The sequence below is a fragment of the Vicugna pacos genome, chromosome 17 (assembly GCF_048564905.1).
Source record: "Vicugna pacos chromosome 17, VicPac4, whole genome shotgun sequence".
Classification (NCBI taxonomy): domain Eukaryota; kingdom Metazoa; phylum Chordata; class Mammalia; order Artiodactyla; family Camelidae; genus Vicugna; species Vicugna pacos.
The window spans coordinates 9131515-9708230 of NC_133003.1; the positions used below are offsets into that span (position 1 = coordinate 9131515).

A 576716-nucleotide genomic window follows, 5' to 3' on the forward strand; every position below is an offset into this window, starting at 1 on the left:
GCAGAGGAGATAGCCACAGACCTGAACTATATTCCAGCATGGTCAGCACTTGGGTAGAGGCACACAGGAATGGGAAGCAGGTGACATGGTGTTTAAGAGCAGGTGTCCTCGAGTTTAGTCCTATTCTATCACTTACTAGCTGTGTGACTTTGGACAAGTCACTTACCTTCTCTGGGCCTCAATTTCCTCACCTGAAAAATAAGGATGATGGTAAAGCTGTATCTACCTTAAAGGATTGCTTTTGAAGTAAATGAGGTCCCACATGTAAGGTGCTAAGAAGAAGAGCATTTGCATCCAGTAGGGTTTGTTCTTACTCTCAGTGGTACAGGAATCCAAGGAGTACCTGATAAATTCTATTAGAATTTGTCAGGAGACCTGACATTAGAAGGGCATTTCTGAGAGTACATCCATGCAGAAATCATGGACTTCCCTTCCAAACATCTTGACAGCACTAGAAGGCATTTACAGATTTCAAATTGCTAACTCATGACAACTGTACAGGTTCTAAGTTTCAACCCAATACTCTGCCTCAAGTTTTTTTTTTTAACTCACTCCTTATAGAAATTGTGACTTCCTATTTTAAACAAATGCCATAGAATCATCTCAGCAACTCCTCCTGAATGATCCTGCTTTTGGAGAAGATGTTCTCCAGCAACATGTTTGTTATTTAGGTGGAAAAACATCTGGAACGTAAGCCCTGAGTGTCCCTGGGCTGCACCTGGGCTTCAGAAGGAGGGGAGGTGGTGACTTAATTGTACCTGGAATGTTCTGAGACAGGCCACATCCTCAAACTTGTCGGAGGAACAGCTGACTGTGAAGTATGTCTGGCTGGATTTATTCGCCATGAATGATCACTGTCTCCAACTACTCCGGGACTTCCGACCACACACAGATCACTGTCAGTGACTTCTGGTCATGTACAACCAACAAAAAGTCGCTTATAGATCAAGAAGTAGGCAAATTTCAAATTCGCAAGTTCTCTTTTCCGGAATGTTCCATGCTACACAATACATGAAAGATCACAATGAGATTGTACTGAAGATGGAAGCTTCCTGCTGTTTCCAAAGTCTATTGTAAACATGGCAGTACAAACTAGAAAATCCTAAATATTTAAAACCTTAAGTTTAAATATTGGAATTTAAAGAACTTCAAACGATTTGCTATATTGGGCAAAAAGGCAGCCTTGGGAAGAGGGGGAATGGTCTAAATGATCAGGTGAGGATTCTAAAGAGACTGGAATGCAAGGTCTTTCCCTGTAGAAATGCCCAAAATCAAAGCAATACCATACATTTTTTTATTTTTCCATAAACTGATAACCTTTGAAATTACTGCTGTACATTTACGAATTTGCCAAGCATCACTTACAATGTTTTTAAAAAGTTAAAGTGTGGCTTTGAGAGAGGGCACCACAGGTTCATTGTTTTGTGATGAAGAAAAAGGAGATCTGAGTAAATGAAGAGCTTCAACAAGGTAGAAAGTGGCCATTTCCGGGATCTATGCGCTACTTTTTCACTCAGTAAGCACACTTACTCAGGGCCCACTACGCAGTAGGGTTTTATATACAGCATAGATGGGTTTCAGTCCTCTGGCAGTGTGCCAGGAAACAGATGACTAAATATTTGGGGATGACACAGCCCAAGAAGTGCAGAGAAGGAAGAGTACCAGGTGCCGTGGTGACCTTAGCGGGACCCAACTCAGCTCACGTGCAGAAGATGTCAGTTTACCCGTGACCTTGGGTGGATGAATCACTTTGCCATTGTGACACAGAAGGTTCCTTGGGGAACATGGCAAGAGTCATTCTCTGCTCAGGTGTAGAGAATTAGAGAATCTCTTAATATTTGAACAGTGCCCTGGATTTGGAAAGAATGATCCAATATCCCATCTGGGGACCTGGATCGGTTCGAGACACAGGGGAAGCTGGCGTCCAGAAGATCCTCAGAGCTCAGCGCACCCACTACAAGATCAGAGCTCCATCACTGTTCCTCAGCTGCACCTTCATTCCACAGTCAGCTTCCTACCCCTGGACTGGACCACTCTCCCTCCCCCAGCCCCCTCCAGCCCCCTCCACAAGAAAAGCATCACTCATCTCACACGGAAAGCTTACCACGCGCCGAGCACTGTGGCGCCCCCTGCAGCAGGCAGACAAGCAGTCAGAGCTGCTGCCACCTCCAGCTGTCTGTGCTCTCCACCATCCTGGGCACGGGACTCTGCAGTTCCTCTTGGAGGTAGAATGGACTTCCTGCTCCAGTGATATTGAGCTTGGTCGTGTGATTTGCTTCAGCGAAAGGAATATAGTGTTAAGTAATGACGTGCCACTTCCAAGCCCAGGCTTCAACAAACCTTGAATATATTCCCTTTATCTCGTGGTCCTCTGGCTCTGCTAGGGCAGCAGACCTGGACTAGACACCTGGCAGAGGGGAGGCATGCAGCCCGGTGACCCAGGCCACCTTAATACCAGCCAACACCTAGTAAATCTCCATCCTGTGGGGGAGAGAGTCCCAGGCCAGCCAGCCCCCATCTGACTGCAGACATGTCACTGAGCCAAGTACAGGCAGCAGTCAGGTCCAGTGACCCAAACCTCAGTGTCCCTTCTTCTTTTTTTTTTTTTTAACAGACTTTATTCTTTTAGAGCAGTTTCAGGTTCACAACAGAATCAAATGAACAGAAAATACAGAGAGTTCGCACAAAGCCCTCCCCACCCACACATATATACTGCCCAGTATATACTGCTCAGTGTCCCTTCTTAATGAGCTAAAATAGTGAACGGACTCTGACACTCAGTCAGAAACAAGTTTATTCCCCTGCAGAATAACCAGCTGGACAGGTGGATATCTACGCGAGCATCAGGGAAGGCTCTGTGAGGTCGGGGAACGGAGCCTGGCTGGAAGCCGCCGTGATTTCACAAGGTGACGGCACCGAGCCCCCCACGTTGCTCGGGGCTGACAGACGCGTGCTCCAGGAAGGCGCCCCTTCCTGGACCAGAAGCGTGGGATGGCTATTCTTTATTCTTCCATGATACACGGAAGAAATGCTTTCACTCCCAAGAAACAGGAGTTGGTTTTATTCTTTAGTAGAGACCAAGAAACAAACTGCACTCTCTCCAAGCAGTCACCTGTGGTTCATGCGTTTTTCTTATTTGCAAGGTTCCCTAGTAAGGCTTTCTTGATCTCAAGCAGTCTTGTTTTAAACGTGCAACAGTTGCTACTCCGTGTTGTTTGAACAGTTTGTCAAAGTGCAGACAAGAAGTTTCAGCATCTCTATCTGGTACGTCGTGGAGCTCTTCCGGGGCTTAAAGAGAAACGAGGGAACCCGGCTGCTGCCTGTCTGCTTTGCCAGGCCGGCAAACCTGCTGCGCTCCTTCCCCCAACAGCACAGCTGCGAGCGAGAAAACCGAACGCCCGCGATGCCTGAATCACCCGGAGCCGGCGCGTTTGTTCCGTTGTCAGTGACAATCGCCTGACATTTTTCTGATTTTCCATTCTATAAAAAGTTGGGAAAGTTGACATTCTTCTTTTGACTCATTCTCACAAAAGGAGAAGAATCCCTTAATAGGACTTTTTCCTGACAGATTCATGCCTTAAGTATAATTAAATAAGTGACAATAAAACATTGTCCTTAAAAGCTGTCTTGGTTAATGTGCACGCTAGTACTCCAGATAATCCTAAAAGGATTACATTATTACCTTATGATATCAATTACATTTTGTTTTTCTGCCTGGCATTATTTAACTTTTGTAAATCTATTTTGATACAAGAACATAATATTCTTCCCACGTTATCCAGCTAACACATTCTCATTGGGTGAGTATTTTTTATCTATCACTTCCCCTTCATTTCATTATTTAAAACTTCTTAACAATATTTGTTGCATGTTGACAATTTCAAAAATCACTTATGTCTGTATTTTATGCTTGAAATCATAATACATTTATATTCAAATGACTGATGTTTTATCATACGTAAAGCACACAAGAAAGTTTTCCACTTCAAGGTACATCTAGAATGTGCATTTATATCTGAAAGTGAATATTCATATATGAACAGTAGATCAGATTGAAATACCTTGCTCATTTTACTGCCCTGGTTGTGCTGTCTGGACATGACGGTCATGTATGTCAGCATGTGACCCTGACTGCCTCACCTGGAAGGATACCAGACGAGGTGTGAGACTGCAGGTGACAATTCAGCCCGACTTCTTCAAGGCCAGTGCTGAGGCGGATGCTAACCAGCCCATTTTGGCCAAGTATCTAAGCACCGATGTACCTCTGAACAGACTCTGTGGGGAGACAGATAAGTTCTAAGATCCGAAAAGATATATCCCAGAACACTTTGGGTCTCTACCTCGTATCTGGATACAGTTCACACAAAAACTTCAGAATCTTTTCCCACTTACTCCCACCGACTTCCAAAGCCAGGAATTAACACACACCTACCACGGTTACGGTCAGTCAAGCACTTGGCACACGGTGCTTGGCAAAATAACTAACATTTCAGAGAAAGAACGGAAAAGATGATCCAGAAAGGAGCATGAGGAACACCCTGGGGTGAGGTAATTAAGGACAGGATGAAATGGCTGAACAGAGGCCAAGGCACTTCCAGTCTTTCAGGGTCTAGGGTCTGGGGGGTTGGACCACCAAGCGTTAACGGCACAAAGACACTGTCAGGACCACCACTGGCCCGTGGGCGGGCATCGGCCGTGCCGAACGAAGCTCAGCAGACAGAGAAAGGCCAGGTCTCGCCCCAGCTTCGCCTCCTTGCACTTGTGCTCTTGCACAGTGGCAGGTACTATACAGCGCCAAACGCTGTGGAAATACAACAAAGAGGAGGCATGTCACACCACTTTGAAGGGATAGAGGGACTCTGAAGAAAGCTTCAGTTAAGCAGGCTGATTTTGGCGTCCTCAGGCAGGACCAGCAGCTAAGTCTTGATATGGATCTAGATAAAAAGAAAGTCACCTAATAGCAGTTCAACTGTTTCCTTTAAACTTTAAAAATTAACATACTTTGTGAACCTCTGGGAATCTCAATGACAAATTCATACACTGACTCCGATTGAAACCCGGGTTGGCATTACTTAAACTGTCACGAAATAACGCATATTCTATATTACAAAGCCAGGTGACTTCAAATAGGCAGTTTTGGAGTATAACAGAATCTCACATCTATGACTTAACAATACTCCCAGTATTGTCTGCTCTAAAATGAGAGTCGTGATAGAGTTTATGGAAAGATTCAAGGAGATAATGCAGACACAGTGGGGTCAAGGCTTAGAGCAACACCATGTGGAATTTAGCTTGTCTATTTCTACAGTGAATACAAACTTTTTTGCTGCTCCTATTTCCCTCGATGGCAGAAATAAATTCAAATTTTCCATCTACACGTAAGAAAGTCTCTCCTATTACAAACGGTCTCCTTTGAGGGTAAGATGAGTTTGCACTTCTTTCTGGAAGAGCTTTGCCTTCCTGACCGCCTTCCCAAGATGGTAACTGGGTGCGGGGGAGCCCACAGCTTCGTGCCGCCTCCTGTCTCCACGCTGTCTTTCTCCAGGGCTTCCACTGACTCGCGGGCTGGCCCCCAGGATGGTTAAGACTTGGTTACCCCACCTTGTGGCCGCGACATCAGGTCAGATCTGTCTCACATACAGATGCCAGGGACCGAGCAGGCACCCGACTCCTCACCACGGAGCCCCTCTCAGCCACTCGTCATCGTGACCTTGGCTTCCCTCTTGTGGTTCTCAAGAATCTCAGGCTTAACCTTTACTGTGGTACTGATCCTCCCAAATCTCTTTTTCCTCCCATACGAGGGCTTCTGCTTGCCTTTTCCCCTACATCATACCCTCCTTGGAATTCTTTATTCCAGGGCTAGCTCCCTCCTCCTTTCTTGCCCTGATCGTACTTATGACTTTAGGTACCAGTCTGGAGAAGGAAATAAAAGGGATTACCAAAAACCCCTGGGGAGTCCTGCACGGCTGTTACCCCATTCAATGCAAAAAGTACTCAGCACATTAAAATATAGCAAATAATCCACAGAAACAGTTACTGATCCAAGATCAAGAGGCAGAGTAAAGCCAAACCATGAAATCCTCCTGTTCTTACAACACAATAGGAAAACCCAAGCAAACAACGCGAAAACAGCTGACGTAGACTGGAAGCAGTCCAGAAGCGGTTGCTGACTCTCCTGCAGGATAGGAGTAGGATATTCTAGCTCTGGAATATTGACAGGGTTGGTTGCCAGTAAGGAAGGCTGAAAAGAGCAAAAAATCAGGACGGCTGAGTGTGGTAAGCAGAACTCAAAGTGCTAAATCCCACCCCCCTGCGTGAACGTGCATGCTTTCTGTAACCCCCTCTTTGCGCGTGGGGAGAACCTGTAAGTAGGCTGGCAGTTCACGCCTGTGATTCCGTTACTAGCCTGCTGACTTGGAGTTAATCAGAAGAGAGATGCTCTTGGATGGGTCTGACTCCGTCTAGTGGAAGAGGATGAGGCATCAGAGAAGAGAGTGCCTGATGCCAAAAAAAAAAAAAAAAAAACAGACAGCCAAGCGGTGGAGGGCATGTCGGGCTCAGGAGGCAGGACCTGAGGTGGCTCCTGTCACTAAAGATGGTCCTTGGCTGGGAGCTGGGAACAAAGTGGGGAGCTCAGTCACACAGCCACAGGGACATTCAATCCGGAAATTTATCAAGAAAAGGGATAACTTTTTCCAAACTCATCAGTGGTGAGCAGAAGATCCAGCAAAGCCACATCCCCACCCATGGATGCCTAAAATCATAAGCATGTGTGTTGTTGGAGGCACTAAGTTTGTAGCAACTTGTACTTGGTGATATAATATGGAGGTACTGGACTCGGCAAGCATCCAAGCAGTTCTGACCTGCCTTCTCCAGCAGGAGTAAGGGGCAAAGCGAGGGGGAAGGAAGGTAAACAGGTCCCTCTCCGCCCCCCACACATCCACACTTGTGTGACACACAGAACTTACAACACACAACTACCATCAGTTCCAGGAGAAGTAACAGTTTCCACAATACGCTCCACCCTGACCACCCCGGAGTGCAACCAGAGCCAACACAAAGCTTTGGAGTTCTTAATTCTAGACAAAAGCCCAGAGGAAAGATGAAAGGATTCTTAACTCCCCCACCTAATCACCTCCAGCAGTTAAGTAGGGATTTAGCCAAAGAGATGACAAATTAAAGGAACCGAAGAATTGAAGGCAGGTAGGATCTTTGCGAGAGCAGGCAGTGGTGGGGAGAGACACTCAGAAGTTCCTCCCACATCACGGGGAGGGCAGGGCAAGGGGAGAGAGTGTGCGATTACTGAGGATAGAGGACAATTAAGATGTCCTTCACTAGTGAGTTGATAAGCAAACTCTGGTACATCCAGGCAATGGAATATTACTCAGAACTTAAAAAAAAAGCTGTCAAGCCATGAAAAGACAGGGGAGAGACATAAAGACATATTAATAAGTGAAAGAAACCAATCTGAAAAAGCCACTTACTGTATGATTCCAACTAGATGATATTCTGGAAGAGGTACGCTGTGGTGACAATAAAAATATCAGGGGGTTGGCAAAAGTCAGGAGGAGGGAGGGCTGAAGAGGCCCAACAGGGGGCTTACAGAGTCATGAAACTCTTGTGTATGAAACCACAGTATTGGATACGGGTCATTATACATTTGTCAAAGCCCACAGAACATAAAACACCAAGAGTGTGTCCAGGGTTGCGCAGTAAGTATTTGGCAGATCCATGATTTGAAACTATTTGTTTCTAATTAAAAAATGTGTGTTCCTAACCTGACCCCTCTTCTACCTCCCTGCATATCCTTACACCCCTTCCCTAATATATCTCATCAAAGGGGGAGAGAGAGAGAGAGCACAGGGGACTGTATTCAATAACTTGTAACAATGAAAAAGAATACATGGCTGAATCATCATGCTGCACGCCAGAAACTGATACAACACTGCAAATCACCTCTACTTCAATTTATAAAAAGGGAGAGAGAAAACCAATGTTTCTGGAGTGCCATTTGATGCTTTAGATTCTTTTTCTGTTTTAAAGTTTAATCCCCACAATAATTTTGTGAGAAAATGGTACCATTCCTAATTTACAGGTGGAAAAAATCAGTCTGCCAGGCTTCAGTGTTGGCTAAAGGAAACTGGTTCAAAACAACTTTCCATGTGATTTGAACTGGATCTTGCTTGAATCCAAACCGCTTGTTTATTCTCACTGTTAAAGATGGTTCTGCATCATGTTAAAAGGACGCTACTAAATTTGAATCCAGGATGTGGAACCTCCAAGGCCAAGGTGCTAACCTGGCACTTGGCAGGTAATTCACTTTCTCACTGTCTCAGAAAACACGGTTTTCCTCTTCGGCCTGTAACATGTGGGGACAAGTGAAAGTCTTAATGTCATGGGGAGTCAGCACCAAAATTCCAGTTTAGGAGCTGTCAGGAGTCTGCAGACGGCACGCTGGCCACGTGTAGTTCTTTCTAAATCTTACCTTCAGAGGGTCAGACATTCTCCACCATTCTGAAGCCTTCAAGGAGCTCTGAAGAATGTCCATTTCTCCTCAGTTGTGGCCAGATCGTTACTTCCCTGTCAACCCCCTACCTTCCAAAGTAAAGGGCTTGAGGGATGTGAGCAAGGGCCCCTCGGTCTGGCTGCTTAGAGTCGAGCATGGACTTGCAAATAATTAGCGAGCCACCGCGGCAGTGGGGCTCTCCCTTCTGCCAGCGAAGCTCTTCGCAGGCAATAATTTGCCTCTCCCGGGAACATCAAACTCTCCTGTTGAATAACGCTGGGCTCGAAATGGGTGGCTCGGAAACAGATCAGTGAGCACCAGCTCCCTGGAACCTGTAATCCCATGTTACTGCTTAGGGAGTGGAAGGACTGTAAGAGCCATGAAACCCAGAGCCCCCCACCCTGAGACCCCTCCTCACAATGAAAAGCCCTGGAGTTGAAATTCAGGCCTCGTTCAACGCTGGGAACCTCCTCTGTGAACTCCCTTCTGCATTTAGCCCAGTGCGAACCTATCCCTCTGTCCTAGACATCTCCTTGCTAAGAGGCCTGTGCTTTGGAAATTTGTGAAGATCATTTCTTCAATATGCGATGCCCAGACTGTCAGATAAAGGTATCCATTTGAAATTGTGGTTACCAAAGGGGAAAAGGTTGGGGGGGGAGGGATAAATTAGGAGTTTGGGATTAATAGATACACACTACTGTATATAAAACAGATAAACAAGGACCTACTGGACCCTACTGAACCATATTCAATTTCTTATAATAACCTATAAAGGAAAAGAATTTAAAGAAGAAAGTACATATATGTATACCAGAATCACTATGTATTATATATATATATATATATATATAAAACTGAATCACTTTGCTATACACTGGAAACTAACACAACATTGTACATCGACTATACTTCAATTAAAAAAATTTTAAACGAAATCTGGAGGAAAAAAATAAAAATAGAAAAGAACTTCAAAATTTGAAAAAAGGTGGTATACGTTTGTCTACTTTTCTTGGTAATTATTAAAACAATCAATGCTTACTGTAGAAAGTTTGAAAATAGGTAACCCCCAAAGTTTGTGGAGGTTAAAAAAAATTGCCCGTGTAAGAATTAGATATGTAGCCATGTCAGTCATGGTGCAGAGATGGAGGGAGCGGAGTGCTAAACAGCCGTGAAAAAGCTGTAAAATGAGGGGAATCTCAGTGAACTAATGAGGAGTGATTTCCAGGACGTACTCCTACGTGAAAAAATGCAAAGCCAGCAAAAACTGTTTACAGCACGTTAACACTTTGTGTAAAAGAAGGAATGTAAAGATAAAGAACAAGGTCCTACTGTATAGCACAGGGAACTATATTCAGTATCTTGTGAACCTATAATAAAAAAGAATGCATATAAACATATAACTGAATGTTACTATATGAACTATACTGTACACCAGAAATTAACACAACACTGTAAATCAACTATATATATATTTTTTTAAGATTTTGTGTGGGTTTTTTGGCAGGAGAAGGTAATTAGGTTTTTATTTAGTTAGTTAGTTATCCTAACGGAGGTACTGGGGATTGAACCCAGGACCTCATGCATGTTAGGCACGCGCTCTACCACTGAGCTATATACCCTTCCCCTTTTATAAATAAAAGAAACGCTCAAAAAAGAAAAAAAAAACACCATATTCAAATTCAAACGAGAGGAACCATGGTCCTTGGAGAAGCAATTAATGCTAGGGCTGGGGCACTGTAAATATAAAGTTAGCCTCGAACATCCCGGAGTGCCACAAAGTAAGAGAACGCTCAACAAGTCGGGGGAAACTTAATAAAAGAACACAGGAGCCCACCTGATGGAAACCTTCGTGGCCCCAACTAGCAAATACTAAAAGCAAAATTGTAGCAACGAAACCGGACTTTAACCCGTGAACAAACATTCACGAGTCCACTCTGAGGCAGACAAATAACAAATAAAGAAACACACGCAGGAGAAGGGAGAATCCTTCCTCACAGCCGTCCTCAGAGGAATAAATGCAGTGAGACAGGAGGGAAGAGTCGTAGAAATCACAGCACATGGACAAGACCTTGTACATATTAGCTGCTACTGGCCCTAGGGTAATTCACATGCAATAAAATGCTCTGTTTCACGTATGCAGCTCAGTGGCTTTTGACAAGTATCTCCACCTATGGCACCATCACACAAATCATGATTTGGAATATTTCTATCAGAGGAAAAAGTTCCTGCCTGCCCCTCTGCAGTCAACCTCTCCCATCCGTGGCCCAAGACATCCCCCGTCTGCTTTTTTTCCCCCTACTATGCCAGTTTTGCTTTTTCTAGAATTTTATATCCTATTTCCTCTAAAAGCTTGCTGACCTAAACTGTAAAGTCAATCAACACACTCTAAAGAAAGAAAACATGTATCCAATCATAACATGCAATAATCTAGGTCTGAGCTGGGCTTCATTTGGAGCTAGCTTCTCCCTGTGTTCGTCAGGGGCCAGGGAGAAAAACGGAACCCCCAGGTCACGTCATGTGCATGGAGTGTTTTGTAAAATCATGAAAATATGCCAAGAACTCATCACAGACCTGGGCCAGATGAACACAGAGGTATTTCTGTGTTTCAAATCTTACCTTGGAGGGTCATTCCCTTTTGAGTAGAAAATGACGTAAGCCATCAATGAAAATGTTACTGAAAGCAAGTTCGTGACGCCAAACAAACCGAACTGTTGGAGTCTGGAGCAGAGGAAGGTTTACTGCAGTGCTGAGCAAGGAAGACGGGGCGGCGCGCGCCCGAGAAAACCCTGAGCTCCTCGAAGGGTGGCTGTTGGCAAAGCCTATTTAAAGGCCAGGCGAGGGTCAGGGGTCAAGGGCGCGTCATCAGCTGGTGCGCAGTTCTCTGATTGGTTGGTGTCAAGGTAACGGGGCGGTCAACTCTACCAACACCTCCCCCCACCGCACCAGATGGTCTGGGGGCCACGTGTTCTCAATCATCCATTAGTGAATTTCTTACCTTCGGTGTTGCTTTTTAGCCTCTGAAAAACTCAGGACATCTGCATGAGATGCTATGACCTGGGTCCTTCCGGAGCAGCTGCAGCAGGGGAGATGGGGAGGGGTCTGTCCCGGGACGACCCTACTCGGACCTGCTTGGTTACAAAAAGAGAACAACTATTTTACCATCAGAGCCTTCCTCTCTGTAAAATTAAATATTGCAGAGGGAGCCAGAGAGAGCCCCAGCCAAGGCATGGATCTTTCAGAAACGCTGAAGTATCACTAAGCAAATACCAAGCCAGAAAAAGCAAACATTCATTTTCCTGCCACCTCGCGGTGTGAGCCTAATTCAGCGTATCTGGGAACCGCCGTGCCCTCTTCCTGCATTCTCCCAATTCTTCTGTCCTCGAGGGATGCTGTCCTTTCACACGTGCTGCTTCTTCTTCATCAAGTCCAAGCTGGCGCCCCCGCCTGCCTCCACGACAGAGCAACCGTATCAGCCATTGTTCCTGATTTTGTTCCTAAGGTCTGAGAGCCCAAGGATGCTGCACCGTGGGAGTGATGGAAGGAGGGAGGGAAACGCATGTTCTTATAATTTTCCCACAAACCAGATGTTCCTTAAACTCTTACATCTTTAAAATATTTTCTCTTGAGAAAAAAAAAAAGGATCAGAACAGGTTTGGGATGCCAACTCAGTGAGAATTCTCAACATGCCACGAGCACACGCCCAGGCTGAGAGCGGAGAGCTCACCTACCCCTGCCTGCCATGCATCTGATAAGAGACTCAGGGAATTTCAGTAAAGCCTGTTTCTTTCATAAACGCTAGTCCTCCCATTTTCCAGTGATGCTATTTCAGTGACCATTGCTGGATTAACACGCCACCCACCCCAAAGTTAGTGAAACAACAACAATTTTCATATTTTACAGATTTGAGGGTGAAGAATTTGGGTGAGACTCAGCCGGGGCTGTCACCTGGGCTCAGCGGGGACTGTCACCTACGATGTGCACACAGAGCATCTCCAGAATGGCTGGATGTCCAGAACAGTTGGTTTCTCCCAGAATGAGTGTCCCAAGAGATTCAGACGTCTTGTAACCTCATTTCTGCCACTACAGTGGTTCTCAAACCAGGGGCACATTTGCCCCCACAGAACATTCAGCAATGCCTAGGTATACTTTTGGTTTGCACAGCCGGGGCTGGGTGGCTGCTGGCACTAGTGAATGGAGCCCAGGGACGCTGCTAAATTTCAGCAATGCACAGGACAGATCCCTATGGCAAAGAATCTGTGGCCCAAACATTGACGTGGCCAAGGTTAAAAGACCCAGCCACAGCGGCCAGATTTAAGGAAAGAGAACATGGATCCTAATTCTCGATGCAAAGAGTCAAAAAATGTGTTGGCAGTTTTAAAAACTACCACCAAGTTGTCCATTTACATTTTTTCTCAGTCAAATACAAATCGAATAGCAGGTGAGATACTCATGTAAAGTTTTTCCTTAATTCCTAATGGGGTCATCAGAGCCAGGAGTAAGACAAAACAAGTGAGCCACTTTCTTACAGCACAAAATGTGAGGAGGCACTCAGCCCTGACAGTTCACGCCACATAGATACTACACCCTCGATGCCAACCCAGGAGGCGATTAACAGATCTCCCAATGTTAAACTTTCTTTCCATTCCTGGAATAGGCCCTAACTGGTCATGATGCATTTTTAATACCCCTTTAGATTGTTAGTTAGTTAATACTGTATGTAAAATTTCTGCATCTATTGTCATCAGTGAAGTGAGCGGAAGATTTTCTTTCTTTTATAGTCCTCATCCAGTTTGAGAATCCTAGCTTCTTAACAGAAAAGGGAGAGTGTCCCTTTTATTCTAATTTTTTGGAAGAATTTGTATATGATCGGTATCTACTCCTCTGGCACCCTTCTAGGTCAGGAACACATTATGTGGAGTGAGCTTGGGTTGGGGGTGAGTAGTTAGGTTTATTTATTATTAACTTTTAATGGAGGTACTGGGGATTGAACCCAGGACATCGTGCATGCTAGGCACACGTCCTGACGCTGAGCTCTACCCTCCTCCTCACGCAGGGTGAGTCTGAACAAGTCATTTTAACTCTCCAGACTTCAATTTTCCTCTGTTGGGAAATGGAGATAATGATACCTGTCTGGCAGATTTGTGGAGAGGAGGCCAGATGGAGGGTTTAGAGCGGAAATTGCGTTCTCGATGGAAAACTGAAGTCAGGTTTTTTTGCACACCTGAGTTTGTGAAGCAAAGTTCCTACCTGCTACACACCTCTAGCTCCCAACTGGAAAAAAATGCTTCTTGAAGATAGGGCCGTGTGGCCCACTGGAATACAGTTACTAGTTGTCGTGACCTCTGGCAAATGAGACAAACTCTCTTTGCCTCGGTCCCCATATCCATAGATGGCAGTGAGGGTTTTACTGTAGCTTCTTTACTGAAGAAATGAAAGCATGCATGTTTCCCAGTGCCGCACATCCAATTAGTATTCGACGTTTATCATTTTCGTTTCCAAACTCAAACTCCAGAGGGAAAACACGGGGAAAGTAGCTATGGAAATTAAAAAGGAAACTGCAGGGAAGTAAAAAGAGCTTTGGGAAGGTGTTTGTCAGAAGATTATTAATGCTGTTACTTCTGATTATGAGGCCGGGGGTGCAGATCCCAGATAGGGACTGAGATCGGCAAAATGCGCGGTTTTCGGTTCTCTGCGGTTAGCAAGGCCAATTCTGATGATAAGCCACAACTCCAAGTTCTTGTCGGCCCTTTTCACCCCCATTTACAGCACTTCAGGCAGCAGCGGTGCAAGACCATCGAAGGACACCCACGGTACGTGTGGTTCATCTGAAAGGAGGAAGGGCGCCTCCCACACCCTCCCTGTGACAACGGGAATTTCCCACAATGCACCACCATGTGACCCCCCATGTGAAAACAAGAACTGGTTCTGGGTGCTCACTCTTCTAGACCCTCTGAGGTTCCAAACAGAAAGAAGGATGAAAAGTCAGCCTGGCTTTGTTGGCCTCGACTCACCCTAGGGTCTTCCGGATTCACGGCGTGCCTGTAATTAACCATCATGTAAGTTTCCCACACGTTGTGTGCAAAACTGCACCACTGGAGATGTATTCTTCGAAGTCCTGTACAGTATTCCAGTGCCAAGGGTTCCCTCCGGAAATGTGGTTGGGTTAACGGTTTGCACTTCCCTAGCTCACATCTTATGGGAATTTGTGAGTGGCAGGACGGAAGACTGCTCTGGAACTGGTCAGCCCCGGAGCCTCGGGCCGGGTCTGAGGGCTTTGCTTCCTCTTCTCTAAAAGGAAGTGTGAAGTTAAGTCATCCCTGGTCACACGGAACCTATGTTAGACGTTTTGTGAAACAGACTCAATTTCAAATGTTCTATCCTCCTGTTCTCATCAGTAGTCATTCCTTTTAGACCAAGAGTTCAAACACAGAGTCTCGATTTTACTTTAAAGATTAGAGCTGATCAAAGTTTCTATGAGTCTGTTAGAGAACAGAGTGAATAAGGGAGAAGGTTAGAAGGCAAAACATTTTAGGAGGGAAGAAGTGACCTCTAATTTTACTCAGACATTCCTGGCGACCCTGCAGTAGACATGAGCTTGCTGCCTTCAAGATCAAGGCAGTAGGTCCTTTCTGTTTAATCATTTCCTCGTAAATTAAACACTAAATGGTTTAGTACCTGCTTTAAATATAAAAGCAGGTATGCCGTGTGCTTGGAATCAATGGTGCGTTCAAGCTGCATGCAACAAAGAATGGATGCAACTCATTCATTCAAACAATGTCCACCAACGACTGTGGGCGTCAGGTGCTGTGTCCACCCGTGGGACAGCAGAGATCAGGGGAGTCTTGTCCCTGTTCTCAATGACCTCAGAGTCCAGGGGAAGAAACAGGTGTACAAGAAACAGAAATACAAACAATCATCAAATGGGGCTCAGAGGAAGTGAGTAGCTCTTACAGGGAAATACGGAAGAAGTGATTCCTGCCTCTTCTTGGCGGGTATTTGAGCTGAATTTGGAAGATAAATAGTGGCTCCTCCAGAGATATGCAACAGCATTTGGGGAGAAGCAACCGCAGACGTGAATGCATTTAGAACATGGTACACAAGGGGTGTTCAGGATACCCTAAGAGGCTTGAGTTTTAGAGCGTAATGTGTAAGATGGGGCAGGGTGGTGGGAAGTTAGAAGAACTGTAAGCTCGGCTGGATGATGAATGGGTGGAAACTGAAGGGCAGGAGGTTCTGACGGGATTTGAACCAGACCTAACGTCCAGGCGGAGTCAGTGAAGCATCTGAAACAGAGGAGAACGCGCTGGGTTTGCCAGCAGGGTTGGGAGTAGATCAGAAGGCAGAGATGAGAGAACGGTAGCTCCGGGGAGATGTATCTGAGTGGAGATAAACAGTACAGGGGAGGCTTAAGGAGGCTTTTATTGGAGATGGTCATAACGGGAAGGACAACAACAACTTAACTTGAGAGACGGTCATGAAAACACTCAAGAGCATCTGATGCCTGCTGTGAGAGATGAGAGGGCCCTCAGTCTCTGGGTCCATGTGGCTGAGCGGGATCTGGTGGCATCGGTGGAGAAGGGGAACGAGATGGGGCGGGGTGCATGTTGAATGTGAGGGGCCAGGCAACATCCCAACACCCTGCAATTGGGAGAAGAGCTGTAAAGGGCTCAAGAGAGACAGCTGGTGTCCAGCCCTGGACAACACCAACTGTTACCAGGGATGCACTCGAGGCCTGTCACGGAGAAGTCCCTTGGCTGACTCAGCGGACAAATGGAGACGGCTCTTGGCCCCAGACATTGCGGAGTCCAGGGGATTTAGAAACAAGGCAGATGTAGCAGAGGGTACCCCGGGCTGTTAGAGGCCATGTGAGCAGTGATGAGAGCTTAAGAGGGTTCCTAGCAAAGATCTGGTCTTCAATCTAGTGGGAGGGGGCTGGGACAGGCAGCCTAGGGGAACAAGGAAATAAAGAAAAGAACTGAAGAGTTAGTAGAAACTGAAGTCAGTGGAAGAGGGAGAGAAGCAGTTGCCACGCCTGGAAGCTGGCACTCTCGAGGACAGGGAGGGGTCCCATGGGCCGCAGTGTCCAGTCTCTGAGGAGCGGGGCCCGGGGGACAGGTGGGAACGCTCACTCAGGCATGATGGTGGAGATGCTCTTTCACAGAGTCGAAGCTCCACCCACTGTGCCAGAGAAAGCCACTCAAGGCTTTGTCACAGGGTCCTTATAACAATCAGATCTGTGTTTTAAAAACTCACTCCAGCCACTGTGTGGAGAATTAGAGGTTAACTAAAACAGTGATGACCCAGGGCAAAGACCACGCTCCCATTCAATCTGCTGGTGTGCTTTGGCCTGCGGATTGCTTTTTTAAAATTTAATTCTGAATTCGTTGAGGGCACTGAAAAATCAGGAGCTCTCACACAAAGTAATCAGGGTTACAGGCTTCTTTTGAAAATTAGGAGATCTGGCAATGCTGCGTCCACATTTCTGACCTGTCGACCACTGGCTGGAGGTTGGGCTGTCTACAAAGTGACTCTTTTGGACAAGGGGAGTCCTCTCCTGGGCGCCACAGTCTAAGGGAAACACAAAGTTTGGCTTTCTTGCTCCTGCTTTGCCGGGAAAACATGCAGAGAATGAGGGAACATGACACCAAACTCGTGCACCAGGACCCACCCGAGTCTTTAGACACAGGCTGCATTCCAGCAACTCTCCCTTTTCTCATCGGACTTTCCCCCTCAACCGCACTGTTCCCATCAGCATAAAAATCTATGGTTCTTGCTTCCGTCTTAAAAATAACTTCTCTTGAGCTGCTTCCTTTAGAGTAAGAGGGATCGCAGCAGAACAAAGCTTTCCGTAACGTTGTCCTTCCTCGCGAGTTTCTGTAAACATCTCTGTCCGAGACCTCAGACCGCTGGGTGCCTGGGAGATCTGTTTATCCTAAGACTGCTCTCACTCTTGCCCCGTAAAAGGGGGAGCAAGAGGGGGTCAGCATCCTTCCCTTAGAGCGAAGCCAGCTGCCGCCTGGCCCAAGCCCGCTCCTTCAGAGGCCACAGGGATGGTACACCCAGTGGCCAGCTGTCCCTGGTGCCACTTAAGCTCCATGTACGTGCCCCTTGGGCCTTTTTCTCATATCTTCCTGACTCTGTTTTCAAAGCCATAGCTGACCACCTCCCGTCACCTCTGCTGCTGCCCCTTGGTTCAAGCCGTGACCAGGTTTTACTTAGACCATAGCAATGACCTCTGTATTAGTTCTCAACTGCTGTACATCACATTCCCCAAACCTCAGTGGCTTGAACCAGCCACATTCACCATCTCAAGCTTCTGTAGGTGGGGAATCCAGGTGTGGCTCAGCGGGCTCCTCTCACGGGCTCCAGGTGTCCGTTGGGGCTGCCGGTCGTGGTTGCACTGTGGATGGATCCGCCTCCCAGCTCATCCGAGGGGATGCTGGCAGGATCAATTCCTGTGGGGTCCAGGACTCGGGACCTGGGGCTCCACTCCGCACCGGTTGTTGATCAGAGGCCTCTCTCTGCTCCTCGCCACTTAATCCTCTGTCGACGAAAAATCCTTGGCTCCCTTCGGACTCATGTTAAGAAAGAACCACTTTCGAAAACGAACTCCTGGACCACAAGCCTTTGTTTTCATCATCTGCTTGTACGAGAAAGCTCTGTTGAGACAGGTCAAAGGGAGACAATGAAAAAAATGAACTCCCAATTCATTACAGAAGCGTTGATGAAATCACTGTCAAATTCTACAGAGTCAAGCAAGATTAGGAAATTTAGAGACCACTCTTAGTGTCCCAGAGAACACTATTAAAATAGATTACATAGATAAACAGCAAGGTCCTACTGTACAGCACAGGGAACTGTATTCCGTATCTTGTAGTAACCTATAATGAAAAAGAATATGCAAAAGAAGACAGGTCTGTATATGCATGACTGAAACATGATGCGCTGCACACCAGAAATTGACACAACAGTGTAAACCGACTATATTTCTATAAAAAAAATATTATGGAGTAAAGAAAAGTGAGAAAATGGAGATAGTAAAGGCAGGCAGTCAGTTTTGAAGGAAATGGGCAGACTGGCACCCCAGCTGGCCAGATACGCAGGGCACAGTGAGGAAAAACAGATGCTCCAAGAAATAAATACAGTTGAATAAAGCAGTGTTATAAGAACGTGAGAACACAGGGACCCACGTGCCGTGTTTGCCGAGGGAGGCAGTTTTGAGCCGAATCTCCAGGGATGGTCCTGCTAGGCGAAGGGTTGAAGGTTTGCAGGCAAACTCCTGGGAACAGCTTCTGCAAAGGCACCGGATTCTGAAGGAGGAGAGTGCGTGAGGAGCTGTAAGTACACCTGCCTGGCTGGAACATGTACTGTTAACTATGGTTACAGGTGGCGCTGGAGTCACGGCAGGGCTGCACCGTGATGCGGATCCTCTGGCCAAATACTCTGCCTCCCTCTGGATAAGCATTTTTTTACTAGGAGCTTTGAGTTACAGAAGAAAGACTCGGTTGCTTTTATCTCTCTAACAAAAGTGACAATTCCCCTGTCATCTGATACTTAGTCCGTCATCAATTTGACACAACTGTTTCAATTTTTTTTTCTTTTTCCCAGTTGGTTTGTTTGAATCAGAATCAGAAACAGAGCAACACTTCATTTTTTGCCGAGTCACTTAAGCCTTTTTAAATCTGGAGAAGGAGCCCCCTCACTTTTTTCCCCCCATGACATTTACAAACTTGTTGAGAAGATTGAATTCAAACCTTTTAAAGTTGGACTGCCGACGAGTCAAACAAGATTGATTTCATAATTTCTGCTTTCCAAAATTTATTGAGGTTTTCTTTACTCAGCAAATGTGGTCATTTTTTTGGCAAGTGATTAATGGGCCCTGGAAAAGGAGGTTTATTTTACGTTTGGACAATCGCGTGGACGCTTTTACAGCCCGTCAGCCCAGCAGCTGCAGGCTGAGCTCACAGAAGGAAAGGTGAGCTCCAGCATGGATAAAGCACCCATCCCCGCCCGGGGTCAGCTCAGCTGTTTGCAGAACAAGCGTTCTTTTGATGGTCAAGGACATGAAGCTATTTGTCACCAAGTTCTCCATGTCCTTGGGCTCCGGGCTTTCCATCAGAATTCTGCAGAAGGCACTCAGACAACTCCATCTGCACGGGGAGACCAGGAGGAAGGGGACGATCATAACAAAATACCTCACATTTTGCCACAAACAATTACGGGCAGGACTGCTACCCAAATGATGGGGAGAAAGCCCCCATAGTCCTGAAGGATCTCGTACACTGACGGGCAGACAGCAGGAGGTTCCCTACCAGAGCCCTGCTATGTGACACCCTCAGCCAACCATGGGTGGGCGTCTCAGGCCATTAGCAGCTAAGCCGGCATCTTACTGCCCCAGCTCCTCCTTCCTGTCCACCCACAACCAGTCTGCACATGTGTCCCAGCGTGGTCCCCTAACGGGTAACAGGACAGCCCATTCTCAAGGCTCTGACCTTTAAGGGTATAACACCTTCCCATTCGTATAGAGATAAAAAGTTGCAGAGTAGAAAATAACCCTGCCTTGTTGGAGGTTTACAGGAACATTGTGACCTGACCCACATGGACAGCTGTAAGCACAAAGGCTTGACACCAACAAGTTTGCAACAATCAGCCTCACTCCTTCCCCTTCTTGGTACAAAAGGAGCCTGAATTCTGACTTGGGGAAGATGGTTCTCCAGGATATTCGTCTGCCATCCTCTCAGTCTGGTGGCTTTCCAAATAAAGTCGCTATTCCTTGCCCCAACACCTTGTCTCCTGACTTACTGGCTGTTGTGAGGCGAGCAGAATGAGTTTGGACTCGGTAACAAAGATGAAGCAGGACATAGTCAAGCTCAGAGCTGACGGGACAGGATGCACACTCCTTCCACATGGAGGGTCAAGAAGATGCAGTGAGCCCCCCTTCCTCCCCGAAACATTCCCTTGACCTTGTGATTTCAGGACAAGTCAGCCTCAGATCCAGCAGCCAGCATGGAGCATTCCTTGTCCATGTTTAGAACAGGCCCATAATGCCAGGAAATCGATGCCTCCTCCCACTGCCTCTAGGGCAGCCCTCCACCAGTAAACACGCCGGCTCCCTCGTCCCCCAGATGCCTGGGGGTGCGATGGCGTCCCAGCCGCCCTCCCCGGGAACCTGCGTTGTGACACGCCCCGCGCTGGCTTCTGTCCTGCTTCTGTCTTGCTTTTCATTCCCACGTTTGTCTTTCTGGGCAATCACTCCCCAAATAAACTGCTGGCACTTGAATCCTTGCCTCAGGGTCGCCTTCTGGGAATCCAACTCAGAAGGACAGAAAATATTTAGAGCAGCGATACCATCTTCCAGGAAGACAAGAATGGCTCTGGGCGGCGATCAGCCGTCTCTGCCAGAAATTCCATCACGAGCCGGCCCCACCCAGCTCCTCCATGCCTCTGTCCTCAGATGCATTCATCCCTCGGTCAGCCCAGGAACACTGTCTTCCAGAAGGGATGAGGACTCTTGTAATAGAAGATTTCCCTCCATTTCTGGACCACAGGAAGCAAGAATGGCCGTTTGCTCTAAACAGACTCTACCCGCTGCCTGTCACAGGACCCCAGGATGCTGACACAGGAATTCCCTCTCTAGGCACAGAGGCTCCCTGTCTGCAGTGCTGATGCCATGCAGGGAGGTACCACATGGGGATGCTGGGAGCAGGTGCACCCCTGAGCCTCTCTGTGACTCTCCTCCCGCTTGTATCACGAAACATTCCCCGTCTACAAAAATATACCCTGCATGGAACAAACCTCATGCACATACAAAGCACTTTCTCTACGCACATAGGCTCATGTACAAACTAAAGGCAGAGATGTGATTATCTCGTTTTCTTTTTCGGGACCAAGGAAAAAAAATGCTTTTTTTCTTTTCATATTCTCTTTCATTTTCATTGTAGGTTATAAGATATTGAATACAGTTCCCTGTGCTATACATATGAACTTGTGGTTAAAACAAACTTATGGTTACCAGACTGGGGACAGGGGGTGGGAAGGGCTAAATTGGGAGTTCGAGAATTGGAAATACTTTGAGACGAGGCAGTGTGACAGCTCACAGTTCAGTAGCATATACTTTATAGGACAGTGTAAAACATAACTAAATTCACTCCTGATGGACAGAGTGTTTTCCTCCCTTTAGGAAGAAAGTAAACAGGAAGAAATGTTGAAAGGAACACAGGAACAAACGTGAAAGAATTCTTATTCAATACTGTCCAGAAACCAGAACTTGATTATAAAATATTTCCAAACCCTTTAATTTAGAAGGAATGATGCAATGGTGGGGGGTAGGTGTTGCTCAGTGGTAGAATGAGTGCTTAGCACACACGAGCTCCTAGGTTCAATCCCTCATACCTCCATTAAAATAATAATAATAAATAAAACCCACATACTCCCCTCCCCGTGCTGTATACCTACCTGCATTATACAGTGTAGACTTATTGTTTATCTATTTTATATATAATATTATCTTTAAATCTCGAACTCCCAGTGAGGCCATCCATTTGTAATCTGCTTACTTTTACTTACTATATTGTGAAAATTTTCCTTTTTCTATGCATACTCTTCTATAAGATGATGTTAAATGATTGTGCAATTCATTCAATCAAAAAAGTTTTGCTGAACACATCCTGTGTCCCAGGCACCATGCCAGGAAGGAGGGATTCACAAAATTAAACAAACAAAATAGCCAACAATTTCCTAGCCCCCCACATTTGAGGAGAGGAGTCAGATAAAAAACAAGGAACAAGAAAACATGATAAATACAAAATCTGATTCACAAAGCATTATGAACAAAGAACATCAGGGATATAACAGAAAATAACTCAATTTTAGTTAGGAAAGTCAGAGAGAGCATTTCTGAGGATGTGGCATTGCAGATGAGGGTTAAAGAAAAATAAGTTGTGGTATACTTATACAATGGAATACTACTCAGCCACAAAAAAGATAAAAATAATGCCATTTCAGCAACATGGATGGATCTAGAAATTGTCGTTCTAAGTGACATAAACCAGAAAGAGAAAGATAAATACCACATGATATTACTCATATGTGGAATGTAAAAAAAGAAAAAAAGAAAAAAGAAGACACTAACGAATTTATTTACAAAGCAAAAAGAGACTCATAGACATAGAAAACAAACTTATGGTTACCAGGGAGGAAGGGGATGGGAAAGGATAAAGTGGGAGTTAGAGATTTGCAAATACTAACTACTATATATAAAATAAACAACAAGTTTACACTGTATAGCACAGGGGACTATATTCTATACCTTGTAGTAACTTACAGTGAAAAAGAATATGAAAACAAATATATGTATGTTCATGTATGACTGAAGCATTATGCTGTACACCAGAAACTGACACAACATTGAAAACTGACTATATTTCAACTAAAAAAAAACTCTGAAATAAATTTTTAAAAAATAATCATAGATTAACAAAAAATAGTAAAAAAAAAAAATGACCTCAGTTTTGTAAGTATATGCGTATATAAACACATAGCTGAATACCAAAAGAAAATTTTAAGTCCTGGAAGGAAATGTACTGAAAATTAACAGTGATTATTTTGGATACTGAGATTACAAATCATTTCTATTTCTTTTCTTTTACATCTTACTGGATTTTTTCAATTTTAATACTATATATATAGACAACATTTTAAAAAAATATTAAATATCCCAATGTAGTCATTATCTGATGAAATTTTAGTTTTTTAGTCTTTTTTCTCCTTTATTTTTTAATCCTTTCTTAATCCTACCCAAGAAAGAGGAGACTGTCATGGAAACAGCAGATTCAGGTTGAAATCCATCTACCTCCTAATGGGCTGGTGATTTGGGGCAAGTTACTCAACTCGTCTGAACTTTTACTCCATCGTGTAATGGAAGAGTGTTGAGGGGAAGAATGGAAACCATCTCACACGAGGTGGGGTACAGGCCTCGCAGAGCGCCTGCCTGCTGTCGAAGAACCAGGGAGGCAAGGGAGGAGCTGTGCCCACCTTCCACTGTCCCCGACCTTCTCATTGCACTTTTACTTACAGTCTTTCCCTTTTCTATTCAATCCACACCCCATCGGTTCCGGAATCTTAGCAGAAGCATCTTCTGGGTACAGAAGGCTGCCTCGTTTCTTTGAAAAGGCATATCTGCTCCATGAAAACTGGACCGGGATTGGCGCAGCCAGAGAAACCCAGAGTGTGAGCCTTTGGGATGCTCTGGGCCCTGCCTCTAAATTCTCACCACGCTCTTCCTTCTCTCACTGCGCCCTCTGGAGCTTTGAAACTCTTGACACCTGGTGGGGGGAAAATGGCAATCTTTGGCCTAGAGTTGGAAAAGCTCAGAGAATGAAAAATTATCATGTAACTAATAGTCTACATTGTCTTTTCCTAGCCAAAGAAGAGGTCAGAAACAGCAAAATTCGAGATGTAAAATATATTTGGCATATACCAGGGGGGAGTGGAGGGGACGAAGCTAATTCCAAATAAGAGAAAAATAAGTTTGAATTTATTTTTCTCACCAACGCAGGACAGAGTTAAAGGTTGAACTCCTACAGTTTGGCCGGCTTCTCTCAGCAGCACCAGGCGTTTCCACTTCACGTGGGAGGAGCAAAATGAGGTAAACAATCCAAGATGAAATGAAAACAGGTCGGGTCGGGGGCTGCCTTTGCATTTTACCACGTGGAGCAGGAGTGGTCCCCTCTTGTGGTTTTTATAGACTTGGGGGTTACTGAAGAAATAACACCGTCTATAAATTGAATCCACACTCACTGGGAGAAATTTAGCTAGGAAAACAAGCTAGATGGAAACCAAGCTCTTTGTTTTTATTGGGTTTTACAATGGGGAGCATTCCAAGCTTTTAAATATGAAGGTGAGAAGCAGCTAACTTTGGAAATTACCTCGGTGCAATTAAACTTTGGGGAGACTATGCGTCTACAAAGAGGAGAGCATATTTGTAGCAGAAGACTAAGGTTAGACAGATATTTTATCTTCTTCAAACCCCCAAGTAATCATCTTAATGTGATCTTCCCACCATTTCCCCGATCCAGCCTCCCCACCAACATTTCTCCATCCCCTGCCTGGTTCTCCTTCAGCTTCAAATGCCGAATGTCAGCTCTCAAAACCACCACTAAAATGTCCACTTAAAACTCAAGTCGGGGGGAGGGTATAGCTCAGGAGTAGAGTGTTTGCTTAGCATGCGTGAGGTCCTGGTTCCATCCCCAGTACTTCCATTAAAAATAATAAATATGTTATTACTTAATAACGAAAATATTAATAATAAAGTTATTTGAAAATTAATAATAAAAATAAATAATTTTTTAAAAACTCAAGTTAACTCTCTTTTCTTTTTTTTTAAATTCTTATTCCTTATTGAAGTGTAGTCAATTGACAACGTTAGTTTCAGTTACACAGCAAAGCGATTCAGTTATTCATATACATACATATATATATATTTTTTCAGATTCTTTTTAATTCTCTTTTCATAACAGAGGAGTATTTCTATAAAGTCCCTCCGGGATAAAGAAGTCACTCTTCCAAAGTTCATCTCAAACTGGTTTCAGTCCGTCAAACATGTAAACACGGCCCGGGCTCCAGGAAGACGCTGAGCGCTGCACGTAATATAAACAAGGGGGAGGGGAGGGAGACGCAGCTCGCCTCTTTCTGGGAGTCCGTATCTTACCTGGCTGGTGTACCATTTACTGCTTATTACACTGAATTACCGAGGGTAACTAATTTTTACCAGCTAGCAACCTAGAATTTGAACGTAGACATGTATAATTTGAAAGCCCCTGATTTTTCTGCTATCCTCATTTTGAGATGACTCAGAGGAAATAAATATTTGGGCTAAGATCAGCCAAATTTCTACTCATCAGAAGTATTCTTGGAAAGAGAGAACGCTGTGTTCATTTGGGGGAACTTCTTTGACAAGCCCACATACACCCCCACCCTATTTCTGGGAGGACCCTTGGTTCATGATGTGGGGGGCAGGGGTGCAATGGACAAGAAATCTGTCTTGCTTCTGGGAGGGAGATGGGTGGAAGGTGGGCAGAAGGCATCTAAAGTCTTCTTCAGACCCCCCAGTGTCTATGAGTGGGGTATCCGTGAGAACAGTTGAAAAATGGAGCTTTGATTCAAGGGTGACTTGGAGGGAAGAGAGACTTAGCTCATGCGATCCAGGAATTGAAGGATCAGGGAGCACGCTACCGATATGTGGATTCCAGTTACATCTGATGGACACTTTCGGCTGCCTGGCCTTCCTGACAACTGTTTTGTGAAGAAATTCCCACCTTCCTATAGAAAACTAGCTATTAAGACCAAAGCTATGTGGTGGGAAGCTGAAGATCAACTCTACAGGAGCGAAACTATAGTCTTCCTTCTTAAAAAGAAAAAAGAAATTGTCTTTTTAGGTCTGGATATGTTCAAAGTGTCACCGGGGGTCAGACTACAGCAGGAAGGCCCATCCTCCCGCGACGAACTTGACCTCACCGGGAAAGCTCAGGACCCCAAACTGGAAAACTACTGGTGGGTCACTGAAGCGAATACGAGTTTATGACTCACTAGAATCAGTGTTCTCGTGCAACAGTCCGCTAAGTCCGATAAGAAAACTTCCGCAAAAATCAGTTCAATGCAATTTTTAAAAAATCAATTCAATCTAAAAGAAAACGTTTTTCACAGTGGAGTCTCAGACTTGGTCTCTCTGAACAGCCCATTAAGAAGCCCCAAGGGGGGAGGGCATAGCTCAGTGGTAGAGCGCTTGCTTAGCATGCGTGAGGTCCTGGGTTCAATCCCCAGTGCCTCCTCCAAAAATAAATAAATAAACCTGATTACCCACCCCTCAAAAAATATATATATTAAAAAAAAAAAAAGAAGCCCCAGTCCAGCACAGCTTAAAATCTCCACCCCAGAGCCAGCAGGGACACTCTGCGTTTGTGGTATTTAGTATACTACCGGTTCTCCCATAAGGCAGATGAATTTTGTTGTAACAAACAGCTTCCAGCAATGCTAGGAACCTCTGTTTAATGAGCAATCCATGCCTGGTGGCAAAAGGAAAACACATCATTTCTGTTTTTGTTCAAGAATCCCTGGCGAAGTTGCAATGTCTTGTTTTCTCAATGTCATGCCTTTGCTTGATGCCTTTTTTCCAGTTAAAATAACGAAGCTACAAGCGGGCGAAGAGCGTTCTGCAAGTTAAAATGCTAATGATATTCTAATTGTACCTAATCTTTATTGTTCCAGAGACCAAAATTAAAAGTGCTTCATGTGAAACCATTGATCAAGAAGAAGTCACTGCTCGCTGCGCCACTGAATTAAACGCACCAGGATGATTTCATGTCCTAACCAGCTCATGTACTAGCCAATGCTTACTTACAGCGTGGCCCCTTGAAATAATTAAACTAATGTTTCCAGGTCCTGTGTGCTACTTGAAGAGGAACAGTTAAGTTTTTAATAACAGAATTTCATACTTGAATTTTCACATCTTTGGAGGATTCTTAAGAAAGTCAATGTTCAGGAGGGGGTGGTGGAAATATCAAAGTGTTTCCTGAAAAATTTTCACTTTATCTCCATAAAATTGAATCTGATTGGATATTGTCTATCTACACAGAAATTTATAGCTAGGAAAAAAAATCACTTGAGAACTTATCTCTTTATAACTTCCCTGTGTTGACAGGACCCATCAATTTGGGTTCCAGCCCCCAGGAAGCTGGGACTAGAACACTGGCCTCCAGCCTCTCAGTGAGGTGGACAGCTTCCTATACTGGGCACCTCATGAGTGATGCTGACATATTCCTGGAGCTTCATAACTGCATCCTTGCAAAATTCCTTCAGCAGGAATTCGTTGTTTAGCATTATTTACTTATGGTCAAGCATTATCTAGTTGCAGTGACTTGAGAATAAATGTATTCTTGAAGTTACGTGAGGACTTTCTACAAATACACTGACAAGTTTTGGTCATTCTCCCCATAGGAAACTGCTGTGTTTTCATCCTTCGGTTTTTATCCCTAAATAAAGACAAGCCTTATGTTCCAGAAAGATGCTCCAGGTAAATGAAAGCTGACACCTGTGTGCACAGTCATACTGGAAACCCAGGGCAGGTGTGGTGATTTCAGGACTGAAGAAATGCCTGCATCTACTGATGGGGACTCTGGGGACAAAACCAGAGCAGCCCATTAAACTAAAATAAACTAGAGCACCTCAGCCCAGTTCCAGCTAGACAACTCCCCTGCTGGTACTTCTGCTGCTGGCACTAACGGCAGTTAGAGAAAGTTCGTGTGTCTCAGGAGGTCCTAGTATAAGAAAGGCATCTCTAACTGTAAAAAGCAGGGTGACTCTCTCACTCCCTTTCCCTCACAAGTGCTTCCGGAGGCCTGGTGGTGGGAGTGGAATGCTGTGGGCAGTGTCTGCATATTGCTTTGGTCCCTGAAGGGGGACCATATTCAGTAACTGCTTGCTGTTAAGTCCGCCAAGGCTCTCCCAGATTCGGGCAATTGGGAGCCTCGCTCAACAGAACCGTTGGCTGAGAGACTTTCAGCGTGGCTCCTCCACGGTGCCAGTGATATATTCAGCTCAAAGACTTCTCAAGGGCCAGCTATAGAATCACACGGCCTTCTGCCCGGTTACCCATGTGAAACTTTATTTCCCCAGTGCTTTTTCCTCCTGAAATTAAATTCACCCTTTTGAGAGATAGGGGAATTCGCTTAACCAGCAGGAGACCCATAAAAAGGCAGCTCCCAGTATTTCCTGCCCTCCAGCCAGGGACACCCTTGGCATTAGGATCCCTTCTGTTTAATGTATATCAGCACATTGCTCCTGCAGCAAGCAAAAATAAAGGTTTTTTTTAAAAAAAATTAATTCATTCTTACTGAAGTAGAGTTGGTTTACAATGTTGTGTTAATTTCTGGTTGCCAAGTCGTTTCCTTCCAGAAAAAAAAACAAAAATAAGAAAACCTCTGAAAAATAAATTCCATCAGTGCAATGCCTTGGGACTCTTACCATGGTTCACCTTATGACTCACTATTTCCATGAAACAGTTTCACTCTGAGACCAGAGATTAGGATGTCCTTTTGCAGAGTAGGGTCTAGAGGCAAGAAGGTGCAATGGGACGATTTTACTTTATACGTTTTCTTATTTATTGTTTAAAACCTGTCCAACAAAAATATGACGGTGGAAAGTGGAAAGACTAATGGACTAAGAGTACAAAAATCTGTGTTTTGCTAAATGCCTGCTGAAGGACTTCACGTGTGGGTTTGAACATCAGTGATGGCGATGTTGAGAAATGGTGGTGAGAACTGGAGAACGTTAAGAATTAAGGGCAATGGGGCAAGTGTCAGTCATGCTGCTGGTTAGGAAGGCCACCTAAAGCTGTCCCCCTTATCTTTCAAGACATCCGTTTCCTCATCCTTTAAATCGGAGCACAGTCTTGGGCCACGTCTAGCCCTCCATCCACCCTTACGACTCTGTGCAGAGTGCCTTGGATGGGGAGGCTTGCTCAGTAGTTATCTGTGGAATTTGAAGAATTTTAAATCACGCCAGCAAATCCCACCAGAAAGAAGTGTCTCCCTTCACTTCTGCCTATAATGTGTACCTTTCCGCCCCAGAGTGTCTCCATCTTTATTCCCCAAGTCATGGCCATTTTTAGTTCAAGAAGAGAAATGAGCGAAAAAGCAGATGGTTTGGCACATTTTCTCTTTTCCTAATATTCAGCGTCCACTAACGGCAGTGAAAGTCGTACTTGCTTAGGGAATAGGAGACCAGCCTTAAGGATCCCAACTGGCTACCCAGTCAAGGTCATTTAAAGGGCAGAGGACAGCCAAGGTAAACAAGTCAAAACTCCCTCAGCTTATTTTTAGTTTGAAGTATCAGCCTACTGTCTTGTTTTCTTTCCAGCGTGCTTCCACATAATCCGCTTCTGATTACCAAGTTAATGAGGGAATTTTGAGGTTTGGCCTATGTTCATCAGTCTTGCTCAGGACTGGCCGATCCTCTGGTCCAAGGCACTGCCATTAAACGTTCTTGAAATGTCATCCCTTCTATCTGCAAAACCAGGAGCGGTTCTCTGCCCGCCAAGAAGGATGGATGCATCCTGGTGTGTGGACTCCTGCAGTATTATTTACCATCCATATAAACAAAGGTACCCAAAGAGAAATCACATATTGCACAAATCATGAACGTACAACATTGATAAACAAAAAGCACACAGCTGAGATCAGCTGTTTACACTTCCCTCTGGGGCCCTAATACAGAACCATACAAATAAATAGGAACTTCAACAGTAGGTGGCACTAAAAAATCTATATTTTCTAAACCTTGTGTATTCTATAGTATTTTTTGAATCCGCACCTCTTGGTCCGGAACCACAGAGCCCTCTCCCCTTTCTGTGAAATTAACGCCACTGAGTAAATACACCAGTGGCCAGCGGTCTCGTTCCCTCGCCTGGTGCAGTTAATGAGGCCAAGCCCTGTGTGCTTCAGACGGACCTCACGATGCTTCCTAGAACGGTAAAGCCCCTGCCTACTTACAGCTGTGTTCTAAACATAGCCCTCTCCCTAACCTGCCCGGAATCAAAGTCCTTGGTAAAGCTGGATTGTGGGAGGCAGAGCAGCAGTGGGGACAGAGGGAAACTTGCAGAGGGTGCCCGGGACACGCTCTGCTTCTCAGTCCTTCCACAGGCGTGTCTTGGTGATGACCTTGTGGGTCAAACGTAACATTTGTAATTTTGTCGTCAGAGGAGAAAGAAGGCATGGAAGGGAGTGACGAAGGAGAGAGAGAGCTATTAAAAAAGATCTTTGATGAGCCAGGCTCTGTGTTGGATCCTAGAGACACAAAGATGGATAAAAGGCACGTTTGTGACCTTGAGACGCCCAGTCTCACGGCGGAGGCAGTATGTGTTCACGACAATTACAGGAGAGCGATAAATTCAGTTAGAGCTACATAGTTTTGGCATTTTGCCCTTCCAGTCATACTGAAACCACGCAGCACATCCATTAAGACCCTGAGTCTCAAGTCCATGAGGCTTCAGTCCCAGCCCTGGCACTGGCTGCCTATATGCCCCTTCCCTAATGACCAAATCCCACTTCACCTTCAGGATCCGCACCTGTACATGGCGGGGGGTGAGGGTGCAGCGATCACACCTGCATCGTAGGGATGACATAAGAACTAAGCAACATAGTGCATGTAAATGTTTACCTGGCGCTTGGCATCCAGTAAGGACTCAGCAAAATTACTAGCTCTTTCTGTTAGCATCCCCACTTCTCAGGTGAGGAAACAGCCCAGCTGTGCAGGGGCTTCTGGGGAGCAAGAACAGAACTTGAGTCCAGATGTGATTCTGAGCCCAAAGCCCTTCCCTCTGCGCAAGGAACGGGATGATTAAAGAGACTCCATCAAGAGCTCTGCCCAGAGGGACACGTGACTGTGCTCTGGCGTTTTCTCTCCACATTCCTCATGGGCATCGAAGCTCTTTCCTGCCCTCGCCTCGATGGCTACAGTAGTTCCCAAGTATCACAGACCGTGTCTTCATCTGCTCACAAAAGAGCAAGATTTGAGATTGTGCCTAAGGGAAGCCCAGGGAGTCAGAAAAATAGCCACATTTTCCCTCCATCAGCATTCCTTCTTCCATAAGCAGATGCAGTGCACGAAATCTCATGGGAAACTAGTCCTTTCCTTCACTCATCAGTCCACACAGCTTTCTTCGAGGACTTATTTTTGTGACAGGCACTGTCAGAGATCGTGGACTCTGAATAAGGTAAAGTCCTTGCCCTTGGGGAGTTGAGTTCCTATTGAGGGAGTTTAAAAAAAATGACCTTGTAAACAAAACAACTCTATTCTGTATTTTTCAGTATTGTTAAGTGCTATAAATAAAAGTAAGGCAGGATGAGAAGATGGGGGATGGGGGGCTTGTTTTGGATTCAACGTTCCAGGAAAGGTCTCTCCGGGTGATGACTTTGAATGCAGACCAGACATTTGGAACCAGACATTTAAATTTGTAGAGAACCAGTCATCCCCCCAAGAAAGGAAATCGCAGATGCAAAGAAACACGAAGTTGGCTTGTTCATGGGACACTGGGCAGCCTGTGGGGCGGGGGCATCGTGAGAAAGAGAAACCGTGGTACCCAAAGAGTTTCGCAAGAAGGGCAGGCTACATATCCAGGCCCCAGGAGAGAGGCTGGGGTTTATTCCAAGTGTAATGCAAAGTCCTGGAAGCATTTAAACCTGATAAGAATCACAGTTTTTTCAAGTTGTCTTGTCTGATTTGTAGAATATGGGCTACAGAAGGACAAGGGCAGAGAAAGAAAGACGCGGCTGGGAGGTGGCGGTGGTGGCCCTGGTGAGACACGCCGGAGACGTGGACCAGAGTAGCCGAGTTTTCAAGTTTTCCGCAAATTAATGCAATTGTTTTGTATAAACAGTACACATCTGAGACTTTACTTGTGTAATTTATAGAGTGATATTTCTATATCCGAGATAAAAGTCATACTAGAGTTTTCAAGGTGTAAAAGGAGGTGACGTTTAATCAAGAGTTCATTGCACTTCGAGGTTCTTCTCAAAATTTTACTTCTGAGAAACCTACATCTCAGAGAAGCGCCTTCTAAAATCAAAGCGTCTTAAGCACTGCGATCAAGCATCATTTTGCCTGTATGCTGAACATCTAAATGATGCAAATCCTGCCCTGCCCCACCGTTCTTCCCTTTAAGAAACACAGAATCTCCTACAAGCTCCAAACCAACAATCCTAGTTTGACTCATGTATGTCATAGTCTCTCTCTCTCTGGTTTTGGAAAACTTTCACAGATGACCCTTTTGTCAGGAGAAAAGATCGGTGGTCAGGAGAGCTCCCCTAAGGAACCTCCCTCCGTTACAGCCACAGAGCACCCTGCAAGCATTCAAAGAGCAAGAGAGAGTGGCTTACACCCTTCGCTCAGCCGGTAGGCGCATGTGTGAAAAAGGAAACACCTGGTCACTAAGAAACTAATTCCTCCAAATTGCTACTGTCTTTGGCTCCATTTTGAATAAACCACCAAAACCAGCAGTATCCACCCAGTGATTTATAGCTCCTCCCCACTTTCAAAAGCCATTAGGGCTGCAGGCATCCAGCATCTACTATAAATCTGGTCAACAACTCGGTTGCCCTCAGGAAAACCATCATGGCAGCAGCTAAATCTCCTCTTTTACCTCAGACTCAAGCAAGAAGGCAATGCTGACATTACTCTTTAGAGGTATAAAATCTCTCTCTTTCTGAAAGGTATTAACATTTTCTTCCACTGAAAGACACCAAGAAACTGTCCATCCCCACAGCTCTGAAATAATCTTAAATCAAGAGGCTTCATGGAGAGGGTCCAGGAAAGCTTTGAAACAATACATCAGGCCTTTAAAATTACATTCTCCCTCTTCTCAGTGAGTGCACATCTTAGGCCAAAGCCCAGAGCTTCAAGGTACATGAGGGTGTGTATTTTCAAAAGCCTCAGACTCAAATCAAATACCATTTTCTTCTTTCTCCCTATTCCTTCAAACTCCCCGTTTAAAACATAGATTTTCACCCAGTGCAGGCAGTAAAGCTTATTCTGTGGCTACACATGACCTGCATCGCTTTCAGAGGCATAAATGCAAAGTCTTCCTCTTACATCCAAGGGAAATAGCAGGGCACGAGCGATGGGGTGGCCCATGGGAGAAAAAAAACGAAATTGTTGAAGCCTGTAATACTGTTTGATGGATGGCTGAAAGGTTTTGCTTTTCAGGTAGATGCAAAATTTGCCTTTGGGGACCACTCCCCCCCAACCCTTAATATAGAATGCCTCTAATTAAACGACCTTTAAATCCAACAGGGGCTATGAATCAGCGTTTGGATACCTCCAGTTTCTGTGATTTATTGTGTCATCGTGGTGTCCAAGAATATACTAGTTGGATGGACTTACTTCTTCTATAATCTTGTGGTTCCTTCTTCACACACGCACGCACACACACACACACACACACACACACACTCATAAACACATCTGTGAGTGATGTCATGTGCCAGTCATGCTGGTAGAGTAGGGGGTGCTGACAAAGCCCACTGAGCGATGCAGATATAATTCAAATATCTACTCACTGTCCTTGGGAACGCCTAATGCAGCCCAAGTTATTAAATGTTGTTTAGACTTTAGACTTCCCTTTGTGAGCAAACTGATTGTTCGTAACGCGTACGTGTGCTTTGAAAAGTAGCTTCTTGCGGATCAGGAGACCAGCCCCCAACAGGAGGAATTAAGCGCTGGAGGGCTGGGGGAAGTATCTGCATACTTTGGTATCTCCCCACGGTGTTATTTTAGCTTGAACCAGCCAAACAGGAAACGAAACGTTGAGTTCTGCAAATGCCCAATTTAGACGCGGAGGCCCATTTACACCCTTACGATGGAGAAGGCCATTTCCTCTGAAGGAAATCAACATTCCCATTTTCATAAATCCTGGGGAAGAAGAAAAAAAAACCCACAAATTTTGACGTCTTGAACTGAGAGAGAGAGAACTCTTCTTCCCTCTGGCTGAGCCCAGGGAAAAGCTGGGAAGCTGTCTTCAGGGCAGAATGGAAACGACCGAAGAGCCTTGGAGAGAGGAGTGACGGTGGCCCCTGAAACATCGAGGCAAACTGAAACTAAGAAAAGAGAAGGTCCACGTGGCAGGGACTAAAAAGTTGTTCAGGATCCGATGATAGTTTTTGCGTTGTCCTTTCCTGCTCTCGTCCCCAGACCTTGACCTTAGCTGTCCTTTGGGGAAATTAATAGAGATGCCTGTCCCCATTGTTACGGCAAAGCAGCACTGAGGAAGGAGATATGAAACAGATGGCTGGTAAGGCTGACAAGGGAAAACCATGCGGGAATCGTCAAACCTGTAAACAATCCATGGCTTTCTCGGATGTGCTCGGACAGGGGGTAACGTAACACAGCAGACTCTCTACGGCCACTCCGGATGACCGTCCAACTCCCATCGCTGATATTTGGGTATGAGAGGGAGGAGGGAGACCACAGAGACACTCGGTTACCCAAGCGCAGGCTGGAGGGAGGAGTGCCACAAAGGCTCCGGGCATCGGTTACTGATGACAACGAATCGTTTCCAAAGCACCTCCCTGTCATACATCACGCGGGGTCCCTGGACCATCTCACTCCACCCTCACAAGAGCAGAAGGGGTGCTTTCCAGCTGACAGGAAACGGCTCAACCCCCTTCACGGACTCTCTTACATTAACTTTCTAAAAGTCAACACTGATGCAATCGGCCGCACGACGGAGCCAGACATTCCTTGCAGTAGAAACACCAGAGTCCAAATTCCCGCTCTGCCATTTATTAAATCGCGATTTCTGGGGGATGTAATTAAGCTTCTCAGGTGACAGCTTCCCTCTCTGCAAAGAGAAGTCATAGACGTTCACTGCGAGGATTGAATGAGCTAACACTGGTGCCCAGATAACATCGCTGTCTTTTTCGCCTCTTCCTCTGCCCCAAACTCCACGTAAAGTGCTCTCTGTCACCTGGCTAAGATGCAGTTTCTAGTTCACAAGTTCTGAGAAGCTGCGTTTCTCACAAGCTCCCAGGAGGCGATGACCCCGCCAGTCCTCACACCGCACTTGGAGTGGTGAGGACCTGCGGTGCGACCTCTAAATGCCTCTCTCCAGAATTCACAGTGCGGCCCCAACCTGCCTCTCCATGTCCACCACCTGCCTTTCCTCTCAGTCCTTGGCCCCTGATTTCTCACTCCATTAGCCACTGTTGAAACGTATTGTGTATTTCCACATCTCTGCTTTTTCTCCATTCTGTATCTTCCTAGAATGGTCCAAGATTCCATCCCATCTACTGTCTTATTTACTCGGAAATGCCCTGGTCATGTCTAACAGTCCAGTTCAACGGCTGTTGCTCTTAGCCAAGCCTTCTGATTTCACCACGGCCCCCTGCAAATCTGGCCAAGCCTTCTCCCTCGCTCCCCAGGTATTTACTGCTTCCCACAGAACACGAAGCACGTTGTGTTACACCTAGCCTTGTATGTATCAGGTTTGTTACCCTCATACAAATATAGACGCCATGTCAAGGACTAGATCTGATTTTTATTTCATCTTTAACATATGACAGTGCTTGGTAAACAGCAGTTTCTTGATAAATACTAAATGAAATAACTCGATGTAAACACTATAACGTAGCTACCCAAATCAGGGGCTGATTACATCTCAGGGCGCACACATGGAAACACAGCATGTAAAACAAGGGACTTGCAGTTCTGGACCCCGAGCTAGGCTATAGATGCAATGGTTAGCTGGTAAAATGATGAGAAGAAAACTTCAGAGTACGAGGACCAGTTGAAAATGGAAGCACTGAGCCTGAAGAAGACAAGACGCCTGAAGGAATGTCATCACTGTCTTCAGATAATGAGACGTGCATCACAGAAGAAGAAATTAGACCTGTCTTCTCTGGCTTCAAGATCCAGGAATTGAGCCAAATGGTATCATCTAAAGTAAAACAGTGCTTGGCACACGGCAGGAAACGAATAATAAAGTTATGTATCTGAATAAAAGAAAATACTTTTTTTTTAAAATAAGAAAAAGTCTTTCACAGAGATTTCTCAGCAGGTGGTTTGTTGCTAATGCTAAGCCACATCAACCCAAACAACCCAAAGTCACGGCTATCACCGAGAAAGAAATTCAAGGGTAAGAAAACGTTTCATGAGGCAACTTTGAAAGCTCCTTTCAACTTCAAAAGTCTAAGCTCAAGGAGAGATATTATTTTAGCAGGAGCTGCCCATTTTCAATTTGATTTCATGCCATTTCCCGGTCGTCAGACCAAGAGCCCTAATTGGGGGTGTTTACCTGCCAAAGCTTGTACCTTTAAGGAAAAGTCACTAAAATGCATAACTACAAAGATAGGAATTCCGTGTATTTTTACGTAGACGTTAACATTGACATCTACTCCATCAGTCAATCAGCCCTCTTCCTCCCCGAGAACCGTGAGAGAGGAGGCTGGCTGGCAACCTTCACAAAACATGTTACCCAAACCCTTTGGATTCCCTCCATTGGAGCGAACTATTTGCTGAATATTTATTGATACCTTTGAGGAAAGTAAAGGTGGGCTACTTTTTATTCATTTGCCTTTGGGTAAGGTTACACAAAACCCCACCATCCTGTTATTTTCATTTCTTTCCCCTTTCATTCTGGTGCATGTTTTCTGAATTCGGTAGAACAACATCAATCGAGAAAAAGCCTGATCATTAATCTGACCGAAAAAAAAATTACTCTTCACCAATGAAACAATCACTATCATCCAACATGGGGACCCTGTTAGGAAGCGCTACTAAGGAAGAAAGTCCTAGTGGATATTCTCAGCAGACAGACATTCTGATGGGGGGGGCGGGTGTCCTGTGATTGTACAAACTCTGAAAATACGAAGTGCATTTTTTTTTGACCCATGAGAATTTTTTCAGTGTACATCACGTATTTATTCCCAACAACACTGAGGGGTGAAGGCTCGCTGTTTCTCCAGAGGTATGGGTCTCCAAGCCCCCTCCAAATCCTGAGCGGTAAATCGATCGCACAAAGGAAAAAACAAGCAATTTGCAAAAGCATCATTATGCCGCATCAATTGATCAAAATAACTTACACAGAGTTACCCAGTAGTTGTGCTAACAAATTGCTAGATGAGGCACATTAAGCCAACCCTAGGATGCCTGTCTACCGTTATGAAATTTTGTGATTGATACCAGCTATTAAGAAGTATTAGAAAATCTCCCAGCCAGGGAAAAACTGCGCCAGAGCCAGAAGGGTCCCCTGGACATCTTGAAGACAGGCGGACTTCTCTCGGAGGAGAAGTCCTTCATTCTTGACAGCTGCTGGGCATATTCTGTGATCACCTTCCAAATATTTCGCAGATCGCATTCATTTCAGGGCTTAATTACTAAATGCTGGCTTTTCTAATCAGCCATGGTTTGAAGGTCTGAGGAATTTGCTCTCAAGTCCTCTGGTAAATGCTAAGTCTTTGTTGGTGAGCGACCACTACGGAGTCACTCAGATGTCTGAGAGGCCAGGGAAATCCGAGGGACACAAAGATAAGGGTTTACGGCCTCTGTGGGGCTGCAGATACTGAAAGGAAAAAGGGCTGATGTGAATGTTCTACAGAACCAGCTGCCATTTTCCTGACCCCAAGGAAATGCTCTTCAAAAAGCTCGCTTGTTCTGACACTAAAACGTCTTCTTGTCCACCTCACAAAGCTGTGTTCTCCAGCTCTTATGAATGCATTCTTATGACTTATATATAGCTCTAGCTCTTGGAATAAGACGGTTGGGTGACAATCATGTCATTGTTGTTCTAGGATATCAAAGGACCCCTTCATGAGGAAAGCCATTTCAATAGACTTAAACGTCCAGTAGAAGAGGCCCATAAAACCAGACTGAAGCCCTCTTTCATCAGGGCTTCGTTCTAGCCAAGATCATCAGAAATGGCAAAGAAATGGCCATACCACCCAAAGCAATCTACAGACTTAACGCGATGCCTATCAAGAAAAACGGTCAAGGACACCTGGCATCTGGAGAACGTGTTCTAAACTTCCGAAGCAAGAAGAATATTAAAAGCCAGGTGTGAGGTTAGAAGGCAGAGGTACAACATACGGTGGGTTTGGCGGAGCCAAGAAGGGCCACATTTTTCAGTCTATAAAATGATGATAGACATCATGCCTCTATTTTCCTTTTCTCTATTTTTCAAAAGTTTGAAGAATTTTGTTTATTTGGAAATAATGTCAGGCAAAGTTGTAAAAATAGTACAATATTTTTATACTACAAAATAATACAAAAATAGTACAAATATATATATTTGAAACTGGTTTGCTCAGTTAAATTAATCACTTCTACGACATGATTTTTTTGAGGGGGGTTCTTTTTGTGTTTTTCTTGTATATGTATATTTCATTGAAGTACAGTCCGTTTACAAGGTTGTGTCAATTTCTGGTGCACAGCACAGTGCTTCAGTCATACAGGAACATACACATGTTCATTTCCATATTCTTTTCACCATTAGTTACTACAAGATATCGAATATAGTTCCCTGCATTATACTATGACACAATTCTTCAATAAAGTGAGATCTCTTATGATGACAACTCTAACAACTACAGGGTCACAGCCTCTAAAGAAGGGCTGATTCCAATGGTCAACGTTGGATTAAATCTCCTCAAGCAATTGTCAGTTCTTCAGCTGTCTGATTCTAATAGTCCCAGGAAGGTGAATTGATTCCCTTTTGCCTGAATTCCTCCTTATTATTCAAGTCTCAGCTCAGTCTCTGGGAGTAAATTTTGGAGGGAAAGGATCAAAAGTTTGGTCCCAGCCCTGTTACTATTTTGAGATGCTTCTCTGACACTCAAAGAATGATGTGAGCCCGAGGTGAAGTGCATGAGTCCAGAGCAGAGGGGAGAGAGAGCACGGTCAGGCTGGCACCTATTTCTATGACATTAGATAAGACAACCCAGAGAGGGCGTGTGGATGGAGGCGGGAGGGGAGCGGAGGGAACACTCTGGCTTCTTTCCCTGACATTTTGGGATCTAGCAGAGAAGACGGGGATGGAGCAGCCAGTGAGGGAGGAGGAAAGTCATGTGACCATCACATCCCAAAAGCCTGGGGAATGACGTAGTTCCAGAGGGAGGGAAGGCTGCAGCATCGTCTCTGTGCTCTTTTAGCCAAACATCACTGAATCACCGAATCAAACCATGGAGAAACATCAGACAAAGTCAAATTGAGGGACAATCTGAAAAATAAAAAACAGCCCCGAGCCTTCGAATACATCAAGGACTTTCCCATGGCTATTCCACGGCTGGTACGTCGCTACGATGTTCTCACCAGCTCCAGGAAGCGCATCCTGTTCCTCAAGTTGGAAGGCGCTTTTCTTTTCCAGAAGGTCTCTAAGTCAAACCTCATCATTCTGGCCACTGAGTCAGCAGAGTTTGTTTGTTTGTTTTCATTGGTATGTAATATTTCAAGTGTACAATTTGATGTTCTGATACATGTATATGCCTATAGCTCAATCACCACAAGTCTGACTGCCAACATGTGCATCAACCCCAAAAACTTCCTTGTGCCCCATTGTAATTCCTCCTCCCCCCCCTTCCTTGCCTGCCCCGAAGACTCAAGCCACTATCAATCTGCTCTCTGTCCCTGGAAGTTTATTTGCATTCATGTTATAGAGCTTTGTACAAGTGGAATCATATAGCCCGTGCTCCCTTCTGTCTGCCTTCTCCCACTCAGACTAAGTATTTAGAAGGTCATCCATACTGTTACATGTCTCACGACCATTTAAGTTTATGGGGCCGTATTACAGCTAGTCATTCGCATTTGCTTCTTTGCTGAATAGTGTTCCATTAGACGGATATACCACCATTTTTTAATCCATCTAGTGGTAGACAGTTGGGCTGTTCCAAAAAAAAAAAGTAAGCAGAATTCTTTTGATCTATCTTGGATGGACAGGCTTGTCAATGATTATGGTCCTTTCCCAAAGGTCCACTGACTCTCCTGAAGATCCAGTTTAAAGATCTACCTTTTACAAAAACTTACAGAGTTAAGCTCCCCAAAGGCCTGTCCTTCCATGAAACATTACCTAGCACAACATTCAAGGGTGTTAGTTGCATATTTTTCAGACCAGTCTTTCCTCAGGACGAATTTTCTGCCCTCTGAGAAAATGTAAACTTTATCTTCCCAAAGGTTGGAGAAACCACACATCTCCCACTAGAGAGCTTTGGGCTTAAATCTTGGAATATGAGTTCTTTGTCCTTAGAAGGTTTATGGTCCTTGAGGAAGGGGGATTTCCAATATCCCTTCATTCTACTGTGATGTTTCAGAATTTTCAAGGTAAGTATTCAGCTTAGATCTGCACCTTGATTCTCTCTCTAAAAGTAGGAGGTTAGGGAAGAAGAGATTCTCCAGTTGTCTTTACTGTATTAAGTTCCCAACTTTGGATGAAGATGGTCCAATGGCTCTTCCTCATTTCTGCCACACACCTTCTTTTGTCTCTTTTTCATACTCCTTTTGTTCACATTCAAACCCTACTTCGGGTCAAAGTTTCATTTAGGATAAGGTGAATAAGGTTAAAAACCATTAAGATCAAAGAGATGGGTATCTCCATTCTATTTCTTCTTCCAACATCGTGTTCTCTTCTGCTGCAAACTCCTAACTTGGGCTAAACTTGTGGGAATACAGGAAATGCAGAAATCCTTTTTTTTTTTTTCCACAAAGACATATATAACAGAGGCTGTCATCTCTGGGAACAGTGCCAAGTTATTTGAGAGCAGTTTCTGGTCTATCACGTGTTTGGAAATCTTCTCAGTCGGGCAGTCCCTCCCCTGTCCGATTACTTGAGTGACAGCTGTGGACACAACTTGGCCTCACTGGAGGACACTGAGATCACGGAGCAGGGCTAATGGTTCACCTGGAAACCATTCCTCCGAGTGTTCAACAAAATTCTCTCCCCTCGTCTTTGACTTTCAGGCAAATTACCTTTCAACAGCAGTAGGAAAAAGTACCCATCAAAACCAACTCAATTTCTTAAATTGCGACCATTTAAGTTTATGGGGCCGTATTACAGCTAGTCATTCGTCTTTCACTTTGAAATCATTCGGTTCAAAAAAGGGCAGGTAATACCTTGGGTTTTGTTTAGTATTTTGGCTCACTCTAAAGACTTCATCCAGGCAGGATTTACTCTAAATCTGGGAAACAAATGCCAAGGCTCCCAAAGCTGGGGTCTCCCATTCAAAACTACCCCCATCACTGTCACTCAATTCCTGTCAATCTTGTTTGTTTCATTGTAATTAATTTGAAACTATGAATAAAATGATAAAACCATAACAGCCTGCGATGCACCTGCAGAGGGAATTACACGGGAAGCCTGAGGATGTTCCAGAAGACGTTTTATGGTCCTGTGCAAAAGTGGCCTCCATTCCAAGTTCAAGAAGACCTCCCCCCCACTCTAAGGCACTTTCAGATTCTAGAAGCTTTGGGCATCCCGGAAACATGGTCAGAGAACAGGAAACAACACATGCAGCTTAGGGGGACAACCCTGACCTGAGCTTGAGACTTAGAGGTTTATTAAGATTTGATCAGCACTCTTTCGACTGTAGGACCCTTAAATCCAGCCCAAACTGGTTTAGTCAGGGAAGAAACAAGGACTACTGGTTTTTATAAAAAGTCCAAGTGTATGTGGGTTTGAAGGAATGACTGGATCCAAGAACCCAAAAAACGTTGTCAGCAACTTGCTTCTCTCCATCTCTCAGGTCTTTTTTTTTTTTTTTTCCTGTGCTGGCTTTATGCTATGGTAGGCTTTCCTCTCCTCATGGGTGGCAAGATAACCATCATCTTGCTCTGGGTGTAATCAGTGGATACCAGAGAGCATCTCTCTCCTAATATTATAGTAAAAAGCCCAAATGAGCAGGTTTTTTTGCCTCTCAGCTACAAATCCAGCCTTCGCTGCCCTCCTTGTGACATTAGAACGTTTCCCCCTTGCCAGCTGGAATGCTGTGAAGCTTTGTCAGGAGAAGGTGCTGGAAGGACCCCGGAGAGGTAAAGGACCTCTCTTCCTGGTTCCAGCACGCTTGGCTTTTTCTGGCTCCTGCTGCATCGGGCTGACCTGCAGGGCACTCAGTGGAGGTGGCCTCTAGCAGTGAGAGCCACAGAACAAGGCCCCGTGGGCAGCTTCCCTGCAAGCTCTGGGAGTAATGCAGCCGCTTCCTCGGAGTGAGTCCACACGTACCAGAGCTCACCTACCATCAGATTCCTGGTGAGGTTCCCAGCTTGCCATGGGCTCCAAAACACCCCACCCCCACCTCTACTCCAGCTGGATTCCCACCAGCTTCCAGAGCAGCTCCTATGGGCAGCTTTCCGGTGAATTTCATAAGCACCCCCGCAGGTGGTTCTCCGCTTGCTGACCACATCCTACCCTCTTTGGACCCACTCCAGTCTGAGCCCCCTAAGGAACCTCCCCACCATCCAGTGGCCACAATCATCCCCTCCCCAGTGGGGTCTGAATCCTGCCCAGGGGGAGAACTTCCCACCCAAGTTTGCTCCAAAGAAGATGACAGAAAGCATTTGCTGCTGGGATAACCATGGCTATTAAAATGCCTCCGTCCTGGTGTGCTTCTCCTAGACTTTGTTTATGTAAGTTAGTGATTTGTGGGCTCGAGAATTTCGGGATTTATCGTCCTAGAAAAAAGATGATGAGAAACAAGAAAACATAATCTTCTGCGACTAACTTTGAAACATCTGGACTCATGGAGTGTAAAATAAATGAAAGCTACTCAAAATTCCGAGTTCTCTCTTTGAATAGAGGGGGGAAGGATGAAGAGGGAGGGGGGGAGGATGAAGAGGGAGGGCAGAAGGGAATGGAAAGGAAGGAGAGAGAAAAGGGAGGAGGAGCGGAGGGGAGAGAAACTCAAGTAGTCAGAGGTTTCAGCCTCCCTTTCCTCAGGTCGTGGAAGAAGACTGCAGTGGAAAAAAGGAAATGAAAAGGTGGAGGAAGAGAGAAAGATGGACAAAGAGGAGGACGAGGAAATAATCAGAGAAGCTGACGGGGTTTCTATCTCTCCTTTCCGTCGTCTCCCTTTCGGAGGCTAAATAAAAGGAGAAAAATAAAGAAATCAAAACCACAGAGAGTTGACAAGAGCCTCTTATTTGATGGAGTGTTCCGGCTTATGGCCTCCGAGGAAACTATGGAAACATTAATTCTGAAGGACTCATTCTTTACGTACAGCGGCCCCCTGGTGAGAGCTAGCCAGAGAGAAACTCCATCTTCATTTTCAGCCGCTCTCCCTCACCACACACCAGGACACGAAGCCTCTTTTCTCAGGACTCCGCACTTCAGAGTCTTAAGCTGCCCCCACAGAGTTGTGGTCGGTTTTATTAATGAACAAATTAAACGGAAAGAAGGGCATAGCAAGGAACATGCTTGTGGCCATAAAATCAAGAGGCTTTCTCTTCCCACCATAAATAAAGTTGATATTTTGATGTCCAGCTAATTAATTCTTTAACTACTTCTTCTTTCTGAACTCAGAAAGGCAAGAGAGAAATGTTATTTATTGTTATATAAAACTCCCAATTAGTGAATCAACTGGGAACCTTGATAGATAGTTTGAAGCACTGATATTCAGAGACTGAAATGATCCACGAAATGCACGGAGACACAGAGGGCACTGAGTTATCGGCTCAATCCGGGCAGGAAGACTGGGCTCTAAGCTTGAGTGTTTCACAAACACAAGCCTTTCTGGTTTTTGATCTTGCTCAGTTGTGGCTGTTTTTATGGTGATTATGCAACTTTTTTTTTTTAACAGGCGTGGGCTCCGGGGGCCTTTGCAAACGACCCGGAACTGTTTCCATAGGTGCAGATTGACCTCAGCAGGGATGATTCAACCAAACGCACGAATATGTCATCGGGACCTACTAAGTGCCAGGCACCGCTCTACATTTTTGGGACCCAGCAGAGACCCAGAACAGGGGGATTGGGAGCTCCAGGGTTTGGAGGAGGGTTTCCAGTGTAAAATGACCAGGTTGGGCTGGGCCACGTTGGAAAGAGTCTATGACAGCAAAGACGAGGGAGGTGGTGGGGAGGGCCAGGTGGCTGTAAGCATTTCAAGCACAGGAAATGACTTTACAAAATAAGGTTTTGCAAGGAGGCAGTGAGCCTGGGGAAGAGTGAGAAAGAGGAGAGTGTTGGAGAGGTCGGGGAGGTGCAACGGAGAAACACTAATGTACGCATTATTCCGCCTTAAACAACAGAAGTGGACTCTCTTACAGTTCTGGAGGCTAGACGTTTCTGTGGGGTCTTAGGGGAGGCTCCTTCCTTGCCTCTTCCAGGCTTCGGTGGCTCCCAGGAATCCTTGGGACCCCCCGGCTTGGAGCGGCATCACCCCAGTACCTGCCTTGCCCCTGGCGGGTCTTCCTCTCTGAGTCTCTGTGTCCTCTCTCTGTCTGTCTCTCATAAGGACACCCGTCACTGAGCTTAGGGCTCACCCCACCCTATCCTTCTGCTCTCATCTTGAGAACTTTACTCTAATGACACCTGAAAATATATTTTTTTTTCTGTTTTAATTGAAGTATAGTCAGTTCGCACTGTTGTGTCAGTCTCTGGTGTACAGCATCACAGTTCAGCCACCACACATATACATACATATGTTCACTTTCCTATTCTTTTTCATTATAGGTTACTTGCAAATACTCTTACTCCCAAATACGGTCACATTAAGAGGGTCCCAGGGGATATCGCTTTTTAGGGGAGCAGGCACTATTCCACTCATGACAAATACTTCTTCCAGACCAACAGGCTTGAACCAGGGCCGCCCTGGGCAAATCACAGGTGTCTTGTTGGTTTAAAGAGAAAGCACGGGAAAGATGAGAGCAGGATGGGCTCTATTAAGGGGGGGAGCCTGAGAGCACAACAGCACAACAAGTGAGGTCCAGCGCGGAGGTTGGTGGGACGGGGACTTCTCCTGGGTGTGATTTCCCTACTCGGAGTGAGGGAGCAAGGAAGATGGGTTTTGCCGGACAACAGATGCGGCTGGCTGACTAACCTCCATGTCTTCGCATCTCTAACAACAGCTGGTACCGCAGGGAGAAATGTCTTCAGGAGTATGTTAGAGAAACAAGTGTTTGAAAAAACAAGAGTGAAAGTAAAGAAGGGTTTCTGATTCTGGAAACAGTACTAGCCTCGTGGGTAAGAGAGAAGGAAAGGGAAAAAGTGTTAAACACTAAGGTGAGCCAGCCCAAAAGGAAAAGGAGACCACAACAGCCAAGACGTGGAAGCCACCTGAATGCCCACTGACTGACGACTAGATAAAGAAGAGGTGATATAGTTATACAATGGAATACTACTCGGCCATAAAAAAGAATGAAATAGCACCATTTGCAGCAACATGGATGGACCTGGAGATCATCATATTAAGTGAAATAAGTCAGACAGAGAAAGACAAATACCACATGATATCACTTATATGTGGAATCTACAAAAAAGGACACAAATGAACTTACTTACAAAACTTCTCACACAGCCACCTTGCAAAAATGACAGGAATAACTCCAACGCTCCTCCCTGCTGCTACAATAAGTATGTCCTGCTAATGTGGGAGGTAGCGTCCGTACAATGCTATTATTTCAATTGCAGGGATCATCAACCCAAAGACAGATCACCAGGTGCCAGCTACTAAACACACCCCCTGTCTCCCTCGGTGTCTAGTTAGGGCACCTCTGGCTGAGACTGCAGAGTAGGCCACCGGGGAGAAGGAACTGGACTTAAATTTCTTTTAACTTCACCTGCAGGACCACTTCACCCTCCAGCCCACCTGTACCCTGATCTGTTTGTCCAGAAGGGTAGGAAAGCAGTGGTGTGGGCCCAGACAGCCCTAGATTCAAGTCAGTAACACTGCATTTGAGAGCCTCCGTCCCTCCATCCGTGGGAGAAGGAAACTGGAGGCATAAGGTTTATACCACACCCAAATCTCCTGCTGCGCAGTTGAGTCTCAATAAATATCATCATTGCCATCAGAAGGAAAAGATGAAATCGTTGTTGTCTTCTTTCATCGCTTCCCCTTGGGTAGCCATTCAAAGTCCTTCTGTGTAAGAAATTGCTAGAAAACTCCCTTTTTAAAAATGACAGACTGTTGTGTTTCAATCGCTGGTTATGAAGACTGAATTAACTGGCGGCCTGACTCTTCTCTCCTTGTTGACCCAGAAATGAGATGAGAATGGACAGTAAGAAATCACTGGGCAGATCAGCGCAGAGAACTGTTTCTCAAGGCTGCCCCGAGGCTGATGAGCAGTGGTCCAGCGACAGGGTTCAGGGCTCTTGCACAATCACGTGACATCCCTTTGCCTGTTTCCTCATTATCAAGAGAAAGGACCCAACCAGATCAAACATTTTTAGAGTCGTTACACTATCCGGTCAACGGCACCCCAAAGCCCAGGTGGGTGGCCAGGGTTAAGCTGCTCCTCCTCGAAGGGAGGGCGCGGATGAATCGGAGACGATGTCTTGAGGTTCCCTCCAGAAGTGCCTCCCAGCTACTCGTGGCCTCACTGGAGGGGCGGGAGCATCTGCCCTCCAGCGTGTGTGGGGCCAGGTACCCAGCCCCACTGTGCTAAAACTGTGAATCAGGGTTCCTGGATCTCAAGGAAGTGATGTGATGAGGCAGGAACTTCTCTCCAGGACACAGACTTCAGGGAGGCCACAAAGGAACCATTTCAATTTGTTTTTTCCCAAGAAGTGAGATCATTCAGATTCTTTGATCCTTTTTCATAACTGATGCGCTCACCCGGCCACCAAGTCCTCCAGCCCCCGGTAGGTCCCCGTCTTCCCACCCAAACTCCTACCCCAGGACAGGCTTTGACACAGGTGCTGGTCCTGCCAGGGGGCGTCCAGCCCCTTCTCCCAGGAGGAGGGGAGGGGAGGGGCGATCGGCATCCCAGGCAGACAGTTCTGATGAATAGTCCACTGCAGAATAACACATGTGCTCTGTTTGTGAAGCTAATTAACTGAATTCATTTGACTGAGAAAGATGGTTCTGGGAATTCTTTTTCTTTCAGAAAGGGCTGAGGAACTGCTCTCTGCCACCAAAAAGTCACATTAAACCTCGGAAGGTGTGGGAGGTATTTTTTCCAATTGCTTTTCGCTCCATAATTACAAGGATCTGAAAACCCTGATTTGATTTTTCAGTAAGTGATGGTGGAAACCCACCGGCAGTACAAGTGAAGCAATTTCCACAGCGCCTGCAGGATGGAACGGTTCGTGAAGGAGCAGGGTGGGAAAGCGATCTTTTCTCCCCCTCTCTTCTGCACTGTGTCACTCATTCTCATTTCCGATTTTTTAAATTCTAGCTACTGAGCATCCAATTCCGCGTGCAGGCATTGTTTTCCAATTTCAAAGCCCTGCAAGGCCACATTCAAGTAGGAATGGCGGCTCACTTCACTTAAACTCTGGCCAGCTGGGAATTGCAAGTGATTTTTGTTTTCCTCATTGGCTGCGCATTATCCATCATTCTCTGCTGTTTCAATGAGTTATGAGGACAAGGTGATGCACTGACTCCAATGCCATTCATGGGCTTTAATTTTGTTTCTTCTCTGATGTTCTGTGTGGAGATTTGTTTTTGGCTGCTGTTCTGTTTCATTTGTTTGGTTGTTTCTTTTCTTTTTTTTTTCCAGCTTAATCTTCAAGGGTTCCCCCCCCCCCCAATCAATCACTCAATGTTTGTATTCCTCTAAAAACGACTCACATTCCTCAATAGCTGATCAGGCTGCTGACAGTTGACTTTAAGAGACAGCCCAGAGATTCAACTTTCAGTCTTGAAATTCAAACCCTTGCTTGACAGAGAGCTAACAATGGAACCCACCAGCTCTGCAGGGAGACAGAAGCTATTGGGTTTGTCCTCAACCCAGAGCTGTCTCACTTGACAACCCTAAAGCTCTCTGGAGAGCAACTGAAATGCTTGGGAGAAATTTCTTGGGAGCCCCATATGGGGCTTTGAGCTCAACTCAGCCCAGCTTAAGCCACAAAAAGCCTCGGTCTTTAGCAGCTGGGGGTTTCCCCGACTCTTGTAACCAGTGGCTATGAGCAATCAGCCAGCTATGCCAGCCCCAGACCTGGGTGGATTCAAGAACAAAAGATGTGTGTCACACAGCTATGCCCTCTGCCAGCCTAAGAGCTGAGTCTCTGGGCTGTCTCTCACAGCCCGGACTTCCCCCAAGTGTGGCGGTCACACACTTTTATTCCCAGGAGAAGGTGATATGAACGGAAGATGACACGAACATCACTTGAGAGGATACAAAAGCCAGAACAAAGGTGGAAGGCTCATCAGAGCAGCACCCGCAGAGGGTGGAAATGGTCACATTTGATCATGTCATCCGAGAGGAGAGATGGCCTTCCCGTTCTTACCATGGTCCACGCAAGGGCGCCCTGACAGGGGTCTGCTTGATATGATGTCAGCGCCCTGGGAAGATTCCTACACTCAGCAAAACCAAAACAGACAGAAAGGAAAGAGAGAGACAAACCCCAGCCACCCACCATTAATTACAGGTATCTACCACGACACTAATAAAAATGTACCCTTTCCGATTCTCAGCCTCTTTGCAGAGGTAGGGCTGGGCCCTCCGGTCAAAGCTGGTAGTGACTGGTTTACTCAGTTGGAATCAGTGATGGGACATTCCTGGGCTTCTAGAAGAGGGGACAGGTATGAGGCAGGCCATGTGCCCAGGGAGTCAAAACTGAAGGAGGTGCTCACTCCCAGGTGCTGACCAAGGAAGATAGAATAAATATCCAAAACAGTGTTTTTCAGAAAATGAATTGGGTAGGCAAGGACAGATGAGCAAGATAAAGTGATTTACACAAAGCATGCAGCAGACAGAAAGGAGAGGTGGCACAAAGTATGGGGCTCCTGACTTCCAGTCTGATGTGTTTTTACCTGCTTCTTTTAGAATGACGTGGAAGCGACGATTTTTGATTCATGCTGGTTATTGCAGTGATGTTTTGTTATCTCTGAGTTTTTTTCTGCTTGTTGACTTAGTTGAAATAACTATGGCTGTGGGGTGGGAGAGACTGGATTCCAGTTTTACCACTTATAAATTTATGCAGCTTTGAAGCAATTCGTTGCCATCCCTGAGTCATAGATCCACATCGGTAAAACGGGGTTGTGGCTGGAATTAAATGAGATAATTTACAGAAGTTTACTCAGGCGTTCATTCAGCAAAGTGAGTACCAGGGCCCAGGCCAAGGGCTGCAGCTAAAACGAAGATGGCCCTACGTTTTCGTCCAGTGAAGGAAGCAAATGGACATGATCTTTTGAATACATTAGACTAATCAACACCTGCTCAAGCACTGTTTTTCTTTTCTTTTCTTTTCTTTTTTTTGGTTTTTCTTTTTTCTTTTGCTCTTTAAATCCAAGTGTAATATTTTCTTAGAACTCTGGGCTGGGAAGGGAGAAAGTTAATTCTGGATAGAAAAGAAGCAAGTGATGCCTTGAATTTACATAGCCGCCCTTCTGCCAAAACCCACCACTGCTCACACGTGTCATTTGATCATAGCTGTCATCTTCTCCTCCTTCCCCTTCTCCCTCTTCCTCTTCTCCCTCTTCCTCTTCCGGCATTCTTTTTTATTGGCTATGGTCAGTTTACAATGTTGTGTCAATTTCTGGTGTACAGCATCACGTTTCAGTCATATGTATACATACATACATATATTCCTTTTCATTTTTTTTTCATTACAGGTTCCTACAAGATATATTCAACTATGAATATAGTTTCCTGTGCTGTACGGTAGAAATTTGTTTATCTATTACATATACAGCTCTTAGTATCTGCAAATTTGTCAGGAAGGGATAAACTGGGAGTTTGAAACTTAAGTATTGGTTTTAAAGAGACAAAGTGGATGCTAATATTTGCGGGGTCACTCTTTCTTGCGTAAGGGTGCTAGGATCGTTGGTGGAAGGGCTGATTTCTTCTTTATTCATAGGTTTCCTTTTTTTTTTCCAGTAGATTAATTTAGCTTTAAGCCTCACCAGGCAGGCAGTAGAGCTTATTGAATGGATAATACGCATTTCATCAATTCCCTTCCACAAAAGACTCCAGTGAGTCATGCTTTCAAAAGTGCCTGAAGACGGACTTACACCTCATGACAGTCATAACAGCTCAGATGGAGCAGTTACACAGTCTGCTGGGTAAATAATGCAAGTTGTATAAATCACATCGCGCTGTGTTTACACCACAGACCGTTACTAAGGCGGAGGAGCTCAAAACAATCTGATGCAAGAGCACTTTATAAACGATGTCAGTACAGAGCAAGTTTAAGTTCACCAAGTGAGCAGCCCCAAAGGAGGACGGGTTTGTCAGGGAGGCCTCAAGGGGATAATGAATGAAATAGTTGCCGCTGGTTAAAGTTTATATTCGTTAAATTCCCTGGTTGGCAAATAACTGGAGTTGATTTAAACTCCCTTTACTTGAAAAATTAAATTAAATTAAAAAAGGAGGAAGGGCAGGATTACCTCTTGAAAACACACAATACAGGGGTGCTTCACAGAACCCGAAAGTCAAAACACAGAGAGGTTGTAAGAAGGAACTGAAATTAGGAGAGGGAATGCTGCAAAAACCCAGAAGCGTTCTCATTTCTGTCTTTTTTTCCTCTCAAAAACTTCATTCTGCTTTCGAATCACAAATTGGCCTTCTCTACTTTCTTGTCTGTGTGGCCTCTCGGTTCCGAGTTTCCGTGTACACTGTTCCAGCCGCAGGTAGAAACAGGTTCCCTGTCTCTAGGTCCTCAGTTTCCATTCCCTGGCAGGGAGACTCTCACTGGCTCCCTTGGGGTCAGACGTACCCTGCCCCTCACTCCCAGGAAGTTCATGCAGTGCAGTCGTGGCTGCCTGGGGCTCAGGGGAGGGAGTTCTCAGAGAGAAGAATGGCTTACGGGCTGGAGGGACGGCCAAGTAAATGTCCACCAGAAGTGCCGTCGCTTTGATAAGACCCAAAGGCAGGGAAACACACTGGGTAGACTCAAGATATACAGGGCTGCCGCAGAAACACCCAGAAGAGAGGAACATCCGGGAAAGAGAAAGACTGAGGAAACTACCAGGATGTTGCCCGCTTTACAATAATTCAATTTACCTGATATATATCTATATAGATATATAGATGTCATTTACAATGCTGTGCTAGTTTCAGGTGTACAGCACAGTGATTTAGTTACACCTGTACATGTATAGATACATTCTTTTTCATCTTCTTTTTCATTATAGGTTATTAGAAGATATTGAATATAGTTCCCTGTGCTGTATTTTTTCATTCTAATGGTATACACACGTCTTGGCAGAATGCATGGCAAAACAAACCAGTGAAAACCAAGAAGGGAAACACGAGACGGACAGGTTTGCTGGTGTTTCCCTTCACGCCCTGTACCTGTAGAAGGAGCTCAGTAAGGGTTTGCAATTTCCATGTTATATTTCTATGGGATCCAGGGGAGAAGCTTGTCAACAGACTAGGCACCTGTTAAGTCTGGTGGGACTGATACGGGATCATCACTACAAATCAAAGCTCATTATTTATAAAGTTCATTAGCATGACTCAAACGCCTCACTTCGCACCTTGTGACTTTGGCCAGTTCCTCTTTCACCAGGAAGGATGACTGCGTTTTCAGCACAAGAGACCTAGGATAGTTCTTAGGAATTTACAGGGCACGTGCTGGCCAGCACCCTCTGCCCTCAGCGGTGACCCTCGCTCTTGGGACGCCCAGAACCACAACTTTCCTTTCCTTGTCTCTCTCCTTCAACCCCCATTCTTTTCTAGATGGTGCTCACAGCCCAAGACAAAAACGTATTTATCAGCTGACTGGTTGAGCTTGGACCTGACGTTTTATTTGCTTACCGATCAGCCGAGCGTACACGGAAGTGGACTAGCAGGCATTTGTGGGGGGGGGGGGGCGTGTTGAGAGATCTCTGCTTCCTTCCCTACCATCAAGGAGATAACTCAGTGTCAGAAGTGCAAATCCATGTTGCATTTTCTAAAACTTTGGGGTTTTTTTTTCCTTTTTTTAGAAAATACAAGAAAGTTTAAGGAAGAAAATGAAAACCACTCCCATCAGACATGATCAAAGTTATTAGCATTTTGGTTTATTTCCTTTTAGTTATATTTATTGAGAGACTTACTTTCATTGAGCTCATATGATATCTGCAATTTTATATACTGCTTTCATCCAAGTGCTAAACATGTTCATAAACATTTTAAGGGCTACAATGTACTATTTCTAATGCGTCATCCATCACTTTCCTCATTACACTTTTAACGTCTACATTTATGTTACTGACAATTGTTTTGATATATGTAACTGATACCAGTCAAGATTTCCACAGGTTCATGTCAGTGTCCTTTAGGAAAAAACACTTCACAAATGTTGAGTATTGATTGCAAATTTTATAGTTAAAATATCCTGTCCTTATTTTAATGTGTACTTCTGTAAATGTTTTGTTTTATGTATTTGTTAGCCATCTGATTTGTTCTTATATTACATATATCTATATATAATTCATATCTTTTGACAATTTATATAGTGTTTTCATTCACTATTTGTTTTAGTTGCTTACATAGTCTGCCTATTTTTTAAATTTATTTTATTTTTATTTTTATATATTTTTTGAAGAGGGGAGGTAATTAGGTTTATTTATTTACTTATTTCTCTTAATGGAGGTACGGGGGATTGAACCTAGGACCTCGTGCATGCTAAGCACATGCTCTTCCACTGAGCTCTACTGTTCCCACTGCCTATTTTTGATACATGATTTTTTTTCAAGTTTGACTTTTGTCTCTTAAATTTGTTTCTTTTTCTTTGGCCTAAGAAATATTTGGGCAGTTAATCAAATTCATCAGTATTTAGCTTTGCAATTACTTCCATTTATTCTAGGCACACAAAGTCCTTGGTATGCAAAAATTTTAAATACTGAAATTATTAAATCCATTTTAATCTGGCCTTAGTATGTTTTCTTTTTTACATGCAACTATTTAATATATGTAGTATGCAGAGGATATAAATTTTTTACTCTTAATAATGAGTGAAGTTTCCTTGTACCAATTATTAAATCAGCCTGTCTCATAATTTGTTACTAGGAACATTCAATTCACAAGTTCATTCTTTTTAAAAAAAAAAAAAGAAGAAAATCAAAGAATTGTATGGTTAAATCATTTAGCAAAACACTGCACACTGCTTCTCCTTGTTACTTCACAGAAATGCTTACTAGCATAGTAAAGGCTCTGAGTGGCTCTTCAGTAAAAGAACCCGTTTAACCATTCAATCTTGCATTTTTGAAGCTCTTTTGTACCCCTTGAAAGGCATTCCTCCACAAAGGAGAGGCAAGAGGGAACTGATAGAAAATGGATCTTTCGCTGAAGAACACACACGCTTTGCGCGAGGAGTTAATTAACTCAAGGCAAGACGGAGAAGGACAGAGATGGCAGACCACACTGAGTCCACGCTTTGTCCACACCAAACGCCAAACACAGGCGTCAGCTCAGCTCAGGGCAATTCTATAAAGTAGTTACTTCCCATACGTCCACTTTAAAAGAGGTAGTTTTGATTTAGGGCACGTAAACGTCTCAACCAAAGTGACACAGTAATACATGGGGTCATTGGAACCCAAGTCAGAGTTTCTCTGATGCTGACATTTATCCCCCTGATAAACTCTCCCTCTGGATAAAGGAGGGCACATGAACTTCTCAAGGGAAGGAATACAGCCTTGCTCTTGAGATGCTCTGGTAGGGAAGTGTCTCCTAAGACACATTCATACCAAAACAGATGATTATTCAAAATCCTTCCATCTCTAAAGAGCAGTCCCGGCCCATCCTGACCTCACCAGATACAGAAATTAGACAAGAGCCTGCAGCTTTAGAGGCAGCCACACGTGGATCACAGATGCTGCGCATTCTGAGCAAAGTATAGTCAAAGGGCCCACCTCACCCTAGAGCGCACCACTCAGTAAAGGAAGCCGTGTGCCAGAAAGGAAAAAAGCCACATCAGACTCTGGAGCCAGGCAGACGCTGTGTCTGTAAGTAATTTCCAGATCTCTGCTGGATTTGACAGGTGAACTCCAAGCTCAGTGATTAATGCAGCAGCTTAGCCAACCTGGAAAGCAAGGAGTAAGATTCAAGGCGGTTTAAGGAAGAGGAGAGGACGCTGGTAGGAGATTTACATGGTGGCCAGGTTATTTCACTACGGTGTCCACTCTGGACTAGGACCGGAGGGTGGGAGTGGCTGTTTGTTAATTCACACTCATGTTTTCAGCAATGCATAAAGTCCAATGCTAGGCACTTAGCAGGTGCTCGACAAAAAATTCCAAGCAGTTGGAAAGGACAACAAGGGTCAAGAATTAAGGGGGAAGATGTTAAAAAAAAAAAGAAAGAAAGAAAGAAAGAAAAGAAAGGAGAAGAACTTAAAACACTTTACTCCCTAGAGAGACAAACTGCAGGTAGATTTCTCAGTATCTTATAAAGAAGGATCATGGCAGAGCTTTGAGAATAATTCATAAAGATGTCCTTGAAAGAAGGTGCATAAAAGAAGATCAGGAAATGGTCCTTTCACGATGACTTTCAGTTGGATGGGAGACTCTAAAAATGTACAGAGTTGGTACATCACTAGTGGTGGGGACCAGGCAGTGGAGAGAGTTTGGGGAAAAGGCTGGCACTTCGAGGGCTTCTCCAGTTGGGGTGGCCACTGCAGGCGTCCCATTGGACGGCTGCTCTGACCATTAGTGTTCTGGACACAGGAGGGACTTTCTGTGCTCCTAAAATAAAGCTGTTGTTTCTGTAGGGGATTTCTTGCCCTGGGTCTGAAGTTTTTTCAGTCTCTCTTTCTTGCAGCAGAGGCACTAGCATATTTTAGGGAAGTTTCTTCTCTTCCCTGGCACTTGGAGCGAAAAGATTTTTTGAGGATCCAGGGACTGCTCGAAGGTGACATCTTCCACTGTAAGAAGGGGGGCTTTGTCATCAGAGGGAGCTGAGCTGCAAGTTCGGTTGCACTGTTCCACACTAGCTCTGTGACCTCGAACATCACTTCCCTAACGTACCCAAGCCTCAACTTCGTTTGGTATGAGAATCAGAAGGTAGCAAGCCTATCATGTTGCTAATGACGTTACAGAGATAACACACGGAAAAGGCAGGCCCAGGTCAGGTTCTCAATAAACTGCTTATTTCTTCCTTTCTCTGTTGATGAGGACACTTTGTCATGTTCTTTATCATCTGTCAGGAATATATGAGATGTTCTCAGGATTCATTTAACAGATCAGAGTAAGAGGATGATCCGTAAGGAGTCAGTGTGGACTCAGGGCAGTAATGTTTACATAAAACCTATATATTAATACTACCCGAGAGGCAAGGTTGGTGAGAAGACTCCTGAAAGATTAGACGTAACTACCAATGAGTTAATGGGAGCACGCTCTGTCTCTCTTTAGTTTCCTTCCCCTACTCTCCCTGCGTCTTAATCAGCTCAAGCTGCTATATACTGTGGACCAGGTGGCTTAAACAACAGAAATTTATTTCCCACAGTCCTGGAGGCTGGGAAGTCCAGGATCGAGGTGTTGACAGATTTGGTTTGTGGTGAGAACCCTCTTCCTGGCTGGTAGATAGGCTACTTTTTTTTTTAATTCAACTATGGTTGATTAACAATATCATGTTTGTTTCAGGCGTACAGCACACACGCGCGCATGCGTGCGCGCGCGCGCGCACACACACACACACACACACACACACACACACACACATATTCTTTTTCAGATTCTTTTCCACTACAGGTTATTGCAAGATATTGAATATAGTTCCCTGAGCTCTACAGTAGGTCCTTGTTGTTTATCTATTTTGTGTATAGCAGTGTGTACTTGCTATATGTTAATCCCAAGATCCTAATTTATCCCTCCTGCCCCCCTCCCCCTCCCCTTTGGTAACCATAAATTTGCTTTCTATGTCTGTGAGTCTGTTTCTGTTTTGTAAATAAGTTCATTTGTGTCATTTTTTAGATTCCACTTCTAAGTGATATCACATGGTATTTGTCTTCCACTGTCTGACTTACTTCACTCAGTATGATCATCTCTAGGCCACCTTTTTGCTGTGTCCTCGTGACAGAGAGAGCGAGCGAGCTCCAGTCTCTTATTCCTCTTATAAGGACACTAATCCCCTCATTGGGCTCCACCTGCATGACCTTCCCTCAACCTGCCTCCCAAGGGCCCCACCTCCTCATACCATCACACCGACGATTAGGGCTTCAGTATCTGAACTGTGGGGGACAAGTGTTCAGTCCTGAACACCCTCTCTCCTCCCCCACCATCCTCCCATGCTTGTTCTTTCTCAGTGTTTGAGATCCATTTACTTGGCAAACAGCATTGCTACAGAAAAGAGAAAGATGAGGACGGCTGCATGGGCTGACTGGAATGCTTTGTTATATATGAGTTTATTAAGGCTACTGTCTTGATAAACTGTAAGAGCCTGGAACTATTTAATTGCCAATAGAGAGAAGGCAGATCAAATACTCCACAGTCAAAATCCTTACTGTGCCTATAATGACTTAAAGCCAGCAAATCGACAAAGAAGGTTCACTCGGGTGTCTACTTTGCAACTTGGTCTTGGGGATTTTCCCAAAACACTGGATTACCGACAGTCGGGTATTTCATGGGCAGGCATTTCAGGTGCTGAAATGCCACGGTTTCTACTACAGAGAAGAGATCGGGAGACTTTCTGTAAAGGGCCAGACAGTCAGTCTTTTTGGCTTTTGGGGTCATACAATCCTTGTCACAACCGCTCAGCTCCACGCTGGTAGCACCCCAAACAGCCCTTAGAAAATTCGTAAACACATAAGCATAGCTGTATTCCAATAAAACTCTGTGGACGCAAGCCTGGATTCCACGTAATGGGACATGTCCCCAGATACTATTCCTCTTTTGGGATTCAACCACTTACATATGGAAAAACCACTGTAGCTCGCGGACCTTATCTCAACAGGCAGCCGGCCAGGTTGGGCCGTGGGTGTCACTGCTTCCCCTGCCGCAGAGAACGTTCCACACGCGTGGAAGCCTCCAGAATCATTAGGGCGAATGTTGCCAAATAGCACTGCCACTTAAACCACTCATTTCCCAGCCTTGGTAACAGAGGTGAGATTTATTATTTAGTCAGGTAACATGGAACCCTAAAAACAGAAGACCCGATTCTTGTTCACTTCTGGTTCCGAGTGGCCCTGGTGAAGGCACTTAACACCCCCGCAGCCCGGAAGGCACCCGTGGAAGCTGCTGGCACTGGCTGTGAGTGGGGAAGGCCCCCGGGGTCTGCCCCCTGCCCCCCTCTCTCCTCTCAGACAATCTCAGTCTCCCCACCCCCTTCCAGTGCCTGCATCTTAGGCACTTGGGGTTGCTGGCTGCTACTCAAACATTCTAAACTCGTTCTGCCGCAGAGACTTTTACTTGTCTTTCCCTCTGGAAGTCTCTTTCCCCAGAGACTCCGTGAATCATGCACATTGCTCAGCCCGTTACTTAAGTATGACTTCCTCTCTGCGGTCTCCCCGGCCTCCTAAGCTTGACTAGCACCTGACACTCAGTCCTCTGTCTCCCTGCTCTGTTTTATTTCCTACATCGTCATTTATTAATATCAACACTATCTCGTTCATTCTAACATTTACTGCTTTGCGATCTGTCTTCTGAAACAGACACGAGGACAAACTGTCTGAACAGTGCCTGGAATTTTGTGGTTCCTTCACAATCATTTGTTGGATGAATAATAACCCTGTGTCTCTGGAAGTAAGAACTCCTCGGGGCCCTTATCCTGGGAACCAACTGCCAGAACCCCCTTCTGGGATTATTCGCTGTAATAACACATGTTAAGTATGCCCTGCCAGGTAAGGCAAGCTCAGATAAATTAAATAATGTGCCAAGGGCTTAAAGGGCAGGGCCAGTGGGTATTTGAATCCTGGGGGCAAATCTGAAAGCCCCACTCTTTGGTGATGTCTGATATCCTGTAGGTATGGTGACCAAGTTGTCCCCCATTAAAATGTAAAGCCACGGAGTTTCCCCATCAAAAATCCTAGTGCGTTTATAAATTAAGATACTATTACACAGAAGTGAAAAGGAACAAGCGACCTCTGCCTGAACACAGTGGGTGAGTCTCGCAGGTCTTCCAGTGAGTGGAAGAGCCGAGATCCGTAAGACTCCATGCTGCGCGGTCTCATTTACATGGAAACAGCAAGAGCGAAATGATGACGATACACATCAGAAGTGTGGCTGTTTCTGGAACTGGGAAGAGGCACGCGGGGACCTCCCCGAGGGCCGCAAACGCGCTGTGTCCGCGTGTCCCTGCACACACACTCTCAAGATGTGCATTTAAGGTTTTCGTTCTTTACTTTGAAGAATCGAACTCCAACACACATTGAAACATACAAAGTTAAGCTATTTATAGAAATGGTGGGCTAGAGCAGCTGAAATCAGGATGGCCTAAAAAATTCAAAAGCTGCGCTGCCCACAGTTACAGAAAACCGAGCAGCCGGTCCAGACGGGAATTCTCGACCGTCTCGGAGGCTGACAGCCGATGGGAGGTGAGGGTAACCTCTACCATCTGTCTGCAACCACCGCCAAAACTGCTGAGCCGGGGAAAGTTTAGGGAAGTGTCCCACGTCCTCCCGCCTGTCTTGCCTCAGCCTCACTCCTTGCGTCTAACGAAGCACTGTCTGTTCAGATCCGGCTTTTCTCCCGACCACCTGACTTCTTCTCAACCAGCAGGAGAGGACGAGAAAGGCTGGTCCAGCCTGAATCAGGTTTGGCAGGAAAGTAAGTTTGTTTTACTGCTGTTTGTCATTGGAATTATCTTCCATGAAAAAGATTACGGTGAAGACAGCAAGTCTTCTCCGTTCTTTTTTTTTTTTTAATAACAGGTCATAAAAACACCAAGTCACTTATATACATGGAAATACCCAAGAGCCTGGAGGGAAGGTCTAAGTCTTTAGTAAAGAAGGACCCACTCTCTGGGATGGAGCTGGGGAGCGTGGGACTGTGGCTCGGGGGGAGGCGGGAAGGGACAGTCACCCCTCAAATGAGCTGTGGATAAGTGACCTACTTGAACATCTTTGGTTTTTTAGGGTTTTTGGGGGGGGCGGTAATTATGTTTATTTATTTATATTTTAATTTTTTTTAAGGAGGTACTGGGGATTGCACACGGGACCTCATGCATGCTAAGCACGTGCTCTACCACTGAGCTACACCCTCCCCCTTCCTGGAGCATCTTTGGTAAGTGACATTTGTGCTAATACGGAATCAAAACCCAAGGTCAGTCTCTCCCCAGTGAATGGGGCTGAGCAAGTCGTGCATCTGGGCACTCCGCATGCCCGGTCCATGAAGTCATCAGAGCCTCTAAAGAGAGTTATGTCTAAGGCTCGCGCTTGTTTATGGAAAAATGAGTTTTGGGGCTTGGCTCTGCTCAAGCACAGACCTTCTGAGCTGCGGGTACACATTGGTTATTCTTTACAAAGTAGTTCTTGTCCTCAAGAACAAGTGTCCTGATTCCGGCCTCAGCCTGGAGCCTAAAGACTCGGCCTATCAGTTTCTTCATTTCCTGTGGGCTCAGCCACCCCGTCTCAAAGGGCAGCTTTTCAAATGACACCCTCGGCTCCCTCGGATGCTGGTACTTCCTCCGAATAAGGAAGCCAAGAAACACAAGAAGTACGTACGGGCTGGAAGTCGGAAAGGCAGCGAGAAATGATGGGGCTCTTTTACAGCGTAACTGGTCTCCTTCCTCCCCTCCCCCACGCGGAGACATCCCCCCCAACCCCCACCCCCACCCCCAGCCCCGGGAAAGGACTGAGCTGCGCTCCCCTGTGAGATACAGGCTGTTTTCAGGACTCAGACATCACAGGACAGACGGCTCCTCAAACGTGTCTCTGTGTGATGTCCCATCCCCATGGAATTCTCCAGCAGAGGAAACTAATTACTTATTGCTGCTCTCTGCTGTCATCGAGAGCATTATGTACAAGCAGGACAAGGTGACAGGAAAATTGATAAAGACTTTTCATTCTGCTTCTCTGCTCCACGTCTCTGCGGAGACCTCAGCATTTTCAGAGTAAACTTGACGTGATGCTGGAAGACTTGAACTACTGTTGACACTGGAGAAAATCAAAGCGTGGATGGAAACGTTAGCGGCAAGGACAAGGGCGGCCGGGGCAGGCAGGATGCTGAGTTGCCCGTCAACGCACCTAATGATGTGTGGTCTCCTGCTCCCTCGTCTTACCTTGGAAAGTTTTCTACTTTCCCCAGAGCCTGCGTGGTGAGAGCAATGCTAAAGAAATTTCCATTGCTCCACGCCCCCTTCTTTGATCTCGGGTTTGTAAATTCCAGGGATTGTTTTTAGGGGCGGGGGTACGTCATCACGAGAATCACTCCTGTGGACCTTCCCCCATCACCCTTGCTCAGTAATGTGTTGGGTCATGAAAGGAGGGGGTGTGATTGAGAAAGGCAAAATATCCCCCATCCTCGCTTTAACACGCTGATCACCCCAGCACCCAAATTTGGGTGAGAGCTGTGTTTCTTCAGGGGCACCTGATCCACAGTGGGCGGTCAACGTGTGAGAGCACATCAGGGTGCCCGAGTGAATCAAAGCACCACCCGTCCAGGGAGGTCACGCATCTGGTTTTGCAGACCCCAGGAGACCTGGCCAGGGGAGCGCGGGGGACAAAGTCCACGGGGCTCACCATGTGCCCTGATGTGGACTCTGGCCTCCCTCCTGTCCACGGCCCCTTCATGCACAGACATTCCGTTACCATTACAAGGACTCTTTTCAGAACTTGAACCACTTTGAGGTCCCCGTTTCTAGAAGAAGACAAATGTGGCCAACGGTAATCAGGAAGATTTCAGTATCTCTCATTCGCATCTCAGTATCCTTCCCACAGTAAGACACACAGCCCTGAATTCTCTCTCAGGCTTTACAAACATCAAGGCATCTGCCTCCTGGGACAGTCTACAGACCTCTCACAATCACCGTGTTCTAAAGCTGGATTCAGTTCCTCCTCCAAACCTTTCTTCTTTTCGTTTCCTATTCTGGCAGATGGCTTCAGCCTAAATCCCCAAACCTCAGTCATCCTTGATCCCTTCATCGCCTTCAACCCTCTCCCTCTGCTCCGACATCAAATCACTAGGTCCTATTTATTTGACCTTCTGAAGATCTCTAGTCCAGTCCAGCCACCATCTCTCAAACCGCTCTAAGAATTTCCTAAATTACTTTCCACTTCAATCTTACCCTTCATGAGAAAGCCACAGAGATCTGTCTAAAACGCACACAGTCACATGGATTGCTCGTGCTAAGAATGTATTCAAGGCTCTCCGGTAAAACCCAAGTTCCTTCACTTGGCTTTCAAAATGATCTGCGCACCTGCCCAGTGTGACCTCTGCCTCTCCGTTCTAATCATCCTCAACTTCCTTTGGCCCCAAGAAATCCCCAACTGCTCTTTATTCTCTTGCTTTCTCCGTCTTTGCTCAGGCTGCGCCCTCTTCCTGATGCAAAGATTTACCTTTCTTTTTAATTAATTGTGGGGTGAGGTACCTGCAGCTTAGCCTGAGGACCTGGCTTCAGTGGCAAGTTTCTTGGCAGGCATCCTTCCCACCCCTGGTGTGGAAGAGACTCCCACAGCACACCCCCCTTGCATGGTGTTTGCTCACTGCCTGTTAGACCCCTGTATGGGGCCACCAGCTCCATGGGGACAGGGCTCAAGTCTATCTTGTCGATAACTTTGAGTTCTCAGGGTCTAGAACCAGGTCTGGTGCTAAGTAAATATCTTGAGATTGAATCAAGAAATGATGTGTCTCCAGTTGTCTCCAAAGATTTGAGGCGATCCTTGGGTGTCCTCCTTGTCCCCTTCCCTGTCACGTCCTCTCTGTCCTCACGACCGCATGAGGAGCCACAGCGCCCCTGCGAACATGCAAGGGAGGCTCTGGCGTGGGGGCTCACCAGGACAGCACGCCCACTTTCCTTCTCAGCCTTCTCGTCCCTGCTCAACAGCCTCTGTGTCTCTGCCTTGCAGGCTTCTACGTGTCCTTAGTCCCTGTGTTAGTCCAGGCTCCCGAGAAACAGAGCCTGAGATGAGGACGCTTGTGCAAGTGACTTACTGAAGGAGAGCTTCCGGGAGGAACCTGTAAGAATGTGAGGGAAGTGGGATGTGTAGAGGAAACATCTAGGCACAGATGTGACCTCAGGTGATATCTAGCCTCATCCTCGCCCCCCAGGGAGCCCTGGAGGCTCAGCTGCCTGTCCTGCCTTGAGATGAGGGAGCAAGTGTTTTGAGCCCTGTGCTGGTCAGTCATTGGCTCAGGGGTGCCCCAGCTGGGGACAGAGGGAGTCAGGACATTAATCCCAGACACCTCGGAGCTGGGCAGCTCCAAAGCCGAAGGGCAGCCGTCTAGAGGAGTGTCACTGTGTGTCACTGCCATCCTATGGTAGCAGATAAACGGAATACAGAGACCCGAATGGGGCTACAGGTCCTTTGGGTTTTGCTGGCAACTCTTTATGACCTTCTTCAGCCGAAAGTCCTAGATCGGTGTGCAATTTCTGGAAAGTTCTGAGAATTTCCGGGCTGGACTGCCAGAGGGTGCTCCCCTCTGTCACCCTCCACCCCAACCTCCCATCCTCTCTGAACCCATCGACCCGTGTGTGTGTGTGTGTGTGTGTTAAAATCGTGATTCACAACCCAGCCACGTTCCTGCCAGAGACAAGGTCGGGGAAACGTGCACTGTTACCAGCTCCCAGCTGCAGCCACACGGCAGAGACACTGCCATGTATTTGTGCTGTGTGGACTTGTCTGCCACCAGGAAAACAGGGAGGAAATTGGGCGCCACACTCCATCAGTCTCCGCTACATGAAGGGTCTGTTGTCCATGTCATACAACTGAGACCTAGGGCACCTGCTTAGACCAAGTGACCAGGTCCTCAGGACTGAGGATTGAGATGAACTGCCTGTCAGCCTCCCTGGGAGCTGCTGATGTGATGATGTGGTAAATGGATGGTGCTGTCACCAGGCAAGCTTGCGTTTACGTCTCAGCTTCCCAACCTCCCAACAGCGGGCGCTGGGGAAAGCTACTTTTTCTGAAACTCATCTATATAATGGTGACAGCGCCTACACTGCAAAGTTGTTATGAAAATTAAATAGCACCTGGCACATAGTAGGGACTCAATAAACGAGAGCCATCACTTTGAGTTATTTCCCTTTCAACAGAAAGGAAAGCCAGAAAGGAGTGGATATTGATAGCTCTGGACTGAGAAAGAGCGAATGTGGTTTGTGTGTTTGTGTGTGTGTGTGTGTGTTTACGCATTGCGTGCACCAGGCATCATTGTTCTGGGTGTCTGAGCACCTATTGCTTCATGAAATACAACAATTTTGTAACTGAGGTTTCGTGATGATTTCTACAGAGGAGACTGAAGAACAAATCATCTGTTTGTCTCTCTGTAGAGATTGGGTCCTGAGTACTGAACATGAATGAGACTCTTCTCCTCTGGACACCTGCGAAGTTAAAGGAAAGCCCCCTGACACAGCGCGTGGGACAAGCCCAAGCCAGCCCCGCCCATCTCCCCCGCAGGCCACCCTCTGGTCCTGGAGGTGCTTTCCAACCACAGCCAGGCTCTTGGGGCTCCGCTCACTTTCCCACCCCCCACCCCTCCACGCTTCTGGGTGCTGATGGCTTCTTGCTCTTGCAGGCCCCCAACACTGCCTGCTGGTGTCCCGTGAACCAAGGTGATTCCTAGTCCCCCTTCAGTAAACAATCCCTTTTAAAAACCTTTATCATTCCATTTATCTGGAGGGAGGAGAAGCTAATTAGGTTTATGTATTTATTTGTTTTAATGGAGGGACTGGGGATTGAACCCAGGACCTCATGCGTGCTAAGCACCCGCTTTTCTACTGAGCTACACCCTCCCCCAGTAAATAATCTCTTTATTTATTTTATTTTTATCATTCCATTTATCTTTTTTTGGGGGGGTGGTAACTATTTATTTTTAATGGAGGGACTGGAGATGGAACCCAGGACCTTGTGCATGCATGGTAAGCGCTCACTCTGTCACTGAGCTATACCTTCCCTCAGTAAATAATACCTTCTTTTTTTGTTACTTTTATCATTGCATTTATTTTTATTTTGTTGGGGAGGTAATTATTTATTTTTAATGGAGGGACTGGTTACTGAACCCAGGACCTCATGCATGCTAAGCACTCACTCTACCACTGAACTACCCCCTCCCCCCAGAAAATAATTCCTTTAGGAAATTGCCCTGAATTATTCCATTTGAATGTGCCATCTGTTTCCTGCCAGGAACTGTGACTGATTTAGTATGTTTTTCCTCAAATAACTTTAAAACTTTGTCATTTCAAGATGCTATTGTGTGCATTACACAGAGGTCAGTGAACGTGGAAAAAAAAGAACAAAACTCTATTTCATCTGACACCAAAATAAGGCAACTAACCCTGGTCCCCAGGTTCTCCCTCCTTTATTGGCTCCTGTTAATACTCTTCAAAGGCTACAGTCATCAACGGCAGGAAATGAAAAACTGAAACCCTCAGTGCCCAAACACTGACAAGCTTGTGCTCTCCTACCTAGCCTTCATCACTAGATTATAAAGTTTTTAAGGGCAAAGATGATTTCTTTTTCATCTTCTGTCCCTTTGGCTTGATGCACTCAGTGATTTCAAGTTCTTTGTAACACAGCCTTCCTAAAAGTTATAATACAAGTAGCTGAAGTCATGAATCTATCAGAAAGCCCCTAGCGTTCTCCCATCCTCCGTTCCCAGCACAGGAGTCTCCCTCCCCATCCCCAGACACTCACACACCGGGTCTGACCAAGGCTTTATCTGACAGAGAATACCTTCCTGGGTTCTGCCGTGCCAAGGCTGAGCCACTGACTGAAGGCTATCTTTTGCTCATTAAAATTCCTTCTTTTTTCATAGCCAGCTCTTCAGCCCAGCTCTCTGGCAACTGATCTGATGAACATTTCCAAGAGGGTGTGGTGAATCATTTAAGGTGGTATTTTAATAGTAATAATTAATTTTGTTATGTTTATAATCTACATAACCAGCAGATCAAATCAGTTATTTTGCTTAGGATGAGACTAAAATTAGGCAGAAATGAATTGGTTTAATAAAAAAAATTAAGTAAGAATATAAGTGACATAAAAACGTAACAAAAATCAAGAAGAATCATCAGCTATGATGATCCATTTTAAGTGTCAGTTTGGTTCAGCTATTAATGTACCCAGATAGTCAATCAAACACAAATCTAGGTGTTGCTGTGAAGGTATTTTTTAAGATATGATTGACATCTACAATCAGCTGACTTTAAGTAAAGGACATCATCTTCTATAATGTGGTTGGGTCTGATTCAATCAATTGAAAGACTTTAAGGGAAGAATGGAGCTTTCCTGGCAGGGAAGAAATTCTGCCTGTAATACTGAAGTCTCAGATCCTGCCCAAGAGTTCGAACCTGCCCTCTGGACATGATGGCTTGTCCTACAGATTTCAGGTATGTACAGCCAACCACCACATTTGCCAACTGAGGAAATAGATAGATAGATAGATAGATAGATAGATAGATAGATAGATAGATAGACAGATGGATGGATGGATGGATAGATAAATGGATGGATGGGTTGATGGATGGATGGATGGATGAATGGATGGATGGATAAATGGATGGATGGATGGATGGATAGATAAACGGATGGATGGATGGATGGATGGATGGATGGATAAATGGATGGATGGATGGATGGACGGATGGATGGATGGATAAATGGGTGGATGGATGGATGGATAGATAGATAGATAGATAGGGGAAGAGTGAGAGAAAGAGAGAGATGGACGGGGAGAGACAGAGAGAGAGAGATTCCATCCTACTGGTTCTATTTTCCTACTCTTTGGTGGAATATTGAATGATACATCAAATGACTGAGGTTTTGCTTGAGTTTTCCCCTGCCAGGGATAACTTCATATCAACTATGACCTTCTGGAAACAATGCTTAAGATCATCAATTGCCTTTATGGTTTAGTACTGTCATTGTAAATAAAATCTGAGCTATTGGTACTCACACCTTGACAAGATGCCTTTGCCCTCTCCTGCTTCCACATCCTCCTTTTGCACTGGCTTGTGGACTTGTTGTCCCTGCTAAATGTATCAACTGGGACAGGAACAGTAATATTTCAGCTGGCACATATAACCTGACTCAGTAAACTGGTGCTGATACGAGATACTCACACGTGCTGTCAAAATAGAGGTGCTGCTTAGAACCCTGGGGTCTTAAAGTAGTTCCGCTCCACAAAGCCCTCGCAGCCAAATCATCTGGACTCTTTTTAAAAGAAAGGGGCCTCCTAGACCCCCATCTCAGCTCTCCTAAGTGTCTTACAGAAGGCCACATTTGTACAAGCTCACGACACCATACTCAGATGCCCTAAGTTTAAAACCCAGTACCTGAGGGATTCCTTAGAGAGACCGCCGGACGGTTGTAGCTTTCCGTGTTTTAAATTTGGGGATTCTGGAATAGATTGTACTTGAGAACTCTCTATTAAAGCTATAAGAACTCAAAAGTTTAGAATGCTCTGAAGCAACCTGTGGTAGGTTGAATTATCGACCCCAGTCCCAGTTGTCTCCTGTCCCACATCTTGTCATGGCCTCTTCATGGACAGAGCACGTGTCCACACTCCTCACCTCTGGGACTGGTTATGTGACTTGGTTTTCACCAACGACAGTGGGAAGAGTTGATCTGCTGACCCTCCGCGTAAAGTATCATCGTGGTGTATACAGCTAAATGATACACAGCCCCCGGTTCCCTAATTTTATCGATGAGGAAACTGAGGACCTATGAAGCCAAGTGACTTTCCTAAGAAGCCTTAACCTGAAGGAATAACTCAAAATGGTAGGACTTTCACGGCAGACCGGAAGACGGACGCGTTGAGAAAGAGGTTTCCAACATTCCTCCTTCTAATCACACAAGTACCAGCACCCTTAGGTTGACGTACCTTCGGAGCAGCAGCATGAGACGCCTCCAGAAAACGTCACCATGTCCTGAAGTTCAGCGGGACGCCCTCACACTCTTCACACTCGGGGACTTGGTGTTCCTCCAGCTCTGCTGACCTCAGTTGCTCTCACACACAAGTGTGCCCTGCCTGCTGGAATGAAAACAAACGCCACTAAACGCCATTGTCCTGAGCACGGCATTTTCCTTTTGCCAACCATGAAGCTGTATACAACCAATTGCTTTTATTCAATACACCAAGAAAGCATCTTGCCTGGTAGGTAGTTACCTGCAGCAGTGAGTTTGACGGGGGAGATAAGGGGCGGGCTGTCATATCAGAGTCCAGTGAGAACTCAGACTTGGAATTTAACCGCTCACTAAGACTTCAGAGGATCGACATGGGGTGATTAACAGCAGGTTACAGAAGATACTACAAAAGCATCTACAAACTCAGGATAACCTAAAGGACATCTTTTGGGTGCCTGTACATGTCACAGAGCCCGGGGCTTTGGGTTACCACAGCGTTTCCTGGAAACTCTTATTTTGCCAAATATCTTGAATTCAGGCCCAAGCATCCTTCCGGTTCACAGCCAGATGGTGGGTTCAGTCCTGAAGGGAGTTCAGCTCTCCCGTGTCCTTGCAGGAGGCTCAGACCAGGCAATATTTAAATTAAAAAAAAAAAAGATAAACATCATTCTAGGCACATTCCGTGCCTCATCTCCAGGGCCCAGTTCCTGTTATCCATCAAGTCGGTTTTAAAATAGTCCACGTTTTTCAGTCCTGCAAAGTCAACAGTCCTGGAAAGTTGGCAGGTCCACTTGTTTAAACAAAGCTCCCAAGTTTTCTGCTGGCAGGTGTTTCCAGAGTTCTTGGAGCACAATTCTTTGGATAGGATATTTGCCAATATACATAGCAACAGGAAAAAAAAAAAAGTGTTTTCCTTTGCCACAGTGGAGGCACCAAAATGCCTTAGATGCAAAACTGGATATTTAGTTCAGGGGCTTATTTTGGCTCTAGGTCAAGGAATAAACGATCATAAAATCCATCATCTCTCTGTCCAGATCTGATGGGTTTCAGAGGGGAATAGGGCCACTTCTCAAATCGGCAGTGTGCGTACCCTAGCCATCTCTGCAGTTTGACGCAGTGAGTCTGGTCCTCCCCACTTGGCCAATCCCCCCAGACTCTGAAATGTCTGGTTCTCCAGCTTTCCAGCTAATTCTGCTTGAAATTGAGGCTGGGGATGGTGGGTCTGAAATTAATACAATGATGGTGAAGCAAGTAAGACTTCAGTCTTCCTCTGTTCACCCTTAAGCATTGATTTCAGTGAGTCTTAAATCCAGCTTTCCAAAATTGAAACCTGAAACTGCTTCAGAGCACATGACTAGTTTTATAATCTGCTCCTTGGCAGTCAGACTAACTTATGTTTGCTGCCATTAGATTCATTCCCTTAGTCATTCAATTAAACTTGACATTGGTGCTGGGACCCAACTAAAGAGAAATAATCCCTCAAATCTCACCCTGAACTGAATGAAAATAAATAGAAGATTTTTTGTTTTAAACACAAAACCGAAGTCTAAGAAGGGGAAATATGAGCGTGGAAGGGAAAGGTTCGGGGAACGAGTTTTTAAAATTCAAAGGAAGTCAAATGTAACGGGCTTAGAAGGTACTGAGTTTTAGGTCATTAAATTGTAACTCAATGAAAATTAAGAGTTTCAAATTCTGCCTACAAAAATTTAGAATATTAGGCATTACAAAAAGTTATTTTAAGTCATTTCTTCTTTTGTTACTTGCTAGTGGCAAATGTATTCAGTTTAAGTTCTTTCTTGCTGGTGTTAATTGGCCTTATCTTGGGGTCACTTGACACCTCTCTGTGTTACCCATTCGCTCCATCTCTCTCATATTATCTTGTTGTTTAGTATCTTTGGAGGCTTCTTTATAAATTTCAAAATGAAGATACATTTTTTTGGATGTTCTGGATTTAGAATGGGCCCTTTTGGCAAAGAGTCATGAATATAGCCTAGGATCTTATAAAATCCATCCGTTTTGGGGGGAAAAGAACCTGGACATTCAGTTGTCAAGGAGAAAGCTATTTTTTCTTCATGTTAACTGTGGCTACAAAAAAACCCCCACATTAATCAGACTCTGAGTTTTTAACCTCAGGGAGATGTCGGAAGGAATAACAATAGTTAAAAATATAGACTTTGAGAAGCATTATTTACAATAGCCAAGACATGGAAGCAACCATGGACAGATAACTGGATAAAGAAGCTGTGGTATAGTTATACAATGGAATACTATTTAGCCATAAAAAAGAATGAAATCATTCCATTTGCAGCAACAAGGATGGACCTAGAGATTATCATTCTAAGTGAAGTAAGTCAGACAGAGAAAGACAAACATCGTATGATGTCACTTATACATGGAATCTAAAAAAAATGATACCAATGAACTTATTTACAAAATAGAAACAGACTCACAGGCACAGAAAACAAACTTATCATTACCAAAGGGGAAAGGGAGGGAGGGATAAATGAAGAGTTTGGGATTAACAAATACACATTACTATATATAAAACAGTTAAACAACAAGGTCCTACTGTATAGTACAGAGAACTATATTCAATAGCCTATAATAGCCTATAATGAAAAAGAATATGAAAAGGAAAATATGAAAAGGGACATATGTATATATATATATATATATATATATATATATATAAAACTGAATCACTGTGCTGTACACCAGAGACTAACACAACATTGTAAATCAGCTATATTTCAATAAATATATATACAAATATAGACTTTGACCAGACAGACCTGAGTTCAAATTCTTGCTTTGCTACCTAGATGTAGGTGTTAAAAGACGCTCTTAAGGCAATGTTGGCACGGCCTCTACCTAGCTATGAGACCTGGACTGGCTTGTTAAACTCTCTGGGCTTTGCTTTCTCAGTGGTAAGTGGGCAACGTGAGGGGATATATTTGGGAAATTCCAGTAAAGTAATACGGCCAGTGCAGGGCCAGTAAAAGTGACTCATGGTCAGAACAGCAACACACTTTGAGAAAACTGTACTTGGGTGCACCCTGATAACATCACGCTTTGTCTGAACTTTCATTGTGTTTTATCTCATGAGTAATAAATATTTGTTGTTGAAAAAACTGAAAAATATGAGTTTTTTTTTTTTTAAATGAGACTTACGTCATTACTTATAGAATCATCCCCCAGAAAGAATTCCTACGGAGAGTGTGACTGAGTCCTCTGAGACTTGGTCACAGGACACCCAGGGGACAGCACATTACTCCTCAAAGGTCTCTCTTCCACCTGGAAGAGGATCTTGCCTCGTGAAAGAGCAGTGAAGGCCGTGGGAAAACTGATTCCCAGGAGACAAATCAGGAGAAAGTAGCCTGAGAAGATTTGGGAGGAAATGAACTTTTGTTTGTCTGTTTGTTTTTCACAAATCGAGAGATGTTGTAAATTCCAGGCAGGATACTGTTTTCTGCCAGATCGTTTTCGGAAAAACCAGCGGTGCTAAGACACAGTTCCTCCCGGAAAGATAACTAACCCCAGAGGCTCTCTGCTGGGTGAGTTTCAGTGAATATGATGCATCAATATTGTTTTTACTGTGAACTCCCCATGACTGAATTGCAAAGGATTGAGAAAGCAACAACTTTTTTAATCAGATGCCTCACTTTTCCCTTGATTAAGCAGAAAATTCATGAACAGCTTTTTGGCTGCCTCTGTGGTCTTTACCATCAAAAGATCTGAACAAGTCTTTTTGAAAAGTTTCTTATAAAACTCACTTGGTAACAGTTGTCTGTACTGTTTAACATATTGCTTCATTATTCATTATGTTTGGACTATGGATAGCACAGCTCTCATCTTTCGGGTGCTCTGTTTATGCCTAAATCCTCCAAATCCCATTTTTAAATTAACAAAACTGAAAGCTTAGAGCAATTAAGTACCTTGGTCAAGGTCACAGAGTTAGTGAGTAGTGGAAACAGAATTTAAACCTAGGCCTCCCACAGTCCAAAAACCATATTCTATTCACTATAACCTGTCAGGCCTTACTGTGTGTGTACACACGAAACCTCATACAAACTCCAGACCACTCACCAGAACATAATCAAGCAACTGCTGATAAGGGAAGATAATTACAGAAACATCTGAGCGTAGGACTATTCCTTGCACAGGGTTCACTGGGAATGGAACACCATGGCCCTAGACTTACAATTCTCTGGTATCTGTGTGGCACAGCTACTGATTTTAATTAGTTAATAAAACCCACTGATAGTCAAAAGTCTATACATACACATGAACATTACATTTGCATAACCCAGATAAAGAAAGAAAAAACACCAATGAGCTCTTCACAGGCCCCGAGATCACCCCTGTAGGACCCAGGGCCTCCACATGTTGGAGAAGATGCTAAGACCTCCGGCACCTGCGGTGTGAGCACGAGGTCTAGATGGAAAAGCAGGGAGGAGGAGGTTGAAGTTACAAGAACACAAAGGGGGAGGGTGTAGTTCAGTGGTAGAGCGCGTGCTTAGCATGCACAAGGTCCTGGGTTCCATTCCCAGTCCCTCTGTTAAATAAGTAAATAAATAACCCTAATTACCCCCCCAAAAAATAATTTTTAAAAAATGAAAAATTTTTGAAAATAAAAGTAAAAGACACAAAATTGTTTTCAGTGACCAGAAGCCAAACTTTTCCTTTTCTTCTATACTTTATAGACTCTTCAAAGCCTTAAAAATGTGATGAACGTCAAAAGGAAACTTCTAGAAGCACATAAAGTTTATTTCCTTTAGCCCTTATGTCCTCTCTCCATTGAACTCCTATTAGCTTGGAACTGGGAAAGAAGCTTTATCTGTAAGCGGAGATGAAAATGGAGAGGACTGATGTTTACTAAGTCCCTGCTAAGGGCCAGGCACTCCCCCAGCGGGGGCTGTGTACGGAATGCCTTCCCCCTGTCCCTGAAGAGTAGATGTGATTATCCCATCTTCCAGTTAAAGAAACTGAGGCTCGGACAAGCTAAATAACTTGACTAATTTAACCTATGTACCAAATATCAAGTCAGGATACCATACTCATTCCAAAGCCTTTCTACCATGTCAGGAAAAGAAGGCATAGGGAAAAATTAGGTCTAAACTTGACTTCACAATTTCACAGCCATGGCGAGAATTATTCTTAATTCGGTTCAGTTTACTAATATTTGAGGAGTGACTATGCATCACATTCGCTGGGTAGAGATAATCATTCATCATTTTGAATTAAGATAAACATATCCCAGCCCAGACCCTGGAGTAAAAAGAGGTTCACGCAGTAATGTTAAATGCATACCTCTGGCTTGGGGAGACACGGAGCCCTCCTGACATTCCTTCCGTAGAGTTTTGCAAATGTCTAGGGTGTTTGTGATACCCTCTGGGAACTGTCTCCTTAGGACAATAGGTGTCCACCATTTTCCTTCTCATTGGCTCCATCTCACTGTGATGGTGTGACTGGCTCCTTACAGCATCAAGAGAGGCTGCCTGCCTCCAGTGCCCACCAGCTCTTATTGGTGCTGATGCTGCCAAGCCATCACCTCCCATTGCCACCAGTGCCAGACTCTGTCTCTGCCCAAACGGCCAATACTAAAACTGCTGACCCACTGAGATCTCAAAGCCCACTGAAGCAATTAGCATGAGACAATGGAAAACAAACTTTCTTTACTTGTTCATATTGCATGGCCATGGGGCCTGGGCTGGAGAATCATCAGAATGACAGGCCCCAGGTAAACTCAAGACTCCCCAGCTCCCCTCAGCACCAGCCCACCACTCTAGAACCGAGCCGTCTGGAGATGCGGTGTCTTGCCCTAGGATGTGATCTCTCCCGGAGGACTCCTTCCTTCTTGTAATGACTGGCTCCAGATACATGAGCTTCTAAAGATGATCCCAGTTTGGGGCCCACCTGAGATCTCTGCTATAGACAGGAGAATGTGGTCCAGGGACCTTATGGGTTTACTGAGTGTTCTCAAGCTTTTCAGTAGCAGAAATGCACCCAGAGTTTGGATATCCTGACTCCTAATTCGGAACAGTATTATTTTGTTCATTCATGTGTTTTTATTCATTAAATATGTACTGAGGGCTCGTTTTGTGCTGGCCACATGGGAGGTAATATACACGGCCTGTGCTGGCCTTTGAGAGCCCATGCCCCAATGGTGCAGTCAGTCCATTCCTAATGGTGTGGTAAGTCCTGCATGGGGTGAAACTCGAAGTCCAGTTCACAGGAGGGGCTCTGACCCTGGGAAGGGCTCCGCAGATGAGATGAACTTGAGGACAAGGAGAAGGTACCCAGGCTAAGGAAGAAGGCCGACTTGTAGATGATGGGCTGGGGAGGTTGGTAAGGGAGGTTTTTGACCCTGTGAACCAGGAGGCGGCCGAGCTCTAAGCTTTCTTGCCAATAAGCTTATATTTTTCCTTTAGAAGTTAAATAAATATCCATTTTCCTTTTCCTGGTAATAACGTAGACCTTTCAAAACAGCCACTTTCCAGCACAGAGGTTTCCTTGTGAATTAATTAGAAGGAGAGACAGAGACAGGAGTTTAGTTAATGAGGAGGACAGGGTTGGAAGGGAGATTGTGACTTCAAATAAGTTAGCCAAAACCAATGTAAAATAACCCTCGGGGTGGCTCTAGTTTTTGTGGGGCCTGAAATTTATATAATATATGGGACACTTTTTTTTTAATGATGCAAAACAAAAAATCTTACCTTTGTAAATTTTTCAAAGACACATGAATATGTATGACTGAAACACGAGAGTGCACACCAGAAATTGACATGACATTGTGAACTGACTGTACTTCAAGAAAAAAGAAAACAAGTTATTTTTTTTAAAAAAAGACATCTGAGTACCAGAACACACTGCAGTTTGGGATAGGTCTTGTGAAAACACAGGGTCCTGACATTTAAGCCTCATTAGCATCGTAATAAAACCCCTTCTAAATGACACTGCTCCAGACAGAGTGCCGAAAACAATCATAAAACGCTTCAAACCACGGCCGCTGGGACTTGAAGTCCTTATTTTCTTAATTTCAAACCTTTCCCCGGGGGGAGAGTACAGCTCAAGTGCTCAAGTGGTAGAGCACGTGCTTAGCATGCATGAGGTCCCGAGTTCAATCCCCAGTGCCTCCTTTAAAACAGCGATAATAAATAAACCCAATTACCACCCCCGCCAAGAAAAATAACACGGAAGCATAGTGAACAAGCTGCATGCACAGAGATGTTCATTGCTGCGTTACCTACGTTAGCAAAAGGAAACAGAATATCTGGAAGGCTTCTAAGTGACCAAAAATGGACTTGGTAAGGTGAATTATGGCACATCTGCATAAAGTCATATTGATCAGTTATTTGAAAGCTCAGGACAAAAGATCTACAGAAATGCAGGCAAAATGCTACTTCCCAGTATTAAGTTTTAAAAGTCCAAAACAAACAAACCAACTTTCCCCACTTGAGTGGTTTCAGGGAATTCAAAGAGGGGGAAAGGGTTTTAAAGATCTGCTTTTCTGGTGGGTGTGTCTGTGTGTGTGCGTGTGTGAGAGTTTACTTGTAACTGCAGTCCACTAAGGGGGATTTTTTTCATGGTCAGTTTTAACAGACTCTGTTCTAGGAAGATTTCAACACCTTCTTAGCAAACAATGGCCACATCAACCTAAAGTGAGCAGCCAAGAGGATGCGGTCTTTCGGCACTTCCATCTCAAAAACACTGCAGAGGAACTTCCTGTTTTAAGGTAAAGGAACAAATAAATCTTTCTGTGGACACACAAGTTCTCTGTGTTTCTTGCAAGTGTTTCATTTGGACCGCGGCGGCTCTTCAAGTGTGGACTGGGGAGGGGAGTGAGGGGGCGGAGTGGGGCAGGAAGGGGAGGATGCTGTACCATTAGAAAAGAAACAAAGCCCTGAGGCATGTGCAGTGTCTGTGCTATAAATACTCTTACCTGGGCCGATTTCAATCCTCTGACCTCCCACCACTGACACGCAGCTGGGAAGACATGAGCATAACCACTTCCTGCAGGGTGGTGAGACTCACCAGAAGAGAGATCCCTGGATGGAAATTTTCTGTGGTCTGGCGGAGGCTTCCTGGTGGGGCTTCCAGAACAGACCTTTTACTTAAAATGCATCTCAAATGTGAAAAGTCGGTGCTCTGCTTTGCCTCCAGCACCTGCCATCCCGTGCAGAGCGTGGATGTCGGGTCCCACGCACTGGTGAGTTAACGTTGCTGGATTAAAGCAGACACAGACCCTGGGAGTAGGGCTGGCCAGGGTTCTGTGGATTCCAGACGGGTCCCACATCTTGGTCATCAAGTTCTGCTCTTAGGAGCCCCTTTGGAAGCAGAGGCTCCAGAGGGAGAGGTCCTCTGGGCTAAAAGCACAGATCTTACAAGAACTGTACCACTTTTTATCAAGGATTGCTTAAAACATAGTTAATTTTGCTAGAATATGATTAAATAAATGTTTCGAACAAAAAAATGTTGGTTGATTGGTGGGTAGACATCATTTATTTATATATTAGGAGTGCATGTAATTTGCAATATAAATGTTTTTAACAAATTGATGGGCACCCTCAGCCCCTGCCTCCCTCGCTTCCTTCATACTGAGTGATTACAAGGTTCTACACTTGGTGCTAGAATAAAACAATGAATAAGACGAGCAGGACCCTCACACCTGTCAGAATGGCCATCATTAAAAAGTCCACAAATGATAACTGCTGCAGAGCGTGTGGAGAAAAGGGAACCTTCCTACACTGTTGGTGGGAATGTAAATTGGTGCAGCCACTATGAAGAACAGTATGGAGATTCCTTAAAAAACTAAAAATAAAATTACCCTATGATACAGCCATCCCACTCCTGGACGTAATATATCAGGAGGGAACTCTAATTCAAAAAGACATGCACCCCAGTGTTCACCTCAGCACTATATACAATAGCCAAGACATAGAATCAAACTTAATGTCCATTGACAGATGACTGGATAAATAAGTTGTGGTATTTTATAGAGTGGAATACTACTCAGCCATAAAAAAGACTATGACAATGCCATTTCCATCTACATGGATGGATGTGAAGCTCTGATGATGCCACTGACCCTGAAGCTAACCTCTTTAATAGGGATGGACAAACCTGGGGAAGAAACTAAAAAGTTGTAAGGAGGTAGGATTATCTGGACTTTGTCACCACGTTGATATAGGATGAAGAATAGTTTAAGCTGCCTCCCAGGTGTCTTATTGGGGGTTGGGAGTGAGGGGACGGAGGTATGTACTGAATGGCGATGACACAGGGGACTTGGATAGAACTGTGAGAAAAATAACTAAACCCTGGGAAACATAGGGAGCAAGCTCAACAGCAGCAGCGATTAATTTATAAAATACATATCATTTTTGTCGAGCTGGTGTTTTCAAGAAAAATAAAACTTGTACACACATGTTCCTAACAGCACTAGCCACAATAACCAAGAGGTAAAAACTCCATATGCCCATCAGCCAATGAATAGAGAAGTAAATGTGGTACATCCATATAATGGAATGTTATTAGCCATAAGGCATAATGAATAATGCACGTTGCAACGCAGCTGAACTTTGAAAACATCATGCTAAGTGGAAGAAGTCACTTACGATTATATTTACTTGAAACATCCAAAGTAGGTGAATGCCTAGAGACAGAGAGCAGATTGGCGGTTGCCAGAGGCTGGGAGGAGGGGCAAAGGAAGTGACCGCTTAATGGGCACAGGATTTCCTTTCTGGGTGATGCAAATGACTCAGAACTAGATAAAGGTGGTGGTTTCACAACACCATAAAGGCACTAAATGTCGCTCGGTTGAATGCTTTAAAATGATCTGTACGACTAGGTCTGCGTTTACTGTTGACACGCTGTTTATGACATGACATTACATGATGTCCTCTCTGTAAAGACCCTGGGGAGAAAATCACGATTGCAAAATCAGATGGAATTGCTCATCTCTTGAGCAACCAGATAGTTTTAACATTATAGTGTGACCCACCCACCTATAATGTTTCCTTCCCTTTGTTGGCTGGCAGAAACTTAAAATCAAGTTTTAGGCACACCTCTAGCAAATATGCATGACTTCACAGTGTGATTTTTGTGTACTGACTCATCTCGGCTTCTGCTGGGTTTTCCTGACTCATTTTCCTCATTTATTTGCTATTTCGTATGTACCTTAGTAAGCAGCTTTAAATCCTTTCTGGAGAAAGGCTGGGTATAAATAATCTAATGAATTCCAATTATTAACAAGTGGACACTGGACAAACCAATACATCAATGAAATATCTTTAACAGCAAAGAAGTACCCCCAGCCAGTATATACTAAGTGTTTCTGCACAGAAAACTCTGCGAAGTTATTCTAGTAATGCTGTAACCAATTCACTGGACGGGACTTCAACTGTTGACACCAAGAACTGGTCTAACAACATTCTGGGACTTGGCACATTAGTGGACATAGAAAATAATAGGCCGTGCGCATTTCCAAAGAATTACTGAGGAAGGAATTTAGAAAATGTCCTACAATTTTAATTCTCTTTCCTTTGCCCCAATCTTGTTTGCCTGCGCATGTGGGGGCATTAAAATAATACCGAGGATCCAGAAACCAAAGGTTTGATTAAAACACTTGTAGTTCTCTGAGCTTTTCCACAGAGCAGATCCCCTCTTTTCACCCAGTTTGAGATGCAGGCGTTGCCCTTTGGTTCGGGGTGAGGAAATTTTAATACATACGTGTCTGCTGCCTTGATTTCGTTCACCGTGGGAAAGTAAAACTTAAAATGAGAATGTTTAGAAGCTGGGGTTAATAAAGCACAGGTGAGTCTGCAGTTCGTCGTAGTTTTAACTGTAAGAGTACATTATAATTAGGGCTGGATGTTTCCTAGAACTGTATAAAGTACCCGAGGCAGGCAGAAATGAGCTCATAATTCGAATGACTTAGTTAATGAAGGACTCATGAAACAGTCCCCCACCCCAACTTTCACCGAAGTGATCTTGAGAAAGGTGGACACAGCACAGACCCCTGCTTCTGCTAACAGATATGGGAAGGAAAGACGGAGCCCTGAAAAATCTAGCGGGCTGTTAGAATTAGCCTTCCACGGCACTGGTAAGTGACGTCGTAGTTACACAAGGTCTGGCGTCAGACTGCTCCGAGTTAAACGCTGGCCCTATTTTTACATATTCATTGGCAACACTGGGATGATCAACTTGAGTCTCTCTGTGCCTCAGCCTCTCTTTCTACAGAGCCAAGATAATAGTACTATCTTACAAATTTGTTTTGAGGATTAAATGAGCTCATCTATGGAGAGATCTCGGCCCTCGACAGTAACACAAATTGAGTAAATGTTAGCCTTGATTTTAACTCCTCTCCGGACGATGCCTCGAGACATAGATTTACCTGCATTCTTTATTAGGAGATTTGACAGGAAGTTCAGACCAAGAGGAGCCATTACCACCATAACCGTCACTGGCTCCATTCGTGGTGGAGGATGCCAGGGGCACAACAGGGAAGACACGGCGGGGATGAACCAGCCTGCTATGCTTCAGCAGGGAGCTGGGACTTTATTCCAGAGACAAACGAGAATCATTGGAGGGGTGTAATGGGAAGAATAAAATGACAAGATTTGGCTTTTGGAAGTTTGTTTTTGTTTTTGTTTGTTTGTTTGTTTGTTTGTTTTGTAGATAGAGATTCGCTAAAGCAAGAGAAAAAATCACAAAGAGTAGCCTGAACAAGATGGAAGTTGGTGCATGTGTGTCCTGGGACGTGTGAGTGTGTGTATACTTCCTGTCCCTTCCTTCCTTCCTTCCCTCCCTCCCACCTTCCTTCTTTCTTTTCTTCCTTCCTTCCTCTCTTTCTTTCTTTCTTTCCTCCTTCCTTTCTTTCTTTCCTTCTCTGTTTTTCTTTCTTTCCTTTTCTTTCTTGCTTTCTTCCCTCCTTCTTTCTTCCTTCCTTCCCTCCTTCCTTCTTTCCTTCCTTCCTTTCCTCCATCCCTCCTTCTCTCTCACTTTCTTTCTTTCCATGTGAATGGAACCTCTTTGTGCCCAGTCCCAGGCTGGAGGCTGGTAAGGCAAATTCTCAAACTCACCTCTGACCAAGACTGCCCTGTCCTGTTGCCTCTCTATCCTCAAAAACGTAGATTACACTTCAAGATCCAGGTTGATTACTCAAGATGCAGGCATTATGTCTTCATTCCAGGCACCAGGAAAGACAAAGAAACGACAATGCAAATTCTTCAAGAATATTCTCTGGAAGTCACACGTGAGATGACAGCTTACTTCACTTATCTGAACTTAGTGACTTGGTTTCCCTGAGCTGCAAACGAGTCTGGGAAATACGGTCTTGATTCCAAGTGAACGTGAAGGAGGATTAGTAAAATGGCCGCACTTAGGCCAGCAGATTGCTTATTCTTACGCTCGCCCTTAAAACGGTCAACTGACCTGACTGACGGGTTGCTACTCACAGTTGCAGGCCCATTGTTAAAACTAAAGCTATTGATCTTACTGTTTCTACTTTATTCTGGTGATCAAAAGCTATAATCATGCTTGGTCTCTGAGTCGATCTCCAGGGAGAAGGGCGCAGAACTGTAAACTTACACAGTAGGCTAAACACCAAGAAGACCGCGCCTTGAGTGCTTTGAGATAAAGTGACAACCGCTGGCCTCTACAGAACTGGTCACCTGGAGGCATCACGACTCCATTCTAAGTCTTCTGATGAGAAAATGATTCTGTTGATTGTTACCGATGCTTTATTGTCTGAGCTATGGCCATATAACCACCCCACTCCCATTCCCCAAGGTGGGTTCACAGTTTTGAAGGCACTAGCTTGCTATCAGCCCCTTTGCCTGGCAAAGTAATGAGGCCGCCTCTTTTCTTCCAAGCTCCAAGATCGGGTCTCTGAGTTATTTGGCTCATCAGGGGGCCGACCTTTTGGCAACAAATGTGTAATTTAAAACATCTGATCATTGACTGAAAAGAGAAAGGTGACTCTAGGGGACACTAGAGGTCACCACATTTGGAAATAGCTATCAGAAAGCTACGTCTTACAGGGCCAGCTTAGTGGACAGGGAAGGGTCAGGAGAGCGCAGGTTTCCAGTTTGCGGGAAAGGACGAGTACTGGTTTCATTCACCGATCGGAGGAAAAACTAAGTGGTGAGGAAGATCATGAATTCATCTCTGAGCATATGGAGCTTGAGATACTTGGCGGGCAACCAAATGGAAAATACATGTGAACAGTTGCATTTAAATTTGAGAAGCTCAAAAGATAACTCCAGCCAGTCACACGGACACAGACGTGAGAGTCAACTGTAGGGAAGGCGGTTCAGGACAAGGGAGTGGATGAGACAGTGGTGGCTCTACTCCTGTCTCATTAGGTCCTAGAAGGGTGAGGGGCGTGGCTGATAAAGGCGGGATCCCCGAGCCCCCGACTGTGACAGACCCCACGCGCGCACGGGGCCACGCTGAGGACCGCGGGCTGGGACGGCTACATCCTCCCACAGGCTGGGCAGGAAGCGTTGTAAAGATGGAACAGGCAGGAGGGGGGAAGTGCCTAGCAGATGGACTACGAAGTCACTAATGACAGATGGTGAACAGGAGAGGGAAAAGAAAAGAGAAGGCCATCTCCCCGGGGCAGTGCTATCGAGACCTTTTTCCCAGATGGGTTTGTAACAGAGGAATCGCTCCGAAGAAACAACAGAGGAGAACTTGAAAATGGGAGCTCCCTGAAACAATCAACCCCACTTCCTGGCACGGGGGTCTTTTGTCAGCCAACAGGAACACGAGAATTGCCCTAACGGGACGGAACAATGCCCTATTTACTCTGATATCCTGTCTCCTGCCGAGACTTATGCCAGGTTCCCTGGAGGAAGGACTACACGCTGCAGTGAGCACCCCATTGTGTGCCACTGGATGGAGTGTGGAGACAATGGCAAGGGTGGCTTTCTTCCTGCAGCACGTGGAATGTGTAAACAGCATCCAGACATTTGTCCCTCTAATTCGGCTTTCTAGGGACCTTGGTGAGCAAGATTTCTGAGGAGCAGAAAATATGCCGTGAGTGGTGACAATGCACACACCACCAAGTATTTTATTATTTTCAATCGCCCTTTGGGGTCTTCGTGCTTTGCCTTCTTTCCTCTCCCAGAGGACCACATTACCACCTTTTCTGAGCTTTTAATTCTGACCTTGGGTAAACGCTACATACTCAATTTTCCACCCGTGCATGTGGAATACTAGTAACTTCTAGAAATCCATATTGATTAGAGCCATTAAAAATGTATGATCTCTAACTTTACCTGGAGCATCAAGATGATAGTTCTATTTATCTCTCCTTGATGTTTATTTATTTATGCAGCTCTTAAATAAAACCAATTTTCACTCTAGAATGCTCCAAAAATCCCAACTGAATTCTTGCGTTTCCTACTACTCACATTATTTTCTCAGATTCTAATGTTTACTCAATGAAATTTTTAATTTTATACTATTCTATATCTATTCATGAGGTTTCAAAATATACCAGCAATTTTAATTTCTTAACTGAGCCATATTTTTTTAGAATTATCTTTTTTTTCAGTTATTTACTTGTCTATATTTATTTTTGGTTAATAGAGGTACTTGGGATGGAACCCAGGACCTTGTACATGCTAAGCATGCACTCTACCACTGAGCTGTACCCTCTCCCACGAGTAACTGTTTATTATAAAGAGAAACGTCAAAGTCTCACCACATATTGTCTGGGTCCCTGGTTCTGTCCATAGTCTGCAGCGCTAGTGATGCGACGCCCTTCAACTATATAACTTGAAATCATTTATAAGGTAAGAGGTCCATGAAGATGGATAAAAACTCACATGCTCTTCCAAAGCAATTTGCTCTGAAAGGAATACCGTCACTGAAGTGACAATAGATCTCATGAAAAAATATTCCATTAGAAGCACCAGGACCTGGGGCAGATTCATCTTCAGAGTAGCTCACAGGGGTAGGTGAAAAATCAGCAGAGGATGTGAAGGGGCAGGAGTCATTCACAGTCCATCTATGCTCTCACTTGTTCTGACCAATCTCCTCTTGTCTGATTCTGTCATTTTTTTAAAAACGTTTTTTAAAAATTCTATTTTTTCCATTTTATGAGAAGTAACTTCATTGAACTCAAGCCCTGTGCTAACTCATCAAATGCATCAAATACAAAGAAACCTGCCCATAAAACCTGAAGTTTATAGTAATGCAAACAACTTGGGGAAACACCCAGAAAAGAAAATTATATCATATGAAATAAACCAGAAATGGAAAAGACTAGCAAATGAATCCTATCTGATGGAATCGCCCAAGCTCCCGTCAACGGTCTTAGCCCCACCATGCTTTGCACAAAGGGTAGAGTTTCCATGTAGTGATGTAAGGGAAGAAAAATCCTTTTTTCCTCTACTTCCCAAGATTCAATGTCTGCAGCCAGCGAATCAAACTCATAAAAGACAGATTAACAAAAGAAAACACAGATTTAATTATATATGTGTGCACCAGACTTCACAAAGGAAGACGTGGCTCCAGGAGGCAGCTAGGTGATGGGGGCTTATGGAAAATCTTACACTAAACAGATAAAAAGGGGTTGGGGGCTTCCTGGGATGGGAAGAAGGTTTGGGAAGGCCAGGGAAGAAAAGTATGAGAAATAAGGGTTGTCTCGTTACGCAGATTAGAATCTTTCAGGTGATAAGAGTCCTCTCTCTTCCTGATACAGAGACATCTCTACAAATAAAAATTTCCTTTAGAAACGGAAATTTCCTTTATAAAAAAGGAAACTGATACTCTATTTTTAGGCAGTTAGGGGGAGGCTGAGAGCTTTCCCTGGGTCTGCTGTCTCTCAGCTGCCTTTAGCGCAAAATAATCCTGACTGGCCCTCAAATTGGCATATTTTGGGGTGGGACGATCTGGTTCCTTTCAGTGACGTATCGCCATAACTGAATGAAGGTGAAAAGCATCACTTTCCCCTTTTCTTGTCTCGTGGAGAATGAACAGACTTTATTTCATCTCAGGAAAACTGTTAAATAATTTAAGAATATAGTGTGCTGCATTATTTGTACAATGAGGATTCAAGACACTCTTCTGCAGAGGGTCACACAGTAAAGACTCTGCCAGGACTAGAGTAAGGTAAGGGAGACTTCAAAGGCACACAATTTAAGGACACTTTCTCTTATTTGGGGTCACACAGGCACCCCTGGGAATGAGCACCTACTTAAATTTGGCACCCCCGGCCCCTCCCTCACGTCTCCTTTCCTGACCCCCATAAATCTGTCATGCTCTGCAGGCCAGATGGTCTTTTCTCCATAGCATGCAACGCTATACCCGGAACACCACGTGAACGGGCGTGGCTGTGCTCCAATTAAACTTTATTAACAAACACAGGCAATCGGCCAGATCTGGCCTGGGGGCTATAGTTTGCTGACTGCAGTTTTATGGGAATATTTCAAATGAATGTAAATATTACATTATTTGATTTGCCCATTAAATTTCATCAGTATGCAGAAAATGCGCTATGTCAGCCAACGATAACAACTTTCTAGAATACTGAGTGGACTTACATAACGCTGGAAGTTTCCAGAATTGGGATCCAAACTGTCACTCACTTCTAGGTGAAGACATGTGGATATTTTCACACCTTTGTAAAATTTCTTTCTTTTTTCGGGTGGGGGGGAGGCTTTTACCACCCACCTCCTAGCCCACCTGTCAAAATGCTAATTTTTTTTCTTTAAAAGCTAAATTTCAAAATTGCTTCCTCTATGAAACAGTCTCTCTTGGTCTCATCTCCCCAAATATGAAATTACTCACGTTCCTTCTTTGGTGATGATATAGCCTTTGGCTTGGAATTCTGTACCAGAAGTCTTCAAACAGCCATGGGATTTAATTAGCTATACTACATATATTTAAAAAATAAGTATATATATATATGCATATATATATGTATATATATATATATACACATACTAAATATATAAAATAATTTGCCTTGATTTGTTCTTAAGGTTTTACAAAGCACCACTGGTACAAATCTCTCTCATGCCCCTGTGCTCCAAAGAGAAGGGCCCAGAAGCTGGTAGCTTGTACAGTGGACTCTTGGCTCCAGGCCATAATCACAGCCCACACTCTCTATTTTAATAAGCTGATATACCACCCACCAGTGAATTATTATGCTCTAATTTTCTGATGCTATGTGACTCATAATGAGAATCCTCTAAGTCCAAACATGCTATCCTTTATTAGAAAGAAATTAATTGCAAATGATTTCTCAAAGTTATTCAACCAAATGCTATGACATCTGGGCTTCTCTTGACAATAATCTGGGTGGGGTGCAAGGGAAGAAAGGGCATCGATGAGCCAAGAATGGTCAGGAGTTGATGATTATTATATGTAGGTGCTGGACACATGGAGGCTTCTGTATATTTCTCTCCAGTTTTACAGATGCTGAAATGTTCCAGCAATAAAGTAACAGCAATTCAGCTAAAAACCAAAATTATTTTAAAGTCTGTCTTTGCCTTTGGTAAACACATTTTTCTTTACAGGGCAATTCCCAGGGAAATAGGAAGAGAGGGAGAGAGAGAGAGAGAGAGAATCTCAGGGGGAGGGTATAGCCCAGTGGTAGAGTGCATGCTCAGCATGCACAAGGTTCTGGGTTCAATTTCCAGTACCTCCATTAAAAAAAAAGTACATGTATAACTGAATCACTTTGCTGTACACCTGAAACTAACATTGTAAATCAACTATGCTTCAATAAAAATTTTTTTTAAAAAAGCAGTTTGGCTAATGCATAAACATGAACTGAAAAAAAATGAAGTGTTTCTTATTGGACTCAATTTTCAGACTTTCATCTGTCTTGCCTTAACTCCTTCTAGAACCTTCATCCCAGTGGGTCAGTGCTTATGTTCACCACTCTGGTAGTTTTCTTAACTGTCTCAGCCAAAAGCAGAGTACTGTGGCATAGCGGGATGGAGGGGACCCTCTCTCACTGACACCAGCTGGATATTGAGTGGGTAGTAGAGACAAAACACTGTTCGAGGTGCTGTATATTCACGCGTTTAATCATCCTTGTATCCTAATGCATGTTTAAATCCTGTTTATTATCCTATTTTAGAAAAGATAATATGCAACTTGACCAGGGATACAGTTTGCAAATGGAGGAGCTGGGATTAGAACACACATAGCCGCTAACAGAGCCCCGACTTAGCATCACTATGTGTCATATGATAGGAAAGAAAACGGCTGGCAGGATTTAGAGAATTTATCAGCCCCGGGTTCTCATTCTTCAGCACCTGACTCTAGTTTCCAGTTCTAATCACAATTTCCTCCTTAGATCACGGCTTTTGCATTTTTGCAACGTCCTCCACGGACGGCTTCTTGTCAAAGGCTCATGGTCAGCTTTGCTGTGGCCACAAAAACTCGAGAATCTCAGTGGCTCACAACAGCAGCTTGCCACCCTGAAGACCACCACCTGTGCAACTCTTCTTAAATCTCACTGGTCAAACTTGAGTCCCAGGGTTATCCTTGTGTGCAGAGAAGTCTGGGTCAGCATCAATTTTTTTTAAGTTTTTATCTGGAAAGAAGTATAGTCACAAGAAGCTGCAAAAAATCATCCCAAGGGGCCCCTTCTCGCCATCACACTGCCTCCCCCAAAGGTAACAACTTCCATTACTGATACATGATCAGAATGAAGAAATTTACATGGACAGGTTGCAATTAATTAGACTGCTGACCCAATGAAGGTTTCACTAGATTTTTTTCATGAACTCGTTTTTCATTTTCCTTCTGTGTCTGTGTATATAATTCTGTGACATTTTATTGTCTGTGTAGACACATATAACTATGGCCACCATCAAGATACAGAACAGCTCCATAACACAAAGGCACTCCAGGAGATGACTCTTTTTAACTACATACATGGCAGCCCTGAACAAAATCAGGGATCCTGCCAGAAAGGAAGAAGAGAAATGGATTTACGGTAGGCAGCCAACAGTACCTGCCACAAAGGGAGGCTATTTTAAGCAGATGGAGTTTTCCATAATCTTGGAGGTATGAATAGGTTCCGTCCACCCCCAGTCCTTCCTCCTGACACATATATTCCTTTTGTTCCATAGAAATCTCTCAAACACATGCCATACAATTTGAAATATCTCATGCGGTAGGGCTGTCATGACCCCACTGAGATGTGGAATTCATGGTTTCAAGAAACAGCAAATATACGTCTGAATTCAATACCACTAAAGCCACCCAAGAGACCAATGAAAGAACAAAGGGGTTTTGTTATTATTGTTCTGATGACAATAAGTCCTTGACACGAGACCAAAAGGCAACAAATAGAGGGAAACGAAAAACCCAGAGGGTCTCAAATTGCATCATGTTTGGACAGGGAACTGGGAGTAAGGGTGATCAACCAATTCCAGAATTTCCTGAATGAAATCCAGCAATGTTATTACCCCAGGACTGGAGGAACATTCTTTCTTGTTGACTAACATGAACGTTCTCAAAGTGCCAATAATGAGGAGAAAGGAGTACGAAGAAACTTGCAGAGAATTTGCACATTCATAGTAGGAAAAATATATCTTTTTTATAATAAAGTGGTGATCTAGTGAATAAAATGATTCTTTGAGATCTGTGAGCCGCTCTAGCAAATTAACTGGACCCAAAGAAGGGGGCATGGGAACCTGTGATCTACACCCAACAGTTAGTCAGAGCACAGGTGACAATCTGGACTTGCAGTTGGCATCTGAAGCCGAGGGCAGTCTTGCAAGACTGAGCTCTTAACCTATGGGACCTGACGTGATCTCCAGACAGTGTCAGAAATGAGTTGGATTTTTAAAACAGCCAGTGGATGTACCAGAACTGCTTAGTGTGGGAAAGGCTCCTCCTTGTCTCTCCTGTATTGCCGTTGGGTGTGGAACATTCTGGATGGTTTAGTTCCATGCCCTAAATAGGATCATCAAATTTATGTAATGCTTTCTCTGTGCCTGGCACTCTAACACACACTGTTCCCACAAAACTCTAGGAACTAAGTGTTATCATCCCTGCGGGGAAACTGAGGCACAGAAGGATTATATAACTTGTCCGTGGTCATTCCACCAACAGGCAGCAAGGCTAGGACTCAAAGCCAGGCAGCCTGGCATCAGACTCTATGCTGTTAATCTTTATACTAAAATCACAACACTTTCTGGGAAAAATTAGATTCCATCTATTTGAGCTAGGCAAGGGTTATCGGAGTGTGCTCCCGAAATCCCCTTCTGGTGGTCTGTTGTCCCCCCTCTGCCTCACTTCGGGCTGTCTGACAGCTCCAGGAAGGGCCATGTATGCTGGCAGGGGGGGTGCCGCCTGCCAGCCAGTGTGCAGGAGCGCCTCATCTCACAGCCTGACCCCACTACACAATGCTCCACTGACAAGGATCCTCGAAAAAACACATCCTTCCTGACATTAGAATCAGGAATAGTTACAATTGTTCTCAACAATTGGCTGGCTTTGAATAATGACTCGGTTTAAAACCAAATACACGTCCCAACCCCAGAGGGTCTCAGGTTCTGTGTTTTCTCTCTTCTTGTCTCCAGGCTCTATGGGATGCCCTAACCCTTGTTTCCCTTCAGATTCCATCCTAATTCTTCTTATGTAATGTGTCTATAATCGGCAAATACTTGTAAGTTTTTCTAAACACATTTCAGAGTAAGACAAGGTCGAGATCAATCAATTAATAAAATGATGGGTAAGAAGATAGTTTTCAGGTCTTGTGCAGGTGACAGAGTTCCACTTAGGATGTTCTGATAGTTTGCTCTTGAATCTGAGCTGTGTCTGTGTACAAATTATACCATGGTTCATCCAGTTAGAAACTCTGAAATACTACTTTAAAAAAAAAGTTTCCTTGGGAAGATATTCCACTAAGAGAAGATGGCGTAGAGAAGAAGAAAGAGGTTTGTTGTGGACAACGTCAGTGAGAGAACGCTCTTGGGTAAACGAAGCAAAAATGCTAAACTACAGTGAGACCTAAAATTTAAGACACTGATTTTTAACAAGTCTGGAGTAGGTTCCAAGGTCAGTCTGTCAGCTCTGCCGTGAACATGTGGAGGACTGGTGTCTAAGGTTCTCTTGGACTCTGCCCTGGGGAGGTGAGCGGCTGCTGTCACCTCCGGCATCACTTCCTTGGGTGATGGCTTCCATGGGCAGCCAGGATGGAAGGGAAGCTCTCTTTGGATACCCTCCTGCCCTCATCAGGGAGAAAAAAATCCTTCTTAGAAGGACCCGGAAGACATCCTCTTTCATCACCATATTCAAAGCTCTCTGACAGGGCCATTCTTGGCTGCAAGGGAAGTGGGAAAAGCAACATGGACTTCACCATCCTTCAGAGTGGAAAGCAAGAAGGCAAAAATGGAGCTGGGAAGAGTCCTTAAGCAGCCAAATATTGCTGTTGGCCACAAGAATTCAATAAAAACACTGGTTATATAGAATATCCACTAACGAGATGGCTGGGGCTATGGCTAATCAGAACAGACAATGGCCTTGAACAGCTGGTCAGACTGAAATCGGGTTTGTCCTGATTAGTTACAAGTCCCCCGAAACAGCAGTAAAATTCTCACAAGAATATTTCTGTTAACTTTGTAGTTCTTCCCAGGAAGGAACCAGGAGGACTTCTGTTGAATTACGCTGGAGGAGACAGGTGGGCTAATTGTCAACAGCTCCCGAGCGACTTAAAGACTTAAACAGGGAAGTGCCAAGACGGTGGAGTAGAGAGACTCCCAGCTCGCCCTCTCCCACAAACACACCAAGAATTGCATCTACAAACCCACCGAATCGCACAGAACGCCTACTGAATTCTGGCAGAGTGTCTCTCGCTTCAAAATGCAGGAGGATTCTCACAAAATCTGATAAACAACAAGTTCATACTGTACAGCACGGGAAACTATATTCAGTATCTTGTAGCAACTTACAGTGAAAAAGGATATGAAAACAAATATATGTATGTTCATGTATGATCGAAACATTATGTTGTACACCAGAAACTGACACAACATTGTAAACTGACTATACTTCAATAAAAATATATATGCACAAAAAGAGACTTAAACATAAGAAAAAACACTATAAACCTCCTAGAAGAAAGCATAGGCAAAGCATTATCCAACATACATCTCAGCCATGTTCTCCCAGGGAAGTCTCCCCAGGCAATAGAAATAAAAGCAAAAATAAACAAATAGGACCTAATTAAACTTACAAGCTTTTGCACAAAGGAAAGCTTTTGCAAAGGAAACCAAAAGCAAAACAAAACGACAACCTACGGAATGGGAAAAAATCTTTGCAAAGATGAGACTGACAGAGGCTTAATTTCCAGAATATATAAAGAGCTCATACAACTTAATAAGAAAAAAACAACCCAATCAAAAATGAGCAGAAGACCTAAACAAGCAATTTGCCACTAAAGACATACAAATGGCCAATAGACACATGAAAAAAATCCTCAATATCGCTAATTATCAGAGAAATGCAAACAAAACTACAATGAGGTATCACCTCACACCAGTCAGAATGGCCAGCATTCAAAAGTCCACAAGCAATAAATGCTGGAGAGGCTGTGGAGGAAAGGGAACCCTCCTACACTGCTGGTGAGAATGCAGTTTGGCCATTATGGAAAACAGTATTGAGATTCCTCAAAAAATACAATATAGACTTACCCTATGATCCAGCAATCCCATTCCTGGGCATATATCCTGAGGGAACCCTAATTCAAAAAGACACATGCACCCCAATGTTCATAGTAGCACTATTTATAACAGCCATGACATGGAAGCAACCTAAATGTCCATCCACAGATGACTGGATAAAGAAGTTGTGATATATTTATACAATGGGATACTACTCAGCCATAAAAAGAATACAATAATGCCATTTGCAGCAACATGGATGGACCCAGAGATCATCATTCTAAGTGAAGTTAGCCAGACAAAGAATGAAAAATACCATATGATATCACTCATATGCGAAATCTAAAAAAAAAAAAAGACAAACAAACTTATTTACAAAACAGAAACACACTCACAGACATAGAAAGCAAACTTATGGTTACCAGTTGCGGGGGGGAGATAAATTGGGAGTTCAGGATTTGCAGATACTAACTACCATATATAAAATAGATAAACAATAAGTTCATACTGTACAGCACAGGGGACTATATTTAATATCTTGTAGTAACCTATAATGAAAAAGAACATGAAAACGAATATATGTATGTTCATGCATGACTGAAGCATTAAGCACCAGAAATTGATCAACACTGTAAACTGACTGTACTTCAATAAATACACACACACACACACAAACAGCTCACGGGGATGCTTCCTGGGTTACCTCTTAAGGTTGAAGGGCAGGTCAAAGCTGCCAGTTCTTAGAATGACCACCTCCCTCTGTCAGAGCATCTCTGTACTTGAAGAACAATCTCTTTCTCTACTGAGTTTAAAAAGCACTTAGCTGCTAGCAAAATGTCTGATAAACATGGATAATCTGTTACAGCTTTAGTGCAGGGTTTCCCAAAATGTGCTCTGCATCACAGTCCTCTAGGTCGCTTGTCTAAAATTCAGTTTCCTAGATCCCATTCCAGGCTCATAAATTAGATATTCTGATTCATTGATTTGGAGTAGGGCCCAAGTTCCTGTATTTCAAGCAAGACCTGAGGTTGAAAACCCACAAGGATTCTGTATAACCAAGTCTGTCCTAAAAAGACACCTATTTCAATAATTAGGGATGTGAAAATAGCGTAAGTTACAAGGATGATCATCCCTTTGTCATTAATGTCGATTTTTTTCTTCTTCCCTAAGCTCTTTTGTCTTTGACATTTAGCCTTGAAATTCTCATACAGATTGTGAAATTACATTCCTGGTTTCTCTTGGCTTGTGTCTATGTATGCAAATTAAAAAGTGAACTATTCATTGCAAGTGTTATGTATAAATCATTTCTTGGTCCCTGCCAAGAATGCTTTGTTCCTTTCACCAATGAGGCAATATTTTAGAATAATTGTTTTAAATGACAGATGCAGACACTTTCTTTTCCAGGAGTTAAATAAAAACAGGCAAGTACAGACAAATGCAAGGAGTACTTTGTGAACGGCTGAAATTCGGGTACCCTTTTATGAGATCACAGCAGTGAGAGACAGATTAAATTTCAAGCATGGAGACTTTCAGTATTGTTCCTGTGATTGCAAAGCAGTCCTTTGCACTAATAATTACCGTCTCAGTTAATGTGATTGGCCCTAAAAATCCAACAGAAACGTCCTAAGAAAATTATAGTTTCTTTTTGTTTATCCCAGTACAAGAGGATAAACGGTAGATTAATTAAATGCTCTGGCTTCAGTTTCCGTGTGGTATTGGTTTTCAATTCAGAGTTAAAGCTTATGCTTTCACACTAAAAAGCCTGTTTACAGGATCACTTCTAATCCTCTTCTGAAAAGGTTTAATTTACAAAAGGAGCATGCTCTCTCCTCCACTTTAATTGTTCACAGCAAACAATGCAAATGAAAATGTCCTTTATGGCATGGAAAATTGGGGAAGAGAGAATTCTCACACACTGACTTGCAATACGGGTTTTAATTTCTCCGGAAATGGCATTCTATTTGAATAAGTGCCTTCTCCCACCACAAAGGGAACATGGAACAAAAGAACGAGAGAGCACAGGTTTCTGTCGTAGAGGTGAGCCCACCAGGACCCAGCAGGATAATAAGGAGCAATAGCTTTGATTAATGACTGAAATGAGGAATAATTCTGTTCAGGCTTTACTGCCCCTGCCTCTGCCTTCTCCTGCTTCCTGCTTCCCTGTTCCCCTTCTTAATTTCAATGCCTTCCCATCCCTTGTTAACCTTTGAAAGTTCTTGGCAGAGTTTCTCTAAAATAATATTTTGTACATTTTAGAAAAATACCAAAGCAATAACAGAAGAAGAACTAAAGTGGGCAGTAAGAGTGACGTGCGGTGAATTGCAAGTTAAAAAAAGAAAAAAAGCATCCGTAATAATTAACTGCTCAGGTTGGAAATGCTAGCACGCGTGCACACACATACACGCACATGCACACGTATTTAAAAAGCAAACAGTAAAGACAGTTCTTATTTAATGTATCCCTTCAAAAAGGGTATGGCTCTATGTCTCATCATAAAAATAAAAAGGCTTATTAGCACGAGACGATGCTGCACTTTCATTTTCTCTGTCTCCTTTGGGAGTTTCCCTTTGTTTCATTTCCATTTCTATTTGTATTTATGTCCCAATAGCCAAAGTCAACTTGATCCGAAACAGAGCGCAAAGCCACGGCACAGAATGGAGATCACAGATGAGAGGTAACCCCCTCTTCTCCCAGCCTGGTGGACGAGATCTGGATGGGTTAAACAGATCCGGACCAAACCAGCGACGCACTCACTGACCCGGGAAAGTCCAAGCTATGAGCTTGGCATCAGACCAGATTCTTTGGATGCCCTGCTCAGGAAATACAGCCAAGCCTCTCTTCTTCCAGCAAGGTGGAACCATGAACAAAACCCAAGGACTGGAACGCGCACCAAGTTTGGAGACCATAAACTGGCCGGCAGATTTACCTTGTTTGGCTTATATAGGTTTTTCGATATTTTAAATTCATTGCCAACATTTCGGAACATGAGGTTTAAAATAGAAGAGACAACCGATTTTTTTTTTTAATGGAGGTACTGGGGATGGAACCCAGGGCCTCGTGCATGCTAAGCACGCACTCTACCACTGAGCTACACCCTCCCAGAGATATTTTTTGAAAACCTAAAATATTGGGCAGCACTGAACCTGCATGTGGCAGTGATTGGCCAAAAAGAAGTAGGTGGTCTATTCCCTTTGGACAGAAGGTGGGCCCTCCCTCTGGTTCTCAGTCTCCACCCCGCCCTCTGGGCGGCGGCCTGCTTTCTGCACTCACAGTCCTGCCAGCCTGGCCCCTGTGGCCATCTGCACGTGTGCCTCCTGATCCAGTGTGGCATCTGCGCTCTTCCAGATGAGGAGACGTGGGTGTAGGAACTGAAAGCCATCGCTGAAGCTGCAAGTCAACAGCTGAAGCCAGCTTATCCGTCAGTAAGATGAGAACAGCAGAACACAGTGTGTCTCACTCCCCTGCACTGAGAAGGTGACCTGCTGTCACTCCTGACACCAGGGAATCCCAGAGGGCAGGTGGGAGGCAGAAGTCCTTACCTGGACACACTTCTGCTTTCTCCCAGGAAACTTAGTCTCATTCCAGGAATTAGACGTTTATTGTCACTGTTACTAACAACATTATTACCTTACTGGAAAGGCCAGGCCCAATTCCAAGGGCCTGATTAGACAAGATTTAGCTCTACCATCTAACAAGATTGCCCAAGACCAGGGGCACACAGAGGGAGGCCCAGGAGTGGCTGGCCCCCACTGCAGTCAATAAGGCAGGGATGTGGTGCCCACGGACAAGGCTAAAACAGGAATAAAATGGACTAACAGTCAGCCTACTGTGTATTAACGCCACACGCTAGCACATCTGAATAATGCCAGTGATATTGAGATCTTCCTCCCTAAAAAACTATGTTGCTGTTTAAGTTCTAAGCACTTGTGACGGTTATAGTTGAATTTAAAAAAAATACATATATATATAGAAGCAGAAAATTAGCCTATTTTATTATTTCTACATGACATTCAGAAAATCCTCAGTCAGACAGCCTGACCCAGAGCACCTAGACCCAGCTATACGAATTCACTTCGACAGTCACTTGGGGACGGTCTGAATCCTCCGAGCTGACTTCAGGCTGAGCTCCTGTTTCTCGGCCCTGCTGTTCTGCGTATCCCTCAGTTTAAACCGTGGCTTGGAAATTAGCAATGATGGCACGGTGATTTGCAGAGACAAGAAACAGAACTTGAGCAATGAGTTCTGTCACTGCCTGGTGTTTCGTGTTTACAACTCAACGGCAGAAACATGGATTTAAGCCCTTACCATCCATCACTCTCTCCTGAAGAAACAAATACATGGGTAATAGCATTGGGGGAGATTTATCATCAAATGGAATTTTTATCATCTCAGCCAAATGGATCCTTCTGGTTAAGATTTTTTCATAACTACTTCAGTATATGCTGAACTTTTTGAAATTCAAATTAACCAAATGTGTTCTCTGATCAATTGTGAGTGAAACAGATTTTTAAGGATCTAGCTAGCCCCCCCCCCTTTTTTTAAGGAATGTGTTAAGCTTAATTTTGATGAGGTTATCCACAAATTAACAGAAAGCAAGCCTCAAAAATCAACCGTAATGTTATTATTCGTTACTATGAGTGAACCATACATCGTCCCCTTTGTTCAAAGAATACATTAGTGTAATTAAAACATATAATCCATTATTCTGTGTTTCTCTTTTGGCCATTATTGTTACGAGGATTGTTACTAAAAATAATTCTATCTAACAAAGAAGGATATTGTTAAAATAGCACAAGCTTTGGGTCATAATTATGCTAGATTTTTCACATTGTGAGGTGCCAACCTTTACCCCAAACTAGAGTCCCATGATTTCTCAGATGTAGGTAGCAGGTTTTTTTTTTTAAAATCTGTCCTGCGTGTGGACTGGATTTAGTGCCAGCCTATTATCCACAGTGGAATTCTCTGCACTATGAAGTTTTGTCAGAGCTCTTAAGACTTGGAGAGTAATTCAGTCCTCAGTTGACCCCCTCTCACTTTGCTCACAAAGATTCATGTCAAGAATAAATGTTTGTATAACAGTTGCTACCAGCAGACACGAGCCACTGCAACATAGGGGATGTGCATTAATTACACTGTATCTACTATATTTCGGGTACCCAATAAACTCCACTGAACGAATAGACAGATGGATGAATGGATGGACAGATGGATGGATGGACAGATGGATGGAGAGATGGACAGTGTCCCCACCAGAAAACAACACTTTGTGAATATATGAGATTGACATGCCTACTAAGTGAAACAGATACGTTCGAAAGAGTGAGACTTTTTCTTTAATAGCATAAACTCTAACCCTAATGTCACTGATACCACTTTAAATCTATACCTCACTTGTGTTAAGTCTCAGTAAATCTGACCAAATTCTTTGAAATCCTTGAAAGCCAATAGCCAATCAATGATACAACAGTCTAACACAGCGCACAACTTCTCAGACTTCCAACTTCATTGCATACTACTTCATATTTTTACCTGAACTATTTTACATTATTATTTATGTGATTACTTAGTAAATATTTTTCTTTAACCCTATGTACTTTTAAAAACTTAAATATGTATCTTAATGCTGTTATAAGAAATGAGACCCATGCACATTTGAGCTTTATATGCCTATTGTATTATTTTTCTAATGCAGTCTTAAATAAACACATAAATATTGAAATATACCCTGTCTGAGAACTGAGATCACCTTGAATATCACAGGAAACACCAGCGCAGCAGAACAGACATAGGCTTGGGGAAAAAAAGTAAATGGGTGTTCAAGCCAGAGCTTTGCCATTTCCAAGGTAACTTAAAGTCTTTAAATGTCATTCCTTGCACAAATATGGAAAATAAGGAAACTGACCTCAGGGAAGATTAAACGAAAAATAACCTATGCAGATCGCCCAGTGGGAGCCACAGCTGCTGCCATGCTGTTGGTATCTCATCTTTTAAACAAACCGTGTTCCTTCTTCCTCCACCTCCCACTCTCTCCAAAAATCTGTTAACCAGTCTTATTCTAAGTACAGCCTCACAGAACCACAGTGGCCCATTTTATGCAAAACAAGCATCAGTCACATCAACTGCATCAAATAAAAATAAATGTGAAGAATACAGAAATAAATAAGGCAGCTTTTTGGGAGCAAGAGTCGAGAAGGGAGAATTCTCCTCCAAGGACCGACCTCACCCCTGCCACCTGGGAAACACCACATGTGCTCTTAGGGCCTTGGGCTCTTTATCTGGTAAAACTGAGGGAGTGAATTCTTTTTCCATGTAAAAGACTAGTTGATGAAATGTTCGCTACTGGATTCATCATCCTTTTGCTTTCTTGATTTGTCTCTCAATCCTTGTCTTTCTAATTCTTATCATGAGGGTATATGTAGAGTCAACTTCAACGGGGGTTCCAAGAAAGGATTTTTCAAGTGCAAACAAGTTTGAACTTGAGGTCTCTTAACGCTTCTCGTATTGAACCATCAGCCCAAGCCCTTATCGGGTGTCTGGGTGCCATTCACCCAGACAGCACCAACTTGCTTTTATTTATTCTTATCTCTTCATGGGACTTGCACTCTCAGGGAGAAAATAGGTTAAAAACAAGAGCCAAAATCAATAGCTAGAATCTGAACAGTGAGCAGAAATTTTAGTTTATGTTTATTTTTCCCCCCACCGAGAGAGAAAAGTGCTTAGAGATTTGATGGTATGGTACCGGCCTCCAAAGCATTTAATTAAGATGTCTGAGGCAGATAATAACAAATGTGGAAGGCTCCTCAAATGATCATCCTGTAGACAGCCCAGAAACAAACAAACATCAAAGCCAGAAGGCACGTCTCTCCTCCCACCCCTCCGGCCTTCGGACTTAGAGGGCTGGGACCGCACGTGCCCGCAGGGGTCAGCCCAGTTGCAGCTAGAAGAAAGAGTCCACCGTCAGGCAGACCTGAGTTCTAACCCCAGATCCACTGCCATCAAAGATAGATCTACAAGTTACTCAAGTTTTCTGACTCTCAGATTCCGTCTATGAAGATGCGGATTACGCGGGGTTTTGTGGAAACTGATTAAGAAATGGTTCTGACTACTTATTACTGTGTAATGCACCACTCCAGAATTCAATGGTATATCTGTTGCTGAAAAACCGGCCTCTGGTCCCCAATGGCTGAACCGAGAGTCGAAGGCAGAGTTTGGGAAGAATCTGAAAAGAACAGCTTTATCGCTTTGTCAGGGAAAGGCAGTCACAGCAGGCTGATGTCTTAAAGACAGTGAGCCCGTCTTGAGGGAAGTGTCCTGGGGTTTTATACAAAATTGGGAACAGGAGGGTGACAACCATCAGGGTGTGAGCAGGGGCGACATTCCTTTCATCCTGATGAGAACTTGCTGTTGTTTTGAAGGAATTGTGGAGGGTCTGCCTGTTTTCCTGAGGTTCAGTCCCTGAACTTCTTTCGAGACTTCTAGGGTAAAAGGGTAAGTTATTCTAAGAAAACAGGGCACAAGGAGGGGAGCGTGTTAGTCGTAAGATCCGTTTAGCTGCAGGGACAGCTGAACAATTCCGTAGCCATCATGCTAGCTTCCTACTCTTTCATATCCACGACTATCTTGTTTTGCTTATGAACTCTGCAGGTCAGGAGCTGGGACAGGGTACAGCCAGCGTGGCTGGTCTGTGCTGTACTGCCTGGAAGCGCAGCTGGAAAGACTCAAACGGCTGGGGCTGACTTGGGTGGATGAAGCCTGGAACTACCTAACGACTTCTTCACTTGCATGTTTGGTTCCCATGCCAAGGTGATCCAAGCAGTCAGGGCTCACAGGATCTCAGGGCCTCTCCACATCATTTCTCCAAAAGGCCTCATCATCATGGCGACCTTAAGGGGCTCAGATTTCCCACATGGCAGCTCAGAGTTCCAACAGCAAGTGTTCCAGCACAGAAGGTGGAAGATGAAATGTCTTCTGCGACCCAGTCTTGGAAATCATGCAGCGTTATTTTCACCACGTTCTCTGGGTCGGGGCATACACACAGATACTATATTTAAAACACACTATATTTAAAAGCATCAGGTCCATACCTGGCATATTATTTAATCTGTGGAAATACTGTAGATCAGAATGCCCCTAAATCAATTTCCTGTTGTAATAATAGTATAATAAATAAATGTTTAAATATGTGAGCACACCCTTCCTGAGGTACCTTCGTATCTGTTAATTCATTGTGTTGCATCATCCCTGTCAAAGCAGGAGAAATCCTTTTTCATGTTTTGGAAATAACATTCAGAGAACTTACATCAGTTCCCCGGGATCACACAGCTCATAGGCAATGTAGCTGGAAACCAAAGGCAGGGGATCTAATTCGTGATGCAATTGGTTTCACTTCACAGAGTGAATGAGCATAAATGCACTCAGTTATGTATGTATGCAGTTTCCTTTTTTGTTGAACTGTAGTTGATTTATAATATATTAGTTTCAGGTGTACAGCAGAGAGATCCAGTATTTTATAGATTATACCCCATTTTTAAAGTTATTGTAAAATATTAGCCATATCCCTTGTGTTGTACAATATATCATTGTAGCTTATTTATTTTATACGTAGTAGTTTGTACCTCTTAATCCTGTCCCCCATCTTGTCCCTCCCCGTTCCCTGTCCCCACTGGTAACCATTAGTTTGTTCTCTATATCTGTGAGTCTGTTTCTGTTTTGTTATATTCAATTGTTTGTCTCATTTTTTAGATTTCAAGTGTACCTGATAATATCATAATTTGTCTTTCTCTGATTTATTTCACTAAGCATAATACCATCCTGGTCCATCCATAGTTGTTGCAAATGGCAAAATTTTATTCTTTTTTAAGGCTGAGTAATATTCCACTGTATATATACCCTTTTTCTCTATCCAGTCATCAGTTGATGGACGCTTAGGTTGTTTCATATCTTGGCTGTTGTAAATAATGCTACCAAGAATATTGGGATGCATGTATCTTCTTGAATTAGCATTTTTCTTTTCTTTGAATATATACTCAAGAGTGGAATTGCTGAATCATATGATAGCTCTATTTTTAGTTTTATGAACCTCCATACCAGTTTCCATAATTGCTGCAGCAATTTACATCCCCATCAAAAGTGAACTAGGGGTCCTTTTTCTCCACATCCTTGTCAGTATTTGTTATTTGTGGTCTTTCTGATGATGGCCATTCTGACAGGTATGACGTGGTATCTCACTGTGGTTTTAATTTGCATTTCTCTGATGATTCATGATATTGAGCATCTTTTCATAGGCCTGTTGGCTATTTGTATGCCTTCTTTAGAAATAATGTCTATTCAGATCTTCTGCCAATTTTTAAAATTGGGTTCTTTTCTTTTGACTTTGAGTTGTTTATATATTTTTGATATTAACCCCTTATATTTATTTAGATATTAACCCCTTATCATTTGCAAATATTTTCTCCACTTCGGCTGGTTGCGTTTTCATTTTGTTGATGGTGTTCTTTGCTGTGCAAAAGTTTTTTAGTTTAACTAGGTCCCATTTGTTTATTTTTTCTTTTGTTTTCTTTGCCTTAGGAGATAGACCCTAAAAAAAAAATATTCCTGTACCTGGATATGTGTTTCCTTCTTCAGGGTTAGGAAGTTTTCAGCCATAGTTTCATCGAGTATATTTTTAACCCCTTTCTCTCTTTCTTCTTCTTCTGGGACCCCCATCATGTGAATTTAAGTATGCTTGATGTTGTCCAGAAGTTCCTTAAGTTGTCCTCATTTTTAAAATTTGTTTTCCTTTTTTGCAGTTCTGATTGGGTAATTTCCAATTCTATCTTCCAGAACACTTATGCATTCCTCTGTACATCTATTCTGCTATTAATTCCTGCTAGATTTTTTTTCTAATTTCATTTATTGTATTGTATTGTTCTGACTGGTTCTTTTCATATTTTCTAGTTCCTTGTTAAAATTTTCACTGTGTTCATCTATTCTTTTCCCAAGTTCAGTTAGCATTCTAACTACTAATGTTTTGAACTCTAACTGGTAAATCATCTGTTTCATTACTGTTTTTTCCCCGAGGTTTTTTTTTCCCTTGTTCTTTCATTTGAAAGAAATTTCTCTATCTTCTCATTTTATTTAACTTTCCCTGACTCTATGAAATTAGGTGAAACAGTTATTGAAAATCTGATCTTGAAGGAGCATCCTTGCTTTGGAATGTCCCTATACAATCTGCATGTGCCCAGTGGCTTTGGTGGGAGGGCTGGATCTGCAGGGAGCATGGGTCATGTCTTCCCCAAGCGTGTGCTGGCAGCTATCACCTTGGTTGAGGTGGGGCTTGAGGTAAGGGGCCAGAGCCGGAGCCAGGTGTGAGCAGTGTATTATAATGAGCATATAATGAAGCTCAAGGTCTACTGGGAGTTGAATCTCCCGCCATCTTGGTGCTAATTGCTGTGTCATTCCTTGATTGGCTGTGCCCTGACCCCTTCCCTCCTGTCTCACTGGCTCAGACTAGATGTGGAGCCTTGGACAAGCCACTGGTATCTTGGAATCTCAATTTCTTCATCTGTCGAATGGATAAGCATTTACCTTGGTAGTTCTAGTAATAATTCCTGCCTGCCTTCCATCAGGTGGCTTTTACAAGAAACCCTTTGCCAATTGAAGAATGCTACACCAATATTATTTTTTAGGTCTGACTAAAGCCGCTACCCTTCACTCAGAAGTAGAATTTTCTGTACAGAATTGTTATCTTTCTGAAAAAGTATTTAGGCAGAGGACCTGATTTGAAAACTTATAGAAGTTCTGCAGTAAAACCATAATCTAGTTTTCTTAGTCAGAGAAAAATGTCCTGGAGAACATGGGTGTTCGCCAGAGAAGAGGCAGAGACGGTTCATGGGAGTAGATGGCTGAGATGAAAAAAGCAGACCATAATAAAAGGTAAATCAGGCAAACAGAACATTAAGTGTTGCGAAAAGAGCTCAATGTTTGCATTGTTTTGCAGGAGTTTGTTTTGTGCGTGGAGACAGAATGGTTAATGATAAATTTCAAAGGCAGCCGCTGGGAACGACTTCCTGTGAAATCCCATAGAACTGGTGGCATTCCGATAGCCTTTAGGTGGGGCGTGACCCCACAGGGCAGAGGCTTTAATGTCACTGAGTCTTCGAGATAAGCATTTACCTTGGTAATTTTAAACGGGCAGGAACCAGTGAGTCCACTGGCAACCTCAGGAAGGAGGCAGCCCTTTGAAATGCCTGCAGCACCAGGGGCTCATGCTTTCCCCATGATTCAGCATGTTAATCATTAATAACCTCCGAGGATTGTCCAGATGATTATGTAGGAGCACGTAGCACACTGGGAATTCTTCACCCGATACACGCAGGCTAAGGGTTTTATTTCGAAACAGTCTCTGCAATCGTTCTTAGCCATTAATTTAAAGTTTCTGTGTTTATAGCACGGCCGGGAACTGACCAGTTTGTCATTGGCAAATATTTGGTTACCTCTGGTAGATGAGGGGAGCTAGAAAGGGGCGAGAACTACCTCCCCCCTACCAGGGAACACTGAGCAAAGAAAGACGGTCTCAGGCTGACTTCTGCTCCATGCACAAACATTTACTAACAAGCCAGCATCGACTTCCTCTGTGGGAAGATGCAGACTTTGCTCTGGGTCCTTTCAGATATTCTGAAAGTATTTTGCAGGAAACAGTCACTCCAGGAAATCGACAATTTTCTAGCAGTAGAATTCAGTTAATCTGAGATCAAGGGTCAGAAGCTCCCACAGTGACTGAACACGGGGTACTGGGTTAGGCCCGGAGCTCCACTCCTTCGAGCCAATGTACAAATCCTGCACACCAGTTATTTCATCCCTGAGAATTCATTTCTGACCTCCTTTCTGTCAAGTGACAAACCCTCTGGAGTTGATCAAAGATAAGAGATGGCTCAGGTAGGGGACAGGAGGTGTAGCTCAGTGGTGAGCACATGCTTAACATTCACGAGGTCCTGGGTTCCATCCCCAGCGCCTACATTAAACAAAATGAAACAAAAAAACAGCAGCAAAAAAAGATGGCTTATAGTGGCAAAAAGTAGAGTCTTTTGATAAAACTTCCTAAATGCTACCATTACCATCCAAATACCTATTTTTAACTAGACTACAAAGTTTTTACCAGAAAATCTCACCATATTCATTGGTTCTGATTAGCACACATGCCTATTACCTGCTCAGAGCTGTGTAATACCATGGATTCAAAGGATAAATTCATGTAGCTCTTAAAATGGTCACCATCATTTCTCTGACACCAACTAAATAAATTCACTCAAATATATATATATATATTTTTTTCAAGCCATTGAACTTGTACTGTTAAGTGAGTTGGTACTTTTGTGAAATGAACAATTAGAACAGTTCACTGTCATGAAAGTAATAACTTCTGTTTGATTAAGTTTCTAACTTTCAAGTCTTGTAATTTGGTTAATAGCTATTTGCTCAGTTGAATAATTTTGGAGCTTGAAAAATAACGTCAAAATGAGAGTGAAGTTGCACAGCATCTCCAAGGAAGCAAGTGCAGTCGGCCCTCTGCATCCACAGATCCCACACCTGAGGATTTCAACCAATCACAAACGAAAAGGACATGAAAAGAATTCCAGAAAGTTCTAGAAAGCAACACTTGAACTCTCCCAAGCTGCCAGCAACTATTCACATAGCATTTACATTGTATTTACAGCTATTTATGTAGCATTTACACTCTATTAAGTCTAAGTTACAGCTCTATTATCCTCCTCATCTCTCACCCACCCCGATAAAGACCCCCATGCTAGTATTTGCTGAATGAGAACCCTGATTCCAGTGGGAGGAACTACACAGACACCAGGCAAAGACCATGAATTCCAGGGAGGGGTAAGCTGAACTGGAGCCAAAACACCCGATCTGAAATCCTCTCCAATTTCTACTCCAGGCCTTCTGAAATCTGTGCATTTTCTTACCCACTCCAAGCTCACACATCTTGTCTTTACGCTGCCGATCTGCGTATCCACAACATCCTTCCTCCCGCCTTCACCTGATCGTCCTTCAAGATTCAGCTCAAAAGGCATCCCCCCCCCCCGCCCCGCCTTCTCTGACTCTCAGGCTGGGTTAACGGCCTCTGGGGCCTGCTTCCTGGCACCGGGAGCTCATCACCATTGTGACAATCCTATTAGCAGACTTACCAATGTTATCTGTTTACGTATCTATGTTTCACGTTAGGTCATAAACAAAGCCTAATGAACGCCCTTCATTAGTTAAGGCTCGGATTACGTTCTCTGAGTCCTCATATCTTCAGTGCTTAACCCGGTATTTGGGTCACAGTAGAGAATCAGATGCTGACTGAGTGAGTGAGTGGATGAAGAGTAGGTTGAAATCATAGCCTGAAGGCAATGGGAAGCCACTGGATCATTTTTAATGTGGTTGTTATTTCTAGAGGGGAACATTGTGGCAGCCGTGAAGGATGGAGTAGGAAGGGTGAGACTTAGGTATGAAGATCAGGAAACTGATGTATTACTACGTGAAATAACAAGAGACAGCACTAAAACGTCAGCGCTGGCCATGAGAACAAGCAGACTCAACAGATATTCAGGAAGTAACTGTGTAAGAGGGAAGAACAGAGCTGACTCCATACTACACCTGTTCCTTTGGCTCTGCCTCTGTGCTGCTGCCTGTGCTGAGTCAGGCTGGTTCTGCACCTTTTGTAAAAGAATGTCACCTAGAGCCTGAAATACACAGGACAGCTCATTCTTCAGGGTCTGACCTTTAAGGGTATAACACTTTCGCATTCATATAGAGATAAAAAGTTGCAGAACAGAAAACAGCATTTGTCTGGTTGGAGGTTTACAGGGATGTTGTGACTGGACCTCCTCACACAGCTGCAAGAACAAAGGATGCCAGCACCAAGAAGTCTGCAACAGCCACATCTTCTCCCCTTTTTAGTGTAAAAGGAGCCTGAATTCTGACGTGGGGAACATGGTTCTCTGGGATATTAGTCCCCCAACTTCTCAGTCTGCTGGCTTTCTGAATAAAGTCGCTAATCCTTGCCCCACCACCTCGTCTCCCAATTTACTGGCCTGTCGAGTGGTAAGCAGTATGAACCTGGACTCAGTAACAACAGATCCTAAATGCCTAGTTAGTTCTGGAGGGTAAGAGAGAGGCAAACTCGGAGCTGGTTTTTATGTTTCTGGCTTGGGTTACCCATTGGAGACAGAGCCTTTTTTTTTTTTTTGATATGGGGAATGTACCCAGGGGCAGATATTCTGGAGTCCGATTTTAGCTTAATGAGCCTGTGGTACCAGGGGAACATCCATGAAAACAGCTGAGTAGACAATTGGAAAAACTGTAGCATAGGGGAAAAGTCAAAGCTTGACCATTAGATTTGGAATCATCATATCTCAGTGAAGCCGCAGAAGCAGATGTGGCCCCCAGGAGGAGTGAGAAGGGAGGCACAGAGCACAGTGGGTGAGCACAAGCACTGACCAAAGAGTGGAAGAAAGCAAACCTGTAAAGATACTAAGAAGGAACCGCCAGATAGGCACGCAAGAAGGCGGAGGGCTGGTTTGCTGGGGCTGCCGTGGCGAAACACCGCAGATTCCGCGGCTTAAACAACAGAAATTACTTCTTACCGTTTCAGAGGCTGCACGTCCAAGGTCAAGGTGTCAGCAGGTCTGGTTTCTCCTGAGGCCTCTCTACTTGTCTTGCAGACGGCTGCCTTCTTCTTGTGACTTCACGCAGCTTTTTCTCTGTGTGTTCTTATGGTTTTTTCCAAAAGCAACTATTTGTGCTTTCTGTAAACATGTGGCCCAACTGCAGTTTCTATTAATACCTGTGCAGAATAGAACACAAGGAAATAGATTAGGGAAAGAGATTTTCACTTTTCCTCCATCGAAGACAAGAAACACACAGTAAATACTGTAGGGCACGGAGTGGCGTTCAAGTTGAAAAAACAATCTGGGTTTTCAAGGACTTTGCAATTGCTGGGGTAAAATTTCAAAAAAGTACGTGAGTAACAATAGCACACTCCACGTCAGCATGGGACAAACATAAAAATATAGGTTAAATAAGTTAAATGTTCCTGGGTTTTTCCTCGGGGAGTGAAGGGATCACACTAGGCTGGAGGAACCACAAAATGTTTCCTGGAGGAGCTGGCATCCTGGATGACCTGAAGGGCTGGGTGTCCCTCACAAATTCACTACTGGTCTGCTTCACAATGAAACAGGAAGGAAGGGGCCAGGGCATGGCCATTCAAGGAATGACACAGCAGATAACACCAAGATGGCGGAAGAGTCAACTCCCAGTAGACCCTGAGGCCCCAGATGGGGGGAGATTTGACTCCCAGTAAACCTTGAGCTTCATTATACGCTCACTGTAATATTAACATGGTGAATGGCACTCCCACAGGTGCCATGACAGTTCCCAGGCTGACCATAAAAGGTCAAAAAGTGGGCGGTTGCCTGATTCCTGAGAATCTCAGCCCCTTCCCCAAAGTAACTGGAATAATCCTCCCATTTGTTCGTCAAACTGCGATCTGCATGAGTTTTCGTGTCTCTGATTTCTTTGTGATGCTTTCTAAAAGCCGAGTTTGCACTTGGCAGTGCTGAATTCAGACTCTCAATTTCACGGGAGATTGAGGATTAAATCAGAAATGTTAAAAGCAAACGAAATTAAAATCAACATTAGTCCTGTCTGATGACAGAGTCCCTCAGTTAAATATTCCACCATGGAATCAAATACCTCACACCTGGCCTCTAACAATGTAACACATCTGTCTTTGCAGTAAATATAGAAAAGAAGACCTTTGGTATCAACTGGGCATTTATTTGCCTCGGTGTGTTCTAGGGAGTAAAAAAGTGTATGTATACTGCCCAGAGGAACTTGGGTGTATTTAGAAAAAAAGGAAAAACAAAGCCAAACCACATACTTCTCCACTTTGAAGAAAAGGTAGTCATAGTGATATCATACTCAGCTAAAATCTAGTCTGTGTATATCTCCATTTATTAGGTAATAGAATGCCTTTTCCTGAGTTATTAAATAATGAGAATGATTAACTACAATTTTCTTCCAAATCTTGATTATCTCCTTCGTTCATTCATCCAACCAGTATCTAGTAAACACCTACTATGTGCTAGGTCCTGGGGGTACAAAAGTGAGTAGAGGAAAAGATCTCTGTCCTCAAGAAATTTGGACTTCAGCTGGGAGAAGGGAAAGGGAAGAATGACGCAGATTGTTATAAAACTACAGCGGTAGAAAGTATATAAAGGAGAGGCACATGGTGCCAAGAGAAGCTATAATAAAATGTCTATTCAGAGAAAGCTTGCCCTTCAAGGAAGTCAGATTCACCCAAGGGGGACCAGGAGTGCACTGGGTGAAGAGACAAGGAAGGCCAGAGGCAGCGAAGTTACCTGGGGGACGACTCTGTGCAGGAGGCACCCAGGGGTACCTTCTAGAAATCTGGACAGGCTCTCAGCAGAAGAGAAGCCCAAGGGGAAGGCTGCAAGAGAGGAGGGGGCCTGATGGCAGTTAAAGGATCTGGTCTCTGTCTTCTTTCTCAAGAGCAGCAGGAAGCCATCACATGATTTTTAACAGAAGGGCTGGTATAATCAGGGTTGCATTTGAAAAGCTGACTTTAGCTCTGATCTGCAAAATTGATTAGAAAGGCCTAGGAAACGGGTCCTGACTGGGGATGAGTCGTTGGGAGACATCCTGCAGGAGGCATGGCCATGGCACGGGCAGTGGCCGTAGCGGAAAGGGCGAGAAAGAGATTCTGAACTCAACTTTCCTCCATCGCTCAAGTGGCTTTTGGCAAGGCTGTCGGTGGGAAGGAAGATGCCCAGCCCTGGTGATTTCACCGCACTTCCTGCCTCCTAAATTCAAGAACTAGGAAGTGGTCTTTTCCTAAAGGACCCATTCAGAGGAAGCGTCAGCGCTGGGTTGGGACAATGATCACAAGACTTAAGGTTCTAGGATCAAGCAGAAGAGCTCTTAGATGGACTGGGAGGGCTGCAGGGGTTGGGTTTCCAGGGAGAGCTATTTGCCATTATTCCCAGTAAGCCTGGCCACCTGCCTCTGCAAACAAGCTTTCTCTCAGATAAAGGAGTTTACTGTGTAACCTGCTGGAAGATGTCTTGACCACGGGGCTGTACAAAATCTAAGTCTTTGGGGGCTGGAAGTAGGGTGCCCACATTAAGTCATTATCCGACCAAGACGCATAGGAAAGAGCAAAGGGGGCTCCTTCACACTTTCGGTGGTACCTGATACACTCTGAAGGTAACACTTCCCGCCATCATCCTCGTGGGATGCCTTAATCCTTTACAACTGCTCACTGAGTCACCCGCAGGAAGAAAGGGCTTTGGGGCTCCACCTGAGCTCTTCAGAAATGCTGCTTCTTGGGTTCTGAATCAGAATCCGCGTTTTAGCAAGACTTTCAGGTGGTCCACAGGCACATTCAAGTCTGAGAACAAACTTCCGGATTTCCACCTCCAGTAAGAAAAACATTTCACCGCGGGACGGGGTGTGGGGGTGTGTGTGTGTGTGTGTGTGTGTGTGGACAACCGAAACCAAGATTTAAGCGGGCAATACTTACCGTTTTATTTGAAAAAAACGCGCCCACAACTCAGGTTTTAGCATCTCCACGCCTGGCTCGCCACTTGGCGTTTGCCAACACTGCTCTGAGGCGCTAAGAATACGCGGGAGGGAGGGGGGGAGGGAGGGTGCTGCTTTGGGTGCGGGGGGAAGCGCGGGCACTTTCTACGTTCAGGGGTTCGGTGACTTTCTCAAACGCGTGCGCTTCGTCCTCCGCTCAGGAAATAGTCAGGAACTCGCGAGGGCGGCGAGGGGCCGCTGAAAGTTTGCCAGCGCCGTCCTCGGAGGGGGGCCGGTCCCGGGGACGTGATTGGCAGCTGCGAGGGAGGGCGAGGGCTGGGAGCCGAGCCCAGGGAGAAGGCTCCGGGGCGGCGAGAGGTCCTGCCCAGCTGTTGGCGAGGAGTTTCCTGTTTCCCCCGCGGCGCCCGGGTGAAGTCGTGAGTCACTCGCGCGCCGGGACCGACGACACGCCGCGCGCGCACCCGCCGGGCCCGGGCCGGCCTCCCGCGCAGCTCCCCTCGGCCGCCGGGGCCCCTCCGCGCGGCCGGCCGGCGCCACATCTGGCCGCACCGCTGCCCGGCGCCCGGCGCGGGGTCCCCAGGGCGCGGCGCGGAGGCGCCGCGGGCGCGCGCGGGCCGGTCTATGCCGAGCGGCGGGGGCTGCCATGGGCCGGGGGCTGCTCGGGGGCCTGTGGCTGCTGCACGTCGTCCTGTGGACGCGCATCGCCAGCACCATCCCGCCGCACGTTCCCAAGTCGGGTGAGTGGCCCCTAGCCCCGGCGCGGCGCCGGGGTCCGCGGGTCCCGGCCGGGCTTGCGCTTGACAGTCGGCCCCGGCGGCGGGCGCGGGCGGAAGCCGGGACGTGGCCCCGGGCCCCGCGCCCCGGCGCCCCCTGCCCCACGCGGGGACGGGTGCGTTTTTCTTTGCAGGTCTCCGGGAGAGTGGCCGGGGGCGCGGGGCCCCCTTTGTGCGGGCAGGAAAGGCGCAGTGCCCGCCGCGTCCCGGGCACCCCCACCCCCGGAAAGGGAAGTTTGAGAAGTCGGTGATCCGCGCAGGCAGGAGCCGCGGCCCGAGCGGCCTCCAAGCGGCGGGCACACCTGGGTCCCCACCCGGGATGGCCCAGCCGCCTCGAAATGGCAGGGGACCCCTTCCTCAGCTCCTGCCGAGGGCCACAGGCCTCCCCGAGCCGGCGACTTGGCCCGGAGTTACTGTACCAAAGTTTCAAGAAAAGCAGCGGCTTCCAAAGGAAAGTTGTCTGGCTCCGCTGCCGACTGGCGTGGATGGAGCAGGGAGTGGGGCTTGTCAGGTGGAAGCGGAGTATTTACTGAGTGCCCGCTAGGTGCCAGGTGCCAGGCCCCGGGCACGGCTGCCTGGAGCAGGACAACCCCGCCTTACGGCCTGGAAGGGTCTCTGCAGGCATGTGTGGTGGAAACGGAAGGGTTAAAACCGTGGATCCCCTGCCCACCTGATCTTGACCTTTAGAGGGTTTTGAGAGGGGAAAAGGCAGGAATTCAGCTCTTAAGGATTTGTTATGGAAAATATCGAACCCCTGAGACCTTGAAAGTTAGAAATTTTGCAGCTCTTATCTGCATAGCTGAGTATTTGCCTCTGGGGTCTGGTAACTTGAGTGTTTGGACGGTGGTGGGCCTCAGTCTCCTCATCTGTGGGATGATGTGGTGAGATTTGGATAAGTTTACATTCCCTTCGTCTTTGACATCTTCTGCTCCTCTCCTCCCCTTTGGTGACTTGGAGAGGATTTTGGGATGAGAGGAGGAAGCTCTGAGAGCCCACATCATTGGAGGGCCGTGGGCGGACTTACCTTTGGTTTTTGTCTAGAAGAAATAGGCACCAGGTTCCCCATGGGACCTTTCGGAGTACTTGAAGTGGACTGAGAGCTTTTTAAAATCATGTTTTATGTTGAAGGGGACATGGAGATGGACGTTTTTAATGGAATGAGGAAGAAACGTTCTTGTAAACAAGAAATCCTAACACAAATTTGAGTCCTTCAGTTGAATAAAATCCCACTGTGTCCTTCTTGAATGTTTTCTTTTCTTTTTTTCTTCTTGGATGTTTTCTTACATTGCAGTACCAGAATGTTCAACTGTCTCTATATCCCAAACTCTTAAAAACGGAGTTAGAGTTTGCTAATAAATAAGCAAGGGTTTAAAAAAAACCCTTAGTTTTGTGTACATTAAAAATCATTACAACTTTTGTTTCAGATTACGAAAGAAGGAAATTAGTGGGCCCTGATTTTGTTAGGTTTTGTTTACAAGGATAAGATTTATGAGTTGCAAATTCCAGACTCAGTAGTTCAGTTTCAGTTCATCTACACACACACTTTTAAACAATTAGCTTAAAGGCCAAGTGGCTTTTTATGTAGGCTTTTAAACAGTGCTACAAACCCCACAGATCTCATATTTTTATGGAATTAAAGCCTCAAAATGGTTGAACTAATGTGTGATAAGGTAAGAGTATGAAATAGGATTGTTTACAGCCACCCCTTACGTTACCTAAAAAACCCATCTTCCATTTAGTTTAGTATATTGACACGTGGGCAAAGGATTTGAGTGCAAGAGCAAACTTCACTACGATACAGACTTAAAAGTTTTTTAGTTTTTGTTTTTGACTCAGTAGGTTCACTCTTCCTAAGTGCCCCAAATTAAGTAATTATTCTTTGGGGGAGAACTGTAATGTCTGAAAACTCTTCAGATCTGAAAAATACGGCTTTTACTTTGCAGACGCCTCACAAGAGATTCTCGTTGAGGACTCAATGTTGTTAAAAGTGTCAGACAGATAAAACTTCTTTCCCCAAATCACTGCTGATTTTGTCGGGGTCAGAGACTGGAAATCACTGGGCCTACAATGTGGTCTTTGGTCTGTTTGCTTTCGCTCCCAGAAAGCACGTTTTTACCTTTGGGCCACTTCCATGACTGACATCTTATTTGCAACCAGTTATGGTTGGTATCAGACACTCACCATGTTTGGATTCCTGGCTTTTTTTCCAAGGCAGCGCCCCACCTTGAAATGATGAGTCCTCCTTGCTGTCTGTGGAGTCAGCACACCTGCAAAATGTTCTCTATTTCAGTTATCAGCACAGTTTTTAAATCTTTTCTTTTTTTTTAACTGTCTATTTTTGCAATTAAGAATGATAGTTCAAGAGGGGAGGAGGGTATAGCTCAGCGGTAGAGTGTGTGCTTAGCATGCACGAGGCCCTGGGTTCAATCCACAGTACCTTCATTAAAATAAACAAAACTAATTACCCTCCCCCCCCCAAAAAGACTAAACAAGAAAATTCAAGGAAAAAAAAAGACTGACACTTCATTGGTGCCACTGCAAAAAGTGGCCGTCACTCATTCTTCCTTTTCCACAGTATGTTTAGAGCATCACCAGGCAGGAGGCTTAGACCTGGAGACAGCATCCAAGTGAACAAGTCTTTGCACTGAGTCTAACATGTGGGAGCGTGTTGAGGCAGAGGGAAGGATGCAGATTTTAACCCTATGTGCTTGGAAGCACTAGGGACCCTGGACCCCTTTGTCAGAAGCCCACTCTGTTGCTGAGTTTGCTGTCGGGGGAGGGGGTGCGTGCTGTTTCCTCCCAGTCCCCCACTGTCCCTCTGCACATGTGTTTCCATTGATCTTTTCTATACCTACCTTGTTCTAGGCCCCCAGTTGGGCCACCTCACTTCTCCATCCTGTAGCCGGCAAGATCGGTCCAGTGTGTCCATCCAGTCTTTCCTTTGAGGGAGCCTGGATGGAGGTAGAAGAGGGAAGGGGACACACTGTGGATTCAGGCCATCCTGGGTTCCAGACCCATCTCTGCTTCCTGGCTGTGTAGACTGTTACAGCTTCTTTGCTTCCCTGCCCCTCAGGGCCCTCATCTGTGAAATGGGGATTAAGGTGTTAGGGTGAGGATTAAATCAAATAATGCTTCAAAGTGCTTAGCATCTTGCCCACATATTAAAGGTAGTGTATGTTCAGTAAATATCAGTGTCCACTATTATTACTAACTCCTTAACCAGCCCTAACAAGGCCCCCAGTGACTGATTCTTCAGCCTCACATGCACACTTTCTGGTCCAGACCCCTCACCCTGCGTGCTCACCCTGGGGGTTTGGGCAGCTGTGCCTTGTCCGTGCTGCTGTCTGCGTGGAACTCCTGCTACTGGGATCATTTAAACTCATGTTCTGAGTCTTCACTTAAGGGTCATCTTCTCAAGAAAACCTGCTTTGAATGCCCTGGGGGGCGCTGAAGGTTCCCTCCCCAGGCCTCTCTTTTGGCTTGTTAACAATAGCAAGGCGGAATGGTATCTTTACATGACTCTTGCCCGTTAGGCCTTTAATTTTCTCAAAGGCAATGGGTTTGTCTGACTCATTTCTCTGTCTCCAGGGTCTCCCCCGGCGCCTGGCACATCACTTATTGCCCAGGAGATGCTGAGCTGAGCCTCGACTTCACCCTCCTGGAGGTGGTCCCACCCAGTGGAGCCTTTTAGCCACCAGGCAGTCACTATATATTGGGCATTTGGTCTGAATGGTAGAATCTGTACTTTCAGGGAGAATAGTTTTGGCTCTGATCTCAATAGGCAATTTGGCTGTTTTATACTATGTAATTGGTTCTTTTATCCCGATGAGCTATGGAAAACGATGCTTCGACCTCTGACAAACAAGGTGGAAAGCTGCTAGACGTTTTCATCCAGCCCCTTGAAGCATTTTGAGTTATACAATAACATTTTGAGTTAGTGGAGGACATTCAGAGCCATTGGCAAAACTTTTTAAAAGGTTTGCCAAAGACTTCCAATTTCCAATAAATACTGATTTTGCTTCCCCCCCCCCTTCTCAAAGGCTGTGTCATTAAAAAATGAAATGCTGAAATCTAAATTTAGCTTTGAAGTTTCTTTTTTCATCAGGGTCTTCTGTTTTGGTTTATAAGCAGTGAAGCAGGGTTGGTCTAAGGGAAGTGCAGCCCTGGGGCAGCCGCTGTCTGCTGACGAGCCGCGTGGGTACTATTTAGGTGTGATGCAAACCACCCGAAACAGTTTAAAAGAGGGCGAAGAAGAAACGTACTTCCTGGCTACTGCATGGCATGATGTAGCTGATTTCCACAGAACATGGATAAAGGGGAATCACATACAGAAAGGGGGAACTTTAACCATCCAGCATCCATCCAGTGCCCCTGAGATCAGGATGTGCTTTGCTTGCACAGTCTGCCTCTGATCTGAATGTCGGTGTACTACAGAAAATCCAGATGGGGTGGTCTCTCTGCCCAGGCAATCTCTACTGTGCCTAGTCTGACAGTGGGGTCTTGGTGGCGGGACCCACCGCGGGTGACCCGAGCTTTGGCCGTTTATAGCATTTGGACCCGCAGTCTTTAGAGATGTGTATTGTCCACCCCAGATTCCAGGCGTGCAGGACCAGGATCTGTGCACAGACTTCAGACTACTGCTGGTGAGGACAGAAAAAGTAGACTTTATCCAGCATAACAAAGAGGGGTGGTTTGACTTTTGAGGTCCAACGCACTGGAAAGCGTCTAGGTGGTTAATACTCTTCTCCTCCCAAAGGGACTTGCCTTTTACTTTTAGGTCTTGGCCGTGAACACGAAGCAACTGTCTCCTCGCCTGTGGTCAACGTAGCATCTCTGCTCAGGCCCTTAGGGCTCCCTAGTGTCTGTGTGTTGTTGGCAGGACCAAAGCTTTGGATCATTAGGGTGGATTTAGCGCAGGGCAGGTGCCTGTGATGGGTGAGTTTGTACCTGGAGAGGCTGCCTGCTGTCAGGACACGCTGCTCTTTATTTTATATATGTTTTCTGTTTTCTGATGTATTTTTTCTATCCCCGCCCCCCCCAGTTTCTTCAGCTCAGCTGAAAGGTGGGTCTAGTATACAGGCAAATGGAGCCTCTGGCTTGGGTTTTAGAGGGCGCTGCTTTTATTCTCTGACCAGGCCCCTGTCTGTGGGGTGAGGAGACTGTGGGCCTCTGAGTCCAGAGTCCTCCCCCTTTTCTAGATGACGTTTCAGGTACTGGGAACCCGAAGTTCACCATTAAGGTGGCCTTGGTGGACCAGCCTGTTAGGATCTTGGGGCCCATCTTCCTGAGGGCCTTCATAGCCACTGGTCTGGGGGCCTGAGCCGGGGGGGCAAAGGGACAGCTGTGAGGGGGTGTGTGGGGTGTGAGGGTTAAAACTTGGATGTCTGTACACCTCTCACAAGGTTCCTCTTGATGCCAGAGAGAGCAGGCAGTGGAAAGAGGAGGGTTAAGTCGTTGGACAGACCTGGGACCACATTTTCCCACACCATCCAGTGCTAGGGCTGGACTCTGAGCGGTTCAGGAGTTTGAAAGTTGAACTTGATCTTGCAGACGTTATGAAGATGTGTTTGTCCATCAAAGGAGAAGGATAAAACCCATTTTACTGAGCACTTTGCTGGCCTGATTTATAACTTGTAACCTTGTGACCTATATCATGTGGGCTTTACCAGTGCCACAGAATAAGTTTTTGTTGACTGTATCGTATTTTCCCTGGGCTAGAGAGATTGCTCATTAATGAGAAAGCTAAGGGTTTGTCTGTAATCGTAGTGTTGTATTTCCTTGGGGAAATTCAGTTTTTCGTGGCTTGTATTTTCCTGCAGGAAACTGTGGCTCTATTCATTCAACTTCTCTCCGATTTCACTTAGACACTTTTTTTTTTTAAACATTTCCCAGGGCCTCGGTTGCATTTCCTCTGTGTGTTGACAACACGAGGCAAGGTGAAATTTATCTGCATGTTTTCTCCTACGATGGTAAATATTTTGAGTGATCCATGGCCTTCTCAAGCCTTTTTAAGGAAACAAGGATATCAGAACAGTGCAAAGAAGTGAAAAGGCCTTATGAGCCTCTCAAAGGTATAGCATTGTCAAAACGGTGCATTTTAGGGGGCCAGGGGTTTGGCAGAACAAACACGAATGTCTTTGAAGGGAAATACAGAGTCAGGTGTGTATTTTCAGCATTTGCTCCAGTAATACTAGGGTCTGTGGAAAGGGTTTTTTGGGTTTTTTTTTTTTTGACATCCTAACTATACTTGGCAAAAAAACCAAAAAAACAAAAAACCAGAAAAAACTTTCCACTGCAACCGACGTCTCACACTGCTTCCTGTTCCATCAAATCCCAACTTATTTATCAGAAGAAATTTAAAATCTTAAAACCTAGACTCTCTTAATCAGACCTTATTTATAATAGGAACCTCGTTACAGGAAATGCATAACCATTTGCTTTCATTTTTGCTCTGAAATTATGCTACCGCAGTGCAAGTCTGAACTCTTCTTTTCTGTCATCTGTAAGGATCTCCTCGTTGGTTTCTGCCCATGGACACCCCTTGCCCCCTTTCCTCTTCCACACACATACACTGCTGTCAGTTAACCGCCCGCCAGATGTTATGTTGGATAGGCGGCCCCTGCTAGAAACCCTTCCCTGGACCCTCTCCCTGGATCCCAGGTGACTGCATGGTCCTCGAGTCCCTTCTGAGGTCGGGACTGCATCCCTGGCTCCTGGGAAGCACAGATGGGACCGAGCATCGCTTTGATGACTGCATGTCTGGAGGAGGCCAGCCTCTCCCCCAGCCCCGGTTCTGCCCTGGTGCCTGTCTCAGGCCCTGGTTCCACTCATCTTTTCTGTCCTGCGACCGCTCTGCTTCTTGAAGCTTTCTCATTCTCTCCTCATGGGCTCCAGCACCTTCGCTCCTTTGAAAGAAGGCCTGGCTGAACCCCACTTCTTCTGTTGGGTGTGCAGTCAGATTTGCCGTGTTTGTCCCCGGCTCTCTCTCCGATGGCCATGGTTGGAAGCTGCCTGGGGATGGATGTGTGTGTATTTTAACTCCCTTCCTGGAAGGAAAGCTCGTTGCAGGAGAGCCATCCGTCTGCTTTCCCCTGGCACTTAGCATGCTCATGATTGCTAAAGGCCAGGGACCCTGCTTGGAAATCCTACATGGGGGTAATGAGGTGGGTTTTTTTTTTTTTTTTGGTAGACTGCCTACCTTTCCACCAAGTGTGTCATCAAGTGACTGGGTTATTTATAACCACCTGGAGTGTTGTTTGAGAGAACCACGGGCTTGTGGGAAACTGCAAACGGTCTGATTGCTCTTTACAAGTAGAGGGTTCCTCTCTCGGGCTTCAGCCTTTAGCTTCTGTGAATTTGGGGGAGCTGCCATCCGTGGGTGTTGCCGGCTGTTGTTTTTCCATCCATCAGTCTGCCTTTGATTCATTTATCACCTTGTGGGACTCTTGTGTAGAGGGCCCAACCTGTGATGACTGTCGAGCCCAGAAAAAGTCATAAAGTAAATCGAGCCATCTGCCTTAGGACCTTTTTTTTTTCTTACCAGTCCTGCCTTTCATTTTGTGACTCATAGGTTATTTCCTGTGTTGGAAAGCTTGGAGAAGGGGCGGTTGAGTGGAGGGGTGCTGGTGCAGTGGAGAGGGGCTGAAGGCCTTCTACCTGCTGGACGGAAACCATCTCCTATGCTTAGGGGGCCCTCCATCCTCGTGGTCTCCACAGGCCCCAGCAGGGCCGGCCAGGGTTGAGGTGCGTTCCGGGCACCGGCGCGCGTGTGGTTCCTGGACCGGCGTAGCTTCCAGACGCGTCTCCTGCCTCCCTTCCAGCTGAGTCATCACCCATGAACCCTTCTCAATGGAAATTCTGGAGCAACCTCGGACTTCATAAAATCACATAGGTGTGGACTAGCTATGCCCTATCTGCTGTATCGATGGGGTAAAAGGAGGTCAAAGAATAAATGTGTGTGTCAATATCCTGTGGCACTTACTACAAATAGAATGGGTTTTCATTTGATGTGCCATCGGTTAGCTTTCAAAACTGCTGAGAACATCAGTCTTCCAAGATTTCGATGAGGCTGTTGGTGAGGATGTTTGTGGCAATTATATAATCACTTACATTTATTCAGCACTTAGAGAAGCATTTTGCCAAACTCACGAGTGTTTCCTGTTACCAGTTTATAAATGAGATGCATATAGTATCTTCAAGGCACAGGAGGGAATCTAATTTCTTAAGTTCAATATCAACTTGTGGAATAACTCTTGGAGCCACAATCACCTTTCACCCCATCTGCTCTAAGCCTGTAACTTATGTGGAGTCCGGCAGTGGACTGGATGCTAGATGCCTGGTGATCTGCCCGTCAAAACAGTTCTGTTCTTCCCTGTATGTCTTTATTTAAACACTTATCTTTAAATTCTGGAAAAGGAAGCCCCAAACAATCCCTGACCTCTGATACCACGTACTGTTTTCATTATAACCCGTAGTCTAAAGTAATTTATGTTCAGGAGAGTTTTCGGAGGAAGCCCCTGAAAAATCTTGGCAAAGTCTGATCAGTCCGGCGTCACTTCTCTTACACCCTCTTCCCGAGTCACATCGGGTGACCAGAGATGCAGTCCTGGTTGGTCCTTGGCTCTTTCACGGCAAAGGGCCTTGGAGTTATGAGAAAACCTGGGGATGGGAGTGTGTGGTTGAGGGCGGTGCTGGTTGGTAACCACATACGCCTCAGGACACTGTGGGCTTGGGTGCAGTGGGAGGGCCTGATTTCAGTGAACCTTTCTGCCCACAGCCCTCTTTGGTGCCGGTCTCCTGGGGACATAGAAAACATCTTTCATTGTTCAAACAGCTGTTCCATGAAAATCAAAAGCACAGCAAACGCTGGAAGAATAGTCACTCGCTGACTTGTCGAGGCAGATGGAAAACCAGTGCCAGGGAAACAGAAAACAGAAATGATCGGAGTAACTGCACTGTCAGTAAGACTGACAGGGGGAGAGGACCAGTGGGAAACATCTCGTCTGATCACTTTGAAGAAGATACATTGACCACGTGTGGTTACAGTCATCTTTTAATAGAGGGCGTCGTGACCTGTGGAACACGCTCACTTGCGTGGCACGTGGCACCTCGGAAACAGCCCTCTGAGGTGGGTGTAGTTGTCCCATTGGACGGACGTGGGGCTGGAGACCCAGAAAGACGAAACCACATGGGGCACCACAGAGTGTCACCAATTTGTCTTCATCGCTCGGCCACTTTCAGCCACTGTATTCTGTCACTGCTTACTTTCTAAGTAAATATAAGATCAAAACTCAGGTCCAGTCATGCTTTTCCGTTTCTGTAGCTGAACTGTAGAAGCGGGGATGGAGGGGTTGACATCAGAGGCCTTGTTCTTTGCCTCGAACCTGAGAAGCCACGTTTAGGAGAATTCCTGCCTGTGAGCCATCTCTCTGAGGGTTTTGGTCCACCAGTCTTACTGGAGTTCGGCCTGTGTCATGAGTCATTTCTTTCCCCTTCTCTTGTGGGGACAGTTTCTCTTTTTAATACCGTGCGGTCTGCCTTTCCTGAGGGTTATGTCACCACTGTCACAGTGAGACGTCGCCATTTCTAAAAGCCGGTGGCACTCACTCCAGTCCTGTAGGTTTGCTCCTTCCCAGAGCTCTGAGATGCCAAATACAGTCAGGGGCATGGGCGTCATTAAAGAGGAAGGACGCATCTTCCCCAGACAGGCTCAGAGGTCAAGGACCATCTGGGATGTCCTTCTTAAAGATGAACATCTGGGGGGAGGGTATAGCTCAAGTGGTAGAGCGTGTGCTTAGCGTGCACAAGGTCCTGGGTTCAATCCCCAGTACCTCCTCCAAAAGTAACTAAATAAATAAACCTTTCCCAAAAAGAAAAAAGAAAAGACAAGACCAACGTCAATCCGGAGGGAGGGCAGAACAAACTTGCTTTGATGGGCAGAACATGAGTCATGTGGACTTCGAATCCTTAGTCAAAGTGCTTTGCTATGATAGAAGTTATACCCTGAGGAGTCGCCAGGTCCGCTCTGGTGACTGTGGCATCGTCAAAGGATGCAGTGAAGGATGACCCCGAGGAGAGGACGCTGGGTTCAGGCTGGCAGCACACACAGCTCGTGTCTGGTCCAGCCTTCTGCAGCTTGCTCTGCATAAGTGTTGCTTCCCCACCACCTGAAAGGAGAAGTTGAGTTGTGATGTTGTTTTACTTCATTTTGGTTAAGGAAATGCATTAAAGCGGCACCTCATCGCCATCCGTCACAGGGACCTCTTTCTCCTGCACCGCATCCATCCACAGTCATCCACACATGTTTCCTAGAACGGATGAGCTTCTGTAAATAACGACTGGGTTCATGGATTTATATTGTAATTGGAGAGATGATCTTCAAACTGCAATACATTTCAGGGTTACCTTTTTATGCACTTTCTCTTTAAAGGGGATTTTACAGTAAATCCTCTGGAGTACTACCTTTTATATAATCCTTTAAAAACTTGTAATTCTTACATACTGATTCCTCTTAAGGCAAATGTAATGGTACTAAGGAAAATAGTCAAATTTTGAACGTTTCAGAAATGGTCTTCTCTGGGACCTGGTATCTAGATGGTGCTGAATATATATTTGGGTTTAATCGAATAAAAAATAAAAATATCACAAAGAACAGGAAGAGAAATTAAGTTGCAGGGATGTGTTGACTTACAACGAACCCTTTTTCTGCGTGTTTTTATCTGCTTAGCTTTGTGCTTTTCTGAAGGAAAAGCTTATCTACGACCGTTAACTCTGACCGAAGGAACTGTGTATCTTGTTAACTTCTGGGCCAGTTTATCTGAAGGGAGATACACTTTCTCACATTTGTCTCCTTGAACTTACTATTCATCTTGCTTCACGGGGTCAAAACACTTTAGAAATTCAGCGTTCACAGGAAACCTGCGGCTCAGATCTTTCAAACAGACCTTCCTTTCAGTTTATTGTCCCCCCGGTGATTGGCAGAGGATTTCCACCCTTTAAAATGATAGGAACTTGTAAAATCTGTACTTAAAAAATTAATCTCAAAATGGTCTTTCTGGAAGAATGTGCAAAATAACCTAATGCCTTGGAGCCATTTCTGTTTATGATCCCTGCCTCATCCCAGAACCATTTCTTATGAGTCACATAAGATGACTTGGGTTGGACTTGACCCTACCTGTGTACACTTATAATAAGGTTCAGTTATAATGCAGTCTTTGATCTTCCCAACAGCAGGCGAAGGTGAGAACCACGGCTTGCAGGCCTGCCCACCTCTGTCCGGTACTCAGGCCCCCATCTCTAACCCCAATTCTTCACTCCATATAGAATCAGTCCTTCTTGAATGGTATTTATTTTTAAGTCTGGCTGCCATTAGAATCATTCAGGGAGTTTTCAAAACAATCCCAATGCCTGAGCCAAATCCATAAGAGTTCTGATTCATTTGCCCTGGGGGTAGGGCCTTGGCATCAGATATTGTTTCAAAAGATCCCCAGGTGATTCTCCTGCAGAATCCAGGTTGAAAAACGCTCCGTAACCTAACCCAGGTGGGTTACAGATGGAGAATCTGACCAGGGTACTCCCTTGATGTCCTCCAGCAAAGACATTGTCATCTTTTAGGTACTATTTGCAGGAGAATCAAAATCCCTTTACTTCTGGAAGCTCACCTGCAGAGCAGGGTAGATCCAGGCCTCTGTAAAAGCCCACCTCACAATCAAGACGCTTAAAAGTCAAGGCCGAAGGAGAACAGTGCTGTGGGTCAGGATGGAGGTCGGAGACTCTTCAAAGGAAGGAACGGCTGACTTGGTTCTGAAAGGCTGGACACGACTCCAGGGTACCACTGACCGCTTGTTAGCCAAGGTTAGACTTCTGCACTCGCTTCAAGGAATCGGAGGGGAGCTGGAAAGATGCCTGCCTGCGATGTATGCCTACCGACCACACAGAGGCCGGGCTCCAGCTCTCCTGACCGCAGCCCCGTGGGCCATCAGCCTGCTAAGCGCCCTGGGGCCCCTGCTTGTGGACAGCGCCGGGCACCGGGCGTCCTTGGAGAGGCCATGCTCTGAGTCCTTCTCCTGGTCACAGTCAACCTCAGGCTGCTGGCAGAGATACTGAACTCTTCCTGGGGCCTGGGCGGGCCCCCTTGGGGGTGGTCCCTTGGCCTAGCGAGGTTAGATCCTGTGGGGAGGTAGAAATGCTGGGGGTGGGGAAGGCTGAAGGAGTTAACATACCGAAGGGTTTCTGACCAGGGGTTTGTTCAGCAGCAAGGGAGTCAGGTTCTGGGAGCCCTGAATACCAGCGCATGTAGCTTAGGCTTAATTCTCGAGTTGCTGGCACATTATAAATAGGGGCATGACATCTTAAAGCCATTGCAAAGCCCACCCACATCCCCGTCTCTCATCTTTGCTTCCTTCTTTTTACAAGGATAGACACATATCTATTTTATGTTGGACTCCAAAGAAACAGAGCCAGTCTCCACCCCCATTGGTGTTGGTAAAAATATTAGCCTGAGATGGCTAAGAGACAGAAATGCAGAGTCAGAATGTGCTTTCTCAATCACCTCCGGGGCCGTCAGCGTTTTTACACATCTTGGCCTTCCCTCCATCGCTGGGGAGGTTTTATGAGATTATTTGTGTGGAGGGGAGGGGGCAAAAGTTCGCTGCCTTGAGGAACTTGCCCAAGAAGTCTTCTTAAGAACCAGAAAGCAGAGGAGGGTGTAGCTCAAGTGGTAGAGCGCACGCTTAGCATGCATGAGGTCCTGGGTTCAGTCCCCAGTACCTCCTCTAAGAATAAATAAATACTAAGTAAACCTAATTACCCCCCACACTTAAAAAAAAAAGTGGGGGAGGGTATAGCTCCATGGTAGAGTGCATGCCTAACATGTACGAGGTCCTGGGTTCAATCCCCAGTACCTCCATTTAAAGAAATAAATCGATACACTTAATTACCTCCCCCCTAAAAAGAATGCATAAAAAAGAACCAGAAAGTGTTGTAGTTTGTCTTCCTAGTGGCAGGTAATGCAGAACCTTTCAAAGCTGAAGTTACGTATTCCACCCTTGGCCCCAGTGGGGAATGGAATTTCAGTTTGCTCATGTGACCCCTGCTCATCGGTGGAGGCGGCCGGCTGGATTCCAGTACAAAGCGAGAAGGCGCGCAACTCCGGGACTTTGCGGTTCTCGTTTTTCTGGATTAAAAAGACGGCTGGGATCTGTCGTGACGCTGCCGCAGCCTGTTGACAAGCAGGCAGCTGCATCATGCCAACGCCGCTTTCTCTTCTCGCCGGCGTCAGTGGGGCTGTCAGGCCCGGGGGAGCGCCACTGACTTTCCACTCCTCAGAAGATGGCATCATACCGCTCACAGCGACTTAGCTCCCCGGAGCCCTCTGGGCTGCCTCCTGCAAGTAACAGTGAGGTCCTGACAGCCCTGAGTGATGTCCAGGAAGGGCAGAGACCACCTCCCTTTCTCCTCCCACCATGCTGGGACAAAACACGCACAGCTGCCCCGTCTAAGGGCAGATTCTCAGATTTCGTTTCAGATTTCCTACCCTTTGTTGTCCTTTCTTGAAGCCCGAACAAAGCTTGACACTTGCTTCTCTTTTGTTCCACTTCCTCCGCTTGAACCAGCATGAAGGGGGAGGTTTCAGAGCATGCGGTGTTGTCTAAGACACCAGAGTGAATCTGAGCATGCCTTTTCGTCCATCATCTGATGCCAACGAGAAGAAGGTGGCTAGGCTGCTGCTAGCCCAGTCAGAGCCTCTCCCAGCCCTTCTGGAAATGGATCCCTGTTGACATGAGGCTGAGACCACACTCTGCATGCTTTCTACTTCCATTTCCTTAAAATTGACTGTATTTCTTTTCCTTAGTTTGCATTTTGGGGAGAACCCACCGTAAATAGATGGCAGGAGCTTGATTCTGAGTTGTGGCCTCTGCCGAGGTGGGAAGGCATTTATTGAGCTCCTATTTTAATGTGGCCGGCCCTGGGCTGAGGCTGTCCGTCCCGGAACAGAACAGACAGAACAGTCCTGCCCTCATGGAGCCTACAGCCTCTGCCTGCCAACTTCGGCGAGTTCCTTAAACATTCTCTCCTCTGGAGAATGAGAACCACCCAACCCATCTTTCATGACCGTTTGTCATGACACATCATCCAGACATCGACGGAGCAAAAGGATGCTTTTGTGTAACCATACCTGCTAACATTACTGTCATTATTACATTCACCTGAGCCCAGAGAATGGCTTTGGCGTCAACACACATGTGTCTAATGTGGAAGGTCATTGCTTTCCATGGCTACAGTAAAAATCTCTGCTCTAAATCAGAATTTCCTCCACACGCCCCGTGAAGTTAGAGGAAATGCCTCTAGGGGCTGAGTGGAAAGTGACCCTCCGTCACCTGACATAATTTTCCTTCCTTCCAACCTCGTGAGGCACAGATGACACTGTTTTGTTCTTGCAAGACTGGTCAACTGCAGTGATCGGGTTTAAATCTGGGTGTTCACGGGTCGGGGGTAGGGTGGTACTTAAACAGCATGCTGAGAAGCTGCAAAGAGTGGATTTCTCAGTGAGTAGAGAAAAAAAAAATCGAATCGTTTTCTTACAAACTGCAGCATAGCACCTCCTGTTTAACTTGGGCTGCCCGGTCAGGGCTGGGACGGGTCTGAATTATTCAGCTTTCATGACTTTGGGCGGCGGTGGAATTGGAATTGAGAATATTTTCCGAAACGAAACGGGTCTTAAAGAGCATGGGGTTCAGCCCAGTCTTTGTTCAGAGGAGGGCTGAGTGATTACCTGGGAGCTCACCGTCTGTCCAGAACCTTCCCTGCAGCTGGCTGGGAATTCTCCTCCAGGACTACTCGGGTAGTAGCCCATCGTGAAGTTTTACGAGAGTCAGTGGCCTCAAGGAGAAGTTAAGGAATATTGCTTCCCATATATCTCAGTGGCACAGAACCCGTCTTGACTAGGTGCTTTAAAAACATAGTAAAATGTTGCTAGTATTTTTCTCCAGTTCTCTCATCAGCTGTGAATTCAAGTGTCCCTGAGAAAGAAAGCCACGGAACCTTATTTCAGCCGGTTAGAATTCCATAATCTTAAGGTGCCTCATTGCCTCCCCACCTGTGTGTGTCAAACCCTCATTTTATTATTATTTTTATTATCATCATCATTATTATCATCATCCTATGCAGATCTGATTTCTAAAGTAGAAAGTTTTCCTTTTTCTTGAACCTAAGTTTGAGTATGCATATTCAAGAAGCAAATGCATATTGGAAAAATATCCAGATTAGTGAATCACGAGTTTTTACAGTCCAACTGAACCTCTAAAGTTGGAAGAGACAATCGAATAGATGTGTCAAATACTCATTAATGGTAAACATTCAGATGGCCGCGGGGGCCGGGCAGCGGGGAGTGACAGGGATGGGGCAAAGGTAGGGGTGCTTGTGCCACCACCCCTCACCTCCAGCTAACTGTTGTCATGGGATAATGACACGGTTGCCAAATATTTTATTTTCTTAAGTGGAGTTGGAAATCCAGCTTTTCGTGTGAAATATCCTAATTGGAAAACTTGGCTCACATTTTGAAAAGAGTTTAAGCCAAGCAGAATACACCTGTGGGCCCGCCCTCGCCCCCGTCCGCCCCCGCAGCATCTCTCATCCTGGTCCCCACCCGGGTTACTTGGTGGCCAGAAACCAAGCTTTTTGGACTCACCATTTAACGGAGTATCTCCCCTGAGTGCAGGAGTATTTCCGGCCCTTTTCCAGATCACAAATATGGGAATCTTCTTCTTGGACCGTCATCTTCACATCCTTCCTTAAACTCTAATTGAAAAACCTTTCCGGCACGGGGCATGCGCGCGGATGCTGTGGCAGATTTGGGAAGACAGGTGGGGAAAAGCCTCCGCAGAGAAATTAATAATTGACAAGCCCGATCTCACCGGAAACTGATATTCAGACCAAACTTCTTGCTCAGTTGAAGCCAACATTTCATTCCACGTGCCTATTTTTCTGATTCTCTAATAGTTGCTACCTTAAAAAAAAAAAAAGCCCTTCTTACTGGATTTTGCGTTCGTTATGCCGTGTTGTGTTCAGCGGCCTGAGCACTGTGAGTTAAAGCAGTGTTTGAATCCTGAATGAGTACCTTACTGAAAAAGGGCATCTTCAGGTAGACCTTTTCCATGTCCAGAGTTCTTTTGAGGAAAAAAAATCATTTTTGTACATGTTCCTTTATTTCCTATAAGATGGCAAGCATCTTGAAAAAGAACCATGCCCTATCCTGCCCAACCTTTCCATAAAGGGCTAATTTGAAGGCTCTTTCAGAGCAGATAAATGAGGCATGTTTGTTTCTGCTGGCTAATTTTTCCGGTGAGTAACAGACGATTTTAGCGGAATTGGCACACGATCGCGCTTCATAAATCGTGGGCTCATTATCCTGCCGCTATCGGACTATTTACCAGCCTTGTTTTGACTGTCACTAAGAGAGTTCGTTAATCATCTTTTATTTTCAGTAATCTCTGGGTTATTCTCCTGGTTGCTACAGTATACCATCCAAGTCATACCGAAGCCGCAGGGAGAATTGTTTTCTCAGTTACTGTTACTTTATGTGAAGGGCCAACCTGAATGCACTTGCTGGCAAGATGGTGATGGTTTTGTTGGTCTGTGAGATAGTGCCACGGTCCACTCCTTCACTTGATGCCCCACCTGCATGAATGCGGCTTGATTTTTTTTTTCACCTTATTTCCTTTTCCTCTTTTCCTCAGCCCCAGCCCCTACTTGCTCTTGATTTGGGGCTCATTTCAAAGATGCCACGGTTGGGATTTGCCAGATGCAGGCTCTGTTGAAATCAGCTTTTTCAGTGATAACCTAAAATTGGCAGTGTGGGCGGTGGTATTTGTCGCCAGCCACTCACCTCTGCCCAGCTCTCAGAAGGGTGTTTGACCCTTGAGATCCCGATTAAAGAAGGAAGGGGGCTGAGAGAGAGGCAAGGTTTCCAGCTCTCCGGATGGGACAGTGGTGCTGGTGTCTGACACTCGGCCTTTGGCAGCAGCAGAGTATTTCCACCTGCAAGAGTCATTTTAAATGTTTGAGTTTTGTCACCTGATATGTGACCTGATTCTGGGACATATATCAAAGGGGAAAAAAGTCAAATTCAGCAAGGGTTGGGAGAATGCAAACTACACTTCATTCCTTAAATGATCCAAAAAAATTCAAGGATAAGCAAGAAAACAGAGCGTGCATGTTTGGGAGTTATTTGGCGTTACTGGGGCTAAGGGGTGTTAAACAGGGAAGAATGCAGTTGAAACTCCAGTTCAGTCATTTCATGTTTGTCCCTGGAAAAACCAATTACTTTTCCATTCAGCTGCCGCTGGTTTTATACTATATAGAGCTCCTTTACCATTTCCTTGTAAATCAAAATTTAAAAATCCTAGTTTAAAGGCACAATCAAGTTTTCAACTTAAAGTACTCTATGGAATTAATTCCTTCCAAATATCCCTCAATCTCTTAATTTACTTGTTTGGTGAATACAAATTTACGTTTATACGGTTTTCTTAAAACCATTCATACTGAACTGTTAAACTTATGAGCCAAAAATCTTAAAAAATAAAGAAAACAGAAAGAAAGAAAGCCTCAAAGTTACACTTCTTCGGTTGACAAAGTCAAAGACTCACACACACACACACCCTCTCTCCAGTTCATTCACAGTTACCTACATAACAATGAATTTAGGTTGGTGCTTTATTAAGGTGGTCTACAACCATCCGGAATCAGTGGTTTATTCTCCAGCCCTTGAGTTTTAGTTTTTAAACCAGGCGTTGAGTTTCTTCAGGGCATTTTTAGAATAGAATATTCCTGTTGTGAGACCAGGCTGCCAAAGTGGGGTCCAGTTCCTGCCTCTTGTGAATCCAGTTCTGGCCGAGCCATCCTATGAACAGTGTCCACACCTGGGACATCCGTGTACCTCTCAGCCGTTCTGTCTGGAACACAGAGGATGCATATGTGTTGAATGATTCTCCGTCTTCAGAGATCCGGCCCCTAGAAGGTCTGGATCCCTGGTTCTGCTCGACGTCTCCTGGTCTGAGCTCCGTTCCCCACCCAGAGAGCCTGTCTGTCCTTTGCCTCTCCAAACCACCCAACCTTCAAGGACCAACTCCCCCCGAACCTGAGTACTCCTGGTTCAGCACTCTGATCTTTTCTGACCTCATGCTTGCACAGACAGCAAGTTGGGTGCATTTGACAATCTTGCCTCTCGATCTAGAATGCAAGCCCCTGGAGGGCAGGGACCCACCCAATACTTGTTTTACATCTCTTGCTGTGTGGAGAATATTGCAGAGACCTGATAAATCCCTAATCGTTGACCACGTGGTTGGCAGTTTCAATGTGGACAGATATCTGTCTTGTCTTACTAGGTTTTTGACCACCACTAAGAATGATTTCCCTGCCATTTCAAAGAGATTTTAGGGTACAGATGAGGTCATGCCTGGAAGGTTTTTAAAGAGTATTATTATTGCAGAAATATTTGCATGAAAGAAAAAAAAAGGATGCCTTCAGGCCAGTGTCTTGGTTTCTTTCCTGTGCACACTCTGGCCTCCCAGTTATCTTAGTGGTTTCTCCAGTACTGATGATCCTGGTGGCCTTGGGTGATGGTTGTTTTAAGGGGAGGGACTGCTCCTCCTCTCCAGCTTTCAATATAATCTATAATTACTTAGGGGATGAGGGTTAAAATACACTAGTAAAACTAAAAAATCAGGTTTTACCCTGTGTTAGAAGTTCCGAGGATGCAATCAATAGATGTTCAGAGAGGGGAAATCTTCCTAAACTTGTCTTCGACTTAATCACGAGGTCTGTTTCGTTCATCTGTTTGGTTATAGCCATTGGCCAAAGTTTCTGACTTGCTCACGAAAACCTGTCTGAAAGAAAGCCTTTCTTTTGTGAAGGGTCTCACGAGGTGGTTTGACTCGCTGCTTTGTCCAGGGCGGGAGGGTGCGTGTGAGAGGCCAGCAGACTCGTCCCACCTGGTCGTGGGGGCCCTGGGCGCCTGTGCCAGCACCACAGACCCCGGCGGCCGGCTGCCAGGTGGGTGTCACTGTGTCCGACTCTGAAATGCCAACTGCAAGTGAAAACCCTTTCAGAGAACAAGTCCTTCAGCTCTGGGCCCATGTGGTGATCAGAGCCTCTGGGCCTATAATCATTTACGAGGCGAGGCTCAAGAAAAGAGCAGATGGAAGTAACTGGAAGATGAAATGTGCCTGGAGGGGGAAGGGAGGAGGACCTTGATTTTGCTTGGCCCGGAAAGAGTGGAGGAAGGGCCATCACAGCCAGCCACACGCGGGGTTCTCCCCAGACGTCCGGCTCTGAGCATGAACAGAGGCACAGTCCTACCCCGATGGTACCCGTGAGCGCTGGGCTCGGCTCTGAGTGCCCCGGTCTTTCATCAGGCACGAATCCGGGTGCCGCCGTGAACGGACGTGGCAGAGAATCAACAACTACAGTCAGCTGACTTTCAGAAAAGTAGATTCTCCTCATCCAATCCGTTGGAAGGCCTCCCAAGCAGAAATTGAGATTTCCCAGAGAAGGAATTCTGCCTCAAAACTGCACCATTGATTCCTGCCTCAATTTCCACCTGCCAACCAGCCCTAGAAATTTCCAACTTGCCCGCCTCACGAGTGTATGAGCCAATACACATGCGCGCACGCGTGCGTGCACACACACACACACACACACACACACACCCATATTCCCAGGGGCTTTCTGTGCTTATTAATGTCCAAGGAGCAGTGTCCTGAGTCCCAGTGAGTTCTGTCCACCAGTCGCCATGTGTTCCTCTTTGAGATGCTGCACTTGGTTATATCAGCTTTAAGGATCCTGCTGTGAAGAACATCGCACTATAAGCAAGACATCCACAGGTTTTTGTGGAACAGATGCAGTCCTAAGTGCCCCCGAAATGCACCACACAGTGACGGTGGACAGATGCGTGAATTCAAAGACAGGCCAGTGCATTCCTGGCAGAGTGTCTGGGGTTATTTCTGGAATTTTGAGGTTTCACCTAATAGTTCAGCTCATGTAGACACCACTCCAAAGGTACGGACTGACAAGCTGCATGCAAGATCCGTCCGATTTATCTGGAATAAGGCTGAACCTTACTCGGCTGCTCCTCATTGACTTTCAAGGGCGACAGCCCTGTTCCAGAAACAGACAGAACTGAGCACATCCTTGGTTCATCTTCTCAAGACCTGGGACCTATGTCTCTAGGCAGCGAGTTTGGGGGAAACGAGCCCTCAAATGAGGAAGGCGATATGATTTAGACTGAAGGGCTTGCTCTTACCCTGGGTCTGTTTGAAGAGAAGGAAGTGTGATGGGCCACATGACCCTGTCATATGCGGAACGAGAACAGGCCGTCCCTGCCCACTTCCTTCGCCGGCTGGCTTTCTAGGCGAGAGAGCGTCTCATTCTAGAGCACGCGATGACGAGCTAATGTGCCTGCTCTGGGGAGAAAATCCTCTGAGGCAGTGGGCTGCTCCCAGAGGGTGTCTAGGCCATAAAATACACCTTCATATGAGAGGATCTTAACTGAAGACACTGGGGAGCAGCGTTCTCAGGCCAGCACTGGAAGGAATTTGCAAGTCGGTAGGGTTTGCTGTAGAGTTAATCAGGAGGCTTTCGCTGTGTTGTTGTTTGAAGTAACAACTTCGTCCCTGGCTAGGCACACGTATCTTCACTCCTTTGACCTCACAAGCAGTAAGTGTGAGACTTATATAAGTGTTGTTTGCTTCTTGAGATCACGACAGTAACCTCTGGGGCTGCACAGAGGCAGTTGTACGTGGAATGAATAACCATCTCCACCCTCCGCCCTGCTGGCCGGCCCTGCGCCCCACTCTGATCAGGTGAGAGCTGTCCTGCAGGTCCTCAGTGGGCTCTGTGATGGGATTCTTCGCCTGGGGCTCAGGGGCCATCAGGGAATCTGTGAGCCAGCCCGCTGGAAGGATGAGCACAGGTGTGTATGCATTTCTCTCTGCCCCTCGCCCCAGAGGGAGCTCGGAACACTTTTATCAGAATTAGGTGACCCCCCTTCAACAAAGGTGGAGGGGGCTTTCCCACCAATGCACGTGTTCGCCGAGGACAGCACTGGCCTCAAGCGGAGGGATGTGAGTTGCTGGCAAAATTGACCAGGTGGGGAGCCTCCTGAGGTCAGCTCGCAGGGAGTGGCTGGCGGGGCTGCAGGAATGGGAGTGTAAGCCTGTGTAAAGGCTTTTGAATTTTTCAAATTCAGATTAAAGAGCTGATCAAGTGCACAAGTTTGCTCACCTTGGCTGTGGTAGCTTTTGCTTTAACGAAGGAAAAAATGAGGCCCCCTGGCTGGGTTAACTTGCATACAGTGGGTGCTTAATATGTACACGTTCCCATTGCACGCCGCCTCCTCTCTCCACGTGCCTGTGCCTCCAAATATGAAGTGAAGTTGGCCTTTTGCCTTTTCCCCAGCATCTGGTGGAGCGATTTCCCGCTCCCGCCTCATCGTCGGGCAGCAAGGCTGTGCACCCGTGTGTCCGTCTGCCATCAGAGGGGTCATCGGAGGGGTCCCGGAACCATGTAGCCTGCTGGCCCCTCTCTTCTTCTTTCCTTTATTCTTTCTTTCTTCCTTCCTTTTTTCTTCTTCTTCCCTGGTTTTTTTTTTTTTTTTTTTTTTTTGGTTTGGCTATCTTTTTTGTGTCTTCCCTGATTGGGTTTTGCAGGCATCAGATCTAAAGCACTTACACTCGTCAACACATCTGTGGCTGCCACGCTGCGTCCAGCCCCCGTCACAGCTGTCTTTTCCCTCTCCCGTCACTCCCGACGCCACTCCTTTTCTCACACTTTTGTTTTTAGCTTCTGTTAGAAGAGGATCTGCCAGCCCAGGGAAGCTCCTTTCCATCTGCGGTGTCAGAGCACGCATCACATAGCTTGAGGTGCATGTCCTTCACAAGGAGACGTCTCCCAGCTTGACTGGGGGGCTACCCCGTCACTGTCCCATAAGTCACCTGTGTGTTTGTGCGTGCAGCGCCGGTGGGGAGGGAGGGGATTTTTTGTCGTTTACTTTGTGCCAGTGATGTTGTTTCACACTGTCTCCAAGTCAGCATCTCAGCCTTGATTGCACCTTGAGAATCATCTGGGCAGCTTCTGAAAACCCTGGTGCTCAGGCCACCCTCCAGCATGTTGGGGGCTGGGGTGGGGTGGCTGCTTCACGGCTTTTTTTAAAGCTCCTTAGGTATTGGATTCCAACACGCCCCCAAAGTTGATAACCACTACTATAGGCTAAAATCCTAAAATGCGGGAAGGCAGAATTCCACGTCATGGAGGCTTTGTTTTATATTTAAGAACAACAAAGCTTTCCAACTGGCAAATAGTTTGTCTGAAACTAAACAGAACATGGCCTAGTTTACGGTTTTGTTTTTTGCTTTGCCATGTCTTCTAGGGAAGCCTGAAGGGTTAACTTAGCTGGTTCATAAATGGATCCAAATCTAACCATTGTCAAAGATATAGATATATATACTCATTGTTGTGTTGGTCTCAGATTGAACACAAGATTCAGAGAGCATTGTGGCCTGTGTTTTCAGCTAAGTTTAGAGCTCTGGGTCTGGGAGACATTGAGAATTTCAAAATAGTTTGTTACCTAAAAATACACTTCCTGAAATGAACTTGAGGCCTAGGAGGGATGAATGGGTTTATTTTTTGCTTCTATATTTAATGTGCCACAAGAAAGCACGTCTTAAATTTATGTTTATATTTTTAGAGACCCAGGAAACAGGTGCTGTGCCCAGGCGACAGAGGGCTTTGGGTGGCAAAGTGCCGATGACAGAAACTCAAATTCACGAGCCAGGGCGGGCCGTGGGAAGGCGTTGAAACTGCGCATCCAGCTTTAGGCAGGAGGGTGCTTAACACACGAGAGGACGAGGGACATTTGCTTAGGCCTGGTGGAGGCTGGTCCCTGGGGGGGGACACACCTCCTGCCTCCTGATGGCCAGTCTGGTCTAGCGGCACCTGCTGTCCGGGTGCCTAACCTTTCCTAGTCCAGCAGAGAAGTGTCCTGAGTTCATGTTTGTTGGCCAGATACCCAACAGCCTTGTTCTGCTCTCCAGACTCATGCCTGTAGTTAACCACCAGGGCCAAAGGAAAAGGATCTCATTGAGGGAGAGGAGCGGGAAGGGGTGTTGCACCTTTTCTGTCACCTTTCGGTGTGTATAGCACATGTTCCCAAAGACAGTCTGTCTTCAGTTATGCGTGGGTGTGCCTGGCTACTGCGTGTATAATCACACCCCCCTGACGAGTGGGAAGAAGGTCTGGACCCTTCCCACCTGGTGCAGAAGCCAAAGATGAACTTCCGTCGTCCATTCCTTATGTCTTCGTGAGTCCCCAGTGACGCAGTGCCCACACTGGGGTGTCTTCTCCATGCCGGCCCCTCTTCCTGGCCCTGGAGGAAACTGGAGACCAGGAGAGAAGGTCTGGTTGAGCATAGTTTTGGTGGCTAGATTAGAGGCCAGAGAGTGATGGAGAGTGTGTGAGCAGAAGAGAGAACAAAGCTCTCTGCTGGTCCTTGGGGGGTGCTTTGGGGGGAAGAGGTGACGTTTCACCAGAGACCAGGAAGGGTGACTGCAGGGGGGGGCCTGAGGAAGTCAGGAACTTGGCTTCTTCCAGGAAAGGCCTGTGTGTCCTAAAATGCAGTGAGCAAGGAGTCAGTTGGAGGGTGGCGGCGGGATGGATGAGGTCAGAGAGGTGGCCCGGGACAGACCTTCAGGCTGAACCTCCTGGGGGTCACCTGCAGGACCTCAGGCCTTACCCTGTGTGTCCAGGAGACACACTTCATCAACTGAGTTCACTCAAGGCAACCAGGAGACATCAGAGCCAGGCCCTTGCGAAGGAGGTCTGGACAGCTGTGTTGGGGGTGGTGGGGTGGTCAGGGGAGCAATGGCAGAGTCCCACCTCACCCCTGGGGCTCCTCCGAGCCGGCGGACCCCATTCCACACGCACCAGCTCTGCTCTACGTGACCCCCTCTGCCTGTGAGGTGGCAACACCTGCCTGATTCCCATTCCTCTGTGCCTCTCTCTGTTCTGGGTGGCCCTGCCTTGGTCTGTTTCTGTGTCCATCCACCAGGGAAACTACAATTTCCTTAAGGGCGAGTGTTTCGTGCTCCCAGTCCAATGCAGTGGGCCGACCCAGACTGTTTCTGGATTGAAGGAGGAGGCGTTGGTAGAAAGAACGCCGTATGATGCGCACTGACAAGGGCAAGAAGTTGAGCAACCTCCCCGACCCCAGCCACCTCCACCCCGCCAAGGCCTTCCCTGCACCTTGCACACGCGGGGGCATCCGAGCGTCTTTCTCCCCATTCGCACGCCTGACATCGGGTTCCTCCTCTGAGAAAGCACCAGGTCATCAGGAATTCACGGGCCGTTGCTATGCAGCTGGATAGTCACACATCCCTCTCTTCCCTCCCAGTGAACAGTGACATGCTGGTCACGGACAATAACGGCGCCGTCAAGCTTCCGCAACTGTGTAAGTTCTGCGACGTGCGCGCCTCCACCTGTGACAACCAGAAATCCTGCCTGAGCAACTGCAGCATCACGGCTATCTGCGAGAAGCCGCATGAAGTCTGCGTGGCCGTCTGGTAAGGCTGCCTTTCAGACCTTTCTCTCCCGCTTTGGTAAGTGATCCAGGTCACGTGTCTCCACGCCCCAAGCATCACCTCCCAGCTCATGTGCCTTCCCTCTCCATCAGTCATCCAGTGTACTCGCTTGAAGTACTCTGCACATTTTCAAATGCATATACACTCCTTTATTATGTCTCATAGCTATGTAAATTAAATAGCAGTAGAAATTATTACAGAAGTTAAAATAAGGCGGGAGGGTGCAGCTCAAGTGCTAGAGTGCATGCTTAGCATGCACGAAGTCCTGGGTTCAATCCTCAGTACCTCCATCAAAAAACCAGATAAATAAGTAAACCTAATTACCTCCCCCGTGCAAAAAAAAAAAAGTTACAATAGAAACTGTGTCAAGGATCAGGATGTGCCACTTCCTAGTCATTGACACCCTTTGGGAGCTGGCAGTGATGCCAGGAGCTTTGTTCTTCAGAGGCAAACTCAGTCCCCTTGCATGGAAATGACAGGTGGGCTGTGAGGAGAGGGAAGCCCCTGTCATAAAAGGGGAATCAGAAGACGACCTGTTCCTTAGAAGCCTTGGCCGAGACATCAACCTCCAGTGGGCTGCCTGCTGCATCTTTCTCTGGGAGCAGAGCCATGTCTTTATCTTAGTCCTTCTTCCCTTCCCTCCTGTCCTCCTGTCTCTTTCTCTCCCTCCCCGATCCCCCCATTTCACCACACACACACACACACACACACACCACACATAACATAATTTATATTATACTATATATAAAACAGATAAACAACAAGTATATACTGTACAGCACAGGGAACATATTCAATACCTTATAGTATCCTATAATGGAAAAGAATATGGAAATGAATATATGTACGTATACACATGACTGAGACATTGTGCTGTACACCAGAAATTGACACATTGTAATTGACTGTACTTCAATTTAAAAAAAAAAGAATAAAATAATGCCATATTCAGCAACATGGATGGACCTGGAAATCGTAAGCCAGAAAGAGAGAGAAAAATACCATAGGATACCACTTACATGTGGAATCTTAAAAAAAAGACACAAATGAATTTATATACAAAACAGAAACAGACTCACAGATTTAGAAAACAAACTTACGGTCACCAGAAGGGGTGCGAAAGGATAAATTGGGAGTTGGAGATTTTCATATACTAAATACCATGGAGAAAATAACAGGTTTCTACTGTACAGCATAGGGACCTGTATTCAATATTGTAATAACCTATAATGGAAAAGAATATGAAAAGAAATACATGTATGTATATGCAAGACTAGGACATTGTGCTTTACACCAGAAATGGACACATTGTAACTGACCGTACTTCACTAAAAATTTTTTTTAAAAAAAGAAACAGCTGGAGGGAAATACCACTCAGACTGCTTCTCTGTGCAGAGCCCACGCTCACCCACCCCCATCTCTGCCCCACCCCAGGAGAAAGAATGATGAGAACATCACATTAGAGACGGTTTGCCACGACCCCAAGATCGCTTACCACGGGTTTGTTCTCGACGACGCGGCTTCTCCCAAGTGTATCATGAAGGAAAAGAAGGGGTCAGGAGAGACTTTCTTCATGTGTTCCTGTAGCTCCGATGAGTGCAACGACCACATCATCTTCTCTGAAGGTAAGTGCTCTTCTCCGAGGGCCTGGAGCCCGGCGTCCTCTGCAGCACTGGTCTGCAGGCTCAGAGCACATCCCTCCATGCGTGGCTGGTGTGGGGGCTGAGCTCTCACTGTGATCGGGAACCGTTCACCCGGCAGAAGGAGGTGCGTAGGGGGTCGCAGGGCTGGCTCCAGTCAGTCTCAGGTGTGGCTCAGGGAGCCCACATTATTGTTTGTCATCGAGAAAGTTTTTGTCACCCGGAGCAGTGGTTCTCCAGGTGCAGTGCCTAGAGCAGCAGCAGGTGGCATCCCCTGAGAACCTGTTAGAGATGCAGATTCCCGGACCCCACTCCGGACTCTTGAACTCTGGGTGCCCACTCCCTTCCTTAACAGAAGTGCAGGTGAGCTGGCACCAAGACCAAGGCCCAGGAGTGGAATTGCTGGATCACATGGTAGTTCTATTTTCCATTTTTTGAGGACCCTCCATTCTGTTCTCCACAGTGGTTGCACCATTTCACATTCCCACCAACAGTGCACAAGGGTTCCTTTTTCTCCACATGTTGGCCAACACTTGTTCTCTTTGTCTTGAGGGGGGAGGGTATAGCTCAGTGGAAGAGTGTGTGCCTAGCATGCACAAGGTCCTGGGTTCAATCCTCAGTACTTCCACTAAAAATAAGTAAGTAAATAAAAGCCTAATTACCCCTCCCCCAAAAAGATTGTTATCTTTGTCGTTTTGGAGTTATAACTTCTTTTTTTAATGCTGAAATGAAGCCCATGCAGTTAGCTCATCCAGATTCTTCATTTTACTGACAAAGAAATGGGTTTTCAGAGAGTGGCAAAACTTTCCCAAGATTTCAAAGTCATTTCTCCACCATTTGTCAGGAGTGTTGGAGAACCTTGTCTCTTTTTCAGGGAATATCATCAACCCTCCATGTTCGGGGCTGGGGTGTGCTTGTTAAGAGTCTTACAGCCACGCAGGGCTGTGGACACATGACTGGTCACAGAACGGCGCCCAGACTCACCACTCAGCAAGTCCTAGGCAGGTGGTACAACCAAAAGTGGGAGCAGTCCCAAGTTTGTGAGGAATGATGTTTCTAAATGCTGGCTAGCAGGATGCTCACGTTTTGAGACAATCTTGGCATCTCCAGTGAGATTTTCTTTTCTGGGTTCAAATCCCAACTTAGCCATTTATGCACTGTTTGTCCTTGGGTGAACTAATTCACCTCAGTTTTCCCCTCTGAAAAATGGGGGTAAAAATAGTGCTTACTTTTTTTTTTTACATTTTTCCCTTTTTTTGTTTTATTATGTAGAATTATTACAGTTCAACTGCACATACAGATTATACTGCATGTAAATACATATATACAGTATACTGCACAAAAAATTGTGCTCACTTTGAATAGGATTTTTGTGAGAATAAATTAGTTTATTCACATAGGGCACAGAGCAAGTATTCAATAAATCTTGGCTGGAAATAAGTTACTCTTGTTCCCCAAGATTCATGTCTTCTCTTTGGATTTAGCCAGATGAGTGATTGGCTGGGTACCAGTGTCGCAGCATGTTCTCCAACATTGTCAGCAGCCGTCCTGTGAATCAGTGACATGTTCACTGCACGTTGTTGAGGAAACTGTACTGTCAGCGGGAGAAATTATTTCTCTTGGCCTTCTGCCTTGGGAAGATTATTGCCCTCGTGAGGACATCTTGGCTTCTGAGCTCAAGGACCCTTTGAAGCATATAGAGCAGGCATCAGCTACCATCTTTGACAAAGGACCAGTTACCCAGTATTTTTGGCATCGCAGGCCAGAGAGCTGCTCAGCTCAGCCACAGACAGCGTGTAAACAAGGGGCGGCAATTGGGTTCCAATAAAACTTTATTTACAAAGCAAGGCTTCAGGCAAAGCCGGAATGTGGGTGATCATGTTTTGTTGGATTTTTGCCCTGTGGAACTAACTACCAGACATGCTCCAGTCGTGCTTCGGGCAAGTGTGTGGGCGTGCATTTTGTGTACCAGCATCACCCCCGCTGGCCTGCTTTCCCGCGTTTCTCTTCCACTTATCTTGATTCCAGCTCCCTTTTCACTTTTCTTTTGTCTTCCTCCATCTCTCTGTTGCATGAGATGTTATGTTTTTTTACAGGATGGACGGATCAGTAAATGAGTCAGTTATATCTCATTCACTTAGAAGCCAGGACTCTGGAAACCACTGTGACTCAAAGTTCAACCTCTGCGGTTAAACAGAGAAGCAGGCCATCACGCGGTGTGCGCTCCCTGCGGACCCGCAGGCTGCCTGCAGGCTTTGCAGTCGTGCGCATGCGCCCTCCCCGGAGCGGCTGTGCGCGAGGAGACTGGGGCTCCTGGTAGCCACCAGGTTTCCTCCTTTCCTCTCTCATTGTTGAAGAATTTCTTTTAAACGAAAACAGCCTCTTGGGTTTGCAAGCCTCAAGCTGGCAGGAAGACGAATGGTTTTTTTTTTTTTTTTTTTACAGTATCAGACGCGCGGTTTCCTGTCTCTGTTTAACTTGCTCGCAGAACATCTCAGCCAGCTGGTTCCCCCTGGACCTATTGTGACCCTAGTAACGTTGCTTCCCGCCACCCAGCAAACCCACCCCTGCATGGAGCACATCACGTGCCTTGTGTCCTGTTACGGACTCGTCTTGCCTGCTGAGTCGGGGAAGGCTTGGAGGTGCTGCTGCCTCGCTTGCTCTCCGATCTCATTCTGCGTGTGTGGCTCCAGAATCCGGGAGCTGGCTTCTGCGGGGAGCTCTGAGGTCTCGCGTGTAAGAAACGGGCGGAATAACGGTGCTTCGGCGGCTCCGGGCTCTGGGGCGGCCGCCTTTGAAGTGCACGCTCCCAACTCAAAATAGCTGGCTCGCCAGCTGTGCATTTTTGTTTCAAGAGAAAGGAACCAGATTTCCTTTCTGGTCTAAATGCAAAAGAAAAAAACCAGTAACTGTGGCAATTCGGTGGGGGAAAGTTGTTAGCAGAGGAAGAAAATGTTGGGTGAAAAGTCACTCGTCTCATTCCGGGAAAGCAGAATCAGTCCTCTGACGGGATGACTCAGTGCTGAAGGAGACTTTGGTCGCAAATGCGTTAGGTTAGAAGCATCCTCTGAATCCGTGAGTATGGCCCATGTCTGGCCAAGGACATAATAAAGACTGTACATGCCAGAGGGCATTGTGACTCAGTCGAGTGAAGCTTAGCCTGTATTTGTAGTGTCTTCAGGCAAAGCAACTCGCTTTTGTAGATTTTTTTTTCCTGAAGCAGCAGAGTAAACAAAGATGCTGTGAGGCCAGATGTGGTTGCCGGCTGTGAATATTTCTACCCGGGGAACCTCATTCTGACGTGAATCACAGCAGAGTGGAATCCATTAAGGACACAGTCTGTCTCGGAGCCCATCCACTGGATGTGTGTGACCAATAAAACGGCTGGACCAGTCAGGCTGGCGCTGCTACAAGTCTGTGGTCTCTCCTCAGAGCCACCTCCTCATGTTCTGTAAACAACACACAGATGGGTGATGGCAAAAGGGGTCCAGGGACTGTGTTTGCTACTTTACAAGCACCTTGGTGTCCCAGCAGTGGAAAAACCCCAGCGAGCTAGCTGACCACTGGGAAACTGACCCTCATTTCTGCCCATACTGAACTCTAGTTGGACATCTGGCTGACTTGCTTTTGGTAAACCTTTTCAGATCCTCCAGTAACTTTTGCACATTGCTAACTCTGTAAAGTATCAATGGTCCCAGCCATAATTCTGCCTTAAAAAAATATTAACTTTTTAAAAGAACTCATATTTGCTTCTTGACTTTACAGAAATATATGCCACATGTGGCTGGTTCCAGGGTCGGGAACAGTGGATGCCAAATCGAGTGATGAAAATTCCTTTCATTTCTTCTCTTTTTCTGGGTCCTGTCCCGTTCTCCTGTCAGACTGAAGTAGTTGTTCTCGGCCTTGGCCGCACCTTGGAAACACCTGAGAAGCTTGAAAAACAACTCATTAACTGAGTCTCAGTCCGCCAGTTTCGGACTTAATTGGTCTGGGGCCTGGTGTCAGGATTAAAAACAAACAAACAAACAAAAAACAAAACCTTGCCAAGATAGTCTAATATGCAGCCAATGTTGGAAGCACTAGATTCAGGACAGTTTGTTCTGCCAAATCTTTTTATATTTTTCATCAAGTTCCCCATATAACCTAAAAAAAAAAATGATGGTAACAAGTAGAGAACGGCCACCTCCACAGGAAGTAGCCAGATTCAGCCCTCTAGGTTAGGCCAGGAGCCGAACGAGCCAGCGCACGCCTGGATCACTCCTCCCTGGGAAAAAGAGGGTTCCTTAATAGAGGGTATGGCTGTGCCCCAGCATTTTATAAGCAATTGCAGAGCAAGGTCAAGGTTGGAGGGTTTGGGTACCACTGCCACAGCCAAGCCCGGGGCAGGGAGGGAGTCGGCGCGCATAGTCGGTGGCAGGAGGTGAGGATGCTTGCGCATGTTGGGCGGAGGATAGCTGCCAGGAGCTGCCAGGAGCTTGATTCAGGTGGAGCCAGAGAGAAGGGAGGAGGTGTTTCAGTGACAAGACAGGTATTGATAACGTGCATAACTGGTGTGCTTTTATTTTGTTTGGAGGTAATCAGGTTTATTTATTTATTTAAATAGAGGTAGTGGAGATTGAACCCAGGACCTCGTGCATGTTAAGCACGCACTCGACCACTGAGTTGTACCCTCTCCCCTTCATTAATGTGCTTTTCTCAGGAGGTCTAGTCTCCCAGTGGGAAAAGATAGTGAAATAATGGAAGCACTCTATTTCTGCTTTCAGAATTCCTGAAAACAAACCGAGACAAGGTGGGAGCTCCCATCCAGACAGGCATCCAGGCAAAGAATGAAAGAATTGGGGCAGGTGGGGGAGTCTCAACAAAGCACAAGCTGAGTTAGTGGTCAGAAGATGGTATCATGGAGAAGGGAACAAAAACCTCCCCGTCAGGGGAGCCCGGGTCAGCCCGGGGAGGCATGGACCACCTTCTCTTTGGCTAGCACTGAATATGAGTGTACAAGTTCACTGTGAATTTTCTCTGCAAGAGGGAAAGAAACAGCTTTGTGGCAGAATCTCAAGGAATTTATCCCATGTGCGCTAAAGCAGTGCTTTATCGTTTAAATGAATCACCGAGAGAACTTTGTAAAATGCAGATCCTGATCCAGCCTTGTGAGTCAGGCCTGAGAGTCTGCATTTCCACAAAGTTCCCAGGTGATGTCTGCTGACGCTGTTGGTCCAGGGAACACATCTGGAAGAGCAGGGTGCCAAGAGATCCTTTTTGTACCATTGCCACCTGTATTTTTAAAGATGCAGAAAATATGCAAAATATTGCAACTCCCAAGATAGAAAGAATATATATAGTAACTCTGGACTTAGAAAGTATGTATATCCTAAGATGAATCCATTATCATAGCGGGGTGTTGGGGGTGAGATGGGGTGAGAACAGAGGTAGGTGATAGGGTGTGGAGTGTCACAGAATGAAGAAGCAATCTGCTTCGTGCCTTATGAAATCCTGTATCTTTCCCTCTAGGGATCCCAGCGGGTCCACGCCTGGCCAGGGCTGCGACACTGCCTTTGTATGCTGAACGAACATACTTGGAACTCAGCCAGTAAATGTTCAGGGGGCGTCGGTACCTTGAGTTACGTCTCCTGGAACATAGAATCCAAATCAGTTTTTCTCCTTTGAACTGTTAATGTGGTCAACGATAGTAGCTGTTTTCTTTGTTTCTGATCTAAAATAGATTTTATGTTATATCCTCTAATGGATTTGGCCGTAAGCGTCCCCCTTTGGTGACCCTGAGCCCCTCCAGCTGCATCCGTGACTTTGACGCCAGCCTCCTCTGCTTGAGCCCAGCTCACTGCTCACAGAGGCTTCCGTCTACACTTCTGTGAAATGGGATCAAGGATACGGAACTGGATAATCCATAGGGTTCAAGATAATCCATGAAAAGCACAATGTGTGGCATTTAGTATTTGCTCAGTTAATGACTGCTGTACTTTGAAATATTATACTTAAGGTAATGACTCGAGACAGGAAGTTCTCCCTCCCCACAGCGTATCTCTCTTTAGCAGTTTCCTCCTTTGGATCTCGGCCAGTTACATATATATCCTGTTGCTTTAGATGAGCATGTTGGCATGTGAAAATCTCTGTGGTTAAAGTGTCACTGCCAACCTCAAGAATCTCTGTGGTGGTTGTGTGATGTTCAGCAACACGCTGAGGTCTACGGAAAATGTAGATCATGAGTGTCCCTTTCTGTTGTTTGGATACCTTAGTATCTTGGTAAAATTTTTGCCCCAAACTCTTTCAGTGAGTAGAAGAATTGCAGAACTAATTCAAATGCAGGAGCCCATCTCTCAAATTCACCTACGTCGACTTGGTTTTTATCAAGACACATTAACCAACCCACCTAGGCGTTTAGACTGTTGGCCTTATTAATTTAATGTCTTTTTTACTATGTGATTTTTTAAAAATACTGAATTGTAGATGCTCAGTTTTCAGTTCCTTTTAGCAACCAGTGTTGGACTGGAGCCTAACAGAGGACTTAAAAGAGCCTGGAAGCGACCTGTTTTCATTGTGTGGAGTGTGTGTGTGTGTGTGTGTGTGTGTGTGTGTAATTAGGCAACCTGTTTACTTTTAAATCACTCTGAAGGAACCTATACTTTGGAATTTCCCCTTGAGGTTTTCTGCCAGTCCAGAAATACACTTCCTCCTGTAAGTTCTCTCACTTGTGCAGCAATGTTTCCATTGTTGCTACTCAGTATTTCGGTTCTATGAAACTGCAAATCACATGCACACTGAGAAGGGTAGTATTGGGGGAGACACAATGTAACTGACTTCCAAAGAGACCCTTAGCACAGACTCCTCTCCCCCAACTAATAGCTGATGCTGCATGGTAGCCTGAATGTTGATGGAACAGGACAAGCTGGAGTTTAGAAAAGCGCAGAGACTAGGGCAGGCTGTGGCTGTCTCTTTGTTTTCATCAGATACCATCTATGCGAGCGTTTTGGAGGCAGTTGTCATTTTCTGTATTCCCAAGGCCGCCTGCCATGCTTGGAGCTTTGCTAACACTCAGTAAATGCTTCGCTCATTCATTCAACACGTACTAAGGCCCTCTCGTGTGCTGGCGCTGTGCACCGTAGCCCTGGTCCCTGCCAGCACAGCGTTCTCAGTCTGCGGGGGAGGTGGGGAGAGTAGGGAAAGACAGATGAAACCAAAAAGTGGAGTCCTAATTATTTAACTCAAATTGTGCTCGCTTGTTACATAGGACAAATGTGGCGTGCTATGAGAATATATAAAATAGAACACTTTCCCAAGTTTTCCTGGGTTTCCTTTAGGGAGTGACCCTTAAGCTGAGTGTAGAGGGAAGAGAAGGAGACATTGATTAGATGGCCAGAGGCGGGGAAGACTGGACCCGTGCACACTAGCATCCATCCCAGGAGAAAGACTCACCATCTGTTACCCACAAAGACTGTGCAGATGGTGAAGTTTAAGATGCTGGGGTGTGGACCCACTCCCCCGCCGTGCACACCCACCAAGCCAACTCCTTCTCTTTTGTGCTTCCGCTTCAGAGTACGCCACCAACAACCCAGACTTGCTGCTAGTCATATTCCAGGTGACAGGCGTCAGCCTCCTGCCGCCACTGGGCATCGCCGTCGCCGTCATCGTCACCTTCTACTGCTACCGTGTTCACCGGCAGCAGAAGCTGAGCTCGTCCTGGGACTCGGGGAAGCCGCGGAAGCTGATGGAGTTCAGCGAGCACCTGGCCATCATCCTGGAAGACGACCGCTCCGACATCAGCTCCACCTGCGCCAACAACATCAACCACAACACGGAGCTGCTGCCCATCGAGCTGGACACCCTGGTGGGCAAGGGCCGCTTCGCCGAGGTCTACAAGGCCAAGCTGCGGCAGAACACGTCCGAGCAGTTCGAGACCGTGGCCGTCAAGATCTTCCCCTACGAGGAGTATGCCTCCTGGAAGACGGAGAAGGACATCTTCTCGGACATCAACCTCAAGCACGAGAACATCCTCCAGTTCCTGACGGCCGAGGAGCGCAAGACGGAGCTGGGCAAGCAGTACTGGCTGATCACCGCCTTCCACGCCAAGGGCAACCTGCAGGAGTACCTCACCCGGCACGTCGTCAGCTGGGAGGACCTGCGCAAGCTGGGCGGCTCACTGGCCCGCGGCATCGCGCACCTGCACAGCGACCGCACCCTGTGCGGCCGGCCCAAGATGCCCATCGTGCACAGGGACCTCAAGAGCTCCAACATCCTGGTCAAGGGCGACCTCACCTGCTGCCTCTGCGACTTCGGGCTCTCCCTGCGTCTGGACCCGACTCTGTCTGTGGACGACCTGGCCAACAGTGGGCAGGTAGGGTGGCCGGACCCCTCGCCTTCTGGGCCTCGCCTCCATCTCGGCTCCGTCAGCCCCGCGCTCTGATCCAGCCAGGCTGGGGGTTAACCCTGGGCCATGCCCCACCCTCCTGCCGGGGCGCCTTTGCCAACCCACAGCATCTCTCTTCCTGTGTTTTCACGTCCTTCCCAGTTCAGGACAGGCATTTCCTCCCTGAGTCCAGCCTCACGTCTCTTCCACTTGTGCATTACTTTTCTTTGCTTCAAACACTGCTCGGGCTGCACTCAATTTTTTCCCGTCCTGTGGTGGTACCCAGCCATTTCTGCTCTGTCCTCCTGGTCCTTACCACTAGCTTCTTTTTACCATTCTAGAAGGCAGACTCCTTGAAGGCCAGCTCCACCTCCATGTGGTCACACCCAGCCCAGTGTCCTGGACAGGAAAAGCCACCCATAAGTACTTGTGGAGTGAGTGATGGGCTGCATGAAGGCACACTTCCCCTTCTGAAGCATCTCACAGATTAAAATTGAAACCTTTTTGGCTATAGAGCCACTAGAAACGGGTGAAATTGACCATCATCCTTTATGAATGACAGGCCCATGTTTCATACACTGGGAGCTTGGCTGTGGGTCGGTGTGGGCTCTTGAGAGCACCGCTGTTTCCTCTAGCCAGGTGGAGGGACATGCTTTCGATGAATCCAGTTACTGCTAGGGTAGCCCTCTGGGTCCACGGAGCACATCCAGTTAAACGGCTTGAAACACGAACAGATTGATGTGCCAGGGTAACAAGTCATGCAGTGACCTATTAAAAAGAATTTCTTCTAATGCATGCCCCTAAAAAAGCATTATTTGGGGTAATATTATCAGCTCACGTGACATTCCCTGGATCCTTGGGAAAACAGGACTTCCTTGCTATTTTGTCAGTCTATACATGCTCCATTATCCAACATTCAGGTGATTTTTTTTTTCCCCTAGGAATATTTTTTTTCCTATATAGTGTTTTCATACTGTTAGTCACTGTCCAAACAAAGCTACAGAGCATGCCCATCAAAATTACAAAATGATCCAGGTTCGGGCTTTGATGGTGGAAATACTTTCACACAATTGAAATCAGTAGAAATTTTATGAAATTACACTACATCCTCCGTGCACTAGAATGGGCCATGGGACAAACAAAGAAGATGGAGAGAGTCCTCAAGTGACAAAAATGAATGGCAATTAGTATTATCTTCCCCATACATCTTGGAGTTTCAAGAATGAAAAAAAAAATACTCAATTTGCAGAGACAAAAATAAACATGGGAAGGACCCCTGACGCTGTCTCCCAGGCTCTCTGCAGGGAGGTTACTGTCTCCATAATGTGATGACATGGATCACAGGGCTACAAAAGGCAGCTCTGAGGCTTGTCCTTTCCTTATTTTGGCATTTTTTGCTTTATAGTCTCTGGTTTTCAGGGTGAGAACACCTATTTTAAAAAAAACTACCTACCTAAGCTGCCCCTTTCTGTGCGGGTCAGATGGCAGATTTTGAAGACAGGAATGCAGGTGGAATGAAATGATGGGTCCCCGTGTCTGTTTTTGTTTTCAGGTGGGAACTGCACGATACATGGCCCCAGAAGTCCTCGAGTCCAGGATGAATTTGGAGAACGTTGAGTCCTTCAAGCAGACGGATGTCTACTCCATGGCCCTGGTGCTCTGGGAGATGACGTCCCGCTGCAACGCGGTGGGAGGTAGGCGTGGACCCTGTCACGGCACGGCGGTGCCTGACGGGCCTTCAAATGCAGTGTCGTGGTCGTTGCTTCAGTGTGATTCCAGGGAGACAAGAGAGTTAACCGCACTGAGAGCTAGCTGAGATCTGGCAGTCCACAGCCATTCCAGAGCAGTGTGAAATTGTGCTTTAAAAACCAAGCCTGGGTTTTACAGCTGAAAGCCAGGTTTGGAGCATAAAGCATTTTAGCTCCTTTCTTTCTTTTTCATTATAGTATATTTCAAGCTATTGAATGTAGTTCCCTGTGCTATACAGTTGGACCTTGTTGTGTATCTGTTCTGTACATAGCAGTTTGTATCTGTTAACCCCAAACTCCCAATTTTTCCCTCCCCTGCTTCCCCCCAGTAACCATAAGTTTGTTTTCCCTGCGTGTCTGTTTTTGTTTTGTAAATAAGTTCATTTGTGTCATTTTTTCAGATTCCGCATGTAAGTGATACCATACGATATTAGTCTTTCTCTGTCCAACTTACTTCATTTAGTATGCTCATCTCTGGGTCCATCCATGTTGCTGCAGAATGGCATTATTTCATTCTTTTTATGGCTGAGTAATATTCCATTGTGTATATACATATATCACAACTTCTTTATCCAGTCATCTGTTGATGGACATTTAGGTGGCTTCCATGTCTTGGCTATTGTAAATAGGGCTGCTATGAACATTGAGCTGCATGTATCTTTTCTAACTAGAGATTTCTCCAGATAGATGCCCAGGAGTAGCATTGCTGAATCATATGATGGTAACTCTACTGTTAGTTTTTTAAGGAATATCCATACTGTTTTCCATAACGGCTGCACCAAGCTCCATTCCCACCAGCAGTGTAGGAGGGTTCCCTTTCTCCACAGCCTCTCCAGCATTTATTGTTTGCGGACTTTTTAATGATGACCATTCTGACCTGCATGAGGTGATACCTCATTGTAGTTTTGACTTGCATTCCTCTGATAATTAGTGATTTTGAGAATCTTTTCATTATCTCCTTTCCTGAAGTATAATGTACTTTTCTCTTGACACACCTCTCCACAGTTATTTACATATCTGGCAAGTGATGAACACTGATAAAATTTATAAGAATTATTTCTTCTTATCAAATGGATACCATTATTCAGAAAAGTATCTGATTTTTGTTTCTTTTTGTATTTGAAGGTTTTTCAGAATTATAAGGTCCAGGAAATGGATTTGACTCAAAATGTCCTTTGATGGGCATAACTCTTCTCTGTTGGACAAAACAAGGGAATGGTTTGATGTATTTGTTTAGGTTTTGAAAAATCTAGTGAAGAAAGCTTGTTGAGGAATGCACTATTCTTCAAGGGTGTGGGGGTAGATGTCACTGCTTCAGAGAGTATGATCCCCTGACCTTCCTGGAGATGAGAATGTCTACATCACTTTATCCTCTTCTAACTGTCTCTCAAGAGTGTCCATCAGGGTCTTAGGTCTCACCTTAGAAATGTATGTGTCCCAACCTGGTCCTGGCTGGATGCTACGTCAGGCCACGCTACCTCCAGTTTTATATTTGACCCTTTGTTTTGTGTAACTTAGACTCGGGATTGTTGTGCAAGGAGCACAGGGAGTGCCCCCTACGGCCCACCCAGCTTCCCCTCCTGTTAACATCTCACCTCAACCAAGCACAGCTATGGATGACCAGGAATGGCCGTGGGGGCAGCATTTACTCTTAATTAACCTACAGGACCTTCTCCAGCCTCCAAGCCCTCAGTAAACAGGATGCACCCTAGGAGTCCATGTCCCACGTAGGGTCTGTGCCACATGCCTCGTGGTCTCCTGCAGTGTGGGCGGGTGGTCAGTCTGTGTGTCTCTGACACCTTGTCGCTTGTGAACAGTTGAGAGCAGTTACTTTATGGGCGTCTGGCCCTCTGGGTTTCTCTGCTGCCTTCTCGTGATCAGATGGGGACTGTGCATGTTTAGGTGAGAACACCGCCGAAATGACATTGTGCGCCACTCCGGGTTACGTGGGCCAAGGGGTGTCCATGTCCAGTTTCATCACTTATTCAGGTGGTGTCTCCCTGCTTCATTCTGTAAAGATACTCCTTCCTCCGTTTGTAATTAATATGTACCTCATGGGAAGGTACTTTGACCTGTTTCTAAAGATACAAAGCACCTGTTTGGCAAGGATACTAGAGCTGCTTTTTTAATCATAATTTTACCTGCAAATTTTAGGATCCATCACTAGTTCTTACCAGCAACAATTACTACTGTAATGTTTGCCCAACAGGGATTTTCTGTTTTTCTTATGCCTTCTACATTTGTTTTTTTTTTATGGGGGGTGGTAATTAGGTTTATTTTTTTTTTTTAGAGGAGATCCTGGGGATTGAACCCAGGACCTCGTGCATGCTAAGCACACACTATACCACTGAGCTCTACCCTCCCCGCTGTACCTTCCACATTTATCAATAGATATTCTGCTTCAGGGGTATCTGTCCTTTCTCTCACCAGCCCCTGTAATTTATTCATTTAGCTATGTTTTTAGTATCAGTATGGAGTTGCAGGTATTTATTTTATTCTGTGGGTATTTCACATTATCAATATTTATTTTGGTGCTCAGATTAGGACAGTTTGGGTCACTGGGCCAAAGCGCCCGACATCTTGCTCCGGGTGGGTTTGGTTGGCACCAGTGTTGACTCTGACCACTCATCCTGGTGAGGCCCTCCTTAGTGGACTCTCCAGGGTGAGTCCAGGCCCCCTCCGGCTGGGACCCCTGTCGGCTTCCATCACCTGCTTCCCTGGGCCCTGCGTGGGGGTGGCACTTCCTGTCTGGCTGACCGTGTTATTTTCTGGTTTCCTGCCTGAGACTTCTTCCCCCACCGCACTTCCAAAAGTAACTCAGTTTTGCCCTGTGCAGTGGAATTTGTTTCACCAAATTTCAGCCACTGAGAATAATTTTCGGCTAGGACGCTTTGACAGTTCCAAAAGGAATCCTCAGACCGCACGGGTGGTGGAGGAGAGGATGCTGTTGGGATAATTTACCTCGATCGCGGTCACTCTCCTGTCCTTTCAAAACCCGTTATTCCCTAAACACGAGCTGGAGACTGTGCGTATGTCTTCCCCTCTGTCGGTGCGGCCTGCTTGCTAGGGCCCTGTGTGAGCCCTGCTTCCATGTCATCATAGGAGCCTTTTCCTGTCCGCATCTGCTGAGTGTGGAAGAATCGGACTGATTCTTCACCAGCTTTTACGAGGTCTAAAGACGGATTCAGTATAAACAAGTTTTCCCAAGGAAGGAACAGGGTCTCGTTTGTTCAGCTTGTCTCAAAAAACCTTTCATAACCTCTAGGAGAAGAACGGACAGCTTCGGGGAACCGGAAGGGACCATCCTGGTTCTCGCTTTGTTTGATCTCAAGCCCACAGTACTGTTCCTCCCACCTCCGCTCAGGCTGCACAAATCAAAGTTATTTATCTCCCCTTTGCTCGGTGCCAACAGACAGCCCTCCACTTGATTTAAGCTCTTTCTTTCACTTTCTTTTAAAAGTCATTGTTTCCCTGTTTTGTTTCGGCTTCGAGTGTTTTGCATGTGTGCCTGGGTGTGCATGTGTGCGTGCCGTGAAAACCGTGAAGACAGATTTTCTGCTTAGTCTTAATTTCAGGGGCTTTTCTTTGGTATCTGAAGAGTCCCGTGGAAGGCAGACTGAGCCCTGAAGTTAGGAGGTGTTCGCTCCCACCGGTGGCAGAAGCACAGGGGGGAGGACAGGTACTTCCATCCAGAAGCCTGTTGTCTGCTGAGGAAATACAGACTTGTTTCTCCTTCACTTTGTGAGAATTTGCACATTCAGACACATTTCTTACCTTCCAAATAAAACAGATAACTCCTTCTACCGATATTTAGCTTTAATTTACACTTAAGAGAGAGGGCAGGACAGAAAAGGGCTTTCTTGAAGCTTAGGCTTCTTTCCTATGGCTTGAAATCCAACATAATGTAATTCCTGTTTTGCATTGACAGTCTCCGTTCGGAAAAGTGGAAAATGTGATGGATTACAGACTGGTATTTTATTTCACAATATAGATCAACTGTTATGTCCTGCAATTTAGTATGAGTTGCAGAACATCTAACTGAGTGAAGCAGGAGACCAAGTGTCAGGGTCCGGTCCTGCAGGAGGGTGTGAAACCCCAGCTTGCCTGTCTGCAGTGACTCTGCTCTGCTCTCAGGGCTGAGCCCAAACTCTTGGTGTGGGCTCTCAGCCAACCTCGCCTGCTTCCCTGGGCTCAGCCCCAGGTACCGCTCACTCTGGGATCATCACTGGGAGCAGCTTTCGGGTCTCAGTGCTGGGCTGTCTCAGGTGGATGAGCGGGCCTGGAACACTGAAGTAAACTTTTGAACAGGCGAGGCAGGGGACACGGGACCGAGTGCCCAGGTCAGCTAAAGGATCGGCTCTCGAAAGATCCATAAGGCTCAGGCGTGTCATCTTGAGTCGCCCCTTCACCAGCCTGCTTATTCTCTGTGCACACAGCAGCAAGAGACTGCACCACACTGGAGACACCCCTCTTCTCAGGGGAGAAAATACAAACACGATAGTAGCATCCTTCTGAAGCCGGTGCAGCAGCATCAGCAAAAAAATTCCACTTAGCAGCTCAAGAGATGGGTTGTCGTAATTGAAGAGTGGTTAAAAGGGAAAAGCGTTCTGGTAGTTGGTTTGGCACAGATGAAGAAACCACCAAGGAATGGCAGCTGCCGGGACGTGAGCAGTTGCCGCGTGGATCCACTCATTCTATCCACCAAGGACTCTTTGAAGGATGCGCGCTGGTATCAGCCCCATTTTACAGAGGAGGAAACTGAGGCTTCAGGAGGTGGGAAAGTAGTGGAGACAGGAATCAAAGCCCTGTGTCTCACTCTGGCCCATGGACCTTAACCAACTTTCCAAGTATAGCCTTGGCCTGACCGATGGAGAGCAGCTTCGAGTCCACTGTTACTATTACAGAGGGGCAGTCAGGGCCACTCTGTGTGGCCTTTGACTCGAAGTCTTACTGGAAGCCCCTGGCAAGACAGTCACAACCTCAAGGAGCATTCAGGGACGGCCTCCCTTCTGGCAGTTTCCAGTGAACTTCTGGAACTTTCCTTTCTCCGCTGGGTGAGTCTCTGTTACCAGGATCCCCAGGCTGTTAAACTCTGTGGCGTGTGACAGCCTCAGTGTCTTAAAGTCTGAGATAACTGCCTCATCTTACTCCTCTGCAGATACATTTATGTACTCATTCATTCACTCGAGGGATATTTATTGAGGACCTACTGCGTGGCAGGCTTGACTCAAAATGCAAAGATGCAGCAGTGGAAACAGCCTCTGTCCTCCAGGGCCAGGGTGTCTAATGAAGAGCCAGCGTGCCAGGAAGCCAAGTAATGCACACGTGAATATAAAATAATAGCGTCGAGTGGCAGGGGTGTGTGTGGTGTTTGCAGAAGGAAAAGCAAAGCAGAGTTAGGGGACCGATAGTGACAGGGGTGTTATTTCAGACACCCTGCTCATCTGGAAGGATACAGAAGACAAACCAAGGAAACAGGTTTTTTCGGCGTTGGCTGAGGAGGGGAGCGTGAGGGAGGAGGTGGCTGGTGTGTTGACTGTTTTGTAAAGAGAGAAAAGTCATGAAAGTGGGGTCCTGCAAGGACAGGTCTGGAGACCGGTTCTCTTTTACAAAGGAATCTCTGTCCTGGCTGTGGGTTTGTTTGGTGTCCGTGCAAGTGTGCAGAGGGGGAGGGGGGACAGGAGGAAGGCGGGTCCTCCCAGCACCCGTCTGGGAGCCCAGCAGGCATCATATTCCCGGCACCCCGGCCAGACCGGCCCACAGGAGCCCGGCTCCCAGATCCCGGGCCCTTTCGGCCTTTGACTAGCAGCTGACACGCACCATGCAGATAAGCAAGTATTTTAACCAGAAGAGAAACAACCCCAAGAAGGGCTCCTGAGCTGTTGCCAGATCGCAGCTGTGAAGCGGACAGAACTGAGGAAGAATCCACAGGAGAGGGGTGCGGTGGGGGGAAGGGGTGAGAGGGGGGAAGGGGAGGGAAGAGACGGCTCAAGAGAGCCTGGGGTCGCCACCCTCCTTTTCCTGCATTTCAGAGTGGGAGAATTTGGAAGGAGGGAAGATACAAAAGTCAGAGTAGTGAGTTGGGGAAAACTGCCAAGGACTTGGCAGCTCTGAAGTTGGAACGACCATGAGAGCAGCAGCTGTGTACCAGATGCTGACTGCAGGGAGTGAGTATCTGAGCTCATAGGGCGGACCTTCCCGAGAGCCTGCCTGCCGGCTTGGGGCGGAGGCGCTCTGTGAAAAAGGCTGCGGGGGCGGGGGTGGGGGGGTGGATGGCAAGAAAAGCACTGAGATCTAGAGGTTTCTTAGAACAGAGGTTGTTGAAGGCCCTCGAGGCGATCCCGAAGGTGTTCCCGGTGCAGCTGGCCAGCAAGGGAGACGGAGCCTGGTCTGAGCAGAACATCCTGCCTCGGGGAGACGGGCGCCTTGGGGCGGGGGGGGGGTTATCTGCCTCCAGTTGGGTGCCCCAGGCCCTGGAACACTACCGACGACATGAGGAGTCTGTAGGGAAGAGAGGGCAGGAAAGCCAGGAAGAGAAGGAAGGGGCAGCGAGTCAGGCAGAGAAGGGAGCGGAGGAGCCGGGTGCTACCGTGCTACCAGGCGGGTTACTACCGGGCAACCTGAACTTGCTAGTCCCGCGGGGGACCCGGCGCAGAGCCCCGCCCGCAGCTCAGCATCCCGCCACAGCCAGGCTGCGGGCTTATCCTCCAGCCCCCATCTGCCGCTGGGTGAGGGCTGCACCTGGGGCACGTTGTGGGGCGGGACCCCCTCGCCAGCCTGACCCACTTGGAGTTGCGCGCACGGGGAAAGTGCGGTGCGCTGCGGCAAGCATCCTAGCGTACCCAGTACCCAGTCGCCCGCATCCGCGGATCCAGCCACCCGCGGATCATGTAGGGTGTTTACAATCCGCAGTGGCTTGAATCGTGGATGCGAAACTCGCGTATGCAGAGGGCCGAATATAAAGCTTGAACACCTGTGGATGCTGGTATCTGTTTCTGGTCCTGGAACCAATCATCTGCAAATACGGAGGGACGGCGGTGCTGGGTAATGACAGCGGGCACTTGCCATTTCCCTTATTTTGCGGATATGGAAATTGAGGCACAAAGTGTTGACATCTCTGTCCCATGTCCTCACCTCTAGTTTATGACAGGGCCAGGCAAACGCAACTAACAATACCCCTCCTTACGGTGCATATTGTTAGCACTTTTTAAAATAACTTTTTAAATCGAAGTATAGTCGGTTTACAATGTTGTGTTAATTTCTGGTGTACAGTATAGTGATTCAGTTGTACATACATATATATTCCTTTTCATATTCTTTGTCATTATAAGTTATTACAAGATACTGAATATAGTTCCCTGTGCTCTAGAGTAGGACCTTGCTGTTTATCTATTTTGTACACAGTAGTGTATATCTAACTAATCCTGAACTCTCATTTTATCCCTCCACCCCTCTCATACTCCTCGGGTAACCGTAAGTTTGTTCTCTATGTCTGTGAGTCTGTTTCTGTTTTGTAAATAAGTTCGTTGGGGTCATTTCTTTAGATTCCACATATAAGTGATATCATACAGTATTTTCTGTTCTCTTTCTGGTTTACTTCACTTAGAATGACAATCTCCAGGTCGATCCACATTGCTGCAAATGGCATTATTTCATTCTTCTTTATGGCTGAGAAATATTCCATTGTATAAATATACCACATCCTCTTTCCCAGTCATCTGTTGATGGGCATTCAGGTTTCTTCCATGTCTTGACTATTGTAAATAGTGTTAGCACTTTTTTTAAGTGCTAAACTCAATCTTACTCTCAAAGCTCTTTGCTTTTTTTTTTTTTCCCTTAGAGGCATTTCCAAAAGATGGTATTTATTATAGGTTAGTCAGGCATGGCGCTCTCTGAAGTAACTCCACTCACTTTTTAATTTGCTTTCTCTGGAGTTCTTCACATTATTTGATCAAAGGCACAAAGGGGAAAATGCAGCAGTCTCATTTTCCCCCACCTCCACCCCCACCAGTCCCCGACCCAGAATGGACAAGTGTTTGGGTCTCATGTCAGTAAATAATGCAGCTGACGAGAGGGCTGCTCTTCGGTGGTTTTTGCATAGCTTGTCTAGAAATGACAAACCATAAGCATTGGACAGATCCCACAGGGTTTCCCTTCTCGGGGTCAGATGATGGGGAGGGCCTAGCCAAGGCAGGGAGGGACACATTTGTCACAGTTGTGGCAGATATGTTCCCACCTGGGGCTGCCCCAACTTTGTTCTGGTCGGAGGAGAAAGAACTCACTGAAATGCTTAGTAGAAAAAGAAAGCAAGAAAGCTTCTGACAAAGGCTATGCCGTTTCATCAGAGTAACAGTAACACAGTGTGAATTCTGCACGCTCTTCCGGGAACCCAGGACACTCTTTGGTCTCAGTTTACTCAACTGTAAAATCAGGTGTTGGTCACAGCTCTGAAGACCGTTCTTCTGTATTCTCTGTCTGACTCATTTGAAACCTTTCACATATGTTTAATAACTTATATTCATTTCTTCTGAGATACAACTCATATTCCTTGCAGAATATTTAGAGCAGTGCTGCCGCAGGTGTGGCCTCTGGAAGGGGCTGGTCCCCAAACTGTCTGTTTCAGATCTGCAACAGGATAAGGACAGAAACTGAGAGTAGGGGGCCGAGTAACTTTAGTGGCAATTGAGTGTCACCATGGCACCCAAATAGGACTCATTTTTCTTGTAATTCATTTCTACCGGGTTCCACCAAAGCCTCAGACCACTTTCATCTTAAGGGGTTGCAGGATGCCAGTTTGGGTGAGATGTTGGTCACTGCAGACTTGTCTGAAGCTTAGAAGGAGGCAGGCGATGGATGGCGTCATGCTCTGCAGTGTGGCTCAGGGAGGCAGCACCTCTGTGGGCCCCCTTCAGACTGCCCTTGACCTCCCTTGACCTCCCTTCCTGGGAAACTCCCACGAGTCCAAGATGGGAAGCAGGCAGCGGCTTCCTTGGGAACACCAGGGCATCTCACAACTTCCCAAGGCTTTAGGAAAAATGAGAAGCAATCAGTTAAAATGCTCTTCTCTCTAAGAAAGCGTTATTGCCTTGGTCTGCTTTTCCACAGGAGCACTTACTTCTTTTTCTTTAAGCAGAAAAACCCATCCCTGATGCCCAGGGCATCAGCTCCCCTGGCTCTCTCCTCCGTTCCCCCTAGAAACCTGCTTTGGTCCACACGGAACTCAACAGATTAAACATGGTGGTTTATGTGACTTTGACGATTCGGACTTGAAAGCAGTTGGCCTCAAGTTATAACCTCAACTATGGAGACCTTTGCTTTGTTTTCCAAAAATATCTCATCTTTGAGATCGACATGAGATTGATTCTTTGATTGATTTTGATCCTGGCAGTTTCCAACCCTGATGGGGTCACCTGACCCCTGCTTCTGAGCATTGTCGTGGTTGTGCTTAGGAGTCGCTGATGCTAGAGTGCTTTCAGCATCTTCAGAAGAAAATGACCCCCCTCTGCCAAGCCAAGAGCACCAGCCCCCAGCTGCCGCAGGCGTTGAGTCCTAAGGGCTCACACTTTTCACCCTTCTGTTGGGGAGTGCCCTTGGTGGATGGGTGCTTCCTGGCCTGGAGATTTCCAGAACATGACAGCCTCACACTCAGGGGTAGCCTATAGCCAATGATGAATTAATGTGGGAATTTTAACAATCTGGCCTCTAGAGGGGATGACTGTGGTGCAGGTCACACTCCAGAGCTCCCCGTGGATCAGGCTGAGGCCAGATCTGTCCTAAAATGACAGCCCTTAAGCTCCTCCCCCTTCTTGCTTCTCTTACTTTCTTTCCTGGGCCCTTAACCTCAATAAATCATTGCATGAAAATCTTGGTCAGACTCTACTTCTGGTAAAGCTGGCCTACGACAGATTCCAAGGAAGTGCCTCTCCTTTCCCACTGTGACTGCCTCTCAGCTAAATGCACCATCTGACCCTGGTCACCAGGCTGCCCTGACCTGGCCTCCTCTGAAGAAGCTGAAAGACCTCAATGTTCATACTCTTCAAGGCAATCAACAGATTTAATGTGATCCCTATCAAAACCCATGGCACTTTTCACAGAACTAGAATAAATCATCTTAAAATGTGTATGGAACCACAGAGGAGCCCCTGAATAGCCAAAGCAATCTTGAGATGAAAGAACAAAGCTGGAGATAACCATGCTCCTTGACTTCAAACCACACTACAAAGCAGCAGTAATCAAAACAGTATGGTACTGGCACAAAAACAGACTTGTAGACCTATGGAACGGAATAGAAAACCCAGAAATAAACCCACACACTTGTGGTCAATTAACCAACAACAAAGGAGGCAAGAATATACAATGGGGAAGAGACAGTCTCTTCAATAAGTGGTGCTGGGAAAACTGGACAGCTGCATGTGAAAGAATGAAATTAGACCATTTCTCACACTATATACAAAAATAAACCCCAAATGTATATGTGTGTACACACACACACACACAAAATGGTATATTACCATAAAAAAAGAATGAAATTTTGCCATTTGCAACAACATGAATGGACCTGAAGAGTACTTTGCTAAATGATACAAGTCAGAGAAAGACAAATACTGCTTGATTTCATTTATATGTGGAATCTACAAAATAAAGCAAACAAAATAGAAACAGACTCGCAGATACAGAGAACAAACTACAGTTTGTTGCCAGAGGGGTGAGGTAGGAGGGAGGGGGAAATGGGTGAGGAGATTAAGAGCTACAAACTACTAGGTATGAAATAGGTAAGTTGTAAGGGCGTAATATACAGCACAGGGAATGTAGCTAATATTTTATAACTTTATATGGAATATAATCTGAAAAAATATTGAACTGCTATGTTGTACATCTGAAACTGATACAATATGGTAAGCAAACTACACTTCAATTTAAAAAAAAATTTAGAAGAAAGTCAGCGACATGGATTTCCCTTAAAAAAATAAAAAAGAAAAGAAATGGACCTTAGTTGAAATCTGAAGCCCTAATGAAAGGTTTACATCATCCTTCATTATTTTCTTTTTTAGCAAACACCACAGAAGGAAAATCACCTTTTTCAATTGTGTTTTTGGTATTATTAATCTCTCTTGTCTGTCATCTCACTAAAACAGCATTTTCCAGATCTTTTTTCCATCATTGCTATTGTAAGAAGCCTTTGTAGAAAATTTTTCTTAATCTTGACTTCATGATGTTTTTGCCCGTGGATGATATAAAATCCACCACTTTAACCATTTTTAAGTGGTTACAATTCAGTTTAAAGGGTACAGTTCAGTAGCATTAAGTACATTCACATCACCATTCTCCATTTCCAGAGCTTTTTCATCTTCCCCAGCTGAAATTCTGTACCCATTAAATAGTATCTCTCCATCACTTCTCTGCCCAACTCCCGGCAACCACTAATCTCTTTTCTGCCTCTGTGAGTTAGCATATTCCAGCTACCTCCTGTAAGGGTTGGTCTTGTCCACTGTGTCCCCAGCTGTAAGTACTCAACAGTCACACGGTGAATACTTCTCAAGCTCCTTCCACAACCATTCTTTATATTTTAATGCACCCTCATTAAAAATTGCCCCAACGTAATCACAGATGTATCCCAACACTCAGTGCCCCACGCTGCCCGGCCGACATCTCAACAGCCATTTTCCCCGCTGGGCACCCGCTCCTCAAAGGCCTCATGTCTGCCTGCTCTCTCCCACAGAAGTCAAAGATTACGAGCCTCCGTTCGGTTCCAAGGTGCGGGAGCACCCCTGTGTGGAAAGCATGAAGGACAACGTGCTGAGAGACCGGGAACGGCCGGAGATCCCCAGCTCCTGGCTCAGCCACCAGGTAAGCAGTGAGTGTCACCAGGGACAGGTAAAGTTCACCCAAAGTCACCTCTTAGGTGGGAGAGAATTCCTGGACATGGGGCATCAGTCTGAGGGTTGGCCCCTTTGTGTGCTGTGATCCTGTTAGGTTTTGTTTATAAAGAAATTTCAACAACATGGGATTTGACCTTGTCGTAAGTTTCAACCACCCTTCCGGGCTCGCACGTCATCATCTGAAGGGCGCTTGTCCCATTGTCCAAGCCCTCTTGGTCCTGAGTTGAGATACTCTGTTTGCAGTCCCTGCCACCTACCCCCATGCCTTTCCATGGGGAGTTTATGTTTTGTTCCCTTCTGGGTTCCAAATGTTTTCTTCTGGGAATCTTTAGCTCTGGAAGGAAGTACTTAGTGGAGTGAGAAAGCAGCAGCATTTGTCAGCCAGCTGGACCCAGAGGGGCCGCCGTGTGCTGAGGCTGTGGGCAGGGATCTGCGGCTGTGCACAGAGTGGGGAAGGAGGCGTCTGGGGTAAAGGGCAGCAGAGAACAGGAAAGTGCAAGTGAACAAATAGGAAATCTGTCTGTCTGTCCTGAACTTCCCAATGACTTTTTTTTTCTTTTCAAGAAATGCTAGTAAGGTCATCCATCCAGAGCAGGGCAGTGGTTCTGACTTACAGGGAGTCCTACCCAAATTCTTTGGTTTGGGGGCATTTCGATGGGGGCATTGGTCGGAGAAAGGAAGGAGGCTGTAGCTTGTGAGAGGGGGGACTGTCTGGCACAGCGGAGAAGAGCCGTGGATGAAGGAGAGGGGCCCTATCTCAATGTCAAGACTGTCCTTTCCACAGAGGTAAACTTTTATGGCTGCCTTTGGGTGAATTCCCTTATCCAGGAAAGGCTGGGGCGCCATCATAGGTTTCCTAAGGGCAAGGCAAATTCAGATGAGAAACAGATACAACAGATCAGGCACAGTCAAGAAGACAGATGGAGGAGGAAGCCTGGTCTGTTGCCAGCCCTGGCCGAGCGCCCCTGCAGCCGACGGACCCTGACAGTCAGTGAAGAGCGTGGGCCAGACTACCCTCGCCCAGGGCATCCCCCAGGGTTTCGGTACAGCCTCTTTGACTCTGAAAATGCAGGACTGTTCTGTGTTAACTCTGAAATCAGAAGGCACTAGTGTCTTTTCTTTCCAACTCTGTTGCCTCCCCTGTTGTACAGTTCTTGTAATGAAGCCATTCCTCGTGCTGATAAGATTCTGGAAAGAATTTGCATAGTACATTTTTTCTCTTAATGAGGTTTGTTGCCCTATTGATTTCCAGTTAATGCTTCATATTTAATCTAATTTACTGCCTGTAATTACAGTGTCAGAAGAAAATAAATGTTACTTGTGTACCAACAATAACCCTCTACTCTTAACAGGGCCATCAATCAATACTGTCAATTTGGCGAATTATATAGTTAATTCAACACCATGCACTCACAGGCTGGAAGGGAGGGAGGGGTTCTGGCGTGTGCTGGGGAAGTTGTTGGTTTACATCGCGAACAGGAAAGCATCCTTCTCAGGGCAGTGGGGAGACTGATGTGTCCCTCCCGGGCCACCTGTGTGAGGGATCGCGGGACGGGGCTGGGCCTCTGACTGGTAGGAGCACTGTTGGGCTGTCTGTTTAACCCGTGCCCGTGCTATTTCTAAAAAACGACTTGGAATAATAAAAATGTTTGCAGAGCAAAATGCAAATTGAAGCCCAGAGAGAAGACGCTGGTCACCACTGCGGGCGGCATTTTCTGGATGGGCCTTTTGGGTGGGGCCTCTATGGGGTTAGGCTGGATGCTCTGAAACAGTCCAGGACAACAAACAGCAGTTCCCCAGGGTCTCCCTGATGTTGGAGAGGAAGGGGCCTAGCAGCTGGCCTCCTTAGCAGCTGCCAGAAGATGGGACTGAACCAGTCTACAAAGCCAGTGGACTTTCCAAAGGAAACCAGGCTTCTCTCAGACTGGGATATTCAGGCCTGTTTAAATAGGATGTGCGGCCTCAGGGAGGGAATGGCTCAGTGGTAAAGTGCGTGCTTAGCATGCACGAGAGGGTCTGGGTTCAATTCCCAGTGCCTCAGTTAAAATAAACAAACCTAACTACCCCTCTCTCCAAAACTAGGAACATGTATATGATATGGTTCCAACTCTAAGACACCCTAGAAGATGCAAAAACCACAAAGACAAGATCAGTGGTTATCAGGGGCTCCAGGGGAAGGCAGGAGGGGGACCAGGTGGAACACAGAGGGTTTTAGGGCTGTGAAATTTTGTAGGGTGCTCAAATGGTGGATACCTTTGTCAAAACCCATACTACCCAGGGCCTGTACCTTAATGTGAACTGTGGACTTGGGCTGATAGTGACACGTCACTGTGGGTCATTGATTTTTATCAAATGCACCAGACGGATGCAAGGTGTTGATGGCAGGGAGGTTGTCAGGGCCCGGGAGGGCATGAGGTTTGGGGTGGGGGGGGGTCATATGTGGAGGTTCTGCAGTTTCTACTCAGTTTCGCTGTGAACCTAAAGCTACCCTCAACAGCAAAGACTAAAACTGTCCCCCCTGAAATAGAAAGGTATGAAAAGGCATTAGAAACCACATCCTGGGAATGCTCAGGACTAGGGATGCTGGTGTACTCCAGAAGCCCACTGGAGGATTCTTTTGCTGTGTCTGCATTTCCCCACTGATCAGGTGGCTCCAGAGCGCTGGGTTTGGGGGTTCCGGGGCCCGCCCCCCACCCCTGCACCACCTGACCTCTCCTTCCTCCTGTCCCTGGCTGGCCTCCAACGGCGCACACAGCAATCAGATTGCACTGGACACTGGCCTGCATGGGGCGGGTGGGTGGCAGGGCTGTGGGGACAGACAGGGGCCACCTGGCCTCCGGGAGCCGCCACCCCTCTCAGGAGCCTGTGGATCCTCTCCCTCTGCAGGGCATCCAGACGGTGTGTGAGACACTGGCCGAGTGCTGGGACCACGACCCCGAGGCCCGGCTCACCGCGCAGTGCGTGGCCGAGCGCTTCAGCGAGCTGGAGCATCTGGACAGACTCTCGGGGAGAAGCAGCTCGGAGGAGAAGATTCCCGAAGATGGCTCCCTGAACACTACCAAATAGCTCTTCCGGGCGGCCCGGCCGAGTCTGCGGAGGCCGCCCCTGTGGCCAAAGACCAGAGGCAGCAGGAAGCCGCCCCTGAATGATGCTTCCTGGAACCCGGGGTCGCCCCCCTCCCCACGCAGGGCAGAAACCCCCGCGGCGGGGAGGGGGTGACAGGAAGCATCTTGTGCCTTTGACGTTGTCATAGGATAAGCTGTGTTAGCACTTCCTCAGGAAATGAGATTGATTTTTTACAATAGCCAATAACATTTGCACTTTATTAATGCCTGTATATAAATATGGAATAGCTATGTTTTATATATATATATCTATATATGTCTATATCTATATATTCAGCCATACTCTGGAAAGAGGCGAGGAAAAAGATCAAATATTCCCAGGAAATGGGTTTGGTTGGAGAGCTCCGCACGGAGTGCAGAAGGGAGTGCTCTGGGACAGCCTCAGCACTTGGCAATCACGCATGCGCGGGTTCTCTGCGCACACAGGGGGGCCTCCGCCTTCCGAGGAGGGCTCCGCGACCCAGAGTCTGCTATGGCCACGTTGCACTTGCTTTTGCAAAGTACTAATCCCTCGCGCTGGGTCGTCTCCTGGCTGTGGATCTGATTACAGTCACACTATTGGGGGACCAGACCCTGGGGTCCTCGTGTGCATCATCTCTCCTCAACTTTTCACCGGGGCTTCACGCCCACATCCAATTTGAAAACCTCCTTCCTGAGCTAGCTCAGAAACTTTGCCCCATTTCTAGTTGCTTAAACGTTTGGAACCCCATTTTTTCACCTTCACAGGCTGCAGAAAAATCCGAAGGATGAATGTCCCCATCCGTGAAATTGCCACGTCATCTGCTAATGAGAAATTGTTCTTAAAAAAAAAAAAAAACCCTATACCTGTGTCACTCTTCTCTTCTTCCTAAGAGAGAACAGATCCCTCTAGGGTTCTTGATGTTTAATTTTTCATCCCGCTTGGTTTGAATCTCGAGCTTTCTACGCAAACTCCAGTGGGTTCCATCCTTCTGGTGCGCTCGTGTATTTTGGCTAAGTATAAAGTATTTCAGCTGCACAGCACTGCCACGGTCGGGACTCTTTTTCTTCAGGCACTCTGAAAATGTGTTTTGCTTGGACCGCACAGCGTTTAACAAAACCGAGCCCCTTTTTAAATATTTGGAGATTTTGCAAAAAGAAAAAATCTGGATATTCAAGCAAGACTAGCAAGACTGGGGTCTCCAGTTCTCTCTAGTCCACATCATTCACAGATCAAGGTGTGGACACACTTAGAAAGCTGCTTCACTTCCTTCCGTGAACGTTTGCGTTTTCCGCCTACCCCCACCCCCAAGTCTGAGAGTTAAACCAGAAATGTGCATTCATGCAGTCATTCTCTGGTTATGTAGTATGATATAGATTCCCTTCCTGGGGTAAAGATATGGAATTGACCTTTTTTGTTTGGACTAATGGGGACCTCCCTTAGGTGGTCCCCATTAACCCAAGTCTCTTTCGCTTGTATATTAAGAGCCTTCCCTTCTGCACTGGGGAGGGAAGCCCTTTACTCCAAGAAGCTGTCGTCATGGCTACAGATCTCCATCACACCTGCTTCCCAACCTTTGCAGAATTTGAATGTGGGACACGGGAGTCCCATTTGTTAGGAAATCTGTGTCCGTGTGGACAAGAACAAAGAAGAGCTTTAATACTCCAAAGGAAACTCGTTAATCCACAAACAAGTGTTAATGCTGCAAGTAACAATCTCTTTTTTAAAAATGTTTTTTAAGCTTGTTTTCAGCCAAATAGGAATATCGGAGAGGGACTATCAGTGGTCAGATCAGCTCTGCTTGGGTTTTGGAAGGTCTCATCTCATTGGGGTCTTAGCAGACCTGCTGAAGATTGAAATTAGCTGGAACTTTTAGGAATCTTGCTTGGTGGGGATGAGCGGAGAGTTCAGGACAGTTTGGCCGGAAGTGCCCAGCAATCCCATGCACTCTAGGGCTGTTGACGCCGTCCCAAGAGCTGTTGTTCATTGACCCCTAGTGGTGAGTTTTTAGAATACTGGTCCATCGATGGCATCTTCCAGGATTCAAAAGAGCTTTATCACGTTGGTGTCATCATCAGCATAAACTGGAATGTAGTGTCTGTCAAATGATACTGTGGCTTGTTTTATGTTTTTTCTTCCTTATTCGAGAAAAAGACCAAGGAATAACATTCTGTAGTTCCTAAAAATACTGACTTTTGTTTCACTACTATACGTAAAGGGAAAGTTTTATACTTCTATGGAACACTTTGGCAGTACTCCTGTATTAAAATAGGAATGTGAATGCTATATACTCTTTTTTATATCAAATGTCTCAAGCACTTATTTTCATTCTATGCATCGTCTTTTATATAAATAAAACGTTTATTCGACTGAATAAAGCAAAAATACTCAGGTCAGCTTCCTGCCTCCTGTTTCCCGTTCATCATAGCCCATTAGCCTCGCTGGGTTACTTTGTGGTTTGTGCAGAAAAAGCCACAAGACAAATCCTCCCCAACTTTTCCATATTCATTGTCTTCTTCAACTGACAGGGTCCAGCCACTGTTTTTTAAAAGCAGGTTCAGTAATGTGAGGTGGGGAAGATGCTGTTGGTGGCCTGTCCCTTATCCCTGGGTGGGGCATGGTGTCCCTCTATGTCTCAGACCACTGTCTCCGCCTGTCCCTGCAGTCCTGGGAGCTGCCTGCACCCACAGGGTGACTTCCTGTGGGGCATGACACAGATGGGGCTGCCATGCAAGTCTGCTTCTCTTTCCTCCTTTCCTCACAGTAGCAGGCTGGTACCATCTTCTTCCTCCTGCCAAGTGTCACCCTCCCCCCTCTTCCTTTCTCCCTTCCCACTTGGGGCTTTTTCCCCCCTTTGAAATGTAAGTGACATACAACAATGCATCAGTTCCAAGTGTACAACGTAATGATGCAATATTTGTATATATTGCGAGATGATCACCACGATGGCTGGGTAACATTTGTCATCATACGTAGTTACAGAATTTTTTCTCTTGTGATGAGAACTTTTAAGATTTACTCTTAGCAACTTTCAAATATGCAATAGAGTCTTACTAACTGTAGCTACCATGCTGTATATTACATCCCCAAATTCTTGCAGGGAGCACAGCCGGAGGATGAGTGAATACATTTTGCTGCATGTGTGAAATGTGCAGTCCTTCTGATGGTTTCAGATGGTGTCCACCTTTAGAAACGTTGTTTCGGTGGGCCTGCTTTCATTTTAACATGTGAGAGAAAATAAACACATGGCGCCTGGGCTTTCCCAAATGTTGTTGAACTGCTGAGTTTTAAAACTTGCAGTGATTGTTTTTAATGCAGTAAGTAAAAAAAGGGGCCTTATTTTTTGCAACTACAGGAAATGGGACCATGAATGATGAGTTTAGCATGCCTCTCCTCACCCCCAAGGAGGAAATCCATATTAATTCCTGACATTTATGGAGCACATGAGAAGCACCAAGCCCCATTCTCTGTGTTTTACCATCTTTATTTGCTTGAATCTTCACCACCAACCTATGAGATTATCTAACCTCTGTATCAGAGACGAGGAAACTGAGGCAGGGAGCAGGGTATCACTCAGAGTCCCACAGTGAACGGTCTTAAGGCCAGGATTTGAACTGAAGCAATCAGATGCCAGAGCCTGAACTCTGACCTTGGACTCTCGGTGAAGCTGGAGTTGGAGGGCAAGGTGGGGCCCTGGAAGGCTCGAGGGTCAGATTCCTTAGCCTGGAATACAGAGGAGGGAGATGTGGTGTGCTCTGGAGGGGTGGGGGTTGGCCCTCAGGGAGCGAGAGTCATTCCTCAAAGGCACGTGGACTCTGGGCTCCAGCCCAAGGGCTCCAGCCAAAACGGGAGTCACGGTCTTCTGACCTCTCCTTGCAGGCTCTGTTTTCACGAGGGTTATTTCAGTTCTGGCTCCTGCCAAGTGGGGAGCAGTAAGTTGGCAGGGCGTCTCCAAGTGCCCTCCGCGGGGTCCTGGTCCCTGCAGCCGTGAGCAGCTTTGGAACGCGGGCATTCTCTGGGCCAGCAGTTTCTAGTTTGCAGTGGTGATTTTTGTGTGAAACTCTCTATGCAAATGACACTAACAGTCCAGTCCTGAGGGAAGTCCCCTTCCGAGGTGACCAAGAATTTCTCATTTAAGCAACTGTGCCCATTCTTTTTCACAAAAGGCACTGCCCTGGGCATCTGCAATTTTGTTCATTTTCCTCCTGAAATACGCAGACTGATCATTACCTATCACATTTCCAATGAGCTTTTTTTCATTACTTAATAATTATAACTCCAGTGTATAAGTTGGAGGCCTTGGCTTTCAGGCCTACTTGGCAAACTGTGCAGATAAAGAAAAGGTTGTGAACTTCCCCACATGACCGGGCCTGCCAGTCAGCCTCACACAGTGTAATTTATCTCGAATACACCTCCTGATCTTTGGTGCATTTAAAAATAGCTTGTTAATAGTCTTCCTTTTCAAATTAAGCCAAAACTGCACATGCTGTGAAATGCGTGCTTTCTCTTACTCCCTCCACACACACGCACATGTGCACACACCCTGGTCCTGAGAAGTCACTCAGCAGGCACCCCATGTGGCACAGTGCTTCTGAAATTGTCCTTCAAGCCATCCCTCCTCCCTGCCTGCCGTGGAGATGACAGGACAGTGACAGCCCGTCCTCTGCTTGGTAAGTGTTTCTCTCGGGGGCCCCGGTTAGCAATTATGAAATCAATGTACGTGTATAATACAGCTGAACGATAAGTAAATCTATTGTAAATAAAGAAGGCTGGATTTCCCACAGTCAGCGAAAGAAGTTACAAATAAGCAAGGGGGTGGGAACGTTAGAAAGGACCTTGTGGGACAAGATTAGAAGCAACAATATCAGTGTCAGTTCATGTTTATACATACACACATCTCTGTATGTATTCACAATGTATGCACATGATGTGTGTGTGTGTGTGATGTAATGTATATAAATTGTGTGCCTTTGTGTGTTGGGGACATGCAGGTATTTCCCATCTCTGTCTTCTGAGCTGGCCTGATGCAGTGATACCCCAATTATAATCAGCACACTTACAGCATCCAGATTTGGGTTTCTACGATTCTCTGGTAAAAGGAGCCAGGGCTTCCTGGAGAGATGGCTGAGCCTAGAACTGAGCCACTAAGAGAGGGAACGGGGCAGCTTGTGTTGCCCGAAGTAAGGAAGCATTTAAAAAAAAGAGACGGGAGCATGTCAAAAGGACACAGGATCCAAACTGTAAACTTCCCAGGGGTCAAAGCTGTACAACGTGAGCACCAAAATAAATAACACTGGCACTAGATTATGACAAGAGAACAAAATACGTATCTATGAGACCACACTGATATAAGTAAATGACTGAATGAATAAATAAATGGGGGGGAAGAGATAGCCCTTCTTACAAAATAATTCCAACAAATAAATGTAGAAGGCACGAGAGGAACAGAAAATCACCATTAGAATACCATAGTAATAGTTGTGGTAGGCCCCATCCACGGATGAATGCTAAAATCAGGGGGCAAAACTTTAAGGAGAAACAGCCCACCTGCGTAGCCTTGGCGTATCTCCCCCAAACTACTTATTAATCACTGTTGTTGGTTTCAGTATGTCTGCAAGTTTTTCATACTCTTTCCTCCAGGAAATGGAGTTTAACTCGCTTTTGTTTGAGTGTGGCTTGGATTTAGTACCTTATTTTTAAGGAATAGTGTATGAAGAAGGTAAAAACAGGAACTTCACAGTGCAGAAGCCTGGCAGACACCACCATAACCAGATAATCCAGGGCAACACCACCAGTAATAAAGCAGGAATCACACATGAAATCTTAGTCTAGAGCTTAATTTCCCCTCATCAAGGAGGCAGGCACTTCTGAGTGTTCTACCCAGTGTCCTGTGAATCATGAAGTTTTCCAGAGGCGTCACTCTGAGCCCTGTATGAACACTGGCTGCTGCTTCCTCTAATCCTTTAAGCGGGTTCTTTCTCCAGCCTCGGGCAGTTTCCTCTCCTGCCCATGCTGATCAGTGTGCTCTAACACTCGAAGGAGACAGACCCTTTGTGCATCTACAGAATTTTCTCTCTGTGCAGCTCTTTCGTCTCCAATAGTCTGACCTGCACCCTCTAGCTACCTGGTTCCTCTATTCTCCCAAATCTGTCCTTAATTCAGGGAGCCTGCTGAGCCCCGCCTGGGCCCCCCTTAGGGCACCAAATCCTAAAAACTCTCACCCAGTGAGCTGATGCAATCTGCTTTATCCAGCTCCAAGTCCCCAACACACGGCCCGTCGTCCTGACTCCCAGATACATCTCTGACTTCACCTCCTGCCACCTACCCCACCATTCCCTCCATTCCAACCCCACTTACCTGCACGTTGGTTCTTGGACGGAGCAGCGGTGCAGCCCGTTAGCCTCTAGCGTATGGAACCCTCCTTCTGGAACACCCTTTCCCCAGATACCCACGGGGTTCTCTCCCCACGTCCTTGACCTCCAGGCAAAGGTTCCCTTGTCAGAGAGCCCCCCTCCCCAGCCCAGTCCATTCTCACGACACCCATACTCTATCCTGTTACTCTATTTTCGTTCAAAATACATGTTACCGCCCAACTTGGGATATACTGCCTGGCTGACTGCCTGCCCCGACTACACTGAAAGCTTCAGAGGAGCAGCGACCTGGTCTGTTTCACTCACCGCACACCCCCAGGACCTAGATAACAGCCTGGAACATAGTAGACACACTGTCCGTATGTTTAATGCATGAATGACTTACAATAAACCTTTTATCAAGAAATGCTCCTTGACCATTCAGTCAAAGACCTGATTGGCTGAGATAGATCTGAACATTTTAAGGAAAAAGGAGGGGAATGTTCAAAGTATTTGGTAGCAGTTAATTTTTTCATCAATCAAGAAACTCTCATCTCTCAAAAAAGGCCCAGCAGGAGCTGAACTGTGGCTGTCGAGTTTCCCATGATATCTTCCAGATCTTGTCTCTCTTTGATGAAGAATATACAAGAGGCAAATCCAGGTTTTTTGTCACTTTACTCAAGGTGTTAACTAAAAGCCAGACAGCTTCCAACCTACTCTCTCAATTATTTAACGAAAATGCCAACAGAGCCCAATTCACTTCTAAAATGCATTGGTACAACCCAATAAAGAGGGGCAACAGAATTTGCAAATGATGCAACTGACAAAGGTTTAATTTCCAGAATATATAAACAGCTCATACCAACTTAATAAGATAAAAGCAAACAACCCAGTCCAAAAATGGGCAGAAGACCTAAACAAGCAGTTCTCCAGTGAAGACATACAAACGGCCGATAGACACAATATCGCTAATGATCAGAGAAATGCAAATCAAAACTACAATGAGGTATCACCTCACACCAGTCAGAATGGCCATCATTCAAAAGTCCACAAACAATAAATGCTGGAGAGGGTGTGGAGAAAAGGGAACCCTCCTTCACTGCTGGTAGAAACATAGTTTGGTGCAGCCATTATGGAGGACAGTATGGAGATTCTTCAAAAAACTACAAATAGACTTACCATATGATCTAGCAATCCCACTCCTGGGGATATATCCAGAGAGAACCCTAATTCAAAAAGATACAGGCACCCCAATATTCACAGCAGCACTATATACAGTAGCCAAGACATGGAAGCAACCTAAATGTCCATTGACAGATGACTGGATAAAGAAGTTGTGGTATATTTATACGATGGAATACTACTCAGCCATAGGAAGAATAAAATAATGCCATTTGAAGCAACATGGATGGACCTGGAGATCGTCACTCTAAGTGAAGTAAGACAGAAAGAGAAAGAAAAATGCCATATGATTATCACTCATATGTGGACTCTAAAAAAAGAAAAAAGAGGACACTAATGAACTCATCTACAAAACAGAAACAAGACTCACAGAGATAGTGAATAATCTTATGGTTACCAGGGGAGAGGGAGTGGGAAGGGACAAATTTGGTAGTTTGAGATTTGCAGATGTTAACCACTATATATATATATATATGAATAGATTAAAAAAACCAAATTTTTTCTGTATAGCACAAGGAACTATATTCAATATCTTGTAATAACCTTTAATGGAAAAGTATATGAAAACGAATATATGTATGTATATGCATGACTGGGACATTGTGCTGTACACTTGAGATTGACACATTGTAACTGACTATATACTTCAATTAAAAAAAAAAGAAGGAACAGCAGGAAAAGCCAACAACACGAAGTGTGGCCTAAAGTTGCTTTTTATTTCATGAAACCCAAACTGCTGCAAATATCAATCTCAGAACGTTTTATAAAGACATTAAAGGAAAAAGGCAACAAGAAATGTAACACACACACAAATATTATCACCAGAGATCGAAGTAATTCAGAGAAAGATTAAAATATTCTTTGACCGATGGCGATATTGAGAAACCACACACCGTAAAATGCAAATCTGGAATAAAAGCAAATAATACACGTCTGCTTTTTACTCTTCAAAATTGAAACAACACAAGCTAATGACAGAGTACAAAATGGTTGTTGAATACACTACGTCTAATACTCCAACACGTCAATCATTTGCCACCCAAATCAGAGGTCTAAACAGACTCATGCTTGTACCTCGTTGACCTCTGCACCCACACCTCTGAATTTAGTGTTTATTTCGTAGTCAAATAAGATTCTGCTAGAAATCTCTAGGACCAGGATCAGAGACAGAATTACAATTATCCACTCCCAGGAGAAACGGAGGAGGTGTCTGCATTGAAAGTCCTCTAATTCCCGGATTCTCTGTCCAATATAAACCACTTAATAGTCTACACTGGCATTTCAAAGCTTGAGAAAGGGAATGTTGTATCAGCCTGGACTTCACTCTGGTTACTTCCTACAAGCAGAGAGCAAGACTAGAAAAGGGCCCCTCGAGCTAAAAAACGTACCTAAGTAGAGACATGTAGACCTGATGTCTACTCCCAGTTACGGATACAAGTGACACTGGGAAGTGAACTAGGTCTATCGCTTCCGTTAAAAGGGCTACGCTACCAAGTGTTCGTCTTTTCCCCTTACCTCTAAGTTAAATAATTTAGAATAGATGATGCTGCATTTTAACTGTTGAGACTAAACATTCAGCCTGCATAAGAGATACATTTTTTAGAGTAAACATCTCATACAGTTTCTCTTTTAAAAAATAGCTTTGATCTACTTCTGATGCCCCTAGACATTTGCACTATGGAAGCCTCCATGGTATTTGCAACGTCTGGCTCAGGGACCACTGAAATATCAGATACCCCTTTGCTGGCCAAACATCAGAGTGAGTATTCAGCCAGTTCAAAGTTTTGCTAAACCACCGGTTCTCAGATTTTGCCTTATATCACAATCACCTGGAAGGCTTGTTAACATACAGACTATCCTGCCCACCCCCAGAGTTTCTGATTCAGTAGGTCCAGGGCGGGGCTGAGAACCTGCACTTCTAACAAGTTCCTAAGTGATGCAGATGCCCATGGTCTGGGGACCATGCTTTGAGAATCACTGCCTTAATATAACCTACTCACTTGTATGCAATGAAAGTTTAGCACCCGGAGCCCACGTGGGACTTACTAAGCTCTCTTCAAGGCTCAGCCCCAGGGATTATCCCTGAGAAAGTCCATTTTCACTACCTCCATTATTGCAACTGTCGCGCTAAGGCAGCTAAAGCGTCCTTAACACTATTTGCTTATTAGCATCTTGGTTTTGCGGGGCAAGGATGGTGTGTGTTGCCGATTTCTCACCCAAGGGGCTGCAATCACCTGGGTGTCCCCAGAGGCCCTGGATCTGTCACCCTCCTCCGGTGCAGGACCCATGCCTCTGGGGGACCAAAAGCCACAGCTACATGTCTCTGCCCAGAAGATCTATCTCGTCCAGGAGGAAGTCCATGTCCTCCCGGCTGACTTGAGGGCTGATCACCACCTGCCGGAAGAAGTTGACCTTCCCCCGGTGGGGCTGGTAGCTCAGCATGAGGCTTCCTTTCTTCATCATCCGCTCCTTAATGGCCGGGGCCACCTGCACAGGTGAGAGGAGGGAGGCAGTAAGAGACCAGAACACCAAGGCCTGACAGTGGCATCTTACTCAGTCACTGGATCCTTGCAGGGCAGCCACTGGTGCACATTTCATCCTCACATGCACAGTAAGACGTGTACGACATTTGCAAGAATAATCTGCTGAGAACGTATGGCATAGGATGACGGGTTCATGTGCTCTAGGTAGGTGAATTCACTTACTCTTCACAATAACTCCATGAGGGAGAAGCCATTAGCATACACTTTATCGATGAGGGAGCTGAGATGCAATGGAGGTTAAGTAAGTAGCCTGAGGTCCTGCGTTTGGTAAGTGGGAGATTTAAAGCCAGGCAGTCTCACCAAGCCCACGCTCGGAAACTGAAATCTATGCAATGCTGCATCACTGAGAACAAAGCGGGTGTCCTCAGGGGTCGGTCTCCAGAGTGTCAGAATGTTACGTTCCTGTGTTTGCCTGAACTGAAAAAGCACTCCAGTGCAGGCAACTCGAAGGAAGAAAATTAGCCATGGATGGATAAAAATCACACAAAATAACAGTCCTGCCTGTGTGCCAGTACTAATCCACCCGGAAGAGCCGGTCCACGGGGGACATGTCAGTGTCTGTCCAGGAGTCACAGGCCATCGACTTTAGAGCTTACAGCTTGTGGTTCCTTAGTTTTGTTTTGTTTTGGGGTTTTTTTTGACATAAAATTTCATATTTTGAAATAAAATTTCTCTTCATATTTATCTCCATCCTCCTCCAGGGTGCCCAGGGGATAACCTGCTCTGGCTGATAGCCAATTTTAAATTTCAAACAGGCACGGTCTTGGCTCACACCTAGTTTGCATTTTTGGTTTTTTGTGGACTATTCCTGCTTACTTTTCCTGGATTTGTCTTCTGCAAATGATATTGTCTGTCTCACCTTTAGGAAGCAGTCGAATTTTGATTCCAGCTCCTAACGTGTCAGAGGCTCACAGGAGGCAATTAGCAAGATGAATGTCAAGTTTGCATTTCTCATAAGCAAATCAAAAAAAAAAAAAAAACCTCCTAGTGTGAGTGAGAAAGAGGACCCCCCTCAGACGTTTTTGATCTTTAAATTCTTGCTCTTGTGGAAGGCCTGTAAATGTGCTTCCATGGACAGAACACACATGGCTTAAGAACCAAAGTTCTCAGCCACATTTTGTCACTGACTTCCAAAATTTATAAATAAATGGCTGAAGATCTGCGTGATTCAGAGAACCAGTGAGGCAAGAGGCTGGCAAGACAGCACACATCTCATTTTTGCATCCGTGAATATAAGCTGAATTCCGAGAGGGGAGAGCCCCTCCTCTGACTGGGAAAACTTCGTGGGGAGAACGAGGTGTGAGCGATGCCAAGGCTGATATTCATTAAATCGGCCACGAGTTGTAACTGTAGAAGTAGCAGGGGTTGTTGGTACTGTTAACAAGTATCTCACCAACTCTTTACATCTTGCAAAGTGCTTTCATGCCTCTGATTCCCATGAACTTAAAGCTTATTTGAAAGGAACCCATGGTTTTGCCATTTTGGGACCAAGAACGTTCTCCTTAACAGCCAGCTTATCAGCTTTGTGCTTTAAAAAATATCGACTATTTCCTATTGATAAAGCTGCAGGCAGAATTCAGGGCTGGGCCACTTGGATAGTCTCTTTTGCTGAGCACAGCAGAGAAACAGTCCTCTTCTGACTGGATAGGATAGTCCCAGGGGAAAGAAAATGTGCGCAAACTAACTGTAAGTCTCTGAATATCGCCCCTAAATGGAGCACACGCGGAGGAAAGCAATCTGGCAGGAGTGAGATTGCTTTCCAGCTCTTCATTATTTTACTGCTGGTTTTCCCTCAAATTGTAAATCAAATTCTTTTCTCATGCTTCAGGGCACGGGTCCCTGCTTCTTAAGTGGAGGAAGATTCTGACATTTCTATTTGGTTGTGCAGAAACTTAATCGACACGTTCCTGTAGGATGGCTGTTTCCCCCTCTTAAATTATGTTGCAGCAATGAGTTTGTCATTTAAACGGAATTTTGGTGTCACAAGCCTGCAGCATAAGACAGCATTTGGTATGGAAAAGTTGCTGAAATTTAAGGAAAAAAAAACCAAAAACACCAACTCTCTCATTCTGGCCAGGTACAGTAATTGGATAACAAACAACCAACCAGGTGCTATCACAATCTTTGATTAAAATAAAATTGTAACGTCCATAAAAGTGACATTTCTTCTTTAAAATGTGTAACATATCTAATGTTAAACAACATTTTTTTTTCAATATACAAAGCGTTTCTCAGACTCTCTGGAAGGAAGTGTATTTTTTCCAGTCCATTACAATAGACATAGTTTTGGGAAATACAGTAAAAGTGAATGACTAAATGAAAATGAATTACTAAATAAAAATGAAATAAAAAGACATAAAAATACAAGCTCAAATTTTTTTTTAATTCAATAGTAAAGTTACTGCTGTTATAAAAGTTTCTAAACAGTAACTCTGGATTTTCCTTATTTTTCTTATTGCAGACTGGTAACACCCAGTTCACGGACCTGCGGGGGACTGGAGACCACATTTTGAGGATTTCGGCTCTGTGTCCTTGGCTCCCTGGGGGTGTATATTACTTTGGTCCCGAGTCCTGGTGTTATTTTGCACACTGGCGTGGGGGCCACACCATTTTGGGTGCTGCTCTTCACTGTCCCACGGCACCGTGGTTGCCCTACACATGCCCCACTTGTTAAGTCTTGGAACTGCTTCACATCTAATGGCATTTCAGTGAAACTGCAGACCCAGCCATGAAACCTCTAAACCAGTTCTTCAAAGTCTAGTTCAGAGATGCTAAGAGTAAACATCTCAAAATGTCCTAGACTTTAGTGTCTTTATACACCTTTTCCCATCATTTGCTCTAAGGGTGAAATCATCACATTTTTACCAAAGAGGGAGCTGAGAAATAAATAAACGAGGGGAGGCTTTTGCAGCAAATATGAGGGACAAAGACCACATACACATCTGCTACGACTCGAGGCAGCAGAATCATTCAGAGCTTCTAATAAATCCAGAGAGATCTGTTTTGCTAAATTCACCCCAAAATCATGAACAAATCCATGTTCTTCAAACTGCAGATTTTAGAGCTGTCTGCTCAGTTTCGGTTTAATTAAACTTTCATTTCATCATCTCTAAGGGAGCAAAGATTCTTTAAGGAGTAGGAGGCTAAACTCATAATACTTTGTACATCATGTGGGTAGAGTATGGGGTGGGCAGGCAGACTAGCACACTGAAGAATAAATTATGAGAGTTTTCTTGTAATTAACACTCTTTCTAAGATTATCTCGCCTAAAAGTTAATTGTATCAAAGGCAGAAAATTATCTACAGTAATTTTTTTTCCTGTCTATAATAGTCACTTGAAAGAGTCTTTAATTTCCTTATTTAAAAGATTTTCCTTATATTTACACTGAACTTTATACATCTTTGGCCTCTTCTGTCATTTCCCAGAACAGAGTTTGTAGCCACACCAAGGCTACTCATTGCGACACATGGTTAAGCAAACAAACACTGAGAAAGCAGTTGAGAGGGGGCTAACTCAGCCGCTGCACTTGAATGCCAGTTGTTCCAGATCTGCGGTGGCAAGCTGGTTTTTTTTTTGTTGTTTTTTTTTTGTTTTTTCTGTAAAGCACCAGACAGTAAATATTTTAGGCTTTGTAAGTCATACAATCTCTGCTGCAAATACTCAGCTTTGCCACTGTAGCCTGAAAGCGACCTTAGACAATATACAACGGAACATGACTATGTTCTAATAAAACTTTATTTAGGGATGATGAAATTTGGCATCGTGTGATCTTCACGTCACAAAACAGTAACCACTTTTGATTATTTTTCAACCACTTAAAAATGTTAAGCCCATTTGTAGCTCCTTTGGCTGTAGGTGATAAACTGGATTTGGCTTTGGACATGATTTACCAACTCCCTGGTCAAAAATGGTGGAAAAAAAAATACATTATGATACGTAAAATCTACCCCTTTGAAAGAAAAAGTGCCTGAAAATTATGCTCGTTGGGCTTCTTCCAGAAATTGTGAATTGAGCCAGGAAATGACGAAGGTCTCCCAGTTCTCCTTCCCAAGCAGAGCATGGAACCAGGGCCACAGATGGATGCGCAGGGTTTCCTCTGTGCCTTTCTTCCAGAACATTTGTTCTTGAACAATCACAGAAAGTAACCTGCTTTATATTTTCTCCCCAAATCATCTAGCTTCCAAATAAGCCCCATCTTCCACGTTAACTTGTGGTGGGTTTTTATGAGTAGGATATTAAAATCTAGCCCATGAGAAGAGTTGGTGTGGAATGTTCATACTGTGTCCCTGGCACCTGACATGAAGCTGTTTCTGAGACCAATGAAGAGCGACATACCTGCTCTTCCCATCAAGTCACTCTTTTCGGGGAACACTTTGGGGACATCTCAGATCTGAGCTGGGACAGAGATGCAATGCCAATCAAGGCATCCAGGCAGAGGCCAGAATTCAAGCTGTGAATAGCAGCAAGGGCCAGAATTTAAAGGGTAGAATTCCAGCCCTGTAGAAGAATTAGCATGACTGAGCCACTCAGAGAGCTTGAATGGGCTTTCCACATGCCTTCTTTCTTTGGAGGTGGGGGGGTGGGTGGGGGCAATCTAGGAAACAAACAGCATTTCCCCAGTGCTTAGGAGCTGAAGACCAACAAATCATCTGAGAAAAGCTACCCTGGAGAGACTCCCCAGCCAGTCTGCAGTGACAGAAAACAAGACAGGAGAAGGCCTGCAACCCCTTTCATCGTTTGCTCATTTCTCTGGTATTTATCTCCGTAACTGAACGGCCACGATGGTCCCCGCCGAGCTGGTTGGTAAGTGGAAGGTCATCAGAACACCTCTGCTGGACCCCAGGCTGAACATAGATTTGCATCTCTGCTTCCCTGTGGGCTTCAATTTCAAGAAGAGGTATATTCTCCTGTGGAAAAGTGCTTTCCATCCATTTCTGAGCACGAAAGACCTCCAACATGTAAGAACTTCCAAAACTTAGGTGAACATTTTTACCTTGGAGCCTGATATCTGAGTCTCTTCTGACTACAAATCAGAACTGGCTCTTCCTTTACATGTGCAGTTTGGAACACAGAGAGCTGAAATGGGTTTTGAATGCAGCTAAAAGTGTCTGTGGTACCCTGATGCCTCCCCACTGTAATTTAGAGCTGAGCTGCCTTGGTATGCCTCCCAAGCTTAAATTATGTAACATTGGTGGTCTAGAGCCGATGAAATCATTTGCATCTAAGAGATTATTTCAGCTTGGCAGACATGGAAAAAGAGGCCATACTCAGGGTATCTTTTTTTTTTTTCAAATATGGATTTTTACCCTTTATTTCCTTCAGAGTGTATCTCAAAATCAGACACACACAAAATAAAAAAGCGCTTCGACTTCAAGGCACGGCCCCGTTTATCCCTTTCCAATACAGATGAGCAAAGCCACAGAAAGGAAGAGGTCAGACCCCTAGAAAGACTGAAGCCCATGGTTAACTTCACGTGTGATGTTTACAACGGCGAAATGCCAGTGACAGCAATTCCAGGAAACCCAACGTCGGCCGTATATTCAAGGCAGCCGAAATGAACAGTCATAAAAATAAACCAAACCGAACTGAAAGCTTTAGCTGAAGAATAGACCCAATAACGTTTTACACACTCGATAAAGCAAAAACTTAATACTCAGTCATGTCACATCTGAGCTAACAGCTCCCCAGTAACTGCCGTGAACCCTCGTGTGCCAGCCCGTGCAGGGAGCCCCCTGTACTGGTCCTTGAAATGGTACGTTATTTGGTAATGTTCAGCCAGGGCTGGTACTGCCTCTCCACGGGCATTTGGAAGCGAGTCTAAGCATTTTGGGTGGTTGCAATGATGCCAGTGCACTTAATGTCTGAGGCCGAGGGTGCCAAACCCTTTGCAAACTACAACCAGACCTGCCCGAGGAAGAATGAGGTTGCCCCACATGCCAGTGACACCCTCCTGGGAAAGGCTGGCCAGGAGCCCCGTGGGCTGCAGGAACACCTTCCACGTTTGTCTGGACACCTCTGGGCTCTTTCTGTTTCTCCCACAACTTACGGACCAGAACCAATGACTCACCTGCTGCATCAGCAAAGGAAATGGGATCCCTGGGGACAGTAAATAATTTTTTGTTCTTTCTCTTAGATTCTTTTCTTAAGGCTTCATTTTAATTAAATTTTCCCCAGCTTTCTGGGGTCTGTTTGGGAAATAAGAACTGTGTATATTTACAGGGTGCAATGTGATGTTTTGATTACTCAAAAAGAGCCTGTCCCTACTCAGAGCATCACTTCGTGGGGGAGGGGAGGACCTCTGGACAGAGGTCCCGTACCTCGAAATGCCGCACCTACCCTTTCAGCAGGACACAGCCCGGAGGCCCTGGAGCTGGTCCCAACACTGCTGTCTACTATCGCAAGGGGGTCAGATTCTCTGGTTGTTAATGTGGTTCTGCTCCTGGGACCACATCAACGCCCAGCAGGGAGGGCGGATGTTCCTATTTGTTCCTGAGTTTAATGAGAAGGTTTTTCATGTTTAATATATATTAATTAATCTATATCAAAATGTATTAATCCAACATATCATATAAGCAAGAAAAACAATATAATCATGAGATAACCTCTAAGCCTTAACATCAATCTTGAAGGTCATTCAACATGTGTATTTTTTTTCCAGTTTCTAAGGTATTTTTTTCCCCAAGGTCTAAAGATTTTTTTCCGATTTTGAAGGTCATTCAACATGCACATTTTTTTCCAGTTTCTAAGGATTTTTTTCTTTCTCCATTTTAAGTGGGAGCAATAATTGTGGATTACTTTCTTGATTTACTCTTTCAGAGACAGGTATAAAATGATGAAATTGCTTTTTCAAACCTGCTATTGTTTAGCTTTGGAAATAATGGAGTTCGGCTGAATGGAGCGTGGAAAATGAAACCCTGGCCACGTGGCTGCCTAATCCATCTCCTCGGGCAGTTTTCGGGAGTCCAAAAACACAACATAATTGAGTTTTTCAACCCGTGTGAGTGGATTATTGTGTGGCTGCCTGAAATAATCCTCTCCTCCTTCACCACTTGTTCTGACCCAGTTTGGGGAAGTGTCTTTAATATCTTCTTCTACTTCATTGACCTTCAGGCGGAAGAGCCAGAAATATCTGCATTTAACTGGCAGCTTTCATGGTCCAGCTCACCAAAGGGTCAGCTTCCTCTCAAAAGGATACCGAGACTTACAAAGCACAGGCGATTTGACTTTCTGTGTCATAACCCTGACAAACAGTCGGTGGAGAGCTGGAATAACCCAAGTGTCTCAGAAGGTGCCTACCTGCGGATGGGAGTGGATCAAAAGCTGTGGATGGGACCTGCTTATTTGTCAAGTCACCGGCACTCACCAGAAAGAAAAACGGAAACACACATGTGGAGGGTGAGGTAAGAACCAAATACAGAACTACAACCTACCCCAAAGAGGAATGGGATGGAGAAATGCTTACAGGAAGCAGTGACTCCCAGATGTCACGGCACACACTCACTACCTAAGCGATAGTTAACAGGATGGAGTTTCTCTAGTTGGCAGATGCGGGACTGATCGTTCTAGCCTGCAGTAGATTTTATTACTGTTTCCAATGATTCAGATATCCTTTTTGCTGTATGCGCATCCAGGTGGCCTACAGCGCCCCCCAATGGCAGGAGTAGGTAGCAGCATTCCATTGTCACCGAACGAAGCCCCAGCTGAAACTTTAAGAGTCCTTGCGTGTTTCTGTTGGCCCTTTGCTCCTGTTCCTTTGTTGGGAGGATGGCATGTCCCACAGGGGGGTCCTCCTTGGGCCTGGATGCGAGGACGATGGACAGGGACGCTGCGGCAGAGCAGAACTGCCACCCACCCACAGCTGACATGAAATGTGCTTGAGAAACAAACCACTGAGATTAGGGAGGGAGTACTCATTTGTGCTGGAGCATAACTAAGTGAAATCCGATCAATGCGACTCAAACCAAGGCGTATACCGTTAGATCTAGTGCGAGTCCTGCTTTAGAGGAAACTAGACAATTCCTGCTTGCTTGGATGTTTGGCTCTGATGAAATTTCTCCGCATCAGACACGAGACTAAAGCCCTCAGACGCTGCAGGTACCCCGCAGTTAGGTTTCCAAAAGCAAAGTCAAGGCAACAGGCTGATGACTCTAACCCATTGTTCAGTAAACACCTGCTACTGGGGAAGTGGTTTAGAGCGTCAGTCAATCTGCAGCACAGGGGTTGGCAAACATTTCCTGTGAAGGGCCAGACTGCAAACACGTTAGGCTTTGAAGCCCAGTTTCTGCTGCAGCTACTCAGGTTGTAAGTGAAAGCAAGCAGAGGTGACAGTGAACACACGGCTGTGTTCCAATAAAACTTTATTTACAAGAACGATCCACCGGCTGCATTTGGTCTGCAGGCTGACCCTTCTATAGCACAAGAAAGTTCAAAAAAAAAAAAAACCCACACACATGGAAACAAAAAAATCTTAAAACAAGCTTAATGTTTTACAACCAGGTTTATATTGTTTTAACTATAAAAGCTACCCAGTGGCCAGCGAAGGGCATGGACAGTTCCTCGGCTATGCCATAGAGACAATAAAAGCCACTCTCTAAGGTTTTGGGAGGAATTAATTAAGATGCAAGAGAAAGTGCCAATGAGTAAGGACTCAATGAATTTCAGCTCTTGGCATCCTTCTTTGTCCTGCTGTACCAGACTCAGTGGATTCTCAATGGAGACCTATTCATTCAATGCATGCCGAGTTAACGAAAGAGGTCAAACAGTAATGAGGTGAAGCCGAGACTCCTTTAAGTCAACATTTGCTGAGCAATCAGCTTGAAAGACAAACTTAGGATAACAAAGAATGAACATTAATATATGCCACGATTTACATGTCCATTAATTAGATTGCTAATTATATTGACCTGACATGGAAATGCTTCATTTTCAATTCAGCGGTATATTTGGAATAAGAGATAATAATTCTGTGTCCTACACCAAAGTCCTGGAATTCCCCAAGTCTTGTATTACAGCTCTGTCATGCATGGACAAGGGAGAGAAGACAAGATCTCAGCGCTTTCTGCTCAATTACACAGGAAGTCAATTTTGTAACTTAATGAACTCAGACTGGCAGGTCAAGCTTTCTTCTAACAGGCAATGCATCTCAATACTCTATGTTTCTGTTAAAAGTCTTCTAACATAAATAATTAGGGCAATTGTGCTTAGGATCCCACGGCCAATAGCCACCATCTTTGGCAAATGGGCCATGGAGACAATTGTTGAGATAACTGAATCAATTTTTTTTCTCCCTGTAAATTTAAATGCCACCAGAGAAGAGTATATTTATTTTTTCAATACACTATTTTTGCCTGACTCAGTGTTTTAAATTTATCCTCTTGGATTTGCCGTGTCCCTGAACTCTAAAATCCCCTCCCCTCCATCCTTTCCATTTCTTCTACTGCCCAAATAATAAACAGCACCATTAACAACCACACCACATCTTTTCTCAGGAGATGGATAATCTGACACGCATCTTTTCTATTACAGATCCCTTCCTTGTAAGACACCAAGGTAGGCTCAAACTCCTAACATTTCTGTGAAAATCTTCTTTCTCCTTCTCTTTTGTGCTTTCTCTAGGTCAGCAGGCATCACACACTCAGGAACATCAACATATGAGGTACAATTTGTTGTTCTAATAACTTGGAGATGCAAGAAAAAGTTATGAAAATAATTGTCAATAAAAAGGGCCATTTAAATGTTTGAAAAAAATGAACCAGATGAATCATATGCACAAAAGTCATCTTCTATGAATTCAGTGATGTCTTTCAGTGTTCCTGAGGGCCGGCCATGCAGTGGAGGGAAAATGAAATAATGTGATTTTGGGTATTGAAGGGGAGAGGCCACTGAAGGATCTCTCCCTGGAAGGATGTGCTTGAGGCCAGGAACTCCCATTCTCGATTCTCAGGGGCCTTTTCTGGTACCTTGTGAGATTACAGTGGTGATAACAGGGATGTCTACAACACGGCACCTTTCAAGGGTCCTGCACTTTTCTCTTTGCCCCTCAGATGATTTTCATGATCCCAGGCCCCAACTAAGCCTTACACACCAACTGTATCCTCAGACTCGTCCATTAGAACTGGGTTCTGCTTAGTTTATGTTGACAGTCGAACCATCACAGGTGGAACCAGGCCATGGTTCCCTCAGGGATTTTAGCATTCAACCCACTGCACTGTCTAAAAGTTCTTATTTTCCCAAGGAGCTGCCTCAAACATGTCATGAAAAAATTCAGCCTCCTTGGCTTCTGACAATAATAACTCAACTGTGTACATAGCTGTCAAAGTGATGGTGTGTTTAGCTATCTGAACAATCGAGCAGGGAGGGGAGGAGAGTAAGGAACTGGGGGACTCAGCAGACTGAAACTTAACACTCATTAATTCTGGTAAAGGCTAGGTCATATCTATTCACACATCGCATTGGACAATCGTGTTTACAGAATCCTCAAAGCCAGTTTGTTTTTCAAAGACAGTCTCCAGTATCTTTTGTGAATGAAATGCGTTTTTTAGGATTTAAGAAAAACAATATTAATTCATCATTTCCTTTGAAATGAAGACTTTAGACGTGGCTCTGACTCAGGAACGTGGACAGAAGATTTACATACGACAGCCTGGGTTTCCACATTTCCCAGGTTTCTCACCCTCTGTAAATATTTTCTGTTCATCACTCATCTCACCACACCTGGGTTTCAGTTCCTGTCAGGATAGTGGCCTGCGGTGTGAACTACTGGTCTCCATCCGGAAGTTAAAATAAATTTGCTCCTGATACAAACTATATAAAATAGATAAACAACAGGGACCTACTGTACAGCACAGGGAACTATATTCAACACCTTGCAACAAGCTATCATGGATAAGAATCTGAAAAGAAAAAATATACATGTATGTATATGTATAACTGAATCACTTTGCTGTACACCTGAAACTAACATTGTAAATCAACTACCCTTCAATAAAAAATAAAATCAAAAGCAAAAATGAATTTGCTCCTGATTCGCAGCACCAGCTAGAGTCACGGGGCCACTGACGATGGGTCTAGCAAAGCTTCCTGCCAATCGCAGGGAAAATGCCTTCTATCAGAACCACCCCCAGATACTGACACGCATGGTATGCAAACCAGTTCAACAAGAAGCAGACCCACTCGCTCACTGGCTATCGGTGAAAAGTCCAGCCATTCTTGAAGCCCGAGGGAGGGACCGTGGTCAGTCCCAGGGGGCTGGCTTTGTGGATCCCCCAGTTTCCTGGACCAAAGCAATGGTGGAGAACATGGATGGATTTGGAGCACCATCTACTGGCAGGTTTGAGGAAGTGCATGAAGTTGCAAGCCCAATTCTGATGCAACTGATTACTCTTTCAGTTTTAACTCGTTCTGATATGGTGATGGTGTAATTTTTTTTTTTAAGTTAGGGCAAGAGCAAAACAGAGCGACCCGTGTGTGCTCCAGCAAAGACCAGATTCAGCTGATTATTCCACCTGTCTCTTGGGAAAAAATGGACATCACTCTTCAGCACTTTCCCGTGGAACCTAGGAGGAAACTGAGGAACAGCTCACGAGTCAGCCCTATCAACAGTTCACCTTTTTTTTTTTTATTGAAGTAGAGTTGATTTGCAGCACTGTGTAAGTTTCAGGTGTCAGTAGTCTACTTCCGCCAGAAAGTCGCGTCTGGAATGACACCAAAGCGTGGAAGCAGAATGATGTCAGGGCACCAGCTTTTCAAACACACGTCTATCAACTGCAGTGTGTTTCATTCAGTTAAACGGCGTATGTGTCAGAGGCCTTAGCTATCAAAAACATCAAAGCTTGTCTAGACCTCCATCGCTTTTATCAGAAAATGAGTCCCACAGCCCCTATGTCACAGTGCAGGTTACAAAGAAATGCTCAACGAATAGAATAACGTTCCATAATTCGAGGTGGCAGGGAGTGTTTCACTGGGGAGGCAAGCTGAATGTAATTCGACTATTACATTTTGAAATCTTCTATATGAAACTGTGCCCTTTTTTATTTATTTACTCATTCACTTCTTTATCTATAACTTCTCAGCGCCACACTTCAGTGGCTCTCGGAAGTGAATAAATGTCATGTGACTACCTCTAAACCTCAGGGGGAAGCATTAAACCAAACAACTCACCCCACCCCCACCCCAAACTCCCTCTTGTGGTGCTTTTCCTATAATTAACTATGAATAGTTTCTAATAAATCTTCAGTTGTCTTATTTTGACGTTCAGAAAACCTCACGTCACCAAGCTTGAGCAGAAGCCTGCCTGTCCATTTCTAGCTGTTGCTCTGAAGTTCCACCATCAGTTTGACATTTGGGGCGTCACTGTCTGTGCCAGTAACTGATTCTAGCTGCTCTACAAGGAGGCAAATGCTGGACTTGTGTTTCTCTTGTTGCTGGGTTTTTGTTTCTAAGTGAAGCTAAAATAGCCTCCATCAGGTCTCCCAGGCTCAATCAGAGGCCCCTGGGAAGACCGTGACCTCCCATCCCACCTTTGGTCTCTCTCTAACCAGAAGGAAAGACGACGGGCCAGAACGCTGCCTCCTTGCAATTTCCCATTATTTGACAAGTGCTGTATCATCATCTTAGCCCAGCCTCGTGCTGACTAAGCCATGCTTATTTTTAACAACAAGTGGCTCTTGGGACATTTCTTCAAGAAGTCAACACTTTAAACCAGCTGAACTTACTTTCAACTTAGAGAATAGAGAAGTTTTCAAATATTTCAACTATGCTTTCCTTGTATTTATTTGTGGTCCTTTAGCAGGGAGGGGAGGCTTTAACCTGGCAATGAACTCCCAATCTGTTGGATGGCAAGACAGGAAGCGCACCTGCAGGCAGGAAGAATGGCAGGCTGCCCGCTCCGAGCTTTAGATCCACGATCCGCGTCCCCGCCATCCACGCCCCCACCGTCCGCGCCCCTCGCTCAGCCCCGCACACCACCAAGCTGCAGAGGCACTCCCACAAGGACTGATACTGACACCAGGGAGCGGTGAGAAAACATGAAAATGATGTTCGCATGAAACGAAATGGGTTAAATATCAGCATCGAAGAATCAAATGTGACGGGGCTTTAAGATGCAGTGTCCTTCCTACAGGCGGTGATCAGGGTGATGGAAAAGGCTGCTCTGGGCAGGAGAGGTGGTACTTCAGAGAAGGGCCCAGAGATACTGCTGACACTATTATCATTATGCTATCATTAGAGCACAGGATTTGCAAGTTACTCCTCCGCTTTCTCCTCCTCCTTCTTCAAAGTAAGGCTAAAGCATTTCAGACTATCCCCATTCGATGTCTCTTTCACTCCTCTGACGTGCCTTCACAGAGAGAAGGAGTTAAAATTATAATCAAAAGAGTATCGCTCAGAGGTATGTCTCCCTGGGGTGATTATTCACAGCATCCACTCCGCTTGCCGAAGTGTCCTGAATTGAGCAATACATTCTCTGCTCACCAGACACACACTGAGTCCATCTCACGGATGCAGCGTCAGTGGGCAGAGCTGCCCAGGTGGGCGCGATGCAGTAACGGTACCCACAGGCACCTGGAGCCCCGCTAAGGTTTCTGAAACACCACATCTACCGAGACATCCAAACAACACTCCAAAGGTGAGGCTGTATGACATGTCATCGTGCCCATTGAGAGGGGGCCACTGTATGTTTCAAATGTTGGAAAGCACACTGGATACACATTCCCACCACTTCCTTCCTTCCTCTAATGCCAATCTTTTGCCATAACTGCTGCAACTAATTGCAGTACACACACACACCATGCATGTGCACACGCGCATATTGTAATTTGTTCTGTGGTTTCATGTTGCTTGATTTAAATCAGTATCTTCCTTAAACTAATTTGTTTTCAGCTTGACTCAAAAAAAGTGCTAATTCATTTGCCTGACTTAGAGAGCCCATATTTTATTGTTTTGGGGGGAGCGCATAGGGGAGAGGCAATTAGGTTTATTATTTGTTTTAATGGAGGTACTGGGGATGGAACCCAGGGCCTCGTGGATGCTAAGCATCTGCTCTACCACTGAGCTGTTCCCTCCCTGCTGAGAGCCCTTTTTTTTTTTTTTACCTACAACTGAACATCAGATCCTGATAGAACCTAAAATAAACAGGACACTATATATTTTACATATTTTTGGAAGACACAGGATATCATCTCTATCCCAAGGTCACCTTTTGTAGCAAATGTCAAAAGGTGTGTGTTTTGGTTGAGAAAGAAGTAGAGCTATTTCTTAGGAAACCGAACATATCAAGCAGAGCAGAACAAAAGGCCTCCAGATTTTGAATGGCGGTATCTGCAGAAAACAGGCAAATACAAAATTTTAAGGACAAGTGATGTGAGGGATGATCTTCTCCGGTCCCCAGTACTGCAGTTGTGACCCAGAGACCTTGACACAGGTACTGAGAGGCTGCATTGGAGTTCTGCTGCACTGGCACCCCCTGGTGGCCTCACCATCTCACTGCTCAGTTTTAGAGGAAAGCCCCTTGGAAACCTTTTCAGAGGTTTTTGTCACAGGCTGGAGTAGATTTAACAGGCAAGGCTAAATCCAGCTCCCCTCTGTACCCCCAGCCAATTTCATTTCCCTCTCTCTCCAATGAGTGAACAGCAAACGGTAATGAGGCCAAGGATGAAAAGAACCAAAAAGAAAGGAAAAAAATCAGACGTGCGGGTGGATGGCTATCTGAGTAAGACAGGGTGAGGTTCTGAAGTTAAACCCAGCAGGCGGAATCTTGCAAAGGCTGCCGGACCGAGGGCTGAAACCTCCTTCATCCAAGTGCTCTTGTGGGGCCTCAGTCCACTCACACAAAGGGACCTTCCCTGGGAAACCTGAACTGTGGTCTCGCTCCCAGGATTTGCTTGGGTAATTTTGGGGTCATTACCAAGGGAGGCAGAGTCACAAATTGAGCAGGAGCTCAATCTGCCATGAAAAAAGCCTAACTAACGTGTTCTGCTTTCAGACACTGTAGGGCCTGCTTCTCCTATCCGACAGTTATAAGGCACAGTTTAAGCACAAAATCCATGTTAGTGGGGTGAAGAAATGTATGGTATGAGATGATGGGGTAAGTGTGGAGTCTCAGCCCACGGCCAGCATCAGCCCTTGGCGATGCCCTACATCTGTTACCATGGTTACTGTGAGTTTACAGCTGCCCTGGAGATGAGGCTGATAAGCAACTCTCTTTGCTTCTTTAAATCCTCAGATGGTGGTGGGGTTTTTTTTTTGTTTGTTTTTGTTTTGTTTTGTTTTAGATTCCACATATAAGTGATATCATATGGTATTTTTCTTTCTCTTTCTGCCTTACTTCACTTAGAATGACGATCTCCAGGTCCATACACGTTGCTGCAAATGGCATTATTTTATCCTTTTTTATGGCTGAGTAGCCCACAGTTTATTTTTATCAAAGAGTCCTACATGCAAGCCTTTTGGGAGCACAAAGTGTAATTTTATCCAACTGAAGAAATAAAAGTTATCAAGTAATATTACCTTACAGATTCCTTCAGGAAAGGAAAATGGAGTAAGTTGTGACTGCATTTTGAGAGTCGGATGCAGTCCCTTGAGACACATTATAAAGCCAAGGTTCCCAAAGGGCTGTGGGAAGGGAGAGCCCCATGGGAATGTGGGTGACAAACTTTTGGAGCTACGGGAGCCTGGGAGCAGCAGGGATGCAGAGCCCAGGGTCTACAGCTAAGCTGATGGACGATGAAGAGTGAATTACCCCAGTGGCTAAATATTTAAGCTTCATGGAGTGGAAGGTATTTAACTGTAAATGAGCCAAGAATGCAAAGTCAGAAGGAAAAAAAAAAACCAAAAAAAACCTGCCTGTGAAATTATGCTTCTGACGATGTAAACCCTCCACTGCCCTGAGAGCTCTGGTTTTGTAAAAGCTGTGGCTGACAGAGAGAATGAAGCAGTGAGGTGTTTACTACATTTAACGGAGATAAACCTGCAAGTGGAGGAGATGTAATTACCCAGCGTGTTTTGCTAAAAATCAATCTCAACTCTGTGCCGTCAGGGGAGACACTGCGGGGCACTGGTTTCTTTGCCTTTTCTAGTTCCTTTCAGAAAAATCATCTCACATGCATGGGAAGCATTTAAGTTTTTTCTTTAGAAACTAGCAAGACGGTCAAATATCCAAAAGCTGAGACTCTCACTGAGGAAGCAGGTAAAAGGGGAGCTACTCCAGCATCACAGCATCTCCGAAGAGGGGTTCCTGGTTAAAGGTACCATGTGGGCTTGCAAGAGAAATACAGAGGGTTTGCATTTCTACCGAGGACTGACTCCCCTTGACCTGACCGTGAATTATATCCCGATGAGGTATGTCTTGTATGTAGTAGGAGATAATTACTTACCGACTTGGAGGTATAGAGAGAGATGTTTACTTGACAAAACCACCCACCTGATTTATTAAAGAACCCAGATTTTTGTTGTTGTTGTTATTACATAGCAACAATAGAAGAGGATGGTTCCAACCTAGCTCTTGGAAGAAGAGAACTGCTATAAATAAACGTTTCTATGCAGCAGGACGTGTAGGAAGTCAAAAATTCCTCTAAGCCAGAACTGGAGTAAATGCAAAGGCCAAAGGCCACTAGTCCCACATTAAAAAGTGATTAAGCTAAAGTCTTGGTAAAGAGGCCTCCCCTCTACAGGGCGTTTCTTGGGCCTGTCCTAGGAGGGCCACCTCCTCTGCAACACTATTAAGACGGGAAGTTGTCAGGCGGTTTTGTTAGGGTGTGCTGTGGGGGAGAATGCGTGCTTGCTGAATGACGGGAAAGTTATAGCTATTTATAATGTTTACCTGTATATGTATATGTACTGTATGCATATGCATATATGCACACATACATGTGGTATGTGCATATTTATATATAGCAATGGAATGCCAGTTATTGTATGTTCACCTGTATATTTATATGTATATAGTATATACACACATGTACATACATGCATATACACATGTGAATATATATAGCGTATTTATATGTGTATCTGTATGTTTATACAAATCTTAATAGTGTGTGCAATATAGACTAATACATATTAATATACATTGCATGCATATACATATATGCACACACGTATATATGGGTTATATTTATATACAATGTTGTTGATATGTTCATCCATACATTTATATGCGGACAGTATAAATATAGTATAAACATGTATGTACACATATACACGTTTAAATATATATGTACATGGAGTATGGTTATATGTTTGCACCCTCCATTAGGCCTTAAGCCCACCGAGGACAGGGAACCCTTCCAGGACACTGCCTGAAAGCACTCAGTAAACATTTATGAAGTGAGTGATTGAATAAAATAGAAGTGGGATGTCGAGAAACATGTTATGATAGAAAATAATTTAAACATGTGCCACAGTCCTCACTCTTTTCCTCATATAGGCAAATGCGAGGCCCTCACCTGTGCACCGACCCTCACACGCACAACCCCAGGGCCACCCTGTGGGGCTGGCTCCCCTGGGTGAGCCACGCTGGACCTCCAGCAGCCTCCTCCTGTGTGCACCTGAGGAGCCCCGCTCCCAGGCCATCCACAGAGACCCCACCCAGGCCCGGCAGCAGGGACCCAGCAGCTCCGCACAGGAGGCACGCACGGAGCAGGAGGGAGCTCCACAGAGCGCCTTGGCCGTGGGGAGCCGGCAGCAGCAGAGACAAAACAACGTACCACTCTTGGGACACAGGATCTAGCTATGTCAGGAAGCCTTCCTTTTTCACTTCATCCTTTGCAATGATCATCTTTTCATGGGCCACAAAGACAACATGGAGCCTGGTTACAGTAAGAACTGAATTTAACTCTTGGCTCCACCTCGACTCTTGCTCGTTAACTGCTCCGGGCCTCGGTTTCTTCCTAGGAAAGGCGGGAATGCTAATAAGATGGGAACTGTGACTTTATAGGTTCTTAGGCAAGTCAGGTGAGATTGTGGATGTGTAAACACTTGTGGAGCCATGAAACACTCTGAAGTGTATCACGTTAGAAAGAAAGGTGTCTTTGGGGCAGGAGGACTGCAGACAGAGGGCTGATTTTCTCTCCCTCTGCCATGCTTTGCAATGTGGCTGGCTTCGCAATTTGCTCTGGTCTATGAAAAACAGCAGAAGTGATGCTGTGCTGGTCCTGAGCCCGAGAAGTCTTGCAAACTTTCATTTGCTCCCCTGGAACCCTATCACTGCCAGGAGAACAGTCCCAGAATACCCTGGTAGGGATCCAAGATCATTTGGAGGAGAGCCCAGCTGGGCCAGCGGAGGCCACAGTGCAGCGCCCAGCAGCAGACACAGCCGTGAGAAGCAGGGCTGCCCGCCCGCCCCAGAGCTGCCCGGAGGTGTAAGACGGAGCCCAGCCGAGACCAGCAGAACCACCCAGGTCACCTGTAAATTTATGAGGATGGATGTTAGCTTATTGCTTCAAACCACTGGGCCTGGGGGTGGTTTGCTAAGTTGCCAACATTAACAGGTCCAGCATTAGACTTTCCTACCAGAGCCCTGCAGGGTTAACATGGTCAGAAAATGTGTGAGTCAATGATGACTGATTGGTACAGCTTTTCCCTGCAGCAATTCCAGGGGGCAGAGGGCAGGGGTTAGCCACGATTCTTGGCTGATCTCAGGACTGGGGCTGAGAGCTCCTGAACTCAGCAGAAAGCCTGCCCTTAGTTCACAGGACACCCTGGGAATGCTTGTATGTCTGCTTCCGAGATGCGACCTAAAAAGAAGATAAGAAATGGCCTCCTGGATCCTGTCCCCTGGAAGGATGCTGTCCCAATAAAAAGCCAACGAGGCAGACCAGTCGCTTTTTAAATATAGCTTCTGAAATCAACCCCCCCCACCCAGTCTGACATTTAAAAATCAGCTGACACAGGAAAGCAGGAAGGGATTAGTCAGAAAAGACTAGCTCAGAGGCCAGATCACCAGCAGCCTATAACCACCACAAATGCTCAGGACAGTCTGCACGGCAGTGGAAAGGTAGCTAAGAAAGACGCGGACAGGTGAGCTATCAAAGCCTTCTTCATGACCAGCTGTGTCCGCGCCCACAGAGCTCCAGCCACGTGGCCAGCGCTGGTGTGATGCCCTCTGTGAACATTCCGAGGATAATCGCAGGCCCAGGGGTAAACGTTTCCTGGTGTTTCTGCCTTGTCGTTAGCGTTTTGCTCATTTCCCAGGACTTACGCTCTCCCACTGAGTACACATAAGCGTGGGCTCAGGGCTCAGGGCTCCAGTCATCCCAGTATTTCTCACGATTAATAGATCAAGTGCTCAAGGACCTGCTCTACAACTTCTACAAATGTACTCTCAACTTGCTTAACGGGCTCTGTGTGGTGTGACTTCGGGCCAGCCACCCTTCCCTCTTCCCTCTGTTATCAAAATTCACCAGCAGCAAACCGGCTCAAACTCCCAGCAAATCAGCAAAAATTGAGGAGAAGCATCTGAGCTTAAGAGGAGAAGGCCAGGTACCCATCAACAGTGACTGCAGGCAACATTTATCAAGAACGTTCCCAGGCACTGAGCGTCACGGGGTTCATCCATTAGCAAGTCATGCTCATTCAACAGGTTACCACCTGCCAAGCACTGTCAGTGGCAAGAACCAAATGTTGCGTGTTTCTGATGCATCCCTTTCCTTGGCAGACCTCGGCCTAGCTCCCTGCAGGGTCCCACCTGGCTGATGACTTCTCTCGGGGCTGCTCTCTGCAGCCTCTCCCAACTCTGCCTTTTGCCAGAGCTCCATTCCCTACACTTTGCCTTCAGCCTTTTTGCTCCCTTCCCTTTACCAAGAGCCACGGTGCCTGGGCTTAAGAACTTTTTGATCAGATTAGCTCTGTCACTAACTTATCAACTAATGAGATGCTGGACAAGTGCCTTACCCGCTCTGAGGGCAATCGCAGAGTCTCCTTCATAGAAAAGACTAAATGAGACTATATTACACCACGGGCTTCACACAGGGAAAGATGACAGAGTAAAAGCTCAAAAAGTGTTATGGAAAAACCAGTACAGGCCTTCCATGATTATACAGCTTTGGTGGGAGGAGAAAGTCAAAACCATTCCTAGAGTCTCATTACTGAGAACAAGATCTCCATGATGACCCTGGTTCAAGAAGACTTCGTTGTATGTCCATAAAGCAAGTCTTCTTGATACACGTGTGTGCTGCTTTCCAACTTACGAAGTACTTCCATAAACAGAACCCTCTGCTGTCCTGGCCACCAGGCAGCACCTTCTAAGACCCGGCACAAATGCTACCCTGGAGATGAAGTCTTCCCTAAGCTGTCTGCAGAAGACATCAGGGGTGGATTCAGCATCAATCCAACCTCCTTCTAAATAAAGTCCCTTCCTGCACTGAAGAGGCGCATACATTTCCCAGACTCCCTTGCAGCTAGGGTGTCTGGTGTGATTGGAAGCTAGCCAGCCAAGCCGATCGGGTGCACATGTATTAGCCATCGTTTCAGAACAGACTTCAGCGGGAGGAGAGGTACAAATACAGTAGGGAAGGTCACGGTGGGGCAGCTGTTCTGGTGCTGACTTCTCTCATGGCAGATTCACAATTGGTCGGGCCACTCAGACTGAAGCAGGGCAGCAGCCCCCTGGGCGGCCCAGTTCTGGGTCAGGGTTTTGACACCCGCGTCTTTTTAGCCTTCCAGTGATTATGTAAGTCTTGAATTCTCTGTAAGTCCCTTTCTTCTTCAATTAGCCAGAGTATATTCTATTTTCTTCCCTTGATCTCTAAGCAGTCACTTAGAAGAGGAATTCTTTTTGACCTCCTTTCTGTAGCTACAGTACAGGCTCCTGCCCATAATCCTTGTGACAGTTGACTTTTCATTAGAGAAACTTTTATATATGACCATCTATTCTTCAACTTGAAAGCTGCTTGAAGGAAGACACTATGTCATTTTCAAGTTTGATTTTCTCCTCCACGGAGCTGGGCACAACGCATGCCCTGAATTGAACTGACACAGGCGCCTACATCAGCACCATGGCTGGCAAAAGACTGATTTTAGATTATCTCAAGGTTTTATTATTCCATGCTTTATCTCTTGTTCAATGATGCCTAAATGCCTGTTTTCATTTTTGTTTATAGTAGATTAGGCAACTCTTTAGAAATATTTATTCTCACTGCCTCACTTCCAAGAGAGCCACGTATTGATTTTGGCCATAGGGCCTGATTTGGCCTCACCCTGGGGTGGAGCCTGTCTCTACCACCATTTTTTTTTAACTCCTTTTTTCCCTAACCTCTTTATTGTGGTATGGTTTATTCACATATTTCAGATATACAATTTGATGAGTTTTGACAGATGTTTACTCCCATGAAGCCACCACCACAATCAAGATAGCTAACATTTCCATCACTCCTCAAGAGGTGTAATTTTCAAATTCCCAGTTTATCCCTTCCCACTCCCTTTACCCCCTGGTAACCATAAGCTTGCTCTCTATGACTGTGAGTCTGTTTTCCACCACCTTTTAATGTTGGGTTCAGTTATGTGACTTGCTTTGGCCAAGCTTATGTGAGCAGACAGGCTACGACAGAGATCCTTGCAATGCTCTTCCGCGGAGGTCTGTGCTGTTGTCATAACAGCATGACCCAGAGAGCCCACTGGTTCAAGGAGGAGGGCAAGAGACCCACGGAGCAGAGCCACCCCACCCCACGGGTCCAGCCTAAATTAGCCCCGCCCCAACCTCCCCTTTCCCTCTCATCTGCGGAGGCACAAGCAATGCATGCTGTCTGCTGTGTATCACTGCGGTTTGTGATCACTGGTGAGACAGTGTTCTTGGAACAATCAGTCACGTTCCTGGAAAGGCAAAGAAGGAAATTCTCCCTTTCAAAGAAGATCGGGTGTATTAGAAACCTGGATGAAGTTTAATGCTTGCCTCCAGCACCTTCCCTTCTCTGCACACCCACCTTCCTCCTGGAAGCCCATCTGCAGTGTTTCCACAGCATCACACCTGCTGGGGCTCCAGCTACTCTCCGCCTTCCCCCTCCCACCCCCTCATGCCTTCTCAGTAGACGTAACTCAAGTGTTTGCTTCTCTTTATTGAAGCCCCGTCTCTCCTCTCAGTATCATTTTCGGAGACTTGCATCACTCTCAGTGGCAAACTCCCAAACTCTATCCCCTCTCCCTAAGTGGTCCTTGAGTCCCAGCCACAGAGACTGTCTCCAGCTGGCCCTCCTCTGGGGTCCCTCACGTGGTACGCCCGGACCACAGCCAGCAACTTCTTCTAACTTCCTGTCCTGTCTCCTCTCTCCTTCACTGACCATCTCCCAAGTCATTCCCATGCAAACATCTCAGGACCCAATAGGTATCTTCCTCTCACCAAATCATACTCCAAATGTAACAGCTGCCAGATACCGCACAGGTGAACCCAAGTGTCTTTCATGAGCACTCACAGGGAATTTTATAAAGCAAGAGTGACTTTGGCAATGAGACTTTGCCCTGAATGTGTTCTCTGATTTCAGGATTTTCACTGTACACCTTTTTCTTGAACAAGGGGTAGGGAGGTGAGGGACAGAAGGTGGAGCCTCACCTAGAAAAAGATTGTGGGAACCAGTGACGGTTTTGGTGCGAAACTCTGGCCACTTCTGCTTCGATTATCAAAATTAAAGGCTGATACGCTGTGCTGTCTTATTCAAAAGTCACGGCTAATAAAAATGTAAGCAATATTAACTCAGACTGGAAAAACGGGGATTAAAATTTACCATGCAGAATACAGACCATAAAGAGTCTGCAACTAGGTTTTTGTTTTCCACTCAAAAGGGGTATCAAGCTGTCAGCTTCTGTACCAGCGTTTAACGGAGGAACTCTGAAGAGACCCTGGGTGTAAACCACATATTGTATGTTTTATTTAACTCACTCTATGTGATTCCAGCTTTCCCTCAAATCTGGCTGAGTTTCACTGTCCATTACTGAGTGCTGTCCCATGGCGGGGGGGGGTAAAGCAATGTGAAGAATTCTGGGCAAAGCCTCCAGGGAGGAGGCCTCGAGAACCCCTTACCAAGATGCTGAGTTGAAACCGACTCGGAATATTTATTTGGTGAATTCCAGGGATGAATGACAACTGTTTGCCAAGTATGTGTGGGGCTTATTAACAAAACAAGTGGCTAAGGCATCTCACAGGCATCCAGTGTCAGCCGCACACAAATTTTCACATCCCATTAACCTCAGAACCTGAGGCTTTAGACGTTTATTTTTACTGCATTGTGTATTTTAGCTCCTGTGCCAGCCAAGGTTTTGTTTTGTTTTGTTTTGTTTTGTTTGTGCAAATGGAAATTGGGTAAGCTTCCTTCTCTAATTCCATGGTTGATCTTTGTTCTTTACTTGGAGAAAGTCTTTGAGTCTAGACCAAACTTCATCCAACTGAAAATATCGATATTTAGCAGACCGTAGTGATCAGAAAAGGGGGCAGAAATGAGATTTTCAGAGGCGTATAGGGGGCGAGAGGAACAGACAGAGAGAAAACAGGTAGGACTAGCATTAAGTCAAAAATCACATTGGAGCCCTTATTCTATATACACCCACAGTCAAGCATCCATAAGTGCACCAACGGGGGTCAAACCGAAGGTTATTTTTAAGACAGTGTTGAAATAGTGCAGCTCATCAGCGTGTTGTATTTTGTGTTATATAATAAGAAATGCACATGTGTGCGTGCACGCGCACACACACACACACATTTGTGATATTTGGGGATGATGGTCACATGCGTGGAGTGAGATTCTAAGAAAAGGGAGCGTGTGGAACGAAGGTAAAAAGGACAGAGATGAGACCTTGAGCTCGGAGCTCTGGGATCTGAAAGTCACTGGAGTGGACTGGACGGGCGTAGGCGTGGCTGCAGGAGGAGGCAAGGCCGTGTCGCCATGCGCCTCGACGACCTCACAGAGGAACGTGCGTTTCCTAAAGGAAGTGGCGGGAAGGTCTAAGTTAAAGGGTGAGGCATGGTGATTCAGTGGCTGTGTGTCCCCGGCCCTTGGACAGGGTGCAGACGGGGGCTTGGAGGAGAGGCCGGGCTAGAAGGAGGTGGGTCAGGTTGAGACATTTGACGCGATAATCTAGGCAGGAAAAGAGGAGTGAGGACAGACACGTCACACAGCCTCCCGTTCACCAAGCCCTTCGACATCACGTCCATTTGGAAGGTTGTGTTCAGAGTGTCCACGAGATTCTTCTGAGCTGCCATTCCAGCAAAATACACACGAAGCACATCTGAGCCCTTCACGGCAACACCATGACCTCCAAAATCAGAGGTTAGAAATCTAACAAAACTAGTTGCATTAGCATATAGACTGTTTTTTTTTTTAATTTTTGTTTTTATTTTTAATGGAGGGACTGGGGATTGAACCCGGGGCCTCGTGCATGCTGAGCACACGCTCTACCACTGAGCTCCACCCTCCCCACAAACTGTATTTTATTCAGCACATTTTCTATGTTTCTCTGACTTCCATGAAAAATCTCCCTGTGTGTGTATATACGTAAATGTATACAGACATTCAAATTTTATATGTAATTATATACATGTGTGTATGCATATATGATCTATATATAACATCTTTACTCAGCTTTTGACCAGAAATGTTTAAATTATGTGACAAGTTAATATACCTACGAAATGAAGAAATTTGCAGGTATCAGAAAGTATCTATTTTGAAATGATGTAGAATGTGGCTATCTATATATGGAAAGTATGGCTTTATAAATAAGTTCAGTAATACAAAAGAAACTATCTTTTCATTGATTTTTTTTCTTTGTAACAAAAAAAACAAAAACATCGTAGGGTGTCCTTATTAACTAACTTTAAACCTCTGAGCAAGGTTATCAGGCACTAAAATACTTTATTCAATATTAATTTTATGATAATCTCAGAAAAAATTAATATAATAAGTATTTTACAAAGATATAAATTTATATTTAACATATTCATTTCTATATTTATATTTGACATATTCATATTTATCTTTAATAAAGTAATTAATGAAGCTATTTTAAATTTAAACTTCATACCAAAAAGTTAAAAATAAGTAAACTGCTTTAAGAAATTTTAAAAATTTAGTTCTCTTAAATAATAACTGAGGATATGAAGAGGGGAAAATCTCTTAATGCAGTTATAGTATAGGATTTTAGATCCAAGGCCTCCTCTCTGTTCGGACTGTAAGGAGATACACAGTAGAAAGTAGTTTTCAAGACATGATCTGACAGATTCTGGGATTCAGAGTGTAACAGAAGTCGTAACTCAGTTTTGCAGTGTTTCTGTTAGGTCACACCTACAATGTAATGTAAGAACAACCAAAATGCAGGACCCCTGCCTTATAAACTAAAAACCCAGCTGAAACTCCACTGATAGAAACTAAGGGCTACTTCAGTGTTAATTTTTTAAAAACCTTTCCTGTTATCTTCATAAAACCTCAGTCTATAATTATAATTTTTCTAAGCTTTGATCAACATTTTACTAAAGAAATTACTCAACAAAACAGATGCACCCCCAAGAACCCAGGGGTTCAGCATAGATAGATAGATAGGTAGATCGATAGATAGATAGAATGAATGGGCAGATTCAAATCAGAATGCTGACAGCCTGATTGTCTTTTTACACTCAAGCATTGTTAAAGCATATGAAAGACATGATTCGGACCCAGTCCTCTACTACAAAATTCTGGTCCATGGCAGTACCACCTGGACAATCAGCTCCCCCCAGGTTGTAACAGTCTCCATCCTGAGCCAGGCAGGTGACAGGTGGCAGGTGACATTACAATCAACTAAAGTGAACTCTGCTGCTGTGCTTCTAGCATTTAAATGGTCCCTGTCCCCACAGCTCCCCACCAAAGCAGTGGGGTGCGGTCACTTCCAGGCTCTCCTACATAGAGGGACACTTTCATAAGAAACAGAGCATGATTCAAAGATACAGCATAATTCAAAATATATAGTAGGAAAAGTCTGAACTGAAACCAAGGAAGCAACCTAAAGTCAGACTTCAAAATTTTTAACCTTCAATTTTTTTTTTTTTGCATTCTGAACTCAAGATGATTTGGCCAATAGAACAGAACTAGACAGCAAGTGCCACCACCAGCTCTGTGAGATTCACCTACAGACAGAGGAGCTGGCCTCCTCCAGCTAAAATGTTCATCTCTCTAAATGTCTGCCTTATCAAGCTGCCCTAGTCCTGAGACTCCTCCCGACAGATCACCACTCACAAGGTGTGATGGCTCCCAGGTCTTCCTGCACATCGGAAGCCGAATAAAAAAGATGATCCCAGAGCTTCACTCCTGACCAAGCCAATCGCGCTCTCAGGACGAGCAGTCATTGTTTTCAAAACTTTTGTGGGTGAGCTGATGGGCAAAAAAGGTAAGAGCAACTAATGTCTCTAGGAAACCACTGTAGGCATGCGAGTCAGTCACCCAAACAGTAACCCAGAGGTCATGTCTTTACTCACTGACTCACATGCTCGGCAAACATTTATTGTGCATCGACTGCGGGATGGCAGCAATGTGAGAAAATGCAAAGGAGCAGTAACACTAGCAGCCACCCCCTTATTAATCATGCACACAGCCCCAGGCTGGCTTCGTGGGTGTGCAACGGTGCAGCTGCACAGGGCCGTGGCTGTGGGAGAGCCCATGCGTGGTTCAATGCTCTGCTGTCATTATCTTGAAATTCTTAATAATTCTGCAACGAGGGGCTCTGTATTTTTATTTTGCACGGGGCTCTGTACTAGCCTGGCTTGGGATACAGAAGCTCAAATACGACCAACCCGAGGGGCACCTCCGGCCCCACCTCTTCATCTCCCCTTCCGTCAGCAGTGTCGTGAATACAAATGAGATAACATTGTTGGTAACAGGGATGCTCGATGCATCATCCTTGTGCCCAAATCCATCAGCTGTTTCCTCCAATGGGTGACGTCTTGTTGCCTGCTCCCCTCTCTTCCCTGGCTTACCGCCATCTTTTCCACTTCCCACCTCAACGGTTGCTATCTTATGGTAACGTCCAAGACAGGGCAGCAAAGATGTCACAGGAGTGGAGAGGGTACTTGTACTCAGGTGACAGGAAATGCTTCCTGGGAAAGTGGAGAGGCTGACAGCCCGCTTTAAGGTGGAGTCAGTCCTCCAGATTCCCTCTACACTAGGTAGAAAGCACTAAGAGGCTTCCAGAAGACTACATCGTAGTTGTATTCTTTCTGAGGAGGAAACAAGTATGTACCTCTGGGGCCTCCGGGAGAAGACTGCACATGTAAGCAAGCGTGAAGAATGCAGAGGTGAGGCGGAGGGTGGAGCTCAGTGGTAGAGCGCCTGCTTAGCATGCACGAGGTCCTGGGTTCAGTCCTCAGTACCTCCATTAAAACAAATAAACCTAATTACCTCCCCCGACCCACTCCCCTATAATAAGATTTAAAAAAAAAAGACTGCAGAGGTGAAAAGACAGAAGGGAAGACAGCAGAACAAGAGAGTGTGTGAGAAAACACGTGGAGGTGATAACACTCACGTTCATCTCCCTTATTAGACACAGAGCACCAGGCCGGGCAATCAGCATGGTCACACAGCCACCCCCCACCCCCACTTAGAAGGGCCTCAATCCTGGTTCAATGCTTCGCTATCACTGTTTTAAAACTTGATAATTTCTTAAAAAGGGGCCCCACGTTTTTATTTCGCCTTGAGCTCTGCAAATTACATTGCCAGTCCTACTTAGTACTGTGCAAAATGGCTTTGTGCACTGTCTCATTCAATCTGTGCGAATCCATGACCCATCATTATGACTGTGGTTCTGTGGAGGGGGAACTGGGGCATGGGGGAGGTATGCACTTCTCCAAAAGGTACACCACAAAGAAATGATGAAGTCAGGATTTGACCCCGAGTTTTTCTCCTGCCAAGCCAGCATGCTTAGCAGCAATGGGAGGGGAGGCTGGCTCTCCCAGTAATGACAGGAGCAGGTGCTCAGCTGGCTGGAGTACAGGGGCTCTGATAAGCATTAGCAGGAGACGGGGCAAGAGGCTGAGTTCAATCAGATCCCTGCTGTCCCCGAGTGACTGCAGGCTCGCCCTTTGGGACACGGGGAAACATGAAGGCGTGGTGTGATCAGTGTTGCATTCTAGAAAGTTTATTATGGTATTTAAAGTAATTTGGAGGGGGTCAAATGACAGGGCATGAAGATATTTAAAGCTCATTTAGTCTTTCCAATGTGGGGAAACAGGATTAATAATAATGCAAGGTAATATTTCATGAACACTTACTTTGTGCCAGACACTCTACCTGGATTATGTCATTCAAACCTATCAAAACCCTGAAAGGTAGGTGATTTTATTATCCTCATGCTGTTAATTAAAAAAGAGGAGGCAAAGGGCCTATAAGTAACTTGTCCATGGTTCCACAGCCAGTGAGGACCAAAGGCGTTATTTATTTAACTCTAGATCCAGCGATATTAAACACCAATACAAGTCCTAACAAGATGTCTTTTTAGCTAAGAAAAAGTTCTGCAACACGAAAAAAGATTTTTAAACATTAAAGAATGCTCTTTTAAAAAAGAATCAGAAGGGCAGAGTTTTAGCAGCCTTGAGAACTCACTCTAAAGCAACACCATTTAAAACCTTTTGTTCTTGGCACAAAAACAGAAAAACAGATCAATAGAACAGATTGGAAAATCCAGAAATAGAATAAAGTATTTTTTTTTAATGTAACACATGATAACACAAGCTCCCCATAATACAGAGTGTTAGGAAGATTCTTTCATAAGGAAAGTGGAATATAGCTGGATAATAATTTGGGGAACTGATGAGGTTAGACACATATTTTAAACTGTACACAAAAATAACCTCCACAGGGATGACAGAGTTAAATATAAAAAAAAGTTGAATGACAGAAAAACCAGCAGGAGACGGAATGGAATATTTATCAGATTTGTGAAAGAACAGTAACCTCAGCTTTGAAGCAGTGGAATAAATCATGAAGGAAAGGACTGGCATATTTGAATACATAAAAAATTTAAAACTTCTGTACAATGAAGAAACAGCAAGACTGAAATGAAAAGGACATTATACTGAAGGCACTATTTGCATTCTGTCTGACAAAAAGGGCTTTAAAACTCTACATACCCTCGTTCGAATCTGTAAGGAAAACATCAGACCTCAAAATATAAATATGTAAGGTAAGGGAAAAACAGTGAATCCGCAGAGAAGCACCATGGGTAAAGGAAAAAAAATAGAAGATGCTCCAGCCCACCAACAAGTAACACAACGGAAATTAAGCAAACTTAAGATAGGATTTTTCACCTCTCTTGAGTCCCATTTCCCCCCAAAACAGGCAACACCCAGTCTTGCCACAGTGCAGTGGAAAGCTGTGTGCTGGCTTCTTACTGGTGAAACGCAACCTTTTAAAGGTCAGTATCCCAATACACAGCCAGAGTCAGGCCGCAAACCACCCTCGTTCAGCAGTCATTCTGAACACGTGATCTTCTGGACACAATCAAAGCAAAGGTGGACTGAGCACGGAGATGGTCATTGGTTTTCGCTCACAAGGGGGAAATGCTGGAAATAATCTGAGCACCCCAAATCATGAGAATGGTTTTATAAACTGCGACACAGGCAGTTATACAGGGTGAGACATTTTAAGCTTTTCTTTTCAGAAGTTTAGTCCAAATGGATGAAGAAAGAGACAGAGATGTATCTTGAGGGGGAAACAATATTAAGAGAAAATCATAAAATTACTTCCTTTAAGGTGGTCAGAGCCTGGAGGACCTTATCATTTGAAGGAAGCAGTATGTTCGAGAAAAAAAGGAGAGAGAGAGAAGGCGGGAGAGGAGAGGGCGGGAGGGCAGAGCAGGAGAGGGGAGTGGGTGACGTGATTCCAGGCAGGCTGAGGTCCGCACAGCAGATGCAAAGGTAAATACAGAAGCGTTTGCTGTGGAAATGAGGGGAAGAAGACGAAGGAGGAGCAACAAAAATGTGTCTGAAGTGAAGACACGGGCCAGTTTGATCCTCTGAGAATTCCTTACTCAGGTGAGCCATTCTTGGTGCCTCCCAATCCAGTAGCCTGACACCAGTGACGCTGTGATTTTGTCACATTTTGTAACAGCATTTATGCACTCAGTATTTAGTATCACTTCCCAGCTACGAAAGGAAAAATGAGCAAGAGTGCCACCAGGGGGCAGCTTTGGTACTGGCAAAGGGACTTCACTGACAACCTGTGCAAAATACATATATTTTTTCTTTCGGTCCAGGGTCCATTTGTTTTGCAACAATAAATACTGCATCAAGTCCAGAGCAATTTCCTTAATGGTTGTGTTGTGGGTATGAATTTTGCTCTGTAAACTCAGGTGTGCAGGAAATGTCATGGTAGTTTACATCCTCTAAATAAAATTAAATCCGGCCTCAAGCCACCATCCTCCTTGGCCAGGTTCACAGTCAATCTCAGTCACTGTCATGACTCTCAGCCTCAGAGGTCCTGCAGAGATTCCAGGGGTCCCAGACAGGGCTAATGTTTAGGTCGTTGGTTCAATATGTGAAATGCTTATGGTCTGAACCAACATGGTCCTCAACAGGCTGGACTGTGCCCTTCCCATTAGGAATGGGCAGACATCCCGACATCTGGAACACACACACACACACACACACACACACACACATACACACACACACCCTTAGGGCAACAAAGAAGAGAGGCTGGGAGCCATTCCTGTCTGGAGAACTCTTGCCTCCAGCACGCCCACATGCCTCTTCCTGCTCTTCTCTCCTGTGCCTGCCTCCCTGCCTCCAGACTCTGCACCTTCCTCTCTGGCTTTCATCACTGCCCCGCTAAGCTTTTCAGGAAATCAAGGCAGAGTTCCTTTTCTGGTAGATGGCACGGAACTCAGACATCCCTCAAAGTTGTCGGTGGGGCAGACACTGGCCACCCTGGAGGATCACAGACAAAGGGACACACCCCCTCATCTCAGGGAGTTTCTGGTGACACACGTGCAGACACAGGTGATCAAGCACTGATGAATTTAGGTAAGAGTTGCCAACTAAAAGCCTCAAGACCAGAGCCCACTGACATGATACACGTTTCATTTGCCAACATCTAAAATAGTAAAGGCAAAGGACAGTTTGCATGAGTATCTATAAAACCAGCATCTCAAAACATGTGTTGCGACCACTCTTTGGAGCCGAGTAGAGGCTGCTGCCTTTATCTGGGGCCACTGCTTTCCAGTTTACCCCAGTCCCTACCACTCCCTATTGCATTATGCCCAGACTACCTCCCTCATTCATGTTACTTGCCCAGCTTCTATAGGTATTTGGGTTTGCCACCCCAGATGAGTAAACTGAGTAAAATTACACACAAGACACAGTGGTAAGTGTTCCATGAAACTGATTAAGCTTCTGCAGTTCCTCAACACTCATGCTGGTGGATCTGGAAATCCAGAATTATTTCCAATGAGCCTTACGATTTGCGCAGAGACTAAAGACACTGGCACATTCAAGGGATCAACTTGGTTCACATGCAAATGTTACAGACAAGGCCAGCTGCACTCCAGCATCCAGGAGCCTGCACTCCTGCCTATGCGCAGAAGGAACCCGAGGCACAAGAAGGTGTTTGTGAAACGCAGCCTTAGCTCTGTTCTTTGGCCTCATTTCACATCACTGCTATCTCAAGTGCCCGGCAGACCAGCCAGTCCCGAGTGGACAGGTGGGCACCGGGGTGAGTGAGCTGCAGGAGGCCAGCTCTGACCTGTTAAACTTAGGACAGAAAAATTAGAGAAAGAAAAAAAATTTTTTTTAATCAAGGACATCTGTACTTGTCTGGCTTTCCTGGGGAGTTCAAGTCACTCTCCATGGAAATTCCCCACTATGCACCTGAAGACAATGTCTAAAGACCAAATAGCAGTATATTAAATAGATAAATTAACACCACCAATTTGAAAAATGTGTCCTGTGTGTTGAAGGGTGTCGTTGAATATGAAGGACAACCCACTTTGAGTGTCCCCCCCGAACGTGCGTATCCAGCAAGCACGTTGCTGGAAACTTTTCATGACTACACAACTGCAGAAGAGCGCTGAGCAGACAAGCTGTCAGACGTTCTGAGTACCCCGTGTCCTTCAGCAGAAGGGACTCCCCAGCTTCCCAGCTGACTTCTGAAGAAAGCCGTACTCACGGGACATACCTCAGGGGCTCCTTGACCCTCCACTGCAGAATGACATGGAAGAAACTGACTACGACTAGCAAAATATCTGACAGGCTGCAGAAAACAGCATCTCAACCTGAAAGACGCCTTAAGAGAATCGCACTGTATCTCAGGTCTTAATAGTCTGGGGAAAGGGAATATGGTGCCCGCGAGACATAGGACATTATTAGTTAAGCATTTTCGAAATCGACATCCCAGCCATCACCAGAGAGTCTCAAGTCACACTCAGAAACACCTTATTTAAAGACACTTCCATATTAGATTCTCCTTAAATATAACTTTAAAAAAATACAGCTTTAAAGTAAGTGATATCCGCTAGCAAGCATGATTTCTAAAGATGTTATAAGTTCTGTTTCACAGATTTAAAAAAGACACTCATCTTCGAAAATTTAAAAAACAGACAAAACAAACAAAAACCTCACCCTTGCCACATCTTTAAAGAAATGGGTGTTTTTCAACAAGGACCTAATGTAGAGCATAGGGAACTATATTCAATTTCTTGTAATAACATATAATGGAAAAGAATCTGAAAAGAAAATGTATATATGCATGTATATGGATAACTGAATCACTTTGCTGTATACCTTAAACTAACATGCAAATCAACTACACTTTAATAAAAAATTTACAAAAAAAGAAATGGATATTTTTAGTTCACAATCCAAAAAGGAGTGATTGATAAGCCAATGATGCAGATGATGAGGGAAAGAACATTAGAATGAGTCCTCAAAACACACAGAAGAGCTCAGAATGTGTATGGACGCATATACACTCATGTGAACATGCGCGCGCGTGCAGGGAGGAAATGAAGTGAAGCCGGGGCCCTGAAGCCCGGCTGGCAAACCCTGGAAGGGGGATTCCTTGGAAGTCCACCACCTTGCCCATCTCATATTCTAGTGCTGTTAATCAGAAATCTGCCAGGAAGAGCACTAAATTCTCTCCAAAGATACCTGGAATATCACATGAAGTTATACCACCAAATAAGCAGTAAAACAATAAACCCATCAAGTAGGTTCTAAAAGATTTTTCCTTGTCTCCTGCTGAGGAGAAAGGAGCCTGTTATAAATAAACTAACGCTCGCTCGTCACAAATCTGCAGCTCAGTGCAAGAGAAAGCCGTCGAAATGACCATCCACGAGTACAAAAAGGCAGCTCGTTAATGACTTCGGAGCAGGTAACTTTTGTTGTTGTAATGCAGAGTTATTTAAGAAAGGTCGACAAAAGAGGGAATCTTCTGCATCGGAACACTGAGGAATGAGGAGGCAAAACAAACGGATGGAGCTTCCAGTTACATTCTCTGGGTCCTGCACTTTCAACTTTATCTTTGGCGTCTCTCCCTTGCCTTCTGCACCTGAGTGCTGAGGTGAGAAGAAACAAGCACGTGTCACCTGACTTGGAGTCACTTCAGAGAGCAAAGAACGCCTCTATCCCGTGCGGGCAGCTCTCGGGAAGCCCTGGGAAGCTGCTGCCGCCCTCACCGCGGCAAAGCCTCTGAACGTGAAGCCGGTGCAGACAGCGTGGGTGTTTTAGGAAGGAGACAAGGAGGGAGACAGAGAGAGGTGGGAAGCGAGGACAAATTATATACTAAGTCTGGGACCAAGTCATGACAGAAGATAGTTTGCAACCTAACTGATTGACTAGGGTAATAAAATGGTCTCCAAACAAGATCGCCCCCCCTTGGTATATAAGGACTAAATTAAGGCATCTCTGAAAATTTTCACATTTTAAGTCCATCCTTGAAAAGCCTTATTTTGAAGAGAAAGAAAAATAGCCTATGATATCACTCATATGTGGAATCTAAAAAAAGAAAAAAGAAGACACTAATGAACTCATCTACAAAACAGAAACAGACTCACAGACCTAGTAAACAATCTTATGGTTACTGAGGGGAAAGGGGGTGGGAAGGGATAAACTGGGAGTTTGAGATTTGCAAATATTAACTAGCATATATAAAACAGATAAACAAGTTTATTCTGTATAGCACAGGGAACTGTATTTAATGTCTTACAGTAATCCATAATGAAAAAGAACATGAAAACAAATATATGTATGTATATGCACGGCTGGGACATTATGCTGAACACCAGAAACTGATACATTATAAACTGACTATACTTCAATTAAAAAAAGTTGAATAATAAACCACTGTGTGGTTCTAGCATAAAACAAAAACTTCTTTTGTGTATTTTTAAACGCGCCTACTATGTTTAAAATTTTATACATGTAGATGATTTTAAAACAATAAACACATATGAGGTAAATGCTCAATTTTTCAAAAAATGTCTTTACCTGTTAAGAGAGTGTGGTCAAACCTGGGTGGCCTTTGTCTGGAAAAATACACAAGAATGCTATGGTTTCACTGGGTCAGGTCTTCTGTACTCGGCTTTATTATTACTGTTTCTGTTGTTGTTGTTATTTTCACAAAAGCAATACACAGTAATTGCCAAAAATTAAGAAACTGCGGAAGACTACAACAGAAAGAAAAAATCACCCATTGCTGAAATGTTTTGATGCCACTGTCCGCCCCGTACCTAACTGCAGACACTATGTTACATGTAAGTATCTGTGTACATACAAACTGCAGCTTCTCAAAACTGGTATCATACTATCATGACTATTTTATAACTTAGTATTTCAATTAATAATAAATTATGAAGCGGTTATTTTGGAACAGAGTTTTAATTGCCTATGCACTAGAAATCTGCATATAAATTACACACTACATTTTAACCAGTTCCCTATAGTTGAATACTGAGGTTCTTTTAAATTTCTTGCCACTCATGCCTGCGGCTCGGGCATGGAGGCCTTGAGATGCCTAGCAGGGTGGACTAGCTTTTGTCGTGTGGACCAGACCTTCTCAAGGGACTAGCACTACACCTTCAGGGAATATTTGTGACATTTGGGCAGATGTTTTTGGTTTGTGTGATGTCCAGGGGTTGCTACTGGTGTTTAGAGGGTGGGGACCAGAGATGCCAGCTGCCCCAGAACCTGACTCTGGGTTACATGCCAAGTGCAAACCCCTCTGTGCCCATTTTTTTAAAATGCTAAGCTTTCTCCTACCATGTACATCAAGGGGAAAATGTCTTCTACAATGTTTTCCAAAGAGTTGTGCACCTTTTGTGAAAATCTGTCACTAACACCCTCCATCCCTGTGATTTGCACCAGCACCACAATCTACTGAGGAGAGTCTGCATTTGTAGATGGTTCACCACGATTCTGAGAGTCTGTGTGAGGATCTTATCAAGTCCTCTTGTCTTCTAGTGTTGTCGTGCCAAATATTTCTGAGACAAAGCACATCTCTTTATTACAAAGATTCTTTTCCCTTCCAATTACATGTAAGGTCTTCTACTGCCTTTTACAAAATTACGTGTAGGTGGGTCATAGTTTCTACTGTCATCAGTGCAGGAGAGTAAAAGGAACGTTAACAGTGTTTATTATACACAGGGGTCGTTGGTCTATCGGGTTTAAAGCTGCTACGGTGAAGAAGACAGAGCCAGCCCGAGGCTTTGGGCAGAGTGCAGGTCTGACTGTGTGGAGAGGGAGCAAATACACAGGAGGCAGAGGCCAGAAAAGAGGCAAGCGCCACATGCACAGGGAAGAAATGAAGACCTAGGATACCACGATGCCTGAAAAGATCAGAAAGAAGCACATTTCCTGATGAAATCTTAAAAAGAGAAGCAGTTGGAACTCAGTGGTTGAACACAGTGTCACAGAGTGGTCGTCAGAGTGTCATTAGACTGCAGAGTGACTGTGATCTCAGAGGAGGTCTCACACACATGCGCACACACACACATGCACGCTTACACACCATGAAACTCCAGATTTGTTACCAAATAGCCCTCTGCCCTCCCGCTGCCAGGGAAGGACTTACCACGCCACCGACTCTGAAGTCTGATGGCTCAACTGGACACTGGTCTGAACTAGAGGGGCCGAGCCTTATTCTGTTTATTTATTTTGTTTATTTATTTGTGATTCTCCATCCAAGATAAACCCCGAAATAAATTTCAAGTGTGCTTTAAGTACATTCCAGGTTATCAGTCCTCCACTTGCATTCTCAAACTACAGGAAGCGTAAAACCACACAGACCAACAATAGGTATCTTTGCCTCCCATTCTTGGGAAATTCAAGCACAGACATCCATGCCGAGAGACAGGATGAGGAAACTAGGAATCTGGGAACCAGTGACGATTTGTCTGCAGCACACATGTTTATGAATTGGAAACAACCAGAACAATTAAGACACTATGATACCAGACTGGGCGAGGGCACCATGGCTTTAAATGACAGGAGAGCGTTCCCAAAATGAAGGGACAGAGAATCGTGGATGTTAACCAAAGGAGAATCACTGTGGGCAAGTCCTGGGGACAGAAGAGAACGACCTGATTCATAGTCGATTTCCAGTTAAGATTAAAAGTGTCTTCTGGGCTGAATTATCTGACTTTAGTTTATGTCTCATTTCTCAACTTCAAATTTTCCAAGATTAGACAATGTAAGTATTTCTTGAAGTAAAGGGAGAGAAAGTCAAAACTGTCCCTAAACATAACAGGACGATTTAGTTATCCTGATCCGGGTCCATGCAACAGTACTGAGTCCGCAAAACACGGATATTACCTTCTCGACTGCTTAGCAATGGAAAAGCGAGAAAAATGGTAGCTGTATTGTTCCCCACTGTAAGCCATTATCCCCCACCCCATGCCACCAGAAATTTCTGTTGCCTTCCATCCAAGTGGAAACTGTCCTCGTAAACCTCAGTAGTAAATTCTCACGCTGTCCAGTTCTGGTTTCCTTTCATGAGCTACTTACCGTCTGAAATGTGTTCTTTAACACTTCCCCATTTGCAGCGTGTGACAAAAACGTAAGTGAAACTGGAGGACCGCGGCACTGAAATGGCCAGTGGAGGGCTCGTCTGGGCAGAGGCACAGTCACACCGGCCACGTCTCCCCATCTCGGATGCCTGGCCTCAGGTTGGACCAGGAGCAGGACACTGACATATTAGGTACATACTGTGAACCTTGCAAGAGGCTTAATGAGCCATAAATAAACCAGAAGTGGTCTGAGACTGAGGAGGATGCCACAGGAGAGGACCCAGGGGGCTCTGGAATCAAGACCATGGTCTTCACTCCTCCTCCTAACCAGGCACAAATTCTAGGCGCGCTGTCATGGAAGACGAGGACCCCGTGCGCTCCCCTGCCTGCTGCTCTCTTCCCACTCCTGCCGCTGCCCCTCTGCCCCCTGGGGTCTCCATCCCACCCTCCTGTCTTAAGATTCTTCCCAGAACCCACTTCTCCACAGTTGTCCCCAACTCGTGTCTACTTATTGCCGGATTCCGCTCTAGTGTCACACATCAGGGTAGGTATCCGGGGTAGGTATCCTTTCTCTCTGCTTTCACAGGCTTTCTCTCCATCCAGGCACCTGCTAATTACCATGTGTTGATCTCTGTACTCATCTGTCTCCCCAACTATGAGCTTCCTAGGGCAGGGACTAAGCCCCTTCTGTTTGTGTCTCTGGTGCCAGGCATAGTGAGCGCTCGATCTGTTTGCCTAACTGGGAAGCTCTCCCTTTTCTTCTAGAGGCTGTCACCTGTAAAAGCTGCTAAAACTCTCATTGACTTCCCCCCTGAGGGTAGAGAGGGGTTTGCAGAAGTTGGGGCTGTTACTAAACAGGGTCATGCCGCTAGCTGAGCTGGAGAGGGAGGAGGCAAGGGACACAGGATGCCCTATCGATGGTACGTGACATGGTCACAGAGTCCTCAGGGGATTCTCACTGACTCAATTCAATCTACACTGAGTCCATGCAGCAGGGGAGTGGGACAGTCCAGCAGGACTGACTTAGGAGACTGCCTAGTTCTCGGAAACCCGGGTTAGAGGCAGGACTGTCCCTAGCAGGGCCACGCCAGGGGAGGTACAGGAGCGACCCAGGAAGACTCCAGCACTCAGGGCTTCTCCTCACTCTGGGTGGTCAGCCCTCACCAGCTGAGTGTGAAGACACGTTCCCCACATTTAGTTCAACGATCAGTTCAAATTCATTGCTGACATCTTTTTTCTGTTTTATCCCATAAACCCCCCGGACATAAGCTTTTTAACCACCTTTGTTGGTGGAAAGAACAGAAAGTCTCACCCTCACAAATGGCACCAGATTTAGACTTCAACATGATCTGCATGTGAGGTGATGCGAACAGTCACAGACATGCACCAGCAGAGCTGAAGGAAGAAGCCACTCATTGCATGGCTTTAACCTTGGGTCCTGTCACCAGCTCACATTCTCTGAAATGCACTGTGAATCAGAACTTCTGACAGATTCTACAACCCTTGTGCAAACAGCATGGTTATCCCAAGTGTGTGTGTCAACTATGTTGATCTGTCAAACGTTAACTGTACTTAGAATGGTTTGGCAAGTCATTAGCTTTTTATAGACTAAGAATCAGCTCTCTAGATCTTCAAGGAGTTCTTGCAAGTACAGAATTATTTATAGGATCAACAGACAATGGGCATTGAGTCTATTTCATCCAAATGAAAAATACAGTGTGCTTATTACTCACCAAATGAAGTTTTGCCCAGAACTCCGGTCCTTCCTCCGTCTCTCTGAGGCTCGGTGGAATGTACCAAAAGCAAATATTGGCATATTCAGGCTGATGATTAAGAAAGTTTGAAAGTTGTTTTATTAATCTAAGATTAATCTTAGGATGCAATTAAACTCTTAGCTAGTTTTTAAAGAGTCATTATGTGTGTATTACGTTAATAACATCAGAATCTGATAGAGTAGGCAACCACTCTGCCTCACTTCTGCTAACAGCTTACTGGGAAATCTCCTTCTCAGTTGGGTGCACCTAGAAACTCTTCCCTCTAGAGAAGAGATGAGCACAAGAGTAAGTATCATGAAGCTTGAAGCTGACTCAACCCAGCTCTGAACATCAGTCAGCGCCTGATACACAGATCCCCAGAGATGCCCTGCTTCCTCCTTCTTCAACGCCTCTCCTTTAGCTCCCACACCACCATATCCTTCCAATAACGCCTTCTCTACTTAAGGCAGCCAAAGTTGTCTTCTACTGTGTGCTACACTTGACAAATGCAAAGTCCCCGGTCTCCTGTGAGTGGATAACATACGACCGACCTGGGCTTCACTTTACCAGCCCTGCTGTGACCCTCGTCAATACGGCTTCAGAAGGGGAAAAAAAAAAAAGAGCATTGCTTCAACTCCTGGCTCTCAAGTACCAGTGTCAGGAAGGGTGTGAGTCAGATAGAGGGCTTGCTCAAAATGCAAACTCTCAGTCCTTGGGCTCAAAATGCCCAGAGCCTGACCAAGTCCGGCAGAGACACGGCTGAAGAACTGGCATTTTTAAGAAGCACTTCAGGTGATTCTGAAGTGAGGAGTGCATGATCTATATTTGATAAGCTCTGATCTAAAGCAGCCATAGCTTAGCCATCTTCTTTAGAAATCTGGCTTTCTTTTTTTTCTATCAGAAACAATTTGGTTCAATGTGAAACAAGGTTCCAGAACGGCTTCCGTGCAACCATTGTCACACAGACAAGGGGATCTCCATCGCACTCTGCACCCTCACGGGACGAAAACACACGGCATGCTAAAGGCCGTCACAGACTTGTATTCAATGAGCAGGTGATTAGGGACATGATGTTGGGGGGTTTTGAATGAGACACACAGATTCGTATTCAGGAAAGCTTGTGGTCATGTCCACTCACTTGACACTTTTCTCATCTGATTCTTGGGGCTGACGGTATTTGAAATGACTTCCATTTTTCCACCACAAACACAGTTCGTAGATAAAACCAGGGTTATAATAGTTCCCAATAACCGACAGAGTTATGCTTCAGTGTCAAAGCATTTCAGAAAGAGGAAAAGAAACAGCGATCATCTCATATCTTAAAATCAAAACTGGTACTATAGAGTTTTGATGTTGGTGGATTCTAAATTACAAGTGATAGCCCAGAAACATTCCCGGCTCAAGGAGATAAGCTCTTGATCTGATCATCCTTTCACCTGTGAAGTCTGTAACGTACTTATTGGATTTGACCAAAAAAATTAATTGAAAAAAAAAAAAGAGCTACAAATCTTTAAAACACAGAGTAGTTCAAAATGGAGTACTGTGTAATTCAACTCAGTTCCCACCAACATTTATCATGAGCCTACAACAGTCTTTACGAATCTGCACAATGTACACTTGGTTGTCTAATTTATAATTAATTTGATTTCTCTAGAATAGAATGTACTGGCTTTCAAATTATTTAATCACTTAATGTGAATAAATCTTTTCAAATAAAGTAACTGTGGTTGATTAGAAAGTAGAAAAAAATACAGTTATTATTGTTCATCAGATTCTAGTAATTTGTGTCTTAATATCAAGGGAAGATTTTTTTTCCAGATACCATTTGTGCCAGTTATCAATTTACTGCCTCTCAGCTACATATCCACCCTTTCTTTATGTCTTACAGTAATGGAGGGGGGCTCTATAAATATTTCTCCTCGCCATCTGGTCCAGTAGGAAACTATCAGCAGAGGGTGCTGGAGGGACACGGAGAAGGATGAGCTACCTCCTCCTGGTCCTGTGTGGTCACCTCATGGGTCTCCTGCACTAGGTGTGGTTCCTCTCAGCAGCACTAATGACCCCCCCACAAAGCGTCCCCCAGCACCCCCCCCCCGGGGTGGCTTCACAGCAGCCTGGCCGCTGGGGGACGCCCATAGATGTTTTTTCCCTACACACTCTCCTAGGGGAGTGGGGGGACTTCAGAGGGAAGGGCTGCCAGCCAGGTGCTTTGCCTTGGATGGCTTCTCTGACACCTGTGGGGGCAGCTCAGGTAAGTTCCAGGATACGGCAGTGCCCTGACATCAGTGTCCTCCAGCACTCCAGCGGGTGGACTCCTAGACACCCCACCAGGGTGACACCTCAGTGGACCTCCCTGCCATCCCATGAGCCACACTGCATCCTCTCCAACCAAGTCTGCCTCTCAGCTATCTCAGTTCTAGGAGTGATGGCTGTCCTCTATAGCATTGGCTCTTTCTGTGTTTTGTAGGGTCTGTTTCTCTCCTGTGAGGCAATCTCCCATGACTCAAAACCTCTGATAATAATTCTTTGTTTTTTTAATACAAAGTCTTCACAGAATTGCATGTCATCCTTGCGGAGGGGCCACGCTAATCCTCCCCGTATCGTTTCGACTTCAGTACACCTGCTGCTGAAGCAGCAGAGAAATTCTCCACGTGCTGCGCTCCCACTTCAAATTACTGTGCACTTTTTGTCTTCTGGCTGGATCCTCATACATCATGAAATTAGCCATTCTTTTTCACTTGCATGGCAGCATTATGAATCATTTTGCAATCATTTTTATCTGCTACCAGATCTGCCCTATATTTTATCAGTTGGGACCAAGACCTTCTGAACCACCTTCTAAATTTGCTTCCTTTCATAAGTTTCAGTTTAGATATTTTGGAAATGACAAATCTGTGATGTCTTTGCCCAGTCACTTACAGCATGGTGTGGCTTCAGGGCTGTGACATTTGAAAACTGGTGAAGCCCTTCTGACACTTCATTTTATTGGAGGAAATTTGATGCTCCATTTGGTGGAATACCTTTACTAGAGTCACTCCCCAAATTATTAAAAGTTGGAATAAACATCCCTTGAATATTCACAAGGAACATATTTAAGTTTTTCCTGTCTCTTTGCCCCTGTAGCTTCTATTTTATACAAAGATGTACTTCAAGAGACTTCAAAGCCCTAGATTTCAAGAACCATTACCTGCCACTGAATTCCCTACATGTGTGAAAGCCTGACCTCTCAGGACCACATTCAGCCCATGCCGTCTAACACCACAACATTGAGAAGGTATAAGAAGGAATCCAAGTGTCTAAACCATATAGATGATGAAGGGTACAGAAATCCTGTAGCAGTAAAAGCATTGTCATAATCTTTAAAAATTAACAGAGAGGCAGAAAACTATCACTGAAGAGAAGATGGGTTCATCCTATCTTGATTGTCAAAGAGAGAAAAAATACAGATATATTTCAAGAATAAATCTTTGATGTCAATTCCAGCAAGGATAATTTAGCAAATAATACGAGACCCTTAGGGGCAAAAATGTTAATGGTCACCAAGACGGAATAGCTTGCATCCTTTAAAGCTGAAAGAAATTCAGCTCTCTTGCTTCAATGTCATTAGATTAATAATCATAATCATAATCATAAAAAATAAAGATAGCACTGTGCTTTTTAAAAAATAAAAATGGAGACTCTAGCACACAGACTGAAATAATCAATCATGTAAATTTTAGCATGGAGAAGGGGGTCATGGTGAATTTTATCTGACTTCAAGCTCACAAATTTTAATTATCTGATTGGACTACTGAAACATTTCAAAGGCAGCATGTAGTAGCACGAAAAGCCTGGCTTTTGGAGTCACATGGATGTGGTCTGAATCCCAACTTCATGAAGTGTTTGCTTGGACAAGTGTCAAACTCTCTAAGCTTCAGCTCCCTAATCTATAAAATGGAGATTATATTGTCTCCCCTACAGAGTTGGTTTGATGAGTAAAGAGATTATTTCTAATATTTACCACCATATCTGCCACCCAGAAGCCATTCTACCAGTGTAGTGACTGTTATTTGGAGCTATATTGATAGAAAGAGCTGCTCTTTTCAAGTGGATGGGCAGCCCCAGCCCCACTAAAGTCTGTACTGGGTGAGACACATCCCTGTGTTAATTTCTGCCTACATATTTGAAGGGGAACTTTAAAAAAGTATAGCATGTCCAAAGAAGGGCAATAGAAATGTTCAACTTATTAAGAATTAAGCACAGAATAGAACTCAAAATTCTCTATGTTGTAGATAATGGACCAGGCACTGGGATGCGAAAAATGACTTACACTTTATGCTTTATCTCTAGGAACTCAGAGAATAGTAACGGAGTGAGGTGAAGGCAGTTACACTGCATGGGATGAGCATTTCAAAAGAGGACATTTCTCCTAACCCAAGAAACATTCCTGGCAAAATAAACAGTACACAGGTAGCAGCCAGTGTGTTCAGGGCGATGGCAAGCACTTGGAATGAATAGCTGGCAGGGTGTACTGGGGAGAGGTGGTACCGGGAACAGAGACGGGCACCCTTTCATGAAGGGCTTCCCCATCTGCCACGCTGGAGAGTTCAGACTTGATCCCAGAGGCAACTGGAGAGTTTTTCAGTCTAGGGACTAGATTTCATTTTCCAAAGTCCACAGTGTGGCTGCAGTACGGAGATGGGCTAAAAGGGTCTAGACTGAAGGAGGAGATGAGTGGGGAGACAGCACCAACCTCAGGATTAGGGGTGGGTGGCTGAGCCATGGTGATGGCTTTAGGAGTGGGGAAGGGACATAGTGAAGACAGCATTAAGATTTTGTGTTTAGAGAGATCATAGTTCCAACGAAAAAGAAGAATGAAAAAATTTGGTGAAGAAGACGGCCACACCTCAGCTTTAGAAACGTTAAGTTTGAGGTGCCAGTTGGGAGCCTCACTGAAAATTCCAGGATGCTCCTGTATACAAAGGACTCGAGTTTAGGAGACAAGTCAAGGATGGAGATATAATTGAGACTATTGATGACAAAGGTCTAGATGTGGATAAAACATTTCAGGGAAAGTATGTGGACACAATAAAGGACCAAAGACAAAAGAGTGGACATTTAAGCAGGAACCAGATGAACAGACCTTCACATAGAGACTGAGAAGAAAAAGTCACATGGGAAAGGAGAAATACTGGGAGAGAAAGTCAAAGAAACCAAGGCAGGAGAGAATTTTAAGAGGGATGGTGTGGATAACGGTACAAAATGTGGCAGAAGTCCACCAAGAGAACAGTAAAGAATGTGCACTGGATTTAGCAGTTAGAAGGTTGCTGTGATGTATATAAACTATATAAAAACATTTTAAAAACTATAAATTGCAATGTACTTGATACAAATTAATAGTAGGATTCAGTAAGTATTAGAATATGAATACTCAGAGCTCTCTGGAAGAGGAATAAACTGTGAGTTCTTTTACACAGGAAATGTTCGGGCAGAAGTTGACCTCCTGCTACAAGAACTGTCAAGAGAGGTTTCCCGCGTTGAGCAGGAAGTTGACCAGATGTCCTTGAAGATCCTTTCTAACTCAGAAAGTGTATGAAACCTAAACAACTCTTTCTAATGCAGAACTCGGGAAGAGAAAAACAAAAAGTTGAATAATTATGACCCTCCCAAGAGATCAAAATAAAATATGTGAATGATAGTATATACCTCTAGGAAAGCATCTATTAGATCTTAGATCCAATGTGGAAAAATAGAGATATGATTTTCAGGGGCCTATGAATAATGCAGAATTTATTTGAAATGGTAACTTTCAATCATCTTCAAGAAAATAGGCATTATTTTTGTTCTTTTCAGGAAAAGATGTTCAGGTCCTGGGCCCTCCGTCTTGTGGTGTTCATTTACTCTTTCTAATGTTCCACTTAACACTCTCACTGCCATCTGCTTAACAGTGGAAAATACACATGTAATTATAGACTTTGATTTTCCCTAAATTGAAAGACTTGCAGTTTCACAGACTTGGGTGCCCAGCAAACCTTTGAATCTCTTCCCTGAAGTGTGCATTAGGGCTCTATTTAATCAACCCAAAGGAGGCATTTGTTAACAAAAAGAGGCTACTCAATTCGACATTTATATGTGAAATTCAAGGTCTAAATTTACTTTATTTCTCCAAACAGATACAGAGAAAAGAGGAAAATGCAGATCACACACAAAACCCCTTATAAAGAGAAATGCTAGAATACCATGGAAGAAGCCACCTTCACTACTTTGGGGCCGTCTGGCTCCCAGAGATAAAATATCCAAAGTCGAAGGCTGCCTAATGATTAAAATGCACCTTAACTTTCATTACAAGAAAGTGAATGTTTGCAACTCCCTAAAGATGATGACAGGAGGTTCCTCCATCAATTTTTAAGCCTTTAGGAAGAATATATAAATAATTTTTGAATCAGCTGATCATTTTTCTCATGACTTTTTCTCTTAGCTCTACCGAAAGACTGTGCAGCTGTGAGGTGAACAGCATTTTCCGTAAGCCCTACAGCTCCCACAGCCAGAGAACTGAAGAAGGCAGTTCAAACTTGAGAAGACAAAGAGGCAACTCAACCTCGAGAAAACAAAGATGGCAACTCCAAACTCAAGAAAGGCAAAAAGGTGATTCAAACCCAGACTCAAGCCAATCACAAAGCCATTATTTCATCCTTACATGTTAAGCGTGCATCTCTAGAAAATCCAGACATGTTTTTCTACAGTTATGACATTATCATGCAAATGGAGTTACTGATTATTCCTACCAGTTCATATTAGAAATTCCCCATCTGTTCAGAATTCACTTTTTTATAAGTAGCTCGTTTGAAACAGGACTCCAGCAGGTCTGTCTGCTGCCTTTGGGTGCTATGCCTCTTGAGCTTCTTTGACCCCTGAAGTGGTCATCATCACCCCTTCATTTTTCCTTCATGCCACTGACCTGTTGAAGAAACCAGGTCAGCTGTCCTGTAGAATCTTCCACATTTGAAATTTGTCTTCTTGCTTCTTGTTGTGTTACCAGAAAGCCGTTTAAATGTGGATTCTTCCGCTCTCTTTGTAAGTTCCTCTATATCCCTAGTTTTCAGGAAGTTTGGATTCTTAGAACCTTCTAATCTGACGCCCCCTTTGCAGACAGTGGTGGAAGCCATGGTCAGGATTCTCCGGGGCAGAGTTTCCCAGAGTCGTCGGAGGACCACATCAGGACTGTCTCCGTATCTCCCCTGAGTTACTGCAACAGTCTCCTAGTTTGTCTGGCTTATTCTTATCTCGTCCTCCCCTCACCACCACCACCCCCCCAACTCCCACTCTTCTCAGGACATCCAGAGCAATCTTTAAAAATGGAAGTCAGACAACCCTCTGTTTACAATTTCTCCAATGACCACACTTGGGGTAAAAGCCAGAGTCTTTCCATGATCTCCCTGACTCCACCTGCTCTGGTCTCTGCTGACCTCTCCGACACCATCACCCACTCTGTGCACCCCACTCCCATGCTTAATGCACCTTCTTTTGGCTCCTCAAACACATAGAACTCTGTTCAGCTTTAAGACTGGGCAGTTGTTTGCTGATTCTACCTAGAGTGCCTTTCCCTCGAGCACCTGCAGGGCACGCTGCTTACATCACCAGCAGGTCTCAGCACCGAGACACCCCAGGCTCTACACACTCCACCCAAACCAAGCAGGCCACCCACACCCACACCCCCATTTCAGCATTCCCCACTATTTATTTTCATTATAGTACTTACCACATCTGGAACCATCTAATAGGCTACTTGTAATTATTTATTATGTCCCATGAATCTGTTTTATTGTTTTCTTAAGACTTCCCCCAATCTGACGTTTCCTGTGTATGAATTTGCTTGTTTATTGCCTGTCACTTTCCCTTTGAATGTAAATACCCTGACAGCAGGAAACTTCCCAGTCTTGTATCTCCAGTGCCTAGAACTGTGCCTGCCACGTAACAATTGCTCAATAAATCTTGCTGAATGAATGGATACCCAGACTGCTTATACACAGGATAGGTCCCTAGGCTGCAGTCTCTAGGTGATTTTTACATCACTTAAAAAATTGCTATAAAGTATATGCTATAAGAGGATCTGAGAGAACCTCACACTTTACACTTCTTAAAAATCAGGATTAAATATTATTCTTCATGTTTTCTAACCATATACTTTAGGGGAAAAAACAATATTGTCTATTTTTGTAACTACCTTATTTCTTATAAAGCAAACAATCCAACAACAAAATAACTTACTTTCCCATTGCTCCAAAGCTAATATGCTCTCATTATTTTATAAAAAGGCAAAACTATATGCATTATTGCACATTCACTTAATTGATTTTCCACATGCAGGCACGACTATAGCACAGCTGAATATCTGCAGTGCAATCATTGTGCAATTTATATATCAAGACAGAGGTCATAATTTATTCAGTATTATCCTTGGTAAGTATTATTGAACACTTTAATTTTCAATACTTAAAGGCAAGTGTGTTCTCTGTGAACCCAACAAAGGAAAAACACTCACTAACAGAGCAAATTAACGTAATGGACTCTATGAATTAAGATAATGACTTGTTTCTAAGTCTGCAACACAGAAACCAACGAAATATAACAGATTAGAAAATAACCACCTGCATCACTGCTGACGGACAAAATCACAGCATAGTTCTGTAATCACTTACCTCCATCAGTAACTTGAATCCTTCTCTTTTCTTGATTTCTTCTACTAGGTACCTAAAAAACAAAATCACAATGAAATTTATAATCTGCAATCTGAAAATTCCATGAACATGACTGACATTCAATGAAACCGTGATTTCTGATGCAGAGACAAGGCTTAGAAATAAGCACGGGTCTAGGCACAGGTATGGATTTAGAAAGACGCTCCTGAACCTACTGCAATGGCTGGGAGCCTGAGTAAAAAGATACAGCTTTTTGATGAGATGATGTCTATCTTACATGTTGGCATCAGACGTTAACCCAAGTGTGAAAGTCACAAAAAACAGGTTGGATATAGATCTCTGACCACCTGGGATTCACATTCATATATTTGATGGGGATTTAGTGTAGGTACTTAAACCACCTGGCCGGCTTGGAGGAAAGGGTTTCTGGTGTGTAGTCTTGCTTGTCAGCTCTTTTAAGATCCAGGAAGCTCAGCATCATCTTCCCCAAGACGAGGCCAGAGGGAAGGAAGACTGGTGATCGGTACCACGCTACAGGTAAGTGGGGTGTAGCCATTGACAGAATGTCTATGAGGTCATCTCAAACGCCCCAAGCAAAGTGTGACGCTACGTGAGATATGAAGTCACACTGAGAATCTAGAGTAAATTGACACGGAATCTGCCCCCGGGCTTAATTATTGTCTATATAAAAAGATAAACTGAACTTGAGTCACATACCCATCCCTAAAATAATGACTGGCAAAGAGGATGCGCTTAGACCAATGCTCCCAGCAGGAATATTGCTAGCTATATAAAACCTTTAAGGTTCTGTTGGCAAGGAAGAAGGAAGAATGGTTTTTGGATGAACAGTCAGCAATGTCTGCATACTGGTTAAAGTTTAAAATGTTTCTGTATGAGAAACCCCTCAGAGTCTTTAATATGCTAATGGACGTGTAGGATCTTCAAGAGAGGACTAATGTATTAGTCAGCACTTCCCAAACATTTTTGACTGTGGAAACTTTTTTTTGGAAGAGTATCTATTAAGATCTTCTGGAAGTCTATTACCCCACAGTGCACAGGTTCAGAAAAGCTAGCTTAGAAGTGCCTCTTCTGTAGGGAACATAACCTCTTCTTAAATAAATCTTTAAATGAAATGAGTTTGGGGAGGGACTCCAAATAGGATTTGAGTCACTCCCGCCTACATTCATAAGATGATTTATTCCTTGCAACTTTTCAATATATGGAAACAGCCTAAAGATAAAAATACATTAAAAAAAAAACCCTCTATTCTTATCTGATGCAAGTCAGGGGGAAAAAAAAGATGTACACTGAGTTTTTGGATAAAATTCAGGAACCATAAACCACTTCTACCAAAAGGCATCCAGGTAAGTGGATTAAAAAAGCAACAACAGTTTCATCAAATTCACTGTCCTTCCCACTAAGCTTAGCAAAAAAAGAGAGATGAGAGAAAAGAAATGTGCACATTAGTAAGCATTTCCACCAATCCTATTGGGTAGAAAACTCATTATGGTAAGATTCTAGCTTAGTTTTAAAGCATACATTAATGAAATCTTGCTCTAAAAACGCTTCCCCCTCCTTTGCTTACAAATGTGCTTCCAACATTCAAGATCTTCAATTCTCCGCTGAGCTACGTGAGTCCCTTTCATATTTGTGCATTCCATTTGCCCTTTGCAGGACGCACACTCCTTTCTGGGAATAGCCCTTCCAATCCTTTCCTCAGTTCACCAGCCACTTGGAGTCTCCCAGGGGTGCCTTGGACCGAGCATCTCCCCCAGTCTCATCTCCTCAGCTGAAATTTCTTCTGATGCAACGGAGTCTCCCAGAACGCCTGAGATTTTTATTTTTCCATCTGCTTTCTGTATGCTCTGCATATATAAGAACATATTGCCTGGCTGGTGTGATTCATCACAGACACCTACATATTACACTCTACTGCATTGTGATGTCTTTAACATTACAAATATAAAGAAAAAAAATGAAAACACTGGCCCTTCCATCGTCTTCTAGACTCCCTCCTTCTTGTCACCTAGAGAAACACATCAGCACAAAAGTGCCGTTGTGTAACTGCTCACCTCTTCCGCAATGGTAACAATAAATCCCTCAGTGTTCATGCAAGTCAGTGAAATGTATTCCACTGGAAAGATTGCAGAGACTGTGTGTCAAGGGAATAGATAAATGATACACTGGAGACCTAGCCGAGCAGCAGAATGGGAGTTCCTGAGCTGCTTGTTGTTGTTGAAAAGACTTACACACATGACTCTTCTCGACTTGCTTTAAAAATTACCCCTTAGTGAATATCCATTTGACTTGAGTGTCGTAACAAAGGCGTACAAGGTGCCCTCGGCAACCCTGGGTATCGTAACACATTTTCAGCTTTCCTAAGCAGATATCCGAGATGCATAACCACCTGCCTCATGCCAGAAATGGTGGTTTTTAAACCTCAGCCTTCTGGGTATCAATCGTGCTTAATAATCACATATTGCTTTAGGTTCCTAATGTCACTGGTCTTCAAACAAGCAAAGGAGAAAGCATTTAGTCATGAATATTTCTTGAGACAAATGTTCTCTCATCAACAGGAAAGACAAGGGTCAAATGGAAATTAGGAAAAGCCTCAGAGATCTTCTAGGAACTAATTAGCTCCTTCTTGCTGGATTTCTGACAACTCATAAAATAGGAATCACTGTCCCCTTGACAAGGTCTGCGCTTCTTTTTCAAGGGAAGAGGGAGCAAGGTAACTGATCAGGGTGATGACTGTCTACTGGTCCATCGAAATCTGGTCCTTGAATCTCAAGGTCAATATACAAAACTTAAAACTAAGCTCCACTCAGATTCAGGCACGTGGAACACTGTTTCTATGGAATTGTGCAATCTTTACTGTAACACGCCAGGAGGAAAGACTTGCGCAGCCTTTCCCGTGTTTAGGAGACCCAGCCTAGGGTAGGGCCTGGGAAATGGACATGCGATCTCCATCAGGCTGCTGACAGACATGCCCCTCAAACAGCAACACCATCTCATGTGTAGCTTTACTTTGCTAGAGCTGTTGTCCGCTGAAGGAAACCATACTTCTTGGAAACAAAATGATGTTGTTCTGACTTAGAAATTAGGCCAATTAGAGTCTTCTGGCCACAGATGAGAATCAGTTTTGTTGGGTAAACTCTAAACCAAGTGGCCGCAGGTCAGTCGACTTGATAAGAAATGGTATTTTAACTCTCACTCGCCAGTGGCTGAACCGACTGTGCAGGCTCACATAACCACTGGTGGTTGGAGCTAGTCTGTACTGGCTAGTGAGAGCCAGCTGCTAAATGCTCAGGAATTTATAAACTTCAACTCTGGTGGCCTGCAATTTTCCACGGCAGGAATATTTACACCACGGAAACTGGCAGATGTTACAAATTGGGGCTTTTTTCTCCCTCCTCCTCAGACAGTTTACCAGCCCACAACTACATGTAGTCTCCAGCAAACAGAGTAGACCTCAGAACTGGGAACGTGTTTCGTCTCTCCTAAAGAGCAGAATCGCAAATCATTTGATATGAAAATAAAATCAGGAAAAATTAAGCACTTAGAGAATTCTTAATCCTAGAGAAACTTTCTCCAAGTTTATGATTTCACATTTGTCCCAAGTGGCATGGCTAAAAGGAATCTGCCTTGGCACTTGACCTTGGGGTGGGAGAACAGAACTGGAGTGTTGGAGAGCAAGGATGTGGAAAGTTTAGGCAAGAAAACCATGATGACCAACAGCGGGACAGAAGAGGGATTATTTATCAGATATTTAAATACAGGTCACAGAGTCTGCAGTGATGCTCACAGAAATGTTCATTTAATTCAATTCAACTTGACAAACATTTACAACAGTAAGTGTTGTTGAACTGAATTGAAATGTTAACATTTAGCCCCCTGTGATATTTCTCTGCGAAAATTAGAAGGTATCCTTAGACAAATTAAATTCCATCCTGAGATGAATGTTAACTTTATAATAAATACAATAATCAAATATTTATATCTAGCCTTGTTTCAGGACACCTGTCATTGAATTGCTTAGCAGCTTAGATAAAATAGTGCAAAGATTCTACCATACTTAAATAGTATGGCAAAAATATAAACAAGGGAACAGAGCTCTCCGAACTTTTACTTTAGTTTAGTGGGAAACTATGAATATTTATGGTAGACAGTTTCATGCTTTCAACACAGGGTAGTTCTCTCTCTACTTCTTTTGGTGGGGAAGGGAGGGCAGGTAATTAGGTTTCTTTCTTTCTTTTTTTAGAGGAGGTACTGGGGATTGAACCCAGGACCCAGTGCATGCTAAGCATGTGCTCTACCACTGAGCCTCCCCCTACCTCCCCACTACTAATGAAGGCTGTTCATCCCTACTTCTAACAGAGGCACACTCCTCACCCGGTGTCGGTATATATTCTATACACATAGGAGGAGTCAACAGTGTCCCCCAGGCCAAGGGAGGGCATGAGAACTGGAGTTTTACATTTCCCTGGCAACAGTGATGGAGTCAGAGATGGACACTTGCCTCATTCAGAAAGAATTAAAGCTTTCCCTGGGACTGTTGAGAAAGGGGCACTCTCTCCTGTTGACCCTGACGTGAGCCTGGGAGGATATAGATCTGATCCTCCTAGCAGCTACCTTCTTAAGGACAAATAAACCCAACATGAAGAAGAGCAGACCTGATGGGTGTAGAGGGATAAAGGACTGGTGATCTTGTTCAAGCCCCTAGAACAAGCCATTCCAAGTCATTACTACACTGGCTTATAAGTGACATGAGCAAGTAAATTACCTTTCTTTGTTTGTAACACTTTTAGTGAAGACTTCTGTTGCGTAACACCAAAAGCATCCTAACTGACAGAGTATTTACAAATTTTTCTTAAAAAGCACCTTTTAAACCAAAACAACCAGAACTGCTGACTTCTAACAGTCTTCTGAAAGTGGCAAAGCCAACTGTTTTCCTGTCCTTATATCCAAGCCCTTTGCCACGTAACCTTGCAGTTCTTTCTGCCCCTTGACCTTGAGTTTGGCCATCTGATCTGCTTCAGCCATTGGAATGCTAACAGATACGATGCAACGAGGAGCCTGGAGTAGGCTTGGGAAGACCTCAACCGATGTTTCTCCAGTGAAGATACACAAATGGCCAAGAGGCACACGAAAAGATGCTCAATGTCACTGACTGTTAGAGGAATGCAAATCAAAACTACAATGAGGTGTCACCCCACACCAGTCAGAATGGCCATCATCAAAAAGTCTACAAACAATAAATGCTGGAGAGGGTGTGAAGAAAAGGGGACCCTCCCACACTACTGGTGGGAATGTAAATTGGTGCAGCCACTATGAAGGACAGTATGGAGGTACCTTAAAAAACTAAAAATAAAGTTATCCTATTATCCAGCAATCCTACTCCTGGGCATATAGATGGATAAAATTCCAATTTGAAAAGATACATGCACCCCAATATTCATAGCAGCACTATTTACAATAGTCAAGACACGGAAGTAACCACAATTTCCATGGACAGATGACTGGATAAAGAAAATGTAGTGTGTGTGTGTGTGTGTGTGTGTGTGTGTGTGTATACACATATGTATATATATGTATATGTATATATGTGTGTGTGTGTGTGTCCATGCGTGTGTATACATATATTGTACATATATATATAATGAAATACTACTCAGCCATAAAAAAGAATGAAATAATGCCAGTTGCAGCAACATAGATGGACCTAGAGATTATCACGTTAAGTGAAATCAGAGAAATAAAGACAAATATGTGATATCACTTATATGTGGAATCTAAAACAATGATATAAATGAACTTATTTACAAAACAGAATCAGACTCATAGACATAGAAAAGAAACTTATGGTTATGAAAAAGGAAAAGGGGTAGAGGAGGGACAAATTAGTTTGGGATTAACAGATACAGACTACTATATATAAAACAGATAAACAAAAAAGTCCTCCTGTATAGCACTGGGAACTGTATTCAATAGCTTGTAATAATCTCTTATGAAAAAGAACATATATAGTTATATATATATATATGTTCACACACACACACACACACACATATATATATATTCGTATGTATGTATCACTTTGCTGTACACCAGAAACTAACACAACATTGTAAATCAACTACACTTCAATTTTAAAAAATTAAGAAAATAAAGTGGGCTTGCCTTCTCAGGCTTCTGTCACCACCAGCATGAGAACACATTCTGACTGGTCTACTGGTCCAAGGAAGAAGCCAGACATGCAGGCAGTAGACCCAGACCCTTCCCCCACCATCAGAGCCACCAGAGTATGAGATGAATCACTCCAGCCAACTTGCAGACCTCTTAGAGTAGACAATTGTTATTTGAAGATACTGGGTTTTCAGACAATCCGCGGTGATGTTCAGAGCATCACTGTCACACAGAGCCTCACACAGAGCTTCCATACCACTCGCCTGATAGAGCAAATTGTTTACATCTCTAAGGAGAGGTGGGAAGGGCATAGGTCAAGTGGTAGAGCACATGCTTAGCATGCATGAGGTTCTAGGTTCAATCTCCAGTACCTCCGCTAAAAATAAATAAATGAATAAACCTAATTACCTCCACTGTCAAAAAAAATTAATTTAATTTAATTTAAAAAAAATCTTTAAGGAGACACTGCAGGTTTCTGCAAGTGAAATGTGAACAGGGAGTGAAGGAGAAAGAATCCAAACCAGAGAACACAGACTCTGATGCGTCTAGTGGCCAAGCAGGTACAAGATAATAACTGAACCCCATGTAGCATGTGGCAAAGGCCAGGCACTCTTCTGACTGTTTTACACATATCAATCCATGCAATCCTCCTAACAGTGACTTGACTTGGAAGCTGCTATTATTTCCATCCTATTGGAATGGAACGGAGGCACAGAAGGTTTTAGCACCTTGCCCACATCACATAGCTGGTAGATGGCAGAGCTGGCTTTTGAGTCTCAGAGAGGCTCTCAGCATATCTGTGCCACAGTAAAACAGGCTTGATAAAAACCAGGGGGAGGAGTTTGGGGTTTTTTTGAGCACGAGCCGCCCGTTTCCCCCTGCAATAAACCATTCTCTGCTCAAAAAAACAAAAGCAAAAACAAAAACCACAAAAACCAGGGGGAGTGGAGCGCACCGTTTCTCCAGAGGGTCGGGCATCACCATGTTCAGCAGTTTGTCACCATGTGGGATTGAGAGAACTCTGATCTTTTGAGAGAAGCCAGAAATCTTGATTTTTTTAAAAAACAAAATCTCCTTATTTTAAAACATTTTGAATATTTAAATGTTTGATTTTTTTAACACAATCAAGGTCAACCCTATGCAGCTCAGACCCAACACGTCACATTTAAAACTAAATTTGCACCCACTGATCCAAGCGTAGCAGCAGAGTCTTGTTCAGGTGGGAAATGCCCAGCATCTACGTCTTAAGAGATTTTCTAGTGTCTTTGAAAGTGGCTTCAAAAGCTCTGTCTTGAGGGGGAGGGTACAGCTCAAGTGGTAGAGTGCGTGCTTAGCATGCACAAGGTCCTGGGTTCAATCCCCAGTGCCTCCTATAGAAATAAATTAGTAAACCTAATTACCTGCTCCCCAAAATGAATAACCTAATTACCTCCCCACAAAAATAGATGAAAAATAATAAATTAAAAATTAATTTAAAAAAAAGCCTTAGGGGAAGGGTATAGCTCAGTGGTAGAGTGGGCATTTAGAGTGGGCATTTAGCAAGCACAAGGTCCTGTTCAATCCCTGCCATTAAAATAAATGAATAAACCCAATTAAAATAAATAAACAAACCTAATCACCCCCATAAATAAAGATACATTAAAATTTGGGGGGGGGGGGGGAAATAGAAAGCTTTGTCTCTCATGTTACAAGGCACTTCCACATCACCTGTGCCTTTGTGCCTTTCCATGGGCCCCACATTCTCTCCAACCATCTCTTCATGAAATTAGAGCCACCGTGACTTATGCAGAGATTTGGGCCTAGCGCTCCCTCTGCCTCAGTCGTTCTCCCCTCCTTTCGTCACTGGGTCTCAGTTGAATGTCACTTCCCCCAGGAAACCTCTGCCAGTGCCCCTCAAGACCACTTTAGGGAACCCTAGTGTGCTTCTGGAACTCTGTGTACCTTCCATTTCCAAAAAGTAGAAGCACCTGTGTTTTATCTGCTTTGGCACCTGAATGTATCTCTCACTAGGCTAGGGTGCTGAGGGACAGAGGGCAGGACTGCTCTGGTCTCCATTCCTAACACAGGGTTGATGCCGAGAAGATGGTTATTAGGTGAAAGAAGGAATACACATGTGGAAAACACGTACAAACCTCGCAAACGTGCCTTCCGTTTAATCTTCCTATTAGACACACACACACACACACACACACACAACACACACACAACACACACACAGGCCAAGTACCTAGACAAAGCAAGAGCCCGATTAACTCTTTCTTCAAGGCCTAAGGTGCCCAGGGCCTTCCAGGTCATCCAGAACTTGAATGCATCTGGTCTCCGGCTGCACTGGATAGACTTGTCTCCCGTGTCATAGCTGACATCGTAGAATTTATCCTGCTGGAAGAGGTAAGACGCCTTGGCAGAGTAGCATTTCTTAAGGAGGTCCTTTTAAAAAAAAAAAAAAAAGGAAAAAAACTGTAAGACTGCCCATTTTTAGAGTACAGTTGATTTCAAAAACACCCACCCACAAACCAAACCAGTACAATATTCTCTGACTTTGTGCCAAAGGTATTTGGTTTCGCTCTTTGACTGCCCTACATCAGGAACAATGGGTGTGTATTAACTCTGAGACACAGAGTCCCACTGGGTTTTTCTAAAAACCCCGAAATCCCTAAGAGTTGAGAAGGCTGAGTCCATCTTCACAACTGTGCTGATGAGTTTAGAGAAGGTCTGAACTGACCATGTCATCGTTGGTAGGACCTCAAGATGGACCAATTTCTCCAGATGAAAAATATCTGTCTATGACCCACTCAAGGCTCCAAATTGGAAAAAATACCTAACATATTGTGTATGTCATACAGTTCTGCAGGTTAAGAACTAGGCTTTTAAATCCCTTTTTCAATTCTTATCCATACTGGAAAGTATGACAGAATTGATAGTAGCCCAGGGATTAAAAAAAAAACCTAAGGAGAGAGCTCTGAAAAAGTCAAGCAGGAGCCACCAAGTCCTCCCCACCACAAACACCACCTGCAATTCCAAAGGGTGTTTGGGTTGGTCTCACTGCTTTCATATGCAACCAAATTCAGTTTCTGTTTACGGACTAGTTATTTCGCTCTATAATTTCCTTTGGGCAACAGTTTACCCTGTTCATTATCATGCTGGAGTCTTTACTTTGACCTGCAATTACTAGAGTTTAAGTCCTACTTCTTCAATGGCATTTGGGATCTAAAAAATCCCAGGTTTCCTTACCTGTTCTTTAATTCATCCACAGTTCCCTGAGCATCTTCGTTCCCAGAGAATACCTATTAGACTGTCTGCCTCCCCGGCTACTCAGACTACTCAGTGTTCCTCAAGCACTAGCTCATGCCCCATCTGTATCTCTGTTCATTCATTTGACGTCATCTCCGCTGTAATACAACATTCAACATATTCAAAAGAGCATGTTCAGCCTATGTGTAAATTGTGGAGTTTGCTAACACCGAACATGGTCTTTATCTAGGTCTGCCTTTCCTTTGGGCTCAGTCTCAAATCCTGCTTCCCCTCCAGCTTTTTATCTGCCCATCCTGTTGGACTCGATTCTTCCTTTCCCATTTGGCTGCATTTGTTGGCTTTGACCCTGTGCCGCCCCCTAACTCAATGAGCAGTCCCATGAATTCTCTTGAGTGGCCGAGGGCGGGAATCACTCCCAGTTCACGTCCACATCCACAGAACTCAACACTGTACTGGGCACAGAGGAGCCTCACGAAGCAACCAGGGTGATAACGCCACTCCCCACATTCCACACTTCTCTCACTTCCCCTGACGTGAAGCATGAACAGAATAAACACAGATGTAGGAACTGCCAGTTTGGTGCATCTCCCCGACTTTAACGATGCAGAACGATCAGTGCTGGGCAGGAGGTACAGAGAAGCTCCCTAGGAGCCCCAGAGGTCCTAGTGGAGGACACTTACTGAAGAGAGGATGGATGGCATGTATTCATTGGACTGATCAACTTGTACCTCAACAATGAAAAGATCTCAAGGTATCATATTCCAAACAAAAGCAGTGTCTTACTGTTGTGTCTTACTCTTTCCCTGTGTGGACACTCATCTGAACAGTACGTCTTCCAATATCAGAAAGCATGACCCTACACTATGTAAACAATGACATAACAACCATAGTCAAGAACTGCAAAATCCTGCTCATCCAGTATCCAAAAATAAACTGATTTTTAAAATAGTAAAGAAATCCTGGTAAGCCTTCAGCCTGGCTCTGGTGGTAGACTCGGGGGAAAGGGAGATTCCTCCGACCTGATCACTAAGGTAGAAAAAGCTCCTTTCCTTTAATCTTGACTTTAATTCTATTATCAATCTCTCAACTAAGGTCTGCCACCATGGCATCTTCCTCCCCTAAAGGTCAGGAAATTTGGTTATTGTTTCCACAGCAACTACAGCCTGACCATATATTACAACATTAAAAGGTCACCACATTTCAAGGACAAAGCACACGCACACGCGCACAGAGACCTGCATCAGGATTATAAATTTACTTTCATCAACCATGAGAGATGCAAAAAAATCTCCAAAGCAGATGAACTTTGGACACATCTAAGGCGAGTTTCAGTGCCTCACGCCAGTGATTGAAAGGGAGAGGAGGCTCATCCATTATCGAAAGACAAATCGCATCACCACAGGCAAACGAAGAAGCAGAGAAGCCCCGAAAGCACATTGCAGAATGACTGATTACCCTGCGGTCATGACGCTGCTCATCTCGCTGCGCTGAAAACCCTCCTGCCTTGGGAAGGCTTCCCCAAGAACAACAGGAGGCTGGGGATTTACTTTATCGAAAATAAATGAAAACTTTCGCCCCCAAAAGTTCTCGCTTTGCATTGTTAGACTCTATCCTTGTATTAAAATGGATGAGATGTCCTTAGCGTTGAGACAGGCATCAACTAAGAAAACACTTTCAGGTTGCTGGTGAAACATTTTAGAAGAAGGATAGTAAAAGTTAACATGTTTGAAAACACTTAGTGAGTCACTATTGGGCCATCAGAGAGAAGGACTGTGTTTCTCTTGCTCATCTTTATGTTCTTAAATCCCAGCAAGACAATAAACACTAGGTACCTGAATTCCAGAGACAAGTATTCAATGAGAATGCAAAGTGCTTCACTCTGACGGCACCTCAAGGCGTCTTCGGGATTAGCAGACACCGTATCAGGACTGGCACAGTGGCGGGTGAAGGAGATGCACTCAAAGCAGCCTCAGCAAATAGGGGACTTTTTAGAGACTCCTGTATTGGAAAACCCAGTCATAGATAAACTTCATGCACAGTTAGATCCAGGAGCAGACCTGGAATCTGACTTTTTCCTCTTGTCCCATTTTCTCCTGTATTGGCTTCCCTCATAAAGCAGAAAGCTGGGAGGAAGCCTTGGAACAGGGACTCCCAGTCGGACCTGTGAGCCCTGAGGGAGGCTCTGTTTGGAGAAAGAGGAGAAACAGCCTCCAGGGGTGAGGCTACTGAGCAGAGAGAGACGCTTGGCCTCCCAGCCTCACTCTCTGTCTGAAGGCAGTTGGCATGGGAGCCGGGGACATGTGGTGCCAGGCAGAGGATGGGTGGAAGATGACTTACACAGTAAAGAGAAGCAACGAACGCCGAGCAAGCTACATGAGTCCAGAAACCACAGCTCTGCTTCTCAGCTGGCACATGACACTAAGGATTGCAGCTGACAGTTACAGAGTCATCACGGTGTGTCCAACCCTGGATGTGGATGAACCCATTTAAACCCCACCATGACCCAAAGAGATGGTTCTACCAGTTTTTCACCACCAGTGCGCATGCGTAGAAAGTGCACCCCAGCTAGGTTCAGTTAACGACGTCAGGTCGTGTAGCTGCTGAGTGGTGGGGCTGGGTTTCAAACCGAGGCTGCTAAGATCCGGGGCGTGAACCCTTTACCCATCACACTCCACCATGCCCACTGAGCAGTAGGAACTCAGGTACGTGTAGGGGAGAGTGCCCGCAGACACTCAGTGAGAGTTCTTGAAAATGGCAGTAGAGAACACACCGCCCTAGAGGTCCGAGCAACTTACATCCCGTTTCAGACCCTGCCGTTGGTCCTGGAACTACGACTTCCGGTCTTCCTAGGGTCACGTCTTCTCTGCAAGGCATTCTGAGATTTTTCTAAGTCCTTGTGACTGGTGATTGCACATCACCAGAACCACATACTGAGTCATGAGGTGGCATTTTCTTCATTGTCAAGGTTAGCTCAGCCGTCTTTGATTTCCACCGGCCAGACCAGATTCTGCAGGCTCTTCCCACGAGTCAGCGACCACGCAGTCCTACTTCACGTCATCGCTCTTTGCAATCATGTTTTTCAGCTTATAAAACAAAAGCTGCTAAAAACTCTTCCCCTACAACTTTTCCCATATTGTGTGCCAGAAACTATCTGAACGCCTTAGGAAATGGGTAGACCAGTCATCACTGTACAAATTCATTCATTCCAAAATTCTGCCTTGAGGACTTTGGTATCACAAGCAGTGTGATGCTAGGAGCTTGGACACACAAGCCACGGAGGTACAGAGCATCTAGAATAATACGTTGTTGACTGCATGTGCAAAACTAAATTTGGACTGTGAATAGCAGGAAGGCTTGGTTGTAATCTAGAATACAAAAGTGAACTTTCGAAATGATTGTACCTTCTGATGTTTATTTATTTACTCAGGAGATAGGTCGAGAGCCTTAATATATGCCAGAAGCTGCTCCAGGCACTGGTGCTGTGATGGTGAATGAGCCATTGCCGTCCTTAAGAGGGTTAAGGTGGAGATGGCAACAGAAAACAGGCAGTTACAGCACAAGGCAAGACTGGGGGGAAGAACACAGAGGTGCATGAAGGAGGGTCACCTTTCACTAACTTCGAGGCAGCTGGTAGGGCTCTTCGGAAGCAGAAATGTGTCACCTGGGAGCTGAAGGATGAGGAGCAGGTGAAGAGGAGAAGAGGAGACGGAATGAATCTATGCTATGACCGGATTAATAGCTACGAAGGAAGAGGAGCCAAGTCACCACGGGTCTCCAAAGCCACGGTGAGAATGAATGGTCATGGAATTTCCTACAGCTCCTGGAGATATTACAATTTAAACTCCAGGGCTGATCTGGCAGAAGAAAGTGAGCATCAGCAGATGCGGATTCTGCTTTTGATTTAGCCGCTCGGGGTCAGAGCTCAGAGCAAGTTCTCCAGTTCTTACTCCCTGCTTCCCTTGCCCATTCTGGAAGGTGTGAGGGTCGGATGCTTGCTGACACCCAGGGTGTTTGTGCTTGAATTTTCGAGGAATGGGTGGGCCGTCTGTCCCGCAGTCTCCTGCCACGTGGTGCCTGTTTGAGCGTGTGTCCCTGCCACTTCAACTTCTCCTTCTGTAAAGTTCACGTCAGCTTCTGCTGTCTTAAAACATGGCTGTGCCATTACCCCTCTTCACAAACCCGCTCAATGGGGTTGAAGCTGCTTCCAGAACGTTCTGGGGTGCCATGTGCTAGGTTTCCAACAAAGAATGCAATTTCCTCTCCTGTTTCATTCAGTTCAAATATCAAACACTTTTAACCACTTGGTAACCAGTGAAGGTGTGTTCCTTGAGGAAACATCACTTCACCATGATGATCTGAAAGGGAAGTTTTCCAGGACATACATTTGTCTTTGTCTTCTTCTCAGGGGCTGTGGTTACTCTTTTTTTTCTTCCTCCAAATCCCTAAGTTGCTCTGCCCACCTGCATTCAATCTCTCCTCCCCTCAATGCATTTGACATGTTTTTCAAAACCATCACTTCCAAGGTGTGTGTGTGCATTTTTCTAAGTTATCAAATAGCTCCGACAACTCTGCACCAATTCAAGGGAGAAGCAGGGGAAAGGGCCCTGCACACAGGTGGGCACAGCTCCTCAGGTCCGGGCCCTGGAGATCCCCCTGCTGAGGGTGGTCCAGGCCTCGGAAGGACGCAGCCTCCCCCGTCTCCCCCACCCACAGGCCCCTCCACAGCCACTTCACAGCCAAAGGGCAGAAGGCTTAAGCAGCAGCCCGTACTATCTAAGTGAAATATGTCAGACAGAGAGACAAATACTGTATGATACCACTTATATGTAGAATCTGAAAAATACAGCTAGTGAATATAACCAAAAAGAATCAGACTCACAGATACAGAGGAAAACTAGTGGTAGGGGAGGGGCACTGCAGGGGTCGGGGTACAAACTGTTGGGTGTAAAACAGGCTCCAGGATGTGTTGTACATACAACACGGGGAAGAGACCCAACATTCTGTAATGACTGTAAATGGAAAGGAAACTTTAAAATTATGTAAGAATAAAAAAATTTTAAAGATTAAAAAAATAAAATAAAATAAAATAAAATATAGCAAAAAAAACCCCAGCACCCCTCCAGGGCCTGCAGACTATATCCCAAAATTTAAGTACCAGGGAGGCAAGGGCTCACGCACCCGGGGGCGGGCCAGCGAGGGTCCACGCGCGCTAGCTTTCTCAGTGTGTGTTTCTACGTTACCTTTCTAGGACCTGCTCAGAGAACAAAGGAGCCAAATCCGTTTGACGTCATCTGTGAAAACTGACGGCTATCCTGGACTCTCTGAGCCCTCGTGTTGACACCCAGGCCCCACATCACTTTCCCGAAAGCCTCCTGGACGATGTCAGGTGGTTCTGCTAAGTTCCAGGCCTGCAGACTTGATAGGGATTTCTGGGGAACCGACCCAGTACTTCAGTGCGAGGCCTGGTCCCCCACACCTCACTCCTGTCCTTCCTTCTGAAGTGTAAATCTTCCCTAAACCCCCTCAAACTAAGGGTGAGAAGAAGCGGATTTGGAAATGACGAGACTGAGCTAAGAGGTATTTTTAAGAAATGTAACTTAATGATCTTAGGTGGCGAGGGTGCCTACAGGAGAGAGGAAAGTTGGGCTCGGTGTCTCCAAGAACGTGTAAGGAAGGGCTTCCATAAATAGGCCGGACATCTGATAGCGCGGCGACCACTTGGCAATACCTCTGCGTGCCCAGCGTGCATTTAAAAATAGCTCAGCAGGGCCTCTCTCTTAGGACAGGGGGAAATTTTCTGATTTTCCTCAGGCAATTACCAACACACCGTCTCTGTTGGATGTAATCTAAAGCAGCGTTTTTCAAACTTTGACCACAATCCACAGTAAGAAACCATTTTAAAACAGTGACCACATCCACCCGGATAGACGTGAAACTGAGTGAAAAGTTTCATAATAGAACACCCATCATTACTCCTTGAAATGCACACTGATAGTTTCCATTCTGTTTTATTCTCACCGGTCCTTAAAGAGGAAACTAAAAGGCTGATGTGACTTACAATGGACTGTATAACTCAAGACCAGTTAGGAGGATGGTTCTTAACCCTAGACAATATTAGATTATCTGATCAGTTATTTTTTTCAAACAGCAACGCAGGGTCCTTACTCCTGACCCCAAAGTCAGAATCTCTGGTGTGGGGGAAGGGAGACATTATTTTTTAAAGCTTCTCACCTGATTCTACTGTGTAGCCAAGGTTGAGAACCACTGCTCTGATGGGTCTGGACCTCACATTGAACAATCCCCGTCTAGAAGTTTCAGTCGGCATTATATTCCTGTTACATCTAGAGAAATCTCGCGTGCTGAGTTTTCACAAGAGCATATAGATCAGGGTGATTCTCTGACTTCTTTTTGTGCTGTTAGTGCCCATCATTGAAGTTTTATTTGCAGGTCAATACAAGCGAAGAATGACTTTATGCCATGCACCCAGATTACCAGAATACAGGTTGAATGTGGATAATGCCGGAGGGAATCAGAGAGGGAAAAAATGCCCCAAGCGATAAAACACACATCCAAGCAATTGACATGGATGGGATGTGCAAAAAAATCCCCCAAAACCCTCATCTCTCCCACTTTTGGATTCACTATGTTTTGTGATATGAGACAAGATTCACTTGTTTGGGGAAACTTAATCACCTCAATGTGGATACAGGTAAACCTCGCTCACTCAGCTCCGATGGGAGGGACTGTGACCTTGCATTGCTTCCACGTCTGAGTGTCTACGATTCTATCTGAAGTATATTTCTTTTCACCCTACTTTGTTGCAAAAGGGATTTAAGGCAGCTAACAAAAAATCAATATGGTGGGATCAGAAGAGAAAAGGAGGGAGGGGAGGCAGGCGAGGAGCAGAAGGTAGGAGACAGGAGGGAGGTGGGGGAGGAGGGAAGGGAGAGGAGGAGGAGGCAGGGTCCAGCGCAAGAGAAAAGGCGATGGGGAAACTCCATGGCCCCTGGAGTGACATCTGAGTCCAAAAGGCACGTCCACCAGAAGGAGGATGAAAGGGGACAGAGTATTTGCCAACTTCTTGGCACACCTGGTTACACGGGCACAGCAGAAGCATCCGGCTGCTTCTGAACCACCTGCTTCTGAGCTCTGCGTCTTTCCTGTGACCTGTCACCTGCATCACTTTGCCCCGGCCCATCACTCCTCGTTCGTCTGTAAAGAGAGGATAACCTTCCAGGGATGGGATCCATAGCACAACGTGTAGATGAATGTCCAGGAGAAAATACTTATTAACATGAGACATATGTCTTCAGTCTAGATGGCTTAGTTGCACGTGGACAGATGCACATGGAAAGGAGGTCTTTCAAATTGGATAAAACAGAACTGAGCAAGCATGCAGCTTTGGACGGAAGCTAAAGAGAGTGTTTCCACAGCAGGAGCACAACATTGGACAAAATCAAATCAACCCATGCCTCCAGCTTACTGGGCTGCTGGCCGACACTCCTGGGAGCTGGAGCATCCAGAGGGGCTGGCCGGGAGCACAGGTAACAGGTCAATTTTATCCAGGGGAAAGGTCGTTTCTGAGACACCATTCCCCGATCTCCTCTGTACAAATCCCACTGAAGAGCTGTTGGGAATTGTTGAGATTACCGGAACCCCGGACAATCTGACAGAAAACTGGCCTAAATGAGAGTTTAAAACGAACCAGGAAGCACTTGGTAAAAACCTTTGAATAGAACCAAAGATGTATGAACAAAAGGATTCTTTCTCTGAGACTCATGTTAAAAGACGGAAGTGTGCTAAAATGACAAAGAATTTCTGCATGACGCAAAGGGCCATTTGTTCCTCCAGAAGAGTCTCTGGGTTCACACGTGGCTCACTCCTCAACTTGGACATAAGCAAGGAAAAAGAAGTCCTACTCACTGAGTGCCCACCACGTGGCTGGTGACATGCTGCACACTTCCCAGCACTATCTGATGCAGTGTCCTAGCACTTCTTCAGAACAGGAAGCGTCTCCACTTTACAGAGAAAACTATGGATGTTCAGAAAAGTCAAGTGAGAGTCACTTGTCAGAGTCACACGGCAGAAGCAGGGGCATAATTTGAACCCAAGTCTTGTGGGGCTTTAGGGGCCACAGGTGGATGTCCCATGTTGAAATCTTATTTAAGCCCAGAATTTCCTGGTCAGACTGTGGTCCCAGAGCAAGGGGAGGACAAAGTCCTCTCCTCTGGATGTTAGGAAACAGGGATGGGCAAACAGTCCCTGTAAATGGCCAGAGAGTGAATATCTTCAGCTTTATAAGCCACGTGGTGTCTGTCACAGCTACTTAACTCTGCAGTTCAATGACCAGACCACACATCATCCATTTCTGACTGTTTAGAACTTGTCAGAGATCGGGGAATAATTGGGGTGAGGGTGTCACCCTGACCCCTACCCGGTACCCTATCACCTGGCTCCCCCTACCCTCTGGGAAGGCACTGTGGGCCGGCAGGTCCAGTGTCCAGACCCACAGGGACCGAAAATGAACCTCAGCTATCTTTCTTCTCCCAGACTCACAAAATCCATCAAATTGGCACAGTGACGAGGGACAATGTCTTCTCTATGGTCTCATCGAGACTGGCACTGATGAATGACATTTTTGGTTCTAAATAATTAGGATAAATGCCTTGACTCTAGGTGATGACCTGTCTCATGGATGCCTAAAGCAGTAGCAGCATTGGGGGTGGGGGGAAAACCCCACACGGGGAAAGCTAAACCCCACGGGGTCACATGGCTTCACTGTTTAACTCTAAAGCCAGTGTCAGGCTCTACAGTACACGGACCATTGCTGAGTCCGTGAAATTAACCTCCCCACCAGTCACCAGTGACTCATTTCTCCCAATCACAATCTTTTTAAATGAAGGAGACACAGAAAGGACTCCACTCCCCAGGAGATTTATCTCTTGGGTTTCAACTGAACCCTTTAAGGGAAGGGCATCCTATGACACTCATAACTAGGAAATAAAACCCGTCAGAGTGACTAGCCTTCTAACACTCGCTATTGCTACCTCACTGGCAGAAAACAATCTGTTCCTCATTATAAATAAATTCCTGGTTCTCTCTAGCTCTGAAAAAGGGTTACCTATTTCATTGCCTTTCACTACGTCCCTGGCAAGTTGGATGTTGAAATGGCTCAGACGCTGACAATACTCTAAATGAATGCGTAGGTATTTCTGTGACTGGATGTCGGAGGCTTAATCCGCACCGTGGTGCTGTCTGAAACCGGTAATAAAACAGAGGAATAATATGTCAAGAAAACATCTGAAGGACACGTAATGGTGACACGTGCTTCTCTGTGACAAGCGCATGAGGAAATGTCCTGGAGAGAGAGCAGCCCTGTGAGAAAGGCACCGTGAACGTCTTCCTGACAAGCGCTATGGAGCTGGAAACCAGCAAGAGACCATCCATCTTTTTCATTCCATTTCAGCTCTGGACCAGGTTTAAAACTCAGCAATCCATTAGTGAGTTGTCACAGCATGAGATGGAAGACGATTCTAGAAGACATAATTTAGGCTCTTTGCGCAGCTCACAGCTTCCCCTTACTTCCCTTCTCTCCCAACGAGACAGTCACATCTCACCACTCCCCATGCCACCCCCCAGGTCCCGGCTGACTGGACCTGAGGTGGAGAAGATGAGGGATTGGGGATTAACACCAAGATATCCTAATTTAACTTGGGTCGGTCTCTTGGGTAAAGGTGTAAATAGCATACCATGACATGCAGGATTTTACCTGTCACGTGAACTTAAAAACTAAACTGTTACGAATTTCAAAATTATATCACGTTGGACACGCAAAAATAACACTTCACCCTTCTTTTGATGAAAACATGTCAGATTTGGAGCTACGTTTACTTCTAATGCAAGATATTTAATCTGGTCACTTCCAGCAAAACTCAAAACTCAAACTGAGTGATTTCTCAGACCATGCAGACATAAAACACAGGCGACCAAGACTTTTCCTCTGAGAGTTTTCTTCCTCTGTCTCTTTATGTAGCATCACGGGGACATGCACGAATGCCCCTGAGGAGGGCGGCCAGATAAAATACCAAACAGCTTATTATATTTGAACTACATATACATGTTATTCAGATTCAGAAAACGAACACTTTTAGTAAAAGCATTATCCCATGCAATATTTAGGACATACTTATACTAAAATACTACACGTTGTTTATCTGAAATTCAAGTTTAATTGAGCAGCCTGTATTTTCAGTTGCTGAATCTGGCACTGCTTCCCCCGTGTGGCCACCGACGGCCATGTGCTGACTACCTGCCCCATCTCAGCTCCTCCCAGGTGGTCTTCCCGTCCTCCTGCTCAAGGGAGACCTGCCGTGGGCTCTGGCTGTCAGGTCACGTGAGGGGCGCTCCTTGCTTCCTGCCCCTTTCCCCAGCTCTCTTGTGTCCTCTGGCTCCTTCTCAGTCACTTCCCCTTCATGTCCTGACCTGTCACGCTGAAGTCTACAGGAGAACTGGGGGCTCGCTCAGCCACTCCCCTTCCCAGGTCTACTTAGTTTCTGCTTTCCAGACTGACTTGAGTGGTGGGGGAGGATGCAGGCTTCCCTGCTCTCTGAGCCTCATGTAGGACTTGAGCCAAGAGAGGAAAGAGCCCACATATTCTATATTACAGGGAAGTTCTATTCTTTCTTGGACCCCCTGGGTTTGCTTATTTATATTGAATACTTGGTTCCTCTTCAGATCCTCTTCCCCTGTCCCCAAGCCTGAGGACTGCTTATCTGCTGGGGAAAAGAAGGTGTCAACGAAAAGTGGATTCTGGATGATAAGATAGCCCTTCAAGAGTGACTTTTGAGTTTAAATGGTAAAAACATATCGCTCTTGATCTCTGCTTTCACTTTGATTATCTGACTGTAATACAACCACCAGAATTTCATAACGTAGCTTAAGCACTTGGGAAGTTAAAATCACTTTCATAAATCCCTCTAGGCTCCAAGAGTAAATCAACACTGTTACAGATTAATTGGAAAATAATTTAGATGAGAACCCTTCAAAACAAAACTTAAGGAGCTGAGCCAAACCTGCCTTCAAATGTAAAATAACATTCCTGCAGAACAAAAGCATGAAGAAGCAGGAGCGTATGATAACAGTTAAATACATTTCATAAAGTATGCATTGAAGAACAAATGCAAGAAGTGATTCTGATGGAGTGAAGGAAAGCAAACTAGGTCAGAAAAAAATTGAAAATATTTCAAAAATTAAGACTTCAGGCAAGGATATAAGGTAAGAATTAGATGGAAATGATAAGGAGATGATGTATATTCTACTAATATACTTGAAAACCTCTATAAAATGTACTAAATATTTGAGAAAATGTTACTGAAATTAATCAAGCAGAACGGGAAGTTCTTAATAGTTCACTAAAAAATGGGAAAATCAACAATCAAAGAGTTACCTCCACCCCAATTTCTGAACAAGAGTGGTATGTTGACTTTTCTGGACTTTTCTCATGCTACCATCATTATTCTAAAACAAACAGGACAGTTTAAAGCTGGCACTCAAGATGCCACCCAGCCAAGATAATACACACACACACACGCACAGAGAACATTGATCGGATGTGCACAGAGGCCAAAATCTAAGTGTACAGATCCCTCCGTACATTAAAGCAACTTACTGCAATTAAATGAGGTTAACCAGTAATACAGAAAATCAGTTCGCACATATTTAACTCTGTGCCAGGGCTAAGACAACAGAACTACCTTATCAGACATTAAAAAGGGATACGGTAAAATTCAATACTCCTTGCTGGATCATTGCTCAAGAGGATTTATAAAGAATGTACATCTTGAGGCAACTTTAACAGAATCACAAGGAAGATAAAAATGCCTTCTATTTACTGTTATTACTGAACATATTTTTGGAAGCTCTATCAGTCCGTTATAATTGCAAGTGATACGAAGCCTAGCTATCAGAATGCAAACAAAATTACGGTTATATGCTGATATGATTACGTATTCAGAAAACACAAGAGAGTAACTTGAAATCTCTCAGAACTAATAAGGAATCTGGCAAGATAATGGTGGTTGTTATTAAACAACTGAATAATTTAAATGAAGATTCCATAAGCCCGAGTGCCTCTATTTTTCAGATCAGAAGAAGGGGGTAGGAGGGGGTAAAGAAAGGAAGATGCTGGTTATAGAAGCGAAATGTATGACTCTAATCTATCAGCAGAGATACAGTAGTTCATTAATAATCATTGATCGAGAAGATTTTAAGTGACTTAACTTTGGCTGTGTGTTATAAGCAATTTTGTGTTCCCCATTATGCCTGACACTATGCTGTTTTGATCATATACTGCTTTAAAAATGGGAAAAAATGCCAATAGCTGGTATTTTAAAAGTCACCTCTGTCGCAACTAAGTTGTCTAAATCAGTTTCTCCAGCAGGGCTGTTCTCTTACCTGAGCTACACTTCCAAAACCCCTGCTTATTACCCTATTACATAAATGAAGGGTGTTATATTTTCATGATTTGCTTGAAATCTGTTTCCCCTCCCAGCCCTAGAGCTCCCTTGGGGCTGGGGTTACCCACCTAAGACACTGGTAAACATTTGCAGGTTGAATAGGATGAGCCATTTAACGAATGCTTGTCTCCCCTGGCTGCCCTGAACAGCAGCTGATTATTAAAAAGCGAAAGCCTGACATCTATCAATTCTAGTAATAAACGACTAGATGAATTTGAAATGCTCCTACTGAAAATCACAAAAAATGCTGGGGGGAGAAAACATAAAAACTACATCCAATAAAAAGCATAGCAGACCTCCACAAGGCAGAAATAAGCTTCTGGGAGGTACAAGGAGAGGCATGGAGCTCAGGGAAGTGAGCCAGAGATGCTTCCTCCCCACCACCCCCAGGGACATGTTCAGACTGAGGGAGGGCAGCTAAGACAAAGGCCAGAAGGGGGAGAGGGAGGGAGCAGGGACCATGGACCCACGTGTGCGGACCTGGTGTATCTCCATCACTTCTCCCCGCAGGCATTCCAAGGGCTGCAGGAAACAGAGTTCAGTGGTGTGCAGTGTAACAGGGGCACCAAGCATTCTTTCCCTTGTTTAGGATGGGAACGGAGGGAACGGTTATTATACCCTGAAGGCCCAGAACATGCTCAACCTCGATCCTGGACTGCTAATCCCCCCGACGCCCAGAGAACGAAAGTAACATCCTCTATGAAGAAAGGATTCCAGGTTTCAAATTATTCCTGAAGGTAATTTTAAAAATAAAATACTCAGTAAACCATGGAGGAGTCTAAGGTACCTCTCTAGACAATACGAGAGCCAGGGGTCACAGACTTAAAGAAGCAAGAGGCATGGCACCTGTGGGGACCTATAGCACATGGGGGGACCTAGGTACTAGAGTTAGCAGTGGCGGACTGTAAATCTGTGCTTAGAATGTTTGGAAATTAAAGCTGACTTTAAAAATGTCAACAAGAACCTAGAGACCTTACATACATGAAAAAGATTCAATATGATATCATGAAACTGAAAAGACAATCATAAAGTAAGGACCCAAGGGATGGTGTTAACAGCAGACTAGATATAGCTGAAGAGAGAATCAGTGAATTTCAATATAGTCCCTGAAAATTATCCACAAGGAAGCATGGAAAGACATAAAACATATAAAATAGAGTAAAAGACAGAAGAGACAGTGAGAAGGTTTAATAAGCATTTAATTGGAGAACCAGAAAAAAGAGAAGAGGGCACAGGGTCGGTAATTAAATGGAGAGTTTCAAAAACTTATGGAACACGTCACACTAACAGATTCAAGAAGCCCAGCAAAGCCCAAGCAAGATAAACCGAACAAAATCGACATTAATAACATCACAGATAAACAGAAAATTGAAGAATGCTTGAAAGTCTTAAAGGAAGGCAGAGAAAAGAGGTCATTTTGCCATCAAAAGAATGGCAGTTAAGTAGCTAACTTTCTAATATACAACACAGAAAGACTGAAAAAAAACCCATTAAAGTTCTAAAGGAAAATTACTGACAGAATTCTATCCCCAGAAAAAAAATGAAATAAAGACATTTTCAAAGAAGCAAAGTCGAATAGAGTATGCCGCCTTTTGATTCATCAAGAAATTACTAAACACAGTCTTCAGGGAAAAGGAAAATGACACGAGGGGAGACCTCAGGGACAGAGGAAGCAAGGAAGACGTGTGCACAAAAATGTGCACAGTAAATGTCTGCAAAAGCCCCACATTAGAATCACTCAAATGTTCATCCACAGCAGCATGGACAAGCAAATTGTTATACGCTCACATGGAACAGTACAGAGCGGTGCAAACGAATAACCCTCAGATCACGTCACACACAAATGAGGGTCACGGATGTGCGGGAAGTTTGAGTGACAACAAAGCCAAACTAAAAGAAACATGTACTGTGTGATTCCACTTACATAATTTCATATAAAGGCAGAAGTACACTGTATTATTGGAGGATGCGAAACTACAAAGCAAAACTGAAAAGTAAGAAACTGGACAATAGGAAGGAGCCCGCAGAGGACTTCCGGGTTTCGGTTCTTTGTTTTCATCTGTGTGGGCACCACCTGCTTATTCTTTTTATAAAAATAAATTACACTGTTTACATGCATTTCATGCCTGTTTTTATATTCTCCTTATATTTCATAATAATTCATCGAAAAAAGATCAGCATCGTCTGAACTCCCAAATGGCCCTCAGAATGAACTACCAGAGAAGATACTGGTTCCTTCTACAATCAACAAAACTCCCTGAATTACGATTTTCCATCTGCATCATAATGACCTAAAGCCAAGTACGCATGCTGTATGAATCCATATGTCCTCGCAAGCATGCGCCGTATGAACCTTCAATATGTGAGATATGGTGAAGATTTTACAGTTTGTTTTTCTACCCAGTCCACAATTAATTTATTATATGTCAGTAACAATTTTGGTACAAATTAGGGTTTAAGTATAAAAGTCTATATAAAATAAATCTGTATTTACCATCCCTGAGCTATCTACAAAATGAAAATAGCTCTTTTCTTCACATGCATTTGCATTGGCATTTTGAATTACCACGGGAGAAAAATCAAAACAAAATAATGGACTCCCTGAAATTATCTGGCCTTGAAACAACAAAACGAGAAAGCCCAATTAGGAGGACCGGATATGTTTTTAGATATCTTCCTTGGAAAACAACAAATATGACAGCCAGACTTGTGCAAAGGAAAACAAATGGAATGACTTTTTCCAAGAAGTCAAAGGGCTTCAAGCATCATACCAGAGAGAGGATATAGGAGAGAAAGCCTTTCTGTAGTGAGTTAATAGTTTTAAAAAAAAGGGGGGGGGCAAAAAAGGCAGATGCATAGAATCCTTTAAAAATGCTAAGACCGAATTTTAGCCTACCTACCGAGGCAGGTGTAGCGGCTAATTACGGCATGTCTTCTTCCGTTAGCTTCATTCCAGGATTCCTTTCATGTCCCTGTCCTTATGTTTCTCACTTCTCTTAGATTTTAACTTCTGTAATCTTCCTGCATTATGGGCCCCTGATCAGTTTTGTTACAAGGTAGGGTAGAAAAAAAATAGATACACACACACACACTCATACTCTGCTACCTCTTTCTGGGGTATTTTTCAACTGCTAGTTTTTGTCAAATCATAGATGACAAAGAGACACAAAGGAAGAATTTTCCATTTTTCCCTCATGGTCATTTTTTTTTTTAAGCAAACCTAAAGTCTTCTGTGATGAATGGCGGAGAAGCAAAGGTTGAGGTAGCACACTGAAATGGGATGGCTGCTGGGAAGAATGAATTCTTTACCTAGAATGATTTCTGGGAGATTCCCATGGTCTTGGGGTTCTCCAGAAATAGACAGGCAGATGAGATTAAACGCAACTGTGGGTGACACTGCAGCTCATTCAAGTTAAACTGATGAAATAAATGTAGTTTAATCAGTAGGACCAGGTGGCAGTCACCCAAAGGTGTGAAGGAACTCAAGGATGAAATTGGAAAACTGTTGGCCAGGATGCTGAATCCAACATTACAAACAGCCACCCCGCCATCAAACTGGCAGATGGTGGATGTCACTCTGTTCATGCAAAGGGGTCAAGAGAGGACCCGGGAACCTTAGACAAGCAAGCTTCTCTTCCACTTGTCCGGTATCCAATAAATAGGATCATTAGACACTGAAACAAAAATAACTATCTAGGGGAAAGACAATATGGTTTCTGAAAAAAGCAAAGCATGAGTCACTGATTTATTATTGGTCTCTGAGACATGTAGATAAAAGGCCAAATGTGGGCACAGTTTGAAGACTTTTTTTAAAAGCAGCAACAGGAAATGGGATGTAGAAGATAATGGGTATCTCAACCCAGATGGATAAGACAAACAATTTCTACACCCCGTCGAAAAAAAAAAAATCCTACGTACTATCAGGAAGGGACAGGACACTCTTTGAGGCTTAAAAGAGATCAGGTCGTGATGCTGAAGGAGCTGCTACTTCATACTGCAGGTGAAAGACTGAAAACATTACCATCTGATGGTACTGGAGAAAGACACAGTAAGTTGACTTCAGGAAACATTTTTATGGAGCGTTGATAGCGTGTCAGGCTTGGTGCTACGCAGTGGGACCAGAGCAATGTTACTGTCCTCCAGTAGTTCACAGTCTACTGTATAGAAGATTCCAAGAACCAAGGGCTAGGTTCTGTGTTGGGACTCATGCCCACTTACGGCAAGATGGCAACTGCTGCCTGGAAGCAGGTGGCGCAGTCATGGTAGTGCAGTAACACACCCTTAGAGCTACAGTTCTCAAAGGGGTGACTATACCGGGCTCCGTGATGCCTGGTTCTAAAACAAGGTACAAATCCCCTCGTTAAAATGAATGGCAATTGCAATATGAACAAAATAAATCCTGGAACCCAATTTTATTGGTTTGTTCAGTGGAGAAACAGGTAATGGATTTTGAACACGTGCAGCTCTAACATTAATTATTGCATCTCTTTACCTCATGGGGAAGAAAAGCAGACACCATAAGGGTGTTTGTGATAACTGTTAATACCATGTGGGGTTTTTTTTAAGGTGATGCACAGACACATACATGCGTATGCACACGTTTCCAAAAGCCTCATGACAAAAGTTAACTTTTTCATTACGATTTTAAAAACCCAGGAATGAAAAAGAAAAAGGGCTATTTATCAACCACGAATTCGCTGAGTTCTGCTAGCATGCAACTCTCAACTTCGCTAAAAAGTTGAAGAATTTTCTCAGCTCAAGCAAGAGTAACCAAGATCAGGAGGAGAATTTTGGCAGAGCCAAGCCGTGAAGGCTGATGTCTCTCCTACCAGTCAAATGCTCCTTTGTTTCTAGTCAGTTTTAAACACCTACCTTCCCCGTTTTCTGCTCCACTAGCTGGGAGCCTGTCATGCCGAAGAAATATATAATGTACGTGCGTAGGGGAAGCGTGAGTGTTCTCGGGCATCAGAGAAAACATTTTTTTGACTATCAGATTGTTCAGTATTTTCAAACCATCTAATAGCACGTCCATAGGAACTCCACAAAGAAAAACAAGAGATGAAAAAGAAATCCTCACAAAGGCAGATGCAGTTTGTTCTAGTTCCTCTGATAAATCTATGTCCTCGTCTCCCTTTTCTTGTACAATTTTTTTAATGGCATAGAACAGCTGTCATTTTCAGTGTCAGTTATCATTCAGAATAGAAACGTAAGTGGTCTGGGAGCTGACACATTCCTCAGGCGTGGTATTCCAGTGAAAAACTCCTGCCTTCTCTTGGGGGACCCCAGTAGGGGACCATATTAGTCTCCTTTTCCTTTTTTCTCTCTGTGCATGGCAGTGCCAGGCCATAGTCTACCGTCAATGAGTGTGTACTGAATGCATTTCCTATGGCTCTTCTTCCTGCTACTTTTTCTCCTAAAGAAAAACTGGGACCATTCTGAGCTTCCCCTCGAATGAAGATGAAAGGGAAAGAATTGCATGTTCATCTCCAAGACCTCACATTTGAAACCTAGGTAACAGGTAACCCAGAATCTCATGTTGATACCTCTATCTAAAGAAGATTCCAAAGAAGGAGGTATCCTGTATCACTGGATAAAATGAGAAGGGAAAAGGTTACATGTCTGTCTGTAAATATGGGTGCACAAACGTCTTGCCTATCAAGTCGACAAAGCTAAAAACCCTTGTGATGCCAGAGGTTAACATACACACACACTCACACTCTGCTACTGAGAAGGCAAAGAATGTTTTAGAAGGAAAATTAGGAAATCAAGTATTAAAAAGCATCATGAAAGATGATCCTGGCTCTTCGACTTCTAGGAACTCATTCGAAGGGAACAATAAACAGTACAAAGATTTAGCCCCAAAGGTGGCAGCTACATGTGTATTAGCTAAAAATCAAAACAATCTAGTTGGTCAGTGGTAAGGAGGTAGTCTAGTTAATTATCAAATATCAAAAGGATAGAATACTATGCAGCTATTGAAAAGGTATAGAATGCATACTGATATAGAATGATGTTCACAATTTTATGGAACAGGAAAAGTGTACTAAAATCAAAATAATTCTTCTATTAGACATGTGTGCATTTGTGTACATCCAAATATATATGCATAGGAAGATATGCATCTCCAGATGTCTAAAGGGCATGTTTTTCTTCATCTTTTTCCATATCTGAATCTTCTGATATTGGGCTAGGATGAATATGAATTACTTCTGAAATAAACATACAGAAATAGACATAATTTTAAAAATCCATAATCTTTCTAAGAAAAAAAAGTTCCCTTTATTTTTCTATAGCTGCTAGGTTAAACAGGAAGTCCTTATGAGTTAATATTGGATGACAGTGATAAGCAGAAACAGAGAGGAACAACTTATACTCAAAAAGTCGTCTATCTGATCAGCACATCTCATGTTCTCATATACCTGTTCAATGTTTTTTAAACTAAAAAATTCTTCCAATAAACACTAAAAATCAAAAAGTCAATACTGAGATTTTCCTCCATCTAGAAAACTGATGCTTAAAATATATTGCCTTTTGTTCCAGATCAAAACATCAAAACTGTCTTTGACCGAACACAACCACACAGACCCAGCATTTACATCTGAAGTCAACCCCTTTATAATCACAGATTATTTTTCTTAAATCCCTGATTTTTGTTTTACGCCTATGATGCAGAGTGGGTTAGTGATAGCAAGCCCTGGAGAGTGGCAGCTTTGCTTTGTTTGAGAAAGAGTCTTCTTTATGAACGCAGGAAATTAAAAATGCAAACACCACCAGCTAGTCAGTCAGGAAAAGCGGCGTTGTGAATGCTGGGGTTTTGAGGGTACAAATTAGGGAATTTGTTTTCCCCTTAACAGAAGTATATTCACTAAGTAATTTGTTTTAACTAGCATAATCCACTTGCATTAACCGGAGAAGTGAGTCCAAATTAAAATCGTGATTCATCAATTACTGCTGGAGGCATGTGTGAGCCACGTGTTAGGACCTAGGCAATAGGTCACATCAACTATAATTTTAATCATCATGATCTCAAGGCTCTCAGAAGGAATAATTTGGGGTAGGGGAGAAATTGGAAACTCCTAGTTCCTGCTGACATGAAGGCAAATATTTCTGAGGATTTTAAATTTATTTAATCATTAATTTTTTCAAGTGTTTTAATTTTTCCCTGGTTCGGTGAGTACTTGTGAGACACGAAGGATACAGTGATGAGTGTAATGACACAGACCCTCTCTTCATACAGCCTACAGTCTAGTGGGAGGGTAACTTAATACATGAGAAATCATAACCACAGATCATGATGAGTACTTTTTTTCCTTCACAGTGCCATTTTCTTAATTGAAGTATAGTCGGGTTAACAATGTTGTGTCAACTTCTGACGTACAGCATCATTTTTCAGTCATACACACGCATACGTTTATTCTTTCTCATTATCGGTTACTACAAGATACTGAATATAGTTCCCTGGGCTGTACAATAGAAACTTGTGTGATGAGTGCTTTAGGGGAAGGGATAGGATCTGAGAAAGAGTAACGGAGAGATGCAAGTTTACCTGGGTGAGTCTGGGAACGCTTCCTTAAGGAGGTGATGTTTGAGCTTTGACACGAAGACAGAGGCATTCACACTCCTCATAACATGTTCCTCTCAATTCATTAGCATCCTCTTTCCTGGTCTTCCTACTGTCTCCTTGGCCACCCCAACTCAGCTTTCACTCTCACTGTGGGACCCTCTTCTACCCAATCTCAGACTCCGAAGTTCCTCACGCCTAAGTTCTCCAACCTCTTCTCACTCCAAAGTTCCTCCCAAGACAATCCACTCCACGCTATGACCTCAAGTACCAGCCACACCCAACAATTTCCTAATATGTGTTTCCAGCCCAGACCTCTTTTCCTAGCTTTGGACCCATATGTCAACTACCTACATGACATCTTGACTTGTCTACCTCACAGGAATCTCAGATTTAACACAGCCCATGCTAAAATCAAGATGTTTGCCTCTCAAACCTTCTCTTCCTTCAGTAATCTCCATCTCCCCACACAGGACCACTCACTCAGTAGCTGTATCACTAAACAAGGGGTTGACTGTGACACTGGCTTCTTCCTCATGTCACATATATAACTGGTAACCCAGCTCTGTCTGGTTGATAGTAAAAATATAGTCTGAATTTTATCACATGTTTCCATCTCTCCTACCATCAGCTCTGGTTTGGATACCTCTTCTATTCTTGTTTCCATTCGTGCCCCCTTCCAATTCAATGTCTTAAATAAAAAATCTTTTCTGATTACTCTCTGCTTTTAAAATTCTTCCATTGTTCTGAACGTTGAGTCTAAATTCATTAAAATGATTTCTAAGACACTGCTTGATCTTTTAGTCTTATCTCATGCTGGTCTTAGCATCATTCTCTGTCATTCAGCAAAAAATGGATCTCTTCCAGATTCTAAAATGAAAAAAGGACCCTCCTTCCTTAAAGACTTTGTACATGTTACTCTTTCCACCTGGAACTCTTCGGGTCTCCCTGCCTTATAGTCTCAGAGTAACATAGTGTTCTCTGTATCAGCATTTGGCTTCAAGTAACAGATTACCTAGGGGAGTAGTTTAACAATAAAGATACTTAATTGCCTCGTATCACAAAAGGTCTGGGAAGTGGGCACTTCTAAAGTTAGTGCAGCATTTCAAAACCATTATCCAAGACCAAGACTTCTCCCCATTCTGTGTATGTTCACTTTTTAATTTAGGGTAATGACCTTACAGTTACAAGGTGGCTGTCTGAGCTCCATGTATCATGTTCTGACACAACAATGTTTCTGGCATTCAGGGTGGAAAGGGGGGAAGAATGCTCTCCTCTTATGTATATATATCACCTCTACCAGAAACTAAAATCTCCATTTCACATTCCCCCACATCATATTGGCCATATCTGTGTCATACAGTGACTGAGCTGCAAGAGGGTTGGGGGTGTGGTTAGACGAGTATTAGAAGAGAGAAGGAAAGGAGGTTGGAATGGCTGTAGAACAGATGATCTACAATGTCTGACACATTCTTCAGAGCATTTACCAGAATAGTAATTAAACAATTAAATATGCACATTTTTTTATTGTGTCCATTTTTTTCATTATCTCCTCTGTGTGTGAGATTATAAACTCATTGGCTACAAGGATGCTAGAATCTGTACAGTGTCGGGGGTCTGGCCTGTGTGGGAATCAGTTAGTGGTGGTTGAACGAATAAAAGCATGAGAGAGAAAAACAGAGGCAGAAAATAGGTATGAAAAGGATGGAAGGCTGCCAACACAGAGCTTAAGCTAATGGTCCTATCTCATAATTCGTGGTTCAGCTTTCCACTCCAGTTAATTTGAAAACAATCTTTCATCCGAAAAAAAAAAAAAAAGGCCTCTTTTTGGAAGTGCTCCAGTCTTTGCACAGTGAATGCAATTTTCCTAACCTCTTAATTCCCCACCATGTGAGTAGACATACGATTGTTTTCATCGAGATCCAGGGATGAATTCTTCAAAAAATAAAACAATTTCAATCCCTGTTATAGAGTTAGATGACCTAGAAAATTTTAAATTGCCTCAAGTACATGACTGCAAATCAATTCCTGGCTGAATCACTCAAATATCACTCAACAAGAAAAATGTATAAAAGCCAGAAAGTTACTTAAAAGAGTAGTTACAAAATTGGGGGGATAAATTTTCCACTCCTGACAGCATCACACTAACAGATAAGGATGTCATTCAGATCATCCAATTAGGGAGCAAGTGGATGTAAAATGCCTGGCACAGGAAGAATGCTTGGCATATTTTTGTTTATCTAGACTGCAGGAAAACCTGGGTTTACTCCTGCCTCTCTCACGTCCTGTATAGATAACTATGAGCAAGTTGAGTGTGTTCTTTCGTTCACGAATGGTATCATAATCTTAAACTACCTTTCAATTACAACATGCAGTTACTCTACAATTTAAAAACTTAAATGAGTTAAGTTAAATGGCATTGAATGCAGCCAGTGGCAGCCAACCTAATAAGACACTGAGAAATAGATTCATATCCCAAGAGTCTGTCTGTCTATAGGCGCAGAATCTGTTCATAGTTTCTGATGAGCATGCTGTTTGGTCATCCCAAAACACAAAGGACACTGACATGCAAATATCACATTTTTTTTTTAAAGAAAGTTGTAAATATTCACACATACAAGACTAGATTTCAGGCTTTAAATATGGTTGTTATCTGAAGTAAATTTCTTTAAAAAGAAAAAGTGACTTTAGCATTGGCAAAGGGAGTCCCCTAAAGAAAAAAAAAACTAAACAGATGGCTGAGAAAGACCACCCACGTGCTGCACTGCAACACAGATCTCGAGGAGGCATTTCTAAGAATGAAGTGGCACTTCCCCGCCTGGGCCACGTCCCACAGGGCTCCTTGTTTAACCCACAGAAAGCACAAGGTTTTCACCTCTAACCAAGGGGAACCTCAGCTCACTCGCTCACAGCCATCCAGATGAGGTTCCAGCTCTCCCCAGTGCTCCAGCAGAAGCTAGGCACCAGCCACTTGAGACAGGAAATTCCCTAATAAATCAGTGTTTGATGATCAGCCCTGAACCAGTATCTTCCCATAGAAACGGGCTGTTAGCCCCAGCTAAGCACTGCTAAGCACCAATTTAATGTCCAACACCCATCTGGTCTTCTTTCTAGTGAGCAGGCTTCAAGATAACTTAAATCCTAGACTTAATCAAGGGGGAAAAAATTCTTGGCAATGTTTAAAACTGAGTTTTTAAAGTAAAATCCGAACAAGGGTGAGAGAGACCATCTTGCTGTAGCTAATGAGATTATACAATACCGAAGCCAAATCCACCAAATCGCCTGAGCAGAAGCCCTTGATCTTTTATCTGAGCCTCTTCGTCTTTCCTTCTGATGCTATCAGCATTTACCAAAGAGCTCCATCAACATGCAGCCCCAGGCACCAAACACCAGCAACAAACGTGTCCTCTGCAAACAGCATAACCCAACCCCCCCCAAGCCCAGAGTCCATAAGAGGAAAACTCACGGATTTGTCCTTCACAAGGAAAGCACAGCACTGAATTCCAGCCATGAGCATCTTGTGTGGGTTCCAGGCCACAGAGTCAGCCCTGTTATGTTAAAGCAAAGGACAGGGCAGGGAGGAGAATCAGTTTCCACCAGTGGGGAAAAAACGTGATCCCTAGCAGCAAACAGATTCAGGCCCTCCTGTAACGGAGTAGGACCCCGCAGGGCCGTCCGGGGACAGACCCCCCACCCCGTATTCTCTGCTGCAGCTCCTCTCTGAAGGAGCCAGTATCTCATGTATATGTCCTGAGTTTTTTGGATACCAAAAACCACCACCAAAGGGAAGAAATGAACTACTTGATGATCAAGAGCACGTAGCCCCCAGACCTTCTGGTGCCCGAGGATTGATGGTGTTGACCGCCCTGTTCCCTCCACATCAACCAGTCAGAGGATTGTGCACGAGCTGATCGTGCACCCCGAGACCCTCCTCCCTCCCCTGGCCTTTAAATAGGCTTTGCTGAAACCTGTCAAGAAGCCTGGGGTTTTCTTGAGCATGAGCCACCCCGTCCAGTAACCCTTTCCTGGCTCCAGATTCCCATGTTCAGGTTTCTTTGGCCCCACAGTGCACTGGGCACGTGAACTTGCCTTTGGTAGCACTCACATCCACGTCAGGGCTCTGCAGGATCCCTTGCGTGAGCGGTTTGAGGAGTCTGGAGTTTGGTTTTTGTTTTTTAAAGCAAAGTGACTACTTCTTTCTTTTTCTTTTTTTGTTTTTGCCTACTTTCCAAATGTCACTTAAGTGGACAAAGCTCAAAGAGCGTCCTTCCACTAAATAAAAAATCCCGTGACCGGGAAACTACATTTACCTGTGGATGCCATGCAGAAGGTTGCGGTGCTTCCTTGACACCAAGGCTGAGCCACCCCAGGAAGCCTGTTGAGATATTTGTATAATCAAAACAGTGTTATTGCAATGTGACCTGTTTACCAGCCAGTCGTCACAGAAAACCCCAAGTGACACCTCCATCTGTCTCATTTGATACTTTAAGTCAATGTTAACTGATGTGTATGTACCCTAGGAAATTCTGGTCACTGGCTCTCCTCGGGCAATCAGAACCTCATCTCGGTAGAGGGGCCCTCATTGACACTTAGGATTTAAATTCTCACCCACATTATAAAGAAATAGGTATATGAACTCATTGAGTTGCCTGTGGACAAAAAGAGGGTTAAAAGACACAGTAATCTCCCTTTCAATGGGAAGAGTGGAAATCAGACAATAGCTTATCAATACTGACACTCTGCTGCATCCAATGTACAAGCATGGACCACGAGACCTGGCTAAGGACTCGCGTTCTGTATGATGAACAAGGCACGTGCTCGCCAAGGTGGACAGAAGGGAATCCCGGAACCCATAGCCAACGAGGGTGGGCTAGGTGGATCCTGTTGTTGAAAAAGTAGATCTTTTCAAGCCAAACAGCTTTCAGAAATATTTGCAAATCAAAAATGTGAGAGTGGGAGAGAGGAAGCCTGGGATGTAAGGAAGTTATTCATCGGAGCGGTAAATAGAATGGTGGAGGAGCTAAGAATAAGGAGAGGAAAGGAAATCTCATAGTCAGCAAGTCTGGATGGGAGGGAGGAAGAACTGATGTGAGAAATAAAAAAGTCAGCTGGGTGCTTGAAATGGAACAGGCTTGTAAGTGTTCATGTGTAGGGCAGTGAAGGGTGATTGCAGTGGGGGAACATGAGGAGGACCAGCCTTGAAAGGGAAGCGGAGGCAGGGTGGAATGGAGAGACAGCTGCCTCTAAAGCCCATGATTTTAGATACAGTGTTTGCCACTCCCCCTGGACCTAGGATGGAGGGCAAGTGAGACACTGTTACAAGTGTGACTGGGAGTGTGAGAGTGCAGGGGCCACAGGCAAGAGGTGGGCCAGCCCTGAAGTCCTGGTCTGAGGCAGAAGCTGGAATCACATTGGCTCGCATGAACAAAGAATAGCCCTGGAGGCAAAAAAAAAAATTCCAGCACAACTAAAGTTTTTCTTGTTTGGCTGTTTGAAAATACATTGTAAGCAACCAAATTTAAGACACTTTCAAATGTAAGCGTGCCATTTTTTTGTGTGCTGCTAAGAAGGAAACAAAATGAGATCAGCATACTGATCTCAAGTACACTGAAAATATAAGCAAAATATGCATGCCTTAGAAATCATACAATATGGTATATATGCAGGGCTACTTTGTCTTATGGAAACCCCAGAACAACAAGCAATCCTAATTACACTTTTAAAGAGAAATAAAGTAAATATCAGGCTTTAATATTTTTAAAGGCTCTATAAAATATCCTTTAGAATACTTCAAACAGGCCAAAGTAATAACTGTAATTTTATTAATTTTTTATCTTTAAAGTTAATAAACTACCTGTGGTATATGAAGTTTCTTCAAGAGAAGTTACAAGCTCCTGCATAAAACTTTATGAACTGAACAGATGTCTGTAACATGAGAGGCTAAGTGAGCACTGTCTCTATGTCAGAGCTGGTTTCTGTAACAGACAAGATGAACTGTTGTCAAATTTAACCTAATACTACAGGCATTTGACTAGATGCCTCTTACGTGCAAACAGAATAATTTGTGTGGCTTCAATCTTTCCTGGTAAGAGTATTTTCTTCCAAAATTCAACCTTCGATTTTTTTTTTCAAGAAAGTCTAGAGAGGTTTTCATTCATACCTTATACACTACAATTCTCTCTACACCCCATAAATCTCTTAATATCATTCCCAGTTTGGGAAACTGCGGTAGTTACTCTGTTTTACATAAACTGTATAATCCATATTTGATGTTTCTTTTATGAGAGAATTTTTAAGTAAAAGTGCTGATATATTTGATTTTTGCCCCTATTTCCGCAGTCACAAAAGTACTCACTTCACATTATCTTTTAGGACGTAACATATTATTATGCTTCTAAATTCCATAGAAGTCAATAAGATATAAGTTGAAATGTGAACAGATACAAACACTACAATCCCATCTGAAGAAGTCACAAATAATCTACTTGACGTATGCTAGGAGAGACTGTGACTCGCGTGAGCTTAATATCACCACTGCTGCTTTTACCAAATATTAGCTTACACTTAATGAAAGCCTCGAGTGGCTGAAAAGTCCTCTCCATATTATCTCATTGACACTTTACCCTGGAGGCATACAATCACCCAGAACATAAAATTATGTGTAGGTATATCTCCCAGATGCTCAGCTACCTTCTGTTCAGCACGTCAAAAACACTGTCCTTTCTTTCCTGATAAGGAGGACACGAACCACTCACTCGGCAGAGGAAAGTTCCCTCCTCAAGTCTCATCCGCGTTTTCAACAGTGCCTTCTACTGGGTCAACATCAAACTCATCGACTCCTGATTTCACACACACACACACACACACACACACAACCCAAGCCAAAATGCTCAACAGGCATTCATCACTGGTTGAATTTAACTTTTTAACCCTGAATGAGTAGAATTTTAAGAGTTACTTTTAACTGAGGAAAAATTGATTGAGAACAACCCCAGGACCTACAAAATTAACTGGAAGAAAAAAAGCCAACTCTCTAACTTAGAAAATTGTAAAGAATATAAATGATTCCAATCCCTCTCAAACAGTTATCTACGACAGATCCAGATAAAACCTGTTTTAATTATGGTGCAATTAAGTTATCCTTAATTTTTGCATTTTCCAGCTGAACGGAATCACAGAATTTTAGAGCTGGAAGGCACTTCATTGACCGTGGCAATCATTTTCCTCTTTACACATGAAACCAAAGCCCAAAGGGCTGGGATCACAATGAAAAAGAGGTGGGTTAGAATCCAAAATCAGCCTCTTGACTCCACAGTCCCAAATGTGTCCCTCACACCGTGTTGCTTCAGGGACCGAAGATATGATTCCTGAAAGAAGAGGCAATTAGATAAAATTTGGAAACCTACAATAAAACGTGCATCAAGCCTTGGGATCTTCTTTACTACCTTACAGGAAATGACGTACCTACTTCCCCTAGTTGGAAATATACATTTAGATAACAGGAATCGGGGATCTGACAGTTGGTCCCGAGAATATGAGAAACTTCCCACCAAAGCTGCCAGAAGGCTGGAAAGCGAACCAGACGTGCGCACGCGGATGCACTTACGTCCACGTGGAGCCAGAGGCCATGCCGCTCACAGACGTCAGCTATCTCGTTCAGAGGGTCAAAGGCCCCCAGCACCGTCGTCCCCGCGGTGGCACAGACGAGGAACGGTGCCGTGCCCTGTGCGAAGGACCACACGGGAGGAGGTTAGGGATTGTCATCGTCACCGCTAAGTCTGTGCCGAGCCCGGTCGGTAAACAAAAGGGTTACCCACACATATGTTTACTTGGCTTCTTTGGGGATAAGCATTAATTCAGTGAGTGTCTTTAACCAGCTCCATCATCTGGCCGCCAGTCATTACGAACAGGCTAAGGGACAGAACGGGCCCTGACAGCAGGGTTCCCCTGCCCCAGCTCCACGAGCGCCCTGGGCCTTGTTCACCCTTGTTTTCTTTCTTAGCCTTTCCTGCTCTGTGGGTGCCCCAGGTACACAGTCAATACCCTCAGCAGCAATGGCACACGGGTCTTCTGCGTGATTCCAGGCTCCTTCCCAGGGAGATGCACGGGGGCCTCCCCTATCAGCACCGTCACTCTTCTCCAAAATGAGAAGGAACAGGCTGGGAAGACAGGCAGCCAGTGCCAGGGGCAAACCACGCAGGACTGTCTGCTTGTCACCTGGGGAAGTAAGTGCAGTGACAAGACAAGGGATGTGCCCAGGTACAAATTTGGCATCAGAGGGGACGTGGTAGCTTCACTGGGATGCACTCCCCTGAACAGGTGCCTCCCGCAACAGACAGTCGTTAAAATGTGCTGGAAACAAGCCCCTGCATCCTTTCTGCTGTGGCTGTTCCTCCTCACACAGCTGGGGGCTGCATCCTGCAGAGAGAGCAGGTGCCGCGGGAGACAGGCAGGAGAAGGAGAAGGTGGGAACCCGCGCAGAGATGAATGGCGACCCCAGCCAAGCCAGCCAGGCACGCGGGTCCCACCAGGGGTTTCTGGCACCAGGCAGGGGAGAGCACATGAGTTGGGGTTTTTAAGAGCCACCCCAATTTCATGGCAGAGGTGTGGCTCTCTGCGGAAGTGCCTTGAGGGGGAAATTTGCAGACAAAGAAGGGGTCAGGGGAGCAAGCAGAATTCTGATCCCAGAGCACCAGAAATAAGTGACCAGAACGCTTACTGCCCATCAGTCACTTTACCTCCATTTAGGATGGAGTCATTTTCCCATTGTCAGCTTTAACTTGAAGGGCACTTGTTCTTGCAATCTATCTTTATGTCTCATTAAGTGTCAGGGGTGTTCAGTTTGAACTGGATTCATTCCAGGCTAGCTGATCTCTGACAGAAAGAAGTTATTTCTCAATGGAAAGTGGGGCAAAGCAAGGATGCTTGATCCACATTTCTAAGCCGAGATGCACAGGAATGAAGCAATGGTCCACAATGAATCCATTTGCCATTTGGGGAGGTGGGTGTGACACATGGAACCCAGTCCACCAACCCCCCAGTAGGTGACAGAGCCCTGGGAACCACAGGCTTGGGGACTTCTTCTCTGTACTCAACTACCAATGGATTATGTCTTTAAAACGCCCCTGACCTAGAAGAAATGAGACCAGATTTACAGCAATCATTAAGGGCAATAGAAAAAGTAATTCACTAAAACCATTGAAGCTGTCTTGAATGGTTGGGCTTGCCTTGTAAATGATACGACATCCTGAAAACTGTGAGAAGATATCTATGCAAGCTCTTACAGCCCATTAATGAGTTTTCCTCACCCCTTTAACAATTTGGGTATAAATATAAGACCCAGGAATTAAAACTTTTGTAATCTGGATTTAACCTCCCGGCTTCCTCCCTTTTCTCGTATCTCATACTATTGATGAGAGAATTCAGTGGAAACTGTACTGACTGTGTGTTGCCAATGAGCCGTATTCCCTAAGAAATTTCTGGCGTTTCAGACACTCGTGTACAAAAATACTTCCCATTATTCAGTGTTTATACTAGTTTTATCTTTTTTAGAAGCACTTTAGAACTTCTGATGCTTCTGTGGGTTTCACCATCTTTGCAATGGCGTGAAGGTGAAGGTGATGGCTCAACAGGTTTTCTAACAGATTGTGGCTGGCCCAGGAGTTAAATCCCAGCAGGAAAAAAAAAAAGTTGACGTACTATTTCCTTTATCTGTAACAGTATGAGTTAAAGCTTGGGGAAAAAAAAAAAAAACTAGGTCTGAAGCTACTGAGAAAAAGAAAACTAGTCTTCGGGTGTCAGTATCTCAGAATGCACGCAAGCTTTGTCCTGAGTGGCTCTAGGCTCGAGTGGCAGCTGACTTGAAAGGCAACCAAGGCGGCACACCACTTCCAGCCCCACTGCCCCACTTTCTAATGTGCCTAAAACAATTTTCACTTTTTCAAAATTTCTCTTTTCAAGTTGTCAACTTTAGGCGAGGTCGGTTTCATGTCCTTTCATTGTCAAAGCAAACAAAAATTTGAAGGATGAGAAATAATGACGGCAGTGAAGTGGAGTTCTTAGTGACAGAGGAAAACAAAAAGCTGGGCTATCTTTCAGGAGGCTCGGCACTGACTCACTATTCTGAAAATTGGTAAATAAGAGGAAAGAATAAAATGTTTATCCTGTCTTGCTCGTTCAGACTGTTTCCTTAGGGAAACCACACAGGAATGCGGGAACACAAATATTCATGGTACCATGTCTGCTGCTGAGTGGAGAAGAAACGAGAATGAATGAGAACACTGCCTAATGAAATAATGGGTCTAGAGAATGATGACAAATGGCAGCAAAACCCATGTGGTGAGAGGCAGATGCTGAGCTCTGTGATAGACGCACTGATGATATTATCACGAAAAGGCTCCAGATGTCTCCTAACTGAAGGACATCATGCCCCTCCGTCCCCAGATGCCTTCCTGGTAAAAAATTCCGACCCGAATCACATTGTGTCTCGATATCTAACCATCAAATTACAGTAAACATGGAGAACAAGTGGGGAGGTACAGCGGGAAGGAGCACTTAGTCCCAAATTCTGGATGGAATCGACAAAATCCACAGTGTGGAAAACTCTGCAAGACAAAGGCCCTGGTTTCTTCAACAGGTCAATTGTGGGGGTAAGGGAAGAAGGGGAAAGATATAGATTAGAAAAGATCTATGTGATAAATCAACCAAATGCAACACATGGACATTACATGAATCCTGATTCAGATAAGCTGACTTTTTTTTAATAGCAATGGGAGAAATTTTAATACAGAGTGAATATTAGATGATATTAAGAAATTATTCTTTCTTATAATGATTTTATGTTGGTTTTTTTTTAAGGAGAGAGTACATATCTTTTCAGATATACTGAACTATTTATAGATCAAATGATAGGATGTGTGGGATATGCCTCAAGCGAACCTAGTGGTGGCAGGAGGAGATGGCGTGCAGATAATACAGAAAGGAGCATGAGGTAACGATTGCTGAAGTTGCATGACAGGTGTATGGAATCTCATTATGTTAGTTTTATATTTATTTGAAATTTTCCATGATGAAAAGTTTAAAATTCAAGAAAGAAAGAAGGGAAGGAGAGAGAAAGGGGGGAGGGGCAGAAAAGAAAGGAAAGAAAGAAAAGAAAAGAAAAAATAGAAGAGAAGAGAAAGAAAAGAAAGGAGAGGAGGGGGAAGAACAAGCATTAATGACAAAGTTCTTTTTAGCAGGAACTTCTGTAGGAAAAGATAAAACTTGATTTTTTAAAAAAAGGGATAAAACTAGAAGGTGATATCTAGGCTTCACAGCAGAATGAACAGGTTGTAACATAGAATTCTACCCGAGAGATAAAGAAATCTGATCATCAGTATCACCACACAACTATCAAATCCACTTATCAATGGAATGTTTTTTTAAATGTAGATCTAGGGATGCACAGCTGAAGCCAGTACCTCTGCAATAGAGGCAGAATTGTTAAGAACAGAATTTCAAGCAAGTTCAGAGATCTAGCATGCTTCAGAAAGCTGGATTTTATGGAAAAAAAATTTTTTAAATATAAAGAGTAAAATAACAGAGCTATAATATTACAACTTAACAAATAAAAATAAAAGAACCCATCTTTCCTAAAGTGTCAAGCCCTCTGAGGAGAGATACACTTATATTCCAGCTTTTGAGCAGTCACCTCTGACGTTGCTGCCTATTGGGAAATTACGGGAGAAGGGTCTGAAGCCCCAGCAGTGGTGGGGACCGCGGTGGGATGAGGGGGAGTCAGTGGAGTAGCCATACCTAATCTAGCAGGCTTTTGGTCCAAGAAGCAAGATGGCCAGCACCAAGACAATAATTACACACCTAAAAGCAGATGTCCAGGCCAGGACTCGCCATCCCCAGCAATGGACGTGTCACCTTTAATGCATCCTGGCAGCCAAGGGACAGTGGGTCCTCTGCCTGAGCGGAAACACTGGACCCAGACTGAATAGGGATGATGCTTGTGGATGGGCTTTGGGTGGAAACAGCCTGGGAGGACAGTTTGATCAAGACGTCAGGAGTCATCCTGAACGCAGCCCCCCGGAGCCAGTGGGTCCGGCCTGCGGGACCCTCAGTCAGGAGCTCTGTGGGAGTGTGGGCGCTGGGGCCCTGCTGCAGAGGCCGGGTTCATCTTTTGAGGCTAATTCTAGGCAAGAATCCTGAAGGCAGTGATGTCAGTGTTCTAAGAGGCTCCGGCCACTCAGGAGTGAGAACATTCAAGAATCTCCACAGATCGTGCCCAGCCAAGCCCCCAGAAATAGCACCTCCATACACGAGCTTCCCGCTTAGTTCTAACGGGCTCTCCTCGCTTTCCTGCATGTAGAACGGGCCTGGTTGCTTGCCCTGCATCCTCCCCCTTGCTCCCGGACACACGTGCACATCTTCTCTCCCTCCTCCTCCCCTCTCACCTCTTTCTTGGCTTGGCAGACTTGCTTCTCCAGTTCCTCAGGTATCATCTTACCTCTAAGAGACACAGTTGAGACGTCCAGTTACATTCAGTAGTGAACAGACATTGGTGCTGCTGTTTTAAAGGTATGACTATCCCCCCTCACTCCCACCAGGCTTCTGGTTCCGATCACCATTACCTTTCATCTGTTTCCACAAAGCAAACGTTCTCAGTGCCAATCCCAAGAAAAGAGGCTGCCTTCTTCATGGAGTAATGACACTAAATGAAAAGAGGCAAGGGGAGAGAGAAGACATGAACACATAGCATGAAAAAAGGATGCTTCTTATCCATCTGGGTGTAAGTCAGATGGGTGAGCCCAGTCTTTGGGATATTATTGCATAAAAGAAAAAGAAAGTAATAATTTAATGGAGCTCCTTTGTATAGTGGTTGAAAATACTGACTTTGGTTTGGGTCAGAGAAGCCAGGATTTAATTCCAAGTTTTCCCAGTTATAGCTATGAAATCTGGAGCAAATAATGCACACTTGCCATTACCCTATGATCCAGCAATCCCACCTAGGCATATATCCAGAGAAAGGTCTAATTTGAAAAGATACACACACCTCAGTGTTCATAGCAGCAGTATTTACAATAGCCAAGACATGGAAACCACCTAAGTGTTGACTGACAGATGGCTGGATAAAGAAGTTGTGGTATATATATCTATGATGGAATACTATTCAGCCATAAAAAGGATGAACTGTCTGCCATTTGCAGCAACATGAATGGACCTAGAGATCGACATACTAAGTGAAATAAGTAAGACAGAGAAAGACAGGTATCATATGATATCACTTACATGTGGAATCTAAAAAAAAAAAATACAAATAATTTATTCTCCAAGCCTCGATTTCTTAATCTATAAAGCTGGCCATGTCAACGCCTTTTCCGTCAGCTTGTCACAGAGTTAAAAGTGATAATACCTGTAAAGAGCTTAGCATAGAGCTGACATACAGAACAAACTCGGTCATTGGAGGCTCTTGTTTTCCTTAACATTGAGAATAGTTTCTCTTGATGCTACTAATAAGACTCAGCATTAATGGAAGCAGAACCTAGCCCACTGCTGCCTCAGAACCCTCTCAGGAGGGAGCATGACGCTGTCTCAAATACTGTGATCACGACCACAGAAGAATCCAATTATTTTCAAGAGGAAATAATGGGTTAGAAATGCTGATCAGGCACTTGACCCATCTTGCTTAATACTGAGTATAAGGCTAAAATTAGACACACAGGAATGTGGCTAAAATCATAATCACAAAAGTAATAATAATTTATAGACACATGATAGGGTACAGCCCTGGCGGGAATGAGGCTAAGAGCTGGCTTTAGAATTGGTTGGGGTCAGAGAAGACAGGATTTAATTCCAAGTTTGGAATTAGGTCCAGTCTATTTCTCTCTGGCAAGTAGTAGTATGTAATTTTAGATTGTTGAGTCTTTTCCCCCTACTATATAAAACCTATAAAATAATTAACATTCCAACATGGGAGATGTCGCTCTTTATACATTAGTGGGGACAGGTGGTCAATTAATTCTTTTTCATGCCAGAAAAAAATGAAAGTGCTAAAGGACATTATTGTACCAAAGAACCTGAGTAATTTAATTTGCAGATATGAATACATTAAAAGAGTAGTCATGCCTTCAAACTTAACTTGATATAGTCCCTCAAATGTGGCAATTTTTTCCCTCTTTTGTCAAGAGAATTTTATTGGGAGCTCTTTTTTTTTAACTCTGTAAAAATAAATGCAGAAGTAACACCATCAGGAAAAAAAATGAAACTATCCTAAATAATTTCCAAATATCAAATAGGACACATTCAAAATGCCTGTAGGATGCATTCATTTCGGGTTGTTACGAGAACTTATGCATACTGAAGGGTAAAAATGCACATGAGAACGTAATTAATTCTCTGCTTGTGACATCAGCCCACCAGAACTAAGGACACAGCTAAGGCGAATTATTTCTCAACAGTCTGGGGGCACTGGCACCAAAAGCTATCGATTTCACAATGATAAATCGTAGCCTCCCATCTGACATCTGCCCGTCAGGAAAATCACACTGTTTTGCCCTGAGAAATAGCCAAATACTGCCAACCCAATGGATCTGCTGAATAAAAACCTTGTAATCAGAATAAGAATAGGTTCCGTGGAGCTATCTTTGGGTCTGGCAGGGCCAAGGAGAGTCCAATGTCAATCAGAAATGGAAAGGAACAGAGTAAAAACAAAAAAGTTTGCAAAACTGAAGTCTAAACCTCTGAAAGCATCAGAGAAAAATGCCCTGGAAGGAGGGGAAAAAAAAAATGGAGCCATGCTCCCGACATGCTGAGTAGTTTCAGGAAAGGAAAAACCTAGAAGGCTGGAGTTGAGAAGTAACAGCTGCATTTAGAAACAAGCTGTACCTGCTCCCATCACTGGCAGAAGGTAAGTCAGTTCTTCTAAGACCCAACCTCCCCCTGGCTTTCGCTGGTCCACAGAGATGCACACATCTCAGCGGGCGTTCACGTCTACAAAGATGAAACAGCCGCGGCCCACATGAAAGACAGAACTGCACTGAAGCCTTCCCTCCTGGCGCCAGCAGGGATTTCTTCTGTGACCCCGCGTTTCCCAGTGAATCACTCCTTTCCCACCCGGGGAGTGCGTTCAGGACCTTGTGCATGCTAAGCATGCGCTCTGCCCCCTGAGCTACACCCTCCTGCCTCGGAGTCCTTCTGATGCTGACTAGTTCGATGCTCACATTAGCTCCGGGTGGTGGGGAGGGCAGGAAATAAAGAAAGGAATGGACAGGGACTTTTCTAGGAGCACCCAGCTGGGTCACTCCCTAAAGAAGCAGAGCCAGAACCCAGGTGAACTCTTCATGCTCCGCCCACCTTCCTGAGAAGCACCTGCTTGCCTGTGAATGCGGCAGGGACGTCCAAACCCAGGGCAGCCTCACCAGGAGAGCTGGGCCACGAATAGGGTGGAGTGTTTAATAGGAAAAAAAAAAAAAGTCTGCAGAGGTCATATCCAGGTTGTATTTTTTCTCAGATGTTTTGTTTTATGGTCATGACGACTGAGGTATTTTTTGCCCGGGTTTGAGAAGCCAGATAGAGAGAATGTGTAGTGCTTATTGTGTTGTCTCCTAACTTGCAAACAGACCAAATGAGTGAGTAGAGGGGGAGCCTAACTGTGGGGCTGGCACAGCCTGGGCCCCACGGCTGACTGAAGTACACTTTTGTTTGACTGAGGGACATTAAAGCACAAAAAAAGAAAAAAAAAAGGCATCTCAGGTGCAAAATTTAAGTAGGCATGGCCCTGAGATACGTCCCCTAGACATCTCACCTGCCTCCCGCCGCCTCCATCCTGCCAGAAAGGAACTTGGACAATTGATAGTTACTGGCCTGGGAGGAAAAAGGGTTTCTCTTCTCCCCAGGTGTTTAGTGGCAGACTTTATATTAATTCCCAAAATGATGTCTATAAAGTTAAGGAATTCATCTCCAGCTGCTCATCAAGCCACAAATGTTCTATTACTTTTCTCCATAAGTGCCCTTTTCTTTGGCTCTCGTCTGGCCTGGAGAGGCTACCTTGGATGTGCTGGCAGTTCAGGGACCTCTGACATGATCCTCCAGGTCTCCACCAGCAGCTGAATTACCATGGAAACCTGAGGTGTGTGCAAAGCACCTTGAGCAGTCGGTTGGTGTGCATATTTTGCATTGGATGGTGTGAGACAGAGAGGGAGTAATTATCCTGGTTCTTCAGGGGCTGCGTAAACACTGGAAAAGTAAAGCCACAAAATAAAACAACCTGGGGACATAACCAGGGGGCCATGGGCCAATGCCAGAAAGACAATCAAGGAGGTAGAGCAGAAAAATTAGCATAGGGGTTTAGCATTATTCAGGAAACACAGACTACTTTAATTCTTCTTTTTTTTTCTAACTAAGTAATGAATTGATTTGTTGTAAATAGTGGCAAAGAGGTCACTAAAATATGAATTAAAATAATGCCAACGCCACGACCTGTGTCTCCTCCACAGAGAAGGGGGAGGAACGCACTATAAAGAGGGGGCTGGGTGGATGGGGTCATGCCCACATAGTCAAGGCTGCAGTATGTTCAGAGTCATGGAGTTTTTCTGTGGCATTCACTTTGCTATGGACTGAATGTCTGGGTCCCCTCAAAATTAAGGTGCGTGTTTAACCCCTAGCCTGCAGTGGAATGGGATTGGGTTTATTAGGGCACAAGGGTGAGACTCTCATGAGATGAGCACCCTTGTGAGAAAACGAAGCCAGATCTCACTCTGCCCACAAGCAAGGCCCTGTGAGCACACAGAGGTCTAGATGCCAGGAAGGGGGCTCTCACCAGACACCCAGTCTTCCAGCACCTTGATCTTGGACATCTCCACCTCCAGAACTGGGAGAAATACGTGTCTGTTGTTTATCTCACCTACTCTGTTTTTCGCAACAGCAGCTCAAACAGACTGAGACACACATTTAGTTCTTGGTTTGCTGGCCCCATCTTCTGCTGGCATTGCCGTTAGCCAAGGCATACAGTTTGCTTTTTTTTTTTTTTTTTGCATATTTATTTCCACCGGAGGTTTTAAAAACTACTTTGCTCTGGTTTCACAACTGCATGAGGTTTCCGTTTCTTTTTACTCCCAGTCTGCCAGCTACACCCCTGTTACCAATCCTCCCCGGCATAACCTTCCTTCTAGGCTTGTGTAGAATGTCTTCCCCCTTTCCAGGGCAATTATTCCAGAAAAGAACTCTGGTAAATTTTAAACCAAATGAAGATCAAAAAAGGCCAAAGTGAAAGCACTGAACTGATAGCAGGACCCCTATTTGATCCACTTTCCTAGGCGTGGAAATGGCATTTCACGTGCAGAAGGGACTCTGCATTCTTGATGCATGGGTACATTTCCTCAGGCTGAAATTCCAAGGCTTGGAGCCCAGAGTGGGAAACTCTATCCCACAGCAATCCCAGATACCCAAGTTGTTTCCCTTTTCCCCAGATGTCCACATTCCCAAACATTCTTCTCTTCCTACGGAAAGAATGTCTCATAAGGAAGGGCCTGGGTAGCTGAATTTAGAATCTCAGACTAGATGACCCCTCCCAGATGTCTCCCAGCACGCAATGCCCACTTTGCACTTAGTGGGTAAACTATCCAGATGTCAGGTAGGACAGGAGGAGAACTTAGGGGTGGTCAGGTTCCTGCACAGTTTATACTTTTGCAGTAATAAAGTAACTTTGCTCTTGAAAAAAAGTAACAGGTACAGGAAAATCAAGCTGCAATGAACAGAGGATGGTCGGATTTTGCCTGCCTCACCTGTTTGACAGGGCACCTAGGATGACTGCAGAAGGTACAGAAGCTAGACTCTTCCTGCCAGGGGTGAGGGGAAGACACAGCAGTGGGATGGACAGGGGTACCCACTGGAATCACAAAAACAGGAAAGAAAAAAAAAGGCATCTATTCCAAGACAGACTGCATTTAAGCCGTGCCGTCCAGTCTCCCCACATTATTATAACTGGATCACTCCCTCCTCCTACTGAGAGCTAACATTTTTGCCCATCTATTATGCGCCAGATGCTAGCTGGCACGCTCCAACTCATTCAGTCTTTGCAGCAACCCACTCGTCGGTGATAACTCGGCTCATGTGGCTGCTGGGTTGTTTAATGGCCCCGACTTTTCAGTGCTCCTGGTGCCAATCCCTTCTCCAGGTGACTTTGCAGCCAGTCTCCTTAAGAGGTGAAGTCTCTTTTCCCACTCCTTGGATCTGAGTTCCTGAGACAGACTTTACCAAGAAAATGAGGTAGAAATGACAACGTGCCAGTTCTGAGCCTTAGGATTCAAGCGGCCCAGTGCGTTTCCATGCTGTTTTTCACCTGCATCACTGCCATGACAACACACCTGGACAAGCCTGCTGGAGGATGAGAGACTCATGGAGCATCACTGGAGTCATCCCTGCCCAGCCACTCCTAGGTCAACCATCAGCCAGTCAAGCACTAGAAACATAGGGCACCCAACCAAGAAGAGCAGAACGGCCCAGCTATCCCCCAATTTGTAAGTAATCATATCTAACTAGAGTTCTATGCCATTGGGTTTTAGGGTAGACACAAGAGCTAACGAATACACTCATTTTTGTGCATTAGGAAACTGAAACACAGAGGAGTTCATCAACTTACTCAGGGTCACTCAGATAGTAAGTAGTGGAGACAGAAATTGATACCAGGCAGCCTAGCTCAAAGCCAGTGCCCTTTATCTACAATCGGACCTCCTATTGCAGTGGAGAGCAGAATAGGGGAGTGTGTGTGTGTGATGTTCACTGGTACCAAATATCTCCCCTTCCTCTGGGAAAGCCCTTGTATTAGCCATTTAAAGCAATCAACTTTACAAGGAAATATGAGAAGACATGGCTGGTATGAGTAGCAATCATCGAAGCTCTAATAAGTAAGACATTCAAAGAAGAGATTCATAGAGACAGACAGCACTTTCAAATTAAACGTTGTGGACTCTAAATTATAAGTAAAGGTGATGTATAAAATTGGGTGGCCAGGGGTTACAGTATCAAACCCGTCAGGATTTCCTTCAGAACGAAACCTGACGTTGTACTCAGGCAGGCACACACACGGATTACTCACACATAGATAGGATGAGAGAACAGAGGAGCCCCCACTCACACAAGCCCTCTTCAATAGCGCGTTCATTCTCAGAAAATCTGTATCTCATACCAAAAATGATTATTTTTACCTCTGCTGATGTGAAAAGGATTAATCTTGGCAAGCCAGACAGCCCCTTTTCCTTAATGTCAGGACAGAATTTGTATCTAGCTAAATTCATGGCATACATGTTGGACACTGAACCACCTGCAAAAACAAAATTGAAATGGCACGTTTATAGCATGAAGTCACTGTTTCCTAAGTGCCAGCTATAGTGGGAGCTTGGGTGAGTGTGGCTGCCCTAGTCTAATGACAAATCACTGTCAAAATCACCCCAGCACCGCCCCCATCCTCATCTCCAATTCCAGCAGCACCCAGCCTTGGCCGAGAGAGTTTTGGTCTCTTCTCTCATTCTAGAGTTCTCCTAAGCTTAAAGTTTCCATCGATGGACTTAGGGCCAGTACAAGAAGTCTCCAAGTGAATAATACTCTTTCTGTCTGTATCTCATGAATAAAATGACAACACATGCTCCTTCCTGGTTCCAAAGAAGGGCTGTCAGAGAAACAAAATATGGCTCAGGGAACTTCTTACATAAAATTAATTGGCAAACTTGTGATATAGCCCTTCCAAACTCCCAGCAACAGACACATTCGTTTGTGTTGGATGTAAATCCAAAGTTGTGGACCTCTCATTTGTTAGCGTTTGCATCATTTACATAGCTTTTATGCAGAACAGCATCACTCTGGGGACAGGCCCAGGCTCGACTGTTTCCCAGGCAGCAGGATTCATATCCAACTTTTTGTAATGTGTGCATCTGCAAGGAGCTGTTCCTCACGTAAGACATGAACAAAAATGGAGATGCTTGGGATGGAGGGAGACGACAGTAACTAATTGTACTTACCTGGGTTAAATATTCCATCCCCTTCTTTCCAGCCAATAAATTCAATCATTTTCTTCAGAACTGCTTCTTCCACTAACAGAAACACTGGGGACACCTCATACGTATAACTAGACAGACATAAAAAACACTTCACTTCTATGACGAGAGCCAAACCATCCCTTTGGAGTCCCAAGAAATGCACGTAGAGTTTTATTAGTAAACCAAGTGGCCGTTGAAGTCTTTGGAAGTGAATCCATCAGAAACACACCGTCTGTGGCAGTGCTAGTCATGGTTAGCTAGATGCCGACAGCGTGTGGCCTTAGGGACACACCAGCTGCTCCAGCAGACGTAGTTTACAGGAAACCTTCAATTCCACTGGGAGAACCGAAGCAGTGCACCTGGATTGTTTGTCATGGCCACGAGAAGTGACCCTTTTGCTCCTTGGATGCTGGTTAAAGAAAAGCCATTGTCATGGTAACCAAGTTTATCAGGTTACTACCAGGAGCACCCTGGCAGTCAGCTCTAGACCTTGGGCTTCCTGCACCACACCCCTGGGCCTGGACAAATGGGAAGAGTGCTGCAGGACATCCATTATGAAGGGATGACTTCACTACAGAGCACTGCCTGGATCCCTGCCATGAAGGTTTGCTGCTCTGGGATGGCAAGCTGCCATCAGACAGCTCTGCTAACACAGCCCCTTCAGGCACTGCCTCAGCTCGGGGGAGCTACCCCTCCAAGGCCACGCCTTTTCTTGTGGCGGCCCAGCAAGAGGTCGACCTGGGCCTGGGCGTGCGGCCCAACTCCAGACAGCACTGAAGGGCCAGGGTCGCTCCAGAGGTGTCCATGGGGTCGGTCGAGGTGGTCTTTGAGCCTGCGTGGTGGCCTGACTCCTGTCTGTGCCCATTCCTGCTTCCTCCCCTAAAATCCCCCGTGTTGCTCCCAAAGATACTTATTCCTTAATAAACATCCTGCTCACTAAACTCTATCAGGAGCAGCTGCCCGGGAAGCCAACCTGGGGCAGTTACCACGTAATTTTACAATGTTTCTTCCTTTTTCCAGGTAACTGGAGGGTGACCAAATATGCAGCATCTCCTTCTCTAACAATTAGGCGGTTACATTAAACTGAATCTGAACAAATGTGTACTCTAAACAGGTAAGCTAAGCAGACACATTTAAATTTATAGTCACGGAATTTAATGCAATTATTTTACCATCCAGAGGAAAAAACTGTGGGAAGGAGACAAATATAAAAAAAAAAAAAAAGCACACCCACTGTGTCATCACCTCCCAGCGTGCCCAGCACTCTACAGACATTACATCATTTTTCAAACAACTTAGGTTCTATTTTCAGCCATGCTAGGAAACCCGTTTACATACATTGAAAGGGGTGGGGTGGGGGAGTATATACAACTGCAAATAAAAGTGAAATAATCGTTCACTTTTTTTGTAAGGAAAAAAATACTATTGAACTTGTCTTTGAAAACTAGCTCAAGCGTAAATCTGGAGTACGCCCGGACATGGAGGGGGGGCGCCACGCAGAATGAATGCCCCTATGGCCTGGTGACATGTTGAGTGGACTGTTCAGCTTAGCAGCAGTTTGATACTTCAAAAAGCTCTGAATATTTCAGCAAAAGAACCCAGATGGGAAATAGAAATCTCAGGACTTACGAGAAAAGGCGCACAGAACTGTATAATTTGACTGCTTTTTCTACCACTTAACCCTTCCACCTATTGTAACCTGGTATCTGGTATTGTCTCGAGTTATTCCACCAAAAATTCTTTACCCCAAGTCGCCAATAACATCCATGTTGTTAATCCAGGGGGCACTTTTCTGTCTTTGTCTTGGTGAACTGCTCAACAGCTCGCTACGGCAGTCGCACCCACCCCCAGGGCCCCCTGCATTCCTGTTGGGCTTCCTCCTTCTCTCTCCACTGTCAGCTGATTCTCCTCCTTCTAACCGTTAAATAGCAGATGCCCTCAAGGTCCAGTCCTAAGCCCCTTTCTGTCCTCACACTACACTCTGTCCTGCAGGCAGTGCTTCTCTCTCTCCTGGTTTGTCTTTTTTCAAAGTGTCTCCCTGCTCGTTCAAATCTCTTGTTGGGCTAAGAAAACATACCTGTGCCTGGACACATCCTTAGAAATTCAGATTTATTTGGCCTAGGTTGGGACCCAGGTCTTAATACTTTTTCTTTTTAAGTTCCTAGGTTGATTCTAAAGAGCAGAGAGAGTTGAGAATCACCGACTTAAGGGATCTCATCCATATCCACTTGGCAATCGCTATCATTCACCAGTAACATCTAAATTTATAACGTGCACATAAATGTCAGAATTCCAGGCCCATATATCTCTCAGATCTCCGAGAGTACACTCCTGGATATGCAAAGTCACTGCGAACTCAAGTGTTCACAACTGAAAACCGAATTCTCACTCTTGCCTTTTCCACCATATACTTGAAAACTGGACCCTCTTCTAATTATTCTCATCTCAGTGAGTGACATGACCATCAACCCAGCTATAAAAGCCGGAAACTCAGGCATCATCTTCCTGTGCTCATTTCAAAGATCCACTATATCATCCAGCCCTTTCTGTTTCACCTTCCAAACACATTTTTTTCCTCTCTATTCCTACCGCTTCTGTCAAAATCCAAGCTACTATCATCAATCACCTGACTAAGGTAACACCATCTAATTGGTCCCCTCCAATCCACTCTCCATATTTCCACAGATCCTTTCAATAAGCAAATGTCACCTAGGGACCTGGAAGCGTGCAGTGGCTTTTTGTTGTACTTAGAATGACTCATAAACATGGCCCATTGGGTCCTGTGTGTCTGGCTCCTATCTTATCTCCATGACATTCCCCGTAGCTCTCCCAGCTACCCCCACCCTGACCTTTCAGTTCATAGCGTATGTCATGCTGTCTCCTGCTGCAGAGCCTTTGTGCATGCTGTTCCTTCTGTTTGGAATCCAGCTCTCCTCTTTTCACCTAGTTAACTGTCACTCATTCTTCAGCCCTTAGCTGTTCCTTCCTCAGAGAAAACGTCCCTGAGTGCCCAACTAGGAAAAATTGTCCCATTTATATTTATAGTATCACACACCTCTCCTTCATATGAAAATTTACATTAATTTTGTGGGTCATTTTGATTAATTTGCATGGAACATCTCTATCTCACTAGATTATTTTGCTTCTTGAAGGCAAAATCAAGGTTCGTTCTTACACAGTATCCTCTCCAGCACCTTAGCACAGACGTGGCTTTTCACACAGGAATGAATGAAAAGTTGCTTAATTGATTTTTGTCCTCTGTTAAGAGGAGATGACAATGCCTGTCTTACCCATCCCACAGCACCACTACCATCAAGCTGCTCTTTCTGAATACTGCCAAGTGTCACAGACTGCCCCATTACTGATGACGACAGTGCACAAATGAAACCATTAAACAGAAGTTCATCAAATAAAAATTCATCTACTTAAAGTCTCTAGTCCATGCCCAGCGTAAAGTTCCAGTAAAATGTACTTACACACTTGGATTCAATGCTTCTGTCATAAATCTGGCCACCAAAGAGTAATAATCAAGTCCAGCATATAACTGGTTGAAAAATCTTGGATGGTCTGTAAATTGAAACAAATTATTCATCTACACAGCCATAAAAAAAGAAAGAAAACTGTTGATACAGCAATAACGTAAGTGAATCCCTCAGAAAACGGAAGCAGCTGGGTACAAAAGAGTATACAACACTGGTTCCACTTACATGGCATTCAGTGTCTGGCAAAGCGGACCTACGGAGATGAGCGTGGGATTCTGGACACCTTTGGCAAGGCTGTATTGATTAGGAAGGGGCAGGAGTGGTCCATATCTTGATCTGGGTGATGATCACTTGCATGCAGATACGTACAATTTCACTGAGCAAAGCACCTAAGGTAGGTCCACTTTCTTGAATGTAAATTAGACCTCAATTTTTTAAAAGCATTCAAAATCTAACCACGCACAAGGGAAATATGTTGAAGACCCATCTCACAGTCCTGTCTACTGAACAACAATATATTCCTAGGCAAAACTTGAGCACTCTTCAGAGCTTTGGTTTGCCTGCTCCTTTCTGACTACAACCTAGACCCAAATCAGAACCTTGAGAAATGGATTACTGGAGCATTGCCCACATGTCAGCCTGCAGCTACCTTTACCTTCTGAAATTATCGCTGTTAACTTCCCTAACTTTAAACACATTTCACTCACCAACAGGGTTCACTTCAGGCTCCTGGCAGGGAGTGGCCTCTTACTTCCTCAGACTGCACCATTTTTTATAGCACAACTGGCATCACATAGACAGAGTAAGATGTGACTCACCAAGTGACTTACATAAACTTTCTGATTCAATGTACTTCAAAGGCAGTTGCCTTTAAGACTCGAAAAACTTCAGTTCCAACTTTCTATTTTTTTCCCCTCCTAGAAAAGGTCTTATAAAGGTTCTTGGCTTTTCATGGTGTGAATATTCACACCAAACACCAGGCTAACGGTTGGCTTGACATTCTCAATTGTAGGAAGCCCAGTGTGACAAAGAACAAAGAAGTAGGAGGCCTATTTCTAAATTTGGGTATTTGGGAACCATCTTAGTTAGTGGCCTCTCATTACAACTTATAGCATTTGGTTTTAGGGGTTTTTTTCTCTTTAAACAAGGAGTTCAACAAAAAACAAAAGTCTCAAAAGAAAATGTTTTTTCACATAAAGCACGGCCAATTTTCTCTAATCTGGCAAAGGAAACCAGACATTGCTACAAGTCATTTTAATAAGTTTTTTTTTTTTAGTTCCGTGTTAATTTATGATTGATTTCCATGGTAACATTATGGAAAATATCCAGTAAACTGAAAAATCTACTGCATTAAATGTCATTCTACACTTCTGACAGGCACTATAATAATGAGATATGTATCTCTGCTTTTGAAATGCTAACTGGGTTTTTGATACATACTCCAGACTTTCCCAAGGGAATATAAACCAATTATTTTTAGCTGGGATTTTATTATATTCTTTCCACTAAATTTAGTTCAGTGTCAGAATTCACAAAGCATAATGCCGGCACGGTCTTAAGCACTAGATTACCTTTACATCACACTGAGAAATGCGGGTTTTGGAAAGTTCTTCTCCTGCTTTTGAAACTTGTTCACTAGGTGCACAGGATATTAACCATCAGTTGGAACAGTCCCTGAGCACAAGACTAGTATCGTGTTACTGCATTTACAAAAGATCACAGTGGTTAAGCCTTGTTGTGAAACTATCACAGCAAAAACTTGCTGTGCATTCATTTTCTCCTACCTTCCTAAAGGTTTTTATTTTTTCATGGTTTTTATTTTTTGATCCTGCTGGATTTGATAAAATAATTTGGTGCTTGCCAACAGCCAAGAGTTAATCAGTACCTTCCAAATGAATCTCTCCCTGTTTAATAGTAAAAGACACCATCTTGAACAATTTTTTTTTGCATGTTCTGGGTGATCAAGATGCATAATCCTCTAAAAAATTGTATAATCAATATGCCATTTGTCAGTTTGCTGCAATGTGAGAAATGATACGTAGCAGTCATAAGAGATGGTCTGGATTATAAATGGGGGATGCAGATGGTTAAGGAGCAGACAATATTTATATATGACCCTTAACACCTCCAGTTTTTCTTTGACCTTGAGAACAAATCCACATCAGGGATTAGATGGACCCTTGTAAAAATACCAGAACCCCTAGTTTTGATTCAGGTTTCTCATCCCACAAACATGGTCACGCTCAGCTTCACGGGGAAGTGAGTACATGCTGGAGAAAACGTAAGGAGCGGTAGAGGCACGGGTGGAGGGAGCGCTTGCGAGGTCTTACTGGTTTTGACGCTGTAGCGGATGACGTCCCGGCAGAGTGCCAGCAGCCGGCCGTGCGGCTCTCCGCTGTCTCTCAGCTCCAAATCCAGGAGTTGTCTCAGCTGCTCGGGAGGCCGCCACTCACAGACCTGGAGATGCCACAGCAGCCTGGTTAACAGGGGCCGCTGGAGCGGGGTGTGGAGCCGGTGTTACAAGTGAGGACCCTGCCCTTATGAAGCTTCCAGACCAGTGGGAGAGAGATTTAAGCGTGCAGCCACAGTTCCCGGTGAGAAGAGCTGTGACACTAATGCAGATGTTGCTGGAATGGATGAGGGACCCCATCTGAAATGTGGGAAGAGTTCCTGGAGGAACGGACATCGATGTTGGTACAGAAAGAAAGAGAGGAGAAGCCAAGCGGAGATCAGGGGATGGGGTGATGCAAGGGGCCGTCTGGGTGGCAGGACAGGACAAGCAGAGGCTGAGATGTGAGGGACCCACGGCCTGTCTGCAGAGCCAAGGAGGTTTGGTGTGGCTTGAACACGGGGCTTGAAGGGAGGCAGGGTCAGAGTGAAGCTGGAATCCCCAAATAACTCCCGGATTCGCCTCTCTGCTCGTCCCCTGGCCCCGTGCAGCCTGAGATCAGCCCAGCAGCCAGAATCCAGAATGCTCGTCTTCTGTCTGAGCCATGGTCATTTCTCCGCCCAAACACCTCCAGGGGCTCCTCGCTTCCTTCAAAGCAAAAGGCTCAAGTCCTTCCAATGACCTAAAATGGTCCCGTACAACCAGCTCCCCCAGTGGTGTCTCCTCTCTCGTCTCCCCTGGCACCACCTTCCTCCTGACTGACTCTGCCCGACCATTCAGCCTCCCTTCTGTTCCTTAGATGTACCAGGCTCACTCCCACCTTGGGGTCCTTGCCCTCTGCCTGGAATACCCCCAACTCACTGCCAAATACCCTCGTAGCTAACTTCCTGACTTCATTCAAAACTTCTCAAATGTCCCTTTCTCCATGACAGCGACCCTGACTCCTTATTCAAAACCACCAGCTGGGCATTTCCCCAGCTCTAGGAATGCCCCCTAGGTTTTCCTCCTCCTACTTTTTTCCATAGCACCTGTTGCCTCCCAGCACGCTGCGTCACTCACTTGCTGCGTCCTACGTGCCCTCCAGGAGAGCAGAGACGTTGGTCAGCTTCCTCCCTGCTCCCAAGGAAGTAACACAGAGCCTGCTGCATAAGAGGGTCTCAGCAAAGGTGTGGGGAGTGAATGGATGAATGAACAAATGAAGAGATCAACAAGGCTCAGATCAGGACAGGCTTCACACGGCGTGTTGTAGAGTTTGAACACGGCTCTTCAAAAAACCACTGACCTGTTCCTGACAGGAGCAATGATGTGATCATATTTGGGTTTTAGACAATAGCTTTGGTTGCTATATGGAGACTCCAAATAAAACTGGAAATAAGAGGTTACTGCGATAAAGCAGGTGAGAGAAGGTCATAGTCTGGATGAGGGGAGCTGCTCTAGGAACGAAGCCCAGTTGGAGAGGTGAAAACGCACAGTCGTGAGGACCTGGAAGGCAGCAGCACGCTGAGGAGTGGGGAAAAACAAGCCAAAGGTGATCCCGAGGTTTCTACCTGGAACACAGGGCGAGGGTGGTTGGGGTTGGGTAGGGATGATGAGTGTCGAGCATATTTGCTCTAGGGCACCTTCAGGACATCCAAAAGGGATGTAGCAGTTGGTCTGAAGCTCTTTTGAAAGATCAGGAGCAGAGTTTCAGGAGTCCACTGTCACATGACAGAGGTGGCACAGCTCAGAGATGGGTGGTGCTCACCTGGAGGTGGAAGAAAGCCAGAGAGGCAGGAAGCCTCCCGGAAGAGTCTAGTGCTACTAAGACCAAGGAAGAAGAATGCCTTAAGCAGAAGATGGTCATCACTGTCTGTCCTGCTGAGAAGACAAATTAGACAAAGACTGAGAAGGACTCCTGGCATTTATCACCAAGGAGGTGTTGTTCTTGGCAAGAGCAGTTTGACTTGGAGAGGTGGGAGGGGAGGCCAGATTGTGTGACGTGAGGATGTGGGAGGTGAGGAAATCGAGGGAGAGGGGCAGTGTTGCTGATCTTTAAAAAGTTTAGCTGTGGAGGGGAGGAGAGAGACGGGGAGTCACCAGGGGGAGAAGCCCAGGAAGGGGGAGGTGGGGGAAATCGGGAGGAAATACCAAGTTGTGCAAATCAGACTCGGAGGTTAGAGCCATCACAGGCAGAAGCAAATCGAATTGGCTGAGACAATCAAAAGAAATGAGTAGGGAGCCACCCAGCGCAGACGCAGCTCCAGTGCATTTTGCTGAGAGAAACCAGCAAGACTCAAGACTCCAGAGGCTACCTGTGACAGGATCCCATCTGCCTTACATTCTGGAAAAGGCAGAAATCGCAGGGGTGAAAGAAACAGATCGGTGGTGGCCGGGGGCTAGAGGTGAGGGGAGAGGTGGACTAGGGAGAGGCGGGGAAATTTGTAGGGGGGTGGAATGGGACGGTTCTCGATCCTAATTGTGTTGATGGTTACCTGGCTTGTCAAAACTCACAGAACTGCACACTGAAAGGGGTGTGTTTTACTGAATGTAAATTACAATTCAACTGAAAAAAAAAAAAGTTGGCTGAGAAAGAGCATCTACCAAAGAGGGCGCTGGAAGCAATCATCTCACTAAGTGTGGGGACCTATCCTGGTCTCTGAGGAAGCAGGCTGAGTCAGGGGCAGAACAACCTCACCATCCTCTCCCAGTCCCAACATGACGTTCAACCCGACTTCACACGCAGAGCCCCCTCGTCTACTATACTGCAACTGACTTGGGGTTGCTTCACTGACAACTTAGGGTCTTAAGCTTAACTTCTTATCCTGCCTCCAATTTCCTCCCTCTGTGAGCCCTTCCTTCTGCGCAAAGGGTACCTTACTACATTGGATAGCTTGTCCTCTCCCAACTCTCTCTCCATCATTTACCTTCCACTCCCTTCACCACGCCTGCACTGACTTCTCTCTGCCCATCGAAGCCTAACTTCATCCTCATACTCTGCATCCAAGTTCAAGGGGTCCACGCCTCCATGAAATCCCCCAAGTCTGCTCAAATCACACAGCATTTTTCACATTCTTATTGGGACCCCCTATTCTCATTTCCAACAAAAACTTGTTCTTCCAATCAGATTATAAATTCCATTCAAAGCTGAGCCTTTATCTTACTTTTCTTTATATCCCCCAGGAGTGAATATAATGTCTAACTCTTGGCTAACACTCAGTTAATACTTAATGACTGAATAAAGGCCAATTAAAAAAAATTCCAGGGGAGCAGTGTACTCCAAAGTAAAGCAGGTCCAAAATATTTCTCAACTACAGATAACACAAGAAAATATGCTTTTGTTGGGGGGAGGGTATAGCTCAGTGGTAGAGTGCCTACCTACCATGCAAGAGGTCCTGGGTTCAATCCCTAGTACCTTAAATAAATTTAATAAATAAATAAATAAATAAACAAACAAACAAATCTAATTACCTCCAAAAATATGCTACTGTAAATATAATAATCAGGAAATACCTTCAGTGATTTTGCCTTGACCATAACTATTCCAAGACCATAGGTCATTTCGATCGATTTTCCTATTAATTTTCCTAAATGCACAGTACCAAAATTTCAGAATAAATACCACTTCACATTCAAAATCTGTTTTTTTAAATGACATTTTTTCTGACTAGTAAAATTGGAATAAAAAAACCTCTCTTATACACCCATTTTCTGAGAATCCTTTTCCAATATGAAGGGTGATCATTGTGATAGAGAGTAATTTTGAGATTTTAAGAGACATATGGAGGAATAACTAAGAGCACAGACTCTGAAACCAGGCTGCCTGGATCTGGTACCAGCTCTGACACTTGCTAGCATGTTCTCTCGGGCAAGGCACTTGACCTCTTGTGCCACACGGTTTTCCTCATCTCTAAAAAGGAGACAGTAAACAGTTTCTTCATCTTAGGGGTCCGTATGGATTAAATCACAAATACATATGGAGTAGTTCTTGGAACATCACCTGGCCCATGGTAAGTACTCTTAAGAGCAGATGTTATTCATAGTCATTCCAATGTCAACTTGCATCTGAATTTGAGTCTGATCTGAAACTGAGAACCAGTGATTGGTACCAGTCAGAAGTCAGACTTAACAACCCAAGATTTCCAGTCTGAGCTCAGACAAGTTCCTGACAAGCTCCTTGTCAAGACTCTCTTAAATTTTTCAACTTTTCACATCCTTTTCTACCTTCTGCTTGGTTTTTGCTGGTAACATAAAAAATATACACATGAAAATGAAAAGCAGCATGTGTTTTGGAAAGCATTGAGATCAAATCATGCGGTGATTTTCAATCTTTACTAGTATTGCTTTTCTTAATGGAGGGACTGGGAATTGAACCCGGGACCTCGTGCATGCTAAGCCTGCGCTCTACAAATGAGCTGTTTCCGTCCCCAAATCTGTACTGTTATCTAGGGCAGTTAGCCTCATCCAGTACTCCACAGCCTTATCTGGGTAAACTCTGGAGTCTCAGCCAATCTCCCAACAGATGCTGGGCTGGCAAAGTGGATGCCAAGCCTCCCAGGAAAGCTGGTTGCTGTCTGGAGGTGGAGGTGGGGTAGGGGGGTGAGTACAAACTTTGGTATCGGTGCAACCCCTTGAAACAAAGGTCTAGAGGAAATGAACCACAGCTCTCATTTTCCTGACATCTGTCCATACAGATAAACAGACCAACCCCACCCTTTCCATTCTTCGGGTTTCTCATCGTCTTTTAGCTTTACCTTCTCACTGACGTCTGTAGCCTTCAAAACCACCTCTTCCATTATTAGCCTCCAGGCTTCTTCAACAAATTTCTCTCCTGCTTTCACATCTGTCGTGGGGCCGTTCAGTATGACCCCATTCACGAGAACAGCACCCTTCCTACTTGGACCCGTCTCCTGTTGAGCCGCACCTCCTGGAAGCACACAAAAGGCAAAGTGAGAGAACCTCAGCAGAGCACACAGCAAAACCCCAGCAGGAGATGGCACAGCGTCCCAGCTTCCAAAGGGTCGTCTTCTCGTAATACACTGGAGGCCTTGAAGCTGACAGCTTCTCATGGGGTCCCAGGACTTGACAGGGTTCAAGAAAGAGAGCTCCACCTCCTATTCCTGCAGGATCTTGTTTGGCATCAGGGAATGTGGGTGCAGGAGCTCAAGAAATGTAAATTCAGCCCATTTGACTCACTCACGCAACCATCTTTCAGACACAGGTACAGAAAGATCTTTGTACACACAAGCCCGGGTCTCTCATGCACGCACACTCTCCTATGACTCAAGGGTTACCATACGTTCCCTTTTAATAAGTCATCCCTGTGGAAGAAGCAGCGACAGCAACATGCCACTTCTCTCAGTTTTACATCGTGAGCTTGTGATTAAATGACCCTCTCCCTTGTCTCTGAAAGCCTCTCCGTAAATCCACTCGGCCATGTCCTACTGGAAGGCGGATATACAATGAGATCAGGAGCAGCCTGGCGGCTGGTGGAAACCCATACTGAACACCTTTAGACATTTAAAACTTGCAATTTCGGCGCGGGCAGAAGGATGGCCCACGACATTATCAGGACTGCTCTGCAGGTCAGCGACTAAAGGTCACAAGTCAGCGAGGCACTCTGTATCGGAAAATAAAGGTTACTGCCAACTCAAAATAGCCCCCAACAAAAATAATTCTGGCAATTCAATCCACATATTCAACCGATATCTGCCACCAGCTCTGATTCAACTGCATTCTCTTTTTCTAATCATCTTCTCTCCCCTCCTTAAAAGGTTCGTGTTTGGCGAGTATGGAAATTTACAGAAACAACTTTTAGAAGTGTTTTCCAGCACGGCAGCTAGGACAGTGTCTCACTCATACTTCATCGTTCTACCTTAAATATGCCGACAGTCTGTATGTCTTGCACATATTCCTTTATACTTACTGAGGGTTCTAACAGTATTAACATTTATCATGCCCTAGTGTCGGTCTTCTCCGCAAAGTTAAATGTTTCGGTAAAATTCTGTGGCTTCATAAACCCTGGTAAACTCAAATGGTGTCTGCGAAGGCAGATGCAAAGTTCACAGAGGTTCCCCAATTTGAGAAAGATGGACTCTGTAGCAAAGGACCCAAACTTTATCCTCACCCTGGAGGGTGAACCACCCAGAGCTGCTCGGGTGAATTCTAGCTCCATCCTTTGCTCGCACTTATCTTTCCCTTGAAAGGCGTATTTAACACGGTTTTGGGCCAAGTGTTGAAGCCCCAGACTGGAGCTTTTAGATGGAGAAGCTCCACACCTGAATGCACTTTCCTCCCCCCAAATTTTAGGTCCTAAAAATAAACTGGAATAGAGGGCAATTTCTCAGCGAACCCTGGTTATTATGTCAGTAGGCAGGGCTATTATTAAGTACACAGAAAAAGTTCAATTTTTTTTTAAATCTCATTAGTAGGATTTCAGGTTTTTATTGCCCGGGGAATAGCAGCCCCTTCACAGTCTTCTTAGAGTCTCTCTCTTTCTCTTTTACACACACACATGCACACACAAATGTCAGACACCCACTTGCAACCAGAATAGGAGTGAAATTGAAATTTAAATCATCTCTTTCTCCACAGCCATCAGTTACGGAAATCCCCATAATTCAAACAATTATATAGGAGAAAATACTATTTAAAAAAACTATAAAGCATTGAATATAGCATATGCCTCTTTCCTTAATAGAGAGGTTTTATTTCTATTACCAGATGTGATTGTGTGTCTCTTCCTCCCTGACATTTGCCCGTCTTGGAAAAGACCGTCTGGAGACTGCACAGTAGGGCAAGCTGTGATCCTCGGGGGATGCACGCCCGGGACTTCTGAGCTAACTGCTAGAGTTGACGGCGGTTAATAAAACCATGCGATGACCCCTTCCTTATTGCAACAGACTGAAAGTCAAAGCCCTAATAATGACCGTTAAGGCTTTAAAGGAGCCCCTTTCCCCATTAACTCTTGGACCTCAAACCTCATCTCTTATTAGTGTCCTCCTAGCTCAGCAAGGGCCACCCACTTTGGCCTCAGCACTATCCTGCGGCTCTTTCCTTAAACATCGGCTTCTCAGCGAGGGGTCCCTAATGACCCTGTTAAACCCTGCACCCACTTCTCTCCCCCACCTTCTGTCTCTGCTTTATTTGACTGAAGGGCAGTGACCACCATGCGACATACAGCACAGACTTACTGATTCACTTGTTGAAACAGGTCTCTCCAATAGAGGTTCAGCTCTACAGAGACGTGAGCTTGTGTCTGCTCCACAACACCCAAGAACTGCCTGGAAGTTTGTAGGCATTTGATAAACATGTGTTGGCTTCTAAATAAAAGAAGCCCTTCCTGGTTCCCTCAACCACTCAGTGATGCTGTCCCCATCTCTGAGATGTCATCACAGGCCACCTGACCTGACCGTGCAGGAGACAAGTTTGGGAGGGAAAGGACGGGCCTGGGACACAGTTCATGGGCTAGAGAAGGGACAGTAGGAGCTCCAAGAAGAACCTGGGGAACAGGGCCAGCTGGGAAAACTGACTTTGAGGCCTGGATTATCAAAGGACACCATGGATGAGGGGCTACACTCTCCTCCCCACGCCATTCTTTTCACGGTGGCCACTCTCTCTGTCCCCTCCTGTCCTTTTCCATAGTCATGTGACTTCTGAAAGTCAGTCCATCCACAAGTCTCACTGCAGGAACCACACTTCAAATGTGGAAGCCAGTTAGTTGGTCCATAAACACTCTGACTTCTGAATTTCCACCAATTCCTCAACCCCGTACTTTCCAAACCCGGTTATAAACCCAATTTCTGTTTTGTTCAAAGAGATGCATAGCTCTGCCTTGCTTACAAACAAATCCAGCTTCAAATGCCCTTTCAGACGTTGAGCAGTGGCCTCTTTCACTGACATAGGATTAAATGAATTAATGAACTCTAAAGTGGCTGGCGAGTTATCCCCTGTGGAAGAGTGGGAAGAGGGGGCCACAGTGTAAGGGATGGCCCCGGCGAAGGTTCAGGACACAAGACGGTGGTCATGCGGTTCCACCCACACTGGATGGGCAGCCGTCCAGACCTCCCACCTTGTCCCTTTCCACCTTACACTGTGGTTGTGTCGAGGCTTTATTTCTTGCAACAGATTATAAATGCCCACAGAAAGGATCCATGTTTCAATGTTCGGGACATCCCAGAAAACATTTCCACTGTTGCACCCAACAACTCTTTGAAGATGAACTGGCTGACTGTGTAGTTATCTCGGAGAGTCGTCTTATCCCACCCTTTCATACAATCCAAAAATCCTCTCTACAGCCCAGTGGCCCAGACATCAGGAGAGCTGAGTTCTCATCTCAGCTGGTCACTCTCAGGGTCTCTGATCCTGGAATAACCCATCGTCTCTGTGCCTCAGTTTCCTGATCATAAAGCAGGAGATGATCTCAGGAAAGTCCTGCATGTTTGTCTGTTTCAGTACTGATAGATACGATATATTTCAGGACTGACAGCTGTATCTAATATCTATCATTTACTAGATTTACTGTTTCTGTATCTAACTATATCTATTTACCATTTGCTAGATATACATATACTAGTACTGAAGTTCACTAACATGCCGGTGGGTATGGGAACCACTGCTCTGGTTGACCTCTAAGATCCTTCCAAAATCTAACATCTTCCGTTGTCTGGCTTCTCTCTCATCCTTGAATAATTACGCATTCATTTCAACAAACATGTATGAGTCACCTTCCATGTGCCACACACCAGGCTGGGGGCTAAAGACGGGAACTGAATCATCTCCTACAGGTGCTCAAAGTCTCTTTGGGGAGTTAAGTGCTGAAAATTTACAAGAGTACAAGACACGTACAGAGTGCTTACTGGGGGCCAGGCTCTGCTCTACAAACTTTACAGACTTGACAAATTAAATTGTTACAAAAATTTCCAGTTAGTTACTCAGTTTTATAGTTGAAAAAGCTGAGACACAGAGGATTTAATTAGCTTGGCCAAGGTCACAGATCTGGTAAGTAGCGAAACGGGGGTAAATAATGCATTGAAGTTCTATGAGGCACCAACAAGATTCTGCTTGATGGGCAGCTTTGCTATTCAAAGCAGCATTAGGGAGTTAATAGTGACAGCAAGATGAATAGACTCGGGTAACTGGGAGCCTCAGAACACAACAGAAGGTAGTGGGTGTCGAGCCTTGTGATCAGGACACCACCAGAATGTTTTGAATGTGAACAATGTAGACATTCAGGGTTAAGGCTTAGGGTTAAAGAAAAAGTTCAGGTATCAGAGAAGACTTCTGAATTAGAAGACTTGCTTTCTCTTTAAATATCTGCAGTAATAAATGATAAAAAATAATTTTATAAAACCTCATCACTTCTTTAGGTGGCAACTCCACTGACAGACAGCTGGAATGCACATTCCAGTGACTCCGAATGTGCATTTGTGTCACTTCTTAGGCTTTTACAGTAGATGGGTATATCGGACCAAACATGTGAAGACCTTTATCAGTTCTCACGTAAATCTCTTATTTTGCCAGTTAAAACTGTCTTCCATGTCTTTCATGGATCTGATGGTCCCTGGTAGTTAGTCCTGCTCAGTTTATTTTCATCTGATAAATGAGGCATAGCACAGGTGTGGTCTCACCAGGTCTAAATATAGTGACTTTGTATTTCCCATTCTCTGGTCACCATGATGCCATTAATAAGGCTTCCATTAGCACCCCGGTTGATTTCAAAGCTTAAGCTTGGAAACCAGGTGGATTCTGGCCCCAGTTCTAACTGTGCAGCTGTGATCTTACCCATGTTACTGAACCTCCATGTGGTCCAGATTTCTTATCCAGCCAAGTGGAGAGAACAGCCTTGCCTACTGCGCACTGAGTCACTGGAAGGATTGAATGTGGCAGTGCCTGGAGCTCCAGAGCCCAGTGCCAGAGCAGAGCAAAGAACACAGGAAGTGGGGACGACTGTGGCTGCGTCTATGTGAACCTCTTCCAGCGCCCATGTTACAGTGTTGGCTCAGGTAGAGGTGAGAATGAATAGCCTTAGGTCTTGATCAGGAAGGCTGCCAGTATGAGCCAAGCTTCCCACACGAGAGTCTTTCCTTGTTAAGAGCAAATCAGCACTAGGGAAACAGTGCTTGCTTCTAGAGGACAGAAAGAGAAACAGGGATCAGGAGTGGATCCAGGCATCCGGCTGGGAGGCCAAGGAACTCATAGGAAAACATGTGCCAAAGACCCTGGGGATCCAGGGACATCTGAAGGTCAGGACCTGGAGAGCCCAGCAGGCCAGTCCAAGATGGGGATGAGAAACAAAACATGGGGTAAGAGGATGGTATGTATTAATAAGTTAGTAAGAGCCGACCGTGTGCCAAGCACCCAGCCTGATGCCTGGGGATATAGTAATAAACAACATAGAGTCTCTGTTCTCAAGTTGCTAAAAGTCTTGAAAGAGAATCTCTAGGGAGCCGGGGCAGAGGGTAGGGGGCAGAAAAATAGAGCTGGGAAAAAAAAATGTTTGATGAGACATCTGTCTGTTCTGGAGTTTTCTAAGTCAGGTATCTCTTCTAAGCTCAAAAAATAGCTGTCAGTGCCCTGACAATGGCTAATAAGTGTATGGTGCATTATAAATCCTATTTACTTCTTTAAATTTAATTTATTTATTTTTAATTTTAATTAATTTTAATTTTATTTTAAAAAACAAAAATGTTTTCCTTTCACTGGGCACCAGGCCAGAAATTGGGTAACCTTCTGATATTTTCAGAAGAGTAAGATTTCCCAAGACATCTACTCCTGTTGCTTGAGAAAACATTACTTGACAAACTCTATAGGCTGATACTGTATGTCTTAGCTCGTGAAGCTGTTGGGCAGGTCTCAAAAGCACCCCCACCCACCATCTCCTCTCTACACTTTATGAACTTCGATGGGTACAGCTTCAGCTTACAAGGACTTGCATGCAGCCAGGCTCCCTGAGAAAATGTGATTGGCATAGCCAGGTAGTAAATTTCACCCCCAGGCTGGGGAACATGGCTGTGGACCATGTGCTTTCACTGGGCTCAGCGGGAGCCACTGCACAGGGTGCCACGTGTTCGCAGGAGCTGCACTCCCTGAGTCTTGCCCTCTTTATCAGCCACTGCCCGTCCCCCACCACCCAGTAGTCACAGTTCCTATTGGCACTTCCCCCTCTGCCATCTTGACCCTGTACCCTCTCTGACTCTTCATCTCACTTCCCACTACATGTACTTATGAAACATTAGATGAGACTTGTTGCTTTATCAGTGACTCCTATGTTTTCTGAGATTTAAGCCTGAGTAGGGAGAATGCCCACTTTGAGTTTGCTTGTTTGCTTGAGGACTTTTCGGTCTAACCAGCATCCCAGCTGGAACCATTCTCCCCACTCAGGACGCAGTCTTGGCAATACTGTCAGTTAAGATATTTCCAAGTCCCAAGTCCTCCAGATTTCCAGTTGCCTTGACTCCTGTCTTATCCAACTCCAGTTCTGTGAGTTCTCTAAAATCCTTCCAATAAACTCCCCCAGTTAGTGAGCATAAGTCATTCCGTGTTCTGTGAAACCAAAGAACCATAACTAATATTCCGAATACGGTTTCTGCAGACATTTCCAACTAAGGAAAGTTAAAACCAATTAGACACAGCTTAGTAAGTACATTCTCTGGACCTTAAGAGTTTCGCATCTATTTTTATTATTCTCCAAAACTTGGAGGTCATCCAAGTTACTCTCAGAGAATATTGTTATTTTTTTCTCTTTTTAAAAATATGCCGCTTAAGTCCAAGTCAGGATATTTGTGACCAATGGGTAGAGTACTGTCTTAACAAAGAATCTAGAATAGCATTGCTAAAAAAATAGAAATATATATATAATAAATAAATATATATAAAATACATGTATATATATAATGCCAGCTGCTTGTGCAATTTTGTCTTTTCTAATAATAGTATGGCAGAAAGGGAACAAAAATATAATTGTACTTAGAAAATAATAATTGTTAACAACTGTTGGAAACTTGCAGGTACTGAGCTAGGTAACTTATAAGGATTCCTTCATTTAATTCTCAGAATAATCATCTTTATTAACTCCATTTTACAGATAGGAAGACTGAGGCCAGAGAGATGGCAGAGCTAGAATTCAAAGCCAGACCGCCTGCACTCAGACATGATGTTCATCATGACCACATTCTACCTTTTTCCCAAAGAAAGCAAATAAGAACGTATTTGCTTCTTGTGTCTTAACAACCGCTCTGAACTATTTGGACGCATATTTTGTACTCCTAAAGCAATAAGCAATTATCTTGGAATGATGTATTAAATTGCAATGTGCTACAATTTAACATAGTTTTAAAACCAATTTGCCAAGTGTTGACTTTGGGATTTTAAATGGTTCCATTTAACCAACAATTTAAATGAGGATTTAAATAAATGCTATAAATGGGTGCCTCGTTTGCATGATCTGTTGATTAACTCTGATGGGATGCTCATCTGTGCCCAGGGTTCTGCCTCCTGGCCTGGGCTCACCCTCTAGGTCTCTGGGTCAGTAGAGGGCAATGACTCTCGGCTCCTTAGTGGTTCAACACTTGTGTTGTGACATTCGCACATGGCCACCCTCTAGTGCAGAGGACTACGCTTCCCAAAACCCCTCTGTGGAGTTTATCACATGAGACTGGAAAGACTGTACTGAGAAGCTGCTTAGAATGGCAAAAAGACTTCTCTAAGGAGCATCTTTAAGTGGAAACAGAGGGTCTACACCACCTTCTAAGGAGGGAGGACTCTTCCTTGCAGGGCATACCCATTGCTAAGTAGAGAATGCAAATCTGGATTCAGGGACAAATTGCTCAGTAATGCTGAGAAGAAGGTGAGGCCACCACCAGCATCTTCCTCCTCATCCGTTATGTCGCACAGAATCAGCCTCCCCTCCGTATACAATCAAAGCAAATATTCCAAAAATGCTAACCTACCTGGAAGCCAACACAGTCACATAAACTACATTATAGATAGTGCCCCTGGCGTGGCAGATGCAGGAGCTCCGGGGATGCCCACATATCTCATTGCTACTCTTCTGCTGATAAACAAGGCGCTCACAGAACGCTGCAAAATCAACTGTAAAGGCATTGGCAGGGGCTATTCCACAGCTGAGACCCAACGAAGCATGAGTTTGGCTCCATCTAGAAGATGTGCCAAGGTTGGTTTTTGGCCAATTTTGTGTAGGATCAAGGGATCTTTGAGCCTGACAGGCACATACAGATAGTTTAGGGAACGTCCTCATTTTGAATTTAAGGGAACTGTGATTTAATGGCACAAAGACTGTTTGATGCTTGTGTACCCCCTTTCGTAGGTCTATCAGGTCCTCTAAGGGCTGTCCACATGACACCTCTCATAAGCATTGAGAACCGATTTCACATAAGAACAACCACCATTTATTTAGCACTTACTACGTGCCAGGTTTTGATAAGTCCTTTACCAACAGTAGTACATTTAACCCACACAACAACCCTGTGAAGATACAAAAGACTAAGACCCTCTCTGGTGAAGTTAAGCAGAAAAATAATTTATTGGGAGGGTGTATAAATTATCTATAGTTGTGCAACAAATGACCCCAAAACATAGTACGACACGACTTGTGTGTCGGCTTGGAGCTGAGCTCAGAGTGGGAAGATGAGATAGCTGGCCTGCACTCTCCTTGCAAGCTTTCATTATCCAAGAGATTAGACTGGCCTTCTTTAGCAGGTGACGGCAGGTTCAAAGACAGTGAAGGCAAAAGCCACAAAGCTTCTTGAAAGATCTTGGACTGGATGTCACATCTTTTTTTTGTTTTTTTAACTTTTGCTCTGTTGGTCAAAGCAAGGCACAAAGAAAATTGTACTTACTGATCTAGGAACAAAGCTCACCTCTTGAGGGCAGAAGGCAACATCACGTTGCAAAGTGGTATGCATCCTAGGAAGGAAGAGATTTGAAGCCATCTTTGCAACCCTCTGACCACAAATTACTCTCATTCCTCCCGTCCACAAAATATGCTCATTCCTATCCCAGGACCTCCCAAATCTTATCTCATTATAGAAACAGACTTGAATTCTGGGATCTCATTATTTGTTTCAGGCCCACAGGCAGACAAGGCTGCTCAGTTGCAGCTGCTCTTGGTCCAGGGAACCCATAAACTAAAACACAAGTTATCCAACACCACACACGACACATAATAGTGTGAAGGTCAGGATAACTGCCACCAACATGCCCTGGAAAGACTGAGGGCACAGGGCCAGGCACTGACCCGGAGCAGTTCTGAAATCTAACAAGGCGCATGTTGCATGTATTGAAGGGGGTCTGATTCTGCCCTCTGGGGTGGCTCCCTAGCCCAGTATTCTCTGTGGCTCTTGGCTCTGCTCTCTGGCAGAAGTGAAGAAGCACCCTTGCTGACAGTCTTGGAGGTAGGACACAGTGATGGGTACATGCTAGTACTTTGCAGCTTGGCCTCAGTCTCTTCTCTCATCTGTACACGTGGTTCTTGATCCCCAGAGAGGGCAGCGGCATAGAGAAGCAGCGTTCTTCCGCCAGGTCCTTTCACAGTCACACTGGCAGCTGTGTATGCCTGCACTCATGGATTTCCAGACAAGCTCTCTCGTATCCACTCTTGGCAGAGCTTCAGGAGGGCTGGTGAGTGACTTTTCTCTGACTTCTAACTTCCCCTTGTGGAATTTTGCTTTCACAGCTCCTCCCACAATCGTGTAAGGGTTCATTCCAATAATGAAGTCCTTATTCCACAATGCTCCTTACTCACAACATGTCATTACGTTTAATCTTCATCACAGCTGTTCAGATTATAGACATCCTCATTTCACAGACAAGGACACTGAGGCTTAGAGAAGTTAGGTCACTTTCCCAGGGCTTCACAGCTAAAAGATGTCAGAGCTCAGATTTGACCTCAGATCTATCTGATTTCCGAGCCTGTGCATGTGATTCCTACATTCCATCTACTGGGAGACAAGGGGTGGGGACAGTGGTGTGCTGCTGAAGTTGTTTCTGAAGAGAAAAAGACCCCGACTGATAGCATTCGCCTACTTCTATGGTATGCAGAATCCCATCAAGCTAATTTCAAGGTATCAATAGTTTACAAATTGGTTTACAAGATTTCTGAATATTTGACATTCTCATGAGCTGATGCAAGGTGGCTTCAGCCCACCACACGATGGAGACCTAGGAAAACAAACGTTCTCCAGTAAGGAAATGTAATCTTAGTTAATAAAAGTAGGGTGGGGGGGTCCTTCCGGGGTCTTGTCCATGCGCAAGCTCTCTGATTTCCAAGTGCTAGCACCTTCACCTCTTTGCCTGCGGCCTTTCTATTCTGCCCACTTGCATGGCAGACCTGATGCTCTGAAAAGTGAATACCCGTGTCAGCATCACTTAACCAACAACTGACAGAAATCGGTGTGTACACATCCAGCCTTCTTGTCCTTCATATGGTAACTCTGAGGTGTGTGTTCTTCATCAACACCCTACCCACCTAGCGGAAGTAAGCTGTAGTCACCCACCATGCGACCTTGCTTTGTAAATTATTCTCTGCCTCCCTGGGACCACCTTCCAAAGGTACCACCTATGCTCCAATCCTTGACTCGCGATCTGTTTCTGGAAAAACCAAATCAAAACAAGTGGCTGCCATTTTTTTAAGTGCCTGTGGCCCAGACAAACACTGGGCTAGGTACTTACATGTCTTTGTGCAAATCTTCATAACACATTATGAGGCAAGTAGCATGCCCAATTCTACAGATATGGAAATGAGGATCAAAGAGGTTAATTAACTTAATGGAGGTCACACACAGCTGGTCTAGCAAACAGCAGAGCTGATATTTAAACGGTGATCGGTTGCAACATCTCTTTTCTCTCCGCTAAACCAGGCAGCCCCTCTTGCCAGGGAGACTGGACTAACACAGGTGAAACAATAAAAGAACAATTAACTGCTACACTGACATACTGTATTGAACACTTTCGGGCAAAACTGTCATCATATGTATGTTCCACAATTACTTTCGAAAATTCTCTTTTGTTGTGCCATCAACTTGAAAAATAAGGCTACTGACAAATACTAGGAAATTCAATTTTTCATAGATTTTCTTTCTTCTCTATTACTGCTTCATACAAATTAGGTCCTGAAATAAAGCTGAGCCGATGGCACAGCAGAATATACCATGAGGAAAATGTGTATGCAGAAAATATGTTCCCTGGGTGTATTTTTTTTCCCCACATAGCATCTGAAACAACAGATAAGGTATGTCATAAAATACCAACTAAGTCTGTATTGATTTTGTAAGTCGATGCAAAGTATTAGGAGATCAAATAGCACAGCATTCAGAGTGCTGGACTGGGAACAGTCTTATCAGCTAGGAAACTTAAACAAAGGGAGGATTTAGCAATATATTTAAGAGACAGAAAAGGGAGTGTGGAAGTGTGAGATTCGTCAATGCTGCAGCTAAATCACCAAAACAGATTTAATATTTAATAACGGCTTGCTGACATCAAGTGATTTAGATAGTTGCTCTGCAGTATTTCCCACTAGGAAGCTCTTGGATGCTGAAATCACTAGCCCTGCACCAAGACACCACAGATGCTGGTGCAAACAAATATAAATCCAGCTCTGATTTAATCAGTATTTTGCAGGGTTGATTTCTTGCATTTAATTATCTGCTCTGACAATGTGCACGGAAAGAACACTGTGGAATTTGGAACGAGGGGCTCCTAGGCCCCATTCTAACCCTACATGGTTCTGTGGCTGCCAAGTAGTGGTTTAACCTCTGTGGTTAAATGACGCTGTGTTGTTCAGTGGAGCCGCCTTCATGAATGACCTGAGCCAGATCTTCTGCACAACTTGCCGCAGCTCCTACATCAGCACTTGCTGCTTCTCCTTGAACCTGGATGCTATGGGGACGGCTTCTTTCCTTAAACCTCGTGAACCAACCTCTGCTGGCTTCAGACTTTCTCCTGCAGCCTCCTCACCTCTCTCAGCCTTCCCAGAATTGCAGAGAGTTAGGACCCGGCTCTGGGTTAGGTGTGGGCTTCAGGGAATGTTGCGTCTCACTTGATCTTCTATCCAGACCACTCCAACTATCAGCTAAAGGACTGCGTCTCTTTCTTGTCATTCACGTGTTCACTGAGTAGCACTTTTAATGTCCCTCAAGAACTTTTCCTTTACATTCACAACTTGGCTAACTGTTGGGTGCAACAGACCCAGACTTCAACTTATCTCGGCTTTTGGCACGACTTCCTCACTAAGCTTACTCTTTCTTAGCTTTTGATTTGAAGTGAGAGACATGAGACTCCTCCTTCCCTTGAATGCATGGTGGCCTTTGTAGGGTTATGAATTGGCCTAATTTCAGTGTTGCTGTGTCTCAGGGAATAGGGAAGCCTGAGGAGAGGGAGGAAAATGGGGGAACGGCTGGTCCAGGGAGCAGTCAGCACACACACATTTAGAGATTCAGTTTGCCGTCTTGTACGGGCATGGTTCATGGTGTCCCAAGACAATGACAACAGTAACGTCAAAGAGCACAGATCACCATAGAAATGTGAGAATCATCATGGGAGAGTTTGAAATATTGTGACAGTTACCAAAATGTGACACAGACTCACAACGTGAGCAAACGCATTTGGGAAAGTGGCACCAATAGACTTGCTCAACACAGGGTTGCCACAAACCTACTATTTGTAAAAAGCACAGTATCAGGGAAGCGCAGTAAAGCAAAGTAAGTAAAAAAGGTCTGCTAGTGTCTTTATTCGGGGTCTCTAATCAATATTATGCTCCCCAGGAGTCTCCACTGATGGAAGGAGGTAACACAATCTATTTAGTCCAATCTGGTTAAAATTTGGTCAGATGCAGTAAATTAAACAGCCCTGTGAGGCAGCGCTCAGGCTTACAATGCTCAGGAAAAATGCTTGGTCTCTCGGATCTTCACTGCCCTCTCTCCTAATCGTCCTCCTGATGGCTTCTGGCTGCATGGGGAGGAAAGCAGGTGATACTCCACTTCAGGACGGAGGAGGGGTAGGGGCCCTGGCACCCTTGTCTCTGGGTAATCTCACTGGCCTACAGCTTCACTCCCTTCCCCTCTGGCAGTCATGGCTGAGCATAATCGTGGGCTCCCCTCTCTCATCTTGGTCAGATACTGCGGGTGCTCCCTGCCCAAGGCGGCCCTGAGACAGGAGGGAAGCAGGCAGGGCACAGCCATTCAAGGAATGACCCAGCAGTTAACACCAGGATGGCAGAAGAGTCAACTCCCAGTAGACGTTGGGGCTCAGGACGGCGGGAGATCTGACTTCTAGTAGACCTGGAGCGTCATTATATGCTCATTGCACTATATTACCGTGGTAAATGGCATGCCCACGTGCCACGACAGTTCCCAGGCTGACCATAAAAGGTCAAAAAGTGGGTGGTGGCCCAATTCCTGGGAACCCCAGCCTCCTCCCCAAAGTAGCTGGAATAATCCTCCCACTTGTTAGCATTTGAAGTTACCGCCCATAAAAACTAACAACCCCACACCTCAGGGCCACTCTCCCTTCTGAGTGAGGCGGCCCGCACTCTGTTTGTCGGGTGTGCATCTACTTTGGCTTTAACCTGAGCACCCAACCCTGACATTTCATGGCCTTTCTCTAGCTTTCTGAAATAGCCTACACTCTGTGCAGTATGTATCTCTCTAAATAAATCTACCTTTACTCAACTGTGGCTCGCTCTTAAATTCTTTCCTGCGTGAAGCCAAGGACCCACACTTGGCGGGGTGTCCCAGGGACTCAGTCGAGACCTCGGACACAGCCCTCCTCACGCCCCACATCTGGTTTTCCTGAATTGGCCTCACCTTGGCTGTTGGTAATAATGCAGACCCCTCTAGGCTTATGCCCTGTCCTTCACCAGCTCCTTAACAGAGCAGGTCTATCCCACTGTTTCTGCTTTGTTCTCATAAGAGACAGACCCTTGGGAGGACCAAGGGTACTCCATCCAACTACCTTCCCCTGAGGACAAGAGGGTCTCTCTGAGTCACCTCCACCTCCTGGAGAGCTAAATCCAGCCTCCCTCCCTCCATCCATCATCTTCAGGGAGCCATCACTCTTTTCCTTTGAATAGGCTGCCAGGTGGCCCCCTCTGAGAGAAGATGGTAAAGATCTCTGTTTTTACCTTCAGTGTTTCCATTAAATTACCATATACATAAATGATTTACTGCCCCTCCAGGGTCCTTGACTTCGATCTCAAGTAATAAGACAAGTCTGTCAGTACTGGCCTATCCTGCTTCAGTCTCTTTTCCTGGCCCCCTTATCCCTTCATGTCTTGAGTGGAGATTTTTCAGTGACATTTTTTTACATTAAATATTCTCTTTTTTGACCCTAACTTGATGGATACCCTTTAAAGGTGCAAAAGGGACTCTTCTCTGTACTATGGACAAAACTCCATGATTTTGTCTTTGAGGTCTAGTTCAAGGGGAATTAAAAGAATTTAGAAAGTCCTGTCTCCGGGCAATAGCCTGTTTTGCAGAACTATTGTTTTGCTCTGAGACCCTCATTTTGACCGTAGTAATCCAATCAGCAACTGTCTTGCCCTTTGCATTCTACCTGTAAAGATCATACTCCGTCTCAGGCAGACATCTACTTGCAGACAAGAGCAGGTACTCAGAAGTAGCAGAAGAAAAGCACAGTAACAGTTTTTTGAAATATCACATCCACGGAAATGCTCTAAAGTTGGATTGTGGTGACGGTTGCACAACTCTGTAAAATTTACTAAAAACTGAATTGCACAAACAGGTGAGTTTTATGATGTGGAAATCGTACCTCAATAAAGCTCTTAAAAGAATCATGCACAATGTAAAAAAGAGGCAAGCACAGTTGCTTGGCCTCCTGTCAGCTGTACTGCGGACCTCTTAGTGGTGCAGCTGATGGGAGTAATGGAAACAGAGCAAGGAGGGAGAGAACACGCTGGAACCGTCCTTTCCATAAGGGTTAGGGATGAATCATACTCCCAGTGCAGTTCGGTGAGTAGAAAGCTGTAACTTTCCCTTAAACTGGGACTTACCTGCCAACTCCATTTACACATGTTACCTCTTGAGCAATAAAATGTTATTGGTTTCTTCCAATTGTAAACATGAGCTGTAATTATTCATGCATATGTGTACATAGAAATATGTTTGCATTTACACACACTCTGTATGGAAGCTCCTTATCTGGCAAGGTCCACCATCCAGAATGTACACAAGAATACAGAGGAATGCAAAATAAATAGAACAATGGCAAGGGAGTAGATACTGATCACCTCTGCTTCTAGACCTCTTCCCACCTCATTCAGGGGCAATCTACCTTGGATCATGGACAATTCCAAACTTCTATGAGCCAAAAAACCAAGATGAGGTGATAACCAAGCAACTGGAGTAAGTGTGGCAAATAGTGACTTAAAATGCTACTAGGATTAATTAGGAGAAAGAAAATACAGCTGACACTCATGGGAAATCGTGATGAAGGGGACAGTCAGGACAGAAGATACAAGAATTCAAGAACAGCAATCTGACATCATTCAGTGAAGGGACCAAGAGATAGATGGACGCATCTTGACTCCTGAGAAGTGTTACAATATTATTCAGTGCTCACTGTGGCAATGTCAAGATACACACAGAAGGTCAAACTTTATCAGGGAGGCAAGTAAATTCTTAAATTATCTTACACATTTTTCTATCCTTGAAAGTATTTTTGTTTGCATGTTTATTTTTAAATTGGGAATTCTTCTTTATTGTGGTAAAAAAAAAACACGCAACATAAAATTTACCATCATAACCATTTTTAAGTATAGAGTTCACTGTGTTAAGTGTATGCACACTGATGTGATACAGATCTCCAGGACTTTTTGATCTTGCAGAACTGAAACTCTGTACCCATTAAATACTTCTCACTCCTCTAACCCTCTGCCCTTGATAACCACCATTCTACTTTCTACTTCATATGAGTGGAATTATACAGTATTTGTCTTTTTATGACTGGTTTCTTTCACTTAGCATAATGCCCTTAAGATTCATATATATCTTGCAGCATGTGACAGATTTCTATCATTTTTAAGGCTAAATAGCATTTCATTCTATGTACCATATTTAGTACATATATTCATCCACTGATAGGCATTTGGGTTGCTTCTACTTCTTGGCTATTGTGTACAGTGCTGCTATAATCCAGCACTCTTCTCCTTAAGACCCTGTTTCAAATTATTTGACATATTTATCCAGAAGTGTAGTTACTGGTAGCTATATGGTAGTTTCATTTTCCATTTTCTGAGGAACCTCCATACTGTTTTTCATAGCAGTTACACCATTTTACAATCCAACCAAAGGAAAAAAAAAAAAGGTAAAAATCCCTCTTTTTCTCTCCTATGATGTATTTCTCCATTACAGTCTCTGCCTGTGCTGTTTCAGTTCTGAGCAGCAAGAACCTTGAATATCACTGTCCTTTCCCAATTACCCTATTAGAGGGGATAAAAGCCAAAGGTCTCCTTTTCTCACATTAGAGTGCATTTGCTATATGGTTTGGAAAATTTATTTAAACCAAGTCTTATTTTAAAACATACTCCCCATAGAATTCCATGCATATTTATCCCTATAATTCAATGTGATAAATATTTATTGAGGGAGGAAGGTAGGCAATACGTATTTTCAATGTGCTAGGTACTTCCCATTGTTCTCACCAAACCCCCTGAGGTAAGTAGTGTTATTTCTTACCTCCACCGTACTGGGAAGTGAACCGATGTTCAGAAAGGGGCCTTGCTGCTCTGTGAACCAGCAACTAGCCTTGGTCTAGTTTAAGATCAAAGCTCAAACCCTGTCCTTCCCTCTCACAACCCAGATAGCAGCCTACTGTTTTTCTAACAGCAGTTTTACCAAATGCAAATTGGTCAAGAAAAAGAATATAAAAACAAGCATATGTATGTTCATGTATGGCTGAAGTACTCTGCTGCACACCAGAAACTGACACAACATTGTAAACTGACTGTACTTCAATAAAAATGTATATAAAAGTAAAACAAAAATGCAAATCGGTCAAGACAATGATTTATCAAAAAATAAATAAATATTTCCAGTCACTGGATTTCTAGGGATGGGTAATCCTCATGCACTCCTGGGCAAATCTTCAACTCTCTATTAAGTAAACCTTAAAACATTGTTAATCCTTTTGCAGACTAGTAGAGTTCTCCCTTTTTTTTTTTTTTTGCTTCTGTATTTTAAATTTTCAGCCAGTTTTTTTTTCCTATATCTTATTTGTGATAAAAAAAAATGTTTAAATAACCTGAGTATTCAGCAACAGAGGATTAACAAGAACACATTTAGATTCCAATGTAAGGATTCATTTGAACAACAGAACTGACATTCATGCCTGTGTAAGCATATAAAAGCAAAACCGTAAGAATATAGCTGGAAAGGCTGGCCTAGAATGAATGACAAAAACCTTTAAGATTAAATGAAAAAAAAAAAAGATTAAAACCATTTTCTGTCAGAAGCAATGCAGACTCACCGTAGAAAACACAGATAAGCAAAAGAACTTAAGGAAAAAAATCCATTATCCAGCCAATCATACACCACTAACTACTATTAATCCCCACGTAGATATTCTTCCAGTTCCATATGTATAAATGAACTCTTATTTTTAACAAAAAGGACTCTTTACCTATTCTGTAAACTGTAATTTAAGTAACTTAGCATTTATATTTTTCAAACTAAACACAATTTCTAAACATTTAATGCACTCCTACATTTTACTAATACTAACAGTAAAGACAAGAAATAATTGCCTGAAAATTAAGCAATCAAAAAACAGTAGAAAGTATGAAAATTTTTGAATATAGGTCAAAAGAGGGCTTAAAATATAAATTTTTATAAAGCTGCCCCTGATGCTCTCAAATTACTAGTATTTCAAATAATTAGTGAGAGCATCAATTTTCAACCAACTCATTATAATGCTTAATGATGTTAATGAAAGAATCGAGGAGCTAAATAGGAGAGGCTTAACAAAACGTTTTATTGCCTCATAATAAAAAGGCTAATAGATAAAATGACTTTATGGTTGTTTCTAGAATTTAAAGGTCTGATTAGGAAATGTAACTTAGCTTAGAGGACTGAGAAAGGGGGAGGGCTAGGGTGGCATACACTGGACTTCAAAAGAAGGCATTCTTCAAGGGAAATGTTGACCCACGAGCACAAAAGCAGCAAAATTCAAATTGTGGAGAATTCTATAGACCAAATGGCCCAGAGTCTTCAAAAATTAATCATATGACTAGAAAATGACAGGAGGGTAAATCTGTAAATTAAAAGATATATCACAATTTTTCAAATGGGTAAGACATAATTGTTAGGTCTGGGAATGCATATTTGGTTGGTTAAACTATAAACTATTATTTATACATTTATAAACATTATAAATGATCATGTTATTAAAAATGCAAAACAGCATGTTTCACAGAACTAGAACAAGTAATTTTAAAAATTTGTATGAAAAAACAGAAGACCTCAAATAGCCAAGACAATCTTAGAAAAGAAGAATACACCAGGGGAAATCACGCTCTCTGACTTCAGACTGAACTACAAAGCTACAGTAATCAAAACAGTGTGGACTGATACAACAACAGACACACAGATCAGTGGAACAGTGTAGAGAGCCCAGAAATAAACCTTCATACATACAGTCAATTAATCTATGACAAAGAATGCAAAAATATACAATGGAGAAAAGACAGTCTCTTCAGTAAGTGGTGCTGGAAACCACTGGGAAAACTGGACAGCAGCACATAAATCAATGAAGTTAGAACGCTCCCTCACTCCGTACACAAAAATAAACTCAAAATGGCTCTTAAAGACTTTAATGTAAGACTGGAAACCATAAGACTCCTAGAAGAAAACATGGGAGGAACACTCTTTAACATAAATTGCAGCAATTGGGGGGGGGGGTCCTGTCTCCTAAAGCAAAGGAAATAAAAGCAAAAATGAATAAATGGGATCTAATTAAACTTACGAACTTTTGCACAGCAAAGGAAACCATCAAAAAAATGAAAAGATAAGCTACTGACTCGGATAAAATATTTGCAAATGATATGACTGGTAAGGGGTTAAAATTCAAAATATACAAACAGCTCATACAACTCAACATCAGAAAAAACAAACAACTCAATAAAAACTTGGGCAAAAAACCTAAATAGACATTTTTCCAAAGAAGGTATACAGATGGCCAACAGGAACATGAAAATATGCTCAATATAGCTAATCATCAGAGAAATGAAAATTAAAACTACAATGATGTCACCTCACACACACAGAATGGCTATCACCAAAAAGAACACAAATAACAAACGTTAGCAAGAATGTGGGAGAAAAGGAACCCTCATACACTGCTGGTAGGAATGTAAATTGGTGCAGCCTCTGTGGAAAATGGTATGGAGGTTTCTCAGAAAACTACAGAAAAACAGAACTACCATATGACCAAGCAATTCTACTCCTGGCTATATATCCAGCAAAAAACAAAAATGCTAATTAGAAAAGATAACATGCACTTCAACATTTGTAGCGGCATTGTTCACAATTGGCGAGATATGGAAGCAAACTAAGTGGCCATCAACAAATAAATGGATTAAGAGTATGTGATATATATATACATATACACACACATACATAAACACACAATGGACTACTATTCAGCCATAAAAAGGAATGAAATTTTGCCATGTACAACAATACTTACAGACGTTGAGGGTATTATGCTCAGTGAAATAAGTCAGACAGAGAAAGACAAATTCTAAATGATATCATTTATATGTAGAATCTAAAAAATAAAACAAACTAATGAATATAACAAAAAAAGAAACAGATTCACAGTTACAGAGAACAAACTACTCATTACCATTGGGGAGAGGGGAGAGGAGAGGGGCAATACAGAGGTAGAGCATTAAGAGGTAAAACTATTACGTATAAAATGAGCTACAAGGATGTATTGTACAACACAGGGAGAATAGTCAGTATTTTATAATAACTATAAATGGACTATAAACTTATAAAATTATGAATCACTATGTTGTACACCTGAAACATATAATATTGTACATCAACTATCCCTTGATTAGAAAAAAGAAAAAAAAATACTTAAGGTGAAATGTTACTCATTCACAGCTCTATTCCCAAAGAACGGTAACTTTAAAAAAGAAAAAAAGGGGAAGATACCACCCTGCTTCACAAAGTTCTTGTTTCTGGAACTAACTAACCCTGCCAGCAGGGGAAGGATACTCAGCAGTGGTCACCATGAAGGAAACTCAAGTACAGACACAAAACACAGGGAACACTTACTAATCAGGTGTTCATTAACTGGCATAACATCATCACACAACAAAGGAGGGAGAGCCCAGGGCAGAGGGGAGACCAAAAGTTAGCTTGACTATGATTTCCCCCGAAGCAATGTATTCAACACGGCGACATTAATATCTTTGTCATTGGCACTGAGTTACTTTTTTTTTTCCCTTACTTTGAGTTTCTTTTTCAATTGCTCATCTCCTTTAAGTCAATTATGCTATGTTGTAACCCGGAGATTCTAGAACTTATTTAAATGTTCAAAACAAGTTGGGAAGGCAAATTTGGAAAATTAGCTGAGAAGACAATTGAAGTGTCCAGTGACAAGGGATTAGGTAGTGAAGTGTAAGTGATTTTTGATATTGTTTTATAATACATATTTCTTATATTGTATTTCCTCCTTATAAGAGAAAGCAAGTTCATTACATAAGGATCAGAAACATGAATGAGCGGGAAAATTTTTTTTTTAATATCCATGATCCCATCCATCCAGAGGCAACACCTATTAATCCTCTGTTATCCCTCCATCTAAACCCTCTTGCAACACTTAATCATTTTCCAAAACAGCATGCCTTCACATCGCATTTTACAGCTTACCATAATTTAAGCCATCCAATGAAAGGGCATTTACATGTTTTAAATAACACCCTATTGTTTGGCATGTAAATACGTACAAATTTTTACTGTTATAAACAACTTGGAGGAGGAAAAAGGGAATATGAATCCAAGAATTAAATGCAAAAGCAACAAGGACTAAAGGATTTCAGGAATCATGCCTTGTTACCTCCCATCACTCTCCTGTTCATTCATGCATTTATTTGTTTATGCAACAAACATATGTTGAATCTATGTGCCTACTCTGTGCAGACACTTAGCTAGGTGCTGGGATCCAGCAAATAGAAAACATATGATGCCAGCCCTCATGGATTTTATGCAAGAAAAAGAGATACAAACAAACAATTACAAAAAAACATTCTAAAAAGTGTTACGATATAGACAATACAGGGTTTACCAAAGTACTCACATTAGAAAAATCAGTGAGCAAGAATAAAGTCTTGAGAGTCGATGGTGAGGGTAACTCCATAGTGGCGTGGACCAAACTGCTCTCTGAAAATCACTTCCCCACAAGTCACCTAAACTCCTAACTCCTTTTTCTCTTTTAATTTATAAATTAACTTCTCTTCAGTCTTTCCCCAAAATGAAAGCCAAAGTTGCCAAGACACAGTAGCAGCAACCAAAGTACACACATAGCTGTGTGTCTGCTGACAAATCTGATAGGCTGCCTGTATCAGCAGGTAGCCAGTGCCCAATCGTCATGCTGTTGAATGGATGGTACCCTAACTCTATGTATCTGGGGAGTTGCATAGTGCTGACACGTTCCAATTACCCCACTAACCCCTGCATCCGATTTTCTGGACATAATAAGTTTGTTTAGGGGGAGCCTGCTATCTACTGGACACTGTATATTTCGTGTTACTGGTTGTATTTTATCTATTTATTTTCTTGAAGCATGGTTGGTTTACATTGTTGTGTTAATTTCTGGTGTATACCACAGTGGTTCATTTATAAGTTTATATACATATATTCCTTTTCATATTCCTTTTCATTATGGATTATTATAAGATATTGAACATTGTTCCCCATGCTATACAGTAGATCTTGTTGTTTATCTCTTTTATATATAGTAACTAGTATCTGCAAATTCCAAACTCCTACTTTGTGCCTTTCTATCTTCTTTCCCCCCTGGTAACCCTAACTTTGTTTTCTAAGTCTGTGAGTCTGACTCTGAACAGCGGATGTTTCTAACCCTACTTTACAGATGAAGAAACAGGCTCACAGAGTTTCAATCACGTATCCAGAGGTACACGTCAGAGCAGCTGACGGCCAGAGTATTCACTATGCATTCTTCTCCTTCCTCTGTTCCCACAGTTACCCGCAGAGAACAGCTCTGGTCTGCTGAGGGCCTGCCTGCTCCCTGGACACTGCCTTCTAATGTGGACCTATCTGCTGTAGTCTGAGAAAGATCGGAGCCCTGGTCAATCTGCTCAGAGAAGGGCCGATCGAGAGTGTCCCATGGGGCACTGCCCTCTCCCTCAGAAAGGCCAAGCTGCCCTTTCTTCCTAGTGCCCAGAGGCTTCCTGCCCTAGGGGCAAAGCACCCGTCAGTACCCTAGCCAGAGAGGCAGGGGGAGCTGCCACTTTCATCCCTTTGAATATCAATAGTCTTTCCTCCCAACTTTCCCATCCATAGGAAGAGGGAAGGATGCTGCTGTCACTGCAGTGAGCTTAGAGCCACTTTCCAGGAGCCTCCCCAGCATTCTTCCTGTGGCCCCTGAATGGGCAGGCAAAGGATGCTGCCGTGTGTCACCTGTGGGTGTTCAACATTGCAGCCCAGCCGGCAGCACAGGCCCCGTGGTAGGTGCTAGGGGTGTGGACTCTGGGGTTAGACACCTGGACTGAACACTCAGAGCTGACAGCCACTCATTCAGAGCCTCAGTTTTCTCAAAAAAAAAAAAAAAAGAAAAAAAAAAAGCAGACCATAATAGCTCTCCTCCCACTGACTTGCTAGTGAGGGGTAGAGAAAATAGTGCTTACAGCTCAGCAGTGCAGGTCAGTGTCCAATAAATGTAAGCCCTTCCTACCCTAAATGAAGGATCAGCCACTGGTGATAGATTTTACCTGCCATGGGGTTCATTTAAATGATGATAGGAAGGAGTAAATAAAAAGTGAAAAGTTTAGAGAGGGAAAGAAAACAGAGATATAGAGGAGGCCAAAAAAAATTACACTGGAACGCTGCTCCTGAATGTCATGGTTTCAATTTTATTACAACATGCCAGACTTACAACAGTATATGAAAGTCAGCTTTTCCACAGAAAAAAAGTTTCTGTTCTTTACCAGTAAAACTTGTTTTTTTTTCCATTTTTAAAGGTTTCAACAAGAATCAAAGCTGAATAAAATAAAAACAATGACTTTGCAAGCCGAATTATGGGGAAGGGTTGTCTTATTATTTCAAACTATAGGGGAAAATGTTATGTGAGTCCAAAGAATTCTTTATTTCTAGTGGAACTAAAATTTGAGTCTGACAGAATTAATTGCCTAAATATCTCTTGGGTGGACTTCGGCCAGATTACAAACTGGATCAAAGCATGAAGAGTGGAATGAGAATTCTTTAGGGGGGAGGGTAGAGCTCAGTGGTAGAGCATGTGCTTAGCGTGCAGGAGGTCCTGGGTTCAACTCCCAGTACCTCTGTGAGATAAATAAATAAGCTGAATTACCCCCACCCAAAAAAAAAAAAACCCGACAAAACAAAAATGGAATTAAAAAAGAATTCTTTGTCAGCAACAGGCTTCCCTATGGTGTTCTTCCATAACGTATATTCTGTAACAGATATTCAATTGCTTTTTTAAACACAAGAGCGTCATTTAATATACTCATCAGATGCCACCTCCCACAGTCTTGTTATACATACTTGGAAATTTACTGAGTCTGACAGATACGTATCCTGTACTCTTTTAAGATGTCATAGCAAACATTTGGCACAATTAGATGTTATTAGACATGTTATCGCCTTGTCACCTGCTCAGGCATACCCAGACAGACAGCAGCCTGAACCTTTTGGTATCCTCCAAAATTCAGACTTCAGGTTAAACTTGGCACTTCCCTATTCATATACAGCACCTGTCGAAGTCATCACAAGCCACAGACATACCTGGTGACAAGGACATATGTTTAACTTAGGAAGACTGGATACTTTTTTTTTTTAAGTTTCTAGCAGAGTTCTAAAGGGTTTGTGGCTTTAAAACAGGAATTATGATTAAAAATAAAACAAGACCAAGAGTGCAGAGCTAAGGCAGTCTGAAGCAATTATCCTGACTGTTCTTGCCCTATGTCTTGCCTGCCATATTATTAGGAATTTTAAAAAATCAATAGTCTAATGAATCGATCAGTCCTCAAATAACCATTTGTCTTAAAAATTACAGTGTGCTGCCCTTAGAAACACAAAAGTAACAGTTTTACAAAACGTTCCACAAAATGCCAGTTTTTTATGTTATTGTTTTACTGAAAACAATAACAATATAACTTAAAAAAAATAAACATTTTCAAAAGGGGACCCAGGGTAATGATGTCTTTCCTTGGGATTGTGGAAGGAAGGAATGAAATGTTTCTTGAGCACAGTGACTCTTGCCTTGCCAACTAATGTGCAAAACTCCCCACCCTGAAAATCACTGATCCACAGGGAACTCTGGCCAGTACACCTGGATCACCTGTTGAGTTGCAGCCCCTAGAGAGTTTCAACTTAACAGCAGCTTCATTAAGTCGTGTTCAGTACATTCCAAAAGGGTTATTGCTGCAAACAGGAGTTATTCCAGGAGGAGCACTCCTAAAAGGTCAACAACTAACTAGTTAGTGAATGTCTGGATAGCAACAATAATGAACTTTTAGAGCAGGGCTTCATAACCAGCGGGTAACCGGAGGCAGGGAAGGGGTCTAGTTTGAAATCTTCAGCGAACATGCAAATAGGTGAATTCTGATGGGGAAAAAGGTTCAGAGTATTTCAACACACGTTCGAGCAATCTTAAACGCTTCCCTCGCAGAATCATGTAGCCATTATTTCACAGCAGAGCTAAATGACACCCGAGTTCTGGGGGCAGTTTGGAGAATTCTGCTGCGGGATGCCTTTTTTAAACAACTAGCATCCCGGGTCCCTCACCCCCAAGTTCCAATCCGAAGTACATCAGGGCATCACTCACTCTGTAAGATCAGGTAGCCTCTTCTAATGCCTGTTTGTGGAGGAGCGGGGTGGAGGGCGGGGTGGGGGCGAGGGGGGCTGATTCTGGGCAGTCTCAAAGCAGAAGTAAAAATCATCTTTCTTAAAGGGAAGGGACTCCCACTATGTCCTGGGGAACCAGCGGCAGCGTGCCGGGCACTGAAACCCGTCACGCGTCTGACTGAGAAGCCCACCCAGAGCCCACTGCGTTCCGAGCGCGGCTCCCCGCGCTCTATCCAAGTTGACTTCTTTAATCCTCAAAATAACCCGAAAAGGAGCAAAAAAAGGGTGCAGAAATCCAGGAAAAGCGGGGCTTCCTACCCACACCAGCCACCTTGCAGGAAAATAAACCACCCTCCTCCTGGTCCCCCAGATCCACCGGCACCGGGCGGTCTTTAAACCCCGCGTGGGGCGGGTTATAACAGGGCTAAGAGGCCGCGGCGCCCGCGAGTCGTTACCGTCCAGCGGGCGCTCGCGGTCCGGGTCGCGGCTCATCGCTGCTCCGGCTCCGGGAGGCCCGGGCGCGGCTCCCACAGTCCAGGCCGCGGTTGCAGTTGTCGAGGGAGCGCCCCCCTTGGGGACCCGCAGGTGCGCGCGGCAGCCGCTCGGCGCTCGCCACCGCGCGGGGACAGACGGGGACGCGCTCGCGCTGCCTTCCCTCGCCTCCGGAGGCCCCGGCGCCAGCCTCCCGCGGCCGGCGCCTCTCTATTAATACTTGGCGAGCTGCTGGCGGCCTGCCGCCCGCTTGACCCGGGGCCAGGGTCCCTCTGCCCAAGCTGGGAAGGGCTAGGGGACGGTGTGCGGGAGCGCGGGGCATCTGCCAGGGAAGGAACGGGCGGGGAGCATCCTCCCCACCCCGGCAGTCCCCCGGGGTAGAGACTGGACGAGGCAGGCGAGTGAGCCTTGACCTGTGACCTTTCCAGCGTCCAACCTTTTTGGAGTAACCACCTCGCAGGGTCCGATCTGGCCAGAGAAGCCCTAAGCTAAATATGATGCCTCCAGCAGGCCACCGGCACAGGGAAACTATTTTAGGGCAGCCGCGGGAAACAGGATCCGCTCCCCATTCATTCAGTACTGCCTTGACATTTAAGAGTTCCACAAGCGAATGCCTGGTCCCCTATCCGATTTCACCCTTTTGCCTCTGCAAAATTCCAACTATGGCGCCGGGAAGGCGGTAGGCACCTCGTGGTCCAGTGGTGGAGAGCAGAAAGAGGTGGTGAATTAGAAGGGCGCACTATTCGATGGTCTTTAGATTAAAATTTCCCCAACACTGTAATTTTTCCAGCAAGCTTCTGGAAGCTGGGTTTCAGCCATGTTCCTATTGTAAATTTAAATTTAATCAGTGAGGGCTGCTTTTTTGTCATCCCTCCAAGAAGTTTTATGTTTAAAGTTAAATTCCCTTAGGAGCATTTGACTTAGGCTGATGATAGGATAGGAGCAATCGGTTAACGCCATTTCAAAGCACATTTATGACAACTACATTATGGAGCTGCATTTGTAATCCAGGCCCTTCAAGGGGCTAAAAAAAATCAGGTTTACTTCTGCACAGAGCCTTCTAATATGAATTATTTCCTCTGGCGAGCATAATTAAAGTCTGTATCAGAGAAGACAGTGCAGACTGTTTCTCTTGAATAAGAATTGATGATTCCTAACACCTACAACTAATACTAAAAATATTAAAGTGAAGACCCTACAGACAAATGTTATGAAGTTTCTGAGACCCTCTCCCTCCATTTACTCTTTTGTGTGCAGTTTCACCAGACAAAGGACTGAGATCTACTGATGGAAGCATAAATACAAACTTCAGGAGTTAACCTTGGGTGACTCTATTAAAAATATTGAAAAGAATATACAGTCTGGCAAGTTTTTCATTTAATTTTTTTAGCTTTCTAGTAAGTGGACCCTCTCTGCTCCAGGTCAGAACAGTGACCAGGGTCAGCCGCTGCTAAACTGTGTATCTCTCTGTGGGGCAAACCAGGACCGAATGGGGCCATGATGGATGGCAGAAATGTCAACTCACAGACCTGTCCCCACTCACCCCCCCACACCCCAACCAGGGAGTATGCCTGCCATTCACAATCTCTTAGACTGAAAACCAGAGACTGTGCCATGTGCTCACCTCTTCCTGGCTTAGCTCTGCTCTCATAGTTATTCCTCTAACAAAGGCACAGGTTAGAGCCCTTCTTGCTTGCTTTCTTCAATTACTGAGTACTTCCTCTGTGCCAGTTACTAGGGATTTAAAGAAAAATCCTGCCCTCAGAGTGCTTCTGTAGTCGAGAGAGACAGGCTGAGAACCAGCTAACTTATTTTATCTATTTTATGTTCTACGAAAGATATGGGGCATTGAGCAGACATGGCAGAGGGGGTGGCTAATTCTGCTTGAAGGCTTAAGAAACCAGTAGTGACCATTTTCACTACTGAGAGTTGCTTTTATTTGTACACATGTACTATGAACTATGCAGTCTCCTAAACACTTTTCATACATTCCCTCCCATCATCCTCATTAGAATGGGAATTATTATTATCCCTTTTTAGTGATGGACAGACAGAGGCTCAGCTTAAGTTACTGGCCTAGAAACACAGAGGGGAAGCATTTCAGCTCCATGATTGGAAGGCAGCTCTCTGTAATTACAAAACCTGTGCCCAATACCTACACTGGGTTGCATCAATTAGCAAAGACACTTTCCACAGTCTGTAGTAAGAGCTTCTCACCAAAACCTTTCAGAAAACGGGTCCTTCAAGGGTACACAGAAGTCAGCTGGTGTAACAGGAAACTGCACTCCTCCTTCGCAAAGGAAGTTTGACTTTTCACAACAAGGCAGGACACAAAAATGATTCTCAAGAAAGAATCTGGAAACTGGTGTCCCAGGCAAGACTGCCCTGAGAGCAGCATTCATTCATTCATAAATCCGCGTATCATTTGTTAAGCACCTACTCTGTTACCCATACCTTGCTGGAAGCTGATTTCATCTCAACAACAGATCCCCCTAGGAATACTCTAAGAAGTTAGGAATCTACATTCAGAGCAAGAAGAAGGAAGAGTCTCGAGACACAGAATTGGTTGGCCATTGGACCAATGTACTCAAAGCTGAAAAGTGTTCTTTTGCTGGACGGGATGTGAGAGAGAAGATCCCAGGGATCTATTCAGATGGGAAGATTGCCAGCAATCACGCCTGCCCAAGGAGGCCCACAGTTGTGCTGGTCTAAAGTTCGGGCAGCATGCTCAGCTCAGAGGCAAAAAAATACAATGATTAGGAATTCAGTCTCCATTACCAGACAAACACTACATTCAGATGCTGAGCTGTCAGATACTGGGTCAATGATTCAACACTGGGTCAATCCAAGACTATCCAATGAATGAGTAATTTGGGCAAGTCACATAGTTGCCTAAGGCTCCATTTTGTAAAATGGGATTAATAATATAAAAACTCTATAGGATTTTTGCATGATAATAGACACACTGCTAAAGCAGTTTTTTCAGTAGCTAGTAGAAGAGACCCAACTAGCAGTGACTTAAATAAATTAATTATCTTTTCTCACGGAACAGGAACGTAGTGGAGTTAGATGGCTTATAGTTGAAATTGTGGCTCCATGTTTTCATCAAGGACCTAGAAGCCTTCTCATTTTCTGCTCCAGCAACCTTAATCCAAGCGTCAGCCTCAGAACTTCCTCATGGTCCCAAAATGGCTCCCAGAACTCCAGACGGACTCATGTCCAAACAAGGAGAAGGAAGGGGGAAGGGGCAAAAGTAACACCTGGCAGCTGAGTCAGGTCCCTTAAAATAACTTTCTTGGAAGCCTTATCCAACAACTTCCATGTAAAATTCAATATATGCTCCCCCTGTAAGAGAAACAGGGAAATGCCTGTGTTTGTGTTGTATGTATGTGTTAACCTGAGCATTTGAGAAATTCTATTATCCAGGGAAAGGGAGAGGATGGATACTGGGTAGGCAGCCAGCAATCTGTGCCACAGTCAGAAAAACATTTGACACAGTGCCTGGCACAAAGTAAATTTAAAGAGGCAGAGTGAGACAGAGAACAAGAGACGGAGAGAGACAGAGTCTGAGACAGACAGTGAGAGAGAAAGTAGCTGTGTCAGAGAACCAACAAGATCTCCAAACAGACAACAGGACTGGTCTAAAAGCGTATGCATGTCGGGCAGAGCAGTGGGGAGTTTAGGTCAGAAAAGAAGTCATTAGTGAGAGGAAGCGGCTTCTGCAAACCAAGAGGCCTGCATGTTTCTGAAATGAGCAGCAGTTTAGGGTGGCGAGCACTGGTGGGGGTGGGGGGCAGTGAGCAGCGGGGTGGGGATCTGAGAAGTGAGGTTGGGGTGAAGTAGTGTCTGCAAGTCCAGGTGTTCAGACTTGAGCTTGCAGGTTGCACGTCAGTTCAATGGGCTGTATTGGCAACTTTGGTGACGCATCAAAGACAGACCAGCCAAGGAGAACTGGAGATGGAGCCATTCTGAGGCTATCTGTAAACCTGAACTAAGGAATAGTGCAGTCAGGAGGCATTTTCTAGAAAGTTCCAGACTTGCGTTAAATGTGGGGTTGAGAGAGCTGACAGTGACTCAGCTTTCTGACTTGGGAGGTTGGGGAGATGATGAAACTATTGGCAGAGAGTTAAAAAAAAAGTAATAAAGAGCTACAGTCGTGTTTGAGGAGGATGCATCCATAATGAATTGTCTGGGATTAGGTTCAAACAGCGGTGGGACTTCAAATAGACTGATCTAAACAATGCTTAACAACAGGGCCCTAGAGTTTCAAAGGGCAAGAGAATGAGGAGGAGATACTAAGACAGAGACTTCATGAATGCTGGATGAAGCCATGAGCAAGGCTGGCACTGTCAGCAGGAGGAGAAAAGAAAGTCCAGGACAAAACCGCAGGAGCAAATGGAGGAGAGGATCCAGCAACAGGAGCAAGGAAAGAGAGTGGGAGAAGGCAAGTACAGCCCAGAGCAACAGAAGCCAGAGAGAAGGAAGTCCCTGGCAGGCTCTGCAGAGGCCATGCCAGAAGGGCTCCTCATGGGATGGGACACAGCGATGGAGAAGCCGTCAGAGACCTCAGTCAGACCCACATCAAAGGGGTGGTGGCAGCCAGACCAGAAGGCGGTGGGCAGAGGAGGGGGCCAAGGGTTTGTGGAAGGAGAGATGGCAAAGCTGGGCTATTAATACAAAAAGTCTGCTGTTCCCAATAAGGAGAGAGTTAGAAGTGTGAGGTGCTTCTCCCCAGTAGGACACAGCTCAGAAAATCCAGTTCTCAACAATACAAGAATGTGTCCGAAATCACGCCCCCAGTGGCCACCCAGTCTTTCCGTGGATGTCTGAATCATAGCTACTCCAGTCTGACTTTCAAATGTGTCCCCCTCCTCAACGCCAAAGCAGTTGTACAATGCATGTCCAAAAGGCCATCAAACAGGCCACTTAGATCAGTAAAGTTTAAGTTAAACTGTGTATAAGCCAGCATGACTTCCCCATACTTCAATATGTGCAGATGGTTCCACCATTTCCCCTTTTGATTGCAAATCTTTCAGTAGAAAGCATTGATGATCAGAATATCCATTCCTCCATGCTGGGGTGATGGCGCCTGCCCCAGGGTCAGATCACGTCCCTCGGTGCTGGGCCTCCTTTATAGTTGCCTAGTTATCCAGGTAGGGGAAAAACTAACCAGATATCATGAACAGGCTCAGAGGTATGTAAACGAGGAAACAACTTACAGGCCATACATCTTATCACTTATACCCAGTTGTTACACAAGCACTGTACATGTGCTTTTGGCAACAGACACAGAGCCAACATTGTTATCCGTCATGATGGTTATACTGTGACAACTCCATTAGAGAATTCTCTTTCTATCCCAAACAGTGTGGGCAACAGTGTCGTTCGAAGCAAAGGAGTAACTTTCAATGTTGATAGGGAGACATTTGGTAAACAGTTCAATTTAAAAAACACAGATTAAGACCCAGTAATATATCACACAAAACCAAAAAATTACAACCATACTCACCAGTTTACTCAATTCTATGTAATTAATCCTTCTTACTAACAGTTTTACAAAATCAGACTTCTCATCACACTTTTTAAATATCTTACCCAGGTCAGCAGTATGACTTAAAAGAAACTTATACTTCTCAAAAAATCCTTTTGTAAATCTTATTGAAGATGGAGCAGTTTTGCAAAGCATCAGCTGAATTATCCATAAATAACAGAAGACTTAAAAATGCAAGGTTAAAGATCTGGTTACAAACATTTATGACAAAAAAGCTTAGTCAAGTCGCTGTGGCATACAACACGCAAGCTAACAAGACTGGAACTAGAATTATGACCAGAACAACTAGAATTATGACTGACAGCAGTATACCAGGACGGATCTAACTTTCAGAAACCTTATAGTTTCCATAATATCTCTATTAATAACAATTATCCATAACAAATAATCTGAGGTAGCGTATCACTCATTTGACAATGCCGTGTAATTTAACACACCAACCAATCTGAGTTAGTTTAATATTTTTCTCTGAGATGTCTCAGGGGTCCCCTGAAGCACCCCAAAGTTAGCTGAAGCCAAAAGAACTTTGATGAGGATTTGATAGGAAGTTTGTGAACAACATCAGAAAGTTTCACACCATCTGTTATCAGAAGCATCTGTTATCACAAGGAAGTGAGCTTGTCTCTTAACAGAGAGGAACCAAGTCTAGTCCTGCACCAGCCTACTTACAATAACAAAATCCACTTACCTACTGAAGTGCCATGTGATCTCAGCCCCACCACGCACAAAGTCCCTTTTCTCAGGGCTCCCCTTCTACAATCTTGCCACAACTTTCTGTATTCATATTAGTTTGTCCCTCATTTTTTTTCATCTAGAAATAACCAACTTTAGGACAAAAAATATATATATATATTTAACTCAAAACATATAACCTTCTTTCCTACTGTATACTGAAATGTTTCCTTTATAATTTTTAGTAGCTTTAAGGACTTACTTAAATTAGAATCCTCAACTCTTAAAAACTTTAATTTCTAGTGAAAACCAAGAAGTAAGCAATTATGAACTGTCTTTTTACATTAGCATTCTGCAGACTGGCAAACATAAACACCAGTAGTAATTTCTAAAAATGTGCTTTTTATAGAGAATATCTCAGTGTCGACTGAACATATTTAATAATAGTCCTAAGCACCTTTAGCTTCTCCGTAAAGGGAAGCCAATGTTCACTAAATACTGTTCCAGAATCCTATTTTGTTTGGGAATGACCTAGGCAGTCAACAAACTTCCATCATTTAACTTACGTTAGCACAACTCTAAAATTTCAAATTACCAAGTATCTGGAGAGATCAATTTTAAGTAGACATGCCTGAAACAGAATTATTTCCAAAGAGTTTACTCCAAAGCTCTTATGTTATTTGCATTCAATTTAGTTGTAAGAATTTTATCATACCAAGTTAATTGTATTTTCTTTCCCTGCAGACAAACTCTGTAACAGAAGTAACATGAACTTACTGACCTTCAGTAAACCTAGGTACAACAGAAGACATGTCTGGGTTAATTATACCAACAAACTTGAGCTAGATTTAATATCAGATATTAATTTAATACCGAATATTTCCTAGATCACATGAGCCTGAAATGTATTGTCTAGCGTCTTTTTCACCTAGAAGTATTTAATTTGCAAGTGCTTACTTTCAAGTCAATTAAATAGGCTCTTTTACATTTTGTTTTTACATAAAGACAGACTGAACCAGAGATCTCAGTTTTTCTGCCTGAGTTTAAAAAACAAAAAACTTTTTCCTCGAGAGCGCAGGTAAATCATTTACATCTCAAAGGCACAGGGAGAGAAGTGAAAATTCCTCCCTTAAGGGTTTATAATACAAAACCCAAGCATCCTAGCTATTCTCAGGGATTTTTCCCCCCAGTTCCTAAATATCGACTTCTGTTTAAAGAAATAACAGTAACAGACAATAATATATATATCATTTGCTCACATGCCTCACTTTCAGCAAAAGTAGGAAGAGAAAAACAGGGTTTGGACTCAGGCACCAAGGCATTCACATATTCACACACACACCCACACCCATACCCACACCCACCCAAGATAAAAGCCAAACTGCAGAAGGCCCACTTTGATACAACAGTAGAGCCATTAGGGCCATTGTTTTCCGGATTTCTGGGAGTCGTAAGGTCACACAGTGTTACAATAAAAATACCATTTTCTTTCATTTAAGGCAGCATAGCTGAAGATCTCCCGGTTTTGCAAAATACACTCTGGGAGGACTGTATGTAAGATGGAACAGAGCTCTGATCAACCACACAATTATTCACAGCTGATGTTACCAAGTATCAAGCAAACAACGAAAGCCGTCTCTCAGGGTCACAGCCCCACAGCGAGATTCCCAACCAAAGCCCCGCCAGCCCAAAAGGGGAGAACCCCAGCCAGCGCCCCTTCAGAGACGAGGCTGGACGAGGGAAAGTCCCGACCAAGGCTCTGCCCGGGGCGAGGCCAACGCAACACGGAAGGACACCCTGGTGTCCTCACACGTGACCCTGTTACTCAGGGACGTCTCAACCGGCCAGTGCCAGTTCTGACGCACGTACAAACAACACACACGGTGCCACAAACAAAGCTCAACTAGGTGCAGCCCCCGAATCCCACTCCCACGCCCAGACGGAGGCCTGCAAACGCACGAGCCCAGCTCTGGAAGGAGGCGGGACCCAGCGGGGCGCCGGCCCCGCCGGGGAAGCAGCCGGGCGGAGCGGGTGGGATTTTCCATCCTGCGCAAGCCCGCGGGGCTCACCCCGAAAGCAGACCCACAGAAAGAAACACAAGCCGCAAAGCAGCTCCGGTCGCACAGACGGCAAACCTGAGGAGACGTCGTCTAAAAATTCCACTTACACTTCCAAACAGGTGGGCCCAGCTCCCGAGACAGAAGGATCCAGAACTGCTCTCCCTGAACCCAGAGCAGGGTCACTTCCGAGCAGGAACGAGCCCCAAATCTCGAGAGAAGAGAATTCCCCGCACGCGCGCGTGCGCGCGAGCTGGAGCGACTCACCCTCTGGGGCAACGCCGAATGTCGAACGTCGACGCAGCAGCTCCCGAAGGTTCTGGACTCCAAATAGCCTTGTACTGTGCAGCAGCCGGCGCCTGTCAGGGAGGTTCCCTCCCAGTTCCCCGGAGCCAGGTGAGCTCTGGCAGCTGCTGCGACCCAGGGGAGGAGCGGCCCCGGCTGGAGTCCACCTGCCACACGCACAGAGTCCTGCTCTGGCTTCACCAACACTGTTACTAAAGGCAAGTTCATGTGCCTGACGCTGCCCAACGCCCTGTGAGGTCAAACGAACTGAAACGGCGGAGTTTGGAGCAGAGGAAGGTTTACTGCAGAGCTGAGCAAGGAGGACAGGGCAGCTGACATCCAAGAAAACCCCAAACTCCTCCAAGGGTTTCAGGTAAAGGAGGGGGGCGCAGGGTGCGTGATCCGCTGGTGCGCGGTTCTCTGGTTGATGCCGAGGTAACATGGCGGTCAACCCTACCAGCCTTCCACCCCCGCGCCAGAAGGCCTGGCAGCCACGTGCTCACGGTCATCTAGTAGTTCATTTCTTCCCTTGTGGGGTGTTTTTTTAGCCTCTGAAAAACTCAGGATACATGCATGAGATACTATTATCTAAGGCCTTCAGAGAGGAGCTACAGCAGAGGATATGGGGTAGGGTCTGTCCCCAGAAGGTGCCACACAGTCCTGCTTGGTTACTTGAGTTACATCTTATTTTTCTTGGGATGAAATCTCTCAAGAAAATTACAATAAAGTAATGGGATTTTTTAAAAGTTTGTTTTCTGTTTAAAAATAAGAAATAACTATTCAGTCAGCACCATTGTCTCTTCTGCTATTTGTGTCCTGAGAAAGCGGCCTTTTGCCTTACTGGTGATGTGACTTGAACAATTATAATTTCCACCATCCATATGGTATAGGGATGGTTACCGTAAACTCACTGGGGCTAACGTGCATCAAATGGTCAATATACTTTATTTCCTCCAAATATTCATAAAGCGTTTTTAAAATTGATTTCTTAATTATGAGTTAGTTGGAGAAAGTAAAACACAATGAGTTTTCAACCTGTGAGTCAAGTTCAGTGATTCTTCCGCGGAAAATGTCAGCGTATCTTTTGGATGACTTATTACATTCCTTTCCTGACCCACCCACCCCTACCCTGCCACCAACACCAGGGAAAAAAAATCCCTCAAAAGCCTAGTTTAAAATATAAATATTAGTTGATAGCTTGTCAACTTTCCAAATGTCAGTAGCAGACATAAAAAGCTGCAGACTAATTATTGGGAGAAGCAGGGACACAGAAAATGACCTCAATCTCTCTAAAGGACCATCTTTTGTTCACCTTGTCCCAGACCTGTTTGAAATGATTCCAGCTAAGACTCTGCTTAGAATATTTACAGTTCTTTACTGTTCATGTAATTCTCTTCTTCAAATTGACTAATGATCTCTGCCTTTTCTCCCTTACACTCTCTCTGGATTTGACTTCTAGGAAGAACATGACTGAACTACTCTGAAGCATTTTTATGGCTCTAAAAAGAAAACCTGTTCTATTTTCGTAGAGAACTTTTCTTTTTGATACATCCAAACATTTTTCACTCTCTTTTTTTATTGAAGTATAGGCAGTTTATAATGTGTGTCAATATCTGGTGTACAGCATAATAGTGCAGTCACACATATACATATATATACATTTTATATTCTTTTTCATTGTAGGCTACTACAAGATATTCAATATAGTTTCCTATTCTATAAGTATAAACTTATTGTTTATCTACTTTATATATAGTAGTTAGTATCTGAAAATCTCAAACTCCCCATCTATCCCTTCCCACCCTCTTCACTCCCTGGTAACCGTAAGTTTTTTTTCTATGTCTGCGAGTCTGTTTCTGTTTTGTAAATAAATTTATTTGTCTTTTTTTAGATTCCACATTTAAGAGATATCATATAGTATTTTTCTTTCTCTTTCTGGCTTCACTTAGAATGACAATCTCCAGGTCCATCCATGTTGCTGAAAATGGCATTATTTTATTCTTTTTATGGCTGAATAGTATTCCATTGTATAAATATATCACAACTTCTTTATCCAGTCATCTGTCAATGGGCATTTAGGTTGTTTCCACGTCTTGGCTATTGTGTATGGTGCTGCTATGAGCAATGGGGTGCATGTGTCTTTTTGAATTAAGGTTTCCTCTGGATATCTGCCCAGGAATGGGATTGCTGGATCATAGGGTAAGTCTATTTTTAGTTTTTTGAGGAATCTCCTTACTGTTTTCCATAATAGCTGCACCAAACTGCATTCCCACCAACAGTGCAGGAGGCTTTCCTTTCCTCCACAGCCTCTCCAGCATTTATTGCTTGTGGACTTTTGAATGATGGCCATTCTGACTGGTGTGAGAGGACACCTCATTGTAGTTTTGATTTGCATTTCTCTGATAGATAGCAATATTGAGCATTTTTTCATGTTCCTATTGGCCATTTGTAGGTCTTCATTAGAGAATTGCTTTTTTAGGTCTTCTTCCCATTTTTGGATTGGGTTTTTTCTTTTATTAAGTTGTATGAGCTATTTATATTTTCTGGAAATTAAGCCCCATCAGTCTCATCTTTTGCAAATATTTTCTCCCATTCCACAGGTTGTCTTTTTGTTTTGCTTATGGTTTCCTTTGCTGTGCAAAAGCTTATGAGTTTAATTAAGTCCCATTTGTTTATTTTTGCTTCTATTTCTATTATGTTGGTAGACTGCCCTAGGAGAACATTGCTGAGATTTTGCAGATAATGCTTTGCCTATGTTTTCTTCTAAGTGGTTTATAGTGTCTTGTCTTGTGTTTAAGTCTTTAAGCCATTTTGAGTTTGTCTTTGTGTATGGTGTAAGAGAGTATTCTAACATCATTGATTTACATGCAGCTGTCCAGTTATCCCGAAACCACTTGCTAAAGAGACTCTCTTTCCTCCATTGTATATTTTTGCCTCCTTTGTCAAAGATAAATTGACAAAAAGTTTGTGGTTTTATTTCTGGGCTCTCTATTCTGTCTGTTTTTGTGCCAATACCATGCTGTTTTGATTACTGTAGCTCTGTAGTATTGTCTGAAGTCTGGGAGGGTTATTCCTCCAGCTTCATTCTTTTTCTTCATTATTACTTTGGCAATTCTGGGTCTTTTGTGATTCCATTTAAATTTTAGTTAGGATTATTTGTTCTAGTTCTGTGAAAAGTGTCCTGGGTAATTTGATAGGGATTGCATTAAATCTGCAGATTGCTTTGGGTAGTATGGCCATTTTAACAATATTGATTCTTCCAGTCCAAGAACATGGGATATCTTTCCATTTCTTAGTCATCTTTAATTTTCTTAGTCAATGTTTTGTAATTCTCCATGTATGTCTTTCACTTACTTGGTCAGATTTTATTCCTAAGTATTTTATTTTTTTGGATGCAGTTTTAAAAAGAGTTGTTTCTTTTTACTTTCCTTTTCTGATATTTCTTTGTTAGTGTAAAGAGATGCAATTGAATTCTGTATGTTAATCTTGTATCCTGCTACCTTGCCGAATTCTTTTATCAGCTTTAGTAGTTTTTGTGTGGAGACTTTAGGGTTTTCTATATATAGTATCGTGTCATCCACAAATAGTGACAATTTTACCTCTTCTCTTCCAATTCGGATCCCTTTTGTTTCTTTTTCTTGCCTGTTTGCTATCACTAGGACTTTCAAGACTGTGTTGAATAGGAGTGTTGAGAATGGGCATCCTTGTCTTGTTTCTGTTTTTAGGAGGAAGGCTTTCAGCTTTTCACCATTGAGTACTATGCTGGCTTTAGTTTTGTCATAAATAGCTTGTATTATGTTGAGATATGTTCCCTCTATACCCACTTTGGCTAGATTTTTTTTTAAATCATAAATGGGTGTTGAATTTTATCAAATACTTTTTCTGTATCTATTGAGATGATCATGTGATTTTTGTCCTTTCTCTTGTTGATGTGGTGTCTCACACTGACTGATTTGCATATGTTGAACCATACTACTGTCCCTGGGATGAATCCAACTTGATCAAGGTGTATGATCTTTTTTTTGTGTTGTTGGATTCTGTTTGCTAATTTTCGTGGAGGAGTTTTACATCTATGTTCATCAATGATATTGGCCTGTAATTTTCTTTTTTGGTAGTGCCTTTATCTGGCTTTGGTATCAGGGCAATGGTGGCTTCATAGAATGAGTTTGGGAGTATTCCCTCCTCTTCAGTCTTTTGGAATAGTTTGAGAAGGATCAGTATTTGTGTGTTTGGTGGAACTCCCCAGTGAAGCCATCTGGTCCAGGACTTTTGTTTGCAGGGAGGTTTTTTATTGCTGATTCTGTTTCACTTCTAGTGATTGGTCTGTTCAAATCATCTATTTCTTTTTGATTCAGTTTTGGTGGACTGTAGGTTTCTAGAAACTTGTTCATTTCTTCTAGGTTGTCCAATTTATTGCCATTTAGTTGTTCATAGTATTCTCTTATGATTTTTATATATTTCTGTCATGTTGGTTGGAATGCCTCCATTTTCATTTCTTACTTTGTTTGTGTCCTCTCTCTTTTCTTCTTGGTGAGCCTGGCCAAAGTTTGTCAATGTTGTTGACTCTTTCAAAAAGCCAGTTCTTGGTTCAATTGACTTTTTTCTGTTTTTCTTAAACCTTGTTTTATTTATTTCCTCCCTGATCTCTATTATTTCTTTCCTTCTGCTGACTTTAGGTTTTGTTTGTTCTTCTTTTATAATTCTTTTAGGTGAATTTATAGTGGGTCTCTTGTAGGCATCATATTGTAGGTTAGGTTGTTTATTTGAGATTGTTCTTGCTTTTTGAGGAAGGCCTGTATCACTGTGAACTTCCCCTTAGGACTGCTTTTGCTGCATCCCATAGATTTTGTGTGGTTCTATCTTCAGTGTTATTTGTCTCAAAGTATTATTTTATTTCTTCTTTGATTTTACTGTTGTCCCATTGTTTATTTTAGTATCATGGTGTTCAGTCTCCATGCAGTCATTTTTTTCTCATTTTTCTGAGATGGATTTCTAGTTTCATACTATTGTGGTCAGAAAAGATGCTTGAAATAATTTCTATCCTCTTAAATTTGTTGAAGCTTCTTTTGTGCCTGAGTATGTGGTCTATCCTAGAGAATGTTCCATGAGCACTCGAAAAGAATGTATATTCTGTTTTGGAAGGATGTAATGTCCTAAAAAATATGAACCAAGTCCAACTGTTCTATTGTATCATTTAGTATCTCTGTTGACTTATTTATTTTCTGTCTGGAAGACCTGTCCAATGATGTTAGTGGAATGTTAATGTCTCCTATTAGTGTGTTCCCATCAATTTCCCCCTTTATGCCTGTTAGCATTTGTTTTATATATTTAGGTGCCCCTATATTGGGTGCATACATGTTAAAGAGTATAATACCCTCATCTTATATTGCTCCTTTAATCACTATACTGTCCTTTATCTTTCTTTATGGCCTTTGTTTTAAAGTCTATTGTGTCTGATATGAGTATTGCTACTCCTGCTTTCTTGTCATTTCCATCTGCATGAAATATCTTTTTCCATCCTCTCACTTATAATCTGTGTGTGTCCTTCTCCCTATAGTGGGTCTCTTGTAGGCATCATATTGTAAGCTCTTGTTTATTAGCCAATCTGCCACTCTATGTCTTTTGATTTGAGCATTTAGTCCATTGACATTTTCAGTAATTATTGATAGATATGTGTTTATTGACATTTTGAACTTTGTTTTCCAGTTGTTTTGGTATGTCTTCTTTGTTCCTTTCTTTTCCTTTTTGTTTTTCTTCTTGTGATTTGATAATTTTCTTTTGTATTAGCTTGATTTCCTTTTGGTTTTTGTGACTCTATTGTATGATTTTATTTCAAACATTTTTAAGTTTCACTATCATATTCATAATTATCCACATTTCCAAATAGCATTTTTAAATTTTTTTAATCTGTAGGGGTAGGGATTGGCTTTATTTATTTATTTAATGGAGGTACTGGGGATTGAACCCAGGACCTCATGCATGCTAGGCATGCACTCTACCACTGAGCTATACTCTCCCTCTCCAAATAGTTGTGATTCTCTTTTCTATAAAGATTCATAAATATCTCAAATGTTCTTACTGTTTCATTAATCATTTTCATGTGGACAGTATCACACTTAGGATAATGCAGCATTCAAGGTTTCCCTATGAAAACATCCAAGCACTGTCATTCTTCCTGCTCTTTGATCTTCCCAAACAAAATCTCTCAGTTTAAAATATCCTCAAAATATCCTATTTCCTCCCTTTTTCTGGTTTTCCCTTCCACACACAGAGAGGTTGTCTCCAGGAAAGGGAAATGGGGGCCAGGGAACAAGGGTAGGAGTGAAACTGACTTTTCATTTGTGGTTTTCTATTGATTATGAAACCTTTCACAGCTTAAAGCAAGACAAACCTATTATCTCTCATCAGAAGTCTGGGTTGGATTGACTGGTTTCTCCACTCTGTGCTCTACGAGGCTGAAATCAAGATGTCAGCAGGGTTCATTCCTTACTGGAGGTTCTGGCCTTTTGCTTTTTGGCTCCTTCTGGGTGTTGGCTGAAGTCAGCTGCTTGTAGCTGTAGGACTGAAGTCCCATTGTCCTTGCTGACTGTCAGCAGGGGCTGGTCTTGGAGTCTCCAGGCTGCCTGCCTTGTACATGGTGCCTGGAGCAACAGCGAGTGAGTCTCACTCATACTTGGAAACTCCTCTGCCTTCCTCTTCTGCTGCGCATGTCTGTCACCAGCTGAGAAACTTCTCTGTGTTTAAGGGCTCATCTGATTAGATTGGGCCCACCTAGAGAGTCCAGGATGCTCTCCCTGTCTTAAAGTTCATAAACTGAATTCTATCTGAAAGTCACTTTTTGCTGTAGAAATATTCACTGGACCCAAGGACTGGAGCTGGACATCTTTGGGAGGGGGCGTTATCTGAGCTACCACATCACTCTACATTATCCTTTACATTTTGAATTTATAATCTCTATGATGTTTATGTATCATCTTTTCCAAAAAAATGAATTAAAATAATAGAAAAGCACATACAGAACAACCACATGGCAACATTTGTGGAAGTTGTAGTGTATTTGTAGAGTGCTTATGAAGTGCGAGGCTCTGTTGAAAGTGCTGTAGATGTATGACCTAAGTTAATCATTACAACATTGTCATCTAGATTTTACAAATGAGGTAACTAAGGCCCAGAGGGGTTAAGTGTTTGCTTCAGGCTGCACAGCAAGTGTGTGGCAGAGTGTAGCACACACAGAGGTAGCTGGCACATGAGACCCTGCTTCTAGCCACTGCACAGCACTGCCTGTCATGTCCCTGTTCTCTTCCCCCTCTTACATGGATTTCCGTAGGGGAATAAATGGCCAATGGAAGTGACTTAAAGTGCAGTATGTCTTATTAGAGCTTGGGGAAAGCTTCCTGGTTCTAACAGATTAGCACCCCTTACAATCACTTCCCTCCTGCTCATCCAGGTAGGAGAGAGCTGGAGGCCACCCCTGGAGCCAGTGTGCTGGGGTGGACGAAGGCTAGTGAGAGAGAGGCACTGGGTGAAATTTTTAGACATGCAGGCTACACCCTGTCCCCTGCTCCAGGCCTGCTTCAGATGTGTGTCTTACCCAAGAGGCCACTGAGATGCTGCCTCACGCTCCTCTGAGGCCTTCTGCTCCAGACCACTGCTGAGCAGACGGGAGGCGCCACTGTACCTAAGACAAGAAGGGAATCCCAAACCTACATCTGCACTCAGTTAGCAGGTGGGGGTCCAGGGCGGGGAACAGGGCCACCTACACTCCTGCCTCACATGCACACTTCAGGCATCCTGTCTTTCTTCACTCGGATCTTTCCTTTGGTAATCACAGTTTTCTCCTTGTAAATGTACGTGCTATATAGGAGGTTATGCTCTATTTTGCCAAGTATACAAGGATTTCAGGCTCACTGAAAAAATTATGCAGGTGAGCCAAGACAAGAAATCGTTACATATCTCTACACCAGCCGAGAACCCCTGCAATAAGTTGGTGTGTGTAATTCCAGATGTGTGTGTGCATACCTGTGTCTGTTGTGAGAGAGAAAAAGAGGAAAGGGGCAAAGAGAGAGAATAAATCAATTTCCTTTTTTTAAAAAAGTAGACTCATTGCATGTAGTTTAACACCCTTTTATTTACAACTGTTATTTCTGTGAACATTTTTATCTTGTTCGCTTGATAGACAAACTTCTACAATGAAACTCTTTTGCTATTCAAAAAATTTTTTTCAATGTTAAAAAAATATTTTTAAAATATTTAAAAAACAATTTTAATACATATTCTTGAAGAAAAATTAGAAAATACAGACACACAAAATAAAATTGTAATTTCACCACGTGCAGACAACTAGCGATAACATTTCTAGTTTGGTTGTTACTGAATACACGCATTCTAGTCCTCCTCCAAAGTTAAACACTACCGCCAAGACTTTTCTGGACAAGATTTTGCTAGACAGGCAGCTGCAAACATAATGGAAGCCAAGCTTTGCTCACATCCCTGATTACTTCCTAAAGACTAAGTTCTAGAAGATGTCCTTTGTCAAAGGACATGTACGTTTTCAAGGCCATTGATCAGTATCATCTAATTGATTTCTGGGAGAAGCAGCAGGGTGTGCTAGCTTTTCCCAGGTCCCCTGACCAATCTTGGGTGGAATAATTTTTTTAAGTCTTTGAGGAGCATCATTTAAAGCATTTTCAATTCTAAGGCAGCATAGAGCTGTGTGGTGTCTTGGTCTGGGAGCCCAAGTTCTACCGGCTTCTCTGGCATACTGTTTTAATCATATCCCAACCAACCACGAGGGTCAGATGTGGTTTCATGCAGGAAAAATCATGGAAGATACACACTTTCTCAAGGAGAAAACTGTGCAATTACCAAAGAAAAGACCTGGGTGAAGAATGAACTAGGATGCCCTGAGAGTGGTTTCTAGAGGGAAATAGAGTTGTCTTTGCTTTGATTTCATTTTCTAAAGAAAACGAACCCAATGCCAAGAAATCCACTTACAGCTTTAAGACTGTGGTGTCAAATACCAACTTAAGAAACCCGAATCAGCTTGGACACTCCTTTGGTGAACACATGGAGCAGAGAAATAGAAACACAGGAACCCCATCCTCTCCTCCCTCACTTTGCTCATCAAAAGACAAAGCACCTGCTCCGGTGGTGTGTCTTTAAGAAGTTCTTCTGTCTCTTTTGGATCTTGTTTCAGCCAAACGGCATATGATCTGCCACATGGAACTCAGTCCAGCGAAGGGACTGGCCCCTTTCCAGCAATTGTCTGAGAATTTCTGCTTCAGCCACTAAATCTCCAGTTTTAACCGACTTGCAAATCCCTGCAGCCTTCAGCAATGAGCAATCAACGGGGTCTAATGGAAGCAGTGATTGTGTCTGTGACCCCAGAAGCCCTCCCTCCACCAGCTAGTGTTTGGAAACCCCGGGGTCTCATTGTCTCCCATTAAAACATCACCACTGCCAGATAAGATACCTGAACCAAGAAGGAACCGGCGCCCAGGCGCTGGGAGGGCTGCTAACTCAGGGCTAGCGGATGCTGTCTGTGTCCCTCGATGGAGCTTTTGGAAGAGAAACAATTACCCGGGAAACAGACGTGTGTTCTGTTCCTCAGCATCATCAGACGCCTGGCTTCAGCAGAGACTTTTCTCCTGGCCGCTCGGTGATGACAGTCCTAGCCATCCGATAGTGCCCGCATCTGAGGGTAATTGATTCCTTGGCTAACTTGGTGCCAGTAGCTATTCTGAGGTGACATTTACCCAGAGCTCTTATTTTAACCCCAGCACTTCAACTTTTTTGGCACTGCCAAAAGCTGCCACCTCACCCAGCAAAAACCCCAGTGGCCTTACTTGGGTGCCCAGCAGAGGTCAGGGTTGGATGTTACAGCAAGTGAACCAGATCAACGTTTTTTTTTTTAAGATTTGGTGGGGGTGGTGGTAATTAGGTTTATGTATGTATGTATTTTTAATGGAGGTGCTGGGGGCTGAACCCAGGACTCATGCATGCTAAGCACACACTCTACCTCTGAGCTATACCCTCTCCCTCCATCAACTCTTAACCGTGGCCCGTAAAACTCACTTATTCTGAACATCTGCATGTTAAAAACCACATACCATGTAAAGAATTGTTTTCTTTTGTAAGATAAATCTAGGAAAGAATATTGCAAAAGTTCCTGCTTTATATTGTGGATTTAAGGGGAAAAAAAACAATTTCTGTGTTTTAAAGTGTTGAGGTACAAGGGAGAGGACAGGGGAGGCAGAATTTGCCTTTAAAAAATGAGATCTTCCTCCCTAGACTGTTAGCACAGGGTTTCTAAGACACTTTGTTGAAAATAAATTCTCTCTATGGAAATAGGAATCAAATTCTAACCAATTTCCATTTTTTAAAAAGTCATATTTATGCTGTAATTAAACCCAACAGAAAAGACCACAGGCAATTCTTCTGTAGGGTCAAGCACAGCATACCTGCCAACACTTTAGCATCTCCCATGCAGGCTTCCCCGAACAGCAGGAAATGTTCCGTTCTGGCACAGCGCTGCCCTCCTGTGCTTTGCCACGCAAGCATCTTTCACCCGCATCGTTTTTCAGGACTTATTTTTCCTCTCTTGCAAAAAAGAAACTATATCTACCTGTGCCTCCATCTACAAAGATTCCTCCCACAGTGTGTTATTGTTAAAGAAAGTCCTTTATCAAGCAAACAAGCTAGAGCCTGGGATTCCTGCATGGCTTTTTAGTGTGGGTGTGTAGTCTGTTAAACACATGCTGAGGGGCACTGACCTGTCTCTGCTCCGAAGAAAGGCAAGAGGGCCAGGAATTTATGTCATAAGTCATCCTTATGCAATAACTAGGAACATAAAAACCTAAGGTTAAGGTAACATGGACAATAATTCAGACTTCCTCATTGGGATCAGGCTGGAGATGCCCTCCATAGGGTTTGGCTTGCAATCTTAGCCCTGCTTGGTTTTAACCTGTTTCCATGATCTATTGCTGCAGAACAAAGTACCCCAAATTCAGTCATTTATTGTTGTGGGAAAAGGTACCCCCAACTTCAGTGACCTATGGCACAACAAACTCTCCCAAAGACCAGTGTCCTGTGAAGAGTAAAAAAAAAAAACCTTAAACAAATCAGCTCTTATCCTGAGGACAAAATTTTGTCATTGCCATCAAACAACGTGGGTTGAAAATCTGGTTTCAAAATCTGGTTGCTGTATTTTCTTTGTTTAAGGTTTTTTATTTTGCGGGGGGGGGAGTAATTCGATTTATTTATTTGTTTATTTGTTTTAATGGAGGTACTATGGATTGAACCCAGGACCTCGTGCATGCTAAGCACATGCTCTACTTCTGAGGTACACCTTCCCCCCGACCCCACCCCGGTTGCTGTATTTTTAAGTCTAGGGATGGAGCAGCTCCCTGCACACGTCTTGGCTGAATAAGAGTCACAAATATGTGCTCTCCCCACTTACAAAAGGCAACTCCAGTTGCCACGTATGCTTCGCCTTGTAGCACACGGTACAGAGAACGTGGCTTCTGAATCCCACTAGGGTTTTAGAGCCACGGTAATACCTAGCTTTCTCTTCCTGAGGGACAAAAAACAATCTTGGTGACATCACTGAGTTGGAAAAAACATGCCTTCCAGTACCATTTTTTAAATGTCTAGGGTGAAATCTGCCTATTAAATTCCGCAGTCTAGAAGGTTATTTCAGAGTATGAAACATCAGCAGACACTTTTCCTGGCTAATTCCACAATAAATAGGACTGTATTTTCCCTTTTTTCTTCTTGCTGAGTCTGTTCATCTTTACATGATACAGAGGAGAGTTATAACTTTATTATATTTCCTTGTTAAACTTTATCCTTATTTCTCATTCTCAATTTCATTCCTATAATCACTGACTTTTATTCTGTAAAAATTTGTTTTTTAATTAGCAAGATAGAGATCACTGTAATATAAAATACGTGCCAACATAGAACTAGATTTGGCCTCCTCGCGGGTGGATGCCAAGCGTGGAGAAGACAATTTGCTCCTAGTTCAAGGGATCTCATCCCAGAAACAGGAGCCTCCTTTTTCACGGGAAGCAGCAATTCTGAAATACTGAATTCTGGCAATGCATTTCCCCTTCCCCCCACGAATTTTAACATCCATGAAATGAAGGTATGTCATAATTATCACAGTTTCATTGGCTTTTTTCTTTCATAGCGGTACATAAAATAATGGGACACCTTAAAACTGTCTTGGTTCGGGTGAAATGTGTCACTCCACACCAGACTTCACAGTAAATGCAAGTGTGTGAACGCAAAGAGAAAACCTGAATTTCCACTCTGTTGTAGCCCCTTTTGGACGCTTCCAGAAGCAAACAGCTACACCCAAAACTTGGCGTGCTGTTTTACAGCTCATTGTCTGCAGATACGACCTCTCACCTGCTGCAGTTTCAGGCATGTTGACCATCCTCAGAATGAGCCCTGAAAGAGATGCATGCTAGGTATGAAGGTGGTCCTTTATGGTGATAAATACTGCAGTTCCCCAGCTGGCATTTGGTTGGGTTCCTCCGACACATTTCCGTTTCACAGAAACTGCTGTTGGGTTTTTAATGCTTATCTAAGGGCTCCAAGACAGAAGTGTAAGAATTCTCATACTTCAGTGAAAATGATCTTCAGCATTTGTTAAATGTGTTAATCCAGGGCCCCACCCCACTGGCTCTCTTCTTCCCACGATCTGTCTCCTGCCCTCCATGTGAACACCTTGCATCCCAAGACCTGGGGCATATGGTCTGGCTTCCAAACATGCTCCTTCAGTAAAAAGGAACTGAGGCCTATAATCGTTTACCTAAAGTAGTGAAGGGTCAAGGACATTTGGGTTGATCAACACTGATTTATCTGCCGAATAATTTTCATTTCAACAGCCACGTGGAATCCGCCTCTTACAGGAAACGTGGGATGCCCGCCCAGGACAACACTCTGTGCCTGTCCTCTGCCCCCCGCCTCCTCTCCGTTTAACAGATGGTACAGACAGTGGGCGTCCCAGACTGAATAGTGGCTCCCAAGATGCCCACATCCTAGTCCCCAGATGGTGACTTTGTTACCAACCAAGATCAAAGGTGTGATTAGGATCTTGAAAAGGGGAGAGTAGCCTGGGTTATCCAGGTGAGCCCAATGTAAGCTGAGGGGCCTTATGAGAGGGAGGGAGGGAGATGGCTCAGCGTCAGAGGGAGAGGGGGTGGGCGCTGTGCCCCGGGGTTTGAAGATGGAAGGAGGAATACTAGAAGCTAGAAAAGGCAAGAAAATGAATTTTCCCCCCGAACCTCTGTAAGGAACCAAAGTTGCTGACACCTTGGTTTTAGACCATCCAAGCCTGCAAGATAACACACATGTGCTGTTTAAACCACTGAGGTTGTGATACTTTTAGCGGCCATGGACAATGAATGCAGTGGGGTTTTAAATGATCCTTCTCACTACAGAGCTTAGAATTCTCTGAACAGAGGCAGGAGGCCTTACAGGGAGCCTGAGAACCAGGACACTGATTGTTCCTGTTTCTCAAAAGCAGATGGGATTAATCAACTGTGACTTTGATTCTTAACAAATGCCAAGGCCTCTGGGCTCCACCGGGGAGATCAGCTGCGTTGTGCATCCAAACAGAAGCAACCCCATGGGCCTGCCAGACTCCTCTTAAAACTCATTTGTGTGTGAAAGCACGCTTGCTTGATCCTGGGAAAGGTGTACGTTTCTGGTAGTGTTGAGAGGAAAGCTTATCTGCCAGTGTCTCTGAGAAGAGAAAAGAAGATGTGCCCCGATACTCACTACTGTATATAAATTAGATAAACAACAAGGTCCTCCTATAGAGCATGGGGAACCATGTTCAATATCTTGTAATGGCCTATAGTGGAAAAGAATGTGAAAAGGAATATAGGTATGTATATCTGAATCACTTAGCTGTACACCAGAAATTAACACATTGTAAATTGACTATACTCCAAAACAACAACAAAAGAAAAAGAGGTGTGCCCCTTAATCTCTGCCCTACAAGAGTGAGAGATACTGATCAGTCTCCCAGGGGCTCTGAAAGGGATGCTTTCTGGACTGCAGGCCCTGCCCTTTGTGATCCATGCATTGTCCTCTCTCTTGCCCTTTTCCCCTTTCCTTGACTCATCCACCCCGTAAGGTCATCCTCCACCAATTCTGAAGTTTTGGACTCCTTTGGATGACTTTACCACCAGGAAGAGGATGGAGACGTTGGGGCGAGGTGCCAGCCGGCGTCTGCTGTCTCTCAGCCCCACCACCCCCTTTCCAGCTGCTTCTGTACTGCCAGGGCTCAGGGCCTGCAGACTACACCTCCCAGACCCACGTTCCACTTGGCTTTCTGTCTGATGCTACCAATGGGAGACACGGACAGAAGTTCAGGAGAAGCCTTTTTCCTGTAAATTCGGTTGTGCTTCTGCAGAGGCTGTGGGAGAAGTGAGCAAGGGGACCCTCCTGGGTTTCTGCCAGCTTGGCCCCGACAGTAACACGTGGTGAGCTCTGAGCAGCATTTTTCCGCTCTTCACTCTTTCCAGTCTGGAGGTGGCAGCCACGTCCTTCCTTCAGGAAATCTTCCCTCCCGCTTCTCCCCCAGCTCTCCCAACCCCTGACAACTAACTCCCTCTTTCAAAATCTAGATCGTTTGTTTTCCCAATTAGGTGTGAAAAACCCGCATCTTTCACTTTCATTAGCAAGGGACAGAGTCAGTGAAACCCTGTACCTACCTTCAATATCTTGGGTTTTTCAGATTCCATTTTGTTGGGATCAAAAGAATCAAAGTAGGGACTTGCCCAGAAACAGGAGGCGGCTTAAACATGTGTGACAAACCAGGTTAGAAGCCAGTGTTTTTCCTTCAATACTTCTTTTTTTAAATATATTTTTATTGAAGTACAGTCAGTTTACAATGTTGTGTCAGTTTCTGGTGTACAGCATAAAACTTCTGTCATACAGGAAAATACATACATTCATTCTCATATTCTTCACCATAAGTTAGTAGGAGATATTGAATATGGTTCCCTGTGCTATACAGAATAAACTTCTTGTTTATATATTATATACAGTAGTTAATATCTGAAAATTTCAAACTCCCAATTTATTCCTTCCCACCCCCTTTCCTGCTCTGGTAACCATAAGTTTGTTTTTCATGTCTCTGAGTCTGTTTCTGTTTTGTAAATTTGTTCATTTGTCTTATTTTTTTTTCCCAGATTCCACATAAAAGTGATATCATACGGTTTTTTTTTCTTTTTCTGGTTTACTTCACTTAGAATGACTATCTCCAGGTCCATCCATGTTGCTGAAAATGGCATGATTTTATTATTTTTTATGGCTGAGTAGTATTCCATTGTATAAATATACCACAGCTTCTTTATCCAGTCATCTGTTGATGGACATTTAGATTGTTTCCATGTCTTGACTACTGTAAATACTGCTGCTATGAACATTGGGGTGCATGTATCTTTTTGAATTAAAGTTCCTTCTGGATGTATGCCCACAAGTAGATTGCTAGATCATATGGTAAGTCTATTTTTTAGTTTTTTGAGGAATCTCCATCCTGTTTTCCATAGTGGCTACACCAAACTGCAGTCCCACCAGCAGTGTAGGAGGGTTCCCTTTTCTCCACAGCCTCTCCAGCATTTATCGTTTGTGGACTTGTGAATGATGACGATTCCGACTGGTGTGAGGTAATACCTCATTGTATTCTTTGATACTCTTAGTCTTCGTTTGGTTTGGTTTAACTGCACAGACCCTGCAGGGGTCACTCCAGCCCGGCCCCCAGGGGACTATCTGGAGTGCGAGCTGCCTCACCTGCAGGGAAGATTAAACCCATCAGTTCTCTTCAAGGGTTATAAACTCCCAGGCAACTTTAACTGACTCTCCAACAGGCTTCTGAAGAAGTGTTGCGGGTGCGAGCCTTTAGAACAAAAATACCCTGAAGTTGAGGGAAGGCAGAGAGAAAAGTTTTGGAACCTGGTTCTCTGATTACAATTCTTACTGGATCCGACTGTGATGCGACCTTCAGAAAGGGATGGCCAGTACTTCACTTCTGCCTCCCGTATTTTATGCAATCTCTCCTTGACGAGCTCTAACCAATGAAGCAGAGAGGGAAAGGATTCTAGGAAATGTACCCAGCTAAACCGCACTGATAATAGAACAATCCAGACATGGAGGCCTAGCTTTTTGTTTTTGATTTTTGTAGTTATCACCGGAATTATACACAATTTTACTTTTGTCTTTTTGCTTGGTTGTGTTTTTTCAATTTCTTTGCACTGAACACTTTGTAATAAGAAAAACCTTAATTTAAAATTTTTTTTAAATTTCTTTACTTTGTTTGTTTTGGGGGGTTATTTATTTATTTTTAATGAAGGTACTGAGGATTGAACCCAGGACCTCATGCATGCTAAGCACACACTCTACCACTGAGTTATACCCTCTCCATTGTTTAATTTTTAAATTTTTAATTAAAAAATTTTTTTACTATTTCATAAATTTATATTGGTTTTTCTTTGGTGTTTTAGAACATTTATTTAATTTGAATGTTCTTTTTTTATTGAAGTATAGTCAGTTACAGTGCATCAATTTCTGGAGTACAGCATAATGTCCCAGTCATACATATCTATATTTGTTTTCATATACTTTTTCATTAAAGGTTATTCTAAGATATTGAATATAGTTCCCTGTGCTACACAGAAGAAATTTGTTTTTTATCTATTTTTATATATAGTAGTTAATATTTGCAAATCTCACACTCCCAAATTTATCCCTTCCCACCCCGTTCCCCCTGGTAACCATAGGACGGTTGACTATGTCTAAAATCTAACTGCACATCAGCTTAGTTAAGTTGTGGGATCATGCACTGGAGTAATAAAAATATCCCTCCTTTAAGGCCTAACCATTGGGAAACTCCAAAGAAGGTATTGTTACCCCACAGATAAGGAAATGGGGGCTTTGGTTATGCACCTGACATCTGATGGTTGTAGGATTCAAATAAAAGTTCTGGCTTTTTCCATGATGCTATAGGTAGTAGCCAAAGCTGTAATCACAGGGGATTGTGCCAAAAACCAGGGTCAGTGAGGGCAGTTCTGGGTCCAAAGGCTGTGGTAAACTCATGGGTAGTGTCAGCAGATGCGGGCCCCAGGGATGTTCTAAACCAGGAGCTGAGGCAAAGAAACCTGCAGGGAAGAATTAAAATCAAGGTGGTGTTCCTGCATCACAAGACTCAACATAGCAAAGATGTCAGTTTCCCCTGAATTGATTTATAGGTTTAATGTAAATCTTATTAACATCCCATTATGGTTTTTAATAGACATAGACAAGCTTATTCAAAAATTCACGTCGGAACACACAGGACTTAAAATAACTAAAATATTTTGGAAATAAAAGAGAATAAAGTGGGAGTAATCACGTTGCCTGATGTTACAACTTATAACATAGCTGCCATCATCAGACAGCATGGCGAATGGAGCAGAATAGGGAGAACCTAGTTATAGACCCACACGTATGTGCCTCGCTGATTTTTCCTTTTTTAAAATTGTTTTATAATTCTTATTTTTTACTGAAGTGTTGCTGATTTACCATGTTAGTTTCATGTGTACAGCAAAGTGATTCAGTTACCTTTACATACATATAGACATTTTTTTCAGATTCTTTTCCTTTACAGCTCATTACAAGAAACTGAGTATAGTTCCCTGTGCTCTATAGTAGGTCCTTGTTGCCTAATTGATTTTTGACAAAGTTGCAAAAGCAATCCAACTGGGCAAAAAAAGCCTCTTCAACAAATGGTACCACCACAACTGGGCAAAACCAAGCAACCAACCAACCCCCAACCTAAACCTCCTATTGTTGCTGAAAAATGTGTTACAGCTCAGTTGTGACAGCAACCTGGATGGGGGCAAGAGACAAAGCAGCACTCATAGACTTGGTGAACTCAGGTTTATTACACCAGCAGGCTCAAAACAGTTAACACTTCAAGCTCTGGACCCCGTCTGTAGGTTTACACAGGCCTTTTATAGGCTGCCAGTTTTACACTTTGCAACATCATATGCAAATAAAGTACAATAGAAGTTGACCAACCAGAAACAAGGTTTGTAGAAATAGACCAATCAGGAGTGAGCTCCATGCAAATGAAGTACTACAGATGGACCAATAAGAAGTTAGGGAGGTAGACCAATCTGAAGTGAAAGTAATAATCAATCAGGAGTGAGAGTAATAACCAATCAGAAGTGAGCTCAGGGAACCAATAAAATTCTAGGTGTAAGTTAGCCACTTTAGAGGCAAAAAGTGAGATAAAGCCTCTGGGCCAGGGAATCGGATGGTGCTGGGAGGAGAGCAGCGGCCCTGCCTAGGGATCCTGCCGGTCCTTCTATGGGGCTTCCCACCTCACTATCTTATACAAAAATTAGCTCAAAGTGTGTCACAGACTCAAATGTAAAACTAACAATTCTAGAAAAAAAAAGCATAGGAGGAAACGTTTAGGACTGGGCTCATGAAGAGTTCTTTGGGTACCAAGGAGGGGCTGGTCACCAAAGCACAATCCACAAAAGGAAAAATGGATAAATTGGACACCATTAAAATGAAAGACTTTTGCTCCATTAAGAGGCTATGTGAAGACAAATATTTACAAGCCACGTATCTGGCAAAGAACTTGTATCTAAAATACAGAAAGAACTCTTAAAACTCAACAGTAAAAATTAAACAAACAATCCAATTAGAGAATGAGCAGCAGATGTGAACAGACATTTTGCTGAAGAGACTACAGATGGCAAGTGAGCGTATGAAAAGATATTAAATATCATTAGCTATAAGGGAAATGCAAATGAAATCCACTGTGAGATATAACAGCTACACACCTATCAGAGTGATAAAAATAAAAACAATAGTAATAGCAGCAAATGCTGGCAAGGGTGTGGAGAAACTGGATCATTTATGTATCTGGGGAAGTATAAAAACGGGTACAGCCACTCTAGAAAAAAACTTGGCAATTTTTTATAAAACTACACCTACGCTGACTCTGCAACCCAGAAGTGCATTCCTGGGCATTCATCCCAGAGAAATGAAAACTGATATTCACAAAAAACCTATACATGAATGTTCACAGCAGCTTTATTTTCTATAGCCCCAAACTGAAAACAATCCAAAAGTGCATCCGTAGGTGAATGGGTAAATGCACCGTGGCACTTCTGCACCTTGGATGCTACTCAGCAATGAAAGGGAACCAATTGTGGTTACACACATCTCAGATGGTTTGCAAGTGAATTCTGCTGGGTGAAAAGAGTTAGTCTCAAGGCTGCACTACAAGATTTCCTTTACAAGACATTCTTTTTTAAAAACGTTTTTGAAGTATAGTCAGTTTACAGCGTTGTGTCAATTGCTGGTGTACAGCATAATGCTTCAGTCATACATATGCATACATATATTCCTTTTCACACTCTTTTTCATTATATGTTACTACAAGATATTGAATATAGTTCCCTATGCTCTACAGTATAAACTTGTTGTCTATCTACTTTATATATATTAGTATCTGTAAATCTTGAACTCCCAGTTTATCCCTTCCCACTCCCTGCCCCCCTGGTAACCATAAGTTTATTTTCTATGTCTGTGAGTCTGTTTCTGTTTTGTAAATAAGTTCATTTGTCTTTTTTTTTTTTTTAGATTCCACATATAAGTGAGATCATTTGGTATTTTTCTTTCTCTTTCTGGCTTACTTCACTTAGAATGACGATCTCCAGGTCCATCCATGTTTCTGCAAATGGCATTATTTTATTCTTTTCTATGGCTGAGTAGTATTCCATTGTATAAATATACCACAGCTTCTTTATCCAGTCGTCTGTCGGTGGACATTTAGGTTGCTTCCATGTCTTGGCCACTGTACATAGTGTTGCTATGAACATTGGGGTGTAGGTATCTTTTCGAATTAAAGTTCCCTCTGGATATATATGCCCAGGAGTGGGATTGCTCGATCACAGAGTAAGTCTATTTTTAGTTTTTTGAGGAATCTCCATACTGTTTTCCATGACGGCTGCACCGAACTACATTCCCACCAGCAGTGTAGGAGGGTTCCCTTTTCTCCACACCCTCTCCAGCATTTATCATTTGTGGGTTTTGAATGATGGCCATTCTGACTGGTGTGAGGTGATACCTCACTGTAATTTTGATTTGCATTTCTCTGATAATTAGCGATGTTGAGCATTTTTTTCATGTGCCTATTGGCCATTTGCATGTCTTTAGTGGCGAATTGCTTGTTTGGGTCTTCTGCTGATTTTGGATTGGGTTGTTTACTTTCTTATTTATTATTTACTTTTTTATTATTAAGATGTATGAGCTATTTATTCTGGAAATTAAGCCCTTGTCAGTCACATCTTTTGCAAATATTTTCTCCCATTTCACAGGTTGTCTTTTTGTTTTACTTACGGTTTCTTTTGCTGTGCAAAAGTTTATTAGCTTAATTAGGTCCCTTGTGTTTATTTTTGCTTTTATTTCTATTGCCTGGGTAGACATTGGTGTGATTTATGTCAGAGAATGTTTTGCCTATATTTTCTTCTACGAGGTTTATAGTGTCTTGTCTTATGTTTAAGTCTTTAAGCCATTTTGAGTTTATTTTTGTGTGTGGAGTGAGGGAGTGCTCTAACTCCATTGATTTACATGCTGCTGTCCAATTTTCCCAACACCATTTGCTGAAGAGCCTGTCTTTTCTCCATCGTATATTCTTGCCTCCTTTGTTGAAGATTAACTCACCAGTCTGTGGGTTCATTTCTGGGCTGTCTATTCTGTTCCATTGGTCCATATGTCTGTTTTTGTACAAGTACCATGCTGTTTTTACAAAATACTCTTGAAATGAAAAAAACCCTAGAGCTGGAGACCAGGTTAGTGGTTGCCAGAGGGCAGGAGGGAGAGCGTTGGCTGTGGCTATAAAAGGGTAGCATGAGGAATCGTATGGTGGAACTTCTGTATCTTGACTCTGTTTCTGGCTGCACAAGTCTACATATATGAAAATTGCACAGAATCAAATACATGTACTTGTACACCCACACTGAGAATGTGTAAAACAGGTGAAGTCTGCGTGGGTTTGGTAGAGTATATCAATGTCAAATTCCTGGTTGTGATATTTACTATAGTTAAATATCACCACTGTGGGGAGTGAGTTAAGGCTATACGGGGTATCTCTTTAATATAATTTCTTACATGTGAACCTATAATTACCTCAAATCATACCATTGAAAATTCAAGTGAGCAACCTCTGCAATCCAGAGAGCACTCCAGTCAGTAGCTGATGTAAAGCCAGCTGTCACCTATTCCCCAGCATAGGAAAGGCCAGCTCCACCGGCCTTAAGTCCCATGTTCTCTCCATGTGACGCTGTTTCTAAGTGACCTCCAGCTCCTGCATCCTAAGGACTGGGCCACAGTATCTGACACATTGGGTCTATGAAGGCTTCCTGGATGAATGGGCTCTTTTTCTGATGTCCATTTTCTTTGAGGTCCCTCCAATGGCTTTACTCTGTTACAAGTATTTTTCACTACTATTGCTTTATTATCACTATTATTTTAACATGAATAAACTATAAAGCCAGATCTCAAAGGGAGGGAAAAGGGGAGTGCAACTTGCCAATGAATTAATAGCTGAATTCCCAACATTCCTAGCTAATAGTTCAAAGACCAGACCCAAAGTTGGCAGTATAAACAGAGGAGAATAATGATGAAGAAAGCAGTGACCATAACATGGGTAGAGCATGTCGTAGAACAGAATTCTGGGCACCTCTTCGTTGGAGCAGAACAAAAAGTTTTATTTTTGTTTATTTACTTTCCAAAACAGAATGAAGACTTCTGAGGTCAGGACGATATAATTTCTCTGAGTCACTATGGTAAAACAAAACTTGGCAATTGTTTGGCATAAAAGTTCAAGGACTTCTTTTCCCATTTGTCATTCAGAATAGAAGTTAATCATAAAAATAGCTATTTGAGAATAGCCCAAACACACAAACAAGGATTCTCCGGTGTCCTTCCAAGGTCTTAGAGCGGCTCCTAGGTAGCGGGCCAGATTTTCTTCTTTGGTCTCCAAAGGAGCAAATCAGTTGATTTTGACACAAATCTTTCCTCCTCCTCTCTCTCGAGAGTGCCATTTGGAAGGATTCAACGTTTAATGGCGTTCACTCATAGTGTTAATCTACTTTCTTATATGGCTACGCAGATAACCAACCAAGACCAAAAAAAGAAAAGAACGAAGAAAAAGAATGAAACCAAAGATTGGGCTCACACTGGTATCTCATTTGAGGCTGGAGTTGAGTGCCACTTCTGTAAAATAGCAAAGATTTTACATCCTGAGGAAGTTACATCCTGAGGAGATAAGAAAGATCACCGGGAAGATTATGCCAAGCCATGAGTAACTTCCTAAGTGATCCACCCTAATTTACGGGGCTATGTTAAGTATTTCAGCACAGACTCCGGCACAGAGAGGGTGCTTACGACCGTGAACTGTGGTTGCCGTCATCACCATGATTGTTATTCTGACCACCCCTGTTTGGGAGTGAGGAGTGCACCCTTGGCTAGCCTCATTGCCTCCTTGCTAATTCTAATTCCAGGATGTCAGGACTGGAATGAGATCTCACAATGGTGGAGTTTTATCATCAACCCCTGACCTCCTGTCTTGCTATTGGAGGAACCACCAAAGCTTTCATGGTCCCCGACCAAGGGCTGATGAGACATTATCACTTCCCCTTGCAGAGTCCCATGTATTTGGCAGGTTGGGGTGACAGCCTCAGGACCCCCATGTCTAGGTCTGTCGGCCAAGCACGTTAGCCTGCACTCATGCCCTTGGTGCGTTCTGTCATAGTGAAGTGGCTAATGGTATATCCTGACCTTTGGCATCTCTAGAAATTATTTCCTTACATGGCTAATATGGCGGCTGTTTGACTTATAACAACATGCCTTGTTTTGCTTAATGGGGAAGTGTCATCATTTCTGACTCTCCAATCTGCAGGGAGCAGTGCTGACTTTGGCCCAGTAGCCAGAGAAACTGCTCAAAACAATTTATACCCAGTCAGAGCAGATGCTATGATTCCATTATTTTGGACCGCTATCAGCTCTACCCAGAGCCCAGTGTAGCCACCATCCCTTGCCAGATACGTCTCTATCACACAGTGTCAAATTGGAGGCCAGGCACAGCTTTTATTGACACTGCCTTCTGGAATGTTCTCACTTACCAATATGTTTGATTCTTAGAAACATGATTTAGTTTATCCCAACAAAATCCTACAACATCAAATGTGAGCAGAGGGCTTGAGATTAGGGTTTAAATGGCTCATTTCTCATTCACTTGGCTACTACTGAATGGATAATTCTGTAAAATTTATTATAGAAATCCATATTTTTTTGACAGTTGGGTTGTCATACCTACCACACTCCCTGCTCTATCTTATCCAAGATCATTATTTCAATGACTGCCTCTAGGCTATTAATTCCCAAGACTGGATCAAGCTCAGATTTCAAACTGAATCTAACCCAGAATATGCAGCAAATATGCTAGGTTATGAACTGGTCAGGGAAAGAAGAAGAAATGGAAATGTTGATAGACATGAAGGTACTCAGCATCCAGTGGTCAGAAAAACACACATCAAAATGAGATGTGATTTTAAAAAATTAATCAAGTGATAAAAATTTGTGAAAGGGTCAAGTTCCAAGCCCCATGTTCCTTAATTGTTCTTGAAGCTATTAAGCCATGAATTACACTCTAGAGATTTAGTAGAAGGTCCTAGAAGAGATGGAAATAACGTGCAATGTCTCTCCATGAGGTATGTCCACGGGGCAAGCATATGCTGGGGAGAGGGTCAGGCAAGGGATATTTAGGACACAATCTTTGACTTTAAGGACCTTGGAACTGGGACAACCGGACAAACAGACCAAACAACTAGCAAACATTGAAGGTGGAGTTTTGTGATCTGCATTGACTTGTAAACGGGAAGGTTCATGGAACAGACGTGGCGTTAGATGAAAAAATCAAAGACGTCTTCTTGAAGGATGGGCTACTTGAATTGAATCTTAAGTAAAGTTCATGTAAAACTTTGGAGAACGGAGGTGAGGTGCTGAAGGATGGGCTCCTAGGTTGGCACAAGGAGAGAGGTGGGCTGAGTAAAGCACACGTGGGAAGCAGCAAGAACAAAAGCTGTGTAAGCATGGAGGCCCTTGAGAGGAAATGGAGAATAAGGGTTTTCAGCTGGTAATGAACCCTCGCAAAAGCCCAGAAATCTGGACGCCAGGGAAAAAGCATTGAGCAAACGTTTGATCTCAGTGAAGATCTGTTGGCCATCTATGTGTTTTCTGGGTTCTGGGGAGACAGAGATGATTGGGAGGACTTGGCCCCACCCTGAAGGCATTTGCAGGTTATAAGCGGAGTCTTCGGTGAGGTGGGCGGGACTACACAGAGGCCACAGAGAAGTAAGAAACTTCCAGCACAAAGGCAGAGGCAGAATCAAACCCAAGATAAAGGTATGCTTAGCAGCTCTTCGGGGGGACACTGGGGTGTTTGCAACCCAACCGTTTCAGCTTTGGAGCTTCGACTGAATTTTTGAGACAAAAGGAATTAAGGTTGCCAGATGTAGCAAGTAACTTATTTTCAGCAGAAATATGTCCTGTGCAAAATTCATTGTTACCTGAGATTCGGTTTAACTGAGCATCCTGTACTTTGGCAACCCTAGGAAAAGACCTATTTAACATCCTGTTACAGTTTTAATAGCTCATTTCCTATGGAAAAGTCAGTCCTAGTTGGGAAGTCCAGCTGGGTGATCTGCACAGGGCAGGGCCAGCTTTGGTTTGAGTGTATGCGTGTGATAAGTATTGAAAAAGGCCCTCCACTCCACAACCATTGAATATCACATGGAAAATATCCCATTTCAGCAAATTCCCTTACAGAGGAGGACACTATATACTGAAGCTTTCTAACTCCTATTAAGGGTTCTTAGCTATAGGATTATTTTCTGACCCAAACATCGAGAACTGAGCATTATAAAGAATAATCTCTGCCACCTTTGCTTATTCTGGACATTGCTCATAAGTGTCATTTATTCTTGATGATTGATGTAGTTGGTTGTGTCCTGTTTTTGTTTCCAGAGGAAAGCAGATAAGGGAAGTGAATTTTTCCCCCGTTTTATTGTTTTGGCGTCAGAGATCCCAGCTGATTGACATGTCCTGTCTCCAACGTCCCTACTAAGCAACACCTACTTAGCCCCGCAGTAGCTTACCAAAGCAAAGCAAAATAAAACAAAATCAACAAAAATTCCGAAAGATTGAGGAAGATGTGGAGGAGAAGGACCAGAGGGTGTTTGCGAGGGGCCTTTGACGCCAATTCCATTCTCCCAGTGGATTCAAGAAACTCTGCTGCTGCCGCTTTTACCACAGAGCTTTCAGCTCTGTTTTGTTACTAACTTGTGAAAAATGGGGATGTAATTTCTAGCCTCGTAACTTGTGTCATAAAATTCCATAGTCACAAAGCCATTTGGATCCTGGGACATTTGTAAGAATTTTTGCATGTGTGTGGCTGAAATACATAATAAATGCCCAAAGGTATGGTTTAACTCAGGAAAATGCAAATCATAATAAAAGAATACACAGAGGACACATGGCATGGAAAGGCATCTCTTGGTGGCAAGCAACAGATATCCTTTAAGAAAGCTCAGTGAAAAGGGGACTTTACAGGTGATTTGCAGGAGGTATCACTTTTGCAGAAGGAAAAGCTTTGAGATGCTCCTCTCTCCTTCCCTCTCTCCCTCCACCTCCCTCCCTCTCCTCCCTTTCTCCCTCCTCTCTTCCCTCTTACTAGCAAGTGGGCGCGCGCGCACACACACACACCCCCCACTCTGTACCACTGCAGCCATTCCAGAATGAAGTCAGCACCGTAGTTTGTTTACAGTACCTTCTGAGTCTGCACTTGTGGCCGAACAACTAGAATGTTGGTGTGTTGAGTTCAACCTTCCGTGAAGGAGACTTCGCTTTAATGAAGTGTCCATCAGCGGGATGTGGGCAGGGCCCCAGGGCTCCCTGTCTCCTCGCCAGGGCTCTGGGCATAGGCACGGGCAGAGATTTGGACAGAACAGCCAAATCGAGTGACATGATGATTCAGGTATTTTCTCTTGCTGCTTTTCCTCGAATTGCTCTTGACCTGAATAAGGGGCTGTTGTGGTGGCCTGATTTTTATGAACTTCTGTATTTTTTTTATCAAGTTTTAAATTCACTGAGAAAATCCTTCAGAACAGTTGGCTTTGTACAATGGTTTGTTTTGTTCTGCTTTGTATGATGGGTTTTGTAGTTTAGATTCCCGCTGACGTGAATTTGTACCTTAGACAATACTGGGATGATGGAGGTACCATCTCTAAGGTCATTTAAACAATGTCTAAGTCAGTCTTGAATTTTCAAGACCATCATTTTATCTAAACTGTAGACCCAAATTTTCTTCAGCTGACCACTTTCTGAAGGCATGGAGGGAGGGAAATGTGTATTTTCTGATTATTCTTGCACTTGTCCCAGCCAGAAGGGACACTGTCCCAGCCAGAAGGGACAATGTCACTGATATCAGGGTGATGAGGGGTCCTTTGGGGAGCACCTTAGTACCTAGCCATGAGACAGTCATTCTGGTTGCCACCAATATCTTTTTTTTAATGTTGTTTTTTTTTTAATTCTTATTTTTTTCATTGAAGTGTAGTTGATTTAGAATTTTAGTTTCAGGTTTACAGTAAAGTGATTCAGTTATACATATATATTTTTTTCAGTTTCTTTTTCATTGCAGCTTATTACAAGATATTGAATATAGCTCCCTGTGCTGTACGGCAGGTCCTGGTTATCTGTTACATACACAGAAAAGCAGGTCTGACTTAACGGTGATTCCGTTACACACCTGAGGCCCCTATCAGCCTTTAAAGGCTCCTTCTCACCATGATAAGCTAAGACAGCACTTGATGCAACTTGGCCTTCAGTGGGAAAAGGGGGGACTCCCTTTAGATTAAACTTGCTCATCAAGGGCTTGAGGCTTAACAAAGGGCACTTCACTGGGTAATTGGTTACAGCAATTGAGTTTTCTAGGGAGAATTTGAGGGCCTTCCCCCCAGTTGTATTGTGCACTGTTTGAGGATGAGGGTAGACAAAGAGGAAGTGGAGATGGCCCTTTTGGGCTCCCAGTTAGCTGTTCATTTACACTGGTTATCTCTGCCTCTGGATGCTCCTACATCATTATCAGTGAGATAGTAGAGAGAACAAAATAGCTTTCTATTTTCTGCACCCCATTCTCCTTGAGATCTTGCATCTTCATTTAAAAGCAATCATGTAGGCAGGGGAAGGGATTGGAAAAAAGGATGGCTTTTAATAGCTTTTGAGATCAAGATCCCAGCTTCCTCCTTAAAGGCTGGCCCACATTTCTGTGACATCCAGTGTGGTATTTTCAGTTCCACCTTGTGTGTTTTAAGATGTTTGCAACTTTTCAGATTAAAAACGCCTGAAAGAAAGACAGTAGAGTATATGAAGTTGGCATAAATGAGAGAGAATGTTCTTGAAGATCCACCAGAGTCAGAGGGTGTGGAGAAAAGGGAAACCTTCTATACTGTTGGTGGGAATGTAAATTGGTGCAGCCACTATGGAGAACAGTACAGAGATTCTTTAAAAAATAAAATGAGTTGCCATATGATCCAGCAATCTGACTCCTGGTCATACATCTGGAGGGAACTCTAATTTGAAAAGATACATGCACCCCAGTATTCAGAGTAGCACTATATACGATAGCTAAGACATGGAAGCAACCTAAATGGCCATCAACAGATGACTGGATAAAGAAATTGTGAGAGAGAGAGGGAGATATATATATATATATAGTGGAATATTACTCAGCCATAAAAGGATGAAATAATGCCATTTGGAGTGACATGGATGGACCTAGAGATTATCATACTAAGTGAAGTAAGTCAAAGACAAATATATGATATCACTTACACGTGGAATCTAAAAAAAAGACAGAAATAGATTCACAGACATAGAAAACAAACCTATGGTTACCAAAGAGGGAAAGGTGGGGAGAGGTATAAGTCGGAGATTTGGATTAACAGATACACACTACTGTGCATAAAATAAATAAACAACAAGGACCTACTGTAGAGCACAGGGAACTGTATTCAAAATCTTGTAATAACTTACAATGGAAAAGAATCTGAAAAAGAATATATACATATATGTATAACTGAATCACTTTGCTGTACACCTAAATCATTGTAAATCAACTATACTTCAATAATAATAATAATAATAATAATAATAGATCCATCCAAGTCATTCTGTCAGTGGCAATGTGGCTGGCCACCAACACTGGTCTTGGGTCTCAGGCTACAAAATCTAGGGTAGAGTGGCCTCTATAAACAGCGTCTACAGGAAGCAGGCTGCCCACTTGGAAGTGCTGGCTGGTTATTTGTTTGATTCTAACCCCTTCCCTTCCCCTTCCAAGAAGCCTTAGGTTGGGTGGATGCCATGGTGCTGAGATCTCAGTCTGGAGGGAAGCCAGTCAGGCTCATCAAGGGCAGTCAGGTGTTACACCCCCAGAAGTCTGTGCAGACACCAAATCCAGAGGCGCAGAGGGCATTGCCTGGAGAGCTGGGACGGCAGGGATCTCAGGGAGCTAGTGTTAGGGCTCAGCATTTAAGTGCCATGTGAGAGCATTCTAGGCCAAGGGTGCTCAGTGGCCGGGTCCCAGTAATGTCAGCCAGTCCCTCCTGGCAGCAAATAGGCTGTTGGGGGGCAGGGGGAGGGCTGTGGTGCCTGCCCTGCAGAGTAGCTAAGAAGCTTCCAGAGTTCCCTCTGCAGGGACGGCCTGGCCCTCCTCCACACTGCCCCCTCGTTGAGTGGGGACCGGCGCTCCCAGGACCAAGCAGAGGCTCACTGGCAGTTAACAGAGTTATTTTTCTCCCTGATACAGATGAGGCTCTGCATTGAGAAGATAGGAATTTGAGCTGGAATATGCCCCAGGGAGAAACTTCAAGTTAAAATCTAAATGTCACAAGATTTAGCATCTGAATGCAAAGAGCCGAAAACAAAAGAAAACATAACCAAACCAAAAAACCCCAAGATCTACGTCACTCTGTGTTCAAAAGAGTCATTTGCACCCATTTGCACCCATGGTTCTTGTTTTACGAGTTCCTTGACATGCTTCTTTAACAGAGCAATTGCTTTGTGCTGTGTTTCAGGGAATTTCCTGCAGGGCATGCCCCAAAAAGAATGCACTTCAAAAGATATGCCATCTCCCTGGACTGGCAAAACCCTGTGCCTCTGACTTTCTCCTTCCCAGGTCAGTATCCCACTGTTTGCAGGATGCTGCCTGACGCCTGCCTGTCTTAAGCCCCAGAAGAGAACCATCTGTTGAGCTGTGGGATGTTCTCAGCCATGAGCTGGGCCTGGTTATGCTGGCTGGGGCGTGCTGTTGCTTGTGGAATTCTTAATTGGTGGGAGCTCAGTTTATGTTCTGAGTTAAAGGCGCTTGTCTGCCTGTGGCCAATTGCAGCCTGTGCTTCTGGGGCTTCCCTCCTGGGTGAGACTTGAAATATTTGGGATGTTATTTGTTCAGACATCCTCGCATCCCTTTTAAAGGGCTCGTTCTCTTTTAGCATTCAGTCTTCAGAGGCAGAAATGGGTGTGTGTGTGTATTTGGTTTTTGTTTTTAAGATTTTGTTTGTTTGTTTGCACGGGTGGAGGTAATTAGGTTTTTTTCTTTATTTTTAATGGAGGCACTGGGTATTGAACCCAGGTCCTCGTGCATGCTAGTCACGCGCTCTACCACTGAGCTACACCCTCCCCACTGTGTATGTATTTGTTCTCTGTTTTGGAATGTCTCATACCAAAAGCATTTTCCACTTTCTCAATAGGAATTTTCTCTTTGTCCAGAAGGAGAAAGAACTTGTAGAGAACATACTTTGTATTTAAGTTTGTTGGGGTTTTTTTAATGGCCTGCTTAATTATGCTTTGAAAGTTGTATCTGGCATAACGTATTTGTCATTTAAAACTTGTGAGGAGAGAATCGTTTTGAATTTAACCCAGCATCAGTGATACTGTGAAGGAAAAACCGGGCTGGTCTAACAAGATAACTCACAGGCCTAGGAATGTGAAGGAGAGGCTGGGCTGGACTAACAAGATAACTCACAAGTCTAAGTATTGGAATACTGATCTGAGTTCTGCTGGACTAACTTGTAAATCTAAGTTAATTAGTGTTGGTTTGCTGTTTATGTTTTTTTGCTAGCCAGCTGGATTTTCAAAGATACATATGTGGCTTTGGAATGTTGGTTTGCTGCCTCCCCACCTCCACTTTTGTGATGATAATGCTGCTAAAGCTGTTCCATGCCTATTGGCCGAATACCCCAAGCTTGTACTTTACCCTATAAAACCTCATGCGCACGTCTCAGAGGTGCTCAGAGCTTCGGAGCAGAAGCCTCTGTGAGCCCGCCGGTGTAATACATCTGAGTACGCCAACCCTCGAGTGGTGCTTGTTTCTTGACTGGCCTGTCGTTTCCGTAACAATACCTCCTCTGGAATATTTCAGTTTAATGGATTTGAGTTGCATAAAAGCTCTGGCTTCTAGGCAAAATGGCTAAAAGGATGATGGGGGTGGTTCAGGGGAGAAACCCATTGTCAGAGGCGGATGAGTCGTGTGGGTTCACGCCACAGCTGCTGAGAAATTCTCATTTCCTTCTAGTTCTGCTTGGAGCACAGGGACTTTATTGCAGGAGCTGGGAGCTAGGGAATATTGTCAAAATGAACCAGCATGGAAGGCTGAGCAAGCTAACTGGATGGGACAGTCCTAGACATTAGCAGTTTCTTTTTCTAAGGTAATTAAAGTCTGCTGCAGAAGAAAAATGCTAAGAATCTTAACATGGGATGAGGCTGAAAGTTCTGGAGGTTTTAGCTGCAAGAGAATGGGATGGAGTCATACTCCATCCTCGTGACATGAACTCACGTGCTCTGACTTCCTGACTGTGCTTCTGAAACATTCCTCTGTGTGCATGCGTGTGTGCATGTGCACGTGTGCACATGTCTATTTGGGTGTATGTAATGCTCACGGACGTGCTCTCACTGCATGCTCTACATATTGTGGAAGTTGAATTTCCCAAAAACTTTTCCCTCATAATTTGCATTTTCATCAACTTTCCATTGACCTTACTGTGTAGGTCAAAGCATCACTTAGGTGTTCCTGACATCTTTTCAGAACCCTGCTTGGAGGATTAACAATTTTGAGGGTGTGTGCATAATGATACAGAGTTCTAAATAATAAATTGAAAAATAGTTTAGAGCTCTTGTTACGGGCATCTGTGTTAACTTCCCGTTACAAACTAAAATATCCATCTTGATGCCAGTTTCATTTTTCCAAAGCACCTGTTCCAAAAAGCAGTGTCCATTTTACATAATCAAAGTGGCCGCCCTTTGAAAATATTTCAGTTTACTGGAAAGTCAGTTATGTTCCAGAATAAACTTACTCCGTGGAGCAGGGAAGTAGGTTTCTCCTGCGTAATCAGGGAAAATCAATACCCAGACAAAACCCCCAGGTGACATATATGGAGCTCACTCACAGATCTCTTTTCCTTTCTCTTTCGTTATTACTTTTTTTTTTTAAATTCACAGTGAGTCCCTTTGGTTTTCTTCTCACATTTTACAAAAGTCTTGGTAGAAGCAGAGGTGTGATCAGTTAAGAACTATTGAATTCTGAAAAAAATGACTGCAAAGCTTCTGTCTTAAATCACCCACAGAAATCAAAGCAGGTTCCATCACAGTCCTGAGGATGAGGCAGCTTGTTCACACCGTCCGTTTTCTTCCACACTGGCTGCCTGTTTCATAAATAATTCCGGTAGGGTGGTTGCATGGCGTCATAGTAGTTCACTAACTTTTCTACCAAGCCAACTGCCATCAGGCGTTTAATGATATGGGTGTCTCTGAAGACGGACTTCAGTACAGACTAAAACAAGAGAATTTCAGTTTACAATGACTGTGCCATTTTCTAGGCATCGTTTACTGTAACTGCAAAGCAGGAAAAGCCGGTGTTTCCTTTAAATAAGAATATTTGTGAGGCCTGTCAGAAGAATTGGAAAGATTTCTCTTCCTTCTTGGTTTCCTTTTAACTACCTCCATAAAACAAAGGAATTGCCAGAAACCTTTGGATGAAAAGAACTACTAAATTGAAGTTACTGACCTTCTTTCCTTTTCCATTCAAAGATCACCTCTACCGCCTTGGAGGGATGTCAGAAGAGAGATTTTTGCCTTCCAGGAACCTTAGAGAATTATAATCATCTGTCTCCATGTATATACTCTCCTTTGAGTACATTAAAATGCTGTAAGATGCAAAACAAAGTATATGTACTTGACTACTTTTCAAACATAGGCTCGTTGGAGACATGATGGGTAAGTTCAGGGCTGTGTGGCAGGGGAGGCGTGATTTAACTAAATTTCCACACAGTTCTCAGATTCAGTGGTGCTGTCACTTGCACCATCTAAGGCACAGCTCTGAACATCATTTCTACGGGCTGACTGCCAAATATCTTCCACTGTCTATTTCTGCTTCTGTCCTGCACTCAGGCAGTTTGTCATCCTTTAACGCCCTCCTCCTTAAAGGCAGAAGGGCCTGGAGGGCAGAGGGAGCTTGGCATTTTGGAGCAAACAAAAATGGTTTTGCTGTGGTCTGTGTTTCGGATTGGGAAGTGGGGAGGTGTGGGTGGGAACAGGCAGGAAACCATGAAGAGTCATTTCAACCATGCAACTGAGTTTGGATTTGATCCTAAGGACAAGCAATGAGCATTCATTCTGTATCCTGCAACTTTACAGAATTCATTGATGAGCTCTGGGAGTTTTCTGGTGGCACCGTTAGGATTTTCTATGTATAGTACGTTATCTGCAAACAGATACACACTACTGTATATAAAATAGATAAACAAGATGGACCTGCTGTAGAGCACAGGGAACTATATTCAGTATCTTGTAATAAGCTATAATGGAAAAGAATCTGACAAAGAATATATATATATATTATATATATATATATATAACTGAATCACGTTGCTGTATACCTGAAACATTGTAGATTAACTATACTTGAACTTAAAAAAAGGAAAAAAGATGTTGAAATTAAGTAGCAATAGCTACACTATCTGTGGTTTGTAATACAAGTTTTAAAAACTCATCTTAATACATGATTTACTCAAGATTCCAAGAAATGGTTCGATTTAAAAAAAAAAAAACAGGCTTTAAAAAAAAAAAAAGAATTCCAGAGTTCCTTGAGCTAACTGGTGTTTCTTCAATCTGGATTTTCATTTTGTGGAAATCCTCCTGGGTCCTGGCCATTTCGCATGGTGACTTTGCAGTTCACGGCAGTGACTGACAGCTTCGCAAACCAGGGCTATGTCTGACAGATACTTCCCTGTCTCTGCTAAGTGCTGGATCTGTACTTGTGCGCAACTTTGCAAACCCCAGCATGGGGACTGCGCTCAGGCCCCTCGGTCTTTGCCCGACTCTCTTCCTGCTCTTATCTAAGTTCTGAATGGCCTTTCCTGCAGCATTTTCTGGACAGAGCATTGGAGTGCAGGTGAAACTCCAGGCTCAGTGAGCAGCCTTGATTTGAATGAGCTGTGCTTTGGAATCAGGGCTGGGTTGCTTTGAGGGTGGCCACCCTGAACCTTCCTTCCACAGAGATCTGTCTGCTCCTCTCCCAGGGAAAACAGAGTCATTTTGGTGTCCATGACGATGTTCCTTCTGATGCTTTCAGTCTAACTCCTAATGGGCCATGTCATCACTCACAATTGGCCTTCAATTATGAGCTCTTCAAGCCGAAGAACTAAAAGACAGGCAAGATTTTTAGATTAACCTGCCCTAGTTCTTGGTGAATTCTTGTGAATTAGGGCTAATGTCATAAATTGAAATTCTATTTTTTTAAATTTTATGTTATTGAGTTATAGTCATTTACAATGTTGTGTCAGTTTCCAGTGTAGAGCACAAGTTTTCAGTTATACAGAAACATACATATATTCATTGTCTCATACTTTTTCACCATGAGCTACCGCAAGATCTTGTATATATTTCCTTTTGCTATACAGTATAATCTTGTTTATCTATTCTGCATATGCCTGTCAGTATCTACAAATTTCGAACTCCCAGTCTGTCCCTTCCCACCCTCCTCCCCGCTGGCAACCACAAGTTTGTATTCTATGTCTATGAGTCTGTTTCTGTTTTGTATTTATGTTCATTTGTCTTTTTCTTTTTTCTTAGATTCCACATATGAGCGATCTCATACCATATTTTTCTTTCTCTTTCTGGCTTACTTCACTTAGAATGACATTCTTCAGGGACATCAATCCAGGGTTAAGGATACAAACCTGTTTCCTCATCGACAAATTCCTGTATTATTCATTCATCAGATGGTTACTAACTGCCTGCTCTGTTCTGGGCACTCTTGTAAGGGGGCTCTCATCTTTCATGTTCTGATGGATAGGATCTTCTGCCTGTGATTAGGACCAAGTGTTTGGGGAAGGAATTAAAGTCCTGTTTACTGAGCACCTCCCATAGTCTGCACTAGATCATCTCTCGGCTGGCCAAGAATCCACTGAGGTGACAATATGATGCCATTTGACAGAGCTGGAAACTGAGGCTTAGACATATGACATAACTTGCCAGCAAATGGCAGGACTGGATTTGAACCCTTGTTTGTCTTCAAAGTTCATCATCTTTCCACTAGTTGAGCTGCTGGAGGAGAAAAGCAGAAATAGAGACATCAGTTTTCAAAGCCTAAGATTATTTTCTCGTGCAATTGTATTTAACATGGGAAACCATTTCCTCCTTTATCCCACATAAAGGTCACTCTTGGGGTTATTTTCTTAGCAGGGAGGCTGCATGTGAGGTGACAAACTAGCTAAAAATTGCTTAGTTAAGAGGGTAAACCTGAGGACCTCCCCCACAAGCTAGAGCCAACTGGAGGGCCCTGAGCTACCTTGAAAAGCTGTTGGAATGTGAATCTTCATTCAGTCCATACTCACGCGCCCATCCACTTTAAACCGGTAATAAGGAGTTGATGTTCAACACGATGTCAGCAGAAGAAGGGAGGCACCATCTTGGGTTGAAGACTTCCAGGGTCACCTTGGCCGGGTCATCCACTGAATCCTCACACACACCCTGCAAAGCCAAGGTGAAGAGCCTGATGGAGACGGGGATGTAGGAACTTGCCCAGGAGGAGGAAATTCCAGATTTGAATGCAGGTGTGCCTGGCTCCAAAATCTTTGCTTTTACCACTCTGTTTCAGTAATCAAGAGGAGATTTAAAGAACTGTTTGGGTTAGATGTTGCTAGAAGCAGACCTCTTACTCCACCTCCTGGGCTTTGCTGTTTTGTCTTTAATATCCAAGGGACGCCTATTTGAACTTCAGAAGCTGACAATAGCTATACACAGCCTACATGAATTTCCTTACTGGATATTGCAACGTCCTGTAGGTCTTTCCCCAGTAACTTCGACACTAGCAATGTTAGAAGGTGGAAGGAGCTGCATTTGTATTCAAGAGGCTCGCTTGGAGCCAGGGGTCTCCTGTGCATCCTTGGGCAAGACCCTCAACTTCTTTTGGGCGAAGTCTTGTTTGTTTTTTTTTTTAAACATTTTTTTATTGAGTTATAGTCATTTTACAATGTTGTGTCAAATTCCAGTGTAGAGCACAGTTTTTCAGTTATACACGAACATTCATACATTCATTGTCACATTCTGTTTCGCTATGAGCCACCACAGGATCCTGTATATACTTCCCTGTGCTACACAATACAATCTTATTTATCTATTCTACATTTTGAAATCCCAGTCCCTTTCCATCCCCCATCCCCCGGGCAACCACAAGTTTGTATTCTATGTCTATGAGTCTGTTTCTGTTATGTATTTTGGGGGCGAGTTTTTTTTTTGTTAGATTCCACATATGAGCAATTTCATATGGTATTTTTCTTTCTCTTTCTGGCTTACTTCACTTAGAATGACATTCTCCAGTAACGTCCATGTTGCTGCAAATGGCGTTATGTTGTCGGTTTTTATGGCTGAATAGTATTCCATTGTATAAATATACCACATCTTCTTTATCCAGTCATCCGATGATGGACATTTAGGCTGTTTCCAAGTCTTGGCTACTGTAAATAGTGCTGCTATGAACATTGGGGTGCAGGTGTCATCCTGAAGTAGGGTTCCTTCTGGATATATGCCCAGGAGTGGGATTCCTGGGTCATAGGGTAAGTCTATTCCTAGTCTTTTGAGGAATCTCCATCCTGTTTTCCACAGTGGCTGCACCAAACTGCATTCCCACCAGCAGTGTAGGATGGTTCCCTTTTCTCCACAGCCTCTCCAGCATTTGTCATTTGTGGACTTTTGAATGATGGCCATTCTGACTGGTGTGAGGTGATACCTCATTGTAGTTTTGATTTGCATTTCTCTGCTAATTAGTAACATTTAGGCTTTTATCGGGTGCCTATTGGCCATTTGCATGTCTTCATTGGAGAATTGCTTGTTTAGGTCTTCTGTGCATTTTTGGATTGGGTTTTTATTTTTCTTATTCGGCTGTATGAGCTGTTTATATATTCTGAAAATTAAACCTTTGCCAGCCACATCATTTACAAATATTTTCCCCCATTCTGTAAGTTGTCATTTTGTTTTATTTATGATTTCCTTTGCTGTGCAAAAGCTTATAAGTTTAATTAGGCCCAGTTTGTTTATTTTTGCTTTTATTTCTATCACCTGTGTAGACTGCCCTAGGAGAACATTGCTAAGATTAATGTCTCAAAATGTTTTGCCTATATTTTCTTCTAGGAGGTTTATTGTATCTTGTCTTATGTTTAAGTCTTTAAGCCATTTTGAGTTTATTTTTGTGTGTGGAGTGAGGGAGTGTTCTAGCTTCATTGATTTACATGCTGCTGTCCAGTTTTCCCAACACCATCTGCTGAAGAGACTGTCTTTCCTCCGTTGTATATTCTTGCCTCCTTTGTCAAAAATTAGTTGACCAATTAGGTCTGTGGGTTTATTTCTGGGCTCTCTATTCTGTTCCATTGGCCCATATGTCTGTTTTTATGCCAACCACGCTGTTCTGATGTCTGCAGCTCTGTAGTATTGTCTGGAGTCTGGGAGGGTTATTCCTCCAGCTTTGTTCTTTTTCTTCAGTAATGCTTTAGCGATTCTGGGTCTTTTGTGATTCCATAAAGATTTAAGGATTGTTGGTTCTAGTTCTGTGAAAAACGTCCTGGGCAATTTGATGGGAATCGCATTAAATCTGTAGATCCTGCATCTGTTTTATCTAGCTAATCCATCAAGGTATTGTACAAGTAAGCAGCACTTTATTTCAATGGGGCCTGGGGTTCAAAAGGACACCCCAGGTACCCATGTGAGCAAATAATATTCTGAGCCTCAGTGTGTTCTCTGATTTCCACAGATCCTCCAAACTCTGAGAGACAGAGGCCTGGAGGCTGAGGTGAAGAGTCAGTCACCCTTAGTTTTTGCTGATACTGTTGCAGAAGGAAACAGCCCAATTAGCCGAGAGCCAGGGCAGCCCTGGGGGGGATTTCCTACAGACCCTAGACAGGCAGGCATTTTCTACGTGGTCTCAGTTCCTTTTACTGAGTTTGAAATGCCAGGGGGAAGTGTCCAACAAAGACATAATCCTTGCCGAGGTGAATTTCAAGCTGACTCAAAAAGGCTTGAACAATAATGGCAGACTCTTAAGTGGGGAAGGGACAAGCTTATTCAAGCGATCAACGTGAGCTTGGACTCCCTCTCCTGCACCATGACACTTACACACTGGACAGTAGGGGACCTGCACCATCTGGATGTGGAACCAGTAAATCCGAATGTCCTGTTCCCAAGGGCAATCACGTTTGTCAAGGGTGACCCCGCCATTTTTCTGATACCCCAAGCTGTGCAGAGAGTGTTCAGCCATTTGGGAGGTCTCGGTTTCTGCTAAAAAACAAAACCAAAAATCAGAGACTCTTCCTTCTCAGGCCAGAAAACAACAGTCTTCTCATTTTGTCTTCATTTTCCAAACAGCTGAAAATGAAGCAGAAATTGTTTGGAAAACTTAACTGGTGGAGTGTTCCTCCAGGCAGGGAAATGGCATTGCTGGGGCTCTTTTGAACAGCCACTTCAGTTTGGCAGACATAAGCTCATGATCCTTTTCTTGGAGATTTTTCTTGCCCTGTGACTTAAAAAAAAAAAAATCAACAACAACACTTGGAAATGTAAAGATTTGAAAAGAGCCCAGGGGTCGATGAAGGGGATTATATCTTATCATTCAGTTTCAGGCTCCACGGGAACTGCAAGTTCCCCCAGCCAGAACTGTTTCCAGTAGAGGGTCCCCACATTCACGGCAGTTTGAAGCAGAGTGGCTAACAGCTGTGGACTGCAGAGTCACACAGGCCCAGGGCTGAATTTTGACCCTGCCACTTCCTAGCTGGCCTAAGTCACTTCGCCTCGAAATCTCTATTCCTCGTGTTTAGAATGGGGTGTCAATGGCTCTTATGAAAGCTCCTCGTTGAGCTTCAGAGGAGATGCTACGCCGGTGTGTGTGTGGCGGGGGGGCAGTCAGCACAGTGCCTGGGATGCAGGATACTTTCAGTTAAAGCCAGATGCCACCATCACAGCTAGTTATCGTTTCACATCGAGGGACCTGTTACTAAGTCCGTCCTCTGCTGACACCGTTGCTGCTTGCGATTATTGGGTTGCTTCTCTGCTGTTGATTGCTCCATTTCCCTCTATCCATCAGACAACCGGTATGTGGATTTGTTTGTTTGTTTGTTTGTTTGATGCAGTAATAAGCTCATAGCCCTGTTGCACCGGCTGCTACGGTAGACACAGAAAATGGACTAAAAATAGCAGAAGAGAATTTATACTTATTGAAGATTCACAAAGGGCTTTACCTCCTTCACCTGACTGAATTCTTAGATGGGAGAGAATGCACACGAGGCAAATACGGCAGGTTCTAGACTAAAAGATGCTACAACGTCTGAGCTGGAAGGGCTGTAGCTGAACATGCCGGGCAAGTTTGGCTGCCTTGTCTGTGTCCTCTTGCTTGAGGTCGTTGATCCACAACCACTACTGAACGAGCAGTGGGAAATGTGCCCCCAGGAGCCACAGCAGGCTCGGCCAGTGGTAGACCCTTGACCCAACTAGGAACGAGTTAACTCTCTTTATTATTTTAGAAGTTAGGACTCTAGTTGATTGGAGTTGGATGTTTGACTTAAGAGGTAGTGAAGAGCCAGGGCTGTATGCTAGTATCCTAGGATTGTGTAATAAATTATATTGCAAGTTTATCAGAAGGAAACAGTACCCACTTATGAGCCTGTGATGCTGGAGGTCAGATGTTCAGGCCCCCCGGGGCTGGATTCTTCCAAGGCTCTCAGTCTTACAGGGCTGGAGTTGTGTTGCTTGACTGCGTTCCTCTTGGAGGCTCAGAAGGAGAATTGACATCCAAGCTTGACTGCGTTCCTCTTGGAGGCTCAGAAGGAGAATTGACATCCAAGCTCATCCAAATTTAGTGTTTTCAACAGCTGTAGAATTCTTGTTTCCCTGCTGGCTGTGGACAGGATGCTGGCTGCAAGTCTTGCCCCACAGCCCCTCCATCTCCAGGGCCAGCCCTGGAAGAGGCCTCTTGTGCGCAATCCTTCTCACGCCTCTGCGCTTTTTCTCAGAAAGAGCCCAGGCATGCTGAAGTTTCACCTGATTATGTCAGGCCCACCTGCACGTCCCTTTTTTTCTTAGAGTCAACTGTGCTGTGTAACATCACCTAATCATGGGGGTGACATCCAGGGTTGGTCCAGGAATCACGGCTGATTTTCAGGAGCCCTCTGGTCTCAGCAGAGCACATAAGACAGGAAGTACCGTCGGATGTTAAGAGAAATCCCACGCAAAGCCTACATCCACTCATTTACCAACTTTATGTACTCCCGAAGTCTTCATGCAGTGTTGGCCCAGCCCTGACCGGCGATTTCTGAGAGCGGACACCAAACAAGTGCACCCCTGAAGCCCAGTCTCTACTGACCCGACTCCACCTTCTGGTCATTGTTGACTGAACAGCTGGACCTACCAATCCCTAGTCCAGAATTGGAATTTGGGATATGTAGCAACTAGTGAGTGATGTAGAGAGAAGTCCAATGAGAGAAAGACAGGGAGAGAAGGGACGGTGCCTTAGTCCTGACGGCTCTCCAGTTCCTGTGTCTGGCCACCTGCCCCTGGCCGCCAACCATGGGTCTTGAATATTTTTGAGTCCTAATAAGTGCCATCCCCGCCCTCTTTTTTTTTTTTTTTGGCTAATGCTGGCTTGAGACATCTTCTGTCATTTACTTTAAAAAGTGTGCAGAGAACACCCAGTTTTCCCCTTATCCCTCTTTATAGTCTCTATTTTAAAAAAATTAAATTTATGAATTTAAATAAATGTAATTAAGGATGCCAGATACAAAATTAACAGACACCTCTCCTATTGAGAGAAAATATTTGCCATGTCTAAACTGACAAGCGACAATTTCTAGAGTATATAAAACGTTTCAAAAAATCAGCAGGGAAAAACCCAACATGCCAATAGAAAAGGAGGCAAGAGGAGCAGGCGATTTATTAAAGAGGGGAACCCAAACGGCTAAGAAGCCTGTGAAGAATACACAAGCACGTTCCTAATCAAGACAGTAATAGTGAAACAGTAATGACTTATCATTTGACAGACTAATTTTTGTCACATCAATTTCCTTTTTTCCCACAAATACGCTGGCTAAATAAACACCCCGACTCAGTGGCCGGAAACCAGAGTCAGATCTTCTCGCTGGCGCATCTGTGTGTTGATGGGGGGTTGGGTGGTCTAGGCCTTGCTCAGGTGAGCTTGGCTTGAAGCTGCGGGCTGGGTCCAGGTGTTCTCCACGTGTCTTTCGTCCTCCTTGGACCAGTGAGCTACCTGACCCATGTTCTTCTCATGGCTGCAGAGTATGAAGAGGGCCAGAAGATATGATGCCTCCTAAGATCTGTGCTTGGAACTGTTGCGACACCCCCGACACCCCAGGGGCCAGAGGAGGTCACGTGACTGAGTCCAACGCCAGTGGGCGGAAAATGGAGTCTGCCTTTCTTGGAGAAACTGCAGAATTGGTTAGTTTCTCTAATGGAGAACTGGAAATAATAATAGTAGTGTAACATGCTTATTTGTACATGCTGTGGCTGATAAGGCCAGGTTGGAATGACAGACCATCACAAGTATGTAAGAGCATGTGTGGAGGAGGCGTCCATGCTGTGTGCCCTGTGACTTCCCACTGGACGACTTGTGACTCCCAGTCGTGAAAATCGCTACCCTTCCCTTTCAGCCAGATTGGCTGGCCGGTCCCCTCCTGAGGCACAGGTGGTCAAGAACACAGAGTCAAGGGGCAGTCCCACTAGTGGGAGGTCATCACAGAGCTTTCTGTGGCTTAGGAGGGCGGGCTTGAATGAGAGCCCCTACATTTGGAGCATCATTTCAGTTTCAGAAACCTTGCCTTCACCTGCTGAGGACACTGTAACCGAAAAAGGACCCGCGAGAGGGAGACGAAAACTGTCCCCAGTGCCCGCGGAAGCCACTTAGTCAAATGGGCTTGAACGAGATGTGTCATCTCACGGTGCGGAGGTCCACGGGCAGGATGGGGCCCGGGGTGGGGGTGGGGGCAGTTCTCAGGGTCCACACGTCCCTCTTGGCTCTTCTGCTGTTTCAAGGTGACTCTAGTTCTGTTACAAGATAGCTGTCAGTGGCAACTGTAATAACGGCGTCTTCATGGAGGGGGAAGGGAGAGGTACCCGGAGCTGAGGCAGGGAGCAGAGGAGACCGTGGAGGAGAGGCAAGGGGGGAGACACAGTAAAGACCAGGGGGACCATAGACTGAGTTGGAGACTTTTCTGGACTTAGAAGGAAGAGGACAAGCACTTCAGAACATCAGCCTTGCACGTGTAGGACACTGCCAGCAAGAGAAATGGGAAACAACCTCTGAAAGGAGTTTAGCTTCGCGTTGTAAATACCCCCTCCTTCAGTGTTTTCCTGAAAGACTCTAAGTTACGATTTGCATTGATTTTTCAGTTATTTCAGTTGCCGGAGGAGGACAGGTACTCAAGCTTGGTTTGCTCAGCACTTCTTCTGCCATTCTCTGTTAAAGAAAGCTTAACTGCATAATTTATCACCAACAAGCAGGGCACTTGAGGCTGGAAGGGGACCCTCTTAGTGACCATGCTAGGACTGCCGTGTAAACCATCCCAGACGAGCTAGGACATGATTTATTCCAACACGAGGCATACAGTTGTAGTTCAGAATGCCGCTATAATAGTGAACAGTGAGATGCTCCAGCTCCCAGCCTCCCGGGCACTTGCTTGGCCAGGTCTCACACTTCTGGTCCAGGAGATGGAGGCAGAAATCCCTGAAGAGGACTTGCCTCCCTAAGCAAATCAGCACTAGGGGCAGACTACAGCTTCTGTCCCGTTTCTCCTGCTTGGACTCTGCACATGTTGCCTGGAGAGGCATGAGCCATTGCACGAACATGAGGATGAAAACCAAGTGCCAAGAGGGCGATGAGAAAGATGGGAGGATACAGGGTACTGGTGATTTCATGGACGTGACGTACAGGCCTGGCCGGCTTACCTCCAGACCTCCCATCACAGGGAGAAATGAAGTCTTAACTGGTTCAAGCCAATCTAGTAAGGTTTCTGTCCCTCATCTCATACCCAATTCAATTCTGCTGATACGCAGACTGGGGTTGTTTTTTGTTTGTTAGTTTGTTTTTAATGTCAGCTTACATTAAAATGGAGCTGTAAGGTAAGGAGTTTCATGTGGCAAACACATTAGTGCCTTTTCTGTTGTAAAGTGCAATGTAAATGTATTGGATGGGAAGACAACCTAAATCTTTCTTTGCAATTGTGTTTTATGAAATTATGGACATTTTCAAACAGACACAAAAGTAGACGAACAGTAGACTGAGCCCCCAGATACCTGTAACTGAAATTCAACAGTTATTGTTTTATTATTATTGTGGGTTTGTTTTTTTAAGCAAGTTATAAATGGACTCATCCTCTGTTTTATCCACTCCTGGAGAAGCAAAAGGGAGAATTTTAAGTCACTTGCCAAGGTAACGAGGAACTCTCATCAGAAGTGAGAGTTTGATTCACAGACTTTTGACTCTGGGTAATGCCGGGCAGTGTAGAATCTCTGTTAAAAGCGTGCACGCAAGTGAACACTTTGACATGATCTGCCCTGGAAATCCTCGAGGTCATTGCTAGGCATGTGATCTTAGACACCCGACTTAACCCCTCTGAGGTCTCAGTTTACTCATTTGTGGAGTGGAGAGAAAGTCACCTCACAGGGAAGTTGTGAGAGTTAAACAAGATAGCAATTATAACGTTCTTTGTACCGTAATCGATGTACATAATTGCTCTGTAGTTGGTCTCAGTTGCTGTCATCATTAACTCAGTGTTAACTTGCATGGGTCTCTTCTGGTTTCTCCTAGGCCAGGAGGTGAGCGGGGAGGGCTCTAGAATGGCTAGAAGTGGGGAGGCATCCGATTCCCTACGTCTCCAAGAAACGATACATTGTTTAGCGCTGCAGGCTGACCGTCCTGACTCCACTTTCCGTATAAGGAGACTAAGTTGCTTCTGCTGAATACAGAGAGGTGGTCCCTGGCAGTGAAGTTGGAGAGCTGCCTGCAGGTGCGTCTGTTCCAGGGTCCAGAGGCTGCTCGGTTTGCTGCAGTGATGAATGCCTGAGGGGGTGCTGATTTCTCAGATCAGAAGGAAAGTTTCTGGATCCCAAAAAGAAATCCTTTGGTTTTGGAGATTTAGACATATTTAAACGAAGCCATTTTGTGGTTTTGAGATTCTCACACAGACTAGAAGTCAGAAATGCTCAAATTTAATTTGCTGGAGCTCTTTGGTTATCAAATCTCACTTGGGGTTATTTTCCACTGCGTTCTGGGGACTGAGATCACGTCTCCCGTTCATGGTAAGGGGGAGAGAAGGAAGGGCCACAGAGACCCCATGTGTGTTGGAACAGCAGCCCTGCCTTAGCGCCAAGGCAGTTTTCCATGGATGGGAGGGTATCATGTGTGTGGCCCCCTGGAAACAGACTGGGACAGGAGTTTGGCTGCATGTTAGAGATGTGCTCTCGGGAGAGGGAGCTAGGGAAGTGGGCTGAAGAAGGAAAAAGGTGTGGAGACTTTGCCCAGGTCTCATCTGGCGTCTGCCTGCTGCCTGGCCCCATAGGCAGCTCTGGACTGTGACATGCGCCTCCGAGTAGAGCCCATTTTGAGGCAAGAGGACTGGCCTTTCATACACCCCAGTTCAGCCAGCTCATGACTTTGGGGTGTCCCCAGGTGGGAGGGGAAAGTATACTCTCTCCTGGGGGCTCCCTTCTGTCTGAGGGCACTTCTCCAGAGGAGGTGGCGGCTGGGAGCCATTGACAGCTGTCTTCCCCAGCAGCTGGGGGACAGGTGCACCAGCCGAATACTCAGAGGCCCCCACGGACGATGTCTCATTCGAAGTCAGCTTTGTGCCTCTTCACGCTGCTTGGATTGAGAATTTATTTGAAACAGAGGGGTTAACACCTCTAAAGAGGATGTTCATTCTCAAACTTGACTATAGATTCATGCTCTCTTAACAGGGGCAAGTTTGGAGGGGGACAGCATAGCTCAGTGGTAGAGCAAATGCTTAGCATGCAGGAGGTCCTGGGTTCAATCCCCAGTACGTCCTCTAAAGATAAATAAGTGAACCTAATTATTTCCCCTCAAAAAAAAAAAAAAGAGGAGCAAGTTTTCTTAGCTTCCAACATTGGTTTTAGTTGTTTTTATTATACCTTTATTGAAATACACATAAATCGAATCATTTCAATAAACTTCTCAGGCTTACATTTCTTAAAAATGCATGAAATCAAAAGAAATTACAAATTAATTTTTTAAAGTTTAAGACCATTAAAAATCAAATTGACACTATAAATCCAGTGGGATGGATGAGGCTGTCTTGCTGAAACTGAATCGCTGTTTCCAGATAAACTTGTGGCTGTGCAGTCACATGGTCCTGTGTTTCATGCGGCCTGTGTCACGGGACACGGGGCAAAGGACCAGCCTCCCTCTGTTACAGAACGTCCACAGAGCCCTATGTTGTGGAGATCATGAAGTTCCAACCTTTACTTGGCCAGAGGGAATTATTTAGCATTTAAATCCACGCAGTTGGTCTCCACTCTTGTCAGTAGCCCGCAGTAATCAAAGACATACATCTTGGCGCCACTGTGATCATAAACGAAAATGCAAGCACAGGCATCTAAATGCCTCGGCCGCCCTCAGCAAGTAAACCGTCCATAACATATTGACACAGCTTTATCAAGATGAAGGTATAATGTTCTCAATTCATTTAAAGGATGCTTTTGGAGCACTTAGGCCCCCCAGAGACCATCTGCACATCATTTGGTATGGAACAGTAGCTCTTCCCCACCTATGAAAGCACCACTCTGACTCCTGCTGGTCGGGACAAGAAGTTGGACATGAGGAAAGACAGCAAGTTGGAGACCCATCGACAATCTGCAAGGCCCCCAGGTGTGCCCTGTGTCCCAGGTCTCACTCCAGCGTTGAGGATTTAACTTAATGATGGTGTCCTTGATCACCTGGTGGTTCAGCCCCTCTCGGACACGAACCGCTGACTGAATACAGTGAAAACCGCAGGGAGCCACGAGCCCCTGCTTAGCACGGGAAGCGAGTTGGGACCCCAGAGTTACTGGTGCGTCCTGGGAGGTTGTGAGCATCACCAGGGTGCCTGCAGGCTGTTCCAGCTGGGAGAGCTCAGGGGCCAGAGGGCTCACACCGCTGCCAAGGAAAGTTCCCGGCTTCCCTGCCTCCTTGTGGTTCCTTACCACACACCCCATTCCCTGCGGCCGTCTGAGCACCCCCTGAGCTGAGGGCTTCATGAAGACAGATAGGAAAGGTAGAAGTTACTCTGCTGTCATGGCTTGGGTGAAGTCTGCTCCCAAATTCAGGAACGAGAGCCATGTTGAATCAGAGAGACCAGCGTGAGCCACAGTGGGATAAGACTCTTAGGGGAGAGGGCAGCCATTAAAACGCACTCTTTCAACACAGAGGTCAAAGCACAAAGGAAACCAGGTGGGCAGCTGTAGGTTCCCCCTCTTCCAGATCATCCCCCAATTTAACATTGGGGAAAAAAGCATTCAGAGAGGGTGACTTGCTCAAAGTCTCACTCATTTACTGAATAAATGTTTAGCGATCAGGGTCCACTAAAGGCTGGACACTTCCATGTACCGGATATGCAAGGGACAGTCATGGACTCCCTGGAAGATGGAGGTGAGTGGACAGAAGCTGCTGATGCAGTGAGATCGGTGCCTGGGGAGGAAGGCCACACAGGAGGGTCACCTAACCTAGCCGGGCAGCCAGAGGGACCTCCCTGGAGGATGCACGAGCAAATCCCCCAGTGAATGCAGGCATCCTGTTCTGTTTCTGTGCTGGCCGCACTACCCAAAGCTCGGGAGAGAGTTTGGGGCCAGGGGCTCCGTGCTTCCCAGGAGTAAATGAGCAGCGAGAGATCCCAGGAGAAAACTCCACGTTCTTTCCAGGCCACTGACTGAAAGAAGGAAGCTACTGGAAACATTCTCGGCCAGTTTCTCCTACATCAATTCATTGCACTGCACACCATCGCCCAACGCTTCCTAAGCTTCTCTCGACAAGACTCTATAACTCTCAGTTTTCCTCCATATAAATCCAACCCTCTGCTGACTCTTGTGGCTGAGATCAGCCCACATCTCTCACCTCACAGCTCCCAGCAGGCCCCTTCCATTCATCCCAATCAGAGGTGTTAAAACAGTCCTACCTGATCTCTAACATCTGTTTGGAAATGACTAAATCTACGTGGTGAGATGTAAAGTATGTTGAGAAAAGCCCTGCTACTCAAAGTGTGGTCCTTGGGCCAGTAGCATCAATATCACTGGGGAGTTTGTTAAAAATTGCAAAATCCTAGACCTCAGCTCAGACATCCTGAGTCAGACCTGAAGTCCAACAAGAATCTCTGGTGATTCTTGTGCACATTGAAATAATGTTTAATGTTCTAAAGAGCTAGTGTAAGTTGAATTCAGTTCTCAATGACATGCAGGCAGTCTATAGTAGATTTATTTGTAAGATAGCATCTCATCGATCACTTTTCTTGTCTAAAATTTTTTAAAAATCCAAATTTTAAAAAATTCTAAACTTGTATTTATAAAGTTTTTGATTGTTGCTGATTGACAGTTACACCATTTTGGTAATCAATTTGAGTAATACTGGCATTATTATCACCTTTTTAAAGCCTGCTCAGGATTCATAAAATAAATTTTAAAATCAGCAGCTGAACAGAAATATGTTCCCAATGCAAAAACATAAATGCATTATAAAATGTGTAGAAAATTATAAATGTATTAAAAAATAAATTCTCAATACACATTAACAGATTAAAATGAATAAACAGTATTATTCCAAAACACATTACATGAGAAAGAATAAGTGATAACCATGAAAAAATCTTAACATGTAATTTACTCTTTGTAAAAAAAAACATGGAAAAGCTAAATCTGCAAATAAAATAAAGACACTGTGTGTTAATACCATAGTTGGGGAATTGTGAGCACATCTTTGCACAAGTTTTTTTAGCTCCTAAAAGACTCTTATGTGTTCTTATCAGGAAATATGAAAAAGAAGACTCTTTATCATCAAATAAATAACATTATAATTGTATCTCCTATTTGAGGGAAACTCTTTGAACAACTTTCAAGAACTAAAGTCATATAAACATACATGTGTGTGTCTGTGTATTTAAATAAATATGTACATGCACATGTATACATAGAGAGAGAGAGCTATAGAGCTGTGGTTTTTGGCTCAAAGAAAGCATTTCAGGTTTATCTATGTCTTCTTTGACTTTATCTTGTACTCCTGATACTCCAAGCAGGGTTACCTGTTCCAGTTTCAGAACTGTCTGATTTATACACCACTTGTTTGGAAAGCCTTTTAACTAGGTTAAGAATTATTCTTGCAGATGAATGACTTTATCAACTGTCATTTTCTTCCTCTTCTTGAGCATTCTGGAGTTTCAAAAAATGCTTTTAAATAAGAAAGCTTTGTACAACACAAAATTTGAATGCAGCAGAGAACTCTCTAAGAATGCAATCAGTATTCAAATAATTGTCCTATTTATTTAAATTTTAAAAGAATGGTGTTACATTAGTAAAAATGCCTGGATTTTTAGTAGCATCTATCAGAACACCAAATTACTAAAACCAGCCATGACTGTCATGATTAGCAATATTGACACATTGGGCAGAGGTCATTGTCAACAAACCTATTGAAATAGGAAGGCAAGAGATCGCTGAAAAAAATGACATCATGGGAACTCCTTTCCCCAGCTTTTCCTGTGCCAGAATTTTCCATTCATTCACATTGAATTAGAATAAATTTTTGAGACAAATCACTCTAATTTTGAATTCAAGGCTAAGATGCCCAGAGCAATGACATATGCTTGTGCTCGCTGCAGGGAAATCCGCTAGGAAAAATCATTTATCTTCCATCCAAACTTCATTGATTTATATTTTAACCTGCTTCAACAAGACACTAGTACCTGCAGAAACCAAACATATGTTAAATGTTTTTTAACACAAGAAATGTTTACAAAAGCTTACATTTGTGTTCCTTTCCTGTGCTCTTGTGATTACCTTGGTATTTTTATGGAGTCTAATGGTTTTCCGGAAATGAAACCTCATCACATTTACCTGTAGGAAATAGAAGCTTGAATTATAATGATACGACTTGCCGCCTGCCTTCTTCCAAGATCAAATTCAGCTGCAGATTGGAGGTCTCGTAAGTCACCAGTGTAACGGGGTCCTGATACACACCTCGACTGTCCTCGTCATAAAGTTACCGTGAAACCCTTGGAGTGACTAGGAAAAGTCAGTCCGCCCTGGGAACCTTTCTTCCAGGCTCTGCTGGTCCCTCTGTGTCCCACGCGGGGAGGATTGGAGGCAGAGAGCTAAAGGCCTCACTCTGGACACCACACTGCCTGGTTCTGAAACCCGTCTCTGCTGCTCTGTCTCTGTGTGGCTTTGGGCAAGTTCATGTGCCCTCTGGGTCTCTGCTCACCTGTCAAATGAGGAGGACCACCGCTGCACCTCCCTCCTAGGATCGGGGTGCAGATTAAAGGGGTGCACACACAGCTCTCACAGCAGTGCAGAGCACATGCCATGAGCTTTGCCCAGGAAACAGGGTGCGGAACCTCATTTTCTTGGGACCTTACAGCCCTCATTTCCTCTTCTTAACTCTCCCAAGATGATTAACTCTACCGCTTTGGTATTTGCCCTTAGACTCTTTCTCTTGATATACGACCAACATTTTTGATTGGTTTTGGATTTTGTAAGCCAAAATCTGAAAACCATTTTAACCCTTTAAGGGAATTTCCACCCTAAAGACATTAGATCCCTTCCTTGAGGCAATTCTAAAAGACCCCTTCCCCTAGAACAGGGGCAGTGAGGGAAAGAAGGAACAATACTGATGGAAAAAGAGATCAATTAGTATCTCCCCCTCCCCCCAAAAAACAAAACACCATCCAAAATAAAATAAACAATAGAATAAGAATTCTTATTTCCTATTTTGGGAAAGCCGTTGACCAAAAAAGGAGTAGCAAAGGCATTGGAAACCAAACGCTTACTGTAAAACAATTGTAGTAAATGATAAATGTAAATGTTAATTAATCTTGTAAGTAATTGTAGATGTTAATTAATATTGTCACCTTGGGCTTTAAGAACTTGTATGTCTGTATAAGAGAGGGTAAGTTTTTTGTTCTTGCTTTTTTTTTTATCACAGTCTTTTTTTTAAAATATATTTTCAGTCGTGTATCTTGCCATTTTTCTAATGGTATCTCATCAGTGGGCTCGTAGGATTGGGAGAAAAATGAGATAATGTAATTAGAGTGAATCAGGGACTTGACTAAGGTTAAATAAGAGATGTCAAGTGATGCTGCATTTTCCTCAAAAGAAATGAAGACGCTAATGTTTCACGATAGGAAAATGGAGACATTTCTGGCAACTAATGAGATGTGTCACCAAATGTGTACTTACTGTTCAGGCGTCTGTTTTATGTTTTCACTCAACATTTATATTTTGCCAGTTCAGGCCTCTGGTGAGTGTTAACTTCATTTCTACCTTCTTTTGACCCAAACACCAGTAGAGCCACCATTTTATTCCATCTTACAAGCGCTTTGGGCAATTATAATTCCAAGACAGGTTAGTGTTTTCTAACTGGAGCGCCGACACCCGGAGAATATGTGTCTTGTGGTCTAATAAGATGGTGAGAAGCTGCGAGCCAGCTCACATGAGGGTGTATTCACTCTGAGTGTCATCATGGGGTCACCCTGGAAGCCATCGGTGTTCGTCCCTGAACGGTAGAAAGTTACAGAGTGGATCCAAGAGACCCAGGTTGTGGCTTCACATCCACCTCAAATTCCCTCACTTCTCTGGCTTCATTTCCTTCATTTATCCAGTGATGAGGTTGGCTCAGGTCAGGGGTCAGAGATACAAACACCCACCCAGGGAGGACAGGTGACATAAACGTGAACGTGTCCATTACTGGGTGTCACAGCATCACACCCCGCCTGTTCTCTTCCCACGCACAAAAACGACTGTGTTGGAATTTCAGTCTCTCACAGATCATTCATCTTTTCACTGGCGTTCTTTCCACACATCAGTCATGGTTCTTCTCGTGGTTTGTTTTCCTAATGGCAGATAAAGTTGTATTCTTTTCCTGCAGACACACTTTGTTGGCATATTAAACCCAGAAATCTTTATGTTCTAGAAAAGTGTCTCTGGCTTACAATTTTTTTTTTTTGAAACGTGTAGCTCTTTGTTTCTTTTTACTGTTTTTGAAAAAGACGGGGATGTGATGAGACATTTTTGTTTCTTGTTTGATCCACAACAGTAAAAGCAACAGTGTCACTGGGATCGTCCCTGTTAGTTGACCCTCAGCCTCAGGATGGGGAGTAATGGACAGCATGTGCCCTGGGAAGGGACACCTTCCTTCCTTCTCTGCTGCCGGCAGCCGCCCCTTAGCACCATTTGACTGTTGACCTCTGAGAACATGAGTCTAGGAAGGATGTGTCTTTCGAAGTTTTTCATTCCCTGATTATTTTACATGAAATTTTTCTGAACTTTAGATTTTGGCAACTCAATTTGAATTTAAATAAGTATCAGTAATAGCAATGCTTAATAGTCAATGGCTCAGGCCAAGCATGAGAAAATTATAAATCAGATGCCCACAGAGGTTTAAGATTTTGGGGCCAAATCATCTTAACATTCCTTTTTGCCCAGAACTTTTTTAGTAAGCAAATATTTATATACCCCTTACTGCGCTCTGGGCACACTTGAAATCACTTAATGTGTCCTAGTTCATTTAGTCAGCGACCTTTTGAAGTAACAGCTATTGTTCGCTTCATCCTACAGATGAAGAACTGGGGCACAGAGCAGTTGAGTGACTTTCCCAATGTCACAGAGCAACTAAGTGAGAGAGCCAGAATTCCAACAAGGGCCTGCAGGCCCCAGAGCGCAGAATTCTTTTCCTTCATTCATGTAAATTTATATTTCCTATAAAAAAAAAAAAACTGTCTCCTTAACAAACATTCGTTTATAAAATGTGCTGTTGACAATGAGCATATGTATTTGGATTTGTGCGGCGCTGGAAGTTTTCAATACTTTTATGTTGTATGTGGGGGAAAAGATGGAGTTCTTAGGCGGCTGAAGATCTGCACGGGTCAGATCAATACCCTGCCTACAGTAGGAGGACCGACAGACTGTGATGCTGGTTGAGCCAATCAGATCTTGTATGTAAATAAGTCGCTGCCCTTTGATTGGCTACTGATGATCCTCAGAGGAAGTGATTAATGCTTTGCTTTGCTGGCTGCCTCCGTACCCGGAGAATGATCATGTAGATAGAAATCCCACCATATATTTAAGCAATCTGTCACAGCAAAGAGCTTTCCAGAGCTTTTTGGTTAAGGAGGTTTTTGAATGTCTGTAGGAGCCATAGATGGGCTGACTTTTTATTTCAGCAAATATAAAGATGTATTATCCCTTGAGGTTTCTTATTAACCTCAGTTTCACCTCCGTTAATATTTACTCCGCGGGTCAATAAATCTTGATACTCACTTCAAAAGAAGCCAATATCTTCAGATTATGAGTTATTAATCTTGGCCAAACTGAAAAATTGTGTGACTGTTTTTCTTTGGCTACAGAAAACGAGGACTTGTGGGGTTTCCTTTTTCTCCAGGCTCTCTTCAAAGGGAAAGTTGATTTTTAACTGAATCTTCAAACACCTTTTCAGATTTCGTGTTTGGAGTTGAGGGTATGAGTCTTTTTTTTTTTTTTTTTAAACATGGAACGCTTCACAAATTTGCATGTCATCCTTGTGCAGGAGCCACGTTAATCTTCTCTGTCTTGTTCTGATTTTAGTACGGGTGTTAAGAAGCAAGCATGAGAGTATGTCTTAATACGAGTTTTGGAAAGGTCTCCATCCCACTGAAAGCACTGCGGAGAGGCAGGGGTTGAACAAATCTTACTTAAACCCTCCTGTGAAATACCATGATTTTAGGGGGAACTAAGAGAGGGCTGTCGCCAAATTACTGCTGCCCATCTTTGCGTTACTTACTGACGTTGCCTGATTTGAGTCACAACAGCATCACGCACTTCTAGATCCTGGCAGCAAGATGCTGTGTAGGACAGTTGCATCTGGCCCATCTCAGGATAAAAAACAGCAAGCGTGAAAAGACATAGGTGAGCGATTTGCTTTCCAACAGCATGAACGCAGGGCATGAAGTATGCAACAGAAGCAATTAGTGTGCTATTTCAAAGGAGTCTCTCCAGTCCTGTAATCTGTAATGACAGAGAAAGTCAAGACAAAAGGAGATGAACAAATCTCAGGAGAAGTTAGAGGTCATCTTACCTGATGGCTGGCGGTTGCCGCTCAGGGGGATGGGAAAATGTGGCATTCAGAAATAGCTGTGTAGAGGGGGAAGGGTCTTTGCAAAAGCTGATTTAAGGGAAACATTGTCTTGGAGGGTAGGGAAACCAGGAAGTAAGAGTGCAATTTGCTAACTATGATGGGGGGAGTGGTAGACAAAGCCCCAAGAACCCTGTTTCTCAAAGTGTGGTCCCAGGAACAGCAGCGTCAGCATCACCCAGAATCTGATTAGAAATGCAAGTTACCCTCCCCAATCCCAGAGCTATTGAATCAGAAACTCTGGGGGTGGGGCTCAGCAAAACTTGGTGGAAGGAGCTTTCCAGCTGATTGTAAAACACACACAAGTTTGAGAACCCTGCGCTCGGACCCAGACTTTTCAACCTGATCTGTGCACTGCAATTCCTTGGGGACTTTCCAAAATAATGATGCTGGGATTTTAGCCCCAGAGGTTCTGGTTTAATTGGTCTGAGGTGTGGCCTGGACGTCAGGATATTTTATAGCTTCCTAGATGATTTTACCATTAACATAACAGCCAGAGGAGTTACTCCAGGGCAAGTTCCAATCCTAAATTACTTTTTCAGATCGAATTCTCTCTGTTTATGTCAAATATTTTATAATGCTTCCTTCACAATCCTGAAATGAAATTTATATGAATATTATTACTTATGCACATATTTTTAAACTGAAGTATCAAGGAGAAATAACAGAAAAGTGATTTATTATAATATGCATTTAGGGCATTTTAATTCGTGAGTCTGACAGCACTTACAGGAAAGCGAGCAGATGCTCCCGTTGCATTATTATCAGTGTGACAGTTGCAGATGAAGACTGACCCTGGTGTGTTGAATTGGCAACTCAAAACCAAACCATGGGGGGGGTGACATTATTGCAGGCGCCATGATTTTCTGAAAAGAAGAACAGATCTTGGTAAAGTTTCTAACAAAATAACTGTCAGTTTTCTATGTCTCTGAGCCCTTGTTCAAAGTGTGGAAGGACTTGGAAGGAGCAGTGATTTATTGTAGAGAATGTCATGGTTCCTGGTTAAGTTCCTCCCCCAGGACTGATGAACATATTTCCCCAGCGCTGGGAGTGCTGATGGCTGATGGCCTTTGTCGGATAGACCTCTTTGGGACTTGTCCTCGGTTGAAGGAGCTGCCTTGCCCAAGATCTCTCCAAGATCATTCCCCTCTATTTAGGCACAGACTTCATTCAATGGCTGGTCAATGCTGGGTTCTAAGTGGGGCAGCTTTCCTGCCTTAATGCAGGACTGCTCTGAAGGACCACAGAGGCTGTAGACCTCCCTGTCGGATTGGTTGGGACCTTTGGGTCAAATGCATTGCAGCCCAACTTCTCTCCAGCCTAAGCCTGCTCCCCTTGGTGCCCCAGGGGTGTTGATTCTGAGAACCCTCGGCAATAAACTTCCTGCTGCAGAGCCAACACAGAGCCTGCTTCCATGGGAACCGACAGTAATATTGTTGTTAGGGAGGGAAAACCTGAGTCCTTTACTGTCAACTGGGTTACACTTAGTTAAAAGGTTCTCGTTCCGTAATTTATCCCATGAGATTAGCTTCATTGAGACAGACAGGGACGAAACTGGAATTGCATTTGGCAGAGTGACTTTTGGGAGGACAAAAGCAGGCAGGTAGAGGAGATAAGGCTGTGGTCCTGAAGGAACAGACTTGGCATTGGAGTTGTCTGTGCTCAGAACAAATCCCCTAGTAGAGATGCCACTAAATTCAGAGGCAGGGTAGCCTCAAGCAAAGATGTAAATTAGGCAACATTCCTTTTATTTTTCCCCAGTGCTTTTTTTTTCTCTCCCTGGAGTCTGTAACTATGAGAACCTACTCCCTGGAAAAGATCTGATAAGCCATTTACCCCTTCGTGTGAATCTAAGTCAACAGTTTTGTTTTGGCTCTTCCAGAGATGTTTGCATCTTAAGTATTTTTATGGAATGAAGAGTGTGATCTTTTGTTAAAAGGAGTTTCTAAAAACTGTCCCTACATAGAAGAATCGGGGATAGGGGAGAGAGAAACTTTCTGCTTCCTATTCACTCAAAATCAGTTCTCACTGGGGAGTTTTTTAGGTCACAAAAGAGTGAGAATGGGGAACCCTAGCAGGAAAGTCTATGAGCTCTTTGTGGACGAATCACTCATGAATTTTATTTCCCCACCACCTTGGAATTTGATGTGTAGAATTACAAAGAAAGCCTCATAGTTCTGGTTTTAAAGTACATTTGAAAATCCTCAGTAGTCTGGACACATTGTTAGAATCATGGGTTTGGGTTTTGAAAAGATATTACAAAGATGTGAAAAACATCCATAAATTTTATTTATTTGTAAAGCCTCTACCAAAAGATGTACAGTCTTGGCCCAGTAATTTTGTATCTCTAGCCCATAATTCCTTTTCCATGAAACAGATCGTTATTCAGATTCCTCTTGTGAGATTATTTCTCATCGTGATCTTCAGTCGTCTTAAAGAAACAGAAAGAGACATGAAAAAGTGGAAGCAATGAGAACACCTTTAGGAAGTCTCCGTAAAGGACGCCATCCTCTGGCAGCCCCGTCGCTCACTCATGCATTCATTCATTCATTCATCCCACAGACACTGTTCATGCTGTGCTAGGTCTGGGCCTCGGTCCAGGAGCCGGACAGATAAAGAGGCACTAGTTTGTGACCTTAAGTAATTGCAGTGGAGCAACATCTTTCTTGATCTGCTGACCCTCGGGGCAAGACTTTATTCACTGCTCACGTTAGTTGTGTCCTTGGCCATGAATCAGCTATGACTTTGTGTCTCGTGTGGCCTGTGTGAAAGTCCCCTGCATGCTGCTGGCTAGGGTGTTGTCTGCAGAAGGTATTGACTGTGCACGTTTAAACAACACCTCAATGGATCATTAATACCAGGTACAGTTACCAAAAGGAAACCCTCGAGAACTTCTTCCCTTAGTAATATGAGGCAAAACCTTTCCTGCCTTTCCTGAAAGCAAATGGCTGGTTTTCTTTTCACCTCTCTTTTTTATTTTTTGACTTTTTTTTAAACTGAAGTAGAGTTGATTTACAATGTTGTGTTAATTTCTGATTACAGCATAGTGAGTCATTTATACATATATATGTATATATTCCTTTTCATATTCTTTTTCATGACAGGTTATTACAAGCTACTGAATATAATTCCCTGTGTTATACAGTAAGACCTTGTTGTTTATCCATTTTATACATAGTAGTGTGTATCTTCAAATCTCAAACTCCCAATTTATCCCTCCCCACTCCCTTTCCCCTCTGATAACTACAAGTTTGTTTCTTTTCCTTTCTTTTTTAACATTTTTTATTGAGTTACAGTCATTTTACAATGTTGTGTCAAATTCCAGTGTAGAGCACAATTCTTCAGTTATACATGAACATACATATATTCGTTGTCACATTTTTTTTTCACTGTGACTACAAGTTTGTTTTCTATTTTAACTCTCTTTTTAAATTCTTTCAATTTGGTTAACCTTTCTGAGCCATAAACTCAGTATTTTCTAATGAAATGATGTGAAATCCCAACATTAAGACATCATGATTTGCTGAGAATGTTCTTTATCAATAAAGCGATGTAATACAGCTGTTATTAAATGTAGTAGTTCTGTGATCTGGGCAAGGCCATATGGTTAGTAGATGTAACTTGTAGTCCCACACAACAAAGTTCCCTTGCTGGCCTCGTAGGTGGTATCGCCTCTCTGGGCCTTAGTTTCCTTATCTGTAAAATGGGTTGGTTTGCAGTTTGAAAAAAACGAAAAGTGGAACTCTAGTCTCTGGCTGCTCCTTATGGAGCAACTAGCATCTCCTGGGAAAGTGAATCTGGAGTCACAGTTTTCCCTAGAGTCCAGAGCAGAGATCAGAAACCATGGCCCTAGGGCTGAAACTGGCTCACCACCTGTTTTCAAAAAGTTTTTTTGAAACACAGCCACACCCATTTTGAAAACGTTGCCTCTGTCTGCTTTCACTCCACACAGGCAGAGTCCAGTAGCAGCAACAGAAACTGAACATTGGAAGTATTTACTACCTGGACTGTTCCAGAAAAAGTTCGCAGCCCCAGATCTAGAGCAAGGGTCTCCAAAGTGGGAGACCATGCCTCCTAAGAAGACAGGAAGAATGTGTTTAACTAGAACTTCCATGACTGTGCATTTTTTTATCTCAACCTTTCTAATTTCTATATGTGCCTTATAATGTACCTAATATTTTAGTATAGAAAATATATACATTATTTATGTCAATAGATATACAGATATGAGAACATATTATCAAAAGCTTTTATTAGTACAGAAGGCATGATCACAAAGACTTGGAGACCACTAGTTAAGAGAGCCATGAATATTCTAGCAGTGGGGTATAGCTCAGTGGTAGAGCACATGCTTAGTATGCACGAGGTCCTGGGTTCAATCCCCAGTACCTCCATTTTAAAAAAAGAGAGAGAGAGAGATGCATGTTACAAACAAAATACATGAATGTACCTCCTAAAATGATAGCAAGTTCAGCAAAGGCGAGACCACAGGCGACACTTTCTGTCAGCAACAATGATCAGAGAACTTTAGGAAGAAATCTGTATTTTTGATAGTTTGAAAATGCACATCTTCCATTCATATCTTAGAACAGGACTTCTCAAGCTATCTTTGTGAAAAAACAGGGGTTTTTATCGCTGTTAATTTCCGAACCATCTCAAACCCATACTTTTGTAAACACGATAAAAATGAATTACCAGAAAAATAAAATAAAAGATGAAAAAGACAGTCCCCATTTTTTAATTATTAGATTTAACGAGTGTACAATTACTGTGTCATATGGCTACAAAAGTCTGTAAATAGTTACCTTCAATGATCTCTTTGCAGACTAGTAACAAAAATGTTTGGTTCACACTTAGAGTAGCTGTGGTGTTAGAGGAACTGAGGGCTTCCAGTAATAGTCAGGGATCTGGAATTGCTCCCAAATCATCATTTCTGGGGCAGCAGCTTTCTTGAAATGGGTGGTTCTGGCAGCTGAATATTGATACATAAATATTTTGAATTGAAAGCAAAATTTCTTAAGTCCAGAGGGTCGATTCAATTTAAATCACATTTCTTGACCTACTTACAAAGGCAGAAAGATGAGGAAGGCTTTTCCTTGCCCTCCTGGAGCCTAAATTCAAATAGGAGAGTGTTTTCAAACTTTTTTTTGGCAGAAATCCTAATGTTAGAAATACATTTTAAAGAATAGGAAAGCGAACATATGTATGTCTATGCGTGACTGGGAGATGATGCTGTACAACAGAAATTGACACCAGTAACTGACTATACTCGAATTAAAAAGAAAAAAAGAAAAAAAAGATTTGTGGAACGACTGAGTTTTTAAAGGATAGAGTTGATTTTTTATAAGTTATTCTCTTGATTTGTATTAAATAATAGTGCCACTTTAAGTCAAAAAAAAAACACAAGAAATACATTTTATATCATGATCCACTACATGGCTGTATATATGAAATGAAAGTCTCATTAAAATAAACATTTGCCTCTATTTTACATAATTCACTTCATGTTTTCTATTGTATTCACATTCATATTTTATTTCTATCCTGTTCTATTTCCAATCTATTCTTTTTCATATTTTTAGGATTATGATTGTGAAACACTAATGATTTCATGCCCCATTCATGAAGAGCTACCCTCAGTCTGAAAACTCTGACATGGGGGCAACTGGCAAGTGCAGCAATGCTTCTAGTTTAAGGAAGAACGTGCCCGCGACAGAAATTTTAACTAAAATCCCACCAAATGCCAAAGGAAGTTGAGAACTCACTTGGTTGCAGAATTTGTATAACAAGAGGTCAAGAAAGTCCTGGTGGCAGAGAAGCATTTAAAATGGGCCTCGAAGGGAAAGGAAAGCTTGCGGGCAGGGACCTCCTCTCCCCAGAGGATTACTTGTGATGCTGGGAAAAGAAAACCAGCAGTCTGATTTGCCGAGTAACAGCTATTTGACAAGAGCTGCTCTGTTGTAAAAGAGCTAGCTGTCTTGTTGAATCATGGAAAGGGAAATGAGAATCACCGAGTGGCCGCAGTTTCTGGGACAGATGCATTATTAGAAGCATCTGATAATTAAAAACTCAGGTCTTGTAAGACTCATCCTGGTCCAGGATGGCAGGCATTTTGATTTACCAGCTGAAGGGATGGCTCCATATGGCAGTAGTGTAAACACAGTTTATGGCCCACACTGTCCCCATCTGTGTGGAAGGAACCCTCCTGTGTCTCCCCCTGACTCACACACCCTACCTCACTCCACAGCACTTCCACACCGGCCATGTGGGTTTTCCCCGCACCATGCAACCCTCTGCGACCCCAGGTGGGTGTCCTACCAGTCAGTTCAATTCTGACACTAGCTGGAGTTAGTATAGAACCCACAGCTTAGGGGCTCAGTCCCCCAAGACCTGCTCTCCCACCTCAGATGTTGGTTGCAGGTCCCATGTTGTCACCTGTGCTTCTGATCAACCAGCTGCCAATCACAGGTTCCCACGACTTCTTCCTCAGGGTCTGTCATTTGCTAGAACAGCTCACAGAATTCAGGACAGCGCGTACTTACATTGACTGGTTTATTATATAATAAAGGATGTGATGAAGGGTACAGGTGATCAGCCAGACAAAGAGATGCGTGGGGTGAATCTGGTGGGGCCCCGAGCACAGGAGCTTCTGTCCCCCGGGACTTGGGGTGCACCAGCCTCCTGGCATAGCTATGTATTCAGCCCACCCGGAGGCACTCCTGAGCTCATACTTTTGGAATTTTTATGGAGGCTTCTTCAGGGAGGCCTCATCAACCAGTGATTCAATCTCCAGTCCCTCTCTTCTTCCCGGAGGATGGGGGATGGGGCTGAAAGCTCCGAGCTTCTAATCATGGCTTCGTCTTTCTGGCCATCAGCCCGCATGCTGAAGCCATCCAGGAGCCCTCCAGGAGTCGCCTCATTGGGACAAAAGACTCTCCTACCCAGAAAATGACAAGGATTTTAGGAGCTCTGTGTTAGGAACAAGGAGCATAGACCAATATATGTATGTGTATATATATATACACATTCTTTATTATCTCATACCACCCTTTGAAACACTGTTTCCTTGCATTTTATATGAAGGAATTAGCATTTAAAAAATTCACACACACATTGAGATTTTAATAATGTTTTAAAATTCAAGTCTACAGAAAGGAAACTTGTTTCATAAGCATTCACCTGAAGACATTAAAGAGCTTTAGTCTGACTTTTTTTTGTGTGTGTATATATATATATATATATTTTTTATTATTGAAGTATAGTCAGCTTACAATGTTGTGCCCATTTCTGGTGCACAGCACAATGCTTCAGTCATAAATGAACATACATATATTCATTTTCATATTCTTTTTCACCATAAGTTACTACAGGATATTGAATATAGGTTCCTGTGCTATACAGTATGAACTTGTTGTTTCTACATTTTATACATAGTAGTTAGTTTCTGCAAATCTTCAACTCCCAATTTATCCCTTCCAACTCCCTTCCCCCCTGGTAACCATAAGTTTGTTTTCTATGTCTGTGAGTCTATTTCTGTTTTGTAAATAAGTTCATTTGTCTTTTTTTTTTTCAGATTCCCCATATGAGTGATATCATATGGTACTTTTCTTTCTCTTTCTGGCTCACTTCACTTACAATGATGATTTCTAGGTCCATTCATGTTGCTGCAAATGGCATTATTTTATTCTTTTTTATGGCTGTGTAGTAGTCCATTGTATAACTATACCACAACTCCTTTATCTAGTCCTCTGTCAATGGACATTTGGTTGTTTCCATGCTTTCCGAGCAGATCACACTTGGTCTCCTCTGATCCCTATTCTCCCCTTTTCTCTCAAAGTAGTAGAAACCCTGATATTTCAGCTTGCCATTTCGTTGCTGAAAATAAAGGCAGTATTTCCCAGCCTGCCTTGCAGCTAGAGGTGGCCATAAGACCCAGTTTTGACCAGTGGGATGTGAGTAGTAATGGTGTGTGCAGTTTTCAGGTTGGGTCCATCTTTCTCCCGTCCTCCGTCTTGTTGTTTGGCTCATGGCCAGGGAAGTGGGCTATTTTGATTCATTCAGGAAAAGGAAATATCATGGGAATGTTGGAGCAGGAAGAAGGAAGCAGCCAGGGTACCACAATGACACCCTGTATCAGAGCAGTAGTGCCTCCCTCAGTCTGTCACATGGAAGAGAAACAGCTTCAATGGTTTTGATTAAACCACTGCTATCTGGGGTCACTAGAACATGCACCCTATATTCTCCTCAATGAAACACTCACTTCTTCAAAGGGCAAAAAAATACCAAGGACACGTGCCAGGGGCAGCATGACTCAGAAAAAAAAAAGGGCACAGACTTTGGTTTGGCATCAAAACCTGGATTTGAATTCCAGCCTCTCCATCTTCCAGCTGTATGACTCTGACAAAGTGATTTAAATGCTCTCATACTCAATATTTACATATAAACAGCATAAAACAAAGCAGAGGTGAAATCTCTAGCACACAGGCTTCTGTGACATGAAATGAGGTCATGAATAGGACGTCCTGCCACCAAGTAGGCACCTAGTAACTATCAGGTCTTTCCTCTCTGTCTTCATATACTCAACTACTCGGAAGGCTGGTGGTGATTTCAAACTCAGTGTGTCCAAACTGAGCTTCTGTCTCCCCACAGATTTGTTCCAGACCTGAGTTTCAGACATTCACTACGACCCACTGTGGTCTGAGTCACCTCGACAGCCTAATTACTAAGAATCTCATAAATAAAGTCATAGTCACATGGGCTATTTAGATGTTTACCAATTAGATATGAAAGAATTTTTTACATTAAGAATGGTTTTAGTTCAATTGTTTCTCTATAAATTTGAGTATCTGAGAATTGTGCACCATAGTTTTTGCCTTAGAATTTAATTTATAACACTTTGCAAATGCTCTGTTCTGCTGAAACACGAGTGGACACTAAAGTGAAATGGATTTTTATTGCGTTCTTGGCACACCCTACACTTTGTAAATTAAAGAGTCTGCTTTTCAGTTTTGTTTTTCAGAAAGAAATTGTTTGCAGCTGTCTTCTACAGCACTTACACCTGCCTTCTGGAAGCTCCACTGTGATGCTTTTAAAAATGAAACTGGCGGGAGGAAAGGGGCAGATTCTGCCTTCTGCAATTGATCCAACCTAAAGAGATTTCTAAGAGGCATTCCTTTGTGACCAGAATGGAACTTTAGTTATCTCTCTCTCCTTTTATTCATGTCTTTTTACTCTAGAAAGTGGAGCAATGCTGGCTAGGTCATATCACCTCAGGAGCCTCCACCATGGAGCAAGTGAATTTAAACCACCTCTTAAATAAATCACCAACGTCTACTTACTTTCTTTGGCAAGAGTCAACTCCTAGTGCCACTCATTGGGGCCACCCTACATAATTCATCTAAGGCACCCAGAAGTTTAAATCATCACTTTCCAGTTTTGTTAATTTTCTCCTCATCATAAATCAGTTGTTTTCTCGTTTAGCTTCCCATCGCGAAAGACACATGTTTCTGTGTCATTGATGAAATTAATTTCTAGGATGGAACTTCTTGAAGCATCAGGGCACCTAATTATCTGGAAGAGGTGGAAGATGGTGGAATAAAGAGCAATGCTAGAGTCGATTCCGAGGGGCCCTCCCAGGAGGCTACAACAGTTTGGCAGCAAAAAGACACCACCACCATCTCCTCTACATGTCTGAGAGCTTCGGCTGCCTTTCCTGATCACGTTCTGCACACAACTCCACGTAACCTTTTGCTTCCTCTTAGAAATGCCTCTTAACATAAAAGAACAGAATTACCCACAGTCAGATGTGGGCAAAAGAGCAGGGACCCTGGACTCAAGCAGATCTGCACGCATGTCTAGGTCTTGGGCGAGATCAGCTCTCCTTTCTGAGTCTCAATTTTCTAACCTTCAGTTTAGAACGATGGTAACCAATTCAGTGCTACTCTCAGGATAAAGATTATGATACCTATCAAGTTGCTAGGGCACAGTAGGTTTGCAGCAGACATTAATGACCTCCGTAGATATGAGTATTTTTAGGTAGAAGTGTTCTATTCCAGAAACATTGCAAGAGTAAACCTCAGAATGGTTCAAATTAGGGACTGTGTCATCCTATAAGAGTATATGAATGACATATGTACAGTTTGAAGAACAATGACAAAATCAACAAGGACAGTGTGTATTCGTGTGTCTGGCTTCTTTCACTCAACAGAATGTTTAATGATATCGATCCATATTGTTGAGGGTATCGCTCAAGTCACCTGTTGAGTGTTCCTTGAGGAAATATTTCAGATACTTACATTGATTTAGCTTTGTCATTGATAGAGGTGACTGAATGCATTTTTACTGACTTAACTGTCTCAGTTAATACTTGTCATACTTGCGAAATGAAGAACAGGCATAGGGACACACTTGTCCTCTGTTCCTTTCTCTACCCCTTTGACACCACGTTTATTCCTCTTGGCAAAACTTTCATAATGTTAAACGTTGATAATGTACCCCTCCACCTTCACCTTCCGAGACAGGAGATCTTACGACTAGTCTTGCTGTAGGATAATGGGAGAGCCAGTGTCTTGACAGAAGGCGGTCACTTTATGGTGAAGCAGCTTTCCTGCTGGAAGAATATGAATATGCCCTCTTTGGGGTATCTTCCTGCTTTGGCATAGCTTTTCTGAGCAGGGACAATAGAAATGCATGTGGGGTCTGAGTGCAAGAAGGCAAGAGCTGTGCGCAAACAGGTTGGCATTTCATTGTTTTCTTCCTTTTTTCCAAATCTTTTCAAGCGCTGCCCAGACGTTGTCACTATAGAACCAGGTGGTTTTGTTTGCTTCTGCATGGATGATTAATTTCTTTACCATAACAATAGGTATCTTGGTTCTAAAAGTCAAACGCTGCTACCGCAATGTTTATCATGAAAAACAGCAGTCACCTATGTTATCACTCTCTGGCCAGAGGCCCCACTCCCCAAAGGCAACTGGTCTTAATTCCTTTTTTGCTCTTTCTTCTCATATTTACCTCCATTTTTCTTAATCTTATGCTTAAACAGCTATTTTTAACATCATTCATTTTATATTTCACATACACTTCCTATCCTTCCCTCCCCCATCCTTCTAATATATCACAATTTCTGGTTGTACATTAATGTTTTGCATTATTATAGCTTTGTAAATATTGTTCATACACTAGCTGGAATTGTCCTGTATTATATATCCTCTTTCATACAAATTTTTAGCTTTTTTTTTTAAAAAGGAGATAATAGCTCCTTTATGAATTTGTGACTTGTAACATATTATGGATATAAACTAATTTTCTCTGCTAGAAACAAGAGCTCTCTCAGGATGCGCAGATTCATCAGTTATAATGTCTTTGCTTAATTCCATGTATCCTGGGACCCTTCACTCTCCTGCAATCTTTACTGGTCGCTCCCCACGCCTGTTGCAAAGCTGATGCCCAGAGACAGCCCCTTTTTATTAGCCTGAGAATTTCCTTTACTTACCTACCACATTGGATCCAACTCACATCTTCCCCTTTCTTTGTTGACTGCATCCTACAGAAATGATATAGATCTTAATAGAGAATGTCTTCTACTGATTTTCTGGGGAAGGATGAATGGGAAGTGAACATTTTGAGTCACTTCATGTTTGAAAATGGCCATTCTAGCCTCACCTTTGATTGATAGTTTCACTGGTCCAGAATTCTAGGTTGAATGTAATTTTCCCTCAGATTGTGTAAGACATTTTTTCTTTGAATTTATCTTCCATCTCTTACTGTTGCTTTGAGAACCTTTGCTTTTTATTTTCTTCCTGGAAATTTTATCTTGTCTTTCTGATGTTCTGGTATTTCATAATAACGTACCCTGTGTATATTTTTCTTCTTTATTTTACAGAACATTCAGGGAGCACTTTCAAATGGAAACATACGTCCTTCAGAAGAAAAAAAACTTCTAATTACTTTTCAACCTCTCTCAATTTTCTCCAGTATCTTTCTCAAACATTATTAGGATATTAAGCTTTCTGGACTAATTTTCTATTTTCCTCATCTTTTCTACTCTTCTATCTCTTCATCTTTTTTGCTTTTATTTTATATGAGATTTCTTCAACTGTATCTTTCAGTTCACTCCCCCTTTGGCGGGGGGGGGCTACCATATTTTAAATTTCAAACAGTTCTTATTTTTTGTTCATTTCTTTTGTTCTTTCTCTATTGATAGGTGAAACATCTTCTAACTTTCTGAAAATACTGTTTTTTTGAGGCCTTCTACTAGCCTATCAATCCTATTTCTTTCCAACTGCTTTATTCAGCGGGCATGTGTATGTGTGTTTATGCATCTGTCTGAGACTGCTGTCTGCCAGAAATCCATTCTCTCCTTTATTCATAAAACAGGTTTACTCAGGACAGGTATGTACCCTGCTGAAACACTGCACTTATCAGTCTCCCTCGTAATTAGATATAGGAGGATGTTCTGGCCAATGAAACACAAGTAGAAATGTTTGGAGGGCTATTGGGAAGCTGCATAGAGAGAGCTGACTCAACTGGGAGGTTTGCTTTTTTTGTCCTTCTGCTCTTTTCCTCCTACTGCTTGGAATTGGACATGATGGCTGGAGCTCTAGTGGCCATCTCGGAACATGAGGTTAGTTGAGGTCAGAAGCTAGATGCTAGCTTGGTGAAGACACAGAAGGAGCCTGTGTCTTTGATGACTCTGTACCACCACACCCATCATGGAATGCCTACTTTCAGACTTCTTTCACCCAAAAATGACATTAATTCCTCTCATATGTAGAATATTATTTTTGGCCAGCTGTTAACACGCAGCCAATCCAGTTTCAGTCTTTGATGTTGAGAGCTTTTCACACATATCAGGTGATCTTCAGAGATCTAGTCATATTTTAAATGGAGTACTAAATAGCTGATTTAAAGCTCTGCATATGTGAATAAGCCTTGTCAAATCTTTGTGTTTCACTAATGCCAAATCAGGAAGTAAACTGGCCTTTTCAATGAGGAACTCTTTCCCTTAGGCTAGTCTATTTTTGCCGGAAGTATTTCCAGGCACCTGCCTAGTGTTGATAAGCCTGCATACTAGGATATAGTAAGCAAGGGAAGGAAAAAGAATGGGGATCTGCCTGTTACTTACGAAGAGATTTCCTTAATCCTGCTTCCAATATAGCGCCTCACTGTACAGGAACTGGGGCCACCCTTGTTCAATTTCTTCAAAACTTCCGTCTCTTTGTTGGGTAAGAGAATCCTTGTCATTTAGCAGCTGAGGGTACAGAGAGGGGATACAGGAGTCTAGCTGCTCCTCATGTAGACTGTAGCTCAACCTTCTGCTTTCTGCCCTGCTCTTCTGCTGGTAGCTTCGATTTCTGAGTGTTTCTGGCTTCCACAATCTGAATCTCTTTGTGTGTTACTGGCACCTTTCTCTGTAGACCTTTAGCATTCTTGTTTCTCTGTTCTGCTGAGTCACTTGCCACCTGTCTATCATTCTCCATCTTCTTCTGACACTGTCTTTCCTATTTTCTTTGTCTGTGTGCAGATCTCCCTCTTTTTAATCATCGATAGTGATCTGGCCATAGAGACACTGTCGATGTTGTTTTGTGGAAGAATGCCATCTTCTTGAAACATTTTATCAGACATTTGTCAACACTGAATCTGACCTGCTACCTTCTAGCTGTCAGTCTTGTGGGATCTTTCTTCAGCTGTGGTACACTTGTTACTTATTATTCAAAAGCCCTCAGTGTGAGGTTTCCCTGTGCCATACTCCTTCGCTGGACAATGTCAAATAAGATAGGGACCAGGGACTTAATGGCTAACACTCTTCAATCCAGAAAAGATCCCAATTTCTTTGCTTAAGCCGTAGTCTCATTGCTCAGCCTGAGCATCTGGTCCTGAGGTCCATGTGTCTGTGGACACCTTTTCCACTCCCCTGGTCCCTTCTGCTCTTCCAGCTCCTCAGTTCGTGCTTGTGCTGAAGTACTGATGTCCCAAGGGTCCCCCGGGATGGGGTGTAGGGCCACTTCCTGCTTTACCCCCCATCACTGATGTGGGTGTGTTTAATGAAGTTCTTCGACCTTGATGACTCCTTAGCCACCATGAATCCACCAGTAAAGGCATCACACTGGATGCTTGGATTCCCTGTGAGACTTGCAGACTGGTTTAAACAAAGGGAAAGAAATCACACAAATTAATCTTATTTAGACTTTCTCCTCTTCTTTTTTTTTGGATTCAGCTGGGCCCTTCAGGGTGTCGTGCGTCTGCCTCTCAGTCTTCTCCCCTCATATCCTTCCTCCTTCCATCTATCACCTTATTTTCTAATGGTTTATCCCATTTTAGCAACACTATTCCCTAGGAGATTTTTCGTAGTACAAAGGCTATGTTCTTCCAGGCAGCTGCTCCTTAGGAACCACAAATTCTTTCCTGTCTCTACAAACTTGACTCTTGCAGACAGGAAGAATTTTTCTACCACTGGAGGATCCTATCCATTCAGCACATCGACTGCGGGCTTTCTTCTTGTTGGTGTCTTTCTTCATCTTTGAAGGGCAGTGCTGGGAGAGAACCATCCGCCTTCACAGTGGGAGAAGGTGGTGGGTAACTGTGTCCATTACTGTGACACAAACCCCAAGTGATGGCCATACAGCGGCCACGACTTCCGCAGCCCACAGGTCCACCTGCGGGCTGGGGGCCAGCTGTCTCGGTTGGGCTTGGCTGGGGGTGGCTCTCCTCCAGGAGTTTCTCCTCCTTCTCCTGGGACATAAGCATGTCCTTCTTTCTCACGGCTATGACAGAAAAACAGTATGGCCAGCCCAACAATGTACATACTTTTCGTGTTATTCGGTGCATCGTGTCTACTAACGTCCCCCTGGCCGAGGCGTGTCACGAGGTCACGTGCAGAAACAAGATACGTGGAAGTACAACCTACCTACCGAAATGCAGAGGGAGAAGCAGAGCTGGAATCCAAGTCTGACTTAACTACTGCCAGAAGACGTGTTCTTGCCGCCACACCACTGATGGCAATTCATTTTGAGTTTTTACAAGCAAAATAAGGTAGAAGAAAAGACAGCTTAATAGACCTCAGCAAAAATTTAACAGCCTTGTCTGAAATCCCTAAACTCATTACTAGTGGCTTAAGTGCTAAGAAAGTTAAAAAGTGACAGGAGAAAAAAGCCAAAGTTCCCACTCTTCCGTCTCCCACCCCAAGCTACAAAGACGACACTTGCTAAAATTTTGTTTAATTATCCAGGAGTTTGATGGGAGAGAATGTTTCATAATTTATAAGTCAATTCTTGTTTAGCCAAATTAGGTCTTTAATTCTTGCATATTATAGCAACTATAAAATACAATTACATGTTACATAGGAAACAAACCCATAAAACAAAATGAACCGATCGATATAGCTCATTCCCCATAGAGTTCTGTCTGGTATTTTAATGAGCCAAACTCCAAAACTAAGAATCAATATCCATTAAGATTCTTTCAGAAAGGAATGGTGGCCCCTTCTTGTCACTACGAGTATTATCAACAGAAAGTTTCCTTTAGCTTGCATCTCTAAGGCCGCGGCAGCAGCCCCCGGCAGTCGTGCTGGGTTTGTCTCATTACAGCGACATTTGCTACTACAAATAATTTAGTAGGTGCACATTTATCTATGTCAGAACCTTTCACTTTGATAGAGAGAAACGAGGGAGTCGGTGGAAAGGCAGGCTCAGGCCTCTGACTCACAAAATCGGGGCCTCCCAGGGGTGCCGTGAGAGCCGTGTGAGCCCGTAGGCACAGATCCAGCAGTAAGTCCGGGAAATTGGGTATATGGCCACCACTCTGCCCTGGGGTGAGTTAGATTTTTATGCCAAGTGGACTCGGAGAGCAGGGTGTTTCAGTTGGAAAACAACAGCAAAGCTTCAGGTATCAAATTATGGTACGGGACTGGTTCTGATCATAAAGAAGTTTATTTTTGCATCCTGACTTTGCAGACACCCTAGAGGTTAATGGCTTTTCTGAGTCCCTCCAGGCCTTGCTGTAATCATGTTCTCTGCTTACCAGTTTTCCGGTTCTCCTTTCTCCTTCGATGTGGGGTGACAGTCTCATAGCTACCTTAATTTGATCATTTAAACCATCAAGGAGCACCTGCTGGGATTTTGCTCAGTGCCTGCTCCCATGTCCCACACTGGCATCCAGACAAGGGCCAGACCTCTCCAGCCCTGGCAACCCAGTGGGGACATAGCCAATGTAGTCATGGAGACAGGGCCTCAGGGACGGCTACCCCAGTGGCACAGAGAAGGTGACATGCAAACGAGGAAATGCTTTCAGTAGAGCTTAGATCAAAACTGCTCAAAGGTTTCTGACAGGTCCCCAGGGAATGCCAGCGTGGGCATCCCTGTGCACATGTCTTAGGTCATCTGGAATCCCGTCTGCCACGGCTGGCCTGGAGAGGCAGGCCTGGGAGGCCGAGGCTGGAGGAGGGGGAGTGAGGCTTGGGGCACTGGACATCCCGGGGTGGATGCAGACATGCTCGGCTCACTGGGAAGCTCAGGAGAGAAGCCCAGTGCAGGTAGAACCTCCGGTGCTCTCGGGAGAAACCCAGCCCAGTTTTCTCCTTAACAGAAGGGGCCAAATACTATCTTTTAAATTAGTTTATTTATTTGTTTGTTTGCTTATGTATTGTCTGGTGTACAGCACAATGTTTCAGTCATGCATATACATACATATATTCATTTCATATTCTTTTTCATTATAAGTTCCTACAAGATATTGAATACAATTCCCTGTGCTGTACAGTAGGACCTTGTTGTTTATCTATTTTATATCTAGTAGTATCTGCTCTAGAACTCCAAACTTACCCCTTCCCACCCCCTTTACACCTTGGTAACCGTAAATGTGTTCTCTATGTCTGTTAAGTCTATTTCTGTTTTGTAAATAAGTTCATTTGTGTCTATTTTTTTTTAGATTCCGCATAAAAGTGATATCATATGGTATTTTTCTTTCTCTTTCTGGCTTACTTCACTTAGAATGATAATCTCTAGGTCCATCCATGTTGCTGTAAGAGGAATTATTTTGTTCTTTTTTATGGCTGAGTAGTATTCCATTGTGTATATATGTCTATATACCACATCCTCTTTAACCAGTCATCTGTCGATGGACGTTTAGGTTGCATCCATGTCTTGGCTGTTGTAAATAGTGCTGCTGTGAACATTGGGATGCAGGTGTCTTTTTAAATTAGAGTTCCCTCTGGATATATGCCCAGGAGTGGGATTGCTGGATCATATGGTAAATTTATTTTTAGTCTTTTGAGGAATCTCCATGCTGTTTTCCATAATAGCCACACCAGACTATATTCCCACCAGCAGTGTAGGAGGGCTCCCTTTTCTCCACACCCTCTCCAGCATGTATCATTTGTGGACTTTTGAATGGTGGCCATTCTGACTCATTATGGTTTTGATCTGCATCTCTCTGATAACTAGCCATACTGAGCATCTTTTCATGTGCCTGTTGGTCATCTGTACATGGAGACCGTATAATTTATCACCCAAATCAAACACTCTTGAGACTCAAAGAAGGAGCTCTTAGTAATTGAACTGTGAACATGTACCACAAACAATGTTCATTAATCATGACTGTCCTGAGGAAACTGGGTGTATGGTCACTCTGCCCTGGGGTGAGTTAGATTTTTATGCCAGTGGCCTTTCATCACCTACTTGGAAAGGAAGCAGTGTATAAAAATAGTGAGATTCAATTTGTTCTCAAATAAAACATGCCCAATTCCCAGGAAAGCTAATAAAATGCAGAGTCTTAGTCTTCAACACCAGAGGTCCAGATTCAACATGTCTGAGATGGTACCAAGAAGTATGCATTTTAACAAACTTCCCACATGATGGTCTGAGGTTCACATCTTGAGAAACACTGTGCATGTCAGGGTTGGGTGTGGACAGGAGCCTTTTCATTCTTGGCTGTTTGTCACCTTGGGAACATCACCTTTCTGGTCCTTAACTTCCTCCACTATCACATGGACTTAATATGAACCTCACAGAGGATTCTGTGGCTTTAGAATAACCAGAAAGTAATTAACACAAAGCTTAGTACATGACAAGCACTCACCCAATGGTAGCTATTATAGTATGTTGAAATACTTGAGATGGCCGTTTTTGTAGTTCAAAAATGTTGAGTAGCAGTGATTTCATAGGGTTTAATCTAATAATTGAGAAGAAACTACTCTGAAGGCTTCCAGAAGCTTGTGTCACTGGGGATTTACCCTTGTTTAAGTAGGTGGTGCACACAGCAAGTTCTTTGATGGAGGCAAAGGGAGCTACAAACTGTAAAGTGTTCTCCTAACATAGCCCTCTGGACTGATGTAGGGCCCCATTTCTCTAACTGTTGCATGCACACAAACGACCTGGAGCTCTTGTTAGAGTGCAGATTCAAACTCCAGGGTTGGGCCTGAACGTCTGCAATTCTAACACACGCCCAAGTAATGCTGATGCAGATGTCACTGGTCCAGGGACCTGACTTTGAGGGGCAAGGATACAGGAAGCTTAAAGTACATCAGTTTTTAAAGCTGTCCCCAAGGGTCCTGACTCTCCAGGGAATAAAAATGAAGTGCTTCTCTTCCTGAACGGAATGATATGAATGAGCATCTCTGGGGCCTCATGGTGCCCTTAAGTTAATGCCTTTTTGGGAAGTATTTTTAGTAAAATTACTGTGAATTTATCTTAACACAAATCCAGGAATCTGAATATATCCATATTCTGATAGATGAAGCCTTCCTTTTTCAAGAGGATTTATTTTTTTTTCTTATTGCTATGCAGAGAAGCATGGAAGTTTAGAGCTTAAGTGCATTTATTCATTCATCAGACTTTTTTTAGCATCAACTGTGTGCTCTGAATTCTGACAGGTTTGAGGCTAAAGAGAGAAAATCAGAAAGGGACCTCAGAGAAAGTTCCAGAGCTAGTTAAGATGCTGCTAGGACCAGATCACAGAATTCCTGGCCCACAGTGTTTCTTCCTTCCCACCAGGCCAGGCTGCAACAGTGACAACGATACGGCAATTACTCTATGGCAGGGTTTTATATATATATACACACATTTTTATTGAAGTATAGTCAGTTTACAATGTTGTGCCCATTTCTGGTGCACAGCACAATGCTTCAATCATCTAGGAACATACATATATTCGTTTTCATGTTCTTTTTCACCATAAGTTACTACAAGATGTTGAATATAAGCATTTTGAAAATAAAATTCTGCAAGCCCAAATTATATTTTTCCCATCCTTTTTCACTGTGTGCATTGGATAAATGCCCTATCATAGAAAGAAATGGCCAGGAGATATGTAATTTTTCCTTTGCGGAATCAGTTTTCCCAACTATAAGAAGAGAAATTGGTTTAGACCATTTCTAAGGCCATTTCCCACTACAACATTCTATAATTCAAAGCAGGGATGAGGGTTTTAGTCTTAATCTATATCCCTTTGAACCTCTGGGCCACTTTTTCACTCGGGATTTCATTCTGTTTTCCCCACTCACCCATAACAGCACCATTCTCTCTCTAGGAAAGTGAAAATCAAGAGGTGAAGGATAAGAGATGCCACAGGCTAGTTGTGTGGGTCCAGAGAGGTTCTGAGCTGAAGGCATGAATCATACTCCCCTCCAACTGAACTGTATCTAAATATTGATTTAAATTCATGTATCTGCTCCTTGATCAATGTGCTCTGCAATTGAGAGGTCTGGCACACCGGCCCCACCATCAGCAGTGGAGAAGGACCAGCTCCTCACGGCAGCTCATGGTGGACTCCCAGGCATGGTGACTTGGGGTGGCCCATGTCTGTGAGTACAGGATGGGACTGCTGGCTTATTAGCTGAAAGGTGTCATTCCCGGTCTCTGAAAGATCACTACCATTCTATCCATTCTACCCATTTTTCCACCCCCTCGTGAGATGAAGTACGCCCTTGGCTCACTGACTTGCCACAAGAGTCAGCCCACACCCTTGTCCAGGAAGGCCCAGGATGACGTTGCCTTTATTGATTCAGACCTGCATTTGCCCATCACCAGCTTAATCTCAACTGCTTGTACCTGTCATTTTATCTAAAGGTACCTAACTTTCCCTGTAGCCTACATGGACAGAGAGATGCACACATAGACACACAGATAACACAGATAGATAAACGTAGTATGCTGTGGTTTCTCTTCTTGGCGCCAAGCCCAGTCTGACAAAGACCCTCACCGGGACTGCAGGAGACATGCTGTGGCTCCTTGGTGCTGGGTGGCTCATTAGACATGGATTTTATTTTATTTTATTTTTCAGACATGGGTTTTAATTATGAAATGAATCTTCTCAAGACCATGCAGTGGAGGAGGGGGAGGGTATAGCTCAGTGGTAGAGCACATGCTTAGCATGCACAAGGTCTTGGGTTCAATCCCTAGTACCTCCGTTAAAAAATAAACAAACAAACAAACAAACCTAATTACCTCTCTCCCCCCACCCTCAAAAGAGACAAAACAAACAATCAAAACTGACGTGGAAGGCCAGGGAGCTGTGATTCCCTGTCCGGGTGTCATCCCAGCCTGAAGCTGGCAGGCAGGGACTTTCGTTCATTAGAACTTAACAGAGCGCAGAAAAATACTTACTCTGTCAAGACTCGTGTAGCACCCAGCAGCGCATAGGTAGCACTTTTGATCTATAAACGCCATCAGTTACCACGGAACTCCTGGTCCCGCAAGAATGAATAGTCTTGGCTTTAGAAGACGCCTCACTCTCACACTAATCCAAATCCTCCAGGGTGGAGGGTGTAGCTCAGTGGTAGAGCACATGCTTAGCATGCACGAGGTCCTGGGTTCAATTCCTAGTGCCTCCATTAAAAAAAAAAAAATTAAATAAATAAACCTAATTACCTCCCTCCACCTAAAAAAAAAATCCAAATGCTCTGGACGATGCTTAAGTATTCCTGTCTACGTCATGTTCAAAGCCAGGCTGACCTTTTCCAGCCGTCCCTCTGCCCCCTCTGGCACCCCCAGTACCCCAGCTGGCACAGGAAACACACACATCACTCCAGGGTGTGTTTTTACTGCACAGATCACTTCTGCCTCCCTTCACCCGCTCCCCAAACCTTTACCATCTTTTGTTTGTTTGGGGGGACAGGTAATTATATTTATTTACCTATTTACCTTAATGGAGGCACTGGGGATTGAACCCAGGACTTCGCGCGTGCTAAGCACCCTGCCCCCATCTCTGCACCTTTAGATCCAGGTCTCCTTTGCTTATACTGATGTGTTCTTTTCTGACTTCAAAATCCTGTTCCCAGCCCCCAGCTTGCATGTCCATTTCCAGCCTCTGCTCAGTTTGGTAGACCTACTAATCTTACTATGGGCAGCCTGGCCTCATGCTCTCTACATGTTTTTTAAAAGTTTTAACTTCTAGCTTTGCCCAGTACTCTGGCCTTTCGGGTTCTTATGACGACTTCCTGCTCTAGTCACTGGCCCCTAAATTGGCACCCATAGTAGGTTTCTGGATACACTCAGCCAGAGGGATCGGACACCTTACCGTGTCAGTCCCTGAAAAGGTTCTGACCACCTGTGCTTAATACAGTCGCAGAAGATTCACTCCACCTTAAGAGAATCCATCACCTTTAAAAAACATCTTCCTTTATTGAAGGAAAATCTGTCTCCATTTTACTTTCTTTACCCACAATCTGACCTAGGTTCACCCTCTGTCCACCTAGAGCCATTCTGGCCCCTCACCCCGACCCCAAACATTCTGGGTGGATGTGGCAGGTTGGATTTTACAAAAACGGCTGCAACAGCATGTCTGGTCCAAGAAGCTCTTCCAGAGTCCTTCCCCTTTCTTTTCAAGAGTGGAGCCTAGGTCACGTTCCCTTGAAAGTGGGCAGGCCTTTGTGGCGGACTTGACAGTCCGGGTGCAGCAGAAGTCACACTGCGTGGCCTGTGCACAGCTACTGGCCTCCCCCTCACTTGGACTTGAACCTTTGGAGCCCTGAGCCACCACGTAGTGGAGTTAGACTGCTCAGAAGCCGCCACGTCGAGAAGACCATGTGAAGATACCACCTAGAGTGAGAGGAAGGTGCTGAGGGGCCCAGCTCGCTCTCTTCCCAACTCAGGCGCCAGACAAGGGAGCAGAGGTGCTTCAGAGATAACTGCGGGCCCTGCCGCCACATGACTGCAACCACTTTATTGACCCAGACTGAGACTGCCCCAGGTAAGCCCAGCCAGGTGCCAGAACTACTGTTCCAAGCCAGTGCCTTGGGATGGTTTGTTACCCGGCGACAGATAACCAGGCAGCAGACAGCATGAAACTTCTTTCCAGCCGAGGTCAGTCTTTCAGCAGACAGTTCCTAAGCACCTACTGGGATGGGAAAATCACCTGCTGCTCTAACTAGGCCTCATAGGATGTGCTTGTCTGCTCTCCGGCCTGACCAGAGACACCGTGTTTTGGACACAGGCTCATTTTGGCTGATGCGCCCCTAAAGCAGGGCGACCAGAGCTCAACCCCAGACCCAGCACTTTGTTGGACCAGTCCAGACAGTTTGGGTTCCTAAGCTATACTCACACAGCGGGGGCTCTGCTTCCATCCCAGCTCTGATGAGCGCCGGCTGTGCGACTCCAGGCAAGTCACTGGACCACTCTGGATCCCATCTAGGAAGTGAGGCTGTTAGCGCTCACATAGAAAGGGCAGTGTGACTATTAAACATGAGATACTGTCTGTACAATTCCTGGCAAGATGCCTCACCGTAGTAAACGCTGACTAAGTGGTAGACCCAGTCACTGTTTTCATCCTCTCTTCTGGGAAATAATGGTTTCAATGTACCCTAAAATCAGGTTAGCAGATCTGACTGAGTTTGGCACCTACTTAGATTTTTGGCTTCTATGGAATTTATTCAATTTATTTTTTAAATTATTTTTTTAAATTGAGGTATAGTCGGTTACAATGTGTCAGTTTCTAGTGTAAGCACAATGTCCCAGTCATGCATATGCATACATATATTCATTTTCATATTCTTTTTCATTAAAGGTTATTATAAGATATTGAACATAGTTCCCTGTGCTATACAGAAGAAACTTGTTTTTTTTAATCTATTTTCATGTCTAGTAGCTAACATTTGCAAATCTCAAACTCCCAAATTTATCCCTACCCACCCCCTTTACCCGGTAACTATAAGATTGTTTACTATGTCTAGGAGTCTGTTTCTGTCTTGTAGATGAGTTCATACTGTCCTTTTTTTTCTTCTTCTTCTTCTTCTTTTTTTTCAGATTCCACATATGATAGATATCATATGGTTTTTTTTTCTTTTTCTGGCTTATTTCACTTAGAATGATGATCTCTAGGTCCATCCATGTTGCTGCAAATGGCATTATTTTATTCTTTTTTATGGCTGAATAGTATTCCATTATGTAAATATACCTCAGTTTCTTTATCCAGTCATCTGTCGATGGACATTTAGATTGCTTCCCTATGGAATTTATAGTAAGAGAAAATCTTTAGGTCAGTGCTTCTCAAACCAGGAGAGGACATTGACAACATTGGGAGGGAAGGGTCCCATTCACCTGTATCTGACAAGTGCCCTTAAGGGCACTGGGTCTGTGGTAAGTTTTTCCCTCACATGTTGTTGTATCGCCACAGGCTCTGGCCTTTTCCTCATCTTGACTTCGCTGGTTGGTTGTCTGATAATAAACACCCTTAAATTTCAGCCTGCTAACGCTGGTTTTTGTTACAGCATGTCAAGATGTCTTTAGATAATGATTCTGTCATCAAACATATTCAGAGATAGTCCTTTGGGCTTTATGTTGCCTGTCAGTTAGACCATCATGCCTTGTCTGTCTTCATCTGTCACCGACAAGGAGCAGGGTTTCCCCCAGACTCTACTGAAGAGCTGCCCCAGCCCTACGTGGGCTCCTCCTGGGGACAGACGTTGAACCAGTCCTAAACCCACCTCGCCGTGCTTTTTCCTGAGCCCTAATGCCCACCTTCTTTACAAAGATCACAAGAGACTTTGACAGATGCTCTGTTGGATGCAGGGGGCTTATATCTGCAGGATCTCCAACAGGCCTGGCAAGAAGTCATCATATGACATCACTTATACATGGAATCTGAAAAATCCCACACACACAGATAACTCATCTACATCTACAAAACAGAAACAGACTCATAGACATAGAAAACAAACTTATGGTCACCAGCGGGCCAAGGTGGTGGGAAGGGATAAATTGGGAGTTTGGGATTTGCTGATGCTAACTACTATATATAAAATGGATACACAACAAGTTTATACTGTACAGCACAGGGAACTGTATTCAATACTTTGTAGTAGCCTATAATGAAAAAGAACATATATGGACAACTGAATCATGATGCTGTACACCAGAAATTAACACAGCATTGGATATCAACTATACTTCAATTAAAAAATGGATGTGATGGTAAATTTTATGTTATATGTATTTACCACAATTAAAAAAATGGAAAAAAAAAGCTATAATATAAAGGGAAAGGTCTCCAGCAGCCCACCCTTAGTGGGGTTTGATGATCTCAGCTTTCCTTTTCTTTTTGTTCTTTTTTGTTTTTAATTGAACTTTCACCACTTTAATAATATGTCCTAGAATCTTACCTGGTATCGACGTTGGAATCACCAGGACACGGAACCTCCTCGTTTTGAGGAGTCACTGGATGAGAGGCTTCCCGCTGGAACATCTCTCCCCGCTTCCTTCCGTCCGCCTGTCTTCTCTCTTCCTCCCTCCCTCTCTCTTCTCGCTCACTTCTTCTCCCTCTCTCTTTCTTTCCAGGCTTATCTATTTATTTACAACCTTGAATTTGGAAATTTTTATTTTTCTGTTTGTTTTATTTTTTAGTATATATATATTTTTTACTGAAGTACAGTCAGTTTATAATGTGTCAATTTCTGGTGCACAGCACAATGCTTCAGTCATACAGGATCATACATATATTCGTTTTCATATCCTTTTTCACCGTAAGTTACTACAAGATGTTGAATATAGTTCCCTGTGCTGTACAGAAGAAACTTGTTTATCTATTTTATATATATTAGTTAGTATCTGCAAATCTCGAACTTCCAATTTATCCCTTCCCACCCCCTTCCGCCCAAGTAACCATAAGTTTTTTTATGTCTATGAGTCTGTTTCTGTTTTGTAAATAAGTTCATTTATCTTTGTTGTTTTTTTTTTTTAAGATTCCACATATAAGTGATCTCATGTGGTATTTTTCTTTCTCTTTCTGACTTACTTCACTTAGAATGATGATCTCCAGGTCCATCCGTGTTGCTGCAAATGGCATTATTTTATTATTTTTATATGGCTGCCACTCAGCACTTCTTAATCAGAATCTGCCTTTTAATAAGATTGTAAGTGATTTGTAGACACACTAACAGTTAAGACACTATACACTAGTCCACCAGACCCCTCCCCACACATGCTAGACAAAAATCCGAGTCCTTGAGGCTTCTGGAATCCCTGATAGATTCCAGTGTGTGAGTGGGACGCACGTTCTATTTCAGCGTAACCTGACTACCTACAGACTGGAAAGCCTATCAGTTGTCTCATTAACGTTCCCCTTTTCCTCCTTAAAACTCCTCCTGGTAGTTGCCACTTCTTCTTGGGTAGGACAATCAGAGCCCAAGAAGTCTCAACATTCTGAACGCTTTCAGAAATAAAGATGCCCGTGAAATAGCTTTTCACATCATCAGTTTGGTCCAGAGGAGAAACTATCAAACTGTGTCAGATGTGTATTCCGGCCCAGCCTTTGCCCTTCACGGTGTGATTTTTAAGATCGTCATGTAAGTCTTGGGTCCAAATGTTTATACACATCTATAGAAGGAGGGGTTGATCTAAGCACCTCTTAAAGCCTCTGTGTTATGTGTGATGACTTTCAGACAGGCGGCAGCAGCAGGAGATGCCAGCAGGCAGACTGGAGAGCCAGGCTACTGGTCCGGCCACTTGCCGGCTGCATGTCTTTGGGCAAACTGTGTAATACTGCGTGCCTGCTCTTGGTGGGGGAGATGCGAATAAAGTTCACGCCTACCTCACGTGGCTGTTAAGAGAATTAAGTGGGCTGTTACTTATTAAGTAGTTAGAACCCTACCAACCCACAGGAGGTGCTAGATGAATATTTCTTAATTTGTTTTCCAGTAGTGGATTCTTTGATCATTTATTTGGGCATCTTTCCTCTGGTTCCTGTCTACTCAGGAGCCAGTGCAGAGGGGCGAGTCATAAGTATGAGCCATCAAGACACATCTTCACCTACAAGCACTGACTGAGGCGCTCAAGGGCGTGAGGTCCTGGGGAGCAAGCCTGGCCAAACGTCTGTGCTTGGGGAGCCCACCCAGCACACGAGGCAGCTGCCAGGGAAACACTGCACCTTGTCTCCACCTTGTCCCTGTTTCCCGATCTCATGACCCCCACGTGCCCTCGGGAATATTCACTGACGTCTGGTGTTTAGATCCTCTGTTTATGACATGTTTTGCACCTGGAGCTGGTCTGGTTTGTAGTGCATTCTGAGCTCTGTCCTGTAGAAGCTCCAGCGTTAACTCCAGAGCCGCAGACTTGGAGCCCATGGTCACTCAGCTGGCACACAGCCTGGACTCCCCAGCCCCCAATGTGGGGGAGGGACAGTTTTCAGGCTTCCTACCAAGAACAAGATGAATTCTGAGATGGTATGTCAGTTACCTATTGTGCATTAAAAAAAAAAAAACACCAAACTTAGGCTTAAGACAACAATCATTTGTTTAACTCATGATTCTATGAGTCAACAGTTTAGCTGAGACTGAGCTGGGGAGTTGTGGTCTTGGCAGGGCTCCTTCCTGCCCCATGATGAACTGCGGCCAGGTGGCTGCTTTGCCAATGTTGGCTGGGAGAACCCAGTTCGTGTGCCTCGGGTCCACATGGTCTCTCATGCTCCAGGAGGTCAGCTTGGACATGTTTACATGGTAAAGTCAGGGGCCAAAGAAGTGAGTGGAGGAGTGTGAGGTCCTTACAGCCCAGGCTCAGAACCAGCAGTGTCACTTCCACCACATTTTATTGGTCAGAGCCAGATGCATAACGCAAGGGAGGCGAAATAAACTTTATTTCTTGGCAGGAGAAGCTGCAAAGCCACAAACCAAGGGAGAAGGAAAGGGTGCATTCTGGCAAACGACGTCCCATAAATGGTTCATGTGGATTCCTACCTGAGGACCAGTGTCCGGGAGTAAATTCTCCTTGTGGCATCCTACTGCCTCTGCCCGCATCTAAGTAAATAACCTGTCAGCTGACAAGTGACCAATCACCCTGAGAATGTATCACTTGAGAGGGGAAAGTGTTCTGAAATTTAGTATCTGCAGAACTGAGCCGAAAAGTTACTGAAGCCGAGGTTTCAAAGCTGAAATTTCTTATCCTTGCCTTTCAAGGAGACCAGAGAAGGCTTAGAGGAGAGATGCAAACCACGTCTCTCTGCATTGATCTTTGAATAATTTTAAGTCAGTCACAGGGACTCCATATGATAGGTCCCCAGGCAGCCCACCTCCCTTTGTGTGTTATTTCCTTCTAACATAACACGCTTGTCAAAGCGGCACAGTATTACAGAGAAATGGCTGTGGGAATGCATGCAAAAGAGCGTTTTCTATTTTGATGCACCAGGAGTCAAAGTGAACATCAGAGAAGCCATTTAATTTTGAAACCAACTCTAGTGAAGCTTGTTTCATCACTGTTAAAAATTCAATTACCCTCCTTCTGAAAGTGACTTCTCCATCTAATGTTTTACCCCTACTGACTGTATGGGGTATTTGAGTGGAACATACGCACTATGACTTGAGACACGCTCTTACCAGGGTGTTGGGGAACTGATTCCGCCCAAGAGCCTTGCTACTGTTATATTTTCTTTACGATGGTCCATTCGATGCCTCCGTTCCCGATTGAGTGCAATGATCATTTTATACCTTTTTATTTCAACATGGTGGGAAATTGTGCAAATTATGCATCTTCCTTCTTTCCTGTTCCACTCCCACCCCCACTGTAACAAGCAGGCAGAGGTCATTCCGGGGGTAACTTTTACTTTACTTCTGTAAGAAAAGGTCATCACAGGTTGACTCATTTTCGCAGATCTTTAAAGCCATGTATTGATCTAAGTTGATAGGTGTCTCTCTTGAGGACCCAGACTGCTATCCTGTGTGTCTTGTGGGCGTGAAGATGTACAGAACCTTCTTAGGGCTGAAGCACAGGGTGACGGTTAGCAGTCTGGCTTGGGCGGCTAAAGGACTGATTTAGAATCCCAGCGCTGCTGTGTACAAGCCATGTGAGCTTGGAGGAGCCGTTCGCATCTCTACCTTATAAGGCCACAGGGATCCTATCTACTCACTGGCTGGCTATGGTGATGGCTGAGATAATGCAGAGAAGATGCCCCCATGCAGTCATTTCTTTTGTGGTGGTGCTAATGGTGGTGTAGTCATTCCTTCTGTTTTAGAGTGAGGTCACTGGCTGCAACAGAGGCTCAGCCAGAGGCTGGCCAATGTCTGGTCTACTCAATGCACATTTATTAAGCACCTGCAGAATACTGTCTTCTGCATCCAGGAATCTCATTGTGAGGAAAGCAGGCTCTAAAAAGGCTCAAGTCATGGAAGGAAGGGAGGAAGGGAGGAGAAAGTTGATTTCAGGAGTAATTCATCATTTCCCATGATTCTTCACTTTCCAAATTGATTTTCTCCAGGGGTCCCTGAAGCTGATCTTTTACACAGCTGAAATTTTTTTAAAAAGTTTATTAAAATGTAAAAAGAAAAAAATCAGAACTGTCACTCTTGGGGCCAGTGACTTCTTTTGCCTCAAATTGAAAACTATTTACAGACTTTAAGAACAACTTTAGAAAAAGAGATTGAAAGGACACAACCTATTTAAATATCTGTACAAAAAAACTTCTTCAAAGAACTCGCACATTCAGAGAACTTCCCATTTTTGAGATTTAGGTATTTTGCATTCCGTAATCACTTTATTAGCTAGGGGTCTATCGGAAGCCAGACAAGGAAAGTTTAATGTGAAAAATTATTAACAGGGAATTGGCTAAGAGGAGGGGGAATAAAGAACTCTTAAGGATACCCTAGGGCTGGGGGTAGTGGGTGATACCCAAAGAGGCAACAAACTTGAGAAGGGTGTATTCTTCCCAAGGCTGGGATTCGGAGCTTGTTGGCAAGGGTGTGGTTGAAGCCCACTGGATGATGGAGAATTTGCTGTGTTGTGTCCAAAGTCAGTGGGCTGAGGCTGAGGCTGGCAGGCAGAGAACCACCTGGGATGCCAAGGAAAGTCACCAGGAAGCTTCCCAGAGGGGTGACGGGTGGATGCCATTGCCTTTCTGGAAAGCCAGCTGGGACACCTGATGGATTCGCTAGAAGGGTTTTGAGAAGCTCCCTAAAACCGTGGTGGGATACTGTTTATTCCTTGGGAAGAATCTGGCATCCGAAAACGACCAGGAAATGAGCTGGGTACCCCGAGAACTCATTAGCTGCCCTTAGAAGTGCAGCTGTACACCCCACGATCAGGTGACTCTTGCTGCCAGCTCTGAGGACATGGCCACAAAAAGCCACCCACTTGGCAGAAGCACCACCAGGGCAAGAGGGGGCACACCAGAGCCGGGACGAGAACACCCTTTCCTTCTCCAGTGTTCTCTCAGCACCCTCGACTGACAAGACTTAACATCATCCTGGCTGTCAAAGGAAAGTAGCTGTAAGGTCCACCTCCCGGCCACGAAGCAGGCAAAAAGGGTGATCCTGGAACTGAGGGCAACACGCTATTGGTAACTGGCCCAGCCACGTGAGCGGGAGAAGAAATAATTGGAAAATTCAGCACCGTTTGTTTTCTTTTCCAAAAAAGAAAGGATAGGTTTATACAAAGATACTATATCTTTATCTTCCTATATCTCCAAAAAGATTTCTCAGAAACTGCTTATAACATTTCTATAACTTTAATAAAGAATTCTCATGAAATGATAAAACTGTGAATGCTAGTGCAGAGTGCCATTCAAACCATGTGGGCATTAGTGTATTAGAGTTATTTCTATGACTTTACCTATGATTTACTTGTATACATTAGGTAAGCTGTGCATTTAAGCCAATGATGGCAACTGGGTTTTTTAGACTTTCTGAACTGCAGCAAAATATTACTTTCAGAAACACAGTTCTAATTTTTAGAAAGGGGATGTGAAGAGCTCAAAAGTTACCTCGATGCAGCAACAGGTCCTGAAAGGCTTGTTCCGTTTCATTCAGTTCAACAGATATTTATCACCCAGTTGTCTTGACGCTAATTCCTCAGACGTGAGCCAGGGATTGAGGGAGGAAGTGCTCCCAGTGAGGACCTGGGAGGGAGTGAGAAAGCAGGACAGGAAAAAGGAGGAGTTCACACAGAGGTGTGATCTCAGGGGAGCCCCCAGAGGGCTGCTCTCACTCTCGACCACTAGTCACACCTTGAAGTTGTCACTTTGTCCTGGAAGCTCCTGTCCCCCTGCTCATGTGCTCACACTCAGGTATAAATTAGACCCATTGAAATCCATGGTTTGGCCCTACCTGACCATCCCCATGTCAACCTGATCCCTCGCTATTTTATTTTTCCAAGAAGAAAATGAAATGTTAATTACTCTCGTCTCTCCGTCCAGAATTCACAAATAGGCGGAACTTCTCTCCTGTACACCGTGAACGGATTCAAACACCGTGCTGCTGACTTTTTCCCCTGTGGTCAAAACAGAAACTCGTTTGCTTTGCTCTCAAATTTATTTGGAAAGGATGTTGTTACAGCGATGCTCTGTGAATTATTACAGCTAACTTTTCCGAGCGCCTGCGTCCAGAGGCATAATTGAAATCCCAAAATGAACTCCATTGATTTAAAAAAAGAGGTTTCAGCTTGTTCTTAAAATTAATGCTGCTTTCTGCTTTTATTCTCTCTCTGTCTGCCTTTAGTAAGTAAGCAGGGCTTAGCGAATGGCATTTTTTTTTAGTTATTTATAAAACATAATAACTAAAAGAGTAAAGATGTGGTCACCAAACTGCCCCTGGTACCTGTTTCCCTCCTCCCTTTCTCTTATCACAGCGCCTGTACTTGGATGATGTGTTTCATCAGGCAGGAGAGTCCCCGTATGTTTCATTGCACCAGCAATTGCTTGTGACCTCCCAGGGAAAATGTAGTGGCATCAGGCTCTAGTAGCCACTTCTGCTCCTGGAGTATCATTATTTTTACAAATTGTGCATCATTATGCTTTTACGAGAGGGCTATTATATGTTGTAAATAGCACAGGCCCAGAAGCGGTTGCCCTGTGGGTCCCAGCGAGGGCACCGCCAGCTGCACGCACAGGAGATTGGAGAGAAAACTAGCTCTTCATCTGAAACACACACACTCGGCTGGTAAAGGGCAGGTGCGGGTCACGCTGGGAGGCTGAGGTCAGGGTGGACAAGGCACCTGTTTGGAAGCCAGGCAGGAGTTATTTAGGTCCCAGCATATTCCTGAACTCCTCTGTACTTCAGTTTCTCAAGATTTAAAAGGGAGATGCTCTTCCTGCCTCATGGGGATACGAAGTATTGGAGCTGCTTTGGAAACCAGTCTGGAAGCATCTATTGAAATTAAAAAAAAAAAAAAGCACACGTATCCTTCAAACCAGAAACCACACTTCCGGAATCTATGCTGTAGGAATAAAAGGACATGTGTGTACTTGAGTGTTTGGACAGCATTATTGCCAGCACCCACAAAATGCTCTGGGGAACAGATGAATGAAATGGAACACCCACACCCTGGAAAACGGTGTGCCCTCAGGATGATGAGTGAGAGTTTGTCATGCAGATATTTTCATAAGGTTTGCTTGAAGAAGGAAAATAAAATACAGAAAGGGGTGACTAGTGCAGGTCATTCTACACATTTTAAGAGCCTTCCATATGTGTGTTATGTATGTGTAGGAATGTGCGTGTGTTTTTATGATCGATATGAGTATGGAAACACAAGATGGAAATGGAAATTGAGGACACACAAGATCATAAAATAATGAAGTAAGGAGTTAAGAAAAAGGGAGAAAGAAAAGACCACACGAAAAAGTGCTGTGATCTGTTATGGGCTGAATTCTGCACCCCACCACCGCCATTTCATATGTTGAAGCCTCAACCTCCAGTACCTAAAATGTGACTGTCTTTGGAGATAGGGCCTCTCAAGAGGCCACTGAGGTTAAATGAGGAAATGGGGGTGGGCCCCCATTGAGTGTGACTGGTGTGCTTATAAGAAGAGAAAGTCAGGACGCAGACATGCCCAGAAGGAAGACCATTTCACACTGGGCGGACACGACCACCTAGAAGCCAAGGAGAGTGGTCTCAGGAGGAACCAACCCTGCCGACACCTTGGTTTCACAGACACAGAGAAAACTAAGCAAAATCAGGAGACAGAGGAATTTGTTTCAGTGGAAAGAACGAGAGAAAACCCCTGAAAAAACAACTGATGAAACAGAAATAATTTGGCTAGGTAAAGAGTTCAAGGCATTGTTAATAAGAATGCTAACAGAATTAGGAAAAAGCATACATGAACACAGTAAGAATTTTAGCTAGAAACTAGAAAAAGTCAAAAAGAGCCAGTCAGGACTGAAGAATACAATAGCTGACATGAAGAGCATACTAGAAGGAGTGAACAGCAGACTAGGGGCTACAGAAGGACGCACACGTGATCTGGAAGACAGAGCCGTGGAAATCACGCAATCAGGACAGCAAAAAGAAAAACACGTTGAAAAACTGAAAACGGTTTAAGGGACCTCTGGGACAATACCAAACATACCAACGTTCACATTACAGGGGTCCCAGAAAGAGGAGAGAGAGAGAAACAGGTCAAAAATGTACTTAATGAAAGTATGGCTAAGGACTTCCCAAACCTAAAAAAGGAAACAAATATCCACATACAGAAAGCACAGAGAGTTCCAAACAAGATGAACCCAAACAAACCCACACCCAGACATATAATTAAAATGGCAGAAGTTAAAGAGAGAATTCTAAAGCCAGCAAGAGAAAAACAATGAGTCATATACGAAGGAACCCCCATGAGGCACTTAGCTGACTTCTCTGCGGAAGCTTTGCAGGCCAGACGGAGTGACACAGTATATTTAAAAAACTAAAAAGGAAAAAATCTGCAACCTAGGATAGTCTACCCAGCAAGGTTATCACTTAGATAGGAGAGAGAACAAAATTCTCAGACAAGCAAAGACTGAAAGTTCATCGATACTGAACCCACCCTAATAGAAATGCTAAAGGGTCTTCTCTAAGGGGAGAAGAAGTAAGGATCTATAGCAAAGGGGAAAGCCCCACTAGGAGAAGCTACGTGTCAGCCACTTAAGTAAGCTTGAACGAAGATTAAAAGACAAATGCAAAGTCAACTTAACTTCCATAAACAGTAAAGGCATAAACATAAAAATATTTAATACGACGTCGAGACACAAAATGTGGGGGAGGGAGGTAAAAAATTGTAGCTCTTTCAGAATGGGTACGAGCTTAAATGATGACCAGTTTTAAACAAGTAGGTATAGCGATAGGTCAACATATATGAACCCCGTGGCAGCTACAAATCAAAAACCTACAACAGGTATGCAAACACAGGAAAGAAAGGATCCCAGCCTCCCACTACAGAAAATCAGCAGACAAGGGAAAAAACTAAAAGAAGAAGAAAACAGTGGAGAACTGTACAAGCAACAAGAAAACAATTAACAGACTGGCAGTAAATACATACCTGTCCATGATCACTTCACGTGTCAATGTACTGAACACTTCAATCAAATGACAGAGGGTGACTGATCAGACTTTTTTGGTTTTTTTTAAAGAAATTCCTAGTCTTGATTTGTCTTGTTAAGGGTTCTTTAGAGAGATTTTCCATCTTCAGGTTGAAGTATCTGCTTTGTTTTATTTTTTATTTTTGCTTATTCCTAGTTTTACTACAATATGATCAGAGAATGCTGTCCAGAGCAGCATTTACTTATAAGCAAAATTTATAAAATTTTCTATTTTATGTAATTTATCATGGCTTATTTATAAAATAACATGTCCATTTTTCTGCATATACCGGACGAGGTGTGGTTTCAATGATCCGGGTGGGAAGCCTGATAAATTTCCGTTGATATAATGCGTTTTAAGATCACCCTGACTTACGTCTGTCCACTTGATGCTGTGTATTTTGTTATGTATACTTGTGGGGTTTTTCCCCTAAGTGGCTTATTTTTGCTTTTAAAAAATTTCTTTCTTGGTATTTAGAAAGGGTTTGTATTTTTGTCCTCGTATTTACCTAAGTATTAATACCTTTTCTACGTTCTTATTTTCCCTTTTCCTTACTCAGCCTTCTACTGTTTGATTTGTCATCTTTAAGTGATATCCTCGCTGATTGCCTGCGTGATCATTAGTGTGCTCATTCTGCTTTCCTTTTTCCCCTCCCTTCTTGTCTTATGTTTCAGTTGTGCTGTTTCAACTTTATCAACACAAAACATTTACAAACTGTCTCCCACCCTTACCATTTGCGTGTTTTTGTCTCAGATCTATGAATATATATGTCTAAGTGTGCTGATGAAGATACATAACATATATACACATATAGTCAACATTTTGACATTTTTCCAAACTTGTCCATCCTCTTGAGCACCTTGAGATTTCTCAAGAACTTATGAATATGGTGTTCCTTAAGTCTTAAGTCCCTGCATGTTTAAATTTGTTTTTAATTTGAGTTGATCTAAAAGTCTACCTAAATTAGGGGAAAAAATCCTTGGTTCACAATTTCATTCTTGAAGTTTCGAGAAACCGTTGCTCCAATTTCTTTCGCTTTACACGTTGCTGTTGGGAAGCGTGATACAGTCCTGAGACTTTATCCTCAACTGATGACGCAGTCGTTTTACTGAGAGGCTCAGGTTGTTTTTTCTTGATCTCTTAAAGTCTAAAACTTATTCTAAGTTGTGGTTTGGAGTTGACAGTCCTGAGCACATGGTGGACTTTTTCAATATGTGAGTTCCAGAATATTTTGTTCTCCTCGAGTGTTTTCTTGGATTAGACTCTTAAAGATCAGTTAGAGCCATTGTTCTGTTTCCTCCTTCGTGAATGCCACTTAGACTTATTCCAAGAATACTTACACTTGTTCTCAGATCCTTTGTTTCACTTTCTTTACCTTAACTTTTTATTTTCTCAAAGTTTCTTAATTTATTTTTAAAATTTTATTATTATTTTTACTTATCTAGGGGAAAAGGTAATTAGGCTTATTGATTGATTTATTTGATTAGAGGTACTGGGGATCAAACCGAGGACCTTGTGCATGCTAGGCACGTGCTCTACCACTGAGCTGTTTCCTCCCTCCTTTAAGCTATACTCTCCACACGCCCCCCTACCTTAACTTATTTTCAGTCAAGTTGATTTTTCCCTGGGGACTGCAATTTAATCTCTGTTTCTGATACAGTTTTTATTTTTATTTAAGTTATTTCCTAAGTCTGATTGTCTATTTCACGTATTGCTATTTTCTGCCCATTCTCCTTCAGATTTCTTATTTGAGGTGCCCTTGTGTATCTGTAAATAGTTGTTAATAGCACATGATATGTTATGTATAGTTTTATTCTGCTATTCCTCTACTAATTTACATCAATTGTTTCCCATTTTCATTGTTCGTATATAATAACTATATGGAGGTTGCCCGTGTTCTGTTTTTAAATGTCTTAGATTTAACAGGATGATCATTTTAAAATGTAGCAGGCAGGGGTTTGAATGACTCAATTGCTTTCTTCGTTTAAGAGCGCCCTCTTCTGTCGGGGTAGTGAAGTGCATGTTCTTTAATATGTGGCATCTTCAGGGGAGGAGGATGTGATGCGGGCCCCTAGTCTGTTACACTCATTTTTTCCCATAGGGTGCTTTATCACCTCCAGCACCATGTGCTTTAAGACTTCACCTTCAGATTCTCCCATAGGTTGGTACTGGGAGACAGTTAATTTGTTATCTGCAAGGGATCTGCACTGGAACCCTGAAACATTCTCCAGATTAGGGAGCATTGATACCTCTATGATACTAGGGCCAGCAGTTTTTGGCAGGAAGATGCTAACTCTCCCCAGCTTCCTTCGTTTTCCAGAAATTTCTGTGCCAACCGTCTTTTGCATGGCTTACAGCAACAGTCACAAAGGCAAATGCATATAAAGACCTGATGGAAATTTAAATAAACTGAGCTGGGGGGAGACTGTGACACTTATCACGTGCCAGGCACTGCTTTATGTATATCAGCTCCTTGCTAGCCGCTGTTTTACAAGACAGGCGTAATTAGTGTCCCGATTTCTCAGATGAGGAAATTGAGACATAGAGATGTTCGTGCAGAGACAACTTTCCTGTATAAAGGAAGCAGCGGCCACTCACTGTAACAGGCAGGAATCTGGGTCATGATCATGTATTTTTTAAGAACGTGAAATCTGAATTTAATGTGAACTCTCTCAATTAAGGGACAGAAAAAAAAAAAAACCTGGCAAGTATTTAGAAATCATAGCTAAAAACACCATGCAGGCCAAAGAAAGCACCTCTGTAGGCCAGCTATGACTTCAGACAGCCCGTTGACAACCTCAGGTCAATGGCTCTGAAAGCCTGATAAGCAGCAAAGCTCAAATGGTTTTAATCAAAAATACAGAGAATGCTGGTAAGTTAACGTGAATCCCCTCTGATTGGAGAAGAACCGAAGGTGGCCCACTAGGACACTGTGTTTCCTCCTCGGGAGGCCCTGGGACAGCTCTGGGGAAAGTCAGGTAAAAGTTGCCCAGGAAAGCTCCCCAGCACGCAAGCTTCTTTTGCATTTTGCACACAGGAGCCCAGCCACTTGGCCCCTCCTTTTCAATTACTCTGCTTTGCATTGAGTTGCCAGGAGGATCTCATTTCACCTCTAATCATTTTTTCCGACACTTTTATTTAGGAAAACAAATAACCATCCCTTGAGCGGAGGACGAGGCTGAAATTGTGGAACCATGACCCAATCGGAAGAAAATGTTTGGTTTACTGTGCCCATTTCTTACAGTTCTTGGTTTTTTTAAAAAAAATTTTTATTTATTTGTTAATTTTTTATTAAAGTATAGTCAGTTTACAATGTTGTGTCAATTTCTGGTGTATAGCAGAATGTTTCAGTCATACATACACATACATACAGTTTTCATATTCCTTTTCATTGTAGGTTACTACAAGATATTGAGTATAGTTCCCTGTGCTCTACAGAAGAAACTTACTGTTTATCTATTTTACATATGGTAGTCAGTATCTGCAAATCTCAGACTCCCAATTTATCCCTTCCCATCCCCTTTGCCCCTGATAACCATAAGTTTGTTTTCTGTGTCTGTGAGTCTGTTTCTGTTTTGTAGATAAGTTCATTTGTGTCTTTCTTCTCTTTTTGGTTTTTGGGTTTTTTCAGTTCTTGTTTTTTATAACGTCGGGTTAGAAACCAACATACACAGCAATGGCTGGGCTATAAATACACCCCCGAATGACTTCATGTCCCAGAAAGTTAGTTCCTGCATATCCACACCGTGTCTCTTTTCAAAGGGCTTTCCTCCAAAGAAAACACCAGTAGCAATTAAGGCAGACAAATAACTAATTTGGGTGAAAATAGTGTGAGAGTCAAAGGTTTTTTTATAAGCAAAAGTTCTTTTTAAAATCATCACAATTAGCTCTAATTGGCAGCCCTTTCTCTTCTGTCTGTGGACTCCTATGAGGGCCTCTTGAGACCTCGTGGCCACCGTGACCCTCCCATGAGTGAGCAGAGCTGGGAACAAGGCCAAGCCAGCCCGTAGACGATCCTAGAGCACAGCAGTTCTGGGAGTTGGTCCTTGTGCCTCCTGGCACCACAGTTTCTTGTGAAGAGGAGGGTCTTGTTTGAGATGCTGAGTTTGGGGCCCCCACCTCAGACAAACCACGTTATAATCTCTGCAGTCTCAGCCGTGAAATTTGGCATTTTAACAAGCTACCCCAGGTGATTTGTGGGCAGACTATAAACAGAACTCTTATGACAGAAGGCATGGAATAGAAACAATAAATGTTCACATTCTTGTGCATGTGGGCTAAGCATGCCTCCAGCCATATCTATCAGTCAACAAAGGATGTTGCAACCATCAAGCCCACAGCCACTGCAGCCGCCCCCAACTGTGCACCCTGAGGGAACACGGGATGGAGAGAACAGGGCACACTGGTCCTAGAGAGCTAAGGTGCACATCAAAGGAATTTCAATAAGCCCAGACTCTTGCATCTTCCCATACAAAGAAGCGCAAAATTCATTAACTTCAGATGTCTGGTTTTCTTTAATTTACAGGAATCTTTCAATGTTCCAACTATCTGGTTTTTACTGCAAAACCCCATATATCCTGGCTCCTCCCTTACCTCTTCGGAGCAGTCCCTCAGCGCTCTCTGAGAGGCTGCCTCCTGGGCTTAAGTCCTAAGTTAGTCCCCGAACAAAACATACTTCTCAGCTTTTAGGTTGTGCATTTTTTTTTCCAGTCGGTATGCATTTCTTATGTGTTAGGCACTGGAAGTGCTTTCCGGAGGCCAACTCGCTACTCCCCACCAGCCGCTTGTGAGTAGGTCCAATGATCCTTACTTTCTAGAAGAGGAAACAGAGACCCAGAGACACCGCATGCATTTCCCCAGGTCACACAGCGGGTTAGAGGCAGAGATGAGAGCCGGACGCAGGCACTTTGGTTTCAGAAGCCACTCTTCCCACTGTCATTCCACAGCCCTGCTCACACAGTGGCCCTGGGGTGCTGGTTTAAGACACAGGTTCTGGACCCTGTCACCCAGAGATTCTGATTCGGGGGGTCTTGGGGAAGCGCCACTCGCCTGCTGGGTCTGAACAAGTCTCGGGGGAGCACTCCTGCTCACCATGCGTCCCTTCCAATGCGAGGTTTTCCTGAGACGGTCCTTGAAGTCGGCTTCCTCCCGCGATCCCTCAGAAACTAACAGGCGTGTGGTCCCTCCCTCCGTCCCAGACGCTGGTCTCACTGGAGCACCCCAGAGCCCCCTCTCCCTTGTATGGTCAGCCTGGCTTTTTCCACCAAGCCCTTCCCTCTCTCTGAAAATATGCTTAAGTCCTACAACTGAGCAGGTCCCTGTGGGGCCTTCACAGGGTCAGACCCCTCCCCACCCCGTCATCTGCTGTAGCTCCTCTCTGAAGGACCCAGATAAAAGTATCGCATGCATATGTCCTGAGTTTTTCCGTTGCTAAAAAAACCACCTCCAAAGGGAAGAAATGAACTACTTGATGCCCACGAGCACATGGCCCCAAGCTTTCTGGCCCCCAGGGATTTATAGTGTTCAGCGGCCGGTTACGTCGTCACCAACCAATCAGACAACTGTGCAGAGCTGACCACGCCCCCTGCGACCCCCTCCCTCACCTGCATTTAATTAGGCTTTGCTAATACCCTTCAGGGAACTCGAGGTTTTTTTGGCGGGAGCTCCACCCCCCCGCCCCCCAACCCTCCCCCAACCCCCCCACTCCAGCTCTTCGCTCCACCCTGTGGTAAACCTCGCTCTGCCCCAAACTTCGAGGTTTTGGTGTGTTTGGCCTCACAGTGCGTGGGGCACGGACTTGCCTCCGCTAACAGTTTTGGTCAAGCGAGTCCCGGAGTCTGTGCCCGCGGCGGGTGGACCTCGGCCCGGGCCCCTCCCCCGGGTGGCAGCAGCGGCCGGGGCTCCCTTCGCTCAGGGGGTCTCGGAGGGACCTGCCCTAAAGGCGCAGGCCGTCCCGCCGCGAGGCTGTTTGGAGCCAGAACCTTCCAGAGCTGCGTCCACACCCCGGGTCGCCTGAGGGTGAGTGAGCCCAGCTCCCGCGGGCTGGGAGTTCTCTCCGCCGTCCGGGCCCGTCCGCACGGGGAGGGGGCCGCTCTGGGCTCAGGGCCGGCCGCTCCGCGTCCTGTTTGGAGCTCTCGAGGCCCAGCTGTTCGGAGGCCCCGGTCTAGGAGTACCGGCGGAATTTTTAGACGACGTCTCCTCAGGTTTGCCGTCTGTGCGACCGGAGCTGCTTCGCGGCTTGTGTTTCTGTGGGTCTGCTTTCGGGGTGAGCCCCGCGGGCTTGCGCAGGATGGAAAATCCCACCCGCTCCGCCCGGCTGCTTCCCCGGCGGGGCCGGCGCCCCGCTGGGTCCCGCCTCCTTCCAGAGCTGGGCTCGTGCGTTTGCAGGCCTCCGTCTGGGCGTGGGAGTGGGATTCGGGGGCTGCACCTAGTTGAGCTTTGTTTGTGGCACCGTGTGTGTTGTTTGTACGTGCGTCAGAACTGGCACTGGCCGGTTGAGACGTCCCTGAGTAACAGGGTCACGTGTGAGGACACCAGGGTGTCCTTCCGTGTTGCGTTGGCCTCGCCCCGGGCAGAGCCTTGGTCGGGACTTTCCCTCGTCCAGCCTCGTCTCTGAAGGGGCGCTGGCTGGGGTTCTCCCCTTTTGGGCTGGCGGGGCTTTGGTTGGGAATCTCGCTGTGGGGGCTGTGACCCTGAGAGACGGCTTTCGTTGTTTGCTTGATACTTGGTAACATCAGCTGTGAATAATTGTGTGGTTGATCAGAGCTCTGTTCCATCTTACATACAGTCCTCCCAGAGTGTATTTTGCAAAACCGGGAGATCTTCAGCTATGCTGCCTTAAATGAAAGAAAATGGTATTTTTACTGTAACAAGATGTGAGCTCAGGGCTCCCTGAAATCTGGAGAATAGTGGCCCTAATGGCTCTGCTGTTGTATCAAAGTGGGCCTTTTGCAATTTGGCTTTTATCTTAGAGGGGTGTGTGTGTGTGTGTGTGTGTGTGTGTGTGTCTTGGTACCTGAGTCCAAATCCTGTTCTCTCTTCCTACTTTTGCTGAAAGTGAGGCATGTGAATGTGAGCAAATTATATATATATATATATATATATATATATATATATATATATATATACATATACACACATATATATATATATAATTGTCTGTTACTGTTATTTCTTTAAACTGAAGTGCATATTTAGGAACTGGGGGAAAAAATCCCTGAAAATAGCCAAAATGCTTGGGTTTTGTATAAACCCTCAAAGGAGGGATTTACACTTCTCTCTCTGAGTCTTTGGGATGTAAGTGACCTGCCTGGGCTCTCGAGGAAAAAGTTTTTTGTTTTTTAAACTCAGGCAGAAAAACTGTGAGATCTCTGGTTCAGTCTTTCTTTATGTAAAAACAAAATGTAAAAGAGCTCTATTTAATTGACTCTAAAAGTAAGCACTTTACAAATTACATACTTCTAAGTATAAAAGAAGCTAGACTACACATTTCAGGCTGATGTGCGCTAGGAAATATTGAACATTAAATTAGTATCTGATATGAAAGGTAGTTTAAGTTTGTTGGCATAATCAACCCAAACATGTCTTTTACTGTGCTTAGGTTTACTGAAAGTCAATAGGTTCTTGTTTCTGTTGTAGAGTTTGTTAGAAAGAAAAAAACTCAGTGAGTTTGGTATGATAAAATCCTTATAAGTAAGTTAAATGCAAATAACATAAGAGTTTTTGATTGAATGCTTTGGAAATAATTCTGTTTCAGGAATGTCTGCTTAAAATTGATCTCTCCATACTTGGTAACCTGAAGTTTTAGAGTTGTGTTAACTTAAATTAAATGATGAAAGTTTGTTGACTAGCTAGGTCATTTCCGAACAAAATGAGATACTGGAACATTACTGAACATTGGCTTCTCTTTACAGAGAAACTAAAGGTGTTTAGGACTATTATTAAGTATGTTTGGTATCACACTGAGATATTTCTACAAAAAGCACATTTTTAGAAATTATTGGTATTTATGTTTGCCAGCTGCAGAATGCTAATGTAAAAGATGGTTCATCATTGGTTACGCCTTGGTTTTCACTAGAAATTAAACTGTTTAAGAGCTGAGGATTCTAATTTAAGTATGTCATTAAAGCTACTAAAACCAATAAAGGAAACCTTTAAGTATACAGTAAGAAAGAAGGTTATATCTTTTGAGTTTAAAAATATATATATATTTTGTCCTAAACCTGGTTATTTCTAAATGAAAAAAATGAGGGACAAACGAATACGAATACAGAAAGTTGTGGAAAGATTATAAAAGGGGAGCCCTGAGAAAAGGAGCTTTGTGCGTGGTGGGACTGAGATCAGATGGCACTTAAGTAGGTAAGTGGATTTTGTTATTGTAAGTAGGCTGGTGCAGGACTAGACTTGGTTCCTCTCTGTTAAGAGAACAAGTTCACTTCCTTGTGATAACAGATGCTTCTGATAATAGACTGTGTGAAACTTTCTGATGTTGTTTACAAACTTCCTATCAAATCCTCATCAAAGTTCTTTTGGCTTCAGCCAACTTTGGGGTGCTTCAGAGGACCCCTGAGACATCTCAGAGAAAAATATTAAACTAACTCCGATTGGTTGGCATGTTAAATTACACAGCATTGTCAAATGAGTGATATGCTTCCTCAGATTATTTGTTATGGATAAATGTTATTAGTAGAGATATTCTGGAAACTATAAGGTTTCTGAAATTTAGGTCCGTCCTGGTGTACTGCTGTCAGTCATAATTCTAGTTGTTCTGGTCATAATTCTAGTTCCAGTCTAGTTAGCTTGCATGTTGTATGCCACAGCGACTTGATTAAGCTACTTTGTCATAAATGTTTGTAACCAGATCTTTAACCTTGCATTTTTAAGTCTTCTGTTATTTATGGATAATTCAGCTGTTGCTTTGCAAAACTGCTCCATCTTCAATAAGATTCATAACTTTTTGAGAAGTACAGGTTTCTTTTAAGTCATACTGCTGACCTGAGTAAGATATTTAAAAAGTATAATGAAAAGCCTGATTTTGTAAAACTGTTAGTAAGAAGGATTAATTACATAGAATTGAGTAAACTAGTGAGTATGGTTGTAATTTTTTGGTTTTGTGTGAAATATTACTGGGTCTTAATCTGTGTTTTTTAAATTGAACTGTTTACCAAATGTCTCCCTATCAATATTGAAAGTTATTCTTTTGCTTCGAACAACACTGTTGCCCACACCGTTTGGGATAGAAAGAGAATTCTCTAACGGAGTTGTCACAGAGTATAACCATCATGACGGATAACAATGCTGGCTCTATAACAAGTCTGTTGCTAAAAACACTTGTACAGTGCTTGTGTAACAATTGGGTTTAAGTGATAAGATGTATGGCCTGTAAGTTGTTTCCCCACTGACATACCTCTGAGCCTGTTCACGGTATCTGATTGGTTTTCCCTCAACATAAATAACTAGGCAAATATAAAGGAGGCCCAGCACTGAGGGATGTGATCCCCTCTAGGGCAGGAGCCATCACCCAGCATGGAAGAATGGGTATTCTGGTCATCAATGCTTTCTACTGAAAGATTTGCAGTGCAGTCAGAAGGGGAAATGATGGAGAAATCTGCACATATTGAGGTAAAGGGAAGTCATTCTGGCTTATACATAACTTTATGACCAAAGTAGCCTGTTTTATGTCCCTTTGGACATGCATCTGCTTTGGTCTTGAGGAAGGGAAGGCATATGAAAGTCAAAATGGAGTAGCTGTGGTTCAGACATTCAAGGTAAAACTAGGTGGCCCGGGCGGGGCGGGGCATGATTTCAGACACGTTTCTGTATTGTTGGGAACTCAGATTTTCTGAGCTGTGTCCTACTCGGGAGACCACCGGCCATTCTCAAAGCAGTGTCTGCTGGCAGCTGCAACCTTATGACTTCAAGGTCCCTCTTGTAACTACTAAATTTTTAGACAATAAAATTGCTTTAGATCGGATGTTTGCGGGGAAAAAAGGAGATGTGAAATAGCCAATAGCTCCTATTATATTTATTTATATGTTTGTTTGTTTATGTAAATACCACATCAGAAGTTCAGACCTACTTAAATAAAAGTAGACAATTGGCTACCTGGCTATAAAACTCCCCCAAAGTGCCAGGTCCAGGCTGGTGTTTAGGCTTAGTCTCCTGAATTCCTCAGGGAATGAGAATGAGGTCTATTTGGCCTAAGATGTTCTGGTTGTCACTCCTCCAACTACTTCTGCTTGGGTCTGTTGGCACCAAAAGGGTGGACTAGAGGATTGGGATCTTGACCATACAAGACTCAGATCTAGGAGTTGAAACTCAGGAATATTTTCAATTTGGTGTCCATCCCCTGAACTGAAGCAGGACTATACCCCATTTCAGCAGGAAGTAGCCAGAGCGGCCATTGCCCCATTCCCTGAAAGATTTGGGGAAAGATGAAACAAGACTGGAGGTTGAAACCAAGTGTCCCTAAAACCAGGTTCCTCTGCTGAGTTTGTGATTAATCTCTTTGTCCAAAACATTATTCCCTTTCTTGTCTGACACCTGTTCTGAAGATTGAGGAAAATCAAAGAAAAAGCAGGGGGATTGTAACTGAGCAGGACCCTCTGAGGCCTTCCCGGGACAAGCCCTCCCCCCATACCCTCTGTTATAGCTTAAGCCAAATTATTAATTCTCGTGCTGTTGTCCTGCTTGAGATCAGTTTGCTGACTTTTCCACACGCAGCCATGTCAGTTGGATAAAACTGCATGCATCTGTTTGCCAACTGGGTTATTGCTGGTGAAACTGGGTAGTTGCTCATTTATGAGAAATACAGGATCCAATACTCTGGTTCTGACTAGAGCATGACATTTTAGAAAAGTGATATTGTCTAAGAGTGATGTTGACTGTTGACGACACCCAGTGTGACTTTTCTTTCTGCACTAATCTTGAAGGAAAGTTTTCAAATACATTTATCGAACAATTGACAAGAAGTTCCTCCTTGTTTCATTTGTAAAGCTTCAGTTTTGTACCTCATTGTATATATTTTTTTGTTCTTAACTTTTAGAGGGAAATGTCTCAGCTCCTCCCCCCTTTTTAAAAATTGAAGCATTGTTGGTTTATAATATTGTGTTAGTTTCCGGTGTACAGCAAAGTGATTCATAAAAATACACACACACCCCACACACATATATTCTTTTTTAGATTCTTTTCCATTATAGTTTTCTACAAGATATTGAATATAGTTCCCTGTGCTATACAGTAGGACCTTGTTGTTTATCTGTTTTATATATAGTGGTTTGTATCTGCTAATCGCAAACTCCCAGTTTATCCCTCCCACCCTGTCCCTTTCAAACCCTTTGGTAGCCATAAAGTTTATTTTCTATGTCTGAGTCTGTTTCTATTTTGTAAATAAGTTAATTTGTATCATTTTTTAGATTCCACATATAAATGGTATTATATTATAGCTGTCTTTCTCTGTCTGATTAGTTCACTTAGTATGATCATCCCTAGGTCCATCCGTGTTGCTGCAAGTGGTATCATTTTATTCTTTTTTATGGCTGAGTAGTATTCCATGGTATAAATATACCACAACTTCTTTATCCAGTCATCTGCAGATGGACGTTTAGGATGTTTCCATGTCTTGGCTACTGTATATAGTGCTGCTGTGAACTTTGGGGTGCATGTATCTTTTTGACTTAGGGTTTTCATCTTTTCCAAGCATATGCCCAGGAATGGGATTGCTGGTTCATACCGTAGCTCCGTTTTCAGTTTTTTAAGGAACCTCCATTCTGCTCTCGTATCTCATTATCTTTTAAAGTCTGTATTGGAGAGGGCAGGGTAGAGCTCAGAGGTAGAGTGGGTACTTAGCATGCAGGAGGTCCTGGGCTCATTCCCCAGTGCCCCCACTAAGAAAGAAAGAAGGAAAGAAGGGAAGAAAAGTCTGTATCAAAGAAAGTGGGGCACTATTCTTGCCTGAGGGAAGGTGTAGTTTCCATGATTTGGGCAGGTGTTTATGACTCTGTATTTTACAGAATCCAAATTAACTCACTTCTGTGATGACTCACCCAGTAAACTGGATTTTTCTATTTAAAGTTTTTTGGGCTGAAAACAGCTCTCGACTTATTTCTCCATTGATTTGACTTATTGTCTGCCTGGTGGGACAAGGTGGATGGTTGCTGCTGGGGGGCCCAGTGTGACATGTCGGGCCTGGAGGGAGCTTCTTGGATGGGGAGGCAGGGAGCTGACAGCAGTGAGAGTCTCCATGGGCAGCAGTTGGAGCTGCAGTGTGTTCTAATGAATAGTCTACACGTCTCTGAGGTCTCAGCTTCCAAGCCACTTCCTCAAAGAAGCCTTTTCTGACACCCCCAGACTAAGTGTCTCTGTTCTGTGTTTCACAGTTCCCTGTACCCCTCCTTAGACAGTTCTGATCACATTTCCAGGTGTTCGTCCCCTTGCTTCGTAGACTGGGAGCTCCGCGTCGAGTGGGACTGGTGTCTGGCTAGTTCACGTCTAGTTCACAGCACTCACCTCTCAGTGGTGTGTGGACTGGAGGGGGAGCCCACCACTCAGCCCTTGCATCCTCGAAGGTGTTCATTTTTGCATTGCACGAGGCCCCCTGCGTGGCGTGGCTTTAAGGAAATGCTACACGTTACCCATAGGCTTTTCTCTCAGGGCTCTTCCAGGTTTCCTTGTAAACACGCTTAAGCTGATAAAACTGCAAGTCTTCTCCTGTCTCATGGGAGGGGTTTACCGAAGATTCCAAGGGAACTCGTTTGTTTGAGCAGGTTGTCCTCTGTGTACACCTGCTCAGGACTGGGTGGGAGGCACTTCATTGCCTGGCAGGTAAGTACATTCCACCTTTAGTCAGTCTACAGCCCAGGAGGGTTGGTAAATTCTGTCTGAGTTTAGAAATCAGTGGTAAAGGAAGTGGTAATGTAGGGTAAGCAGCTCAAATCTGGGAAATCACATTTTCCCACCCACATTCAACTCTTGACAAAAGGGGCTCAGATCTGGAATAACAGGATTTCTATTTTTAATCGTGTTTTCCCGTGGAATTAACATGGTCTACAGCAGAATAATTTGGGGAACTTCCATTTCTGTCTCTTTGGGGCTGAAATGAGACTAATGAAAATAAACTGTGACTCACAGAAAGTCTGTAGATATAGATAATTGCTTTAAAAACCTCAGGATTCCTTCACCCTCCTTGCCCCTGTTAAGTGCCTTCCTCTCTGGGGACCAGAGGATCCCTTTGGTGCCTACAAGTGCACTGATGTATTACAGCCACTCTGGTTCCCACCCCCGGTCTTTACGCATCACACAGCTGCTTCTCCCATCTGTATTTTACAATTTCTACTGGTGAATTTTTGGATAGAAAAGGTCATAGTATGGTGTGGGGAGTAATTATAGTTTCCAGTTCCCCAGCTCCATCTCCTTCTAAGGGGCTAAGAAAGAGCTAAGAGCTTTCTGATGGCTGAGATGGGGAACTTGTGGGTGCTCTTGGAAGCTGTGGGAGAAAGACCAGCTGTGCAAATGGAAGTGAGCCCAACCTCTACATGGAACCCCTGGAAGACACGTGGAGAGGAAGACCATCCCAGGAGCTTAGAGGGTGTCTGCTCATCATTGGCGTTTCCCAGGATTTCATGTCAGACACTGCGGAATGAAATGCAGAGCTAATTTTAGAAGTTATTATTCTTCAATCAGTTAAGTCAGGAAGTTATTTAATCCCCTACCTAAAACAATTTTCTAGGCTTCCTGTTTCAGTCACTTAGCCGTGATGAGCAGGCAGGGAAACTGCACCCTGGATGCGAGGGGTGATACCTGCTGTGAGCATCCGTCTGCTTTGTGGGGAAATCTGGCCGGGGCTGTGGCCACGAGGAGCAGGACACACAGCTGCCCTGGCTGTCCGCTTGCTTCTTTGGTGTACTCTTTAATTTCATATTTCATATGCTAATTAATTAATAATGAATTCATTGGAGCCTGTTAATTTCTTTCTTTTTATTGAAGCACAGTCAGTTTACAAGGTTGTGTTAATTTCTGGTGCACAGCATAATGATTCAGTTTTATACATATATATTCCTTTTCATGTTCTATTTCGTTATGGGTTATTACAAGATATTGAATATAGTTCCCTGTGCTACACAGGAGGACTTTGTTGTTTACCTATTTTATATATAGTAGTGTGTATCTGCAAATTCTGAACTCCCAATTTATCCCTTTCTACCCTCCTTCCTGCCTGGTAACCATACATTTGTTTTCTATGTCAGTGAGTCTGTTCCTGTTTTATAATTAAGTTCGTTTGTGTCTTTTTTTTTTAGATTCCACATATAAGTGATATAAGATATTTGTCTTTCTCTGTCTGACTCACTTTGCTTAGTATGATCATCTCTAGGTTCATCCATGTTGCTGCAAATGGCATTATGTCATTCTTTTTTTATGGCTGAGTAGTATTGCATTGTATAAATACACCACAACTTCTTTACTTAGTCATCTGTCGATGGATCTTGGCTACTGTAAATAGTGCTGCTATGAACACTGGGGTGCATGTATCTTTTCAAACTAGAGTTTCCTCCAGATATAGGCCCAAGAATGGGACTGCTGCATCATAGGGTAAGTCTATTTTTTGTTTTTAAGGAATCTCCGTACTGTCCTCCACAGTGGCTGTGCCAAACTGCATTCCCACCAGCAAGCAGTGCAAGAGGCTTCCCTTTGCAGACTATCAGTTTCTTGTGGAGATGATTTTTATGCCAAACTCTTTATTTTGGTGTCTAGGGACCAGATGACTTTGATGGTATTGCTATTTGTAGTAGATTGTGTTATTGTTGAAAATATCGATTGTCCTTCCCTGTGGTATCTTTCCTGCCATACAGAGGATTGCATCTCCCTGCCCTGATGTACACAAGGGTGGCCATGAGTCTTGCTTTGTCCCAGGAAACCTGAATGAGCGTGATGTGAGACTCCAAGCAGAAGATCTCAGGGCTCCCAGGGCACTTCCCTCCGGTCACAAACCAGCCGGGTCACAGCCTGAGTCTCAGGGCGAGGCTGGCCAGGCAGAGCACCATGGCAGGTCTGAGATAGCCATGCAGCAGGAGTAAGAAAGAAGATGCTGAAACTGGGGGTCACACTGGCAGGACAGCCTCTCCTGATTGACACAGCAGTGAAACTATTTGGGGCCTAATCCATGAAAATCATTTTTGTCCGCCCTTCCTTCTTTGATTTCTTCTTTTGGAAAGCAAGTCTCATTATCTCGGACAAGGACACTTGTGCAGCTCAGCAGACAGGTTTGGGAGGAAGCCATGACGTTGTTCGCTGAAAATTGAGGCTTCCCGTAGGAATATACTCCAGGTAGTTTCTGGAAGAGCTGGACAGCAGGAGATTGCTCCATGGGGGCTGAGACCACGCCAGTCTTCCTCATCACCAGGTCTCTGGTCCTTACCAGTGTGCCTTGCCTGGACTCACAGACTCAAGGATACAAAGACTGTTTATTGAATGGATGCTGAGTGATTGAATAAACAGGAAATCAGTCATCTCTATACTAACAGGAGGTGCAGAAAAGTTTGGATTAAAAAAATTACAGGCACACCTCGGAAATATTGTGGGCTCGGTTCCAGACACCACAATATCACATAAAGTGAGTCACAGGAAGTTTTTGGTTTCCCAGTGTATATAAAAGTTATGTTTACACAGTACTGTAGTCTGTTAAGTGTGCAACAGCATTATGTCTTTAAAAATAAAGTACATACCTTGATTTAAAAATTCTTTTTGCTAAAAAAAATGCTAACCAAGATTTGAGCCTTCAGTGAGTCGTAATCTTTTTGCAGTAGTAACATCAGAGATCACTAATCACAGATCATCATAACAAATTCAGTCATAATAATAATGAAAAAGTTTGAAATACTGCAAGAATTACCAAAATGTGACACAGAGACAGGTGGTGAGCCAAAGCTGTTGGAAAAATAGTGTGATAGACGTTTGACGCAGGGTGGCCACAAACCTTCAGCTTGTTAAAAAAAAAATGCAATCTCTGTGAAGCATAATAAATCACAGATTAAACCCAAGACCTCATGCATGCTAGGCATGCATTCTACCATTGAACTATAACCTCCCCCTTCCCTGCATTTGATAGAGAAATATTTTTCTCTCTAGCTTGATTATAAGATTATGATGACTATCAGTAACTCATGGTCAGCCTCAGTTTCTAGGGGCCAAAAGAAGTGGCCAACACTAGAAGGGTGTTAACCAGGGGCAAGAGTGCACGTCCCAGCAAAGGAGGCAGGTGTCTCCCAGCTCCTTCTGAGGGCCGCCATGTTGGAATATGGGCCCACTTTTCCAAGAGCATCCGAAGTTTTAGGAGAAGCTGGCGATCTGGATTTTGACTTTGGATTTCCCACTTTAAAATTGTTGGCACCTAAAAAACAACACAAAGCTCAGGGCAGGCCCAGCAGTGCAACTTGGCAGGGCAGCCTTGATCCTACACCGTGCCGCAACCTTGAACTTGGTCTGTTTTTACAAGTATGCATCTGGGATGCGAGCTCTGGACGTTGAGATTATATTTGAATAGCTGTGTGTGATTTCTAGAAAACACCTGGAAGAAGGACGGATGACAGTGTCCACTGGCCCTAATCACAGGTCAGTGGCTCGTCACCCAAGCCTCCTCGAGCGTAGCAGGAGGCTGCTGGACGACCCTTTGGGGTCTCTCCTCCATTCTGGGTGATGTCCTTTAACTCTGAGTATTTCTAGATTAAATTGGAGACTTGGGTACTAAATTACATGTTCAAAGGGTCCTTGCTGAAATGGAAAGTTTTGCTTTTGTGCAAGCAAGTTTGTTTCTTGTTTCTTTCTTTCAATCACATTAAAAATGTCCGGTCTCCTCCAGGGGAAAAGATGTTGGAGTCCTAGGACGAGGAAGTTCTGGAAGAGGAGAGAAAGAAAGTCCTGTGTTCCAGGGTGGCAGAGGTGTGTGTGTGCCACAGCCGTGGCTGCTGCTAGAAGACGTCTCTGATCTTTGAGATGTACCCAAATGATGAAGTTTAAAGAGGAGGACAGTTTACTGGAAAAACTTTCTTCTATTTTGGAAATTTCCCTTATTTAAAAATCTACCTCCTGAAGATAGGAAGCAGGCATCACCTTCCTGGTCTTACAGTTGGTCTCTAGACCAGTGACCTAGGCTCTGGGTGACGGACTTCTTCTGTTTGTCCCCCCAGATCTGCTTTCCACCCCTCCCTATGTGCTCTGTCCGCCAGGAGGCTTATCTGCCTGGATTATATCACCAAGGTTTCCTTGCCTCTGGCTTCCAGTTGGGTTTAGCCTGTGGGAGGAAGGAGCAGGGGATTAGACAGTGGAAGCAGAGAGCAGTGGGACATTGATTCCCCCAGCTCCATCTGTACAGAAAGTGTTCTGACTGCTGCTACTGTCCCAAGAAGAGAGAGTAGACATAGCAGAGTGTCATACAGTTAACTAATGACCTTGCCAAACTGGCAGAGAACACACATGAGAAACTGCATGGAAACCAGGTGTGTGGATACAGCAGACAGATAGTCAACATCTTGTGGGATGACTGGTGATTTTTAGGGCTGCTCATAGCTGTTGTGGTCACTGCAGTCTGGCCTTCCAACTAGTGCTACTGAAAGCATCACTAGCTTTGACAACTTCCAGGGATGGAGAAAAGCTTAGCATCCTTTTGGTACATGAAAGCTGCTCTCGGTAATTTCCGCCAAAGCTCTGCGGGGAGAGGGGACGAACAACAACAAAACGAAACAAAAACTATTCACTGTCTCTACTGCCCTCCAGGAAGGGCTCCTTCCCCAGCCTTTCAGTTCTAGACACAGTAATGGTTTCCCCTGTTGTTGGCCCTTAGGTGTGTCACCATCCCTTCCCACCTTGTTTGAGCAGTCCTCTTAGTAAACACTCTGCAATATCCTTCTGAGTGTGCCATCTCTTTCCTGCCTGGACCCCCATGGATCTAGCGCAGATCAATCAAACGTGTCTTTGCCAAACTTTGATCCAAAAGCTGGTAACGGAAGAAGGCTGGGATGGTGTGATGGTTAATTTTTTGTGTCAGCTTAGCTGGGCCAAGGCATCCAGATATTTCATCAAAGATCATCCAGGAGTTTCTGTGAGGGTGTTTTTGGATGAGATTAAGACTTAAATCAGTGGACTTCGAGTAAAGTAGATTTCCCTCCCCAATGTGGGTGAGCCTCATCTAATCAGCTGAAGGCTGTTCAAATCAACCTCCCTCAAGCAAGAGGGAATTCTACCAGGAGTCTGACTTGAACTGCAACTTTTCCCTGCCAGCTTATCCAATCAGATTTTGGCTGCACCAAGCCACCATAACCCATGAGCCAAGTTCTTAAAATAAATCTCTCTTTCATATATACAGCTGGCCCTGAAAAATATGGAGGTTAGGGGCACTGACCCCCACCATGCAGTCAAAAATTCATGTGTAACTTTACAATCAGCCCTCCTGTATCTGTGGTTCTGCATCCACAGATTCAACCAACCACACATCATTTAGTACCATAGTGAGTATTTGCTGGGAGAAAAATCTTCATATAACTGAACCCATGCAGTTCCAACCTGTGTTGTTCAAAGGTCAGCTCTCTCCATCACCTGTGGGTTCTGTTTCTCTGGACACCCCGTGAAATAATGCAGTAGGTGAACTTGCTCTCTTTCTTTGGCAATGAAGGATGTGAAGTTGAATTCCTGGCATGGATGTGGCAATGGTTCAAGCTGCGTAATTACTGCCTGGTGGCAGCGGTAATGGTAACCATTTTCTAATCAGACTAGTTCTGCAGTGTGGATTTGGGAACTCTTCCCGGGAGCTCATCTTAAGCCTGGGTCTCCAGCTGCTCCGAAGATCTGTGACATCCTTTGAATATTCTCCTTTTGCTTATTCAATTGGAGTCCAGCTTCGGGTGCTTACAATTCACCATGGCAGAAGCAAGGACTAAGTGCAGTTGGAGAAAGGTCAGTTCATAAAAAAAGAAAAAGTTTTGTTTTTGTTTGTTGACATAAGGAATACTTATCAAATATAGTTTCATGGTGTTAAAATAATTCATTTTTCTTACAATAAACAATAAACATACTGTCATTCAGTGGTACTGTTGTTTCTTCTTTTGGAGCGTAATATGCTTTTGCAAACTGGCACAGATAATAAACCCCTCAAGCATATTGTATCATTCCCTCATTTAATTTCATGTCTGAATGGCCCTGTGATCTTGATTCAGCATGAAGAAGCAAATTTGATTGTGTTTGCAAGCAAGCATTCTAAGATGCTGTGTGCATGTTGGTCCATCTTCCTTTTTCTCCTCTTTATATAAACATGAAGTTGAGCTTACAGTTTCTGTGATATTTGTGGAAGGATTAATTTCTCCAAAACAGAAGATTTAAAAATCTGCCTAAGGAATAGTTCTACTTGCTTTATAATGCAACCAATTTTTTTTTCTGATGTAATAACATTTTGACTTTTTGGTTTTCATAGGAATGCAGGAAAGGAGGAAATTTGTGAGAAAACACTGGTTTTCCCTTTGTTATTTGGATTAATAAACCAATGGCTCTATCCCTAAATTGAGTATCTTTTGTACAATATTCATCTAAGTGTAACAATTTTTTGGTATATATATATTTTTTTTCAAGAGCAGTTTTAGGTTCACAGCAAAATTGAGTGGAAAGCACAGAGTTCCCATACACCCCCTGCCCCCTCCAGAGGCACAACCTCCCCCACTATCAACACCCTCCGCAAGAGCAGTACCTCTGTTAACACATGATGAACCGGTACTGACACACCCTCATCACCTAGGACTGGAGTCTACTTTAGGATTTGCTCTTTGTGTTGGATGTTCTGTGGGTTTTGAGAAATGTATAATGGCGTGAATCCACTATTAGAGTATTATACCGAATAGTTTCACTGTCCTAAAAATCCTATATTCTCTGCCTGTTCATCCCCCACCCTTCCAAGCCCCTGGCAACCACTGAGCTATATACCATCTCCAGGGTTTTGCCTTTTCCAGAATGTCATACAGTTGGAATCATAGAGTATATTGCCTTTTCAGATTGGCTTCTTTCACTTAGTGACATGCCTCTGTGTTTCCTCCTCTTTTCATGGTATGATAGCTCATTTCTTTTTAGTGCTGAATAATATTACACTGTACAGATGTACCCCAGTTTATTCATTCATCTGTTGAAAAACATCAATTTAGAACAGTTTTTAAAAGATGGCACAAGATCCACATTTAATTTACTGCTGTGTATATCATGTTAAGGCAAACAGCAGTTAAGAGCAAGATTGGAGCAGAAATTAAACACACTGATCCAAAACCAAACCTATAGGATGCAGCAAAATCATTTCTAAGTGGAAAGTCTACAGTAATACAAACTTAACCTTGGGTAACAAGAAAAATGTCAAATAAAGAATCTAAACTTACCCCTAAAGGAGCTAAAAAAAAAAAAACCACACAAAACCCAAAGTTAGTGGAAGGAAAGGAATCATAAAGATTAGAGCAGAAATAAATGAAATAGAGACTAAAAAAACAATAGAAAAGATCAAAGAAACTAAGGGCTGGTTCTTTGTAAAGATAAACAAAATTGATAATGCTTTAGCCAGAATCTTGAAGAAAAAAAGAAAAAGAAAATAAAAACCATGTGATCATCTCAATAGATGCAGAAAGAGGGCCCAGTCAGAAATGAAAAAAGAGAAGTTACACCTGACACCACAGGGATATCCAAAGGATCATGAGAGATTACTGTGAACAACTATATGCCAATGAAATGGAAAACCGAGAAGAAATGGACAAATTCCTAGAAATGTATAATTTCCCAAGACTGAACCAGTAATAAAGAGAAAATATTAACTGACCAATTACCAGTAATGAAATTGATCAGTAATAATAATTTTAAAAAGAAACTTCCAACAGAAAAGAGCCCAGGACCAGATGGCTTCACAGGTGAATTCTACCAAACATTTAGAGACGACTTGACGCATATCTTTCTCAAACTGTTCCAAAAACTTGCAGAGGAAGGAACACTCCTGAACTCATTCTATGAGGCCAACATCTCCCTGGTACCAAAACCAGACAAAGATACTACTAAAAAAGAAAACTATAGACCAGTATCACTGATGAACGTAGATGTAGAAAACCTCAACAAAATATTAGCCAAACAAATCCAACAATGCATTAGAAGTATAATACCCCATGATCAAGTGGGATTTATCCCAGAGATGCAAGGATATTTCAATATCTGCAAATCGATCAATGTGATATGCTACATTAACTGAAGAATAAAAACCATATGATCATCTCAATAGATGCAGAAAAAGCTTTTGACAATAGATGAGGACAAAAATTCATCATCTGTTTATTACAAAAACTCTCCAGAGAGTGGGCATAGAGGGAACATACCTCAACATAATAAAGGCCATATATGACAAACACATAGCTAATATCATACCCAAGGTGAAAAGCTTAAAGCATTTCCTCTCAGATCAGGAGCGAGACAAGGATGCCCACTGTCACCACTTGTATTCAACATACTAGTGGACGTCCTAGCCGCATAATCAGATGAGAAAAAGAAATAAAAGGAATCCAAATTAGAAAAGAAGAAGTAAAACTGTCACTGTTTGCAGATGACATGATACTGTACATAGGAAATGCTAAAGATGCTACCAAAACATTACTAGCGCTCATCAATGAATTCAATAAAGTTGCTGGATATAAAATTAATATACAGTAATCTGTTGCATTTCTATACACTAACAAAGAACTATAAGAAAGAGAAGTTAAGGAAATGATCACATTTACAGTTGCATCAAAAAAGAATGAAATACATTGGAATTAACCTACCTGAGGAAAAAGACCTGTACTTGGAAAACTATAAGACACTGATGAAGGAAATTGAAGATGACACAAAAAGGTGGAAAGGTATGCTGTGTTCATGAACTGGAAGAATTAATATTGTTAAAGTGACCACACCACCCAAGGCAGTCTACAGATTCAGTGCAATCCCTATCAAAACACCAAGGGCATTTTTCACAGAACTAGAAAGATAATTTTAAAATTTGCATGGAAACACAAGAGATCCTGAATAGCCAAAACAATCTTGAGAAAGAACTGAGTTGGAGGAATCACACTTGCTGACTTCAGACAATACTGCAGAGCTGCAGTATCGAAATTCTATGGTACTGGCACAAAAACAGACACACAGATCAATGGAACAGAGTAGAAAGCCCAGAAGTAAGCCCATAGCCTTGTGGTCAATTAATCTATGACAAAGGAGGTAATAATATACAGTAGGGAAAAGAGTCTCTTCAGTATATGGTGCAGGAAAAACTGGACATCTACCTGTAAAAAAATGAAATTAGAACATTTTCTAACACCATATACAAAAATAAACTCAATATGGATTAAAGACCTACATGTAAGGCCAGAAACTATAAAACTCCTAGAAGAGAATGTAGATAGAACAATCTTTGACATAAATCATAGCAATAATTTTTTGGATCTCTCTCCTAAAGCAAAAGAAATCAAAGCAAAATTGAACAAGTGGGACCTAATTAAACTTAAAAGCTTTTGCACAACAAAGGAAACCATTGACAAAACAAAAATACAACCAAAAATATTTGGAAATGATATAACTGGTAAGGGGACAATATCCAAAATATATAAATAGCTCAGACAGCTCAATGTCAAAAAAAAAAAAAAAGTCAGCCTGATTAAAAAAATAGGCAGAAGACCTGAATAGACATTTTTCCAAAGAAGACATATGAATAGCAAACAGGCACATGAGAAAATGCTCAACATGGTTAATCATCAGAGAAATGTGAATTAAAACCACAATGAGGTATCACCTCACACCTGTCAGAATGGCCATTATCAAAAACTCCACAAGTAACAAATGTTGATGAGAATGTAGAAAAAAGGGAACCCTTGTACACTGTTGATGGGAGTGCAAATTGGTGCAGCCACTTTGGAAGTTTCTCAAATACTAAAAATATAACTACCATATGATCCAGCAATTCTACTCCTGTGTATATATCCAAAAAAAAGCCCCAAAATATGAATTTACAAAGATGCATGCACTTCAGTGCTTATAGCAGCACTATACACAATAGCCAAGATTTGGAAGCAACCTAAGTGTACATCAACAGATGACTGGATAAAGAAGATGTAGTATCGATATACAATGGAATACAACTCAGCCATAAAAAAGAATGAAATTTTGCCATTTGCAGCAACACAGATGGACTTGGAGGGAATTATGCTAAGTGAAACACATCAGACCGAGAAAGACAAATACTGTATGATATCACTTGTATGTGGGATCTAAGAATTACAACAAACTAGTGAGTATAACCGAAAAGAAACAGACTCACAGATGTAGAGAATGAACTTGTAGTTACCATTGGAGAGAGGGAAGGGGGGCCAGATTCTAGACCCAGATGTGGAAGTGGCCCACCATCACTTGCATTGCTCTGTAGTGTCAGAGGAGGTGGTGGTGCCAGCTCGGATGAAAAATGTGTGGACACAGACAGACAGCAGTTCCCCCCATCCACAGTTTCACTTCTGTGGTTTCATTTACCTGTGATTAACCATGGTCCGAAAATATTAAATGAATAGTTCCAGAAACAAACAATTCATAAATTTTAAATGGCGTGCTGTTTAGAGTCATGTGATGAAACCTCGCACCGTCCAGCCTGGGACGTGAATCATCACTCTGTCCAGCACGTCCCACCTGTTAGTCGCTTAGCAGCCCCTGTTATCAGACCGGCTGTATCGGTATCTCAGTGCTTGTGTTCGAGTAACCCTTGTTTTACTTAATATGACCCCAGAGTGCGAGAGTAGTGGAGCCAGCAGTCTGAATAGTCTCTTACTGCACCTCATTTATAAAGTAAATTTGTCATAGGTCTGTATGATAAGGAAAACATAGTCAAAAAAAAGAAAGATTTGGTTTTATCTGTGACTTTGGCCTCCTTCAGGGGCCTTGCAACATATGCCCCATGGATGAAGGGGAACTACTGCACTCTGATTGAAAGACCAATAAAATCACATTGCAGCAGGGCATGGATACAGGGGAAGATGCAGAATTTGACCTGTTTTTGGCAATCTGTCTATGCACAGATATCCCCTTAGGTATTTTCAAGAAAAGGAGGTTTGCTATAAAATGCACATTTCTAGATATTGTAGCATAGAACTTGACCTAGATGCTCCGTTTCCCTCTCTCTGTATTGCTAATGTTGTGTCTTTTTCTGTCACATCTGCCTAGACCTCCGGTACTAATTCTGGAGTGAGAATCTGATGGGTCAGTTCTGTCACGGACCACCCACCAAACTGTAGCTTGACTACCGAGTTCCCACCGTATCCCCTCGGCACTGGCTGGTCCAGTAACTGCCAGCACTGGGCTGCTCTCCGTATCTGCAGTTCTCTGCCTGAGGACTTTCTCTTGACACAAGCTGGTGGGGCATTCTGGCGGTGCTGAGGAGTTGTCCTCAATCAGTGGCAGATGAGAATTGATGGAATTGGCAGATTGTTTCCCTCGATGGTACCCGTCCTTTGACCCTCTCATAATCCACGCCCCTTGCCCTGTGACTCTGCTGTTTCTCTCCCTAAAGAGATGGTGCCTATTTCCCCAGCACTTGAACCTGGGCTTTGTGTGTTGTCATTGGTCCGTAAGATGTTAGCAGGCTTGCTACAAGCAGAGGCTTGAGAAAGCTTTTGTGCCTTTCTGCTTTCTCCCCTACTCTCATGTGATTGCCAGGAGAATGTGGCCGGGCTAGCCTGTCAGAGGATGAGCCGTGGGGCAGCCAAGGCCTCTGTAGAACAGCTGAGAGTCGGATGACCCTGGGCATGTGAGAGGGAGCCCAGCTAAGATCGGCAGAGCCAGCCAGCCAGCCCACAGCTGGGCTGCAGATGCCTGAGTGGGCTTAGCTGAGATCAGAAGCACCTGCCCAGCTGACCTGCAGATGCATGAGCAGAATAAATGGTTGTTATTTTAAGCTACTAAACTCTCCTTGAACCACCAGCCTGGAGGCTTCGGGATTCAGGCAGGAAAGGTTAGGTCCTTGACTTCTTTGGCAAGAGGTAGGCTTGGGTATTAGGCATTGTTGAGAAAGGGGATTTCCCTAAATTCCCTTAGTTATTTTTGTAGCGTAGCAAATGGCAGCCTTCCTAGAGTTTCTCTTATTTAATAAAGAAAAAATATTGTATCCCCATTAAGCCTTGGCCATGAGGCTTGAGTTGGGAAGATGAATATGACACAGAAGAAAGCTTGTCCTTTCTGCTGAGATGGTTCAAGGGCAAAGAGGAGGCAGACAGAGGCAGACAAGGGAGCTCCTAGGACATGTGGGTCTTGATATTCTTGCTCATGAAGGTGAGGCTCCTCATTAGAGGAGACCGTGTAGGTCTGAGGACACCACTGTCATTGCCGTGGAGACACTTGAGTCCCCTACTCCGTACACCCAAATGCCATTTTGAAAAGAAATATTCAAACATGTGTGCTGGGGATGTGTGTATGTGGGGCTGGGGAAAGCCGTAAATAAGAGAGGCTGAGCAGGATATTGGTGACTTCCGGGAAAGGGAGGGTCGTGAGCAGGCAAGGACATGTGAGGGATTTCCGGGGAGGCGACACTTTTCTATTTGTTGACTGGGTGCTTTTCATAAGAGGCATTCATGCCCATCTTTAACATGCTGTCATGGTTGCAAAGTAGCTGCTGCAGCTCATGGGACATGTCCACACCCCACACAGGATAAAGCTGAATCTTTTGAAGGGCTTTCCTGGAGGTGATAGCCATTAAATCCTATTTATATCTCATTGACCAGGACTGAGCCACGTGGCCATAACTAGTTGCAAGAGAAGATAGAGAGGTTAGAATTACTGTGGATGGAACCCAGGACCTCATGCCTGCTAAGCACGCCTTCTACTGCTGACCTATACCCTGCCACTGAGAGGTTAGTATTTTTAAGCAGACACACCATCAACCTAAAAACCCAGAATTCTATTAGTCAGAAAGAAGGTGTGAACAGATTTTGGGTCAGTATGTAAGTTACAGTAATGCTGGATGCTTTCATAAGGAAACTCCTTAAGTTCAATGACTTAACACAATAGAATTTTATTTTTTAGGTCACTGAAAGTCCAGTGTGAATATTCCTGGTCAGTGGGCGGCTTTCCATCTTGTTGATCTGCTGTGCTCTAGGGTGCTGGAATCGCCTTCATTTATTAAGCAGATGGGAAGACAGAATAGTTAAAGTACACAGCATCTTAGCCAAGAAATGACACATCACTTCTGCCCACATTCTGTTGGTGAGGATGAGCCACGTGGCTCCATCTAGAAGCAAGTGGTTCTGGGGAGATGTAGTCCCTGCCTGGGCCACTGCTTCTACTGACAACTCCATACCTGGAAAAGAACACAACACTTTTTCTCAGTGTATTCTTTTTATTTGCCTAGATTGTGTTGACTGGATAATTTTTTTTAAAGGAAATTTTTATTGTAGTACGCAGTCAGAGAAATGCATCATAAATGTATAACCCAAGGCAATTGCTTTTTTTTCCCTTTTTCTTCCAGTTTTATTGAGACATCATTGGCATGCAACACTGTGTAAGTTTAAGGTGTGCAGCTAATGATTTAACTTACCTGCATCATGAGATGATTATCACAATAAGTTTAGTGAACATCCATCATCTCATACAGATACAAAACTGAAAAATAGAAAAAAATTGTTCCTTGTGATGAAAACTCTTAGGATTTCCTCTTTTAACAACTTTCATATATAAGATACAGCCGGGTTCATTGTACTTATCATTTTGTACATGTCATCCCTAGTACTTATTTATTTTATGACTGGAAATCTGTGCCTTTGACCACTCTCATCCAGTTCTCCCTCTCTCACCCCTCCACCTCTGGTAACCACAAATCTGATCTCTCTTTCTATGAGTTTGCGTGTTTGTTTGTTTGTTTGCTTGTTTGTGAAGTGTAATTGACCTACGGCACTATGTTAGTTCCTGGTACACAACAGAGTGATTCAGAATTTCTGTGCATTTCAAAATGATCGCCATGGTAAGTCAAGTTGCCATCAGTGCAGTGCATTTTCAGAAACTTAATACATCTCTGTGACCAGCTCCAGGTCCTGAAACAGAAGATAACCAGCACTGCAGAAGCCCCTTCGGAGAGGATACATTTTTGATGCACAGTTAGCTGTTGCCATAGTAGACAGTCAGCGGTCTCTGGCACAGTCACAAACAGCAGGAAATTTATATTTTCAATTTAACTATGTTGCTTATTAAGTACGGTTATCCATCACCAGCGCGGTCTGGTTGCTGAGTTCTGATAGGAGTTTATGCGAACAGCTCCCTGTGCAACTGGCCATGGGTCAGGGCACTGCTGGGTCCTGATTGGCTGAATTTCTCGTGATCTGTTGATATTCACAAGGGTACAGGGAATGGAAACCACCCTTGAGGATCAGCAGTGCTGTGAGTCTTTTCAGCTTTGCCTGGTACATGAGTGTTCTAAGTAACTACTGATGGGATTCACCATAATGGCTCCTACAAAGGAAATGCCCCAAACAAAACATTTCTCCTTAAAATACAGCTGAAATCGTGGGGACCTTTATATTGTAGAGTGTATAGAAATGCAAATGAGGTAGGCAAATATACAGGAGCTGGTCGTGTGTTTCACATGCTTGTGTTAGTCTGCTCGGGTGTTTATCATGCTTGCGTTTTAAGGCATAGTTTTAACAAGATCCTCCTGCTTGCAGTGCTGGGTGGGTGCCATTTGTTGCTTTGGCTGGAGTCGCCTTGGAGCACACACGCAGACAGCATTCCCAGCGCTGCCACGGCGTGACGGGGTAGCCACCGAGCAGTGACTGCAGCCTTCTTCCTTTTCCTCACAGAGGTGACCTGTGGTACTTACTTCCCCCTTCAAACCTGAATCACAGTTTTAAAGGCTTTGTGTCCCCGTGGACTCTTCCCACAGGCACCAGAGTGAGAAGCAGCCCCTCCCTCCCTCACGCCTGCCTCACCAACCTCCCTTGTCGTTTGCCCAGTTACGAGCCCTGGCCTTGGCATCAGAAAGATCTAGGCTGACTAACTGGCCTTGCCACTTTTAAACTCCTTTCACTTGAGCAAATGATCTAATCACTCCTAGTTTCCTTTCCTCCCCTAGGTTTGCTCACCTGAGATAGTGGATCCTATATTTAGTTCAGACCTTGGCTGGGGTCACACTAGACATTGCTCTCTTTTTTTAAAAAAAAAAATCTTTTAAATGAAATATAGTTGATTTACAATATTGTGTTAGTTTCTGGCGTACAGCAAAGTGATTCAGTTATACATATACATATATTCTTTCTCATTATGGTTTATTACAGGATATTGAGTATAGTTCCCTGTGCTACACAGTAAGACATTGTTGTTTATTTATTTTATATATAGTAGTGTGTATTGGCTAATCCCAAACTCCTAGTATATCCCTTTCCCCTTTGGTAAGCATTAGTTTGTTTTCTATGTCTGTGAGTCTGTTTCTTTGGTAAATAAGCTCATTTGTTTGACACTTCTCTTTGATCGTTGGATGAAATTATCCTGAACCCTGCTTAATAGTTTGTGGAAAGTTCAGTACCCCATCTTAGGATCTCTGGCCCTTGCGTGCCCGCCACCCTGCGCGCACATGCCACCCCAGTGCCCTTCACCCTGGAGCTTTCGTGTGGTAGGCTGTGCTAAAGGTTTGGGAGGCAGAGACAGTTTCATTTCATTCCTAGAGACACGAAACATTGAATATTCGACATCCCTGTACTTAGAAAAAGCTTTGCCCATTTCGCAACCTCAGGTTCCAGCTGCTATCAAAATTACCTGGCAAGACCCTTTGTATGGTTGTGTAGTTTGTGCACTGCACGAGAGAATATGGCCAAAGGAGGTGAGTGAGGGTAAAACCCAGCCTGTGGTCTGCTTGTCAAGCTGTGAGCCTTACTGAAGGGCTGTGTCTCCTCAGAGGTGGTCCTTTTCTCTAATTACCCACCCAGATGGGACACTGATGGAAACGTCACACAGGCGCCATGTTGTTTGGTCCTTTTACTCTCTCCTCTCCCCTTCTCCTTCCTGCTCTTCATATCCAAGGAGAAATAAAACAAATTCTATGAGTTCATCTTCCTTTAGTCTAAAACCTTGGGGTTACATGTTTGTTTTTTGAATTTGGATATTTTCAGAGTGAGAAAGGTACACGTGGCCTGTATTATGTAACAGCTCCAGCAGGGTCTGGGAAAGCACTCTCTAATTAAACACATTAATATTTCCTGGCAAAAGGCATGTATATTCACACTAAGTGGGAGGGATAAAAACTATAAATAGTTGAGTCTTGCCACCAAGTAAGTTCAGGTCAGGTCAGATTTTTGCTGCCATTGAATTTTGAAAAAACTTTCATCTTTCAGAGTCTTTGGGTTTCAGAATAAGGAATTATGGACATGAATTGTCTTATGCAGAGCCACTGGGGTCTCCCTAGTTCCTGTGCACAAACTCAGCTCAGGGCCATCTCCTGCCCTGTCCAAAACTGTGCTTTAGATGTAAAATGAACTCTTGGTGTAGGTTTTGAGACGTGAGGATCCCAAATTTGCTGCCCGTAGGAGTCATCTGAGGAGCTTTTAAAAATTCTGGTGTCCAGGATGTACTGCAGACCAATTAAATCAGAATGTCTGGGGGATGGGAGCCACTTTGTAAAGCTCTCTAGGTGATCCCAACGTGAAGCAAAGTCTGGGAACCTCTGGCTTTGGTGAAAAGGTGGGATCGTCGGGAAGAATGCGGGGGTCTGTCTCCTAATCACAGGGAGGCCAAAGCTGAGGCAGAGACAAGGGACCGCAAAGCCACTTCCTGCCTCTGCTCTGCAGTCTTGAGGGGCGTGAGGAGTTGGAGGGGCCACCACCAGCCTGCTGCCCTAGGGCTGGGTGCCTGGGCCCTGGGGTGGGGCAGGAAGCCACAGTAACACATTTGGCCTCAGTAAGACTGACGGTCAAGTGGGAAACATCTAGGAGAACCTGCTGAGTCTCCTTGCCACTCTGGCTTCCATCTGATTTCAGGGTCCATTCAGCATCTGATCATTGAGATTCGTCTGTTATTATCTTCTTTATTATCTTACTTTTAAATTTATTATAATTTTTTAATGGCGGTCCTGGGGACTGAACCCAGGACCTCATGCTTGCTAAGCACACGCTCCACCCCTGAGCTCCACCCTCCCCTCTGGCTGTTAGCCTCTGCACTAGGACACTCGGCCTGGAGGGTGGACTTGGGCTTCCCCCTGTTACTCAAGCCAACTTAATAATAGCAGGATTTCTTCTCATCCTTGTCCCACTTTGGATTCCTCACGCTCCTCACCCCACTTGGTCTGATTTTGGCCCCGCGGTCTCCATTTGCCTGGCATCCTGGAAGCCCCCCTGAAAGTTAGAAAGCAGGTAGCTATGAGTGGTCAAAATCATCCAGTTGCTGAAAGCCAGACCAGCAGTTAGGGGTGAGGACAAAGCTCAAGATACATAGTGCAGGAAGAAGCAGGGGAAGAGATGCCTGATGGAGTCTGAACTGTTCAGTGGACAGTCCCTTCCTCTGCACCCTGCTTTCCCACCTGCCGATGCTGGGCTTGGCTGCATGACTTTCTTTGGCTAGTAGAACGAGACTGGTATGATATGAACAGAGACCTTAAATGGACTGTATTACTGGGCGATCTGCTGTGAGGCAAGCACACCTGGACTCTGCTGCTGGCGAGCCTGGGGCCTGGGATGGAGGGGCATGTGGAGCAGACCCCAGCCCAACCCACAGCTCAGGCCCAGCCAGCCAACCGGGAGCCGAGAGTGAACCATCCCAGAGAACTGGGAGTGACAAAAGTGCATGTTTGTTGTTGTAGCTACTGAGAATGGGGTACTTTGTTATGTGGCACCATCATGGCAATAGCTGATTGATACTGAGAGAGATCAGGGGAGCATTCGAAGGTCATTCCTGTCTCAGCAAGGATGAAGGGCCAGTCCTAGAGCATCACAAGCCTGGAGCTGGCAGGAAGAAGCAGGTGAGCCGCACTGAGATGGCGATCCATCAGCCCTGGGTGGGGGTGGGAGGAGGGCAGAAGACGGATGCTGACAGTTTCACATTCGGAATTTGTTTTAAGTGATAATGAGTCTGGGTGGGCCACAACTCAGCAGCTCCTTTTTATAAAAGAGTTAAATATCTTGTCCCAAACCACAGCGAGCAGACACGCTAGACCAAAAACCAATCAAGGTCAGTCACTTCTCCAAAAATGTGAATCCCTATATTGTACACCTGTCACTTATACAATATTGTGCACCAACTATACTTCTAAAAAAAAAAAAAACCCAACCAAACACAAAACTAAAAAAATATCACTATACCACGGTAATACAGTATACCATACAATGCAATCAATGTCACAAAAGACTTGCTATAAATGGTGCTAACTTCACTGGGCTGTTTTTCAAATTTTTCAGGTCTCATTTCTACAGAAGTCAATAAAGGATTCGATGACAAAAAAAAAAAAAAAAAACAGTCAGTCACTTTTCGGAAATACTCCCCCCAAGGACTGTCCTCAGTCTTTCTAGTGCTGTTTTAGAGTCAGAGGGTGACCTGAAGGGTGGTTGTGACTCTTACGTTTGTCTTTATGGAAAGCCTTGGCCTCAGGCACAAGAACAAAGAGTAAAAAGATGTTTAAATCAAACAGAACCTCGCAGGCCCTCCAATCCTGTTCCTTTTTTTTTTCCTCTTAAAAAAAAAAAAGTGGTCTTGGTTCAGACTCTTGGAAAAGAGATGCAGTATTGTTTAATTTACCATTAAAATACTGAATAAGCAAATGAAACTTTTCCTAATCAAATTCTACTCCATCACATAGTGCAGTGAAGGGTAATTTGGACTGTACAACTCTGATGTAGGCATCAGTGAATAAGAGGATTTTCATGACCAAAGAAGTCAGGGACATGTTAGGTTAAACAACAGTGAACAGCTTTCTTTACTGCGGGACTTTTCAGAGCCTTTGCTGAGCCAATGGACGTTTTAAGTCTCTAGAAGAAAACATCTCCCAAGTTTAGTTGAAAATGAACCCCCCCACCCCACCTCCCACCATCTCTCAAAAGTACTTTAGGAGATGTTGTGTTAGATAAATGTCTGGGCTTGTCATCATCTCTTCTGTGATTTTCAAGATTACTCTTGGAGAAATGACAATGGTAGGTATCCTCCTGGAAGGGAGACCCTGGTCAGCCTCTGCAGGGTGTCCTAAATCTGCAGCCATCGAGGCCCATGTAACTCTCTCTTCTCTTTCCTGGGACTACTCTTTAGAACGCATGCAACGCAGCTGGCAAGCTTGTTACTGTCTAGCTATTTATAAGTATGTAAATATTTCATCACTGCTGCCTTCCTCTGTACAGTGCAGGCTGCCTTATGAAGGTGTTTGTACTGACAGAGCTCAGATCCACCAGCACCCCCCCCCATCTGTCACTGTCTTTCTCCTGGAATTTAATTGGCAAGAGTGATGCGTCGGGCTGTATTTGTTAGCCTTTGAGGAGGAACCCTTTCTCCAAGGGTTCAGGGTCCCAATGTCTGATTTTTTCCTGTGGTTAATGAGAGGGGCTCCTGAGCTGAAGCCCTCTGAGCAGGGCGCGTCCCCAGATCTCAGCCCAGAGGAGCTGTAGGATTCGGTTTGGTTCTCGTACACGGCACATCAGAGGCTGGTCCCTCACACCAGTTCTTCTTTCATCACTAAGGCAGTGTTCTTTCTTCTGTTTCAAAGACAGGAAGGCTTGCTGGGGCTTATTGGAAGGTGAGATAAAGAGAAAAATGGCAGGAGAAGAATTTTTCCCAGCAAAAACTGGTTATTTTCCAAGATAAAAGAGACACCAATTTTTTTTTTTTTTTGGTCTGTGCATCTTTCATTCATAGCTGTGTGGAGTCAGGCTTGATAACTCCAGGTACTTAGCACTTTGTGGCACATGTCAGGACCCAGGAGCTTAGACACAAGAATTCCAAGTTGATTTGCTAGAAAATAATGAAGGAAAAAAAGATGGCTTGCCTAAAAAAGAGAGAGAGTTCTGAAGAATATGCTGATATCAGATCTTTTCTGTGCTCTAGAACTTTCTGTGACTTGGGCCCGTAGCATCATTTGTGTTGATACAAATCCAATCTGTAGACCACATTTTGCATTTAGTTTGCTTTGCTTTAAAGTTGCAGGTAGTTGTGTGGAGTTTGGCATTTTGAGCTTTGGTTTAATACCAGAAATTCCCATTGAGCCCCTGTAATAATAGATTTTTGGAAGGGGAGTTACCCTGCGCCTTGGAGTCATATGAAACTACCACACATGCCCACAGACAAGCCCACTTCCTCTGCTAATATCCCTTGGTGTCTCAAGGAATCCTCACAGCAGCTTTGCCTCTTTTAATCTCTGCAAGAGACCCACTTTCTGCTTGTCACCATGTTTAATTGTGGCAGGTAGCTTCCCTGCCAATGTCCTGAATAACCATTGAACTTGACTTTGATTTGCATTGTCCTCGCTTTTCCATTTATTAGCAAGCATATTGGCTCTGCCAGAGTCGTGTGATTATCTTAATGTCTGCCAGATTAGGGCATATGGTGTATTATTTTGGGAAAGCAAATAATGCTCCCATTTGGAGCAGTATCCGGGCAGTCTGAACATGCCTTAGAAAAGGTTTCTGTATAAATTAATTTTCCCTCTCAACTGTGTAATGACAGTGTATTAATTTTTTTGCTCTTTGAGGCATGCAGACTTAACTTGGAAAGGATTTTATAATGGTCTCCCACGATACCATTGGTTCGGCAATTTGAATATCTTAGCCCGAAGTTTTTTGGTGGTTGTCATTTTTTTAAAAGAAAGCAAGCTGACAATCTGGTGTGCCTCTTAGAAAAAAGCAACAACGTTGGGCTCAAAGAGAAACCAGAGGGTTGTCAGATGCTCTCCACCACTTTTAGAACATCGACTGCTGTGCCTGAGAAGGGGAGACCGTCCATCAGAGGTAAAGACTTCAAAGCATCCACTGGTGGCTCCAGCTGGATCTCTCCTGTGGAATCTGACTGGAGTCCTGCCGCTAGATCCCTGGTCAGCACTTTGGAAACTCAGGGATAAGTCCTGAAGATACCTCAACCTGGAAAAAATGGCCATGGACAATATTCTTTGTTGACTGCAGTGCTATGGTACAAGAAGACTGCATCCCTAAAGGTAACCAGCCCTCAAAGTAGACCTGCTTCTGCAGGTTTTCTTGTTAGGGCGTAAGGAACCCTTAGTTCATGCAGAGTAGATAACTCTGAGGACGCCCAGCCTCACACTCTGTGCCTCCCAGCTCCCACCGTCACACCTCCTAAGAGTCACAGAGCAGCGATGCTCAAACTCCGGCTTGTGTCAGAGTCACCCAGAGGGCTTTCAGAGCCATCCCTTGGCCCCAGTGCTGGAGCTTCTGACTCTGTGGTCTGGACGGGGGTCGAGAATTGGCGCTTCTGCCAAACTCACAGGTTGTTTCTGGTCTGGGGGCCACCCAAAGGGAACCATTGGTGTAAGTGTGCAGACTCTGAAGATGAATTGCTTGAGCTCAAGTATAGGAAGTCATCAGTTTTTCCATGTACCATGTGAACAGAAATGCAGACAGCCCAGGCCTGTGTCCTTGGTATTGTGCGCAGTGAGGACTCCCTGGGGCCTTCAGCTTCTCTGTGCTTCAGTTTCCTCACCGAGAATGAAAATAGTAACAGCTGCCCAATACAGCTGTCGGAGGGGTTAAATGAGACCGTACTTGAAAAGTACATGAAACGGCGTCTGACACACAGTAAACACAACCAATGAGTAGCCATTATTACAATATTATTATTATGCGTAATTCACTTAGAATTTTACGATTTTAGACTCTGAAGGGACCTTAGAGATAATGCAGTCGAACTCTTCATTTCACCCCCTTTCTTTAGGAAAGGGAACAGTCACAGAGGAGTGGAATGACCCGCTGAACGTTCTGTGAAGAGCTGAAAGACGCGGCTGGTGCCAGAATGCTCCTGTCTTAATTCTTAATTCAGTACTTTTCCTGAAGCATCACGTTGATTACCCTGCTTCTGGAGATTTGTTCACAAATGCTCATTCAGCTTACATTAAGGATGTTTTGATCTCGTTCAGCTCATTTTAAGATCAGAGAGACCTGGGAAGTACAGGCACAACGTCATCATAAGAACTTAACCTGGTGTCTGGCTTGAGAACAAGCTCTCTGCACTCCATCCATCACTTCGTGTCGCAGGGACCCCAGGATACATGTCTGGGAGAAAGCTTCTGCAGTTCACTCTTGCACGCTATCCTTCCGAAGGCTGTTCCCTCCGTCTGCTCAGAAATCGTGATTTTATTTTTGTTTCACAACTGACTGGGCTTGCATGGGGCAAAAGTCACTGGCCCTAAAGAAAGATAGGGAAGGATAACTCATTCCTCCTTTGACTCACAGGAAGTGGATTCTTCAGAATAGTTCCTCGCTTTACCGTCGGACCCTGACCTCCTCCTCTGGGTATTTGCGTTGGCATCCAGGGAAGGCCTTGACCTGTCTGCTCATTCCCTCAACAGTGATGGAGCACCTGCCATGTGCCAGCTCCTGTTGGGCAGCGGAAAGCTCTTTGGACTTCTGCCTGTAGGCAGTGCTGGGCTTGATCTATCTCATTCTTGGCTCCACTTACCTCTCCTCTTTCTGGTCATCCCAGGACCACCTGGCATCAGGCACTAGGCCAGCTTTACCAGGTCCTGGTAGTAGGTGCTCAGTAAATAACTGTTGAAAGAATGAACGAAAGATGGAAAATCCCTGCAAGGGAAAGCCTCGATTCCCACTCTGGGTCAGGCCTCTGGCCCCATCTTCCCGATTTTGAAGGCTTCGGGAGGAATTTGATATTATTCATGAACTCCACCCCCACCTCCTCACTATAACACCAAAAAAAAAATATCAGCTTTAGTTTATTTTGAATGATTGACCCCAAGGACTGCTCTGACCGTTTAGGAATGACTGGGTTATTTGCCAGTGGACCTTTTCCACCTATGGTTTATAACATGTACTGATTCATTTTAAAGACTGAGCAAATCACTGGGGCCAGCCAGGAGGCTGAACTCACGAATGTCAGGCTTCTTGAAAATGAGTTTGTGTCAGATATTTGAACCACTAGAGTAAAAGCCAACAACTGTACACCTGCGTCTGGGGGCCTGGGTGACAGCTTCATGGAAGCATTATCAGGCTCCGGGTATTTGGGGATAGGGGCTGGGAGAGCGGCTGGATCCAGCTCTGCAAGTTGTCATCACTCAGAGCCTTGGGCTGTGGATGACATCAGCTGGGCATGAGTGACTCCTTAAAAAGAAGGAAGAGCCTCTCTCCAGATAACCATCAGTGGCCTGTTGTTAGTTGCTGCCAGTTGGTTCAGCTAACTGGTTGCCTATTTCCCTGTAGAGAGACTTCTGAAGTGACTCTGGTTGCAACTTATGTCTGTTTTTTGAAAATGACATGTTTTGTTTTCGAACAGCAGAGATTTACAGGAAAGTTACAAAGATAGAGAAAGTTCCATACACCCCACACCCAGCTTCCCCCACTTCATCTTACATGACATGGGGCACCTGTCGCAGCTGAGGAGCCAATGGCAGTCACCACTACCCACAAGGCTCCATACTTTATTCAGATCTCCTTCGTTTTCCCATGTCCTTCTTCTGTCCCAGGACCCCATCCAGGACACCACACTACATTTGGTTGTCACGTCTCCTTAAGCTCCTCTAGGCTGTGACAGTTCTCAGACATTGGCCGTTCCTTGATCGGAGGAGGACTGGTCAGGTTCTTTGTAGGATGTGCCTCAATTTGGGTTTATCTGATGTCTTTCTCACGGTTAGACTAGGGGTGTGGCTTTTGGGGGAGGAAAACCACAGGGGTAAACTGCTCTTCTTGTGCTGTTTAAAGGGGCACATCTTCAAGATGTCTTATCACTGATGATCTTAACCTTGGTCACTTGGCCAAGGCAGCGCTGACCAGTTTCTCCTCCATGGAGTCACTTTTTTCTCCCTTGACACATTCTACTCCTTGGCATCAAGTCGCTGAATGCAGCCCACGCTCAGTGGGTGGGGAGTTAAGTTTTGTTTCCTTAAATGAGGAGTAACTACACAAAATTTTGAAATTTTCTGTACGGAAGATCACCTTTTATGCCCCATTTGTTTATTTATTCAGTACTTTGTATCAGAATGGTCTCATGGATGTTTATTTTGCACTTTGAATTTTAATTCAATGCTACATTATTTATTCTGTTTCTCAAATTCTCCCAACTTTGGCCCCTGGGAGTCCTTCCAGGTCAGCTCTTATGTCCCTCTAACATAGTTAGAATTTTTTTTAGCACTTTCTTACTTTCCCATGCTGTAAGATGCTCCAGGGTCATCTTGTCTATTTCCTGCCCTAGTCCTAGAATCAACTGTGTCTCCAAGGAGCTCTGGTTTCTTTTATTGGAAAATGATATTAGAAACCAAGATTTTTGTATAGGGTGACTTGATGAAGCTTTTACTAGAGCGTCACCTGGGGAAGAACAAGTTGATCACCTGTGCAGTTAATTAACAGTCCTACAGGGCTACTCCAAGATTGGACAAAGTCAACAAAAGTTACTTTAGCGCACACAAGGAATGGCTTCTCTTTAAGAGTAAGCTTTTGGGATATTAGGGTGGAGGTTAGTTACTTGTTTGGTGTCATAGGAAAAGTCCTTGTTTTTGAATTTATTAAAAATCCTTGAATTGTAAATTTAATGGGTGAATCTTATTACATCTCAGAAAATGTGTTTACAAAAAAAAAAAAGAAGAAGAAGAAGAAAGAAAGATAAGGAAGAGGGAAAGAAAAAAGCCTATGGCTCCCAGAACCCCTGGGGCTGTGGGCTGAGCTCTCAGAAGTACTTGGTGGAAAAGTTTTAAGAGCACAGCTGTAAAGTAACTTGGGGGTGCCTAGTCCCTGCAACTTGGAAGAACCTAACTAAGCAAGAAGTATTTTGTTTACTGCAAGAAGAGCATAGTTTATTTAAAGTAATTATGCATTCTATTCAACAGATTCTGAGATCCATTTTCAGTACATTCTCATGAAGGAACTGGTGATAAATCTAGACTAAGAGAGTGATCTGTCTTCTGAAAGGGGCTGGAGCAGTGCTTTTCAAACTTCCACATGCATGGAATCACCTGGGGGGGAGTGCTTGCTAACAGGCAGATTCAGATTAAGCAGGTCGGGGCTGCCACCTGAGATCCTGCATTTTAACATGCTCCAGAGTGATGCTCGTGCTGTTAGTCTGTGGAACATGCTTTGAGTAGCAAAGGGCTAGAGCACAGTTTTCAAGGGTTACAGGATTTGCACACAGATGGAGATGGATTCAAATCTGGATTCTGCTACTCCCTTGCAGTGAGATTTTGTACAAGTTGCTTGAGGTTCTGGTGCCTCGGTTTCATCGTGTGCAAAGTGAGACTAATAATAGTGCTAGCTACAAGGCTGTTATGAGGATTAAATGCACATAAAACACTAAAAACCGTCCTGGGCACACCGAGTGCTCAACATAATTGTCGCCATTATTCTTACTATTCCAAGCCTAACCATCATCCTCTTCTCTTTGTTTCTTTTGACCTTCTGCTTCCTGGGGGACACTTGGCTTTGTCTCAGTTTGATATTAGATGATTTTATTTCTCCTTTCTTTTCTCTCTCTAATATCAAAGCCTGTATTTATTAAAGTTCATGGAAAGTTGTCCATGTTTGTTTACTTGCTTTTGAAATGTTCACTTAAGTACCCACTGTTGGCTTCAGAGGCTTGCTTTCCTCCCATATTATCGGCAAAACATCTGGCCCTAAACTATTCCTTACCCAGAAACGGCTTTTATCTGGTGGGATCTCAAGCTCTTCCAGGCTCTGGGCTGTGCAGTAGTGAAGAGTTTCTCAGCTGTTCTCCCCTTTTTTGAGAAGAATCATTTCCTGATTAGAGTTTGAGCTGAAAATGGACTTTTCCCTTTGTTGAGCAAAAAAAAAAAAAAATCCTGGAAGTCAAGACAATTCCTGTAAAACAACATTAAACATCTTCCCAACTCCACCCCCTGCCCCACCTCTATCAGTTCAGAGGATATCCTTGCTTAATAATTTCATTTTCAATGATGCCTTGCACGTAAGTGCATTTGCGTTGAGAGACCAACACTTCTCTTTTGTTTTGTTTTGAGGGGGAAGGTAATTAGGTCTGTTTATTTATTTTTTGATGGCAGTACTGGACATTGAACCCAGGATCTCATGCATGCTAAGTACGTGCTCTACCACTGAACTGTACCCTCCCCACCACCCCCAGCACATTTGTTCTGATGGAATTGTTTCACCAAGTGCCATCTTGCGTATGTTTCCAGGTCACTTAAAGAGTTGATTTTTAAATAGTTTTGCTTTCTATAAGATATTTAGATGGACTATATTGTACCATCTCTAAGGTGTTGGGGTGGGGTATGTTTTATTTAGAAGTACCCACAAGAGGCTAGGCCACCACAAGAAACAAAAGGAGGTGTATCTCCACTTCACACTGGTGCCAGAACTTGAGGAAATCCAAACTCGGAATTCAAAATCCTGGGCTGTGCTGCAGAAATCCCTGTCGTGTTATTTTAGATTCCAGAATGATTAACTCACGCGTTAGTAAAAGTACTGCTAGGGGATATTTTTCAAAAATCCATTTCATTGAGGTGTCATTAATGTATCTTAAATGCACGCATTCGAAGTATACAAGTCATGAAGTCTTGACAAATGTGTGCACCGTGTAATCCACTACAGTCAAGACGTAAAACGTTTCTACCACGACTGGGGGATTCTTCATCCTGATAAATTCCTCTGGTAGGGGAAGGTGAATTGGGCTCTCCTAAAAGGAGAAGGGAAGTCATCTTTGGAAGGACCAACGGAGATGGTGTCATCACCCAGAAGAGGCTGTGCTGGTAGAGGGCCACGGGAGCGGGAAGTAAGCTGGGAGCTGGAGTTTTCCCTGAGAAGGTCCCCAGTGGAGACTTCTTTTTTTTCTGTTTGACTCTAAATCATGTTTAGTATTCCGTGTTGTGTCACCAAGTCTTTTACAAAGGCACGGACTCCGTGGTGTTGGCAGGTGTCAAGGGGCAGGTAGCAGACACCTTGGCTGAGGCCAGCAAAGCAGAGGCTACACTCCATCCAAGATGAGCCAGGGCCTCGGAGGTCCTGGAATGACTGGGCACAAAGAAATGAAGGCTGAAGATGGTGGAAGGGGAGCGTGTGATGAAAACAGCAGCTGCAGCTTAGACTGACTCAGAAGCAGATGTGAGATCCATGGAGGAAACCCTTAAAATAGGGTTGTCAGATTTAGCGAATACAAATACAGGATGCCCAGTTAAAGCTGAATTTCAGATAAACACTGAATGATTTCAGGATAAGTAAGTCCCATGCAATATTTGGGACGTATTCATCCTAAAAAAAAATTGTTCTTTATCTGAAATTCAAGTTTAATTGGTCACCTTGTATTTTATCTCAAAATCTTACCTTAAAAGAAAGACCAACAACTGGGTTGCAGTGTTAACCATTTAATCGAAATGATTAAAAGTGAAATATGAAAAATAAGAACCCACATCTTGGGGAGGTTTGAATAAAGAGTGATGTGTGTCTGTATTTATACACACACTAAAATGAGCAAAGAGGATTAAAACTGAGAGACCACCATGTATTTTTGGACTTGAACTTGAAGTGAACTTGATGTTTTATTTACTTGATTTGAATCTGTTTTCTAGGGAATTAAGTATGTTTTTGATTTTTAGTCCCAAACTGATTAAGTCTTTAAGAGTCTGAGTGGGTTATGGTTTCTTTAGAGACTCTTTTGAATTGGGCACCATTTCAACAAGAACAATTTTGGATCTGTGAGCATTTGTTGTTAGTGGGTTACAGAAGCCAATCACCTTGCTTGCTTGCTTGCTTACTTGCTTTCTTTCTTTCTTGTATTGGTTTATTTGTTTGTCAGCTGGTTTGTTTATTTTAGTATTGCACCTTATTTTATTTTATTATTATTGAAGTATATTTGCTTTACAGTGTTGTATTAGTTTCAGGTGTGCAGCATAGTGATTCAGAATTTTAACAGATTATACTCTGTTAAAAGTTATTACATGATAATGGTTATAATTCCTTGTGCTGTACCACATAATCTTGTTCATCTATTTTATACATAATAGTTTGTATCTCTTAAATCTTCTACCCTGATCTTGCCCCTCCCCCCTTTCTCTATATCTGTGAGTCTGTTTCAATTTTGCTGTATACATTTGTTTGTTTTATTTTTTAGATTCCACATTTAAGTGATACCATAAAATATTTGTCTTTCTCTGACATATTTCACTAAGCATAATACTCTCTAGGTCCATCTACATTGCTGAAAACACCAGAATTTCATTCTTTTTATGGCTGAGTAATAGTCCATTGTATATCCATTCATCTGTGGACACTTAGGTTGTTTCCATATCTTGACTATTGTAAATAGTGCTGCTGTGAATATTAGGGTACATATATCTTTTTGAATTAGTATTTTCATTTTTTTGCACATATATACTTAGGAATAGACTTGCTGCATCAAATGGTAGTGCTATTTTAAGTTTTTTGAGGAACGAACCTTCATGCTGTTTTCCAGTGTCTGCACCAATTTACATCCCCACCAACAGCGTACGAGGTTTCCTTTTTTCCACATCCTTTTCAGTATTTGATATTTGTAGACATGTTGATGATAGCCATTCTGAGAGGTGTGAAGTGGTATCTCTTTGTTGTTTTGACTGTATTTCTCTAATAATTAATGATGTTGAGCATCTTTTCATGTGCCATTAGGATTCTCTATATAAAGTATCATGTCATCCACAAATAGTGACAGTTTTACTTCTTCCCTTCCAATCTGTATGCTTTTAATTTTTTTTTTTCGTCTGATGGTGAAAGTGGGCATCCTTGTCTTGTTCCTGAATTTAAACGAAAGGCCTTCAGTTTTTCACTGTTGGGTATGATGTTAGCCATGGGTTTGTCACAAACGGCATTTATTATGTTGTGATATGTCACCTCTTTACCCACTTTGAGAGGTTTTTTTAATCATGAATGGATTTTGAATTTTGTCAAATGCTTTTTGTGCATTTATTGAGATGATTATGGGTTTTTATCCTTCCTTTTGTTAATGTGGTGTATCACATTGATTGATTTGCATATATTGAACCATCCTTGTATCTCTGGAATAAATCCACCTTGATCACAGTGTATGATCTTTTTATACATTGTTGGGTTTGGTTTGCCAATGATCTTTCTTATTTCTTCCTCACAGTTAAAAAGTTATTTACAGCAACGTTTAAATGCATATAGTAAAAACACTTATAAAACAAGTGACTCTCCGCTCAACCCATTTTCATTCCCTACCTCCAATCCCCAGAAATAACCACTTCCAATCCTTTTCAGAAATTATTTCTGATATGTAATTCCACGTGTCAAATAATAGTCTTATGTTTTTATCTTTTCACATTATTTTTTGATTTCCTGCTGGGCAGTTGAGAGTTTTGCTGTCTTATACCCCTCTCCACAGTCCTCTTTCCACTTTTCTTTGGCATCTACCCAATCTTTCCCAATTTTTGGTTCAAGCAAGAGAAAGTGTTTACATCATTTCAATGTATAAACATCATTCACTGCTGAGAAATACAGTTTATTAGTATGGTTGCATTTTTATACAATTTTTGGTTTTCTTGGAGTTAGTAGTTGCCTCTGCTTTTCATTTTTTATTTTTTAAATTGAGGTCTAACTGACAGAACATTATATTAGTTTCAGATAGTTAACATAATGATTTGATGTTTGCATATACTGGAAAATGATCCTCACAGTAAGTCCAATTAACATCATCCTCATACATAGTTACAAAATATTTTTGTGTGTGATGAGGACGTTTAACATGTACTCTCTTAGCAACTTTCGAATATGCAACACAGTATTATTAACTATATTAACCACGCTGTACATGACATCCTGGGACTTATTTACTTTATAACTGGAAGTGTGGACCTTTTAAGTCTGTTCACCCACCTCACTCACCTCGCACCCCTGTGCCTCTGGCCACCACAGTTGCCTGTTTTTACTTCTGATTGGCTTTCTATAGACTTCTGTTTTTCCCCAAATGCTCTCATTGATCTGTTAAAAGTAGCTATATATATATATATATATATATATATATATATATATATATATATATATATATATATATATTCCAAATGACCAAACACATCAAATAATCTATCTGTTCCATTTGGTTTCCACTCATATCTCCCACAGCCATCCACATTCCTGTTCCATCTGACATGGTTGATCTCCAGGCCCCTGCACTGCTGTCAGTTCAAGTCTTCCCTTCACAGTCCGCTTGTGAACTCCCTTCACTCTTTCCTTCTCTTGAAGAAGAAAAAATGTGTTCTAAATCTCACATCTTCCTCGTTCTTTTAGGAGCTTAGTTCCCCATGAAAAGGGTGCATGAGAATTTGAACATTTCATGCTTGCAAATGTCTGTATTTTCTCTTTGTGATTGACTGGTGGTTGGACTTAGGATAGGATTTTAGATTAAGAATAATGACCCTCAGAAATGTGGAGGCATTTAGTGTTGCCATTCTTGTTTCCAATATTTGTATGTGACGTATTTTCTCACTCTGAAAGCTTTCAGAGTCTTCATTTGTCCCAGATGTTCTGATTTTTCATGAGGACTTTGGTTGAGTCTCTAATAACATAGAGGTAATAATTCTTTGTATTTGTCGCTGAGAGACCTAGAGACTCACAGCATCGGTCACAGGCTATCTTCTTGTCCTAGGACTTTGGTCATTTTACCCATCCCCTTCCTCTGTCATTTCTTTCTGGTTTCATATTGATCAGATATTAGATTTCCTGGACTGATTATTTAATTTTGTTTTATTTTTCCTCCTATTTACTATTTTCCTTGGAAAATTGTTCAGCTTTCTGGATAAGTTCTTTTATTCCAGGGTAAGTTCCTCAAATTTATTATTTAACCTTTCTGTCAAACATTTAATTTTTATTGGATTTTGAATGATAGCCCTTTATTGTGCTTTGATTGACACTTTTTACTAGCATCTTATGTTTCACAATGGAAATATCCTCTCTTGGGCTTCAAAAGATACACACTATAGAGTTTTCAAACTTTTCTTCTCCATTTATTGTCTCTGTTTCCTTTGGATCCTCCTTTTTTGTTTGTTTGTTTTTGTGTCTTTCACGCCAGAAGGCTGCTGTCATGACTGGTGATCTCTGACTTCCCTATATAATTGGGAGTAAAGCACCTGAAACCTGTATGTTGTAGGGAAGGGGTCTTTCCACTGGTGGGCTTCATCTGAAGATGGTGAGGCAATAAGGGCTATTTTTATTGCCTGACGAGTTCTCGTGAGTGTTGTTCAGCTACCCTGTAGAAGACCCTCCAGCTTTCAGATGGACTGGGTGAAGGGACAGTTAGTTGCTTGGCTACTGTCATTTTGGGGAGATGGAAGCCAAGACAGAGGAGGTTCCTTTAGTTCAGTAAGTGAGTTTTAATTGCTCTGTTTTCAGTCCATCTCTATTCCTCTATTGTCTCCCCTCCCCCTCTATCTGTTCTTTGGGTCAACGTTATCTTTTACTCTTCTACTGGCATTGCAGTGGGACCTAGCAAGAGAAGAGAGAAGACCATGGAGGATCATCTGTCTTCATTTAGAAATCTAAGACAGCTACATCTCACCAACAATCTTTATCAATCACGTCCCCTTGATTTCCATCTAAACAGACTGTGTTGACTTTAAGGAGTGGAAAGTGTTACTCTCCTTTCCAACCAGACTCTGAGCCGAGCAACATCTTGCTCTGTACAGGACCCTGTGCTTTTGAATTCCCACACCTTAGGTCATCCTTTGCTTGCTGTGGGCTTATTTTAATGGATAGAAAGAAATAGGTGTACCTGGAAACAGCTGAAAATGGAGGTGCTGGGAGGTGGGCTGATGAAAGACATGCTAACACGATTAAATGTTCAAAGTCCCACTGAGTGCTAAATAGAGATTCTTTGACATTGGGTCCTTTAATCAAGTTAAAAACATTCTGCCAAAGTGAGTCTGTGCCTTTGTCTTTAGGAAGTAGGGTAGCATTTGAAGTGCGGTTGTGGAAGAGTGGAATGCATCCAGGAATCCATGAAGCAGCCACCAGTCCATTATCACCCGTAATGGACCCGAATACAAAGAATTTGATTGAAGTCCTTTGGACATCTGTGATTTGTAAATCTATTTGTGATAGCTAATGACAGTCCCTGGTTATCAGACTAGTCCTAGTCCTCCCCAGGGAGAAGAGAGATTTCTTAAGGATGCCTTGATGTATAATTAGGTGGGAATGCAGTTATATTTCTCTTTGAAGGTTCTGAGGATAATCCTCTAGCTTGCCAGCTGACCTTATTATAAAGCTATTATGCTTATGGAAACTGGTGGAGCTTTTATGATCTCCTATGAGTGTGGAGAGAGCAACGAATGGGAAAATATTCCATCAGATCAGTGCAGCAGTTTTGGAATGCCTGATTAGGCAGGAGAAAAAATTATTGTCTACTGTATGCTAGGCATTGTGCTACAATTTAAATGCATTCTCATTATTTCAGTCTTTGGAAGAATTCCGTAAATTGGGTGCTGTGATTATATACATTCTACAGAGGAGAATACTGAGATCCCATGAGGAGTAAGTGGTGGAAACAGGCATTTCAGCGAGGCTGTGTAGTGGATGAAACAGGTATGCTTCCAGTCTTCTATAATCTGATTTTGGGTGCGTGTGTGTGTCTGTGTGTGTGTGTGTGTGTCTGTGTGTATGTCTGTGTGCACATGCGTGTGTGTGTGCGCTTTTGCTTTCATTAGTTACTACCTGCAGCTCTTTATCAGAGGTCTGCACTCAGGATAGTGGAGCCAACACCTGTCAGGTGTGAGTCTCTGAAAGCTCAGCTTCTTATCTCAACTTGGGACAGCCGTGATGTATTGTTACGCAATCTTCCCCCAGAGTGGCCTCCAGGGACTACTAGGCTGAAGCTCCCAACTTTAGAACTCTGCCCAGCCTTCTCTTGTCTTGCCTCCCCACCCTTTCTTACTGGTTTCTTCTGGGTGCACTTCCTTCTTAAGTCCCTTGTACCATGAGTCCTTGTCTTGGGTTCTACTTCTAGAAAACTTGACCTATGACAGAATAACCCTGTGCATTCACTTGTTGTGAGCCTGTGCCTACCCAGCTGGTGCACGTGGGGCTGGGTGGACAGAAAATACACTCATGGTTACCGGGGGGAGGGATAAAGTAGGAGTTTGGGATTAGTAGATACAAACTACTATATATAAAACAGATAACAGGTCCCACTGTAGAGCACAGGGAACTATATTCAATGGCTTGTAATAGCCTATAATGAAAAAAGAATATATATATGTATAACTGAGTAACGATGCTGTACTCCAGAAACGAACACAACATTGTAAATCAACTACACTTCAATTAAAAAAAGAAGAAGAAAGAGATTTAAAAAAGAGAGAGCAACAACCTCACGCCAACTGTCCTCACACTGACTTGTAGCAGCCACATCACACATGCACCAGAAATTCACACATTTACCCTGGTCTTTAGACTCCACATGATCCAGATTCAACTTGCTGCTCCAACTGCCTCTCCTGCCATAACCCCCTCACTTTTGCACCTGCCATAACCCCCTCACTTTTGCAGGCACATGGCCTTTCTGCTCCTTGGATGTACCAAGCTCTTTACCACCCCAGGGTCTTCGCACTTATTCTTTCTCATCATTTTGGTCTCAGTTCAAAGGACACGACCTTAGAAAAATCTCCCCAGACCCCTCTCTCTAACATAACATCCAAGTCCCGTATCATTAAAAAATCCCCTTCTTCCATTTGATTTTCTTTCCAGCATTTATTATCTCATGATATTGCCATGTTCATTTGTTCCTTCACTTGCTCAGTGTGTCTTCTTCATGAACTGTTCCTTCTGTGAGACCGGGGACCATGTCGTGTTGTGCACGACACGTCCCTCGTGCCCGGGTCAGCGCCTGGCTCATGTTGTGCTCCATCAACGTGTGTGATGAGTTGAGCAGGCTGCCTGCAGGGAAGGGCAACGTAGCATCCTCTTCTACACCTTGTGCACTCTCTCCTCTCCATGATGTTGCGTGTCGAGAACGTCAGATTCCTGAAGGTGCAAACAGAAATGTCTGATCTCTCTCTCTGCACATGCAGCAAGGGGCAGCACATTACAGGGTATGGACAACCCGGATGGCCAACTGGTGTGCTCATGGTATTTGGTTTGTGTTTGTGCAAGTCTGTGTTGCCCTTTCAGAGACTTGATTCTAGAATTTCTGACTCAAAAGTTCTCTGCGGGTCTGGGACCCTCTCCTTCTTCTCCCTGCCCGCAGGGTGTTTTTAATTCACTCTGTCCCTCTGGCACACAGAAAGGCTACCTCCCTTCCCCCATCCTCACCCCAGCCCCTGCCTCCCAAGACCGGCTCCAATAACCTTTTCACATTGCCAGGTAGATATTTTGGTTTGAAAGTGACAAGCCTCCCCTTGGACACTTGAACTGCCTAAATATAGACCAGCTTGCCTGATGTGCTCTTTTCATAGTTCATAGTTCATACTGCTCACAGAGCAGTAGCCTGGTCACACGACTGAATGTGGAAAGATGGTCACATTCGCCGCTCTATGCCTGCTTCACCAGTTTATTGTACTGTATTGTATTGCATTGTATTGTATTTTTGGTGGCTTAAAATAACAGAACCAACGGAACTGTATTCTCTCACTGCAGAGCATAAGTTAGAAGCCTAGAGACCAGAAGTCTGATATCATGATGTCAGCAGGGCCATGCAGACAAGGGGAGGTGCCTCCCTCGCCTCTGCCTTGCTGCTGGTGCCAGCAACGCTTGCCGTTCTTTGGCGGGTTGAGGGACACTCCAGCCTCTGCCGGCATCACCACCTTCAGGTGTGTCTTGGTGTTGCTATGGCTTCCTGTGGCCTTCCTTTTTCTATTTTTTTTTCCATTTTTCATTTTTTATACAATTTTAAGGGGTAAACTCCATTTACAATTATTACAAAATATAGGGCCTATTCCCCATGTTGTACAGTACATCCTTGAGCCCATCTTACACCCAGTGGTTTGCACCTCCCGCTCCCCCACCCCTAAGTCGCCTCACCACCCCCGACTGGTAACCACTAGCTTGTTCTCTGTATCTCTGAGGCGCTGCTGTTTTAGTTTTTGTATTCACTAGTTTGTTGTAGTTTTGGATTCCACCTATACGTGATATCCTACAGTATTAGTCTTTCTCTGTCTGACTTATTTCACTCAGCATAATGACCTCCAGTAAAGTGAGAGACCGCAAACCCATAAAACAGTTCTTGGCTGACCCCGCGCAACTCTTGTGTGCACGTGTTTCTGACATTCTGCAGGAGTTTCCAGTTACTTTCTTTCTGTTTATCAATGTCATTGTTTCACAGTTGGTGTGTTTATGCCATCAGGTTCTTTTCTTTCCCTTCTGGAGAATTTATGGGGGGATTTACATGAGACCTGGGTAGTCACGGGTCAAACAGGATGCAGGACAGTCTAGAGGAGAAGGGGCCAAGTTCCAGGGCCTCGCCTGCACACAGCGAGGAAGGAAGGAGGACATGGAGCCGTAAACACAGGTACTGCAGGCCCAGCTGTCAAGCCAATGGTGGGACCACGAGGAAACAGAGCTTGCTGTGAAGCTAAGACTGGAACCGGGCGCTGTCCACATCAGAAAAAGGAAAACAGGCACAAAGGGGGAAATGTATCCCTGAGGACTCCGGGAAATGGGCAGCACGTCATGCCTGGCATTCACTGAGGTGGCTGACCACGCGTCCATGGGGCTCCCTGGTGTGTACTGGGCACTTACCTCGTCCCACCTGGCTGATGCCTGTTGCTTGTGAGTTAGGCTTTGTATCTGGCCCACTGGCTTCCCCCCAGAGGTGCTGGCAGTTGAACCATTTTTGCAACTGAAAGAGTTTCTCTAACAGACAGCCTTCCCAGCCTTCTAAGTTCCTTCTGCTGGTCTCGGATCCCGAGTCAGCGGATTGGAGCAGAAGTGAGAGGAGGGGGTGTGATGTTGTGGCCCCCAACCCCGTCAGGTAGGAGTGGACTGGTCACTGGACGGCAGGGTGGGCAAGGGCCCTGTCTATGTTGGTAAATTCTGGCAAGAGCTCAGGTAAGTCTTGGGCAGAAAAGTTTACATCCTGAGGTCCCTTGAGCCTTTCCATACATAGTTAGCAACAGGCGCTCTTTGATAGCAGGGCTGTCCACAGGAAGGCTGTTTTGAGAGCTTTTGGTGGCTTTGTCCTACTATTTCCTCTTGCTTTCCATCTTCTCGGCATACAGAGGAGTTAAACCTCCTGGTCCCCTTGTGGCTGCGGGAACCATGTGGTTTCTTTCTGGCAGTGACCCGAGATGGGAGGTCATGCGTGTCTCTTCTGAGCTGCAGGTGTGAGACCTTCCCAAACGCTCTTTTCAGCTCCACCACCAGCATCCAGCAACCCTGGGATCAGTGGTTGCTTTCTCAGCCTGGATCCTGGGGGGAAGAGAGTTGGGGAGCAACCCCTCACCACTCCTCCCGTCTGACCTGTGATGTGCAGGAAATGTGAATGGGAAACAACTTTGTTTTTAAGCAGCTGCTAAGATTTTGGATTGTTACCCAAGCAGCATCTAACCTGTACTTTGTTAACAGGGACAATATCACTTCCAACGGGGTGGAAATTGGGATGGGAGGAAATATATAGTCTACACATCTTGTAAATAAACGAATATATAAAGTATCTGTGGCACTGAACTTTCATTGAGGGGATTAAAGAAAAAATGTCTAAAAAAGACTCCTCGGGGAAGTGATAATAAAGAATGGTTTGAGAAAACCGATCTGGCTTATCCTGGATGCTACAGTGATGAATAACATAGTCTTGTGCTCGCTACGGCAGCACATATACTATGAATAACATGGTCTTTTTTAAATTGAAGTATAGTTTATTTATAATATTGTGTTAGTTTCAGGTGTGCAGCAGAGTGATTCAGTTACACTTTTTTTTTCAGATTCTTTTTTATTATAGGTTGTTATAAGATAATTGAATATAGTTCTCAGGCTATACAGTAAATCCTTGTTGCTAACCTGCTTTATATATAGCAGTATGTATCTGTTAATCCCATACTCCTAACTTATCCCTCTTCCCCCTCACTTTCCCTTTGGTAGCCATAAATTTGTTTTCTATGTCATGAGTCTGTTTCTGTTTTGTATATAGATTCATTTGTATTATTTTTAGATTCCACGTATACATGATATCATGTTGTATTTGTCTTTGTCTGTCTGACTTACTTCACTTAGTATGATCATCTCTAGGTCCATCCATGTTGCTGCAAATGTCATTCTTTTATTCTTTTTTATGGCTGAGTAGTAGTCCATTGTGTGTGTGTATATATATATCTCACTAAGCCAGTCATCTGTTGATGGGTACTTGGGTTGTTGCCAGGTCTTGGCTGTTATAAACAGATGAAGCATGGAATCTTTGACTTTCTCTGCCCCTCTCTTTATCCCTTTTCTCCCTTCTGTCTTAGCTCAAGAACACTTTTGGCTTACAAGTGCCAAGATGAATATATGTTTAAAAATTCTTAGGACAAGCTTATTCTTAAATTTTCTGTTTCTTTATCCCCATGAGTACTTCTGAATGTTCCAGGCATACTCTTGACTTTTGGTTTGGAGAAATACGTTCCATTTACCCCAGGGCCTTCGTGGTCCCTTGACTTGCCTTGAATTGAAGGGTTCTTAAAGTTTTCTTAATGTTCTTTTGTGGAGGATGAGGAAAGGACAGTCAGGGTCAGCTTGTGTCCGGGGAGTTGCCTTGAGGAATAGTGAAGGAAAAAGCACATTTAACTTTTTGGTTAAGACATTGAAAGTGTTAGCACTTAGAGTATAAAGTAAATCAGAGCTAACTTTTTCTGTCATTAAGACCTGGTTAACGAATGATTTTGAGTTGAGGGAGGAAATCCAACACAACTCTGTCAGTGAACAGGGGAGGCAGGTGTCCATGGGGCACTACTGAGCAAAATATCTCCCAACTGGAGAACATTGTCTCCTGCAGGATAAACCAAGTAGGCCAAGTATAAATGAGCCCCTGTGACTTGAAGCTATTAAATGATGCAGTGAAAAGTAAGACTCACTTCCGGGAAAATGTTCTGGAGGTGAGCCAGGGCCCAGATGGACAGAGGAGTGGTGGGGACCTAGCCAGAGTGTGGGACCCTGGTGGTGAGCGTCCGCTTGTTCAATTGACTCTTTCAGACTCAAGGTGACCCCCTTGGCTTATAATCATAGTTTAGTAAATTTTTATTAAGTGAATGTACGCATGAGGGACTACCTGTCATCAACCATGGTGACTCCCAGGGAAATCAGCTGGGCGGTGAGGATGTCCGTCCTGGAAGACAGGGTGAAGCAACACTTGGGGGAATGGTACCCTGTGCCCCTTTCTTTTTCCCGCTCTTTGTCCACTGTCCCAGTAAGTAGGCATCTTTTCTTTCATAACCTGCCTGGTGTTGAACAGTCTCCATGGCTGGCAACCTCTTTAGCCAAATTTGGGAACTCCTCTATTCTTCATCCTGCTATTCAACCAATCTTGGCTACTCCAGGTGTGATCTGTGGGCCAGCAAATCAGCCTCACCTGAGAGCTGGTTAGAAATGCCAGTCTCAGGCCTGGCCCAGGCCCACTGAATCAGAAACTGCCTTTTATCAAGGTCCCCAGGCAACTGATGTGCAGATCAGTATTTGAGAGGCTCTGCTGTACATGATTATAAAGATAACGTATCACCTCTTATAAGGAATAAAACCATAAGAGAAAAGAAAGACTCTGTAAAGAAGTAATTGCTCACATCTATGATCTAGAAAGGAAAGCATTGTGTGGGGGGATGCCCCAGAGACCCCTACACCCCCCCACCTAGTGAACCAATCACTGGCACCCCTTCCTTTGGGGAACAGACTGTCCCTGTTGGGTGTGGTGTTCATAATGCTGACTGCGTTGGAAAGAGCTGGCTTGTGTCCTTGTGACAATAAGACAGTTAGGAAGAGGATTTGCCCTTTTGTCGATTTTAAATCCACTGCTGCACAACTGTTGTGCTTGAAAAGGTTGAAGACAAATACAATAGAATCTTTCTTAACAATATGGAACCATCAAAGACCTAGAATTGCCAAAGCATTACTGAAGAGAAAGAAAGAGGCTGGAGGAATAACTCTCCCAGACTTCAGACAATACTATAGAGCTATAGTCATCAAGACAGCATGGTATTGGTACAAAAACAGACATATAGACCAATGGAACAGAATAGAGAGCCCAGAAATGAGCCCACAAACTTTTGGTCAACTAATCTTCGACAAAGGAGGCAAGAATATACAATGGAATAAAGACAGTCTCTTCAGCAAATGGTGTTGGGAAAACTGGACAGCAGCATGTAAAACAATGAAGTTAGAACACTCCCTTACACCATATACAAAAGTCAACTCAAAATGGATCAAAGACTTAAACATAAGACAAGATACAATAAACCTCCTAGAGGAAAACATAGGCAAAACATTATCTGACATACATTTCAAAAATTTTCTCCTAGTAGAAATAAAAGCAAGAATAAACAAATGGGATCTAATGAAACTTACAAGCTTCTGCACAGCAAAGGAAACCATAAGTAAAACAAGAAGACAACCTACGGAATGGGAGAAAATTTTTGCAAATGAAACCAACGAAGGCTTGATCTCCAGAATATATAAGCAGCTCATACGACTCAATAAGAAAAAAAAAACAACCCAATCCAAAAATGGGCAGAAGACCTAAACAAGCAATTCTCCAAGGAAAACATACGAATGATCAAAAGGCACATGAAAAAATGCTCAATATCACTAATTATCAGAGAAATGCAAATCAAAACTACAATGAGGTATCACCTCACACCAGTCAGAATGGCCGTCATTCAAAAATCCACAAATGACAAATGCTGGAGAGGCTGTGGAGAAAGGGGAACCCTCCTCCACTGCTGGTGGGAATGCAATTTGGTGCAGCCACTGTGGAAAACAGCATGGAGATTCCTCAAAAGACTAGGGATAGACTTACCATATGACCCAGGAATCCCGCTCCTGGGCATATATCCAGAAGGAACCCTACTTCAGGATGACACCTGCACCCCAATGTTCATAGCAACACTATTTACGATAGCCAAAACATGGAAACAGCATAAATGTCCATCAACAGATGGCGGGATAAAGAAGATGTGGTATATTTATACAATGGAGTACTAGTCAGCCATAAAAACCGACAACATACTGCCATTTGCAGCAACATGGATGCTCCTGGAGAATGTCATTCTAAGTGAAGTAAGCCAGAAAGAGAAAGAAAAATACCATATGAGATCGCTCATATGTGGAATCTAAACAAACAAGAACAAAAACAAACAAACAAACAAGAACAAAGTGTAAATACAGGACAGAAATAGACTCATAGACAGAGAATACAGACTTGTGGTTGCCAGGGGGGCGGAGGGTGGGAAGGGATAGACTGGGATTTCAAAATTGTAGAATAGATAAACAAGATTATGCTGTATAGCACAGGGAAATATACACAAAATGTTATGGTAGCTCACAGAGAAAAAAATGTGACAGTGAGTGTGTATATGTCCATGTATGACTGAAAAATTGTGCTGAACACTGGAATTTGACACAACATTGTAAAATGATTATAAATCAATAAAAAATGTTAAAAAAAAAGAATTAAAGGCTCCTCAGTATAAAGACACAAAGATATCTATTTTATTTGGAATCCATTTTATGTTCAGAACATTTCCTTAACGGAACAGTTTATTGCTCACCTGAGCACAAGGACTGTTCAGGTACCAGGTGTCTCCTTGCAGGAATTTATAAATGCTCAGCGTGAACATGTGAAGTGTGATGCTTTACAATGTGATGGTTCTCAAACTTGACCGTGTATCAGAATCTTCCACAGAGCTTGCTGAACACAGGCTACTGGCTCCATCCCCAGAGTTTCTGATTCAGTAAGTCAAAGCGGGGCCCAAGATTTTGCATTTCTAGCAGTTCCCGTGATGCTGGTGTTGCTGGTCTCAGTCATACTTTGGGAACCACTATTATAGAGAAACTTCTTCAAAACTATTGGGCCTCTCTCATTGAAGTGGGTGATCTATGTTTAGCCTTTGGTTTGATTTCATGTACATTGTGACATTACTGTTTGTTATTGCATCTTCAGCCCAGGAATTCAGATTTCTCTTGGGAAGAATCTGAGAGAGGCTGTAAGTTGTCCCTCAAAATCTCCCTGATATTTCGCTGGGCACCTGCGTTTCCCTGCCTTCTTACACCTGGGTGTGGCCATGTGACTAAGCTGCAGTGAGCTGTATGTGGGCAGGGGGGATTTGTGCCACGTCTAGGTTGTGCTCTCCGAGGGAAAGGACATCTTCCATTCTTTCTCCTTCTTGCTGCCCTGAACGTGGATACAGTGGGGACTATTTTGGACCAAGAGGAAGAGCCAACCAGATCTGCTAGACTAAGAACACAGAAGGAGCCTGGGTGCCTGGCACAGTGGAGCTCCCACATTACCCCAGTATGCTAGTGGCTGAATGGTTAGGCTCAAAATAATCACCTAACTGAGGCCACTGCTATTTTGAGTCTATGATACAGAAACCCACCTGACATTCTGACCGATGCCAGAGGATAGAGTGACTAATCTACTAACCAGAAAGAGCCTCTGAAGACTTTTTCAGAATACAGAACCATGAGAGAGTTTGCTGCAAGAGCAGCAGGGAGAACTTACTCTTTTGTTTTGCTGGGTTTTTCATTTTTATGGGATCAGAAGGAAAAACACCTGCCCACTTGACAAAAAAATAATTGTGAAAAAGGTTGGATGAAGCTGATAGAGATAAAAGATCTTAAGAGGCTTAATGTTAATCCAGATCAGATCTCACAGAAATAGAATCTATGCACAATGTGTCTATTATTTACATTCTTTTCAGGCCAAGAGCAATGCTTAGAGGGTGAACCTATAGGACTTTCAAAGGAGGGAAATATAGTCTTAGTGTACCTTGACTTGAGGGAAAAATTGAAATAAAGTCTTTCATGATAGCTTTGTGGATAAAATAGAGAAAATGAGGATTGGAGTTCACTGTGGATAGGCAGAATTGTGTCTGATTGCTCAGCCATACTTTAAAAGTTGACCCATGCTGCTGTTCTAACTAAATGTATGATTCATGTTTGACTTTAAAGCACAGAAAAACCAACTAGCAGTGGCTTAAGCCATAAAGATGGTTATTTCTCATTACAAGAACTCTAGCAGTAAGCATAACAGGCTGATTCAGAAGTTCCTTTGTCTTAATATTACCTCTGCCTGCATGCTTGTCACCTCATGGTCACAAGATGGCTGCTGTGGCTCCAGGCATAACACATTCAAAGGTAGAAGTAATGGAGTAATCAGTGTTAAGAGAGCGCATCTTAGATTGACCTTGCTTTTTTTTAGTGGAAGCAAAACATTTCCCCACGTTCCTTCTTGTACATGTCCCTTTGTGTCTCACTAGCCACCACTAGCTACAGGGAAACTGGCATATTGGGTTTCTGGCTTTTCTTGGCTGATATAATGGAAAGTGAGCAAGGAATAAGAAAGTTGAGAGAAGTGGCTGGCTATTGGATAAGTTGACCGATTATGGCTGCCACACCAGGAGGGAGGACCTGGGGGTACTTGTAGAGTTTTGCGGTGCTAGCACAAATGGAGCATTTATTAACAACTTGAAAAAGTCATAATTACAGCATTTTTAAATGATGCCTGGTGAGAACAGAATTAATATCTCGGATGACAGAATTCGATTTCAAAATTTATATTTTTCCCCAAAGATAAAATCTTTACATATAGATGAAACATACAGTACCTCAGCACCGAGGCATATGTGGCTTGACATCAGTCAATGTGGAAAAAGCCTTTGGGGTTTAAGTTGGTCGCTGATTTCAATATGAGTAATTGAGAAAAAGCATCTGACAAAATTCACACAAATGAAAATACACAAATTGTAACTTAGTTAACAGAAAATCTTTGTCCTTTTTTGTGATTTTATCTCTACTTCTGTAACTCATTTATTCATTCATTCAGGATAGCTTCACTGAATGTATTCTGCAGGCAGGGCACAGCACCAGGTGCGGGACAAACAGCAATGTGAAAAAGTAGAAAACACCTAAATATATAGAGTCGGTTAATTAGAAAGAGTGATAAATCCCACAAAAATAAGAAGTCGAAGAGACTAAACTGAGCAAGCGGAGGTTCAGACTCGACCCCGGGGACGCAGGCGCTTGCTGTGAGGAAGTGGTAATTCTGCTGACACAGAGAGGATGAGAAAAGTGGGCCAAGCAGGTTCACGGGGAGAAAGCAGGTACCGGCAGAGAGAACGCGCTTCTGAAGGTGCTGACGCGGCGAAGAGCGGGCAGCTGGAGGAAATGCTAGTCCTGTGTGGTTTTGAGTGGAACCGGGAGGGGCGTGGGAGGCGGACGGCGTCCAGAGGGGAGGCTGCAGAATCGTGCAAAGACTGGCTGTGTGGGCCACACTAGGACATCAGTCTTTATTCCAACAGCATCAGAATGCATTGCTCTGCCCCGTGGAGATCCCCCTGGCTGGTGTGCACACGATGAGCAGGAGGGCGCAGAAAGGATGCAGAGAAACTGCTTCATAATGTATTGCCCTTTCAGACATAGGAATGCTGGCAGCTTGGACTTGGGAGAGGAGGGGAGGGGAGAGCAGATATTTAGGATTTGGAGATGGAGCTGTTGTGAGGTGAGGGAGAGGGAGGTTTCCAGACTGACTCCTTTTTGTTCTGACTTTTGAGACTGAGTGAAGGGATCTCCAGGCACTGAGAAAGGACAGTGGAGGGAGAAAGGTGGGAGGGAGGGTTCAGGTCAGTTTGGGACACACTGAGGGGTAGGATCCTGTGAGCCAGAGGGGCTCTCTCGGCCTACGACAGCTGGATTTACAGGCCTGGAGCTCGGAAGAAAGAACGTCTGGCCAGGAATCAAATGTGTGGCCATCTGCTTAGAGACAGTGAGGAACCAGGGCGTGGATGAGGCTGTCCAGGTAGGGCGCACATGGAGGGAATCAAAGCAGACCTCTGGCCAAGCCTTGAGGAGCCAACATTCAAGTCTGCGATGAGGAGGAAGACCTGCAAATTATTACCCAACCAAACTTGGGTCCTCTCACCCACGCGCAGTCAAGCCAATTACTGGCACCAGGTTGTAGTAAAGGAAAGAGCAGAGTTTACTGCAGGCGCCAGACAAGGAGAAGGGGGAGGGGGCTTGAGCTCTAAAATCCCAAACTCTCCAAAGGGTTTCCGCAAAGCCTGTTTAAAAGCCAGCTGAGGGAGAGGGGTTGCAGGGTGTGTGATCAGCTCATGCACGATTCTCTGATTGGTTGGCTGATGTCAAGGTCTCAGGGCAGTGTCACAGGGGTTAACCCCATCAATCGTTAGGCGCCAGTAGGTCTGGGGGCTCATGATTATCAAGTAGTTAATTTCTTCCATTTGGTGGTGGTTCAGGAAGTGGGCATCAGATCCTCTTATCTGGGTGCTTCAGGAGCTACAGCACAGGACATGGGGAAGGCCCCATCGGGTCCTGCTCAGTGACAAAATTACGCAGAAGCTTGGGGTGTCAGGAGGCAGGAGGAGGCCAGCAGCATTTGGCATTTCTGAAGAGGAGCGCGCTGCCTGGAAGGCAGGGCCAGCACTGTTGATGCATTTGTTGGACCTGTGTGAAGTTTGGTGGATGTATAGACTTGAAAGCCTCCCCATTCCCTGCTCTCCATCTGAAATTGAAATGTAGTCTTCCACTTTGGGTTTACTGAATAATGTTTAAAATCCCCTCTTCTCAACATTTGAATTATGTGGGTTTGCCCTTTGAGCTGTCTCACTTTGTAAACCACTCAACCTAAATTACTTCTGGGTGATGATTTTCCCCCCTTGGTGAGCCGGTGGCCCAGAATAGTTGAGGAAGTTCCCAACCCTCAACGCTGGAGGTTTGCATTTCAAAAGACCCTTCAGCAGCCGGCCAGACGCACTGCAGGTTTGCAGTCAGCCTGTCTTTTCACTTCCTCTGGCAGAGGAGCAGCCAGGCAGCTTGAGAAAGGAGCAGGAGGACGGGGTGTTGACCTCGAGTTGGCCCCGCTCCACTGTGCATTTCAAAGCAGATTAGGAGACACTTTGAACAAGCCCTCACTGCTGTCAGGTGTCTCTCCCAGCGCCTCAGGTGGAACGGGAGATGAGGGCCATGAATTGTTAATGCTGATCCAAACGGGGTTCTCAGTAATTCCTGCCCCGTCTCTTCTCTGGGTGAACGTCACCTTCTGCACAAGGGCAAAAGGCAGTCCTTAAAGGGAAGCGCAGAAGTGATCACTGACAAATTAGAGAGATGAGAAATTCAAGTTCGTTCTTTTTTTAGGTCACGACTTTTTCATACTTAATAGGTATATGTAAATCTTGCCTGATACTTTCCCTGCCTTCCAGCAGCTGGAGATGATTTCTTATGAAGCAGTTGGTGTGGGATCATTAATCATTTTAGTTGCTGTGCTCAAGTAACAGCATTTGGGAAGTGTAGAATTGTGTGTCCTAAAGCACTATTTTTTTTAAGTTGAAAGTATCTTAGAAGTTGCAGAAGCGCCTATCTCTCTTTTTTAATTTTTATTTTTTATTGAAATACAGTTGTGTAGTAGGGAAGAACAAGGCTGGCTCCATGTTAGACCTGTTCCTTCGACTCTAACCCTGTGCTCCGCTGCCTGTGCTGAGTCATGCTGGTTCTGCACCTTTTATAAAAGAATATCACCTAGAGCCTGAAATACACAAGACAGTCCATTCTCAAGGCTCTGACCTTTAAGGGTAGAACACATTTCCACTCATATAGACATAAAAAGTTGAAGAGAGAATAACATCTTTCTCATTGGAGGTTTACAGGAACATCATGACCTGACCTAGGTAGACAGCAGCAAGAACAAAGGATTCCTACACCAAGCAGTTTGCCACAACCAACCACACCTCTTCCCCTTTTTAGTATAAAAGGAGCCTGCATTCTGACTTGGGGAGGATGGTTCTCCAGGATGTTAGTCTCCCATCTTCTCAACCTGCTGGCTTTCCGAATAAAGTCATTATTCCTTGCCCCAACACCTCATCTCCTGATTTATTGGCCTGTCATGCAGGGAGCAGAACGAGTTTAGATTCAGTAACATTTGGTTTACAATATTGTGTTAGTTTATGGCGATTCAGTTACACACACACACACACACACACACATATTCTTTATCAAATTATTTTCCAGTATAGGCTATTACAAGATACTGAATATAATTCCCTGTGCTATACAGTAGGACCTTGTTGTTTATCTATTTTATATATACTAGCATATATGTGTTAATCCCAAACTCCTAATTTATCCCTCCCTGCCTTCTGCCTTTGGTAACCGTAAGTTTGTTCTCTATGCCTGTAAGTCTGTTTGTTTTGTAAGTGAGTTCATTTGTGTCCCTTTTTTAGATTCCACATATAAGTGATATCATGTGATATTTGTCTTCCTCTCTCTGACTTACTTCACTCAGTATGATCATCTCTAGGTCCAACCATGTTGCTGCAAATGGCACTGTTTTATCCTAAAGCACTTTAAACACACACGCACACACACGGAGAGAGAACTATGGCTTACTACACTTGTTTTTTTTCAAGTACTTACTTTGTGTCATTGACGTTCTGTAAATTCTGCCCCTCTTCCTGCCAGACCCACTGCCAGCTTTTTGGACATGCTGTTTCTTCCCTCTGCAGACCCCTGCCTTCGCCCCTTCCTTGCTAAGTACATTCTCTCCAAGTCCAGTGACACCTGGCAGTGAAAGAAGGAATAATCAACTGCAGCTGAGAAATATTCCCCAGCGATCTTTGTAATACTGATATTTCAGCCTCGTGTCAGGGAGAGAAATGAACAGATTGCTCACAGGAAGAGGTTTCCATTTTCCAATCCAAAAAAATGTAAACAGAGTACACAGGAAAGGATTAGGGAAAAAAGAGAGGTAATAAGGCTTTTTTAATTTTATCAGCACAGGAATCCAAAGTCATGGGGTTTATAAGGACCTTCAGGGGTCATTTAGTTCAGTGGGGACCTGAATTATTTTAGACAGGTGGTTGTCTATATCTGACTTTAAATGGCCTCCAGGGGAAAATTCCATCACTTCCCTCAGTAACCAGTTCCAGGCCGTAATAATGGTGATGGAAATGAGGGTGGTTTACCCTGAGAGGGCTGCGGCGTGACTGCCAGTTAATGAAGAGCCGATGGGCAGGACCGCGCTGTTCACATCTGGGGTTTTCTAAGTTTATCCCTCTTTTCTAACTCTCTCATGTTAACCTTCGTTTTACAACCTGGACAGTCCAAAGGCTCCCTCCTCCTGGCTCCGAACCCAGTCCTCTTTCTGTATTTTAAACTAGTTTCTTTCTGTTTGGGCCTTAGGGGAGAGGAGGTGAGCTGGCCCCCTCCTGCTCTGGGCTACCTTTCATGGACTAAGAAATTGGAATTGCTGTTTCAGATCTGTCTGCAGTTCGTTCTTCACTGCTTACTCAGTAGGACTGGCATTGGTAACGGAAATCAGGACAAAGAATTAAGGCAGAGCTGCTCATGATCTTGCCACATCGATGGCTCAGACATTCCAGTTTTTTAGGGGAATAGGTAATTAGGTTTATCTATTTGTTTTTAGAGGAGGTGCTGGGGATGGAACCCAGGCCCTTGTGCATGCTAAGCACGCACTCTACCACTGAGCTGTACCCTCCCTTAAGTATTTATTTTTCTAGGGGCTTCCTTTTAGTACTGGTCCATACATCTACGTAGTTTTTCTCAGATATACTTTAATGTTCTGTTTTTAAAAATTTAACGTCGTATGTTCAGCCTTTGCCTTTTCCTCAGAACCATTTTACAAATCAGTGCACACAAGTCCAGCATTGGTTTTCCATAATGTACATCACCATTCTCTTCGTCTTGGGCATTTAAATAATTCCCAAGTTTTAAAAACAAAATAAAGAAGCTGGTGTCTGAGCAAGTAGAAGTCTCCAGCCATCCCCAAAGCTGGCAGCTGGGCAGAAAGGGGCGAATCACAGTAGGGTCTCTGGGGTCTTACTGAGGTTCAGACTCCAAGCTCTGCAGGAGGCAAAGCCCTGATCTTTCCCCAAAACAGTTGAACCAAATCTCACTCCCAAACTCAGCTCGACTGTAGGTTAGACCGACTCACCACTGTCCCTTCTACCCTGGCCCCACCAGCCCACCCTCAAATTTCAGCAAAAAAAAAGGAAAATGTTAAAAGGAACCAAGTGGAAATGCTACAACTGAAAATATGTATCAGAATTGATTTTTGTAATTGAGTTGATAGACCTAACAGCAGGCAAGGATCAGGGAGCATGGAAACAGGTGAATGGAGGGTATACAAGCTGAAAAGAATGAGGATATAAGAATGAAAGCTCAGAAAGGACATCTGAGACCTGTGAGCTAATGTAAGTACAGTAGGAGTCCTGAGAAGAGACGAGAGAGGGAAGGGGGCAGAAAATACGACTGAAGAGATAATGGATGCAAGTTCCCCCAGCCGATGATACGTAGGTACCTACAGGTCCAAGAACCTCAGTGAACCCCAAGCAGGATAAATTCAAAATAAACCCTAGGCAAACAGCGTCAACTTCCAAAAAACAAGGATAAAGAGGAAACTGTAAAATTAGCCTGAAGAAGATGTATTACTTACAGAATGGCAGAATTCTCACCAGAAATAATATATGTAATGTGTAGCTTACTTACATGTATTCTTTTAAAGGCTATTGGCCATTTAAAATAGCAATAGAGATGTATTAGGGGTTATAACATATGCAGAAGTCATTCTGTGACTACAAGAGCACAAAGGCTAGGAGAGGGACTAAATACAATCAGGCTGTCATACGTTTCCTAAGTTATTTGTAAGATAGTTTCACGTTATTTTACTGTGAGAGCTAAAGATTCATATTTTAATCTCTAGATCAATCACAAAAAATAACACAAAGTATATTTTAAATTTAAAAATTAAAATTAAATCTAAATTTAAAAAAATTTTTTAATCTAAATTTTATCCAAAGTATATTTTAAATATAAAGTGGAATACCAAAACAATAAAAGCAAAACAAAGCTTGATTATCCCAAAAGAAAGCAGGAAATTAGGAAGAGGAAAAAGGAGAAATACAGGAAATAGGCAAAAAATACCAAGATGGTACCTTAAATCCTGCTGTATCAATAGTGACATTGAATGCAAATGGACTAAATGTTCCATACAAAAGGGAAAGAATTTCAGATTATATAAAAAAGCAAGATCCAATTATATGCTATTTATGTGAGACAAACTATAAAAGAGATAGGTTGAATTTATGACAAAGGAGTCAAAAACACACAGTGGGGAAAGGACAGTCCCTTCAGTAGATGTTTTTGGGAGAACCAGACAGCTGCATACAAAAGGATGAAACTGGATGACTGTCTTACACTATACACAAAAACTAACTCAAAACGGATGGAAGGCTTGATTGTAAAACCTGAAAGCGTAAAACTTCTAGAAGAAAACGTAGGTGGTAAACTCCTTGACATTGGCCTTGGCTATGATTTTTTGGATTTGACACCAAAAGCAAAGGCAACAAAAGCAAAAACCAGCAAGTAGGACTTTATCAAACTACAAAGAGTCTTTGCAGTAAAGAAAACCATCAACAAAAGCTGCTGAATAGGAATAACTATTTACAAATCATATACCTGATAAAGAGTTAATATCCAAAATACAGAGAACTCATACAACTCAATAGCAAAAGAGCCAGACAATGTGATTTTAAAAGGGCAGAGGATCTGAATAGACATTTTCCCAAAGAAGACATACAGGTGGCCAACAGACACATGAAAAGATGCTCACCATCACTAATTATCAGGGAAATGCAAATCAAAGCCACAATGAGATATCACCTCACACCTGTTAGGATGGCTGCCATCAAAAGACAAGAAATAACAAGTGTTGGTGAGGATGTGGAGGAAAGAGAACCCTTGTGCACTGTCGGTGAGAATGTAAGTTAGTGCAGTCACTATGGAAACAGTATGGTGGTTTCTCAAAAAAAAATTAAAAATAGACTACCACATGTTCCAGCAACTCCACTTCTGGGTATTTTACCTGAAGAAATTGAGAACACTAACTAGAAAAAACGTAGGCACCCCCACGTTCACTGCAGCATCATTTGCAATAGGCAAGATGTGAAAACAGTCTAAGTGCCCATGCATAGATGAATGGATAAAGGTGTCATATATATGCACACGATGGAATATTACTCAGCCATAAGGAAGAATGAAATTTTGCTACTTTGCCATTTGCAGCAACATGGATGAAACTTGAGGGCATTATGCTAAATGAAATAAGTCAAATAGAGACAAATGCTGTATGATATCACTTTTATGTGGAATCTAAACAAAAAAAACAAAAAAACAAAAAAACCAAGTTTGCAGATTCAGAGAATAGATTACTTGTTGCCAGAGGCTGAGGGCAAGGCCTGGATGGTGGATAAAGTGGGTGAAGAGACTCAGAAGGTACAAACTTCTAGCTATAAAATAAATAAGTCATGGGGATGTAATTAAAAAATAAAAAGACCAACTGATGGTGGGCAAAGAAAGCTGGTTTGGTTTTATTAATATCAGAAAAATAGACCTCAGAATAAGGAATGCTGCCAGAGACAAAGAGGGAAAGCTCGTAACGGTGATGAAAGGGTCAAGTCCTCAGTGAGACATGATGACCATAAGTGTGTGCACATCTAGTGACATAGACAAATCTGCCATCATGTAGGGTATTGGAAATTGGGTTTTTTTTTTTTTAACTTTTGGGGAGGAGTAATTAGGTTTTTTATCTATTTTTTTTAAAGGAGGTGCTGGGGATTGAACCCAGGACCTTGTGCATGCTAAGCATACGCCCAACACTGAGCTACACCCTCCCCCCTTGAAAATTCTTGTAAGGTCTTTATACTCCCAACTCACACACAACTTTGTACTCCCTTGATGTCCTTCCTTCCACGTATGGACCTTCCAGTACTGACCAAAGCCTCTGGGCCTTTTGCAGGCAGGGTCACGCCTCTGGAGCTACGAGAGAGGTTGGAGTTTGTCCCATGACCTGAGCAGGTGAGCCCTTTACTGCAGGGCTTCTTGCTGGGCGGCCACGTGTGGAAAGATGTGGACACTCAGACCTCCTGGCCACCAGGTGGGGCCTGTCCCTCAGCCGTGACGAGCCTGCTGTTTCCCCCAGTGACCATGACTTGTTGGTGTGACGTGATGTGGAACATATGGGAAAGCTCTGTTTTGTCATTTTGTTCCCCCCCCACCCCATGCCTTCCCACTGCTGGTCTGTTCCCGTTGCTGTGCACTGGCTTGTGTTCTGTGCAGAGCATTCTATGGGGCCCCCTGTCATCTGTGGGGCCAGTGGGGTCCTGACAACCTGAGGCTGTTCTGTATCATAGAGGGGCTGGTGACGGCTGCAAACGTCACCCCGGGCCATTCTGGAAATGCTGTGTGGGGCTGAGGGCACCCTGTGAGTCCCAGTCCAGGACTTGGTGGTGCTACCCATTACCTGGGAGACGGTGGTATGGGCTTTCCTGTAGACAAAACCAACTGTTAAATGCAGGTAGAAAGAGCTGGGCCTAACTTTTTCTGCCCTAGATAAAGAACAGGTAACATTTCTGAGCTCAGGACTGTTAAAGAGATTATGAAGCTCTGGAGTCCTTTTGGAAAGAGGTCAGCCTTGAGACCAAGTTATCAGAAGTGCTGAGCCCCGAGGCAAATAATAAAAAAACTGAAAAGGTTCCTTCTTGGGGTTAAAACAGAAACTTGTCAGTAAAAGAACAGAGGGGAGAGAGACCTGCAAGTCCAGGACACGAGCTGGTGAGGGGCATCTCAGGGATGCTCAGTCACTGGAAGGTGCGTCAGGAGCCGGTCAGGCCCAGGTGGCCTGTGGTGATGTCAGGGGACTGAAGGACAGCTGAGGAAAGGGTGGGTGGGCATGCTGTCTCCAGGAATGCAGAACGCTGCTTTCACAAGAGGCAGAAATGCAGAAAGAGGGAAAAACTCAATGAACACAATGAACAGGAAAGAAAAAAACAAGGTTGCCAACGTTGGTGTCTGATCCCTTGACTTCCTTCAAAATTATTGAGGATCCCAAAAGGGTTTTGTTTATGTGGGTTATGGCCGTTGGTATTTACTGTCTCGGAAATTAAGATGGAGAAATTTTAAGAATAGTATTTATTCATTATTGTATTCATCATAATTAATGATACAATAATATGTTATTTATTTAATATTTTAAACTCCTAACATTTAAAAATAAGTAACACATTTTAATGAAAAATTGCCAATTTTTTCCCCCAAAATAACAAAAAATTAGTGAGAAAAGACTGGTGTTGTTATACAGATTTGTAAATATTTTTTAAAGTCTGACTTAGTAGAGGATAGCTGGGTCCTTCTATCTGCTTCTGCATTCAACACGTTGCCGTGTATTGCTATAATTGAGACATGTGAAGGAAACTCTGTCTTAAACAAATATGTAGTTGGGAAAGGGAGGAGTACATTACTAGCCTCTTTAAGTAATTGTGGGTATTCTTCGTTACTATACGAAAACGTGATGATTGTTTATTAAAGAGTAGTTATAACGTGGACTCTGAAATCACATCAGTGAAATTTCCATACCCTGCTACATTAGAATTCATTGTTCTATCTTGTCTTTTAAACAGATCTTTTCCCTGTGCAGGATTTTGTAATATCACGTGTTGACCACTTGAAAAAATACTGGTTTACTGAGTCATTAAAATCTTCCAAATGTTGACGTATTTCATTATAAAATATGAAAATATTACGTTGGTTAATAACACCACTAATGAAATCAGAAAGGTTTTAAATAAGTATTGGGAAGTCATCAAGCTCGTGATGACTACTACAACATTTTCCAAAATTCTAACATTCACTTGAAAACTTGAATTTTGTCTTTGGCCAAAAATACCATCAGTTGTTTACCTTCAAGTGACAGGCTTGCTTTGCTTACGTTCAGGAAAACGTCTGCCTAAATCCCTAAATGTGTGTAGTTTGTCAGCTTTCCTTTCAAATGAATGGAGTGTCCTAGGAAAAAGTGGCTCCTTCAGCTGGCAACTCAGTCAACTGCACACATGCTTCCCCTCCAGATAATCATCACACTCGGTATGAAGCAGACGTGTTCCCGTTTTGTTGCTCAAGATACTAGGACAACACACATTGAGGAGTCAAGTTTTAATAAAATGAGTAGGTGTTTTCCTGCTTCACCAAGAATATTCTGAAGTGGAGATGCTTTTGTTTCCTTTTTTTTTTTTTATTGTCTTTTTTTTCTTTTTTTCTTTTTTAGCTGAGATTACAAGCTGATGAAGAATGCTTTGGCTACTAGCACAGTCTGATGCCTCTCTGCTGTGATTCATATTAAAATGTCCCCAGCTTTGCTCATCATTGTAGTTTGTTTTTGTTTTTGTTTTTGCACTGTCCATACAAATGTCAACTATGAAAAAGGGAATAATGTCTTGGTATTATTATGAAAATAGTTTTGACCTCACAGATCCCCTAAAAGAGTCTTGGAGCCCCCCCTTCCACAGACCACATTTTGAGAACCACTGCTCTAAAGTACAGATGGAAAAACTTCTACATGAGAAGGATTGTCAGATCAAAACTCTGACTAAATGTCCATTAAAGATGGCAGATTTGGCTGGTGTCCTTGGAAAAGGTAGTATCAATGAAGTTCACCAGGAAAAGGATATGAGAGAATGGACAATTGGATGCCACTTAGATGATCGGTCAACATGACCTTCGAGGAAACTGATTGAGGCTGTCAAGCTAAATGCTTCCTTATATACCCTTCAAGTGGGAAGTAACCAAATATATATTTAATTAGATGGAGAGGATAAAACAATCACTTACATGTTATATTGCCACTGTCCAGACAAGCAAGCAAAACTGCATCGCTGGAATCAGAAAATGCAAAGATTAAGTGAGGTTCAAGAGCTTCAATGTAAAATTAAAGACTGAGCTGTGTCAAGACAAGGATAAGCAATCTCCCAGGAAATTATCCTGTAGAGGGACAAGCAAGGTTTAAACACTGAGGAGAAAAGTTTTAAAACAGATAAAAACATGAGCCATGCCATGAATATCTGGATTCCAAAACAAAACAACCAGACCAAACCAAAAAACAAGCCCACACTCTAGAAGGAGAAATGGAAGGACTTACTTGTCTTTTAAAAATCTAGCTCATTGAGCTTGGTTACAGAAAATGCACATGGAAGACCCAAATCACTGCATAAGATACAAATTTTGACATTTCAGAAAAAGATCCACAAGACCTTGATAATTAGAGAAGTACAGAGAGTTTGGACTTTCAGAAGGAGATACTCTGGAAGGCTAACTCAGCCCTAGGAAACTCATGCCTTGGCAGTGGGTTTTGGGCCAGGATCATGAGGAAATGCTCTCGGTGGGTAGACGTTCCTCAAGTAGAGAATTTGGCAGAAGTCCAGGAGAACTAGGGAATCCTGTGGGTCATTAGATCATCAAGACAGACTGGGGTGGGTTAGGAATTCTGGGTTCAATGTTGCGCTGCTTCACCAGATGTCACCAGGTATCATGGCCATGAGACCTAGAACCCAGAATGATAGATCTTCCACCAGGCCATCTATACCTTGGGCCACCTCTTCCTTCCTGTGTACAAGAAGGTTTCCCTTTCTGCTTCAGACACTGGTCAGCTTTCTGCACCAGCAAGATTTATGAGTTTTCATGGGCCTTCTTTTGAGAGAGCAATTGGTCCACATCTTACAAAATGACTTCTAAAAGGACTCATCCTGAAGATGCTTTTGATCCATTTCCACCACCAGAAGGCGGGGCTGGTGCGGGCCCTTTTCTTCAAACCCAGCATCCAGTCGAAGATTCCATGCTGGGGAGGGCCCCACATGGTATTCATGGGAGGGCACCCCATCCAGCTCCTTGTCCTCCAGTAAACCTGTGCAAAGCCCCGAGATTACTTCCCACAGGGGCTTCTCCTGGCCCTTCACCCTCCAGTCGTGTTGAGGAACATCTACCCACCGAGGGCATTTCCTTGTGATCCTGACCCAAGACCCACTGCCGAGACATGAGTTTCCGAGGGCTGAGTCAGCCTTCCAGAGTGTCTCCTTCTGAAAGTCCAAATCAGGGCAATTATCTTAATAATGTTTCTGTCACTCTTCTAAAGACATTTTGAATTCTTTTTTCCATTTATCAGCTGTTGTTTAAGTGATTGTACATTTGTTCAAATTGAAGCTTGATGGAATTACAATTCTTAGGGTAGTATTCTGTAAGTAGTGGAGCTGTTTTATAAATTAGAATCCCATGAATGAATTACTTCCATTTTATTATACTCTCTAGGTGGTAGAAGATTTGATTTTGATTTGATTAACCAGTCCACCATAATATAAGCTATAATAGGCATTTTCCATGAGCAGCTACACACATTCAAAACTTCAAAGGCTGTTTTTCTCTGCCAAGAACTAGGTTTTCTATTACAACATTGAGGGAAATTTGAGGGTCGCTTGAGGTTTCCTGTAATTTCCGTTGGTGTTAAGAAGTAGTAAATAAATGGAGTGGTGTCAGAGAATGCCTTTCTGTTTCAGAGCTGCAGCTTGGGTGAAGGATGCATGGAGGCTCTGGGGGCTCTTACTAGGAAGACCCTCTTTGCGGAGAGCTGAAGGTTTCTCAGAAGGTTTCTACTATGTTTCTCCCCATTCACACCCCCCCACATTAGGTCAAGGGAGGGGCTTCTCAGTAGAACTGGAGGCATGTCCTGTGTCTGAGAACACAGAGGCTGGTGTCTGGTTCGCACCTAGACAGATCTAGACAAGTGAGAGACTGGTTACAGCTTCCCCTGAGGTCAGACAGTAACTGGAGCAAGGGGCACGGTCCGCTGTCTTCAGAACAACAGTGGTCCTTGAAAGGTAACTGGGCTTGGGTGGAATTTAAAGCATCCTGCCAGAGAGGTCTGCCCTTGCCAAGTGGTAACCCAAAAGCAAGAGTCTGTGCTTTACTGGAACAATGGAGTGAGAAGACCCCATGTGAGGAGTTCCCCTACAAAAAGGACTAAAGAGAAAGGGCCACTAGTATTTAGGTGTCTGCCCCCCACAGAGGGCCCTGACCCCACATTTACATCGGTCAGGCAGGAGTTTTCACCACCCACCTTACCTTTCCTCTCTTCTCCTGCCCCCATCTTGAGCAGGGAAAAGGGATAGGAAGTGAAACAGAAAATTTAAAAATGCTCCCCCCACCTCTCCTGCCTCCCACCTACAATCGCAGGTTTCTAAGCTCAGATCAGACCAAGAGTTTTAAATTAAATGAGACTAAAGTTTTAATTCACATTTTATTAAGCATTTTAATACCCTCCAAGGAGACTGTTATTTATTTTTAATACATTAAAGTGATTGAAAGGGCTGTAGAATCAGCTCTAAATATCTAGTAGAGACACAGAAATGCTAAGAAAGGGAAGATATTTCAGTATTTTACTCCCAGCTGGCTTGGATGGTTAGACAAACTTTTTACGACAGTAAAGCGCATCTTTGGGCGTGGACCTTTCTTCTTCTTTGGAGTAGTTTCCTGACAACAAATGCCCAGATGTAGAATAATTGGTCAGAGTTTACGAACATCATTACAGCTTCAGATAAGCAGTACTAAACTGACAACCGATAAATTTACCAACGTAAACTGCTGCTGGCAACGTAGGAGAAAATCAATTTCATGCCAAATTTCATTGTACCGTTGTCACCCTTGAGAAAAGACGTCCCAAGTCAGGGTAACAATAATACACTGTAGAAAGTAGGACAGCGCTCAGAACTCCTAGTTTTCTCTCTGCACCTGTGACTGTATATTTAGGGAAAAACTACAAATATTTATACAGATTTTGTTTTGCAAAAACAAAAATATGTTTATACAGTACATGTTATATCCACTTTGTGGTTAGTATTTCCCCATATCAGTATACAAAGTTCTGTCTTACTCTGTTGATGGATGTCTCCATTTCTTTTGACAAAACAACGATGTATGTTAAAAATTAAATGTTAGGGGAAAAGTCACATTAAATTTCTCATAACTAATTAATTGATTTTTACAAACACTGTAGTCTTTTTCCCCTTCTTGCCTCTTTCCTTTCTTCCTTTCTAATTGCATTCTATATTATTCCTTAATTTTCAGGGTCCTGTGTTGTGCTGGGCCACATTCACTCATTTAATATATAGATGCTGTATGTATAGGCATGAGTGAAACAAACACAGCATCTGACTTCTGGAGGAGTTTCTACCCTAATGGAGTTCTCTTTCACTTTCTACTTTGCCTTCCCCAAATGTACATTATATCCTAGATAGTTTGCTAGAACTTTGGCTACTAATGTGCCTGGTAGCCAACAAAAAGTGAGAACTTTAAGCAGATGCATAAGTTACAATTGCTGAGGAGATGCACTGCTATTCGTAGTTTGGGGGATAGAATTTTTCCTGTGAGTCTTCCTGGAAGAGATCCTTTATGATGCAGAGAACCACATCCTCGACATTATCTCATTAGTCAGCACAAACTGAATTTCACAGTACTGTTTTCTATTATGCTTTTCTAATGCCAAACACAGTTCAGGAAAATAAGTTCTCTAAGGAGTACAGAGCCTGTGGAATGGGCATACGGCCTTCTGACTTAGTCCATTGTTGTAATTTAGAGGTCTAGAGTCTAGAATTCAGACACGAGAAGAATCTATAGACCACATATGTTTCATGAAATGTTGTATCAGTAATATCTTGTGCAACAGAACTTTCTGTAAGAACAGAGTAACGGGGAGTTTACTTCATGCTGAGTGTGCTAATTTACAGCACAAGAGGGTACTTTAATAGGTTCTGCACTGTGTCAAACAGTGTGCTCAGAATGGGTGTAGAGAGAGGAATCAGACACATCCCTACATCACAATGCTCACGGTCTCCAAGGGAACCAGGATTTGCACATAGACAGCTGTTAGAAGAGATGTCCAATGTCAGGGGTCATGAAAAGAGTTCGGATAAAGGGAAGTTCATTCATTCAACAAATATTTATATAACTTCTAGTATTTGCCAGACATTGTACTAAGTGTTGATGATACAAGTTGCCTAACACAAGATACCTTACCAGCAAAATTTTAGAAAATGAAAAAAAAAAGCCATTTATAGAAGTATCAAATACCCATTAGTAAAACTAGCAAAAGATGGGGAAGATTGTACAAACATTGCAGAGAGAAATTTTAAAGAGATATAAATAAGTGGAAGGATATACAATGTTCATGGATTGTGTCACATGACCCTTTCCTTTTGTAGCCACAACTGACTGGGCTGGGATGGAGCCCTGGTCTGGAATCTGGGCTGATTTAATTATCTGGAGAATTTGAACTAAATACCACAGAGATAGGAGTGGAAGTCGGTTACTTAATGGTCTCCAATATCTCACCTCTTAAATAAGTGAAATAAGTATCCACAACCTTGTGTCATTCCCACCCTTTGAATCTTGGCTCTAACCAAAATCATGAAGCAGAAGTGATGCCGTGATAGTTTTACTGCAATGACCATGTGTTCATGTCTATAATTAGAAAAGACATTAAAAAGTAAAGTGGAGCTAATGGCATCATGGGGTTGATATGAAAATTAAATGAGCTTCTGTTCATGAAGGGCCTTGCCTGTTACTTGCTACCTGCCTGAACTTACTAGGGGCATAATACATGTGATTGTATTCCCAGGTAAATACTTTGAGACTGATGACTTTCTGAAATTTTCTTCAGGTGGTGATGGTTATTGAATGCCCAAATCCCTGAGCCTAAATGTGGTTATGTGCACAATGGCTGATCAGGAACTGGATGGCATCTGTGGTCCCAGAGGCGAAATGCAAAAAAAGAAAGGAAGAGGGAGGGAGAGGGAGAGGGAAAGAGAGAGGGAGAGGAAGATAAGAAAGAAAGGAAGAGGGAGGGAGAGGGAAAGAGAGAGGGAGAGGAAGATAAGAAAGAAAGAAAGAGAGAGAGAAAGGAAGAAAGAACAGCTCATAAGAAAATCAGATCAGAGCCTGAGTGTATAAACATGATGAACAAACTGAGTTGACTGGTTTATAGCACACGAGTCAACTCACAATCAACATCCAAGGCTGCTCTTTGCCTCCCTGGCCACCATGTGAGGGAACAAGGTCTTGCCTTTCTTAAGAGCCACCTGTGGAACCAGAGCTCAGCGATTTCATCCCGGTGTGTACCTTCTGCTACCTGGCGGAGTTGTGTCCTCTGTGATAGTAGGATGTCACGTACACATGTTATGTGATATGTGGTATATCGCTGAGCTCACCGAGTCAGACAGTGTTCTAACTACCTTGTGTGTGCCAGCCTGTTTCACCCTCCCAGTCTCCCTCTCGAGATGGGTACTATTATCATTCTCATTTATAGGTGAGGAAACTGAGTAAGGAAAGATTAAATCACTTTACTTCAAACAACTAGTTAGTAGCAAGAGTTTGGATTTGACCCGGGCACCAAAAATTGTGTTTTTAACCACAATGCTATAGGGGTTAACTATAGGATGAGAAATCTCAGGGTACAAACCCTTTTGGTTTCACACATCACAAGTACCCAGAAAACAGTCACAGCATCCAGCTTTGTTAAGCTCAGACCACTGAAAAGAACTGTGTCTGTGAACCACCTTATGTTGTTTCTCTGATTTCTAGCAGGTGAGGATCACAGATGTCTTGGGCCATTTTCCTGGCATATCTTTGGGCCCAAATTTGCTCTTTTAGGCAGTTTCCTGGGCCCTAAGATGGGCTCTATCCTTTCAAGTTCCTGCACTTGAATGCTTCCCTCCCCTCAATTTCTCTTCTTGGGGGTCCAGCGAGGGTAACTTCCACAGACTTCTCTCTGTAGTCGAACATTAGTATTTACACTGTCCATGTTCAGTTTATATAAAGTGACTCTTGTCATCTACTCTTGAAGAAATGGACTATTTGTCCCCCCATGTACCACAGTTTTATTTTTCTTACTGCCTGCTCTTGATGGGACATTTATTTATGACAGAAAGTGGACTTTTTTTTTCAATCTAGGAGTGTTAATTATTTTTATTTATTTGTTTGTTTAATTTTTAATGGAGGTACTAGGAATTGAATCCAGGACCTCGTGCATGCTAAGTACGCGCTCTACCACTGAGCTATACCCACTATCACCCCCATGGACCTCTTTTAAAACACTGACATCTGAAGACTTGCACTAAATTTCCTCCAAACTCAGGCTTCTTGGTGTGATCTGGAGTTTTCCGTATGCCTTTATAAGTTCAGTTCCATGCAGGCAGAATTTGGGCACAAAAAAAGAGACGTTCTTCCTCATACATTAGGCAAATAAGTATTTTCCTAACACGTTTGTTCACATAATCGAACCTAATCTCAAAATCCTTGAGCTGTATTCTGAGATCCCTGATGACTTAAACTTTGATGGAGTGAGAAATTAATCAATTTCTGCCTTGAAGGTTTCTGTTAGTGCTACCAGATTAAGGGGCCTCAGTGAAGCTTCTAATTGATAAACAGCAGCAGCAAGCAGCAAGCAGCAAGCAGCAAGCCACAGCCACCTGCAGTGGGACTGTGAGCCCGTCGGAGAGCACGAGGGCTGGTGGGGTCGGTATTGGCACGTCTGCTCCTAATTTCAGGAAAGGAGGTGATTTGTAGGCAGGCGTCTTAGGTTGGGTATATGTGACTGATAGGGGTGGGAGCTCTTCGGGAATAACATGTCAGGAAGTGGAGGAAGGGGATGGTTAGGGGGATGAATGGAGCCAGGCAGTGGTCTCAGGAAAAAGTCTTACTTGGCCTTGGTCCAGGGGCCTCTGGAGCATAAACAGTGCCACAGGGTTGCCTCACCTTGAAGATACGGCCTTGGCTTTTTTTTTTTTTTTTTTTTTGGATTCCTTATTAGTTACCTGCCACTGTCCCCCTCCTCTGTGGGTGCTATCCATCCCTAGGCATCTCCGGTCCAGCTGACTATCTTCAGCCAAGGACACTTCCCGACAAAGGTTGCTCAGGTAACTGGGGCCTGTGCAGCAGCTGGGGGATGGGCACACTGGCCAGTGAAGGGTGTGGGCTGGTTTAGCCCAGGTCAGGGCCCGCTTCCTTCTCACTGTCCTCACAAAGTGGAAAGAGAGGGAGGCTCTCTGGTGTCTCTCCTCTAAGGGCAGTAATCCCAGCGCCAGAGTCCCACCCTCACAACCTCATTTAACCTGATTACCTCCCAAGGTCTTGCCACTAATGACATGGCATTGAGGTTTATGCTTCAGCATAGGGATTGGGTGAGGGACACATTCCATTCACAGTGGCAGGAAGAAATGAGAAAGGAAAGAGTTGGAACCAGTGGATGTGTGCTCCTGCCCCCAGGGTGTCACTGTGTCGCACAGCCACATTAAGCTGCAAAAGTGGCTGAGAAAACGAGTGTTTGGCATTTCTAGCCTCAACAGTAGAGGCAGGCAAGGAGCCAGGAGGTTGAAATCAGAACCTGGGCCAGATACCCTTCTGCTACTGAGCCTTTGTGAGCACTACTTCCTGAGGAGTTGTTTGTGGATGATTAAGTGCAGGCAGTGTGCTAGTTTCCTTCAGAAGGAGCGAGATGAGCGAATGAGCTCTGGCGAGCTTGCAGGGGGGAAACAGATCAGTAGGTCAACATCGATTCAACGTGACAAAGGCCGTGCCAGAGGCAGGGCTTGGCCACACTGTCCTGTACAGCAGGACACACAGAGGATGGACTCGGCCAGCTGGCCTGAGAGAGGCAGTTGGTTTAACACCTGTTGGGATTGCAGGTGAGAAATAGTCAGGAACTGAAGATGATCCCTCACTGTGCAGGTGTGGAGACTGGCTGATGGTTGGATAAGTTGAACTGAGCACGCGGGATCTAAGGAGCTCTTCTGGGCATTGACAGGGGCTGTCCAGAATGCAGCTGGAAAACGGATGCTTGACATCAGTTCGTCTCTCTGGGTCAAGGCTACGAGCCGAGCTCCCTTAACTCCAGCAACAAGCCTGGCCACAATTACATCATCCCCATTTTACAGGGGAGGAAACTGAGGCTTAGAAAGCTTAACCAACTCATCTAAGGTTACACAGCCGATAAGTGATGGCACCCAGATGGGAGTCCAGATAGTCTGATTCTGGTCTCTGCTCTCAATGCTGGATTAATTCAGCAAATATCTCCTGAGCATCTTTGTTGTGTCAGGCAGGGACCCAGGGTATAAGACAGACAAGATTTCTGTCCCCATGGGGCTTATATTTTAGTGTAAATAAAAATATAATATTGCATAATAAGTAAATCTCATAATAAACATAATAAAATAAGGGCTTGTTACATACATAAGCATTTTATGAGTCACAGGCAGTAATAATGTAACTATGAAATAACAAGGCTTTAATTTTAGTGGTGTTGCCACCGTCACTGTCCCACACCGCGTCATGGTGGGAGGGGGACCTGGCACCAGGTTGAGGTCATAAATGACCCGTCCTGGGGCCGACGGCTGTGATGCGACACCTGGGGAAGCCGTGTTTCCAGAAGGAAAAGCCTGGCTGGATGGGGCTGGTTTTGATTAGAGCTTTGTCTTGAGAAGTTCAGAGACACGTGTACATGTTCAACCAAGTCATGGGGGGACACCAGGGCAGGACAGGCAAAGCCTGACCTCCAAGGTCAGACACCATAAAATGGCAGATCTGGAACAAACTCAGGTGTTTTCTCTGAAATTTAGCAGGCAGCTGAAGACACACAGTGTGGTTCTGAGTTAGTCTGAAACCGTCTACATCTTTCTGTTTTCTTTCCAACCTCAGGGTTGCGGTCAGAGTCAGGGCTTCATGTGGGAGACTCTGTTTTGTTAATCGCATGAGGTTGGATCTCATTTTAGACTTTTGAAAGCGAGGCTGTAGCCTCATACCATTCATTTCATTAAACAGAGGTGGGACGTCTTTTGGTTGAAGAAAAGGAATGACTAAACTACTGTATATCCAAAGAAAAAGGACACAATTACAGAGGCCTATGCCTGTAACACATTGTTTTTAGGGATCAGGTTTGTTCGGGAGATTAAGGAAATGATTTAAATCATGTGTAGATCTTCCTATCGAAACAGGAGCAAGCAGAAGAAGAAAGGAGACAAGAGGGAAAACAGCTGATGAAGGTGGAAAAGGGGGAGATTTCTTTAGCAGAATGACTGAGATTTCAGCACCCAGTCTAGGCAGATGTGAGATGGAAAATGAGATCAGACTCCCTGAGGAACGGACGGGAAAGGACGTGCATCTCACCACCTCTTCCTAGTGGAGGGACGCTGTACAGCTGCTCTGCGATCAGTCAGTCCCTGATCCCAGGGAGGAGATGGGACCAATTTCCCCGGGGGTCCTTGCCTTTAGGAAATAGTTGAGGGGTGTCTTTATAAAGCTGCAGATAGGTCTTCTCTCATAAGAATACTTGTGGGGGAGGGTATGGCTCAAGTGGTAGAGCACGTGCTTAGCATACACAAGGTGCTGGGTTCAATCCCCAGTACCTCCATTAAAGTAACTAAATAGACCTAATTACCTTCCCCAACCACCACCCCCACCCCCCAAAAAAAGAGAAAAAAATAATGGGGTGAGCTCCCCTTGAGGACTGAGACAGCTGTGCACAGTATTGAGAGAGATGTGATTGAGGAGGCCTGAGAAGCCAAGATAAAACACCCAAGGCATCGAGTCGTGAACTGGAAACTGGTACCGTTATGATAGATGGGGAGGTAGGACTTAACTGGAGCCGGAGGGAACCTGCCAGGGAAATTTATGGAATTAGGATCCCCCCAAGCAAAGGCACAGGGCAAATAAGACCTACTCCCGGGAGCCAGGAGAGATAAAAATAAATGAGGCCCATCTTGAGTTGGCTACTGATCGAAGATCATGCCCCCAGAGTAAGACTGAACACCTCAGGAAAGTGAAGATAGATAAGGTTTGTTTGAAAATTGTACGCCTGGAAAACTCTTTACTCCCTGACTTGGTATCAGATACTCTGGGGGACCCCGAAAGACAAACTCTAGAGGAGTGAGTTAGAAAGACAAATGTCTGGGCCAGCAAAGTAAGATGAAAGCAAACAGAAAGAAACTGCCAGGCCAGCAGGCAGGTGTCGTCCGGTTCTCCAGGCAGGAGCCTGGGGGTCCTTTAAGAAGCAGGTTAAACTGCGGACATCTCTGCTGTGGCTTCTGATGGGAACAGAGGGCTCAGAACACCAGAGGCACCACACTCAAGCAGAAAGCAGATGCAGCAGAAGGAAATGTGAAAGGCCCAGAACTTTGAAAAGCAGAAGAAAGGCGGAGTCTCAAGGAACGTACAGCAGAGGACGTACTTACCAGGCCCCTGGGCACAGCCTGCAGAGCCGTCCCCAAGGAACATTCTGGAGATGCTGACAGTGAAGCTGGCAGAACTCACTGAGGTTGTGGGAATAAACAGAGACCACCCAAATGAGGAAGAACAGAGGCTACTTCCAGAGTGTGCTACAGCAGGGGGTCCACCGTCATCCCTTGTGTTTGCCAGAAGTTGACAGGCAAGCAGGGGGCTGGGGGAGTTTTATAGTGAAGCATAGGGAAGGCTTCAAGTGTGCCCTGATTGGAGATTATTGGCTTCAAGCATGCAGCCTGCAGGTTGACGGCACAGGGAATCTGGAAGTAGGCTAACCAGAAGTGGGACGTCTTACGTGCTTGAGTGGGGGTCATAGTGGGCTTTCTCTGGATGGCCCTGAGGTAGAACTGGGAGCAAAAATGTAGGAAGCTGGCAGGTGTGGACCACGCCGTGACTGTCTGAGCTGACTGCTGCGGAGGCTGTGGTTTGGCTTCCTGGACTCGTTGTTTGCATAAGTTATGGGTCAGGGTTCTGTTTTCATCTATTGTCTGGCTGTTGTCTGTTTGTATATTTGGTCCCTCAAGAGTGAAACTGCTGCAGAGAGCAGGGTTCATGGAGCTGCACATCTCCACAGCAGGAAACCCGTGGCTTGGGCTGTAAATGGCCGGCCACAAAAAAATGTAGAAGTGGTGTGCTCACCAGAAACTCCTCCGTGCATCACCGCCATGCCAGGGACAAAAGATTCAGAGGGGAAAGGAAAAGATGAGGTCTGGAATATGCAAGAAGGGAAAAATAAGACCTGGTGATTGGCAGTGTCACCAGGGTAAATTTCTGGCTTGCCACTTTCCAAGAAGACAGTGAGAATAGCTGGATTCCATCCCCTCCAGAAAAAGACAGGGTCCTAATTCACCTCTTGATGTGTGCTAGTGCCCACTTGATCGTAGGGCCACAAGTCATGAGGTCTGGACAACTGGTGTAGCGTGACTGGCATTCAAGCAAGGCTGAGACCAAGAGGATTTTTTTTCAAGCTACTTGATCCTCAGATGATCCTGGGGCTGTCCTATGTACTTTTATTACAATAGTAAAGTTTAGACTAACTCTTGGTTTCTGAGCATGTCAGTATGGAGGGGGTAACTTATTCAGGATAGAGGGTTTGCTTGTATTTCCTAAATCTTGGGATGTGCCACTGATACTGTTATATTCTTGTGCTTGATTAACCCTCGAGATTCTTGACATAGGGAATGTGTAGAGGAGGTGGGTTCCATTAATTCAGCTTTGGGGTCTGGAAGGAGCTGCTCCCATCGCTGTGGACAACAACCCCGGCTGAGTCTGCTGACCGAGCTCTGACTTGAGTGGAGCAGAGTCCTCTGACTGAGATTCAGCAGAATGGTAACCTCGGGGAATTTTGATTTGGGGACTTCAATCCCTTTGAACTCTTACCAGAGAACTTTGTGTTTAAGTCTTTTGGCCTTTAATGTTATTTTGAGAATTTAATAGTAGGAGGGTGGTCGTGTCCAAATTTGGAGCAGCATTATATTGTTGACCTCCTAGTAGAGTTATTATACTGTCATTCAATCTTATATTTTCTGGCGATCTCTACTGGGCAGCATGGCTGGGCATAAAATAAATGGGAAGGTTTTTGTTCTTTGTTTTTTTGGAGGGAACTTTCAGCCTAGAACATCAGGAATTTGGAATGGTTATTTTATTTAACTTACTGTCATTTTCTGTTGCAAAGCTTTTTCAGGGTAAAAGCTAAACTGTGTCCCTGTGGTCCTAGAATATTATACAAGGGAGAGGTGTCTGGGCGGAGGAGTATTTTCATGCAGGTGACAAGAGAATGCACCTGAGGTCTCCTGACATCACTGCAGGAGAGACTGCCCGAGGGAATGAACTAAGTGTGCTGCGTCTGGAAATGTTAGCTTGGAACAAACAAGAAGCAAGAAGGCTTTCTCGGCAGTTTTGTTTTGGGAATACTCAGGGTAGACCAGGTTGTCAGTCCTCCCCCAGCTAATCAATCAGTGGTCTTAGGTTGGGATCCTCCAAAAGCAGGCCTTGAGACATGGGTTTGGGTGCACGTGGTTTTTTGGGGGAATCACATAAGGGAGTGGGGCAGTGAGATGGGAAAGCAGAAAATCTAACAAAGGGAGCGTTCAGAGTCAGGGCTACTGTGGGCAGGAGGGGCTCGGTCTGCGGGCGAGGCTCTGAAATAGAGACAGAGTGCGCCTCCTGACTGTCCCACTGACAGGTGAGGACCCAGGGACCCACCCACCAACCTCTCTTCCTCAGTTGTGGGGAGTTGCTCCTGGTCGTCATCTTCTTGGCATACTGGCCAGCTATGCTTCTGTGGCCAGAGAAACACAGGGGTCTGAGGTGGAAAGCCATCACTGTGAATGGGAGCTCTCCTCTTGAGTTGGTGGGGTCTCCAGGGTGGGCCAAAGGGATAGGGGAGGACGCCCACGGAATCCATGCAAGTCCAACCCTTCCCCCCAAATCTAATAGTCTTTTCTATAATTCAACAGGCTGATTCAGACATTCATTTGGAAGGAAAAAAATGCAGTAGAAAAGACAAGAAACTTTCAAAACACAAAACAATGAAGGTGGCCTGTCCACCAAATATAAAACCATATTATGAAGCTGTACCAGGTAGAGCAGTGGAATTTTGGTAGGAAATAGAAAACTGCTCAATGGAACACAGTAAAGGAAACCTAGAAACAGATTAGTCTATGTAACAGCATTTACTATATGATCATTTCGAATCTACGGGGGAAATGGCCTATTTAATACGTGATATTGGCACAACTTACTGTCCACCTGGGGAAAAAGTAAGCTACATTCATAGTTCACACCATAACCAAAATAGTTCCAGATGAATAAAAAAGCCAAATATAAGTAAGTAACCAACCAAACATCCAATATAAACCTGAAAATGTCAAAGGGAAAGATTGGTAAATTGGACAAAATTAAACACAAAAACTTCTTTACATAAAAAGACACAGTGAAGTTTTAAAAAGTGAGTCATATATAGGAAGAAATACTTGAAATGGAAAATAGAAAAAGAAGAATTAATATCTGGGATAGATAAAGAATTTTACCTTGGTAAGAAAAAAAGACAAGCAACTCAAAAGAACAGGCAACTCACAAGGTTAAGAAATACAAGTGCCCAATAAGCATGCTCCACTGTGCTAGGAGTCAGGAAAATGCAGGGAGAGAAAGAGAGAGAGAGGGAGCCCTTCCTTCCTTTCTTTTATTTAATTGGTTGTTATCAATCCATTTAATTATTGCAAGTGTTGTGAAGCTGAGAGAAAAGATATTTTCTTTGCACGTTGGTGCACATATAATTAGGGAAAACTTTTTTGTAAAGCATTAAGGCAGTATCTGCTACTTTAATAATTTCACATACCATTTGACTAGCAATTCCATTTCTGGACATTTATCCTGGTGAAAAATCTGACTTCTGTGCACAAAGGGACATAATGCATGAGATTGCTTATTGGAGCATTGCTAATAACAGTGAAAACTGGAAACAATCTAGAAACACTCATTCCTATAGAATGGCTTATAAATAGCAACATCTCTGTGTGTACATATGTATATATACGTATTCATTTTAACTGCATGCTACTTAGAAGTTAAAATGAATATGGTAAATCTGTAAGAACTGAGTAAAGCTTAGTGAAAGAGCAAGTGGTAGAATAATACGTTTAATATTCACTCCCAGGGCAGATATTTTCTATATATTCATATATATGTACATCAACACATGGAAAATATTCAGAGTTATAGTCACCAAAACATGGGTAGCGAGGGAAAAGAGATTACTCTAAATGGGATGAATTCTTTACAGTGAAAGTTGACACGTGTACTACTTGAGTAATTAAATTCATCATTTCAAATATTTTGTTTTAGAGTTAAAAATATTGCCATATTTATTTTGAAGGTATTTATACTTGATATGTGGAGAGTCACATAGACCTGGATTCAGATTCCATTTTTGCCATTTAATTATTTCTGTGCTTTTCAATGACTACTGAAGCTCTCTGGGGCTGCTTTCTTATTTGCATGATAGGGAAGTATCACCTACCTCATTCACAGGGTTGTTGAGAATTAAATGAGAAAAATCACGTAAAGCACCCCAAACTTTTGGCACATTATAGCTGCTCAATAAACATTAGTTCTCTTTCCCTCTTAGGTCATTGCTCCGCCAAAGACAAAAACGAAGCATTTCATACTCTTCCAACAGTGAGGTCCTTGTTTGGAGAACTTTGCTGTAATGATTTCAAATATGTCCATTCATTCAATATTGTCTTAAATGTAACCAGGTACCATTTATCATCGATTTGGGCATTGCCCTGAGTGCTTGATAACAGTTTTGACAAAAGGGAAGTTGATAATGATCAATATAAATTTATCACATTTCTGCATGATAGGAGCAGAAGTCCCGTGTGTGGTATTGTGGGGAGAGGAAAAGGGTGGAAATAAATACTAGAAACACTCCTTGTCCAGTTGCAGCTTACAGTTTAATCAGGAAACCAAGATGTGCACTAAAAAGAACTACCAAGTAAGATGCAGACAGATGGTGGCACAAAGCCTGCAAGCCAGATAAGGTAGGAGATAATGATCTATTTATGCTGACAGTCAAGATAAATGCACGGATTTGAAAAGCTTATTGCTGTATTTATAGTAAGAATGTGGCTGAAGATGTTGATTGAATTAGCTTCCCTTTTATAAGAACTTGAGGGAGAAATTTTGTCTTTAATATTTTTTCAGGAATAGTTGTGCTTCTCCTAAGCCACTAAGAAATTACAGGCTCAGGAAATCTGGTAACTCAATGACTTCTAATGCTGGTCTTCAGTCTGTTGTAAGCCTAGAAAAAATTGACAACAAAAAAGACATGTTTGTGTGTGTGTGCATTGAGAGTTTTTTTCTGGGATACAGTCATCCTACATTGCATCGTGTGTTTATTGATGGATAAGGTATTCTTTGTAAGGCCATGGATGTTGTTGCTGGCACAAGTTTTGAGAGCATAGAAGGTGAGTCCATTTTGATGATAAATGTCTGTGACAGTGGACACATTGGTCTCCCCTCCATGATGGAGACAGTCCAATGAAACTAGCCTACTGTCAGGTTCCTGGCTGGTTCCTCTAGGGACTGGTGCCACTGGATGTAATGGAATGTTTTCCCTCTTGCTGCAGTCTTTCTCTTTTCATAGATCATAACGTATCTAGGTGTGGATCTCTCTGAATTTATCCAACCAGGACTTCATTAGTCTTCTTGAATGTGTAGATAGATGTATGCTTTTCATCAAATTTGGGAAGTTTTTAGCCATCATTTCTTCAATTTTTTTCTTCCCCTTGTCTTTCTTTTCTCCTTATGGAATGGGATCCCATTATGCATCTCTTGGTATGTTTAATGGTGTCTCACAGATCTCTGAGGCTCTGTTCACTTTTCTTCATTTTTTTTTTCTTTCTCTTTCTCAAACTGGATCATATCAATGAACTTATCCTCACCTTCACTTAGTATTTTTTCAGCTAGCTCAAATTTGCCTTTGAGATCCTCTAGTGACATGTTTATTTCAGCTGTTGAACTTTTTTTCCTTCCAGTTTTATTGAAGCATAATTGACATACAGCACTGTATAATTTCAAGGTGTAAAGCATAATGATATGACTTACATGCATCATGAAATGATCACTACAATAAGTTTAGTGAACATCCATCATCTCATACAGATGCAAAATAAAGAACTAGAAAATTTTTTTCCTTGTGATGAGAACTCTTAGATGAGAACTCTTGTGATAAGAACTCTTAGGATTTATTTTGTTAATAATTTTCATATATAACATGCAGCAGGGTTAATTGTATTTATCATGTTATACATTACATACTAGTACTTATTTATCTTATAACTAAAAGTTTGTACCTGTTGACTGCCTTCATCCTATTCCCCCTTCTCCCACCCCCACCCCCAATTGATAACCACAAATCTGATCTTTTTTATATGAGTTTGTTTGTTTTTGAAGTATAATTGACCTGCAACAACATGTTAGTTCCTGGTCCACAATATAGTGATTCAATCTTTCTATACATTTCCAAACAATGCAATAAGTCTAGTTACTACCTGTCATCATACAAAGACGTTACATACTCTGTGTGCACGGTGGAGCACCCCATCAGTGTGCAGCTTTGCTTTAACCTTCATTTCCTGCTTGGGCAGAGCATCAAGGTGAGCCAGAGCTGGGAGCTTGGGGCCTCCTCCGCATTCCTCTGGCCTTGTGCACATCCCTGGGCATGCACAGAGCCCTGTGCATATGTGTGGCCTTCCAGACTCCCAGGGATGTGTCAGAGATCTTCAAAGATCTTTATGGACTTTGCTTTTCCTTTTAAGTTTCTTTTCAGCTTTTTGTTTGTCCCAACTGTTACTGCCATGTCAGGCAAGTGCAATATTAAACAATTGCTGCTGATTGTTTTTGATAAATACCCCTGAAGAAAAGGCTGTCCACTCTGAGTAAGCGCTAAGGCAAGTCACATAAAGACCTGCTCGTGAGAGTGTCCAGGGAACTGCCAGAGATGTCGAATAATAACAATTCTCTGGAGTGGTGATTTGGGGGAGGTTAAGCCTGTCTGTTTCCTCCAGTGGCTGCTAGGCTGCTGGTTTTCACTTTGACTGTGGAACTGTGGTTTTCAAGGCTACTATGAAGCTGGGGAGAGGAGAGGATCAGAATAGAGCAAGTTAAAGTGACACAAACCTGGCTGTTCTTACCAGGATTCAGTTCTCTTCCTCAAGTTAACACTCCTTGGATTGTTGCAAGCCTTTTGTTAATTTCCAGAGTTTTAGAAAAGTTGATTTTTACAATTTTGCTGATATTCTCATTGCTTTCCTGGAGTAGCAGATTTTCAGAGGTCCTTAACCCACGGTTCCTGCTGACATCCCTCTTATGTGCAGTATCTTTGATTCTGCTTCTGCAACATTTGCTGGAATGTAATGCTAGTAACTCTTCTGCAAACTTTTTGTCACCAGTGTTCCAGGCGCTTTTTTCCGATTTCCAAACTATGTGGGTAAACCATTTGTCATTGCCCACGAAGCAGGATAGGTCCACCCCTTTCACCATCTCTTTATCCAGACAAAGTGTGTAATCAGATGTACTACTTGAAGTTTTGCCCAGGAAACGATTCCTCAGTATTTTTTTCACAGGTACTTCAGAGTGAATAGGAATGCTTCCTTTTGGCTTATGCCAAAGTTACTGTATAGGCAATCAGTAAACCAGATCCGAGTTTCATCTTCCTCAGTCAGATGGTTGCAGGAAAGTTCTGTGAGGCTGTAGGCACGGACTGAGGGACAAATGACAGTGCAGCAAGACTGACTGCCTTGGGAGCCCAAGCCAGTGCAACGTGCTTGTGCTTTCACGACCTGGTTAAGCCCGATCGTGGATAAACCACTTCCATTTGATGACAGATTCCTGCTGTGCAAACCCGCCTTCATGGTTGGTGGGTCAGATAATGATGGGAAGGTCAGACAACCTGGTCACTTGATACCCCCGGTTAGATGTTCAGCCTCTACTAGGGCACAGTAGTGGACCAAAAAATACTCCAAATTAGAATAATTATCAACAGAAGAAGACATGGCATTACTCTGAAGTCTATGGGTCTGCCCTCTAAGTCACCTGTTGGGGTTTACCAGAAGGTCCATTAAGCATCTCTGCCACAGCATCCTGGGCACTGTTGTCACTGCTGGACTGTGAGCTCCAAGCGGTAATACAGTTTGCATTGCAGCCTGGATTCGTTGTACAGCCTTCTCTTACTCTGAGCCCCAGTCATTACTGGCAACTTAGTTTGTGATTTGATAAATGGTACAGATTGCCTCCAAAATGCAAACAGTTACTGTGCCTTCTCTTAGTGGTGGGTTATACAGAGTACCGCAGTTTGTCTTTCACTTTAAAGGGAATGCGTCACCCTGCTCCAGGCCACTGCACCCCTAGGAACGTCACTTAAGAGGCAGGCCCCTGGCTCAGTGGGGTTTATCTTTCACCCTCTGACATGCTTGTGTCTTACTAAGGCTCTTCCTGAATCAAAGTTAGTATTATGTTCTAGATTGAACTGGTGAAACAGCACCATGTGGGAGACCAGCGTGATAGCCTGGGATGTCTGGGTGGTCAAGTTCCCTCAAACTACATAATGAGCAGAGAGTTAATATAAATCAGAAAACATACACTGCCATACACATGTACCAGCTCCTGCGCTTTTCTCACCCACGTGTAAATTTTATATGAATGGATAAATTTTTTTGAGTAAATCACATAGGTGAATAGCACAGAATTTAAAATGTACAATAGTATTTACAGGCAAAAGTGCATTTGCTTCTTACTCCATGCCCTCATCACTTAATTCTCCTTTCTAGGGACAACCACTATTTCCAATTCTTGTCTGCCTATCTATTAACAATGTCTTAAGGAATAAAAATACACACACGTATGTAAGTATATGTTTGTATGTCATTATATGTTTGCATAGTTTGTATACATATACATACACAAATACACATACATACGTATCTTTGTAATACAAATAATAGCATTTTAACATTCTGCACTTTGTTTTTCATTTAACACCACATCCTGCAGCACTATATACGATAGCTCAGACATGGAAGCAACCTAAATGTCCATCGATAGATGACTGGATAAAGAAGCTGTGGTGTATACACAGTGGGATACTACTCAGCTATAAAAAGAATAAAATAATGCCATTTGCAGCAACATGGATGGACCTAGAGAAATCATACTGAGATTATCATACTGAGTGAAGTAAGCCAGAAAGAGAAAGAAAAATACCATATGATACCACTTATATGTGAAATCTTTAAAAAAGGACACAAATAATCTTATTTACAAAACAGAAACAGTTTCACAGACATATTAAAAAAAAAAAACTATGGTTACCAGGGGGGAATGAGGGTAGGGAGGAATAAATTGAGAGTTTGAGATTTGCAAATACTAACTACCATGTTTAAAATAGTTAAACAACAAGGACCTACTGTACAGCACAGGGAACTATAGTCAGTATCTTGTAACAGCCTATATTGAAAAAGAATATGACAAGGAATATATATGTATGTATAACTGAATCACTGTGCTGAACACCAGAAACTAACACAACATTGTAAATCAACTATACTTCAATTAAACAAAAAAACACATTTTGGAGATCATTCTACATCAGATCTTGTAGAGTTTTTTAAAACAATGGATGAAAAGTATCTATTCTGTGGATATGCTTTACTTTACTTAACCATCTCCTGATTGATTTAGATTACTTATTTCTTTGCTATTAAGAGCAATGCTGAAATGAATATCCTTTGTATATGGCTTTGTACATATATATGCTTATATCTACAGGGTAAATTCCTGCAAGTTCATTTATTTTTAGTTTAGTTTGACTCTTACTGAATATGTAAAATCCTGTGCACATAAAGGATTATGTATCTACAGGGTGAATTCCTGCAAGTTCACTGATTTATTCCAAATGTAATTTCAGCTCATATTGCATATTCAAACCTCATTAAAATCTTTTTGTAACATAAGAGATACGAATAAATAAGTAAAATAAATGAAAAGAATAAGATCAGTGAAGTTCCTAATTACATATGTATAATATGCTTAGATATTACTTCTGTAATATCTGCTGAACTGTATTTGTGCCTGTTTCCAATAAAGTTACCTTACCACAAGGTTCACAAAGAAAAGTAACCTGGTAACATGTTTGCAGCACGTTAAACAATTGAAGAAGTAGCTAGAGGTGTCTTTCATTCACCCTGTAGCTCTGTCCTCCACCTGTCCTGCCTTACCCTGTGGTCTGGGAGGCCGACCCACATGGTCTACACCAGGGTTGGCAAACAATGGCCTTTGGGCCAAACCTGGTCAGGTCCATTTGTTTAAGTCTTGTCTCTGGCTATTTTTATGCTACACCTGTAGGTCTGAGTGTTTGTGACAGAGACCATCTGGCTCTTTACAGGAAATGTTTGCCACCCCCAGGGGTCTGCACCACTGTTTCCTTTGCCTTCTTGGTTCCAGCTGGGCTCCATCCTAGAGGGCAGGGCAGGAGGCCGAAGGGGAGGAGGACAGGTGAGGGGAAGGGACTTCGGTCCTTTAGTCACCTCCTTCGTTGCCTCTGTTTTGGGGCTGAAAGTCTCAGGTCCTTGCAGGGCCCCTCTCTAATCAGCCGCCCCTGCCTCTGGGTTCTGGTTGTCACCCCATCCTATACCTTCAGGACCCAGGATGACACCACCCCTGCAGTCACTAGCCCCGGGGCCCTGCCCTGTCCCTCGTGGTTCCCTGACCCTTGTCCTATATTTATGTCAATAGCCCTTTATTGAACTCTCCTTCATTTCTCTGAATTCAAGGATAACTTCTGCTCCTGCTGGAACTCTGGCACAGATTCCAATACCCCGTGTACAGATAGACAGACAGATTCTGTGACCCTAACTTTACAAAAAAAAACCTGAAAATATTTAAAAAATGATAACAGTGGCTGTGTGTGCATAGTGTGCTTATCAGAGACTTGTGTTACATTCTTCGTGCTTTTCATGAATCTGTATGGTGAAGATATATTACTTTCGTGCTAAGGAAAAAGTTAAATAAATAATACAATCAAGAAAAAAAGCCCAGAATCTTTGACTTATATTTAGTTAACTGGGCCAAACCCAGCTATGTCCTAAAACTCAGTAACCAGTGTGGCCTTTTCCTGGAGAGCAGCGCAGAGAATGAAGAGGAAACTGCCTGTAGAGTCAGCAAGCTCGTCCTGTCACTCAGGCTTTGGTTCTGAAAACAGACAGGAGACCCACACAGACACAGTTACGTACATGTGCCTGTTCACACACACACACACCACACACCCACCATACACATATATACACACACCACACACACCATACACACATATATATACACACATACACTACACATACATACCACATACACACACATCATAGACTTATATACACATACCACTCACACACATACCACATACACACACACCGAGAGTGGAAAACTGAATACACACGTACATGAATATTGAGTCAGAAAAGAGTCTTCAAGGCCCAGCAAATAAGTGCTCAAGGCAGGGGTGCCTGATAAAGCCCTCGGTCAAGAGCCCCTTGGTCAGGAGGTCTCCGTGGAGGCACCTGAGGAGGGATGCTCCCCTGTGTCAGCACAGGGCCAGCTGGAGTCCTCACCAGCAGCGCATACATACGCTACATCTTCTTTATCCAGCCGTCTGTCACTGGACACAGGTTTCTTCCTTCCACGTTTTGGCTGTTGTAAATAGTGCTGCTATGAACATTGGGGTCCATGTGTCTTTTCAAATTAGAATTTGCTCTGGATATATGCCCAGGAGTGGGATGGCTGGATCATGGGGTAACTTCTATTTTTAGTTTTTTAAGGAATCTCCATACTGTCCTCCATAGTGGCTGCACCATTTTACGTTCCCACCAGCAGTGTAGGAAGGTTCCCTTTACTCCACACCCTCTCCAGCAGTTATCATTTGTGGACTTTTGAATGATGGCCATGTAGAGTCTTTTCTGGTGACAGAGGCCATTCTGTAACTACTGCACTCACTAAGTTCTGCACCGAATAGAAAATAAGCAAGAATATGCAAATAAGAAAACTCTGTTGCCCTTATTTTAGTCTTTTTCCTAATCTAGTTCTTTGGTTGGAAGTTGATTCTCATTTTATTTTTGAAGAACAAATGCATTTATCCTTTCCACTGTGGTTCCGGGATGCTCGTAACTGCAGAGAATGAGCTTCTGGGACATGTAACCTCCCTAGGAGAATGCATTTTGCTAAAAGCTTGTACAGAGCAGAGAAAGAATGGTGACAAGAACTTGGGCAGAGAAAATGCTGATGACAGACAGAGGACCAGAGGCCAAAGGAAATTGAAGGAAAGCAAGAGAAGGAAATGAGAGAGAGAAATTAGGGCACTGAGAATATCCATGTGTGTCCCCACGGAAAGCAAAATGCCACAAGTTTCTAGGACGGAATCTAACCACAAAAAGTGCTGAGTCATAGCCTTCTTTCTAGGGATGAGCATCCATGTGGACAGAAGGCAAGGGTGGCCCCGAAGAGAGGGTGACCGAGGAGACTGTGATACATCACGTGCTAGCCATATGCTCCTTGGAGGACATGGAGAAAAGCTTAAATTTGGGTGGGGTGTTAGGTTAAATATCACTGAAGGTCTGTTTCAACTTTAATTCCAGCTATGATTCCTGACAACTTGACATTTTCAAGAATTTGCTTAAGAGTTCCTTTAATCTCCACCACCGCCCCTTCCCCAGTTGTGTTTCAATGACCTCTCCCCCCAACCCTTTTTTCTAGCTCCCTCTCCAAACCAAAAGTATACACTTTTTGAGGGTATGGACTGCTGATTTCATTTTGTTTATATTTCCCATTGTTTCAGGTTCTGAATTAGACACATATTTAGCTTTTAATAATTTTCTCTTACGCGATTCAGAGCCATTCTTTTTTCTACTATTTGTAGAGCTTTCCTGCTAACACAGAACATGCATTTCTAGAAAGTGTCAAGAGGAGGGTTTTAATTTAGCAAATATTGTGCAAGCTGAGACGAAGCTTCAAGGAACCCTGAATCTAGTAGAGGGGATAAAACGCAGCACCAAATACTCATTCAACTTAGGAAGGTAGCAAAGCCAAGCTAGAGAACAAAATGAAGAGGCAAAGAAAAAAACAGAATTTGATTTTTCCGAAAGATAAAGCAGTGAAATAGTGATCCTCCAACTTCATTCACACTTAAACTTATGTGATGCTTAACTCATATTTTTATCGGTTTTTTGTTTACACTTGGGGAACAGCACTCCTTTTCCAAGTTTAGGACATTTAAAAGTCCTTTTCTGGCCATAGTTGTAAGGCACTGGGTTTTGTGTCATCGTCATCTGAATTGCAAAGCACCTTACAGTTTGCATAGTGTTTCCACATACATCCCTCATTTCAGTACAGTTTTGTGAGAAACGCAGGTGGCATCTCTATGTCGCAGATAATAGAGCTGAGTCTTAGATGAGATGAATTCCTAGTAGCTGGTGAAGACTATGCAGCTTTTTAAGATCAGACACTCAGGCAAGGACCAAGTGTGGTCCAAGGGAAGATCCAGAGGTACCCGAAAGATGCCACAGAGAGAGAGGTGTGTTGGAGGCAAACTTTAAGGAACAGTCAAGGTTTCAAAAGGGGAAGATGGGAAGAAGGTCTTGTCGTGTCAGGATAATCACATTGGCGTGAAGTTAAAGGGCTTGTTCGGGGCACAGCATGTCGCCCGGTTGGCTCACAGTTCAGTGAAAATGTGGGAAAAAATTAACAACAGGAACTAGCAATGACTATCATCACACCTTTCAAAGTTACAGTCCGGTAGGTCTGGCTGAGCTATCTTTGGGCAGGTGGCAAGCCTCTCGCCTTGGGCCAGGGATGTAGGTTAAGAAAGAAGGGCAGGCAGAAGTGGTTGGTGGGGAAAGATCTAGCTCTGTTTTGTAATGGACATGAAGAGCCTTCACCCCATCCTGGCTCTCCAATTCTCTTTTCCTTTCTGTTTTCACTCTAGCATCCCCTGCCCCTGCCCAGGATTTCTTTTGGTTTGGCATCTTCCTCGTGGTTTTAGAATCTCTCTGCTTCTTTTGTTGTAAAGCTCTGTTAGTGATTCTCAATACATTAGAAGAAAATCACACCACACTGTGATAAGAGTGGTAGAAGCCCCTGAATCCATGGCAAGGCTGGCTTTCTTTGATGGGATCATACTGAATGGAGCAAAAAGACTAGACTCTGAATCAGATCAGTTCCCTTGGCCTGATCAAAATCAAGTAGGCTGATGATTCTGTACACAGGTTTAGAGATAAATCAAACAAGGAAATATACCAGTAGCTTCTGCTCTTCCATCTGGTTGCTTAAAATGAAGGCATTTACCCACCATCACTCATCCATCCGTTCATCCATCCATCCATTCATGCAAAGCGTTCTTTGGTTCAATGGAAAGTCATTGGGAAACTCCAGTATCTCAGAAGCACTCTTAAGGACCATACAGTCTAGTTCTCAGACTCGGCTGCTTTTGAGATGCATTGTCAACAACCAGATCTAGGATCTGAGCCCCTTAGGGATGAGACAGGGATGACATGTTGCCTTAAGACCCAGTTTTCCCATCCAGTTTCTATGTTAACTAGTACATAAGACAGAGTATCTACCCGGGCGCCCACTGCCTCCAGCTTCCCTCCCCAGACTCACCATCTCCGTCCAAGACTGGAGCTTGTCCTGAGCTCAGGGCACTTTCCCCAGTACCTGCCTTGCCCTGGTTTGGAGTTCAAGAGCCAGGTCCTTCCCTCACTGGCTCTGTGCTCCCCGGATGTTCCCACTGTGCCTTGCTCATAAGTTGTGACAACCACTTTCCTGTCCACAATCTATCACCAAGCTCTGTTAAGCAAATACGGCCCTCATAAAGTGAGAACCACGAAATAAAAATATGTAATGTAGTAAATGGATAAACTTGCACTCCATTTCTCAAAGTGGGCTGTCAAGCCAAAGAAAATTCAAGTCCTTGAAAGGCATCATTAAGGAATATCATTCTCAGCCTTGTTATAGGTACCCATTCTCTGAATCAAAATTGATGACGTCTTTCGTGGTTTGGCTCCTTCCTTATTTTAGAAACCTCGAACCTTTGAATTACCTCAAGGAGACTGCCTGGAAGGGACTATAATTCCTTTCTTGGGGTGACCTGTCAGGATCAGACATTCATGAACAGAGCCTGACGCTGTTGAAAAAGATTCATGAAAAAGGAAGCAATGATAGCTGGGAGGACTTCCAAGCTTTTGCTTCTTAAAGAGCCTCTGGTATAGATCGCTCCAGTCAGCAAGGCTAACAAATCATCCCCAGGAATGGTTAGGGGAGACTTTAGAATCTGACAGCTGACTCTGACTACGAGATTAAACTCTTCCCTAAAGTCCCAGCGTCAAGCACCTCTATCCTCCCTTGTGGAAAAGAAACTTCCAGGTGGTCCAACACAGCCCGGATGAAACAAACAGGAAGCTTTTCAATTTAATTTTTTTGCAAGCCTTTTTACTGATGTTTGCTTACCAAGAAGAAGAAAAACTATGTTGTTTCCTTGCTTGTCCATCTGAACCCATCTAAGAGTGAGCTGGACAAATACAGGTGGTGGAGGAGTTAGCGTTTTCCTGCTAACATGAAAGGAACTTTTCCTCTGGTGTCTGCATTCGCTCTCATCCCCACGTGGTGTCTTCCACACAGCGGCCAGAGTGCACCGTTTAAAACTGGAGTCCGATCAGGCTCCACCTCTGCTCAGAACCGTCTGGAGGTTCTCTGTCTCCCTTGGAGTAAAATCCACAGTCCTGACAACCACCTCAGCTCCCGACCTCACCTTGTCTCTGGTTGCTTTTGCTTCTGTCCACAGTTACCAGCTTCCCTGACGGTCTGTCCTCAACACTTAGCCAAGGTTGTCCCACGAAGACATGTTGTTGAAACATGTCCCTCCTCTGTTTAACATCCTCCACTGGCTGGAATCCTTATCAGACAAACATCTGTGAGATCTCACTCTTCCGCCCATCTAAGAATTTTCTCTTCCGTACCCTGCTTTGTTGGGTTTTTTGTGTGCGTGTGGAATTTATCACCAACAAATACACCGTATACTTAATTGTTTATACGCTTTTTTTTGCTATCTTCTCATACTTACATGGAAGCTCTGTGAGCTCAGAGATATTGTGTCTAGTTTGTTGTATCTCTAAGTGCCTAGAACAATGGCAGGGACCTAATATTTGACTCAAAAAAAAAATACCAAAAACATGTGAGTAATATACATTCAGGTTTTCCTGGCAGACAATTAATTCTTCAGTGGGAAGACAAAGAGCAAAGTAGCATTCTCTTCTCATGCTATTCTTTTTTTTCCAGTTGATTCTGTTTTATTTTTAAATGTGCAATTGTGTCTTCTGATCTACTGATACTTTGCCTCCTCCTTGACATCAATCGTGTATCTTACTTATATTTTGATCTCATACTTTGTCCTGAGAATGAGCATGACATTGGTGATGGAGAACATCCTGCTTCGGTCCCAACTTTCAGGAAGATGCCTCTCGTGCAGGATTTCTCCACCGTGACACTGTTGACATTTGGGGATGGATAATCCTTGCTTCTGAGGATGCCTGGTGCATTGTGGGATGGGTAGCAGTGTCCCTGCCCTCTACCTACCAGATATTAGTAACATGCTACCAGCTGTGACAACCAAAAATGTCTCTAGGCGTCGCCAAGGGTCCCCTGGAGGCAAAATCGCCCAGACTGAAGAAGCACTGCTCTAATGTGTCAGTGTTAAATTCATTGTTTTTAGGCCAGATTTTCTTGTGTCAGAGAGTGATATTCTTACCCCTTGTGGGAGGAAAAATTAATATTTCTGGAAAGCATTTTGGCACTAAGTACCAAAGGCTTAAAAAAATGTTTCTTCCCTTTGACCCAATTATTTATTCTCTTGTGATTTATCCTAAGAAAATAATCAAAGGCTTGGACAAAGATTTATGTTCAGAGATGTCTGTTGCTGCATTATTTATCAGTGTCTAAGAATTGAAAACAAGCTAACTGTCCAATAATAGCTATGGCTCAAGAAATTATAATATATCATAGGATGGGAGAATCATCCAATTTTTTTCTATCAAAAATTTTGCTTCTGAAAAATATTTAATGGCATAGAATAAGTCATATATTTATTATATATGTAATATATAGAAAAGGTAATATCTTAGGATGAATAGATATATGATATCTTATATATAATGATCTTAAACTCCCAATACAGGCATATTCATACATACACACATACACACACACATGCAGAACATATAATCCCAAATTGGTCAAAAGGAGCAAGGAAAGAGAAACACCAATGGTAGCTTTGCTAAGATTACATTCTCATCTTTACCTGGCCCAGAGAGGTGAGGACTTGGGGCATCTGTAGTGAAGATCATATGGCTTTCATTAAGCATAAGATCATGAAGCAATGTGGCCCTGAGTTTATGACCTGTCACAGGCTGGATCTACTTAAACACCAAACCTTATCTCTTCAAGTACGTGTTCTCAACTTTGGAGAAGCAACTAGGAATTAATTGGCCTTGTTGGTGTTCCTGTTGACTCTCCAAATCCAACTTGTCAGAATTGAACCATCTGTTAAAAATGATATGATAAAATCAACCTCCCTAGGAAACACATAGACACAGTTTTTAATTTTTCTGTACAACTTTCTGCAACAATAAGATGGAATAAAAATCTTGTTATAACTATATGCCATAAGTACACCCCTTTGGCTCCGTGGCCTTTTCCTAAGAGACTTATGGTAACAGCACTAGTATTCAGCTAGTGAATGTTTTTTTTTCTTCATGTGTGTAGAAGCTACTACATGCAGTAAGACCTTTTCTTTTCTTTTTCAAATGTGCTCTTTAGTTACAGAGAAGGTATTTCAGGATGGACAAGGGTTAACAATGCAGTACCTTTATCCAGGATAAGTTTGTTTTGTAATAAAAGCCTTTGCCCATAGTCTCTTTATTTGCCTTATTATTATGGGGAATTTACCAGGACACCATTTTCCTTTCCTCCCCATCCATCTCCTGTCAGTCATATGACATGGCCACACCCTTTGGGGATTTGACATATACCAGATTAAGTTAACAGAAGGGGATTTTTACAGTGCAACTCAAAGCCAGAAGGATATAGATATTCCCATACTATAGTGGCCCTCATCTCTCATAGACATTGTGATAAGAAGTGATCACTCTTTTTTTTCCTTCTAGTTTTACTGAGGTATAATTGACATACAGCACTGTATCAGTGTTTAAGGTGTCCAGCATCATGATTGGACTTACATACATCATGAAATGATCGCCACAGTAAGTTTAGTGAACATCTGTCATGTCATAGATACACAATTAAATAGGAAAAAATAATTTTTCTTTGTGATAAGAATGCTTAGGGTTTACTCTCTTTAACAATGTGTATATGTAACACACGGCAGTGTTATATGTAGACATATATATATAGCAACCCAGATGCTTTATATATACATACAAAGCTTTATATATACCTATTTATACATTATATATAGCATATATATAGCATTTATATATTATACATATATATACATATATATATATATATATATATATATATATATATATATATATATATATATGGCATGAATAAGAAATAAACTTTTGCTGGGTTAAGATTGTGGGATTGTTTGTTACCCAGTGTAACCAGTCACACCCTGACTCACATAAACATTGTCTTACATTATTAAATATTATTATAATTTCATACTTCCTACCGTCTGTGAGTCATCATTAGTAGCCTTGTTACTGTAGATGAGGAGACTGTGGCACAGAGGGGTTAGGTGACTTTTCCCAGGTCACATCATTGGTAAGTAGAGGAGCTGAGTCAAGCATTCCCATCCAGGGAGCAGTCTCCAAATCCTAACTGTTCAACAGTCCATGTCAACAAGGATGAGCCAGTGGGATGAAGGCACCTAGGACTTGGCAGTGATGGTGGGTAGAACCTTGAGGACCAGCTCAGTGTGGGGTGGCTTTTTACACTCTGCTGCCGTGTTTGGTTTTATTTCATTGCTTTGTCCTTTCCATTACAAGCTTAGAAGAGGAGAGAGTCTGGAAATGTCCCTAAATCTGCTTTTGACATTTTGTATTTTATGCCCGTGAAATTGTGGAGATTTCGAATTGTTGGTTGCTTTTTCAGAATAAATAAAGAAGTTATACTCCAAGGGATTTCTGCAAGCCACATGGAAAGTCTTTGATGATGTCCTGGCATTGGAGGAAATAAGCTTCCAAATGAATAAATAGCTATTGCATGTGACAGAGCAGAATTTAAATGGCAACAAGGAGTCACCAGGAATAGCGTATTCAGGTCTCTCCTGGCCCTTGTAATCCTTTGAATACTTAATTGGATTTTCCTTTAAGCATCTTTTATTGTCTCCTGCAGCTTGAATGGGAGGCAAACTCATCAAGCATATTCATGAATTGTGGCTTCAGTAGAGGGTTTGGAGTCTGGCTGAGGAAAAGCTTCTGGGGAGGCTCTGAGGAGGAAGGCAGTGTGAGCAGTTGGTTTCAGCAGCTTGTGCATCTCCCAGGCGTCAGGATACCCCTTCCCTGAGCCCTCCTGGCACTGAGGTCTGTCCAAGTCATCCTGTATCAAAGGACGTAGTGACTACTCACACCCGTTCCCCTCTCAGTCCTTTATCTGCCTCCAAGTTAGTCATAGCTCCACATGGACACATTCTATATTTGACACTTTGATACACTCTCTGGGGTAGAGCCCCGTATGTAGAAAATGATGACAGTTTATTAATTATGGCTGGTCAGGAAGTGGGGCTTTGTTGCAAAGGAGGATTGGAAATGCTGTATCCACCTCTGTGATGTCCTCTGAGAGCATTTTCTGTAGGAAAGAATTGTCAGCTATCACCACCCTAGAAAGGCAACTAGAAAGGGCCGTTGCTCAAAGAAAGCTTAGTGTATTCAACGAACTGCAGTTAAGGAGAACACTGCCTTGACAGAGTCATAGTCATATCTCAGAAGGGGAAGTCAGGGAGGGCCTTTATTGGGCTTAGGACCAGGGCTGGATGATTTTAAGGAGAGTCTTACAAGGCAGAGAACGAATTGGTATTGGAGGTTATGACATATTATTTTATGTATTATAGAGGTAAAGATTTTGAGGTGTGCATATTGGTTTAAAATAAAATTAATCTCTTTCACTGTTTCACAGTCTTATCTCTTAGGTGAAAGTATTTCCCAGATCAAGAAGCTAAATTTTTTTGCCTGGTTCCAGAATTATTAAGCACTGAGGGAAAAAATTATGTTTGTGTATAAATATTCCTTAGTGAAGTTGATAAGGGAAAAGATGGAATACTCAGTCCCGGAACTGTTTAGCACAAAGCCAGGACGGTTTATTGGTTTCAGTTCTCAGGATAGACGGAGAACCTGGCAGGTCTTTGGGAGCGTCTGTAATCCCAGCCATTAGCAAATGGCTAATGTCTTTTCACTAAACCGTCTCACAGTGAGGATTTGCATCATCCACATGGTGCTGATCATGAGAGTCTGACCTGAATTATGTAAATCCACTGGGGTTGAGTGAAGGTAATGATGGAATCCTCTGGCAGAGAAGACTTAGTTTTCTGCTTTTCACAATTACTGGAGTTTTCACGGTGTAAATGAAGCCAGCATCTTTCAATGGACGAGTTAGTCTTTTTTGTTTCTGGTCAATCAGAAATAATTTGACACTTGCATTTGTCGTAGTTCCTTTTTAAAATGGCTCGACCCTACATTGTTATCTGAATGGTTCTTACCAGAATGGTGGTGTGTCCCATTCTGGTTTGGATTGCTCCCCAGTGTGGAGTAAAGAATTCCTGCTCGTGGGACTAGCCAAGACGGCGGGGCTGTAGGACGCCTAGCTCACCCTCTGCCACGAATACAGCAAAAGCTACACCTGCATTCGGAACAAATCACACAGAATACCTACTGAACTTGAGCTAAATATCTCTTATGTCGCAAATACAAGGGAATCCTCACAAAACTGGTAAACAGCACGTTTACAACGTATAGCACAGGCAACTACATTCAATATCTTATAGTAACCTGTAATGAAAAAGAATATGAAAAGGAATATATGTATGTATATGTATGACTGAAGCATAATTGCTGTACACCATAAATTGACACAACATTGTAAACTGACTAAAACACACACACACACAATTTCCTGCTCCTCACATGTAAAGGAGCAAAAGACCTTTTTCCTAGAGAGCACAGTGACTATAGTGGAGTATTTTGCTTATTTGATCCATTGGCCATTGCATCCTAGCCCAAAGATGGCATAAAAACGAAGCTTGGAATTATTTGTTTAAAGGTTAATAATTTTATGCGCTAGTGATTTGTGAAATGCCGGGAGAATTGAACTGAACAGTAAGAAAACATTCCTGTGCCTGTAGTAAGATAAATTATACAGTCAGCATCTGGAATTTAAATGATATGCTTTCCTCTTTGGATGCAAATAACAGTTAATGGTGACAAGGGCATAGCAATCCTAATGTAATTTCCCCTCTGGAAAGATGCCTTGAAAATGATGAAGCTATTTTCAGTTCCAAAGATGACTTAAAAGAATTAAGTTAAAGGGCTACCAAAAACAAACCAAAACAAACTCAAAGAGAATTAATATGTTTTCTTTGAAAAAGCAACTCCTTGTTCCGTCTCTATTGGCTCCTACGTTTCCTTAGGAATATCAGCTTTTTCTCTGCACAATAAATAAAATCATCATCCTCACCATTTTGTCATTTGTTGAGTTAACTGCTGTGGGATGGGCACCTTGCTAGACTCTTTAATTGCATACCCGCCCTGATCCTATCCACAACCCAAGAAACAAGTATTATTACTCCATCTTACAGATAATAAATCTGAAGATCAGAGAGATTGTTATTTTCATAGCATATTGTATCTCTCGAAGACTCATGAGTCTTTGAACGTTAGAAACAAAATGCAACTTAGAGACCAGCCTGGTTTACCGGTGAGGAAACTGAAGCAAGGACAGGGGGAAGGTCTTGAAGCAGAATCTTATTGTGGGTTGCACATTGTGGTGGCTGTTGCAATGGGGTGGTCACCATCCACTCCAGGTCAGCATTGGTAATGCCTTCCTCCTCACCCATTATTGATCCAAGGAAGGATGATTATGGCCAGTGAAGTGTGAGGGTAAGTGTGCCACAGGGATTTGAGGAGCAATGCCACCCATCCTTCAAGAACAGGGAGAGAACATAGCTGTCTCCTCATTAGCCCAAGAAGGATGCCAACCCAAGGAGGATGGAATGAAGCAGTGGGAAGTACCTGTATTCTCAATGACCTGGTCGGACCTCTGATTCAACTACATGTGAAGCTCATCTTTCCTCTAGACTCTATAGTTGTATCAAAGCTCTATATAGTTGTATAGTTTTAATAAGTGCATACTTATAATAAATTTCCTCACTGCTTAATTCAGTTTAAGTCCACATTTCTACTTGCTGCTAGAAGGATGTAAACATTTAACTTGGAGTTATCTATCTCCCTCTCTGACTCTGCTCTCTAAATCTCTGTGTTTAATACACATCTCAAACTCAGTGAACTTGAGGAGAAAAGAAAATTATTTTATATAAGCTTATAACAAAGAATTTGATAAATTAAGAACACAGTGTATAGATACAGAATAAGATATATATAAACTCAGAGGGCAGTGGGCACAGTAGGTGAAGTTTTAGAGCGGAAGGTTGTTGGAGACGGTGTCTTAGATATTAATTTTGAACACAGTCTTGAGAGTGGGAGTGAATCAGTATCAACAGACTAGAGTTTCACATTAAAAAGCTAAGCTTCTAGGGTCATAGTCATTTTTATAATTTGACTTGACTAAGTGAGTTACCAGAGGGTGGAGCTTTGTGCATCTGCAGGCAAGACGGTTTTGAGAGATTTAGACTTGGCCCACTGGTTTATATGTAGAAGTCTGAGAAATGTAGAGACATGATACACTAATTGGCTTCTTCCTCCTTCCCCAAATATGGCCTTTTTAAACCAAAATGAAGTCTTTGTTTCAGTTCTGCGTGGAATATTGAATTCTTCACACATATTGTGCCCCCTCTCACCTCCTTCCCAAAAGCTCAGGAGTTTCCCACTGGAACAAGTACCCCTGCTCACTTCCACCGGATTAGGAATCCAGGCGCACGTGAGCTCAGGACGCTGGGCTGACTCTTTGGTGGGCCACTTAGCCGTGTGCTCGCCCATAGCTCAGTCTGGCTTTTCACGTTCTTGAAATCATGGCCTGAGGAACAGACAGGACAGTGTAGACCATATTCTAGTTCAAAACCATCAGTGCCCCTCCCTCGGGGAGGAGCAACGTTCCTAGTCTGCGGGCCTCCGGCATGCCCGGGTGATTTGCTTTGGTCAGTAGAATGTGAGTGGAACGATGTGTTCACTTCCCGACGGAAGCTTTGAGGGCCGACATGGGAGTTCCCACGTTTATGTTCCCTTGCCTCCAAGATCATGGAAATGGAAATTGAGATGGGGTCTCAACAGCTTGGGTTCCTGAGTGAAGGCTGTGGGCCAGCCCACATTTAACAGGCTGTCTGAGTAGAAAAGGTCTTCGTTGTTTTAAGCCATGGAGATTCTGACATTACCTGTGAACTGCAGCAAACCTAGCAAATCCTGACTGATACCGGGACAGGCAGAAGGTGTGCAGTTACGCAACGTGGCTATCACCACTCTCTGGAAATGACTTACAGGAGGCACGTACTGTAAATATGGCCAGTGTTTTAGAGACTGTCTACAGTTTTGAAAGGAAAGATAAAAGAAAAGATGTGAAAAAGATGTTAGCCCCGAGGAAAAAACCTGAAAGACTGATTGAGCGGGAACATAGTTCAGTCATAGGAGAAATTAAGTTATAGTTGGTGTACATCTTGGTCCATGGGTTTTGAAATTGCACCTACAGCATCTGCAGGTGAAAATTTCTAATTAGACTCAGGCAGGTGCTCTGAGTCCTCTGTGGCCACAGCAAACCAACATGTGAAGACAAGATCTTGGCATCTGTTCCCTTTAATTTCTCTTTGAAGATTCCTGGTTTTATTTCTGGCATTTCTTTTCCCTCATGGGAAACTTTAATGCTAAATATACGTACTTCACATACACAAATACTAGGTTAATGTCACCCGATGCTGACTCTTATATAAAAGGGCTGATTTAGTCTTAAATATTTGGGGTCAACAGTTTTTGAAACCTAGCCTCCTTTGCAGAGCACCTTCTAGACACTGTAGACTTCTGTAGACGCTGTGATTTATCTCCTCAGTAAGTCGCTTAACTTTTAAGGCTCCAGTTTGCTAATAAGCGAAGTGAGAATCATACTGCCTGTCCCACCACATTGCAGTTGTGGTGATAGTCATTACAAATGGTAAATTCTACACGCACGATTATTATTCTCTGTGAACTGGGTGGTACGTTACCTCTACTATTACCATTTCTATAGCACTTGCTCTTTCAAAGCTAATCAACAGCCATTATTTTTTAAATTGTCACAGCAAAATGCACTTTGCAGTGGTTAACGGTAGAGGTCTGGTGGAGAACATTTGCAATTCTGCTTTTTCTCTTCCTTCTCCCTCTTTCCTGCTCCTTTATTTCCTCTTTGCTGTCTTCCTGGTTCTGTGCCTTCTATTGTGATCAGGATTAGTGCTGGAAAAGAGGCATGGAATTTGAAAGCAGGTCAAATTCCTTTAAGTGGAAAAGGGTAAGACTGGCAGGGGCAGCCTGAGAAGATGAGGGAACCAGCAGGAGCTGGAGGAGTGGAGAGAGGAAGAGAGAGAGGGGGAAAAGGAAACAGGGAAGGGAAATAGGGGCAGTGATGGAGGGAAATGAGTAACATTTTTCGGAAGTCCTACTGTGTTGTGCTGTGTAAATCCCTAGTCTCCAGCTTCTCAAGAGATGTTTCAAAATTCAGTGTGTCTAGTTCTAAAAAAAAAAAAAATGTGCTGTTGGTATTTTTATTCTTATCCCATTCCATTACATATATAGATTAGTTTTAGGAGAATTGACAGTCTTCCCATACAAAAACAGAGCGTGCATATTCATGTCTTCAGCTTTTCTTCATACTTACCTAAGTTTAAGCCTCCTTCAGCACAGTTTGCCTATTTTTTTGTTGATTTTAATCAATTCCGTCCGTATTTATTTCTAGACATTTTTGTTGTTATTGTTGCTCTTGTAAAGGGTGTTTTTTTCCTTCTATGATATTTTCTAACAGCTTGCTGTCTTTATACAGGAATGCTGTCTATGTTTTATGTTAGACACTCAACCACCATTATTGAAATCATTATTTGGTTGATTCTCTTAGGCTTTTTAGGTATCCAATCATATTATCTGCAGATAATGGTAATTTTATTTCCTCCTTTCTAATTTCTTATACTTTTAATTTTGTTCTCTTAGGGAATTGCTTTGGCTAGTCCTTCTGTAATGATGTTAAATAATGTGGTGTCAGTGGCTGTCATCAACCTGTTCCCAACTTTATTGACGATATTTGTAGTGTTTCTCTGATGCTGCCTGTTGGATTGAGATGTACATCTCTCAGTAGCTATGTTTATCTCTGTCTCCACTGTTAAGGAAATAGTCCTCTGTTTCTGTGGAAATTAGCATAATCAACTTGTCCCTCTTGCCTGGGTTTTTCTTGGTTTTAGCACTGGAAGTAGAGCATCCTCGAAAACTCCTTGTTCCCAGACAAATCACAGTGATTGGTCACTTGAGCTAAAATCAAGAATGGATGTGAATCTTATCATTTGTCAGCATCTATGTGGACATCTCACAATTTTTCGAGTTGAGTGATTGACATGATTAATTGTTTATATGTTTTATAATATAAAGCTGTCTTTTCCCCGTTGGCATGAACTCCAATTAATCATATTATATTAGTTCTCCAGCTGATGGCTGCGTTCTATTTGCTGATATTTTTGCTAATAACTTAAGTTAGGTATTTTTGTCAAGTCATAAGTGAGATCAGTCTGTGGTTTTCTTTCTTAGATTATCTATCTTGAATTTAGGTATCAATGCTGTGGTGACTTCACAAAGAGAATCTGGAATCTTTCTTTCTTTCTCTGTATTCTGCAACAATGTCCATAACATTGGCTTTCCTATCCCTTAAAGGTTTTGTAGGTTTTCCCTGTAAAACCATCTGGACTTGGTGTTTTTGTGATGAGTAGTTATTTGACCAGTTTTCCTAGTTCCACCCCACCCCAACAAGAACCCAGCAGAGATGGGGAAAGAGAACACCGCCCAGTCTGCCCCTCCCAGGGCTGCCACGACATCCCTTGTGAGAAGAAGTTTGGATGTGGAGATACCCCTTCCCAGGGTAAAATCCCTTGGAGGCTCTCCCTGGCTCTCAGGTTTCAGCTCACACACTGTCAGGTTTCCCGGGTTGCCCTGATCTGGCCCTGGCTCAGCCGTGAGCTTAGTCTCCAGCTCCCGCTCACCAGAAGGCTTAAACTGGGACCCCTTGCACACTCTGCTCCTCCTGCCGGGAATATCCTCCCCCACTTCTTCGTACAGCTTATTCCCATTTGTATCAGTTACTTCTACTGCTATGTAACAATTTAAACATAAATAATAAACATAAAATAATTAAAGCATAAAATAATAAACATTTATTATGTCATAGTTTCTGAGGGTCTGGGATCTGGAAGCAGCCCAGCTGAGCAACTCCAGCGCAGGGTCTCCAAGGTCGCAGTCAAGTTGTCGGCTAAGTGATCTCAAGGCTCAACTGGAACCAGAAGATTGCTTCTGAGCTCATTCACGTGGTGGCGGCAAGGGCTCCATCCCTTGCTGGCTGTTGACCTGAGGCCTGAATTCCTTCTACCTGGGCTGCTTCACTGTCCTCAGGACATGGCATCTGGCTCCCCCAGAGTGAGAAAGCCCAGAGGATGAGAGAGTGGCTGAGTGAGAGCCTGGGGGTGGGAGCCGGAGGTGGAAGCTATATTGTTCGTCAACAAGCCAACTCTAAGGAGCCTAAACAAGCTTGTAAATATGAGGTGGTGTCATCTGCGAGGCTGTGACCATGCTAATTGTCTTTTAAGTTCAGCCCAAGACCCCCTTGTGGGGGAACTTTCCTGATGTTCTCAGTCTGACGTCTCTCCGCCCCGACACCGCCTGAGCACCATCCCCACTTTGGGATGTGGCACACAGGACCACCCCTGGTGAGTTACCTGCCTACCACTGCAGCTGGGCACCACAAAAAACTGTGCCTTCCAGGGGTGACTTTCCCCTCTCTCTGCAGGTCCACGTACATTATATTAATGCCCAAAATTTAATGTAAAACAATGACACTGTATTCATTTAGCAGGAGTCACACGAAAGTGATGGCAAGCTAACATTTATGGAGAATTCATTATAAGTCAGTTACTATATTAAGGGTGAAACACATCATCTCATTCATCTCGAAACACCCCTACTAGGAGGCTGGAACTGCTTTATCTTTATTTGAGGAAACTAAGGTATTTATCCACGACCCTGCTCTCAGGCAGTATTCTGTACTGTCCTGTGGACTTCAGTCCATCCTATTCAAATGAGAATTGAAGAAGAATATTTGAATGGATTGTTTTTCCCCGAAACACAGTCCTAAGAAGATTCAGACTAGAGACGTAGATGGCAAAGTCAGAAAATGGGACAAAGGACCTTTTGGGGGCTAAATCTCTATATGGAACCAATCTTGACCCTTCGCATCTCTTAATAGTATTTAATTAGGTATTTTCTGAACTGGTCCCAGATTCCCAGCCTTGTCTGTGTTTTTGCCAAATACAAAACCTTGAAAGGACCCCCACCCTTCTCTCCTTGGGTCTCTGCTGATTCTCTCCTCCTTCACCGACTGCTAATTCCTTCTTTCCCGACCACGTTCCTGTCTCTCCTGCAGATTCTCACTGCAGACAGAAGGCAAAGACAAAAGCAAGTGGAAGTTCCCAGCCGCAGAAGGGAAAACAGCGCTAGTGTCTGCCGTGGGAATGATGTTAAATACACGTCCTAGAAGCACAGGGGCTGAGACAGCGCCTCCCCGCCAGGATCCCTGAGGCGCCTACAGCTCCATCTCTGAGGCTTTTAGGAGCGAGGCCCAGTGTGGGAGCCAGTGAATCGCCTGCGTTCACCGCACATTCACAGGGATGGGCGCTGCTTGTCCTCAGCTTGTATCCAGTTCCTCCAGCACCTCAGGCTACTGTGCCTTTGTTCGCCTGGTACCCTCTACCTGGAACACGCCTCCCGCCCGTCCTTCTTAGAACCTGCATTTATTTGCCTTCTTGGTGCCGAGCGCCTTGCAGCCACTATCTATGATCAGTGGAAGAGCTCTTTGACAATGACGATATCACACTTGGGTTTTGGAATGTTCACTCCAGCTGCTAAATGGGGAACGTTGCAAATCTGTCACCTTCTTGCCACCTCTGCCGCTGCGACCCAATTCTAAGCCACCATCATGAACCACCACAGTCACCTTCCAATCAGTCTCCCCACCTGTACTGTGCTCATGGTGCAAAGAATGACCTTCTCAAAACCTAACTGGATTATATCACATCAAAGGCCCCTCAACATACTTGGGACTAAATCCAAACACTTCCTCGGCTTACAAGGCTCCGTGCTTTCTAGCTCCTGCTGATTTGCCAGTTTCACTATTTCTTTGGTAACTAAGGCTATGGAACAAATTACCCGTAAACATAGAAGCTTAAGGCAATGACAATAATTATTTTGCTCACAAATACGCAACTTGAGCAGGGCCTGGTGGACATAGCCCAGTTCTGCTTTTCTTGGCATTAGCTTGGCATTAAGTTGAAGGCCGGGGGCTAGAATCACCTCAAGTCCTGTCCAGTCTCATGCCTGGCAGTCGATGACAACTGACAGCTGACACCTTAGCTGGTGCAGTTGGCCTCCGTGTGTTGCCTGAGCTCTCTGACTACGTGGCAGCTGGATCCAAGAGCCAATGTCTGGAGAGAGAGAGTCAAGTAGACGTCATACTACCTTTTCCAACTCAGCTTTGGAAGTAAGACACACTCACATCCACTGCACTGTGTTAGGTAGTCACAAGGGCTTGCCCAGGTCCCAGGTGGCGTAGCCCCACATCTTGATGGTGTGTGACAAGGTTCCAAAAGAGCGAGCATATGGGATTGAAAATATTACTGTGGTCATTTTTGAAAAATGGACTCTGCTTCACTCATCTTCAACAGTGTCCCACCAGCTCAATAGATTCCATGTGCGACATTCTTTGTATGATGTTAAATGGTTTTTGAAGGGACAGGCTAGGTGGTCTGAGTGTTTGTGTCCCCTCTCCACCCTCCCCCCCAGTTCACGTGCTGAAAACCTAACACCCAATGTGATGGTCTGGAAGTGGGGCCTCTGGGAGGCAGAGCCCTCATGAATGGCATTTGTGACCTTATAAAAGAGACCCCAGAGAAATCCCTCACCCTTCGAATGAGGATCCAAGGAGAAGTTTGTGACTCAGAAGAGGGCCCTCACTCACGCAAGCTGGCACCTGGCTCTCAGACTTCCCAGCCTCCAGAGCTGTGAGAAAGAAAATCCCATGGCTTTGAATCTACCCAGGCTGTGGGGTTGGGTTTATGCCAGTCGGAATGGACTGAGGCAGCGCGCGAAGCCGTTATAACAACCCTGCGCATTCAGTGTCGTCATCCCCATTTAGAGAGTTAGGAAGTGGCAGAACAGGAGTTTTAAAGAGTTTCACTTGTCTCCAATCATTGCTCCCAATACTCTAGTTCAAATCTCGCTGCCCCCTTTCCCGCTAACATCCTGAACAGATTCCAGAACTTTACAGCCAGCAATGGTTAGTAAAACCGTCTGTTTCAGCAGTGACCACCCGGTCTTCTTTGTGTTTGAAACCCCAACCTCATATCCACTATTAAGACGTCCTCTTGTCTGCCTTCACACCCAGCCCAGCTAAAGCAGTAGACTGGGGCATGGGGCGCTCTGTCCCCACTCCTCTCTCCCCTTTCAGTTCTGGGAGCCTCTGTGTTTGCCCCTAGGCAGAGGGGCCGGGGAAGTGACCGCGGGTGCTTTATTCGCTGGCTGCCACGGTGGTGGGAGGTGCCCCCCATCGTCCTCTGGTCCCAGGTGATCTAGGTAGACAGCAGATTCTCCTGGGATGCTGGTCACCTCTGTCCCGACTCCTGACAAGGAATCCTCCGAGAGAGGGGCTGTGTCTTTTTTTTTTCAATACCTCCAGAAGTTTGTACCCTAATCCTCTCCAGATGGGTTGTGGTCTTGGCTGGCTGGAAGCTGCCACACAGCCTCCTGGCTTCTGTCTCCTTTTCTCACCTCTGTCACGTGTGTGTGAAGTCACAGAAACTCCCGCAGCCCCTTCCATGCCCTCCCATGGTCTTGAGGAACTGGGATGGGATGGACAGCGCTCCCACGTTGTTTCCAGACCCACCAACTCCCTACTTTTCACACTGGCCGCCAACCTAAGAACACTCCAGGCAGGAAGGCTCCAGTCACTGGGCTCATCTCCGGGGCAGACTGCCCGCGTCACCCAGGAGCCGCTCCGTCCCCGTACCCTGGCCAGGAGGGCCCCCAGGCTTGGCGTGTGGGTCTCTGCAGTACAGTGGGCGTCCAGCCATGGAGTGGGGGATGCACCTGCTGCCCCACTTCCCACTGTGGGGTCCTCAGGGGTCCTCACTTGACTTGGGTGGAAGGGGAGTCAGTTCAGTGGCCTTGCAGTGAATCCCAACAACTTCCCTGCTCTCTTTAGAATTTTCCCAGGGAATGGAGTTCTTATTCCCTCTCTCTCCAGCCTTCTCCTGGATCTCAACTCTGGGACAGTAGGAAGCTTCCCACTCAGCACCCAGTCATGGTCACAAGACAGCTGAGGTTGCCTTATTCAAACTCCATGCTGTTCATTGTAGGGCACCTCTTCCACCACCCACTGAAGAAAAGCAGGCTTCACTCTGTGTAGACACACTCAGGTCACGTACCCACTGGGATCCAGTCACTGGGGGAGCTGCAGAAATGTCACAGGCTGATTGGCTCACCCCCAATCTGGGGGTGGGATCATTCCCACCTGAACGGCTGGGCTGTGAGTTCCTGGAGGCAGCATGAACTGAATGTGGAAGAGGGGTTTGCAGGTCCTCCTTGGTGTTTCTGGAGCATCCAAACCACAGTACTTAAGACATTTACTGAAAAACCTTTCTGGTCCATCTTTCCTATAAGACTAGAAGCTCACTGAGGGCAGAGGCCAAGGCTGTTTGATCCATCACTGTAAGTGTCCCCACGCTTAACCTCATGCCCAGCACGTAGCAGACATTTCATTAAATGCTCAGTAAGCTGAATTCAAGTAACAAGAGGCAAACTGGCAGCACCCAGGACTTCTGCTCTGCCTTTTCTCCAAGATCAGTGGGCTCCCTTTACATGCAGAGGCAACGCCTGCTTTTCAACCTGACACATTTTTCTTCTCTCTTTCTTTGCTGTGTCCTAATGGACCCCTCGGCGTTACTTCTTGCCTTCCTCGTCCCTTTGTTCTGCAGTCTTTGGTCTGTGTGATGATTTGTACCCACAGTTGGCGGAGCCTTGCCGGGATCTGCGTAAGGAGGCCCAGCTCTGTAACATCTGTTTCTGGGAATGTACTGCATTTTAATTGCATCGTAAAAGCGGAGGCGTCCTGTACTGAGTTACCTTTGGGGGATCTGGTGTGGAGTACTATTGATTTATTTATAATTCATAGCCTACTCACTTCTGAAAAGAAAAAAAAAACTTAAAGCTGCTGATGAACAATGAGACATACTCGCCAGGAAAACAGTTCTGGTCCTGGATTTTAATTCCAGTTGCTTCTAACTCACTGTGTGACCTTGAGCAACTCATTTGACCTTCTCAGGCTGCAGTTTTTCTCCCCTGAGGGATGGAATGCTCAGTGTGCTGGCGTGGAGGGAGGTTTCCGTCTAGAACCACAGTCTACGATTCTGTGAGTGCAGTTGGGTCAGAAACCTTGTTTGAGCTGCATAATTACCAGAGAGTAAACGACAGAAAAGGACTGAGAAAACACAGTAGGAGAGCTTGCTTATGTATGAAAAGGAACCTTTTTAGCTATTCTGCGTTGTGGCGTGTTTGTACTGATTGACAGAATCTTCAGGAACCCACTAAATGCTGGCATTAAGAGTATTGCTAGCAGGGAGGAGGGTATAGCTCAGTGGTAAGAGCATGTGCTTAGCATGCACAAGGTCCTGGGTTCAATCCCCAGTACCTCCTCTGAAAAAAAAATAAAATAAACCTAGTTACCTACCCCCTGCCAAAATAAAATAATTAAATAATGTAATAAATAAGTATTTTGGAAAAAATAAAAAATAAATTAAAAAATAGTATTGCTAGCACATGTCAGGCCTGGAACCCCATGGGTATTATTCAACTCTATTATTTTCCTCTCCGCTTTTGTTTTTAATCATGATAACATACCCCAGGTAGATTAAAGACACTGTAATAACTCCCTGTAGCACAGACGTGTGCTGGCACCCGCGTCATCACGGATAGCTGAGAGCATCCAGGCCGTGTCAGCGATCACACAGCGAGAAGGCTGACTTAGCTTCTAAAGCAAAGTTATGACAATAATTTCCCTCAATTGCAGTCTAGTCTCCTGTGATTTGTGCTCAAGGGTACTTCAGCTGGATTGATATTCAGTTGGAACATCTTACTACAGCTGAGGGCCCGAAATGAAACTCACTCCAGGATGCTATTAGAAACCAAATGTATTTGGTATCCAGAGTGACCAAGGGCTCTGTCTCCAGGTTTGAGGAGAGCCGGGGGCAGGGTGGGTAAAGACCTGCCCTTGCATGGCCCGTTAACCGACACAAGAAATCTCCTGGGGTGTTTGTAACTTTTCTCTGTGACTTGCAGCCTTCCCATGCGTAATTTTTTAATTTCTTCCAACGGGAAATCACCAATGACCATTATGACGAGAAAAAAGCTGACAGGAGCATTTGTCTGTAAGAAATCCCTATAAGCAGGTAGGTTAATTAGTCAGGATTCAGCCGTGTTCCTGTTTTTAGTTGAAGATCAGCATCCTTCCAAACATCTCTTCCACAAATTTCCGTGTGCTCTTTCTTGCCCAACATTTGCAAAATCTATTTTAATCCACGACTAAATCAAAAGGAATCTCCCACACTGTTCCCAGGCTCCCCGCATCCCTGGCAGGCAAAGGTCATGCACCAAATGCAGACGGTCCCTTGGCACCAGGCTGCTGGCATCACTCAGCGGGAACGTGGATGACCAACTGAGCTGCTCTAAGCCAGCATCTGCTGGCTGTTTCCTTTCCCCCCTTTTTATTTTATAGCAGAGAAAACAGATGCCAAAGTGGATTTGTATTTATGAATCTTTTGTCAGTTGTCAGGATTCTGTTCCTGCTCATCTGAAGTTGTATAAATTCATCCGGAAAGTTAAGCTCTTAGAGGTAGTTTTATTCCCTTGAATGCACTGTAAAGGATTTGCAAAAGAGGGGGAAAAGAATTATGGCACGTAACGGGAAACAACGCACTAATGGAAACATGGAGCTAGGCAAGATATATATTTTAAGAAGAGTTTTCTGAAGAGGAGTCCATCATGGCAGTGTGGTAAAGTGGATACTCCATCATAGAAGCTCTAGGCTGTAAAATCAAGATACCTATTTTTTCCTCCTGTAAAAAATACTCTATTCAGAATATAAAATCATAAGCATTTGTCTTAATAGCGCTAGCTGATGAGAAAACTAACAAACAATCTTTTTAAAGTCTAACTTACTGCCTGTGGCAGTGAGAGTGAGGAGGAAGGCAGGTGGAGAAAACAAGTATTTTCTCAAGTCCTATGTCGGATGCTCTGGCTTTTTTATATGGATGGAGAAGAGGACAAGGAGAGATGGCAGAAGCTGTGTATGGGGCAGTCCGGACTGGGTTACGCTAGGGTAACAAAGGACCCGTCATCTCAATGGCTGAACAGCTGAGCTGTCTCTCTTGTCTGTACTGCAGGACCGTGGCGTGACCGTGGCTCTGTGCCACGCCATCCTCATCTCAGGACTCAGGTTGATGAGGTCACTTCTCTCTGGGACGTTGCTGGTTGTGGAGGAAGAAGAGAAAAAGGATGTGGTGAACTTCATACTGGGGCTTAAAACTTTTGTCCAGAAGTGACACCTTTCACTTCTGTTCACGTTCCATTGGTCAAAGCAAATCATTTGGCCATCCCCAAGATAACAGGACGCACCCTCTTCAGCAGAGAGTGTCTGGAAAGGGGGAACAATTCAATAGTCCATGAGTGACCTTGAGAGTGACCTCCCAGGACCTGAAGAGTGCGGAGTATCCTCGACTCTGGCTGTTGTACTTTGAAGCCTGGTCTGTGTTTGTGCCAAGATTGTGCTCGAATGGGCTGCTCCCCACCGAGGACTTGTCTGGCAGGGATACTAAGGCCGACCTACCCCGGGAGGCAGAGGACTCCTCTGTTGGCAGATGAGGCTCAGGGACTCCCAGGCAGCCTTGCCAAGCCCTGTGGCCTCAGATGCTTCCATTCAAACTCCTCTCCTGCTCCCTTACACGGGGTCACACTGGCTCCATGATCTGATCCTCTCCCTGCTGTCTCTGGCTCACTCCTGATTTCCTTTCACACACACGTTTGCCTGTCAAGTCCTTGTATGTTCACTGCCTTCTGGGCACAGTCCATCACAGAATATTCCCCCGGAGGAAGAAGAAACAAAGTCGAGGGGCTGATGAGTCTCTGGAGTTGGGTGAATCACTTGCACTTACAAATACCGGTGGGTGCCTGGAATCGTGTCTCTCTTGTGAGGGGCAACAGGCTGTATGCGCTGTCAGGACACGTCTAGTTGTAGACACAGACGCTCGGATTCCGTGCTGACTCGGTAGGCCAGAGTGCCTGTCCTGCTCGGAGTCCTTCTCGGGGAGATGCCCCCCCACCCCGCGCTAGGGAGGCAGCTCTCACAGCCGCGTGCTGCAGCTCGTCCTCCCATCTCGGCCTGAAGACACCGAGGCCCGAGGCCCAGACTCCAGAGCGGGCAGCAGCGGGCGGGCAGCAGTCTGTGTGGGGTGTGGGAGAGCTCTGCCAACGCAGGCAGTGGTGACTAAGGGGTCAATCAGTTCTCCTGGGACATGAACCGGGACCTGTTTTAGACTCCGAGAGGGGAACATAGGTGTCAGAGGTTTATTCAGGAGGTGCGACGGTTAATCTGAGGTGTCGACTTGGCTGGCCTGACAGATGCCCGCGTAGCTGGTAAAACGTTATTGCTGAGCATGTCTGTGAGAGTATTTCTGGATCAAACATCCTGACCAAATTAGCATCTGATTCCGGAGACTCAGTCCAGAGAGCCACCCTCACCTGTGGGAGTGGGCCTCGTCCAGCGGCCTGCAGGAACAGAAAGGCGGAGGAAGGGCCAACTCTCTCTCTCTCTGCTTGAGTTAGGATGTCCATTTTCTCCTGCCGTTAGACATCAGCGTGCCTAGTTCTCAGGTGTTTGGACTCTGGGACTTAAACCTGCAGTCCCCTGGTTCTCAGGCCTTTGTCATTATACCACAGGCTTTCTTGGTTGTCCAGTTTACAGACGGCAGATGGTGGAATTTCTCAGCCTCCATAGCTGAGTGAACCAATTCCTGTAATAAATCTCCTATCTGTCTTTCTGTCTGTCTGTCTGTCTGTCTATATATCTATCTATCCTATAGGTTCTGACTCTCTAGAGAACCCCAGCTAATACCAGAGGTGATTCCAGGAATCACACGTCAAGACCATGATGGGAAAACGGGACATGGAGGAGGAAAAAATGACTAGACTTAGAGTGGTTACCACCGTGGGCAGCTGGACGTCACCCCTACTGGGGATCCTTTGAGAAACCATGGAGGACTCATGGATGTTTTCCCCCTGGAGGCCATGAAAGCAGGACACCTACTCATTCAGGGAGCGCCTGTCACAATAAGTCATCAGCCCATCACAATGAGTCACAATAACTCCATCCGTTGAGAGTTATTACTGTTATTACTTCCAGGACATTAACTCCTTTACGCTTCTGGGTTGAACCTGCCACAGCCGAGCAGGCACTCACGGTTCAAGTTCAAGTCAGAAGACGCTTGAACCGGGCAGCTCTCCGCCTGCTGGAAACCCCTCCAGAAACAGGAGCAGAATTGAAAAGACGCAGAAGAACATGAAGCAGAAAATGCCAAGAAGCTGACAGCACGAGCAAGAAGGAGCTGTGAGGTGGAAGAAGACATAAGGAGAGGAAGCATCCACACCGGGTGGCTGGTCAGGTCCCTGGTTGATTGCAGGAAGCCAGCTGCACGGCGGGGAGGGAGGAGTGGCCTCTGCTGGGGACACTGACCCTGATTTTCTTCTACATCTCCTACCTCGCAAGGCAAGGTCAGTGCTTTTTAGTAGTTGAAGTCTCCCTGTGGCCCTCGCATTACACTGACTAGAGATGAAGTCCGTGGTTCCAGGGGTGAGATAGAATTAGCAGTGGGTCTCTCCTCTAAATGAATGGATTTTCATGGAGAGTCTCAGGTCAAACAGGTGAAACACAAGGAAGCACTGAGGCTACCTTCTGGGCTTCTGAGACACGATGGGGAAGGAAGAAGAAGGCCCCTTGCTCAAAAAGGGGGTTCAAGGTTACGGTTTCCCCACAGGCCTGCTCTGGTGCCGCAGTGTGAGGCTCACTGGTGCACAGGCTGGGGCTCCTCCACGGCCTGGGGTCCTCCCTTCGTGAAGAGGGGGAAGCGGCCCTTCCTCAGTGCGTCTCAGCAGGTGCAGAGGCAGCGCCGTGGCCCTGGGTGTCCTACTTCTTTGGCTGCCCTGAGAGTCGGCTGTCGGGTCCTTGCTATCTCTGGGACCAGGTGCGGGTAGGTCTCACTCTTATCAAGGATGGCTGGCATTCAGGACCCAAACATCCTGTGCCCACGTAAGCTACTGATCCTTTTAAAATGCTGAGCTAAAATCCAGCCATATTCCTGTATTTTAAATGTAAAATCAGTCCCTAAATGTGAATGGTTACATTATTGTCAACACGCGATAGTCAGCTTTATATTTAAGGTCTTTAAACCTCAGTGACTTTAAGGGAAATTTAGGGGACTAAAGAAAGTCTTGTTCCAAAGTGGTATTTGTTTGGCAGGGGTAGGAGTTGCTCAGGACCCCCTGAAGATGAATACAGTGATAACATCTTACAAGCTTTATCTCCCATCCCATCCTTTCTTGGCTACTAGTGCACCATGACACCATGAAAACATCCCAGCCTTCTCCTGTCTCTTCTCTTCCTCCATCAGAATGCACCTGTGCAGTGTTCTACTCCCATGTGATCTAAGGTGCGCGAGGCTGGGTGGGGCTTACGATGCTGAGAGACTGGCCTTGCATGCAGAACCTTTGAGGCTGCTGCCTATTGCAGGTTGCGTTCTTGGGGAAGCAGATGCTGAGATGGATTTTGGAAGCAAAAAAATGTATGCAGAAGTAACAGCTGTGAAAACAAAAGAGTACGAAGCAGGATTGCACAGCGGGAGCTGTCAGACCATGGTGTAGACTGGTAAAGCCTCTGCCAGCTCTATGGAGAACTCCAGAGCAAACATGGCCCTGTCAACTGAAATAAATTGCACAGCCTGTAAGTTGAGAGTTACGGTTTACTCGGCGGGCATTCTGAGGACTCGAGCCCAGGAGGCAGCCTCTCAAATCCCTCTAAGAGACTGTTCGGCCAAGGCAAGGAGGGGCCAGGATATACAGGAGTTTTTGCAACAAAGACCAGGTAGTGGGAACATCAAAAGATGACTGTTAATTAAAGAAAACCAGAGGGGAGGGTATAGCTCAAGTGGTAACATGCATGCTTAGCATGCATGAGGTTCTGGGTTCAATCCCCAGTACCTCCACTAAAAATAAACCTAATTACCTCCTCCTCCCCTCCAAAAAATAATAATAATTAAAATAATAAATAAGATTTTTTTAAAAATAAAATAAGGAAAACCAGATATCTCAAGTTAAGGAATTTAGCACTTTTCTATGTGTGGGAAGGTGCAAAGGTCTGAGCTCATTGAAATCATTCCTTTGGTGTACACCTGGCTGTCTAGGGCCAGTGTCCTGTTCTTCCACATCCTGAGTTCCCTCTGCTCACCTCGGAGATGGCAGTATCAGCTGATAACACAGTGGTCATAGCACCCTTTGATTACTGATACGGCTGGCAATACTTTTCATTCACACCCTTTATAGGGTCCCATGTTGGGCCGAAGTAGCTAGATCCTATTCCACTGTCCTGCTTGGTCTTTGGCTGGGACCACCCTAAGAAGAACATGACCTTGGCTTGAAAGTGGAGGCAGACTTTAAAAACCTTAAGACCTGAGGCTGTAGTGGCCCACACTCTTTCCTAGAGAGGGATCTGAGTGGTGCATCTCTGTGTCTGCTAAACTGACGTGACCAAAGGAAAGACTGTGTAATACCGAAATTTTAAGACCTGTGGCAAGCTGAAGAGGGAGAACTCTTCAGTGTTTATAAATGTTTATTTGGGACCGACTTTGTGCTGGGTGTATTCACAAAGCACACGTCTTCTAACACATTGAGCAAAAGAGGAAAAAAGACGAAAAAGGCAAAAGAGATCATTTTTTTGTTGCTCCCTTCCCCACTTCTGGTTGTCTTTTGTTTGGTTGTCCTGCTTGGCAGAATATTTAAATCCTACGTATCTTTCAAAGCGCCAGATCAGGATTATCATGGTGACAAAATATTTGAATTGGGACTCTCCCAGAAAATCAGGGATTTATTTGAAAGCCTGTACCTTCAAGTCACCAATGCTGGCCAGCCTTGTGGCTTTTCTCTAGCTAGAAGAACCAGTTTTGGTTGACATTCATCTGTTTTATTTTCCTGAACACAATGACTGCAATAACCTCCATCAGGTCCTAGTTTCATGCTCCCATGAACCCTCTGTGATTTTCCTGGGTCAGGGCTCCACATTTTTAAAAAGAAATTCCCTACTTGATCTTGACATGTACTGACATCTGTCTTTTCTTCCCCCATAGTAAAGGAAGATTCAGAGTGGAGTTTCTTTTTAACAAGTTTCATCTTTAAAAAAATATTATTTCTTCTCTGCATCTTTTCTTCTGTGGCATTTTTTCCAAAGACAGCTACAGCAATCTCTCCCATTCTCCACACTCTTCAAGAATCTCGCCCCTCTCCCCCTAGGAACAGAGCCTAACTCCCATCCCTTTGAATCTGGGGGGCTTGTAGCTGCTTTGCTCCATGGAAGGCCACAGAAAGGATGCTCGGTGACTTCTGAGGCTACGAGGTAAGCCTGTGTGGCTTCGTGGTGCTGTTGGGGCACTCATACCTGGAAGCCAGCCCCCTTGCTGTGGGGGAGCCCAGCGTCCTCTAGAGAGGCTCCCATGGGGAGGCACTGGGGTCTTGGCCCACAGCCCCCAGTTCCGCCCCAACCTGCCAGTCCGAGCAGTGAGCTATCTCCCGCAGAACCCTTCTGGCCGCAGTCAGACCACTCAGGCTGCGGCCACAGGAGACAGATGCGCTCTCCCCAGTGCACGCTGCACAGATCGGAGATGTGAGCAAAATAAGTGATTGTTGCTGTTTGGAGCCATGTTTAAGGATGGTTTGCTACCCAGTCATAACCAGAACAGCTTCACTTTGTGGCCTCCTTGAAGACAGCTTATTTCTGCCTCTGTCATGACCGATGGGCTGGTAGTCCTACTCTGTTATGCTGGGCGGTGAGCTCAGAGAAAGATGACTCGCAAATCAATTTCTAAAGGATTGTGACGTAGACTCTCCAAAAACACTGCTTTTTCATAGTGATGGTGGCTGCAGATTCTTCCATGGATGGTTCTGGAGTTTGTAATGTTCCTCTGGTCATTGTCACTGACGGGTGAATCTTCACAGCAAGACATGGGAGAGCTACGCAATTACAGTGAGGACCAGTGGCCTCTTTCACGACGCTTCTTTTCTAGGGACCTCTGAAAGTGAGGACTCCTCACTTCTATCTTCCCTAGATTTCTGTGTAGCACTGACTTCTAGGAACTCTCTCCTCTCGTCTTTCCTTACTCCAGGATTTCCCAAACCATGCTCTGCAGAACCCTGTTCCCTAGAGCTTTCACAAGTTTTCCAAAGAGAGGCAAATTAGTTTGAGAAACACAACATCCATTATCATTCTCTTAGAAATGGGTGACGTTCATTCGCATCTAAGCATCTTGCCATGAAGAAACTGGTTTCAATCATTTGTTCATTCAAACAGTATTAATTAAGCACCTATTCGGATCCAGGCTTTGTTGTGCAGGTGCTGGATGTCTAGGGTCGCCCTCCCCTGAACAAGCTGGTAGGCAGCTAATGTATAATTATACATCGTAATGACTGCTAGGAGGAGAAGGAATTTTCGGCCACAAAAGAGAATAGTGGGGAGTCTCCATTAGCGTGAGCAACAGGAAAAGCGTCTTCGAGGAAAGGACATTTCAGCTGAGACTTAATGAAAGAGTTGGGACTGGCCAGTTGAAGAGTGTTCTAGGCAGGGGGAAAAAAAGCACATGTAAAGGGCCAAGAAGCAGGAAAGATGTTGGCAACGTGAACAACGCTGACAACAGAGGTACTGTGGAAAGGCTGATGGGAGTGGAGGAGAACAGAGGGTTGAGGGGTTAACCAGGCTTTTCCAAATTGTAGTGGATGAAAGCAGGAGGGCTGCCTGAAAGAAGCGGGAGCCAAGATGCTGTTGACCATATGTTTGCAATTGCACAGAATGGCAGAGAGGCTGGCCAGACCACGTCAAAATTCATGGTGTGTACACATGAGATTCTGATGCTGTTGGTCTGGGGTTGAACTTGGGACTGAAATTGTGCTAAACTCCCTGGCAATGCCAGTGCTGCTGATCCCAGGACTAAAAAGTGAGACGTAGGGCATGAATGACCTCCCTCAGGGCCACGCCTTCAGTTCTCCCTTCTCTCCCAACGCCTGAGAGAAACCATTCAGCTATTCCACCCTTCTGAGAAATGACTGAATCTTTTCATGCTGAAATATCATCTTATTTATCCTAATCTTACTCGTCTCCAGCTCCAAATCCAATTGGTGACCAAAGTTCTAAAATTTCTTTTGTAACAAGTTAGCTAATTTTAGCTGTGGTAATTAAACTGCACACTCTACAGCGCAGATAGCAGAGCTTTGTAGAGGTGGTGATGGTACAAAGACCCCGGGGACGTTGCCTGGAATTTTTCCCGCTTTTTCGTAGTGGTGGTGGCTCGCGATTCTTCCATGGATGGTTCCTTGTAATGTTCCTCTGGCAGTCCTCACTGACGGGTGGATCTTCACAGCCAGACTTGGGAGGGTTGTACAGCTGTGATGAGAACCAGTAGGCTCTCCCTGTGCTGCTTTCCTAAGGACCTCTGTAAGTGGAGACTCTTGTGTTTTGTCTTGCCCTACCTCGAGTAAATATTAGGATGCGAGGTCATCTTAGAGCAATGGACAGTCTGGTTTACAGCGTGCCCAGGATGAACGTTCCCTAAATGAAGGGAGATGGGGGGCCTGTGTCCCTCCACATTCAGACTTTAGCAGGCCTGGACCCTGAACTACGGAAATGGCTGAGTTTCCTTTCCCTATCTGTTAAAGTCTTTCTTGCTTCAGTTTCCAACTCACCTCCAGCAGGAAACATGTTCAGACAAGGCGGGTGGAGGTGTGGACTCGTGTTCTAATGTGTCTCTCATGACACTCATCTTCCTTTGTTTGGTTTACTTTGAATTGTCTGGGGTCCTGGGTTTGGGGTGCAGAGGCCCTCCTTTGCTTGATGAGGTGGAATGTATAATGTGTTTTTTGTGCCCAAAAACTGGGCTGAAAGAAACCCATTGTCAGAGATCACAGAGCAAGTTAAGCTCAGAACAGAGAGCTTTCCCTGGTCTTGTTCATGGATTTATCGCTGTTCTGATATTTATCCAAACGCCGTGTGCGTTCTTGGGCATCTGTTGACTGGCTGTCAATTTCCCAAGGCAGCTTTGCAAAGTGAGATGGGGATAACCATAGACAAATATTTGATTATTTGGGAAGGTATACAGGTGAATAGACTTGATTTTAGGGGTTCCATGTTTATTTTCATGAATTCAGGCAAAACCACAAGTAACCTATGAAACCTATGATTTCAGAGATTCTGTGTCTTAGCATATGGCCAGGTTATGAAAATGATTGCTATAAAGTCAGCTTAAAGACGCATAATAAGCAAATAATAGCACAGACTGTGAAGGAGGAGTTAGGAAGGTGACATGCAAATTATGAAGCCCTAAGGAATTCAACACTAAACACTTAAAAAGTGTAACCCTTCTCAAGAGAACCGCTTTTGATGGAGTGGGTTTATTTATTTAACACACATTTATCAAGATGAATATGGCATGACTTTTGCCCTTGAGGGCCTAACAACAAAAACAGGTTCATAAACATACAATCACAGAACAAAAATACCAGCTAACGTTTACTAGGAACTAGTCATCTCCGAGCGCGTTGCATGTAAATTATTCATTTTCATGAGAATGTTCAAAGGTAGATCTGACTTTTTATATCTATTTTACAGATGGGGAAAGAGTGAAAGAAAGATCAGGTAACTTGTCTGTGGGTAGTTGCCCAGTGGACAGCGGCAGAGCCAGGATTTGAACCCAGGCCGTGTGACTTCAGAGCCTTGGTAGCGCTGTGTACACAGGACCTTGAGAGGACAGCAGACGGAGTGACAGCCTGGGAGAGTCACGGAAGGTCTATTTGGGGAGGAGAGCGCTCAGAGGATGCTATGAAGCAAGGACAATAGATGTGGAGGCAGGGAGATGGGATAATGTGGATTGAGTTTGGGAAATGGTACAAGCAGTTCAGTGTGTAGCTGGAGTTTAGGACGAGTACTAGAATGAGTGGAAAATGAGTTTAAACTTTGAAGGCCTGTGTGGTAAAAGGACTCAGGTTGCTAAGTGTCTTCGTTAGGTTTTTCAGAAGCAGACCCTGAGCTGTGGGTCTGGATGCCCAGTGGTGTTTTGAGCAAATGTGCCAAGGAGGCACCAGCGAGGAGGGGAGGATGGAGGGCAGGGAGGGATAAGAGGCCAGGCAACTGTGTGATCTCAGGCAGAGTGGAGCTCAGGCCGGCCCTGCAGCGAGCTCTAGGGGCGGGGGCGCTCTGCCCCCAGCTGTCCCCAGCAAGGCCCCGCACCCAGGAGTCCTGGGTTAAAGGCCAACGGTGGGGGCACACAGATTCTCGGGCACTTTCAACTTCCTGTGCATGTGAGCAAAGTGGACCCCAGTAGCCTGAGGGCAATCTGTTAAAACAGAGCTTCTGGTGCTACCTTCTGATGGGGGGAAATTGCTGAAGGCAGGAGCATAAAGTGGTCCAAATGGATCTGATCTGAAGGGACATGGTGGGTGGGAGGATACTGCAGTTTTCTGCTAGAATGAGGGAGTTTGAAATGAAAAGGTGTCTTTCTGGAAAGGCCACGTCAAGAGCAAGGGGACTTTGACACGATTTTATCCATCTGCTAGAGCTCACCCACCTGCCACCTGTAACCCTTTTTTGGGGTAGAACCTATACTTTTGCACCAATGGCCTTCAATTGTGTCCTCCCTCTCACTAAAATATTCTCTACTTTGTATTTAAGAGGCTGAAAACATTTTATGAATTTAAATGAATTCCTGCAAGAGAGTTGATAGACCAAAAACAAAAACAAAAATCTCTTATTGTGTCACTTACCAAAAACTCGATGAAAAGTGTGAAGAACAGGACAATCATAGAGGTGGTTCCACAACGCAGGGTTAAGGTTGTCCTCCCAACTACTTGTTTCATCTACTTAATTTTTTTTCAATTTATTATTTGTTTCCAGGGGATAAACTTGTTCACATTATCAGCCAGGAGCCCTTTCTTTGCTTGTTGAAAAGTAGAATCATAAAAATACAAAATGCTTTCTTTAGGGGAGAGGACTCGGCCCTCATGTCGAATGACACAGTCCATCTGTTGGAGCCCAGTGTCTAAGTCCTTCCTCTTCTTATTGTCCATAAGCTACTTGTGTGTTTCTGATTTTTTAAATAATAAAATGTTGGAACAAAAGTAATTTCTACATAGGTGAATAAAATATGTGACATCTAGCAAAACAAAAAAGGAATTAAAATGTTAAAAATTAGATATAGTTCTATTGAATCAGAATTTAGACTTGAACATCAAGAAAAGATGATGTGATGCATAAATGCCCTAGGTTTACAGGTGCTGCTGGGACTTGACCCAGTTCTGCTAAGACAAAACTGATTGGAGGTAGGGAGGATGTAGCTCAAGTGGTAGAGCGTGTGCTTAGCATGGACAAGGTCCTGGGTTCAACCCCCAGTACTCCCTCTAAACATAATCAAATAAATAAACCTAATTACTTCCCCCACCAAAAAAAAGTTAATTGATTAATTAATTTTTAAAAACTGATTTAAAATTCTGGATTATCATCTTAAATATAGACAGTTTGAGCCAACATTTTCTTAAATCTGGATGGATCGCTAAAGGGAAATATTTCAAATAATTTTATCAAGTTTAATATGTGTTAGCAATTCAAAGTTTCAGTCTAGGATAACTCCAAACTAAATCTAGGCCCTTTGTCAAGGCCAGTGCTATCCCATAGGAATATAGAAGGAGCCATATGTCATTTATAATTTTCTAGTGATCATGTTTAAACAAAGTAAGAAGAAACAGGGGAAATTAATTTTAGCAAGATTTACTTTAAACCAATATACCTCAAATATTGTAATTTCAGAAAGGTCAACAATAAAATAAGTTGTTGATGAGGTATTTTACAATTTGTACATGAAGCCTTTGAAATCCAGTGTGTATTTTATACCCACAGCATATCCAAATTTCTAGTGGCTACTGTATTGAACAGTGCAGGGCCAAGCAAATTAAAAAGCATGTCTCCGTGGCATCATACACCAATTTAACTCCTGCAAATTCAAATGTATGAACTTCTCCCCCATCCCCCAAGAAAAGGGGAAAAGTCCTGTATGTAGTGTGGACTATTCAGTCTGCACGCTGCTCTATGAATTTCTAACTTGGACTCAGTGTACTGTCACAGAAGCCAACCTGCTCTCTCCTACCTGGCCTGAGTCCCCATCTGCGTCTTAGAACATGCACCTCTCGCTACACTGAGTGTGTTTCTGTTGTTGGAAGGTACACATTGTTTCTTACAGTAGAACCTCTAACACAAGCCAGCTGCTTCATTGGCACTTATGTGAAGAAATAGGCATGGGTCCCATTGCTGGAGGAAAACCTGCCTGTGATGGGCTCAGGGAGAGTTACCAGTGTGTTGGTTTCCAATATGGAGCATATCAATATGGCTGCAGCAAATCTAGCCATCAAGATGCAAGGGAGAAGGGGGAGGGTATAGTCAGGGGTACAGTGCATGCTTAGCATGCACGAGGTCCTAGGTTCAGTCCCCAGTACCTCCATTAAAAAGAAGTTTGTTTGTTTATTTATTTATTTTATTTATTTTTAAAGATGCAAGAGAGAAAGAATCCCATACTTCACAAGCAATTTGATGGATTTGCAGGGTAATAATGACTTTGTGAGTTTCACCTTAGGGACAGGATAAACTGCAGCAAAGCTGCTAGTCCGATGTAGTAAAACGGGCCATTCATTGCACAGCCATTTATTGAACCCCTGTGATGTGCTGGACGCAGTCTCCTACCTCCGCCAACTCCCACTTCGTAGACGCGCAGGACCTTCCTGCTGCCTGCAGGCACGTCACCAGCTGGTGGATGGCACTGCACTCGGGCCTGCCTCGGCTGCTCAGTTATCCCTGTGCTCATCATCTTCTTCCTCAGGCCTTTTCCTTAACTCAAACTTAGCCTCTCCTGCCTCTTTCCGTCTGAACCCTGCTTCCTTCCCGCTGCACTGCCGCTGGCTCTTTTGATGAATTGGTCCCCCTGTTGCTAATCCATGTGTCTCTGGGGTGGGGCTAGTGGTGACAGCACACGTGTGGACGAACAGGACTCCCTCTTCAAAGAAAAGACTCTGAGAGCAAGAATGAAGCTGGACAGCTCTTGAAATGGTTTCAGAATTGCCCCTGCAATGAGATGACAGGGGTCACACAGCCGGGTCTTACTGCGGACAGCTGGTTGGTGCACGTATGCAATGAAGCTTAGGTCCTCTTGGCAACTCAGCTTGGTTATAATAGCAACTCTTCCAGTAGATTTGGCTTTCTCCCATTTTCCTTCAGCTTCCTGCCGATTCTCCCCCAACATGTGGCATCTCAGACAGGGTTCACCTGGAAAAAGATCCTTTACCTTTTCAGACTATTTCTTTTCAAAGGCACTAAGATAATAATTTGTGATGTCTTTAACAGAGTTTAAATGAATGAATAAACAAATTTAGCTTTTCTGTTCTTAGGAAGTTTATATTTGGGGCTGTAAAGTAAGATTTTTATAGTTTTGTGGACTTAGGTAAAAGAAGGTGTATATCAAAGCTAATACAGATTTCAGTTTTACATATTAAAAATAGAAAATTTGTAATCTATTCATCAAGGCAGGAAATTAAAATGGTGTCTTTTTCCTTATAAAAATGGACAATCAGTCGTTTCACTTTTTAGTAGAGACTAAATGAATAAAATCACCTTTTAACATAACAGAAATTTTCATTATTTGCCCCCAAATGTGGTGCTTGTGATCACTTACTTGGCACTACAGTGAAGTTACTTTTGGTTAGTGATTGAATCTGGTTGTGAGAACTCTCCTTTCCCACTTAGATTCTAAGTTCTCAAGGTCAGCTCTAAGTTTCCATAATTCTTGACAACTAGTACATAGTAGGTCTATAGTATATATGTTACACCAACACGTAACTTTGGATTTGGCAGGCCCCGAGAACTGTAATTTGCCGAAATAAGAAGGCTTGGTGATCTGATTCCTTAAATCCATGTAAGAGGGGAAGGGAGGGGCCGATGTCTAGTGAGCACCTACTATGTGCTGGACGTTCTGATAGTTGTTGTCACATCACACTAAATCTGTGGTATTAGCTTAGACTCTATGGTGTTATCTGTATAGACTAAACTCCCCTTTCCCTTTAAGAATAGAGGCCAGGGAGGGGGAGGGCACAGCTCAGTGGTAGGACACATGCTTAGCATGCACAAGGTCCTGGGTTCAATCTCCAGTATTTCCACCGAAAAATAATAATAATAATAATAAAATTTAGAAAAAAAAATAGAGGACAGACCAGATCCCGTCACCACTAAGCCTGTTACAAGGGGAAACCACAAAGTATTTCCAGGTCCCTGTTAGTGGTTGCTTTATTTCAAGAACTTTCCAGGACAGAGAATGACCTTGCATTGTTCTAATGGGATTAGCCTTGGAATAGTTTCTTGGTTTCGGTCCAAGTCCTCCTGGCTAACTTCAGAGTCACTTTTGGCCCCGGCACGGTGAGGAAAAGCTCCGTCCCAGAAGTTCAGGTCAGGGTCATGAACCCACTTCTTTCTAATTATGTTCCAGGGTAAAATTATCCAGAGATTGCCTTCTGTTGCTAAAAAAACTCCTGTCAAATCCAGCCCAAGTAACCTTAGACAGTTTACCTGATCTCTATGCAAATGAAAATTCTCATATCTGACTCATAGGCTGAGAATGAAAGGAGCTTATGTACAAGCAAATGGCTGGCAGACTGTATCAGTTATCCGTTGCCCTGGTAATGCTTTGGGACAAATGACACGAAACCTCAGGGCCACGTAACAATACGTGTTTATTGCTCTTGGGTTTGGTTCTGCTAGATGGTTCTGCTGATCTAGGCTGGGCTTGCCATGTGTCCATGGCTGGTCTAGCTGCCAGCCGGCTGATCTAGGCTGAGACAGACCATGCGCCTCCCAAGTTCTCTGTCTGGCCCGCCGGGCACATTCCCACAGTGGTGGCAGAGGTACCAGAGAACAAGCCCACTGAGCATGCCCACTGCACGTCTCGGTGTGTGATGCATCTGCTAACATCCCACAGGCTGACAAAGGGGGCACACGACCAAGTCTGGCCTCAAAGAGTGAGACAGGTCACCTGCCAATGAGGGGAGGGCACAGCCAGATGGGGAAAGCCTTGGATACGAGGAAGAGGGGAGACTTGGGGATGTTTTGTAATATACCCCTAGTAGGTACTGAGTGGTGTAAGGAGCAACTGTCAGATTTTGGGCTGTCCAGCATCTGAACGTCTTTCCCACGGTTGGGGTATCCCCCACCTTGGTCTTGGTGAGAGACAGACCCCATCTCCTCCCAAGGAGGCAGAAAAAAGTACTTGAGCTGCTTGCTTTCCCAGTACTTCTGTGCTTTCAGTGTACAAACCCACCATCTAGTCCCAACTCTCCTGATAGACTTGCCTGGACCCTGAATCTGGAGCCGGGATGCAAAGACACCTGGAGATTCCACCCAGGGGGCGCTGGGAGGGACGGAGACCTTGCACAGCTTTAGGGCACAAGCGGCAGAGGTGCTAGTGGTGGTTTCCTGTGAGTGGCACTGCGATTGCATCAGTGTGTCCCCCCCGGTCTCAGGCCCTTGGTCATATGGTCTCGCAGTGCCCTCACTAACGAGGCAGCGTCTGTCCCTACTCCATACAGCGAGGCTTGTCTTGTGACTTGCTTTGACCCATCTGGCGATGTGTGGCCAGTTCTGAGCCTAGACCTCAAGAGACATCACGTGCCTTTGCAATTCCTCTGCTCCTCTGCTGTCACCAGGAGAAGATGCCCGGTCTGGAGACGTGGAGCAAGCAGAGTCATCCCAGTCACCCTGGGCGAGGCCAGCCTAGAAAAACTATCTGCCCATTTGGAGTTGGAGTCTCAGGAATGGTCCAGTCAGGATCCCAGAGCTGCCCACCAGCCTGAGTGATCCTGGACACGTGAGGGACGCACACTTGTCATCATCCCTCACCATGTGCCTCTGATTGCTGGTTAGACAGCATTATTATAGAAACAGCTAAGGACACACGTGCCCATTGCTAGACGGCGTAGTGGGACTTCAAGGGGGCCAGGCTGCCCGGCATCAATTTGTTGCTGCCCATTTTCAGAGCCGGGTCCTCCAGAAGTCTTGGCAATTATGCAAGTTACCCAGTGTCTTTCCAGCAAATGCCCTTTGCACTTACATCAAGCCAGGGCCAGTGTCTGTTTCCCACATTTAGGAACTCTGTCTGGTACCATGTGCTGGGATAGCACTAGCTCTTACTCCAATTCTCCCTCTTTTTTTTTTTTTTTTTTTTTTTTTTTTTTAGTGGAGGTACTGGGGATTGAACGCAGGACCTCGTGCATGCTGAGCACGCGTTCTACCCCTGAGCTACACCTCCTCCCACTATCCTCCCATTTCTGCCTCCCTTTGAACAGGCCCTTCTTTTCCTGAACGTGTTTCATTCCTGAATTAAACAGCGTCTGACGCTCTGTCTTCCTGACTAATTGGGAAGTGGAGTTGCTCCTTGTATCCTCTCTTCTTCCTGTGCCAGCATCCTCCCGGCCTCGCTCGTCCCTGTCTTCCACCCTGCTCAGAGCAACGGCGAAGCTCCGGCCACTGCTCTCCCCCAGCTGACTTAGCTGTTGGATGTTTGCAGAATGAGCGGTGTTTGTTCATGTCTGTTACAGAGAGTACATGTGCAGTAGACACATGGTGTTGATCTAACTGATTTTTTTGTACCACGTAGACAGGCACTTGGTTCAGGTGAATAGATCCACGTTTGATGACAAGGTATAATTCAGATACCGGACAGAGACAGGCAGTTGGTGGCCAATCTAATTTGCTTCCGAGGAGACTGCCTGAACTGAGCCGTGTCATTCGAATCTGAGAAGTCTTTCAGAACCACTGACATATTGAAAAGAGTGAGGACCTTGGCGCCGAAGGGCTGCGTTTGCATCCCGGCTCTGTGCCCTGGGAATATTACATAGCCTCTCCAAGTTCTAGTTCCTTGAGCTCCAAAATGGGGACACACACTAATACTGTCCTTGTTCATTGGTCAGAGTTGTTGGGACAATCGGAAGAAACACTGCTCACAAGCATGCTTTGTAAACTGTACACACCTGTGAGAGAGCAAGGGACAGTGATGGATGCGGCCTGTTGGGCTCTCTTGACCCTAGGTTCAGTGTTTTAGGGCGAGTGAGTGTCTGCGTGGGCCCTTCTTCCGCGTGGCCAGTTTATTCTTCCGCTTTGGGTGTGATACTTACAACTGCAGCTGTGGCTGGGACCTGATCTCCAGACCTGACTTCTTAGTGCTTTTCCCCTGCTTCCGATGACTAATCTCCCTGCTGGCCAGTTGTGCAGGGGAAGCAGAGAGAGTGTTCCCCCCAGAGCCTAGAGGGTGGGAGAGGGGGCTGCGCAGCCCTGCCACTTCAGGGTTGACATTGTAAAGTCATGGTCTGTCACTAATAGAAAAGGTTTGGGGTTAGCATCCGGCAGAGTCTGGGGAGAAAACCAGCCTGTCATTTCTGGCAAAACCCCTTAGATGACCAGGCTCCTCCTGCAGAAATGAAGGGTTTAGTCCTGCAGCGGCAGGGGGTGCAGTTGGTAGGCAGCCTCCTCTGACATTGCCTCTGTGGAAGAGGGCCACCTTGCCAAGGGCATTCTCGGGGTAGCCCGCATCTAACGGCTGATCAACACGGGGTCTGAAAGCCTGGCCCCTTCTTCCCTATCTGCCGTGGCTCTGCAGGGCCAGCCCAGCCCTGGGACTCTCCGTGGAGGTGGGCGAGACTTTCGTTTGAAGTTTCATTTTCATTGCAGCCCCACCTCTCCCCCTGCACACTCCTGTTTCATTCCTTTCCCTTCCTTGGGTGCCACCGCGTGCGCACCTTGGTGAACATCCCGTGGGCTCTCCACGGCAGAGGCTGCTTCCTGGAGACCCACCATAACCTCCCTAAGTTATGGGGCACCCACATGACGCAGTGTCATGGAGCTGTCTCAAAGAATGGAGCCTGACACAGAAGGATCTCCAAAATATTTGAAAGTGCATATGCAGACCAGTGTCATAGCTTCTGTGTAAAAAGGAGGAAAGAAAAGAACACGCTTGGTTACATACACAGAGACTGCCCCAGGAAGGAACCTTATGAAACTGCTGTTAGTCGCCTCCGGAGGGCGGAGAACTAGGTGTCTATAGGATAGGGTTATATATTCCTTTACCTGACACATTACCAATTGTGTGAGCATATTGCTTTTCAAGAAATAAAGAAAAATTTGAACTTTTTAAAAAGTTTAAAGTACCAATGGAGATATGTGTAACATACTATCAGGATGCTAGGTAGATCTGCACATTATAAGACATCTGATGGGGACAACTGGTGTCAGACCAGTAACTTCTAATTCCTTAGAATCCCGTGCTTCTCTGACAATGGCAGGTGACATGAGAGGATGCTTGAAGGCCTTTCAAATTGAATTCTTGATTCAATGGTTTTTAAGAAATCGAAGGAGCAGAGGTTTGTGTATATTTGCATGAAGAGGGAAACCTTTAAAAATTACGTGCAAGGAGTGTGCCCAGTAACTGTCTGGTCCACAGTGAAAGATGGCTAATTTCTGCATGTCTTCGTGCACGCCAAGGGAGGCAGGCCTGCCTCCCTGTGCCAGTGGGTGTGGTGCAGCCTGCTAGCTGCTCAGGTACCGCCCTGCCTCTTTAAGTCACACCGAGGCAAGTAAATTTAGCACCACAAGTGGGAGGCTTCTGAATAATTAAGGATTTTCCCTTTGTTTTCTTGATCTACACCTTTCTGTGAGCACACCAGCTATTTTGTTAGCCTCCTGCTGTGGGAAACAGGCAACTTTGTGACTCTGGCAACTGTCGAAGAGCTCAGAATGAAAAAAAAAAAACTTAGCAAAGATTTATTAGGTGATTTATCTCGGTTTTTAATAACCCAGGGAAGAAATGTGACGAGCCAAGGAGCGGCACTGGGAAAAACAAACCAAGGCCAGAGGCAAAAATAACCCACAGAAAAGATGCTTGCCTGCGGCAAACAGGATGCCAGGGTGAGGCGCCTCCCCAGCGGAGGTTCCCAAGCTAAGTCTGGGGAGGCGCCCCTCTTGAGCAGGACCAGACCTGGAGAGGCCCAGTCAACCCACAGAGCACACCCCAGCGGGATGCACCAGAATGCAGCTGCAGCTGGACTTCTGGGTACCACAATCACTTCCACTCTCTTGCACACAGTTTTGGTGACTTCCATGCAGTGGATTTGCTGGGGTTCTCCCTCCCAATCTGGAAGGCTGAGTTTATGCACAAGTTGACCTTAACACTTTCCCATTTTAGCTCCTCAGCTTTCCGGGAAAGGCCGTGGTGGGGCCGCTCCTCCAGGGAAGGGTGGCTCCCTTTGTTTCCAGGTCCCTAGGCCACCTCCAGGGTCAGCAGGAGTCAGGAGTGTCTGCTGTACACTTGGGATGGTTCCCAATGAGGGACTCGTCCTTGCCTCAGTCAGATGTAAAGATTCCAGCTTCCCAAGTTCCGATGCCATCGAGAAGGGCATTTCCTAGAGAGGCCTGGTGGTCCAGCTGCACCCAAGCCCTGCCTCTGGCCCTGTCCCTGAATTTCAGGGTGACAGTGAATCTGCTTCTTGCCGGACTGCGTCTTCCACAGGACTAAGTACATTGACCTCCACCCCACACCCTAAACATTTTTTAAATTGTGGTAAGATGTATACAACATGAAAGTAACCTTTTAACCATTTTTAAGTGTGCAGTCCCTCACCTACATGCGTGTTACTGTGCAGCCACCACCACCATCCAGAACTCTTCACCTTCCCAAACTGAGACTCCGTGTCCTTTAAACACTAACTCCCCGCCCCTCCCCTCAGCCCCGGCAACCACCATTCTACTTTCTTCTGTGAATTGGACGACTCTGGGTGCCTTACATGAGTGGGATAATACGATATTATCCTTTTGTAACTGGCTCACTTCGCTTAGCACGATGTTTGCAAGGTTCATCCTTGTGGTCGCCTGTCCCACCTCCACCCGCTCTGTCGTTTTTGTTCCCGCACATCCCCCCCCAGGCTCTGTGCTCTCCCCTCCCCTCCCCAGTTTCCCTACTCCTTCACCCCTCCACCCCTTGGCCCCTGTACTCGCTGGGACTCTCATTCGGATCCTTAAACTAGTCACAGAATGTGGCCTCCATCTTCTGCCAGACACTTCAGCCTGAGTGGGGCCCCCGGATCAGTCTTTAAAAATGGTACCTTTGCTCTGGAGAAAAGGGAGCCCTCCTCCACTGCTGGTGGGAATGCAGTTTGGTGCAGCCACTATAGAGAACAGTATGGAGATTTCTTAAGAAACTAAAAATAGACTTACCATATGATCCAGCAGTCCCACTCCTGGGCATATATCTGGAGGGCACCTTAATTGGAAAAGATACATGCATCCCGGTGTTCATAGCAGCACTGTTTACAATAGCCAAGTCATGGAAACAACCTGAATGTCCATCGACAGACAACTGAAGAAGATGTATATTTATACAGTGGAATACTACTCAGCCATTAAAAAGAATAAAATAATGCTACTTGCAGCAACATGGATGGAGCTAGAGATGATCACACTAAGTGAAGTCAGTCAGGCAGAGAAAGACAAATACCATGTGATATCACTTATATGTGGAATCTAAAAAAAATGACACAAATGAATTTATTTGTATAAACAAAACAAAAAGAGACTCACAGTCATAGAAAACAAACTATGGTTACCAAAGTGGGGAGGGATAAATTAGGAGTTTGGGATTAACGATACACACTACTATATATAAAATAGATAAACAACAAAGACCTACTATATAGCACAGGGAACTGTATTCACTATCTTGTAATAACCTATAGTGGAAAAGAATCTGAAAAAGAATATATGTATATATAATATAACTGAATCACTGTGCTGTACACCTGAAACTAACACAACATTGTAAATCAACAATACTTCAAAAAAAAAAAAAGTAAAATAGAAGTGGTACCTGTGCAACCATTGATTTTAAGGTCGCATCCTGACAGAAGCTCTGATAAGATTATCAAGAAAGAGGAGAGGAAGCAGTAAGACCAAGAGTCCAGGCGAAGAGAGAGGAAGGGACTCAATGGGCCGCCTCCTGACTTAACAGAAACCTGGTGCCCTTGGAAGCCCCCATGCCGCGCAGCCTTTCCGGGGGTGGGGTGGGGGAGGGGGAGGGTGCTCCCCTCCCCCAGGCGGTTCCCGTCCCTCCTCTGGGGACTGTCCAGGGTTCCCGTCCCTGGAACGGGAGAGCCAGAGCGGTGGGGCGGCAGGGCCCCGCAAACACCAGTGCTTCCTGAATCTTTCTGTGAAAACAGCAAGAGGGATTGGGAGCCGCAGAAGCCGGCCTCATTCCCCTAGAAGGGGGCGCACTACAAAACCCTATTAAAATGAGTAGCTCTTTAATCTCTTCATTTTCTTCCTGACATGTCTGGAAACCTGTGGGTGGAAGCTAAACGGAACTTTCGCCAGTCCCCACCGGTGTTAATCAGCTGTGTGGACTGGGAGATACTGTGACCCAGAGCCGGCTCCGGTTAGCAATGACCCAGTTTTCATGGGAGAGTCAGACTCTGACTTCGCTGCTATTGTACTTAGCGTGATTGGCCATTATTTCTAAGCAAAGGGAGCTGTGGGCGGCCTCCGTGTGGGATTACTCTGGCTGGTCTGTCTGCCACTAACATTCCATCCTTCCTTTCACCAGGTCACTCGCCAGCTCACTTGTGATGGGTAAATCGGACACGTACAGACACCTAGGTTCTTTCCTCCGTGATTCACCCCACAGTCTCTTGCAGGCAGTTGGTTTTTTTATTTGCATTCTCAGTCTTAGCTACCAGGTAATGAAATACTGTGATTGTAGTCAAAGTAGCTGAGTTTGATGCCAGTGTTTATAGGGCCTCCCTGTTCTCCTTGTGTTTTAGGGGGTGTGTGTGTGTCCGTGGTGGGCAGTGGACGGGAGGCCGGTTTTTCCATACCTTTCCTCCCAGATGAAGGCTGCACCAGAACAGAACTTCCAATAAACAAACAAACAAACAAACCAAATTACCTCCTGTTGGGCCAACTGACATCCTTCAAAGTCCAACGACCCCCACTCCTGGGCTCTCAGATGTCTGCCTGTGATCCCTCAACAGATAGAATACATTCTTTACCAGTCATGTTTCCCCTGACAAACTAATAGCTCAGGCTGGCTTATTTCAGCTCAACAGACAGCAGAGTCATAAACCCCACCGCCCTTCATGGACCCTAAACCTCTTACCTCACCTACAACCTATAGATTCATGCACAAAGCCGATCAGGCACCTTGTGACCCAACCTTATTAGACACCCCAACAACTGGCCCTCGGGGCTCACACAGGCATCCCCCGTCTGTGTGGCTTGCTGTGGTCTATGACAGTGCACCCTAATATACTCCTTTGTAGTCCCATACTTGATCTCTGATAAATTCTTTTACCAACCCACACATCACCATGTCATCAACCAGCCGCAGAGTTGTGTCCCCCCGCAAAAAAGAAAAATAAATAAATAAAATAGCCAAAGAACTTGACAGAACAGTTGCTAACTTCTAGGGTGTCCTGCAAGGCCATCTCGACCATCTGCACCATGCTCCCTGCTCAACCCGCTTCCCCACATCCCCTCTGGGAAAGGAATGCTTGGGGCTCCCCTCCCCTTGGTTGTCTCTCTCCATAAAGAAGCCCTCATTACCTGGAAACATTCCATTTTGCTTCACTTAGCTCCTCGATGCAGTGGTCCAGCCCTTATTCTTCCTGTCTCCATCCGAGGTGGAGAAAAGCCAGCCATCACCCTCAGTGGGTTTACTCAGCCCCCATCCCCTTAGACAATGAACACTGTTGTGTTTCCCTTTCTTCATGTCTTCTCCAAGCTTACCAAAAGGCCAGTTTCTTTACTGCAGATTGGCACCCTTTGCCCACACCTGCCTGTGAGATCTAATCAGTTAAATACTCCGGCTTGTGTTTGCCAAGCCTCCCAGAGGAGGAGCAAGTTGTGTTAGTAATCCTTTAATTCAGGGGTCGGGAGCAGATCTGCTCTGAAGGAATGGGGGTGGCACAGGTTAGGGGATACAAGTGAATGAGAGGGGTGGGAGGGTTTGAGAGCGCAGGGTCTGAAGGTGGGCTGCCTGGTGGGAATTCCAGCTCCACCACGTGCTAGCTGGGGGACCTTGAGTAAGGCCTTTTCTATAAAGCAGGATTGTAACAGAACTTCCTTCTTCGAGTTTTGTAATCGAGCTAGAGACTACACCATGTGCATGACTTAACACAGCACCTGGGATATGGGACACTTAATTAATGTTGGCTATTATTGTCATTATCCTCATCAGCATTATGTCTCACTCTCTGGACAGCGAGCTGCCCGAGGACAGGGACCAGGTTTGCCTGAGCATCAGAGGACTCAGCAGGTGTTTGCTGAATGAGCAAACAGAGGTTACTTGGTGTCGGCCTTTCCTTTCAGCCTCTTCTTTTAGGACTAGTTCTTGAGGTTTCCTTTCATTTTCATTTTCTTCCAGTCTTAAAGATAATAAAGTAGTAAGTGTAATTTTGGAAAGAAAGTAAGATAAAATACCTACAATCTCGCCAAACTAATCATCTTTCTCAGTTTTTTCTATTTCTATCTGGCCTTTCTTATAGTAGATTATCCTTCAAAAATATTTACTCTCTAGCCTCCACTTCCGTGGGGAGACGTGTACTTTCCTGTTCAAGTGATGTTGGACTTGTCCCTGCGACTTGCTTTGGTACCATGGGGTGTGAAGTGTGCTTTCTTAGCCCTTTATTTTGCTGAGCCATATGATTTACTTTGACAGTAGGATGTTTAATGTGAGCAGAGGTTTCAAATGTATGTGTACCACTGGTACTTGCCCTCCTGTACCACTGTCATTGTCACAAGAAGAGCTTTGCTCAGCTGACATTGCCCTTCAGCCTGGGCCCCAGGATGAGTATGTGTGGAGCAGACCCACATCCATTCTGCATCAGGGATGCAAGCCCAGTTGTTGTTTGTTATGCAGCACTAACTGACCGATACACTTAGAAAACATGACCATAACTTATACCCAGGAACACCTGGAACATAATACATTTTGTATTTTACTTTATTCATTATGTAGCATACAATAGCTGGGTTTCTCTCAGTTGCCATACAGTTTTTTCTAATTTATTTATGTATTTATTTTACAATATATTTTTTAAATTGAAGTATAGTTGATGTACAATATTATATGTTACAGATATACAATATAGTGATTCACAAATTTTTTAAGGTTATACTCCATTAATAGTTATTATAAAATACTGGCTGTATTCCCCATGTTGTACAACACATCCTTGTAGCTCATTTTATACCTGATAGTTTGTACCTCTTAATCCTCCACCTCCGTCTTGCCCCCCTCCATCTTCCCTCCCTCCACTGGTAACCACTAGTTCCTTCTCTACATCTGTGAGTCTGTTTCTTTTCCGTTATATTCACTAGTTTGTTCTATTTTTTTAGATTCCACGTGTAAGTGATGTCTTACAGAATTTGTCTTTCTGTGACTTCTTTCACTTAGCATAATGCCCTCCAAGTCCATCCACACTGTACACCAGAAACTAATACAATGTTTTAAATCAACTGTACTTCAATTAAAAAGCAACCAACCCACCCATTTAAAATATGGGCAGAAGAACTGAACAGACATTTCTCCAAAAGAGGAAATGCAGATGGCCCACAGGAACATGAAAAATTGCTCAGCATCACTAATATCAGGGAAATGCAAATCAGAATCACAATGAGACATCATCTCACAGCTGTCAGAATGGCCATCATCAAAAAGAACACAAATAATAAATGCTGACAAGGATGTGGAGAAAAGGGAACCTTTGTACACTATTGGTGGAAATGCAAATTGGTACAGTCACTATGGAAAACAGTATAGATGTTTCTCAAAAACCTAAAACTAAAACCACCATATGACCCAGCAACTCCACTCCTGGGCATACGTCAGAGAAAAAAAAAGTTTATTCAAAAAGATACACATACCCAATATTAACAGCAACATTATTTATAATTGCTAAGATGTGGAAACATCCTACATGCACATCAATAGATGAATGGAAGAAGAAGATGCAGCATATGTATGTAATGGAATATAACTCACCCATAAGAAAGAAGATATTTTGTCATTTGAGGCCCTTCATTCACTTTTTTTTTTTCACTTCAAAAACCAGAATTTTATAACTGGCATAAACATTTCCATTGCATCAAAAACAACAAAATACCTCGAAATAAACTTAACTATGGAGATTACCTATTCTCTGAAAACTGTAATACACTGATGAAGAAAATTGAAGATGATACAGAGAAATGGAAAGATATCGTGTGCTCTTGGACTGGAAGAATCAACATTACCAAAATGGCCACACTACCCAAAGCAATCTACAGATCCAGCACAACCCCTGCCAAAATATTCATGACATTTTTCACAGAACCAGAACAAACAATTCCAAAATTTATATGGAACCATAAAAGACCCTGAATTGCCAAAGCAATCTTCTGGAGGTCTTTTTTTTCTCTCTCTCTCTCTCTTTCTTCTTTTTGTTCTCTTTTCTTGTGGTTTGATGACTAGAGAAGTTCCTTTAACATTTGTTGTAAAGCTGGTTTGGTGGTTCTTCTTTTAGCTTTTGTTTATCTGTGAAGCTTTTGATTTCTCCATCAAATCTGAACAAGAGCCTTGCTGGATAGAGTATTCTTGGTGGTAAGTTTTCCCCTTTCATCACTTTAAATATATCAGGCCACTCCCTTCTGGCCTGTAGAGTTTCTGCCAAAAAATCAGCTGATAACCTTATGGGAGTTCCTTTGTATGTTATTTGTTGCTTTTCTCTTGATAATTTTAATATTTTCTCCTTATCCTTAATTGTTGTCAATTTGATTACTATCTGCCTTGGTGTGTTCCACTCTGGGTTGATCCTGTGTGGAACTCTCTGAGCTTCCTGGACTTGGGTGACTGTTTCCTTTCCTAAGATGGGGAAGTTTCCAGTTATTATCTCTACAAAAATTTCCTCAGATCCTTTCCCTCTGCTCTTTCTGGGACCCCTATAATGTGAATATTAGAGCGCTCCATGTTGTCCCAGAGTTCTCTTAAACTATCCCTGTTTCTTTTCATTCTTTTTCCTGTTCTGCAGTAGTGATTTCCACTAATCTGCCTTCTAGCTCATTGATCCGTTCTTCTGCCTCATTTAGTCTATTCTTGGTTCCTTCTAGTGTGTTATTTATTTCAGTGATTTTATTCTTCAGCTCTGGGTATTCTTTATATTTTCCAACTTTTGCTAAAGACTTCGCTCCATGCATCTATGTTCCTCTTGAGTTCTCTGAACATCTTTGCCATCGTTACTCTTAACTTTTTCTCTGACAAATTGCCTGTCTCCTCATCACTAATTTCTTCTGGGATTTTATGTTGTGCCTTGTCCTGGAATATATTCCTCTGCCACCTCATCTTGTCTGTCTTTCTCTTTGTATTTTTAGGTAGGTTAGTTATGTTTCTCGACCTTGGAGAGGTGGCCCTTAGTGGGAGACGTCCTATGTGTCCCAGCAGTACACTCCTCTCTCGTCACCCAAGGGCCAGGGTAGGGCTGGTCCCAGGGTAGAGTCTCGCCTGTGTTTGTGGATTCTTTCCACAGGCTTCGGGATTGCTGTTTTCTTATTTCTGGTATCTGCCCCCTGGTGGATGGGGCTGGACTAGAGGTTTATGCAGGTTTCCTGGCAGGAGGAGGTGATGCCTGCCCACTGCTGGGTGAAGCTTGGTCCTGGACCTCTGGTGGGTAGGAGTGTGTCTAGAGGCCTTTGTGGCTCAGGAAGTCTGCTGATGGGTGGGGCTGTGCTCCCACCCTGTGTGTTGTTTGGCCTGAGGCTTCCCTACAGGCTGTTGGGTGGGGCTAGTTCTTAGTGCTAATGGTCCAGTAAAGATGTCAGCCTCCAGGAAAGCTCATGTAGATTGACACTCCCAGAATGCCCGCCACCAGCTTTTATGTCCCCTGGGTGAGCTGCAGCTGTCTGCTACATCCCCAGGAGACCTTCCAAAACCAGCAGGCAGTCCTGGCCCACGTTCCTATGAAATCACTGCCTCTGCCCTTAGACCTGGTGCACGTGAGATTCTGTGTACGCTTCCCAAGAGAATGGAATCTCTGTGCCCCCCAGTCCCTTGGAGCTCCTGGAGCCAAGCCCCCCTGGCCTTCAAAACCAGATGTCCTGGGGTCTCCTCCTCCTCCCAATGCTGGGACCCCGGGCTGGGGAGCCTGACATGGGGCTTAGAGCTCTCACTCCTGTGGGAGGGCCTCTGCGACTTAATTATCCTTCAGTTTGAGGGTCGTCCACCTCGGAGGTATGGGGCCCCATTATATTGTGAGCACGCCCCTCCTACCGTCCCACTGTGGTTCCCTCTTTATGTTTCCAGTTGCAGAAGATCTTCTTTGCTATGTTCCAGCAATTTTATTTTTTTGATGGTTGTTTCACAGTTGGTGGTAGTTTAGCTGTAGTTGCAAGGAGAGGCGAGCTCGTGGTCCTAACACTGCATGATCTTGACCGGAAATCTCTCAGGACTTTCTCCTCATGATCTGTCTTAAGTTGCCATAGAGTTTCAATAATTTTCAACCAGCAGCATAACACTTTATCAAAGTTGTCTAGGAAAGAAATAAAATAGTAATGTTGGAGAATTCACATGTGTCAGGGATGGTGTCTTGTGTACATTTAATCCTTTCAACCATTCTAAGGAGGTAAGCCCATCCAGCATCTCAGAGCTAGACGTGGTGTCATACATGTTGAAGAACAGGGACTCTGGAGCCAGACTGCCTGGGTCTGAATCCTAGCTCTGCCACTTCTTAGCTGTGTGACCTTGGGAAAATTCACTTAACTTCTCAGTTTCCTCACTGGTAAGGATGATCTTAGTAACAGGACCTACCTCACAGAGTTGCAGTTGTGAAATGTTAATGAGTTAAAATATACCTACACGTTTAGACTAATGCTCAGCCTACAGAATTTGTGTCTGGTATTATAGCTGAAGAAACTGAATTTCGGAGAGGCTAAGAGCTTGCTTAGAGTCATACAGTTAGTAAATTATAGTCAGTCAACTGTGTTACCTAGCTGGGGTACTAAAGAGTCCTATATATTGAGCAAGTGTTTGGATTTTCAGGTTTGTTTGTTTTCCCTGAAAATTGGAAAATGAAGTTGCACAGAAAAATAAGCTGCTGCTTTGGCAGATGTTGGTGATGAGCCGTTAAGCGCTGTCCTGTCCGGGGAGGAGTAGGCTCTTGGCTAATGGACGCTGGGTCTTAAGGGTCCACTGTCAAGTCCAGAGAGAGAGAAACTAGGCTTCAGGGAGTTGAATACTTGGCTCAGAGGCACGTAGTGGCAAGAGGCAGCGAAAGAGCAACCTGGGTTTTCTGACTCCAGCCCCAGGGATTCTTCACGGCACCAGGCTGTTTCTCTAAAACCAGTCATTGTTCATTGAAAGGCAGAGGGAATGAGCCACTGAAGATTAATTTGCTGTGTAGCAGCGTGACCCACTTAAACCTTAGCTAGGATTTTGTTTTTCACGGCTCTAGCAAGAAACACTAAAAGGTTCCCTTGCTTGTGTTTGGGTTAGAGATTGAAGCATGAGGAAAGGAAGTTAGTCCTTCCGCCGTCATGAATAAAGAGGCGTCTGTCTCCCCTGGACTCTCGAAGGAGGTCTGGTCCCTCCTCAGATGGTAGGTTCCCTATTGTTTTGAAAACAGAAAGCCAGCCATGCTCACCTTCCAAGGTCAAAGGGGTGAAGCTGACCACGGGGTTCTTTGCTTGGAGGGTCTGACTCCTTCAATCACCACCCGCATGTCCTACCAAACAGAAGGGGAGTGGACTCAGCCTTTCACAGGTGCAGTTTTGGAAAGGGAGGCGAGGATGCCAGGTGTGTGGCTAAGGATCCTTAAGGGAAGAAAACGGAATAAACAGTGCTTCTGGTCAGCAAGCCTTGGGCTCCTGAACCCATTTCTGACTTGATTCTCCTGGCAGGAGCCATGGTAGGAATGGCCCAGACAGGGGGGAAAGGGTCAAGGACCTGGGCACTACGTGAAAGGAGCTGGACCTGCGGTAGAGAGAGTGGCGGCATCTTCCCTCACGAGACCCTGGCTGCTGGGCTCGGAGCTGGACCGAGCCTGGGGTTGGCACCGTCACCAGTGGTCCGGAAGCACATGTTGGCCCTGGAGCATCCAAGAGGCCATGATGAGAAGCAAAGACAGCAGGACCAGTAGATGGCCAGGCAGACCCCTGTGCTCTCCCAGTCAGTGGGGAAGCTGGGCTGACCCTTTTCTTCCAAGGTTTGTGATTTCAAGGTTTGAGTTCCATTGAATAGTTCCCGAGGAGGCAAGTTTCCCCGAGGCAAGACAATCAGCATCACTTCCAAGATGGCCGTGGGGACGGGGCAGGGGCAGCAAAAGCTGGGGCCGCCTTTAATTCGACTGGAAGACATAAGAAAGATGGGAACGTCTTTGTCCTTGAGTGTTGTGACACTCCCCAGACCAGTTATTCATAGCTCCTAGGAGTCATTTAAGAGAGACATTGGCAACATCCTTGGTTTTCGAAAGGAGAAAATCAAGCGTGCATTCTTCTGATTGACCCATAGTGTTTCCGCAACACCCCCAGGAGAACAATGGCCGCGGCAAAGGATATGAAATTTTAAGTGTGAATCACTTTTATATTCAGACAAAAACTACCAAACATTGTTCATACTGGAAAAAAAAAACACATTTGCAGAATACTTAATGACATGGAAAAAATGTTCCCAATGTGTGCCCAACGGAAAAGTAAATTCATTACCAGGACGCTCAGCGTGATTCCTTTTGCAACACTATGTAGGTAGATCTCTGCAGAGAAAAAAGGTCTGAAAAGATGTATTCCAACACGCTCGCTCTGCTTGTTTTTCGTTTGATGCAATAACGGGTGGTTTTTATTTCTCCATTCTGCATGTCTGCACTGTTGGAGTATTTGTATGATAAACGGGTATTGCTTTTGTCATGAGAAAAAAGTGCCACCTAGGTTTTTATTTTTTAAAACCGAGAGCAGATCTAAACAACAACAACAAAAAACCCGGCCGCCTTGGTGTTCAGGATGGCGGAGGTAGGAGACACCTTTCATCTGATGAGGGCGTTGACGTCAGGGCTGGAGGATCGTGACTCAAAGCCAGTGGAAATGTGGCCTGCGGAACAAGTTTCAAACAGGAAAGTGCTTGTGGGTGACCTCCGAGGTCAGCTGCGGAGCTTACCGGATTCCACAAAGACAGAAAGAGGAGGCCAGAGGGCGTGGGATAGGGTTGTCGGTGGGGCGGGCGTGTCCCAGTTTAAACAAAGCGACTTTGATGTGCTTCCCGGTGGGCTGGGACAGACCGCACAGCCCTGCTTTCTCCTGCAGGCCCTAGGGAGTTAGAAACATCTGTCCCCAAAGGGACCGTCCATCAGCTTTGCATCAACTGCAGAGGAAAGATTTACAGGTAATTTTCCCCTCCCAGTACAGAAGTGTGATTAAGCATATGCTTGGAAGGATTGCTTTTTTTCCCCTCTTTCCCACACTGCAAATAGAAATGCTTTGTTTTTCCCTCATTCCCCAGTGATGGTCATAATGACTTTTATAGACACATACTGATGTTCGGTGCTTACACCGTGCTTCCCTCACATCTATCAGGAGAGCAGGGCGGGTGGACTCTGAGATGGTGTGGGGTCCCTAAGGCGCAGAGTTCTGGGCTGCACTGGAGACGTGCTGGCCCTGAGCCCCTGCAGAGCGCACAGCCCCTCCTCCCAGGCTCGGCCCAGACGGCCCCAGGGAGGGTGGACTGTGTGGAGAGGGAGGGAATCCATCCCGGCGCCCCTATTTCGGATCAGTTAGCTAAGGGAGCACCTTGGGAGGGGTTGGATGCTCATATTAAGGCCAGCCCTCTTGAAAGCCCTTTTATTAAGACAGCAGGACTGTGGGGCCAAGAGATTGAGCTGGAGTCGAACGTGTGTTGGTTCAGATGCACACTCTGCCTTAGACTGCTTGTGTGATCTTAGAAAATTTAGTGAGTTTCCCAAGACTTAACTTTTTTCTTTAACTCACTTATATGTTTCTTGTGTGTCTCCCTGACCACGAGAAGGTGAGCACCTCAAAGGCAGAAATTGTATCTGTTTTGTTCTTGGATGAATTCTAAATATCTGCAACTGTTCTTGGCACATAGTAGGTGTTCAGTAAATATCTGTCGAAACAATGAATGCTATCGACATAGCATCAGGCCATACTCTTTTGCCTTCAGGGTTTTCCAGACATGGGTGGTACCAGCCTAAGTGCCTCCCCATGTCAGAAGACCCAGATGAGGCTCTCCAGGGTCATCTCCGTAAAGCCCTTTTCACTCTTTTTTTTTTTTTAATTTTTTCATTGAACTATAGTTGATTTACAATGTTAGTTTACAGTGTACAGCAAAGTGATTCAGTTATACATATAAATATATATATATATTTTTTCTTTTCAGATTCTTTTCCATTATATAAGAAATTGAATGGAGTTCCCTGTGCTGTACAGCAGGTCCTGGTTGTACATCTATTTTATATATAGTAGTGTGTGACACTTAATTTTGACACCCGTAAACCAGAGATGACCTTCTTGCGATGGAGGCTGTATATAGAAAGCTGAAAGGAGAGGCTTGTCTGTGTTTGGGCTGAGGTCAGTGCCACCTACTCCAGCATCCCATAGTGAAGTGGCGGCCAGGCCACCTAGGCAGGACGGGCGAGGTGGTACAAGCCCTACCCGAGCACCTGCCGGGAGGGAGCGCTTAGGTGTGTGGAGCATGGTGGAGAAGGCTGGCCAACAGCTCTGAGCAGATGGCTGATGTCTGCCTCCTGTGGGCGATTCAGGCCACGTGGGAAGAAGGAGCAGACTGAAGGCCACCTGGGGAGGGGCAGTGGGGAGAGAAAGAGAGAGTCTGTGCGGAGTGGCTGCTGAAAGCCTTGGGGGACGTGCAGGAGCCAGTGGGAGGAGGCACAGCTCAGGTAAGGGAAAAGCAGGTGAAGAATCTGCTGATGGGCTGGGGTGGGACGGAGGGCAAGTGGCATCTCTGAGGAACCCAGGAACTTGCCCCCAGGAGAGAAACAGTCTTTTATTTATTTAATGGAGGTGCTGGGGATTGAACCCATGACCTCATGCATGCTGAGCACACACTACCACTGAGCTGTACCCTACCCGCCGATGAAAACAGTCTTAAACATCTTCCACGGTGTGGAAACTGACGCACCATCGGGTCGCTGCCTGCCAGGTTAAGATTTTTCCCGGACCTGCTCTCTCCTTCCTCTCCCTCCCACACCAACTGTAGAGCAGCAGGAGGCCACCCGGAGTGAGAAGGCTGGAAGAGCAGGGATGGGAGAACCGGGAGAAAGGCGGCCGCAGCCCCTGCATGGAGAGCCTTGGGCCTGCAGCAGCCTGGCGGAACAGGGAGAGGGATTTGGCTCTGAGATGACCTTGAAACTTTTATCATTATTACCTGAGAGGCCACACAGGATGGAAGTTAGTCTGTTTTGTGACCGAAAGTGATAAAGGAGTTTTTACTATGTGAAAATGGCCACAAATATCATGGAGTGAGTTTCCTTCAAGGGACAGGATGGGTCAGCCCCAGAGTGGCTCGAAGGTGAAAGACTTGGAAGAGTCAGGGTTGCTAGAAAAACAGAACTGATAGGATGTATGTATGTATGTATGTATCTATCTATCTCTGTATCTCTATCTATCTATCTATCTATCTATCTAGAGAGATTTTAGAATAAATTGGCTTACATGCTATATGATTGTGGAGGCTGCCAAGTCCAAAATATCCAGAGTGGGCAGGCAGGCTGGAGACCCAGGAAAGAGCTAATGTCACAGTTCAAGTCTGAAGGAAGTCTGCTGGCAGAATTGCCTCTTGCTCTGGAGAGGCCCGTCTTTTGTTCTAGGCAAACCTTCAACTGATTAGATGCGGCCCGCCCACATTATGAAGGGAAATTTGCTTTACTCAAATTCCACCAGTTTAAAGGTTAATCTCATCCTAAAACACCCTCAGGGAACACATCCAGAATATTGTTTGACCAAATCGCTGGGTGCCGTGGCCCTGTAAAATTAACCATCAAACCCACTCTGAGTCTTGTATGTCCATGCTATTTCCTTAGGCTACATTTATGGACATGAAATCCCATAAGATACATACTAGAATATGTTTGCATGAAATGATATGATTTTAAAATAAATTGCCATAAAATAAAAATAACAGCTAAAAAAATAAATAAATAAATAAATAAATAAAAATTTAAAATAAAATAAATTGCCAAATGACCTTCCAGAAGTTGTTTCCAAACAATTTTTAATTTTACTGTACTGCTTGAGAATGCATGCTTTTATAATTCTCCATACTCTAGTGACCTTTTAGATATTATCTTTTTAAAAAATCATTTTACTGTTGTTGTTCTTCTAGTGCAACGTTAGCAGAATATAAACTCCAGGAGAAAAGTGACTTTTTTCGCCTTTAACAAAGGCACTGGGGATCGAACCTGGGTCCTCGTGCATGCCACGTACTTGCTCTATCTACCACTGAGCTATCCCTCGCCCCCGATACTATCTTTATGAATAATAGGTATTATATTTTTAAGAACAGAGTTTGCTGATGTGATGGGTAAAAAATGAAATCTCATTGTTTAAATTGGCATGAGCAGTTTTGATTCTTGTGCAATTTAACATTTACTAGCATGTTTATGGACCATTTGTATTTCTCCCTTGGCTCTTGACCTCTTCATGGTTTTCAATTTTTCTCTTAGCCTCCTCCCTCGGATCAGTTAAATTTAACTCTGTGTTTTAACCTGCACCAGTCTTCAACAGGAGAGGCAACGTTCCAAATCGCACAGATTTCCAGCTCAGGGAAAGGACAGCCTGGGGAAGTCTGCACTTACTTTTCCCACAGGGGAATCAGCATCTCTGCACATTCCTCTCCCACTGGACCCTTTTCAGGTTGAACAAAACAATGGTAGGTCTAAGAAATAAATAGTCAAGGACAGAAGTCTCTCAAGAAAAAAATCAGAACCCGTAAGGGGAAAATGCCACTTTTACCCACAGGTCTTCTAAAAAGAAAACTGAGCTGCGTACAGGATGGGCTTGCCTTATTGCAGGGTGGTCCCAGGAGTAGAAAGGGGGCAGGTGGTCATTCTGCAGCCAGGGCAGGACCCCAGGGACAGTGGCTCCAGCCTTTTAAGAATGAGTTATTTGTATCACCCCAAGGCACCAAGAAACAATTCTAGCATTGTCAACAGCATTTTCAGGTCCTGGCCCAACATTTTTAGAGAAAGGTCTTAAATTATTTTGTCATCAAATCAAGCCCAATTCTGTCTCTCAGCAGAGGATTAAAAAACCTATGTGGCCGCAGAGCTTTTCAGAAGAGACCCAGGGTTTACAGAATCTTGTAAAACAAAATGTCAGTTCCTCTCACCATTTCTTACCTTCAGAGTATTTCTGAGGCTTATGTAATGGAAGGTCAGGGAGATAAAAAGTACCTCACTGTCTTCCCTTGGTACAGTCCACACAGTATGAGGGGGTGGGTTGGGTGAAGCCACAATTTGCTTCCTGTTTTACCTTTCTCCCCTCAAAGTCTTGGGCAGCTCTTTGAGTTATTGAAGGTGCCAAATCTCTCTCAAAATTCTCCCAGCCCAACATAGATGACAACTTCAGTGTCACCAGTACTCTCTAATAAGCTAAGACTGCAAGAAAGAAAGAAACCAGAATCCTTGGAGTTTTGTGCCTTGGCTCTTTTAGAAGCTTTTTGGAGCCTGTTTCTGCGAGCTCTGCCTCCAGAAAATAATTAGTAGGAAATGGAAACGCTGCAAGAAAGCCTGGGGGACACTGGACCATTTCCACAGACCATTCACTGGAGCCAGCATCTTGTACCAGTTCCATGTTCCTGGTTGGCTCCTGGTTGGGTGCTTGGAAGGGATAAAATGGGAATTTGGCTCTCCTGCAGGTAGGAAAAGGAGAGTCCTGTCCATTATATGATGGAGGGGGCAGTAGGAGAGTTCTGTGATCTCACCACAGCTGTGCGCTCTCAGATGCCCCCAGAGCCACACTCTAGCAGGTCAGACAGTCTGGTGAATGTCTTTGGTGGATCAGGTTTTCATAACACATGTCCTAGACTAGGGGGCTTAACAACAGAAATGCATTTTCTCACTGTTTTGGAAGCTGGAAGTCCGAGATCCGGGTGCCGGCATGGCTGGGTTCCTGCAAGAGCCTTCTTCTTGGTTGGTAGATGTCTGTCTTCTCACTGAGTCCTCATTGGCAGAGAGAGAGAGAGAGAGAGAGAGAGATCTATCACGAGTGTCTCCCCTTATAAGGTCTCTAATCCCATCCTGGGGCCCCACCCTCATGACCTCATCAAAACCTGATTACCCTCCTAAGATCCCATCTCCAAACACCAATACATTGGGGGTTAGGGCTTCATTATGAATTCAGCATGAACTCTGGGGGGAGAGGCAGATACAGTTCAGTCCACAGCAGTGAAGCTGATGGAAACAGCGTGGAGGTCCTGGCGTAGGTCTCCTCTGAGGGCCTCCTCCTCCTCCTGTCTTCTCCCTGTTTCCCGCCATCCTCTGGTGCCTCTGTGTGTGGTGTCAGGACGTCTCTCAGAGCAGACACTCCCTGGCACCTCGCCAGCTGAGATGAGGCGCTGCAGCTGGTCTCGCGGGACTTCCGACCTTTCCTCGTTGTGACAGTGATGCTGGCTGTGTCTCTGTGACTTGTTAGTATGTCTTTAGGGTTCCTTGCGGCCTTGAACCAGGTGGAGCACTCTGGTGAGCAAGAAGGAAAAATCCCCCAGCCTGCCTGGGAACCACTGGACCAGGAGTGGACAAACTTTTTTTTTTTTTGGCAAGTGGTCAAGTGATACATAGTCACAGTTTTGTGGGCCACGTGGTCTCTGTCATAACCAAACAGCAACTCTGCCATCACACCAGGAAAGCAGCCACAGACAACACATAAATGAGTGAGGTGTGGCTGTTTTCCAACAAAACATTATTTACGAAAAACAGGCCATCGGCCAGTCTGGCCCCTGAACCCCTCTCACTCTCTTTCCTGCTTACTCTTTGCCCCCTTCTCTTTTCCACCACTGACCTGTGACGTATCCTTCTGATCGCCTTCATTGCCTTTGTCCTCATGACTAGTTTCCTTGTCACTGTCTTTGGAACCTCCACCTCTTCCGCTGATGGTTAGTTTGGACGGTCACCAATCTGAGGAGTGCTGGGCTATGAGCTGGCCCCTGGTCTGGGGGAGACACAGGCCAATCAGACAGGAGAGGATGACTTGGATAGTCTTCTGTCTGCTTTGGACCATGTCAGGAACTTGGATGCCCTTTTCAGTGCATCCCACCCCAGGGGAGCATCTGGGGACCCCAGATCAATGGCCATCAGTCTAATTCTGGTTGCCAGGCACCTGTAACTATGGTAATCCACCAGGCGTCTCAATTCAGATCTTGATTGTATGAATCTCTTGGAGAGGAAGAAGCAGGCAGGTTGCTAACAAGCTGATTTACTCGCTGAACAAGATGGACCATGGCTGCTGGACATCCCAAGCCTAGAAAGACAGACAGCCTTCCTCCACACGTCAGCTGTGCTCCCGGTGAGCGCCCGACAGGCGCTCCTTCTCCCACGGTGAATTTCCTCCCTTCCGTCGCTAGCTCGAGGGACCTAGCCACTAGGTCCTGTGTACCTGGACGGCTCCCCCTACTCCCACCTCTGCCTGCCATGGCCATGATATTTAATCTCAGTCCATCAGAGAGGGCAATCCTTCTAAAACAAAACAGATCTTGATCTCTGCCCAGGATCCTGCGGTGGCTTCCCAGAGCAGAAGCCAAGGTTTTGACAAATGCCTGCAAGGCTCCAGATGGTCGGAGCCCCGCTCCCTCCCCTTCCTCGTCCAGCCTCGTCTTCTGCTGTTCCCCTTGCCCCGGCTCCACCATCGCCTCTTCCTCACGGTACACAGACTCTTCAGTCAAGTCCCTTCCACCCTCTGCACTGCTTGTCCTTGGCTACTGTCAGGTCTCTACTCCAGTATCACCTTATCAGGGAAGCTTCCCAACTTCTGTATCCGTCCCTCCCTCCACCTGCCACTCTGGTTTATCTTCTTCCAGAGCACTTAGACTAACATACTATATACTATACATTTTTCCTTATATATCTGTGTATTATCTCTCTTCCCCACTAGAATGCAAAACGCCATGAGGGCAGGGATGCAGTCTCCTTGATTCAATATTTTGTCCCCAGGGCCTTGAACAGTATTTGGCACATAACAGATCCGTATGTGTTTGTATTTCAGTGGATGAATGAACAGGTGACTGAATGACTAACTTGTGGATTTTCTCTGTGTTCCCAGAGTTCATGTCTTCATAAATGATCCACGTGCACAGATATACCCATTTTGGGGTCGATGTAAAGCAGTTAGGACCATGGAAAACTATTAGAACCATCACTTCTGGGGAGGGAGACAGAATAAATGAAGTCTTGTCCAAAAAGGATCTACTTTTGTTTGACGACTGTAAATCTCAGGAGTAAGATTCTTTCTCAGGTTGTGCTTTTCTATTCTGTTTCTATTTGCACTATATTTTGCCTTAATTCTTTGCTCACAGAAATGAGTAAAATACTTGTTAAATATTCGTAGGGAGTGAGCTGGGTTAGCCTTTCCCAAAGTGTGTTTCATGGAACATTAAATCCAGAGAGTTGTTCTGTGGATGGAGGGTACTCTTAACATGTCAGTTTAGAAAGCCTCAAATCATAGTAGCTAATAATTACAAAAGCTAACACTGATCCATTGTTACTGTATCAGCCTCTGTGCCACACATATGACAAATGTCTCTCTTTCATTCTGTTCACCCCCACCAAGTTATAACACACATTACGGTACTAAAGGCTCTGAGAAATCCTGTACTAAAGAAACCGGTTCACGTGTCTTTAACCCAGCCTTTCCCAAACTTATGTGCTTATAGAATCACTTATCTTTCACCACTCTGGGGCTGTTTATTAACACCTCCTGGATCTGTTGTTCTGCAAAACACAAATTGGAAAATGCCATTCTAGATAAGGGAATTAAAGAGAAAAGCAAAGCTATGGCAAAACAGATTATTGCAAGAAACTCAATAAGCATTGGCCTTTGGGGTTTTTTTAAATTACGATAGCTATCTGCTGGATGCCAGGAGATAAGAAGGGATACCATGTTCTTTGGCCCAGTGGCATTGTCTCCCTTTAATTGTCCAAGAAAATAAAATTGTGTTTCTAAGGCTCAGTCTGTATCTAAGGAGAACTTTTCCATGGGACGGATTCTCTGGTTTTACTAATCTAAACTCTATCCATTTAAAAAACTTTGGTTTGGGTAATCAGGAAGGGATCCTTAACACGTTCAAGTTGGATAAAAACTCTGTCACTTTAGAATGGAAATTACATCATCTGGAAGTAAGTTGAAGAAGTGTTTGTGTGAAAACGTGTGTGTGCATGTGTGCGGCTATGCATGTGCATGTGTGCTGTTAGAGCTTTTTCTGGTCACGGAGTGTGGTCTGGCGCGCGATGACACTGATCGGGGACCAGGAGGACTCCTGGCCCAGTTCTGTAACCGCTGGACATTAGCAGTGGGGACACTGGCTCCGATGGAGACTGGAGTCGGGCAGACCACCCTCCTCTGTCTTCATCAAAGAAATAAACGTCTTTTCCTGGGAGTCAAATGTTGAGCATGGGCAGGGGGCTGAGAATGGAGATTAAAAGGAGAAGAAATTGTTCCTTAAAGGACAAAAACAAAAACAAAAACAAAAACAAAACCCTGAGATTCGGTCTTACCTTCTTGTCTATTAGAAAAGGCGGTCTCATGTCTGGCAAAATCTGCATTTCTGTGTAAGTCTATTCTTCCCAAACTAAGTTTCCCTTAATAGAGTTTTATGCTCAGGCTTAATGATTCTTGCAATGATAATCTGTCACACTGATCCTATGGTGGTAATATGTTATTCGAGTTTCCTTGAGAAAGCACCTGCTTTCTTGCTCCGACTGGGACATGAAGCATTCAGAGGCAGATAAAAAAATAAAATAAAAAAGATGAGGTACAAATTAGAAGCCTAACACCATTTAACTCTTTCAAAAAGCCAGTGGAGTGGGGAAATGCTTCTGCGCTCCCGTTTCCTCAAATACATTCATCTTTCCTTTAAAAAGAAAAGGAAGCGACTTACAGATCTCGGGGGGAAAGTCTGAGCAGGAGTATCAAGTCTGAAACCACAGGGACCTCATCATCACTGTACGTGACGTGGCGTGGAGCACAGAGAGCCTCGTGCCGCATGGGGACTCGGGAGGTGTCGAGAGAGGGAATAGAGGAGTGAGTGAATGGCCAGTTATTCAGGACGTGTGCTTCTACTTCAGAGAACCTGGTGCACTGCACAAAGGAGTTCAGGATGGGAGCGAGGGAAAGGGCATAAGATCGGAAACACATACACAGACCCTACTGTGTGCCAGGCAGCCTCCTAAATGCTTTGTGCGTTTGGACTCATTCAATCTTCACAACAGCCATAGAAGGCAGCGTTTATTATTATCCTCATTTACAGATGAGGACGCGGAAGCGTAGATAATTGGTGACTTGCCCAGGAAGACCCAGCCGGGGCTGGAGCCAGGCTGATCCCCCGTGGGCAGGCTCCTGAGTCTGCACGCCTAACCCCTGAACTGCGCTTCCTCAGAAATAAGGCAAGGTCAACGGCAAGGGCGAGGCTCGGAGGCCAGACCAGCTCTCCCGTCCACTTAACCTCGCTGATCCTTGGTTTTCCCATTTACAGGACAAGGACATTAACTATTCCTGTGTCATAGGGCTATTGTGATTATTTAATGAAATAAACGCTAATGCTAAATGCTTAGTAGCGTGGGCATCTGGAAAGCCCCCAGTGGCTGTAAGCGTCTAAAATAATGTGAGCCTGGGAAGAAATCTGGACCACTTTTGTCTAGCACTATAGAAGGGAAAAGGAGTATCTATTTAGAGCATCGCTGTTTAACAGTGCACTGTGACAACGGGGAAGTTCTGTATCTGCACCGTCCAATACGGTGACTGCGCACGGAGACTGAACGCCTGACATGTGACTAGCGCTCCCGAAGCACTGATTTTTAATTTTATTTAATTGTAATTCATTTAAATTTCAATAGCCAACGCTGGTTCCCTGGGCTGGGGTTGGGGGTGGAGGAGCAGATGGGACAGGAGAGGGTCACGAGGGATGAGGAGAGCTTGGGTGTGAGGGGTGCGCTCCGTCCCCAGACGTGCTGCTGGCTCCGTTGGGGTGTGCGTGTCCAGTTGTCCACTTCCTGTGCAGTTTGCTGTGTGTCAATCGTATTTCAGTCAGGCTGTTAAACAACAAAACAGGCCAGTCCAGGATAAACCCAGTTTAGGCATGGCTTCCAACACTGGTTTTCAAATGGGGTTTTGAGGGGAGCTCTGGAGTTCCCAGGGCTTCTGGAGCTGGAGGCTGAGGGGAGGGGAAGGGGGTGCAGTTTGGTGGAGCTCTGCCTCCAACTCCAGTTCCACCAGATGAGGTGTCGGCTGACCTCGATGTCCGGGGCAATTCCCCCGGAGCAGTGGGCTCCAGGGGCCGGGCCCAGGCTGTGGGAAGGGCAGCTGCAGGGAGTAGGGGAGGGCACAGGAAGGGCATGGCTGGGGGTGTTCTCCAACCTGCCCAGGGAACCACCTGTCAGCATCACGTCCTACCACAGACGAACTCCTCTAGGGAGTGGAAGAGGGAGACCCTGAGCACCACGGTCCCCACTCTCCTTGACAGCAAACCTTATAACAACATGGACACAGACAGAGCCGCAGTAGGAGACATGTGATGTAACCAAGAGGTTCTTCTATTGCAATGCATCCGGGGATGTGGGAAAATGCAGACTACCAGCCCCCTCCCTGGGACTCTGATTCTGAGGCTCTCCAGGCCCCTGGCTGAGCCCAGGGGCGATGTCAGGAGAAAGCTGGTGGAGTGAGCAGGCTGTGAATCCAAAGTCCCCAGCTTCCAGTGCCAGCTCCCTGGCTGGGTGACCTCAGGCAAGTTACTTATTCGGAGCCCTGAGAACCTCATCTACAGTAGATCGCTCTGGGTTGGATGGTGTTATGGGCTGAATTGTGAGCCCCCATCATTCATATTTTGAAGCCCTAACCCCTAGTCCGTCAGAAGGTAACCATTTTTGCAGGTAAAATCTTTAAAGAGGTAATTAAGTTAAAATCAGGTCAAATGAAGGGGAGGTCCTAATCCAATATGAGTGGTGTCCTTATAGGAAGAGGAGACTAGGATAGACTTGTGCACGCCCAGAGGAAGGGCCGCCGGGGGCCACAGCGAGCAGGTGGCCATTTCCAAACCAAGGAGAGAGGCCTCAGAAGACACCAACCGTGCCGGCGTCTTGATCTTAGATGTCTCCCCTCCAGAATTGAGAAAAGCGAATTTTTTTGGTTTAAGCCACAGTCTGTGGATTCCATTACAGCAGCCCTGGCAAGTTAATGCAAACAGGGAGAAGCACCGTGTGTGGTACCCAGCACACGCTCAAGCCCAGCGAACAGGAGCTGTCACTGCTGTCAGTGCCGATCGTCTGGCAGAAATATCCAGGACTCCACAAACACTTGGCACTGGGGCGACAGGTCGTCCTGGCTGGCTCGGGGCTGCTTTCCTGCAGAAAGCCTTTTCCGACTGCGCCCTGCAGGCTGGAGCGGCTGTGTGGCAGCAGGGCGTGTGGTGCTGGCTTTGGCACCTGTCCCCTGGGTTGCACAGGTGAGGCTGCTCAGTTTGTCCTGGCAGGTGTCACATGGTGCATGAACCCGTCACGTGGTTGTGGCACCGTGGAAGGCCAGCGTCCAGGGGAGCGGTGACTGTACGGGAAGAGCTTTCACAAAATAGAAGCATGCCAATCAGGAGGAGCCTGGGTGTTGAGCTTCTAAAAGGCACACCCAGCTTCTGGGGGAACTGAAGTAGCAAACCAGCAGAAGCAGCAGGGGGAGGAATGGGATGCGTTTGTGACCTCAGATCGCTCTGGGGAGGGGTCCATGGGCGTTGCGCGAAGCTTTCCTTTCCCCTTCCCATCCGTCCACTGGGCTCCTACAGTGCCCACCACGGAGACTCAGCTCACTGTGTTCAGTTGCTGGTTCACTGTCTCGCTTACTGAACCTGTGAGAACAGGGATTTTGTGATATCCATCTCTGTCTCTTTGGTGAGTGCTGAGTGGATGCTGGGTGAGTTGAGACTCTGGATATGGCACTCATTCACTGTACTTGGCCAGCACTTGTAAGGCATCCATTCCGAGCCAGGCATATTCTTGCACCTTCAAAACAGTAACTCACCTCACTTAATTCTTTAACCGTCCCCTTTGAATTACACGGAGAGGGTAAGCACTTGCCCAGTGTCTTACACCTCGTAAGAAGGAAGATTCAGACCCAGGCTGCCTGGCTCAGAATCCAGCCAAAGAACATGCTCTCACCACTATAGGAGTGGTGACCCCTTTTGGTAGAACCTTCCTTCCAAATCAAGGATTGTTAAACTTCTGTGTACCTCTTGCATCCTCATGATGCCTATGAACTTTTTCTCTGAAGAATACTTTTAAATGCATAAAAAATAAAATGCATAGGATTACAAAATAAACAGATTATAATGAAATGCAGCTATTAAAATATTAAAACTATCCTAATGTGTTAATTGTATCATGATAAAGTATACACCTCCTTATTAACACATGAAATGATGAGAGCTAGCAGTGGGCCTGAAACCTGTTGTAATTCCCAAACAGTCATCAGTGATACTTGGAGAGATCATAAAGTGAAATTCAAAGATATGAGCAATAGCAATAAAGTGTTGTTAAAGAGATCTGAGATTTCTACTGGGGACAAAAATCATAGATACTGCCCCTACTGCCGTGGTTTGTTGTTTGCATTCATGATAGGAGGGAATGATACATTTCGGTTAGAAGTAGGTAAAAACAAAGATGTATATTGTTTTCATCATCCCAGCCCATGGGCCCCCTGAATTCAAGAATTCCATGTGGACCCAGGTCAAGGATCCCTGTTCTAGAAGCTCTAAGTGTGGACCAGCAGCTTTGGCATCTTCTGGAAGCTTCCTGAAGTGCAGAATCTCAACGCCCACCCCAGACCCATGTGTCAGAATCTGCATTTCAGTGAAATCTTTGAGGAATCTGCGTGCACGCAGAAATTTGAGAAGCAGCACAAAATATATGTGTGCTGAGGTCAGAGCAGCAAAGAGCTGTGCCCTGAGACAGGACTGAAAAGGTCTGAATGCAGATTGGTTTTCATCCTCCTCTCTACCTTTTATAGCCACTTTCCTAGGACAGAGGATGATTTAACTGATTGGTGACATTGGGACAATGGCCACTGCTGGCGAATGGACCTTCTAGGGGCTCCCTTCTGACCAGCCCTTGGGGAAGGGGGTTCTTATCCTCTATACATGCCCCCTCCAGGTCATGGGAGGACTGAAAGCTCCTCCCCCTTGGAGAGGGGAAGTCAGCAGTTGTCCCCAGTTCTACCTGTGGGTCACAGCAGTACCCTCACGGGAAAGAATATCTTGAACCACAGACCCAGGTCCGGTTCTCCCATCTGGCTTTCCCAGAACAGAAACAGGATTTTAATTTTCTTCTCAGTGCTATTTCTTAATCAGTTCAGAATCTTCAAAAGAAGGATCTGATTGATTAGTCCCCTCAAACTCCAGCAAAACTGGCTGTTAGAAAACTCAGAGGCAAATGTGCAAAACCGTAAGAAGGCGTTTTTGTAATCATTTCGTTCCTGAATCATTTCTCTGGCTCTCCTCTTGTTTTTCCCTTTTATTTCCTCTTCCTTTGAATTTACGCTCTCTTTTTGTTCTGTTACCTTGTTCCATTTTCTCTATCCTTGTAAGCCTCTTTAAATCACTTTTGGAATAAGATAGGGCACAGATGCATAAATAAAGATGCAAATATGGAGAGAAGTGAAGATCCAAGTCTTCGAGACAGAGGCTGAGCCCACGCAGGGCCATCTCACCCCTCAACCGCAGGGGATCCCAGTCTCATTGTTTGTGCACATTGTGATTTGTGGGCACAAAAACAGACCACAAAGCAAGAATGGAGTCAGGCAACCGGGGGCTGTAATCCAGGACTCTCAGCAAATTTAGTCTCTCTGGACTACTTGGTAATGTGTTACTGAAAAAGATGAAGTTTCCGGTAACCAAGGGCATCTGGGGTAGGCTGTTCATTTGTAAAACTCCTTAAAATGTTCTAAAAATGTTCTACACTCTTCGGATATGCGGATGAATGGAGGTGGCCTCCCTGTTCACTTAGCTGGAGTGCCCCGTGATTTGAAAGCCAGGGACTGAAGCATTGCACGCGCCTGGGGCTGGGCCCCTCTGCTGAATGGGTCCAGATGCTTCCTGCCACACCAGGGATCTCTCTCTGGCCCTCAGGCCCCGTAAGATCCAGCTTTACCTGCCTTCCACCCAACGCTCCCCGCTGTCCCTAGGCTCCAGCCACACGGGCTGGTCTTTGATTCCTCGAATAGTCCAAACGCCTTCCATCCTCAGGGTCTCTGCGTATCCTTTCCCCTTCGCCTGGAACACCCTTCCCAGCTGTGTTCCTTTACCAGGCCAGGGCCCACATTATCCTTCAGGGCTTGACTCAGTTGTCATCCTCTCTGAGAAGCCTGTGCTGACTCTCATCCCATCTGGTCAGGGCCCCTGGAACACCCTTCACAGCCCTTACTGTGGTTTTAGTGAATAACTCATCATTTCTTTAGTGTTGTTTTCCCTATGGACTACCAGCTCCTGAGGACACGGGCTGCCCTTGTCTTGTTTACCACAACTTTGTGGCCTGCCAGGCCAGCCGCGCCTGGCACAGAGCAGAGGTCATTGAATAATTCGCTGGATGAGTCAGTGGACAAATGAGAAACAGATCCACAGAGATGACCGAAGCATTGGAAAGTATACTGAATGGGGAAAATGTAAATGTGAAAGGGAGTATATTTACAGCATTTTAAAAAGCGAAGGGACAGCTCACATAACTCAATAACAAAAAAACAAACAACTCAATCCAAAAATAGGCAGAAGACCTAAACAGACATTTCTTCAATGAAGACACACAGATGGCCAAAAGGCACGTGAAAAAAATGCTATCACTAATTATCAGAGAAATGCAAATCAAAACTACAATGAGATATCACCTCACACCAGTCAGAATCGCCATCATTGAAAAGTCAACAAATAATAAATGCTGGAGAGGGTGTGGAGAAAAGGGAGCCCTCCTACACTGCTGGTGGGAATGCAAATTGGTGCAGTCACTATGGAAAACAGTACCTTTAAAAATGAAAAACAGACTTACCATATGATCCAGCAATCCCACTCCTGGGCGTATACCTGGAGGAAACTTCAATTTGAAAAGATTTATGCACCTCAATGTTCATAGGAGCACTATTCACAATAGTCAAGACATGGAAGCAACCTAAATGTCCATTGACAGATGAATGGATAAAGAAGTTATGGTGTATATATACAATGGAATACTACTCAGCTGTAACAAAGAATAAAATAAGGCCATTTGCAGAACATGGTTGGACCTGGAGATTATCATATTAAGTGAAGTCAGATAGAGAAACACAAATAGCATATAATATCACTTACATGTGGAATCTAAAAAAAATGATACAAGTGAACTTATTGACAGAACAGAAATAGACTCACAGAGGTAGAAAACAAACTTATGGTTACCAGGGGGAAAGAGGGTGGGAAGGGATAAATTGGGAGTTTGATATTAACAGATACACACAGCTATATATAAAACAGATAAACAACAGGGTCCTACTGTACAGCACAGGGAACTATATTCAATAGCTTGCAGTGACCTATAATGGAAAAGAATATGAAAAAGAACAGATATATGCGTATGTGTAACTGACTCACTGTGCTGTACACCAGAAACTAACAGAACACTTTAGATCAACTAGACTTCAATTAAAAGAAAAGAGAGAGAAGGGAGAAGATGAGTTCTACTCATTTCCTGAACATGTGGAGAGGCCGTTGTATGTGAGCCAGACAGCCGTGGGGCTCACCGTGGGAAATAGCAGCTCTCTTATTTTCAGGGAAAGCCCAGTGACAGAAAAAATGTTAAAATGGCAGAAGACGAAGACAATTTAGACATAAAGAAATTTCTGAATCTCAAGGATAATGAAATTTGGACAAAAAAGGCAAGAGATCTTCGTGGTGAGGGGCCAGACCTGGGTTCAAATTCCGGCTTTACTGCTTACTAGCTCTGTGTCCTTGGTCAAATTACCTGACTTCTCTGTGTGTTGCTAAAAAAAAAAAAAAAAGATGGAAATAATGTTGCCCACCCCATAGGCAGGGTGAATAGGTAATTTATTCCTTAAACCCAGGCACTTTTGAGAGTCAAGTTCTGTTAGTAATTTTGCTGGGATAACAGAAATAAACTGGGACTCCACCCATCACCTAGAGAGATGTGGTCATTCTACCCATAAAGTGTTTAAAGGATTAGATAAATTAATACATGTAACTCAGCGAGAGGCATGTCCGCACACAGTTAGAGCTCAGTAACATCTAGCTATTGCTGTTAAGGAGCAATAGTCTTCTGGAGACTGGGAACAGGTGGACAGTTGGTTCTCTGGGACCGAATTTGTATCTTGGGGTGCACCAGGATTTAATTGCTTGATTTTTTTTTATACTTTCTTTCTTTCTAATCTTGAAAAAAAAATTGAAGGGTCCTTAGAAAAGTGTACACACAACCAGTAAGCATAGCTTACTGAATTACTGCAAAGTGAACACGCCCAGTGTCCACCCAGGAATCACCACCCAGATCGAGAAACCAAATCTCGCAGGATTTCCGAGCCCCTGGCACACCCCCTCCCACTCACCAATCCACTGCGTCTGCCCCAGGGGTGACTGCGTTCCTGACTCCTAGCTCGTGGATGAGTTTTGTCTGGTTTTGAAATAGGCACAAATGGACGTTATGAGATGTGTGCCTTTGTGTGTGGATTCTTTAGCTCAACTCCTGGTTAAGGTGGTTCATGCATGTTGCCAAATCAGGTCGGAATCTATTTAATCTGCTGCTGTCTACTGTTCCATTGTGTGAATACACCACCATTTATTTATCTGTTCTGCTACTGATGGATATTTGGGTAACTTCCAATTCCTGGCTTTTATGAAAAACACTGCTGTGTCCATCTAACCTTTTGGGATGTGTGGCCTGTGTTGTGTTGGTGCGTACATACTCGAAGGTGGACCTGCCGAGTTCTAGAGGTGCCAATGTCCACCTTCAGTAGGTCCTGCGAGCAGCTTCCCAAGGTGGCTTGACTACTTCCCCTCCCGCCAGGACGTCTGGGGATTCTGGTTCCTCCCCATCCTTGCCACCATCAGGCGTTGCTGATCTTTTTGATTGGAGCTATTCTGAAGGTTACCTCATTCCAGGTTTTTAAAAAATTGCTTACAGAGTCTACCTAACTATAAAAACAACAAGCACAGACTGTCTAGTAAGTTCCAGACCCCAAGCCAGGGGCTTCGTAGAGACGACTTTGTTTTCCATCCATGCATGAACCCTGCACAGGTGAGGGCCGGAGAGACTAAGGAACTTACTGGAGGCTGCAGAGATTCTAAGGGGTGATGCCCTGGACTCCTTGGGTCCACCTGGAATGCAAGTGTGCTCTTTTGATTTCTTTGTTGACACCACGGAGGTCAAGATGAAGGAGGAAAATGTAAGCCTCAGCAGGGCGGGGAGGACCCTCTGGACCCAGCTGTGCCCTTGCGCTGCCTGTGTGGTCCGTTCCCAGGACAAGTGGGGTTGGGGGAATTCGAGTGTTCTCTTCGTCTCACCCCAGGGTGCTGTGTGTACTTCCCTCCCCCAAGCCATTAGAGACCATCCTTTGCTCCCCAGGGACAAGCACTTCAAGGGTTCTGAGCCAGAGAGCTGGAACGGACACCCTGTCCTGGCCACAAGGAAGATCAGAAAAGGGTGCTCGGTTCTCCTGCTTCTTTTGTGAAAGAGGATCAGTCCTTGGTCAAGGGGCTGTCATTGCGTCACTTCCCACTGGAGGGGGGACAACTTGGGTTCTCCTTTAGCCCAGAAAGGTGTGCCGTCATTCCCTGTCCTCCCAGCAGAGGGTCCTGTCATTGTCACCCACGCCTCAGAAGGCTGTGATACTGACTCCAGGAAGCGACCACTTCCAGAGGTTTTCTGAGATTCCCCACTCGCCTCCCTCCCTCCTCTGTCTCCAGTCTGGACCTCTTTACCACCACCTACCCCCTGTCCACCACAGTGACCTTCTGACTGTTCCCTGAGTACACCGTGCTCAGGGGTGGCGGGGCTGCGGCTCAGTCCTTGGTGGCTTGTCCCCAACCCCCTCACTGCCACCACCCCTCCAGAAGCCTTGAGAATGAGATGCATCATTAATCCAGACCTGAGTCAAAACAAACATACAGGTACTGAAACTACCAAAACAAACAACTTCATGAATTAGTTACACAGCTAACACTTTTGTAGCCACTGCCGCAGTTAAGAAATAAAGCCCGTCTGATCACCCCAGAGGCTCCCACATGCCCTGGCCCATCACCACCCTGACCTCGTGCCCCTGAAACTGTCTCATCTCCCACTTGTACGGTGATCAGGTGAGTTTATGTAGTTGTATCACAAAAGGGGTCACCCCTGGACCGCTGGCAGGTTTTCCTTTTGGAGGGAGGTACAGCTGTGCACCAGGTGTTAATCCAGAGCCCGGAGCGTGAAACAAGGGTCCCCCAGCCCCTCTCTCCTTCCTTCTCACCCCTCACCTTTGGCGTCCCCCTTTCCTAATTCTGCTTGCATCCCACGTGCTGTCTGTCAGCTCCCCTCCTCCCACAGCCGCCTGCCTGGGGTTCTCTGGTTTCCCCTTTTGGCTGCCTTGTTCCTTCTGGGGAGCAGCCCTTGAAAATCCTGGTGAGAGTAGCTCTCCGTCCCATTCTTCATGCCTCCTGCCTCTGCACTCATTTAAAGTAACTTGTTTCCTCTTTGACTCTGGAAAACGCCTTCCAGCCTTCAAGACCTAGACTGAAGGTCACTTCAGTGAACGCTTTCCGAACTCCCTCCACAGACTCATTTAACTTTCCTCTGTGTCCTCAGAGCATATCTTAGATGGCTTCGTTACGAAGGCCCCTGACGACGTGGCAGCGCTTTGCTCCAGGGTGGGACTTCTTGGTTGTCAGGGTCACACAGTGCTGGGCATACAAGGGGTGATCAGTTAATGTCTCTCGAATGAACAGGGACTATAAAGCCCTGTGCAAATTGTCCGTAATAAAGAGACTGTATGGAGCAAGAGCTCACAAAAATAATAAATTGGGAGCGGGCAGAAGCAAGCATATTTTTAGCTGCAGTTGTCATGTAACAAACCCACGGGATGTGTGAAAACTACAATCAGAGAAAATGGGCTGAGGGGACTCTGTGTAGACACCAAAGGAGATAAAATAATGCTCTAAGAGCACAAGTCTTAAGTGGAGAGAATCATTTCGTGCTTTATTTAAATGACATTTTATAGTTCAGGATAATCTTTAAAATATGTCAACCACTTTTTTTTAAAACAATTACCGTAATATGTGCATAATGGTTAACAAGTGTTCAAGCAGTAGAAAGGGTATGCAAGGAAAAGAAAAAGGGTTTCTTTCCCACTTCACCCTTCAACCACTTGTCTAGTTTTGTAGAATCTTTTAAAGGAAATTCCCAGGTCCTTAGAGAATTACAAAGCACTTCAAACAGCTACCCCGCAGTAAGGAGAGGGTGTTTCAGAGAGCGCTTTGGCATCAGATCTGGGTTCTAATCCACTACTTCTTCCCTGTTTGACCCACCAGAGACAAGTTTCTCCAGACTCGTGAGCTAAACTTCGGTTTCTCTGCCTTGGAACCTTGGGAGTGATAATAGTTGACCTTCCCTTCCCCGGGCCCTTTTTTCTTGGTCTTGCTGTTGTTTAATCTCTTGAATCATTGGATCGAAAGTCAGAAAACTTGGGTCTTGTCCTTTTCAATCACTAAGTCTTTTTATGTGATCTGGGGTGGGACCCCCCAACCCCGTCTCTGTGTGACCTCGAGCAGCCCCCCAGCCCCCTGGGTCTGAGCTTCTTAATCTGAAAATAGTGGCTTGTACTAGATGGCTCCTTCCTGCTCCAGAGTCCTCTGACTCTGCGGGTGGGTGATGTCATGGGCTTCACGAAGCCACTCCCAGTCTGGTTTTTGTTTTTCTCCTTGAGCTGGAACTTAACATTCACCCCAGGCTCTAAAATCCGTCTCAGAAACTGGGATGGTTAACTCTTCCTTGCCTCCGAAGTCTGCGTGGAATGAATGAATGAACACCGGAAGCTCTTTGAACTCTCCATTGTGGGAGAAGGGTGATACTAAGAGAAAACATTGCTTTTTATTATTTTTAGAAGTAGCTTAAATGGAGATCAGATTGCACTGTCAGCCGAAGGCCTGCAGCGATCTGCTGAAACCGGAGCTTTCTTCTCTCAGCTAGCCTGCCTGTTGGTTTCACATCTTGAGAGCTCCCAGGAAGGAATGGCTCTGTGGCTCAGGATGACAGCAGAAAAGAAAACGAGTGGCCCTTCCAGAATATTTATGGGTCACTTTATGTTCCCCAGAGCGCACGAGGCGGAAGGGGGGGTCATGTTGCAAAAAGACACGTTTAAATCAATACTTGGGGTATTTTTTTGCAGGGCTCAGAGTGATTTAGGTTTTTTAAATATATGTAGTGCCGTATTTCTAGCACACTGGGAGATACAGAATCCACTCGGTTCTTTGATGCCGGAATGCTAAATCACAGAGCAGTAACAGAGATGCGAAGCGGGGCGTTAAGCAAAAAAAGCAAGCAGGCAGAGAGGAACCCTTCTGAAGTGTCATAACCTATTTCAGTCTTCTAAATGAAACTGCGTTTTCCCGTTGAGCCTGAGATATAGTTTCCCATCTGTAGCTGATAGGAGCCCTTCTGGTGGGTGGGGAGGGGGAACAGGCGTGGGGAGGTGGGGGGAGAGGCGGGGGAGGAATGAGCGTCGGGAGGATTGGGGAGAATGGTGCGTTTTAGTAAATCTTGTGCAGCGTGAAGTTGGAAATAAAGCTGGCTCATCTTAAGCCACATCAAACTTGTTTCAAGGGACTTCTGCAAGCATTCCACAAAAAAGGAACTCCAAAAAGCCCATAAGCTTACGAAACGGCGCATAACGTAACTAGACCCCTGGGATAGGGAAACTTAAACCACAAAAGCTGCTCCTGCACACGCATCAGAGTGGCTCAGATTAAAAGGACTGACCACACCAAGTGTCGGGGAGGACGTGGCGCTCCTGGAACTCTCATCCATGCAGTAGGAGTGCACACTGGTAAAGCGACTTCGTACAGACAGTCTTGGAATAGCGTCCGGAGGTATAGTAAAGCTGAGCGTGGGCTTTTCCTATAACCTAAGCAATTCCACTGAAAGGCGCATAAAACTGTTCATATCATCTTTATTCTTAACAGCCCAGACGGGAAGCAGCCCAAACGCCCATTCACAGCGTAACGGAGAAGTAAATCGTGGTGCATTTACACACTACGCAGACATGGGAAAGGACAAACTACTGCTGTGTGCAGCAGCCAGTAGAATGTTAAGCCAGATTCAGAAGAGCATTTATTGTGTTACTCCAGTATCTGAAGTTCAAAAATAAACAAAGTTAACCTATGGCGATTAGGAATAAGACCAGCGGTTACTTTTGGGAATGGTGCTGGTCGGGAGGGGCACGAGGGACCTTCTGGAGTGTTGGAAATGACCTGGGTCTCCATGCAAGTGGTGGTTACTCAGGTGTACACCTATGTAAAGGTAAATCAGGTTTTACACCTGACGTTTGTGCTCTTTACTATGTCAATCAAAAGTGGGGGCGGGAGTCAAACCCATTTGGCTTTAAATTGCTGCAGCTTAGACCCTACTGATGTTTTCTGGGAAAAGAAGCCTTGCCCATATGGTCCCTTTATACCATGAGCATTGGACGCTGGGGAACTATTTAGTTTCATCTCCGAATTCACAGTGTCTTGGCATGTGACATGCTCACTGAATAACTTTCCAAAGTATTTCGGCCCTGGATTCTGCTTTTAATGGTCACCCAGGCTGAGGTGAAATTAATGACTTTTGTTTTATTTTATTCTATTTTTTATTGAAGTGTAGTTGATTTACAATGTTGGTTTCAGGTGTACAACAAAGCAATTCAGTTATGCATGTACATACACATACGTATTTTCTTTTCAGATTCTTTTCCATTCTGTTATTACAAGATATTGAACATAGTTCCCTGTACTCTACAGTAGGTCCTTGTTGTTTATCTACTTTATATATAGTAGGGTGTATCTGTTAATCCCAAAGTCCTAATTTATCCCTCGACCGCCCTTTCCCCTTTGGTAACTATAGATTGTTTTGTACGTCTATTCTGACATGTGCCTTCCTTTTGGAAAATGAGTCGCTTTATTTCTCAAGGTGTGTTCCTTCTAATGGCCTCCAGAGAAGGGTAGAACAACTCAGTGAGTTCTTGGTCTTATAAATAATATAGAAAATAAGATCAAGGGTTACGACCACCCTTCCACTGAAGGCGATGTTTTATATTAGAAACGTAGAGTTTAGAATCAAACAAATTAGGGACAGACTCCTCTTAGCTCTGCCCCTCCCAGCTTTGTAGCTCAGGTCAGTATTTTGCCTTTCTGTCTAGAATGAGGTCAATGATACTTACTTTGTAGGCTCGAGACGTGGATGAAAATTCTAATTTTAGGAAGGCAGTTGGCCAAGCGCCTAGTACCTGTAGGTGCCCAACCAATGTGAATTCTCTCTCCTGTTGTCTTTTTGTCCGTAGTCAGCACCCGTGTGCTAGACGGCACGACTGAATTTCCGGGAAGTGGAGCTTCTTTGCTGTCTCACTGTTCACCTCCCAATTGTCTCCCCAAAGTTCAGACTCTCCCACTGTGAACTTGGACTCATTATCTTGCCTGTGTAACAGAGAAAACAGCTCCCAAATGCTGTCTGAGAATTAGCAAAACCCATAACGGAGGAGAAAGAACCCCTTCAAGGTTATGAGGAGGGTAAGGAGATCTGAAGGTAAACCTGCCTCTCCCCAACTCTACACACACGCCCTCAGGACTTCTCTATCTGTCCACTTTGTAAGTCACCCCAAACAAAGTGAGCAGTCTGTGGACTAAAATCAAAGACACAGACTGTGCCCCAAACCCATCATGATGAAAAGATTTAAATCTACACTTATGCCAACTGAACTTCAAAATTCTTTCCCCATGACTTCCTCCGACCTCCCCAAAGATCCATAGGAGGTTGTTCAGATGAAATCAGGTAGAAGAAATGGTCTATTCCTTTAATTCGAGGGGAAAAGGAGACATTGAGCCATAGGTGATAATGAGGTCAATCGTCCTGAGTTTGGACGCTTTCCTTCTAATGAAGGTCAAAGAAGTTGAGTTACGGAGACAGAAGAAAATGAGAATCTCATGTTCATGGCTGTGGAGGATAACCCAGGTCCTCCTGGGCCCAAAGGTGAAAGCAAAAAAGAAAACATGACAGCTTGTGAAGGTGGTTGAGCAATGTGACATTCTTCTCAGCTTTTATATTCGTAACTCCTGCCAAACTTTTTTCTTAGCCAATAATTGCATATACACAAACAGTCCCCAAATTCTTCCCTACAGAAGATGTGCTCTGCTATGTGCTCTATAAAACAAGCCAGTGTCCCATGGGCAAGGGCGTTTGGGCATCCTTCTTAGAGGCCGACATGTACACCCATGCAATAAAGAAATTCTCTGTGTTGCTCAACTGGTCTTTCTCCAAATGATTTAAATCCTGGAGTCCTATTTTGTTTCAAGAGTAATGGGCCAGGGAGTACAATGTGGGAAGTGCTGGCATAGACAGATGCTGTCAGTGACTTAAATTTAACACCAAGAAGGCTTTTTTCCCCACAAACGTCACTATTGTACTTGGATTTCTAGAGCTTTTATGAAACCTATTCAATTAAAATTATGAACTAGTCCAATTTAGATCCAATTATATTGTCTCTACAACTTAAAGTCTAGCATCAATTCCATATGAAGCCTATTATTTTACCCCGTCTATTCATTTCGATTAAATCTAATATTCAAAATTCAATTATGTAAATAAAGTGAGGTGGTATTTTCCAATCTCGTTTCCATTTAGAAGTATTCTCTTATTAGCACAAGCTCTTAATGCCTGTTTCACATGTTTAAATCCATGTCAGCAGACACACACTTGTTCCAAAACATGTATTTCCCCTCATCCTGATTTCTCAGCTGACAGTTCCACTGTGGAACCCGTGACAGAGAAAGAGGACCAGGGCTTTAGAGTCAGCGTGATAGGTTTGAAGTTAAGCTCTGAGCCAAGTTATTCCAACCCTCTTAGTCTCAATTTTTCCCATCTTTAAAATCTGGATACTAGGACTTACCTTAAACAGTTGTAGTAGGGATCCGGTGAGATTCTCTCTCTCTCTCTCCCTCTCTCTCTCTCTCTCTCCCTCCCTCCCTCCCTCCATCAAATAGTTTGACACGGTCCTCCAGGGCACCTGTGTAATTACTTTATAAATGGTTTCACTCCCCTCTCTAGCTGGAGTTGATGACCTTCAGAAATTCATTCCTCTCACCCTAATTAGCTAACACCTAACTCACACGTTGAATTGAGGTTTGTTTGCTGTACGAACAGCCATTACTGAGTACAGACCGGCATGATATGTAACTGACAAAGAGTCGCTTCGATTTGTGTCCTGCCCTTAATTTTTTTTTTTAACAATTCTGTGGCTATAATTTTTAAGAGTCATCCTGGTCCTGGAGTTGGAGGTGAACACTGAGTGTCGTGTTTCTCTACTGCAGGCAGGTTGCCTGATCATGTTCATCTAGGGCTGTTGTTTTCTCTCTATCTCTGGTGTGAGGATGCAGCTGAAACCTGATTCGTTTCAGTTTTCTGATGAGAAAATGAAAATCGGAGGGAAGTGAAAAAACACAGACTTCACACTTCAACTGGTAACGTGCTGCCTAGAAGAACACCGCTGTTCATCGGGAACCTGCTCTGTCTGCTCCTCTTTTCAGGGGGAGCTGCAGACTGCACCAGGGGCTCGGGTACCAAGGAACTGGCTTGCACTAAGCTTTCAGTAGTGAATCAGAGTCCAGCTGGGTTCTTTGCTTCCCCCTATAAACTGGGGAGGACTAAACACACGCATGTTCTGTAGAGCATTTGACTCAAAACCTTTAAAGGGAAAGGGAGAGTAAGTGAAGTGTGTGTGTGTGTGTGTGTGTGTGTGTGTCTGTATGTCTGTGCATCTGTAAGTGTGGCTGAGACGGGGAGGATGTATGCACCTGTAAATGCATGTATTAATGAGACCCTAGGAAGCAGTGGAATTTGGAATCCCTGAAAAGGATAAGCATTTGGTTAAAAAAAAAAAAAAAGACTAAATCCATGATTTTAGCCCTTTTAGAGCTTTAATTTTTTTTTTGAAATAGTTTTAATTAGTTTTGAAATCATTGTTCTTCTGTTTGTTTTGTCTGGTCTTTAAGGCATTGAAAGCTTTCAGAAGAATCAGCCACATTCCATTGGTAATTGCAATATAACGCTTCTGTGGGAATTGAATTAATCAAACTTGTAATCAATGACTAAATGCTTCAGAATGAAAGGCTTTCAAAACGTCCTCTGTGTGGTCTGTGAGTCATAGGAACTGAGCAGTAAACAGAGCGCGAACACTGGTGCGTGCGCCTTCCCACACACAAAAGCCCCACGGCCGCGAAAGAGAGAGCCTGATACACTTTCAGTTCCTGGAGTTACTACGCTTTGTCTCCCTGAATAAGGTAAGGCGGTTGAGCCGATAATAATTAGGCATCTACGTGTAAGGAGTGGGTCTTAGGGGCTGACGAGTCCGTGAGAAACAAGTCTCGCTTGGGCATAGCAGCCGTGGGGGCAGTGCACAGGAGGGCTGCCTGTGTGAGTGATGGGTTGCCAGAGTAACCTCCTTAGTGGGACAGCACCCGGCCACATGCCAAGAAGCGTCAATAAGTTTGTCTCCAAGGTCCACTCCCTCCAACCCAAACTGTGAGACTCCCTCCCTTGCGTCTGGGGGTGGAAATTACAGATGGAGAGCGGGGAGCACCTTTAGTTCTTCCTTACTTGGTCTCTACATCCAGTGAGTAGGACTCGTGTCCCTTCCTAAAGGGCTGGCGTCCAGAAGGTGGCCATTGCGTCCCCCATGGCAGGGCTCAGGGGAACCAGGGATGCTGTTTCCCGGGCCCTGAGCGTCTCTGGCCAACTCTGAGGCGACCTGCGTCACACATCCCAGCACGCCAGGAGAAGGGACTCTACGAAATCCATAAGGAACATATAAACATCTCAGAGGAGTCCACCAGCTCTGAAAGTAACTTAAGACACTGCTCGTCAAAATTTTTGCTGAGAAGATGCAGGAACATTCCAACTGAACCAAGGCGACAGTTGACAGCCCGTCTGTAGGAAGCATGACGAGGGAGGGACTGTAACTAGAAAAGCTTAAACATCATCCTTTCTACCATCCTTCTTGAGAAGCAGGCGTGCTCTCGGGGTTGGTCCGAGCTCCACAGCTCCTCCTGTTTTCTTGTGGAGTAGAACCCTCCAGTCTTACAGACAGCAGGACGGGGTTGTTGCAATGGGTGTATTTGCACTTCAGGAATCCCCAGGTGCTTCTCGTTAGCCTCCCCCAATACACCCAAATCAATAGCATCCTTCGCTGCCAGAGGAAGCTGGATACAGCGTAGAACAAAGATATCATAGCTATCTTGGACTTTGAGGGTTTCGAGAGTCTGTGGCTGTAAAAATAGTCTGAAAGCCAAGTTGATTTTTGATTTGTGGGAACTAGGCACTTGAGATGAAGGGACTTTCATGCTGAGTCTCCAAGGAAGCACAGCTTGAAATAAGTTTGGTTTGAGCTGAAGGACTCAGATCTGAGAATTTACACTGGAGTATGAAAGGATATGGGGTAGGGGATTCAGAGAATCTTTCCCTCCTGAAAAGAGGTCCAGATGCTAGGATGTGGTAGGGAGGAGGAAGGTGAGGAAGAGGTAGGTTGAAGACAGTGTTTCTGGCGGGGGGTGGGAGCCCTGAGAGCGAGGTGGGTGTGATATACACCCACTGCTGCCGATCTCTGGGTACCACAAGCCTGCTCACACCTCTGTAAGCAGCTCCTTCATTAAAATTTATTCACCCAGGTGTTGAACAGTGTTTCCTACTATGGCCCAGATGGCTCCAAGGTGTCACCTGGAGCTCTGGGAAGAATTCAATCCAGGGGAGCAAAAGGAAGGCCTATGCCTGTGACGTGGGTTGGACACTGCCCAAGTCTAGGTCTCCGTGAATGTCTCTGAGAGTGGTGTCTCCCCACCCATCTCTGAAATGGTGCAGTGCCCAACTTGCACAACCGTCCATAACGACCTTGGACAAACAGAAGTAGTAGCTGAGGAGGGCTTCTAAGATCAATACTGGAAAAGATTAGGAACAGATTTTTTTGTCCACCATGCCAATCTGATCCGGTCTCCTCTGCCCCTTACATCTCCCAGTGCTCCCCAGTATTACTGAGATGAAGAAAACCCCTTCAAATGCCCCAAGAGACTGTGCTGGCTCTGCCCCTACCTGACTCCCTGCTCTCATTTTGCATCACATTGTCTCTGTGTTAGCCCTACGTGCCTTCTTGGAGTCCTTTGAACGCATCATGTACTGTCCCGCCTCAGGACTTTCGCATTGTCTGTTTCCTTGGTCTAGATGCCTCACCTCTCCTCTCCTCACCCACCACTTTCTACTCTTCCTTCAGATTTTAGCTCAAGGCTCACTTCCTCGAGAGAGTCCTCTCAGAGCTCCCTGAGCAGGCTGCACCCCCGGCAGGCACCCTCCTGGCACCGCGTACCTCCCCTTCATAGAACCGCTCAGGATTGTACATTTGCCTCTGTGGTTCTTGGAAAAATGTGCTAACATGTTAGATGCTTCCTTTGTGCTGGGCCCTCTTTTAAGGCCAGATTAACTCATTTGATCTTCACAGTGCCGGGGAGAGCTTGACACTGCTGTCACCTACCCCTGTTTCATAGAGGAGGAAGCAGGCACAGAGAGAGGTCATGGGGGCCACACCTCTTCTGTTTGCCCTTGAAGACCCACGAGTCTAGCCCATAACAGAGCAAATGATCACTATTTCTCAGTTACTTGAATAAAAGATGTTTGAGGTGAATCAGAGCGCTAGGCATTTGTGCCAGACAGGGAGGAGGTGTGGGAGCAGGGGGAGGGTGAGAGACAGATTGGGAAGAACAGGACAAAAGAGCTGTGAATAACACAAGAAAAGGCACATACCTTTCATAAGCTTTGAGCGTGGTGATGGGCTTGTGAATTTTTGGGGGGGAGGAGGAGGTAATTAGGCTAATTTATTTATGCATTTATTTAACGGAGGTGCTGGGTATGGAACCCAGGACCTCGTGCAGGCTAAGCACACGCTCTACCACCAAGCTGTACCCTTCCGCTCTGTGAGTTTCAAGGTCTCCACTGAATGCATGACAGAGGTTAGAGGAGAGGGTCACTGGTGGTGACTGGTAAGATTCCAGGAAAGTAAGCCCCAGGTGGCTGCTGGCAACCCCACCCTCGTGGAACAGGGCACCTGGGGAAAACGTTCTGGGGTCACAATCAGCCCTCATTTCTTCCAGTTCATTTTAATCTTTGTCTACGAAATAACACTTCCCCAAAGCATAGAATTGGAATCTTGCAGCCCAAGGGCACATGTCACAAGGAGAGACATGTCACCAATGCCTTCTTTCCAGAGGGAGAGGACCAGGTAAGCTTCCATGAATTCTTGAGAACCTTGGTTCATTTCCAACCCATTGAGGATAACAAAAAGAGAAATAGAACAAAAGATGTGAATGGACCAGAACCACTCAACAGCCAAAGCCACAAACTGCACTTGGCTTTTCCGCTGTATGACTTGGATCAAGATGACCAGCTCTCCGGGAAAGAGCTGTGCCCGGGGCTGTGCGTGACGGCGGCAGTGACGGTCCCAGGCGGACAGCTGAGCAGCATCACAGACAGACCACCCAGGAGGCTGATCGGGGTGGGGACAGCATCCGTCTTTCACAGAATTTGTGAAGGTTTGGGAGAAGGTGGACGGAGACCAGAAAATCAGCATCCAATTTCTTCGCTAAGGGACTGAGACCAAACTCTTCCTTGCTGTCTAGTATTTGAGGACCGGCACGTGAAAGCCCCCTGTCCGCCCTCCCACCTCCACCCCATCATTCCCCTCTTCCCAAAGCACCACTGCTGTTGCACAGCATCCCCAAACTTCTGTCCGTTCTGTCAGCACAGACCTGCCTTTGATGTATAAACAGGGCATTACAGACTGGTACGTACACACACCCCCCCAGAAGTGAATGTATACAGAAGATCTGTACATTCACCTTGACTCCAGGGGAAAATGAGGCTGCAGAGAACCCAGTGTTGATGGGGTTTGCTAGGCAACAGGAAGCCAGGACTACATAATCAGTCACTAAAGGGCAGCCTTTCTCTGGGAATCACCTGCTGCCTTTGAAAGCGTAGGCTTCCGTGGAGCCGAGTTTCCCGAGCTGCCTCAGGTTGTGAGCATAAAGGGGGCGGAATGGGAGCCCAGACTCAGTAACACGGGTGATTTTTCTGTTGGTGTCCCAGGGAGAGCACTGGCTGAGGGATCCTAGGACCAACTGCTGTCCTCGCCTTTAATCTGCCCCGTGAGATTGACAGAGGACCCCAGCGTCCACATTTGGGAGATGAAGGGGCGAAAATGATGGCTCCACCGTTAAGCGTCCGTGACCCTTGATCTGACAGCGTGTGTTGGTGGGGGTGACCCCGTGGGCAGAGGGGGCAGGGAGGAGACAGGGGTGCTGCGTCGGAGGGTCCTACAGACCGGAGACCGTCTTAACAGTCACCTGCTCTGAGGGTCTGTAAATGGACCCGGTGACGGCAGTAAGCCTAACAGCTTAGTACGCCAACTACGCAGTGCATTTTAGCTCCTTGGCAAATTCAGCAATTCTCCTGGGAAGCTTGGCTGTCACTTCTGGCTGTTGTTCCTGCCTGGGAAATTATGAACAGTAGCAGGCAGGCAGTCTCTCTTCATAAACCTATTTGCTGATCAGCGCCTGATACCAGGAGGGAGAAATGACCTGAAAGCCCCGGCTCTGTGATCATCTACAGCAGGCAGCACTGCAAAGGGAGCATTTCCTATTGTGGAGAAGACGTGCTTCTCTGTCGGTGCAGATGACCCACCCTTGTGAGAACGCTTTCCTCTCAGGGAGCTCTCAGTCCTCACAACGTCCCATCCTGGGTCTGCACCCATTCCTCGTGGGAGGAGATGGAAAAACAGGGTGCATTTCCTCTTTCACGGACAGGAGGACGAAAACAGTGGGGACCACGACTTTGCCCAAGGTCATACTGCTAACCAGCACTGAGACTGGGTCTGCGAACCTAGTCCTTTTTGTCATCACTTCCAAGATACTGTGTTTAGGATGAGCCTTGCTTGGTCTCCATTTTGCTCCTTTTTAACAGCTCTGCCAGTGGACTGGCTGCTTTTTGGTTGTGCTAGAGCTTCTTTGTTGAGGTCAAGGTCAGCCCGTCAAACTGCAAGGTGATCCCTGTGATGGAACACCAGCTCCAGAATGTGTCTTAGCTCAGCAGCTCCAATGATAACTAAGGACTGCCCAGCCTTTCCCATGGGCCAGTAATCCTCACAGACACCCTACGAGGCAGGTGCTAGCATTACCACCGTCGTGCAGATGAGGAAACCAAGAACTGAGGGGTCGAGTAACCTACCCAAGGTCACTTCCACAGCGGTCCAAGTATGGTATAGGCTTAACAGGGAGTCGTGTTCCACGAACCCCGTTCTTTCCATGACCCTGGTCTAGAGTTGACCCAAAGAGAAATTTGCTTGGGATTTGCAAGACAGAAGTGACACAGCAGCCTTGATTCTTTGAAGGCGGCAGGGAGAGGTGGATGCAGAGATGCTGCCAGCAGACGTAAGCTCTTCCTCTCACCTCCCTTCTCCGTGTCCAGTTCCTTCCTGTGGCCCCAGCTGACCAACAGCGGCCCGAGTACCATGCCCAGCTGCAGGAAGAGCCTTCACTGACCTTCCCACTCCACTAGAGGGAACTGCCGGGCTTCTGATTCCCCGCAGGCTCTGGTGGCTCCAGGCCAGTGCTTCAGGACTGCTGCTTCGTGACTTTTCTCTGCTCCCCTGACTCCCCTTCATGGACCTTATAGCTCTCCAGCTCTTCCCACAGTTGTACAAGTTCCTGGTCCTCACCAGTCCTTCCATTCGCAATGCCCGTGATGCCCAGAGCGGTTCTAGCTCCTAGACGGAACCCTGGCTGGTGCACCTGGCTGATAAAAGACGGAGGTGGGACTTGAACCCACCAACTCCAACGCCCAGCTGATAACATCCTGTACAGTAATTGGGAATGAGAAAATGCAAATTCTGCCATCCGACCTTTCCAATTATATACAGTGAATTATAGCAATTTATGTAAATATCACAGCTTTAATCTCTCAGTGAAACTTTTCTTTTTCCTTTTCCTTTTCATGATTTCTATCCCACTCACCATGTGGATAAAATGATTCCCAGAAGCCTTCAAAAATCAACAAGGGGGGAGGGGGTAGCTCAGTGGTAGAGAGCATGCTTAGCATATGCAAGGTCCTGGGTTCAATCCCCAGCACCTCCTCTAAAAATATAAATAAATAAATAAACCTAATTATCTCTCCCTGCAAAAACAACAACAACAACAATAAACTTGCCTTATTTTGGTGAACATTATCATACAGCAGGGTTCCTCAGCTGCACCTCTACTGACAGCTGGGGCCAAGTGACGCGTTGTTTGGGGACTGCCCTGTGCATTGTAGGCTGTGTAGCAGCAGCCCGGGATGCCACCTGAGAGATGCCAGTCGCATCCCCACTTGTGACCATCAAAAATGTCTCCAGGCGTTGCCTCGTGACTCCAGGGGAGGTAAAATCACCCCCAGGTGAGAACCACTAGGAACGGCAGCAAGTCCCACGGGCGCACAGGACAAGCACCTGGAATCGGGAGTCTCTGAAGACCTCTCCTCCTCCGTGTCGATGATAACCTCCCCGGACACCCCTTCCTGGGGGAAGACGGCTCATTTCATTCTGAGCCCGCTCCTCCTCCCCTCTCCACGCTCCCCCCGGGGGCCTGTGCCCACTGCCCGGGGCCACGGCCATCACCTCCCCAGACACCGCACTCGCTTCCCATCCAGTCTCCCTCTTCTCCCCGCCCGCCTTCTCCCATCCACTCTCTGCACAGAGGACACGCAGACACAGTTAATTCATGAAAACATGCACAGAAGCTACATTTACCAACTTCAGGGCAGAGACTGTTGTCTCAGGGATGAGAAGCAAGGCGGGAGCGGGCTTAGCTGGGTTAAGACCTATCTGCTTAAAAGGAAGAGAGAGAAGTGAATTGTAACAAATGTCAACATCTGTTCAATCTGAGTGGTGGGTGAGGGTGGCCTTTCCCGTTATTTTCTGAGCTGTTTATATTTTAAAGAAAAGGGAAGGTTGTGTTGAAGAACTATGACTAGCAGTGTATTAAAGCTGTAGCTTTATCTTTCAGAGAATAGACAGATAGTCATTTGAAATCCTGCAGACACTTTGCATCCAAAGATTACAATGCCCCTCCTCGTGAAATAAATAAATCGCAACTTGGCCTGGCAGTCTATCTCTTTTTCCTCCCTACGATCAAGCTGCTTCAGGATAGAAGCCTGCAGGTGGAGGCGGGGTAGGTGCTCCCAGCTTGCTTCTCTCTACCTGTTTGCCCTCCCCGCCCCCCTTCGGTCCCAGTGACGTGGGTGTGGGGAGAAGACGCAGAGCAGTGAGCTAGTTCTCATTCTGTCATGACAGATTCATGAAGTTTGCTTTCTCTCATGGGGAACTCTTTTTGTGGCTCTGTAGGGTTTGGGGGGGTAATCTGTCTTCTGGGGGTCCTTTGAGTCTGATTAGTTGCACTTCTGTACCAGGTGGTCCTGAGATTCAGTTGCAGGGCATCAAGGGGTCAACTCCAGCTTCTTCCTGCAGAGTCCCTGTGCCTCCCAGGTAGCCACAGGGGACGGATCTAAGACACCCTGGTCACTCTCTCTCTGGTGACATCTGACATCTACTCACCCCAGAGTTCTTCCAGGGGGCACATGTGACTCCCCCGGTGAGACTGAACGCTGAACCAAGGGCAGCAGCTTGTCCTGGCTCTCTGTGTCTCCTCCCACAGCAATTCCAATGCCCATCCTTGGGGGTCTCCACTGGGTAGGGGTTCTTCCTATTTTTCCTGTCAATTTTCTCCACTCTTCCAGCCCCTCTGATTTTTATCTTCCTGAATTTAATTACTTACCTCCAAATCTCAAAGAATGAGTGGAGCAGGAAAAGGAGAGTGGTGGCCAGAGTTGTACTGTACTTCCATCTGCTACTTGTGGCTGCCCATCTCTGTCTCTACCTCTTGGTCTATCAGTTCCTTAATTTTACTTATCCCAACATTGACTGAGCACTTTCAACATTGAGTGCTGTGTGTCTGGTTCTGAGCTAAGCTTATTACATGCATTATCTAATTTTATAGACAAAGACACTGACGCTCAGAAAGGTTAAGCAACTTGGCCAAAGTTCGCAGTTGTGGGAGTGGCAAGCTTGGTCAAGTTCATGGTCCATGCTCTTAACTCCTACACATTCCTACCGTCCAAGATTGGTGATGTAGCTAAATATTTGGTGATGTCTCGGGTGAGTGAGGGATACAGTGGGCTAGAAGAGAAAGTATTCTGCAGCCTGATGTCTCAAACCATAAACCCTGCTTCAAACAGGTACCCATTTTCAAGTTCACATTTTGCAGCCCTATCTTGCCCATGTCACACATTTGGGAGGCTACATCTAGAAAAGTCAGGGCTGACAAAGTGAGCACACACACGCTTGTGATCACGCACAGTCCCATCAGCTCCTGTGACTGGTTCCAGTCTGTTTGGTGTGTGCTAGAATCGTGATTTTAGGAACGCATTAATTTCCCAGGGCTGCTACAGCAAATTACCGTAAACTTGATAGCTTAAAATGAAAGAATTTATTCTCTCACAGTTTTGGAAGCCAGAATCAAGTCGTCGGTGGCAGGGAGGGGGACTGCTCCATCCAGGGGCTCTAAGGGAGACTCCTTCCTGGCCTCAACCGGCTATTGGTGTCTCCTGTACTCCTTGGCTTACAGCAGCAAATCTCTAGTCTCTGCTTCTATCTTCACATGGCCTTCTTCCTTGTATGTTTCTGCATCATTTTCCCCTTTCTTCTCTTCTAAGGACTTGGCATTGGATTTAGTGCCCACTCTAGCCCCTGGACAATCTCGTCTTGAAATTCTTACCTTTATTATGTCTGCAGAGACCCTTATTCCAAATAAGGACACAGCTTAGGTTCTGGGGGGTGTACATTTTGGAGGCCCCCATTCAACTCATTTTGGCAGGCTAATGGCACAAGGCAAGTGTCACAGCTCACATCTCAGTTTCCACAACTGTGTGATGTCACACCTGCTCTTCGCTCTTTCACGCACAATTTATAAGGATGGATGAGAGTCTTGGGGAGGCTGTGTGCTTCTGGAAGCCCAAACATTCAGACGGCATTAAGCTGCTCTGATTCCTTCAGCAGTAGCCGTCTGTCAGTAAATAAAAGTCTAGATGCTTTACAGAACTCATGTGTCTTTTGAAGTACTCACACCCTTGGAGAGAAACTTGCAGAATGGGAAAACTGGGCTCAATAAGTGTGAAAGAGCTGCGTCTCTTCAAGGGAAAGCCAGCGTACACATTTCAGAGAGTAGTATTATTATAGAAAGATATGAATCCATAGCAACTAAGTGAAAATTCTTCACTGCTAATGTGCCCATCCTGGGGACTTGCTCCATTTCCCAGACAGTTTCATGAGAAACTCTCCCTCTGGATTGCCTGAAAAGAATCAATATCACCGGATAAATCACCACCACTGCGCCTGCTCCGACGGGGCTGGGAGGGCTACCCAGTGAAGTGGCCGTCCAGCCTAATGAGGACTTCTCATGGGTTTGTTCACCTTTCCTTTGGCCAAGTTCATCTCTCACTTCTTTGGACAGGTGAGCCCTGAAGTCTCAGCTCCATCAGCTGGCCACAACTTAGTCAATAGGATCAATTTAATTTTCCATTTCCCGGAAAGTGGCATAGATGTCTGTCCAGCATTTGTCTTTTGACATTTCAGTGCACTCAGTTTAGCCCTGCGAACGTGTTCTCCCTAACAGCTCAGCGTGGAGCACTGTCTCTGCACTGAGCAGTCAGGGGGTCCTTCCTCCTGGGACCACGGTCCAAGCAGGATCCCTCCCAACAGGTACTCAGAGGTGAGCAGGGCGTCCACCCACAGAGACGCACGGCTCCACAGCAATGCACCTGGACAGCAATTAATCATTCCTTATTGAAAAAATTATGAATGTTTCTGGTAAAAAATAATACATATATGTAGGTAGGAAAAAGGAAAGTAAAGATGGTGTATAATCCCACAGCACAAAAGTAACCTCTTTTTTTTAATTGAAGTATATATTCATTTACAATGTATCAGTTTCTGGTGTACAGCTCAATGTCCCAGTCTTGCATATACATACATATATTCGTTTTCATATTCTTTTTCATTAGTTTATTACAAAATATTGACTATAGTTCCCTGTGCTATACAGAAAAAAAATGTTTTTTATCTATTTTTATACATAGTGGTTAACTTCTGCAAATCTCAAACTCCCAAATTTATTTCTTCCCACTCCCTTTCCCCTAGTAACCGTAAGATTATTTACTATGTCTGCAAGTCTATTTCTATTTTGTAGATGAATTCATTAGTGTTCTCTTTTTTTTAGAGTTCACATATGAGTGATATCATATAGTATTTTTCTTTCTCCTTCTGGCTTACTTTACATAGAATGACATTCTCCAGGTTCATCCATGTTGCTGCAAATGGTATTATTTTATTCTTTTTTTTAATCACTGAGTAGTATTCCACTGCATAAACATACCACAACCAGAAGTAACCTTTTTTAACGTTTGGTCTGTGTCCACATCTCTGTGTATCTTTGTACCTCTGACTTCGCCTGTTTCTGCACCTTTATCTGAACCTGGATTCACGTCATGCTTTTATCCATCCATATTTTCACAACAAGACCATCCCCTAACGCGCACATGCATCTTGTTTTATGATCTATGTGTTTATCTGACAGTGTGTTGTAAACCTATTTCAATGTTGTTTAGTATAATTCATAATTTTTAATAGCTATATATTATTCTATTGTATGGATGGAGTTCGGTATTTAACAGGTCTCTCATTACTCTGAACTTCATAATTTTATAGATAAACCTGTGCCTGAAGCCATAATTTTATTCTTAGGAAAAAAAAAAACAAAATTGCAGTTTCAGGGTCAAAATGAGGGGGCGTGCGGCGTGCCTAGAGGTTTTGCCTCCCAGGAGCCTTGGGGAGAATGGAGGGAAGAGGGAAGGCATGACGTTGGACTTGGGGCTTCAGGGAGGAGCGGGCAGGGTAAGGCAGGGCAGTGGGTGCAGAGGGAGTGGGGTGGGGCAGGGCGGGTTCAGGGAGCAGCGCCGCAGTGCTGGACCTCAGGGATGCTCGGGGCTGGTGGAGAGGTCCGAGGCGAGGGGCGGAGGCGAGGCAGCACATCACCCTTCCGGGAAGGGGCATGCGTACTCCGGGCATATCTGAGGGTCCAGGGCTTTTGTTTCCAAGTGCACACCCCCTGTTCCTCCCTCGCAGGCTGAGGTTCAGCCCCTTCCCTCTCCCTTGGGTAGACAGGACTTTCCCTGCATCCCCCAACTCCTTTGAGAATCCCTGTGTAACAAGAGGTGTGACTAATAGGCACTGCTGCCCAGTAGTCCTTGTCAGAGGCGGGAGGCAGCCACTGAATGTTCGCAGGCAGACAAGGGACAGACGCTGACTGGGTGCCCCCAGTGCTCATTCCAGTGTCACCTACACAGGGCTTCTCTGACCAGCTGGGGTGAGGGAACACCTTTTTTTTTCCCCCCTAGTGTATTACAGACCAATATTTTAGAAAATATAATTAAAATGAGTTACTCAAAAAAGCAAATGAAAACTGAATAAAATTCAAACACAAGTTTTTAAATAGAAGTTTCAACAGAGATGAAATAGCTCTGCCAGTTGCTAAAAGTTTCAAATGTCTCTCTCGATTTCTGGTCTTCCTCGTCACTGACCTGTAAACAACAGTGCGCAGATGCTGGTCTCCAGGAGGGACAGGTCCACAGCGAACCCATCAGAGGGGCCAAGACCAAGGAGCAGGCTGCTGGCGGTACAGCAGATACTGCTGGAGACACAACTTCAGGGCGCCGTGCAGGCAGGGGCAGGGCTGTGAAAAGGAGGGGTGTTTGGTCTTGCTTCAGTTTTGTTTTATGATTAAAAAACATTATTGGGGTGGGGGAGGGGATAGGCAGTGGCAGAGCACATGCTTAGCATGCAGGAGGTCCTGAGTTCAATCCCCAGTACCTCTATTAAAAGAAAAGGAAAAGGGAAAGGAAAGACAAGAAAAAAAGTGCTATTCAGGTATTTTTTGTTTGTTTTCTATTATGTGCTACAATTTTTCATCTGCTTTTATTTTCCCCAACCATTTGGAAGGTAAATATTCTGTTTTTTAGCACTGCAAGTGGTTTTCATTAAGTGTATCAACAATATTGGGCACATATATTTCTCCAGACATCAAAGGAAAAAAAATGAACCACTGTGTTTTGACTTCTTCTTTGAAATGAGAAAGTTTAGACATTTTAACTTCCTCCCACCCTCTATTTTTCACTTTTTGACTTTGGCTACTATGAGGTTTATTCCCAGATTTTTATTATTTATAGACTCTTATTTTGTGGTTTATACATTTCATTTGATGATTACTTTTGATAGTTTGTAACCATATCTATAACATTTATTTGGATAGAGCTCTGTGGGTTAACCAGTTCAGTGTTTACTGTTGGTGCTTTTCTGACAAAAGTTTTTTTTCCTTTATCAAGTTCCTTATTTTGAATCACCTCTTGGGATGACTGATGAAAGCATTAAGTAAAATTTCAGCAATAACTCGTAGTGTGTGTGATACACAAAGAAAAGCAGCCCCTGACCTCCCGTAGCCGGCTGGCACCACAGCAGGACTTCACTGCTCTCCTGGGGGACGTAAACGGTTTCACAGAGCATCAGTATCAGACCCGGCTACTCTGTGACTGTGACAGAGCAAGACAAAGACAAGGCCATTTCACAATCTTGTCTGAACACAGACCAGACATGACCATCGTCCAAACCACAAAATGACCAAACATCTCCACAGACTGGCTAATACAACTGACTGCTGCTTCCTAGCCAATTACAGCATTAGCCTTGGTCTAGTCTTGTCTCCTTCTAGATAAGACTTACTAAGATGCCCAGCCGCCACCCCTAAGAGCTTCGATCCAGAGCAAAGCCCAGCATCCCCAAATCACTTAACACAAGCCAAACCCTATCACAAGTCCTTTCCGATACCCCCTTACTGAGACACCTCAGGGTTTTCAATGCTGGGTTCACCCTCACTGAAATGGGTAATAAACCCAGCTTGCTCAGATGTATTCCTGGTGGTCTTTGGCTGGAAGGCAT

The 576716-nt window shown here is 44.3% G+C and overlaps 2 protein-coding genes, 6 long non-coding RNA genes and 4 other non-coding genes across 13 annotated transcripts; 4 read left to right on the forward strand and 8 right to left on the reverse strand.

Moving 5' to 3' along the window:
* Positions 1–2645: 2645 nt before the first annotated feature.
* On the reverse strand, positions 2646–11934 carry LOC140686693 (uncharacterized). Its single transcript, XR_012060495.1, has 3 exons — positions 11810–11934; positions 11502–11631; positions 2646–4801 (listed from the first exon to the last, which is right to left on the reverse strand). It is a non-coding gene; the product is annotated as an uncharacterized lncRNA (long non-coding RNA).
* On the reverse strand, positions 10054–10129 carry TRNAV-AAC (transfer RNA valine (anticodon AAC)). The gene has a single exon. It is a non-coding gene; the product is annotated as a tRNA-Val (tRNA).
* Positions 11935–16930: 4996 nt separating the features above from the next.
* On the reverse strand, positions 16931–90526 carry LOC116284033 (uncharacterized). Its single transcript, XR_004193821.2, has 3 exons — positions 90387–90526; positions 67021–67170; positions 16931–18165 (listed from the first exon to the last, which is right to left on the reverse strand). It is a non-coding gene; the product is annotated as an uncharacterized lncRNA (long non-coding RNA).
* Positions 90527–107511: 16985 nt separating this feature from the next.
* TGFBR2 (transforming growth factor beta receptor 2) lies at positions 107512–161786 on the forward strand. Its single transcript, XM_072940913.1, has 7 exons — positions 107512–108015; positions 132494–132662; positions 134115–134305; positions 141868–142667; positions 144232–144373; positions 156147–156274; positions 159193–161786. Exons 1-7 carry the CDS (start codon positions 107922–107924, stop codon positions 159370–159372), a joined length of 1704 nt encoding a protein of 567 aa, XP_072797014.1. The 5' UTR covers positions 107512–107921; the 3' UTR covers positions 159373–161786.
* A 5831-nt stretch (positions 161787–167617) lies between these two features.
* Positions 167618–311321, reverse strand: GADL1 (glutamate decarboxylase like 1). 2 transcript variants are annotated; one of them, XM_072940917.1, is made up of 15 exons: positions 311191–311321; positions 276977–277149; positions 272188–272314; positions 269852–269942; positions 266358–266464; positions 265548–265663; positions 258975–259054; positions 258798–258852; positions 253964–254080; positions 250668–250732; positions 249824–249905; positions 225257–225456; positions 216844–216895; positions 208145–208234; positions 167618–169409 (listed from the first exon to the last, which is right to left on the reverse strand). In XM_072940917.1, exons 2-15 carry the CDS (start codon positions 277016–277018, stop codon positions 169236–169238), a joined length of 1398 nt encoding a protein of 465 aa, XP_072797018.1. In that variant the 5' UTR covers positions 277019–277149; positions 311191–311321; the 3' UTR covers positions 167618–169235. The 2 variants fall into 2 exon arrangements, with proteins under 2 accessions (XP_072797018.1, XP_006200813.1); XM_006200751.4 differs by lacking the exon at positions 311191–311321 and adding an exon at positions 302764–302862.
* Positions 210698–210800, reverse strand: LOC116284064 (U6 spliceosomal RNA). Its single transcript, XR_004193848.2, has one exon. It is a non-coding gene; the product is annotated as a U6 spliceosomal RNA (small nuclear RNA).
* LOC140686698 (uncharacterized) lies at positions 311298–401449 on the forward strand. The gene is made up of 3 exons (XR_012060501.1): positions 311298–311738; positions 340576–340676; positions 401291–401449. It is a non-coding gene; the product is annotated as an uncharacterized lncRNA (long non-coding RNA).
* LOC116284060 (U6 spliceosomal RNA) lies at positions 363786–363891 on the reverse strand. The gene has a single exon (XR_004193846.1). It is a non-coding gene; the product is annotated as a U6 spliceosomal RNA (small nuclear RNA).
* A 43568-nt stretch (positions 401450–445017) lies between the features above and the next one.
* Positions 445018–447159, reverse strand: LOC140686697 (uncharacterized). The gene is made up of 2 exons (XR_012060500.1): positions 447024–447159; positions 445018–445310 (listed from the first exon to the last, which is right to left on the reverse strand). It is a non-coding gene; the product is annotated as an uncharacterized lncRNA (long non-coding RNA).
* A 2545-nt stretch (positions 447160–449704) lies between these two features.
* On the reverse strand, positions 449705–462544 carry LOC140686700 (uncharacterized). Its single transcript, XR_012060503.1, has 3 exons — positions 462204–462544; positions 457887–458030; positions 449705–449795 (listed from the first exon to the last, which is right to left on the reverse strand). It is a non-coding gene; the product is annotated as an uncharacterized lncRNA (long non-coding RNA).
* LOC140686701 (uncharacterized) lies at positions 462226–464682 on the forward strand. The gene is made up of 2 exons (XR_012060504.1): positions 462226–462423; positions 464587–464682. It is a non-coding gene; the product is annotated as an uncharacterized lncRNA (long non-coding RNA).
* A 42626-nt stretch (positions 464683–507308) lies between these two features.
* On the forward strand, positions 507309–507382 carry TRNAA-AGC (transfer RNA alanine (anticodon AGC)). Its single transcript has one exon. It is a non-coding gene; the product is annotated as a tRNA-Ala (tRNA).
* The last annotated feature ends 69334 nt before the right edge of the window (positions 507383–576716 follow it).

Excerpts from the sequence above, each read along its gene's own strand:
- TGFBR2 (XM_072940913.1), top strand. The coding sequence starts at position 107,922 with ATGGGCCGGGGGCTGCTCGGGGGCCTGTGGCTGCTGCACGTCGTCCTG. Across the intron at positions 108,016-132,493 it reads GCCGCACGTTCCCAAGTCGG|TGAACAGTGACATGCTGGTC; the intron begins GTGAGTGGCCCC and ends CTTCCCTCCCAG. Across the intron at positions 132,663-134,114 it reads GAAGTCTGCGTGGCCGTCTG|GAGAAAGAATGATGAGAACA; the intron begins GTAAGGCTGCCT and ends GCCCCACCCCAG.
- GADL1 (XM_006200751.4), bottom strand. The coding sequence starts at position 302,800 with ATGAGCCGCGACCCGGACCGCGAGCGCCCGCTGGACG. Across the intron at positions 258,853-258,974 it reads TTTGTGGAAACAGATGAAAG|AGGTAAGATGATACCTGAGG; the intron begins GTAATGGTGATC and ends TGTGTCTCTTAG. Across the intron at positions 254,081-258,797 it reads TCTGCCAAGCCAAGAAAGAG|GGCACGGCACCGTTCCTCGT; the intron begins GTGAGAGGGGAG and ends TCCTTCGCACAG.